At 40.8% G+C, this 576,716-nt stretch overlaps 12 protein-coding genes, 1 long non-coding RNA gene, 3 other non-coding genes and 14 pseudogenes across 39 annotated transcripts in view; 18 read left to right on the forward strand and 12 right to left on the reverse strand.

The window, feature by feature from the left end:
• Window positions 1–17,106: 17,106 nt before the first annotated feature.
• CNTFR (ciliary neurotrophic factor receptor) lies at window positions 17,107–56,099 on the forward strand. Of its 7 annotated transcripts, none has more exons than XM_016130444.2 (10): window positions 17,107–17,280; window positions 24,723–24,840; window positions 36,568–36,652; window positions 40,837–41,070; window positions 47,626–47,743; window positions 47,923–48,089; window positions 49,184–49,347; window positions 52,671–52,851; window positions 53,266–53,434; window positions 53,519–54,161. In XM_016130444.2, coding segments are annotated over exons 3-10 (1,119 nt in total). In that variant the 5' UTR covers window positions 17,107–17,280; window positions 24,723–24,840; the 3' UTR covers window positions 53,520–54,161. The 7 variants fall into 7 exon arrangements, with proteins under 7 accessions (XP_015985930.2, XP_015985933.2, XP_015985927.2 ...); XM_016130441.2 differs by lacking the exon at window positions 17,107–17,280 and adding an exon at window positions 17,287–17,728 and having other exon boundaries at window positions 24,532–24,840; window positions 39,808–41,070; window positions 53,519–56,099; XM_016130443.2 differs by lacking the exon at window positions 17,107–17,280 and adding an exon at window positions 17,287–17,728 and having other exon boundaries at window positions 24,532–24,840.
• A 14,201-nt stretch (window positions 56,100–70,300) lies between these two features.
• On the forward strand, window positions 70,301–72,332 carry ENHO (energy homeostasis associated). The gene is made up of 2 exons (XM_016130368.2): window positions 70,301–70,502; window positions 71,526–72,332. Exon 2 carries the CDS (start codon window positions 71,687–71,689, stop codon window positions 71,915–71,917), a length of 231 nt encoding a protein of 76 aa, XP_015985854.1. The 5' UTR covers window positions 70,301–70,502; window positions 71,526–71,686; the 3' UTR covers window positions 71,918–72,332.
• Window positions 71,752–130,800, reverse strand: DNAI1 (dynein axonemal intermediate chain 1). Its single transcript, XM_036239021.1, has 20 exons — window positions 130,563–130,800; window positions 110,044–110,076; window positions 107,050–107,148; window positions 106,777–106,857; window positions 103,263–103,389; window positions 102,860–102,987; window positions 102,497–102,616; window positions 101,420–101,479; window positions 100,017–100,151; window positions 96,186–96,270; window positions 92,552–92,669; window positions 92,261–92,304; window positions 85,260–85,507; window positions 80,547–80,636; window positions 80,326–80,413; window positions 79,619–79,698; window positions 78,263–78,411; window positions 78,049–78,148; window positions 75,682–75,867; window positions 71,752–72,676 (listed from the first exon to the last, which is right to left on the reverse strand). Exons 1-20 carry the CDS (start codon window positions 130,590–130,592, stop codon window positions 72,578–72,580), a joined length of 2,100 nt encoding a protein of 699 aa, XP_036094914.1. The 5' UTR covers window positions 130,593–130,800; the 3' UTR covers window positions 71,752–72,577.
• LOC118601398 lies at window positions 96,009–96,127 on the reverse strand (annotated as a pseudogene).
• Window positions 107,972–108,920, forward strand: LOC107502809 (annotated as a pseudogene).
• A 235-nt stretch (window positions 130,801–131,035) lies between the features above and the next one.
• Window positions 131,036–176,759, forward strand: FAM219A (family with sequence similarity 219 member A). Of its 7 annotated transcripts, none has more exons than XM_016130364.2 (6): window positions 131,036–131,389; window positions 169,528–169,627; window positions 172,331–172,433; window positions 172,671–172,751; window positions 173,395–173,449; window positions 173,869–176,759. In XM_016130364.2, the coding sequence occupies exons 1-6, from the start codon at window positions 131,363–131,365 to the stop codon at window positions 174,022–174,024; spliced, it is 522 nt and encodes a 173-aa protein (XP_015985850.1). In that variant the 5' UTR covers window positions 131,036–131,362; the 3' UTR covers window positions 174,025–176,759. The 7 variants fall into 7 exon arrangements, with proteins under 7 accessions (XP_015985850.1, XP_015985847.1, XP_015985852.1 ...); XM_016130361.2 differs by having other exon boundaries at window positions 131,037–131,422; XM_016130366.2 differs by having other exon boundaries at window positions 131,037–131,422; window positions 169,528–169,576.
• Window positions 133,518–133,636, reverse strand: LOC118600776 (annotated as a pseudogene).
• Window positions 176,760–176,888: 129 nt separating the features above from the next.
• CUNH9orf24 (chromosome unknown C9orf24 homolog) lies at window positions 176,889–191,457 on the forward strand. The gene is made up of 7 exons (XM_016130359.2): window positions 176,889–177,435; window positions 185,525–185,669; window positions 187,458–187,570; window positions 188,515–188,590; window positions 188,813–189,047; window positions 190,202–190,288; window positions 190,743–191,457. The coding sequence occupies exons 1-7, from the start codon at window positions 177,301–177,303 to the stop codon at window positions 190,846–190,848; spliced, it is 897 nt and encodes a 298-aa protein (XP_015985845.2). The 5' UTR covers window positions 176,889–177,300; the 3' UTR covers window positions 190,849–191,457.
• Window positions 183,300–184,815, reverse strand: LOC107502812 (annotated as a pseudogene).
• Window positions 191,458–192,071: 614 nt separating the features above from the next.
• MYORG (myogenesis regulating glycosidase (putative)) lies at window positions 192,072–199,207 on the forward strand. 2 transcript variants are annotated; one of them, XM_016130532.2, is made up of 2 exons: window positions 192,072–192,371; window positions 195,421–199,207. In XM_016130532.2, exon 2 carries the CDS (start codon window positions 195,548–195,550, stop codon window positions 197,675–197,677), a length of 2,130 nt encoding a protein of 709 aa, XP_015986018.2. In that variant the 5' UTR covers window positions 192,072–192,371; window positions 195,421–195,547; the 3' UTR covers window positions 197,678–199,207. The 2 variants fall into 2 exon arrangements, with proteins under 2 accessions (XP_015986018.2, XP_015986017.2); XM_016130531.2 differs by having other exon boundaries at window positions 195,475–199,207.
• Window positions 199,208–204,782: 5,575 nt separating this feature from the next.
• On the reverse strand, window positions 204,783–216,220 carry NUDT2 (nudix hydrolase 2). The gene is made up of 4 exons (XM_016130336.2): window positions 216,076–216,220; window positions 212,474–212,592; window positions 207,347–207,480; window positions 204,783–205,376 (listed from the first exon to the last, which is right to left on the reverse strand). The coding sequence occupies exons 3-4, from the start codon at window positions 207,471–207,473 to the stop codon at window positions 205,060–205,062; spliced, it is 444 nt and encodes a 147-aa protein (XP_015985822.1). The 5' UTR covers window positions 207,474–207,480; window positions 212,474–212,592; window positions 216,076–216,220; the 3' UTR covers window positions 204,783–205,059.
• Window positions 216,221–216,338: 118 nt separating this feature from the next.
• KIF24 (kinesin family member 24) lies at window positions 216,339–266,735 on the forward strand. Its single transcript, XM_016130332.2, has 13 exons — window positions 216,339–216,565; window positions 231,192–231,839; window positions 235,532–235,721; window positions 240,944–241,041; window positions 245,001–245,216; window positions 247,694–247,781; window positions 253,296–253,417; window positions 254,227–254,332; window positions 256,865–256,936; window positions 258,632–258,741; window positions 261,983–264,187; window positions 265,433–265,526; window positions 266,066–266,735. The coding sequence occupies exons 2-13, from the start codon at window positions 231,217–231,219 to the stop codon at window positions 266,204–266,206; spliced, it is 4,065 nt and encodes a 1,354-aa protein (XP_015985818.2). The 5' UTR covers window positions 216,339–216,565; window positions 231,192–231,216; the 3' UTR covers window positions 266,207–266,735.
• Window positions 242,550–243,253, reverse strand: LOC107502796 (annotated as a pseudogene).
• On the forward strand, window positions 252,082–252,200 carry LOC118600978 (annotated as a pseudogene).
• A 1,229-nt stretch (window positions 266,736–267,964) lies between the features above and the next one.
• Window positions 267,965–326,074, reverse strand: UBAP1 (ubiquitin associated protein 1). Of its 3 annotated transcripts, none has more exons than XM_016130334.2 (7): window positions 325,839–326,074; window positions 292,473–292,513; window positions 281,680–281,804; window positions 276,154–277,086; window positions 270,469–270,651; window positions 269,717–269,818; window positions 267,965–269,104 (listed from the first exon to the last, which is right to left on the reverse strand). In XM_016130334.2, the coding sequence occupies exons 2-7, from the start codon at window positions 292,504–292,506 to the stop codon at window positions 268,964–268,966; spliced, it is 1,518 nt and encodes a 505-aa protein (XP_015985820.1). In that variant the 5' UTR covers window positions 292,507–292,513; window positions 325,839–326,074; the 3' UTR covers window positions 267,965–268,963. The 3 variants fall into 3 exon arrangements, with proteins under 3 accessions (XP_015985820.1, XP_015985821.1, XP_015985819.1); XM_016130335.2 differs by lacking the exon at window positions 325,839–326,074 and adding an exon at window positions 325,469–325,745; XM_016130333.2 differs by lacking the exons at window positions 292,473–292,513; window positions 325,839–326,074 and having other exon boundaries at window positions 281,680–284,187.
• LOC118600583 lies at window positions 291,796–291,914 on the reverse strand (annotated as a pseudogene).
• On the forward strand, window positions 307,621–307,738 carry LOC118600509 (annotated as a pseudogene).
• LOC118600863 lies at window positions 314,792–314,910 on the forward strand (annotated as a pseudogene).
• Window positions 321,905–322,024, forward strand: LOC118600507 (annotated as a pseudogene).
• A 65-nt stretch (window positions 326,075–326,139) lies between the features above and the next one.
• On the forward strand, window positions 326,140–334,392 carry LOC107502875. The gene is made up of 3 exons (XR_001595097.2): window positions 326,140–326,219; window positions 329,497–329,541; window positions 334,241–334,392. It is a non-coding gene; the product is annotated as an uncharacterized LOC107502875 (long non-coding RNA).
• A 652-nt stretch (window positions 334,393–335,044) lies between these two features.
• LOC107502727 lies at window positions 335,045–336,611 on the reverse strand (annotated as a pseudogene).
• Window positions 336,612–342,005: 5,394 nt separating this feature from the next.
• Window positions 342,006–342,124, forward strand: LOC118600815 (annotated as a pseudogene).
• A 13,912-nt stretch (window positions 342,125–356,036) lies between these two features.
• Window positions 356,037–381,266, forward strand: DCAF12 (DDB1 and CUL4 associated factor 12). Its single transcript, XM_016130401.2, has 9 exons — window positions 356,037–356,439; window positions 357,526–357,780; window positions 369,542–369,748; window positions 370,780–370,840; window positions 374,047–374,240; window positions 375,247–375,312; window positions 376,449–376,611; window positions 378,414–378,592; window positions 379,138–381,266. The coding sequence occupies exons 1-9, from the start codon at window positions 356,362–356,364 to the stop codon at window positions 379,294–379,296; spliced, it is 1,362 nt and encodes a 453-aa protein (XP_015985887.1). The 5' UTR covers window positions 356,037–356,361; the 3' UTR covers window positions 379,297–381,266.
• A 5,710-nt stretch (window positions 381,267–386,976) lies between these two features.
• Window positions 386,977–387,096, reverse strand: LOC118600497 (annotated as a pseudogene).
• Window positions 387,097–401,529: 14,433 nt separating this feature from the next.
• On the forward strand, window positions 401,530–493,717 carry UBAP2 (ubiquitin associated protein 2). Of its 9 annotated transcripts, XM_036239428.1 has the most exons (31): window positions 401,776–401,835; window positions 410,502–410,676; window positions 427,125–427,264; window positions 439,442–439,519; window positions 441,617–441,727; window positions 445,745–445,898; window positions 447,232–447,309; window positions 454,279–454,333; window positions 455,805–455,908; window positions 460,237–460,302; window positions 463,591–463,643; window positions 466,641–466,708; window positions 468,625–468,814; window positions 471,773–471,986; window positions 474,619–474,896; window positions 475,492–475,661; window positions 476,720–476,933; window positions 479,790–479,829; window positions 481,962–482,145; window positions 483,081–483,150; window positions 483,320–483,415; window positions 487,176–487,371; window positions 488,192–488,283; window positions 488,570–488,617; window positions 491,118–491,196; window positions 491,416–491,621; window positions 491,874–491,973; window positions 492,058–492,165; window positions 492,320–492,387; window positions 492,469–492,660; window positions 492,742–493,717. In XM_036239428.1, the coding sequence occupies exons 3-31, from the start codon at window positions 427,166–427,168 to the stop codon at window positions 492,835–492,837; spliced, it is 3,507 nt and encodes a 1,168-aa protein (XP_036095321.1). In that variant the 5' UTR covers window positions 401,776–401,835; window positions 410,502–410,676; window positions 427,125–427,165; the 3' UTR covers window positions 492,838–493,717. The 9 variants fall into 9 exon arrangements, with proteins under 9 accessions (XP_036095322.1, XP_036095320.1, XP_036095324.1 ...); XM_036239429.1 differs by lacking the exons at window positions 401,776–401,835; window positions 410,502–410,676 and adding an exon at window positions 401,530–401,550; XM_036239427.1 differs by lacking the exon at window positions 410,502–410,676 and having other exon boundaries at window positions 401,739–401,835.
• LOC118600621 lies at window positions 421,195–421,313 on the reverse strand. The gene has a single exon (XR_004950123.1). It is a non-coding gene; the product is annotated as a 5S ribosomal RNA (ribosomal RNA).
• Window positions 468,935–469,017, forward strand: LOC118601172. The gene has a single exon (XR_004950255.1). It is a non-coding gene; the product is annotated as a small nucleolar RNA SNORD121A (small nucleolar RNA).
• LOC118601173 lies at window positions 481,220–481,300 on the forward strand. The gene has a single exon (XR_004950256.1). It is a non-coding gene; the product is annotated as a small nucleolar RNA SNORD121A (small nucleolar RNA).
• Window positions 493,718–495,142: 1,425 nt separating the features above from the next.
• The window catches only part of UBE2R2 (ubiquitin conjugating enzyme E2 R2), a 90,986-nt gene continuing 9,412 nt past the window's right edge, over window positions 495,143–576,716 (reverse strand). Inside the window, exons 2-5 of the mRNA XM_016130216.2 lie at window positions 515,459–515,545; window positions 506,250–506,347; window positions 500,445–500,579; window positions 495,143–498,521 (exon numbers count right to left, since the gene is read on the reverse strand). Coding sequence (XP_015985702.1) covers window positions 498,302–498,521; window positions 500,445–500,579; window positions 506,250–506,347; window positions 515,459–515,545 — 540 coding nt within the window. The 3' untranslated portion in view covers window positions 495,143–498,301. The remainder of the gene's footprint in view (window positions 498,522–500,444; window positions 500,580–506,249; window positions 506,348–515,458; window positions 515,546–576,716) is intronic.
• LOC118601499 lies at window positions 527,258–527,375 on the forward strand (annotated as a pseudogene).

Genomic DNA, 576,716 nt, shown 5'->3' on the forward strand with positions numbered 1-576,716 from the left:
TGCCTCTAGTTTATTAGCAAGTTACTGGTTTGTGACTTTGGGAAAATTACTCCTCTGTGCCTTAGTGTTCTTATCCATAAAACGATATAGTACTTGACCTCAAGAGGTGTTAGGTGGATTGAAAGTGGAAAGATACACATATAGCTCTTAGGTACCACCTGAGCATATAGTGCTATATAAATGTTAATTGCCTAATTATTAATGACTCAGCTTACAGACATACTTTTTCTTAAAAACATAAGTCAATCTCACGTCTCCCTTCCAGGTCTCATCCTTGCCTTTTTACCCCTTGCTGCTCATTTCCTGTCTCACCTTGGCCTTAGACTCTTAGATTCACCATGGTCAGGCCAGGGACATGAGGAAGTGAAGATCGCAATGGTAGCCAGGGTACTGCAGGGACCAGAGCTAGTTTGTGGGCAGTCAAAAAGTGTTGCGTGCTGGGTCTCCTACTGGATTTTTAATTTTTTTAAATTTTATTTTTCAATTATAGATGACATTCTGTATTATATTAGTTTCAGGTGTACAGCATAGTGGTTAGACATTTATGTATCTTACAAAGTGATCCCCCTGGTAAATCTTCCCACTGGATTTTGAGGTCTTCTCCAATGTGTCCAGTAGGCTAGGTGTCCAGTCACCAGGAAAGCACAAAGGGCTCTTCTGACTGTATATTGTAGCAGGGTGGGCTCATCAATTTGAGTGTTGAAGTGGTGTTTGGCTGAGTCTGGGCAGGAGGGGTTGAGATGTTGGGGAAGAAATAGTTGGGGGTTTGGAGGCCTCAGTAAGGGCTTAAAGCAGAGATGAGGAAACTACAGGGTCAGCAGACTGGTCAAAACTTTGAACACTCATCCTTTGCTTTCCAAGGTAGGTTGCCCAGAGTGATGTGGAAGACCCAGAGGGAGGCACAGGTGATGGAGATTCAGAGGATATTAGGAGAAACAGGAAACACTGTCAGCATCTGCCCAGCCAGGCCTCTCAATTTCAGAGGTCATGGAGCATCCAACACTCCCCTAGAGGCTGTGGTGATGACTCAGGTGTCTTATTACCAGCAACTGCCTGACTTCTCCCCATTCTCTTTGTGGCTAATTCAGGGTTTTTTCACCCTCCCAGCTTCTGCTTCTTGCCTTTTCTCTGAGCATCTCCACTGATGGCTCTTCTACTATCAACAGCTCTCTCTGTCATTAGTCCCCAGAGCTTCGGGACCAGGCTACTTGCAGACTATTGATCTTTGGCTCTGTGTGCCATCCTGATCCAGCCTACTGTGGCTAGGGTGGAATGATCATGTGGAATAAGCATGGTGACCTGTGCTGAAGGAGTGCTTCAGTGAGGTGGCATCACAAGCTCTGGGAGTCCTATGAGGGGCTCGCAATTGGGCAGCTTGTTATTAAGCTACCACCTGGTATCTTCAGGAAGATGGCAGGAGTAGTGTGCAGGGAAACTAAGCTGGGGTTAAAATCCCTCAGGAAGAAGAGTCTGCAACTCAGAATCAGGAAATAGGTCACAGGCTGAGGAAGAGATGGCTAGTGATTCCGGGGCTTTTTCCCTCCTTGTCCTCTACAGGGCCCAACTGGGGCCTACAGGAGGAATTGAGAGAGGGAGCCAGAGAGAAATGAGACTTTAGGAGGTTGGAAAGTCTGACCAGGCTTAGGAAGGAGTATAATTGTTGTTTCAATCTCTTCTTACTTTATCTTTAAGCTGCTGTAGTATGGCTTTTGCCTCCATAATATTTTAGAAAAGGTTATGTCATGGCACAAAAGGTAAGGAAATAGAAATAGCACTTTTAAGAAGCTGGATTGTAAATGGGAGGAGAGGTGATAAATAGCTGAAGAGGAATGTAGACTACAGAGAGAGTTTTTAATTAACTATTTCTAATGAGTTGGCATAGACTCAGCATATTGGTAGGCTGATGGAGGAAGCCAGTAGGGAAAGATGAAAGATACAGGGGATTGTGGATACCTCCTAGGATGAGACTCTTGAGGGGGCAAAAGGGCATGGGACCCAGAAGAATGGCGGTATGGACCTCCCAAAGGGAAGAGGAAAGATGCTGCCCTGTAACAGGAGGGAAGAAGCTGAGGATGGGTATGTGTGCAGATGGGTGAGGAGGTGAAGGTGGGACATGAGGGAGTTACAGTTCGGAAGGCTTCTATCTCCTCTTGAAGCAAGAGTCCAGCTCTGCTGGTAACTGGAGCGAGGAAGCTGGTGGGAAGGTGTGAGATAGTTGCAGTTAGGAGAGATAACAAGCAAGGAAGGTATAGGAGGGTGACTAGGCAGAGCTAAACCCAGTTGAGGCTGGTGACCATGAACATGTAGTACATCAGTCGGGGTTTGTGAGCTCCAGCAGCACCCACAGGACAGGTGAGGACTCAGAGGAAGCACTGTTGCATTCTTCCAGACTGAGGTCAAGACAGGCAGGAATGATTGAAGAATAATGAGACTGGCAAGAGAGTGTATGTAGTAAAAGACAAGGAATCCAAATTGGGTTGAGAAAGAAGTGAAGGTAGAAGGGGCAGGAGTCAGTGGCCTGGAGGTCCCTATGAAAATATCTGGGGTAGGATGAGGAACGGTGCAGTAGTTGAAAGAACTAGGAGAGGGCATTGTAGCTATATCAGTTTCTAGGGCTGCCATGGCAAAGTACCACAAACTGGGTGGCTTAGAAGAGAAATTTCCTGTCTCAGTTTTGGAGACTAGAAGTCTGAAATCAAGGTGTCAGCAGGGCCATTTCCCCCTGAAATCTGTAGGGGAATCCTTCCTTGATTCATCCTAGCTTCTGGTTAGCTGGCAGTCTTTAGCCTCCTTGACTTTTAGATGCATCACTCCAGTCATCCATCTTCACATCATCTTCCCTTTGTGTGTATCTGATTCAGTGTCCAAATTACTCCTTTATAAGCATCAGTGATATTGGATCTGGGCCCACCTTAATGACTTCATTTAAACTTGATTACCTCTGTAAAGATCCTACTTACAAATTAAACCATATTTCGAGGTATTAGAGGTTAGGACTTGAACATAGCTTTTTTGGAGGGACACAATTCAATCCATAACAGTAACTAAAGGATAAGATGGAAGAGTCAGTGGCTTTGAGAGTTTTAGGAGCTGACAGGACTTGGTTGTGGGCATGAGAGTAGATAGCTGAGTGACCTGGAGGAAAAGTTACTGAAGATGAGGTTGAGGAATTAAGAACCCAGAGAGGTTGGTGTGTGTGTGTGTGGGGTGGATTGGGAGGAGCATCTAGGTGGGTGATGGAGTCATCCAGGATGGAATATGCTAAGTATTCTTACTACTTGCCTTAGAGGTGGCATGTATAGTGAGTTAGCCCTGAAATGAAGACTTAATAACACAGTATGACAGAGTTATGTACCTCCCGTGTCCAAGAAGGCACCAAGTCTTGACAATTTTGCTTCCTAAGTCTCTCTCCTTTCCCACAACCTCTGTGCCCCTAATTATCTGGCAACAGTCTCTTTACTGGTCTCTTTCTTTGCTCTCCAAACTGAGCCACTAGCTGTTCCCTTTGTTTAGAATACTTTTCTGCTAGATACCAGCATGACTATCTCCGTCCCTCGTTCAAGTCTTTGCTCACATGTCACCTCAGTGAGGCCTACTCTGATGACTCCATTTAAGATTGTAGTCAACCATTTCTGATCTTCCTTACTCCCCCGCCTCCCCTTTTTTTTTTTTTTTTTTTGCCTTTTAAAAACAATCTCGTCCTTTAATATTTTGTTTATTGTCTCTCTTCCACTGGTGAGAATGTAAGCTCCCAATTGACAAGAATTTTCATTTTGTCCACTGTTGTAACCTAAGGATTTTGAACATAATAGGTGCTGGATAAATATTTAATGAGCGAATGAATGAATATTGAGCCTCCAAGTGTAGGGTCACAACCCAGATCTATCATTTATCTTAGTCTCCCCATACCCAGATTAGAGGACAAGATCCAAATTCATTCACTGGATGGCCTCAAAGGACACCCTTGCTTCGTCATTGCCATAGCTCAACCCATCTTTGGCCTGGTCCTCTTTGGATCCTGGGCTCTGGCCACGCTAATGCCTCACTTTTCCCATGTGCTGTGAGACTTTCTACCTTAGACTTTACTCTTGCCATTCTGTCTGCTTGGAACTCATCAAAAGTGTTCAGAGGACACAAGTGCTAGGCTTTGAGCACTGTCTCCTAGGGAAGTACCTCCCCACTTCCCTCAATTTGTCTGGACCAACAGCTTGGAGCTTAGGGGTCAAGCCTGATTCTGCAGGGTATTTCTTCTACTTCGGTTCTTGCAGTGGGAAAGGTGATGTCTGTCTGCGCTTCTGAGTCTGGCCACTAGGTGGCAGGATTCACAAAGGAATAGCTCATCCCTTCCCTTTGCTGGGTCTGCAGAGGTCTCCAGGAGCTTCAAGACATAGACGATAGTCTAAGCTTGAAACTTGGCCCTCAGTGGGCTCAGTGACCTCTCAGTTATTCAACAAACAGCTAAAGATCACCCACAATATGACAAATATAGTCACTGGGCTCGGAACTTCCAGCCCCATGAGGGTTATAACTATATATATAGATAATGTCACTATTGGTGTGGTAAATTCAGAGATTAGGGAAGTTCATTTAGACTTAAGGAGTTCAGAGCTGCTCATTCAGTCTTTGGGAACAGGAAAGACTTCAAGGAAGAGGAGATGATGCATGTGTAGAATCTCAAAGAGCTAGAAGAAAAGTGGAAAGGATATTCTGGGTAAAGGGCAGGCATGAGCTAAGACAGCGGTGAGAAGAACATGACCATTGGACCTTGAAGTTCAAGGCAGGGAGTGTGAGGAATGAGGCTCAGAGATGAATGGGGGCCAGACTGGAAGGACCTTAGATCTTGGATGTTTTCTTTAGGGTTATGGAGAGTCACTAAAAGCTTTAAGAAGGGAGTGATGTGGCATATCAGAGTGGGTTTTAGAGCTCCGACTGCTAAAGTGTGGAAAGTGGATTTGGGGACACAGGGCAGGAAGAGCAGTGAGGAGGCTTCCAGGGGGATGTTGAAGCCAAAATTATGGCTGGAGCCATCCCTGACAAAGCCCCTACCAGCCCACAAGAGCTTTCAAGGCCTGGCACTTTGAAAGGGCTCTTGGCCCTAGTATCCTCTCCCTCATCATTCAAGCTACCTCAGTGCTGTTCCTCAGGCTCCTTTTGGCTCTATCCTAGTTCCTCTGATTTTTCTGGCTAGAACCAGGCAGGGTCTGTCAGTTTCCATGTGGAGGCCACAGTGTCCTAGATCCCTCTCTGTAGATCTGTCAACCTTGAGCTCAGCTTACACCCCAGGCTCTCTCAATGTGATCCTTTCATGTACTCCCTTCTTTAACAGAAACACCCAGATAGGAGTGTGACTAAGGGGCCACTTCCAACAGGGAGCCAGAGTGAGCATTGGTCACTCCCTGCCACGCTCCCTCACCAGAGTTTGCATGTGCACACACGTGTGTGTGTATGTGTGGCATGTGCACACATGTGTATGTACTATTGGCAGAACAGATGCTGAGAGAATGCCTTCCCTGGCAGGCAGAGGGGCATCACCTGAGGGAGAGTATGGAGGTAGGAAAGTACAAGGGAGTGTTTGAGGAGCAGGGAAGGAATGTTAGCAGGGTCTGGCAGAAACAGGTTAGGCTCTGAGGTGGGGCCTAGAGCCATGATTGTGTACTGCAAGTAGGGGGCACCACAGTCAGGTTTTGAGCAGGGATTGGGAGTCACCTTCACTCACAGGCTTATGAATATGCACAAACCTGTTGAATTATGCAGAAAGAAAGGGCTTAAATATATATGCAAATTTGGTGCTGCCCTCCCTGTTGCTATGGAAACCGAAGACTAGCAGGAGAAGCCCAAACCCTGGGGAGACTAGGCTGGAGAGACTGGAGACCAGGAGACTCTTCTGTCATCCGCTTTTCTCACTCCTGCTGTTTTGATGTCTTTCTTTGCCTCATCTGTCTTTGTTTCCCTTTGCCGTGCTCTCCCTCCATCTCTCTGCCTCTCTTGATCTGTCTTTGTTTCCCCCAAACCCATCTTCTCTATTTCTCCCTCCCGTTTTTTTTTTTTTTTTCTGTCTCCCAGTCTGAGTTTCTCTGTGTCTATATATCGTTGACTCCATGTCACTGTTGCTCTGTGACTCTGAGACACTGTGTTTCTCTCTGACTTCATGGGTCTTCCTATCTCTGTCTCTATGTCTTCAGTTCCATAGGTTTTCCTCTTCTGCATCTTCCTGTCTCTATGTCTCTGACTCACATCTTTCTTTCTCTTATCTCTATTTTTGTGTCTGACTCTCTCTCTGATTGTGTCTATTTCTTGGTCTCCCTTCCGGGTTGTCTTGCCTCGCTTTCACTCTGATTCTGTCTCTTTGAATCTCTTATCCCAATGCTTTTCTGTGTGATGGGAAGGACAGGTAGCTGCACATCTGTCCTTGCCTGATGGAATGCTTCATCCCTGGTCCAGCTGCCCACATGTTCATGGATTCCTAGGCACTCTCCCTACATAAAATTCTGTTTCATGTCTGGCACCTGTCACAGTGTTGGCTCAGGACGCCTGTGACAGGCGCGGGCTGGCCGCCAGGACACCATGTCTCCTGTCCCAGCCTCTACTTGACATGTGGCCCTGCCTAGTGTTTCTCCCTCTCTGGATCTGTAGTTCTAGCTCTCCCTGAAGCTGGTGAGCACCTTGAGGCAATGATGTGTTGAGAATAGGAACTAAGAGGCGAGTCTTAGTGGTTCACCCATCTGGCCCTCTGCCCAAAGGCTGACGTGAGGGGTCTGGCTGCGGCTCAGGTATGTGTGCGTCTGGGGCTAGTTGAGACCAATCCTGACTCCTAGAGAAGACTCCTTGCTGAGCTACAGAGTCAAGCAGCAGCCTTTCCATAGTCTATTCACGCTCTTGCCTCCTGCAGCCTCAGCCATCCAATTCCCTATTTGGGGTTCTTTGTTTGCCCCACTTTCATTTGCTTTTCAGTTATAGAGCACCATTCTACACCACGCTCTGCCTTCACAGATCTGCAATGATACAGAAATGACATCTGGATTTTTTGTATCCTCCCCCTCCCCCACAAGAAGGGGCTCTTTGATCTAGGTGAAAAACATAGATTCTTCAACCCCATAGTTTCCTATTTCTGCTAGCCTCAATTTAGGGGTACCAAGCATATGTGGCTACCAAAGTCATGATCAAGGTTAAAAGAGACAGAGATAGAGAGACAGAGACAAGTGAAGCTGGATCTATGGAGGCATGCTGCCTCCATACAGGGTTTGGGATGGGGTATGAGACGCTCAGAGCAGGATTGGGCATGAGGGTGGGCTAGAGTATTTTAAGGGCAGGCCTCCTTATGTAGAGAGCTTCACCTTTTGGTTCTGGGCTTTGGGTAGGTTGCCTAACTTCCAGGCAGGTACTACACATGAGAGATCTGGCTTAGACCCAGGTGTGGGGGCAGTCAGAGCAGTTAGGGCAAATCCTCTTTCTCCAAGAGGCTCTTAGGCTGAGTGCCCAGCTTCCCTGCCCCTCCAGAAAGGACACAGACACAGTCACTCTTCTCACTAACTGTGATTCACTCATGTTCAGGCCCAGGCGTGATCTTGCTGCCAGGAATTCCATGTTTGAATTTAAAACCTCCCCAGACCTCTCACCCCAGCCCACCTGGGCCAGTCGTGCCAACAGGAGTTGGAGGAGAGTCAACAGGGCTCTCTGGGGGCCTTTAGGCAGAGCCAGATGAGTGGAGAGAAATAGGATCAGGAGAAAGATGGGGAGACAAAGACTGAGAAGCAGAGGATGAGTAGATAGATGGAGAGAAAATTTGTGACAGAGGAAGCAATATAGAGAAATTGATAGGGGGAAAGCCAAAGCCTGCAGATGAAAGGGGCTGTAGTACCTACCAGGGTGGTATTAAACACTTGACTGGATTATATCATTTAATTGAATCTTCACAACAGTCCTAGGAAATGGTCTCTATTATGATCTCATTTTACTCAAGTGAGTCACAGAGACATTAAGTCACTTACCTGAGGCCACAAAGCCAGTAAGGTATTTGGACACTTCAGTCTCACCAAAGAGCCAACAACAGAGACAGAGACAGAGATAGAGGTGGGGGCACTCATGGGGAATCTGGGAATCCTGGAATCATCAGGCATTTGTGCAGGTGAAGGGCCTTTCCATCAGGCCGACAACATGAGGCTTCCTGTCCTATTAAAGACAAGGACTGTGACAGAGAAACACACAGGGAGAGAGAGAGCAGAGCAGAGATAGAGATGGAAGGGGAACCCTAGGCCATAGAATTCTTATCTAACCTTCTCCTCTCCTGTCCTTCCCCTGCTTCAGATCCGGCCCATCCAACACCTCACTCTGGTGGAGCCCAGACTTTGAGACTTATTCTTTCTTTCTCACATATTTATTGAGCATCGCCTAGTTGAGAGGCACTGCTGCCCCACATCTCCTACCTCCCTCTTCTCCTTCACTATTGAGAAATACTTCCCATTTTCTAACATTAGCATAGGTTCTGCAATAAAGGACCAAGATTAGAATTTTAGGATACTTCAATATGTGGGTGGGGAGGGGGGCGGTGGCGGTCAGCCTAGTATACACTAAGGTTGTCTGAGCTCAGAAAAGTCCCTGAGGGCTGGCTTTGGGTGCCTTCTGGTTGGAGGTCCTTTCTAGTTGGTTCTGGGAAGAGGGTCATCCACCCAGCTGGTGAGGGCCTAGAGAGCTGAGCTGTCAGCAACAGGGAAGACAGAATGAGAAGAAAACCAGGAGCTATCCTGGGGGAGCTTGGGAGTCAGCGTTATGGTTTCTAATGTCTTAGCCCTGGTTTCAATTACCCCCAGGGTCCCCAGGGTTTCCTGACCGCTGCAGGCTCCCAAGCTTGAGGAAGGTCAGGACCCTCCTGGGAAGGCCGGAAACCAAAGGCTCAGGGATGGAAGTCTGGGGGAACGAGGAGCTTTTTCGTCCTCCCCTTCCCCTGTGCCTGGCTAAGAGAGGTTTCTAGACCAAGCAGAGCTCCAGGGACAGCAGGGAGGCTGGGAAAGGAGGGGACTGTACTCTGCTCACAGGCCCCTGTGGAGGGTCTGCATCAGTCAGCTCCATAACACCAGCTTAGTCCCACTGGCCCAACCCCACTCCTGGTTGCTAAAGCCCAGGGCTCTTCCTTGGCCTTTACCGGCTCTTTTTTGGTCCTGTAACTACCCTGACTCCTGGCTGTCCTTTTACCTGTGAGGTCACCATGCCTTCTCTGCCCTCTCTGTCTTTAAATCATAGTTTCTAGGGTTTTTGCTGCAATCCTTTCCTCCCTTCCCTCACATCATACCCTCCCCCTGCTCCCTGATCTATCTGGTCATCTCCCAGCACCCTCATAGTGCCCAGGTCAGTCTGAGACTTTGATGAATGCTCAGGCAAGCAACACTAGTACAAAGGGCACTGAGGGCACTGGGAGCTGTTGGGCAGGGACCACACACAGCCAGCCAGCCAGCCCTCTCTCAGCTTCTCTATTCTCCCCATCCTTGCTCCTGCTGGCCATCATCCTATAGACCCTTCAGCTGGACATGTCAAGCCTCAACTCTCCAGTTCAGTGAATGGTACCGTCACCTCCCAGTCACTCATGCCAAAAACCTGGGAGTCATCTGTGCTTTTGTACACAATGTCCCCTCTAGGCCTGGCACACAGTAGGTTCTGATAAATTTCTGTTACACTGAATTCGATTCAATTTTTTTTCTCTCTTGGACTCCCCCCCCCCCCGCCGCCTCTATTTCCCTGGGCCTGGGTATCTTTGGCATTCAGTCTCAAATCTCTAATTTTTCTCTGTCTTCTGAATCACAACAGTTGAGTTTGGAGGGAGGATGTTGAGAACCTCTTTTTTTTCCTCTCCCTCTGTCCCAGGAGTGCGCAGGTTACCTGGGAATGGAGCTGCGGGAGATGAAAGGAGGGGGCCGATCTTGGGGCCACATAGGCGTCAGTCCCATTTGGAAATCCCAGCCCTGTTATCAGGGAGGCAGCTCCACAGCAGGAGGAATCAATGTCAAATTCTGGGCTGGCACTAGAAGGGGACAATCCTTTGAAGACATATGTACCCTCCAAGAAGAATTGGAGGAGAGGGAGATCAGAGCCCACTATAGAGGGAAAGGAAGGACAGAGGGAGGGAGGGAGGGAGGGAGAAAGGGAGGGACAGATTTTGTGCTTCTGAGCAGGGAATTAGTTTCATGCAAATTTTTGCAACACAAAATGAAAAACTGCATCTGTGATTTTGCAAGTCTGTGCCCTGCTCCCACCTTCAAACACATAGTTGTTCTCTAATTTCTAGTTTCCTTGTCCTCCCTTGTTCCTCTCCCCTCACCCCTTCTGGATCCTCCCCCCACCCCCATCCCTATCTGCTTCTCTTTCCAAAGTTAGCTCAGGCCCCAGGATCACTCAGTGGGGAGCGTCCTTGGGACAGCAGACAGTGGACTAAGTGTCCAGGGGGTCTATTCTCTCAGTAAAGAGTGACATGAGTGTTCCTCCAAGTGTCATGGGAGCAGATAGAGACGATGACTCTCAGTGCCTCCTCCAAAGTCTTGTCCTCTCTCTTCAGCCCTATAGCCCTGTCCTAGGTCAGGCTGGAGGTCTCTCTCCTATGGGTCACACTGCAAACACCTTCTCCCTGACTGCCCCACCTCTGGCCTTAGTCTTTCTCACTACTTTTTACCCAGCAGCCTCAGTGGGCTCTCTAAAACATAAATCTGGTTCTGTTCCTTACCTACTTTAAGCCTTTGCAGGTCTGCATGGCCTTAGCACCAAAGGCACTTCAGGATGTGGTCTCTGAGCCACTCAAGCTGCCTTAGCCTGCCTTCTGGGTCTCTGCTTAATTCCATGCTGATTACCAAACCCTCTTTCCTACCCCTCGAGTGACCCATTCAGATAGGCTCCCTCCCATGTGCCCTAGGACTTTACTCCCCCAGGTCAGTGTTGTCCTGCTCGTTTGCTGGCATTGATTCATTCATTCATCCAACATTTATTTAAACTTATTTCAAGTGTTAAGAGCGTCTGTTTTATGGCAGACTCAGCTCAAGATGCCTGGAGATGGAGTCCACAAGGCTGCCCTCAATGGAGTTCCCAGGCCCCAATATAAGTAACTAGGCCGTTAAATGGCACAGTAACTACTATAAAGAGAAAGAGTATGGTACAGTGGGAGAAGACAAAGGGGCTTAATCTAAGCTTCTCTTAGGTGACATTTAGGCTGTCACCTCTTGCCTGACACTGGATTCTCACATGAACGAATTATATGCTCACCTATTTTGTTTAGTATCCATCTTCCCTGACTAGAATGTGAGTTCCATGAGGGCAGGGGATTTTTAAACCTTTTTTTTTAGGCAAAAAGTAAACAGTATAGTGCACAAACCTTAAGGGTACAGCTCAAGTATTGACATATGTGTGTACACTCTTAGACCGCCCCCTCCCGCCCAACAAAGGTAACTGCAATTCTGACTTCTATCACCATAAATGAGTTTTGCCTCTTTTTGAGTTTTATATAAATGAAATCACTCAATATGTACTATTCTGTGTCTGGTTCTTTTTTTTCTTTGCTCAACATTCTGTCTGTGAGCTTTATCTATTTTTGTTGTATGTAGCTATCGCCGATTCTTTTCCATTGCTATTACTATATCACAATCACTTCATCCATTGGGTTGTTTCCAGTTTGGGGCTATTATACTTAAAATTGCTATGAATGTTCTTGGTGAACTCTATGATAATTTCTTTTAGGTTTGCATCTAGGAGTGGCATTACTGGGTCATAGAGTATATATACATTCAACTTAGCAGATCCTGCCAAACAGTGTTCTAAAGTGGTTGTACCAATTTACACATGCTCCAGAAGTATGTGGAGTTCTAGTTGCTCCACATACTTGAGAGGGCAGGGATTTTTGTCTATTTGGTTCACTGCTGTATCCCATCACTTACATCAATGCCTGGCATATAGTAGGTGTTCAATACATACTTACCGACTGCCTTTTGAATGGGGGATACATCAGCATTCCTGGGGTGCTGCTCTGGCCCTGGCTGTATAACTTGCTGTATAACTCTGGGCAAGTGACTCTCCCTCTCTGAGCTGTTTCTCTGTCTCTAGCATGAGGGGGACTCACACCAGGGGCTTTGCCTTCCCGTGCCAGCTGGGCACCGTGAAAGCCGGACACCTGCTTATTCATTCACTCCACTTGTATTGATTAAGGTTCTACTGTGTACCAGAATGGTGAGCCTGTGATCTACGACATGCCACTGACAACCTCTTTCAAGTCAGCCAAAATCAGGGGTCATTGTCCATCTTGTCCCCAACTTATCCTCCTGGAGCCTGCCCTCCATTCCTCTGTCCAGCCCTGACCCCAGGAGGAGGGGGTCTGGACCAAGCCTGCAGATGGAAAATGTGATTAATAATCAAAAAAACATCCAAGAGGAAGAGACCAGGAAAACAACTTGAGGAAGGCTCCTCGCCCAGGGGAGGGGGGCCATGTCCTGGGCCTCTGGACAGCTCCAGCTGCCCTCCCGCCGCCCTTTCTGGGAAGCTGCCACAGGAGTGGGTAATTTTAGCCAAAAGTGAAAAAAAAAAGCCACCCTAATTACTTATGAAAAAAGATGCCCCCCCCCCAATATAAATTATGCTTTCCCTCGGGGCTGTCCCCTTACTCTGTTACTTCCCTCCTAGTGGTCCCCCTGCTCAGTCAGGCTGGGGGAGCCTATAGACACTGGGCTGGGGGCAGAGGAGGAATTTCAACATGAAATGTTTTGTTCATTAACAGAGAACATAGGGGGAAATTCCCTTTCTGCTCAGGCCTGGGAAGCCCAGTCAGATACTCAAAACCTATTATGAAAAATCTAGTCTGGGCTGCCGAGTGGGGTGGGGGTTATGTAGGGGGCGGGGCAGAGACATTTTCTCTCCTCTTAGACTCTTGACTTTCAGGGATTTCCTGAGCCTTAATCCTTCCTCCTTTCGGGAATTTCATTCCTAATGTCTCAGGTTGCCCTCAAACTTCCTTCTTAGCATGACAGAAGGAACTGGGGTTAGACTAGAGTTAGAACTTCCAACTAAGGAAGGATGTCAAAGAGAGGAAAGGGAGGCTTTGGATCTTGCAAATAATTTAGAATTCTAAGAGAATATGTTGGAATCAGTAGGAAGCATATCTGAGGAGGGCCTGGAGCAGGAGTGAAATCACCTTTTTCTATCAGAGTGGCTTTAGAGGGCCCAGTAAGGAGAGAAAAGGAGTGAGTTCCAGAGAATTGGGGGCAATTCCAGGCTGAACACTTATATTCCCTGATTATGGCTTTAGCCCTTTCCCATTCTCTACCTTTAGGGAATCTTTGCTCTTTCCTAGTGCCAGAGGTTGGAAGGGTCAGGGCACACTTAGGCAGAGGTCCAGCTGACAGCATTCTGGAGGGCAGTGTGCAGGATGGGGGTGTTGTGAGTGGGCCCTATGTGCTGTCCCAGGATAGCGCTGCGACCTGTCTCAGGATGTTGGTGAGTCGTCCCTGGGGGTCTGGGCTGGACCCTGAGTGTGTGCGTTGGGGGGTGTTCTGGGCCCCCCTCCCTTGCTCAGCCTAGGGCTGTGTCAGGATCGGGTTTCTCGGCGCCTGGAGCCTCCGCGAGGCCGAGCTGTTCCCGGGCCTCAGCCAAGCCGCCCCAGGCGCTGGCACTGCATGAGGAAGCAGGGGGGGGGGGAGGGGGGAGCGGGGCGGGGGGGCTGCGAGGGTGTTTATGTAACTGCCTCCCAGAGCCCGCTTGGACAGCCAAACCCCAGTGTGGGACTTTGTGTGATTGAGAGCGTGTGTGACTCTGCGTCTTTGCCTGTGTGACATGCGGTGTGACTGAGCACATGGCTGTGTGACTGTGTCTATGTGTGGGTATTGTGTACAGCACATGTTTTGGGGAGTTCGGCCCTTCTGGAACTTCTAGCTCCCAGTCCACGGCAGGGGACCCTGACTCCCAGTGTGCCATATCGAGGTTAAATATACTCATTTGACTCTTTGAAACTGGGTATGTGACTTCACATGATGATGGATGTTTGACATTTGTAGGTAAAACAGAAAGCCCGTGTGTGTGTGTGTGTGTGTGTGTGTGCGCGTGCGCGCGCGCGCGCGCATCTTTGTAACTGGATAGCTAGATGGATATCTGCCCCATAGTGGAACTTTCTGATGGTATAGCAGGTTAGAAATAAGCACCATTTCCGAAGGAACCCAGGAAAAGGTAGACCACTGGACACATTGAGGACACGTCAGTAGGAATGGGGGAGGGTCCTTGCTACCCAAAGGCTTGGGATGGCACAGTTGATTCCTAGAGGTGTGTGTATGTAGGGGGTGGTGAGAGGTGGTTCAAATTTAGGTCACCTGCCAGGGTGAAGAAGGGTGGAGTCAAAAGTCCTGCCACAGAGCTCTTTTTCATGGGGGGTATAAAACTCCAGGGACCCAAAGTCAAGAACTTTCTCTAATTTCCCAAGGCTTTCCAGGGTTTTCAAATCTGGGATCCCCGTCAATTGCAGGATACTAGGGCTCCGAACTAGAGCTGTTATTTCCTGCTGCCCCTTATTGGATAGGCAGATGGCGAAGATAAGTAAAGATGGGGCAGGGCTCGGGGGAGAATGTCAGGAAACTGGGGTTTGGCTTAAGGATAAGTACGCCGTAAGAGAAAGGGGCTGGTGCAGAGCTGGGGACGCCAGGGATAGGGGTGCCTAATAAAGCTGGAGAGGAGACAGGGACAGATCCTGCAAGAGCTTTGAAGCCACGCCTAAGAAGCCTGGCTTTGCCCCCACAGCAGTGAAGGCCGGGAGGGTTCAACAGTGACGCTTAGGAAGCTCAGAAGCTCGTGTGCAGATAGGACATTGGGGGCGGCAGGAGCTGAGACCCATAAGTAAATTGTTGCCCCTGCTCCTGTGGGAGGAGACTAGGTTCTGGGCCAGGCGCAGGGAGAGAGAGAGCCGCACCCTGGTTGTTCGGTAGGTGGCCGCTGCCTCTGTGCGGGACCCGCTGCCACAGGGGGAACGCGCACCCCGCACCGCCCACCAGGTGTCGCTGCGGCCTCGGGAAAGCGGGCAAGGCTGCGGCCGCTGGGTGCTGCGCCCAGAGGATACTGCAGTTCGACAGGCGCATGGATCCCGTCCGACGTGCGCCTCCGTCTTCACTAATTCTCTAACACACCAACATGTTCAGCTTCCAGAACCCTGTCGCCCCGCGCGGACATTGCGCAGGCACCCGTGGACTTAGGCACTGCCGACAGCTGCCCCTGCATCCCCAGGTGGAGACGTTGGTCGGGGCGAAAACTCCCCACTGCTCTCAACCTGGCAGAAGGAGGCTGAGTCCAGGACGCTGGAGGATCCGGAGGTCAAGTCAGCCCACCAATGACTGGCGGATCGCGACGCTTATCCGCCTCTCCAAGAATAGGGAGAACTCCTGAGCACCCAACCATAGACCCAGTTTCGGCGCAAGGAGAGGGGCAATTCCTGCTTCCCAAAGATCCCCTCCCCCTGCCTCGCTCCTTCCCAGTGCCCACCTCCTCGTTCCTGTCTGCGGCCCGAAAGGGCCGAATAGACTGAGACATCTACGGTGGGTGGGGGTGGGCTCGTCTCAGCTGGGCACCACTATTTCGCTGTGTGTGCTTAAACCCCAGCTGGCCTTCTGTGAGCCTCAGCCCCGCTGACTGCTGCTGGTTGAACTGAGGGGATTTTGAGGCCACGGAAATGAAAGTGAAAAGCCCAAGTAGTGGCGGGAAGGATTTTTCTGCAATGGGAGTCCCCGAGGCATTTGTTGGGAAAGGGCCCGGGCGCTCTGGGCAGCCTACTGGAGAAGGGTGTGAGGAAACGGCGAGATATTTCCTTCCTTCTCTCCTCCCCCAACCCTGGAACAGCTCACTGGAGGTGCAAGGCTCAGGGATTATGGGTCAAAGGTCAAGTGAAAAATCCGTAGGGTGGAGATGGGGTTGGCCACTCGTTCTCTGCCTCTGGCATTCATCCTTTTTGTTGCGCTCTCGCGTGGCCTCTGAAGTTGTTCTGGTTATCTAACCTTAATCCCCCATCTTGTAGCCAGACCGGAGGCCCGGGGTGAGTGAAGTGAGCACACCAGACCCTAAGAGGCCAGGCTGCGAAAGGAAAGCTCGAGGTAGTGAACCTCCAGCGCCAAACTCTCGAGTGCCGTCCAGGCATAGAGGGCGCGCCCTCCCTATCCCCTTCATCCCAGTGGAGGTTTTTCCCGAGGCCAGGTGTCCGCGGCGGGGTGAGGAAAGAGAGGGTATTTGTGCTGGTGTCACCGGAGACGTGGTGGGAAGTGAGAGTTTGGGCTCTTAGCCCGGGCCTTCCCGGATCATGGGTGCTTAAAGCCCCTTTCCTACCGAGAGAGGTGTGTGTATTCCTTAGGGGATAGGAGTAGGGAAGGGGCGGAGATGTCTGGCCTCCTCTACCCAAATTGGGGCCTGGGCGCTCTGGCTCGCGCTCCTCTTACGGAGATGCCGGTGGGAGGACCCCGAGAGTTGGCCTGGGGTGTGCCAGGCATTCAGGGCCTCAACGTGCGGGAGTGTGCGCAACAGAGACCTGGCCAAAGCTAAGTGAGAGAGTGAGTGTGAATGAGCGACCCCGGGCGATGGGTGCGCGCCCAGCAGCCCTGGGGGATCCGGCGGAGTGGGTGTGGGTGTGGGTATGTGTGCGTGCGCGTCTTTGAGATCCGCGATCCGGGCTGCGCGTGAAGCGCCCGGGCCACAGCTGTCTGGAGGGCGTTCCCAAGAAAGGGCGAATGTGAGGGGGCCACGCGTGCCAGTGCGGGCGAGTGTGCCAGCGGGGGGAGGGCGCGTGCCAGCTCGAGATGACTGGGAGGGGGGCTTACAGGCCTGTGCAGGGTGAGTGTGCCTGCGTGAGCGGCCTGCGCGTGCCAGGCGCGTGAGCGTGCCAAGGCGGGGGCGCGCGGGGTCGTGGCCAAGAGGGGGTCGTGGCGCGCGGCCGCGGAGGCGCGGGTTGACAAGGCGGGAGGGGGAGGGGAGCGAGGGCGCGCGCGGCCGAGCGGGCGCCCGCGGTCACATGGGCGAGGGAAGGAGGGAGGGAACGCGCGAGGGAGGGAGGAGGATGGGGGGGTTAAAGCCGCCGAGCGCCGAGGAGCCGGTGCAGAGCGGGCGGCGGCGGCGGCAGCGGCAGCGGCAGCGGAGGCGGCGGCTCCAGTCGGCGCGGCGCGGGCTCAGCGGCGGGATCCGGCAGCAGTGCTAGCTCGGTGCTCCCTGCCTCACTCCCTGCCTCGCTCCCTGCCTCGCTCCCTGCCGGGGGCGGTCGAAGGGCGAGGCGCAGAGCCCCGGCAGCCCCAGGGCGCGGTGAGTACCCCGCGATGGACCGCGCGCAGCCGGACCCTCAAGCCCTCAAGCTAACCTAAGAGACCCGTGGCCCTCGTGCGCGCGGGAAGAGAAGAACATGAGTGGGCCCGCGAACAGTAGGTGGGGGGACAGGAAAGTTCATGGGAAACTTTGCCCGTAAACTCGGGGGTGGAGGGGCAGGAGAAGAGGGCCCCCACGTCCAGGCGCGCCAGGGGGTTGGGCGTGGTGGTTGTAGGGGCAAACAATCTGCTGGGAGGAGGTGGCCCGTGCGGATTGTCCTAGCGTCCCTGTTCTCCCTCATCCTTCAGCAGCGCCCGCAGGGTCTGGGAAAATTCCGGAGCTGGGCAGGGGGTCGCAGTGACCCCCGCGCGCCAGGAGGCAGCTTCCTTCTCCCGCAGAAATCTGGACTTCAAAGGGCCCAGGGGTGTGAACGGACTCGTCTGCCGATGTATGTGTGTCCGTGTGAATCCCTGTGTGTGTGTGTCGGCGTGAGCCTGTGGTTTCCTCGTGAGTCCGCCTGTATGTCTCTCTATGTAATGGGTCTCCTTCCAGTGTCTCTTTGTAAGTCCTCCAGTGTTGGGTGCCCGTGTGAGTCCGCTTGTGGTGTATCCCCGTCTCTTTGTGAGTCCGCCCGTGTGTGTCTTCTCCAATGCGGCTCTATGTGAGCCAGCCTGGGTGTCTCTGTGTTGCTTGGAGTAGTGTATCTCCCGTGCGTGGGGGCTGGGCCGCGGGGAGGTCACCAGACGGACAGCTCTCCTCCGCGGCTCCTCTCCTCTCCTCTCTCGAGCCTCTCCTTCTGCGTCTAGCTCTCGCACTCGCTCGCTCCCTTGGTCCCCTCCCCCCTTCAGTAGCTTCAGGCGGGCAGGACTATTTCACGCCTTGTTGAAAATTCAGGATTTTCTTTCTCTTTCCGTCTAGTCTCTCTCTTTGAGAAGCGTCTGTGTGTGTCTGTGTGGCTGGCAGCTTGTCTGCAACACTGGGTGTGTGTCTGCATGCTTCTTTCGGAGTATGTTTGTAACATTAGTTGTTTTGCCTGTAATACTTGCTATATTTGTGTCTATATCACTGGGGGTGTTAGTGTGGCTGTAATCACTGGGCGTGTTTATACTGTTTATACGTCTATAATTGCTGTTATGTCCAGGGGGTCTGAAACACTGAGTGCATTTTTGTGTGTCTAACTCGGGGTGTGTTGGTGTACCATTGCATGTGTGTGGATAGGGCTTGAACATTTGGATAGTCCTATGGCTGCAGGGCTAGTCTGGGCTTGGGGGAGGGGAGAGGACTCTGTGTCTCAATAAACTTTGCCTCCCTGTCTCCACTGTCAAAACTTATACAAATCCTCTGGACTGGTTCTTGGTTCTTTGGTCAGGATGCATGACATGGAACTAAAGTTCATATTCCATCAGAGCTAATATTCCTTTTGAGACCCTGAGCCTTATACAAAGACTAGGAGTTTAAAGTTCACACTCAAGATTCCTTTGGGCTTTGGAATTCATACTCAAATTCACACTGGGACACTTAAATTCACATGGACTCACACTCAAAATTACAATAGAACAGTGAGACTCACTCGTATTCACACTTACATTCTAGGGATCATATCCAACTATACACTTCAGTCCTGGGGTTTACATTCTAACTCACACTGGGGCTCTAAGTTCACACTTAGATTCACATTTCTATCCCGACTTGGTTCTTGGACTTACATTGAGCATACACTCAAAATCTCACTGGGGTCCTAGGGCTCACACTCAGACTCATTGCTTAAATCTTGAGGCTTTTATATTCATATGAGGGCCTTTGGGTTCACACTTAGAATCACACCCTGTTACACTTCTATCCTGGGACTCACATTCAAACCCACACTAGGATTGTGGTGTTCACATTCCCGGTGGAACTTAGAATTCATAGTCAAGTACATCCATACTTTCTTTTGGTTTATGGTATATATCAGGTTAATTGGGGTGAAGAATAGAGACTGCTACAAGGTCTGTCCCCTCCAAAGATGGAGAAGGGAGGGGATACATGTGTGATCACATCCCTTTCTTGGGCTGTGGGCTGGAAAGGGAGGTGGGAAACACTAACACAGTTAAACCTTTCTGCCTTTCCTTCCCCAAGGAGACCAGTCTCTTCGCAGGAAGGTCCGAGTAGTTTTTGGTACAGTGGTGATATGTACCTTTGGAGTTCCCCATGTGCCTTGTCCATGCACATTCCCCTTAAATAGTTTTGGTCACCTGTTTTCTGGTAGAGAGGGTCAATTATGGGGAAATAAGACTCTGGTCTGCCTCCCAAGACATCTCCCCCATCCTGGTCATCCTTAGGATAGGAGGGGTGTAAAAATTACCTGGTGAGGAGTAGAGCTCTGGCTCCTTTGACCCTTTCTGGGTGTTGAATCTCTGATTCTGAGTGAGGTGGTAGCCCCAGATCTGTGGTGAGAAGGTAGCTGGACAGGAGACTGGATTGAAAACTACCTTCTCTTATATCTTCTGCTGTGGCTAGAGAGGTGTAGGGGCCAAGTTATATTATGTCTCATGATATTTCCTGGAATGCCTGTTGGGCCCTTATTCTGTCTCCAGGGAATGCCCAGAGTTCCCCACTCTACTCAGAAAAGCAGTAGCCTTGAGAGGTGGGAGGGGTAGGGGTTCTTTTGGGCTAGGTTACGGACAACCCTAGGATCTACCTGCCTTGGAGACACTGCTGGGGCTTTATGTGCCCTCCCACTATGGGGCCAGTGAGTGCGGTGCCTGAGATGCACTATCACCGATGGGAGCCCTTAAAGTCCGGACCTGGCCCTCAGGCTCAGATGGTTGGCCTGTAACTGCTCCCAGACCCTGAAAGGGACACATGCTCTCCATCCTCTCTGTGGGGTGAGGGTCTTGGGGGCTATGCACTCTGCTCTCTGTCCCCCCATGGCGAGTTGAAGTGTAAATGAATCGGGAAACATATGGATCGGATTTTCTTTGAAATGCAGATGTTGGGGGGGCGTGTCCCAGAGAGCTTGCGCCGAGAAGAGAGAGCTGACCCCCCCTCCAGACCCACCATGGGACATCAGCTATGTAAACTGTGGCCCTCGGTGACCACACCCACCAGGGTTCCTAGCTTCCTGTGGGGAGGGGCTGGGCAGGCAAGTGGTCCCTGTGGGCCAAGAGCACTGAGGTCATCACCCCCTCCCTCTTTGCCTCAGGAGAGGGCAAACAGAGTCCTCAGAGCCATGCTGAGTTAGGGGTCATCAGACCCAAGAGCTCTGGGGGGCAAGGGGTAGAAGGAGGACCTCGGGCAGATGGGACAGAGTTAGACCCTGTTGCTGTGGGGAACCAGCTCCCAGAAGCTGAAGCTAGAGCTATAGTAGAAGGAAATGAAGTTAGTCTATGGTGGTGACTTCTGGTCAGCTCAAGGGCCAGTCGTGGGGTTTAGGAATGGACTGAAGAGTCCTCAGTCCTACAAGAGGATGGGTTTTTCTAGACCCGGGCAGTCAGTATGCTCCACCGTACACCATACTTTCTCCTCACAACATTCAGCAAGATTGCATAGTAATTGCCTCTGGGACTGGGTCTGCTTTGCTCCCAGAGGTATCCTGCCCCTGGCACAGACCTGGCACACAGTAGGAGGGCAGTGTTGAGTAAATAATACATCTTCCATCAGACTGAGTGCTCCTTGTGGGTCTAACAGTAATCCCCAGCTGCCAGCTAGTGACTGGGAGGGATTAGATGCTCAATAAATGTTGAGAAATGAATAGTTGAGTGGAACTGACAATAGGGAGAGGAGACACCTTGGGCTTGAGACCCAACACCCTCTGTTGCACACCCCCGTTTGGCTTGAAGATCCCCTGAGTAATTGCAGGCTAGACTGAAGGAAGGACTTCCCTGTACTCAGGGCAGGAGAACAGAGGGTAGGCAGTTTCTTCTTTGAAAAGATCTGTAATAGGGGAGACTGGGTCAGGGCAATGACCCTAATTTTGTGGCAGAGATTGGAGGTCACGACCTCTGTCCTCTCCCAGGTTCAGGATTTTTCAGACTGTGGGAAAAGTCCTTTTTCCTCCATGTGGTTGAGTATGTCCCTTGCTCTCTCCAGGTCTAGGTTTCTTGGCCTCTAGCCAAGGCAACGGACCCTATCTCTGAGCCTCTGAGGCTGGGCTCTGAGGTTGTTAAATTGTTGTGGGCACCATGGACTGTCTGTATAGGTTATTAACGGCTGTCTGAGAACACAGGGATCGTATCCTAAAAATACCCTGTCCAGCCAGAGCCTAGGAGTTGCCAGTGTGGGCAGGGATAGCAGTGGCTGCATCTTGAGCATATAGACACAGCCAGGGGAGACTGAGAGAGTGTGGGGAAACTGAGGCAGCATGGGCAGGAGATCCACAGGAGATGGAATCTTTGTTTTTTATGAAACAAAGATTGATAAAATTAGTGGTGCCAGTCAGTCCAAGTATGGCAATAGTTAGGTTAATCTATTATCCTACACTGCAGAGAATTTCCTTCTCAGAGATGTATCATGAGATATGTGTGATATCAGACATAAAAATCAAGTAGTCAGTAGTAACCATTTCAAGTCTGGCCCAGCTTCAGAATGTTCCAAAAATAAGTGTGTGGCAAAGAAAAAAATCTCCCCCGAAGTAGCCTTTTCTGAGCCACTTCCCCCTTCCCTCCCTCCTAGAGTCCAAGTCTCAGTAAGGTTTTTTTGTTTTTTTGTTTTTTTTTTTTTTTTTTTTTTAAGGCAAGGCAACCTTTGGTTGACTTCATAGATTACAAGGACCTTGTCAGCTTACAATCCCTTATTTTTTTGTTTTATTTATTTATTTTTACCCCTATAGCACCTGGTCTTCCTAGGTGGTCTCCCATCCAAGTACTAACCAGGCCGGACCCTGCTTAACTTCCAAGATCATCTGGGATCGGGCTCCGGCTTGGGCTTGTTCAAGGTAGCAAGGCTGTAGACACACACTGCCTTTTATGGCCCCCACCTCACGGCTGAGCTCTGGGTTCTCTGTGTACCCCTCTCCCCAGGAGAAGGGAGCTGCACAGTGATCCCACAAAGGTAACTAGAGCGCAGTCTCTGAGGGCAGATGCCGTGTGACCTTGGCCTGTGAGCTGACCTTTCTGGGCCCCTCCATGAAATCGTAGGATGGGGGGGCTGGGCCCTTGCCCAGGCCGGGAGAGAAGGCGGTTTTGGCACCCATCCAGGCCCCTGACGTCAATGACTCTCCAAATAATGGAATCAATATTGGGTGTGGGGCGGGGTTGGGGGGGGCGGCAAGCGTGAACCAGGCCCCAGCGATTAGAAACAGATCAGCACAAACCCGCAGCTGATTCTGATAGAGCTGCCTTGGAGAGCTAGGGTGGGAGGCCTGGAAGAAGGTGGACCTTGGGGGGAGGCTCAGGAATGGGAGGCGGAGCCACCAAGTGTCCAGAGAGTGAGGGTACACGAGTGGGCAGAGACTCTGGGGCTGCCTGGGTTGGAATAATGGGGTGAGGACCCCTGTTCTGGTCCCTTCCTCCTTTGAGCCTTTGGGGTTCCAAGGCTAGAGGAAGTTTGTGAATGTAGACTTCTTTCAGCCAGTGAGTGATAAATAGTGGGCAAGGGGAGTTCAGAGTACAATTCTCTGAATCCTAGCCTGGGGCCCCTAGGCTGTATTGTATTAGGGGTCACAGGTTATGCCCCGGATGGAGAGTTCTGAGTGAGACCTAAAGGAGATGACCTTTCACTTGGAGGCAGAGGGCATTACTTCAGATAGAGATTGGGAGTCTGGCCTCCTCCATCAGCCCATGTCCTCTCAGCCTCCTAGAAGGTGAAGATGGAGGGGGCCATGGGGTCCATCGGGGGATGGCCTGGCAGCAACTGACAAAAAACAGGAAGAAGGGCTGGGGGAGCACTGTAATTACGGGGCATTTATTATTAATCAGATGAAATTGCTGGAAGCAGCTGGTGTAATCTGCGTAGCGATACAGACTGCATGCCCCCCCCAACACATGTGCACACACAGATCACGCACAGCCTGAGCCTTGTTTGCTTTCACAGTTTTCTTCTTGTGAAGGTTGAAATGGCTCTATGTGTCTCTGTGTCTCTGTGTTAGTGTGTATCTGCCTGTGTTTTTTCACGTCAGCCTGTACCTACCTCTCCCTCTATTGTCTTTTTCCCTGGACTGTCTCTAGAATGGTAGGCGGAGCCACCAGGTGCCCAGAGCAGTGAGGGTACACAAGTGGGCAAGAATTTTGTCCTGATGTATGTCTCTTTGTCTCTGTCTTCCTCTCTGCCTCCCTATCTAAGGCTTATCTCCTGATGTGCCTGTATCTGTTACTACCAGCCAGCCTGTCTCTAACACCTTATTTTAATTTCTGGCCACCTCTCCCTGGTTGGTGGTATCTTTGTATCTATGAGCAGAGTTGGATGACATGGAGTCCCTATCACATGGGTATGTGCTAGGCACCCGATCATGCCTTTGGGACCTGTTTTTTGGCAGAGAGGGGCATTGGACCCTGAGGATCTCCTGGGATCTTATAGAAGGTGAGGGCTCTGTTAAGTGCCTGGAGCAACAGTAGCTATCAAGATAGTCCTGAGTACAACACCTGCTCCCTTACCAACTACCAGTTGTGTGACTTTGGGCAAGGTGAGCCTCAGTTTACTTATCTGCAAAATGTAAATAAGATTACCTCCAAAGGTGTTCTGACAATTAAATAGAAAAATGTATGTTAAGTACTTATGGTGTCTGATACATCAAGGACCCTCAATAAGTGTTAGCTATTATTACGTTATTATCAGAAAGCACTGTGCAGGTGAGAGAGAGAGATCTTCAGAGGCGAACTGGTATAGCAGAAAGGCTTTGGAACTAAGACACATCTGTGCTCTGGAACTAATCAGCTACGCAGTCATGGGCAAGTTCCTTAGCCTCCCTGAATATCAGTTTCTTCAACTGTCAAATGGGAATAGTATAAGACTCTATCTCATGGAGGAGTCATGAGGATTAAATGAGGTAATGCATATAAAGTGCTTAACACAGTTCCTGGCATACAACAGATGCTTAATAAATCAGGGTGGTGATGAGGCAGAGAAAGAAGATGGTAAGATGGTGGGTGTTTATGCCTTACCTATAGCTCTATGTCTCTATGTGAGTACGCATGTGAGAGAATGTGTGATATGGAGGTACTTGTGTTTGGAAACTGGCCGTGTGGGGATTTGGGATTGTGGGTATGTAGAGTGTTTATCTGTATGTGGTGTCAGGCCACTGACTTCTGGCCTCTCTTTGTCCTTGCGGCTCAGAACCTGAAGTCAGCAAGGAGTGCCAGATGGAGTTTGGACTGCTCCCAACTTTTCCACTTCTAGATGTTTCTCTGCTGCCTGCCTCAGTCTCCCCTTCTTACAGTGGGGTTGTGAGTATGGAACAAGCTCTGAGTTGGACTAAGACCTGTGGCTCCTCTATGACCTCTGATTTCTGCCCTTTGCCCTTCTAGAATTCAGCCTTGTCTTATCATCCCCCCTCCCCCCTTGGTTTTGGAAGTCTTGGGAAGAGTTTGGTCTGGAGGAGGAGGAGGACATTGATGTGCTCTGTGTGCGACCAGTGGTAAAAAGGTATGCGCTGGGGACCCAAGCTAGGCAGGTCAGTCTCAGGGCATCAAGCACATACAGTGGGTGGAGCGGTCGGTCTGGGGACGTGACTGAGATCCCTTCCATTTCTTCCCTTGTCCTTCCTCCTGAGGGTTTCTATACTCTCATGACAGGGTTGTAAAGGGGGAAGAGACTTACCCACAGTCACACAGACAAGGGCAAAGTCAGGTCAGAAAACTAGGTTGTTCATGAAGGGGCTGAATCCCAGATACGGGAATATGTTTCTCTCATTGTCAGGCTCCCTCTCTGCCCCTAAAGCATCTCTCTGGCTTGATTGGGGAAGCAGCTGGGTTTGGAGGGATGGAGGGTCAGAAATCCAAAATCTTCTGGGGCCAGCCTTAGGGCTGGGCCTGACTCTCCCTGCCTTTCATTCAGGCCAGGCAAGGCCCCTGGATTGGCAGCCTGGGGGTGGGGTTGTCCAAGGAATTGAGGCGCTGGAGCGGAACGGAAGGGTCTATTGTCCAAAACCCGCCAGAGGCCCACAAAGGCCGGCCAGGCTTTTCATCTCAGCTCGAAAACAGACTGGCCATTTTCCCGGCCCTGGGAGTGGGGGGTACTGACCCTTCAGAACTAGGACTAGGGTGTTGTTCAGAGTGGGGTGGGGTATCCCAGGCTGACACATGGCCATAAAAGAGACTTAAAATGGAGCTGGGGTTGTGAAGGGGAGGAAGGGAGGCTCCAGAGGGCTGTAGAGAGTTAAGCTTCCATCTTATGGTTCCCAGAGGACCAAAGGACATAGAGTAGGGTATTTGATAGACATTCAGATTTACACAATAATAGGTAATAAATATTTATAGGGGCACACCTGGGAGGAGTCTGATGGCTTAGTTGGAAAAGTGAGCTTCTGAGCTGTGAGGGCACATAATTCTCCCCCAAAATTGGGAACACCTTAGGGAGCTGGAACAGGGGCTAGAAAAGAGAAGGCTAGTGGTCAAGCAAGAGTATGGGCTCCCCACAGCAGGAGGGACTGAGGCCAGACAGCAGGAAGGACTTCCTGCCAACAAACAGTAGCTCAAATGCCCTGACCCTGTCCCCAGGGATTGCAGAGAGCAGGGGAGCTGGAGAACACCCCTGGGGGTTAAGGCTGAGGCAGCTTCTGTGGAGGCTGAGGAGGAGGCTGGAGGGAGGACTTGGCAGTTCTGTCCACCCTCCCCCAGCAGCACCTCCAGCTCCACTTAGAAACAGCTTTTTAATTTAACAAAGTGGATGAAAAACTGTTTTTGGAAATAAAAGATATCTGCTGTCTCCCAGGCTAGCACTCAGCCCTTGCAGAGAGCCTCTCTCTGGGCTTCTTCTGAAAAAAAAAAAAAAAAAAAAAAAAAAAAAAAGGCTGCCAGTGGCTCCTTTTCTCTCTGTCTCTGTTTCTCTTTTATTTATTTATTTGTGTTTCTGCTTCTCGGCCCCCCAGCTTCCCCTTGGCCTCCCATCAACTCCCCTATTTCAGCCTCTGTGGGAGTCTCATCCTCAGTCTCTTATCTCCATGTCTCTGTATCTCTTTCTCTCTTTTCCCCGATCTCTCTCTTCCAGGGCTTGTCTCTCTTCTGAGTCGTCTCTGTCGCCTAGTCTGTCTCAATCTCTGTTTCCCTTCCCCCCTTCCTCTCTCCCCCAACCCCTGCTCTAAATGGGTCTATTTAAAACACCCGACGCTGCCAAGTCAGAAAAGCGTCTCCTGATAAAGCGCATTAGGCGGAGGGAGGGAGGAGGGGGGGGAGGAGGGAGGAGGGAGCAGCGGGCGGACGGATTGATCCAAGCCCGTAACCCCATTAATCAGGCATCGTGGATCCCCGCCCTCCCCCAGCTTCAGCCCCTTCAGAGCTAAAAGCCCCTGAAATATTTATCACCCCTCCCCCATGGGGGGTGAGGGGAGGGGTGTGTGGCCCTTGGTGTGAACATCCCCAGATGCCTTGTGCCCTCCCTACAGTGTGTATGTGCACATGTGTGTATGCGCACATGTCTGCATGCATGGGTGTGTGCACCTGACAAGCCCAGGGCCCAGCTGCTGTGTTGTCCCCCGCCCCCATCTGAGCAGCCTGGTCTGGGCAGCCCCTAGGGACTCAAGAGTCTGGCTGGGCTCCTGCCCTTCCTGTAGGGTTGGGCATGCACAATAGGGAGACTTTGGGGTCAGTTCGGGATCCTTATGCTCGTCCCCCCACTCCCCACCAAAGTGCAGTACCTGGAGGACTGGATAGCATTGTAGTATCATTCTCAGAGGGCAGGAAGGTGAGCTGGGGTTCAATGTCTAGATTCCCCCAAATTTCAAGTGTAGGAAGTAACGGGGCATAGAGTTGGGAACGCCGTGCTCCTAAAGTGCATGAAGGTAACTTGGAAGGCTGGCTGAAGTTCCCCCTTTATCCTCAGAGGGCAGGAATACGACCTGGGGGTGGGTTGGGAACCTCCCTTTCCCCTCAGAAATGCAGGAAGGTCAGTGACCTGGGCCTGGGTGAGGGTTCCCCATCACCCCCAGTGAGTAAGAAGGTCGCTGCTCTCTGGGGATGATTGGGAATAGGTCCCACATCTCAGGGCGTACTGATCCCCCCTGGCAGCAGAGGTCAGTCCTGAGACAGGCAGGGGTCTATCCGAGTTGGCCTCAGGCAACTTCGCCCTTAGCAGGGTTAGGGAGGTCCCCGGCCCGGAGCCTGAGGGTCCCTTCCCCCTCTGCTCCCCCTGAATCAAGTGCCACATCTCCTGACTCAGACAATTAGATTCAAAGGATGACCTCACTGCCTGCCGTCCCTCACTCGCTCCCTCGGCTCGCTCGGCTCGCTGGTTCGCTCGCGGCGCGCCCCTTCCTCCCCTCCTCCAGGCTCGCTCGCTGCCTCGCTCGCTCGCAGCTCCGCCCGGCAACTTGCCTGCCGGTTCGCCGGCCGGGACTTTTGGGCCCCCCCCCCCGCTCTTGCCTCCCGGGAGGACCCGGGCCGCTCCGGCCCCAGCCTCGAGCCCCGGGGGCCCGATGCTCGCGGGCGGCCGGGCGGACCCACGGAGTGCGGGAGGCACCGACGGGGCGCCTGCGCGGGGACCCAGGTCAGTGGCGGCTCCTCGCAGGGCCGCAGAACTTGTCACCCCCGCTGCCGCCGCTGAGACGCCCCCGCCCGCGCCAGCCCTCCAGCCCGCCTCGGCGCTTCCCGCTCCTTTCTCGGCCCCCGCCCCCCGCGGCTGCTCGGCGCGCTCCCCCTGCCAAGCTGTCTCTCTTCTCTTTCTCCCCCCAAAACCCCCCTGCCTCTGCAGCCGGTGGGAGGGACTGGGACTTCCTGAGGTCCCAGGGATGGGGCTGGGGCCCATTGGCTGCAACTGGACCAGGCCTCTGAGAGAGGAGGGGGCTCTGGCTGTGTCCATTGGTCTGGGGGAGGAAACTACCACCTGGGTGGGAAGGGGGCTACTGAGAGAGAGGCCCTGGGTGCGGGGGTGACATCTAGACAGAGGGGATGAGCTCTTGATATCTTTTGTTTCTCACATCCTGTGGGCCTTTTGCCGGGCTTCATTTGTCCCCACCTCCTGTCTAACTTTAGTCCCCACTGCCTGCTTTCATTTGGCCCCCACAGCCTATGCTCTTTTGGGCTCTGTCACCTGGTTTCCTTAGAACCTGCTGCCTGATTTCTTTTGTTCCCATTGCTTGCTTTCCATAAGTCTCTATCACCTGGCTTTATGGGATTGCCCTGTCTGGTTTCCTTATATCCGGCCGCCTGGTGTTTGCTCCCCTGCCTGGCTTCCATGGAGCCCTATCAGGCTGCCCTTAGGATAGGGCATCAGGGCCCAAAGTACACCTGGAGTGGCAAGTGGTGAGGATGTCAACAGCATTGCAAGTTGTTCTCAGGTTGGGGCATGGCCAGCACAGCCTGGATTCTATTCTGCCTGGACAGCGACATGGTTTTCTCTCTTGTGATGTGGGGGTAGGGCTGCATGGTCCAAGGACACTTTAGAATTCTTGTCCTCATTGGTTACTTAGGGGGGTACTAGCTTCACCGGTGCTATTCCCATCTCTTTTTGGGCCTGACAGTGCTGACAGGGCTTTGGCAGGGGCTAGGGTTGAAGTCAAGGCCCCAGCTCTTTCCCCTTCCCTCCTCATCTATAGCCAGGCCTGACATTTGGGGTATCCTGTAGACAGTAGTAGGCACAGAGAGGTTTCGATGAGGCCTGGGATCACACAGCAGGTAACCAGGCTGAGAGCTGCTACTAATCCTTATCCTGGAGAAGGGGGTGAGGAGGAGTATGGGGAGCCAGCCGGGCTTCTGGAGTTTTCTGGCTCCTGCTGCTACTGCTGCCACCATTTCATCCAGGTGCTTCTTCACCCCTCTTGTCTGGCCTGGGTCTCTTATCATCCCTGAATACTGGTGAGAGCAGGGTTAGGGAAGGAAGTCGCTGCCTGGGGAATAATCATCTATTTCCTCACTTTTCAGGAATCAACAAAATTCCTCCTTCCCTCTTCCTTCCTGCCTTAGGCCACCCTAAGCTTTACTCCCTTCCCCCCAAGCACAGCCTGGGTAACCCAAGGTCCCGGCACAGAGAAACTATTCTGAATGTGTATCCGTGTATTTTCCACTGCTGAGTGTAGGGGTATGAGAGGCTGAGGGTGACTGGGAAATTCTGAGTTTTTGGAGGTGAAGTGGTATCTGTGAGGAAGATGGACTCTTCTGAGTATATGATGGTATCCATATGTGAGACCGTCACTGAGTGAGTGCATGTGAGCGTTTGTGTGTGTGACTGTGTCTATAATATATGTGCACGCACCCCCAGCATGTGTGAGGCTGTGGCAGCGGGTGTCCACGTGGGAGGCCATGATGTGTGGCTGTGGTGATGCCAGTGTCTGCAAGAGACTCCTGGGTGTGTCCGTAAAGCTGTGGCTGTGTATGTGGAGGTGGGGCTTTGGGGAGCTCTTCTGGGTGGTTGTGAGAGCCCAAGTGTGTGCTACGATCCAGGATGAAGTAAGCACTGGGTGCTGTGTGGCCCTGCATTGCTAGTGTGTGTGCAAGCATGTGCACTCACGTTCTCATGCCTGTGTTTACCCATCAGGAACAGATTGCTCTGACTTCCCCACTGTGAAGAGGGGAGTAAGGGGGAGGAAGGATGGCTTGCTTTTGCCGAGCTGACCAGAAGCTTCCTCAGGAGTTTGTGCAGTGTGCGTGCACGTTAAAGGGGGCAGGGAGAATGGGACACTGTTAGATGAAGACAGTTGAAGTTTCTGTTCCCCCACCCCCAACTCTGGTTCTGTCAGAAAGACCATCTTCAGTTCTTGTTGTTGCAGATCAATGCTTCACATGCACTGCCTCCCCAGCCTCCTTACGTGTGTGTGTGTATACATGTACACAAGCTTGCAAGCATAGGCTTCTGCACATATATTTGAGGGCGTGTCTGCACCATAGCAGCGGTGGGGCCAGGGGTGGCATGGAGATGCGAAGCAAATAGGTCTTTGTCCCAGACCCCACGTCTGGAAAGCTATTTTATCCATTCTTATGTATATATGGAAGTCCCTGAAGCCTCCTTCCTGCCCTACCTCATCTGCTCCAAGCCCTCTCCTCCATCAGTTAAGGGAAGTCTCATTCAACCCTATTGCTCTGCCCATCCCCCACCTTACATGGAGTTCTTCCAGGTGTCTAACCTCTTGCTGCAGCATTCTCTTCTTCCAAGAGGAGCAGCCTTTACTCCCTGCAGACTTAACCTGACTAGTGTATGGGCTTTTTTGGGGGTAGAGTGTCCTCTTCATTCTTCTAGAAGCCAGAAGAGACTCTGGACTGGGGTTAGGGGATGGGGGTATTGGTGCTTGTGTCTCAGGTTCTGTGCAGCTGTCTAGAACCCATGTGCCCAAAGGGGAGGACAGGAACTTATCTGCTCCTTCCTGCTCTCCATTTAAGAGGCAGGAGGCTGGACCGGATGACCCCTAAGGGAGAAAGCTCAGACTCTTTGCACCTAGAGGGCTGCATAAGCACAGGCCTGTGTATACATGCATGTACAAGCCCATGCCCAGGTTACCAGGCAGCCCCACTCTGGAGTGAGGCTCCACATGTGGGCATGAGCCGAGCTGGTGAGATTCAGGTTCCCACTTCCCCAAGACACCTCCCAGCTGCCCATCCAGGCTTGTCATGGGAGGGCCCCAGGCTCCCCCCACAACACGCCTGCACACACGTGCAGCAGGGCACGCACATGCTGATCTCAGGGTCCCCAAGGTGCAGGAGGCTGGGGGTGGGGGGTTTGAGTACTCAGAGTCCAGGCTGCTGCCAAAATCCATAGAATCTTGTCCCCCCCAGGCCCCCATCTCCGGCTGTGGAGGTCACAATAGCAGGTGCGGATACCCACTCCCCCCAACTCATTCACATTGGACCGCCTCCTTTTCCACAACCTCAGCCAGCGACTGGAGCTGGGGGACAGCCCCCCTGCCTCCCTCCTGGCCACTCCTTAACCCCCCTTCCTCCACTAGTGCTCAGCTTCTCCTGCCCCCTTCTATGGGGGGAAGGAGGGAGCCTATGTTTGGGAGGAGTCTTTTCCCTTGAGCACTGGGGCTTGCCCCTGCAGTGGGTGGAGTTATGGTAGCTCAGGAAGAGATAAGGCTTGAATCTTGAATCAGGCATGGCTTCTAGGACTTATGCCCCTTGGGGCTAGGGCAATGAGAGCTGAAAGATGGGCCAGGTCTGGAATGGAGAAAGAGCTAGAGACAAGAGACTCAGGAGAGAGAGAGACACCACAGGGAGTGGGAGCCCGCCTGCCCCATGGCTGGCTGCCCCAGCCCAAGAGCTGGCCCCTGACCCAGCCCACCCGCTCCCCTATAGGAGGCCTGCTGGGCCAGCTGCCAGGGGCCAGGCCTCCCTCCTTGGCCTGTCCCCCATCCCCCAGCCTCTGGACGCTCAGGCCTCTGCCCCCTCCCCCACCACCCACGCCGTCCAGGATGCCTGGTGGGATCTGGGGGCCTTCAGGCCTCAGCCCCACCTCCCCCTCCTGGAGCTTCCCGCCAGCCCTTACTGTCTCTCCCAGGCTCCCCCTCGGCCACTACTGTTCCTTCTTGCCCACCACATCCTTGTCCCTGTCCCCCGTTCTATCTCTCATTTTTTTCCTCCATCTCCAAGTGTAGGTGTCTCTCTTCCTCACTCCACCTTAATTCCTCTGTAGGTCTGAGGACTCTAAGAGTTCCTCAGGCCTTTGAATCAGTAAGTTTATGCTGAGTCTTGTCCTGTGTTCTTACTTTATTCCCAAGACGAGCCTTCTAGGGGTGCTGTGGGGAGAGAGAGAGGAAGGGGATGAGGTCCCAGGACAGAGTGCCTTTTCCCTTCACACAGGGATTTTGGAGGCTGGGGTTGCCAAGGAGGATGGAAGCTGTGGAGATGTCACCTTGGCCCTGCCATAGGCCATTTGCCCTCCATCAGATGAATGTTTCTGACCTTACCCAGCCTCAGGCCATGGGGGAGTCCAGGCCAGTGAAGTTCTTTGCATCTCATTTTCTTGGAGGCACCACATGAGGCCTCCCTTCTCATTCATTGTCTAGGCCACATTGAGCCTACCTGACCCTCGGCATACCCACAGCTACCAACACCCTGAAGCTCCAAACACAGTTGCACATCAACAAACACACAGAGCTGGCCCGCAGTCAGTGATGCTCAGAACCTCCCATCCCCATGCTGGATGTGGTTGGGATTCCACAGGGATAAATGGGGGCTTTCCAAAACTTATACTTCCCCTTCCTCAGATTCTGCCTTCAGCAGGGCAGGGGCTGAGGGTAGGGGGTACAGGGCACCTGGAACCTTGCTGGGGTTGGCAAGCAAGAGGGGTATTGGGCCATGGATCCCAAGCCAGACTCAGAAACTGGATAACTGAAGTCCCTGATCCGGAGCCTGTCACTGTATCTGTCAGTCTCACTGCTGTTGACGTCAGTTTCCATGGTGCCAGTATTACTGTAGGTGTTATTCTGTGTGACTGTCCATGTTACTGAGTCAACATCCCTGTGTCACAGTGGATGTCATCATCATTGTTACTCTATGTGACTGTCAGTCTCACTGCATTTTTGTTTTTGAGGTTACATTACTGTTACTGTGACTGTGTCAATGTCAACAGGTATCATTGCCCTGTTTGTTAGTGTCATTGTATGTAACTGTCACTCACTGCATCATTGTCGCTGTAGTGACTGTAAACAACCTTGCGTGTCATTGTCAACTGTACAACTGTGTTATTTATACTGGTGTTGTCACTATGTAATGGTGTCTTTGTGTCACAGTGGGACAGTGACAGTAAGTTGTGGTTTAAGGATTTGTTTCTTGGTTTTTCAGCTGTGTGTGTGAGTATAATGATAAGGGGTTCTGTGTCAGGAGAGGTGCTGGGCTCTTTCTACTGACAAAGGGTTCGTGCTACTGGGCACTATGCTCCTTTCTTGCTAGTAGGATGTCCTCTGTTCCCTCATCATTCTGGGCCTGGGACTAGAGGCCAGGCTGGCCCCTGGAGGGGTCTATAGGGAGCCCAGGTCAGTTTGCATGGCCTTTATTTGTGGGGTTTTGTGGGATTTATCCTCCAGATCTGTCCCCAAAACATTGGGTGTGAACTCAGAAAATTCCTGGGAAAGATGCTCTTTGTCCTGGAATGGGCAGCCTGGGCTGAGCCAGGGCAGGGTTGATGCCTCTGGCCTCAGCTTCCCTACCTGGGAATGGGCCCAGCGCAGACTCTTAGGGGAGGAGGAAGTGAAATTAGCCTGGGGCTTTCTGGATCTCTGGGACAGAAATGGGGTGAGGTTTTAGTTCACCCTTATCCCTTCGGGGCTGGATTCCTAGATCCCTAGGGAGGAGCCCTACAGTCCCCAGGAAGACCCTGCTCTTCTTGTCTCATGTTGGCCAATACTTCTACATTGACGATGTCTCACACTGGAGGAGCTGGGTGGGCTTAGATGCTCTAGGGTGGACCCAGGGACCTTGCCAGTGTCTCTGTCATTCTCTCTAGGTCTGTCTCCTTCTGCCCTTGAATCTCCGCCCATCTCCTATGCTCCACATCTCTCTTCCTGTGTCTCTTCCACTTTTCTCTATTTCAGTCTCTTCTTGTCTCTCTGGGTCTCTGCGCATGGCTTTCCCTCTCTCCCTGCCTCACCATTTCCCCCTCCCTGGGCATCTCCCTTTCCTGGGTGCCCCCAACTATGCAGTATCTGACTTGGTACCCCATCCCCCACTCTCTGCAGCGCTCTCTCTCAGCAGCGCCCGTCTCCCATGGCTGCAGCCCTGTTGGCCCAGGGCCCGGCCCTTACAGTAACTCATCGGGCTGATGGAGGCGACTTTGATGAAGAAGCCACTCCTCCCCCTGCAGGGGCCCAAGAGTGTGTGTGTGTGTGTGTGTGTATGTGTGTGTGTGTGTGTGTGTGTGTGTGTGTGTGTGTTTGCTTGTATGCATGTACTCCCGTGCCAGACAATCTCCTTGACCCCGTCTACCACAACTGGGACCAGGAAGGAGCCGGGAGCAGAGGGGGCCACCTGCTCACTCTTCTCTCATCTCGCGATCTAACCTTCATCCACTGTGCCTGCCCTGCCACCTCCCCATGCTCAGGTTCCTGCTCCCATGTGGTGGGCAGTGGGTGGCGCTAAGGTGAAGTATCTTCCTGGCTGTGAGGAGAAAGACATGGGCAGATGGCAGAGATGGCGGGGGAGGGACTGAGGATTACCTGCAAGGATGGAGGTGGAGAACCAGCTCTTGCCTCTCTTTCTCTAGCACTAGCCCTGAATTCAGACAGTCCTGGGTTTATTTTCTGGCCCTACTACTTGCTGACTGTGACTTTGGCCATTGTCTTAACCTCTTAGGCCTAAGAAGTAGCTGAAGATGGGGGAGTGGCTGAGGGTCAGGAGCCAGGCCAAGTGGTAGCTAAGGCTCTAGGAGTCACTGATGTGGGATGTGGAAGGGGTAGCCAAGGCTACATGGGGCCTAGAGAGATGAGCTGTGCCAGGGAGGGGCAGTCAGAGCACCTGTGGCTGTGGCTGGAAGAAAACCAGGTGCAGATGGGGGCACTTGCCTGGTGAGGGGCCAGTGTAGCAACAGGCAGGCAGAAGCCCTCTCCTGTAAAGGAACTCCCGGATGTCAGATTCTCTCCAGTTTCCCCACCCACTGCTACAGGCTAACACCCACATTTGTCTCCCCCTTCTCTAGCTCCATCTGCAATGTCTCTGGCTGTTTCTCTGGCGGTATTTCTGGCAGTGTCTCTGGCTGTGTCTGGCAGTGTGTTCCACTGTGTGTGTGAGTGTCCCTGGCAGTGTTTTTAGTGGTGTGGATACTTTCTGACTGAGCATCTGGCTGTGTGTGTGTGTCTCTCTCTAGCTGTTTTCCTGGGTGTATGCCTATTTGTATCTATCAGTTTTTCTGGTGTTTCTCTGCTTGTGTGTCAGGCAATTTCTCTGGCACTGTTTTTGACAGTATCTCTGGCTCTCTGGCTATGCAGCTGATGGTTTCTCTGCCTGTGCTTCTTGCTTTTTCTCTAATGTTGTGTCTATTCACATCTGACCAAGTCTTTTACAGTGTTTCTGGCAGGTCCTTTGGTTGTATATCAGTTACATATCTCTGACCATGTTTCTGGCTGGTTATCTCTCTAGTTATGTCTGTCTGTTTCTCTGGCCTCGCACAGTCTCCCAGTATATCTTCAACTCTGTGGAACTATTTCTTTGGGGTCCTGTCTGGCTGTTTTGGGTAGTGTCTTGGAGCAGTGTCTTTGCTGTGTGTCTGGCTATACCTCTGACAGTGTCTGGCAGTGTTTCTCTCTGAGTCTCCACTTCTGTCTGATTGGCAGCCCCCCTTTCTCCTCCGCCTGGGGTGGGAGAATCAGATTTGGACCTTTTTCTACAGGAAAGAAATTATTTCCCTGCCCTCAGGTATTAGCGTGTCCTGGGGCAGGATGTGGGGAGGGCACTGGACCCCTTCCAGGAACCAGGACAGCAGGTAGGGTGATAATTGGATCCATCCTGGCTTCTGGAGATATGTCCTGAGTGTCTTTGATGTACTTGCATGAGTGTGTGTAGACGCTGATGCACATCTCCCGGGCTGGGGGTCCCAGGCTCCTGGGGCACATGGCTGGGTGAAGGATGGGCTGGCATATGTGACAAGGACTTATATGTGAAAATTCCTCATTCTTTTGGTCATCGGTCATATCTGACCTTGGTCACAATCTCTATGTACCACTGTCCTGATACTCTGCTGCTCTGAACCTCCCAGAGCCCAGTGGCAAGGCTCCCTGGAGGACAGATCTGAGGGGCTCTTGAACATTCAGGTTTTGGGCTCTCTCTCCAGGAGCACAGCAGAGCTTTCCATTCGAGGCAGTTTAGAGAAGTATAGACCTCCAGCTAAGTTAAAACATTACCCTTTCAGTTTGCAATGTTTATAGCTAATTAGTCAACCTCACAAGTAAAGCTTTTGTTTTTTTTAGAAAAATGACCCTAACATTACCATTGTTCTCTAACTCATCCGCGGTTGACAACATCCTGCAGCCAGCAGCCTTATCGAGCAACAAACCACTGTAGGTTTCCTTCTACCATCTTAGCAAACTTTTGCCTACAGATGCCAATAATGTTGTTTTCTATTGCTTGAAAGAGGATCCTGAGCCCCATTAAGAAGGGCATTTGGGGTCAAGGCGCCCTGGCCCTAGGGCTGGGATTTCCCAGTCTTGCTTGAGAATGGTGTGGGGGGTGGTTCCCCAGGAGGTTCCTGCCTGGGCTGATGCTGCCCTTTCCCCCACGCCCCTGTTTCTCCCAACAGATGGCTGCTCCTGTCCCATGGGCCTGCTGTGCTGTCCTTGCTGCCGCTGCTGCCGTTGTCTACACCCAGAGACACAGTTCGCAGGGTGAGTGCTGGGTGGGGGCGGTGTGTTCCTTGCCATCCCCCTCCCAAGAGCTGAGCGTGAACTTTCCTTGGCATAGATGTATGCACTCACCCAAGAGCCATACACTGGCATGTGCCGGCATTGCCACCCACGAACACCCAGAAGGGCATGAGTCATCTGACACTTATATCCAGGATGACCCACTGATGTCTCATAGGCATAGTCTTCCAGTCTCTCCTGGGTGGTCTCATGCTGATGGTCTCTCTGGCCTGAGATGATCTGTCTTTCTTCCCACTAGGATGGATGTAGGGTACAGACAGGTGGCATGGGAGTTGGGGGCCACTGTACAGTATCTGGTGAAACGGGGCCCCCTGGGATTTTGCCGGAGGTACAGTGGGAGGCACTGAAAGAGACAGTGGGCAAGAATGCTTCCCCTTATCCTAGAGGGAATATGGGGACAGAGATGGTGGACTGAGAACAAGGATGTGGGGATGGGCAGGGTGACAAGTGGAAAAGGGCTGGTACACTAAGGAAGGAGACCGGACAGTCAGTCAGCTGGAATGGCGGGAAGAGGCAGGGATTGCTCAGGCAGGGCCATTGGCAGCCTCTGGCTCGCTCCCTACCAGTGTCCAGCTAGGGCTGAGTCCTTCCCACTGCCCACAGGGCAAGGAGCTTACCCCTGATGGGAAATAGGCACCTTCTTGAACTTGACCACTGCATTTGAGGCAGCACCTCAAACAGCTACATCAGTACTAGGGCTGACCTCAAAACTCCTTGAACAAGGCTCCAAGTATAGGGTGCTCCGCTCTCGGATGTATTCTGCATCTCCCCACACCTCAATTGCCTTGGGTAGAAGCACAGAAGGTAGAGGCATCTCTGGGGCCCAGGCAAGAAGTAGACCCTGATGGCCGAGCTCTGTCACCCTCAAGGCTGTGAGTTCAAGGAGGGCAGTAGGTCGAGGCTCCTGTGGCCCCTTCCTTGTGAGACCAACACTGAGACCCAGAGAAAGCTTGGCCCATCCTGGGGCTGCTCCCCAGTCGTCAGGGACCCAAGGTGCCACTAGGCCAGCCCATCAACCTCCTGCTTGCAGTCAGCCTACCCTGGGCTCTAGTGCTGACCTGAACTGCTTAATCTTGCACTGGTCTCTACCATTGGCCTAGCCCCTGCCCTCTGTATAAATCAGAGCCAGATGTGACCAAGGCCCTGGGCGAAAGGCCGTGTCTCTGCAAGCGTATGAGGCTGTCCATGTGCATTAGGCTGTATTCGTGTGGGGGTTGAGACTATATCCCTGTTTAAGTACATTTCTTTGTGTGGCTGTATCCTTGTGGGCTGTGCCCCAGTGTGACATTGTCTGTGTTTGCTGGTCCCCTTCGTGGAGTTGTCCTTGTGATCGAGACTATCCCATAATGATAGTTCGGTAGTTTCTGTTTCTGTCTCTTTGTGTGTGTGTCCCTGTTAAACTGTTCCCCTGTGTGTGAGATTGTATCACCAGGTACAACTGTGCCTCTGCGTGACGGCGCCCCTCTTGTGCATGCATGTGATCTTGTATCGAGTTTTACCATCCCCAGAGTGGGACAGTGTCCCTGTGTGGCTGTGACCTTGTGGATGGTTGTCCTGTGTGTACTTGTTCTTCTTTGTGGTGACTGTCCTCATTCTATGTGTGTGGTGATGAGAGGTTGCTCGAGATACCCGGGGGGACTGTTTCCGGCATGTGGTCCCCATGTGAGCCTGTGTGCGCAGGTGCGAGGGAGCCGTCAGCCCTGTCCCTCTGTGTTCTCTGTGTCCATGACCTCATCCTGTCTCTGTCTCTCATCCTGGCTTCTAACAACCTTTTCACAGTTGATTCCTTTGGAGCATTTGTCACCGCGTCAGGGCCAAGAACCCCATCCTCCCCCTACTGCTTGATTTAATTTCTGAAATGGACAGCACATCAGTAGGGGCACCCACGGGGCGGGAGGAGAGCTGTCCAGAGACAAAGGATTAAATCACTGCCATCTTTGGAGCTGTTGCATGGCTGTGTGTATTGCCATTGTTCTGTTATTGTAGCAGTTGTGACACTGTGTGATTGTCATGTCATGTTGCCCCCTCTGCCTCTGCCTTGTGGCCTGTAGTTGTCTTCTGTCATTGTGTTGTCATTTTTCATTCTTGCCCTGCTCTCACATTGTTGATTTGTCATTGTTGTCGGGTTGTGTTGCCATTTCCTCTGCGAGGCAAACAAGGTGCAGTGGGGAAGTATTACCCCATTGCCATGATATTTGTTGTGCTTTTGGGTTGCTGTTTCCTCATCTTGTGGCTGTACTTGCCCCCCAGGATTAAAGGGCTATCCTGGGTCCGTGTTAGTTCTGAGCTGCTATTGGTCAATGTTGATGTGTTGCTGCCGGGACCATGATGGCCACACCCCTTCCCCAACGGTCAGTTTTCAGCCTCTTCCTCAGGCAGCTGGATGCGGAGTCTCTGCTGGGGGGTGGAGTGCAGAGAGAGGGGCTTGGCATGTTTCCTGGAAGCTCCAGGTTTTTGGAAAGGAGGCTGGAGGGGGGCTCAGAGGCTAGGGCTGGTGAATTGGGGGGGCTCTATGGCTTGAGCCTTGGACACTGGGCCTCTGGTCAGGGGGAGGCCCCCATTCAGTCTTTGGTCCAGCCTCACAGCTGTGGCCTCCAAGGCCCCCAGCCACCGCCCTTCCGCCCTGTTCATCCTCTGTTCGACTGGTCCCAGGCCCCACAGATGAGTGGTCAGGGCTGGCTGGGTTTCCAGCTTCCCTCTTCAACAGGGACAGGGAGGCTCAGAGAGGGGCAAGACAGAGACAGGCAGCAGGGGAGAGACCTGGAGAGGCATGGAGAGACCCCAGCACAGGGAGGCTGAAAGAGGCAGCAAACAGGGACAGATGTTTCAGCACAGAGAAAACCAGTACTGGGAGGGGGTTGTGATGGAGGGAAGGGGGCAGCGGGCAGCATAGGGGGATCCCTACCCCCTGAAGGCCTCGTGGTGTTAACAAGTCTAATTAAGAGGCCACTGGCCCAACTTAATTGGCTCGTTAACAGGAACTGCCTCTGAAAATCCCCCAACTCAGCGGGGTGGTTCTCAGAAGGGAGACGTGAGCTAGTGTTAACGAGGGATCCCGCAGCCCCCCAACTCTGACCCCTCCCCCTCACTCTTCCCCTCCCACCCTCACTCCACAGATCTGGCTGGAACCAGGGAAGCATCTGTCCTTCCAGGCTTGGGGGGGCAGGATGAGGAGAGTAGATTTGCATCTCGAGGATCTGCATGCCTGCTTCTCTGCTGGTGTCTGTAGATGAGTATCTGGGACTTTCTCTGTCCCACTCTCCTCCCCCACTTAGCACTGCCTCTCGACAGGTGCTCCCTCCCACCCTTCCACTCCAGTCTCCTGGGCTCCGTCCATCACGCCTGGGTTGCTGAGACCAGGGCTGGGATTTGCTTTCGGGTCTGACAGGCCCCTCCTGGGGGGCAGGAGAGGGAGGACCGGAGAGCTCCCTCAGTCCTAGCACTCCCCCACTCCCAGCCCAAGCAGTTCCTGCTTTACCAAGTTGACAGCTTCCAGGAGTTCTCTGGGGCTCTAGTCCTCCACCCTGCCCATTCTCCTTTCTGCTGCTGCTGCCCAAGCCCTGAATGGCTGGTTGGGGGATGGGGTGGGTCTTGTCAAAGGGGCCAGAGTTGGGGTGAGGGAGAAGGGCAGGACAGAAAGAGATAAGGATGGGAAAGAGAAACGGATGGGGCCTCTCAGCTCCAGCTTGCCTGGGTAGCAGATGTCAGTGACTGGGGCTGTGCCTGTTGGTGGCAAGAGGTTAGGGTCAAGAGGGTCAGGAAAACTTTTAAAAGACCTAGGGACTGGAAGTGAACTGAGTTTTCACTGAGATCTAACCCAGAACTCTACACATTCTCTTCTCTGTCTCTCTCTGTCTCTCTCTCTCTCACACACCAAGATCACTCATTCACTTACACACAGTCCCCAGACATGCATACACACAAATTTAGAGACGCTCACATACCTCTACACTTACACGGCCACAGAGAAATTTTGCTCACTCCTCATCTCTCTAAGACACTCACACCATCAGACACAGAGCCTCTCATCCTGGACCCCTCAGTCACACACATTCACAGGCTCTCATCCTTGTACATTCACCTGGAGTTACTGGGTATAGCTGTGACATGTGACTTTTGTCCTGTGCCCTCCTCAACTCCCACAGAGGCACCCCATGTGCAGTATGAGCGCCTGGGTTCAGATGTGACTCTGCCTTGTGGGACAGCCAACTGGGATGCAGCTGTGACGTGGCTGGTAAATGGAACAGACCTGGCCTCAGACATGCTCAATGGCTCTCAGCTCATACTCCGTGGCCTGGAACTGGGCCACAGTGGCCTCTATGCCTGCTTCCACCGTGACTCCTGGCACCTACGCCACCAAGTCTTCCTACATGTGGGCTGTAAGTGTTGCTCCTGACCCCTCATCCGATCTCCCACTTCACTCAAGGGGGTTGTCACTGAGGCCCAGACCCTTGGCCCAGATCAAGTCCCCTTCCTGTTGGTGGATGAGGGAGGGCTTCGGCACCTTGACACTTGCCCTCTGATTCTATCCCAGCCTGCTCTTCTGACCTCTGAACCCAAACTTGCCAGAGTCCAGACCCCTGGGCATTTTGCACATGCATTTTACCACCCCAGGAGTCTCTGAGATCCTGAAATCCTATTCTTATGACATGATGGGCAGAGGAGGGCTGGCAGCTCATTGCCCATCTAGGGCCTGGTGGGGAGGAGTCCTGGGATCACATCTCGGAGTGTGAGCAGCTACATTCCATTGTGTGTTCTCCCAGAGGCTGCTCATTAGGTCCTCATGGAAGAAAATGGGATTTCTGGTTATGTAGGTGTAGGTGTGGGCACTCGGGGAGGCCCAGGGAAGAAGAAAGGCTTCCTGAAGGGGGAGTCACATGGAGACTTAGAAGATTTGGAAGATACATTGAAAAAGTCATTTGTAGCAGAGAGCCGACTATGACTATATTCCTCAGAGGCTAGGAGGACATGAAATAGGGGAAGGGAGCTAAAGAAGGGGACGGGGCAGATCATGATCCTAGGAGCTGAGGAGTGACATGATAAGGGTAACGTTCTCGAAACATCCCTTTCATTGTGGTGAAGAGAGGCAAGTTGGACAGGGTAAAGCCAAGAAGGAAGGAGGCTGTTGTTGGGATGCAGGAGAAATGATGAGGACCTGGGAGCAGGGCATGGAGTTGGGGAGGTTGAGAGGGCAGTTGGACCTCCAGGAGTTGATGATGGGTTGGAGGTGGGAGGACAGGAGAGTAGAAAGCAGGAAGACTCAAGACAGCTGGTGGTACCAATCACTGCAGCAGAGACATAGTAGGAAGGTTCATTGGAGGAGAATATAGTATGTTCCCTTTGGACAGTGTTTTAGTTTGAGTTTCTCTAGAATCAGATCCCAAGATGGTAATTCATATGTAAGTAGCTTGTTTGGCAGGTGATGGAATGGGAAAATGATAGAAAAAGGAAGTTAAGTTAACCAATAAAGAATGAGTTACCAGCTGTTATGTCTGGGCCACTGGCGCTTTACCCACCCGGGGAACTCTGAGAGAGAGCCCAGGCAGAACATAAACCTTGGAGGTCTCCTGCCAGAGGGGTAAAGGAACTTGGATGCTTATATATCATCTCCTGCCCATCTTTGGGGGGGTTCTTCTGGGGTGGGTGTGGGGATGTTGTAATTCTCTAGCACTTTTGGCCTGATGCCTTGGCAGGCAATGCAGCCTTTGGTGGCCAAAGAAAGCTCTTAGGCAAATAACTGCAGAAGCAGCCGTGGGTACGGGTGAGGGCTCTGCAGCACTAGTGATATCTGCGATAGTTCGTTGGGGTCCTCAGGGGAAAATCGGGAGTTAATGGCTTATAGCCAGCGGATCTGAGAGTCTGGGGTTCAGGGGAGAGGTCTTTGATGGAGATGGGAAATTGGGAGGTTGTCAGCATCAAGGCCATGGAAGGGGGTGAGATGGCCAAAGGAGAGATTGTGGGATGAGGAGAGAAGAGGACCCAGAACGAGCCCTGAAGACCATCACTGTATAAAGGGTTGATGGAGAGAAATGAGCCACAAAGAGAGAAGAAGGAGCCAGCAGGAAGGTAGAGGGAAGCCCAGGTGAGTGCGATTTGGAAGAGGGGTTTGGAGAAGTCGGAGGGATGAGATTATCAGTGTGGAGGGTCAGCTGGGCAAGTTCTGGATCTCAGCCAGAGGCCCCCACTGACAGAGTACTCTGAAAACAGTTTCACTTCTTTTCTTCTTCAGCCAAAGGTTCAAGCTTCTCTGGCCTCATGCCAGTTGGGTGATGCACCCCACTGTCTGATGGTTTCTTTACTCCCTGGGAACTCCCTGAGAGGAGATGCTTGAGGGACCTGGAACCAGGCCCTTGCCCCATTGTCAGGAGATTGGTGTGGATGACTATGGGAAATGTTAGGCTGAAGGGTTGCTCAGGGTCCTCCACAGAAACACCGACCTACCAATGGGCTGGAGGAGGGGTGGAAATATGTTTTGGTGGAGATGTTGCTTTTTCTCTTTTTCCAACAGAAAAGCCTTTTTGATGAGTTAAAACCGGAGAGATGGTATTCCTAACCAAACTTAGTTGCAAGCCAAAGGTGGAGTGACCCCTGTTGGCCAGGTGGAGAAATGCAGGACCAGCCTATGGGCGTCCTCCCTGACTCACCTTAAGTGGAGCCCTCAGCCCTGCCCAGGCCCTTACACTGGGTAGGGGGTGGGGGGAGAGAGGCCATATACTGAGTGCCATGGAAGAAGGATGAGGCCAGCTTGGCACTACCACCCACACATTCTTGTCTTCTTACTTTGCATCCCACAAGTTCTCAGAATGGACAAGCCGGGCAGTGATGACTGGGCTTTGATGACGCTGGGCCCCCATTCCTGATAGCTTGATCATCTTTGAGGGGTCATTGGAGGGGAACTGGGTCTGGAAGTAATGGTTATAGTTTATATCCACCTGACATGCCTACAGCTGCCCTGTTGTGACCAGAGCCCAGACATTTTATATATATATGCCTTGCCTGTCAGAGGAGAGCTGGCCATGAATTGGCTGTAGCATTAGTAATAGGTACTTATCTCTCATTGCCTTATTTCCTTCTAAAGCACTGGTCAGAGAAATAGGGGACATTAATCATGATTGTCTCAGTCACTTTATATTAGTAACAAGAGACTGGGTTTGGCAACACTCCGTATCAAATTATCCTTTTTGCCAGCACTCAGAGAACGGGACAGAGTTACCCCTTATTTGTGGGTCATTCAAACCCCAAATTATTTGATGTTTATCCTAAATATATGTGATTTTTATGGGAACCTGATCATAAAAGTATTATGTTGAAAGTCCTCATAGAACCAGACTGATCTCTGAACTGCTTTCTCCTGATCCACCTTCCTGCCCTCAGATGGATACTCAAAAACAAGTCTAAGGAGTCGCCTTCCCAGGTTGATGAGAGAACCCCCACATTAGGAAATAGGATGACAGGGTTCCTTTTAGTAGTCTTATGTTTATCAGACATAGCTGATGCAGTATCATTCTGATTTTAAGCTAAAAGAAATCAGAGATTAATTAAATTTAAATTGGACAGTTCCTAGTCCAACTGTTAAAAATTTGTATTTGATTGGTCAGGATGGAAAGTCCAGAGCTCCCAATTCAGCACTACTTTGCCATCAGCCCTGTCTGGCTGGGAAGGAAAGAGCAGCCTGCGGGAGGCAGAAAGGAAGCATCTGAAAGTCCAGAAATTGGGGTGTATTGAGGGTTGCCACAAAATAGGGTTGAGACAGGCCATGGGCCTCGAGTGCCAGGCAGGAGGAGGAATGTGGGTGGGGCCTGGACAGGGCTGGAGCTGGAAGGGTCACCCTGCCCCACCCAGCCTGATCCCGCCTGGCCAGGGGTGTGGGCAGCCCTCCCCTCCTCTGTGGACCGGCGGGTTGGCCTCGTGCGTGCCGGGGGCTCCAGCCCAGGCGGGCTGGCGAGATGAGAGGAAAAACATGCGGTTTGGTGGGCTGGACATGGAAAAACAAGCCAATTAGGAGGAAAACAAACAAACCCCAGGCCAGCGCGGGCACACGCACACATGAACATGCACACATGGCCCCGCATGGGACCAAGGACACTGCCACAGGCTGACACCACCACTCAGACATCTCAGGAGCCCCCACAAGGGGCAGCTCAGGCTGCTTGGGCATCCAGGAACCTGCTAGTATGCCCAGAGTTTGATACTAAGATACGTATGCTTGTGAGCTTTTGCTTACACACTCTCTAACATGCTCTCACATGGTGTTCGGTTCATATGTGTGAACACACTTGGAATTCTGGGCACCTTCCTACACTTGGTTTGAAAAACATGTTAAGGCTTAAGCTCCATCTTATATACAGTGTCTCACATGTGTAGTCTTACTGTCACTGTGTTTCGGACATAGTGGCATATTTACATGTGCTCTCAAAGAGTACCTTGGCCACATCACCTTACACATCTAGATACTCTTGAAGTCGAACAGCGTCACCCTGAGTCACACACAGCCATCCAGTCACACACAGCCAATCATACAGTTACACAACTGCCCAGAGTCTCAGTCACACACATGAAATCTCTCAGAGTTACAGATACAGCCTCACAACCGCACTGTCTTAAAAAACAGCTTCTCTCCCGACTCACAGCACACTCACAGCAGGCCTGATCGCACACTGTCCCACAGCCTCACACTTGGTCTCTCACAGCACCCCCACCTCCGCCCACCCGGCCCCTCAGCTGGGCTCCAGCTGCAGCAAGTCACTCCTTTTCTTCCTTTTCTTTGTTTTTCTTTCCTCCTTTTCCCTCTGAGAAACCTGGTCCCTGTCAGGAAACCCAAGCCCTTCCCTACTCAGGGCCCAGGGCCAGGCAGGAGTAGCCAGATGACAGACAAAGCCCTGCCTGGCCCCCTATCCCCCCTATGACCTGCCCAGTTAAAGAGGGGAACTGGTTTGAGGGGGAAGCTGGTCAGAGGGGGGACAGTCAGAGGAATGGAGACTGGTCACTGGGGAAGCTGGCAGGGGGAGAGGGCTTGTGAGTCCAGCACCATAGCCTGCTCTGCCCTCCCAAGAGTCCCAGGCAGCAGGGAGCTGACTCTGCAGGCTTCAGCCTCCCCGCCCGCCCCACCCCCGCCCCCACCAGCACCCTTCTCCTTTGAAGCTAGGGGTGGGGGGGGGGGTGGCGGCTTTTCTACCGACCTCAGAATGTCCTTTCCTCCTGGGGTGGCTGCCAACTCTGGCCTGGCCCACAGGCCCCCACAAGGCACTTCCTGTGTCCTTGGCTGTACCCACCCCCCATGCCTCTGCACCCCTGAGCAGATAGGGAAGGGATACGAAAGGCACACAGTACGAACATGGAACAGACACAAGATGGACATGGGGCCAGGAAGGCTTCCCAGTGGATGCAGACAGCAGTGCGTAGAATACAAGTTGCCCCTTGTGGGGGCTCAGCTGGGTTCTGGCTCGCCCTTGCAGGCATGGAGCACCTCTGCCCAGAGCATTGCCCACTCCACACTCAAGCTTCTCTGACCCCCTCGCCTCTCCCGCTGCAAAGCCAGATAGGGCCCTAGGGATTCGTCCAGCCCCCATACATACATACGTGCATGCATACATAATACATACTATACACATACTGGACATGTACATGCAGTTACATAGTCACATGAACATTGTGGATGAAAGCCCACAATTCCCCATGTGTCACCATGGCCACTCAGCAAGCATAGACATGCACTCCCCTTCACTATCCCTGGCTTATTGAGCTGTCCCCCTCCCATTTCCTGTCCACCTGTCAGGCAGGGGGCGGGGTAGGGAAGAGAGGGAACACAGGCAGGAGGTGTCAGTGTCCCTGGAGCCACCACGGACATTCCTTGCCTGGGTCAGATCACAGAAGCTGCCTCCTTCCAGGAACCTGAGCCGGCTGTCCTCACGTCTTGCCCAATGTCTGAGGGTGGGACAGCTGGACTAAGTGTTCGTGGCAGTAAAGAGAGTGGTTAAACAGCAGAAAAAAACTTCCCGTGTGTGTGTGTGTGTGTGTGTGTGTGTGTGTGTGATCATGTAGGTGGGTATCCCTAGCCTTGGGCTTAGTCCCGGCTCTGGCTTGCTGTGTGACCCCAGGCAGGTCACTCTCCCTCTCTGGGCCTGGCCATTTTAGAGTGAAGACAGCTGTTGATCACGTAAAAGGTTTCTTAAAGGGCTGGGGCTGGGGTGAGGTACATACCAAAGGAATAGCAGCTTTCTCTCAACAGGCACGTGCATATATACACAGTCATACATGGACATGCACTCTGAAAGCCATGTTCATAGACACTCCACATGTACCCACATTCCATCACGGGTCACTCATTCAGATCATACACAAGTACACATGTAACATACACACTCATGCATGCAGACATGTACACACACGGATACAGCCATCCAGTGCTGTTGTTCCTGTGGAGCCACGAGGTCTGTCCTCATGTTTCTCAGTCTCTACTGAGGAGAAGCCTGGGGTATCTCTTCTCCAGGGAGTGCACCCTGACCATCCCGGCAACCAGAGGACCTAGTCAAGACCTCCCTCAGCCTCTGTTGCACAGTCTTCCTCTGGGAATGGACACGATGTGGCAGGAGTTGTGGTGGGGCTGGGGCCGATTCCCCCAGACATCACCTCCATCCTGTGATTGATGAGCTGAGGCCCGCAACCCCCTACTCCCCACAGTTCCTGCCTTCATTGAGCAGGTGGGGGGGACTCCCTTTCCTTACAGCCCTTGTTTTTCTTTAATTAAACATCTGGCTCTCTGTGGCCTGGGAAGCCTCAGACCCTCGTTGACAGTCCCCCCGCCCCAACCAACCTCTGCCATTGTTGATGGGTTGGAGGGGGAGAGCTGGAGTTCTGGGGCCCACCTGTCCCCACACTAATGCAGGGGAATGGGGGCTCCAAGAATGCCCTGACCTTGCTATCCTCACCCCTAGTGCCGCCGCGGGAGCCCGTGCTCAGCTGCCGCTCCAACACTTACCCCAAGGGCTTCTACTGCAGCTGGCATCTGCCGGCCCCCACCTACATCCCCAACACCTTCAATGTGACTGTGCTGTGAGTAAATGCTCTTGTGACCCGGTTCCAACCTTGACCTCTAACCTCTCCCCCACCCCCACCCCCTTTCCCTCAGTCCAGTCCTAGCTCAGCCCAGCCTTGGGCTTGACCTTCCCCCAACCTCTGCCCCACCTGACCCTTGATGTTGGTAACAGTGCCTGGGCCTCACCCCTCCCCAGGCATGGCTCCAAAATTATGGTCTGTGAGAAGGACCCAGCCCTCAAGAACCGCTGCCACATCCGCTACATGCACCTGTTCTCCACCATCAAATACAAGGTCTCGATAAGTGTCAGCAATGCCCTGGGCCACAACGCCACAGCTATCACCTTCGACGAGTTTACCATTGGTGCGTGGGAAGGGGGATGTGTCCCTGCTGCTTACTCCAGTGGGAATGTGTAAGTGGGTGTGTGCCCGAGCCGTATATGAGCATTAGGACATTTATATGCGTGCACAGGTATATGTGGTATGTATACACGTGTACATATATGCATGGCATGTATATACCTGTGAACATTTGAGTGAATGTCCTTTACCTGCAGGAGCTGAGAGACTCCAGCAGCTCTTCCCATCATCTCTCTGGCTCCTAAAGCATACAGGAGGGGGAAGGGGGGCAGGCTGGGCCAGACCCTTGTGCAGCTGCAGCCTCCCCCCCCACCCCACGCTAATGGCTTCCTTACGGCCTGTGATGAATGAGGTGTCAGAACAGGAGACAGGACTGGGACAGATACTGCCCTCCTCCCCCCGCCCCCATCCGAGCCAGACCCTCTGCCTGCCCCAGCCCCTTCCCAGCCAGACCCTTGCTTTCTCTTACCCCTAGCCAGACCCAGCCAGACCTTCTGCTTGCCCCTGCACCCCATGGCTGGGTCCTCAGCCTTACTGTTTCCACGTGAGATGTGCCCTTAGATGCTCCCATCAGATCCTCAGCCTACCTCCAACCCAGATTTGCAACACCTGTAGACTGTCTTTTAACCTTGACTCACAGCACAGTTTCCAAGGCAGGCCATGTCTCACTTTGGAACTGGAAAAGTTGAAGTGAAAAGCTAGGCTTGGGGGAATGTATGATGTGGGGGCAGGAGAGGATGATCCAGGTGACGATGGGGGTGATGGTGGTAATGGTGGAGCCATTATACAGGCTTAGTAATTGGGATGCTGCTCATCATGATGTTGGAGTTGGGCTGATGGAATGACGTTTGGGAGGTTGATATCATGATCTAGTGACAGTGACTGTAGTGACAGTCATTGGTGATGACCAGGATGTGCGATAGAAGTAACGAGATACTGGTTTATGGTGGTTGCCAGACTTGACCACAGAGAAAAGGGGCGGCAACCATGATGATGATGACAGTTGGCAATGTGAGATGGTAGACATAGTGGCTGGGTTGGCGACGTGGGGTTGTTTCCAAAGATAAGTGTGATAATGAAGCTCTGTCTCCTGAACAGTGAAGCCTGACCCTCCAGAAAATGTGGTAGCCCGGCCAGTGCCCAGCAACCCTCGCCGGCTAGAGGTGACGTGGCAGACCCCCTCGACCTGGCCCGACCCTGAGTCCTTTCCTCTCAAGTTCTTTCTGCGCTACCGACCCCTCATCCTGGACCAGTGGCAGCATGTGAGTGCCCTGCCCTGCCCAGATCCCGAGTGCCTGAATCAGAGCCACATGGCATGGGAGGTACCTGTATTCCTGCTGGTAGCTGTTTTAATATGAAGCCTGAGGGCAACCAGAGAGGCTTTCCCAGGGGAAAGGGCACCAGGTGGGCCCAGGAGGGGGATGAATGGAGCCAAGAGAGGTATCCTGCTCTAAGGCCCTTAGGGGTTCTCGGTGATGCCCATTAGTATAATGGGAACACATCTGTCTTTGTGGCTCCCCAGGGTTGTGGAGATAAATGCTGGAAGGGAGATGGCAAGCAGGGCATGCAGTTTCCTTACCTCTGGCTCTCAGCCCTGATCAGGCATCTCCCTCTTACACTCTGTCCCGGGCGCTGGACCTGTGCTGGACCCAAGAGCCAGGACAGTCCCTGTCCTTAAGGACTCACAGATGGCTCATGGGGTCAGAATCAGGCAATGGAATCAAGTTTGGTTCAGGATGTGAGTTCAGGCCATGTCAGGACTCCAAAGGTAGATCTAGCTTTGGGGTCAGCTTAAGGTTATAGACCAGAAGGTGGCCTGGGCTGGGAATTAAGCAGTGGACATGGGATAGTGTGGGGTCAAGCTATGGTCTGATATGTTGATCAAGCTACATTAGAGAGTTCTGCAGAGCAGCGAGGGGTTGGGGGCAGGCTTGAGGTTCTCACTCCTTGAGAGCCCTGGGCCCATAGAGTTGCGGGAGCCGTATGTGGCTCATGAGGTCGGTGGGCTAGGAGTGTGGCTGGGAGGGTGCTCCATGGGGCAGCCCAGGCTGGCACCTGGGGGTCAACCCGTACTCCCCTGCATCCACCAGGCTCCAGCCCTATCTCCTTATGTCCTCCTCCCTACTTGCCTTTCAAGTGAGTAATTCAATTCCAGGGTGCCTGTCCGGATTGCAGGCCTGGCCCCCACAACGGCTGCTCACTCGCTCACATGTTCCCTGACAGAGTCCGGAGTCCCTCCCGCCTGGCCAGCTGCCCGCGCCTAATGCATTGCTAATAACCAGGGTCTAGTTTCACAAGCCCCCCTCCCCCGCTAACGAGCTACAGGCAGCAGCCCTGCGCGTCGCAGCGCACACGCCTTGCAGTGGACCTGGCACACAGCCCACCACACACACAGGAACATGCACGCACACACATGGTCCCCAGCAGGAATCATGGTCCATACCTGCATGTGACTCACATGCCAAGACCATGCACTCAGGGGCAGAGCTAACCCCCACACTAAAGTGGGCAGAGCAAAATATGCAGGCTTTCTAGCAAGAATATGCGTGGACTGTGACACGTGCTAGCCATGTTCCATGTCTCACTGGCATTGCGGTTGGCTAGATTTATGTCTCTTTTGAACTTGAGTTTTGCTCTAAGTAGAATCTATTCTCCTGATTCTTGATCTTGGAGAGAGGCAGGTGTACAGGAGGCGGTGCAGAGGGGAGAGCAGAGAAAAACATCATTTGGTTTTTCAGGAGGAAATGAGAGATACAGACCAGGAATTGCACAAGAATGGGCACCACGAGGCCTGGCAGGGGCTGTCTCCCCATGGACTAGGGGGAAGCAAGTACTGGGACCCAGTTCGGGTTCCCCATGTCTTCTGCCTTGGCCCTGACTCAGCAGAGAGGCCAGGAGGCTGGGGTGAGGTGGATACCAGCAACTAGGGAATTCCTGCCAGTTGAGAAGTCATTCTCTTAAGGGGATGGATTAAGGGCTCAGTGACAACCTAGCAAGAAGGGCCCAGGCCTAGAAGATATGACTGCCTGGAGGGAATTGGACTTCTGAGACATATTCCTAGAGGTATGGTGCCCACCAAGGAGGTGATAATTTGATCTGTTTCCCATGGTCCCTTTTGAGGAAAGACAGATGCAAAGGCCTAGGGGAGGGAATCAAAGTAGGTGCCTGGGGGGCGAATCTTAGCAAGAGGGAGAAAGAGCTAAAGGACCTGGGGCTACTCAGCCAGAGGGGGGTCTTTGCAGAGCAAAAGGGAACCGAGGGGACAGAGGTAGAACTGGAGCCCATCTCCCGGAGAGGAGGGTCTGTGGGGCCCATCGATCTTCCAGGGCTGGGAGTAGGACTTACTGAACCCAGGTCTGGACCCCAAATGGCTCTCACCTTGACATTGACCTTTACCAGTGCCTCCTGCCTCAGGGCCATAGACTTGGGGAATTGAAGAGGCTTCCCACTTCACTTGGATGCAGTGACACACATACAAATATACATACACACGTATGCATGTACTCACGGCCTGTCAGGTCAGGTAGCCCAGACCCCAGTTTGGTTGGGGGCGGCGGGGGCGGGGGGGATGTTATTGGAACAGGGACCAGAAAAGCCCTGAGGCCAGACATGGCCCAGAGCAGCCCCCTCCTCCGCCCCTGCTGGCCCTGCTGGCTGCCCCTGTTTACGAGGCGGCTTAATGAGGCAGCGGGTGCCGCTGAGATGAACCAGAGCCCAGCCTAGGCCTGGGAGGGGCGCCGGACAGGCAGGCCAGCCTGGAGTGTAGGGGGAGACCAGCAGGGTAAGGCCGGCTGTGGCGGGGGTGGGGTGGAGATGCCTCCAGGAGGAAATGGACCAGCTGTTCTGTTGTCCTGCCACCTGGGAGCTGACCCCCACCCCTCTTTGCCTCAGGCAGGGCAATAGCCACATTGAGGCCTTCCCGAGGGGGAGGCCCAGCTGGGGCCAGGTTGGTAGGTGCACTGGCCACCTGGGGACCCAGACTCTGAGCTGGAACCCATAATGATGACAGAGCTGGTTCAAGTCTGGTGCTTACCATGTGCCTGAGTCCTCATTACAACCCTGTGAGATGGATTGTTAACACCATTTTACAGATGTGGACCACAAGACTTGTGGAAATTAACTTGGTCACCTAGCTAGTAGGAAAAGGACTCAGGCAGCCTAGCTCCCTGTCTGTGTTTGTAATCTTCCTCTAAACTGCTCCGTGATGGGAGAGGGCAGCACAATGCCATGTCCTCTCTCACCCATTATTCTTGTCACTTCTACGCTGGGACTGAGCTCAGGTCTCAGGCTGACGGTTGTGAGAAATGGGATGACAGCAGAGTCCAGATGCTGAGCAAAGTCCTCCTTATTGTCCCCTAGGGGTGCTTCCAGTCTCCCTAAAGATTTTCTTACTCTTCTTCAGGACGGTCTTCCCTCCCCCAGGGGTCTCCTCCCTGAGATGTCTTTACTCTCCGACAAGAATATTCTTACTGTCCCCTCTCCCCCCAAGGAAGTCTTCATTCCCTCCAGTTCTCACTTCTTCTGGGGGGGTGCCTCACACTCCTGACCCCCAGGGGTCACCCCCACCCCCGTGGTCTGGCTGCAGGTGGAGCTGTCCGATGGTACAACACACACCATCACAGACGCCTACGCTGGGAAGGAGTATATCATCCAGGTGGCGGCCAAGGACAACGAGATCGGGACGTGGAGTGACTGGAGCGTGGCCGCCCATGCCACGCCCTGGACTGAGGAACCTCGACACCTCACCACTGAGGCCCAGGCCCCGGGTGAGCCCGCCTCCACCCCCAGTGCTCCCAGCAGGCCTGCACAGTTGCCTGGTTTTATCTTGCTTCCTTCAACTCCTCCTCGGACTTGGAGCCTCTGCCGCAGGGGGTCTCCACACTCTGTGTGGCTGTCACACTCCTGTTCATCTATCCAGTCCCTGCTGTTTCTCATCCTTTCTGTCTGGACATTCTTGGTAGGGGCCATTGGGTGGAGGGGTCATCTATGAGCCTTGGAGAAGCGGGATCTGCCTGATGGGGGAGGCAGGACATGTTCGAGAGGAGGCAGGGGCTGTCTAATGGGGGGGGGGGCGCGGCGCTAGTCTGATGCCGGAATCAGGAATGGTACTTCTCATGAACCCCCAGACCTGGGTGGGACTCCAGCCCTGGCCCTGGCCTGAGTTTCCCCATGTTCCCCAGAGACCACGACCAGCACCACCAGCTCACTGGCACCCCTGCCCACCACGAAGAGCTGTGACCCCGGGGAGCTGGGCAGCGGCGGAGGACCCTCAGCACCCTTCTTGATCAGTGTCCCCGTCACCCTGGCCTTGGCTGCCGCTGCCGCCACTGCCAGCAATCTCCTGATCTGGTAAGAGAGGTTGGCAGTGGAGTGGAGTCTGAGGGGACCCCATCCCACTGTCATCCCTCACAGCCCCCTGCTCTGTCTCCCCAGAGCCGGCATCCCGTGAGGACATGCCAGCGCACCTGCAGAGGAGCAGGAGGCCGGAGCTGAGCCCACAGACCCGGGTTTCTATTTTGCACATGGGCAGGAGGACCTTCTGCATTCTCTTCAGACACAATTTATAGAGACCCCGGCGGGCCCGGGCCTGCCGCCCCCGAGCCCCACCACACCATACTGGCCTTCTTCCCTCCCTTGGGAGGAAGACCATGCAGCTAACCCACCCACCAAAGACCCCCTCCACACCTTGCCCCCTTGGGCTGGACCCTCCAATGCCAGCGACTCCCAGGAGCCCTTGGGGGGCCTGAGGGGAGCCCCTCACATCCACTGTTTCTCCTCCTGCCCTAGCCTCCTGTCTGTCCCAGGGTCTCTATTGCCACCATCAGATTATAAGCTCCTGATACTGGGGGGGCCCAGCCATCCCCCTCCCCCCAGCACCCACACTTCTCAGTCCCCCACCTCTGCTCCTGTTTTGTATGACCCTCCCCTTTCCCTATTCCTATCCCACAGTATTTAATGCCCTGTCAGTCCCTTCTAGTCTGACTCAATGGTAACTTGCTGTATTTGAATTTTTTATAGATGTATATACAGGGGCGGGGGAGTGGGGGGGTTCTCATTAAACGTCACCATTTCATGAGTCCTTGGAATGACCCGCTTTGGGAGGGTATGCCTCTTCCAAGGATCCCTCCCCTTCCAGGCCTGGGGGAGGAAGAAATTATAGTTGGAGAGACGCAATTCTCTCCATACAGATGTGGAAAGACAGTTCATCTCTCAGGCGGATATATCTGGGGATGGGACTTTTTTCCACTTTGGGGGTAGGGTTCCCTGGAGGTCAGGGGCAGAGTTGTAGAAAATGAGGGGTCCCAATGAGGCAGGTCCCAGATGGGGGTATCCAGTCAGTCCTGGAGACTGCTGGATCCTGGCAGGGCAGAGGCCTGTCAAGGGCCATCTGTGGAGTGGCTCTCCATGTATACCCACGCCTGGACTTTACTTCCAGGGGCAGAGATGCAAGGTGAGGAGGCCAGGCTTCATCCTTGGGGGAGATGCACTCCAGAGGTTTTAGCACATCAAGCCTGGGGCTTAGCCAGATCGCAGGGCTCGGAGCACCTGGGCCTGAGCAGGCAGGAGGCTGCCTGAAAGACTAGGGATCAGGTCTCCACTTCGAGACTAGAAATGTGGAGTACAAGGGGAGCACAGGGAAGAGCGAATGGGCTTTGGTTTTACAGGGTGCCCAGTCTTTGGTCAAGCTCTACACCCTGACCGTACCTTCCCAGTCCCCAAACTGGGACTCCAGGATCCCTTTGATTTCTCCTCAGAAGAGGGGCCACTGGCTGCCCGAGGCCTACTCAGGCCCAGCCCCCACATGTGGAAGTCCTCTTAGCTGAGGATGTCTGGGGCGGGGCTCTAGTTCGCAGGTATCTTTGGCCAGGCGGGCGGGACACAAGGCTTAGACTAGAGCATTGACCTGGGGAGCCAGGTGTGGCCTTGCTCTGGGTGGCTGGAACAAGAAGAGAGAAGTGGAGTCAAAGCCATGAACACACTAACTTGTGGGCACACACTCCCCACCGTAAGCGCTGGAGACCACTCCTCCATTAAGCCACAAAACCCCCCATGTCATACACTCCAAATCCTTTTTCTCAGACCCACGTCTGTAAATGGACATTCCTTTCTGGTTTCACCAGGCCTAGACAGGACTTGGGGCTGGGTGAGGGGCTCAGAGTGAAGGTGGCTGGCTTTTCTCCCAGTCAGGTACTAGAGGGAGAGAAGTGTTCCAGGTGAGAGACCTCATGGAAAGCAAAGGCCTAGTGTCGGGGTAGAAAGACCTGTGGTTTTTTAAGAAGAGTAGCCTCAGCTGTGGGAGCACATGGGTCCTCATTTACAGAAAGAGATCCCAGGATAGACATTGGATATGTGGCTGTGGACCTGCCTCTGTACCCTGAACCCCCAGTTCTGCCTGTCTGTCTTGCCTCTGTGAGGTATGGCTCGGGCCTGACCATGAACTCAGGTCCACCAGCAGTTAAGGAAACAAGGAGTCACCAACTCTTGCCAACAAGGACATTGTATTCCTCGGATGGATCTGAGCCTCCCTCTCCCCTGTCCTTGGGGTTTGGGGGCTGACGTTAGGGGACCTCTGGCTAGTGTTGCTTTCCTGCCTTAAGAGCCTTGGTCAGCCCTGACCCACCCGCCGCCCACCCAGGGCTTGGGCATCAGCAATCTGGCCTCTATTAGCACCATGGGAAAGCAATTATGTGGGGCCTGGGGAGGAGGTAGAGGGGAGGGGGCCTGTTGGAGTCTTGGAGGCCATCGGAGAGGAGGACTGGGGCATCTCCCTGCTGCCAACCCCAGGAGAGAGACCCAGCCCTTCCCAAGCCCCAAGGTAGCTGGAGAAACAGTATCATTGCCTCTGATAGAACTGGGCTTGAGCCTGGGGTTGGTCATCCCTCCTTGAGGGTCGCGGCCCTAGACCTCACAGAGGCCGCTCGCCTTGGAGGGGCTTGACTATCTGCTGCTGCTTCCGAGTGCTGTCCGTCCACATCCGTCATTTCTCATGGTGGTTCTGGGGAGCTCAGGGTAAGTACAGACATCAGTTCTTGGAGCTAAGTCAGAACTCGGAGAATTAAAACACTGCTGAGGGGTGCCACTGGGGGAGGGTTGGATCCCAGGCCCAACGTGTGTAGCAGCCCAGCCTCTTAGCTCACTAGTTCTCTTTGCTCCCCCGAGGTGCTCTGGGGATGGGGACTCGCCTCTATGCCCCATTCCTATAGCACTCACTTATCTCTGTCCCTCCCCTCTTCTCACCGAGTCCATTCCTGTCTCTGTCTCTGTCTCTGTCTCTGTCTTGTTCATGTCTCTGAATATGTTTGTCCTGGTCCCTATCCTTGTGTTTCTCTATGTCTACTCCATTTCCATCCCTCTGTCTCTATCTCCTCTCTCTCTTGCCCTTTGTCTCTCTAACTGTCTCTCCCCGTTGCCATCCCTGTCTTTGCCGCTATGTCCCTCCTCACTGTCTCTAAATCATCTTCATTTCTCCCTGACTCTCTGTCTCTGTGTGTCTGTCCCCATCCATCTCAGAGTATCTGTCTCTCTGTGTCTCTACGTGTGCCTCCAACCTTCTCTGTGTCTCTATGCCTCTTCCCTGACTGTCGGTTTTTCCCTCTTTTTGTCTTCCTCTACGTATTCCTGCCCTGGTCCAGACCCCAGCCTGTGGCTGCACTCTCTCTGGCCTGAGCCAGGGGCTGTCCTGGCTTCTGCTGCCCTCTCTCGGCCACCTGTTTGCCCTTCATTCCTGCTCCTGGACAGGCGGGTATCAGCACACACATCCCACATCTGCCTTCCAGCAGACTGCCGGGAGAGAGGGAGATGGCTGTGGACACTAGGCAGGAATCCCTTCTGGGCAGCCGTTGGCCCTGAGAATGCCCCAGAGCTGGTGAACTCGCTCACTCACTAGGCTGCAACTCTGAGGAAGTTCATTCTCACGTGGAGAGAACAGAATGTTTGGCTCCAATCCTCAGCTCTGCACCCTGCACCTGTGTCTTCATGTCTTGAGGCCACATGTTCACTATGCCCACAGCCTAGAGCTACTGAACCTGGCCAGGTAAGATAAGACCCTCAGATAATAGCACCTGTCTGGGGGGTGCAGGGCTAAAGCCCTGAGGGCAGGAATAGTAGGGTGTAACCCTCACACCCTTCCCTCTCAGAGGAGGGCAGAGGGGAAGGAGGTCTGAGGAGGGGAGTCTGATAGAGCCAGTCTGAAGAGAAAGGCTGGAGGGAACCTTATCTGACAGGGCCACTCTGATGGAAGGCTAATCTGACAATGAGTGGGTCTGAGAGGGCCTGTGTGACACAATTAGTCTGAGGAGAGGCTGGTGTGGGACACGCTCCTGAAGAGATCTTGACTGGAAGAGCCAGTCTGAGGGGGTAGTCTTATCTAGAGAGTGTCTGAAGGGTCTAATCTGGGGAGAGACTACTCTGAAGGCAATGGATCGAGAAGAGGATTGCCAGCTCATCCTACCTCACCTAGGACTTTCCCAGTTTTAGCACTGAATATCTCAAGTCCTAGGAAACCCATCGGTCCCAAGCAAACTGGGACAGATGGTTACCCTATTTGAGAAGGCCTTGCACCAGTGTGATGGGAGAGGCCGATTTGTGTGCAAGTGGATTGGAGCAGCCCTGGTCTGACAGTGACAGTCTGAGGGAAGAGGCTGTTCAAGGCTAGAAGCTTCTTTGGGCAGGAATCATGGCAGGAAGGGGGTGGGTATTTAGGGTCTTTCCAAACGGGCAGTGGAGTGGGGAGTGGCCACCAGGGGGCAGGGCAAGCTCTTGGGAGCATCAGCAGCAAAGGCCCCAGAGAAGGAGCCAAACAGTGTATGTACAAAGAGTGCCTGCAATAGCGTGTGTCACTGTGCTATCACGTGCAAGGTTGCGGTGATGGCATACAACCATGCAATTATGTTTTTGAGTGACTAGGTAACGAGGAGCACATCTGTGGTATATTCGTGTGTAGCCTGTGATGGAGAGCGTGCCTAGTAGGGCCATGGCCAAGGCCTTACCTACGGCTACAGGGAAAAAAAGCAGGTGCATCTTGGGGCACCAGTACAGAGAGGCGGTGGGGTGAGGCAATCAGAGAAGTTTCCCTGGGAGGGGCTGAGATAGAGAGGAGAGACAGGAACTAGGTTTCCCTACATAGTATTTCCCTGAGAGGCCAGACACAAGCGCTAAGTGCTTGGATCATACCCAAGGGCAGCCCACAGGCCAGTCTGCATGCTTAGGCTCTGCCCGCCCTCCTCTCCAGCTACTCTCCTCATTTCAGCTGGTACTCCTCCAGCTGGACACCTCATGCCCCCACCCTGCCCCATTCTCCTATGAGCGTTCCTACCTACCCTACGTCCATGCCTTGGTTCCTGCTGTGCCCTACCCAGGTGCTCTCCTGTGAAGCATTTGAAGTCCTTCTGATGCTGCCTCCATGAAACGCTCCCTGCTCATTCTCTCTTTACCACAGGCTGAACACTCACTATGTGCTGAGGCCTAGTCCTATGGGCCCCTGTCTCGCCCCAGGGACATGAAAGGGCTGGGTGCTGGGTTCTGCTATAGTCTTGCCTAGAGGAGGGGTCTGAGCGGAGAGGTATGGAAAAGGCAAGACATCTCTGGGTTAGAATGGCAAAGGGAAGCCAGCACAGAATTACTCCACCCTATCCTACTTCCAACTAATAAAATGAACAAAAGCCAAAACAAAACAAAACCAAAATGCTACTACAAACTCAAGTCCAACCAAACAAAAAAAATTCTTTTTATAAATCTTAAAATGTGATAGCCAAGGAAAGTAACAGAATATTCTGGTGCAATGAGTGAGTGGTGTATATCCTCAACCCCATGCCCAAAAGTAGCACCGAGAAAAAGTGAGTCAACAAAACACGATGTGTTTTCACTAATATTCTGTAATCTGAAAGAAGTGGACTGTTGAGTAAGTAGCCTTAGGAAAAGTCTGGGAAAAAACCTTTGTATGTTTTCCCATGAGACCCCAGGAGAGGTAAGGATGGCTTGGCATCTTCCAGGGTATGGAGCTGAGATTGGGAGTCAAGCCAAAGCCTACAGGATGGAATGTGCCCTACCCACCCCCGCCCCACTCCAGCTAGAACAAGATAGCTAACAGGGACTCGGAGGAGAGACAACACTCAGGCTCCATCAAGGTCAGCAGGCATCCCCAGCCAAGCTACCCTTAGCCCACAGAAATGGGATGAGTGGGTTTGAAAGCAACAGCCAGCTTTCAAACCATAGCTCTCAAAGGAAGATAAACTGGTCCAGACAATATGAGAAGGGTCTCAAGGAATCTAAAGCAAGGAGGGGTCTGATGCAGTGAGCCACAGTAGATAGTTGTAAATTGAAAGGAAATAGCATGGCCTTTAGGCATGTAGACTATAGCTACAAGACAGGTAGGAAGGAGGAAAAATAGGAAGAAAGGAAAGAAGGGAGGGAAAGAAGAAAAAGAAAGAATGAGGAATACAATATATAAAAAAAAAAAGATGAAGAATAGATCTAGAAGAAAACCAAAGGAATAAAAGCAGATTCCTAGAAAGTTCCTCCTGTTATAGAAGGCCTTAACAATAGTATGAACTCAATAGTACAAGAACTCGAAAATAAGATAATAAATCAACAGGATGAAATAAAAAGGGAGATTACAGAATGAAGGGAAAATAATAAAGGACCACACAATACCATTACAGTTTAATAAATAAAGTTGAAACAGCAAAACACAGAATCGGTATGACTGAAAATCAAGGTAATGTATAGGAAAGGTTTGAGATATTGAGAGTAAATGTGATGGACAAAGATAAAGATATTAAAGCAATTAGAATGAAGTTAATAGATAGGACGAAGACAAGCTACCATAAGCATAATTGTTGGCAGCCCTAAAGTAGAGGTTCCAAAAATGGAATGGAAAAAGATATTAAGGTATGAAATACAGATAAGCTTTCCCTGAAATAAAGGAAGAACTGAATAGTCAAATTGTAAGTGCACACCATATACCAGAAAAATTGACATGTAATAGTTCACATTAAGACACAGCGATTTAGTTATCAAACTTTGAGGATAAAATAAAAATACTTGAAGAACCTAAGCATAAAAAGCAAGTCACATACAGGGAGGAAATTCAGTCTGATCTCAGATTTCCCCCAAGGTAATATTCAACAAACAAAGATAATGAAGACTATCTCTATCTATCTATCTATCTATCTATCTATCTATCTATCTATCAATCTATCGTCTATCATCTCTACTCATCTATCTACCTATCTATTTCTCTTGGTTTAAGACAAATCACTTAACCTCATGAGCCTTATAATCCTCTTTTTTCAATCTGGGGATAACAAAATTTACGTTAGAGGACATTTTAAGATTGTGAAATAATATGCTATTCCCTTGTGGTAGGCTGAATAATGGCCCCAAATATCTCCATATCCCAGGACCTGTGAATGTTCATTTATACAGCAAAGGGATTTCGCAGCTGTGATTAAGTTAAAGGTCTTGATATAGGAAGATTATCCTGGATTAGCAGGGAGTCCTGATATAATCACAACCATCTCAATAGAAAAGAGGCAGGAGGAGGTGCTGGGATAATGGCAGCAGAGACTAAAAGATGGAGGAAGGGGTCCACAAGCCAAGAAATACAAGCAGCCTCTAGAAGCAGAAAGGGCAAAGAAACTGACTCTTCTCTCAGAGCCTCCAGAAGGAACCAGCTCTGTCCACAGCTTGACTTTAGCTCAGTGAAACTGATTTCAGACCTCTGACCTTTAGACTGTAAGAAAATAAATCTGTGTTGTTTGAAGCCACTAAATGTATGGTAATTAAAACAGTAACTGTAAAGTGATACACCTTCCTAAGGGTTATTCTCTTGGCCAAAGCCGACCTCTCTACCCATCTCTTTATCCCAACTCCTCTTTGTTCAATATTTGATTCAAGTTTCCCTGACATCACCTACCTTCCACTGTTACCCAGAGGTGGGCTGTGCATCCCCCATCAAAGCACTCACCACTCTGTATTACAGTTGCTTGTGGATAGGTCTCTCTTCCTCACAGGCTGTGCATATGTGAGGACAGGGCAGGGCCCAGCCCTCTCTGCCTACCTAGCCCAGCAGAGGACCCAGCTTGGAGAGAGATGATTAAATGAGGGCTAAGTGAGTAGTTGGCACCGTTTAAACATTACTCTCTTTCCTTCATGTCAGAATCTCTCCCTTCCCTGTTTCAACCTGGCTCTCTCCCCTACCAGCCTGTCCTCCACATATGTACACTCTCTCAATCTCTAGAAAACTGATCTTTGCCTTTATCTCTGACTTCTTTCTTTAGTCATTGGTCAAAAACACATTGACTGACACCTGTTGTTTAAGTCTGTTGGTAGATTTACCTTTGTGTGTGTGTGTTGTGCGTGTGTGCGTGTGTGCATGTGCATGCTATGGAGACCTGTGAACCCTTTATTTGTATTTTCTTGGATATGTGGTTGTGTATAGTATTAGACGTGCATATCTCTGTATGGATGTGTGTTTTCACGTGCATGCCTATGTTTGTGGGTAGGCTGCTTGTTTCTGTACGCATGCGTCTTTGCTTGTATGTGTGGCTCTGCTTTGTGGCTTGTGTGTGTGTGTGTGTGTGTTAGCGTGTGTCTGTATATACAGGGAGGGATACATTTTGGTTTCTGCCCCCAAGGGATTTGACTGCCTGAGGCAGGAGTTGATGTACTGGGATTACTTCCTGAGATGTTAACTGAGTTTTGTTCCAGCCACAGTCTTCCCTTTCCTGTCTCAGGAAGAAGGCTGGGCCTTTTTCTTCCCTGTCTCTTGGGCTGAGGACCTCAGGCCCAAGGCTGAGTCACCGGAGTCAACTGCAGATGTCTTCCTAACTCTGGTCTTCTAGAAGCTTAAGCTTCTTGAGGGGATTATACTGAGGAGAGGGTAGAAGGGGCATAGTGAGCCAGAGAGTCCCTCAAATGAAATAGGGGTATATGTTTGCATGGACAGGTAGGACCCACAAACACTTCCTAGTGATGCCCTAGGAGTGGGAACAGGGTGGGCTGGGGAAGGGAGGGTTCTGGACATTGAGCTCTCAATCTGGGCATCTTAGCAAAGACCACATGAATCACAGAGTAAAATACCCAGGAACTCTATATAGTTGGGGAGGATAGGCTGAGGAGGGGCCCCCCAAAATGACCTTCCTGGCTCCACAGCTAGGACTTGGGAAAGGAGTTACATTTATTTTAGTCTTACTTTGTTCTGTTTTACTATTTTAAGCATTTTTAAGTGTACAGTTCTATGGTATTAAGTTTATTCACACCTGAACACACTCACCACTGGGAGAAGCAGAAGACACCCCCTACCCCTGGGGGGAAGGGCAGGGGAAGGATGGGAGAAAAAAGCAGGAATGCTGAGGACCCTCCTGTGGTCAGTAGTGGCCTATGGGAGCTGAGGCTGCAGAGGAGGTAGGGCCAGGTAGTCTGGGCTTTGAGAGCCAGGCTGAGAGGTTCAGGGACTTCTGCTGAGAGTCAGAGGGCCCTGGGAGCTGGAGACATTTGTTCAGATTTGTTTTTGAGAAAGACTATTCAAGGGGCTCGTGCAAAGGAGGATAAGGAAGAGAATGTGGAACTCTTGGTGGCTGAGAGCACAAGCAAGCCAGAGTGAGGTGATTTGAATGAATGACATGGAAGGCCCAATAACAGATAGGAGAAGGACCAGGGCCTGGGCAGTGAGAATGGTGCATTTAGAGCATATAGCCACCAGGTCTTGATGAACATGGGGTGGGGAGGGAAGGGAGCAGAAAGAGTCTTGTACAAACTCTGTTAACTGGGAGATGGTAGGACTGTTTATTGAACTAGTTAGTACAGGAGGAGGACAGGTTTTGCAGAAGTTGATAATGACCATGGCTCATACATTCAATCACTTGCCTACCAGTCACACAGTAAATAAAGGGCAGATGATTTCAGAGGTTGATATGTCAAATGTAAGGCTTGTGGGGCCTCTTGGTAGAAGGCATCTGGTCAGTAGTTAAAAGAATGGATTCTGCGGTCAGATAAACCTAGGCTCCTGTTGACCTTAGACAAGTTGATTAATCTAAGGTTCAGTTCCCTAAGTGGAAAATGGGAAGACAGTACCCACCTCTTGGGGTCATTACAAGGATTTAATGAAATGATGTATATAAAGAAATTAGCACCCTGCCTGCCATGTTGTAAACACTTCATAAATCTTAGCTCTTTGAATAACCATAGCAGCAGCAGCACCAATAGCAGTCTGGGACTTGGGAGTAAAGTCTGGGTTGGTGCTAAAGCATCGTTGGCACAAAAATGGGCACTGTGGCCACAATGCACAGGTGGAGATCACTTAAGGAGATGAGAGAAGAAGGTGGGTGCAGAGAGCACAGCCACCAAAGAAGCCGAGGAGGGGCCAGAGAGACAAAGGAGACAGACAGCACTCTGCAGTTAAGGGAGAAGCAGCACATTTGGGTTTTAATCCAGACACTATCACGGATGCTGTGGGCCTTAGAAAAATGCCTTGATTACCTTGAGCTCTGATCCCTTTATCTGTTCCATGGAATTGTCTTGCATGTAGGTGAGGAATATCTATGAAGATGTAAAGCTCTGACATAGTCTAAATACTTAATAAATAGTAGTTGCTGTTTTAGAAGGAGAAATAAACGTTCCCAGAGAAAATGGCTTCATGGAAAACAAGGGAAGATATAGTTTCAAAAAGAGATCGACAGTTCAATGCTACAAGAAGTCAACAAAGATAAAGACTGAAAAGTATTCATTGGATGTGACAAGGAGGTGAAAGTGACCTTGGCAAGCAGCTTCAGGAACAGTGAAAGCAGAAGGTGGGGGCAGAGGCTGAGGAGTGATGGGAGGTGAGGAAGTGGAGCTGAGAAAGGAGGTGACAGCTTGGCAGGAAGGAGGAGGAGTGAGTAGGGTTGGGTGGGGGCAGCAACAGGCATAGTTTTGAGATGGGGAAATCAGAGCACACAGCAACAAGTTTGCTTGTGCCAGAACTGCTTTGTGTCTGCCCTCCCCTCACCTACTGAAGGCTGCTTCCAGCCTTGGGACCCTTTGTTTTCCACATAAGGCCTTTCTGTCTAGCTACGATCATGGTACAATCCCAGGGCCATGGGTCACTCAATGCTAGGGCCGGGCACCTCCTCTCTCTGCCCCACTTTTCAGCGTAGCCCGGGAAAAAGCTGAAATGGTTCATACCTCTGCCAGGTCCTTAGCTTCTGTCCCTGCCTGCCTGGATCTGCATAGCCTAGGGGAGATGGACAGTAATAATAAAAAAGCTATCAATGATATCCTTTCTCCTGGTTCCTTCCCACCAGTATTCAAACATGTCCACTTACAAAACATATAAAATTTTTAGAAATGAAAAAATTTTCTCTGACTCTGCATCCTATCCTTCCATATCTATTCTCTTTCCTCCTAATTTTTGTAGTCAACTCTCTTGAAAGAATCATCTACATTACTTCTTCTTACTCATTCTTGAAACCACTAACATCTGGCAACTACCACATACCCCATCATCTCCACTGCCCACTGGAACCACTTCTTGCCAAGATAATCAACAACTCCTTGTTTTTAAGTCCAATGGTCCCTTTTATATAAACTACTGGACCTCTCTTTTGACAATTTGAATTTCTGACCCCTTCCTCCTTGAACCTCTGTCCCTTCTTGGCTTCCCTGAAACTATGTTCCCTCCTGGTTTTCCTTCTACCTCTCTGATAACTCCTTCTTTATTTATCTCACAGATTTATCCTTTCCCTTGCAACAATAAAGGTTAGTATTGTGGATTCCCTTATGTTTTGTTTGAATGGCCCTCCCTTCTGGTGGGAACTGCCTTTCACTCATATGGTTATCATGGGAGTCACCATTTTACGAACCCCCTCTCGAAACAGATCATTGATGCAGGGAATGACATCTGATCAAAGCCAGGCTGATGAGAGGAAGTCCCTAGGAATCTTGGAACTGGAACTGAAGAGGATAAGCCAGAACTAGAAATGAAAGAGATGAGCCAACATCTTGTTGGTTACCTAGATTTAAGCTATTAAGTTAAGAATTGTCAAAAATCAGATAGACTGGAGAAGTAAAGGGAGCTTGTCTAGAGAGAAAAAAAGAGAGAGAGGAGGCAGAGTGGGGACAACAAGCAGGGCTTCCCAATTCCTCTGACTCTTCCAGTGTTATCTCCATCCTTATTGCGAGGACCTCTCAGCTTCCTAATCAGGCCATCAATATTAGAGAGCGGCCAATAAGTTCAGCTTCTGCAATTCGGCAAGGCACATAATGATCTGGCTCCTAGCAGTCTGAAGTCAAAACGGAAACACATTTCCTTATCCAAGTTAAATACTTACTCTGTTGTTCCCTAATTGCTTGCAGAGCACCCATTTGGATGTCCCTACACTGCCAGGCAAATGTGATAGTGCCTCCCATTGTAAAGTGAGATGACTGGAATGGGGGTGAGGCAAGGACGTCATTCTAGGGCAGGTTGAAGAGAAGTTTCCAGCCCTGTCACTCTAGCCCATGATTTCCTGTGAAGCCAGTAGGCAAGTCAGAGGGATTGCAAGAGTCCCCAGACATAGTGCTCAAAAGAGAAATCACTCCTCCAAGAGTTGGGCAGGCCCTATGTTTTCTTGGCAAACATGGAGATTCAGAGAGCATGGTTCTATGAAATTCTAGTACTGATTATAGTAGTAGAAATATGTTGTACTCACAAATGTCCTTCATCTTTTAAACAGTTTTCCTATATGGAAAAATTATCATTTTTAAATCCAGCCTCCTCGGTACACAAGTCAGAACTAAAACTTCCAGCATCTCTTGTAGCTGTTTACAAGCATGCTATTTTCCCCATGTGAGACTTGGACTTGGAAGTGAGGAATGTGAGCAAGGTAAATATCACTGACGTTCACCAATATTCTGGTTCTCCTTTTTTTCTGAGTGCCAGCAGGACTGCGCTTCCTTTGTCCCTTGATGTTAGGTATGGCCACGAAATTTTTGATCAATGCAATGTAAGCAGACGCGAGTGTATGTTTTTCCTCACACTCTCTGCCACAGCAAACTATGAAGGTTCATAGCAAGAAGAGAAAAGCTTCATAAGATAGTGAAGTCTCCAGCAGCCTAGATCCCTGAGTGACCACAATGAGAGCAATACTCCCTTTCCCCCATTCACTTATGCTGGAACTACAGCATGAGGAAGAAATCCACCTTTGTTATTTTAAGCCAGTAAAATCTAGGGATTGTTTGTAACTGCTGTGTTGCCTAGCTAATCCTGACTGATATAGGATGGACATAGCGCTTAAATTTCTGCTATTGCTGATAGTACCACATGTGTTCAGCTGTTGGGTGTGGTAGTGGTAACAGCAGTGGTTTCCCAGTGGTTGCAGTATTGAGTTCCTACCACAGAAGTGCCATAGAGCTTGTAACGTTGACAGTCAAATTGAACTCTTGGTGCTTAGTGTTTGGAATGGCAGTGGTGTGGTTTCTTTATCGGGTTGTGTGGTATGGTTTGGGTGTTGTTCCTAGAAACTTAGCCTCAAGTCCATTTACCCAGCCCTTCTAACAATTCTGAGCTAAATAATATCTTTTAACAAATCCCTTTTATGCTTCAACTATCCAGGGTGGATTTTATTATTTGTGAGAAAGAACTCTGACTGATAAAATTATTATATTTAATAAATCTCATGTTCCATCACTTATAAAAGGCAAGTTATTTTATGAACTACTAAGAAAAAAGAGGCTAAAAATCTATTACATGCCATTAATTATAAGACATTCCAATTTGAGTTGTTTAAACTAGAAAAAAAATGTGCTTTAGGATCAATGAAATATGTTATTAGTAAAAGGAATTCTCCCCCAGATGAAACTGACAGACAGATGATTACGATTTTAAAAGAACTGTATCATCTGGGAGGAAAAATAAAACCACACCCAATCCTCATAAATGCAGAGATCTATGACTGCTCAATTCCAGTACAATCTCTAAGACACCACCAGGAAGTGTAGTACTAATCAGTACAATGCCCGCAGAGAAATCCTCTGCAATGGCACTCTCAGAACACTGGATAAGGGATCTTAGCCTTGTGGGCAAGACCTGGGGGCAGCCAGACTGGCTGCCAGAGGAACTCCACAGCCAAGAAGTAGGTCAACAAACAGATGCCATGAGGTTTCCTGGCCCCATCATTTTCATTGTTATTCAATGAATATAGATAATGTTCAGAATTAGTGACCACTGTATAGTGCTTCTTTGTACTCCATTTTATTTTCTATTTCTTCCATCTCTTAATATTAAGAGGTTTCCCTGAGGAATTTGCAAACTGCAACCAAGAAAAAGAAGCCAGTGTTTGGTTGCATACCTAGACAGCAAGATTTTAAGCTTTGGAATTGTGTGAAGTCAAGTTTTTTACCGTGTGGACCAGGAGAGCACTGAAAGCCAGTCTGGGGGTAGGGAGAGCAAGGGCTGAAGGTGGATGCGGTGGTGTGGTAGGGGTTGTGGGGGGGAATAAAGGAGACAGGCAGAAAAAATAGAGATGGTAGATGGAAAGAGAACCTAATGGCTTTTGCGTCTATTAGTTCCAGTTGTTCCCAAGGCATCCTCTCTTTAAGTTTCCGTATCTGATTATAAAAATGTATCTTTTTGCTTAAACCAGCCTTACTCTTCCTGGGTGAGCTCATCCACTTTTCGGGTTTGACTACTACCCTTTGCTGTTAAGTCTCAAAATGTTATTTTCAGCTTGGACCTCTCTCCTGAATCCCAGACCTGTTCATCCAACTGTCTATTGGAAATCTCAATGTGGGTGTCCAATTGGTATATCAAATTCAATATATCCAAAATTGAACTCATCTTCCCTCTCACCCTAGCCCGCTGCTGAAACTCACCCCTTCTCATGCATTCCTTATTTCAGTAAATGGCATCACAGTACCCCTACTCACCAACCTGGGAATTATCCCAGATTTTCTCTTCCTCTTACTGTGGTGGCTGAAAAATTGACTCTCACTAGAAATTACTGTTTGATTATCGCTATGGACACGCAGGCCTTTGATTATAGGAACATAACATTCTAAACAAGCTTTCTGCTTCTGTAACCCCGCTTACGCACCTGACCTGTGAGTTGACAGATAGTGAATAAAAGAAAGATAGCCCCTTGTGTTCAGACAGAATAAAGAATAGAATTTTGGGCTTAAAAACCCTGTACCTCTACATTTCAGGGCTGCTTAATTTGGGGTCTGCGTACCCCTGGCAGACTCGGCTGGCTGAATAAAGAGTGTGTTTTCTATAACTCACTGAGTTCTGGTGGTCCGTGTGTCTTTCGGGGGCTGGCGGCTACAACATTACCCCCATATACCATAGGTCTAGGCCTCTTAAGTCCTGCTGATTCTAACTCCCAAATATCCTCAGTGCTCTCTGCTGTTCTCTCCACTCCTACTCCCCTACATCATAACAGTCCCTTGTCATTACTCCTTGCCTTCATTTTCAAACACCTTCAGTCCCTCCCTGCAACGAGCAACCCAAATCATTCTTCTGAATTCTGGATATGATCCCATTACTCCTCTGCTCAAAATTCTTCAGTGGCTCCCTCCCCACTGTTTCCAGGATAAAATCTGAACTCCTGCAGCTGGGTCACAAATTCACTCACATTATACTCAGATGTGCAATGATATAAGTCTCCTATGTTTCCTAGAACTGATTTGAACTTGCTCACAATGCCCCCACCCTGCTGGGTAATAGGGGCAGAGGAACTAAAATTAATCCACTCTGGTAAACTCAGTAGGGTCCAAAATTTTATTTTAGACAGTCTCTAAGTAACTCAGTAGGTTTGGATGACTCATTCAGATTTTACCTGCCCCATTCTCATTTTCAAGATAGCATCTGGATTTACAGGGATCTCATGTGAACTGGGGGAAGGGGTCCTTAGTCACGTGGCCCCTGAGGTGGGGTCAGTTGCCATTTGCTGAGACGTGGTTGGTCTGATGTAAGTGAACCCTGGGAAGTAGCTATTACTGTAACCACTTTACAGATGAGGAAACTATGGCTAAAAGAGGTTAATAACTTGCCCAAGGTCACAAAGTTAGGTAAGTGGCAGAACCAGGAATCAATGCCACCTAATTCTGGTAGGCACTTGGATCTGAGTCTTGAATTAGAGATAAGTTAAGGCTGGATTTGTGAGCACAGTTTTCATGGTATAGATTCAGGAACGTGCTCATACATTTAGATATGTAAAATGGGACAAGAGGGTCCAGTTCAGAACATGTAGGAATCGCTGGCATATGAAGTAGGGTAGGAAGGCCTACCTGTTGGCTCCTGCCCAAGTTGATCTTCCTCTTAGGAGAGCATCTAGGACGGAGACAGTCAGGAGCTTCTAGGATGTAGAGTCAAGCCTGGTCCTATTCCAGCCAGGCCTGAGCTATCCCTCAGGGTACCCCATTCCTCTCTGTCCTAGGCTCTCCCACAGCAGAGCAAAGCACAAACCCCGACCAATATTGGGTGGGAACTCAGTAAATGTGTCCAAAGAAATTGTGTTAGCAGAGTTGCTCACACCCTTAGGGAATGTGGATCCAACGACAGATCCTCTGGAGTGGGGATGCGGAGTCCACACACAGATGGGAGTGAACGTGAGGGAGTATAGAGGGCATTCAAGATGAGGCGTTCCATCTCTCAGGGGTGGGGACGCAGAGACTTCCTCCAGATGACAGGGACACAGACCTCTCCCAGATATAGAGGGGTGGTCTCCTCGGATATGAGGGTGCAGAGGTTTTGGCCTTTTTCAGATGTTAGGTGTGCAGCTCTTCCAGGTGTGGAAGGTGCAGGAAGTCCCTGCCAGTAGGTGGGCCCCGCTCCCGCCCTAGTCCCCTTGGGGAAGGACCGAGACAGAAGAGCCCCTTCAGCCCCCTTCCCGCTCCCGCCCACCTCCGGCACGAGGGGTGGGCCAGTCCCCGCCCCGGCGCAAGACCAATGGCACAGGAGCCTGGAGAAGCCAGCCAATTGAGTGGTGGCAGCGGCGGAGATGTTTCCGCCCTCCCTGGGCCTCCGGCTGCGGGCTTCCCAGGAGGCGGGGCTCTCCGCTGTTTTTTGCCGCCCGCCGAGCCTGGCCGAGCCTAACCGAGCCCAGCCGAACGCAGCCGAGCCCAGCCGAACCCCGAGTCCCGGCCGCCGCCGCCGCCGCTCGAGCGCCGCCGAGCCAGCGAGCGAGCGAGCGATCGAGCGGCGGGGGCCGCGGAGGAGGCGCCGCCCCAGGGGGAGGAGGTGCCCGCTCGCCGCAGACCGCCCGCGGCAGAGGCCGCCCCGGTCGCGCCGCGGCGGGAGCGGCCGGCGGAGGCTGCGCGGCCGAGGGGGAGGGCCGGGGGAGGGGACGTTGCCCCTGCCCGCCTCCCGCCGCCCCCCGCCCTCAGGCTCCCGAATATCAGTCGGCGCCCAGCATCCCGCTGCCCCGGACCCTCCCGCAGGCGCGCACCGGGCTCTGCTCAGGTAAGAGGGCCCTCCTCCCACGGGCACGGGGACCAGGAACTAGAGACCCAGAGATGGAGATAGAGACATAGACCCACATAGAAACGCAGAGACACAGCCGGGGGGTAAAAAGAGAGACAGACACAAAGACAGAGACACAAAAGAGACGCACAGAACCACAGAGACAGACCCCACGGGGCAGGGGAGAGAGACTTCCACGGGGACAGAGGGACACACAGCCATGAAGAAAGAGAGGGAGAGACATTAGAGACCCATACACACAGAGACAGGGAGTAAGGCACGCAGATACTGATACAGAGATATACAGAGACAGACTGGGAGGGAAATGAGACACAAGAGACATACTCAGACACTCAGAGTGGGGACACACAGACAGACAGCTACAGAAACATAGAGGTGGGTATACAGAGGCAGAGGCACACATCCAGGCAAGGGAACTAAGAGACAGAGTGAGAGACACATAGACACACACCTGACCTGGAGGGAGAGTCCCACAGAGAGGCACACCTAGGTACATAGCCTTGGATACACAGACCTACACATGCCTGCCAGGGCCTCCACAAAGTTCCCTCTGTGTGAGCTGCTGCCCATGGAGGTCTCCTGGGCTGGCTGGCTGGCTGGCTGGAGTGCTGAGAAGAGGGAGGCACCCAGGCCACACTGAAGCTGATCCCAATCCCCATCCTCCCGGGCCTTGGACTACTTCAGTCCAACCCACTCACAGTGCTTTTGAGGTCTGGAAGTGTGGTGGGTAGGGCCAGGCCCTGCCCACCTGTTCTAAGGAGAATGAGATATGGGCTGCCTACTCCAGCTTCCACACTGTGGCTGCACCCTCCTCCAGGTGCCCAGAGCCAGGCCTGAGCCTGTGGGAGTTGGCTCTGTGGAGTATTTGGGCCTGCTGGAACCCAAAGTCCTCTGCCAGGGAAGCCAGAGATGTGGGAGGGCTCTCTCTCCTCTACTCCTCTCCTAGGCTTCACCCCATCCCTTCTCTTCACCACCCTTTCCTTTACTCTGTACCCCCCACAGGCTCAGGACTGCAGGTGGACATCTCCATTGTCCAGGAATCATTGAGTGTGCAGACAGGACAGCCTCCTTGGAAGGCCGGCTATACCAGAGTCCTGCCTCGGCATGGGCCTTGCCATCGAGGCAACCCCGCTATCTGTGCTGGTCTGAGGGTGCTGCCCGTCATGGGGTCAGCCATCTCCCAGGGGGCCCTCATAGCCATCGTCTGCAACGGCCTTGTAGGCTTCTTGCTGCTGCTGCTCTGGGTCATTCTCTGCTGGGCCTGCCACTCCCGCTCTGCTGACATCGACTCGCTCTCCGAATCCAGTCCCAACTCCAGCCCTGGCCCCTGTCCTGAGAAGGCACCCCCACCCCAGAAGCCCAGCCATGAAGGCAGCTACCTGCTGCAGCCCTGAAGGTCCCTGGCCTAGCCTGGAGTCTGGGACCTAAGTCCACCCCACCTAGAGCCTGGAATCAAGATCCCAGGGTCCAGCCGGCCTGGGGTCCAGAACTTGGAGTACAGCCTGTCTGGAGCTGGACCCAGCAGCCCAGAGTCTAGCCAGCCTGGCTCCAAGAGGGGCTCTGGTGGCCCTAGGTAGATAGGCCCGGGGTGGGCATTTATGAGTTGGTGCTAGGGCCAGGGCCATCTGGACTCTGCTCCATCCCAAGGGCCGGGGTCTGGGTCCATTCTCTCCTAGGCTGAGCGCTTCTAGGCCCTCTCCGTTGGGGAAGCAAACTGGAATCCATGGCAATAATGGGAGGGTGTCCAGGCTGGGCCCCTCCTCTGGTCCTCCCACTGTTTGCTGGATAATAAATTGAACTATGGCTCTACCCTGAGATTCTCTCCTCTTCCTATGGGCTTTCAGACATAGGTTTATTTGTGCAAAGTAGGAGTGGGTAACAATGGTTGAGGGCCAATTCCTGGGACCAGGGCTGAAGCAGAGTGCTAAGGGCAGATGCTGGAACCTGATCATAGGTGGGGTCACAGACTAGGTCCCAAGGCTAGGCCTGCATACCAGGGTCAGGGGTTACAAGTACTGGGTTCAAGAAATGGGACTGGGACTGAGGCCAGGACCTCAGACCTTAGGTTTCACTTCCCTCACCAGGTTCAGCAGTTTGTCCAATTTTGCGATCTCCACAGCTGGTCCCTTCTGCACTTCCTGCCCCTTCTTCTCCTGGGGAGAAGGGAAATACATGTGGGAGAAGAAAGGTGAGGGATGGGCCACCTCTCTTCTACAGCCTCTGCCCAGCCAGCCCCAGCTGTAACCTGCCCTCTCCCGCCTTGGTTAGGTTCTAGATCCCTGCCCACCCTCCGACGTGATTCTTTCCCAACTCAGGTTAGGTGACACAGGTCTAGCTGAGGCTTGCAAGAAGCATCCAGCTCTGGCTCTGAACCTCAGATCTATTTAAGGTCTTGATACTGGGAGGAGTGGGGAAAGGTATCCACCCACTGACGCTAGGAGGAACTAGCCAGGGGGAGCTGCAACCCTGGGGAGAGTTGGGTCTCCAACTGTTGGGACCACCCTCCCCTGAGGAGGGTCCCTGGATGAGTTCTATGAGCTACGAGGTATGTTCTTGCAGAGGGAGAAGGATGTGGGCAGAGCCACAGGTATCCTCACTTAGTACTCTAACTTAATACTTTCAGGTCAGGTTGGAAGTGGGGTGCTGCATCAGACATGCCCAGAGTGGGGGAGGGTGTCAGAAGACCCAGGAGGGCAGATGGGATGGATATCCCATGAAATTCTAGATGTCCTTGGCTGGGACTGTCCCTCAGAAGAGCAGATCTGAGTTTATGACCCCTCACCCTCCACTACAGAGCACTCTAATGCTTTAGCTGGTAAGCTAGGCCCTGAGAAAGAGTTGGGACATTAGGGTGTGTGTCACATAGGCACCAAGAGCTCCTTGGCAGACCAGCACCAGTCCCATCTCCCTTCTGTCCAGTCAGTGGGGTATGGGCAGCTGCCATTTCTTGCCTTCCCTCTGCTCCCTAGCCCCCTGCCCTCTCAGCCACCTGTGCTTACTGCTCACTGGCACCTGCCCCAGCCTTGCCTGCTGAGAGCCCAGCCTGGGTCTGGCCTGGGCTGTGAGGTGGGAGAGTGTACAGGGCCAGCAGCCCCCTTCCTGGCCTCATCCCGGTTGCTGATACCATGCGAAGCTCATATTTCCTTCTGGTGTGACCCCTGCACCTGCTCTGAAATCTGTCTCTGCTCCTCGTGGGACCCAGTGCCTTTGTCACTACCCAGCTCACCTCTACACTTTCAAGGCAGAGGACAAAGATATCTTTTTCTCTTCCTTCCCACTCGTTCTCTTCTTGGCCTCATCCCACCCGCTGGGAAGTAGAGGTCCTGGCTTTTAGTTCCAGTTTTGTCATTAACCCCCTATATGACTTTGGGCAAGTCCCTTGCCTTTCTGAGCTTGTTTCCCATCTAAACAGTAGTTAAAGCTTTTGAAAAGCTGAGCTCTGACACCAATCATGGGAAGCTCCCTAGGTAGGGAGTTGAACCTGTGTGGCCAAGCCCTCTTGGGAAGGTGGGGAAGGCTGCAGCACCAGGAGGAGGGCCAGGAGGGATGCTCAAGGAACTTCCATTTGCACCAATTACTTGGCTGCTGATAGGGTCAGATGGCAATTTCACAGGAACCCCAGTCTACTCAAGTATCAGCTCGCAGCTGTCACTTGCTCAGGTGCTCTAATTCCAAGGTACTCCTGTCCTCAGGTCCTCAGAGACACAGGCCATCAGATACAGAGTCCAGCTCTCCCACCCATGGCGGACCCTTGCTCTGAGAGAATTGAGACTGACTGTGGGAGAGCCTTGCCTACCTGGGTCAGTGAATGGAGTAGACTCCCACCCAGATCTACCATCCTCACAATGTGATGGCTGTACCCCATCCCAACGGGTGTCCATCATCTCCTCAACAGGGCTGCCCAGCTCTGCCAGCTCAAACCTGGGTCTCTTTCCTCACTAAATTAAGAGCAGATTTTATCTGTTGCACAAGTTGTGCTGCCTCCTTCCCCCTACTTGAGGCCAACTAGCTGGGTTCAACAAAGAACCTCAGGCCACGCCCCACCCCACCCCCTAGCCCTACCCTACCCCACCCCACCCCCAGCCCCAGCAGACCACAGCCTCTGGGCCACAGCTGCAGGCGCTTAGCAGCCTTTTGAGTATTTATAGCCAAGTCCACCCCCTCCCCCAGCTGGCTACAATTACAGGCCCGGCCAAACTTCCAGCCCTTGCCTCCATGGCCATGGAATGGAATAGTCCAGGCCGACACCAGAGAGATGGTGCAGTGACCCCTGCCTTGGTAGGGGTGTAGAGAAGCAGGTGTCAGTAGTTGGAAGAGACAGGCCCCTGCCCTTGCCTCAAACTGCAGTAAATAAATGTCTCAAATTGTAACTATGAGGTACAGTCATCAGGGCAGTTTGGCCCAGCCCTGGCCCTGCTTTGATCCTGGCCCAGAATTTGGCAGAAAGCACATTTCATTTCCTCTTTTATTTAGCACCCAAGTGGGCAGAACTGGTCTCTGGGCTCCTGGGCTCTGGATTTTTAAATTGGGCTGTGGATTCTAAGGTTTGGATTAAGTCTAAATCGGAGCTCTGAGATACAGACTTTAAAGTCATGGCTCTGGGCCCCATGGCCTGTATTTGGGGTCCTTGGGCTCTGGGCAGAGTCTCCAGATCATTAGGGATCCCAGAAAGAAACCAGAGCTCAAAAGGAGGGCTGCCTGGCTGCTGACCTAGTTACCTTCCTCATGGCTCATTTCCTTCTTCCCTGTGTGGACCCATAGCTCCCAGCTCAGGGACCTTTGGAGCTGAAGCCCTATGTAAGCCCGGCCAATGAAGCAATGACTAAGCCTTAAGACCCCTGCCTGGGTGACCTGGTCTACACTAAATAAGCCAGTGGTGCACATGTGTTTTCCCCCAGGCTTCTCACCCATATGGTCACCTCCTCACTAGATATCTCCTCCACCTGGGGGCCTCACAGGTAACTCAGGTATTATCTGATTTCATTGTCTCCCCACAAACCCTCTTCTATGCTCCTCATTTGGGTTATGACACCACCCTTACCCTGGGTCTCCCAGGCCACAAACCTTGGGGCTACTCCCTGGCACTTCCCCTTTCTCCCATCCCGCCCCTCCACCCTGGAGACTATTTCTTTTAGCATCCCAAACTCCCCAAGGGTACCTTCGGCATCTTTCGCAAGTTGGGTGAGAGTTTGAGGCAGGTGACATGCCCACGGTCATCACCAACAATGATGATGGGGTGGATGGGATTGAACTGCACATGAGTGATCTTGTTCTTCTTTTTGGCCACCACAGGCTGATTGCAAATGGCCTCGTATTTGTTGATGGACAGGTCAAACACATGGGTCTGTGGAGAGGTGGGTGTCAGCACAATTGGGGCTAATGAGGCCCCTTTTCCCCACCTCAGAGGAACCACTCCTGGGCTTTCTGGAGAACCATGATAGAAGCCTCACACAGGGGAGCTGGAGGCAGTGAGAGAGGGGATTTGTTTATGTTTTTCCTGTGGTTAAGGAAATACAAATAAAGAGTTTAGGAGAAAATTTAAGTCTATGCAGAATTAACAATAATAGCAGCTACCACTTATTGAGCACTTCTATGTACTACACTCTGGGCAAGCACGTTACATGGTTGTCTCATCTAATTATAATCCTCACAACCACTCTAAGGTAGGTTCCATTATCATCTCCATTTTATAAATGAGGAGAGAGAGACTTTTAAGGCTAACTTGCTAGTAGGTAGCAGAGGTAGGGTTTATACCAGTTATTATTCAGATAGTGCTTGTCATATAAGTGCTCCGCAAATGTTTCCTTTTATTTTTATCATACCCTAAGTCTAAACCATTAGCAACTCTTGCCTGGACCACTATGGCAGTATCTTAACTGGTCTCCCTGCTTCCACTCTTGCCCTTCTACAATCCATCCTCCATGCAACAGCTAGATATACCTTTAAAAACTCTAAACTCCTCCAATAGTCTCCCTCCACACCATACGTAAAATCTAGATTCCCCACTCTCATCTCGTGCTCTATCCGCTCTATCCCCTTTGCTCACTGGACTCCAGGCGAACTTGCCTACCTAATCCTTAAACTCAAGCTCAGTTTTCACCTCAGGCTCTGTGGAATACCCAAAGGCGGTCATCTTCACATGCCTGGCTCTTTCTTGTCATTGTCATTTAACTCTCGGTTTGAATATCACCTTTTCAAGGAAGCTTTCCCGGACCCCTTTAAGAGATCACCCAGTCCTTCTTTTTACACTATTCTCTTTCTTCTTTGAATATAAGTTTTATTAAGATATAATTCACTAATTTAAAGTACACAATTATTTTATTTTATTTTATTTTTTACAATTCTTGGTTTTTAGTATATTCAGTTGTGCAACCATTACCACAAAAAATTTTAAAACATTTTCATCACCCCAAAAAGAACCCGTCCCCATTAGCAGTCATTCTCCTTTTTCTCCCAATCCACTTGGCCCTAGGCAACCACAACTACTCTCTGTCTCCATAGATTTGCCTATTTAGTCAACTATAAATAAAATCATATAATGTGTGGTCTTTGTGACTGGAATTCTTACACTATTCTTACACTAAGCATGTTTTCAAATTATCCATGCTGTAGCATCTATCAGTTTTTCATTCCTTGTTATTGCTAAATACTAGTCCTTTTGGATATACTACATTTTGTTTATTCATCAATTGAAGGGCATTTGGGTAGTTTCCACTTCTTGGCATTAGGAATAAAGCTGCTATGAACGGTTGTATACACCACATGTTCTCTTTTAATTTATGCCTAGCACTAACACTACGGGAATTTTGTTGTTGCTTTCTGTCCCTTTCCCCTCACAAGAATATAAGCTCCAGGAGAGCAGGGACCTGCATCACCAGGCCCAGCCTGGAGCTGGGTGCCACAGTTGGCCCTTAGCAAACATCTGTTCAGGAAATAGATGACTGACTTTAATGTGATGCTTTAATCACTATATTCTTTCCTTGCATAGTTATCTCTCAGTTTATATCAAAGTACATAAGGAAAATGGGTTTGCACCTAAGAATTGTCTTACAAAATATTTTTTGCTGAGCTTTTATTGATTCTCAGTGTTGAACAGACCCCTCCCATCTCCCCTTCTCAGACTCAAGTTGCACATGTCCGGGGCTGGGGACTTCACCACCTTTTAGACACTATTTCAATCACAGACCAAATCTGACTCATTAGTTTTTCTATCAAGCTGGCACCTGCTCCCCTGTGGCTTCCACCCCAGGGGACTCAGAGAAGATAACTGCTCCTCATGGCACTTCATCCCCCAGAATGCCCTCTCCTTCAAGACAAAAAGCGCCATTCTCTCCCTGAGGCCTCATGGATGAACAGTTCCTCTTTTGACAGGGCCCTGCATGGCCTGGTCCTTGAGAATACACAGTCCTTACGTTCTTGCTTCTACCTGACCTGGGCACAGAGTGGGCTCTCCATGACAAACACCCTGAGATACCTCATCCTACCTCCACTGGTGGCTCAGCAGGGTCAAGAAGGGGGCACTCACTTTCCCATTGGTGGTGACTGCTGCAAACACAGTAGAAGAGTATGGTGCCCAGGCCACATCTCCCACGGCTGAATTTAGATCATAGATGAACATTGGGGTCCTGTAGTGGTAGAGGGGTAGAAAGTTTATGACAGAGGGTTTGCAGTGCCAGAGCCCACAAGCCCCAGCCAGGGTGGGGCCTGAGGGAGGGCAGAGCCAGGGGCAGGCCCCTCACTTGATGGTGTGGTCCCAGATCTTCACTGTCCAGTCGGAGCTGCATGACATGAAGACCTTGGTGTGGTATGGGTTCCAGGACACAGCATCCACCGCCATGTTGTGGGCATCATAGGTGTCGAGGAATTGGCTAGAGTAGGACTTAGAACACTGGGGTGGAGGTGGAGGTTGGGAGAGGGATCAGGGCTCAGGAGTGAGAAAAGAGGGCAGCAGCCACCACTTCCCTTGGGGACCCTGGAGGATCAGAATCTAAGACTCCTCTTCTGTCCTCACCCCACATCACTGTCATAGCTGAACTGGAGCCAAGATGCTGACTGTTCTTCTCTCCCACAACATACCCAGAGAGAAAGGAGGGGCTTAAGGGGTGGGGGGTTGGGGTGGGCAGAGGAGCCTTCCTGGAGGGTGAAGGAAAGTGCTATAGTCTCCCCCATGCTGCCAAAACAGAGTAGTTCTGGGGGTCCTGGGTAAGGTGTGTGGCCTAGCCTGTGTCCAAGCCACAGACAGACGGACCCCTGGTTCCACCCACAGCCCACAGACAGAATCTTTGCAACAGTGATAAACCTCCCACTTTGCCCAGGTAAGAGACGGTGCAGAGCCAGAAGTAACTCCCATGGTCATGATTTCCTATTCAGTTTCTTGCCCCGACCAGAGTACCCTTCCCACTCCTGTCCTGGAGAAGTGACAGATTAGTCTTCCCCCAGCCTCTCCTGGGCCAACATTGGGATGGATAGAGAGGGGGTGGGGACCTCTTTTGCATTCAGTCCAGCTCTGGCTGGGCCTCAGGGGCTCCCGGGAAGCTGCCTGTAATTAACATTCTGAGTCTCTAAGCCTAAGAAAAGCTTGCAATAGAGCTATTTCTAGATGGATGGAGAGGTTCAGAAGGATGTTCACCTACTAACACTGAAACCTTGCAGAAACTGGCCATAAAGTTCCATCTTGCCTGTTGGGACACACCAGATATTCTGAGATAAATTTTCCTGTTGCCTAGACTTCACAGCTCAGCTCACGTTCAGTTCTCCTCCAGGAAATCCTCCCAGAATGTTCCAAATCTCCGACCTCCACTCCCAAATCTACCCTCCCCATTCCCGGGAAGAGAGAGAAGGGAGGGAGGGATGACCCAGATGGGAAAATGCCTGGGCTGGACTAAAGTCACCCTCCAAATACTTTATCCCCTTTCCTGCAGTCGGCCCCTCCTCCTGCCACCCAATCAGCTCAAGAAAAACATTCTCTTCCCCCCAGAAGGCTTCTAGAACTGACGAGCATTAAGATCTATCAGAATAGGGTCTGCTGAGAATGATAAACTCCAGGGTCTAAGCCACCCTATTAAGGAGCTGGCAAAGGGGGCGCACTGCCTCACCTTGTAGATTTTTCCCTCCTCCGTGCCCACTAGAAACATGTAGTCGATCTCTTTGTGGAAGTCAAAGGCAGTGCCACAACCTTAGGAGAAGAGGGAGCAAGCAGTCTTAGCCAGGTTCTGGGCAGGAGGCTTCCAGCACCTCCCCTCCACAGCAGGCCCCTGTGAGAGCTGGGGCTAGTCAGGCGAACAGACTGCCCTCTGGACTGCTGCTTGGCCCAGGCAGTTGGGACGCTGCAAAGGGCAGGGCTTCTGCAGACAGGAATGGTGCCTGGGTAAACAAGGCAGAGACTGAGTTAACAGGGTCAGGGTCAGAGTAAACAGGGACAGGGTCTGCAAACAGGGACGAGCTCTGTGCAAACAGGGATATAGACTGCATAAACAAGGTAGGAGTTGAGTAAACAGGGACAGGATCTGGGTAAACAGGGGCCTGATCTGCATAAACAGGGTTTGATCTGCATAACAGCACCTGATCTGCATAAACAGGAATAGGGCCTGAAAACAGAAACAGGACCTGCATAAACAGCAAGGGTCTGCAAATAGCCAAGAGCTAGGCAGACAAGGCCCCAGGGTTTCCCATTACCTCCAGTCCTGGCTTCAGTACAGGTGGAGAAGACAGTGCTCAGTAATGGGGAGGGCAACCATCACTGACCCTCCGGGGGCCCGAGTGCTGTGGCCAGGACTGGATGTGAGTGAGCTGGGGCTCCTACCCATTGTGTGCAGCTGCAGTCCCTCCAGGCCTTCCGTGGAGCTGCTCTCTACCTTCAGTTTGATGACATCTGTGTGAACCAGCTCGCTCTGCAGTCACAGAGGGATGGGGGAGGGCACAGGCCTTGGGCTGGATCAGCAGAGTTGGGGGGGAGGGTCCCTTTTCCATTTAGCACCCCCCTCCCCACCCACCCCTGCACAACCTTTTCTGGGAAACAGGCACCTTCACAAGCGTCCAAGACACGATCCTGCCATCAGATGACACAGAGAAGAAGTTAAGGTTGTTGTCCATGTCATCCTTCTGCCACTTGACCTGAATGAAACATCCCAAACTGTGAGCTTTGGGACCCTGCTAGGGCGTTGAGTTAGGACTGCGAGCTGAGGAGGGATCCCTAAAGAACTCATCTGAGGTTCAGAAGCAAGTTCTGGAAGCCCATTTTCCAGAGTCCCGCAATTGTTCCTCCTTCCCTGCTTCCCTTTCCCCTTCCTTCCATCCATCTCCGTCTCTCTCATCTCTCTTGTCCTGACCATCCTGGGGCAACAGTGCCAAGTCCAAGCACTGCCCTAATCCACTGGGTTGGCAAGTGGAGGTGCCCAGTTCCTCCCTGGGTTGGATTCAATCCTTTATATAGACAGGGCCTGGAAAGGACAGGGCCTATCAACCAGATTCCTCATTGATAAAACAGGAACCATAATAGCACAAATTTGTTGTAAAGAATAAATTAGAAGATAAATGTAAGGCCCTTAGGTCAGAACACTGCATATATTATATTCAATAAATGTTAGCTAGTTATCACCATCATCCTAAGAATTGGGGTGCCAAGGCTCCACAGGGGCCTTTTCTCTGCTTACCCCCTCCCCAAACTCCTCTTCCAGGCTTAACCTTTCTCTAGTCAGCTTCTCCTCTGTTCCCACCTTCAGTTCACCACGAGCTCCTGCTCCCAGAATATATCTCCCAAATCTCAGATTTGAGCTGCATTTCTCTATCTGCAAATTGGGGTTAATAATCCTGCCCCACCCAACTTCTCAGGGCTGAAAGCAAACATATGGGAAAGTGTTTTGGAGACAGAGCTGTTGTCTTATGAAGATGACATGCTTGAGGCTCAAGTTTCTGTTGCCAGATGTGGAGGCTGGGCCAAGCCATGTCCCAGAAAGCTGGGGAGGGACTGGGTGCCTATAGCTTTCCAACCTCCTGCTCCCTCCATACCTCCCATGCAGGGACCACTGTCCCCTGCACAAGCAGAGGCCCAGTGAGGGAGGACAGGAACTCAGTGCCCCTGCCTGTAACCACAGCTGTCACTATGGCTTTGGAGGGGTACTGTGGGAGGTGGGGAAGGAAGAAGGTGTTGTCCCTCCCCAACCACCGCCCAGGCCTGGTAGATCAGAGCTGCAGGAGGGCAGCTGAGTCCTGCCTGGGCCTGCCTGGGCCACTGGCTCTTTCGTGCTTTCCCTGGGGGGCCTAGAACTCCACAGAATCTGTGAGACACAAATCAGAGTTGGCCTTGATGCTGAAAGCATTTCCCCTTCTGGGTAAAGGTAGTCCCTTTAAATGGGGGAAAGAGATGTGTGTGTGTGTGTGTGTGTGTGTGTGTCTGCGTGTGTGTGTGTGTGTGTGTGTGTGTGTGTGTTAAAGGCCAAGCTCTAAGAGGCGCTCGGAAGCCGCAAAGGGACCTGTTTAATGAGCAGCCACCAGTATGCATGGAAATTGTATTTCACACCCCACTTAGCAGCCTGATGCCTAATAGGGGCTGGGGTGTACATTTGCATGAGTGTGTACATGTGTAACTGTGTGCAAGTCACATATATGATCTTGGGGTGGAAGTGGGAGGGTAAAATAAATAGCGAGGGGTACAGGTGGTAAACAGGCTGCTTAACCCATTCCTTCTCTTCTGCCTTATCTGATTAGGGCAGGCCTGCTTGACCCCAGTTTCTACTCATTATCTTTCTTGCCACTTTCCCCAGTGTTGCACAGAACACACAGACACAGACACAGACACAGACATGGACACACACACACACACACACACACACACACACACAAACATCCAGCAGAGTGTTGTCACAGTGAGGCCTGAACAGGCAGGCTCCCGGGGGAAATAGCCTGTGCCATGAGATGGGAACCTCGTCCTCTTTGAACAGACAGTTCTCTCTCTGGCTCCAAAACCTTCCATGGCTCCCCGCTGCCAACAGAACAAAGTCCGTCTGCCCTAGCCTAGCATTTGAGATCCAAAACAACCTCGTTGGTCTCCCTGAGATACAGTCCCTTTGAGAAGGACACAGACTCTGATGTCTCTTCTGTCTCATTCATCAGCCTGGCTGTCCTTCAAGCTTCAGGCTCATATGGCCAACAGCCTGTAGGACACCTCCTTTGGCTTCTTATATTAACTTCTGGCCAAACCCCTTCTGCGTTTCCCACTTCTGCAGGTACCACAAACCAGAGTCTCAGGCAGTGTCAAGAGGTCTTCCCTCTTCCCATATCCGATCAGTCGTTTCTTTCCACTGATTTTACTGCCTCGACAGCTCTGGACCCTATCTTCTCATTTCCCTCCACGTCCCTGCTCTAGCTCAGGCTTCAAGATTTCTCATGCTATAGCCAGAGGAGGTCTTTAAGACACAGTCGTGACTGTGTTACTCCTTTGCCCCAAACCCTCTGATGGTTGGGCAGTGATTTTCAAACTATGCTGGGGGAGAATTTAGGAGCCTTGGGAAAGTACCTCAGGCTACAGGGAGAGTGATAACAGGGGACCCTCAGACAAGGACCCTGATCCTACCAGAGCAGCCCCTCTCTCATCTTTTTAACACACTGGGCTTCTGTATGAACACTTCATTTGAAACCACCCACCTACAAAGTCTAAGCCTCTTACTTGCTAAAGAAGCACATTCACAAGTAGGTGCCTATGTTTTTTCTCAGGTCTTGTTCCCTCTCCCCGTCTCTCACACTACATGAGCCAAACAATGAGTTGTTTCCCAGCAGGCCGACCTGTTGGATGCCCTGTGTCTTTGTACCTGTGACCCCTCTGTGCTTCTTCATCTAATACTTTCTCACCCCTCACAATTCATCTCTGACATTGTTTTCTCTAGAAAGACCTCTCTGGCCCTTCTGGCCCTGCTCTCCATCCCAGACGATCTGAGCACCCCTCTCCTCAGTGCCCTCTGTAGCCCATTGAGTACTGTCATGTCCTGCTCAGCCTCTGGCTGTGGTTATCTCCCCACTAGAATCTCCAGAGACCAAGCCCTTAAGCATCCTCAGCTCCCAGAGGAGCAAACAGAAAGGAGTTACTGAATGGATACATAAATGAGTGAATGAGGAAGAGGGGCAGGAAATGAGAGGGAAAGAAGGGAAAAGGAAGTGAGTAAACAAGTGAGAGACAGGCAGGCCCCTCCCATGTCCCAAGCCACGATTACAGCCAAGAACTCTGAGTCTTGGTTTTGCAAAGGCAGTAGCCCTGTTTTCCTGACAGGATGGTGGAAGAACAGAAGGCCACCCTTGTCCATATGGGTTCCAGTCTCCCTGGCGCCCGCCCAGTAAAAGGGAAAATGTGTCTTCTACATGCTCCATTTATTTCCCCAAACCTGCTATTTGATTTAGAGATCACAGCAGAGTGGGAGCAGGGTGGTTGGCCAGGGCCCCTCACCCTCTCCTGGGCTCAAGTAGGATGTTCAGGCCAACCGGAGATGCTCCATGCTTGGCCCTGGACTGTTTGAGAGCAGGGGAGGGGCTGATGCTCATTCAGTTCTGTCAAAGGAGCACTTTTCTCCTCTCTCTGGGCTCTAAAATCCCTGCAGACATTTTACTCCAAGTCTAAAGACCTCTATGTGCCTGGAGGCGATGAATTGGGAGGTAGGTTTTTTAGTGGAAAGAACTCCTGAGGCTGCAAGCTCTGGCCCCTACTTTGGTGGAGAGTAGCGGGGCGGATGTTTAGTGGAAGGTGTGCCTCCCTCTGCCCTGGCTCTGAGTAGAGAATGAAGCTCAGGGAGCACCATGTCCCTTGTACCTGGACAGTCCTCCCTCTGCTCAGGCCTGCCTGGGAGCTGAGAGCCAGTACCTGGGGCAGGTGTCCATATGACTTAGAACTCAGGGCCAGAAGAGGCAAGGATGCAGAGCCTGACTGCAGACTGTGTCAGGGCAGGGGGCAGAAGAAGATGATTAGACAGAGTCCTAGCACTGCCTGATGAGCCCAGAGGCCTTGGGTAACTTGAGGCAGAAATCTATCCTTAGATTCTCCCAGACTTGCCTATAGGGTAAGGGCACATAGCCTCAGAAGGAAGGGGAACTTTGAAACACAGTGAGGAAAGGCCTGCAAAGCTGGAGATATGAGATCCATTGAGAGTGAGACTGTGAAATCCACTCCCAATGCAGTAAGATGGGAGACAGGGTGAAATCTAGCCCCGATGTCCAGGGGATGGTCTCATTCTATGTCCGTCTGGAGAAGAGGGGTGCTACAGAGACATCTTAGGCCAGACCTCACCAACCAAGTCTTATAGTCCTACCCAGAGGATGGACAACCAGCAGCACCTGCCCCTGTCTGAGAGTTCCCCCAAATCTAGCCCAGATGCAGAGGAGAGCCCTATGCGGAGTTGAAGAAGCCCATATGCAGGGGACTGGAGCCCTTGACATACTCAGCAGAGGCCCATCGAGCCCTGGAGGCTTCCAGCCACTGGCTGAGGGTCACTGATCACCACACCTAAAAGATCCCTAATTCCTTTCTGATGGGAACTCTGGGGCAGCAACCCAGTTCTTACTGCAGACCCTCTTACCTCCTGAGTCTCACCTTCTGCCTTTCTCTCACCCAGCTCCTTGGCCCCTAACCTGGTACCTGTCATTACCATCCCCATGCTTGTGGCCCTCTCCTCCCCAAAGTCCCTTCTCCAGTGCCTCCCAGGCCCACACATTACTCATCCATACCCAAGTCTCCCCTGCTGGTTCAAAGCTGACCTGCCACACAGGGTCCGTGTGCTTGCCAGACTTGGCTGAGCTGCGGAAGGCAGGCTGGGAGTGGGGCTTCTTGAGGTTATAAATGGCCACGTTGCCATCGTAGTGGCCTACCGCCACCAGGTAGGGATGGTCCACATGCATGTCGAGACACATGATGCCGCTGTCACTGCTGAAGATGTATTCAGGGAAGCTGGGGTTCTTCATGCTGTAGAGCAGCAGCATGCCCCGGCTCTGCTTCATGAAGTCATCTGCCCCAAGGAAGACGGCCCTCTGTGGCTGGAGAATCCAGCTACCCTGCTGGGAAGCCCCTTGTGCCCCTTCCCTACCAGATGGACAAGCCCTGCCCTGCTCTGCCTCTGCTGGAGTGTGTGGGCTTCCTCTCTAGCTTCATCCTCTCCATCTGTGAAATAGGATCATGAGACCTGACCTACCCATTCTCGGAGTTCATGGGAGGATCCAACAATCAGTAAAGGTGACCAAGTTTATCTGAGGGACTGACTGTCATTCTCCTTATCCCTCCTGAAGTACAGGAAAGGGGGATGCAGGCTAAGGGAGATGCTAAGTGCAGAATGTGTGTGGGCTTGAGAAGGAGCAGGATCCTCAGAGAGAGCTCAGATATCCCACTCAGGAGCAGGTTGCTGTCCTTAAACACCTGCATAATACCTATGTGCCTCCCTGCCCACCAGGCAAGGGGTTCAGTTTGGAATAACACAGAGTTGTCTACATGAGACCCAAACTTGCCACATTGGGGCATCTTCCCATACCCTCTGGCCTCAGAATCCCCAGTTGCAGCCTGAGCTCTAGCTATAGTGATGTTCCCAGAATCAAGAAGTCCCAGGCCAGCCAGTTGGAGTATCACAGGCCACTGTGCCATCCTTCCGGCTTGGGCACAGCTTTTGGCGATCAGCAGTGAATCCCTCAGCAGAGGTTCCTCTCTGGTCTTGCCCCATGTCAACAGAATGCCTCCAACTCTCATTCTCTGCACACTTGGTACCCATCTTAATGCTGTCACTGAACAGAATCCAGTCCCAGCCCTCAAGTCCAGCTTTCCTGCCACCAGCCCAGGATCCTTCCCAAACTCAGAAGAGCCAGACCTGGAGAGGTGGAAGGCTAGAGCAGACCCCCATCTTGGGGACCCTATGCCAAGGTAGCCTTTCAGCTGAGATGAGGGCCCTCACCTCGACATGGTGGTCAGTGTGGAAAATGCTTCTGCTCTGGGGAAAGTGAGCCTCTCACAAAGAGAGGGAGCCGGGGTCCCTCCAGATCCCCCAGAACTAAACTGAGTCACCCTGTGCCTGGTGATATCTCAAAGCCAGTAGGGAGCTGGCCTTGAGGTGGGGGTGGGAAGCAGCACCTCACCTGTGGGGCTCCAGGGTGGGCCTGGAGGGCTCACTTTACAAGGGAGAGCTCTTCAGTTGGCTGAGGGGAGCCTCTTTCCCACCCACCAGATCATGAAGGGCTTCAAGTAGGCAGTGTTACAGTCACTGGTAGCTCTTTTTGTTTATCACGCAAATCCTGAGCACCTGATCTGGGCCTCCCCCTGGGCCGGACCTTGGCAGGGACAAGTATATGTGGTAGAGGGGAAGGAGAAATAGAGGAAGGGAAAGAGGGAGAAAAGAGCAGGGTAGGGAATGGAGGGGGAGAAGAGAAAAGGGGGCAGAAGGAGAGAGGGAGAGAGAGGGAGAGAGAGAGAGAGAGAGAAAAAAAAAGACAGAAAGACAGAGAGACAGAGAAAAAAACCACCAGGTCTAAGACCCTGAGGCAGGGAAAGGAGAAAGGGAAACTGAGCTGGCCTTAGCTCCTCTACTCCACTTTCTACTTTTGCCCTTCTCCAGGAAGCCTTCCAGACCATTCAGCCTCCTCTCTGTGAGTGTACCCTTGAGGAGCTCCTTTACCTATATCTCATTATTACAGGTGGTCCTAAGGTTTCGTCCTTAGCTCAACAACGAATGAAGTGAGCATGGCCTCCTGTAGCTCATCAGGCTTGCTCTCTTCAGTAGGAAAGTTGCCTCCTGCTAACACTGCTCTGCTAGATAATCTCTAAGGCCATCCCGACTCTGACCTTCAATGATCCACAAGGTCTAGAGGAGGAGAATCAACTACCTCCTAGAGCCTGATCTGAAAGTTCTCAGAAAGCCAGAGTCTCAGGGGAGGGGTAGCTTAATTCCATAGTAGACCTCTTGCTGCCTAGAGCTCCCTCTGCTAGGACCCTGGCAGAGTAGCACCCAGTAAGGAACATGGATAGATGTCTTCTTGAATTGGCAACCATCAGCGGGAGCCTTAGCCCTCCAGCTCTACCCCTGCCCTACAAGTAACAGCTCTAGATTATAGAGGGCCATTTTGGAGAATCTGGCTGTCAGGAGAAGCCTGGGCTCTTGCTCAGGATTCAGGGAGGGCCAGGCAGGCACAGGGTATGTTGGAGCATCAGGCTAAAGCCAGCTCTGTGGTCACAGGGAAGCAGATGCCACGCTGCGGAGACAACCATACTAAGCCAGCCTCAGACAGCAGGCCTCCTCCTCTCTTACTGTGACATCCCAAATGTGCAGGGCAAACTCTAAGGCGGCGGCTATCTAATGGCTCCCTTTATTAAGTCATGCAAGAGGCACATGGAGGGGGGCTCGGTAGGGCGAATAATGACCCCCAACAAGATGTCCACGTCCTAATTCCTAAAAGCCATAAATATGTTACTCAGCACGGCAAAAGGGATTTTGCAGATGCGATTAAGCTAAAGACTTTGAGATAGGGAGATTACCCTGGATTATCTGGATAGACCCAATGTAATCACAGGAGTTCTTATAAAAGAAAGAGAAAGGGAGGAGAGTCAGAGAAGGAGATATGACAACAGAAACAGATGTCAGAATGATGCAATTGCTAGCTGGAAAGGAGCCACAAGCCATGGAATGTGAGCAGCCTCTAGAAGCAGGAAAAGGCAAAGAAATGGATGTTCCCGTGGAGCCTCCAGAAGGAATAAAACACTGCTGATCCCTAATTCTTGTTCAGTGAAACCCATTTTAGACTTCTGAATTATATGATAATAAATTTGTATTGTGTTAAGCCATTGTGTTTATTGTCATTTATTATAGCAGTCATAGGACATTAAATTTGTAGGCATTCAGGGAAGGCTGACCCAAACCCTACTTTTAGGAATCAGAGGGAGATGCCCCCATAGATGGTACCTTTTCCTGGGATGGTTTGGAAGCAGTCTTTTTAGAAGTCAGGGGGAGGGATGCAATGATCCCTGGCTCTTCTGATGACAATAATAAAACCTTCCTCCAGTTTCCCACACCTCAGCCCTGCCACCTTGGACTCCAGGAACAGAAATGCCCATTGGGTTAGGGTTTTCATAGCTCCCAGAAGCAGAGGACCAGCCGACGGCTGCCACAAGGAAGGGCATCGGTGCTAGAGGGTCCCAAACCCTCAGCATGGCCCAGAGGCCAAGGTGCCAGGCTGAGCTCAGCCTCCCAGGCAGCCGGGCTTTTCCAAGTACTCTCATCCAATTAGAAGTCATATTTAAACAGCGTGGGAAGTAAGAGCAAGGCCTTGGAGACAGAATACATCAAGCGGGACATTTAATTTGATTTAGGGAAAATGAGGCAAACATTTGAGAACCTAAATAACTAACCAGTAATTAAAGTAACAACAGGAATGCCCTTGCACTACAAGCTGGAGAGCACAGTGGCCTTTATGGACTGTATTTACAAAGAGACCTGACAACATAATTAGTCCTGTAAATTTTACGCAGCCTGCAGCAGGGGAGTGATGGATTTTGTGTGTAGAGGATGAACAGGGAGAAATGAGGTGGATGAATTTCCATTTTCAGTAAATGAAATTAACACTGCTTAATTAGTAAAGCTGACAAATAAATGATCAGGAAAGATTTAAATCCTTACAAGTGTATCTCTGGCCTAGGCAGGCTCAGGGACAGGCTGGGATGTGGTGGGACTCGGGGCCTGATTTTGGCTCTTTTGAGGGTGCTCCCTCAAGAGCTGGACGCTTCCTCCCCATCTCCTATGTGATAGCTAGTCAAGGACCACACAGAGTTTCTAAGATCTGTTCCACTATCTTTCTCAACAGACCGCGAGGAGTCTCTATTCCCCTGCCATGAAATGGCTAATGGGCTAGAAAGGACTCCTCGAGTGCAGCAGGCTGAGATAATTGCGCCCCAGCTTTGCCCCTTTTCCTGGACTAGCTCCCTTTGCCCTCCAGTGTTCCTCCATCTGTTTTCACCTGCTGACAGCCTCTGTCTTAGCTCTGCTAGGAATACGGAGCCTGGTCCCGGGGAGCACCCAGTCTCTGCCCTGTCTACAGCCTGGCGTGCTTACTGCCTGGCACCCAGCAGCCCAAGAGGCAAGGCAGATGTGAATGCTTCTGTGCTGTTGCGGGCAATTGTATGGACTCCCTTTTTCCTACCTGCTTGCTCCTGGCCTGGCTCCAAGTAACTTTCCTTGTCCCCAAAATAGGGGATTGGCTCCCATCCTTCCTAGGGTATATAGCTACCCCTGCTAAAGTCTTATTTGGCTGGATCAGAGAATCCCAGGCAAAGGGAGGCCTGGGCTGAGTTCGTCAGGGTCAAATCCAACAACAACAAAAAAACCAAATTCTCACTCCAGTGCTTATCCACATGAGGCAAAGTCTAATGACGAAGGCTGGCATCTGGGAGCTTCCAAAGACATCGTGATGGATGCTGGTAAGCCAGCTGCTCCTCACTGCAACCCTGTCCAGTAACTAGAATGCCCTTGGCCTGCCTCAGCTTTGCCTTCTGTCTTCCAGGGAGGTAACAGGGCACTCAAGAGCACGAGACTCCCAGAGGCAACTGCAGGAGTGGTACTGAGATGTATAGGGCTCTGGAGAAGAAGTGCCTGTCTGAGAGCTGGTTAACAACTGTGATGCCGGTGACAGCAATAGCGAATACCAGTGCTGCCACCAAGTCCTGCCTTCCAAAAGAGTAGGTAGGGGCCTCATCCGATTCCCTTCTGTCTCCACAGCCTCCTTTCTCTGCTCAGGTCCCTTAATGTTTCTGCAAGAAAACCAGGGGAAAGACCGACAGACAAACTGGCAATGATTGTCCTTTATGTATGCATGGTCCCACAGCTAACAGGGCACATCTGCCACTTTTCTTTCAAGTGTGCTTTACAGCAGCCCTGGGGTGGAGAGCTGGCAGATGTCAGCTTCTTCATGTCACCAATGAGGAAACCAAGGCTCAGAAAGGCTTCCGGAAAGTGACCCTCCACCCAGAAGGTCTACAGCTGACTGTGGCACCTCCCAGGCATGTGGATGTGGCTAAAAGGACCAACAAAGGACAAATAGACCTTTCCTGGGTAACTGCCTGTCTAAAGGAGGCTACTGGGCCTGTTAGACTTGAGATCATCTATTCCCAGGGAGTGGGCTGCTCTTCTCCAGTGCTCCTGGCTGAGGCTGCCCCTATGGACAGTTTCCACATGTCTCTGACCAGCTGACCCTGCTTCTGGCTCTGGGTGGGAGGAGGATGGGGCTAGAGCTAAAGCAGTTTTTCCTCCCACCTGCTGGGGAGCCCCCCACGCCCCCACCTCAGTCCTGGGCAGAGAGCCTGGAGTCTACACCCACTCCTGGGAGGACCTGCCCAGCCCCCAGGCTCTGTTCCAGGCCCAGTAGCTGCAGCAGAGGGGGAGGAATGTACTAGTTCCCTTCCAGAGGGGGAGGGTGCTTCCCGCTTGGCAGCAGCCCACCCTCAGGAATAGGCACACAAAGCAGGCATTTAGGGCATCCTCAAAGGCTGCCCAGACCACGAGACTGGGAGCAGCTCCAAGGTCTCCTCCCTGAGAGGAATGACAAATATCGACTCCTTCTTGCCCACCCCGCCACCCTACCCTGGTCAAAGAATGGGTGGACAGGAGGTCTGAGGGGCAGAGACTGGGAGCTTGTAAGCCAGCCAGCCAGAAGCAGCTTGGAGATTGGAAAGGTTTTCCTGTTTGCAGAAGCTGATCTTCCCAGCCAGAGAGCAAGCTGTTAGCCTGGGGAGCTACAGCTAATGCGAAGTGTGGGGCCCTCTCCCGTTAGGAAGGGGGAATGTCCAGACCAGCAAGGAGGCAGGGGCTTTTGCAGGGACCCAGGAATAGGAAGGAAAGCAAATAGCCACAGAGTTACCACAGTGCTGCCTCCGGCTATGGGAGGAGGAGAGGAGACTAGCAGGGAGAGGAGAGAAGAGGGGGAAAGGAACGGAGGGAAGGCAGGGTAAGGGAAGGTAGGGGAGAGTAGGGGAGAGGAGAGGAGAGGAGAGGAGAGGAGACAACGGTGGTCTTCAAGGGCTCAGGGGCCAAGTGATGACCAAACATCAAGCGCTTGCCACTACCCCTGCCTGCTCTGGGGCCTGATCAGGAACACCACCCTCCCTCAGCCCCCACCATCCTATCCATCCCCAGGTCTGGTCCAGTCTACCTTCTCATGCTTCTCAAACTCACTTCTCCATCCCCATTCCATAGTCATGGTTCAGATCCTTCCATCTCTCCTTGGAATGCCTGCACCAGTCTCCTAACTGGTCTTCCAGCTCCAGTATCCTGGATGCAATTCCCCCTACACTGGTCATATCCCTGCCCTTCTCAAATTCCTGCAGTGGTTTCCCCTCTGGAGAAGGTCAGAAGACTGCCTTTAGGAGAAGGGCCAAGCTTCTTGGAATGGCTTCTTGGAAGCCCTTTGGGGGCTAACCCTGCCTCTGAGACAGCTTCATTTCCTGCCATATCTCTTGTGCCACCAGACATTTGCATATGCTGGTCCCTCTGCCAGAAATGATCTCTCCTTTCTTCACCTTGATAACTCTTTCAAGGCTCATTTTGGCATATTTCTTAACCCAGTACTTACTGCCGATGTGATTACAGATCTTCCCCATTAGACTGTGAGCCCCGAGGGCAGGGAGTGTATCCCAGTCATTTTTGTATCTTTCACACTTGGCAAAGAATTCTGCACTGAGTAGGTACTTAGTGTTTGCTGGTAAAGTTAGCAAATTAATGAACAGCTAGATTACTTACAGGAGCCATGTCCCACTGCAAACAGATCCTTGTACTTTGGATTCCTGCAAAAGAAACACGAACCCATTGGCCCAGGAAAGGGACTTGGCTCTCCTATGAACACTGGTACCTATCTACAGATATCTACTGTTGAGCTGGTCCCAAAATCCCATAAGAATCCCAGTCCCATTTTTTACCATAATGATACGTGTCACCCTCAAGGTGGCTAAGTGTAGTAGAAGTGCGCTGCTCAGGGCTTGGCACCCAGCAGGCACTCAGGAACTCTTAATTTGCTGCAATGCCTATACTCACCAGCAGAGGGCAGTGACCGCCAGGCGCTTGGCTTTGTCGTTTTGGAACTTCCAGAGGGGCAGCAGCGTACCTTCTTGGTCCCGGTATTCGTCAGCAGCATCCTCATAGTACTTAAAATCTTAAACACACACAGGCTGAGCCAGACCTGGAACTGCCACTTTATGGTAAACCCAGGTCTGCCACTTTCTGTGTGGCCAAAACAATGAACCTCTTTCTGTTTCGGAGTGGGAATAGTAATAGCACCTATCTCAAAGTAGTCTTGAGAAGATTAATTGAGTTAATATATATAAAATACTTAGAAAAATACCTGGCACATAGTAAGCTCTCTATATGTGTTATTATTACTGTCATCGTTGTTGTTTCAGGTAAATGACAATGAAGTGGATATGCCCGCGTGGATAAAATCCCAGGTTTGCTCATCTTCATATCCACTGCCGAGCTGCACTATAGTGAAACTGCCTGGATCCCTCATGGGTTCTTTGAACGCAAGTTCATCTCCTGCCCTAAACTGTTTCTGCCTCCCATTTCCTCTAACTTAGGTAGGAGCCCCATCCATCCTTCTACTTCTCTAAACCAAAAACCTGGGTAATCCTTGACTGATCTCTTTCCATCGTCTATGCTCATATTTTCCTCCTGATTGCCTTTTTAATTCATTCACTTCTCTCCAAATCCACAGCCACTGCCCAGGTTCAGGCCCCAACAACCATCACCTGGATCATTGCACAAGCCTCCTAACTGGTCTCCATACCTTCAGTAACTCTTCCTCCAGTCTATGTTCCACAGAGCTACTGGAGTGAGAACAAATAAATCACCTAGCCGTACTACCTCCTCCACCCCACTGAGGACCCCTTAATGGCTCCCATTGCTCAGGGGCTCCCTTGTCAAACCAGTGCTCCAGGCCACTACTTCTGTACCATTTCAGGCCAGCTGTTCATGCATCCTCTATGTCAAATGGTGTCTAAAATGTCCTAATCCACCATCTTCCTACAAAATGCCTACTCACTCCAGATCCAAATCAAACTGCTCCTCCTCTGTGAGGCCTTCATATACTTGTCGAGCAGAGTTCATTTCTTTCTCCATTCCAGTCCTGTGCCACTCCTCTACTGAAACATCTGTCACATTGTGTTGCTTCTATTTTTCCTTTTCCCTGTCTCCTCTAAAAGGCAGCTCCTAGAGAGCAGGAAGCATGCGATACTCATCTCTGGACCCACAGTGCCTAGCACAGGGCCAGCCACAGAACAGATACCCAGTGACTGTCCAAAGAATGCAATGAAATAAATCAACAGAAGTGAATGCTTCTCAGTCTCCTTTCCAACCAAGGATGACCTATTAGAAAATGAAGCCACTCATCCAACACAGTCAAGAACATGCCCGGGCATGGCTCCAACCTCTCTCACAATGTCCCACACCCTGAGGTTCTGGGACTACATTCCAACCTCAAAAGTGTCTTAAAACACACAAAGATTAGAGTGGTCAGAGGCATGAGCCTTGATCACATCGGAGATCCTTAAGCTTGGACTATCTTTGAAAATGCCTCATTTCAGAGAGACTAATTGGTAACACTTCTCTGTTTTTCACTTCTTCATGGTTACACTTTCCCAGAGGGAAAGCGTATGCAATTAAAAAAAATCAAAGTCCAATGCATTTTTATGTGACTGCATTCTCATAAATGAAAAAGGTTCACCAAGGCCAGTTTCACCATGGATATTAATCATGTTTGCCGCCCTTTGAGGGGCTGGTTGCAGAGGCTGGATTTCAGGAAGCCAAGTAGTGTGAGTGACAAATTCATTCAAAGCTACTGTGTACTTTGACAGCTTTGAAAAGCACTCAAGGTCGTTTTCCAGCCTGAATGATAACAAGGGGGCTTGTTTAGGCTGCTGGTCTTGGCAGCCCTGATTTCTATGTCCCGTGGGTGAGCAACGAGCATCAAGTCACCAAGAAGAGCCTTAAGCTGTCAGCAAAGGAGACCAGCCAGCAGCAAGGAGCTGCCAACTCTGGGGATGCAGCTGCTCCAGATAAATGCGCAACCTCTTAGGGAAATACAAGCCACTTGGGAATGTGCCGTTCATGCCCCGAGAAGGATTCCGTTTTCCTGGCTCTGTCACAGACACCAGAATTTCCCAGGCCCCCAGGATTTAAGCATTTCTAAATCAATCTCTTTCTTCACCTCATCACTAATTAATCACCAGCATAGACCTACTGAATGTTTATTTGAAATGTCTCTTCTAGCTCAGTGGCTCTGTATCTTTGTGCTGAAGTGCTTAGGCTATGGACCAAAAAGGGCCTGTGTTCGAGTCTTAATTGCAAATTGCACCACTCACACCTCACACACTAGCTGTGGTTTTGAACAAGTGGCAACAATACAGCCTGAATTTTTCATCTATAAAATGGGGATAATAATGTTATTCATCTGACAGTATGGCTGTCAGGATTAAATAAAGTAACACATGTACATAGCACAGCATAATCCCTGGTTGATAGCCCGTTCCCAGGGAATTTTGGTGCTTGTTTTTCATTATAACTGCTCCTTTTTCTCTATCCCCTATGATGCAGTCTGTAAGGTGTGGCGAGGCCCACTCCACCCCACACTTGAACCTTACTTTTGCCTTTCGTCCTTGTATTCTGCCCAGTCACATCCTCCTCCAGCCCTGCTCTTATTGAGCTGCGTATCCTACTTGGACAGTATCTTTGAACTGTTTGCAGAGAAATCTCAGATTCCCTGTGTGATAGTCAAGGCCCTTCATTAATTGGCTCCAGCCACCTCTCTAGTCTGAACTCTCACCACTTTCCAACAAAGCCTCTGTTTGGGTCAAGCCTGCTGTCCCTTGTCTCCAGAGTCTATTCTAACTTATTTTCACCACCGAGTCAGTGCTTGTGCTGTCCCCTGCCCAGAACATCCACTCTTCAGCAAATCTCCGGCTCAGACTCTGCTTATCCCTTGGCATCTAGATCAGCCCTCCGTGAAGCCTTCCTTGACTGCTGCCACTCATCCCTCGTTTCCCTACCTCCATTCTTGAGGACCCCCAGAGCAGTTTCTGTCTGCATCCTAGCATTTATATTGTCCCCAAGCTGGACAGAGTAGAGAACAGAGCACAGAATGAGGAAGCTCAAAACCTAGATTTGGGTCCTCTCTGCCATTCACTAGTCAGTTCACTAGTCAGGTGGCCTTGGCCTGAGCTTCCTTGTGTGTGAAATAGGGGTAATAATCTCAGCTCTCCGCCTGCTTTCCAGGATTGTTGGGAAGATGACACTGAATCACTAAAGTGCAGATGTTTTTGTGGCACCATTGTCAGATCTCATCACTACCCATTTTTTTTCTTATGCCATTGCTCATGGTTGACCCATGTAAGTTTTGTCTCCCTAGTGACATCCAGAGGAAGGAGGGATTTTTTGTTCTCCCCTTGCACCTAACATGGGAAACTCAAATACTTACCTTGTATGAGAGATATGCTTTTTTCACGTACAGCACCTGATATTCCTAGGTGGTCTCCCATCCAAGTACTAACCAAGCCTGACCCTGCTTAGCTTCCAAGATCAGATGAGATTGGGCACGCTGAGGGTGGCATGGCCGTAGACTGTATGAGAGATTTTGAATACAGGCAATAATAGTAGTTGCCAGCACTTCAAATCTTACCTTGAGCAACATCATCATATGTATTCTGGTTGACCATCCGCTCCACGATTTTAGCAGCTTGGGTCACTTTGGTGATATCATCACTCTGTGGAGACATAGAGGCCACAGGTTCTCACAAGCCAGCATGTGAAAGGTCATGCCCTGAGCCACAGCCCAGGCTTGCAGTTGATTCAGTGATGCCTCTCTGACACCATCCACCCTGAAGAGCTCCTTAAAGGTATCTCTTCATGCCTTAGCCAGCTTACCCCACCGCCCCCTTCTGGAAACACCAGGCTCACAAGAGGCACAAGGAGTCTGTACTGCCATACTTAGCTCCTGGGCAGAGCCTGCCTCATGTTCTTTCATTCTGAGCTTGTTCTGGAGAAGGCATATCTCTGAGCACAAGACAGGACATTGAAAAGAGACAAGGAAGGGTACTGGAAGGGGAGAGCAGACAAGAGCAGGTCAGAGGCTTTTTTGGTTGGGACAGAAAGTTTTCACCAGCTTGGACAACGGCAAAGATTCCCATTAAAGGCCTCAGTGGTTTAGTCAAGAGTTGAGGAAGACACAGAGGCTTATAGAGGGGAGAAAGGCGTGCTCGTACACAGAAAGTTTGAGGCAAAACTGACTCCTAATCCAGGGCCCTGCCCACTGTTCAGATAAAAGAGAAAGCAGGAAGTTTCATGTCAAGAGAAAATGACTCATTATGAACCAAAAAAAAAAAAAAATCATTCTGTGAAATTCCATAAATCCACAAGGAGAAACATTTAGTGGGTTATTAGAGGAGCAAAAGAGTTTGAAGCTGGCAAGAAAAGCCCCAGAATTTAGGGCAGGTAGCAGGAGTGAACCAGGGGCTCTGATGGCCAGGCCCATGGCTCTAGAGGATGAGATTTCTCAGGAGTGCCAGTGGTTAAGAGAATCGGTTCTGGAGCCACCCATACTTGCATTCCCATCCTGTTCCATGGATTAGGATCCAGGAGGCCACTTTGGGCAAGTTGCTTACTTCTGAGTCTTAGAGTACTTGTGGGAATGGATAATGCCACCTGCATTATACAGTCATTGTGGGATTAAATCAATAATGGACAGGGTATTACTAACCCAGTGCCCAGTGGTGATGGTGGTGCAGACCAGTGTAGTAGGGGCTGATAAAGTCACATATGGAGAACTTCTCTTTGAGAACCTTTTCTCAGGTCTCAAACTGACTCCAAGTTTATCTCAAAAAACTGACCAAGGACACACATTGAAGCCTTACGATCACACTCCTCAGAGTTCACCTGGTACTAGCTACTCCTCCTACTTGTTGACTCAAAGCAAGAATCCTTTCCTCTTGGCAGCTTCCTGGCAAATGACTCTCCCCAAGTCAGGCAGCATCTTCTGTGGTCAGACAGACTATTGGCTTAAACTTACTTCGGGATCTTATACCCATGGTCCCAACTCTGTCCTCTGGCCACAGAGAATTATGTGTCTGGTAATAGCTCCTCTGATACAGGGGATAGTGTCTCAACCCCTGAGTCAGTACTTCTTCAGGTGAACCCTCATCAGCTGTGCCACAGCACCACTATCGATGAGTACCAATCAAATGCTGTGTTAGGGGCTGTATATATATTATCTTGGGTTCTCACACTATCTGGCAAAGTATCATTATGTTTTTACAGATGAAGAAACAGGTTTTAGGAAAACTCAGCTAATAAGAGGCAAAGCTAGGATGTGAACACAAGTGTGTGTTGCACAGGGCCCATACCCATAGTCCCACACAGAGAGTCAGTCCCTCTCCAGTCTGACCACCTTTCCTGGTCCTGGGAGACTCAGGGCTCCAGATGTGCACTGAGGAGACAATATGGTAGACTGTTGCCGTCCTTGTTCTGGATACTATGCTATTTGAGCAGCCATAGTTCTTTATTGATTCTGAGTGAACTTGTGCCCTCTGAGCCCTAATATCCATTCCTGTCCTAATCGTTCAGATCAGACAAGCTTGTATTAATTTCTGTAAATTCACCCAAATCATTAATGAAACAGAAACCTGAGAAATCTGCCACTACAGACCTTCCTACAGAGTTATCATGAAGTTATTCTGCCTTCTTCCCTTCTACGCACTTGAATTTTATACCAACCAAACCAGACCCTGGTCTCTAGGAAAGCGCTGTCACTCTGTTCATACACTGGAACTGAGCAAAGGGGCAGATAACTGCCACTCTCATCTATGACAGCCTGACCCAGTGCTTGGGATCAGTACTTCTGAGTTAGAGCTCAATTTCCTTTGGAAGAGGTTTGTAGTCACTGGTGGTAGAGGTGGGTATGTTATATCCTCCAGTGTCCTGCCTCCACTGTATATACTTTGCCCACAGGGCTGGAATCTGCCTAATCACAGCCTTCCATGTCAGCCAAGCTGGAAGACCCTAGTGTACTACTGCCTCCCCAAAGTTGTTAGATGTCAACTATGGTGAGGCTCAGACCCAAGGATGATTTTCATTCTCAGCCACAGAGACCTTTCTGCTGGTCTCTGGGTTCTAATGACTGCAGTTAAGGTTTCCATAACCATGGTCCCAGTACAGAATCCATAGTCAAACCCCTGATGGATCTTCAAGTGAACCCTGACCCAGGCCAATAGCTCCTCCCAAGCCCCTAACCTCTAGAAAATGGTGAAGGGGAAATCAAGGATCTGGACAGGGCAACCCACAGGGCAAGGACTTCATCTTTCATCTTAGGGTTCCAGTACCCAGCATGGTCATGATTACCAAGTGCTTGGTATGTGATTGAATAAAACTGAATTGAGGTAGTGTCTATTAAGCCAAGGTGGGGAACCCTCAAACCTCTCCTAAAATGTGGCTTTATCAGGGATATGAAATTGAGTAGAAGTGGGCACACCTCAGACAAAGGAAGCAGAACTTCCTTTAACCCATCTGGCTTCTATTATGGGGTGGAGCAGAACCCGCCCCTGAGAGCTGTCCGTGAGCTCTCCAAGGTGCTGAACCCAGACCTAGGCTTCCTGCGGACCTCCTTCCTCCCACCCCATTGCAGGTCAAACTCATTCTGATTTACATACTAAGATTCTAGTTCCTTACCCAGCTTCCTCTCTGTTGAAGGGAGGAATGTGGCCTCAATATCTCCCTGAGGTGACCCTCTCTGCAGTGACCTCTCATTGTAACTTCTATGATGATTGCCAAATCTATGCTCACTACACCCATGGTGAGCTCCCTAACCATGACCTCTATAACAGTTACATAGCTCCTCATGGTAAATCCATCCCAGGGTGGCCACACCCTTTGGCCTGGATTTGCTGGTGCCTGTGATCAGATCTGACTTGGCTCCTGGGCCTAAAAACTCACCTAAAGAACTGAGAGAAAGTAAATTAAAGGACTAAAGGTCAAAGAGAAAAACACCCTCCCAAACCCTCTGGGACCTTTCCCAGGGAAGTGGTGCCCACCTCACCCTGGTAAGACTTCCAAGCTCTTCCAGGATGCACATCAGGCTTTTAACAGTATTCATATCTTCTGTTGCCCCTAGCCCAACAATACTGAATCCCTGCTAGCCTCCAGAACTACATAAAATTTGGAGGAGGTGTAGAGAGCCAGAGGCAGTTGTAGCTCTCCTCATATCTCCCCACAAGGAAAATACTGAATCCCTGCTAGCCTCCAGAACTACATAAAATTTGGAGGAGGTGTAGAGAGCCAGAGGCAGTTGTAGCTCTCCTCATATCTCCCCACAAGGAAAGAACTATTCATACTTAAACATTAGCACCCACCACGTATGTGTCTGTGATGTCTTCCCAGATAGCCACATTTCTGTCTATCCAGGGGCCAATGTCCCACACAGACATTCTCTGTGACAGAGTCATGGTAACCCTCACCAAACCTGGGACTCCATAGATGTCATCTTCCTCTTGGCTATCTTCCCCATTTTTTTAGCCACTGGGGTCTTTGTCTTCTCCTTCTCTTTGGTCTTTTCTTGCTTCTCGAGCTCCTCCACATAGGCATCATATATCTCCCACTAGGCAAGGACGATATGAGAAGGATCACTGTAGGGCAAACTTTTCACCCAGTCAACTTCTCTTCAGCCTCTAGGGCTTCAGGAGCTGATCATGTCACCCATGTCAGATGCCTCCACATCATCCTCTACTTGGCCCACTGTAATATGTATAAAACAACTGTCCTCCCTGCTAACCAGCTCTAAGCCAGGAATGAAAGATCTCTCAGTGCACCTCTGGGCTGGGCTTTTTACCCTAAAGCCCAGGGATTCTGTCATCAGCTGGAGATAGTATTGTTCCAGCCTACAATCCCCATCAGGCAAAACAAATGGGCAAACACCAGCCTAGCTCACATTTTTCTTGGTGGTTTATAGGACTCTGAACTAGGAAATTAAAACAAAAAAATCCCCAAGATGTGAGATAAACATCTTGGCTCAGGCTGGCTGTCTACAGCAATGACCACACCTTCTCAGCATAAGAAGATAAACAAAAAAGTAAGAGAACCCCTGCTAACTTGATCTGACATCAAGAGAAGCCCAAGAATAGCAAAGGGAGCAGCAAGGATCTGGGGATGGGCGAATGCCCCCAGATCACACTGTGTGCTCTCCAGAGCTGGGCAGTCACTGCCATCTGGAGGCCAGATAGGCACACCTTACATTTAATAATTCAACCATAAGCCAGTACTCCACATTGTAATATACTTCAATGATATCTCATTCAGAGCTCTCCACCAATGCTGTGAGGCTGCTTGTTCTCCTCATCTGACAAGGAAAGAAATAGGCATTAAGGTTGACATGGTTTGACCAGAGTTGGGTATGAGCTCAGGTCTCCTGACACCATATCTTGCCTAAATCAGCAAGATAAGTCCTATGGCTACGTAGCAGGACTTAAGGGGGAAGGAGGTTCTACAAGAACACTGAAGGCTGCTGAAAGGCAGTGTCAGAGTGCTAATACTTTAGAGTGAGACACAGGATGCCATGGGCTACAGAGAGTCTGTAGGAACAAATGTTCTCCCCTGGTCTTGGAGGAACTTCCAGAAGCCATGGAACTTCCTCTTTGGTCAGTCTTGCCCTGGGGGGCATGTGGCTGATCCAGAGCTCACTGGGTGGGTACCTAGTGCCTCATGTACATGGTGTTCAGAGCCTGGACAAGGAGCAGGGAGGTGGATGGATGAGAAATATAGACTAGTAGTGGAATCTTTGACCATACCAGTTTCCCTTGTTGCAGAGCCAGACAGAAATTCATGAGGATGGGGTGGGGTGGTGGTTTTTAGACTAGTTCAAGGTCTCACCTGATTGGCTGTAGCTGAAAAGTTTGTCCTGGGAGGAGGCTCCATCTGGCATTCTCGGTCCTAGAAAACAATGACAACAGGAAACCCATAGAAGGCCCTTAGCTCCTTCTCACTTCACCCAACAAGGGTGAAGCCTTTCAGTTGAAGCTGAGGGTGGGGTAGGACACAGAACCGGGGAAAGTAAAGAAGGCCAGGGCCAGAGCCAAAGAAGTAAAAGGACGAAATGATGTCACGAAAGCCTACATTTCCCACCCAAACCTTTAGAAGAAGCTTAAGCTAGAAAGCAGGGTTGGTGAAGCCTGATTGTGCCCGTTTCATCCAAGAAAAACTCCTAGTGGGGGATGAACAGGTCTGTGAGAAGTCAGGCCTGTGGCCAGCCTCCAGATGCAGGACACAGAGGTCAGCCTCTGGCAGGCCATTGGGCTAATATCCCTCACCCTGAGAAGGCTTCTCCCTAATGCTGGTGCTACACCAGGAAAATGTACCCTCTTTCCATTGTGTATCACCCAGATTACCCAGTGTTAGCATAAGGACCACACAAAGTGATGAGGAGCTCACAAAAACCCACCCTGCAGACCTCTGCCCTTCACTCACAGATTCATTTCTATAGAACACTCCCTTATACATTTGAGTTCCTCACTTGAAGCCCTGAGAGGTTTGTTCAGCCTGGTACTCAGGGTCCTCCATACTTACAAGCCAGGGAACTTTTCTAGCCCTCTCCAGCTAGTTTATCACAGAGACTATGAACTTCGGTCAAACTGGCTCCTAGCCCCACCTCCCCTGACATATTCTGGCCTCTTGTCTCTTTCCCAGATCCCAATCTCTTCTTCAAGTCTCCATCAAGTTTCACTTTATCAGTGAAACTTTACCAGCCTCCTTGTTACTCCCCTCGAAGTCCTGCCTACATAGCTTACAGGAACCTGAACACATGGTTCCAGCTCTCCTTGGAGAGAGTAATCACAGCATCTATCCAGTCACCCTGCCAAGCTGAGGGCTGCTGGGGCTGGGGTGAGGCCTGCTTCTTTCCTACCACACATAGGGCAGAGCTGTGAGGTAAAGGGGTCAGGGTCTCTCTACCCGGAGAGGGTTGTTGAAGGTCTGTGATGCCCTCTCGCTGAAGTTGAACTGGTTGGTGAGCTTTCGCTCTCTGGGCTGCTTAGGAGCCATCAATTCTTCTTCAGTCACTTTTTCAGCTGCCTGTGAAAAAGATCCACAGGACCAGGAGTCAGCTGTGAGAAGAAGGTGGTAGGGAATTGGGAGTGGGGAGAAGTCATATCCTAGAATAGGATGGCAGTGAGAGAGGGTGATGATGCCAGAGACATTGGTACCTGCAGCTTCTAACTTCTCACCTTCAGCCCCCACTCCCAGTAAGTCACCCCTGACATCTCATCCACAGCTAGAGTGGGACGGGGAAGGATGGAGAGCAATACTATACTGTACCTCAGCTGTAGGTATATCTGTTTGACTCCCAGCTTCAGCTTCAGCTTCAGCTTCTGCATCCTTGGGCTCTTCATCTTCTTCAAGGATTTCTGTTTCTGAAATCACCAACTTGGCAGACTCCTGAGAACCTTGGGGTAGGATATTGGAGATGAGCCCCAATCCAGGCCCACTCCCCCATACCCTGGCAGGGTAGGACTTGTCTTCCTGCTTTTCAGGCCTCACATGCCCCAGGGCTCTCCTTGGCCTGAGGCTCATAGGTTAGCTCCCAGACCTAAACAGGATTGCAGGCTGTTGGATTTTACATAAGTAAAGACTCTGCAAAGTTCTGGCTTAGGAATCTACTCCCAAGAGTGACCAGAGAAAGGGGCCCAGGATGCAGCCTCAGGCTGGCCCAGAGGTCTACCTGCCACTAACTCATCACGGTAGTGCTGCCGCCGTCCTTCATCCGAGTCTTTGGGGATCAGGTTCCCGACATGGCTGTAGTGAACTGCCAGTTGGTTCACAAAGCCAATAAGCTTATACGTGCCTTCCTAAGAAGGAAAGGGTTTGAGTCAGAACAGGGGTCTTCAAAAGGGCTGGATGGAGTCAGAATGTAGTATGCCTTCATTCTCTAAGGCCTAAGATAGCCCATCTCTTAACAGAAATGTAACTCAACAAATCCTCAGTTAGTCTGAAGTTTTCACTACATTCCAGTTTAAAAAGAGGAGGCAAATGAAATGAAATTGTTGTTTTTTTTAAAGTTCTCATCGAAGACATATTTTTAAATCCCTTCTCCTTCCAACTTTAAGCACCTTGAGATTTAACTATCCCTGGCTCCTACATTTATGCCAAGGAATCCTGGCTCACCTGATTCACCTCATACCTCAGGTCACATATAGGCATCACCATAAGACAGGTCATATGTGGTCATTAAACATACATAGCCTGGCCTTCTCTCCACTGCACTCAATGGATGCCAGGGCTGGGAAGATTCTCAGAGACACCAAATCTCCAATTCCCTTGTTCCATACAAGAGGACCATAGAAATCTAGAAAAGGTTTGGGTTTGACACTTGTCCAGGTCACACAGCAAATAAGAAAGAGGGCTATATTAAAAGCCCATGCAAACTGGTTCATTTCTTCTTCATCAAATAAATTTTGCATAGACATAATGTGCCATGTATTTTCTAGGTTCCAGGGATATAAAGCTTAGCAAAAGCAGACATGATCCCCGCTTTCATAGAACCTGTAGTCTTGTTCCTCTAAACTGTCTCTGATTTGATCAGCAGCCTACCCCTAAGATTGAATTTGAGACCAGAGGTCCCTTCTTTCTTTTAATATAGTTATTCCCAACCCTTTTCAAGTCTTATTGAAAAGTATTACATTTGTATGGCATACTGGGGTAAACTCACTACAGAAGAAACCAGCCCATGGGCTCCAGCTATACCAGACGCACTTGCCCCCAGAAGGCTAAAAAGATCATTATTTCTGCACACAGGTCGGGAAGCTCTGCCTTAACAAGTCACCACAAAGCCCTTCCTCTCTCAGTAATTCAGATAGTTGGGGAGATGGGACAGTGCATTAGTTAAGAGCATGATGTATAGAGATAAGCAGAAATGAATTCGAATCCTGATTCTGCCTCTATTATCTATCTACATGACCTTGGGTTTCACTACTCTAAGCTTTAAATTCTTCATCCATAAAATGAGAATAACAATCTCTAATTTGCAGAATAGTTGTAAAATAATTAAAACACAATCTATTAACATAGTGTCTGACACCTAACAAGTGCTCAATAAAAATAGTAACTATTACTATGACAATGGAAGTTTCCAGGGGAACCACATCGTTGTCATTTGAGATTTCACCTTCACTCTATCTCCAGCAATGACTGGCATCTTCCTCTTTAGTTTTGGGATGGAATTCTGACTCCATTGCTTCTGAAGCATCTCTAGCGTCTACTTCAGCACTTCAAGGGAAAGTAGTAGCTTTGGAGACCTAAAGCTCCTGAATCTCAGTGAAGGACCAATGAAATAAAGACCAGTTCTGTGGGAGGATGCCAGGCAGGCCTGGTAGGCTATTAGAAGATTGGGTAAAGTGAGCCTGCCTGAGAGCTTAGGGCTACCCAGATGGTAGTTGACTCAAAAAATTTTTCTAATAAGTAGGCTGCCCAGAGGCCAAAAGGGGTGCATTGACACTCACAGACCAGTGCCAATCCTATGCCTGTAGCATGCCTCCCATGGCCAGCACACTGAATTCTAGAGAGACTCTCTTTTAGATGTCAGAAAGACAGTAGCCCATAGAGTGCGCCACACTCTAGCATAAACTCAGGTAGGGCAAGGCACCCTCCTTCTGCCCCTCTGCTCCTTTATGGGTTGCCCAAGGGAAGCCATAACTTAGGAGTAGAACTCCTCAGGCAATAGAGCTGTATTTGTCCCAACCTCTTTGTGGAGGGGTTGACTACTCATTTTTAAATAAGAAGTAGTGTGTTCAAAAAACTGTTCACGGCAATATTGTTCATGATAGCCAAGAAGCAGAAACAATCTAAATGTCCATCATCTTATGAATGGATAAATAAAATATGGCAGATTTATACAATAAAATATTATTTGACAATAAAAAGAAATGAAGCGTGGATACATATTGGAACATGGATGAACCTTGAAAACATGCTAAGTGAAAGAAGCCAGTCATAAAAGACCCTATATTGTATGATTGCTTTTATATGAAATGTCCATAATAGGCAAATCTATAGAGGTAAAAAATGTATTCGTGGTTGCTTAGGACTAGAAGGGATGGAGGTCTGGGGTTTCTTTTGAGGGAGATGAAAATGTTCTAAAATTGTTTGTGGTGATAGTTGCACAATCTGAATATACTAAAAGCCACTGAATTATACGCTTTAAAAGGATGATTGTATAGTATGCAAATTATATCTCAATAAAACTGTTTTTTAAAAAAGAGAAAGAAATTGTTAACAGCAGTGGTCTCCAGGGACAGGCATAGGAGGGGGAGGTTTAAGTTCTATTGCATTTTCATGGCTCTTTTGAATCTTCTGAAATTTGTACCATGGGTTTCTATTATATATTCAAAATAATTATATATACATATATTTAAGAAGGAATGTGATGTTGCTTTGGAGGCAAACTAGTTCAAATCTTGCTTTGAATCCTGACTGTGACTTTTTGTAACTTGTTTTATCTAGTTTAACCTCAGTTTCATAAAATAAAGATAAAAGTAGTTCCTATGCCAAAGAAATCTGAGGATTAGATGAGATGCCCTATGTAAAAGGTCTAACATAGGACTTGACACTGGCACACAGTAAGCATGGAACAAATGGATCTTAAGATAATTAAATAAAAAACACATGCATACTTCCACCTTAGCTCAAATTGTATTTGGAAGTTTACTTCTATCAGTACTCACACGAGCTGACTTTGCTATGGCTGAAAACAGTGTTGTCCCTCTTAAAGATGTGCCACGTACATGTCTACCAAGTGAGAACACGTGCATACCACGTGCACCAAGAGAAGGCCCTGAGGAGTCAGCTGCCTGCTGACTGTGATGTCAGAAGACACTGAGAACAGAGCCTGAGAGGGGAGTTTGTACTCCACCCAGGTGTCTGGCTATAGTTAATGTTAGCAAAAAATGTGTTATATACATCGGAAAAGTCTTTTTCGAATCCAATGATTGACTTCAGGATTCTTGAAAAAGAAAGGCTCTGCAGGGCATTTACAACAATGCAATTAGCAAGACTGCAAGGGAGATTCACCAAGAAATTTCGAAAATGTCTGGAAAACTCCATGTAAAATCTTAGGGTTCTGCTCAAAGATCTCAGTTTAAAAATGGTTTCTCTAATAGCTAAGAGGCTTTTGCAGCGTAGCAAGTCACTGCCAAGCCAAGGAGCACATAGAGGTGCCTGCCCCAGAAGGGATGGCTTACTTTAAAGCTGTACCTGACGATGTTCTGGGGTGCATGTGGATTGTTGGCTGTCAGAATTCGGGTAAACTCCTCCTTTAGCTCCTAAGAAAGAGAAATACCAAGAGAGTCATACATTGAGGATCCCCGCCCCGTGCTGAGGCTTGGGAGGAGTCTCATAGGGTATCAGGAGTTACCTTATACCCAGGTTCTGCGTAGGCTCTCAGTCAATACTATGGAAAAACACATCTCTGAGGCTGGAAGAGGTAGAAGAAGGGTAGGATGCTGCTCACTCACCGCATCGGTCAACTCCAGCTGGTCAGGGGGTCTTACTGCAGTTTTGGACTGGGCCCATTCATCTGCCCCCTCTCCCACTTCGGTCCCTGAATCTTCATCCTGGACAAAAACCTCATATGAGGATTAGAAGTGCCTGATCTGCTTGAGCAAGTGAGCATGTTGCAGGAAGCCCCTTCATTCATAAATCCTCCCAGAAACCAAGTTCTGCCCCTGATACATAAAATGCAAAATAGACAACAGACTACTCATGGAACAGTCCAAAGGAACTGCTCAGGCCAGTTACGTGGAAGATAATGGCCACCTCTGCCCTGGGAGTCAGGGCTTAGTTGGAACATTGTGGTGGGTCTTTGGCTCCGGTAACGGGGACCAGAAGAGCTGGCTCCCCACTACTGATTCCCACACAGCCTGGAAGTAAATGGCCAGGACCAGCTGCCAAAGGCAGAGCTTTATGCAAAATGAAAGGACATCCAACTATTCTTTAAGCTATTTCATCTCTAATTCGTATATTACCTTCCAAATTGCCACCTTAAGGTTACTCTGACATCAATACTCTCAGTACTCAGTAAATTTAAGCCTCAAAGTCCCACTAGACCCTTGGAACAAAAAAAAATCAAGGACTAATTTTTCCTTTCCACTTTGCCAATGTGGCCCATGACATATTAAAAAATATTCATCTTCACAATCTATCAGAATTAGGTAAAATAAAACAATGCAATTTTTCCATATAAAAATGGTGAAAACAAAAACAGACAAAAGATTTAAAAAATAAAATAAAATCGACCAAGTTCAACAGGTAGCGAGAGCGGAGAGCAGACCCCATAGAGCCCTGAGCAGCCCTGCTGCTGCCCTCTGGCCCAGTTACCATCACACTTGGGAGAAGCCGCAGCTGCCGCAGCCAGCCCCAGGCATCTTTACTGTAACCATGAGCAGCAAGGCCAAGACCCAGCAGCAGCCTGCTGTCCCCACCCTCAGTACTGCCAACATCAAGCCCGGCACCACAGGCAGCGGCAAGGGAGCAGAGCCCCTGGGTGGACTCACATTGGCAGCACCTACTGCCAGAGACAAGAAGATGATCCCAAGGAATGTTTTGGGAACAGTAACATGGTTGAATGTAAGAAACTGATATAATTTCATCAACAGGAATGACACCAAGGAAGATGTATTTGTACACCAGGCTGCCATGAGGAAGAATAACCTCAGGAAGTACCTTCACAGTGTAGGAGATGGAAAGACTGGAGTTTGATGTTGTTGAAAGAGAAAGGGTGTAGAGGCAGCAAATGTTATAGGTCCTGGTGGAGTTCCAATGCAAGGAAATAAGTATGCAGCAGACCTTAACCGTTGTAGATGCAATCTATGTCTCAGGTGTCCTCCACGTGATTACCAATGGAATTACCAGAATAGTAAGAGTGAGGAAAAGAATGAGGGATCAAAGAGTGCTCCGGGATGCCCAGCAGACCCTACTGCAGGCAACGGTTGTCACCTAACTACACGCAGAGACCCCATGAACATCCAGCACAGTATTACAACCCTCCTGTGCAGGTAGATGTGATGGAGGGAGCTGACAACCAGGGTGCAGGAGAAGAAGGTAGACCAATGAGACAGAATATGTATTGGGAACTATAGACCACAATGCCGCAGGGGCCCTCACTGCCAAAGACAGCCTAGAGGACGGCAACGAAAAACATATGAAAAATCAAGGAGATGAGACCCAAGGTCAGCAGCCACCTCAACATCAGCACTTCCAAAATTTCAATTATTGATGCAGATGCCCAGAAAACCCTAAACCACAAGATGGCAAAGAGACTAAGGTAGCCAATATACCAGCTGAGAATTTTTCCACTCCCCAGGCCAAACAAGACAGAGTCGAGTAAATAAGGGCTTACTGTCTCTTACCATCAGCTGGTTTAGTCATTCAACAAAAAGAAATAAATATGAAATTCAGCAGTAAGAAATGAACAGAAGATTGGAGCTAAAGACCTTAAGTGCTTGCTTTTGCCTGACCAGATAACAAGAACTACCTGCATTATCTATGCAATATGTGGTTTTTATCATTTTTACTTAAAGAAATCTTTTTTTTTTGGTAATGGCAATCATTTTTTCTAAGTCTGGTTTTTAGCAATACATCTTGGAAGTTTTTTAATTGTTTCATATCTGGCCAAGCTGAGATTTTTAAGAACTTCATTTTCAATTTGTAATAAAAGTTTATAACTTGATTTTTCCAAAAAAGTCAACAAACAGTAAGCACCTGTTAAAAAAGGTCTTAAATAATTGTCTTTGTGTAACAAAAAAATAATAATAAAACCAACTGAACAAAACTCATATTCGGTGTTGATGAGGTTTGGGGAAAATGGGGAGCCAGAAATTAGCACTATCTTTCTAAAGAGCAATTTGGAAATATTTATCAAAAGCCTAATAAGTATGTATACTCTTTGCCTCACATTTCTATGTATAGAAATTTATATTACTATAACTGAAAAAAATTAAAATTAAAAAATAACTTCATATTAAAGAAACAACTGAGGATATGTCCGGAGATTTAAATGCATGACAATCTGTTGGAGGATTGCTTGTAATAGTAAGAAAAAGAAAACATCTAAATGTCCAACAATGGGGCAAAATTAAACTGATTATGGTATGGCCTTAAGTAACTATGGTAAAATATTACATAGTAATTTAAATGACACTATAAAAGTTATTTATTGGCAAAGGAAGGTACTCTAAATATATTATGTAAAAAGCACATTATATAAAATGGTATAAAGTTTGAATTTCCATCTAAAAATAAATACATGTAATTTTTACATGTGCATAGACATAGCTGGGAAGAAATAATATCACATGTTAACTAAGAGGTTTCCTGGGGTGGTAGGTTTGAGGTTGATTTTAATGTTCTTTTTACTCATTTAAATTTTCTAAAAAAAAATATAACTAATATTTTCAAGAGCAAAAGTGCTATTAGTTTCTCGCTGAGAGATTATGGTGTTTCAGACTTACTCTCTTCCTGGCTCCTCTGCTCATCGGGTTGCTCTGAAAGAACACAAATAGAAGGTAAGTCATAAGCAAATCTCCATGGAGATAACAGAAACACTATTACAGGGAGGCTTCTGCCCAGGGACCTTGCAAAGGAGGGACATTTGGCTTTCCCAAGTCTCAAATATAGTCCTCTCAGGGGCAACATGTGCTTCTTAGCCCAGTCAAGGAGGTCCTGTATCTGAGGCAACTCTATTCCAGCATCAGTGGGACTGACCCATGGAGAGCCCATCAGGTAACCTAGTACAAGGCATGCCTTATTTGCAACTAGTTCAACAAACATTTTTTAAAAGCATATTTTAAGTGCTCAGCTCTGCACTAGGCATTAAGGGGATTTGGAGGGTAGATGATGTTCCTAAACACTTATTTGGGATGAATGTTAACTCTTTATGAGCAGGTACTTTGTTTTGTATACTGCCGTCTCATAATATAGGAGGTGTTCAAAAATACTTGTTGAATGAATGAATGAATTCCACCAAACCCATTAGCAATCATGACCCTTGGAAAAATGCTTTTCCTCTCTGGGCCTCAGTTTCCTCATCAGTAAAATGCATAAGATTGCATATGATGACCTTCCAGCTTTAACATGCTCCATTTTTATGTTCTCAAGAGCAGCATGCTAGATTCAACTTAATACACATTTATTGAGCATCTATTTATGTGTCAGGCACTAACCTAAGCAGTGGGACAAAGATGAAGAGAGATGAAGCCCCTACCGCAGTTTGCTCAGGGTCCATGGAGGATAGATGAGAATGATTAGTGCTTGTCGTTTACTCACGTGCTCCCTTACTCACTCATTTAGCATTTGTTTCTTTGAAAACCTGCTTTGTATCAGCAATAGAGATATGTGTGCACAGGGTGCTGTAGGAGCGTTTGGAGGCACTTACTCAGCCTGGGGTACACAAGAAAGGCTTCCGGAGGTAGCAGTTTCTAAACTGGGTATCAAAGGACAAGTAGGGGTGTCCAGGTGGAGAAAATGTTTTTCAAAAGGGCTTTTTAGAAAAACACAGCATGTGCAAAGGCAAGAGGAGAACAGTGACAGAGACAGTAAAATGTTCTACCAAACATACAAAATCCTGCAGTATGTACAGAACAATAGGTGTTTCAGATAATGGAGTAAGAGAGAGATCAGTGGAGGCTGGAAATGTGAGGGAGGGGCTCTTGGAAAAAGCAGGCCTAGAGCACTGAAGGAGGGGTCAAGGCAGCAGAGAAGTCAAAGAGCACATGTTGGTGGCAGCATAGCACATGGGGAAGAGAACTCTGCTCTCAGCTCTGGGATCTTGGGAAAGTCTCTACGCATCAGTTTCCAAAATGCAAAGTGAGGGAAGTAGTTTGATTAGATGGGCTCTTACGCCTTAAATGATAGGGTCTGTGGGAGAGGCTTTGGTGGTGGAGGGGAGGAAAGGGAGAGTAGAGCATGTCTCAGCTTGGGCTGAGATTGTTGCTGGTAGGGCAGGCAGCAGGATTCAGATTTCTACCAGGCTGCCAAGGTTTCCAGTGATGGGATCCCTTCTCTGAGGCTAAGCTGCATGAGCCAGAAAGCTGCTTTCCTTTGTAGAGCCTCTGATCCCTAAGGTAACGAGATGGAAGCGCCATAACATCCAACAGCTTTCTGGCCCACAACGGAGAACTGGAGGGCCAATCCCAATCTGAACTGCCAGCCTTAAATAGAAAACAAGATCCAGTTACCACTGCCCCCATAAATATGTCTGTAAAACATTTATCTGGCAATAAAAGAACCGACAAGGCAATTTGAGTGTAATTGTTTTTGGCAGTTGGAAATATTTCAATTAACACACTATAAAAGCCACACTATAATAAATGCAAAACAGGCCAATGAAATCAGCTACAGCCCTGACTTCCCAACCATGGTGAAGGAGATTGAATGTCAGGCTGCCACTTTGGGACCTTGGTCTTCCAGAAGGAAAAGCTTGAGACAGACAAGACTGAATTCCTGAAAAGCTTTTGATAGTTTCTCCCAGAAGCCATCAAACCACAGAAGAAGAAAGCCCAAACTCTCTTCCCTGGCCCTCAGAACCATATCATCTGGCCACAAGTCTCCATTCCAGCCTGCTCCCCCACCCTTCATCTGTAAGGTCTTTGAGATGCAGCCCAGTGAGGCTACTCACATTACCTAAGCTTGGACTGTGCTCTCTCACTTCTGCACCTTTGCTTTTACCATTCCTCCTACCAGGAATGCCATCTTCCCCTTCCCCCTCCCTGCTTGCACAGTCTCTGCCTAACAAAACCCTACCTAACTGGCCTCTGCTGGTCCTTTGACAAATCCTGATATATTATCACCTTTCTCAACGTCCCTCTACTTTTCCTTTCCTCACTTTGAGCAAAGCTCTGCTCTACCTTCCATCACCACCACAAATCCTGGCTGATGAAGGATAAAATGTATATTCAAATAGACACCCTGTCATCTCTGGGTTTGGGTCTGCAAACGGGGACAGTATTGTGAAAAGAAACATAATACTGCAGTACACATAAGAGGCAGCTTGGAGATTCTAAGGGAGGTCCAGTATTCTTACACTATTAACCAAAGAACATCCTCTATTCTTGAAGAGGTCATTCTATTTGGCCAAGGAATGATATAGGAAGAGGAACCACCCCTGCCTCCCTGACCACTGTGGTGGTCAATAACCCTGGTGGATCAATGGGATTACAAATGTCTTAGCCTAAACTCTTTCATAGTAGATCATTTTCCTACTCTCATTGTTACAGATTTTAGTGGGGGCATCTGAGGACAGCAACTGGTAACAACTCAGCTGCCTAGTAGTCACTTTTCAGTTCTCTTACAAGACCTGATTTTACTGAGGGCTCCCTCGCTCCTTTTTCAAAAGTCTTTTCCAACTACATTTCCATGTTACCAACCTCTCCAATAGTTCCTTCTCAATATCTTTGACCCCTCCAGGAATATATGCTTGATCTCCATAGTGTTCTTATTCTATATATTCCCCTCTCGGGTGCTCTTATCCCCACCCATAGCTTCACCTCCCACCTTATGATGAAGCTCAAATCTATTTCTGTAGCTTAGACTTCTCAGAACCTAATGTTTGAATTGATGACAAAGTGCTCAAACTCAGTATCTTAAAAATTGACTTCATTATGTTCTTTTCCGCCCCAAACTTGTTTTTTCTAGAATTTCCTATCTCGCTCAGTACACCATCATCTATTCAGTCAGCCAGGTTGGAAATTGGGAGCCATCAAAGATGCCTGCCTTTCTCTCATATTCCCATTAGCATCATATTTCAAAGTCTAACAATTCTCTTTAATATCCTTCATAACTATCCTCTCCAATTATATCCCTCTTAATTCAGGCCCTTACTATCTCTTACCTAACTACATTTGATTTCCCTGACTCCAGTTTCTCTCCACTCTAATAATTATGTCATTATCATAATTTTTGGCTATTGAGCATTTACTCTGGGCCGGTCATTTACTAAGTAATTTATCTGTTTAAATTATCTCATTTAATCTCCACAAACATCCTATAGGATAGGAGCTATCATTATTCCCATTTTACAGATGAGGAAACTGAGGCATAGAGAAATTAGGTTACCAATCCAATGATGGCCAGGATTTTACCAAACTTGAATCACTAATAAGTGATCTTCCTAAAACATAAATCTGATAATGTCACTCTCTTGATTTAAAGCCTCCGAGGAAGGGCTCCCCATCAGTCCTGAGGTGAATCCCAAGCTCCCTAACATAGCATCTATCTTATCTCCTACACTTTTCCTCCCACAACCATTGGGAAGCTGCTATGAAAATAAAAATTCTGGTCAGTCTAATAGATAATTATCATTGCCACCTATTGAGAATGTACCTGCACTTAGATCTGTTTTAGTATATCACCCATCAAAGAGTATAAGCAACTTATTTTTCTCCGAGCATATTGTAGGGGCATGTAGGGAGACCAAAATTTCTTAAGCTGTTCCTAATTATGAAGACATAATATTTTAAAAACAATATGTGATCAAGTGTACCCATGAAGCCTAAATGTGGGCTTTGAAGTCAACCATACCTGGGTTTGAGTCCCCCAACTCTGTTAATTCTACACTCTAGGCAAGTTAAATCTCTGAACCTCAGTATCCTTATCTTTAAAATGGGCATCATTTAAAAGGCACTATTATGCACCCTCTCAGACAGTCATAGGCTTATTAGAATTAAATGAGTTGATGCAGATAAATTGCATACAGGGGTGACCGGCCAGAGTTTGTGCCTGATACATGACAATTAGCAGCATTATATTCCCATTTCCGCTCTGCCCTCAGCCATACAGGATTTGTGTGGTCCTTACCTACTAAGAAGCACGTGCCCTAGGGAAGACTAGATCCTTCAGCAGCTCACATCTCCACTGAACAGTTCAATGCGGAAACATGACTGTTCCTGGAAAGAAGGGCTCTTTGAAGCATGCAAACCCACAGAGGCTACATCCTCCTGCCTGGGGCCCAGGAGACTTCGTTTACCATTTCAATTGTCTTGGTCCTTATTTTAAAACTCACTAACAGTTTTCCATTAAGCTAAATTGAAACTAAATACCTCACCAGCTTGCAGTTTCCTGTTTCTAAAAGGGTAAAAGCTCTTAGTCCCAAAGGAACAATAATTCACAAACAAATCCTCCTCTAGCTATACAGACTGCATTTTAAATCTCTGAGGCTAGTGTAGTGTCTAAAGTACACAGAAGGCCCTCCATAGGTGAAGTTGAAAGAAGTTTCAAAAATTTGAAACACCTAATGAAGGATAACAGGCACTATCATACTCTATTTTGCATCATACACTATTTTGGGTGTGCCACTGATGGTAAACTTTTTACAGAGTTATCTGAATACCTACCACAATTTTAAATGTAGATACCTCTCAACTCAGCAATTCCATCTTCTTGAATTTTTTCCCATAGAAATATTCATACATATGCACAAGATGTATGTACAAATTGCTTGCTGAAACATCTGTAATATTTTTTAAATAAAAAATCCCTAAATATTCATCAATAGGGGCCTGATTAAATAAATTATGGTATAGCCATTCAAGGGGATATTACGCATACTTTTAACAGAGTGAGGTAAACTTACGTGTATTGTTATGGAATGCTCTCCAAGGGGCATCGTTAAAAAAAAAACAAGTGACAGGAGTAGAAAACCCATTTGCTTACTTAGAGAATATATATATGTTTGTGTATTTGCATACACATACAAAATTTCTGGAAATATATATATCTGTGGACAGTGATTTGGTCCAGGGAATGTGACTGGGGAATTGTGGGGAAGGGGAACAATACTGTTCACCTTACACTCATTCTCATGGTTTTAATATTTTTCATGTGAATATGCATTACTTTTGTAATTTAAAATGCTAATTAAGAATTTAAAAATCCACAAAGTACAAAGAGATTTTTCTTTCCTATTAATGCAGTGTTAGCACAGTGCTCAGAATGCAGAAAAAGGGGATACAAGACCAGGCTCATGCCTCCCTAAAAGCCAGGAGGACAGAAGCCAACTCTATGGGACCCTTCCCAGATAAGGCTACAGAAGGCAAGGCAGGGTAGGGTTTAAGAGCTCAAGCTCTTGAGTATGCCTCAGTTGGATTCTTGACTCTGTCACGAAGTATATGTGAGACCTTGAACTACATATTTATTCTCTAATCCTAATTCTTTCATCTATAAGGTAGAGAAAATATTAGTGCTTTCCTCTGAATTGCTGTGAGGATAAAATAAAACAGTGCATGAAGAGTACAGCATTCAGTAAGCCCTCAAGTAACGGTGGCAGTGTAGACCATGTAGTTGTCATTATTTTATTATTCTATCATGCACAGCAGTTGAATCCCAAGCTGAGGTCACTTATTCAATAGTTGAAAAGTATGTTGTCCAGGTCCCAAGAATCCCTTATCAGAAAGGAGTCGATAAATTTCAGGGCATTATAGCTGGAGGATGACAAAAATAACTTCCATTTCTGTAGCATCTTTTAATTTGTTAAACACTTTCACATACATCATCTTATTTAACTCTTATACTAATCTTTTATGGATTAATGTTGAACTCTGTCAAATTTTTTTTCTAAATCTATTGAAATGTCATTATGATTTTTCTCTTTTCTTCAGTTAATGTGAAGAATACTTTGATATTTTTAATTTTGAGCTAACTTTGCTTTATTGAGTTGAACCCCACTTGGTCTGACCTATTATTCTTTTTGTTATTGAAGAGGAATTCTCATTCAAAAGGCTAATCAGCTCTCTGTTCTTCTTCTGTAAATATGCTAGCTGCATAGGCTGTACTCAAAATTGACTAAAGACTCACCTTCCCTTTTGTTTCATCTAAGCAACAAATGTTGCTTTACCCCCTAGCAACTCCCTCTTTGTAACACTTTGTAACTATCGGTAACCCATAGCAACTCCGGCCCTTTGTAATGCAATGTAACTATCTGCAACCATAGCATCTCCCACCGGCTTTGTAATGGTCTGAGGACAAATTAACCAATCAGCCTGCACCAAAAAAGGTTTATATAAGGACTGTTGCACCTGAGCTCCTGGTCCAGATCTTCAGAGCACTTGTTCCTCTGGGACTGCTAGCATAATAAACCTGAGTTCCAACTCTCAGAGTGCTGCTTGGTTTCTCGTCAGTCTAATTTTAGATCTTTTCTGCAACATTATTGTTGGCATAGACTTGCTAATATTTTGCTGGATTTTTTTGCATCCATGTTCATGAGCATATTGGCCTGTCACTTGTTTTTTCTTGCAATAGCTTTGATTTTGATATCAGACTTATGCTGACATCATCAAATGAGTTGGGACATCCTTCTCCTCCATTTTCTGTAAGACTTTGTATAAGATCAGTGTTATTTATTCCTTACGTGTTTGATAAAATTAATCAGTGAAACCATTTGGGCCTGAAGTTTCTTTTTGGATAGGTTTTAAGTTAATTCAATTTCTTTAAAAAGGTATAGAATCATTATCCTTTCCATTTCTTCTTGTGTTACTTATAGTAAACTGTATTTTTCAAGAAATGTTTTCCCTCCATCTGTTGTTCAATTTATTGCCATAAAGTTGTTGATAATATTCTCTTAATGTCCTTTTTAATGCCTGGGGATCTGTAGTGTTACCTTATTTTTCATCCCTGATATTGGCTGTTGTGCTTTCTTTTTACCTTGATAAGCCCTGCTAGGTTTTATCAGTTTTATTAACGTTTTCAAAGAACTCCTGGCTTTGTCAATTTTCTTGATTGTTTTTCTCATTGTTTCTATGAAACGATAAAATAAATGAATAAATCAATAAAATAAATGAAATTGATGAAATAAATCTTATTTTATTTTGGATTTAATTTGCACATCTTTATGTTTTTTAAGGAGAAACTTAGAACATTGATTTAAAACCTTTTCTAAAATAGGCATTTAAAGCTATACATTTCCATTAAGCACAATTTTAGCAGCATCCCATAATTTGTGATATTATATTTTCATTACCATTCAATTAAAAATGTTTTCTAATTTGCCTTGTGCTTTTTATAGTTATATTTGTTTCAATCAGATACTTATTGTTGAAATCTACTTTTTAAAACTAGATGCCTATTGCTATTTCTTAATTTTTCTATTTTGAAATCCATCCTTTAGCTACATACATTTTAATTTTTTTTATTTTTATAATTTTTTATTTTTCAGTTATAATTTTTATTTTTCAGCCTACGATATACCATATGTTTCAGGTATACAACATAGTAATTAGACATCTACATTAGACATTTATATAACCCACAAAGTGATCACCTCAATAAATCTAGTGCACCTCTGACACCATACACAGTTATTACAATATTATTAAATACATTCCTTATGCTATACTTTCTATCTCCCTGACCATTTTGCACTGCCAATATGTACTTATTAATCCCTACCCCATTTTTCACCAACCCCCAAACCCTTCCCATTTGGTAATCCTTAAAATGTTCTCTGTATCTATAAGTTTGTTTCTGTTTGTTTTGTTCCTTAGATTCCACAAATACATGCAATTATATGGCATTTGTCTTCCTTTATCTGACTTACTGCACTCAGCACATTACCCCCTAGATCCATCATAAAATATCTTTTTGCATCCTCTTACTTTTAGTCTGTGTGTGTCTTTTAATCTGAAGTAAATCTCTTATAGACTTGTAAGGGTCTTGTTTTCTTATTCAGCCACCCTATCTTTTGATCAGAACGTTTGATTCTTTTTCATCTGAAGTACTTGTTGATAAATATGTAGTTACTGCCATTCTTTATTTAGACTTTTGATACATATTTTTTTTTCTTCTTAAAGAAGTCCCTCCAACATTTTCTGTAATATTGGCTTGGTGGTGATGAACTCCTTTTGCTTTTTCTTGTTTGGGAAGCTCTTTATCTGTCTTTCAATATTAAATGATAACTTTGCTGAGTAAAGTAATCTTGGTTGTAGGTCTTGGATTTTCATCACTTTGAATATTTTGTGCCAAGCCCTTCTGGCCTGTAAAGTTTCTGTTGAGAAATTAGCTGACAGTTGTATGGGCATTCCCTTGTAGATAACTAATTGCTTTTTTCTTGATGCTTTTAAGATTCTTTGAATTTAATCTTCAGCATTTTAATTATGATGTGTCTTGGTGTGGGCCTCTTTGAGTTCACCTTGTTTGGGACTCTCTGAACTTCCTGGGGTTGTATGTGTATTTTCCTTGACAAGTTAGGGAAGTTTTCCATCATTATTTCTTCAAATAGGTTTTTAATTTCTTGCTCTCTCTCTTCTTCCAGTACCCCTGTGATGCAAATGTTGTTATGCTTGACATTGTCCCAGAGGCTTCTTAAATTACCTTCATTTTGGGGAGGGTTCTTTTTTCTTGTTGCTGTTCTGACTGGATGTCCTCTGCTACCCCACCTTCTATGTCACTGATTTGATCTTCCATTTCATTCACTCTGTTGATTCCCTCTAATGCATTCTTCATCTCAGATATTGTACTTTTCATTTCTGACTGGCTCCCTATTATGTTTTCCAACTCCATTTTTATGTGTGTGTGGTTTTTTTTTTTTTTTTTACCTCTTTCTTAAAGTTCTCACTGAATCTATCTATTCTTCCTCTAAGTTCCTTGAGTGTCCTTATAACCAATGTTCTGAAATCTACATGTAGTATATTGCTTATCTCCATTTTTGCGAATTCTTTTTCTGGAGCTTTGTTTTGTTCTTTCATATGGGACAAGCTTCTTTGTCTTCCCATCTTGGCAACCTCCCTGTGTCTATTTCTATGTATTAGGTAGGGCTTCTAAGTCTCCCAGTCTGAGTAGAATGGCTTTATGCAGCAGGTGTGCTGTGGGGCCCCTTCACACAGACCTGAGAGGGGTCCAGCTGCAGGCCAACTTCAGCTGCAGGCGATGCATCTCCGGGGCCACCTGGTTAGAGCCACCAAGCAATCCACATACAGCTGCTACCCGTGCTGTGCTTATAGGTGCCTTGAGGGGCCAAATCAGAAACAAGGCCAGCTACCACTGGTGTGGGATTTGGGGCTGCTCAGCATGAGGTACAGGGCATGCTGAGGCCAGATGCTGCTTCTTTGGGTTTTGTGAGCCTTTCAGAGATTTTATGAAAGCTTGCAGCAGGAGCCAAGACAGCCCATTTGTATGGAGTAAATCACTGGAAGCAGCTTGGGTGGGCCCACAAGTTGGGAGAGGCAGAGTCTCAGGAAATCACCTGGGCAGAGCTACCTGTGTTATCCAGGTTGATGGTGCCAGCATCTACACGCTGGGAGCAGGGAGGGCTCAACAAAGGAACAATGGCTTCTCCCTGAACCCCTGTCCAGGTGCAAGCTGCCCCTCCAGCCCTCATCCTGAAGCCTGATAGCTCAGCACCTCCCCATATGTCCCTGGCTCCCCTCAAGCAGCTGCCCAAGTGCTGGAGTTCAGAGGGAGCGATTCCATCAATAAGTAAGGCAGGTATGGGCCCTGTAAGAGGGAAGGCCTCTACTTCCTGCAGCCCTGTGTCTCACTCAGCTACAACCTCCACTGGTTTTTACAGCCAGAGATTGTGGAGACTTCTTTTCCCGGCACTGGAACCATGGGCTGGGGAGCCCAGTGTGTGGCCAGGACCCCTCACTCCTCAGATGGGGAAGGTAGCTGTGTAGTCACGATAGCTCTCCTGATTCTCGATCACCACATGCAGGTGTGGAACCAGGCTGTTTTGCATCTCTGCCCCTCCCACCATTTCGAGGTGACCTGTTATTTGAAGTGACCTAGTTATAGGGCTTCTATTCAGCCAGACCCCCGGCAGCTCCACATACTGGTTGCTCTGTTGTTTTGTTATAATTTTGGTGTGACTGCTAGAGAAGGCATGTACAGACTCTATCTTCTACGCCATCTTGAATCTCCTGAGCTTTTTTTTTTTTTTTGACAAATGTTATTTAGAAGTATGTTCCTTAATTTTTAAATATTTGAGGATTTTAAAGATTGATATTTATTTTTAAATTAATTCCATTTTGGTCAAACTATTCTTAGTATGCAGAAATTCCTTCTTTTATGGATGGGTATTTGAATTGAATTAAAAGCTGTAAATTTTTAATCTTTTCAAATATATTGAGACTTATTTTATGTCCCAGTATATGGTCTATTTTTATGAACATTCTGTGGTTCTTGGGTGTAATTTTCATTTACAGTTCTTGGATGTAGTGTTCTATAAACGTTAAGTAGGCCAAGTTAGATGACTGATCTTCTATATCTTTCAATTACTGAGAAAGAAGTGTTAAAATCTCCAACCATTATTGTGTATTTTCCTATTTCTCCCTTTAGCTCTGTCAGTTTTTGAGTCATATATCTTAAAGTTCTATTAATAGGTGAATACATGTCTGTGATTTTATGTCTCCTCTTGAATTGACCCTGTAGCATTATGAAATGTCCTTTTCTTTGGGAATCTTCCTTGTCTTAAAACCTACTTAGTTCTGATAATACAGTTTTCTTATGCTTCCCACCTGTATATCTTTTCCACTGTTTTATTGTCAACCTTTCTATGTCTTTACATTGAAACTATTTTTTATAGGCAGCATACAGTTGGGTTTTGCTTTTTTATTCTCACCTAAGAAACTCTGCCTTTTAATTGAAAGTATTGGTCTTTACAATGTTGGTCTTTGTTTTTATTTTTATTTTTCAATTAAAGTTGACATTAAATATTAGTTTATATTAGTTTCAAGTATACAGCATAGTGGTTAGACATTTATATAATTTACAAAGTGATCCACCCAATTAATATTGTACCCACCTGGCACTATACATAGTTATTACAATATTATTGACTATATTCCCTCTGCTGTACTTCATATCCCCATGTTTTTCTGTTTTTTACCATCTGCTTTTTTCCTTCTGTTTATTTTCTTCCTTCTTTTGTGTTAACTGAGTTTTTAAAAATATGTCATTTTGTTTTCTCTATTGGCTTTTTGGCTGTGCCTTTTGTATTACTTTTTGTGGTTGCTATAAGGTTTATAATATGCATACTAAACTTACCATATTCTACTAAGAATAAATATCATACCACTTCATATTTCATAATGTAATGATCTTACAACATCTTAATTCCATTTACCACCACCTTATCCTTTGCCCTATCATTGTCATATATTTCTATATATATGATAAGCTTCACTTTACAATGATATTATTTTTGCTTTAGTCAGTCATATATCTTTTAAGAAAATAGGAGAAAAAAAGCTAGTCTTTTATCTTTAGCCACATATTTACCATTTCCAGTACTTTTTGGTCCTTCCTTTAGATAGAACTTCCTAAAGGTATTATTTTCCTTCAGCCTAAAGAACTTCCTTTAGTATTTCTTATAGTGAAGGTCTGCTGATGACAAATTCTCTCACTTTTGCTGGATATAAAATTCTGGATTGATAGTAATTTTCTTTCAATGCTTTAAATATGTCACTTTATCATCTTCTGACTTCCATTGTAGCATGAGAAGTCAGTCATAATCATATCATTATTCCCCTGTGTGCAATGTGTCATTTTTCTCTGGCTACTTTCAAGATTTTATTTTTATCTTTGGTTTTCAGTATTTTTACTATAAGAGACCTAGATGTGGTTTCCTTGTATTTATCTTTCCTGGGGCTCACTGAGCTTCAGATAATACTATATGTTTTCCATCAAATTTAAGAAACTTTTATAATTATTTCTTGAAATATTTTCCTCCTCCTCTCTTTTTTTCTGAGATTCTAACTGCATACATTCTCCGAATACATATGTAACATATTCCCACAGGTCACTAAGACTCTTTATTTTTTAATCTTGTCTTTCCCTGTTCTTTGGATTGAATAATTTCAATGGATCCATCTTCACATTAGCTGTTAGGCCTATCCAATACATGTTTTCATTTTTGATATATATATATTTCCATCGTTTCCATTTTTCTGCTTAGATTCCCCATTCATTAACTCAATATATTTTTAAGTCTATAAATAAATTTATAACAGTATTTTTAAAGTCACTGTCTGCTAATTCCAGCACCTAGGTTACCTCACTGGTATCATTGTATTCTTTGGATCTATCTCCCTGAACCATGATCAAAAAATTGTCCCCAACAATTTGGTAACAGACAGAGAGGGGAGGGGGTTGAGAGGCTGGGAGAATGGGGCGAAGGATTAAAGAAGTACAAATTAGTAGTTGATAGTTGGTCACAGGATGGGGAGCACGGCAGTGAGAATGCAGTTAGCATTAATATGATGGCTAGGTGGAGAGCCAGAGGAGGAAGGGAGCAATTGAGGGGATCATTTTATGAACTATATAGATGTCTAACCAATGTACTGTATACTTGAAACTAATTTAAATACATTTAAAAATTAAAAAAAATAAATAAATAGTAAAAAAAGATATTGTCTCCATGCAAAAAATGAGGATAAACATGTTAACATGTTGGGTATTTTCCTTTCCTCGGGAATTACTGTTGGGAAGGAATGCCTAAAATAGTTGCTTCACATATTGTGTACAGGATTAGAGTTGTGTACAGTGGAGGGCAGGTTCATTATGAATTGTTCCATCATGGCCAGACCATATACCAAGGTCTTTAAATTTTACATATAAAAGTTGCTGCATTTTAAAATTTGTTGCAAAAAAAAGTGCTTTTTAAAAATAACCTCAGAGCTGGGGTAAAGGATAGAACTTTTTTTGTAATGTAAATATTGGCTCTGAATGAAGACATTTAGCAGGAAGAAATCTAAGGCCCTTCCTGCACAATGTACACGAAAGAGATTTATCAGAAACAATGTAGAAGTTACTTTGGAGTAAAGCAGATTATATCTTGCACTGGAGGAGCCAAGGAAAGACCCTACCTGCTTCTAAGGGAAATTGCCCTGCTCACAGCTTTGGCTGCTTAGAGAGCCATAAGATTTTGTTCCACCCTGATGTAGCCTAGCATAAACAGTTGGGCTAAGAACAATCAGATTCCTTCTCCAAGAGTGTGAACTGGGACTACAGAGAGAACTGGTGGTTCAATGAAGATATTGATGCTAATGCTTATGAAGTTGAGAGTGGCCAAAGTGGCCATGATGAGCTAGAAATACACCAAAGTTATGAGGGAGCAGAAATCATAAAAAAGTTGGTTGGTTAGGAAACGAAAATAGAGAAGGAAACATAATTGTTAAGTGGCCATGAGAGACGTAGAGAAAGTAATTAGTACCTACATCTGTTTCAGAACCAAGAGTTTTCCTCTTCCAATTCTAGGCTATCTGTGTATTTACAATACCTGCCCACAAACAGCTACATATATACCTTCCCCCTTTACCCACCTACTGCTTTTACTTGAGGTAACTTGTGAGCCTATGTTCTTTGTAACTTAAAGAGTTTAACTCAAATATATGTGCCTTAGAGTTTCCCCTGCCCAAAAAGGTCGGGAGAAGTAGGAAAACACTGAGAATTCTAGGCAGAGGGGGAAAAAATAATTAACAAAGACAAAGGTTTGGAACAAGTCTGTCCAAAGATCAGCAGATGTTTTTTATCCATTTATATTCCCATTTGTCTCAAAGCAAGATTTGAGGCTGAATATGTGACACATGGAAAATAAGTAAATGAGAAAATGGATGTAAGGCAAAAATAAGAGTCAGGAAAATAAGCTTAGCATCAGGAGTATGGTCCCTACATAATTAACAGAATTAGGTTTCTTTGACTTGGATGAAGGATGCCTGAACTACTTCTGCAGGCCAGAAAGAAAAGTTAGTATTCAGAATACTGCAGTATGTACCTTTTCATCATTCATTTACTCATCAACTAATTCATTCAGTCATTATTCATTCATCTAATATTTATTAAGCATTTACTAGATGCCAGATCCTAGGATAATAGCTAAAGAAGAATAAAGGTTGAGTTGGTACCAGTCTAAAGATTCTCAAATCTAGGAGATGAGACAAATGGAGCACATAAATCTACCATAAAAACCAGAATCCAGTGATTCCATGACTAGGACAAAGTGTTGTGAGACACAAAGCAGTAAAACCAAAGACTGATCAACAACTGTCTTTTGCTTGCTTCTTACATATAACTCTGTCTCAGCAATTGGGAAGCATGAATACTCCCTACACATTCCTAACTGGCAGAAAACAATTTCATGTGGCTTGCTCACAGCTGGAGCCAGAGAATCAAAATTACTCTTCAGCATCAGCTTGCAGGCTGCAAAGCCCAGGGATAAGCACAAGAGCCCTCTCCTTTTATTATTTGAGTACCTGGCATGTAATGAGTACTAACAATGTGCTAGGCTCCACAGTAAAGGGGAGGAGACCAAGTTCTGGCCTCAAATGCTCACAGCTGTTTTGTAATCTGATAATTGTGCATGACAAACCTCAGACCATAACTCTGAAATAGCATGACTGTAATCATAACAAAATGGAACAGCCATTGGCAAAATTTGTTTTCTAGTTATCACTTCCAGAAGGAATTCCATAACACTAGGGGAAGAGAAGAAAAAAACTCTCTCGACTTCCTGTCATTAAACCTCTAAATTATTATCATCTGCATCCAACCCTTCCTCCTCTCTCCTCTCCTGTTACAGTGTTCCACCTCCTTTTCATAACTCATCCATTCCCACCTCCTCAGAGACTTGACTCTACTCATTATTTTATCTTTGCCTTCAGCTTCAACTTCTTTCTATCTATGCCAGGGTCCCTCTCCTTGGCATTTAACATACTCACCTCCCCCCCCAAAAAAATCTTGTCTACATGGTCTTTCCTGCCTTCTTAGCTCAGTTCAGTTTAGCTTTTACCTCTGAAATTGTTCTTTCCAAGGTCCACAATGACTTCCTAATTATTTTATGTCTAGTTCTTATCTTCGTTGACCCCTTAGGAGCACGCGACATAGTTAACCACTCTATAAACACTATAAACTCACTATAAACACACTCTTCCTTAGGCTCTGGGTCATTATTCTTCCTTGTCTTCTAACTTCTCTGCTCACTCCTTATCTTACATTTTAGACTCTTATTCCTCTGTCTAAACTTTCATGGTGTAAATCCCAGCAGAAGTGTTCCCCGATTCCTCAGAATCAGTGTTAGGATCTTCTAAAACATGTTTCCACAGCACCCTATGTTAGTTCCAACCACATTCCATCATTAATTCAATAATCATTCATTAAGAGTTTCTAACATGATGGCCACTGTATTAGGAACTGAGAATACAGGTGTGAGCAAAAACATCCATAGGCCCTGCTCTCAAGGAGCTCACAGTCTAATAGGAGAGATACCCAATAATCAAATAATTACACAAACAAGTGCATAATAACACACCATGATACATGCTATGGAAGAAAGAAAAAAAAGCAATAAGGTTATGTGATAGAGGAAGCTTAACTCTATCTTCATTAACAGGGGGCCTTGGGGCAGGTTGTGGGAATTGATGCTTGGGCTTAAATCTTAGGAGTGACTACATGTGTAAGGGGACATGTGAAGAGTGTCCAGAAAGAGGGGACAGCACATAGAACTGAAGTACAGCAAAAAAGAGGGAGAGTGGTACAAGTTAAGGCTTAGAGACCCAAGCAAACCTTAGCCCATACAGGCATTCGAACAGTTATCTAAAAATTTGGTACATACCCTAAGAGCAATGGGAAGATACTGAAGGGTTCTGAGTAGAGGATCACATAATCAGATCGAGTTTGAACAGATAACTTGGTGTAATGTAGAGAAAGGACTGTAAGGGGCATGAGTGAGTGAGGAAAATACCAGTTATAAGGATTTTTTACAGCACTTTGGGTAAGAGATGATTGTGGGTTGGGCTAGGGAGATGGCAGCAAATATAAGAAAAGTGGTTTGAGTCAAGAGATATATAGGGTCAAAGGATTATATTTAGGGCTTGAGGTACATAGGAGATATAAAGGTGACACTAAGAAGGGTCACAAGAGTGAGGATATCTTACTTTGGGCATAAGAAACACATGAACTTCTCTTAGATTCTGTTCACCCTCTCCTGTCTTTTCTTCTATGGATCTCAGGCCCAGATACAAGACTCAAAATCGCTGTATTATCTGAGACTTTCTTTTGGCCTTGCACTTAATCTTGCCTACTTGCTCCTATCCTAGTCACCCCTCATCAGAATCAATATTTCTATAAGTATTGTCTCAGAGGGGCCTCTGGAGAGACCACAAAATGATCCAAAATGCAAGTCTTTTCCTTGGCTCTTACAGGCAAGTGATGCAAAAGTTCCAGACTTTTTTTTTTTTATGGTAACCAACTGAGTTATAAAGGAGTACTAAAATTTGTTAGTCATAAACTAAAATTAGCTTTTAACTGGAGTTCACAGAAGACTCTAATTCAGTTCTCTACTAAGAAGTCTGGCTGCCAGGCAATATCTGGCAATGTTGCAAAGCTCCTACTGCACATATACACATGCAGCCAGTTAGAATTCTCGCAATTTTCAGGAAGGACACTTTGTTATTGGGGCATTACCACTGATGTTTTGAGCTGATCGTGGTTTATGGTGCCTAACATTCATGCATTTTAATGACAAATTATGAATCATTGAGCTCCATCATGATCAATTTAATATGCCATGGGTTATCTGATTAACCCTTTGGGGTGGAGGGATGCACCTCTTTGACCTTATTTCCTGCCACTTCCTTCCGGCCCCTTCTTTGCTGATCCAGAACATGTGTAGCTAGCTCCCATCTCAGGTACTTTACACATGCAGTGTCCTCTGTCTGGAATGCTTTCTCCCAAGATACCACATAGCTAACTCTTTCATTTCCTTGAGGTCTTTCTCAAATGTCACCTCTGCGAGGCCTTCCCTGACCACTATATTTAAATAATCTGATTCCCTGAACTTCCTAGTCCATCTTTCCCTGCTTTATTTTTCCTCTTGACACCTACCACACCATTTGATAAACTATATATTTTGTTTATTGACAATTGACCTCTAACTAAAAGTTAAGTTCCATGAGAGCAGGGGTTTTTGTTTCTTTTGTTTGTTGCTCTATCACTAATACCTAGAACAGTACTGGCACACAGTAGGTACTCAGTAACTAACTGTTAAATGAGAATGGCTCTTTATCATCAGAACTTTTGACCTCTTAATCTCCAGCATCCAGCTTTTAAGGCATGGGTATATGTGGTTCAAATGTGGATCATTCATAGCCCTACTGCTAAAGCAGATATTAAGGTGAACCTGGAAAAACATGCTTCTATTGTGACATTTCCTTGTTATCCCCCCTCCCTACATTCCTCCCCATTCCAGGCTCACCCCTTCCTATCCTACACACTCAGAGCAAAATTTCCAAAAAACAGCTTAAGGCATTCAGAATTCATATTCAACTCATTTACAGAACTTAATATATTCTGGGCATTGTGTCAGGTTCAGGGGAATCAGCAATGAACAATACAAACATGATCCTTGCCATCACAGAGTTGATAGTCTAGTGCAGTGGTCCCCAACCTTTTTGGCACCAGGGACCAGTGCTCCCATGAGAATCTAATGCCTGATGATCTGAAGTGGAGCTAAGGTAGTGTTGCTAGAGCTGGGGAATGGCTGCAAATACAGATGAAGCTTTGCTCACTGGCCACCTCTCACATCCTGCTGTGCAGCCTGGTTCCTAACAGGCCACGGACTGGTACCGGTCTGCAGCCTGGGGGTTGGGAATCCCCGATCTAGCAGGAACATCAGCTGATCCTGCCTCCTGAAAGGGTACTTAATCCCTTGTAGGAGAATATGGCAGCCAAGCTGAGATCTGATGTGTAAGCAGGAAATGAAGGAGAGATTTGGGGTAGAGTGGCATGGAGCAGGTGGTAACAGACAGAAAAGACTGTACCAGGCAAGCAGAGGAAACATCAGTTGCAAAGACTTAGAGAGAAAAGTGAGTGTGGATATCACTTTCCAGGAAGTGAGGACAGTTCAGTGTACTGAGGCTGTGGACTTTTCACAGAGAAATGGTGAGATCTAAAATAGGATGGGTAGCAAAGGCTAGATCTTGCAAGGCCCTGCAGGCCATGCAAAGCAAGTTGGACTTTTGAGACTTTATCCTAAGAGCAAAAGGGAGTCACAGAAAGGTCTGATGAGTGAAGTGACATGAGCAATGGAATTTAGACTCTTCTCTGTCCACTAAGAAACCCAACCCTGACCTTCCCTCTCCACTGCAGACATTCCGCTTGTAGCGTCCTCCTCCCTGAAGCTTTTCTGTTGCTCCAAGTCACATGTCTCTCTCTCAGCTCCAGGGATTCCATCCTCCCTTACCTTTGTATGCCTCAGTTCTGTCTCCCCTCATTGGACTGAACTCCCGGAGACAACTTCTCAAACCTCTCTAGGTTGTCCCACACTCAGCTCATCACTGACCCAGACTGGGATTCACTGAGACAAGAAGGTGATAAATAGAACCTAACACAACCCAGCCTTTTCTCATACTCCACACACTAATATTTATTTTGTACTACCCTTCCCTGGGAGGGGGACAGCAAGCTAGCCCAAGTTTCTCTGCTTCCTGTCCGCTACTACCTCTCTCTGCTCTCAGTGTAATTAACCTCTAACATCTCCTCTAATGGGCTGGAAAAACTGATCCCTAAGCTTGTTGAAACTGCAAGTGCTAGAAAAGATGAATCTAATCTATAGTGACAAGAAAGCAGGTCAGTAGTTACCTGGGGCTGGGGTGTTCAGGAAAACTGACTGGGATGAAGCACAGAGGACCTTTTCAGTGTAGAAGTGTCTTATATCTTGATTGTTGTGGTGGTTCTCAAATGTATAAATTTGTTGAAACTTGTCAACATGTACAACTAAAATGGTCCATTTCATTGTATGGAAACCATACCTCAGTAATGCTGAATTTAAAACAAACTGCATATAAATTAAGAGTCAGTAGGCTCAAGCACACAGTACATGAGCCTCAAAATGCAGCTCGACCCAGACATAAAACTAGGGCATGGCCATAAGGGAAAAACATTCTCTCCATGGTTGCAGAGATCTAAGAAAGATGGGTCCACCTGCTATGGAAGGCCAGGTGAAAGAAGCAAAGGAACAAAGGCTAATATGGAGGAGGCCACCAAAATATGTAAAATCATAACCAGCATGGACACAGAATTGCTCTCCAAACCTCAGAATAGCTAGACCTAAGAGAGGAATAGTTAGAATAGATAAATAGAAGTCCTGCCTCACAGAACCAGAAACTGCATATTAGTCTCAGGGTGATAATTCATAAAAGCTTTGGGGAAAAGTGATTCTTGAAGAACTCACCAGAGAGCATCTTAAGAATCTGGGTCTTACTTCACCTTTCAGGGTGATACTGGAGAGGAAAGCAGTCCTCTGTGCTGGATGGGTAAGGGGGACTGACTCTTGGGGTTCCTGTGAGAAGGGATGACATCTGGCCAGTTGGCAACAAGGACACAATGTTTACATGGCTGGATGGGTCACAGGAGTGGACTAGGGACTCATAAGGAAGTAAGATATATGAGGCTAGAAAAAAAAGTTTGGGGGCAGTGTTTGGGGTGTGCAGTGTGTTAAAATGAGGCCAGGGATGGGAAAGGGGTCTCTCTCCTCTTCCTCTTTACATGACCTCTTTCTCCTCACAAGTTTCTCAGCACAGAAAATCTAAACCAAACTAGCACATAATCTGTCCTGTCTCCTGTACTCCTGCTGTGTCTCCACCTAGCCCAGCATTGGACACAGAGCAAAGGACTGGAAAATTAATTTCTTTTGGACAAGAATGTGAGGGCAATGAGGAACCTGTTGGTAGGAGTGGGAGTAGGCGGCTCAGGAGAATGGGCTGGTCAGCAAGTGTCTGTGGAGTGAGGGAATGGCATGGTGAGGGGATAAGTGAAAAAGAAGTAGGAAACAGTGAGTCAGGGCAGTATGTGGAGAAGGCTAGGATTAGTGGGAGAGAGCAGGATAGAGTCAGAGGTCGGTGGGAACAAAGGCCAGGGGTCACAAGGAGAGAGAAGGTTAGAGGTTAACAGGAAAAGGAAGATGAAGGATCAGTTGGAGAGGTATGATTAGTGGTCATTGGTGGTGAAGGTCAGAGTTCATCGAGAGAGGGCAAGTTGTTGCCTGTATTACCTGTCTACGAGGCTGCTGTTTCGGGGACATCTTCAAAGCAGCAGGAAACACCTCAACACTTGGAGCGTCTACAAAGCGCTCCCTCGCCTGAAGACAAGAAGCTTGTCCGTACCCTCGATCACGTACAGAAAATCCGGAATCCCTTTCACTTCAATTCCCAATCGCTGGGGGTTTTTGGGGACACCAGTCGTTGTGGGTCCCCGCGCCTTTTCAGGATGGACTCGGCTCCTCCTTGACGCGGTTACCCAGCAACCAACTGGCAGCCAAGGCGCAGGCGTCTCTGACACCCCCGCCCGACTCGAGGTGGAGGCGGGTCTGGGCGTGCGAGAAACCTCGGGCTCCACTAAGCCCCGCCCCCCTAGGAATAGTGCCACCCGCAGCCCCGCGCGTTTGGAACTCCTGCATGTGGGAGGGGCTGGGGCGTCCAAGCACCGCCTCCTCATGAATAATGTAGATTCAGGCGGTGTCCCGGACCCGGAAGTGGAGTTGCCGAGTCACCGCAGTGGCTGAGCTGCTGACAGGAGGCGGCGGCGGAGGAGGAGGCGAGGCCAGACCTGCGGCTCTGCCCCGCCACAGCCACGGGAGTGCTAGGCAAGCCCACGGAGCCACGCCGGCCTCAGCCCACCAGCGAACCTCCCGCCCCGCGCTCACCCGTCGATCTGCTCGGCCGCCTGCCCGCCCGACTTGTCTAGGGCGGCCTAGTCTGCACCACCCACCCGGCTCCTGGGGCCACCGCCCCGCGAGGTCCCGTCGGCGTCCATAGCCGCGCCCGGCCCCGGGCCCGCTCGCTCGCCGGCACCATGATGGAGGAGATCGACCGGTTCCAGGTGCCCACCGCGCACTCGGAGATGCAGCCGCTGGTGAGGGGGCGGGCGGCGGACAGGCCGGGGCAGGGGAGAGGGAATTAGGTCTTGGGGGCTGTAAGGAGGGTACACCTTTGGATGGAGCCAAGAAAACCTCGAAAACGCATCGCCGGGGAGGGGGAAGCTGCAGGACAAGAAAACCATGGGGGTATACGCGGGGTGACAGCAAAGGGGCCTGTAAGGATGGAAGAAGCCACCGTTTGAGGAGGCAGGCCAGGGGAGCTACGGGGAGCGCCGTCGGATGGAACCGAACGGTGCACAATGGTGCACACCACTAACGGAGGCCCGTAGCTGGGAAAGGAAGGGAACTGCCATAGGACACCGCGGGCGGCAGGCCCAGTGGGCTTGCGTGAGAGGTGCGGAGGCTTTTAGCCCTGGAGGCCTGTGATGCTCAAGGCGGGGGAGGGGGCTGGAGAGCAGTAGGGCTATGAGGGACTGGGAATAGGCTTGTGGAGGAGGAGGGGCCTGCCCGCCAGTTTTCTGGATAGGGATGGGGCAGGGACTGGTAGGGGTAGGGGCTGGGTGCAGGACCCGGGAATTCCGTTCTCCTGAGGGGAACGCAGGTAGTCCAAGCTGGCGGTACGGAGCCGGGGAGGAGAGAGCGCTGCAGTGAGATAGAGAATCAGCGACGCTGATGAGAGAGCTACGGAACCGACGGGAGAGGGGGCGGGGCCGCGCTGGAGCCGCTTGTGCCCACCTTTTGGAAGAGCCCCCAGAATCCTAGGCCTACGTGTTTAGAGTCCTTGCTGGGCGCCGATACTACCGCCTGTCCGCGGTCCCGTAGTCAGGGAAGAATGATGTCATCGCTGCCGGAGCGGAGGGGATGGAAGGGGGAGGGCGATGCGGGGCCAAGGAGGCCAGGCCTAGGGCAGACCATAGTCGCTCCGCGTTCCAAACCGCTCGGGGCGGGGGCAGGGGACTACCTGACTGGCTTGTGCGCAAGGCTGCGGGACTAAAGACGCCGAGGCCTAGCTAGCGGGTATAGGGAGAGGGAGGAGGGAGGGAGCGCTTCGGCTCTATTCGCTTGCTTTTCATTTCCTTTCCCCACTGGAGCCCTAGGGGGAGCTGGAAGGAGGCAGGGTCGTCCAGGAACCTAAAGGTGTGGATGTCCTATTCTCAGAGCTCTGCTGGAGCCGAGCAGAGCTCTTCAAGTCTTAAAGATCTCGGGCTCTCTAAGCCTCCACCCTCTGTGTTAGGCGTGGAGGTGAGGAACAGGTTCTACACTTGGGCCCCCAGGTCCCTAGCTGACAGATGTGCTTCGTGGCCTCCTGAGCAAGTAACCTGCCCATTACAGCAGCCAAGACAGACCTTGACAGGATGCATGACCAACTCAAAGCCACACCTTTTGGGGGATGGTTGAGAGAATCATTAGAGGCCATTTAGCAGGAGAGAAAAGGGGGTTTTCCCCCCCTTTTGTGACTGCTTAGTTCTAGAAAGAAAAACAGAGAAGCTTTACAGAAGTGTACAATATTAAACTGGGGAGAGAGATGCTTGCCTGATGCCATCACTGGATTATTTGGGGAACCAGAAAATCTTGGTGAGAAGTCTGTCCCATAAACTCGAAGAAGAGCTTTGGGCTGGGTTAAGAGGATTTTCCTTTCTAGATTATCTTTCCAGCCAACCTGGCCTGTCAAATTAGATCGTTGGTCTAAGCATCTAATCAAGAATCAAATAGGAGGATGAATGAGGAGGAGGAGGAGGTCCAAGTGAGTCAGGAGAAGAAAGCAATGAGTTAGCTCTTGTTTCCCATTTGGGGTTCCTAAAAAAGGGGTTAATAGCTATCCAGGGAAAGAGGAAAAGGAATGGAGTCACCAGGCTCTCTCGGTTGTCCTTTGTGCCTCAGTCATTGCCTGAAGTTATCAATGATGGTTTGAATCAAGATGGTATACTGAAGAGAAAGGCAAATTGTCTAAGGATATTTTGGGTAGACCTTCAAAAATAGGATCCTAGGCTTGGACTCAGCTGTGACCTATTCCATTTCTTTCTTTTCTTTTCTTCCTTCCTTTTTATTTTTTAGGCGAGTCAACCCTTGGTTGACCTCACAGATTGCAAGAACCTTGTCAGCTTACAATCCCTTATTTTTCATTTTTTATGGCTACAGTACCTAATCTTCCAAGGTGGTCTCCCATCCGAGTACTAACCAGATCTGACCCTGCTTAGCTTCCAATATCAGACAGGATTGGGCTTGTTCAGGGTGGCATGGCCGTAGACTCTATTCCATTTCTTGCCATTATTTATTGAGACCTCTAGGAAGTCCCTCCTCTTCTCTGGACTTGTTTTTCCCATTTATGAAATGAAGACAAATTATCTCTTTAAAGTTTAAACAATAGCTCTTCACTCTCTCTTCCAAAGAATATCATAGGGATCTGATATCACTGATTCAGCAAATTCATTCACCAAATATGTATTGAATATATACTCTTCCAGATACTACACTAGGTGTTGGGGGTACAGTTGTTAGCAACATAGTCAAAGATATGGCCCTGCCTTCCTGAAACTCATAGTTCAACAGAAGTGTATTGTTCTTGCTCACTCCCCCAGTGTGAGCCCCTTTGAGTGCAGAGTGGGGGCTGTCTCCTTAAACCCTAAGAGAAACAAGGCAATGCTAGTGTAAACATCATTCCCTCTTTTTGGACTAAGCTGTACTCACACATGTCTGTCACATGGGCTCCATCATTAAATAACTCTCCCCTACTTATAGTGGTGGGAAAAATCCACAGGTCATGCCTCGTTTGGAAAGATGAGCTCTAGAGGGAAAGCATCTTTATTTTTTTATTACTTACTTAAGAGAAAAACTCAAGCTTAAAAAAGAGGCCTAGAGAAGTGGCAGAAGCTAGAAGAGAAGGCACAGCCAGCAGATCTGTGTGTTTCTAACATGCTAATTTAAGCATTAGTTCTCAGCTTAGTGGGAGGAAGAGGAAGAAATCCCTGCCCTGTTGTTGCTGCTGCTGTTGTTGCAGCTGCATGGAGCCTTCTGTCTAGGGTGGGAGTTGGCTGGAGGGTGTGGCCTCCCTCTTTCCCCATCACACCAATTATTTAATTGGCCTTGTTGCATCTCAGCAGCTGAACCAGACCTGGGCCTCTCCCTGAGAGCTCCCCAGGGTCTTTTTCTGTCTCTTTATGAAAGGAATGAGAGCTCCTCTTGGAGACCTATCTCTGGGGTCCACTCCTGCTGTGTCTAGATAACTCTCCTAGATAATTCTAGTGTTTCTGAGCATAGATTTTCTGAAGAAACTGCCAGGGATGGGCACACCTTATGTGTCAGTTCTGTGTCCAAGCCACATACCTCACTATAATCTAGGGAAACACCTAGATGTCCAAGGCTCTCTGTTGAATAACTGGGTTGAATTTTGGGTATCGTTTATGTGAGCAGCAGGGGTAGGCTCTCTGGCCCTATTGTCTGCTGGGCTGGGTGGTGCAGCCTCACAGTCTATATCTTCTCTTTGGCTGCAACTGAAGAGAAAAAGATTTGTTGCAAAACAAACAAATAAACAAACAAATGGAGCTTTTAAGCACTTAATTGTGTCAGGCAAAACTCTGCCTCCTATGCCTTTGGAGACCAAAGAGACCAAAAAATGGCATATGACACCAAACAGGGTCTCTGTACATGTGAGAGAAATGCTAGTTTGGCCTCTCTGAAACCCAGATAATCTGTTAACTCATTTGTTTAGATCATGAGCATATGGTCAGTTCCAGGTACTGACAGAGACAAGTGAGATCTCTCCAGTGAGTGGCCAGGAGATGGGTGGGCTCAAAGGCTACAGGAAGGTTGTAGATAGATACATGTCAGGAAAGAGTGGAGATCAATGGAGAGCGCACCTGAGAAAGGGTAATGCTTCCCTTGGGAGAGGATGAGAAATGTTGAGGTTCTGACCTTTTGACCATGTGAGCTTGAAAAGGAGTGTCAGATTCCTCCTGTGTCCTGACACTCAGGGCATTAATTCAGTGAGTGGGCCACAGCAGCTGCTGAAAGTGGCAGAGAAAATACTGTGAAGATAGCAAGAAGCCACCATGGAAAATTGACCTCCATGCATTCTGTAGTCTGGGAGCCTTAAGTTGCCCTCTTGTAGTCAGATAACTTTTCAATTTAAGGGTGGATTCTTAGTGAGTCCATGTGGCTTATGACCTAGAAGTATTTCTCAGGTTGTGAGAAGAGGCTTCTCTCTTTTCCTATATTGGAAAGGCCCTAGCTCCTCCCTTACTACTCATCTCCTCAATCAACAAACGTTAAGAACCTACTTTCTGCTAGATATTGTACTGGGCTCTATAACACAGAATCTTGGGCCAGGGGTATGTACAGTCAAGATGGATTGAAGTGCTGCAGGGTAATGAGCACTGCAAAAAGGAAGAACCAAGTCCAGCAGTGCCAAAGGAAAACATGAAGGGTTCTCATCAAGTGGTTAGGGAAGCCTTCACAGAGAAGTCATTCCTGAACTGGCTCTTAGAAGAGAGCTGGAAGCTTGGCAGACCAATAAGACGAGCAAGGGCAAGAGTTAAAGGCAAAGTGCATAGAAGAAGAAACAAAAGGATGCATCTGAATGAACAAAGCATTTTAATTAAGGAAATAATATTATCAAATTAGAGTTTAGGACTATCACTCCAGTAGCGGATGAGAGATTAAAGAAGGTAAGATTGAAAATTGGAAAACTAAAGTGGAGATAAGTGCAATAATAATTCAGACAAGATAATGAAGGCCTACATTAAAGCTAAAAGAGAGGAGGGGACATATATACAGATACTAATAAAGTGGAATAGGCAGGATGTGGTACCTGTTTGGAGGTGGAGTGGAGAAATAGGGAGTCAAGGATGACCGCAAGATTTCTGGCAAGAGGCACCATCACCACCCCAGAATATTCAGGATCCTGTGTATCTCTTGGCTTCAGGGACTGCTTATATGGGAGAAAGCTGCTGTTTTCCTTTGCTCTGCTGCTGAAGCTGCATTCTTGGGGTTATGGAGGACTCGGAGTCCTAGAAAACAAAAGAGTAGGATGACACTGTCCCCACAGGCTCAAGCCTCAAAAAGGATACTGAGAAATGCCTGTCAATGAATACTTTCTCCCTGCAACCTGCTTTGATGAATCCAAGCAAATTGGTGGCAGTAAGGAACCACTGTGTTTTTCAGTTTGTTTTGTTTTGTTTTGTTTTTCTGGCAGCACTTTGATGAAGAAAAATAAAATTGTTGGCTGAGAGAATGTATTATGTTGCAGTTTCTGGCCTGGCCTTTAAGCATCATTCTGGTCAAACTTATGGTTTTCTGACTGATGGGCTGAGCTGGGCCCTTTCACTGATTTCTTCTAGAATGGTTGTGTAAGTTAGTGCTTCTTCGCCTGCAAGAGTCAGAATGGAAAAGGACACATACCTCCTTTCTCTGAGACCAGCCTGGAAAACTGCACTTGGGGTAGAAGCAGCACCCAGGCTGCTATCTTCCAGGCAAGGTATGCCAAGGGAGCAGGATTCTGGGGTGAGATTGCTCAGAGGTAACTTGGCTTACTAAAAGCCTCAAGTGTAGCCTCTGTAGGCAGGTGCTTCCATGGTAGCTGGGGGTCAGGCGGAGTCATTTCCAGCCCGCAGCTGCCTGCTGCCCTTGATTAGCTATAGCCCAGAGTAAACAGAAATGGAAATCAGAACCTTCTTTACTGGAACCTGATTATCTTCAGGGACCCGTGCCCCTCCTTGAAAGCCTTGTGTCTGGAAAGGGGATAGGGGAGACAGCTTCTTGGGCTTAGCTGCTTCATGGCTTCCAGCAGACCCTGAGAAAACTGTTGCAGGGAGCCCCACTAGGGGTGGGAAAGGGAGAATGAGGCTAAGGGCAGACACCCAGAGGTGTTGGTTGAAGGAAGCAAGAGGCTGGCTCAGCAGGCTGTCAAGTCATTGTTTCCTAAGGAGACTCTGATGGGAATCTGGCCATCTGGGTGAGAGGAAGGAAGGAAGGAAGCAGGTGGAGCTGGAACCAGCTCTGGATCTGGCTCTGCTCTGGAGTTCAGAAGTTGGCTCCTGACTCAAAGGCCTCACTGTGGGGCAGCCTAGTGAATTCCTGGGCTTTAGGGAGGGGCTCTGGTGTGGGGAAGTCATCTGGGGAGGAGGCCCGGAGGGTTTGGTCTAGGGCTAGGATAGATGGGAGCCTGTAGGAATTCTCCCTAGACTTTATGTTCTTAGGAACCAGTTCAAGCAAATATGTACTTGCATTTGTTGTAGTTATTTAGAGATGTCAAACTGAGGATGAGATGGTTGTGCTTCCTGAGGGTCAATTTTAAGTTTTTATGATGATGATGATAATGATGTATGAGAGTGTGTACACAAGTAAGAGAGGGAATAATGGCCATAAGGAGTATTTTCCGAATTACCATTCTAGCCTTGAGAAGTGTAAGTATGAGAAGAAGCCACACCCAGGCAGAAGTGAGTCCAGCTACTGTGGTTCCTGGCCTGGTTTTGCCCATTTTCATCACCAGACTCTTTGTTGTCATAATCAGAACCCACCTGCTCTATCTATTTACAATAATACCTGAAGGGGTACTTTAACTAAGATTTATTGAATTTACTGCACCCTAACTGTGGAGTGGGAACCATATATATTTTACTATGTAGTTAACTTAAACATAATTATGTATAAGCTATAAATGATTTATAGTTCCCGTATTGATTTCCAATTTTATCCTTGTAAAGGAATTGGTAAAATCCTCAGCCAAGCATGGCTTAGACTAGCATTTCCTATAGTATATTTTTAGGAATATTGGTCCTTTGAGATACTTTATGAAGGAAAAGAAGGATCTATAGACAAATTTCTTTGGGAAACACTACACACTATCCCATCACAATGTTTACTAGCATTTTAAAAGCTCTGAGAAGTTCTGCAGTAAAGAAACCTTTCCAGCTTCGTTTAACCCAATGTTCCCCAAGATTACGTAACTATGGAAACTTTGTTCATGATACATCTATTAACACCTTACAGAACAAATGTGTTTCATGAAATACTCATTGGGAAACTCTGGCTCAGAAATTAGTGTCTCTTCTGATCCAGTCTAGATTTATATCCTTCCCGGTTATTTTGAGTCTCTTTTATAACCCACACCATTTTGCCCCATGCTAGTCGCTAACGGGATGTTGCTGCTTTGTGTCAGGGTTTGAATTTATTACCATCAGTAGAAAGTTCTCAGTGAACTTTGGTCAGGTACAGAAGCAAATACTAAGTGCCTAGTTTTTCTCAAGATACTGCTAAGAGGGGTTTCTTTCTCTTCAAGTCCCTCTACTAAATGATGATTTAGTGAAACCAGCATTTTTACTGTTAACTTTTTTAGACAGCTTTATTGAGCTCTTATTCATATACTATATACTTTACCCATTTGGTACTTTACTTTTAATCTTAGTGTGGCTGCTTTATGCCTCAGTTGTTTCTTCTTTTTACCTGTGGGTTGTGTTCCGCCCTTTTGTATTCTGCTAAGTAGGAAAGAATATAAAGATTATGATCAAAATCTCTCATCATGAACAATCCCATCTCAATTGAGATTTAAGCTGAAAAACTGATTCCTTAATTAGAGTGTCTCAATATTTCCTTGGTGGTACCATTAAATGACCCCACTGGTCACGGCAGCTCGAGAGGCAGTTCTGTACAATCATTTTACATATATGTAATTTAGCCTACTCCATGGGCTACATAATGTATGGATGATAAGCAGATTTCATCCGTATGCCTATTGATCAGTAATGGCTGCCTAGAGCATAGGTTAAGGTCCTGGTTCAGTGAGAGTGACATGGTTCAGTGTCCTACTTCCTAGTTCAGTGAGAAAGAGTGACATGGTTAGTTTTCCATGTCTGCCATGGTCTTCAGCAGGGGAAATATCAGTTCTAGTACTCTGCTTGACATCCTGGCAGCCCTGAATCATTATAGTTATACTATGCAAAGAACCCAGGAAAGGAAGACTCTTGGAGATGTTAGCTAGCTCAGCAATCTGCTTCACTGAGGGGCTGGAGTCCTGTGATAATGGCTCTTTAAGAAATGAATGGAGAAAACTATTATTTTATACCCTGATCTTCAGCATGGGTTTTTAAAGTATTGACTTGATATAAAGTTAATAGTCCTTTGGAAATAGATAAACCAAGTGAGAGAGTGACATTGACTCTGCTGAGCAGATACGAGGGGAAAATAGAAAGATTCAGGAAGAGATCTCATAAATATCACATAAGTGGTTGGCCAAACTTAAGATGAAACTATAGCCCTGACCAAAGGATCCAGAAGAAGGAGTAGGCTACGAGAGGAGACCCTTAAGCCGTTTCTGAGAGGAAAGGCCCCACCATGGGCTAAACGGCCTTAGCACTCTTTTTTTCCGCAGGCTAAACAGGTCCTGTTTTTCTTCTATCGTTTTCCTGGAGACTGGTTTCTAAATCCCCAGTCATCCTGTCTGTTGTAGTGGATACTTTTGAGTTTCTCATCCCTGGAACTAAACACAGACTACTGTATGTGATCTGACCAGCACAGATTACTGTGAGGCTGCCACTCTCCCCGATATTGATATTGTACTTCTATTATTGTCAGTTGAGGTTTCACGATCATATGTAATAGCTATACCTATTGTTATATTGAATTCAGGACACATCTGAAATAGGGTAGCCCTAGCAGAGTAAAATCAAGGCAAGAGCCTGGAAGCACATTTTGGGCTAGGCTGGCTGCTAATAAAGTAAGGGTCCACTGGTGCTAATGAAGTGGCGATCTTATACTTATTAGAAACGATACCACGTGTGTGTAATGTGACTCTTGTTCTCAGAGAGGTAGCTGGGTAAATTCAGCAATGTGGAATTTAAATAAGAATCTAGATGAGGCTATGCGATTGGGTAGACAAGGGTGAATCTTCAAAGAGAACTATCATTTATATGGACAGCAAACTTAATGTAAGCCTACTATATGACATAGCCACCAAAAAAGCTAATGTGCTATTGGGCTGCATTAATAGAAGCATAAAGTTTAGGTCCTAGGACGTGATAGTCCTATGTACTGGTCAGTGCTATCTGAAGCTCTGCATGCTATGCTGATGCCATCATTCAAGAGAAGAAGTGACTGGAATGATAAAAGAAATCAAAACCATATCATGTGAGAACAGTTGGAAAAACTGAGGCTGTTCAGCTTACCATAAAACAGTCTCGGGGAAGGCATTTTAAGGTTTTCAAGTGCCTGAAGGACTGGAGTTAACAAAAGAAAAATGGTTAGACTTCGTATGACCTATGGTTTCACTGGGAAGAACCAGAGCCATTGAGTGGGAGCGTGAACATGCTTTCACCTCTGACTTCATTGCCTCTAGTTCCCTGGGGTAGTTCTTAAACTGAGCCAGAGGCCAGAGCACCTGGCAGACATGTTGCTCTTTGCAAAATGCCACATTCTTTCTAAAGTGAGAGCTAGTAACAACATTCTAGCAGTAAACATGGCTTATATGTATGCAATATAAACATGCCCCAAAAATTCTCTGTGAAACTTAGTATAAGCAGCACTTTTCTAGTTTTTTGTTAATATGTTTGCTAATCTTCTCTATCTTTCAAGACCTCTCACAAAAATGCCAGCTTCTTCATCCATACTTTTCTTTCTTTCAATAAAGTGTGAACCCTCCATTCTACCTGTCCTATGGCCCTAATACATTATCTTTATGCAAAGTTTATTGATGCAATTGTCTTATACTTACCTTAAATTCCTTTTTAAGGTAGATGAAAAGATGTTTCCAAAGCACCTGAACCACACTGTGAAGGATATTAGGAAAATCATTTTTGCCCATTTTATAGATATGCAAACAGAATCCCAGAAAGGTAAATAGGCTTGCCATTACTTACCTGGAGGTTAGTGTGGCTTAGACTAGAACCCAAGTATCCTGCCTCCCAGGCCTATGATATTTTCTTCAATTTGGGACCTAATTAAGTTCTGCATCAACTTAAACTTCTCTACTGGCTTTTGAGGCATCTACACTATGCTTTTGTCCTGAAGACAGGCCATACTTTCTACTATTAATGTCAGCTTACTTTCTAGTAGATCCAGCCAGGCCCTTCACCTTCTCTCATCTATTGGCATCTTGAGGCCTCCTTTCTTCTTAAGAATTCTTTCCCCTCTCCTTCTCTGCCTATTCCACTTCTACTCACTCTTTGGGCGTGCATATAAACTACTCTTCTCCAGGAAGCCTTCCCTTCCCAAAGTGGGGATAATGAGGTGGGGAACTGGTGGCAGCTAGTGGTTGGGGAAGAGGGGGGAAATTACATGGAGTCACGGAGAGAAACCAAGTTGGGAAGGGGGCAGTATTCAAGGTAGCAAACATTGGCATCACGGGGAACCAAGGTTTGGCCATCTATCAGTCTCCCTATCAACTTCCTGATGGAACCTCATGTTTCAGATCCTTTATTTGCCAGGTGCTGTACTACAGCAGTGAGTCGGTTTCTAGGAACTCACATGAGAGGCCTTGGTTTGAATATCTTTGAGAGGGTGTGGAGATTAGGGTGAACTAGTGAGGGACATAGGCCTCAGGGCAGGAGCTATGTACAGTGGTGGTAGAAAGTTAGCTGAGTACATTCCAGCTCTACCACTTTGTTATGACCTTTGGTCAGGCTCCTAACTTCTTTCAGACTATTTATAAAATAAATAAGATCATGTATGTGAAAATGAACTACAAATTACTGTATCATTTCTGATCTAGGCATTGATGGTGATTAAGGGGTTGGTAGTTTCCAGTTTTAGTCAGTACTTCCCACGGGAGTTTTTATAAGGAGATAGTGAGAAAATGGTTTATTCTTCTCATCACCAAATGAGAAGAGTCCTTGAGCTACTTGACAAGACCATGATGAGGCTAGGCTAGAGATGGAAGTGCTCTGTGCTCCCATTGATTCCCAGAGGGGGTTCTATTCAGTGAGCCTGGATGAGAGGAGGCCCTGTCTCTGCTCTTCCCTGCCTTAGCTGTTGCAGATCCCTGTTGGTAGAATGGAGCCTTCCTGGAGCACCTCACTACTGATGTTAGTGGGAGGTGTCCTGCTGTTTCAGCTCCCAAAGGGCCAGCTCTTAGGGCTCAAAAAACATTTGAAAAAGTTGCTACTATTTCTACTACTCTTCCCACAGAAAAATAGACTAAAGAAGGAGGCAGTTTCCAGTCTGCAGACCTTCTTCAGATTTTTAAAACATTTTGTCATGGAAAATTTCAAACATATACAAAGTAGAAAAAAAGTGAAATGAATCCCTTAGTACTCATCACTGAAACAATTATAACCTAGGACAAATCTTGTTTTGCCTAAACCCTATTCACTGGATTACTCTGAATAATTATTTCATCTGTAGTCATCTGTCTCCTGTATTTCTGCAAATTGGTGATAAGATCTCATGGTTTGATCAGATTCATATTCAACTTTTTTTGTGAAGAATATTTCTGCCGTGTATTCCCTATTGCATCACATCAGGAAGCACAGGACATATGGTTGTCCTATTTTTTGTGATGTTTAGATTGATTAGTGGTGTAGTTAGCTTGATCTCTCCATCACAAAGTTTCCCCTTCAGCCTTTCACCTAATATTTTTAGCAGCCATTAATGGTAATTGCCTCATTAGTTCATTATTTCATCAGGAGTTTCCTTCACATTTGGACAACAAAGAACTCCTGTGAATTCTCTGCCTCATTCTCTACAGGTATCATAGATATCTCTAGCCCTATCTCCTTTAGATCTACTTTTTCTACTACTGCCCTTATCCTATACCATCATTTCCTTTCTTATCAACCACTTTGGCCCTAGGAAGTCTTCAGACCACACATACCAACCCTGCTTCACTACAGACCTGTGTTTCTGAGAGGAGGATCCTTACTTGCAGCTTGTTCTCAATGAGACAGCACTCTCTCCCCTCATGAAGCTCCTTGGTCTGCTCGCTGTGAGTCTTGCTAGGGCCACACTTGACCTTTTCTGGGGAAGCTCTAGTCTTTTCCTCCTGTGGGAGAGAATGCAGCAGAAGCTGGGTTTATTTTACCTTCCCAGGGATTTATGAGCAACATCCTTCTATGCTGGAGGGGGTCTTTCTCATTTGTTACCTGAGCTTCATACCCCAGCCTGGACCCTGGCAGTTAGCCAAGCCTGGTTTGCTGTTTAGCTGGGCTGTGGGCTGGAAGAGGTTGGAGGAGGAATGGGATGGGCAGCTCTAGCACTCTTAGGCCTTTCCTCTTTGCAGCCAAGCTCAAAAACCTATGAGAGCTAGGACACAGCTACCACTTTCTAGTACTTTAGCATTCCTCTGCTGCCCAGGATCTCCACTCCTAGTTTCTCTCTTCACAGCAGAGAGACCATAGAGACTATGAATTACTGTGTGTGTATGCTCCAAGCAAACACAGTGCATGCATTGTGGGCACTGTGAGCCAGTTAGCCAGGAAGGTACACAGAAATTGAGAGCTGCTTCCTGCAAACTTGAACCCACCCCTGGGCTCTGCCCCTGCCCACAAGAGTGCTGCACCTCTACCACCCCAGCCTAATAGCTGTTAGTCCCTTAGTCATTATGTCCAATTTAATGGAGCATCTGATGGAGCAGGAAGTCTGAGAGGTAGAGGCTGACTTGGGACTGATGCAGCAGCCAAAAAAATATTTTAAGAGTTTTATAAGGACAGCCAATCACCCTGTACAGGGTTTCTAATCAGAGTCTCACAGCCCTGGATATCCCGCTCACATTCCTCCTTGTTTCTAGTTCTTCCCTGGGCAATGAGTGTCCAGAGGGACTCAATCTGTTTTGGGAAGAGACCTGGTATAGGTTACTTCTTTGCTCCCTTCTCCTGGATGACCACAGCAGGAATTGTGTAAAGCCCTCTCTCTTCATTCCCAGGAAAGGAGATATCACAGAAAAGTATTACCAGGTAGCAGGAATGCCCAGTATAATCCCTTATCTTTCAACAGATTCCCCCTTGCTCTTACTATAAAGACTCAAATCCTTAACATGGCCTGCAAGGCTTTATGTGGTCCGGCTCCTGCCTTCCTCTCCTGCTCATCTTATACCACATTAACCCCCATCACTGCATCCAACCTACTGACTTTTCCTCCATTTCTCTGATGTTCCAGACTCCCTTCTGCTTTAGGGGCTTTGCGTGTGTTCCTTCTGCCTGAAATGCTTTCTCTGCACCTTCTGTCTTTCTACAGTTGATTCTTACTCATCCTTCATATCTTAATTTAGCTATAACTTCATCCCAGAGGTCTTTCCTTAAACTCTAGACTTGGTCGGTGGCCTTCTTATTGCACTTTTTACATTTTTAATTCTATATATGTTTTTATGATTATTGTATTCACATGGGTTCTTCTGAAAGCCAAATTTCATGAAGTCAGAGACCATATTTATTTTTATTTCCCATTATGTCTCCAGTGCCTGGTAAGGTACCTTGAACATAGTAAATATTCACTAGATAACTGTTGAATAAATGAATGAATGAAATGAATAAATTCAGTCTTTTTATCTCCTTTACTTGGTAACCCCAGGTCATAGTTATCATATTCAACTATACACCCTGCAGATGTGTGTCCTGTTTATGAGTACTTACTGTGTGTCTGCCACCAGATACACATATGAAGAAGCTATACCCTTAATCTACAGAGAAAGCAGGTGAGATCCAAGGTCACACAGCAAATAATAAGTGGCAAAGCCCAGTTTCAAGCCCAGGTGTGGAGTCAAAGCCCATGCTCTTAATCATAACACTACACTGCCCCCTTTTGGCAGTTTGGTGAGTTGTCCCTGAGAGCCTTCTGTCACGGAGTCCTGGTTAATTTCAACCATAAATGAGTTCTTTTTTGGAACTTAAATCAAGAAGCCATGATCCAGTTCCAGCCCTCCTGCGTTGGGGCGGGCCTGTGGAAGGACACAGGGAAGGGAATTCAACCTGAACTCCCCATTGTCCCAGGGTACATGTGTCTCATAGTCTGTCTTCCATCTGTTTTTCATGAACCTTTGTAGCCTTCAGGGCTTAATAAAATGTGCTGTTTTAAAGACCAGAAGGACCAGCTGTTGAAATGGCCTGATTCAGATACTAGGAAAGATTACTGAGAGGAGGAGAGTTTGTCTCTTTGTGATTTAGTCACTAAAGATAGGACTCTGGAAATTGGCTTCGAGGCTTTCCTGGGAAACTCAGATTCAGTAAGAAGGCAATATCTCTTGCTGTTGATTAGAAAAGCTCAAGTTAGTATCCCAGGCTCCTTTTGGGGGCCAGAGAAATTGGGATTGATGAATATTTTAGACTAGATGGAAACAAAGTAAATGAGGCGAGAGCAACATAAAACAAAAAACAGATACCATTTGCGTATGTGTCAGGCGTGCTGCAAAGCATTTTGCACACATTATTTTATTTAATTCTAACATTGGCCCTGCAAAGCAGTTAATGTTACACCCATGTAAGGCAAGGGACATTAAGAAAAGTAACTTGCCCAAGGTCAAAGAACCAGCTGGCCAGGTCTTCGTGACTTCAAAACTCAAGTACCCACCACATTCCATTGGTGAGAATATACATTGTCACAGTCTCTCTGGAAAGAAAACTGGCAACATAATGTGTGCATGCCCATTGATCCCCTCAGCAATTCCACTTCTAGGAATTTATTAAACTAAAGAAATAGACAAATGTATACAGAATTTTTTTTGCAAGATATTATAATAGTTGTAAATAAATACAATATAACATTATAATAGCTTTAATAGCTGCCCTGCAACATTATAACAATGGATAGGAAAAAAGCAAACAACATAAATCTCCATCAATGGGGACCAATTAAATAAACCATGGTACGTCCATCCCACAACATATGTAGAAAGCTTTTTAAAAGGAAGTGAGATCTAATATGGATTGACATGAAAAGATGTTCAGGATATATCTTCATTGTAGTAAAATGCATGTAACATATAAGTTGCCATTTTCACATATATTTGGAATATGTATGATCTGATTCAGTATATTTCAATTTATATATACAATTATACATTTTAATAGTTTGAGAATATATAATAAACTAGTAATTATTCTGACAGGAGAACTTTCATGACCTTTTATGTATTTGAATTTATTCACCTCTGTGTGTTTGAATTTGTTATGACAAACCAATATTACTTTTCCTCTAATTATACATTTTTTCATTTTAGGAAACAAATTATCAAAAACTGTACTCTTTCTACTGTATCATACCTATTCAGGAGACACAGGTTTACCTCATAATTCCCATATTTTTCAATCAGGAGATGATAGTGAGATGAATTGGCTATAAATGCTGTCAGATACCTTTATGCCACTTGTCTGGCCAATCTCATTCCTACCGGGCACCACCAGCTTTGACTGGCTGCATTTGACTCAATTCTATACACTTCCTTCTCAAGTTCTGTAGAATCCTGTAGCTTTTGGGAGACAGGACATTTCTGTCTGATCGGATACATTCCTGTCTTTTATTTCCTGTTTAGAGATCTCTTGCAGTCTCACCTTCACCATAAAAGAGAAGCAAAGGGACAAAATTATTCTCATATTCCCCACGGTCACTGATGTTTCAGCATTCTGAGTGGTTCTTTTTGGCTTCTGGCCTCCCTCCCATGAGTGTTGCTGCTCACTGTATTGTGGTTTTTGGTGTGGCTTTTTTATGTGGTGAAGTAGGAAAAGAGTCAGGAAACTTGGGACTAAGCCCTGGCTAGGTGACTTCAGGGGAGCTGTTCAGCTTTACAGAGTGCCAGCTTCTTTTCTCTGTAAAATTGGGATAAATAATGGATGCTGGATTTTTAGGACAGTGAAAATACTCTGTATGATACCCTTAGAATGCACAACACCAAGAATGAACCGTAATGTAAACTATGGACTTTGGGTAATTATGATTTGTTACTAGGTCATCAGTTGTAGCGAATATACCACAATGGTGGGAGATGTTGATAATGGGTGAAGCTGGCTATGCATAGATGGATGCAGGAAGTATTATGGGAAATCTCAGTACCTTTCCCTCAATTTTGCTGTGAACCTAGAACTGCTCTTTTTTAAAAAGTCTTAATGAAAAACTAGATGCTGTTTCTCTCTTACGATTGTCAGAAATTAAATAAGTTAATAAAAATAGATCATGATTAGTTTCCCAAGGGGATAAAGGAGAAGAGGTGGGTCAAAATGACCCTCTAGGCAGTTCAGAAAAGGAGACAGGAGCCAACTGGAAAGGGCCCCAAGTGGCCAAAGCTGGAACAATTTGAACAACAAAATACATAACGATAGTATTGAATTAGAACCCCCAAAGAAAATAAATATACATTAATCCATACTGATATAAATAAATGATCAAATAAATAAACTGGGAGAGGGACAAATTCTTCTCTTGAATTATATTTTTATTTATTAAAATTTTATTAAATTTTATTTAAAAGTTTATAGAAAGAATGAGAAAATTTTAAAAATATCTGTAGAACATTATAGTAATAATTGCTGCTGGCGAGATCCACTAATTGCTAAAACTAGTGGGTAAAAACAAGATATTTGCATAGCGTATAAGAATCTCAACCAAAATATGTATTAATTACTGTGGTAGTTTTAACATATGTCCACAAATTCTTTGATACTCTTCCCTCTATGAAGTGAAATTTAATTCTCATTCCCATGATTGTGGCCTAGACTTAGTGACTTGCTTCTGACTAATAGAATATGATCAGAAAAAAAAATATATCAACTTTATAGTAGAGAAACCTGCCAAACACCACCCTACGTGATTTAAGTTAACATCACTAACAATAAGTCACATACCCCCTGATATGCTGTGATGCAAAAGACACATCACCTGTATAGTATTCTTTCCCCAAATCCATAACCTCATGCTAATTGTGAGAAAAGATCAGGACAATCCAAATTGGAGGAACATTCTAGAAAATGTCTGCCCAGTACTTTTGACAAGTCAAGGTCATGAAAGTCAAAAAAAGACTGAGAAACTAAGGAGACCATGGAGACATCTTAATTAAATGAAAAATGGATCCTGGAACAGAAAAAGAGACGTTAATGGGAAAATGCAGAAATTTGCATAAAGTCTGTAGTTCAGTGAATAGTATAGATGTGATCCATGTACCATGGTTATGTAAGATGCTAACATTAGGGGAAAGTGGGTGAAAGGTATGCAAGGACCCTCTGCACTGTCCTTGTAATTCTTCTGTAAATATAAAATTATTTCAAAATTAAAGATTTTTAAAATGACCCTCTATTTTTTTTAGTTTACTTAACTGGGAAATGGTTTGTGCTATTAACAAGATAAGGATAGTTAAAAGGAAGAAGTAGGCTGGAGGAGGGGTATGACATCAGTGAAAGTAGTTGGCAGTAGGAAATACGGGTCCGAAGCTTAAGAGAGAGGTCAGAGCCAGAAATATAGATTTGAGAGTAAAATCCAAAGAGATATTACTTGAAATAATAAGTTTATACTAATATTATATTTCCACATGTGAGGAGAGAACATGTGGAAGGAGCCAGTGACCACACTGAGGATCTATGTCCAGAGAATGAGCGGAAGAACAGTAGGTAGGGTGGTCAAAACGGATGTATAGGCTCTTTTTATAAAAGCCAAGGGAAAATAGAATTTCTAAAAAGAAAGATCTGGTCAGCACTGTCTAATGATACCGGAAGCTGATGGAAGATCACCTGAGAAAAGACCATTAGGTTTTAAGTGGGAGCTCAGTACCAACCTCAAAGAGAACAGTATTCGTAGAACAGGTATGGAGAGGTGGGATGGTAGACATAAGAATCGAATAGCTGGGACTTAGACAGTGAGCAGGTAGGCTTACCCAAGCCAAGCATATGGACTTGTGTGGGTGCCAAGGAGAAGGAGCGCCTGGAGGAAAGTGAGCAGAGAGACAGAAAGTGCTGGTCAGAGCAAGTTGGCCAAAGGGCTGGAGCCCGAAGCTCAAGAAGATGAGAGAACCTTAACCAAAAGGAAGCCCCTGCCATCCCCTGGCTGCAGAACTCAGGCTGAAAGCTGGAAGCCCTGGGTCAAGGACTGTTTTTTTTTTTTTCTTGCTAAGGTAGGAGGCCATTCTGTTTCCCAAGTCCAAGCTTATGTCCACTGTGGCCTAGAAAGTTAGGCCAGACAGGAGATGAAATAAGCAGAACTTATTCATCCTCCCTTTACCTTGAATCTAAAGTGGAAAACAATCCATGTTTTAAAACTAGGCATTAAACAATATTACAGAATGAATTCTGTGGGGGTGTATGTGTGTAATAAAAGCTACTCTTTATTGACTGCTTACCATATGCCAGGGACTGTGGTAAGCATTTTATATGTATGCATTATCCTATTTAAGCCTCCTAACAACCCTATGAGATGGGTGTTATTATTTTCCTCATGTTAAAGATGAAAAACAGACCCATTCGATCAAGATCACACAGATAAGTAAATGGCTGAGGTAGGATTTACTGTAAAACAAATACTTTTAACCACTGCACCACACCTCTTACACTCATGTGCATGTGTGTGTCCACATGCACACACACACACACACACACACTTACAGATAAGGACCCAGGCTATGTGCCAAAGAGGTTAACATGGGATACAGCTCTGGATATAGGATTAAGGGTATCTTTTTTTTTTTTTAACTCTTTTATGCTTATCTGGACTTTTTACAGTGACTGTATATTCCTCTTGAATTCAGAAAAATCAATATTTTATTTATATAAGTTTGAAGTTTGGGTGCTCTTTGCTAAATTTCTGTGATATTCATGTTGGGAACAAAGCAGGTACATTCTACTCAAATGCAGACAAAGGTGATTCTACTTCTCTGTAGCAATATAGGCTCTCCAGTGATAGGATGGAGGATCCAGCATGTGTGTGTGCATGCATTCGTCCATTTGTGTGAGCACATGTGTGCAGCTGCTACTGAGGTGAGGGGAGGAGCTGTCTGAGGATATGCCACATGGAGAACTCTCTCCCTCCCCTATGGCCACCTTGTACCTGAGCCAGGCCCATTTAGCCCTGCACATTCAGAGGTACTAGAAGATATTTTTCACACACACCGAGATCCTCAACTTCACCCTTTGCTGAAAGTCTGGCAAATCTGGCCAGGGAGCCAGGCTGCTGGCATGAAGTCCAGGCTGCAGCCATAGAGAATGATTGGAGTCATTCTGGAGCTACTTTAGGCCATCATGGTCCAAGCAGGCAGTTGGTATTAGGGATGAGCCGAGAGGAGCCAGAGGAGCCGGCACCATTTAAGTTTGGCATTAACCAACAGGTGGGGCTCTTGTCCAAAGCTGCCAAGGCCTTCAGGTGGAGGCAGTTCAGCACCCTGGATAGTTCCTAGAGGCGCCCTGTCCCTGCCAGGTCTGAAAAGCTTAGATGCCTGGGTCCTTAGGCCCTTGCTTATTTAATTTTGAACAGCCTTCCTGCACAGGTCTCTAGCTGTGAATGGGCCTGCCCGCTTCTCTTTCCAGGGTAAGCGCTGTGGATCCATGGACTCCCACTTTGCCCTTCCAGCCCCTGCCCCATCTCCTCCCACACACATCTAGCCTGACAGCTCTTCTGAGGTCACCATTACTCTGAAGGTGAAGTAAACTTTCAACATAACCATATCATTTCCTGAGCTGTCCCCAGCCAGGGCCTGACACTCTGATACCTCAGAGGTGTAGGACTCTGGGGAGAAGGTTAAAGTAGTAGAACGAGGAAACATGAAATGGGCCTTTGTCTCTACAACTTCTGCACTCCCCTCTTCAATCTGAGAATGAGGAGTGTGAGGCAGGGGAAACTAAGGGGAAACACTGAGTAGTTTTTAAGGCCCTGGAAACTTGCATGAGCCATCGTTGTACCTTCAGCCTGGTATTGGGAGTACACTTGATTTAAAGATGTCATTTCTTTATGGAAAGGACATTGACATAAGATGGAAAGGGTCAGGTGTAGCAAGTAGAACCATAAATGAAACTAGAGAGTCTGAAGCCTCATAGTCTCCCACTCCCACCCTAGCCATGCACATGGCCCCTAGACAGAGGAGTTAAATTAGCACTGTAAAGGAGTTTCCTTCCCAATTTCTCCAAGTTATCTAGAGAAGTGGTGTATGTGAGGAGTCTGGAAGGGCAGAGAAATCATAATCATCATCTAGGGATTGGATTTTCTAGTTGAAATTACCTCCTTTACCTACGGGCCTCTTCCATGGCTAAATGAATTGGAACCAGCAAATGAGATTACTGTGCTCTCACTTTGATTGCCTGGGCTGGTGAGTGAGGAGGAAAGTAAGTCTACCTGGGTTGAGGCTGAGTGAAAACACTCAGATCCCATCCCTCCCAAGCAGCCCTGTTTTAGGCCTTGTACAAGGCTTTCTTCACCTCTTATAGGCTCTTGAGTCCCTTATTGAGGACAACGTGAGCCCAAAGGCCATTATATGCCAAGAACTTCCTGGTCAAAGAAATAGATGCTAAAGCAATAGTGAAATCACCAGAGAGTAGCTACAGGCTCCCTCTCTTAGCACCAGCCAGTCATAGTGGGACAGAGAAGGGCAGGGAAGAGAAAATAATGTTTGATGTTTGCTAAGTCATGAGTGAACCTGTCAAAGTTTGGGCTGGAAGGACCAGGGCTGCCCCCACCCCACCTGAAGAGGCGTAACTGGCTAGCACTCCTGGAGATGGGAGCATTAACAATGTAGTAACTAATTTATGGATGGAAAGATGATCAGAGGAAGTAGAACAGACCCAGCCTCAGCAAGAGCTTGAATTTGGTCTGTTCTCTGAGGGGCAAAGGTGCCCAACCTCCATGTTTGCCTTCCTTACAGCGGATGCTCTTCAGTCATTGTTTTATTTAGGAGCAGTGATTGTGTGACCACAAACCTTATTAAATTGAATACAATCCTTCTGAATACATTCAGAAGAAGAAACAGTTCAGGGATGAGGGGAGGGAGCAGCTGGCTGGAAAGAAGGGTCCATGAATTCTAATCCCAAAGCTGCCCTTTGGCATTGACCTGGGATAACTCATTTACTTTCTGCCCTGAAGGCTCTTTCTAGAATCTCAGGGCCTGAATAAAAATAGCCCTGAAAACTCAGAAAGCAAAATAACCTGTCTAGACTCTCAAAGTCAGTGCAATTCGCAGGCAAAACTGGAATCCACAGGCCCTGTTCGCCAGCCTGATGTTGTGTTTACTGTTCAGGGAGGTTTCTTTGTTTTCCTTTACCATCTCTTTGCCCTTATGTCTGAACTCCTAAGAGCTCCCCTGCCTTTGACAATGCTTGGTAAACATGGTTGTAAGACCCGCATTGTCAAAAAGCACTCTGAACAGACAAAAGATTAGAGCAGCCACACCCCATCTCCCTCCAAAGGGTTTTCTAATGGTTTGGATTTCAAGCTGGCTGCCTGTTTCTTTAATACTTGACTGTAAGAGTTGGGCCTTACTCATTTAATGGTGGGAATCTATGTCTAATCTGCAAGCACAATCAGAGGCCGACCCTTGAGTCACAGAGAAAGCTCTGTCTGTTCAGCTAGTGATCAGTCCTCATGAGAAGTTGACCTGGCATTGAGCTGCTGCTTTGGCTATGAACCTTAGGTGGGGTTTTAACTAGGCCAAGCCTTCATGTAAGTGAGTGAATGAAGGTTTTGGGGACTTCTACTTTGGCTGTTATCCAAAATAATATCCTGGAAGGTACTCTTTCAGCCCCTGGCCAGAGGCTTACATCAATCGAGTGGTGCTACAAAGAGCACACAATGCAACATCTGTCTGGGACACCATTAGGCAAGGCCTTGGCACAGCCTGGCAGGCCACCAGCCTTTTGTACATCTCCGTTACAGAAACTTGCTGTGGCCTCAAAACAAGTAGAAGGAAATCTATTTGTCTGTTATCAGATTATGACCCTCTATTCTCTGTGCTAGTCATTGGGAGAACAGAGTAGAGACAGGCATGGTCCCTGCCTTTATGAACATTAATTAAACAAATTATATATTAATCATTTAAGTAAAGTTTGACAACAGCATGAAAGAAATGTATGGAGGGAAGGAACTGTGAGAATATATTATAGAGGGGCCTAACCTAGCCTGGTATTGATAGGAAGCTGCTTCCAAGAGGTAATGTGTCAGCCAAGGCTGGAAGGACAAGTAAGACCTAACCATGAGGTGAGAAAGACCTTGGTTCTCCATCTGGAGCAAAGAAGACTGGTGATACCAAGTGTAGTAAGGCGGGGAAGCATGCACTGCTGAGATAAGGTTGGGGAAATGGAAGGGAAGGCAAGCAACTACTTTGTTACCATTCTTAGCTCAGTCTGAATGTATCCTTTCAAAAAAAGGGGGGGCTAGTTGAGACCTACTCAAACTTCCATGGCTTGCCCCCAGGGGAGACTGGTGCCTGTTCCATCTCCCTAACACAGGGAACTCTGACAGGAATGCTCAGGAGAGGTGCTTCTAGCCCCAGCCTTGGGTTCACATATGGGTGGGAGCACCTAGCTAGAGAGAAGGGCCCATGAATTCTAATCCCGGGGCTGCCATCTGGCCCTGGTCAGCCTCCCTTGCCTGCAGCCCACCCTAGCCCACACTTCCTAAGAAATAGCAGACCTGCCATGATGGAGTGGTCCTCACTTGGCAGCACAGCTCAGAGGAGAAAGGAGGGCAGAGGCAATACAAACTAGGCACTTACTTCCCCTATAAAACTTCTCTGTATGTTTTTCATTGCTTTGAACTGTTTATTAATACATGACAGAAGCTATTTCCTATTTAGATGGTTCCACTGGGAATTCCACAACATCATCCCCCTCCTGAGGTAGATAAAAAAGTCAGCTTTCAAGATTTTATACTTGGATTTCAGAAACTAAATTACATTACTACATCCGGTGAGACGGCGCCATTGCCTGTTCCTATCTGCATGCTTCAGGCACTGCGAGGCTGATAACATCAGTGTGTCGAAGCAGCTTGATCCAGACAATTTGCAGCTGGCTGGAGGTGGGCCAGAAGGGGGTGGATGGCAAAATTCTCTCAGGATCCAGAGCAGTCCAGGGTTGAGTGTAGACTGGGATCCAAGATTCTAGGGTTCTCTTCATAGACCATCAGTTCTCTTATCTGTAGAGAGGAAACTCATCTTATTCACACCTAGATGGAACAAATAATTGAAAATTACTCTCCTAAGCACTGGAATAGGATAAAATCACTGAGGATCTAATTCTCTTGTTTTCATTGGAGAGAAAGATAGAAAGGAGTAGAGGAGAGTAGAAGTCACAATATAAAGTGGGCAGGTTCTTATTGCCTATGGAAAAAAAAACAAATATGCCTGGAAATGGTTATTCTATGCTTCTTTGAAGCCCAGATGTGAGTCCTTGTAACCTTCTGACTGCTACACAGTTGTGGAGTGAAGAGAAAGCATTGTTCTGCTGCCAGGAAACATAGGAACTTTTGGAGTTTCCTTTCTAATTGCAATCAAGATTTAACTCTATAGAACGAGCATCCTTTCACAGTAAAAAAGAAAAGAAAAAAGGTTGCAGCTTATTGGGTTATTTTGAATACATTAACTAGCATAAAACATTCATTCTATTATGGCAGCATTTTCAAACCTATTTTTGTAAATAACCAAATACAGCCTCTTCATCCCCAAAATGTATTTTCAAAAAGCAGTAAGCCCCCAAGGTCAAGATTTTGGGAGAAATCAGTCTAACCTCATTGAAGTTGCCAATCTTCTGCACTAATGCAGACCTGGCTTTCCTGTATGTTGGTGCCCTGCCCACTCACCCATAGGTTCTGGGGTTTGGATGCAGGAGACAAAAGAACTAGTATCTGCCCCAATTCTAACTGCACATTTCTTGACTTTTCTCAGAGTAGAGGCATTGCAGTTACTGACTCTATTACTATACCTAAGGGGTAGATTAATAATGAAGTCAAGTGATTCTTTAATTTTAATTGTTTTTACAGAAAAATATTAATGACAGTTTTTAAAGTGAGATGTCATGATTGCCACATGATCGCGATCACTTGGAGTATAGGTTCCCAGGTTGACCCTCTGCTGGATGATCACAGTTGGTGGAGCAGGTGTTCCAGGTTCTAGAAAAGTCTCCGTGCAGCCTGCTTTCCTCTGTCCTATATTCCCAGACCATTTAAGTCTACACAGGCCTCCTGCACCAAGGATTAGAAGCCCGGGGTCTTTGCTGCTTTTTTGCCATTACCTGAGGAGGATGATCCATAGCTAAGTCAGGGGACAATGGTGCAGCCAGAACTACCCACCTCTCTGTTTGCTGATACTTTGAGGTTTTCCAGGCTCTGGTCAGCCTCCCTTGCCGTCAGCCCACCCTTGCCCACTCTTCCTAAGAAATAGCAGACTTCCACGATCTCTGGACCATGCTGGACTTCTCTACTAGGGGGCTTCTCTCTGTGGGGAGTCTCAAGCTTCCCAAGGACCAGACTCATAATTGTTGAAAACAAAATAAAATTTTTGCTGAAATATCAGCAAACCAGAGAACAACACTGTGTCTCGAGTTCTCTTTCTTGATGTTTTCAAACAGCTGGTCTTTCTCTGCTAGCTCTTTCTCCTCACCCTCAACCCTCCTTTAGTCTCTCCTGTCATGTGAGAGCCCCTACAGAACTCTGGGTTTGGTTCCTCCTTGTCTTACATTCTACTTCTCAAAATCTTGTCCTTCCCAGACATCCATGACACCAGCTTCTCCTTGGTCCCCTGCCTATCTGACCACAGCCGTCAGTCTTCTGCCTACCCTTTCAGTGTTGGTGTTCCTGAATTCTTTCCTCCTACCTTTCATATATATATATATATATATATATATATATATATATATATATATAGAGAGAGAGAGAGAGAGAGAGAGAGAGAGAGACATATATATACATGTATATATATACATATACATGTGTGTATGTCTATATATATACATATATAGATATATATGTATATATATATACATATACATGTGTGTATGTCTATATATATATATATATATATATATATATATATATATATAGACATACACACACCCCTGCACAAAACAAAAGCATTAGAACTTACTCTAATTCATGTTTCTGTCTCATTTAGTGGCATCACAATTCACCCATTCTCCTGAACCAGGAGGAAACTGGGAGTCATCTTTGCCTGGGTCTTTTCCCTTAAACCTAGATCCAGTCAGCAGCTGAACCCTGGCAGTTTGACCTTGATATGTTTTTCTTCTCCATCCCCTTTTCTTCTTATCCCACTGACTGCCTTTTTCAAGCTGCAATCACCTGTTGCAATGCCTCTTATCTGGTCTTCCTGCCTACAGTTTAATCATTCCTTCCCATTCTCCACACTGCTCCCAGAGTGATCTGTCTCCATTAATCTGACAATGGGCTTAAAATCCTTCAATAGCTCCCCGTTATTTCCAGTTAAAGTCCTAAAACCGGAACATGACTTACAAAACCCTTCATGATATTAAGCCTTCCTCCTGTTCTAGTCTCATCACCTGCCACTTCACCCCCTACCAGTCAACATTCCAGCAAAATTGAACTAATCCTTTTGCCTGCAATATATGTCTTCCTCCCCACTCCTTTTTTCTTTCCTTTTCACTTCATTCCCTATTCCTTTCTTCATCTGGTTCACTTCTACTTTCCTTCATGCCTACTATTAATCCTTCATGCTTTCTTTGGAGAAGTCTTCCCTAATTCCCCAGGGTGGAATAGGTGCTTCCGTGTACCTACAACACTCTATACAAATCTCTGTTCTAGCACTTAGCATATTATTAAAAGTATATGCTTATTTGTTTGCTTTACTCACTTGCCTATGAACTCTTCATGAGTAAAGGCCGTATTATCTTCATATCTACAGCACCCATTATAATGCCTAAAATATAAGTGCCCCTAAAATGTAGGACTAGGACTGAATTTTGGTGGCTGAGACTTTTCATCCCTTATTCTTGTACTACCCTCTACTTTTCTCTCCTGGGCTCAGCACTTTGAGTTCCCAATGCTTTTTCTTGCTTGCTGCTTGCTGCTTCCTGCCAGTCTCTCTCTCTGCATCTTGAGTTATTGACTGCTTCAGTGGCTCCAATATTTTCCTCCTATGGAGAACTCATTGAGCAAGACGTTGGTGGTCAGAAAGCATCCATGCCATTTTCTAAAGAGGAGTTCCAAGTGTGTGCTGAACACTGGAGACGTGATTAGACTAGTACCAGCATCCAAATGCCTACTTTATCTGATATCTCTGAGGAGGGCCTGGGATATAAGAAATGAACAATTTAGATTCAAATCCTAGTCCACCAGGTACTTCAAGGTGTGACTTTGAACATATTGCTTTATGCAACCTGGTTCCTCACTTTTAAAATGAGAATGATATTTACTTTACTTGGTCTTTTAGGAGGACTGAATGAGACAATGTATATAAAGCACCATAGCTGTACCTATAGCAGGTGTTTAAGCAATATTATCTAAGTGATGAATTCCAGAAGAATCACATCTGGGCTAAGTTGTTCTGCCTGGGCCTAGCCAGAGCTCTTAACAGAGCTGCCTCCCCAACGTGAGCTTTGGGTGGTTCCCCACCAAGCCATTGTCCTCTTTTCACACTAAGGATGTAACCAGGTTAAAGCTGGGGCAGAGAGCTTTTTGAGGTGCTATCTTAGGTAGTGTGGGTTGGGTGTAAAAGGGCTGGCCTTAGACCCCTGCTATTTAAAATGTGGTCCCAGTACTAAGCATTGTTATCACCTGGGACCTTGTATTAAATGTAGGCATTCGGTTCCACTCCAGACCTACTGAATCAGAATCTGCATTTAAACAATATCCCTAGGTGACCTGTATGCACGTTAATGTTTTAAAAGCACCATCCTAGAGAAACAGAGATAAGCTTAGCAGGTATGTGGGTTGTAGGCTGTACAAGTGTATCAGAGCGGTCCAGAGAGGTAAAGGCTGCACCAGCTATGAAAGAGCTGGGAGTAGCGGTTGCAGTCAGAGCAAAGGAGGCATTGTCAGAGGTGTGGGCTGCAGAGCAGTAGCAGGACTCTTTGGGTGAGCGTTGGTTTTTGTTGTTTCAGGACCTCTTCCTATATATGCTTCAGGAATAAGGTTGTACCCTTGAGTTAGCTAGTCACTGTCCCTATACCAGCCAGAGAGTGACAGGTGGGCAGGAAAAATCTCTCTACCTCCCTGAGCCAGGGATCCCAGAACCATCTAGCTTAATAGATGAGTGTTGTTTCCCTGGAGAGATACATAACCAGCAATTGGTACTTCTCTCCCTCCCTCCACCGCCCCCAACCCCAGACAAGGTGCAAGGACTGACTTCATTAACCCTCTTCTCCCCCTCTCTGACCTCCTTCATTCTAGGACTGGGCCCTGAGCCTCCAGGAGTCCTTAGCATTCATCTCCGTGCTATACAAACAGACCTGGCGAGAGTGACTGCTGGTTCTAGGCTCAGTTGGAGGCAGTGAGAGTTTGTTTCACTAGGGCCACCATATCTCTCTTAGCACTCTTAGGACTCTAAATCCCTGTTTGTGTTCCCAACAAGAATACTTCCCAGCCACTCCCTTAGAGCCTCTTGACCCTCCTCTCTGGGAGACTTGTTTGTGCCTCTCAGCGGTAAAGAAAAGCTCCTGCTATACTCAGCCCACTCTATTTCTGTATTTGACCCACCAAAAATAGGGCGGACTGAGTGTTCCATGGAAGATTAGAGGGATTGTAGTAGCAGCAACAACTAAAAGTAGTAAGAAAAGGTCCTAGCCCCGGAGTTGAGCCAGTCATTGCTCTAAATCCTCTTGCCAAAGTACCCAGTTACCTAATACCTGGACTTCTGGTTGAACCAGGCTCCTGCCCAGGCCTGACCAGCCATCATGCATTCCTGCCTCCTATAATCCTCTCTCCACCTTAAATATGCTAGTTAGTGTGTGTCTCATCTCCCTAACTTTAGCTTAAAATCTTTTTAGCAAGAATCAGGTCTTGATGTTTTTCTTCCCCCAGAAGCATATTGTGCCCTGCCTGCCTCTTGTTGGTGTTCAGTGAATATCAAGCTTTTTTAACGCCTGGCGAGTTCACTGATGTTTAATTACTGGTATAACAAAAAGGAAAGACTAGGAGACTGCTGTGGCTAGAGAGCTGAGCTTTAGTGCTGTAAGTTGTCTTTGTGAGCAAAAAGTGGGGATTGCCAGGCATAATGGAGGTTAGAAAGTTAGAACAGGCTGAAAAGAAGGGGAAGGGCAAGGACAGAAAATGCCACAGAGAATCGAACAGAGAAGCTGTTCGATACCAGCCCTCCAAGTCCATTCTCCATTGCAGACAAGTAACTCTTTATTCTTCCAAGGCCAGAGGAAAGGCGTCAGAGATGGCTGCTCTGTAAAAGCATCCCATAGGCTGCCGGATTATTACTTTGCTCTCTTGGGAAATCAAGGAATCTTAAAAGATTCATGAAACACTGCAGGCCAGGAGTAGTTTCTTGAGTAATTGAAATTACCAAAATCCTAAAGTAATATTTAGGGCTAAGATCTAGATGGGGATCTGTAAGTCAGTCTGGTTCAGACCAAACATCAGTGTCTGTTAACATTTCTCCTGCTTCAGCTTCAGTCTCAAGGACTCTCCAAACAAAGATTCCTGGGCAGCATCTCTCCTAAGTGTCTTATACCTCCTTCCTTATCTTGGGGAACTGGAATCCACATCCTGGAAGGAAATGGAAAGATCTGTTAGCCCTGAACATCTGGTTCCCTTCTTCCCCTTCTCTGGGCCCTCCCTAAGGGGCAGTAAAAGGCCTCAAGAAACTCAACCCAGAATCCCCAAGCCCCTCCAACTTCCTTGATTTTAGAATCATTTCTTTTCTCATATGAAAGGCCTCAACCCCAAAGTCTGTTGCCTGAACCTGAATTAAAAAAAAGAGGATAAAGGACTGCTTCCTCTCCACCACTCACTCTCACACCATTTTCTCATGCCTCATGCCCTGCCAATCAACCCTTTTCCCTCATTTGTTTTTATTGTGGTAAAATATACATAAAAAAATTTACCATTTTTACCATTGTCAATCTATTTTTAAAGTAGTTTATACCTTCATTCCTTTCTCTATTAAGTAAGATGGCCTTTTCTTAAAGAGGTTGAAATAGGAGGTGAGTGGCAGGATGTGAGGCTCAAAAACCTGTTAGGTCACTGTATAGGCCAACATATGTGTCTCTAGCTGGTCCAAGGTAGAGCAAGAGTCTCCTCAACATTTGGCTCAGTGGAATGAGCTTAAGGTAGAAATGAAGGGGTTGGGCCAAGCCAGGCCTCCCGAAGGAATCCAGATTTCTCAATTTCTGGCTCTGGCTCCTGCCTCCTAGGCCATAAGGCTTATCTCCTAGCCACAGATGCTAATAGTGCTATCCCTGAGTTGAAGTATTTGTCCTATATCCCAAATGAAGGCTTTCTGGTTATACAGTTTCCAGGTGAATAGGAACAGGAATCAATAGCAGAACACTGAGCTAGGACAAGTAGTCTTAACCATGAGGGCAGAGTAGGATTCTAAATCTTTTAAAAAACTCACTGGTACCTTGTATTCCCATTTCAAAAATGAATCCAGTTCTTTGCCATCCTAGTACTAGCTTCATGTCTTTTACCATTCTTTTCTCTCTCTATTTCTAAGTGGCTATTTTTGAAAACTAAATAATGGGTAAGGGAGTTGGAGCTGTCACTCCCACTGGGATAACTCCAGAGCCGCCTTGGCTAATTCTCCCACCCCAAGTCTGAAAGCAAGGGAGACTCGCTCTGTGAAGTTTGCCTCCTGGCTCTGCAATTACAGTCATGGTTCCTATGGTAATATGTATGCACAGGCCTCGGACCAGCTGAAGAATGGTGGCCAGCTACCAGGCAGTACTAGTACTCCATTTGGAGCCTTTCCCAAGCTTCAGTGTAACAAAGTCTTCCCTCCTTTTGTTTTTAATTGGTGCCTGAAGTCAAGAGTATTTTATCTGGCAGATGATGCCCAGGAGAAGTTCTATTCTTTTGAAGATTCCTCAGAAGGAACCAGGTAAATAGAGACTGGAGCAGAGCTCTCTCTTGGAAGATGATGGACAGATGTGATGACCTGAAATTCCCTGGCACACAGTGAAAAATAAAATGTTGAAAACCAGCTATAGCTCTCAGTCATGACTAGAGGCATTGTAAAGGGGAACAATCCTTTGGGAAAACAGTTTGGTAATATGTATCAAGAATCTCAAAAATGCTCATGTTTTTGACTTAGTAATTCTACTTGATATAGGAAATGATATAGGAAATTATCCTGAAAGCAAATATGTGTGTGTGTGTGTGTGTGTATGGATTTCAGTGTAGTGTTATAGTCTAGTCTCCTTTTTATAATAGGGAAAATTGGTAACTAACCTGAATGTCCAAAATAAGTGAATGGTTAAAAAGTTATTATACACCCCCTCTATGGATATTATATAGCCATTAAACTGAGGGTTACAAAATTCTGTAAAAATATGGGAAGTTGATTATATTCTAATACTAATTTTTAAAAACACAGAATCTAAGATACAGTGTGTTTTTCTTTAAATGTTCTAATCACGTGTATTAGTTGGTACTCTCTGGTTATAGTAACAAAATCCAACTCAAGCTAGTTTAAGCTAAAAAGGAGACTAGACTATAAGAACATTAGGGTTTCTCATAGTGTCTAAGGATAGGCATGTAGGCAGGCCTTTTGAAGGGTAGGTCAAGCTCTAGAACCAGAGCCGAAAACCTAGGTAGCATTTTCTCTGTCTCTTGTGTTTGCTTCTTTCTGACATCAGCTTTATTCTTTTCTCCTTGCCCAATGGCTTTCCCTGCTACCTAATCTAGAGTCTTGAGGTTTATATCTCCCCTTAGTCTCGCTTCCCAATTCTGAGGAGACTCCGATTGGCTTTAGCTTGTCCAAGGAGGGATGGGACCACACAGAACCAGGATGGTACTTGGAGGCCCGCCCCTGTGACCATGAGGACAGGAGCAGCACCAGATCCCAGAGAGGGAAACCCCAGAGTGTTGCTACTGTAGCACATACACAAGACTCAAATATACTAGAACATAAACAGAGATTGTCTCAAGGTGGTGAAACTTAAGGTTATTTTTTAAAGTTTTAGCATGTATTACTTAATAATAGGCATCTATTAAATTTGCTGTGGCTACAGTTGTTGCTAGACCTGGGATCAGCAGCACCCTCTGCCATTTTGGTTCTCCCAATGACAGCCATCATAAAGATACTAAAGCTTGGTGGTGCTTGATTTTGGTAGTGAATGCTATCCTAGGAACTGCTTAAGGAGATAGAAAATCCTCAGCTACTTACAGGGCCAATTTGCAGTCTCAAACTTTAGCCCTAGCATAAGAACCTTCTCTACCTTTTTTTCAGTGAACTTTACTTTGTCCCAAAATGCCCTGCAGAAGTGTGATGTGTATAAAGAAAGAGTGCTTTCTTCTGCATTCTGCTACCAGCACCAAGTCCAGTGCTGGAAAGAAAGCAGACACTCAGTGTTTTGACTTTTTCTGGATTGATCTTCTTTTAAAGAAGACCCTAGAAGATTGAGGGGATTTAGATTAATGAGAAAGGCTTCCCTGAGCTAGATAGGGTCCTCTGCCTCCTCTCCCAAATTCAGGCTTCATTGGTTTTCCTTTAGTTTTCTGTTCTTCTTCGGTTTGTAATAGCCACTAACATTTAGAGAGACTGTCTCCCTTATGTTTCCATGATTCTTCTCCAGATCTCCCCCAAAGACCTCACCCCTATGAGAGGTCTTTGTCCTTGCCTATAAATGAGACCCCTAAGAGTCTTAATGTGTCTCAAAAGGATAGAAGCCTTGGCCAGTTGCCTGGCACTGCAGGCAGCTCCTAGAGAAATCCTGGAAAAGGGGAGGTGGAGAATAAAAGTGAGAGCTGCCCAACAATTGGATTCAGGACTTCAGGTCATGCCACAGAGTAAGAACTGTCATTTTCCAAATGATTCTCATTGTTGAGGTGTGGAGTCAGAAATAGACGGGAACACCTTAGAGGCCAAAGGAACAGCCATCTACCAAGTAGAGGTGTAACCAGTGCCTAGATTGCTACTGAATATTCCCAGCCATGGACATTGGACATAAAGGCATTGAGTTATATTTTCTGCATATGTCTCTAAAATATAATATCTAAACATGCTTATCCCTACCTACTGCCAAAAGATGTTTGGGGAGAGTGATATAACCCCGGACGGGGACCACAGCCCCCTGTAATTTCTGAGCTAACCTCTGGACAAATTGTGACAGAAACAGACTTGGTCTTTGATATCCTATCATACTACACTCACCTGTCAGAGAGTAGCCTTAGCTCCGGGTCTTCCCTGCTTTCCTATTCCCATATCAGCACTATCTTTCTTCCTGGCTCTATTCCTGCTCTAGGCCTGTCCTGCTTCCTGCTTTTGCCCAGGGGAACTGAACAGGGCATAGACGTGACTCTATCCTAGAAGTAGCCTTTCAGCATATCACAATCCAGAACTGCCTCCAGTTCCCTTTTAAAACTAGAGGAAAATTCATATGTGTTCAGCAAAGAAAATTTAGATAATGTTTGTACAAGCATTCCGCCCCTTCATACCTCATTCTAAATCCATTTCAATTTTTATCTTCCTGAGAATTGATGCTTGGAGGTGAGGACAGTGGTTGCTTTTCCTGTGGGTGAGTTAAAATTGAATCACGTCTCTACCCTGAATCATCTATACTAAGGTTACAAGACAAAGACAGAATTGTTCAGCACCACGGAGAGCACCTTTCATCCTGGGGACCAGCTAGATTTAGGGTGGGTGAATTTGTAGCTGGGAGTCCAGCCAATCTGATCTCCTTCCATTCCAGGCCAGCCACCAAGTATCCTATCCCTCTTTTTCCCATCCCCTTAGTATTCAGTCTCTTCCTTTACCTAACTAGGCTTTTAGGAATGAACTCCTTTAACTTTCCACCACCTTTCTACCTCCATGTTATCTGCATTCCCCACCCATCTTGACTTCCCTTCCATTTCAGTAAGGAACCTTCCTCTTCTTGTGCAAGGTGCTGGTTCCATATCCTCTTGACTCCTTAAAGACTATATCCCATCAAACATTTTTTCTACCCAGCTCCTTCTCCTCAGTCTAGGACAGTGGTGTTCCCTGGTTCCAAAGAAATCCTTCAACTCCAAATTCCCCTCTGGCTGTCATTCATTCTCATTTCTTTCCTTCTTAGTCTGGCTCCTTGAATATGCAAAGAATAGCCTGTGTTCCATCTCTACTTCTTCATCTCCTGTATCCTCCTAAATCCCCTGTAATTTGGGCACTGTTCCTACCCTTCAATTAAAACTGTTTGCTGAAGCTGCTTGACTTTCTTATTTCTAAATATTATCTTCCTCTTATGCACCTACCTATTTATTTGACACTGTTGATTTCTTCTACTTTGAAACTCTACTAGAATGACTTCTTAGATCTTTTCCTACATCTTATCTTTCTGCTTCTATTCAGTCTCCTTCTTCCACTCATTGCCTAAGATTGGATGTACCTCAGAGCTCCATCTTCATTCTTGTCTTTTTTGCACTTGCTCAGTCTCTCCAAGAGGGCTTATTATCCCTCTGTGGCTTCTATCCCCACTAGCCTACACCTGAGGTCCCAAACTTCAAATGCTACTAACTAATGATATCATCTAGGTGTCCAAAAAGCACTTCAAAACTCAACATGTCCCAAACTGAACTCATCTGGTTTGTCTGGCAGTGTAGCTGTGCCTTCTCCTGCATTGTCTGTCTTACTAATTAGTACCTCTTTCCCAATTACCCCAGACAGAAAACTGGGAATGTCCAGACTCATCCTTCTACATTTTATCTCTATAGTCTGCCAAATTCTACCCTCTTTAACATCCTCTTTTCTGTCCTTTTATCTTCTGATTCTGCTTAGTTCAAGTCCCTGTCATCTCTTGCTGGCACTGCTGAAGTAGTTTCCTAGTTATCCTTACCTCCAGCCTCATTCCCCTGCTATCCATCTTCCACATGGCTATCAGAGGTCCTTCTACATCTCAAATATGATCACGTTACTCTCCTGCTTAAGACTTCATTGGTTCCCCATTATCTTCTGAGTAAAGAACAAAATCAAGGCCCATCTTCCACCATGATCTGAGCCCTCCTGACCCCATGACTTTATTTTCTGCCCCCACGACTTAATTTCCTGCCACTTTTCATCATACCTTTTAGGTTTCAACTATAACAAAATACTCACTATTCCTTGAATATGCAATGCTAGTTTTATGCTTCTGAGCCTTTGTAGATGTTCCCTGAATGTCCTTTCTCCTTACTCTTAAGCTAACTGGTAAACTGATGTTTTGAGATCTTTTGAAGTGGCTTTCTCTGTGAAGTTTTGTCTTTCCACCCTCTCTTTGTCACTTTCCCTCTACTTTTCTATGGTTCTTATTACTTTTGTTGATAATTACTGGGGCTCCTAAAGGATGGGCCTATTTTCTATTTATCTTTATGAGCCCCAGGCCTATTGTTGTTAAGTAAGTGAGGGAAATGCAGTATAGTGGAGTGAGGAGAAGAGTAAGAATGCCTCCTTGATCAGGCTTGTCCTTGCCCTGTGAAGAGGGCATCTTTTCCACAGATACATCCCTACATGAGCCAGGCCCCAATCTGTATGGTGCCGGGGCTGCAACTGTAGGCCAATCACTCCAAGAGCACACTGTCCATGATTGTGTGGGCCTCACAAAACCTGTACTTTATAGCTAGCATAGATATATGTACTATATATCTCAATAGGTACTATTAGTATATTCTAAGTGCTTACATATATTAACTCATTTCAGCCTCACAAGAACTTTTGACATTATTAGTCCCATTTTACAGATGAGGAAACTGAAGCCTAGATCACACAGGTAGTAATGGAGTAAATGGAGGAGCTGGGATTTATAAAAACAATGGAGAGTTAATTTTTGTTGTAGCTATGATAATCACCTAGGATCTCACAATATTGTTTACTTTTGTGTAAGCTTAATAATTTCTATACTAAGTTTTTAAAGACCAGATTGGATTAAATCAATAGATTTTAACCTTTTTTTAAGCAACAGAATGGTTTCTCCAACCAAAATCTTGTGGAAAAGGTGATATGTGAATGAAATAAAAGTGGATCTCTGGTTGAAGGGAAGCCAGATCGCCTCCTATTGCTCCCTTCTTGTACTCAGCCCCGCTTAAGGTACAGGGTTCAGAGAACAAGTTTAAAGAAAATTATTGAACCAACTAATTTTCAGGATTCTTCTGGCACTTTTTCCTTCCTCTAGTTATATAGACTTTGCACTTGCCATTAGCCTATATATCCTGTCCCAGAAACAGTGAGACTGGACTATTAATCATTTCTGCAGTTGGAAAATTCATTTGAAGAGTTGCAGAAACATGGGTTGTTATTAGAGACACATTTCAATGTCTGTCTCTGCTGAGTGTTTATTAATAATCTTGATAATCCCCACTCCAGTTACCAGATCTAACTCCTGTCAGATGTCCTTGAGGGGATATTTTAAATTCTCCCTGATTTCTTAGAGCCCGACACTTCCTTCTGCCTGGATTCTTCTCTGATCCTTATATTCATGAATATTTCACATCTACTCTCCCTGATTACATTTCCATGTGATTGTCATGGTGCATTGGCTGCATTTCTCAGGGAAGACAGATAGGAAACCCACAGTAAAGGCTTGAGTTTGCAGGCGCAGTGCCAGAGATCTTTGTTCTTGCCACTAAGATGGTCTTCTATCATGGACAGTGACAGGGGAGATGCTGAATGGTGGGCTTCGCAATAGACCCCTCAGTCGAGGGCTTTGCACCATGGCTCTTGACCCAAAGGAACTAGCAGTTTCAGTCAGGGATCAAATGGCACCAGGACCCATCCTGTAGCCTTGAGGATCACATGTGGGTCCCTGTGACCAGAGTTACTCAACAGCTTTCCAGTCCCCAGTCAGGCCTTGTCTTTCCTGTAGTCACCCTCCAATGTTACCATTGCTGCCAAGTACCTCCAGCCTGAGAGAAGAAATTCTGATGAACTCATTGGCACTGAGGAGGGAAAAGTTAGCCCCAAATGCCTGAGGGCTTGTGTTTTAAAAATCAACCCAGGAAAAGGACAGTGAGGCTTAACACTTCCATGGGATGGATGGGGTAGAGCAGTCCCCAACCTTTTTGGCACCAGGGACCATGCTCCAATGAGAATCTAATGCCTGATGATTGAAGTGGAGCTGAGGTAGTGATGCTAGAGCTGGGGAACAGCTGCAAATACAGATGAAGGTTCGCTGGCCTGCTACTCACCTCCTGCTGTATGGCCTGGTTCCTAACAGGCCATGGACTGGTACTAGTCCACAGCCTGGGGGTCGAGGACTCCTAGGGTAGAGGATTATGGAGGAGATGCATGATTGGAAGGCCATAAATTTAGAAATCACCACTGTAAACATGTTAATCCAAACTGTAGGTGATATCAGGGTTCCCCAAAGAGAGAGAGGAGAACTGAAGGCAGGAGACAGAGGAGATAAAGGGCTGTAGGAGGAGACAGAAATTAGTGTCCTAAAAGTCAGTGGAGAAAACCATTTCCAAATGGACGTAGTATGTGTGGTGTGATAAATGCTATAGAAAAAGTAATATGACTAAGGAAATTGAAAATGTGCCAATACTTCCTTGGTAGAGTCCTATAGGGATGTTAATGGGCTTTACCCTTTAAGAAACCCTCCCTCAGGCTACTTTTGGAGTGAGCCATTTCTGTGGCCTAAGGGGACAGCCAGAGTCCCACTGTCAGGTCTCTCTCCCTCTCCTGCAGGTAATGCCTGTTTTGGTGGCAGAGAGGCAGGTAACAGCCACTAGAGGCCTGCTTCTTCAAGTCTGCAGGGGACAGGTGCTGTCAATAAAAAGTCTTCCCAGGGAGGATCTGAGACAGGGAGGTGGACGATGAAGGTTTTGGAAAGGCTTGTAGCATGAGAAGTTACCTGAGATGCAGCCACCGTGGCACCTGACCTTTTCTGGGCAGAGCCCCCTGCTGTGCCCAGCTAAGGCGTAGGAGTCAGAGCAGAGGACAGAAGCCCAGGTTCTGTCTTCAGGAATTCACAAACCATAGCAACACAGCCTACCCAGGCCCTTGCCATCTGGGTTGCCTGAAGGAACACAGGTAAAGTCATAATTTTCCTCCCAAACATTCTAGACTTTTCTCTGTCCTTTAATGACAAGCATGTTTGCATTCCTACTGCCTCATTCTTAAGGGAACAGAAACCACCATAGTAGTTATATATCCTTCCTTTGCTGGGTCACCAGCAGTCACTCAGATTCCTGGGGGCCTGACACTGTGGGGCCAGTCCTGGAGCATTCTGCCTGCCTGTCTGTCTGCTCTCTGCATTACCAGAGGCAGAACAGACATAGCCTTGAATCCACTCTGCAGTCCTCAGACCTTGGGCTTACCACTCCGTGATCCTAGGTGGATGCTTAGAATGGCAGCACCCATATCAATAGGTCATCAGTTTCTCAGGGAGAATGACTCCAGCCCTTTCCAACTGACTGAGGCAGGGTGGGCCAGGACCCTGTGGATCTTGTAGCAGAGGTTTGGGGGTATTTTAGAGGGAATAGTGAGGCTAGATTACTGAGCAATACAGGACTAACTGGCCACCAACTGAACTGTCATTATTTATCCTCTCACCTACCATCCCCAGTTAACCTTTCTGGCTTCTCCAGAAGACACTCCCTAACACTCACCTGTGAAATAGAGAGGTCCTCATGAGAACTCTTTTTATCCAGTAGCTGCATCCTTGAAGTCTGGCCTGGCTTGGCCAGTCAGTTCTGGATCCTGTGAAGAGACCTGTCCAGGGCTAGGGAAAATAAAGGGAGAAGGCATGTCTTAGCGAACACCTACTCTGACCTTAATGTAGACTTAAACTCACAGGAACCTAGAAAAACTTTTCCAATCAAGTACATAGGAAGGACTCTGACAAACAGGGCAACTCATATGGGAGATTGGAGAAGGAGGTCCTATGGGTTTAAGGAATTGCAGTGGGCTTTCTGGGATAGGCTGTATCACACAGGACTTTGAAGACAGACACCCAGGTGGGTGTTAGTAGGGCTAAGATCCTTGACTCTTCTACCTAACTCAGGGTATTCCTCCCAAGGTGGGTGGGTCTGCCCCTTCCTCCCTAAATCTCCTGCCTGCTTCCATGGGGGGAATGCCCTCAGAGGCCCAGGGGACAAGTGGGAAGGCCAGCGTCAGGGCTGAGAGCAGCAGTCTGTGTTCACTTCCTAACAACTCCTCATCTCTGCTTTCTCCCTCCAGGACCCAGCCGCCGCCTCCATCTCAGACGGAGACTGTGACGCCCGGGAGGGTGAGTCAGTAGCCATGAATTACAAACCATCCCCGCTCCAAGTGAAGCTGGGTGAGTGTGTCCGGGGGGTGAGGGAGATGTGGGTAGTGGACAAGGTGCTCTGGGCTGGGTCTACAGTGAAATGCCGCAAATAAACCAACTCAGACTAGATGATTTCAAGACTCAAACCACCAAGTCATTGGCACTACCAGGCACCTCATCTCCTGCAAGGCAAAGAGAGAAGTTATAGTTTTCTGCAGAACCCAAAACTCTAGGAGACATCTCTGAGTCCAAGAAACCTCCAGGTATTCCAGGGGATAGCTGAAGGGATAAAAGCATGGAACCCCAGAGAGATGGTTGGAAGTCCCATTAAACACTGAACCAGGCTGAGGAGGTGCCTTAGAGTGGAATGTCAATTGCTGTGTCTGAGGGGTAGAGAAAAATGGGGATCCCAAAGCCTAGAAGCTGAGCCTATCTCCCCATTCCTTCCTTAGCCCATGTGGAGATCTCAGGTCCTGGTGGGCTCTTGTTTTAGGAACCTTTCCCTTAGTTCTTTACTAAACCCAAATATTTCCCCCTCTTTCCAGGGTCACCTTTCCCTTGGGGTTTATCTCACATCCACTCTGAAGTCAGTTAATGCTGTATCCTGCTCTTTGAAGCCACTTAGCTCCTGCCCATAGCTCCTGCAGCTGCTGTTCTCACTTCACCTTAGGCCAAACACAGCCCCTCTGCCTTCAGGGACCAAGTTTTGCTCACCCAAGGCTGTTGTATAATAACAGACTTGTACTAAAAATTTGTTTTCGTGAAGAGAAATTACAACACATTATATCCATAAAAGAGCCTACAATTAAATACAGGTCACTGCTACCCTTCAGAACTCCTCTGCCATCCCTGCTACCTTTCTCCTTAGGCTCCAGCTGCCCCCCAAATACTGGACCCCTTCTCAGTCCTAAGCCATTTCCCATCTATTCTAAAACCTCCCCCTCTGCAGCTGCCAGGACCTTTTTTCACAAAGGTCTGTTCTTTTATTCAGACCTTTATTTTTTAACCTTGATACCTTCCTTCTTTCCTTCCGGAACGTCCAGGGAGCCCCCCGCCCCCCCTCCCCAGACTGTTTTTCTAAGCAAGAGAGCAGTTCTCTCAGTGGAATTTGTTCATCTTCCCAGGACACCAGACACAAATGCAGCTGGTTTTATTTATTACTGTTTAACAATACAAGTATTTTAACAAGTATAACTTCTCCTTTTACTCTCCCCCCATTACATTCTTTTCCTGAGATAATCATTCCAAACTTTTTAAGTTTCTCCAGTTTTATTTTGTATTTTAACGTCAGTGGTGGTATCATACTGTACACATTTTCTGAAACTTTTTGTTTTCATTTTTGTTTTCCACTTAATGTCTTAGAGCCCCTTCCAATGTCACTATATAGAGAATGACTTCATTCTTTTAAATGGTTGCACAGCACACCATAGTTTGGTTTTGCCACCTTATCGTTTCCATTTTTTCACTATTTCAAACAATTCCAACATGCTCGTAAAATAACACTTTTTTCCCCTCTGCATTACAAATTACCACCAAAGCTCCACATGAAAATTCACAATCTTGTCCCCAATTGCACTAAGGAAAATCATCACCACCACCAGGAACTTAAAGACAAATTACACCCCCTAGAGGTTTAGAGTAGCAGTGGCAGCTCCTACCTGCTGGAAAGAGGCTGGGAAAAAACTGAAGGAGTCAGATGAGCAGTAGCAGAGATAGAGAGTCAGGGATTGGGAGGTGAGAGACACAGAGACTTGGCACTCATGGGAAATTCCAGAGTCACAGTAGCTGGAAATGCCATCCATCCTCCCTCTCTGGAGCTCATGGTTATTTTATGAGCGCTTTCCCCTAGCATCACTCTCCACCCAACAATCCCTTTCTCTACATCTGAGCTTTATACTTGAGATGAGTAGGAAAGGCTGGACAGGCCTCCTCAGGACCCAGACAGCTAATGGCTACTAGTGACAGTGCCACACACTGGGCAGTGAGTGACCTAGTTGCCAGCCCCATGAATCCGGTAGGCTCTGGAACCTTGGAGAACTCAGAGGCTGGCAGAGGAGTCAGAAGTACAGCCAGAGGGGCTCCCCAAGCCTTCTGCACCTTACCCTGCTAGCCCCATTCTGCCCCTCCCATTCTACAACTTTTAGGGCTCCTTTTCCTTCTGAATTAATCCCAAACTCCTCTATTTGGCATTCAAGGCCATGCTCTGAGTTTGTAATCAGAGGGAGTCCCCAGCCCCTCAGCACAGGACCTGGGATGGGTGACACAGGCGTCGTTGGTAAATAAATGACTGAATTAATGTATCCTACTTTTCCAACTTGTCCTCCCTCCATCTTCACCCCTTCTTCCCGTCCAGATCCACACTTATTGTGCTCACTTCTAAATGTAAGTTTTGTATACACTATCCCTCCTTCCTAGAATGCCCCCTGCTCTCCAGTCAAGGTGTCACTTGCAGGAAGCCCTGACTGTTCCATCCTTCTGCTCCATATCTGCCTCTCCAGCCTTTCTCTGGTATCAACCACACACTAATTACTCCACATAAGAATACAGCTCCTGGAAGACAGGGATCAGCCTCTTGTTACCCTTTATTATCTCTATTGAGCAGCAGGCCTTGGAGTTGGAATTCCTAGAGAAGCATGGGGTTTCCCAGCAGAGGCCCAGCCTAGGCTGCCCAGAGCAGCAAGGCAGGGTAGCCCTGGGAGCAGGACACAGCTTCTTTCCCATGTTCCCCTGCAGAGAAGCAACGAGAGCTGGCCCGGAAGGGCTCCCTGAAGAACGGCAGCATGGGTAGCCCTGTCAACCAGCAACCCAAGAAGAACAATGTCATGGCCCGGACAAGGTAGAGGCCCCTCTAGCCCACCTGGACCCTGCCAGCTAGCATCTATCTCTGTTGGTCCTTAGCCTCCCCCTCTCTTCCCTTCTTCTTTAGGCCCTCCTAGCTCCTCTCTAAAAGGATAAAGTCTCAACAGGATCCAAGGGGGTGGGGCTAGGAAAGTGGTGGGATGGGGCCAGACCCAATTCCTTGCCAGGCTTGTGTGCTCCAGTTGCCAATCCAATCCTCCAATTTTCCACCCAGGCTGGTTGTTCCCAATAAAGGCTATTCTTCGCTTGACCAGAGCCCAGACGAGAAGCCACTGGTAGCCCTTGATACTGACAGGTGTGTATGGGGATGTTGGGGCAGCTGGGCGAGCGAGCCACAGGAACCTATGTGAACATACGAGTGGACTGTACAAGCCATACCTGCTATGTTGTCAGAATTGAAATGTTCCTCAGACAGCCAGGAGCTCTCCAAGGGTGAACCCCCCAGGGAATGGAATTTTTACCTGGACGTAGGGAAAAGCAGAGGGAGGAAAAGGGGACTGGTGCAGTCTGCTGCTGTACTGGGACACTGATCTAATAGCTGCCCCAAGAATGGGTCCTGATTTGGTGCTTAATGCCCCGTACCCTCTAAGGGAGCAGCCCTATTATTGGGAATACACCTAGCTAGACCTGGACTTTGAGAAAACTCAACAAGCCAGGGCGATTTGAGCCTAGAAAAAAGGGGGGATGGTTGAGGGGGAAGAGAGTAGCATCTCTATTTAGAAGGAGGTTAAGGGTGGAGATTTATTTAGAAGGGTAAAGCCAGGGAACCTGTCTTAAAACAGCATTTGCACAGCAAGCCCAGTTTTTATTTCGATTGTGCTGTTTATTTGGGAGCATGAGAGAGGGATATAAGGTATTGACTGATGGTGGGGGCGGTGCAGGGAGTTTTCTGATTTCTGGGAATCACTCTCGCTCTGTCTTCTTTCCTCCATGGCCAGTGATGATGACTTTGACATGTCCAGATATTCCTCCTCTGGCTACTCCTCTGCTGAGGTGAGGCCCACACTTCCCACCCTATAACAGGCCCTCCATCTAGGAGAAGCCATGGGCCCAAATCGCACCTGAGGGGAGCTATAGACACTGTGTTTGGCACTGGCTCTTGAATAGAATAGGGTGTGAAAAACAGATGGCACCTTATGCCACCTGAAATAGAAGCAGGGCTCTAAAAGAAGAAGGATCTAAGGTGAGACGTTGCCTTTAGAATGGGGTGGGGTCTGTAGTGGGGCGGTCGTCATAGGGAAGTGCCTATAAGGAAGGTGAGGCCAAGAACTGAGTAGGGGTGAAGCCAGAGGTTTCGGAGAGACCTGGGATGGGATGGGTCTGGGCCTAGGAGGCCTGGGGATGCAGCCTGGCTGTGGGTGGTGCCTCCGGATCTGCCCGAGCCTGACCTCCCTCCCCTTTGTCTACAGCAGATCAACCAAGATTTGAACATTCAGCTGCTGAAGGATGGCTACCGGTTAGATGAGATCCCTGATGACGAGGACCTGGACCTCATCCCCCCCAAGTCCGTGAACCCCACGTGCATGTGCTGCCAGGCCACGTCCTCTACCGCCTGCCACATTCAGTAGCAGGTGGGGCTGCTGCAGCAGCTGGAGCAAGGCCACAGAGGGCCAGGTTGGACAGGGCAGGGGCTGACCCCTCCCCAGCTCGTCTGCCTGCCCCTGGCCCTGCGCCCTCTACAGCCGCCAACCTCTTAACAGTCATTGCTTCCTCCTATGGTAGGACGTGTACCTCTGTGTGTTCATGGAGCCGGAGAAACCAAAACCGGGTCTCTCTTCACCCCGGGGGCTGAGGAGAGGGGCAGCTCTATGTTCAGTTACTCGAGGGACCTCGCCAAGCACCCTGCCCCACTCCCCAAAGCTGCAGTCTGGTGGGGGGACTGGACCGCAGGGAGGCCAACAGTAATAAGTTTGGAGAGAGATCACAAAGCCAGGGGCTCGGCCCCACCCCGGTGAAGCCATGAACTCCCCCAGCCCCAGCCTGACAAGGAAAGGGGCTCGAGGGAGAAAGGCCCTTGGGGCGGGGGGACGGGGCAAAGCCCAGCACCTCAGAGCCCTGTCCACGCACCCCCTGCCGACCCATGTACCTATTTACATTTTTCCCTGCATCTCCAGATGGGAAGCCTGGGAAAACTGCCCAGTGGAATATTGCCCCTGACCCATCAGATCACTGCCTTCTTCCTCCTCTTTGTTCCATTCACCTCCTTCCTTGCTCTCTGGGTTAGAGACAGGCCAGAGTTTGGGGTAGTATGATCTGTCCTCACCCACCCCTAACCAATACATCTATCTCTCTGCCAAGCCCCCCTCTCACCCCCCACGTTTCTGTTCATTGGTCTCTATCCCGCACTGGGAGCAGGAGATAAGGCTGGCCTCAAATGCACCATTCCCATCTTACTCCAGCCCAAGATTCCGGATGCTGCTTCCCAGTAAGACTCTTCAAGGAAGCAAGATTAAAATACAGTGGCTGCATTTGTATGGTAGGGAGAGCTTGGCAGAATGTGTGTGCCTGAGGCCGTCAGGGTATGTGTCTGTGTCTCTGCAGTTGGGCCTGTCTCTCTAGATGTCTGTTTCTGCATAGATGGTGGGAAAGTGACTGTGTGGTCTGTTAACAGTGTGAGAGGCTATTCAGCAGTGCAGTGGACTGAGAGCTCTGGACTTGGAATCAGAAGCCTGGGTTCTAGTCCCAGCGCTGGCACTCTCCCTGGGGTCTTCAACAAGCCACTTGCATTCTCCAGGCTTCAGTTTCCTCAACTGTAAAATGAGCACTGTCTGAAATTATTTTTAAGGTTCTTTCAAACCCGAAGGAATTTTCTCATAGGAACTTCTGTGGAGGTGTGTAGGGAGACCTCTATGTATCTTTGAGTACACTTAGAGGGCTTCCTGAGTTGTAAGTCTGTGTGGAAAGGAGAGAAGGAAGTTCCATGGGACCTATCTATGTTTGAGTGCATGGGGATCCACTCGGGAATACGTGTGTGTGTCTATGAATACGTATACGTGTATGGGTATCTCTTATGTATGTGGCTATATGCGGTGTCTGAGTCAGAATGTGTATACTGCTGCTTCCACTGTTGTTGCTAGGGTGGGAGGGTGTGCCAGAAAAACTGAGGGTGAAAATCAAGGAGGAGGAGGTGACCAATGGCCTCCACTGGGACTGGGTAATATAGACCTGCCCTCATGTGAAAAAAAAAAAAAAATGAAAGCACAGATAGCCTAAGACTGCTCAGGTCTATGCCCCAGAAACTCCATACCCCGAGGCCAGGGTGTACACCCCCGTTCCTCCATGCTGACACCCTACACGCACTGGTGTATCCACTTACATATTACCACTCATGTGCTGCGAGCATGTGAAGGACACACCCACAGCCCACTCCCTGGATGTCTTTCCTGGGAGATGGGAGCTGGAAGGGGGAGAGGGTAGTTAGAGGGAGAGAGTAAGGCTGCTAGCTTAGGAAGGGTAGCAGCTTTCCCTGCACCACACTCAGGGGCTGCCAACTCCAAAGTGTTGAGATGCAGCTCTCTACCTTCAATTCCTCCCACTCACCCCTACCTCCTCTCATGCAGGGATCCTGGTTAGATGAGAAAATGCCAAAAGGACGCATGACAGAGAAGGCACTGTCAGGGCCCACAAGGCCAGTATCAGCCTCTGTCTGAGCCCATTTCTCCCACCATGATTAGATCCCTATAGTCTGTCATCTGGGCCCTGGAGCCAAGCCTACTACTACTATCACCACCACCCTGGGCTCCTTGACTCATCCTTCGAGAACCTGGGTACCTCCTCTTTTCCAGGCAGGGCCCCACCAGGGCTCATTTATATCTCTGCCTTTGCTGCTGACTTGCTGTGTGACTCCGGCCCCCTGCCTAACCCCTCTGGCCCTGAGGAACTAGGGAAAAGCTCCCTGCCCCCCCCACAGGACATACCTAGTTCCCTGGAAGGCAATGGTTTCCGAGTAAGTGTACAAATGGCAGAGAGAGGTAGGAAGCTGGCAGCCAGCACCTTCTGGGTCTAGGGAGAGTGTGCGATTTCCTCCTTCCCTGTCTGGGAGGCTGGAGGGGAGGAATTGAGGCCTTAGCTTGTCCCCTGCCACCCTTCTCCCTTGTAGATACTGCCTTAACACTCCCTCTACCCTCAGCTCTGGCTGCCACCCAGCCAGGTTTCTCCGCGCTCACTAATTTATTTCCAGGAAGGTGTGTGGAAGACATGAGCCGTGTATAATATTTTTTTTAACATTTCCATCGCAGTATTGACCATCATCCTTGGTTGTGTATCGTGTAACACAAATAACGATATTAAAAGCATCAAACAAGCCAGCCTCAGCTTCCTACCTGGGGTGTGGGCAAGGGACAGGTGGGCTGGGAAGGGGAAAAAACTGATCCTCTGAATACACATTTCACTCTACCTCTATTTGTGGGTTCCCAGCTCAAGCTTGCCACTGACCTTCTGTATGACCCTGGGTGAGTCACTTGACCCTTTGGAACCTCCATATCCCTTCATCAAATTGAGAAGCTTAGCCTAGAAGATCTCTTGGAAATTGGACTCTTTTGAGAGGCTTGAGGGAGGACGTGGCTGGGAGTAGGGAGAGAATTGGACCTCCCCACCTCCCCAGGGATGGGACTAAGCCAGGTGATATCATAATGGGCAGTGCCCATCCTAGAGGAGGAAGCAGGGTGGGGTAGGAGCAGAAAGTCTGTGCGGGAGAGAAGTTGAGAGATCCTCCACAGGAGGGTCACAGCAACTCGGGGCACCTGCCAGGCTGGCGGTGTGGGCTCTCTGGGAGAGGGGTGGTCACTGATGTTTTGCAGGAGACCTTGGTAGATAGAGCCTACCACAGCGCTCCCTACACCACTATGTTCCTCTCCTCCCGTAAGACCAAGACTCCCATCAGCACCTACAGTGACTCCTACAGGGCTCCAACCTCTATCAAGGAGGTCTATAAGGACCCACCTCTATGTGCCTGGGAAGCCAACAAGTTTGTGACCCCGGTAAGCGGAGGCAGGGGTTCAGGGAAGGGGGCGCGGTAAGGGCAAGCCAGAGTGTATGACCATGTGTATCTGGACGCTGGCAGTGTGTGGTTGTCATGTGTTTGTAATTATTTTAGATTTGTGTCTGTGTGTTTTATTCATTTTCCTAAGCATGGAATTTATGATATATAAAATAGTACAAGATCCTGCCTTCATGGTGCCCTACTACTACACCCAGGTAGGAGGTAGGGAGAGTTATATAAACAAGAGTTTTCTCAATTATCTAAAATGCTATAAAGGAAATAAATAAGATAATGGAAATGGAAAGTAACCAGGGAGAGCTACTTAAATAGAAAGGCCATAGAAGACCTAAATGAGAGAGAACTAGCTATGTGAAGAGCTTGAAAGAATAAGGTTCCAGACAGAGTGATCCCAAAGTGCAAAGGTCCTGAGGCTGCCTGATATGCCAGAAAATGTCCAATAGGCATGTTTTCATGTGTGTTTATCACAGTCTCCTTGTATCTGTGTCGGTACTTGAAGACAGATGGCCAAGTGGGTCTGTGCACCTTATATGAAATGGAGAGGAGACCTATGAGTCTAACTGGACAGCCTAAGGAAAATAATCTGTGAATACCATCCAACAAACTGCTGGATATCTACATATGCCAGGCACAATGCAGATACAACAATGAAAGGCCAGGTCCTGCCTTTGAGGAACTCTCGAACAGGTGAACAAAATAGGGTTTCCCCGTGTGGAACATACACCAACAAAGGCATGGACCAGAACAAGAGTGGAAAAGAAGAGAGCATTCCCTGGACTGGAGGGCTGGTCTACTAAGAAATCCAGCAGGAGGAGGCTTTCAGCAGAAGAGTCATGAGAAAGGGCAGCCTCAGGGCAGTGACCCACTGGGAACTGAGAACTGCAGGAGCTGGGGAAAGGCTAGCCCTGTGGTTAGAGAGGAGCCTGCAGACCACGAAGAGCCTCAGGCTGTGCTGAGAAAGAGGACAGAATCAGGTTTTTTAACTTGGGAGTGTCATGATTGGATTGTAAATTAAACCACTCTGGCCACAGTGGCAAGAGATTGATGGGGCTGAGGCTGAGGGCAGGAAGCCCAGTGAGATGACAAAAAGGAGGGAGGAAGGTGTGGGTGGGAGATAAGGAGAAACTATGGCAGTGAAAAAGAGAATTTGTTGAATAGGAGAGAATTTTTTAAATATTTTTTATAATTACAAAATAAATATATGCTCAATGCAGAAAGTGAGGATAATTTAGAGAAGCACAAAGGAAAAAGGCCTATAATCTCACTACCCAAAATAATCACTGTTAATTTACCATTATATACCCTTTTAGTAAGCAAATATTTTTTATAATGTAATTTTCATGACTATAGTATTGTGTGAATGTACCAAAATATATTTAAGGAATGTTATATTATTGGAAAGTTAGGTTATTTATAAAAATTTGCTAGTATAATCATTCTTGTACATATATATCTTTGTATACGTCAACTATTCCCTTAGAATAAATTCCTAGACATTCAAGTTTTCAGAGAAAGGAAATGCATATTTTAAAAACTTTTGAAATACACTTCAAATTGCTATAATAAGATTTGTAATAATTTACATGCCAACCAGCAAAATATGAGAGTGCCTGCCTGCTTTTCCAGTCAATCAGAACAAATTTTAAGAAGTAGATCAACAGATTTTGGTCACCATCTGGATATAAAGAAGGGAGAGATGAAGATGACTCCTGGTTTGGGGCTCTGGCAACTGAGATTTAGAATTGCAGATTATAGAGATTTGGAGTTCATTTTGGGACAAAAAATATTCAAGGACTTCTAGAAAAAGATGGCTGGTGGGTAGCTGAATGTTCTTAGCTGAAGCGAAAGGAAGAATTTGGGGCTACAAATTTTACAGTTTATAAATTAATTAAAAATTTTTATGATGACATTGGTTAACGAAATCCAGTTTCAGCTGTACATTCTGACAGTAAGATTATACACACACACACAGACACACACACACACACACACACATTGTGTGTTCATCTCCCACAGTTCGATTTCTTTCTGTCACCACATATATGACCACTTTTACCCCATCTACCTTGTCCCCCCCACCAGATATAGATTTTTAAATCAGCAACATATAGATAGTAGCTGAGGTTATAGGAGTGAATGAGATTGTCAAGGAATAGTAAAAAAATGGCCAATTACAGAACTTTGGAGAATATTAATATTTACAGAGGTAGGTAAAAGAAGAAGAGCCATAAAATGAGACAGAGTAATAGGTGGAAAGTCAAAGAAAAACCAACAAAGACAGCACTGTTAGACAAAGATCAGCATCAAATGCTGTCAACACAGAAAGAAATTTCTTGGATGTAGTAACCCTTAGTAACCTGGTCAGACAGCTTCAGTGAACAGAGTGGAGTGAAAGCCAGATAGCAATGGGATTAAGAATGAAAGGAAAGGCTTCTCCTTCTGGCAGTAAGGTGCTCTAGAAACTCTGGAGGGCCCTCCTGCTGGAGGTGAGTGGTAAATATATTTAGAAGACAGGATTGCCCTAAAGACAAATGCCAATATTAGCACTATAAGTAGAAATTAAGCCTTAAGCTAGCTGAAAGATGGAGAAACTAAATCTGTAAATTTCAAACTGAACCAGAAAGTTGAGTGATATCTGGCTCCATGATCCCCAAAACACACACACACACACACACACACACACACACACACACACACACACACTGAATATATACCTTCTATAGTGAAAAATATCCTCAGTGTAGGCTTCCAGGTATTCTTCAGAGTAAGGGCAATCAAATCTGAGCTTATAATAGGCGATGTAAGAAAAGAAGCCACAATATGACAGCAGAAACAATAAACAACAGACTTAAGCATACAAAATAATTATGAATTTTTAAAAATGAAATGTAAAGTCATCACAATGACCAAACAACAAGAGGTTGTATTTTTAAAATACCAGACAAATGTAAAAAAGCAATAGGAATTTTAGAAATGAAAACTATATGTGTTAAAACCGAATACTCATATTGGGATATTGGATGGGTTAAAGAACAGATTAGACACAGCTTAAGAAGAGTGTCAGTGAAGTGAAAGATGGAACAGAAGTAATTTCCCAGAATATAGCACAGAGAGACAAAAAAGAGAAAATATGAAACATTAAGCAATATAAGGAGAAGATCCCCCACACATCTACTTGGAGTCCTAGGAAGAAAGAACAGAAAGGAGAATAGACATCATCTGAAGATAAAAAGGCTCTGAATTTTTCAGAACTAATGAAAGAAATGATTCCACAGCTACAGAATAAATAGAAGGAATTCCACACTTTGGCACTTCACAATGACACTGCATAACACCAGCTTAAGAGATGACATTAACAACCAGCAGAAAAAATGTTGTTTTCAAAGTGTCTTCCTTTCGAGAACAAAAGAAAAAGAAAGATAAGGACATTTACAGACAAACAAAAACTAAAATGTTTACTACCATCAGACTTATAATCAAGAAACTTCTAAAGGCTATACTTGGGGGAAAAGGTAAATGATCACAAAAGGAAGGTCTGAGATACAAGAAGGAATGGTGAGCTACAAAATTGGCAAACGTGAAATAAATTTAAGCAAATGTCTACAAAAAATAATTATAATAATTTTTAATTTGTAAAATTTAAAGAAAACAAAATAATGGAAAAGAATATAATGTAAGTTGTATATTGGAAAACAGTATCATGTAAGATGCAAGATTAGGAAAGGAATATACAAATTGTCATTCACAGATGATATAATTGCGTATATGGAATCTATAAATTATCAAAACAAGAGAGCTTAGAAGGAAGCCTGGATGAATATAAGGTAAAAAGCCAATCACATTTCTTTAATTCAATGACAAATATTTAGAAAGCATAATTTAAAAAAAAATACATATGTATATATTCTAGCAACAAAAAATAAAGGTAAGTGTAATAAATCTAATGTGTTCAAAATTATAAAAACATAAAACTTTGAATACTTTAAAAAATAAAATAGAGATGTATAACATGCTTGTGGATAGGAAAAGTCACTAAAATAAAGATTTAATGGAATTCTGATTGAAATCTCAAGATTTTTTGAAGAATTTGACAAGCTGTTTCTAAAAGAATTTCTAGAGAAGATCAGAGGCTCTAGAAATAGCTAAAACACACCTGAAGAAGGAGACTTGCCCAACCAGATATCAATATTCATTAGCAAGCCATAGAAATGCAGAAGCATAGTATTACTGTAGGGATATACAAATTGATTAATGGACTAAAATAGATAAGAAATGGAGCCACATATACATGGAAATAGTATACAACAGAGATGATTTGAAAGTAAAGCTATGGGAAAAGTTTTATCAGGCTTGGGATGGCATTACAAACCTGTGGGGGAAGATAGACTGCTCAATGGGCCAGTTGGTAATCCATATGGGTAAAAACAAATTGATCCCTAACTCCAAAAGCAATATCTGACAAAGATTTAAATAAGGAAAGCAAAACTGTATAGCTTTTAAAAGAAAATATAGAACATTGTCTGAGTGTAGATGGATTTCTTAAATCACAAAAGCACTACATGAGATTAATAACTTCGACTATGTTAAAATTAAAAACTCTTGTTCATCAAAAGACACCATAGAGAATATGAAGATACAAGCCACAAACCAAGAGAAGATATTTGCAACATATAACTGACAAAGGATTAGTATATAGAATATATAAAGAACTATAATACCCTGGGTTAAAATTGAACACATGTGTTTTGACTCCCTCCTGAAACCCTCTAAAACTACAGTAAATGGATATTTAGGGCAAACTCACAAAAATAGTGAGAATGAAGAGACAATGGCAACAAAAATTTCGGAAGCTGGAAAGTATGATAAATAAACAAGATATAATTCAACTTAAAACTTCAGAGTTTTCACAAAGCTCAGGAGTTAGCAATACTAGGCTTTTCTGGAACTGAAGATGGAACCAACGCTAAAATAAGGATGATTCTAAACCTGTTTAAGGAGCAGTTAAGCCCATTAATCCCCTCTCCTATTCCACCGCCCGCCCCATCTCTGCCCCATCAAAAGTTGGAAAGCTTACATTTTGATGATGTGGGGATACTAGGCCCAGGTGAGGGCAGGGCACCATATTGAAAACAGGTGAAACTCCATATACTAAATGCTAAAACTCCCAGCAGCCCTCTTCTCCACTAGATTTTCAGAACACTGGCAGCTAGATCACAACCTTCAGGCCAAAGATTGAAAGTCTCTTCTGAAGGATCTGATCACCCCAAGGGAAAAGACCTACATATACTGATAGAGTTCGCAAAAAATTGTCTAGACAAATCAGCCTACAACAATCCTCATGATTGACAAGCCTGCCTGCAGCTCAAAGCTGCTAATAAGCATTTTTTTTAATGTTCAAATGTGATGGGTTTATTTTATTTTACTCCGATGCAAAACCAAAGATTCCACTACAGTACAGAGACCAATATATTAAACAGTCATGAAAAAGTGGTGTGGAACATGCAGGACGTGATGTACAACTGAAGGATTGTGTCATTTCCTTTTTAACATGAAGACACTACATCGTCTCTGAGGGACACATTTAAAATAATACTGTGGAACTGAAATGTTACACAAACAACAATTTCCAGGCATGCCTTTAAGCACCTCCCTTAGGGTGGACTTGCAATCTCTAAACTTCAGTGTGGGGAGAATTACAAATCTTTGGAAGAAAAAAAAGTTCACACTTTTGAAATTTCAGAGACGTTTAAGGCCAAAATATAGTGGGTTCATTTCTCTTCACCTCCAGGAACGAATGCGATGCTTTATTTAAAATCACATTATGCTTTTAGTTAGAATCCCAACCCAACCTGTGACTTTCTGCATTGAAGTTCTTTGCATCGACTAAAGCTGATAGTGTCAATTTGACTCCTGGTTGAAGGGTCCAAATATAACTAAGTCCAATCAGGGTGGCTTTATTTACTTTAGCCGCCTATAGGATTAAATGATATACTACACATAAAGCCCTTAGCACAGTACAGATAAAGAAGTTCTACAATCCAACTTGTATTTAGCAGCGATGCCAATACAGGTGTTGTTACTACCAGCTGCCCAAGCAAGGTTTATTGATGTTTCAGTTTCCTCATTAACCTTCTGGTAGACAGACCCTCCAAATTCAGTGTCATCATTCACATGAGTGTGCAGCTGGAAGTCTGCAGCCTTATAACCCAGGGTGAAATTATGCTGTGATAGTTTGGATTGTGTCAAAAGTCATCTGATAGCCAACAAGCCAATCTTCAAAGGCTAACACAGCCCAGCTACAGATGATTGGTCCAGCAAAATCTATATCAATGTTACTGCCAAGGCTGAAATAATCTCATTTGTAGGAAGACTTCAATTTTCCACTCTTCTCTCCTGTGTTCAGTACAAAGATGGTATCAAGAGTCAGGTTCAACCCTTCAGCCAACTTATTCTCCAAAGGGATTTCTGTTCCAAAAGTATTGTTTGTGTTCCATTTTGGGGTGAAGATAAGTCCACAGTTATAGACCTTATATTTGGTATCTAGGTTGCCTGACACTTTCCCTGTATCAGTGTAAGCATAACCAAAAGTAGAAAATTCCACTCCACTATCTGACTTGGTTCTCAGATCTATTTGGACCATGCCAAAATCATGTTATTTGTTGAATACATCCTGGAAGCCTTTCCTAGGTCACAGTAAGTCAGTGTGTTACACATATTTCCAGCCAGAAAGCCAGTCTCCTCTCCACCAGGGCAATGCTCTCCAATAAGCTTTTTTAGTCTACTATGCATAAACATGAGCAGACGATCCAAGATTATAGACATCTGAGGAAAGCCTCTAACAGAAAAATTGATGATCTCTGTGAGTTCTTCTAAATGACTGCCTTTGTATCTCTATGTGTGTTTTTGTATGCCTGAGGGTATATGTATAAACATACATCTGTATTTATGTCTATGAGTGCATTGGCATAGATCTATGTGTATGCCCAGATGTGTGTATGTGTGTGTGTGTGCGTGTGTAAATTTCAGGAGAGTGCCTAGTCATGGGGCCCCTCCACCCATGTGGAATATGACTGTGCCCACAGAACAAAACCTCAGCTGGACACAGAGGATCCAAGAAGCCCTTTGGCAGAGGAGTTTTCAGGGTGGTAGGGCACTAAGAAAAGCAAGGTTTCATCCCTGGCCAAGAGACCCCTCCACTCCTTGGATCATAAGGGGGAAATGTGGGTGGCACTGTCACTATCCCAGCACCTTGCTGCCCACTATGAGGAAGTCCTTTCTGGTGTCTGACTATATTGGATGTCTTATCCCTGCGGCACAACTGCTTATTCATACCAGCTGCCTACAGAGATCTATGGCCCATAACTAGGCACTTTGCTTTCACCTGAAGACAAGGGGTCCCCAAAGGGAGGCCTTGATCTGGCATTCCACGAATGTAGTCCAACAAGGGGTAATGGGTTAAGATGAGGTGAACCCCAAGAAGCAGAGGGGCCCAGGGCCTGAACCAAGGTCCGGGTAGGATGAAGACTAGGGCAAAGTGTCAGGGCCAAGGGTAATAATGGTATCAAGATCGAAGCCATAGCAGAATCAGAGTCAGATCAGAGAAGGCGAATGAGACTTTAAAGTAGAGGGACCTCCAGTCCCATTTTTTATCTCCTTCAAGGTGTCAGATTTCCAGAAAGCCCTCCCTATCTGAAACGCCTGTTCCCAGGGCAGCCAACCTTTCTGAGGCTCCAGGTTATACAAGGGCACTGTTAGTTTGTTGGGGGTGACCCAGATCCTGCTCCCATGCAGTATACAGTCTGGAAGAAAATGGACAAGAGCTCCCAACTCTGCCCTTAAAGAGCTCCCAGTCAATAAAAACAACAGAAATGAAAACATCAGAAAATCACTCTGATTGAAGGCAAATACCTGGCTCTAAACCCTAGCCTTGTATGGAAAGAAAGGAAGAAAGGGGGTTTGGGCGACCCACTTGGTGACTTTCCCAACAGGGGCTGGATCTAGGTCCAGTAGGACCCTAAGGCTAGAGTCTCTATGCAACTAGGCATTTCCTCCCCTTTCCCTTTGCCCAGGGCCTGGCCCAGAGCATGAGGCGTCATGTGGATTCTGAAGCCCTGCAGAAGATGGTCAAGTGTGCTGTGCAGGACTATAGCTATAAGGGATCCATACCAGGCCACCCCTACTTGCCTGAGAAATACTGGCTCCCTGAAGAGGAAGGTAGGACCTCACCTCTCACACTGCTCTGACCTGATTCAATGACTCCAATGACCCTCAACCTGAACCTAACTTGTATCCTGACCTCCATGCTGATCGTATATGTCTTATTTCCATCCATGACCTGGGCTTCTCTAAACACACCCAATCCCGTTTGACTTCCACCCACCTGACCTGACCCTGACCCTGGAGGAGATGCAGGCCCTACCTTTTGGGAGCTCCTTGTCTGTGCTAAAGAACTGGAAGAGGCACGGGTCTTATCCCTAGAGAGATGATGAAAGTATTGACCTTCTCCAAACAAACCCTTCCAAGTATATTCTAAGTGCCATCTCCCCCCATCTTCTTAGTGACCATTTCATCACATCTTCCATCTCCCCTGCATCCCTCTGCCCGACCGCCTGACTTTTTAATCTCTTCCTGCCTAAAAATTATCTCCTGTTCCTCCCCTTCATAGCCAAAATTTTTAGAAACATAGCCTATACTCACTGTCTCTACTTCCTTACTCCCTCATTCCTTCTTACACCTTATGAGAAATTATCTTTCTTATTTTATTAGGTGTTTATGATCTGTCTCTCTGTACATTCCAAAAGAGCGGTCTTGTCTTATTCACATCTGTGCCCCCTCCACCTAGAACAGACCAGGCTTCATAAGTATTTGTTGAATGAATTGATGATAAATCTTCATTTCTCTGAAACTGAGGGTCTATATCTCCCACACTCAAATATTAAAACTGCTCTTGTGTGGTTCTAGCTACTGCATCCACATTATCTTACAAGACCTACCCTATTTCACTCTCTGACCACTCTCTGCATCTTTCTTCTCAGCATCTGTGAAACCTCAATTTCCTGGGTCTCTTGTCCACCCACTCTGGAAATGTGGGGTTCTCCAGAGTGCTAATCTGAGGCCTCTTCTTTCCTTACTCTTCTCCTGAGACTATTTTATCTAACCCATGTCTTTAATTACTGACAACTCCAAGTCTTCATTTCTAGCCTTGACCTCTCACCAGAATTCCTCTCTCCATCTGGGTGGGTGGGGTTTGGAGTATTTTAAGCAGTGAAGTGTCTTGGTCAGATTTTCATTTGTGAAAAAGTGTCACAGCTTCTATGTGGAGATTGGATTGTGAGATTTCAAAGATGAGGCAGGGAGACCAGCAAGCTAATAATAATAATAGTTTTCTAAGTTTCTAGGTTCTAAGTGTTTCTTCATTAAATCTCACAACAACCCTAAGAGGTAGTAGCACTATTACCCATTTTAAAATTGAAGAAACGGAGACACAGTGAAATTAACTCAGTCAAGGTCACACACGGCTAATAACTGAAGCCAAGTAGTCTGTCTGCAGAGTCTATTCTATTTGTCACAACATTACATTGTCACATGGTTAAGGCGCTGCAGAGATACAGGGGGTGAGATCATGGGGGACTGAAAGAGGGGGTAGATTCGAGTGATTTTAAGGAGGCAGAATAAGCAAACTTTGGAGCCTGGATGTGTACGATGAGAAAGAAGAGGGAATTATGTTCCATTTTCAGGTTGGCTGATTCAGAGAGGGTGGTGCCAGGATGAAAAGTGATCAGCTCGAAGGATTCAGACCCCACTCAGGAGCAAGCCTTAGGTGGGAAATGGGCTGCATTTCAGTGTCTAAGACAATTCTGGGGCTAGGCTGGGCTTTGACTGGCCCGAGGGAGAAGCTAGTTTTGTGCTAGAGATCAGAGGAGAAACATTTAGGGAGACCCAGATCCAGGAGTGGAGTAAGGAATAATACCGTCTTTTATTCTCACCCCTGTCATCAAACAGACAAATGCAACCCAAACTACTTGTGCAGTGACCGGTATAACACATGGAGGATGGGACCTTGCAACTGTACCGGCTGTAACAAATATACCACATGCCTTCCCCGATTGCCTAAGGTATCTACTGTGCTCAGCACAGATGGGATCTGGGACACACACACCCCCTTTCACCTCCCAAACCATAGTGACTGATATTTCACCATTAGTTCCTTGTCCCTTTTCCATTAACAATGCTCCTAGACTCTTTCCCATCTGCAAAACTAGGGTTTGTATTTTCTAGGAGACAAAGGAGCTCAGGGGTAGAGATATACTGGGCCCCTGGGTCTCAATCTGTGGGGACTGGGTCCTATGGGGGACATGGCTAGTGTTAAACTCCTTGCGGCGCTGCCTTCCTGAAGCTGACCACACAGCTCCTTCCCACATGTCAAGCCAAAAAGTCAGTGACAGGCTGAGTCTACCTGACTCCTCTCCTTTGTGATGTAAGCAAGGAAAAAGGGGGGAGAATAAGGGCACTAGATAAATGTAGGAGAGTCTTCCAAAGAGGGAAGAAGGGGTCCTGCAGCAGCCCCAGGCCTGACAGAAAAGGGAATGTGAGTGGATCTCAGGCCAGAGCAGGGGTTAACTGGAGGCTGACGGCTGACCACAGGTTGACTGAACCCTTTCGAATCAGAACTTCTTCAAGAATCAGAACTTTTCACAAGTTCCCTAGGTAATTCTGATGGGCAGGCAATATTGAAAATCCTATTAGAGAGACACCCATACATAGCTTGACAGAGTAAGCTAGGAAAAAAGGGGATAAAATTAAAGGCAAACGCTGAGGCTGAGTTATCAGAGACCCAGGTCCCCCCCACCCACCCAATTCACCTACAGTTTCACTCCCTCCTCCCCCCTCCCCCACGTAGGTGGAGTAAACGCGTTGCCCAGGGACAACCCCAAACACTCAGAGCCTAGGAGAGAGGGGAACATTAGGAGGGCGGGATAAAGTGCGGCCTGGGACTGATTTGGGTGTTCTGGGAGGAACCCCTAAAAGGAGCTTGAGGTAGCATGTGTGCCACTTCCAGGAGGCCGGGATGGAGACAGTAGTTCGAGGAATGCACTTGGAGTACCCTCCTAAGCCGGAGCGACTCAACGCCTATGGTAACGGATGGCGGGGCAGTGGAGGGGAACCGATAGCGGGAGGCCAGGAGGAGAGTGGGACGGGAACCTGGGGGACAAGATGGAGCACGAGGGCCCTGCAGAGGGTGTAACCGTGTCTCTATCTGTCCCTGTTTTTGTCTCCATCTCTCCTTGTCTTTGACCCTGTCTCTTCCCATTCTACTATCTGTCTGGATATCCTGGGCTGGGGACCTGCCGGGTCAGAGCGCGAAGTGGTGGTGAACATGCTGAACTCGCTGTCAAGGAACCAGCCGCTGCCACAGATCACGCCCCGATGCCGGTGCGTGGACCCACTGCTGGGCCGCCTGCCCTTCCAGGGTTATGAAAGCACTTGCTCAGGACGCCACTACTGTCTGCGCGGGATGGACTACTGCATCACTGGGGCACCCTGTACGGAACGCCATCTGCAGCCTTTGTGCTCTGTGCAGCCGACTGTAAGGTTCGCAGGGCCCCGCCCTGCTCAGCTCTGCCCCACCCCTAAACAAGCCCGGTCCCCGGAGTCCAGCCCTACCCCGGCCGCACAAGCTCCAACCATCGCCAAATCTAACCTTGATCTGTCTCTATGCCCGACCTCACCCTTCCTCCAGCCCGCTCTGCCCCCTTACTGGGCCCGGGCCTCCGAAGTGGGCTCTAGATCAGCCTGACTCCTGACTCCTGACTCTGGAGGCCCCACCGGGGGGTTTTGTTGAGGAAGAAACCCTGTACATCAGTCGCATCCTCTTCCCACGCTTGCCGGCCCCGCCCCCTACCTCGACACCACGCCCTGGAGATGCTGGTTCTAACCTTCAAAAGACAGCCTGTTATCAGAAAAGTGTTCTCTATTCCTGGACCTTGGGTTACCTCAGTAATGAGCAGGGTCATTGCTGAGTGCTAAGTGAACAAGGAACTAGTGAATGCATTACCAGAGGGCCCCTGGCCTCTTTGGAGCCCCGCACTACCTCCAGAGGTAGCCAGCCTTACGAAGGTTACTGCTGAGAAAACCAAGGTCCGGGTGCTCAGCCACAGCCCAGATTGTAGCGAAGCCTTCTCCTGCACCCAGCAGCAGACAAGGCGGGCTGAGCCTGGCAAAATGTCAATGTTCACATCAGTCTAGAGAGCTGTGCAGGGCTGTGTTTAGGAACCCTGTCCCTAAATCCATGTTGACCTCCCCCCATCCCGTCCCTCCCCTGACAGAGAGAGCCTGATTCCTTGAGCAAGACTGGCTCTTATCCTTTACATGGTCACGGGGGAGCAAGAAAGTGTTTGAGCCTCAGAAGCGTCACCTTATCGACAGTATGGAGTAATTGCCATCCTATGGCGAAGATCTGGGCGCTCCTAGGTCTTCAACGGCTGGAGCTCGACTCTCCTCAGAGTCCAGCATGCTCCATGGCTCAGCCTGGGCAGCAGAAATGAGGCCTAAAGGGGAGGGAACTTCCAGTTGTTTTCCCAAAGCTGATGCTTAAGTGGAGTCTTGAAGGGCCAGAAGGCGGGAGGGCAGGATCTCCGAGCAGTAGGACAGACACCTGAAGCGCTGCTCAGAGTTCTGGTCTGGACTGGGGGGTATGGAGAAATCAAAAGGCCCAACCTCTCCCTGCCCACCGCTTCCTCCTCTAGGAGTGTATCGCCTTACGAGCACCGGCCAGGAATGCGATGTGCTGTTATAACTTCCCCGCAAGCATACTACCCATATCCAAACCTTAGGTAAGTCTAGTGCACACAGGCAAAATCACATGCACTTTGGGGGTTGTTCCCTTGGCGCAGCGGAGGGCCCAAGAAATAGGGGTGGGAACCGTCTGCTGCGAGGCACCGACTAAAAAGTGCCACCAGGGGGGGCTAGTACCATGGGGAAGTCAGAACTGGCAAGGGAATGGAGGACCCCAAGAGGTTGTAGAGGCTGGCATTGAGGAGTTACAGGTTGGCAGTGGGGCTTAGAGTCAGGATCAGGGCGTTAGGTTCAGGGCCTGAAGTAGGGGGTAAGAAGTCAATGTTAAGGAGCCGATATTGGGAATCATAAATTTAACGGTAGAACCTGAGGTCAGGAGGTCAGTGTTGGAGCCTAATGTCAATATCAGAGGCAGAATATTGGGATAAAGTTAGAATAGAGACTGGATCAGCCAGATGAGGTCCAAAAGGGTTGGCCCATCTCTCCCCACAGATGGGACACAAGTCACTTCAAGAAGACTGGTGGGCCCCAGAGAAACAACTATGTCATCCACCCTGAGTTTGTGTCGGAGAGTTTCCCTGACTACCACTGCTGGTAGAGCCAGGGATAGCTACGTAAGGGGGCTGAGCAATAAATAAACTTTTCACCCCATACACTGCCTCCTGTGTCCTCACCCAGTAAGATCTGGCAGTGAGGGACCAGTCACTCAGGTCTCTGCCAAGCCCCCTCAACTGAGATGTAGTTTCTCAAAATCAAACTGCCCTGAGCCCTCCCCACCTTTATCATTTCGGTACTTCCCTTGGGTGGTCCTGAGTGTCCTGACACACAACAGTAGCCCTATATCTACCTGGTGTCATCCTCCTCTCAAACGCAGATGGGTCCACCTAGCCATGCAAGGAGGGTCCTCCAGCTAACATTTCCCTAGTGTCCCTCAAACTTAGATGCCCTTCAACCCAGCATCTCAGTGGACCCAGAATTCTCCATTCTGCAGTCAGAGACCTATCCTTATATACAAAGGTCTTGGTATCAGTTCCCAGAGTCTCCATCACTGCCCTCCAAAAAGCCTACATTCACATGCCCTTGGCTGCCTTCCCCCACCCAAATCCAAGAGGTCCAAAAGATAATTTGGGGGGACTTAATGACTAAGAAATTACAAAACAAAGCCATTTCTATGTCCTTTAGAGAGCAAGGGATGAGGTGTTCTGGAATCTCTGGGATCTTCAGCATTTCTGCACCCACTCCCCCCGCGGGCAGGGGTATGGCAGGGCACACCCACCTGCTCTAAGCAAGGCATTTCCAAGGTTCTGGGGGGTGTGTGGGGGGGAACGCTGCTAAATACCCAGCTGAAGCTGGTCTTCTCAGTCTCTGACCTTGGACACTGCTGGTCTGATCCAGTGGGAACCGACAGCTTGGGCCTCTCTGTTTTCTTGGTAGTGAAACCAAGACCCCTCCGTGGGGTCCTTGACTGTATGTTCCCTATATTGAGCCGCTAAGATCCTCCCAGAATTATTCTACTCTTTTTCCATATGAGAAACTTTTTTCCATATGGGAAAGTTAGTGAGAGCGTTATACGGAGACGGCCTCCACCTGCCCAGATCTGGAGGAGAAGGAATCCCAAGGGCTAGCTCTGCCCCTTGACCCTGCTTCTCGCTCCTTCTCATACAAAATTTACCCTGGAGGCGCAAGAACCCCAACTGCTGCTGCTTTCTCCCGAACTACATTTTCCAGCAGGCCTAGAGCAGAGCCCCGCCCACAGGGGGGGGGCAAGCAATGGCCCAGGGGAGGCGGGCCCGAAGGTGCAGGCAGAGCAAGAAGGTACCCGGCTTGCAGGTGGCCTGAGATGCCGGGAGCTAGGTTCCAAGCTGTAGGAAGAAGGTGGGGCGAAGGGGCGAGCCCTCAGGTCCGCGCGACAAAGTGGGAAGAGGCAGAGGCGGGGCTCCCAGTTCCCAAGGCGAGATCGAAAGACCAGGGCGTGGCCCAGCAGCCAGAGGGCGGGGCCTGGGGAAGGCCTCAGCTGTCCCCAAATAGCCAGCTCTCCGCACCGCGCAGTGGCAGCTCAACTCCGGCTAGCGTGGAGATCTGGAGGACCCTCCCTTCAACCCCACTTCTGGGGTCACTGCTGTGAGTGATCCCAGGGAAAGGACCTTGGGGGTTTTGAGGGAGCACACTTTCTTCACTTTCGCTCATATCGCTGGGTGGGATGAGCCTGGACACCTAGGTTGCCGCGATCTCCAAGGGGAGACAGGCCCCTTGACCTCAGTCTGTCCTTTTAAACTTTGTAGCTGTTGGGCGGGGCACTTGGGGTGGGTGTGGAGTATTCCAGGCTATAGGCACAGTCACTCGATCCCCCAGGATCCCGCTGCTGAGCAGGGCAGGTAGATGGGCCGGATTAAGTTGCCGTTGACATTTCTTCACATTCCCCTGGAAACTGTGCTCGACAAACGACTCAGCTTGGAATGGCCTCCCCTCAACTGGACCAGGCCAGGCCCTCTCCTCATTCCCTACTAGAGGCTGGCAGCCAAGTTTAGGGTTGAATGTCAAGTGAGGAGAGGCTTGACTAGGGCAGACCCCACCTGCCTGCATTAGCCCCTGGTTGGTTGGATGGCGAAGGCAGCAGATTATAGAGGTCTCTAGTGCTACCAGAACCATAATTCTTTCCCCACAGCCCTGGCATCAGATGCTGTTAAAGTTGCCCCTTCCCACCCTCAAGCCTTACTGCAAGCAGCAGTGCCAACTCTTGGGAAAACAGGCCTCACCATGCCCACACCCACTTGATGGACGCCTGTCCCAGCCTCTTGACCACAAAGCTCCTTGCCTCTGCTGCATTCGGACAGCGCGGCAGACCATTATCTCACATCTCCTAAAACTTATGCTGTTGAGAGTTAAGCTGGGAGTTTGGATTCAGGCAATCTTGCTACTTGGGTAACTTCAAACCATTTCCTTTTTCTGTTTGTGCCGCTGTTTCCTCACGTGTACTCTGGGTACTGTGGCTGTGCCTCCTGTTTGGCATTATTGTTAGGGTGGATGCTCTTGTAGCATTTGGAAGACCAGCACGGGGCCTGTAAGAGGTGGGTAGCCAGGCCTGTAGGCTCTATCCTTTATCAAAGAACCTTAGAATCCTAGAAAATTAAGATCCTCAGAACTTGTGTTTGTCAAGGCTTTTGAGGTCAACTTGGTGGCCTCTCCATGCTTCCAAGGGTCTTGAAATGGTCTGATTTAATATGAAAGTTTTGAGAATGAGGGGGTCCTATTCAGATATGGACTTTTCCCCCTTAAGCCCTTAGTGCCCATAATGGGGCCTTGGTTGTATTGAATGAATGAATATTAATGTATAGCAGGTCTGGCTTGGGCCACCTAAGGCCTTCTTTGGGTCCTGCTTAGCTTGAGGGCATCAGCTAAAGGCTACTGCCTGCATTTTCCAGGAGAGCTTTCCTAACCTGAACCTACAGGAAGAGGAGTCATAGTCAGGTGGGGAGTTTTGAAATCTAAATTGTGACCAGCTGGAATTTAGGGAATTAGGAGTGGGGGGAGAGCAAGAGGCCCTGAGATAGCACCTTGGGGTAGGGGGCATTGTTGAGAGCTGTATATTGACATCTGGGATAAAAATTCTGATCTCCACCTGGCATTCTCTTTTTAAAATAGTTTACTTGAGCTAAATTGTTTTGAATTGGGCAGTGCCAAACCGAAAGTGGTTAGGAGCACTTCCTGCACCTGGCATTCTTGATCGTCTCTTCATGGGAGAAGTGGGGGAGTTCTGGCATCTCCTGGGAAGTCACGGGAGACTTAGAAACAGACACTGGTATCTGGGAGGAGACAAATTACTGTTTGCCAGTCTCCCTCTCTCCTTCCTCCTAGCTGGAGCAGCCAGCTGGTTGGCAGTGTGTATGTCTGTGTATGTACCTAGCTAGGGCTATTTCTTTGTTGGACTCTGCCCTGAGGGCTGAAACAGGAAGGGTCAGTGGCCTTAAGCAGCAGGTTGTGACATACACCTCACCCCAAGTCTATGTTTCCCTGCAGTCATATTTGGATGTTTTGCATACAGTATATCAGAGTGTATGGGTGGAGGGGTGGTGTCTGATCTCTAGAGAGCTGGTAGGCCTGGGAAAGACATTGGTCCAAGGTGGGTAGGTGAAATGTCCTAAAGCAGGTGGCTTGAAGAATTTAGGTTGGTGAAGGAACGAGCTTGGTAGTCATAGGATAGGTGTTGCCAGAAATAGAATCAGAAAGGCAGTTGAGATTATGTCACGCCTTGAGCCTCAACTGCAAAGCTTATGCTTCTGAACATCATGGGGGTCAGGAGCAGCTCTCTAAACTAGGAAGAGAAGTGATCGAACAATACTTTAGTAAGATCACTGTGGTCGCTATAAGCAGAAGGCATTGAAGAGGGGAAGCTGGGGACAGGGAGGGCTATAGGGGAAATGTTGCAATAATATAGAGGAGAAACTAGAGCAGGGGCCACAGGACAGTGAATGAGTGGCAGAGCCAAAGCCAGGTGGTAGCTGTCCCACAGATGTGGTTCTGGGAGCAGAGCAGGAAGATGGGCAGGGAAATGGACTTGGTGAACAATGGCTGAGAGCAGGGTGGAATTTGAGGGCAAAGAAGGGGAGATCTGAGAAGCCGCTATAGCCCCAAGCCAGGCTCCTGAACCCAGCCCTAATGCCTTTCTCCCTTCAAACCAGGTCCTAGGACTGATCTAATCTCTAGATTTAATCTGGCTTCTGACTTGAGATTGAATTCCATGCCTGAACTGTTCCTCCCTCTTCTCTCTTCTCCGCTTTTGGGGACAGGAAAGCCAGCTTACTGCCCTATTAAAGGAGCTCACTGGATTATTCCCCCCTATCCCATCATGACCACATCTCTGGGAAACCAGGCAGTCTCCAGAAGATCCCTCCCCATATGTGATTGGGAAGGCCTGACTTTCTGTAATCTGGACAACTCCCTGACCCTGTCTGGGTTTGTTTCTTCCCCATGAAAATAAGATTTGTGCCATCTCCCCTCCCCATTCAGAATCCTGACTAATTTTGGCAAGCATTAGGGCCCATGAAAGGGTGGATAAGACATAGATTGTCCAGTAAGTCTCGTCCAGTAAGTCTCACCTTTGCCACTTGTCATGCCTTTATGTCTCAGAATATACCTTCCCAAAGTATACACTTCTTCTTTCTTGCTGCAGCAAATGGAAATACTATGGAATGAGGTCAGTTCCACCTCTCTCTTCCCCTTCCAGACTCTGGCAGGTCAGGTTCAGATGGGCTTTGTCAGGAGGCCCCACTGCCAGCTCCTTCCTTAACTGAGGGCTGATGCCTGAAAACCCTCAGGAGAAGAGCCAGGCCTACCCCCGCAGCCGCCGCCATAAAAGCCCCAAGGCCCTCGCAGCCACAGCCATGTACACTTTCCTGCCTGACAACTTCACGCCTGTCAAGCCCAAGCCATCCAAAGAGCTGAAGCCGCTGCTGGGCTCCACAGTGCTAGGGCTGCTGCTAGTGTTGGCGGCAGTTGTGGCCTGGTGCTACTATAGCGCCTCTCTACGCAAGGCAGAACGTCTGCGCGCAGAGTTGCTGGACCTCAACCTTGGCGGCTTTTCCATCCGCAACCAGAAGGGCGAGCAGGTTTTCCGCCTGGCCTTCCGCTCTGGCGCACTGGACCTCGACTCTTGCAGCCGCGACGGCGCCCTTCTGGGCTGCTCTCGCACAGCCGATGGGCGTCCGCTGCACTTCTTCATCCAGACTGTGCGACCCAAGGACACAGTCATGTGCTACCGTGTACGCTGGGAGGAGGCGGCACCAGGGCGCGCTGTGGAGCATGCCATGTTCCTGGGAGACGCAGCGGCGCACTGGTACGGTGGCGCTGAGATGAGGACCCAGCACTGGCCAATCCGCCTTGAAGGCCAGCAGGAGCCACAGCCTTTCGTCACCAGCGACGTCTACTCCTCCGACTCGGCATTCGGAGGCATCCTTGAGCGCTACTGGCTGTCCTCACGTGCTGCTGCCATCAAGGTCAATGACTCAGTACCCTTCCACCTGGGCTGGAACAGCACGGAGCGCTCACTGCGACTGCAGGCGCGCTATCACGACACTCCCTATAAGCCACCAGCTGGCCGTGCTGCTGTGCCAGAGCTCAGCTACCGCGTGTGCGTTGGCTCAGATGTCACCTCCATACACAAGTATATGGTGCGGCGCTATTTCAACAAGCCATCGAGAGTGCCGGCACCCGAGACCTTCCGGGACCCTATCTGGTCCACATGGGTGCTGTACGGCCGTGCGGTGGACCAGGACAAGGTACAGCGTTTTGCCCAGCAGATTCGCCAGCACCGCTTCAACAGCAGCCACCTGGAAATCGATGACATGTATACACCTGCTTATGGTGACTTCGACTTCGATGAAGCCAAGTTCCCCAATGCCAGTGACATGTTCCGTCGCCTGCGTGACGCTGGCTTTCAGGTCACTCTCTGGGTGCACCCATTTGTCAACTACAATTCATCATCCTTTGGCGAGGGTGTGGAGCGCGAGCTGTTCGTGCGTGAACCCACTGGCCGGCTGCCGGCGCTAGTGCGCTGGTGGAACGGCATTGGAGCGGTGCTCGACTTCACGCATCCCGAAGCCCGTGACTGGTTCCAGGGGCACCTGCGGCGGCTGCGCTCGCGCTATGCCGTGGCCTCCTTCAAGTTTGACGCCGGCGAGGTCAGCTATTTGCCGCGGGACTTCAGCACCTACAGGCCGCTGCCAGACCCCAGCATATGGAGCAGGCGCTACACCGAGATGGCGCTGCCCTTCTTCTCGCTGGCAGAGGTCCGCGTGGGCTACCAGTCACAGAACATCTCATGTTTCTTCCGCCTGGTGGACCGCGACTCGGTGTGGGGCTACGATCTAGGGCTGCGTTCGCTCATCCCTGCAGTGCTCACCGTCAGCATGCTGGGCTACCCGTTCATCCTGCCAGATATGGTAGGTGGCAACGTAGTGCCTGAGCGCATAGCAGGCGGCGGTGATGTGCCGGAACGCGAGCTCTATGTGCGCTGGCTGGAGGTGGCCGCCTTCATGCCTGCTATGCAGTTCTCAATCCCGCCCTGGCAATACGACTCCGAAGTGGTGGCCATTGCGCACAAGTTTGCTGCGCTGAGAGCCTCCCTAGTGGCACCGCTATTGCTTGAGCTGGCGGGTGAGGTCACTGACACTGGTGACCCCATCGTGCGCCCCCTCTGGTGGATCGCACCAGGCGATGAGACTGCGCACCGCATCGACTCTCAGTTCCTTATTGGGGACACACTGCTGGTGGCGCCGGTACTGGAGCCTGGCAAGCAAGAACGCGACGTCTACCTGCCCGCAGGCAAGTGGCGCAGCTATAAGGGTGAGCTTTTTGACAAGACGCCAGTTCTGCTCACCGATTACCCTGTTGACTTAGACGAGGTCGCCTATTTTATCTGGGCATCTTGACCCAGCCCAGGACCCAGGAACCTCCCAACCCCAATCCCAGTCTTCATGCAGGCCTTTAACCCTGAATCACAGTCACATCATGTATCCCCAGAAAGTGCTTACCTCTGTACCACCCAGTAAGTGGGTGCTGACACATATGTGCTCAACCCAGCTCCTGTAAGGCCAGGGGAGGGGCACCGAAGCAACCTCCCACTCCAAGGCACAATCCTAACAGCTCCCTTTCCCTCTACACTCACTCCAATTTGAAGAAACCTGTTCCCTAGGAAGGGGAAGTGAGTTCAGAGGGAAAAGGTCAGTGTTCTTCCTGTTATATATGATTGGTTTTTAAAAGCACAAAGAGAAACCTCACCTGCCATCTTGGCCTGAGTGGCCATTTTTGTCCTTCTGAAGTGGGGACTTGATCCTCTTTAAGGTCCCAAAATAGCCCCCTGCCACACTTAGAAAGGGCACATTCTTGGAGCTGGAAGCTAGGCCCTGAGTTCCCAGCACTGGCCTGAACGGTGGCTAACCTGGTCCCACCCCAGCTGGCAAGGATGGATGGGGATACTTGGCCAACCGACGAGGAGGCAAGAGGTCCCATAAGATAGAAGAACTGGGCTCAGCACAAAGCCATCATCGTTGTCCCCCATCTGTGAAGACTCCTAACACTGCGCTAATTCACATTGGCTCAACCCTGGCCAAGGCCACTGCCTGATGGGCAAAGACTTGCAAGGCCATGCAGGCCAAACTTGGTGCCTTAACTCAAGAACCTGTGTGTGTGTGTGTGTGTGTGTGTGTGTGTGTGTGTCTTTGTGAAGGAGAGAAAGAGGCACCCTGTGTCCTTGGATCTACTGAATGCACATAGCACCCCTGAGGCTAGATAAGCCTGGAAGGAGGGGGCAGGGAACAAATTTGAGGCTTTGCTTGTTAAGTTGCCCTCCTCCCAGGTAATGTCTATGGGATTGTGGTAGGAAATAAACAGCCCTTTCAAGATTCCTCTGCTGCCTCACTCCCTGAACACACGGCCTAAAAAGGAGTGATGTTCTTATTCTTGTGGTGGCGTGCTTGAGCACCTGAACTATACGCACACATCTGCCATTTCCCTTTCTAAGAACAGTCTCAGCCAGAGTGAGTTTTTCCTGACTTTACAGCTGAATCTGGGACAGGCGTGGCTTGCCAGAGGGGACAGGTGGGAAACAAGGAAGGGTTTAGCTTTCCTCAACAGCTTAGACAACAAAACTCACAGCCTAAGGAATGGATCCCTTTGTCCACCCCTCCATCCTATTTTCTCAGTATGAAGAGTACCTAATGAAAGTTTAAGGACACTCGCAGGTGCACATCTCCAGGGTTGATTCTACTACTCACCTACAAGCTGTGTGACCCTGAGCAAGCTGCTTAAACTCGCTGAGCCTCAGTTTCCTTATATGTAAAATGGTGATAATAATGCCTACCTACCTCCCAGATTGTTTTGGGAATTTTAAGCACAGATGTATGTAAAGTAAGTGCCTGGCACGAGTAGGTGCTCAATAAAAGGTAGCTATTATAATACTATTTCTTGTTTTCTTGCTTGAAAATGACAAGGATTTTTCCAGGCCTCAGCTCCCAGCGCAACTAGCTTCCTCTGGGCCTACATGTGACACACTCTTCCCAAGCCTTTGTATATAGCACCCATTTGAGGTCTGAGTTGTGATCCAAAGAACACTGTGGTCCAGGAAAAAGGCAAGAGAAGAGATATCTGAAGGTATGATTTGGGGAGACAGGATTTCTGGGTCTCCAGGAGATGGAGAGTAATGGAATTAGCTTCTCTTTTCTTTTTGTTAAGAGAATATGCCAATCAGAACTCAACGATGAGCCTCACCAGGCCCTGGTGCCCAGCCATGTGCTATGGAGTGATTGTAGAAGGACACTCAGACCAGGTCCTGGACATTTCCCTAAGTGGCTGGAGAACATGACTCACACTTGAATGGCCCTCCAACTTTTTATGCAGCTTAAAACCAGTTTACCTAACTTCTCAAACCTTGGTTTCTTCATCTTTAAAATGGAATTTCTAGGATTCATTGAGACATGTCTATAAAGCACTTATACAAAACTTGGCAAAGATTAAGTGCTCAATGAATGGTAACTCCTATTAACTCTTACTATAAACAAGGGACAAAGAAAAGCTCTGCCAAGAACATGTGCTGTCCAATATGGTAGCCACAAGCCATGCGTGGCTTCTTAAATTTAATTTTTAAAATTATTAAAATTAAACAAAATTTAAAACCCAGATCTTCAGGCATACTAACATGTCAAGTATTCAAAAGACATGTGTGACTTGTGGCTAACAGTGCAGATTATGGAGCATTTCTACAGTTGCAGAAAGTAATATTGGAGAGCCCAGGACCAAGAGTGTTTCCTGTCTGAAATAGAAGAAGGAGGGATAAAGTAAGCTGTAACGCCTAAGTAGCCTGGCAGGAAGGCGGAGGAGCATCCTTTAGAAGGGCATTGAGGGCAGGCAGCAGTGTTTTACAGCCTAGATGGGGGAGGGGCACACCATGTCTACTGAGAACTCACTGTGTGTGGAGGCAGGGCCAAAGGGAGAAGTGCCCTGGCTGAATTTCAGCACAGTGGTCCTTGGTTTGTGATCTGATTTCTAGCCTCACTTCCTCCATTGGCCTCATTATTCACAAAAGCACAGATGAACAATTTGAAGCACTAAGAGAGGAGGGCTTTGGCTTAAAGTCACACAGGATGTCAATAACCAACACTGACTGGAACTTGGTATTCTACATCCACATGCCTAGAATTTGCCACTCAGCATTTACCTACCTGTCAACAACATGGTCCATCCCTGGCCTATATACCCTCCAAGGACAGGGAGCCAGTTGAAATGTGTGTCTCTAAAGCTGCCACCTAATGGGCCTGGTTCAAGACCAAGAATGTTTCCCCTTCCCCAACTGATGTCAAAAAAGTGAGGTTCAAGAAGTTGGGGTGGGAGTGAGGGCTGGAATGGCAGGAACGGCAGGAACTGTGAGAAAGCTGTCTTAAATACAGAAGAGAATGGAACTGGACTGGAAGTTACCTCTACCCCTATTCCCCAAGATGCCAGGAACTTTGGCCCTTTCCAGCCTTGTCCAACCTCCCATCCTTGCTAATACCTCTTATGCATTCAAAATTTATTTCTCTCTCCCTGCATATTTGGATTGGGGTGGAGGCTGCCCCTCCTTCACGAAGATTTTAGCAGAAGATTTTAGCAGCTTTGTTACTGCCGGAATTTCTCATTGGTTTCCCATTTTCCCCGGGGCTAGTTGTTGGTGGTGGGGGAGCTGATATGAAGGAATGGGAACTCCCTTCTCTAGGATAATGGGGAGAGACTGAGTGGTCACTACAGAAAATCTGGGACTAGGGCCTAATGCCCTCATTCGGTGACTATGTGCACGCTGAGGGTCTGTCTGCCTCAGTTTTCCTTCCAATACCATATGAATCAGCTGAACCCTGGCAAAGCCCTTTCTCTAAGCCCAAGATGTGAATTTTCTGGTAGGGTATTTGCCCTTGTTCCCCCAGATCTGGGTAAAGTGTCTCTCACCTTGGCTGGCTCCAAGGTAAGTCTAATTCTGACAGTTACCCTCACTGAGATTTCTTGTCCCCTCCTCTAGTCCAAAGCCAATTTTGACCTCTCCATCCCTTGGCAACTATCCCTATGTCAGACCTATCACTTCTAGCCTGGACATCTGTGGTGGCCTCCTAACTCTTTATACTCTTGGACCCTTCAATCCAATCCACTTAGCAGTCAAGGAAGTCTTTCTGAAATTTAATTATGTCACTTATGAAAAAAATCCAGCTCTGGTCTTCAAGGCCTCTAAGACCTGAATCTTCACTTTTCTGTTTCTGTTTTGCTGTCAAACATAAACATTGAACATATTTTGAAAAGCATTTGAAGAAATACTACCTTCCATTCTGGGAACAGCTGCATAGCCCATCGCTGTGAGGGGTGACCTTCCTGGACTCTGCCTTGAAGAAATTTACTGTGGCAACTGAGTGATTTCCTTCCTGGCCATTGTCTGACTCAGTGGGACTTCTGCTGACTGACACCCTCCCCTCTCTGGCATACTCCAGTTCCCAAAGAACAACCTGGTTTTTATCTTAAGGCTATTCATTATGCCTAAGGATCTTTCTAGCAGCTTGAGCAGAGGGAAGAATTCTTTTTTTTTTTTTTTAATGTTTTTCATTATTTTAATGGAATATAGGGGAAAACAGAGGCTGAATTCTTCTTTTTTAAAATTGAGCTATAATTGACAAAACATTGTATTAGTTTTAGGTATACCATGTAATGATTCGATATGTGTATATATTATAAAATGATCACAATAAGTCCAGTTAATATTTGTCACCATACATTTTTTTCTTGTAATGAAAACATTCAAGATCCACTCTCCTAGCTACTTTCAAATATGCAATACAGTGTTATAAACTATTGTCACCATGCTGTACATTGTATCCTCAGGACTTATTCATTTTATACTTGGAAGTCTTTACCTTTTGACCCCCTTCACCTATTAGGGGAGGGGAGAATCCTTGTTCCTATGTGGCAAGCTCTGAGTTTGGGGGTAAGGTTGGGAGAAGAATGAGACAGAAGAGGAAGAGGCCCTGTCTTTGAGAGTTCTCAGTCTGAAGAACAGGAAGAGGTTGTGCTCTGTACTCTGTATCCTGTGCTGTTTTTCTCTCCCTAGCCCCCTTTCCCCTCCTTAGGGAGCCCAGTTGGGAATTTCCTATTACACAATCCTGAGCAGGAAGTGGAGTAAGAAGGGAAGCACAGGCGGGGCGGTTTGGGGGAAAGGCAAAAAGCAGGTCTCTCTGGGCACCTGTAGCACAGCCTCTGGTGGGCAGCAGGGGGGCTGGCACAGCCCTCCTCTACAGAAGACAAGGGGGGGCAGAGGCTGGACACATGAAGTTAGCCTCTGCTTCCCAGCTGGGGTCCGACACCCCCACAAATATTTCACTTGAAATTCTACCATTAAAACTACCATTAAAAGCTACCTTCATTCCTTTGGATCTTCAATCCAGCAAACAAGCACCTACTGTGGGGGTGTAACGTGGTGTTTTGGGGGTCAAAGGGACATGTTGGTTGTCCAGAGCATTTGTTAAATGTCCCTAGGAGGGGGCAACTTAAGACCACCCTTGTGGGGATAAGTCCATTGGATGCTTCTTCACCCTGAGGTAATGGAAGTGGCAGTGGGGAGAACAGGTAGAGTTCCAAGAGGAGTCTCTTCAGGTACAGGTGAGGAAACAGGATGGTGTTTATAGGATGGGTAGTTATTAGGGAAAGCTTCCAGGAGATACTCTGGAGCTCGGAGGGTCTAAGATTGAAGAGGAAATTGAAGTCTTAGCCCCACAGCTCTTGAACTTCCAGCCGGCCCGAAGCAAAGTGGTGATGATGACAAAGTCTACTCCCCTGCCACATTCCAGTCTCAGTTCCACTCTCTCCCACCCTTATCCACCTCCCATAACATGCCCCGGTCCCACCCTGCTGTCAAATCTTCCTGCAATGTGAGCAGCTGAATATAATTTATGCCTTCCCATTCTCCAAAGTACCTGTTTTAATGAAAAATTCTGTGAGGTCTGGAGGAATGACCCGAACACTATACAAGATACTCGAAAGCAGAGCTTTCCCTCTGGCACCTCATCTTCAAAGTACCCCACATATAGGCAACTTCCAGGGCCATCTACCTTCTTAAGCCTCAGTTTCCCAACTATAAAAACAACCAGCAAAATCAGGTCATTTTCCAGGTCTCTTCTAACTCTGACATATGAGGTCTTAGCATCTTAAGATTCCACAGCCTCCCATGCTGAGCAGCACAGGGCTGGCCAGCCCTTGTTAGGAGGCAGCTAGTCTGTGGTTTGGCACCACTGCCCAGCAGGCATTTATTAAATCAATGGGATGTGGTCCCTGCTGGCCTAGAAAGAGAACATTAAGCTCCAAAAACTTCCTGCAGCAGGCCTCCTTCAGAATGCTGCTCAGAGGGGTGAGGAACAAAACCATTCAGGTCCCTGGCGGTGCTCCAAGATCCTGTTCGCTAGTACTTTTGCCCTGTCTGCACGGAGAACCAGTGACTGAAAACATCTGGAAGCCTGCTTAAGACCTGGGCGACTTCTCTCTCCTTCCTCTGGGGGTGGCAGTTCTTGACCCTGGTAATCCAGATTGACCTTTGCCAGTGCCCCTTCCTATTCAATCTTCTGCACTTCATTGGGCAGCAACACTCTAATAAAATCCACATGAATCCAGCTGCTAACAGCTCCTGGAAGGGCTGTATGATCTAACACCTGCCCTGAATTCCTTGAGTCCTAGTAGCAAGGGAAAAGAGGGCTGAGACCCAACTCTTGAGCCTCTGGGTCTTATAGTTGACTTGTGGAGAAAGGGAGTAGGTGGAAAGAGAGAAAAAACAATAATGAGGGCCTGCTAAAGGTTGAGAAAGCAGCTGCAGATGAGAAGAGCACATGTGTAGCGACAGGGCTGCTGGGTGGCCCAGCAGGGGCTCCCCAAGCCTGGGCCTGCCTCTTGCCAGTGACCTTAGTCATGCTGACAAGGCCCATGATGACTCTGGGAGGCAGAACTGGGCCAAGAGGTTGGAGTACATATGTCACTGACCTGGTGGCCCAGGGTTGCCTGTTCTTCCTTTCCGTGTTGTGATTTGGGCTATGTCCTAAAGTTTCTTGGGTCTCTAATTATTTTAGAAAATATTTAATGAGCACCCACAATATATGTTCCTGGTGCCAGGAGAGATACATTAGTGACTAGAACAGATCCCATTCCTGTGTTCCAGTTCCACTATATAAGATATTCGAAAGCAGAGTTTTCCCTCTGGCACCTCATCTTCAAAGTACCCCACATATAGGCAATTTCCAGGGCCATCTACCTTCTTAAGCCTCAGGTACACAGGAAACAGTGGGGTAAGAGGGCTTGGAGTTCCAGAGGCAGGAGAATGACCCTGGCAGTTTTGGGTCTCTCCTATTCTGACTCCCCTGCCTCCATTAGCTTCTCTGGAGTACCGTGTGTGGACACAGGATTCCCTCTGACCAAGGTCAGTGCTCCATTCACTTTAGCATTCTTGTCCCCGAGGGCGAGGGTCCAAGAAATAAATACAACAGGTTAGAAGGACAGATCTCTGCTTGAAATTTATTAAGTACAAGGATGTACTTATTGGCCTTTTTTTTTTTTTTTTTTAAACTCCTCCTTTGCCTTTCTTTCTACCCAGCTAAGATTTTTGCTTGCTCTCCTCTGAGAGTCCTCAGCTTATTTTACTAACCTATCTACTCTTTGCTATGATGAGCCAAAGACTAGAAAAACCTTCCCTGGAGCTGAAGGTGGGTTCATTTCAGAAGGTCCTCAGGATCCTACTGAAGCAAATTACTCTGTTTCAGGCAGCTCAGGCCACTGTGGAGCAGAGAAACTGGTGTCCTTCTTGGAGTGCTGCCTTCATTTCCGTGAACTGAGCCAACTGGCAGGCCTCATCCAGCCCCAGCCAGCGGTAATCTTGGTGTTCGTGGGAGAGGCGGATCTCCACGTCGTAGTCCTTCACCTCCGCCAGCCAGTAGATGACTGTTTTAGGCTTCTTCCTGGCCACATAATTGAGCTCCTTTCTGAACCCCTCAATGATGGTCAGCTGGCTTGCTTTTAGCCCTGCTTCCTCCTCAGTCTCCCGCAGGGCTGTTTCCAATTCATTTTCTCCTGGTTCCACATGGCCTGGTTAGGAGAAAAGAAAGAAAGGAGGATCAGATAATCTTCAAAATAGCTGAATTTTCCAGATTAGATGATTTAAAGATGGGATCTTTGGTGACTTTTCTAGCTGTTGCTAGGCTAAAGAGAGTCTAGAGAGTGGCAACATCCTAACATACCTAGGAATGGAGTGTAGGGCAGATAGTGTCTGGCTCTGTGGTGTCTAGGAAAATCCTCCTCCCTACTCCGTCTTCTCTGCAGAGAGTGAAACAGACCATGTGTTTGGCAAGTCTGGTCTAGAATACTGCTCTTTGATGGTGAGAGAGATGGTCCCCCTCAGACTTCTGCTTTCTTGCTCTTTGGAACTCTCCTCATCCCATATCCTCAGGGAGACCTTTCCCTTGGAGACCTTAAAGTGATTTTCCCAAGGAGAAGCAGTCCCTTCTTGGCAGATGGGAGCTGGCTGAAGAAGGAGCACTTTGCCTACAATCCACAGTAAGGATTTAACACTGTCTACAGTTGGTCTCTGAAGTCCCAGGGCCAACAGACAGGCTCAAAACCACGCACTGCAGCACCAGCAGCTGTTTCCAAGTAGCTATCAAGGCTCTTCCAAATTGTTTTCATCTTTCTAACTGAGCAAGACCAGATTCCAGTTTCATAGGGAAAGTCCTGATGGGAACTTAGACTAAGGACAAGCTGAGAAAAAGTTCTAAGAGAATTTGTTGGCAAGACCCAAAACTAAGCAGACAGCTGCCAAGAAACTGTTGTAGGAGAACCTGAAGCTCTGCAGACTGAAGCAGCCCTCAGTTCTGCCTCTAGGCCCTCCCCGCACATTCTCAGCTTGCCCAGAGGAGCCAAGGACTGGGAGGAGTCTGGCAGCCTCTGTCAACACATGGCTCCAGCAAGTTGCTGGGGGCCTCCTGGTTCAGAAGCTCATGGAGAGCAGGAATTCTTAGCTGTCCCCTTCTTGGTTTGGAGATGGGGCTATATCCTAGCTCTCCTTCTTCCCAGGGGCCATCATAGCATTGCCCTGAGTCAGCTGCTGCTGCACAGCTCCAACAGAAAGCAATCAGCGGTTTGGACTTAAGAATCCATCCTAGCTCATGGCTTCTGGAGAATTTTCTCCATATAGCACCTCATGTAGTCATGTACAAAAAGACAGGTAGGTAATGTATCAAGAGAGGAAAGCAGGACGGATGCTGGTGGTGACAGAGATGACTGATCTGGGATGTCACCTTCCCTTATAAGTATATGGGGGTCTCTGAGCATACCCTTCTGAACATCATCTATTCAGCATTCTTCCCAACAATATTAACTGGGTAACTCTTCCCTCAGGCCCAAGCAGGAAAATATTCTGAAGAGTCCTTTGAAATCTTTAAGTTTGAGGTACCACGCAGTGTGACTTAGGTGGTCAGGAAATAAGTGTGAATGAATATTCCTATTCATAGTATTTATGACACTTCTGTCTCTTTTTTTTTTTCACCTTGTTTTTTCTCTAGTGAGACTCAAATGTGCAAATTTTATTTCCTGTTCTCATTTCCTTGTTTTCCTCCACCTCTGGATCCTTGTTCACCCCTCCCCAACCCCACTCCCTTTTGAAGTCCTGATCCTTTCTGTATGGGAACTGTTCACTCTGGGCTCCTGACCTGTAGCCCAGTAATGACTTGACCCCAAGGACCCCAATGCCCAGCCTAGTGTCTTTTCTCCTCAGCTATTTATCAAAGAGACTGATACTCTGGTGAATGATACACACACACGCACACACACCCAGGTGATGCTTCTGTCCTGAGATTCAGTCACAGAGTTCTATCTCCAACTCTGCTCTGGCCTGGCATGGAGACCTTGAATGTAGAAAGGATCAAGTGCTCCTACCTACCCTACCTCACACCCTCCTGCTGCATCGTCACTGGGAAGCAAGATTTACGGAGGGCCTGGCAGGGTGGATTTCTGAGTAACGCTTAGCATCTCCCCAAAAGCCAGCACCTCTGGCCTTGCACCTTTAGGAGGAGTCCAGTGATGAATGCCATCTGATGCCTGCAGCAGTAGGAACTCAATTGCAGTGTTGTCCACCTTCGGTATGAGGCGTCTTCGGAAGATGATCAAGCCACATGCTCTCAGGGCCATGTTCTGTCTAAGAATTTAATAAAGATGTGGGACATTGGGAAGTTACACAAATCAGGAATATCCACACTGGGGGACAACACTCTGGTGCTGGGGTGTAGCACAGACCCAGCTAAAAGTGACTTCAGCACCTACAAAAAAGGCAGCATGTCAAGGGCCAATCTGAGATGGGCCTGTGTGTATAACTGTGAGACCCTGTCCCCACCCTGTCAGTGTGGCTCAATTCCAAGTCTTCTGGATCTCTTTGCTAAACCACAGGGCTAATGAATGTGTGCTAAGAGACTGGAGATCCTTGGAAGCAAACTCACTGAAACTTGGGAGATGCTGGGAATGGGAGAGATACTGTACATTATTACTGAATCTACAATCCCATTTCCCTTGGCCTCCAGCCTGAGTCTCTGGAGCAAAGAGACCTGTAAATGTGGTATCTGATGGCTCAGAGGAGTCTCTTAGGAAGAGTAGTTTGGTGTACTAAATACTTCTGTTTTTTATTTTTTTAGGCTTTTATTCATATTATACATTCACATGGTTCAAAATTCAAAGTTCAAAAGGGCACACATAATAGAAAGTCTCTTTCCCACTTCATCAGAGACAAACTAGCATAGTGGTCAAGAGTGGGAATCTGGAGGCTGGGTTCAAGTTCTGTTTCTGCCACTGTGTGATTAGCTCCTAAGCTTCAGTTTCCTCATCTGTTAGACAGGATAATAACGGTTCTACCACAAAGGGTTGCTGTGAGGATGTACATGACTTCTCTAAAGTGCTGAGAACAGTGTCTGACATGTAAATAGATTTCAATATGCATATAAAAATGTCTGGAAGGATAGACAGCATTAATAGTTCTCAAGGATAAGATTATGGGGAGACTTTCATTTTCTATTCCATATAATTCTGTACTGTTGGAAATTTACAGAAGGCACTTGTTAATTTTATTATAAAAAATACAATAAAGACTAAAGTTTTTTAGTCTTTTCCACTTCATGTAGCCTTTTTTCCATTTAAAAAAAATGTCAACAACAACAACAAAATACATGATGGGAAAAGAGTAGAAATATCTCAAGTGAAAAAAAATTCATCATTTGAAAGGAGACATGTAATCAAGGTAATAAAAATATGGAAGATCTTTCATGTAAGGCTCTGCTAAAGAAAAATTTCTTGTCATTTGTTCATTCAACAAATATTTATTGAAGCAAATTAAAAAATAATTAGCAATAGGTATGTGCTACAAAGGAAAAATGTGTCATGGGTAACCTAACATTATCTAAGAGACCAAGGAAGGATTCCCGAAAGAAGGGATGTTTGAATGGAGATGTAAACGATGAGTAAAAGGTAAACTGGTAAAGGGAAGGGGGAGAAAGGTGGCGGGAACAGCATGGGCAAAGTCCTGAGGTAGGACTGCAGAAGTGAAAGAAAGCCAGGTTATTTCAAAAGCAGTGAAGGCCTGGGAGGGTGGCTCATACGGGAAGAGGCCAGAGTCAGTAGGGCCTCACTTGCAAGATTCCAGGACCAAAAAAAGAGCTGGTACTCATGGATAGCAGAGCTGATGCAGAGAGAGTGGCTGGGGTAGGAGCTGATGGTCCCTTGTTGATTCTCAATCAAAATGAGCTTGCATTTATCAAAGACATAACAATCAGACCCAAACTGAAACCTCTTCCAGGGCAATTCTCAGGACTGATAACAGATGGTAATATCTAGGCCAGGGTTCTGCAACCCACAGGCTGTGGACCAATATCAGTCCTGTCCTGTTAGGAACACAACGAGAGGTAAGCAGCAGACAAGGTGGTGAAACTTCATCTGTATTTGCAGCCACTCCCCCACACCAGCATCACGGCCTCAGCTCCACCTCAGATCATCAGACATTAGATTCTCATAGGAGCACTGGTCCCTGGTGCCAAAAAGGTTGGGGAGTGCTGTTCTAGGAAATAGTGGTTCCTTACCAAAAAAACACACCAAACACTGCGACCTTTCCAAACCTTTCTAAATCCATAATGAGAGTTTTAATGACTGGAAATCATCTCAAAATGGGTTTCTGAAATGGTCTGTGCTCTCATATACTGTTGGTGGGAGAGTAAATTAGTATATACCTGTAGGAGGGCAATTTGGTTATAATTATAAAAAAACATAGCACATTCTCTTAGGTCCAGCAATTCCATTTCTAGGCACTTTACCATATAGAAATATATGTTTAAGATGCACACAAAAGGATGTTCATCATAACCTTGTTTGCAATATCAGATAAGAGGTAGAAACAAATATCCGTCAATATGGGAATAAATATAGTACAGTATACCTATATTATAGATTATGAAGCCATAAAAAATGACATAGAACAAAATGTGCTGCTTGTAAAAAGATTTTCAGACATACTAAGTAAAAAAAGTATGGTTTAGAAAAGTATGTATACTGTGATCCCATTTGAGTTTAAAAATACATATGTAAAGTGGTAGCAGGTTTTTATTAAACATTGTGTTCTGTTTCCCTGGTCTCCGTATTTATGCTGAGAACTTTACCCATTCTGGAAGCCAGAAAGAAGCACCCTGTTACCACAAAACTGGTGAACAAAGATTTCAAATTACTGATTCCAGGTTTAGGTGGAAACAAGTACCTGATCCCATGTCTCCCCCCTACCTACCGCCTGCACCTCATCAAGATGCTCAGAAAGTTTTAGCAAGCTATAACTGTAGTGCACTTTACCCCTGCCTCAGGTGGAATCCTAGAATCAATGTTAGAACCCCTAGATAAGCTTAGGGATCCAAGACTAGAGGGCACAGTGCCCTGACGGAAGCCCCACCACTCCATGCCACTGCCATCACCAATACAGCATAGGGAAACAAAGATGCCTGCATGAGGAAGCCAAGACAGACAGGCCTGGGGTAGCCACGTAGAGCCAATGGGGAAAGGGGAGCAGGCCAATATTTTCCTATGGGGAAGGACTTAGGGTAGTGACAAGGGCAAACCCTAGCAAAAATGTATCTCAGTAGATTCCAATATGCAGTGGTGATCACATCTAAGAACCAGATCAACGAACGGTTCACCTCAATAGGACCAGAAGAGCTAGGATCAAGAGCTAGGGTCAGATGTTCTCTTTCTACCTATGCTCTGGAACCATGAACAGGACAGTTGTTCTAGAAAGGAAGGACTCCTTTTTGCCCTTTCAATTGCTTGACTTAAGCCAGCTGTTCTCTAGAATTTTTCCCTCCTTCCCCATATGGGTAACCTCCTGCTCATCATTTCAGAAGCAGCTCAGATGTAACCTCTTCTGTGAAGCCTTCTGGCTTCAAATCGCTCCATCTTCTGGGGATTTCACATGGCTGGAATAAACTACTATAGGGTTTGATGAGAGAAGCCAAACACTATGAGCAACAGAGAATTAAGGATTTAGTATAAGAATTAGACCTTGTGCAGTTATGGAAATTGAGGGAGAAATCCATGCAACTCTCTTTGCCTCTGTGTCTGTTGTCAGGCCTGAAGTCTTTATAGGTCAGCAAGGCCAGCAGTTGGGAAGGAAAGCTGGTTGTGAAGTAGAGGAGAGCAAGGGAAATTGGAACCTGTGAGAACAAATGAGAACCTACGAGTTCTGAAACTCATGAGGACAATCTGAAACCTGTGACTTCCTTTCACCATCTCCAAGCTCACTGATGCAGTGACTTACAGGAGAAGCTGAAGCCCTTTGCCAGAGAGCTGAATGTACACCTGGCCCAGGACTCAGAGTAGCTGAAAGGGATTCAGGAAGAGTAGGGGAGCTGCAGGCCTTAGTGCTATCCTGCACCAACAAGGTGAGCCAGATCAGTGTTAAAAGGTATGTACTTCCACCATCCTGGTATTCTGCTCTATCTTTAACTTGATTTCAGCTTTCCAAATCTCGAATAAAATTTTCTCGAGGTCAGTTCTAACCTGGAACCATATAGGAAGGTAATCCTGGAGAGCCTAATCCCAGCTTCGATAAATGGGCACAGTACAAAGCCACTGCAAGCACGCACACCTAGTATAGTAAATCTCTGTACCTCTGGCAGGGAAGAGCCAGACCATGAGCTCTGTCTCCTTGGAACTTAGCACAGCAGCTCTCGACAGATGTTCATTGACTCAAGAGAACTCTCTTTCTACCCCTCATTCAAACAAATGCTCAGGGTAAATTCTGGGAATTTGGGAAATAGCCCAGTGTTTTCCTAAAGAGTGTCATTTACATAAAAGTCAATGGAGCTATTGTTGGAAGTTTTCTGGTTTTCCGGAGGTCACAGAGCCTAAACAGTCCTGGGGTTTGAAAGCAGCCAGCATTCTGAGCCTGCTTGCTGGATGGCGTGCAAGCCTACCTGCATCCCTCTCCCTTTCGCTCTTCCTCCCTACCCCCACTCCACACAAACAGACTCCAAATGGATTAAAACCTCAAGAGGTTAAAAAACACAGCATCCAATATGCAAATATGCCTGCAGCCAGAATTGCAGAGGTAAGAACGCCGGGCTGACAGCAGGCAATTCACACTTCAGGAAAGTGGAGAAGTGCCTTAGGTGGTTAAAAAAAAAAAACCTCAACAACAATAATGACAAAAACCCCTCAATGTCATCAGAAGGTTCCAGAAGCTAAGGAAAAGTGCTCTTGTCTTTCTCTATATACAGAATTCCCTCACAACCTAGGAGGTTTAGGATTTAGGTGCCAAAAAATAATTCACAGGTAAGTAGCTATACTGATGTGTTGTGTTCCAATATTTTCATCAAATCAGTGCTATTGCAAGCATAGCTCAACCCCAAAGCCCTCAAATATACCTTTAAATACAGAAAAAGCTCCCCAAATCCTCCCCCAACTTGTACTTCATTGTCAAAAATCCCTTTAGCAAAAACAATGTTTCATGCCACCATCTTATCAATTAAGCTTTGACACTATGCCAAGTACACTGTGCCAGGTTCTTTACATGTATCTTTTTAAATGCTCAAGAAAACTCTTTGTGATAAGCATTATTATCTTCATTTTAAGATGAGGAAACTGAGATTCAAAAAGGTTAAAATACTTGCCCAAAGGTATAGTTGGTCTGTGAATGGTGAGATTTGAATCCAAGTCCAACTCCAAAGACTCTTTTCTGTTATTCAGCTCTCCTTACCATGAAAGAGCAGGGCTTGCAGCACAAATGGCCCTGAGAGAGAGAAGATGCACAAATGATTTAAAAAATTACTTTCAGTTTCCAAATTTCCAGTCTTTGATCTATTACTCGTATGGACAATTTTAAAGATCTCTGGCTGGAATCTTTTCCACAGAATAGGTTTTAGTTGGAGTGGGGTGTAGATGAAGAACTTGGTACCCAAAGACAACACTGGAGAGGTAAAGTGTAGCCTGAGGCCCCTAAACTTTGACTTTGCCTCTCTGATAAGGATTTCTGTGCCTCCTCTGCTTATTTTACCTAGGAAATAGGAACCTAAAACCCATGTTTGAAAGTATACCTAGTAGCCTGGGGGGTTCCCAAGTATAAAGCATTGAAACAGCCTTCATGCTAGCCTTGGATAAACAGAGAAGCATCTAACTTAGGGTGCTGGTGTCCAGGAAATTTGCCCAGGCCACTCCACTGTAAGGAGGGCCAACTCCGCCAGTCCACAAGCAATTCTATCCCTTACTTCCCACATCATAATGATCTTTTCTTATTCTCTAATGCCCTTCTTCCCTTTCAAAGGAGCGGACAGAAATGGGCTGCCCATCCATGAATAAAGCCCTTTCTCATAACGACAACAACAAAAACAAAAAGAAAAGAAAAAAAAGCCCCAATGACTAAATTGAGACAAAGAAAATGTTCCCTCAACTGCACCATTCCCTGGACATCTGCCATTTTCTTTTCTCACAGAGACCAAGCTGCTGAGTCATCTTGCTATCTTTGCTATTTGGCTGAGGAAGGAAACAGGAGATTTCACCTGTAATAACATGAATATCAGCTTCTAGGATGAGGCCAAAGTCAGACAAGTTGGGACAAAAATCATTCCTAGTGAAGGGGTTCTGTTAAGTGGCCTTTTAGTGCCATCTACTGTACAATTCTGGAAAGCAAACATGGAGAATTCTAAAATTGGAGACTGAAGGGATTCATTTACTCATCTTAAATTTGTTGAGCATGTCCCATGTGACAGGCAGTGTGACAGGACTGAAGAGTAGATATGAAGCTGAATATTACAAAGGCCCTGCTTTCTAGAGGTTCAAAGCCTAGTGAAAGTGGAAGATATTTAAAAAGACAAGTTACCAGAGTGTTTGTGCATCATAGGGGTATGTATAAGATGGAATGGTAGCAAAGAAAAAAGAGTGATTATCTTTAGGTCAAAGGGGTAACCTATAAGGATTTTGAAGGATGGCTAGGAGTTGACCAGTAGAATAAAGGTATGGATACAAGGGGCACTCCAGGCAAAGAAGGAGTGTGGGCAAAGACCCTCAAGCAGAAGATGACAGTCCATTGCTAAACAGTTTAGTTTATATTCTGTAGGCAATAAGGAGCCTTTGACTTGTTTTAGGCAGGGCTGTACTATGATCAGATTGACATTTTACAAAGAGATTCTGGAAGCAAAATAGGTGCAAAATGAATGTGAACAGGAGTCTCCAACCCCTGAGCCACGGACTGGCACTGGCCTGTTAGGAGCCACATAGCAGAAGGCGAGTGGCAGGCTAGCAAGCAAAGCTTCATCTGTGTTTGCAGTTGCTCGCATCACCATCACCACCTCGGCTCCATCTCAGATCATCAGGCATTAGATTCTCATACAAGCACCAGTCCCTGGTGCCAAAAAGTTGGGGAGCACTGATTTAGAAGGAAAGACTGCAGGCGAGGAGACCAAACAGTTACAAAACTATTGCCAACAGTCCAGATAACAATGAGTTACAAGACAGTTACAGATGACAATGAGAAAGGAGAGGAAGGGATGAATTTGAGAGATATCTCAAAGAGAAAATCAACATTATGTTTCATTGTCCAAAGGAGAGAAAGAGAAAGGTGTTCAGTTTGAGTGACTAGGTAGAAGAGAAGTAGGTGAAATGGAAAGTAATATATACGCTAATGATTTGTTTGGGACAAGCTGAACTTGAAGTGTTATAGATTAACCACAAGGTAAATGGTCATATGCGTCTAGAGTTTAGTGATCATCTGATCCCATCTCTTCATTTCCCAAGGTGAAAATTTCCATTAGAGAAAAATTTTGTTGTCACTGTAGGTACCTCTGCGGCCCACCTCCCTCCATTTGGGTAAGTCTGCTCATGCACCTGGTATTCCAAGCATTTTCATCTTCTTTCAGTCAGAAACAGAATAGCATAACACAGAAAAGCATGGTGAGCTTTGCAGTGAGAAAGACATAGCTCCCTAATTTAACAGTTGTGTTACTTTGAGCATAAATAATTGTCTAAGCCTCATTTTTCTCATTTGTAAAATGAAGATAACTCCTACTTTTCATAGTTGTGGCATTTAAAACAATGTATACAGAGGTCTGACATATCAGAAGTACTGAATATATGTGAGTCACTCTTATCCCTTATAATAAAAGTTAATCAGAAAGCTTATTTATGTTGTTTTAATGGCATGTTTTTAGCATTTATTTATAGTTGAATCAAGAATAATTTTTCATATTTTCTGCAAAAGTGCTGGCAAATACACTGTTCATCACACCATGTATATTCCTTATGTATAAGGTCCCACAAGATAAAGTCCTTTTAATATAGGTACTAGGAAGAAATTTCACTCTTTTGAAGAATGAATTGTTTAATTATTAGTTCTTTAACTGACAAGTTTTTAGCAAAATTGGGTACTCAATTACAGTAAGTCTACTGACCTGTTGGCTAGTATATTTGCTTGTTTCTAATATGAAGTTAATAGCTACCATTTTTTGAGGAGTTACTACTTGCCAGGCATTGTGCCAAGTGTTTGACCTTCGTTATTTCAATTAATTTTTACAACCCTCTGAGGCGTTACCGCCATTTTTCACAAGAGGAAAAAGGAAACTATGGTTCAGAGATGTCTAAGTAGTAACTCAAAAATAGGTCTACCTGACTCCCAACATCATTGCTCTTAGCCTCAACTTTATTTTAGCATTTTACATTTAGCTATTTGATTGCATTCAATTTACTTATATATTTTAAATACAATAACAAACACACAGGGCCAAAACCAGGCCAGAACAAAGAAAAAGTTGTTTTAGGTGGTGGAACTCTTGTGTGACTTTCTTTACGTCTGCTATAATTGCCGCGATATTATGCATTCGATACACGAAGCAATTAGAAAATATAAAATCTCTTTTGGAAAGTAAGCAGATTTTAACAACAGGTGAAAACCGAGGCGCAGAAAGGGGAAATTATGGCGCTCGGACCGCTGGGTCCTAAACCCAGGAACTAAGGGATCCCGACGATCCACCCCATTCCCATTTGTACTGGGGCAAGCAAGTCTCGACAGGCACTGAACCCTCCCTTCTCTCTGTGCACATGGGAAAAATGACATCTTGCGAGCTGAGGCTGGCTTGGCCATGCCTCGCTGACAGCTAGGCGGAGGGCGCTCCCCCCTTTGACCCTGCAGCGACGCGAGATTAGTCAGTTGCAGACGCCCATCGCTCAGAGGCTCAGCTTCTAGGCAGAGAACCACCAGAGGGCCCACTGTAAGGTTACTCACCTGAACCAGCGGCAGGCAAGAGGAGGCCCTTTGACGGAGATAGAGTACATCGACCAATCCCGAGAGCGCGATTGCGCTTTGGGCGACCAATAGTACGAAGGAGAAGGATCCTCGACCTGCCTCAAAGGCGCCGCTCTCTCACTTAGAACATCGCGAGATTTTCACTCGAGCTGAATGATTGGTTGAAAGATGGAAATTGAGAGTTGCGCTTACTGTCTCTTCGGATCCCTGATTAGTCTTCTAGAGGAGAAGGCGGCCAACGTCAACGAGTTCTCTGGTTGCCCATTGGGGGACAATGCGGAACTACCCGCGCGCGGGCGTTCGAAACGGCGCTTGGCGGCGTTGCCATGGGGATGCGGCCTGGCTGCAGGCTCAAGTTCGTGAGTTGACTGAACACCTCCGCCGCCGTCCTTGGAGCTTTCTCCTGTCGGTGTCGTCTAATTCTGTCCTTAGACAGGGTTGACCGTGGAGGAATTTGGAAGCCTCCAAGGTGAGAGAGGGGCGGAGGAGAACCGGGGCGGGTTAGGCCTGGTGGAGAGCCTTGGCTCCTGCCGCGTGTAAGAGGGTGCGTGGGACGCCCGCACATCTCGTGAGGAGGCAGGCGGTTGTGTGGGGACCGGGAGTTGGCCTCTCCCGGTTGTGCAAACGCTCACCCACTCTTCTACTCTTCATCTCCATATTTCCGCCTTTTCTTCAGCGATTATCTTGAACAACACTTCTCTCATGAAGCATTTTGTGAGTCTCGAAGTCCTCTTGCTTTTTAACCTCTCTTGAGCGTTTCTATGACGCCTTGATTAATTTGTGTACTAAGGCGCGTCCCATTCTCCTCCTTTCTCCCATATAATTTTGAGGTCTTTGAGTCAAGACAAGCATCTTTCACAGTGTCTTACACAAAGAGGCATATCTTGGTATTGCGGGTTTGGTTCCAGATCACCATAATAGGAGTATCGCAATAAAGCGAGTAGCAGTATTTTTGCTGGTGAAGGGTGTTGCCTTCAGTTTTTAAGCAACCTCAACATCTGTGAAGAGCAATAAAACAAGTTATGCCTATTGTAGATTTTCAGGAAATGAGTTGAATTTAATTCACCACAGGTAGATTGGATTCCCTCTATGCCTGTCCAGTTTTCCCCTTCCATACACAGATTATTATTTGTTTTTATGGGACTAGGGGTCAGAAACCCTAATCTCATATGCAAAAGGATCTGAAAATTTACTGTTGGCCTTTCCACTCAGCGAAAACGAAAGTTTCCCTTTGTGAAAGGGAATACCACTCTTCAAATCATTTTCTCCTTTGCATTTGTATTCTGCTTGTAGTCTATTTCAGCGCATGTAATAGCTATTCTGGTAGCCTATCCATTTATCAGGTGTTCATGACACAGCCGCATTACCAATACTATTATATCATTGCTAACTCATAAGACAATATAACCCAATCTGCATTGTCGATGATTTTTATATCAAAATCATAGCTCAGTGAAGACTTTAGCAAAAGGACTAAAGAAGTCAGGTATAGCAGGTATGTTCTCATTACTGTCTTATAAAAGTTTGAACACTACCTTATAGCTAAACTGCAGATCTGTGACATGTAATGGAAACTGAACTGGGAATTCAGGGTTTGTTGTTGGCTTCGTCTCTAGCTCATTCATTGGGGCTGACTTTGCAAGTCATCTAGCCCTTTTAAACCTCACTTTTTCCATCTGGAAAATCAAATGGTTGAATAGAATTAGAATTCCTGTGGCCCTACTATCAACTTAATGAAGTAGTTAATGTCAGGTAGACATCACGCACTCAGCCTTCTAAAGACCATACAGGTGAAAGTAAAGGCTACCATTTATTGAGCATTTACCCTCTGCAAATCACTATATCAAAAGCTTTATATAAATATTACATTATTCTTAGTGTAGTACATTAATGTATTGCCCACAAAGCATTTCATTAAAAACTTTGGTTTACATTGTTATTGAAAATCTTTAGCTATTCATAGTATGTCCTTGGGGGAAACTAGGGTATGATCCTCTCATGTTCCAGTTTAGATAGCAATTTCAGCAGAAACAGCAGTTTCTTTCTCTGGGCTACTATTTTGTGTATAAAGTGAGGCATTGAACTCTTCGCAGATCCCTTACAGATTAATCGATCTATTAATCCAATTTCCTATGCTGACTCAGCAAACCTGTTCATAATTTGTGCAGAGTAGAACTTCAACAAATTTTGTTAAATGAGTTCTGCTTTTTATACTTCAAGTGCTGTGGTCATTGTATACTTCCTGAGTTATTGTCTCAGGATTTTGATGTTTATATTTTATTAAATAAGACTTTTCCACACGCATAGACTAATATTAGGTACCATTTGTATTGGAAAAACTTGTACCTGTGTATCTTTTTTCCTGTGTAGGGGAAAACCTCATTTCTTTTACTCCTGCACATCTCTTTTACTAGTCCCACGAAATACTTCACTTATGACACTTATGGTCACTAAATATGTGGGGGCTTTTCCCCTACCAAACAGTTCTCTGTGACACCAGCTGGGTGTCCTATAATTTAACTCAGTTTATCTGGAGATATTGTCAAATCCCTGAGATGAAGGACTCAGTTCTGTGAGACTGCTCCTATACTACTTCAGATGCCAATTGCAAGTAGTAGGTCCCCAAGTTAGCCACGATCTCCATCAGATTTGACTATAGATTGGAGGTTCCCATGACTTCCATCTTTGGGTTCAATTAATTTGGTAGAGCAGCTCTCAGAACTCAGGGAAACACTTAATGTTTACCAGTTTATTAAAGGATACAGATGAACAGCCAGATGGAGATACACATAGGGCGAGATCTGGGAGGATCTCAAGCATGGGAACTTCTGTGTCCCTGGAGTTGGGATGTGTCACCCTTGCAGTGTAGATGTGTTCACCAAACTGGAAGCTCTCTGAATCCTATACTTTTGGGATTTTTATGGAGGCTTCATCACATAGGCATGAGCAATTACTAACTCTGTTTCTAGCCTCTCTCCTCTCTGGAGAATAGGAGGTAGGGCTGAAAATTCCAACCTTCTGATTATGGCTTGGTCTTTCTTGTGACCAGCTCCCATCCAGGAGCCCACCCAGAGTTGCCTCAGAACCAAAGATGCTCCTGGCGCTTTATCATTTAGGAATTTACAGGGATTTTAGGAGCCCTTGGGTCGGGGACAAAGTCTAAGACCAAATATTAGAATAAGAAATGTCCTTAATGCTCTTATTACTTAGAAAATTACAAGGGTTTTAGGAGCACTGTGCCAGAAACCAGGAGTAGAGACCAATATATATTTTCTATTATCTCACACCATTTTATTGTTGGGTGTTTGTGTCAGACATTGAATTTAGCATTTTATTTACATTATCCTAATTAATCCTCACAGAAGCAAACATCTTTCCCAAGTCACTATTTTTTGCCTTGTTTAACTTTAATAGCTTTCTAAATTATCGCCTTCCTTCCATTTTTGCCCACCCTCTATAATCCATTTTCCACAGAACTAGCAGAGTGATCTTTAAAGATCATGTCCTTTCTCTACTTAAAATTGTCCAATGACTTAAATTAAAATTGAGACACCTTTACATGGCTCAATCTGGCCCCTACCTTTCCGTCCTCATATTACTCTCCCTTTCACCTACTGTGCTAGAGCCAAATTGGTCTTCTCTTGATCATACTGTGCTCATTTCCACCTTAGGACCAGTGTGCTTCCCTGGAATGCTCTTCATCTTGCTCTTTACATGAATGACTCCTCAGTATTGTTTCAGATTTCACCTCAAATGTTCTCCTCTGAATGAGGCCTTTTCTGCTCATCCAATGTGAAATAGACCCTTAACTCTGCTTAATTTTTTTGTAGCACTTATTACTATCTGAAATTATCTTGCTTATTTGATTATCTCCTCCCACTAGAACAATACATGTCGAAGGTAGTGACCTTATCAGTTTTGTTCACAGATGTATCCTCAATGGCTAGAAGAGGGCCTAACTTAATTAAAGGTCCCTCAAAAACTATCTTGAATAACTGGATGAAAGTTGGAATTGTGACTATAGCTGTGTCCATAGCAATTCATTTGAGTAATATAATTCACTTTCTTTCATTTCGTTGCCCAGGAGCAGTAAGTTAGGGCACTACCAACTCTGCCAGATTTTCCTAAGTAATCAAATTACCCCAATACAAAAGTTTCTCTTGCCTATGACTACAAATTATATCAGATGCTTTTATGTAGTTTTTAAAATAGTGTATGGATATTTATTTATTCATTAAATGATTAGAGAATGTTTATTATTTCCAGACATTGTTTTGGATACTGGGGATAAAAAGATTGATAAGACATATTCTTTTACTACTAGAGGATCATGTTCTAGTGGAGGGAATAGATATACTCACAATTATTACAGAATGTAAATGCAGTGATAGAGGTATGCAAAAGGTATGATACAAACACAAAAGGGACATCCATCCACATCTGGGGAGTTCCGAAAAGACCTCATTTGTGTTTTAATCAATGGGTAAGAGGTAGACAGGTTAAGTGAGATTCGATGAGAGGAGGAGGCTATTTAAGAGCACTATGTAAATGCACAGAGAAATAAAACTGTCTAAAAAGCTAACTCAACTAGAGAGAGAGGAAGGGGCTAGACTAGAGAAGGCTTTGTAGGACATGCTATGGAGGTTGGCTTTTGTCCTTTAGGTAGGTAACAGGATGCCACTGAAGAGTTTTAAATAAGGGAGCAGCATGGTCATAACTGCTTTCAAAAGAACGATCTGGCTCTGTAGTGTAGAAGATAGTTTGGAGAGACAAAGCTCGAGGCAGAGAGCAGTTAAGAGCCATGTAATGATCTAAGTGAAGGATGCTGGGGCTGAACCACCAAGGCTGTGATGGTAGGGATGAGGATAGTAGAAGGGAAATTTAACAAATATTTAGGAGATTAAATTGACTGGACCTGTTGATTAGATTTGGGATGAAACGGAGAGGATGGAGTCTGGGATGCTTTCCAGTTTAGCTCTGAGTGACTGAATGGATGGTAATGTCACTCACCCAGCCCTACCCACCAAGGAACAGAAAGGTGGCAGGGCAGATTTTCTGGGGGGGGTAATGATTCTTGGTATTTGACAGGTAGTTCAACTGCTCAATTGTGGGGACATTTTGGTAATGATTCCTGCATGTTTTTGCTGCAAGACATCCCCGAGATTGTCAGTTTTATTGTTAGGTGAATTAAAGTTATCCTAGAATTCTGAAAATAACCAGTTATTAATATTGTACAATATCTAAGCCAAAAGACTTTAGTTGAGTGTTCACTAGCAATGAGGAGCTGTGTCTATTATAGTCTTTTGAATTAGTTGCTTGCTTATGTTGTGATTTGATTAGATAAAAACTAATGGTATAGAATCATTACTTTCTAAAACAAATTCATATGGTTGTTTTAAATAAGTTATCCATGCCTTGGTGTTTCTTCATTTGTGAAAGGGAGGTGATAATAATTACCATCTATCATAAAAAGTTTTGGAAGTGGGAAGAGGGTTGGGATATGAATGAAAAAGGTGAAGGGATTAAGAAGTGCAAATTGGCAGTTACAAAATAGTCATAGGGATGTTTACAAAATAGTTATAGGGATGTACAGCATAGGGAATTTAGTCAATATTGTAATAACTATGTGTAGTGCCAGGTGGGTACTAGACTAATCAAGTGGATCACTTTGTAAATTATAAATGTCTAACCTCTGAGCCATATACCTGAAACTAATATAAAATATTGAATGTCAACTGTAATTGAAAAAAAAAAGATTAAAAAGTCTTGGAGGATTACTCGAGTACACAATTAATTATATATTAATAATTTAGATTCCAGTGAGTGGAACTGTTGTTTTAATTGTTCTTTGGTTTCTCAGTGTCACTATTTTATAAATAATTCCTCGTACCATTGTGGCAATGATTCCCAAAAGGATATAACTTTGAGTAAAAGAACCTGTATCATCTTAGTACTATTTATAAAATGTGATAGTCATGGTTATTTTCCCATTCAAGCACATGGTATGTATTTTGTTGAAAGTATTTTATAACTGCAAAATGGCAAAAATCTGCAACTAATAACTTCTGCAGTTGTTTAAAAAATAAAGCACTGAATTTAAACCCAACATTGGTTACCACCTGTTCATGGGAAGTCTTTCAAAATTAAACCTCTATATATAGAGAGCGTAATACTTGCCCTGTTTTAACAGTTTTGTTGTGTTTATTTTTAGGTGCTTCCTCCCATGCTTTTTACCAAACTTAGAAACTTAACTTCATAGTGGGGCTCTTAAAAAGAATTGCAGTAATTGCAAAGCATTAGCTACTTAACCACAAACTTGAAACTTTTTTTAGTTATAAAATGAAACAATCTCTCAAAAACTACTTTTGGGTATAACTTACGCAGCTGGTATCCCAAAATCCACATCTAGCTTTAAGGATTCCGTTAAGTATCATATTCTCATTCTGATGCAGCTGTTTTAAGCATTTGTCTAGTATCACTTGTGTTCTGTTGAGATCAGTAGTCTATAGATAGAATAATCTCACAGCTAATCTCACATTCAAGTGTTTACCAACCACTGATGTTTTTATTTACTTCTATATGATTTTAAGATGTGTTTTCTGCATTCTGTATAGAAACATATCAAACTAAATAAAAGCAGTGTCTTTATTAAAAAGAAAGAAAGAAAGAAAGAAAGAAAGAAAGGAAAGAAAGAAAGAAAGAAAGGAAAAGAAGGAAAGAAGGAAGGAAGGAAGGAAGGAAGGAAGGAAGGAAGGAAGGAAGGAAGGAAGGAAGGAAGGAGAGAGAGAGAGAGAGAAAGAGAGAAAGAAAAGAAGGAAAGAAGGAAGGAAGGAAGGAAAGAAAAAGAAAAGAAAAGAAAAGAAAAGAAAAGAAAAGAAAAGAAAAGAAAAGAAAAGAAAAGAAAAGAAAAGAAAAGAAAAGAAAAGAAAAGAAAAGAAAGAATAATTCCTAGAGTTTGAAATAACTAATTCCCTTGTTGGGGAAAAAGTATATACTGTATTATTTACCTTTTAATCTTCCACTGATAATACTACTAGATTTCTTAAGTTCTTAATTAGGGACTTTATACCTAACATTGGTTTGTTTTACATCCATTTCTTATGATAGAGTGGGCCCAGTGACTTTTTTAGTAATCCCTTAAAAAGGTGATCATTATTGGTTGCTTAGGGCTGGATGGGGGTTTTAATATGTGAACATATTAAAAGCCATTGAATTCACTTTATTTTCCAATTACAGTTGACATTCAATATTTACATTAATTTCAAATATACAGCTTAGTGGTTAGACATTTATATAATTTATGAAGCGATCCCCCCAATAAGTCTAGTACCCACCAGTCACCAAAGCCATTGGATGCACTTTAAATGGGTGCATTGTATGGTATGTGAATTATATCTTAATAAAGCTATTCTTTGTATTTTAAAAAATAGTCATTATCACAGTTTAGGAAAACTCAGATGAAGAAATATTTCTTGCTAATCGAGCTATTTTAATACTTGCATTTTCATACTACTCATAGAAGAATAATTAGAGCATATAGTGTACTTTAATGCTTGCTGATCTTCCTATGTAGTCTCTTACTTTCAGGAACAGCATATTCATTTAAAATTGGGTAAGCAGAGAGTGGAAAACAGATGTTTGAAAAGGCCACTGAGGTTTAGCCTACTAAAGCTGTGTGACCTTAGGTGAGTCACTTAATCATTCAGATCCACAGTTACCACATAAAATGAGGGTGTTGGACCAGATCATGGTTCTCAAATTCAGATGCCCACAGGGCCATCCAATTAATGTAAACGAATAAAGGAGGTTGGTATAAAGGAGTCAGGAGCAGGGGAACCATGGGCATAGGATAGTTTATGCTCTTCTAAAGAAAGGAGCCACAACTCAGTTTTGGTCTGTTGTTGCCTTATTTTATTGTAGGCCCAATCTAACTATACCTTTTAATTTCAAGAAAAGCAGAAATGATATTTTTAATTGCTCCTGATTTTTAAATATTGTAACTAATTCTATCACAAAGTTGTTAAAATTTAATGATGTACTAAGGGATTTATTGACCTTTTTTTCATTTCCTTTTAGATAATTGAAGTATTTGGGATGTCACATGAATTTGAGAAACTAAAAATAATTTGGTTGCTTTAGAATTTGGGCAATTTTCCTCTAGTTTTTCTGATTGGCAAGGCATATATAGACTTTAGATTTAGGTTTTGTACTTTTTTATAGTGATAAAAAACTTATTGAATAATATTGAATAATCTGGACAATAATACAAACAAGCAACAGTAGATTAACAGAATTATTTTTTTCAAATTTTTTAAAATGATGATACCTGCTCCTGAGCTCATGTTAGTTACTGAATTATTTTCCCTTAAAAGTAGAAGACAAAACTCTTTTAGCAAAAACATCTTATCTACCCATGGGATTACTTCAAACACTTTTTAAAAATAAAGAATACTTTTTCCAAGTCATTGACTTTATATTTATATTTGTTTCACTAATTTGCTGTTTTCCTCAGGTTGACATAAAAAAAAAATTAGACAGATTTAAGACATTTCTATATTAGCAGATGTCACTTAGGTCAATGAAAAAAATTATAAAAAATAGTATGATCATTTTAGCTTGTTTACAAAGGCCTAAGAAAGAAAACCACTCAAAGAGGATTTTCCGCAAAGTAGAAAATCTCTCCATATATAGATTTAATATAACAGTGACACTGCATGATTTTATTTTATGAGAAATTATAGAAAATACAACTCATTTATGAGTCATTGATTACCTGGGGCCAAGAGTGGAGGACAAGATTGACTACCAAGAAGTATTAGGAACTTTAGAGACGTTTCATGGAACTGTTTTGATTGTATTTGATTGATATGGTGGTTACATGGGTAAATATTTGTCAAAACTCATAGAACTGTACACTTAAAATGGGTCTAGTTTATCATATATAAATTATACCTCAGTAAAGAAAATTAAGACTACACATATACATGACATATTTGCATCAAGCATTGATCTTGATATATAGCATCATCTACTATCTCCATAGTATAGCTGGTAATCAGACATGTTCGTCAACTATACCAGTGAAGGAGAGAAAAATACTTGTACAATTGCCATTATTGAAACAGTGTTAATTAGTTGAAGCCTACACATGGTGTTACTATATTGTGCAAGTATAATACATCTACTTCAGTATCTCTAATCCCTTACCTTTTGATTCTGTGTTATATATTTAGCTTTTCATCAAATATAGCAGGTCCTTGAATAACGTCATCTGATTATAACATTGATGAAATGTCAGAGGAACTTAATTCTTGGTTTTATCAATTAGCCTATGGTGGAATTAGTTTCATTATACATCATTTCTCTAAGTTGCAGAACCTATCAATGACAGCAAGGACTCACTGTGATAGAAGCCATCTTTCAATAATGTTAAAAGTCTTTTTTATTTGTTTCTAAGTCAACACTCTTTCCTACATGCCAGGCACAGTGATCCAGTGCTGAGTAAGAGAACATGGCCTCATCATTTTGGAGTTCTTTGCAGTTTTCAAATTAGTTTTACATGAATATCTTATTGCATCCTTGAGAGAGGGAAATGAAACTCAGAGAAACTGAGCGACTTTGCCCAAGGTTACACAGCTAAATAACTGAGAGTTTTCTGATTCCAAGTTCAGCTTCAGGCAGCTTTGGTGGGTAGAGTTACATAGTTTAGGTAGATAAATGGAGAGTTTGAGGGAACATGTTAAATAGTTGAATCTTATCCACATCCTGGAATGTGAATAAACTTCCTTAAATGTGTATAAAGTTGCATGTATTCCCTTTCCAATTTATTTGTTTTGCCACTAGGATAAGTAAATTTGAATTTCTGCCAACTGGATTTCTTCCAAGACTCTATTTCTGATTGTTATCCCAACAGCTGAGACCTAGCAATCTCTGGGTTTGTCACAAAAGAGAACTCTGCATACTTGTGGCATTGAATGTGAGTGGGCCCTACATGTAACCCCCCCCTCCATCTATCCCCCATTGTATTTTGCTGATTTGCAGGGCATTTTCCTTGTGGTGGCAGCTGTTAGAGATTCCATGCTCTGGCATAGATCTGCAGGAGGCAACCAGCCTGCTGAGCAGCGTATATAGTGGGCTTGTTAGCAGACTGGCAATAGGACTGTCTTTGCAGCATGGAATAGTGGAAAGAACATGGGACGAGCCATGAGAAGACCTAAGTTCCAATCTTAGAACTATGATTTGAGTGCTGTGTTAACCTTGGGCAACTCACTGATTCATTCTGATCATTCTCCTCCTTAAATGGGTGTGTGTGATATGTGCACTATGGATAAATCTCAAAATCGTTATGCTAACTGAAAAAATCCAGATACAAAAGAGAATATATGGTATAATGTCATTTATATTAAACTTTTAGAAAATACAAACTAATATATAATGATAGAAAGCAAATCAGTGGTTGCCTCGGTCCAGGGCCAGAAGGAAGAATGGAATGTAAAGAGGCATGAGAAATCTTTTGAGGATAATAGAAACACTCTGTATTTTAATTTCAGTGGTGGTTTCACAGGTATATATAACTGTCAAAATTCATGGAATTATACACTATCATGTACAGATACCCAAAAAAGGGATTCTAAGGCTGTTTCAGGGTTTATTAAGAGAATATTGAAATAGATTTATATTATTTTCCATGGGTATAGGAGGGAAGAAAAGCAGCACTGATATGTATTTATTTTGTGTATTTGTAGGCTATGTATTTGCCCTCTTTGCTTGAGGTTACCCAGTAAAATTATAGCTAAGATAGTAGAATGCTCAAACACTAAACAAAGTCAACAATCATCGACCTTGATCTCTAACTTTCCCTTTACCCATTTGTCATTTTTAGCTGAATCTTTATCTGAACTAGTAGTGGTAGAGGACATTTGAGATCAGACAAATTTCTTAAAATATTTGAAATACTTAAGTTACTACAAATTTTGGCACTATATTCCATTTGTCTGATTTTTCTGTTTAGTGTTTATTACATCCTCTCATCTTTATGTTGAGGAATTTCATTTACATCCTATAAGTTATAGTGTGACAAAGACATCAGTGGTAAATTCTTAACTCATATGTAAGGAAGGGCACAAGAAACAAAATGGAAATGACCTGACACCTCCCAGCTCCCAAATTCTTATCCTGTATTCTATTAATGTTTGTAAATGCCTCCAAGTCTTTCTAAATGAGTCCTTCCAGAAGCCACAACTAATTGTTTGGAGTTGACATCAGTTAAGAATTGACCTAGAGAGACTCTTCAGTAACCTAAATATGAAGTGAGTAATGACCTTTCTGGGTTAGCTACTTTGGTGGCTGTATGGAGCTGTTCCTTATCTCTGAAGGGAAGAGCCAGTGTGGTTGTGCTCACTCTTTTCCTCTTTCCCCAATGCCCAGGCCCTCTGTGCTTTCTTTATTCTTTCTTGCTAGGAACTTATAACCTTTAGTTGGATGTGGGACAATGGGCAGCTACTTCTAGAACAGAGACGTATTTCTTGGAGGAAAGCCTATTTTAGTTTGGTCAGGATATATACAAGATGAAGGTGTCAAAGACTAAGGCAATTGATTGATAAAATATATAAATGGATATATGGATGGGAAATGGATAAAATATATAAAAACCCATGAGTTAATGAATTTGAAAAACACACTCCCTTCCCCCCCCCCAAAAAAAAAGCAAAACCAAAAAACCCTGAAAGATTTCACTGGACTCCATCCAAAATAACTACTTACTCTGAAAATTGGAAATTGAAAGAATTACTTTAGGCCTGCTTTCATATATAAACTCTACTTTGGATAATGAAATAGCCCTAGTTTGGGGGGTATTCAATAAATTGAATTGAATAATTCAATAAATTTTAGTTTAGTCAAATCATCAAAATAGTATGACTGTGGACTATTTGCTGAAATAATGAGATTAGCCTTGTTAGATAGTGTTTCTTTGAACGATGTAAGGTATTCAGGGTGACATTTGTAAAGACCTGTGTATTAGGCAATTCTAGGTTCTAAGGACCCTGGTTGTCTTTGTTACTTTTTGCGTGATGAGACTTGTAAAGAATTTGGAAATGGAGAGAAAACAACTCCATAGCCACATAAGCAGGCTTCATGAAATCTTCTAATCATTTATTTAGTTGCCTTGGGTAAAAGGTAGAAATGGTAGAACTTTTTGTCCTTTGTCCTATCTTAGTAGATTCCGTTCATTCAACAAATACTTGTTACACACCTGTCTAGGACAGTGCTAGGCTGAGTGGGATCATATTGCTGTTCTCTTTAGGAATTTGCACTATAGTATAAGGCAGAGCCACCCTACATCATCTCTGGAACAAAGCTGGCAAAAAATAAAATATATGAATCTAATAAATGCCTTATCAGTTTTACAGTCAAACCATTATAGGAGTCTAGAAGAAGAAATTACATCTCCTTGAGGTAATTAATTTATTCAACAAACATAATAGTGTGGATTGTTTTTAAGGGCTATAACGAACAGCATATGAAAATGCTTGTGTTAAATAAAAAGTAGATTGTGGTATAGTTATGAGTACAGTGTTATATACAGTGTAAAAAAATGCATTTTAAAAAGCTATAAGGGAAAACACCAAAATAGTAACAAGTAGTTTTAGGTAAATTTGGGGAGGTTGGGAGAGTAGGGGGCAGAAGAAACTAGAAATGTATTTTTTAATTAAGTAATATGGTCACATAGTTTCAGAGTTTAAAAACAATTGTTCTAGGTCCTACTCTGGGCAATGGAGATAGCAGTGAGGTAGAAATAACAATAGGAAAGGTAATAATTACCACCGGCATTTATTGGTATACAGTAGTCTTCTCATGCTTGCCCTTCAACAACTAGTTCCCTCCCCTCAGAGACCAAAGTAAATACTTTCTTGTGCATCCTGTCAAAAATATTTTATGACTGATAAGCAAATATATAGATTTATTAGAGATCAGTGACCTCTTTTTAATAAATGGTACCTTTACAAACTGTTCTGTAACTTCGTTAGTCATAATATATTGGAGAGCTTTCTTTTTGTTTAATATATTGAGTGTTTACTTATTCTTTGTAATTCATAGTATTCCATTTAATGGATTACCATAATTCATTTACCCAGTCTCTATTCTATTTCTTTGCTGTTACATAAAATGCTGCCATGAATAAGTTTGTACCTATGTCATTTTGTACTTATACAGAATATCTGTAGGCTAAGTTCCTAGAAGTGGAATTACTGGTTCAGTCCATTTGCATTTATAATTTTGGTAAATATAGATCAGTGGAATACAATCATAATCACCCAGGGAGCTTTTTCAGTGTTCTTAATGTCTGTCACACCAAAAACCTGGGAGTTTTTTTTTTTTTTAATGGTTCTGGGGTGTGACTCAGTTATCTATGAGGGGCTAGATGTTTGTAAAATGTAATGTGGTACAAAGAAGCATATCTAATTTTAAAACAAAAGAATGTAGGTTAACCGTAGAGCTCAGAAAGGCACCATGCTTCCCATTTATGTAGAAGCATGCCTTACATGCATACTTACATACATGGCTGCTTTAACCTGCATGTCCAGATTACTGCTATCTGGCACTGCCCCCCCTCCCCATGATATTATGAGATATCTAAGCATTGCTAGATGAATATGTTAGTCTTGCAGATACTTACTAAGCCATGACTATCATAATTAGATTAGGAAATGTTTGATATGTTGCAGAGGGAATTTGTGAAATACAGGATCCCGTACAGCCTGTGGAAATTGAGAAGACTGTATAGCACTTAACCTTTTCCTCTGGCTTAGACTGTGTCACGTGGAGGAAAATAACTGCTTAGAAATAACTTAAAACACACCAAAACATTAAAGCCTTATTCTTTTCTAGGTTCTGGGTGAGGCGGTAAAGATAGTAACACAGAAATAACAATCACAGTAGTAATAACTACCAACACTTATTGGGTACTAAGTATGTACTGGGCATTATGCTGAGAGTTTTAGAAATATTTTTTTTTTTTCAATCTACCAAAAATGGAGAAGGGCAGGACGAGTTTAGGATGTGTTACTTAGCCCCTTTGGCCTTTTCTTTAGCCTAAGTAGCATTTCCTCCAAAGTTAATTATGCAAAGTCCTTTGTCATTATTACCCAGCCTTGACCTCTTTCTCTTTCTCATAGAGTGAAGACAAAATATAAGTTAAAATGAAAAACAGAAAGGCTTTACCACAAACTAATTACATTTTGAAAACCCTGAATTATTAGACAGATTTTTAAAAGAAAATGTAGTTTACTTTTGAATGTTCTTATGAACTTGGACTTAATAGTGGTATGGAGAACTCCTTAGGGTCCTGACTTTAGTAATAGACCAGGATTATATGTTATAACCACACGATTTGTTAGTATTTAAGTAAATGTCTCGGCATATTAAGCATTTTAATGTGCAACTTTAAAATCTTGACCTCAGTATTAATTTCCTAGCTTCTCTACAGGTAGACATCTACAACCACCTACCTTTTAGAATGATCTGAAATTGTGAATCAGCAGATTCTGAATTAATGATGTTTTTACCTTTTTATACAACTTTTACTGGTACTCAGCAGTTTCAAATGAGATTTTCTCTGAGTTATATTAGTGTAGTTTGCTGTTTAACTTTGCTTTCCGTTCTGAGATTTCTAAGCCTTTGTTCATTAATCATGGAAAACAGTTGTACGACATGCCTTGGTGTTAACTTGAATATCTAAAATTAGTCTCGCTATAGTCAGTGGTTGTTGGGAGCAAGGTTTCAGTAGTTTGTGGCATGTGTTAACTAGATACTGCAAGGTTGGAAGGAACTCCCTAGAAATAAGTAAGTTGTTTGTGTTAAGTGTGTGTGCATTAGCCATATATGTATTACAATTGAAAGTCTCTTTTTATTAAGCAAATGAACAAATTACATCTGTTACTCATATCTTTGTTTATGCACTATGCTGTTTAATCATTTATTTATTGAAAATTTGGTATGCTAGAATGCATGTTTGTTTTGTGCTTTCATTTGTAAAGGAATAATTGTATTATATATACTAAATTTTAAATGAATGAATTTTTTTTCCTCTTCAGAATTTGTAGAAACCCGTTCACAAAAATGACATCCTGGTTGTATGAATGTCTTTGTGAAGCTGAGCTTGCACAGTATTATCCTCATTTTACTGCCCTTGGCCTTCAGAAAATAGATGAATTAGCCAAGATTACAATGAAAGACTACTCCAGATTGGGAGTCCATGACATGAACGACCGCAAACGTCTCTTCCAACTTATCAAAATCATTAAGATTATGCAGGAAGAAGATGAAGCAGTCAGTAGCCCAGAGCATCCTCTTCAGAGAAACAGCCTATATATCAAGCCTCGGGAACCCAGATCTGGACCTCGCAGGCAACTGCATTTTGATTCTCCTGGTGATAACAAAGATAGAACTACCAGCAAATATGAGTTTGAAATGTGCAATTTATCAGATTTTTCTGCAAATGAACAGAAGTCTAGTTACCTAAAAGTGCTAGAGCACATGCTACCAGATGATTCCCAGAACCATACAAAAACAAGAATCCTGAATCCCACAGCTGCTGATTCCTACGTGCAAACAGAAACTAACACTTTACTCTTTTCATCAAATCACTTTTCTCCAATACTAGGGAATTGTAGTATTCCCATTATTCAAAGAGTCTCTCATGTTTCAGGGTATAATTATGGAATCCCTCATTCTGGTATCAGGTAATTATTTTTATCTTTTTTTTTTTTTTTTGGAGGGAGGGTGACCTCAGGCAAAGGCAGTCTTCTTCATGACCAGAGGAGATGAAAATGATAGCGAAAAGCTTCTGCATTGATAATAGAAATACCTTGATGGAAAATTAATGAGGAATTGGGACTTTTCAGGTGAGAGAGGTGTTATTCACATACATCAAACAGCTACTACTTGCCAGGATCTGCTATTATTTCTATGGCAGACCTGTTTCTATTATTTATTATACCGTAACATTGATACAACCAGTGCATCCATGAAGGTAAACTAGTTAACGAGGCTTCTGCAGTGGGTAAAAAAATGCATTCCACAGGATTATTTTTTTTTAATGCTATCAAATTCCCTAAAACCAACCAGGAGACAAAGTTTAGTTAAAAACAGAGCATGTAGTTGAAGTATGTCTTTGGAGCAGTTAGTTTACCTGTACATATGGAAATATTGTCCTGATTTTGAGTACCTTCTACAATTCCATCCCAGGAAGGACAGATGATTCTGATAATTGCCAAGAATATGACACTTCTGATAGAGTTTAGGGTTTGAGAGTCAGGGTGACAATAAGTTCTTTTCACATAGTGTTTCAAGTTAGAATTTGAAATAAAGTCCCTAAAAGGTGAAATATTGAGTAATAATCTAATACTGACATTGGTGTAATAGATAAAAAAAAAAATTTAATAACATATATTGCTTGTTTTGTTACTTTAAAAGTTTTAGATGGTGAATTATGGAGAAACAAGGTATTTACATATGGTCTTATATTGGCTAAGGTTTCAAAGGATCTCGTAACCAATTAGTTGTTTTATTCCTAAAAAAGAAGACCCAGTTTTAAAGATAAAAGTACCTTTAGTAATTTAAAATACTTAATTAATTTTAAAGTGTTTCTGAAAGTTTTTGGGGGGGTAGGGGGTGTTCGGTTTAGCAGAACACAGCATTTAATACTGTTTTCTTTTAATTGTGAGAGGACTAGATTGTCCTGTGACCATCAAAACCAGAATTGCCACTTTCCTCCTATTGGTTAGTTCAGTGGTGAAAAACAATTATTTTCTTGAATATTATAGTCTTTCATTGAACAACACATAAAAATCTAAATTGGAATTATTTATAAATAGAATAGATATACCAATTTGCATTATACATTTGAATAGAAGGGATATTTTAGTTTAAATATTGTTATTTTATTTATTTGGCAAATATTAAGTACCACCTCTGTTAGGCTTGATTCTAGATATAAAGATAATTAGAATATCTGGAGACTCAGTCTCTAGGAGGATGGGGGTGAGTGGGAAGACAGACTATCATCTGGTAAGTGCTGTTATAGAAGTTGATACATGACAAACCCAGGGCTTTTTCAACTTCCATATCATTATTATCTTAGTCTTCCCATTTTTTATTATACAGATGCCCCTTAACTTATGGGATTACATCTTGCCCATCCTAAGTTGAAATATCGTAAATTGAAAATGCACTTAATACACCTAATACACTGAACATCATAGCTTAGCGCAGCCTATTTGAAGCATACTCAGAATATGATATCCAAAAAACACTGGCAACAAAGTAGACCATTATTTGTTCACCCTCTTGATCACTTGCCTGACTGGCAGCTGCAGCTTGCTGCCACTGTCCAGCATCATGAGAGAGTATCTTACCACATATCACTAGCATAAGAAAAGATCAAAATTTGAAGTACTTTTTCTAATGAATATGTACCTCTTTTGCACTATTGTAAAGTCACAAAATCATTAAGTTGAACCATTGTAAGTCGAGGACTGCCTATATAAGAGAAATAGACATAAGAAGGTACATTTTCCCCAGTGATCCTCAATATTGTTTTCTCACTATACTTTAAGTGGGAGTCAGGGTTTCAGAACTTAAAGCTTGCTGTTAGGGCGTCTTCTATTCAAAGAGCATTCTCTTTGGATGCCTCAACTCAGATAAGTTCAGAATAAATTGCTGACCTTGGAATTTTAATAAGTCTAAGGCATTTAGAGAACTAGTTGCCCTGACTTATTTAAGACTTGAGTAGACCTGACCCCAGCTTTCTTATCTCTTTGCACATCAGACAGGGAAGATTGGGCATTAAAACCTTTTAATGCCTTTTAAAAGAATATTCATCCCTTTTTGTCCCTTGAATTTGAAAACTACAGTCCTTCTGTCTATATGACCCATCCTGAAGTCCCTGGTCAGTTTTATAAAGGACATTTTCTGTCCTCTTTGATTAGCTTTATACAATTAGATTATTAATACCAACTACTAGAGATTTTAACACAAAGCCCTTGTTAAAATGATGCATTTAAATTTTGCTTTTTCTTGTAAAAAATCGAACAAGCAAAAGAAGAGAAAATAAAACAATGAACCCCCATGTTCATCATCTGCTTTTAATGATTGTCAAGATTTTGCCACACTTAACCTCAAAATGATATGTTTTTAAAAGTTTGCTATATGTTGGTTAAGAAAATGAAATATGCCTTAAAAGCCTTGAGTAGTCCTTTATACATTATATTAGAAATTTCATTTGCTATTTTTACTAATTTAGATCCTGGCAAAAATAACTTTCTAGCCAGTTGAGGGCTCAGAAAATTGAAATTGATAATGAAGCAATTATATAGTGAAATATCCTGTGCAAAATTTATTATAAAAGGCTTTTCAGGGGCTATTAATCAAATTCTAAAGTATAAAGGAAAGGAATAATTTGTCTTGCTAAGACATTCTTAGTATATAGACCAAAGGCCATTGATCCTTATAAAACTCCTACTTTCAAGAATCCTACTTTCTTGTTACCTAGCTTTAGAGGAATTTCTATATAGGTATGTGGTCAGTTCCTACATGTATGATGTACATATACCACCATAAGCTCAGCAAGTAAACCCAATGAATTTTGTATCCCTAACCCAAGGAATATTTGCCTTAAATATTCTGGATATTAAGATTGATGAGTTCACTGAAGTTAGAGCCAGAGAAGAAATGCATCTGAATAGAAGAATGAATTCGGTAGGCAGAACCAGTCACAGTATTGTCCCAGGAAGAAGAAATATAGGATTGTATTCTAACAAATAGATAGCAGAGTGGGCAAAAAGAGGATGTACAAGAACAAGGCAAAGGAAGAATATACCTGGGAGGAATAGGGAAAAGTACATTGAAACCTACTACCTAATTTAAGATACTTAGTAAACTCAGAATTTAAAAAAATTAGATTGAATGATCAAGAAAACAGTAAATGGACAAGGATAATTAGATTGAAAGGAAGCAAGAGATGTGGGTTTGGGTCTTGTAAAGGCCTTGGAGGGATAGGAGCGTATTGCATTAGATTTTGAGGATTGACTAGCCTGAGTTTTGGGGACATAAAGAGCATCCTCATCCATCATTAGAAGCCTTTTGGAAGACTACATCTGGAAGCCAAACACACGTCTTGGAGCTAAAGCCACAGGAATGTTTTTTGTTCCTGTTTTTCGGCTTGGACAAAGGATGGGATGGAGTAGGGATGGAGATAGAAATAATCAGGAAGATTTAGCTAATAAGAACTTTCCCAATGTCAAAACTTATGTAACTATATATAATATATATATATATATCACCTGATATATAATAAAATGTACTGATACTTTGATCTCTTAAGTAGTCTTATCCTATTAGTAAAAATTAAAGCCCACTTATTAACATATATCAGACAGAATACCTCAGAGAAAGAGAATCCTTGGACTGAGATGGAGAAAATCAGAGTTTGTGTTAGAAAACGCCCTCTGGGCATGAAGGAGGTACGTCGTGGAGAAATTAATATTATTACTATAGAAGACAAAGAAACTCTACTTGTTCATGAGAAGAAAGAAGCAGTTGACCTCACACAATATATTCTGCAGGTATGATGTTTTCCTTTTGTGTTTGGAAATATTATCACGTGTCAAATTTTTGCTTTTTGTTTGAGTGGCAGCGTACAAATTCTAAAATTCATTTTCTAGTTTATTGCCATGCATCCCTGATGTGACATTGCATTAAATCATTGCTATCTTAGACTTTTAAAAAATATAGTGCAATGAGGGATACCAGAAACATAATTCCTCTACTCTAGTACAATAGAGTTGCATCATACATTTACTTGACACACTTTACATGAATTTATACATATTCAGCAAAAAAGGGTGAATGAGGGGATAAAAAGAATTTAAATAATGACTCGATAATAGAATCAGTCATTGAGCATATGCCCCAAAGTGACTGAGATGGTCACACAGTGACTGAGATGGTCTCAATTCTCACCTGTCTCTCTCAGTGTGAACTTCTCACTCTGCTGAGTGTGAGTCTGGAGTTTAATGATGTAGAATTTATTTTTGAGCAACAAGGCCACAGATCGTCAGCCCATTGCTTATTTTGATTCTCAACTGTCTCTGGGCTTAGACTTATTTGGTGGAAGTAGGGCTCTTGAGCAGTCCATATTGTACAGGGTAGATTGCACTGGGTAAATATAACCCAGAGATATGACCTAACACACCTAACATACAAAGATTTAAATAAAACACTCATAGCTACAGCACATAAAAATTGTTCACTCTTTGCCAGAATGATCATAAGAGAGTCCAAGGAGAAAGGATTTGGTATTGAAAGGAACTTACTCTAAGTTGATAAGTACCCTTGCAGTAACTCTTCAGTCTCGTATGGAAGCAGCAAACCCCATAGGTGGAAGATACTGTAACTTAGATACCCCTAAAATTGTGAAGCAATTGTTAATAATCTATAATAGGGGATAACCCACCAGATGTTAAAATTTGGGAATTAAAAGTTTCTCTTACTCTAAATCTGCCTCCCTATAATTTTCACATTACATTCATTTTGTTCTCTCTCTTGCTCTCTGGCCTCAAAACCCAGTGACTGGTAGAGAGAAAAAAAAGTGGTGAGTAATCTGGTTTGCTAGCAATTCACCTTAGCCAGCTAAGATCTTACTCTACTGAAATAAATCCTTTAGCACTGAAGTCAAATTGTTAACTTTACCCCCTTTTACATTTTCATTGGTCTTCTTTTTCTTTGCTAACCAAAACTGGGTTTCACAGTAACACTCAAAATAATCCAGTCTTTCTATGGGCACTAAATTACTAGGCCACTGTATAACCAACCCAATCACTTTAACAGCCTTATTGATTGCTGATCAATGCACAATCTATTAGGTCTAGGTAGGAGGTATTTATTTTGAAGATGGTCCAAATGAACAATTAGTTGTAACGATATGTGTTCCATGGCAACTTACAGCCATAGTAATAGCCCTATCCAATCACCATCTACCCAAGACTACGTTAATGATACTTTTGTCACAGTAATTCCCTCAGGGAGACATCATCTTATCTTTTATATTTTTCCATTATCCCAAAACACAATAACCTTACTTCTTTGTTATTACTATTGGTCAATACTTATTGAATACCCATAGTTTCCATAGCACTTTCTCTGCTGTTTGCACTTTGGACCTTTGCTCTCATAGGTCAAAGTCCTTACCTATCAATGCTATAATAAAAAAATATTGGGAGGGTTTTTTTTTTGCTCCTTTTCCTTTATTTAAGTAGAAAGAAGAAAAGGGAGGTTTATAGCAAATAAATAATGATTCTAGATTCTTTGGGTTTTATTTATCAAACTTATTTAGGAATTATATCAACTTAATAAGGAAAAAAACAAAACAAACATATGTTTTGTTTCAATTTCTTCAGTGAAGAAAAAATATTAGAAAAAAAAAGTACTAAAATATATCAAAAGTCAACAGTGCCTATCTCTAAATAGTAATATTTATAGATAATTTGGTTTTCTCTATCATTTTTCATATTTTTGAAATGTTCTGCAGTCATCTTTGTTGTTACTTTTATATAAAAAAGTAAAACCTTTATTTAAATATGTTTAAAATTGTAGTTGACACTCAGTATTATATTAGTTTCAGGTGTACAATGTAGTAGTTAGACATTTGTATAATTTACAAAGTGATCCCCCTGATAAGTCTAATAGCTGCTTGGCACCATACATAGTTATTACAATATTATTGACTGTATTCCACATGCTGTACTTTATATCCCCATGACTATTTTGTAACTGCTAATTTGTATTTCTTAATCCCTGTCCAACCCTCTTCCCATTAGGTAACCATCAGTTTGTTCTCTGTATCTTTGAGTCTGTTTCTGTTTGTTTATTCTGTTTTTTGGATTCCACGTGTAAGTGAAATCATATGGTATTTGTCTTTTTCTGACTTATTTCACTTAGCATAATACCCTCTAAGTCCATCTATGTTGTCGCAAATGGTAAAATTTAATTCTTTTTATGGCTAATATTCCATTGTATATACATACCACATCTTTATCCAGTTGTCTGTTGATGGACACATGTAGGTTGCTTTCATATCTTGGCTTTCATAAATAATACTGCTCTAAACATAAGGATGTATATATTTTTTTGAATTAGTGTTTTGGATTTCTTTGTATTACTACCCAGAAGTGGAATTTCTGGATCATAAGGTAGTTCTAGTTTTAATTTTTTGAGGGACCTCCATACTGTTTTTCATAGTGGCTGCACCAATCAGTTGCCCCACCAACAGTGCGTGAGGGTTCCCTTTTCTCCACATCCTTGCCAACACTTGTTGTTTGTTGATTTATTAATGATAGCCAAAAAACTTTTGAATAGGATAGATTCACCTGTTTCAAAATCAAAAGGTACAAAAGTGTATTCAGTGAAAATTGTCTCTCTAAACCCATTTTCTCCTTGAAGGCAGTCGGTATTACTTGTTAGAAGTGTCTCTTTCCAGACATTATATAAATACATATTATTTTCATAATCTGAAAAAAAAAAATTTTTAATAATTATGTAATTCTGATCATATCTTCAAGGCTAAAGTGAGTGTTAATCCAACTTCATTAATAAAGTAATCAGATGAAAGTATATGTGATATAAAGGACTTTATGAATTATAATAATCTTGCCTGTTCACATTTCTTTTCATAAAAGTTACTTACAAAAGTACTGGAAAAATTGATACCTAAATTGTATTGGAAGGAAAGATACTAATCTCTTTAATCAGTAAGTACTGTCTAAGGTGTTTACTCAGACTATTCACTAATATTTATAAAAGGAAAGGAGGACTAGCCATATACTCAATGAAATAAAAGAAGACTAAAAAATGTATTCCCACATTTACTTCTGTTCATTTTTTCTTATTTTCCTGAGAAATGCCCCCCCCCCACACACACACACAGTGTATTTTGCTTTTGATTTCATACTTAACTATAAAAATCTATGGTGATATTTGATCAATAAACAGATTTGTTTTGATTAAAGACCAGTTATGAGTTAGATATAAATCATGTTCATTAAAGTCAGATTTTAGAAATATATTTTACTCTTCGTTATTGCCATTTTAAAGCTTAATTAAAAAGTATAATGAACCCCCATATAGCTATCACCCAGCTTCAACAGTTATATATAAATATTTTGTTATTTTTGAAATCATACCACATTTTTCAAAGCACTAACAGTTTATAGATCTCTTTATCATGCTGCAGAGATTCATTATTTTCTTACCTTCTAACTTAGGAGATTTTTTTCTAACTGATAAATTCAACTTTGTGGCCCCAATTTCTTCTCAGATGACCTAACAAATTTCCTTTCTAATGTAACGTAATCATACCCAAAACAGAATCAAACCTGGGGTAGAGTGACCCACAGTAAATTGGCCTCAATTCATCTTTCTGGATTTGTCCATACAGTTTGTCCTTAACTGAATATTTGGAGTAGGCCCAAAAGGTAACAGAAGATAGGGCCTCTTCTCTCATTCACTGTGTATAGACTGCCATTATGATGCTGAGTCAGGCTTGGAATTATTAGGAATTCTTACGCAGATGTAGATGGACCGCCAACATGGTAAGCCTCTAAATTATGCAAATGATTATGGCTGCTGAACTAATGCTTACCAGACCCAATTAATGGGGTCTCCTATCGTTTTCCAGATGGCTGTGGTTTTTCATTTGGGAGTCAGCTTTCTCTCTCCAGCTCCCCACATTCAGGCAGTTGCCAAATTTCTCATGGGTCGGTCTCCTCTTTATTTGTTATCATCATCTAATTTAGACCTTTTTTACGTCATCACTGAATTACTAGTGTCCCTGTTCCCAATCCATTCACAGTGTGCAGCCAGATTTAACTTCCAATAAAATGACTGAGCCATCCCTCTCCTTTTCAAAGTTTTTTTTTTTTAATTATCTTTTCACAGTTTACTGAATTAAATATGAACATTCCACCTTCTCCCTTAAGGCTGGTGTCCTAAGACGCCTACAACTCATTATTGTAGCCTTCTGTTTCACTTTTCTACCTATCAAGATCCTGTATTTCCAACCACATTGAATCTTCCATGTTCCCCAAACAGTCTTTGTGTTTTCCTGTTTGGCTGTTTGCTCATGTTTCCCCTGTGCTTGGAAGACCTTCCCTGCCTCCTCCATCTCTGCTTCTCAAATTCCTCCTCTTCTCCCATTCTCATAGTCTCTCCCAATAAGAGGGAATATGTTTCTCTTTTTAATTTCACATGTACTTTACCTCCCAAGTTTTTTCTATCTTATAGTCATTTGTATACTTGTCTGAATTAACATCTTTAGGGGCTGGGGTGGGGTAATGGTAGGGTAATGTCGATATTTTTGGGCTCCTTGAACTGCCTACTGCAATATACATGCTACCAGTTGAGCAATAGATGTTTATGGAATTAAAAGTCAAGCTGTGTAACATATGGAATGGAACTCTTCATCTAAAATTCCCCCCAAATTTCAAGTATTTTAGCCGTTTCTAGTCTATGATGATAATGTTCATAGATTTCAGTTTCTCTCCTGGACCTAAGGAGGATTGGCTCACTCTTGTATTCATCAGTTTACTTAAGAGAGAACAAAAATTGTGTGCCTTAGTTTTTACATTATAAGAATGTCTACAGAAATCTCAAGTAAAAGAAGGCTCTGTCATTTGATAGTTATTGATTGCTTATTTCTAAGTTCATCGTGGTCAGTTACTATTAGTTAAAAATGTATTTTCACCTTTAAAATTCCCTTTCTCTTTCTATAAACATCGAATTTCTTTTTCAGCATGTTTTTTATTTTGATGAAGTCTTTGGAGAGGCATGCACCAATCGGGATGTATACATGAAGACTACTCACCCACTCATTCAGCATATTTTCAATGGGTATGATAGTAATTATTTGCTTCTCTTACTTTTTGTTTTCTATAAATTATATTTTAGAAAATAAATATCACTTATGCTTTTCATTCCTTTTGAGTTAAACATGAATTTGTGTTTTGTTCTAATGAATTTAAATTAGTCTCTTCTGAACAGTTCAGTTTCTCTATAGAATTTACCAAGCATTTAGAAAATTTCAGCAAAATTTCTTTTATATTAATGATGTTGATTCTCTGTTTAGTGGAAAAATACAAGCTGACAGCAATATAATTTCATGAAAGTCCTCAGAATAAAAAGATTTAAGTCGTTGTAGTTAGTTTGAACTTTTAATAATAGTTCTGTTAACATTTTCATTGGAATAAGATAGATAAGTGACTTATCTATTTTTCATAGATGTATTTTTTAAATTTTGAAGTAATTATTCATACTTAGTAAACATTAAATGGGACAGAAGAGGTGGTAGGAGCTTCTATTGTACATTTAAACCTTAGGTATGTGCAGGTTGAAAATGCCAAATGACCAGCTGTAGTTGCTGATTTCCAGAGTATTTTGACACTTATTTTTTTTAATAACTTTTTAAAATTGAGGTGTAAATTACATGCAGTAAGATGCACAGATCTTAAGAAGTATTCAGGTTTGATGAGTTTTGATAGTTGTATACATCCAAGTACCCAATACCTGGAATAAGGATGTGTCCACCACCCAGAAAGATTTCTAGTGTTTCTTTTTAGTTAATTCTTCACCATCACTCCCAGATCTTATATAAGACTGACCTTTCTATCCCTATAGATTAGTTTTGCTTGTTCTAGAATGTCAGAAATAGAATCATTGCAATATGTTTTCTTTTATGCCTGGCTTCTTTAGCTTAGCATAATGTTTTTTGATATTAATGTTGTTACATGTACCCGTAGTTTTTATTGCTGGGTAATATTCCCCTCTATGAACACAATTTGTTTATCCATTCTCCTGTTGATTGACATTTGGGTGGTTTTCAATTTTGGACTATTATGAATAAAGCCGTATAAACATTCTGTACAATTCTTTTTGTGGACATGTTTTCATTTGTCTTTGATAAAAATCTAGAAATGGAATTACTGGGCCATAGGATAGGTGTATGTTTATAAGAAAGTCTCGAACAGTTTTTCATGCATTACTTTTTTGATATTTGAAATACAACTTTATTCTGATTCTAAACAAAAGGGAGTGGTAATGACAATAACAAACAAAATTTCACCACTGAATATTGTGATGTGACTGCAGCAGTCTTATATTTGAAACTCAATAAAGAAACAACCACATTCCAAAACAGCTAAATATGTAGGTCCAAAAAACAAAGGTGTTTTTTTAACTGCCATGTTCACTCCGAAGCCCATTCATCTCCTTCACCATCCAAAAGATTAAGTACATGTTCCGCTTAGCTATATAATAAAGTGGCAAACATGCTGTACCACTGATAAAACAGGACAATTGCCTATAAAACTAGACTTCTAAAGGTAGGCTCCAGCTTCACTTTCTCACAGGTCATCATCCTCATCACCATCATCCACAGGGAGAGCAGTTGTCTGAGCAACCACTGGGTCATGCTCATATTGTGCTGTCAGAGCTGGTTCCATGACAACCTCTGGCGAGCAAGAGCAGGCATGGCAACAAACTCTTAGTTAGTGTCTCCATCCAGTTAGTTTTCTAACAAGCTAGAGGAAGGGCTTTTCAAAGTTGTAGTTACTTTTGGCAGAAATGTCATAATACTGAAGGTTTTCTTATGGTGGAAGACAATTGATTTTGCCTTAACTTTCCTGTCCTTAATATCTACTTTGTTACCACACAACATGATGAGGTTTTTATATACTCATACCAGATCTCTGTGCCAGTGTGGCACATTCTCGTAAGTAACTCCTGGAGTTATATCAAACATTACAGTGGCACACTGGGCTTGGATGTAATAGCCATCTCTCAGTCCACTGATTTTCTCCCGACCAGCCGTATCCCATACATTGAATCTAACAGGTCCTCTGTTGGTATGAAACACAAAGGGATGGACCTCAACACCCGAGGTAGCTTACATACTTCTCAAATTCGCCAGTCAGATGACGTTTCACAAATGTAGTTTTTCCAGTTCCACTGTCACCAACCAATACAAGTTTAAACTGAACTTGGGGTTCTCCTTGGGCAGCCATGATGATGTTACTTCCAGAAGCATCTCTCGGCCTGTCCGACTGATCCATTCACTATGTTATACTCCTAACAGCAATATATGAGAATTGCAGTTCTGCATTCTTACCATATTTGGCATTGTCAGCCTTTTTTATTGTAGCCAATCTAATGGATATGAAATTGTATCTTATTGTGTTTTTAATTTGAATTTCCCTAATGCTTAATGATGCTGAACATCTTTTTGTGTGCTTATTGACCATTCAGATATTTTCATTTGCCTATTTTTTTGTGTTGTGTTTTTATTGTTATTCTGAAAAAATTATTTAAATTTTTTACAATTATTTAAATGAGCAGGCTAAAAAAGTTATATCTTTCAGGTTGTTTCTTATGCACAAAGTCTAGGGAATGCTTTTTGAGAGAGTAGGTTTATAAAATAAGTTAGAAATTGAATAAGACATTGCCAATAAAAAATAAGGGAATTGCAAATTAAGTGTAACTTAACTGTAAATTCTATAAAGTTTAATAGAGATTCTTCATGCCTATATTTGTGTTTTTTTTTAAAGCTCATCACTAAAATGCTCAAAAGATAAGCTAGATGACATTCTTTGCTCTCATTCTGCTAGATCTTCTTCGGTGTATTCAGATTTCCTTCTATAATCCTTTTCTTAACTGTGCCTCTGCCACTGTATTCAAGTATTCATACTATTGGGAGCCATGGTTTAAAAGATGAGAAGTAACCTGTCTCTGCTTCCAGTATCTTAAATCTGATTAGCTCCTGTCTCTTGATTCTCACACTTCCATGCTTCCTTTGCTGTGGTCACATCACCCTTTCTTTGTTTTCTATCTGGCTTCACTTCCCTTTCTATGTATTCATCTCTCTGCCTACCTCTAGCTTCCCCCTGTTTCTGTGTCCATACATAGACGTTTTTTCCTTGCAACAAGTAGCTTCTTTTATTAATTCATGTGATCCTTGCAATAACTATTTATTACCTAACATTATATTCACTTTCTACTTAGTGCTGCATAGTTAGGCCCCATAATACTCAGGTAATCTTGGCCTCCAACTCCCCTTAAAATATACTGTGATCTCTGTAGGTTGGTCTGCCAACTCTCTTTTCCACTTCTTATTCTGCAGTTTTCCACTCTCATACAGGGCATGTGCACACATTTATCCACATCCAAGAATAGTGACTCTCACTTAGAATCATAGGATATCAAGGCAAGAAAGGATCTTAGAAATCAAGCAACCCAGTAATGTATTGATGAAAGTGAAAACTGGGGATCTTAGAGAAGCTCTTTTATGAGTCCTTCCTCAAATATTTCACCTCTGTCTAAACTTCCTTAATTCATATGAGTGGTCACTACCTTCATGTTTATCATATGATCTTCTGTTATTTATTGTTTTTAATTCTCTATTACTTGTTTCACCAAACTTATCTTTCAGGATTAATGTAAAGTCTCTAGGATCCTCTAAAACACCTAGCAGGAGTCTTTGTTTCCATGCACCAAATCTAGGGAGTACTTTTGGAGAGAATAAATTGCTAAAATAAGTTCGGAGACCATTTTCCAGCGTTGTCTTATAGTCTTACCAGTTTCATAAAAAATCACTATGAGAACTCATTCTGCTTTGAGAATGTTTTTTCGTCTTCATATGTTTGTTATTATGTAAAGCTCACTTCTCCTTAAAGGATTGTGTGTCTATGGCTGAATTTTGTCAAGGATTCTTCTTCTACCTGACTTTTGTCATTAAAAATCTATATATAGGTTAGCATTTATATTGACATCTATAGTGATACAAATTATTCTCCCTCCAGAGGCAATGCCACTTGCTTTGCATATGGACAGACAGGTGCTGGAAAGACCTACACCATGATAGGAACTCATCGGAACCCAGGACTGTATGCTCTGGCTGCCAAAGATATCTTCAGGCAACTAGAAGTATCCCAGCCAAGAAGGCACCTCTTTGTGTGGATCAGCTTCTATGAAATCTACTGTGGACAGCTTTATGACCTCCTAAATAGAAGAAAAAGGTACAGAATATGAGCGGGAAACTGAATCTGTTCATCATTTTTTAAGCCAGAGTCCCACTGAATCATGGAATTTAATGAATCTTCAGTATGTTAATGCCCTTGTGTGATATTTTGGTCTGTAAAAAAGGTCATAATTTCAAGATTATCCCTTTTATTTTGGTCTACAAAAAAGGTCATAATTTCAAGAAGTCAGGAAACCAGCATATACTTAAATCCCATCCTAGTCTTTTGACCCATTATTACACTGGAAGAACTTTAAATAATGTTTCCCACTTTCTCTTATTCTTTTTCTCAATAACCTCAGGGAGAGTTTTCTGAAATCAGTAAAATGTAAAGGAAAATCTCTTTTCTTTACATTAAACTTTTAACTCTTATAGGACTTAAACTCTTGCCCTTGCAACATAAATAGTAATTTAGAAATGAACTCAGAACTTTATTCTGGCATAAAGTTTTATTTAGGTTGAAACACATGACTTTAACTGAGTTGGAGGCAAGGAATTGTGAAGGTTATCAACTGACTGAGAGAATAGGGAGGAGAGCGGAAGTAAGGGTGGTGGAAGGATAAAAGCTTGTCATGACAGAATTAACCAGACCTGAGACGTGCTGAGAGCAGCCACACCAGGAGAGGAAGAGTGAGCTGAGGCCGAGCATGGTAGAAGGCTAGGGAAAACCAAATCAGTGAAATAGACGATCCCTCAGCAAAAGGATTCAAGCCCCTGTGGGGCTGTCCAGAAGTTCCACAAGCTCCAGGCAAGCACTGGAATGGGAGAGCATGGAAGGGCCAGCCCCCATTGTAGTGAGGCACTAGAGTACTGAGTAGCATAACTGGAGAGGCCACTGAGTAGGCTTCGGCAGGCCGCTGTCCTGTGGACTATTACAACAAAAAGGGACCTTCGAATATGCCACAACTCAGAGAATGTGTAGATTTGGGGGGTTCAGTTGTGCCCCAATTGCCAAATAAAGGAGGGTACCACTCTGGGGTTACTCTAGCAGTTTCTTTTCTTTTATACCCTCTCTGTTGTTTTTGATGCATCAAGTTAGATTAATCACAACTTAGCTTCTAACCCGGAATATCCTTATTAGGAATAATTTCTGGTCAGAATGGCTACTTCCTTTAAAAAATAATTGGCATGAGAATGAAAGCCACTGTTGTGCTATGTGTGTGGTTTGTGTGAAGCGACAGTCAGATTATCCAGCTGTTTGTGAGTGTAGTTCTTTAATGAATGACCCAGGTATATTGCCTTACATTTTTGCATCCTTTAATTATAGCCACAGGATGGGAGTATGCTAACTCCTGGGTTTAAAGCTTCTCTAGGACTCTCTAGTGAAGACCCAGACTTACTTGCATGTGTCTTGTGCTGTAGGATTTTTTTTTTAATCTCTTTTAATTGGCTAATATCTGTTTGTTTCCTCCCTTTCCAGGACTTCTAAAATGTCCTGATCTACTGATGGCATCCTTTCTTGGTTTAGAGTTGTTATGATTTGTTGTGTTGTTTTATTAATGAAATATATTTTCTCTAGTAATAATGGGGCTTTGACAAAGGTAGATAAAAATATATATACGTGTGTGTGTGTGCGTGTGTACCTTAATCTTAATCAGTTTCCTATTAAGGCAGAAAAATAATAGTCTTTGATATATTTAGTACATGTCCCTTGATGGGTGTAGTTTAATGATGATAGACCATAACCATTCATTACCTTACATGCAGGCCTGAGGCATTCAATTGCAGCACCAGGCTCTTCCTTGCTTTCTTAGAAGGTATATCAGGACTCCTTATGTTACAAGTAAAGTAAAAGCCCACTTATACTGGCTTAAGGCATTTAAGGACGTCATTGGCTTATATAACTAGGGAGCCTAGAGGACAATTAGGCCTTAGGGTCTTTTTACTCTAGCAGCTCAGGGGTGTTATAAGAACCCAGTTTCTTTTCATCTCTTTGTTCTACCTTCTATGGTGTTAGCTTCATTCCAGAACTGTCTCTCTTGTGAATACTGAATGGCTGCCACTGCTCCCATGGCCATATGCTTTCTCTCCCACAGAGAAAGATAGAGCACCTCATCCTCAGGCTTCTAATAACCAGAGACTAGGACTTTATTTTGATTGGACCTGCACAGTCCCATATCCACCCCTGAACCAATCACTGTAGCCAGGAATACACCATCCACTGATTGGCATATGTCTGGGATATATGCTCGTTCTTTTTTTTTTTTTTTTTTTTGATTCCCCTCGCCTCTTCTGTGCTCATTCTTTTAATTGTAGCCAAAGATGCTGATTTGTTTACAACAATCAAAGACCATCCCTGAAGCCAGGGGTTGGGGTCAGGAGGTGTGGGAGTGGGTAGGGGAGAATGTGTATCAGTTCTACCCGAACAGCAAATGCAATTTAATGGTGGGAGAATGTTGGAGTGGTTTCTGGGGAGGCAAGAACAAAGTCTATTACAGCAGCTCTGCCATACCAACCATGTTCTTGAATCTGCAGGCTCTTCGCAAGAGAAGATAGCAAGCATGTGGTACAGATAGTGGGACTGCGAGAGCTTCAGGTGGATAGTGTGGAGCTCCTCTTAGAGGTAAGTCTTCCCTCTTTACTATGCCACTATGTCAGACTAAGTACAAGAAAAAAATTATTTTGCTATCTAGCAAGTAAAATGGACTCAGATTTAGGAATGACAAGCATACCACTTCACATTTGTAAAATGTGAGTCCTCCTCTGAGAGGATAGCTTCTTTATAAGGCGTTGTCTCAGTGCTATGGTAGTGGGAGGCATGTGGGAGAACCTAGTGCATGAGAGGATACTCTTGGGCTACTTTCAAAGGCTGCTAATGTGTATTTCTCTGGTATTCGGCATTATTCATAAGCCAAGAAGTAGAAACAACCTACATAGTCCATCAACTGATGAATGAATAAATAAAATATGGCATATTCATACGATAGAGTATTTTTTGGCCATAAATAGGAATGAAGTACTGATACATGCTACAACATGGATGAACCTTGGAAATATGCTCAGTGGAAAAAAAAAAAAACAGACAAAAGGTTGCATATTGTATGATTCCATTTATGTGAAATGGATAGAATAGGCAAATCTATACAAATAGAAATTAGTAGTTGCCAAGCACTGGAGGACGGGGGCGTAAAGAGTAACTGCTAATGGTCTAGGGTTTTATTTTGACATGATGAAAATATTCTGGAGTTAGGTAGTGGTGATGGTTATACAACTTTTTGAAAATACTAAAAGCATAAGTCAAAAGGAGAAGGCTGGAAAGACAAGTGTTAGGTACTTGACAATACTCACCTTTAGAATAGCTTCACAGTATGCCCCTCCAGGGACTTTGGTGCATGAAATGGTAGGGTGGCCCACCATTGATATGTCTTTTTCTCACAGTTTTCTTTTCCTGGGACAAATAGGTAAATTTTGTTTAAAGGACTGGACCTCCTATTTGTGTGATTATTAGATCCTGAGTCCTGGAAGCCAAAACTTGAAGATGCCACCTGAATGCGACTGTTTTAGAGAGTCACCTTAGGGCCAAGAACTCTTTCTAGTGATTGCAAAGATAGGCACAGAACAAAAGTGTGTGGGACATATTGAAGGGGCTCCCCTGAGACTGTGACCATTCTTACTTGTCCAAAGCTACCTCCACTGTAGAGTCCTAAAGAAAATTTTCATACAACTATTCCGTGTGTTCCTCTTGCCCCCACCTTCCCAGGCCATTCCTTAATTTGGTCAGAAGTTTCAAGAGAGTTGGTTGTCATGATGCCTTTGTCTGTGGATATGAGACCAAATGAATGAGAAAGGAGTAAACACGAGGAGGGAGTCCCTTTTCTTTGGCTGTAGGTCATAACTGTGCTAATGAGCAATCTGGTGTCAAATCACACTCTTACCCTGGAAGAGTTTGTGGCACTGCTCTATCCTAAAGTATGTTTCCTAGGAAAAGAAAGAAGTTTCTTGTTAGTCAACATATCACCATTGATACCACAGTCTGTAGTACAGATGAGGTTGTACGGAAGGAAACCAGCTGAGATCAAGGTGGAAAGTTGATGTAAATTATAGATATCTGACACAGTTACCCTCATAAACATTTATTGATTCGAAACAATAGCACTTGCTAACTCAGATGTCACACTTTATCTCTCCGGTGTCACTGTTCATGCTTACTCAGGTGTCACCCATGTGTTTGCTTAAGTGTCACCTTTAGGTGTCATCTTCAAGTGTTATCCTCACAGATCACCCTTAGGCTCACTTAGACACTTGTGACAGTTTTATTTTTCACATGGGATTGTCCATCCTCCAGGAAGCCTCCTTCCAGGTGTATTTTATTACCTGGTCTTAACAATGCAGGCACCAGGATTTCCCTGCCTTTATAGAGGACTCACTGACTCATCCAGGTTTGGAATCAAGATTTTGTCTGTCAGGTAGTTAATGGGCATTTTTTTTCAGTTGTAGAGATTTGTGGGTTTTTAAGTCATTCCTACAGCCATTTCACATAGTTATATTCCAAAACTTCTAATAAATCTGCTTCATCTTTTATCATTGCCTTGGCTGTACTGGTAGTAGAGACCTGCATAGCAAGAGCTTCCCCTAGATAACTCTCAGTTATATGCCAGTGTAGAGACTTAATCTGTACACAGTGCCTCTGCTACTGAAGTGTTCTTAGCCCTTCTTTGTTATTTGTGCAGGAAGCTTAATGATTAAAGCCTTATAAGCAGGTGGAGCTTGGACCCAGTGCTGTGTATCCTTGAGAAAAGTCCTTTACTTTTCTGAACCTGCAACATGGATGATAGTAGATGATTGGGTCATATAATAGAGAAGAATGAGATAATGTACATAAAATGCTTACTGTGATGCTAGCTCAGTTTGTCACATTCATTACTCTTACTAATAAGTCCCTCAGTGTTTCCCAGTGCCACAGAATTCAGTAATTGTCTGTACTTTCTATTGTGGCAGGTTCCCATTTCACTACTCACATAACCTGTTTAGTCTAAAGGACCTAGATTTAGAAACTTGCCCAGTAGACTTTACCTACCAAAGGAGGAATTTAAGACAGAGACAGTAAAAGGAAAAGAAGGTCTAGTGATTTTTAAGGTGATTGGATTAACTTTGGTCTACTCTGAGACTTCCAAACAGATAGTCCTTTTTTTTCTCTTTAGTCTCTTCCTCCCTCCTTCATTTCTTTCCTTTTTTTTTTTCTTACTTGTACTGGGGAGCCCATGAAATCTCCTGTTGATCTATCAAGGTCTGTTTCCCTATGTAACTGTTTTACATTTGTGAAAAATCGTTTATTTTGGAAGTTTACATGGGGATGTTAGTTCTTTAGCAACTTTTTAAAAAATTAATATTTACTGAAAACTTACCATATGCTAATCATGGTACATGTATTATCTTTTTTAGTCCTCATAAGTAACCTATGACATTACCATTTTATAGATAAGAAACTGAGACCCTAAAAAATTAAGTAATTTGCAAGTGTTCACATATTTCAAACTGCTACACTTCAGTTGTATGTCATTTACAAAAGTTTGTGTGACAGTCTTCACAAACTTGCTCAGTTTTTATTCCTCAGAGCTCAGCCCACTTTATTCCACAGTTTCTGAAAGGAATGGTGATTGCAGGCTGTTACCGAAGCTGAGGAAACAACCAAGGACCAGAAATTTCTTCACACCTTTCTTAAAAGACATTTAGTCAGGAAAGGTTGCCTCAACCTACTGTTTTCTGAGGCATACTCACAGGTACCTAGAACATCATGGGAAACAGCTACAATGAAAGGTCCAGTGTAAAACTGTAATAGCACCCCAGAAGCAGTCTTTCTTGACTCCCCTGGGGGTGAATTTCACCACAAGGCCATTCTTTCAGCTTCCTGTCAATATTCACAGTTCCTGGCCAAGTATAATCTTGAGGCCTTTCTGAGCTCTCACTAGGTCCCAGCAGAAGTAGCATCATTACTCACATGTGGCAGGGAACACCTGGCTTCTGTTCCTAGCTTGACAATCAATATTCTACCTTTGTGACCTTGCATAAGTCACTTCTCTGTGAGTCCTCCCTTATCTGTCAGGCATATTGCTTACACAAACGTAGAGATTTAAAAGATCTCTCCTGTCTTTTCATGGGGTTTGTAAAAGACAAAATAAAACACAACTGTGAGAACCCTAAAACACTAGGAGGAAATGCACCAGAATCTTGTTAACTCTGGGATTATGGGAGGCATATATTTGCTTTATGTTTTTCCTATACTTTCTTAGTTTTCCACAGTAAGCATGTCTTGATTTTCTAATGAAAAAGAAGAAAGATTCGATTAAAAGAACAATACAAATCTAAGATGATCCATCATCATTGCATTACAGCCAGCCTTTGGAAGCATAAAATCAGAACCATAGGGAGAGGCTAGGGTGAGGAAGGCATTTAAACTGGATGAGTTAGTCACAGATATGGCCTTAAGTGACCTAGCCAACATCCAAGCTTAGCAGTGCTTTTTTGTAAATTTTTTTTTTTTTTTTTTTTGGCATTTGACACACCTAGTGTAAGGGATTACTGCTCTAATTTTTCTAATTTCTGATTAGCAGCAACATGCTATCCATGCAATTGAAAGACCAGTTTTATAAATTAACAGGTTCCTCTTACAAAAGGATTCATCAGTTAGTCCCTTTAAACTTAGCAAGCTGTTTACAAAATGAATACATTTAAAATATGATTCTAAATTTGATTCTAAAATATAATCATGTGTCTCACATCCAGATAATCTTTAGTAACATAACTATTGCTTAGACCATGGAGGAACTTAGTTAAATTTTTGAAAAGCATAAGCCCCTTCTTGTTAAGTTATTTTGTAGCCTGTTGTTGAAATTTGACTGTCAACTTTTAATTTGGAAACTATAGTCTACGGTCATGCTACCCTGAACAAGCCTGTTCCCATCTAATCTCAGAAGCTAAGCAGGGTCGGGCCTGGTTAGTACTTGGATGGGAGACCACCTAGGAAGACCAGGTGCTGTAGGTGTAAAAAATAAAAAAAATAAGGGATTGTAAGCTGACAAGGTCCTTGCAATCTGTGAGGTCAACCAAGGGTTGACTCGCCTAAAAAATAAAATTAAAAATAAAAAATTTAATTTAGAAACTGTAGCTGTGTTCAATGTGATATTAAGATTCTGAGAGATTGAGAAAAAAATGAAATAGGACTTCCTTACCCTTATCATTACAATATAAATGTGTTTAGCATCAGTGCCCTACAGTATAGTAGAAACCACATGGACTTTGGAGTCATACGTGCCGTATATGGAATTTAGTTCTTCCATACCACAGCTGTTTGCTCAGAATTTATTCCTCAGCTATAAACTAGGCATAATAATCATATTCCCCTCACATCAGGCTATTGTGAGGATTCTATCAAATAATATTTTTAAAGTTCTTCACCTTTTTGATTCTCAGGAATCAACATTTTCCCCCCTATCCAAAACCAGAACAGCATGTCATATATAGCTGTTTTCAGTGGCTAGAGGCCAATTCTGAGGCTTTACCTCCTCTCCCTAATTCTCTTGTAGCCACAGGAACCCAGGTTAGTCTTTACTCCCATTTGGAGTGGCATTGGTCTCAAAAGAAATCATGGGCTTATGGCAATTGCGATAACTCATCGTTTCCATGTTCTCACACATCAGGCCTGGCCTCCTTTATGATTGCATCCTGGTGGAACAGCAGGTGGATGTGATCAGTCATTCCATGATGAACATTTCCGTCCTTTGTTTCAGTTACTAAGATAGATGGGTATTATGGGACCTTGCTTTGGAGCCAAGTTATACCCTAGGGATTTTAGTCAAGCTAAATCCATCAAAGATATTAAAAAGAGTGTATGAGATCAAGAAGTACATTAGCTCTTGAGCTATTGAATGTTCCCCCTCAAGATTAGTATTCCACGTTTTCATTGCTGTTGGATACTTTATATGATTTAGTGTTTAGGCAGCTTCCTACATGAAGGGAAAAAGCTGCAGCGTACTAACAAAGTTACGTGTCTGTTCTCTATTGCATTGAGTCGACTCTTAGGAGCCAGAGGGCTTTGTTTACTCCTTGGGGAGGTCACCCTATGGATTTTTATTTTCAGGTGATCCTGAAGGGCAGCAAGGAGCGTAGCACCGGGGCCACTGGAGTTAACGCAGACTCCTCCCGCTCCCATGCTGTCATCCAAATTCAGATCAAAGATTCAGCCAAGAGGACATTTGGCAGGTGAGCTGGAAATATGCAGGGAATTGCATTGTCTGCTTTTCCCTAATGTGACTTTGAAATATGTTATCATCAACAGGACACCCTGCCACCATGGATTTCTTTATTTCAAGGATACAGAGTAGAGTTGTTAGCCCTGAAATAAATCATTGTACTGAAGTGCCATCAGTTGATTAACCATGAAGTAATGACCTATTGTTGGTCAACCCTAAGTTATTAAAAGGGACATTGATTGCCTCTAATGTGAAACACAGTATCAGCAGAGGAATAGCAGAGAATGCATCTCAGAGAGCTTACAGGCCCAAAAAAAAAGAAAAGAAAATTAATCCATCCTTCTTGAAAGAAGCCATAAGACAATTGGGTACATTCATTGCTTCTCTGGCGCTATCTTAGCAAACTTTGCCACACTGATGGATGAGCCTATCTCATCTCTGAGTAATGAGTCTTTTTTTTTCCTCTTTTTTCTTTCATTTTTTGGGCTGGAAAGCAGCCCACTAAAGTTTCTATTTAATTATCTAAGTGGTCCCTTAAGCGATTTACATTGTGGTCATTTAGCCTTATGGGAAGGATGTTTTATTAATTTGTTATACTTTCTCACAAATGATTAAAACCAGTGGAAGTGTCTGGGTGAACAGTGCCAGCAGCAGTGGATAGATCAGTGTCTTGCGATACTTTTGGAAAGCTGACAGTAATGCCTTTTTTTTCCTGAGTATGAGCCAGTGTTAATTTCTTCCGGCCATCACAAAATGCTGACTGATGTAAAAAGAAACCAAAACCCCAGAGAAGTCATCCCTGCTGTGTCTTTTCTCTAGGATCTCTTTCATTGACTTGGCTGGCAGTGAAAGAGCAGCAGATGCCAGAGACTCAGACAGACAGACAAAGATGGAAGGAGCAGAAATAAACCAGAGTCTTCTGGCTGTGAGTTGTTTGAAAGCTTTAATCTAAAAATTCTTCTTGAGAGAATTTGCCCCACCAGAGTGACTGAGAGCGGGGTGGAATCAACAGAGCAAGGGCATTAATTTAGGCACTGAACTTCCGGGGTCATAGATGGAAGCTGCCCAGTCAAATTCTCAGCAATTCTAGACAACTGTTCCCTTCTCTCCCTGCCTTCTTTGAAAAGGGGGAAAGGTCCAATTTTGAGACAGTAGAATAATGAGATTATAACAACAAAGAAGAAACAAAGCACAACAAACTCATTGGTCACGTTTAGGTTACCAGAACACCAACTCATTCTGAAAACTGGCAATGACAAAAAGTCAAGAATTTATCTTGCTCCCACTGTATGAACTATATTTTAGGATCATCAGATACTTGAGGGAAAGTTCTTTTCCAGCTAACAAATACAGAAGGAATATTAGAATTACACCATTTTGGAATCTCTAATGAAACAATGGATATAAGTGATGCTTATCAATGGCTGCTAAAACCATTAGGTGAAAAAGGCTGATGGGAAACGTTTTAATGGAGGAATTAGGCTGATAACACTTGAATCTTTCTTCTTAAAATCACAAAAAGAGACATCCAGACATTCTTTATCTCCTGACATGTTCCTATAGGATGTCCAAGAACAACCTCTGAATTCTTGCCAGAAAAAAATAGAACCTAAATCTGATCAAGCCTTTAAGTCAGCATTTTCCTAATATGTGAACCACAAATGCAAACCATATATGTAATTTTAAATTTCTAATATCCACATTAAAATACATATACTAATTATATTAATATGTTTTAGTTAATCTGATATATTCAAAATGTTATTTCAGCATGCTCTTTATATTGTATATCTTTGGCTAGTTGGAACCTTTTCAAGCATGTTCCTATGTCTTCTAGTCCCTGATAGCTTCCTTCCTGGCTCTCTGTAATGACTAGAAGTTCTAGGCTTATCTTGTACCTTTCCTTCCCCAGATGTGAATCAGCCATTTATTCAATAAGCCTTGGTTTTAGAGGGAAGTGGAATTTAGAGACCATTTAGGGGTGATAAGGGGGGTTACTATCATTGTGTTAGTCCTTGCTTCTAGGGCTTTCTGATGAACACAGCTAGAAAATAGATTGCTTTTTTTAGAAGGAGAAAAATATATCAGGAACTTGTACTAATAAATTAATTCAAAACTAAGATTAAAGAATTTTTGCTTAACTTTTTCGAATTTGTATTTTTCTCCTCTCTTACAGTATAATTGTTAGTTCCTAAAACATTAATATAATGTATTTGCTCTACTTCAGTATATATATATATTTTAAAATAATGCCAATTTTTCTCTGTGAGGTACACAAAGATATCCCTTGTTTCTTTCCTGGGCATTTCTCTTGGTTCTTCCTAATGTTTAGTAAATTCTACTTTCCACTCTGGTTCAGCAGGGCTAAAGGGACCAGGCTCATAGGGATTGGTGGCCACACCTTGGATTTGAATATATAAGGAGCAGGTGTAACTAAGGGGGCCAGGGTTTGGTTACCCGTTCATCCATTCTGGATAATCTTCCCAGTGCTCATATCCCAGGGAATATTGGATTGATTTGTAATAAAAGAGCAAATTTCCTTATTCCTTCTTATACTCTGCAACTTCTTAAATAGAGGAGGGTTAGCGGCAGGCATCCCTCACTGCAGCCAGGAACAGCCACAGCAAATTCTCAAGGCTACTTACCTGTTCTTGGTGAACTCCCAGCACTGGCACTTCCAGGGGATTCCTTCCATGCTCTTTCTTCTCCTTTTCATTTACTGCCTTTTAGCCTAGATTCATGACTCAGAAATAGAAGATCTCTCCTCCCTCATTTTGTCCCCCCACCCCTGCTCTGCCTGTTGCCCCTAAAAGTCTGCACACCCTGGTCTGTGCTGGCCCTAGTGAGGTCCTATGAGCACTTCTTTGAGGGGCTGTGCCCAGGAGCAAGTGACATGACCTTGCCTTTAGGCCACAGTTCTGGCTTTTTTTAAATGAGGAGATAGACCTAGATGATTTCTAAGTTCCTTACCAGCTCTGACTCTAGAATTGCTCTCTCCCCATTCAGACAACTTATGTCTGAATCTACACTTGAGTCTACACCTATAGTAGGTGTGCACATGTAAGTGGGGAGGTGGAAGAGTGGTATAGATATTTTCTCTACTTAAGTGCTTCTATAGTTGGGAAGAGTGTGATGAGAAAAAGGGAGCTGGCAAGCCAGAACCGCCACTGCATAAGCGTAGACTCTGGGACCTGTGGGAATGTCCTTACGTTTGTCTGCTCCATGCTATCAGGGCTTGTCCTAGGATCACAGCTTTTAAGTTGGGAAGCCCTTAACCTAGGCACAGATACCACAGGATGATGTTTTCCAGTCTAGCTTTATTTTTCTTGTTGAACAAGAAACTATCAGGGCATTTTGACTTCCTTTTGGAAGACTGACTGACTGACTTTGAATGAAAAAAAATCTGATCTGTTATTCTCTCATTGCATGTGATATTTGATGTGCTTGTTATTTTCAGCTGAAGGAATGTATCCGAGCATTGGATCAGGAACATACCCATACTCCCTTTCGGCAAAGCAAATTAACTCAGGTAAAGTTAAATGTGAACTTTGAGTTCATTCTGGTTCTCTCATTTGTTCCTTCTTCCATTTATTTGTTCATTCAGCAGAGCATTCACTGCCATCAAGATACGATGCTAAGCATGGGGGAAGAGGGAGGGAAGGGGAAGAGTCACATTCTTTCTAGGAGCTCTTAGTCTAGAAGGAGAGAGGGGTTTCCTCAGGCAGAGATACCTGTAGTATGAGGCAGCTAGGCTCCCATGGGGCAGCAGTGCTCTTCTGGTTATCATTCAACAGCTTTCCGCTTATTCCTGATATAAAAAAACCTTGTCGATTTAATGGAGCCTCTGAGCCTTTGAAGAGGGTGTGGAGTAGCTGTATTTGGTACTTTCTTAGCTGTAAGACTTAGACCAATGTTTTAAGACAAAAAGAATGGCTGCATAAAAAATATAGGGTAGATTTTGACATGCATTTGTTAACTGATTATTCTGAGTGATAGAACTATAGGTAATCTTTCTTCTGTTTTTCTATCATGAGAATGTGCTTCATATTAATAGAAAACACCAGTAAGCATCTGTAATGGCTGCAGAAGAGTGGCCCATAACTGTCCCTGGTTCCTTTCTTCACCAAGTCCTGTTCACAGAGAATCAACTAGGCAGAGGGCAGGCTAGGCAGGGATCTTTGTGTTTTGGAAGAGGTTTTCATGCCGTGCCGCCAGCTAGTGGCTCTAGAGGGCCTGAGTCAGAACCTATAATAACACAGCTCCTTACTAGGCAGATTTTTTGATCTATGGATTAGATCTTGTCTTCTCAAACATGATTTCAACCAGGGACATAGGAGACCCTTCTTACAGGTGATTAGTCCTGACTCTGAGATTTACTCTTTTTCTTAAAATAAGTTCCTCATCCCAAGAAAATGTGTTTCTATTAATTAAAATAATAATTCAAACAGTAGGTACAAGTACAAAGAAGATAGTGAAAATCACCTGAAAATCTCCACTCCCAGGGACAACCACTGCTACATTTTGGTGAACATCCTTCCAGGCATCTCTCTACTCATATATCCACTTAGAGTTATGGAATCATGTGCCTTTTTCACACTAAGACAGTTTTAGGTCCTTTCATGTACCTAAAGACAGATATGAATAATATTTTTTAATGGTTGTATTGTATTCAGTTTACACTGATCTAGTTTGTTCTCTGTTTATAGACTCTTAGATTTTTCAGATTTTATTATTGTGACCAATATTCTGTTTGTACTGCATTTGTTTTATTTATTTGGATCAATTAAGAAATTCTCTCTTTAGGATAAAGTTTTTGAAGCATGATTGCCAAACAATAGTGTGCACATTTTTTACATTTGATACATATTGCTAAACTGCCCTCCCAAAAACTTCTACCAGTTCATGGTACACAGTACATGGTAAAACTTAGCAGGATGTGAGAGTGCCCATTTTCCTAGGCCATCAGCAGGCGGTGTCATGAGTGTTTCTTAATCTTTGGGGGAAAAAAGTATTAGTTTTTTTAATGGTTTGTTTGCATTTCTTTGATTAGTGGAGAAGTGAGTACCTTTGTGTGTTGATTATTTGTGTTTCTTCTTTTGTGAATTGCCTTTTTGTAGACAGGGGGACAAAAGAATTTCTTTTCGGTCCAGTGTCTTGCATACAGTAAGTAGTCAATATGCCCTTTGTTAGTTGACTTCATTGGCCTGCCTTCTGTTTTGGACAGGTCCTAAAAGACTCTTTCATTGGCAATGCCAAAACCTGCATGATCGCCAACATCTCACCAAGCCATGTGGCCACTGAACACACTCTGAATACCTTGCGCTATGCTGACCGGTGAGTCCCTCTCAGGAGGCACACAGGGATCTGAACTAGGGCTCCAGAAGCCTTTCTTGGGGCTGTGATCCTACCACCAGGGTTTTATGCAGTTGTCATTTGAGAAATGTGACCTGGTAGGCCACTTTACAAGTGTGAATTTGATAAGAGAAACACGTTCCCTTGTTCAAGAGGACTCCATCAGTGGCTTTTAAATGGTTAATGGGAGATGAAATATTTCTCTGGAGTGGAAGGCTCAGTGAGATTTTCTATTTGCCCAAGCCCTAAATTGTAAGGGATAGAATACAGATTACTTGCCAAGGCAGAAGCACTTAGAAGAGACCAACCCCAGATGTGTTACAGAAGGATAAACAGTCCCAGAGAAGGGCAGGAACGTTAAAAGGGCTCACTGGGAGTTGGCGTTAGAGCTAGTACCTCTTACCCTGTGGTCACATGTGTCTTCTACAGTGGGTGAAGATGCTGTCATTACCATCCTTTCCTCTGGCCACTTTGCTACCTGGTCCTGTCTTACAACCTCCTCTTCAGTCTCCCAGAAGCTGTCTCCAAGGTTAACAAACTATTTGAAGGAAATCTGTTTTTTTATTACTGTTAAAGAATTTTCAGTATCCATGGCATTTGATGAAACTCATTAAGAAGGAAAGATGAGCTATCATTTCTGTTCCATGAGAATAGGAACCTTATCTGTCTTTTTCTCCTCTATATCTCTACTGCCTGGACAGTATGTGATACCTAGTAGATGCACAATAAATATTTGCAAATGAAAGGAGGAGCTCCTGCTGGGTGTCAGGGCTGGAGTAAGGCCCTCTGTGCACCTTTTCTTATATAAATAAGAGAGATAGTTTACAGAGTGGTTACAGCAGTGGGCTCTGGATTCAGACTATCTGGCCAAATTCCCTGCCTCTGTCACTAGCTAGCTGAGTGGCCTTGGACCAGATTTCAACTCTGTGAGCCCGTTTCTTTATCTAAAAGGAGATATAAATAGCACCTACCTCATACAGCAATTTCAGAACCAATGAGATAATATGTATGAAAGGCTTAGCACCATGCCCAGCACATAGAACTCAATATATGTTAACTTTAACAATAATACTATTAATAGGTCCCCCAAGTAAGTTTTCTGAAGGAGGTTTCCTTTTTTACATAGTTTTCTAATGCCAGCACACTACCACTGCTAGAAGAAAGTGGCTTCTTTATGAATTGAGATCAGATAGAAGACATGGAGTGATCCAAAATTGTTTCCCAAAAAACCCAGTATGGTTTGAAGTTCTTTTCCCCCATGTATTCACTAACTGTAAGCCAATCTTGTTTCATAACTCCACCCCATCCCCAAATCACAGACATCATATCAGTTGCTTGAACTTTATCATTAGGAGCAGAGAATAAGACATTCCTCTCAGAGCGCAGTAAAGGAAAATGAAAATAACCCTTTCTCATGAGGGATTTATTGAGTACAATTGAGAAATTATTTGAAATAATTTTGGTTTAAAAAATAAAAAGTACAGTAGAAATCTCTCCCATTCAAAGCAGTCTGATAAATTATTAAATATGAAAACCATTGTTTTATGCGCTTAAATGAAGCCTAATTAAATTAATTTTAGGTAACAATTTATGCATACGCGGGATAAGGATGATTTTATTGCTTATTTTAAAGTTTCCTCTCTATGCTTTAAAGTTTTCATCTTTCCACATAGTAGAAAAATATTGCTTAGTAGTCCAAAAACAGAGTTCCAGCTGGACCCCTATCAGGTATATCGGAAGAGAGCTCAGCTACAGGAGTGATTCTGGTAACAGGCAGAGAACATTGGGAGCATTTAGCATCAATGACCAAATTACCTCTAAGATTCCTTTAGGTACTATTTCTAGACTTATTTACTATTACTCCTAGGAGGAAAATTTGGTGTTCCTCTCGTAATGAAACTAAAATAGCTCAGATTTTTATATCAGGAAGTGATTTGGAACCATCTAGACTTGCTATGGCAACTCTCAGCCCATTCCTTTATGGGCACCCTACTACAACACCCAAGCAAAGGCCCGTGGACATAATTCAGATGTCTTTAGTCGCATGCTACATCTCTTTGCTTAGCTGTTATCTGCCTGTCTTGCCTCTCAGACCTAAAAGAAAGATTTTAAAATCAAGTTTCAGTGTTGGGTTTACTATCTTGGTTTTCAGAAATGACCAGAAAGGTCATTTGGCTACCTTTGAAGACTGGATTAAAACCAAAACAATGGAAAAGAAGTACTGCTTCCTATTAGGGGATTTTAATGCAGAATCTATAAACAAACCACTAGTCACATTTTTACTTGATGTCTCCTTATAATTCCTAATTCTTTTTATTATTTTTTTTTTGTAATTCCTAATTCTTATAGGATTTTTGTGTTAAATATTACAGGTAAGAGACTTTGATTTTGGCAACTAAATCCTAGCAGAGACCTAGTTCTGGATTTGTGTATATTCTCTAAAATTCCTTGTGGAATAGAGCATGGTTCTCTATTTGGGGGGCAATTTTATCTCCCTGGGGACATTTGGCAATGTCTGGAGATAATTTTAATTATTGTGGCTAGAGAAAAATACTACTGGCATCTAGTGGGTAGAAGCCAAGCATGCTGTTAAACATCCCATAGTGCACAGAACAGCTTCCCACATCAAAGAATTATCTGGCCCCAATACCACTAGTGCTAAAGTTAAGAAACCCTGGGAACAGGTCATGGAATTAGCATAAGCCTGCTTATTTCCAAAGGATTTTTGCTTCCTGGAATGCCCAGCAGGTTTGAGGGAAGTTGTTTTCTCAGAGAAGCCTAAGAAGAGGTAGTTTTCAGGAGAAGAGGGTTCTGTTTGTGGAATAGTGAGTGGGCAAGTGGGAGACATGAAGCTCCTGAGTTGGCCCATCTTCAGGAAGCATGGCATAGGCTCTGCTTGGACATAGTGCAGTCCTGACACTAGCTTCCCTGGCCTATCCCTCCCATGGGACTGTGGTAATTTCCAAAACTCTTCTGATTAACGGAATGTTGGGCGCATGCTTATATCCTCAGAGAAGTCTTTGGTCTTTTTTGTTCAGGTAAAGAGAGGTGTCTCATGGTGAAATAGAATCTCCCCATTTCTTCTTACTCTCTCCCAGATTAAAAAAAATTAACTCTCAATCCATGTAATACTTTTCTTTGGTGTTTGTTTTCCCTAAAGGCTGTAGAAAAGGAATTATAGAACAGGCAAAATATACACTTAACATGAAATTGTTATTTACAGGGTAAAAGAACTAAAGAAAAGCATTAAGTGTTGCACTTCAGCTACCAGTCGAAATCGAACATCTGGAAACTCTTCTCCAAAACGAATTCAGAGCTCCCCTGTGGCCCTGCCAGGGGACAAGTGTTCTCCCAAAAAAGTCAGGCTGGGGCTTCAGCAGTCACTCACAGTGGCACCTGGCTCCGCAAGAGGGAAGGCTCATCCTCTGGCCAGCCACCCACCCAACATCCCTTTTACTTCTGTACCTAAAGTCCATGGCACAAAATGTGGATCCAGAGGGAATCCTCCCCAAGAGTGGGTCATTCAGACTAACCCTGTCAAAGGAACCATGCGGTCTGGACATTTAGCTATAAAAAAGGCAGAAGAGTCAACTCTACTGTGCTCTGAGAAAAATCAAATCAGCAACAAAATTGCCCCTGGCCCAGGAGAAGACATGGTGCATGGTAAGCTGCCCTCTAAGTGTAAGAAAGTGCAGACTGTGCAGCCCGTGCAGAAGCAGCTTGTGTCACGAGGTGAGCTCCCCTTTGGCTGTATCCACCCCTTGGCAGAGTACAGTCAGGGCAGCAATGGCGCACCTGCCAGGTCCGCCTCTGAAGCTCGGACAAACATCCCTCCACATCAGAAGGAGAGGGAGGAACATTTGCGCTTTTATCACCAGCAGTTCCAGCAGCCACCTCTCCTCCAGCAGAAGTTAAAGTACCAACCACTGGAAAGGCTTTTATGCCAGTACAGACCCCAGGAAGGGCAGCTCCAGAATGAGACCCCTCCTCCCTTCCGCTCTTATTCCGAGAGCCACGATGGAGCCCAAGCTGAGGACCTTGATGACAGTGATTTCAGTGAGGATTCTTTCTCACATATCTCCAGTCAGAGGACCACAAAACAGAGAGACACTGTGGAAAATAGCGAAGGCTCGTTCTTCCTTCATCAAAGGGAACAAGGTCCTGAGGAGCAGGTGGCCGAAAGGCAGCAGAGTCTGTTTTTTAGCCCCATGACAGAAGGTGATGAGAAGGCTCTAGCTGGAAGCTGGATGTATTCCAGGGACCCCATAAGCCACAGAAGAGCAGCCCTTGATCACAACCTCAGCCCAAGTAAGGTGCCCTTGGACTGGAGCAGAGAGGAAGACTCTACCTCCTCAGGGCCCTCTCCTAGAGACAACCTGGCAGAAAAGCCTTACTGCTCACAGGTAGACTTTGTATATAACCAGAAAAGAGACAGCAGCTCTGCCTTTGATCTCAGACAGGATGCCTTCAGGAGTGAGGTTCCTAAGCAGGCTGAGGGCAGCTTGCAGTCCCTAGAGGAAGGTGGTTTCACTTTCTCACTCTCCCTCATTGCAGTTCCTGACCAGAGAGACACAGTCAGCACATCTCTGAGAGAAGTCAGTGAAGACAGCCCAAATGTGGCTACCACTGCAGTGAAAAACAGTAAACTTTTCCAAGAAGACTCTAGAGAGGAATTAGACACATGCTCTGAGTATGCTTCTGGACTGATGGCTCCCCTCACTGTGTCCCTCCTCGAGAACATAGATGATGAGGGGTCTCCTCCCTTGGAACAGCCAGCCCAGACTGAGGCTGTACACAGTCACGTGGCAGCAAGCATAGAGGGGCCAGCTGTGGGCCACACAGTGTCATGTGGTGATCAAGAGGCAGTCCTGCCAATGTCTTCAACTGGGCACCGGTGGCTCTCGTCATCTCCCCCTGACAATAAGCCTAGTGCCGATCTTCCAGCTCTGTCTCCATCACCCATCCGTCAGCACCTGCCTGACAAGCTGCCTGACAGGGAGGCTGACTTGGGGGAGGCCTGCCAGAGCATGGAGACTGCACTCTTCTCCCAGGAACATGAGGCTAGTGAGCAGTATGATGCCGATGCTGAGGAGACAGAGCTGGGCAGCTCCCAGGGATTCCCAGGAAAGCCATTCCCCATTATACATACTGGAGGACCCCACTGTGGGCCTACCTCCACCCCGCAAACAGAAAGTAGTGATGTGGCTGACCAGCCCTTGGCCCAGGAGAGAAAGCATCTGGCAGATCTTGGTTGGCAGGAGCTGGGTTTGTCCACAGACCCCATCAGGTTGACCTCCTACAATGAGGACATCGAATGGCTCAAACACAGGCCAATACGAAGGTGCTTAACAAGACCCAGCTCTCCCCTGGTCCCCAGCTGCTCTCCCAAGACTGCCGGGACACTCCAGCCCACCCTGGGGCACGCACAGTAAGTTGGGCTTTCCCCAAGACTTGAGCTCCTACTCCCAACCCAGCTTAATTTCATGTTTTGTCTGTTCTGGGGATGTCTATGGTTGGTTCAGTGTCAGTTGTACTATGACTAGGGAAGGGCTTTGTTAAACTTTTCAAGGGAATCTGCTTAGGTGCATCTGACATAAATAGCAGGAATAAAACATATTGGAGCAGGCCTGCCAGAGTGGGTGGACCCTCGGTCTGGGAAAGCTGAGATGTGAGTGAGAAGGGGGAATCTGTCCCTGTTAAAGCAAGCCTGTGACCTGTGGTGAGGTCAGAATCCTCTTCTTCATTCTCTTGGATCTTTGTTCCTGGAAGTGCTGCTCAGGGACCCAGCAGCTGCCATCTCATACCTTCAGAGCTAAAGCAGGTTGGGTACCTTCCAAGATGGGGAAGGTAAAAAACAGAGGATGTGGTTTGTGCTGCTTTTCCCAAAAGATGCTATGTATGGTGCAGCAGCAATGAGACAGTAGCCTTCGAGGATGTGAAAGAAAGGAAGCAGTGAGATCTAGCAGGGCCCTTCTCAGCATCAGAAGCCTAGGCGCTAGAGGGCAGGGTGAGCCTGTGGGAGCAGATACTTCCTTTATGAGGCTGCAGCCCTTTTCTAAGCTTCCTGATACCTAGGCCAGCTGTCTTTGTCTGCTGCTCACTGGTACTCGGGCCAGGACCATGGACAAAAAGAAGGGCATGCAGGGATGTACAGGTGAGGAGCCCACCTCTTCCAGGTAGATAATCTTGCTGCCTCCCTGGTCTCAAACCATCAGGGTATGACAAAAGGCAGATCCTCCAGTTTCTAGCTCAAACCCCCTTGCTTTGGTCCCAGACTTCCCCTAAGAAGTAGGAATGACAGCAACCTAGACAGTAGGCTCTACCTTGTGCCAAGTATGCTAGCCTATAGTGGCACAGCCTTGAGCCTTTCTGCAGGGAAGCTGTGGGCAGTTCCTCTGTAGAAGCAGCACCCAGTCTTGTTCCTTAGTGTACCTGGGAAGGCAGGGGTCAGCTCCAAAAGTCCCTGTCTCTCCCAGTATCTCACTGGTATTCCCTAGTGTCTTAAGTCAGGAGAAGAACATGTGATGGGAGGAGGCGGGGTGAGCCATCCTGGTCAAAGCCTTGACCACTTCAGGCAGAGGCAGCTCCTGGCCTTGAAATGGGACTCAATTCCAGAAAGCTGCCAGAAGATGGAAGGCCTGGAGGCCCACAGTGTGCTCTCTGGTATTCCCAGGCAGGTGGTCATTCGAGCACACCAGGAACAGCTGGATGAAATGGCTGAGCTGGGCTTCAAGGAGGAGACCCTGATGAGCCAGCTGGCTCCTAATGTAAGTGCTCTTGTCCGGACCCTTGGGGGCTGTTGGGAATTAGCCTTCAGCTAGTTTGATGGTCAGCTTTATTTGCTGTGGTTAGTGTCGGGTGAGGGTCTGCTGTCATATTTTACCCATTTTGAGGCCTTGGGCTTTCTCTTGCTATTCCTCTGAGATAGCCTGAAGGAGTGCAAGGACAGGTGGAGATGGTACCACACTCCCCATTCCCAGGCTAAAATGTTTCTGGCCTCTGTCCTTCACCATTGCGCCTTCCTAGTGGCTTCCTGGGGCCCCTCCTTGTGACAGTAACAGTGGAGCCATGTGCAGACCAGAGGTACTTTTACGAAAACACCCCTCTACCCTGAAAGAGACTTCTCTATGTATAGTGCCTCAAATGTAGAGAGGTGGGGCCCACCCTGTGCCATAGTGACTATCCTGCAGGTTTTCCAGCTGGAGGGGTCTGGGCTCTGAAATCTTCCTGCAGGAGATGGGACTACAAAAACAGATATAGGAGAGGGCCAGCAACAGCTCCATTTGCTTTTCGTTTCCTATCTCAGGATTTTGAAGATTTTGTCACCCAGTTGGATGAAATCATGGTTCTGAAATCCAAGTGCATCCAGAGTCTGAGGAACCAACTGCAGCTATACCTGGCCTGCCACAGGCTGTCTGAGGCCCCTGAAAGGACAGTGGTGTCTTAGAGCAAGATCCATACACTGTGAGGTGGCGGGGGTCTCAGGGGCTGGAGAGGCCTCTGCCGGGTCCTTCCTACAGATAATAGAACCCACTTCCTGGTCCTGCCCACATTAGCCTCCATAGCTACACATGGGCTTGGCTGGGCCCCAGCTGTTCTCTCAGGGCCAAGCCTCTGTTCTCTCAGTTCCGGGCACAGAAGGATCTTAATGTACCCCTCCCTTTTCTCTGAAGCTAGAAGAGAATTTGTCTTACTGACCCTTGTATGGAAACACACCTGGGTCTAATAATCTTGTAGATGTTTCTGAATTTTGGAATTAAAGGATAGGTGGTCACTGGTAACCTAGAGGCCACAGATCACAAACTGGGAAAGATAATGCTGAGCCCAAGAGCTGTATCATCTGAATTCTGCGCCTTTCTTCAGGACTTGGCCAAAAACTAAAACATCGGTACTCGTGGGGTGGGGGCGGAATGAGTTCTGTGTCATGATTTGGGGATTTAGGTTGGCTTTTGAAATGTAAGAAGAATGAACCTTGACTTGATGTGTCTTTAACAACAGCAGATGTGGGACAGGCTTTATGCTTCCGGTTCCCCTTCCTTCCGGCAAACCAGAATTGAGACAGAAGAGAGTGCCTACGTCAGTGTGTTACTGTTTTCCCATCTCTGCCTTTTGCTGGAATGACCAGCCTGTTACAAGCCCTAGTAGCCCTCATACTCCTGTGGCATTCCTGGCTCCTGTTTGAGACTCCTCACCTACCACACCCATTCACAGAATGAAGAGCTAGAGGATCTCAGGCAAGTCCATCTTGTAGCCTCACCGTCATGCACAGTCACCCTGGCTGCCCACTTCCCCTTTCAAGGGCCTGTGTTTAGTGTCTTGGCATTGCATGAAGCAGAGTTTTTACACACACATGCATACACATCTTCATGTGAGTTCTGCTATCTATCTATCTTTCAGCAGGAAGAAGCTTAAGACAAGAAATACATAGTAGCTTCCAGGTGGCCCATCATCTACTAAGGTCACCTTGGGTTAAATCGAGATTCACGTGTCATCCTTGGCCCTGACACCCTTTATGGTGTGGAACATTAATTTCCTACTGGTTTAGGACAACTTTTTAAGGTTTTAAAATGAGGACTTGAAGGCCAGAAGAGGGGCTACCTGGCGTTGAGACTGTAGCCCTGCTACCTTTCGTCAGCTTCTAGCCATGCCTGATCTGACCACCAGAGGGCAGCCTCTTCCTAGCTTGGTGCTTCCTGGCCTAAAGTCTCTGCAGTCCCTCAAGTGATCACTAAAAGGATTAGAAACACACCTCCAGCCAAGAGCACAAGAGGGACTGTGGGACAGTAGTAATTATAAGGACAAGAAATTTATGGCTAAATCTGGTTCTATCAGATATAGCAATACCACTGAAAGCTGGTAAAGCAGTCTGAATCCAGTCCTACCTGTGGCATAAATGCCTGGTGCTACTCCTAAGAAGAGAGGCTTCTTCCTCATTTCTGGGTGATTCCCCTGAAGGCCCAGCCTGTTTCACCTCAACAGCCAGTGTTGCAGGAAGGCATGCATCCTTGGCCCAGAGACCAAGCTAGGTCAGGTTTAAACAGACCTTCATCTGGGCCCCACAGGCTCTAGAATGAAGAAAATACTGAAATGACAAAATAGGTCCTATTCAATCCCCAGCAAATCTAAGCAAGAAATCCCTTTACCACTCACTGACTCCTACCCCTCAGTAAAACAGCTTTTGGCAATAAATTATGACAGCAAGACATACCTTTTAGATTTTTATTAGTAGTTCTCTCTGAAGAATCAAAATAGTTATTAGCAAATTACTTTAGATTCATCAAGACTGTATATCCTTTGTATTTAGATCTTTAATGATGTACAACATAATACAAAACAAACCAAAGAGACTGATTTCTATGACTAGGTGTTATTCATTGTGTCATCCTAGAGCAGGGGGCTGGAAGGAGAGGCTGTTCTCCAAGAACTGAGGTGGAGTTAGTGCTGGGCAACTAAATCATGGCCAGTTTCTCCCCAACTCAGGGCCCAGCTGGGAAGGGGCCAATAATTTCTTAATCTGACAACTGTTTCCTAGAACAGGGGGCTCTAAAATCCCAGTAGCAGACAACAATGTTCCAAAACAAGCCAGAATAAACAGGTTAGGGCAGGGAAGCATGGTAACTGCCTGGCAAAAGAGGCAAATGCGCAGCCCCACGGGGAAAAGGGCATTCTTTGCACCTCAGACATTGCAGAGCCAGTGTAACACTAAGAGACTTTGTTAAAAGGGGGGAAAAAATAAAACCCTGGAAGAACCTTTCAATTGCACTCAACCTGGATTAGAGTTCATTCCACCAGTGCAGAGGAGGGAAGCATCCAGCCCCAGAGCAGCACTGAGTCTGGCCCTCCCTCCCCCTTCTCCCCAACTACTTTCGGCAGCCGGGCCAGGTTTCAGCTGAGGACATACAGACCCCAGGAAAACCAGAGAAGTCTCTGGAGGGCCAAGGTGGGAAGGACACTTCTCAAAATATAAATACATTTTATATGGAAGGAGCCAGGACAGTTCTGGGGACATTCACACACCCAAATCTTCTCAATTTTCTCCCCAGCACAAGGCCTAGGCTCAGAGAGACTGGCAAGCACAGTCTTTATACCTGACCTTTCACCCCCAAAAGAAAATCTGGAAGTGTGCCCCTTCTTCCCCATGGGTGGGCTCCTCAGGGCCTCTTGCAGGGGTGGTTCTGTGGCAGGGCTTAGGCAGGGCCTGGTCTCAGCTGGCCCCCGCCCGAGCCATGAGGTCTTCCAAAGCATTGTCCTGGTCATTGTTGTGTAATAGCAGAACTTCCTTAATGTCTTTCAGTTCAAAGCCCATTTCCTTGAATTTGCTCATTAACTGAAGAAACTCCATCATCTAAAGAATAGAAGAAAATACAGATTAAAGGGGTCTTGCCACACAGCACAACTGAGTGGAGAAATATGAGTACAGAGGGTTGCTTGAGAGAGTTTGCACCCTTGTCCAGAGCCCCATGAGCCTCTCTAAGGTCCCCCAAAAAGCAGAGGAGTGCTGTGGAGGAAGCCAGGGCAGACAGGTTGAGGCCACAGCCTATCATCTCAGAAGCCACACCCAGTGCTAACTCTTGGCTGACCTTCATTCCACTGCCATCACCCACATCCACACTCCTAACAGGGCAGACTACTAAACTCAGAGGCAGCTGTTCACTGGAGAGCAGGCTAAGCAAAGTGACTGGCAATCTTGCAAGTCATCCAAAAATATGGCTTTTTGCCCATGTAATTTTTCCCTTCCCTTCCCTGGGATTCTAGGTGGTCTTCAACCCACTGATTCATCTGAGCCAAACACCCAAACTAGCCAAATGCCTGTCTGAACACTTGAGAGACTATGTTTCAACTGCCTCTGCCTGACATCACTGGTGGGGAAAAGGGGTTGTGGGCCAGGAAGCAATCCAGAACAGACCACTTTGTCTCTCCTTTCCAGAGGGTTCCCATGAAGCATGAAGGTTCCTACCTTTTCCTCTGAACACTGGTGCATTTCCAGAGCCTCCTCCACTAAAAGAGGGTCAAAGCCCTTCTCACAGAGCTGTCCATGTACAAAGAGATAGTCGAGAATCTAAGAAAAGAAACAAAAGGTCTGAGCACCTAAGTGCCACTCTTGTCTGTTTCCCAAGAGTCTTACACAAACCAGCAAGTGTGATGTGTGCTCCCCGCCCTGGTTATTAGATCCTGGACTGAATTTGATTTTGTGCCTTGAACTGCGTCCAATACAGCAGGACCTCAGTGACTATCTGCTGAACAGACAGGCACACCCTTCTAAACATGAGTAGGCATTTTTCAAAGGAGTTCCTGTCACAGCTGACTTATATCTCCCAGAACATCAACTCCACAGCCTGGGTAGGATATTCTTCTAAGATATAGCCCAAGTCAAAATGCCCCTAAGGTTTAAGACTACAGTACCTATTTGGAACTACCTGGGCAGCTATAACAGAGAAGGCGGTAGCTAGATATGAGTCCAACAGCTCCAATACTCCCAAGGCTTTTCCTCTGCTTAGGTCCCAGAGCAGCCTCAAAGCAGAAGCACAGCTGCTGAGGCTACTGGTTACCCCAACAAAGTACCCTGATTACCTCGTGACTCACAGGAACGGATGTTGGTCCTGTGAGTCTGAGGGGCTTTAGGATAGAGGCAAAATACTAATCGAGCACCAGAGGTCTGGGACCTCTCTCCTGACTAATCCTCCACCACCCTGCTGACCAACTGCTCACCTGCTCAATATTCTCTCCTTTCTTCTTCATGGCTCTCAGGACACACTCATATGAGTAGCCCATGTTGACCACAGTCTCCACACACTGCTGCTCGCTAGGTGATAGCGTCTGCAGTTCAGAATAAGCTTGGGGACAGCCAGGAGTGTTGGGCACTTGTGACGCTGAGAAGTTAGGAGTTGTGACCTGGTGGTGGAGAAACAACAGGATCAAGGCAAGAAGAAAGATGTGGCAAGATGATCAAGGCAAGAAGAAAGAAAACGTCACTAAGGTGGCCCAGTCCAGGGGCTTACCATCTGACAATCAAACCCCTAGTCAAGCAGTCAGCCTGAAAGAAAGGGCCAGGCTGCTGGCCAGACATCCTGAAGAGGAATGAAGAGGAGTAGGGGAGCTCCAGGTGAGGGAGGGAAAAGTAGGAAAGACACCTGCAATGTGAGTCCTCTGCTCTTAGCTCACCTTGAAGAATGAGAAAGCACCACAAGAGCCACGTGATTGTCCATGCTCAAATCCTCTGGGTTTGAGCTGGAGAAGTTCTAAGACTGCCCATAGGACTGAAGCCCAAGCTGGCTGCTATGATTCCTCTCCATAGCTTCAAGTATCCCTTTCTTACACTATTACATCTCAGAGTCCTGAAGGGATCATTCACCTCAAACACCAACTCTCCCAACAATGTGTCTATCCTCACTTCTATCACTGGGCTGGGCAGAGACTGTAAGCGTGGTTCGCACACATGGCCAGCTCAGGGCCCCAGAGCTTTGAAGGCATTTATTTGACCTAGGCCCTACACCATGCACTGTACTTCGATTCCCTGCTACAGCTGCTGTCCTACAGAGCCAGGACTGAAACCCTCCCTTAAGTACAGGGCCCTGCCTCTACTGCACTGTCCACGGGCAGCCTGCTCCCTGCCACCCAGCCTTACTGACTCCACTCTGACTGGTGAAGTCTCATGATTAACTTCTCCCATCACTTCTGGTAATGACTCAGGCCCAAGGCATGCAGGCAGCACACTCCCAGGCCAAAGGACCAAACTACCATGGGAATAAGGTCACAAGCTGTTTTACAGCTCGGCCCAGCTCCTAAGAACCAGGAAAAATGTTTCAACATAATTTTCCTTATTCCCACCCCCCCCCCTTTTTTTTGGTGGTGGTGGGGTGGAGTTAGGAGCCAGGGAGCTTGCTGTCCTAGAAACATGTTCAAAACCAGATGCTCTCCTCAAAGTCAGCTGAGAAAAGCCAAGAAGACTACAGGTCTCAAAACCCATTCTTTCTACATAACCATCTCACTCACAGCACACTCCTGGCAGCCCAGTCACAGGGCTCAGTCATTAGGTTACAGGAGTTACAGCGGGGCAAGGAGACTGGATCACACCAATCTGATCACTCTGCAGGCCTCAGGATTATGTGTCTGTCTCTCAGGGGCAGGCTCTACCTGGGCTTAAGAATACCAACAGCCAAATAGCTTTTTGGTTACACTGCTGATACAGTATGTTAATGTGAGCTCTTAGAGGTTAGTTACCATATCACATGCACTTCTGAATCTTGGGGGCCTGGCAAATAAAAGGCCCTGTTTAACAGTTGTTGATTAAATATAGGTCTATTAGGAATTCAAAAGGAGAATTTAACACAGCAAACTGACACTCCCTCCCCAAAACCCACTAAAATGATAATAAAACGATGAAAACTGTATTAATCTTTAAAGTTGAAAGAGGTAACAGCAGTGGACAATATATTTTGATGAAATTTTATAATACGGAATGCTAATGGAGGCGTGGTGCTATTGGAAGAAATGTAATTATAACTGTGAAACAGGAGAGTCAGTCCACCAGCCCCTCAAGACTTTTTTGAGAGGGGTTCAGTGTTTGGAAGCACAAAGTCCAGATGGGACAGGGCAAGGGCACAAAATCAGTGATCAAAGTAGTAAAATCCTCAGGCAACACCTTTCCCTCTGCAGAAGGCAGAAAGTTTAGTCTCCAGAAAATGTGAACCAGACACCTAAAAAGATTAAAGATACCAGGCACAGTGTTACAGCAGAGAGAGATGCAGGAACCAAAATGGGGATTAAGTAAAAGTCTATAACAACTTTACTAAAACTTCCTTAGCCCTTAAGCAGAATTTTCTGGAGAAACTATAATAGCCCCAAAGACCTTTACATGTTGACATTTTGCAGAGTTCCCCTCAGAGACAACTAACCTTCAATGTATAGTGAAGCTTAATGATCAGCAAGCAATCCCCAAAACACATTCCCCTCTTTTGATAGTTTTCATTTTAGTGCCTCATTCTTAAATGTGAATAGAAGGCCAAGCCACCAACATGAGATACCAAACCAAAGAAAGGAACACACAAAGCACTTGGAAATTTAAAATATGATAAAGTAAAATTTTTACTTAAAAGTTTGTGAGATTTTTTAAAAAGCTATAAGACAGTCAAGGGTATATTCCAGAAAGTAAAACGAAGAGACAGAAAATTTAAAAAGATAGCAAATTAGAACAGTTAAGATCCAACATCCAGCTTATAGGAATTCCAGAAAAACAACAGAAAAAATATCAAAGACCCCCCCCTGCCCTCCCCAATCCCATATTTTAAAATTGAGCCTGAGCCTTAGTTTGAAAGGATCCAGGAGAGTTTAGCACAATGAACAAAAGGCCATCATTGGTAAAATTCAAAACTCCATAAATGAAGAGGTAAATCTTCAGCTACTATATGACAGGAAGTATAAAACTGTCTAAAATTGATAAATTTAAATGAAGTTTGGCAGCAGGGTGGGGATGACTCAGAATGGTGCCGGAATAAGGAATCTTAGAAATCACTGGCACTTATACTTCAATAAAAAAAAAGTTTGTTTTTGTTTTCTAAAAGAGAGCAATGTCTTGAAAATTCTTAAAGGGAAATAATCTTCGACTCAGGAATCTGATCTAGCCAAACTATTATCCACACATGATGGTAAAAGTTAAAACACTTCTGAATATTTGACAGGTCTTTTGGAGCATTTGAATAAAATTAGAAATAGATACAAAGAAACTATGCAAAAAATTTATATGGATCAGTTTATGAGGAAAAAAGCTGCAAAAAAAAAATCACAGTATACTATCAAAGTGGCAATAAATACCCAATCATAATAATATGAACAATAATATTAACTTACCCAAAATTTGTGATATAAATATGATAGAAGATGTGGGAGAAGATGGAGGGGCTACTGTAAGAGGTAAATCTTCAGCTACTATATGACAGGAAGTATAAAACTGTCTAAAATTGATAAATTTAAAAAAACAATATAAGCATTTTATTTAGAAACAGAGATAATTTCGAGCAGAAATAGCTTAGAGTTAAAAGTACTAACAGGAAGTAAAACTGGAGTTGGGGAGAGGTGAGACAGGGAGCTACTGTTTTTCAATATAAGCCTTTTAAATACTACTCATTTTCATTTAAATGTACTTGTATTACTTTGATAAAAATAAGTTCATTTTTAAAATCTAGAGACGGAGAATATAAGAAATGATCATTTGATTCAAACACCTAAAAGTGAAGACATTCTATATGTCAAAAATGATTTAAAATACAATTCAAAAGCAAACCGGCACTCTTATGCTTACTAATCACAATTAGTAAACTGAGAACTCAGAAGTATAAAAGAAAAGGCAGGAATATTTTGTTGAAATATCTATGAAAGAGGAAGCAATGTATCCACACCTGGAGAAAGACCCAATGATGGCAGGAGCCTATTAACCTGTGAGCAGAGCAAGGACCCTGAATGGCTGGGGGAAAGTGAGAAGAGACACTGACTAGGGTTAGGTCAGGGAGTTTTATGCTGGATTCAGAATAAGGGCACACTGTAAGACTGTTCCTCTCAAGATGATCCCATGGATTTCCCAACTTGTAGATTAGTTTAATATAAACAGTAAAATGTTAAATCTAAATCTGAAAAATAAGACCCAAACATTGGGCCAACATTGGCCCTAATATAGCCAACAAGAACCAAATTCCAGGAATAGTTCCCAGGGAGTTCCTAAATGAAGGATGTTTATAGCCTGGTTGACCACCACCACTCTTCATCCCCACCCTGGCTTCAAGTCACTAACTACCCTGGAGAGAAGAACTTCTCTCACAGGGTAAAGTTCTCACTGTGGGGTTCAAAGACTCACAGTGAGATAGGGGACCAGAATGGAAACCAGGCTTTGCTCCTTAAAGTGTCATGACTTCCTTAAAAGAACACTGTAACTCCAGCTCTGTTTATATCTGCTCCTTGAAGGCAACAAGTCCTCGAGCTAACAAGAAACAGGCTCCCTCCCACCCTGAAACAGATGGGTCCAAAAGAAACTCCACAATCAGGTGGGTCAAAGAATGATTAGTGTTCTGGTTTGAGAAAGACCTCTGCCATTAGTTCATCTAAGTTGTTACTGTACCTTTAAAAGGGCAGGGACTGGGCAGGGTGGCGGGGTGGGGGTGGGGTGGGGCACTGCTGGCTGAGGATCTCTAATCTTTCCCAGAGCGCTTTTAATTTCTCTAAAACATACAATGAGTCATCATGATGGAGTATCCTGCTGACCACAGCCCAACAATGAACCAGGAAGAATTAAGATAAAGCCCATTCCTAGGAGGTAACAATAGAAGTGTTACACACTCTACTGAGTTTATCTGAGCCAAGGTCTGTGGAAGTTTACATGCAGCAGTTAGCTCTCTGACAAAGGAAGCACTGACAGACACTTATTTACCAAAAATACTATTGCTGGGACCTTACACTCGCTGTAAGCAGGCCAAGACTCATCTTTCTACCAACTAATAGCAGGCTTGTTATGGTCTCTGATAGATGTCCCACCAATACAATCAGGCTCCTTTCTGGCTCTAAATACTGTCTTTGATATACCATCATTTAAAAAATCTGTGGACTGGTGTAACAAGATCCTTGGACTTCTATGATTTCTATCCTAGAGTATAACAATGTATCGTTCTGTGCTGCTGAAACAACCACATCAAGACCTAAGCCTATACACTCTGTGACAAAGTAACCTTACTGAATATGGAAATTTTTGTGTGTGACAAAATCAGATTTTCAAGACACAAGCTGCAACATTTTTTATCAACCCATACTCAACTCTAAATCTGAATTCCTACCTTTCCCTCTCCCTACCTTTGGAGAAAACGTTACAATTCACAGTAGTGAGCAGGAAAAAAAAAGGTAATATTAGAATTAAAACCTGCAGGTTTAAAAGTGATGAATTTCTACCTTTCGCTTGGACTTCCAATACAAATTACTCTCAGTTACTAAGGCACCACCCAGTCTGAAGAAACATAACCTCAAATTATCTGAAACATGGTACACACAAGAACCAAACTTCAAGGCAGAATGAAATGGAGGAAAGCAGGAGTACAAAGCAACCTTTAAAAAACATGAAGAAAGGTAATAGTTTAAAAGTACAAAGAAAGTCTTTAAAAAATGCAAACACAAGACATGCGGCACAGAAATAAAATTGATTAGGCAGGAAAATACCATTCACATGACATATGTGATCTTTAAAAAAAAAAAAAAGACCAAGAGATGCAGAGAGGAACAAGCCCACATATTCACAGTAAGTACACAGCTAATAATCCTTATCCTCAGGAAAACTAGAACTACATATATAAGCAAGGTCAATTTGGTCGAATTTAGAAGTCTTCAGAGTTTTAATTTAAGGGGATTTAAAAGGCTTACCGTGGGACCTGTATTTGGAGGTGATGATTCTTCTGTGCACATAGACAAGACAGAGAGGGAAGGCATCTGGGAGATCATATCAGAAGGATTCAGGGTTGGCACCTCTGTGCCAGTGTCCAAGTTCAAAGCTGAAAGCCCAAGAGTATGATGCCCATTGAGCTCACTGGCACTGCTTTGGGTGGAAGGCTTTAGGGAATTCTGGAACGTGCCATTGCGGAGGCAGGATGTGCTATGGAAAGTGCTTGCCAGCTTGGCTGTTTTCTGATTGCTGTCATCAGAGTCAAGTTTGGGGAATGACAGAGACTTGATATTGCTTACTGCAGGGATGGGGGGAAGGGACACTTTGGAAGACAGCGACATCTTTTCACAGTTGCCCAACTGTGGTAAGGTTATAAAGCCATTGGGTTTGTGAAGAGGCTTGAAATCTAGTGTTGCCCGCTCCAGGGATGCTAGGACCTCTTCATCCTGTAACACAGACCCAGAGCCTCCTCTAGGCAAGTTATTGTCCAATAACTGAGCCACAATAGGTCCAGTGGTTCCTACCAAAATGTTTCTCAACTCTTCCTTCTCATCAATAGTTTTTAACTCCAGATTATCAAATGGGTCTTCTTCACACTCGAAGTCAGCAGGATTGAAATCTGCCTTTGTGTGGGGTGGGCTGAGAACTTTCTGTTTCGTGGCACTGCTGCTGACCCGAGTTGGGGTGAGGATGCTGTTGTGCTGTAAGCTGGCAAGGATCGGGTTAATAGGAGGTGGCATTGTGGCTGTACAGTGAGTCTTGGAGAAGCTCATTTTTCTATCGCCCTCCGGGCCACTCTTAGAATTCACTTTAGCTTCTGCTTCCTCAGCCTTAAGCTCTTCCCGCTGGGCTTCTTGGATTTTCTTAATGTCTTCAGCCCACTCAACGGTTTTCTTTTCCAAGGAGAAATCATACTGTAAAGATATCGCAAAGAAAGGAGGTGTGAACGAACTCAGGGTGGCTGCCCCTCCTCAATGTAATTCTCCTACCCAATTCACTTCCCCACTAAACACAAGGTGAACTAGATGATCCCCACTCAGTAAGACTAAGGCTTCTTAATCTTATAGGAATGAAACTACACTCCTAGCTTTTCTAGAAATTAACTAGAAAGAGCTCCCCCACCTCTGATCCTATGCACCAGGACAAATATTACCTTGCCATTACCCTTGTTTCTCTTCCTTCAGACTATTTCCCTTCCTAAATTCTTCACTGATGACTCAGAGCTCAGCCACCTCCTCTATGAAGCTTTCTGGATGGCCCTTTCCTTCCTCTGAACTCTTATAAAGTATTTGCCTATACAATTTGATGCTGAGCATGTGACCACATGTAACTTTAACCTTTCTCTAAACACTTCCCCAACAATATCATAAGCCTCTTATGGGCAGCAAACTGAGCTTTAGGCCCTCTTAAGGTCTCTATTATCTAACACAATGCCCTTAATAGATCCTGTGCTCAATAATAATAGCACTTAACATTTAAAAAACACTTACAAGGTACATGCATGATTCTAACTAAGTGCAGTTTATGTATTAAAGTCTCTAGATTTTCTCAACAACCCTTTAAAGTAGGTACTATTGTTATCCTTGCTTTATTAGGGCTATGCTCAAGGTAACAAAAACTAATAAGTGGTAGAGCCTGGATCTGAACCCGGGCAGTCTGACTATAGAATCTATGCTTCTTAAGTCATTATCAAATTATAATGAACAGACTGTACTCTAAATGCAGGAAAACTGCTTATGAAAAAATCTAGACATATTCAAATTAATATTTTACAGTGTAAACTGCACAAGGATTGACTTCATGGTTCCTTAATAATACCTTAACGCATGGCTCAATTTACAAAAATTTCATTTGCACACTTGAAAAAAAATACACTTATAATATAAAAAGAAATTCACCTAGCAACAGGAGAAAACAAAGCCTTTGCTGGTCACTCTAAAGCACCAAAGCTAAACAATGTCTGTGTGCACGTTCAAGGTTGGAGACACATTAAGAATCAAAAAGAGAGGGAAAGGAGAAGAAATAGGCCTACCTTGCAGGAGTTTTAAACATAATAAAGTACCTCTGGTAATTTCCGTGCATTTTGGTTTTAAACAACACAAGAGAAGCCTGGAAATGCATATGTCAAGTTCCTTTCATCCTCGGGCCTGCTTCTGGGCCCCAGAAAGACATCTAGCAGCAGAGTGAGTGAGCAGAGTGAGAGAAGAGCACTTTGGCTGCTGCTTGTGGAAGAAATCCAATTTGGCAACTGGTTTCCTCCACCAAAAACTAAGGCCATAACCAAGTTCCTGACACCTAGAAACACAGGTCTCTGAAGTTTTACTCCCAAGAATAATTGGAAATTTCTTTCCTTTTTTTATAAAAGCTATACTGAGCTTTTGTTTTTTTAATTACCAAAGTAATGTAGAATACTTAGAACATGGGGGGGGGGGCAGAAATATCACAGTGAAAAAATAAGAATATGGTTTGAGTGTACAATAATAAATAATAACAGCAAAAACATTTATGGAATACCAGGAACCAGGGTAAGCATTATAAATGCATTATTTTATTTAATCCTTATAACAACTTGAAAAGCTAATTATCCCCATTTTACAGAGAAGAAATGGAGGCTTGGAGAGTTTAAGCGATCTGTCCAAGATTACACAGCTATTATATGGCGATTTCAGTCCACGAATGAATGACATCAGAATCCACTTTAAATCGTGACACTAAGGGCCACTTCCCATTACTGTAGCTACCACCACCACATTCAATAAAAGCTTTCTGGACTCAGGGTGCAAGGGTTATGTATGTTTTTCTACTGACTCACTGATTAATTTTCAGCTGAAAATTCGAGTTTGTACTACCAAGCAACGGCAGATATGACAGACATAAGAAGCTTCAAGCTAGTTGTCTATGACAGTGGTCCCCAACTCCTCTAGCACCAGGGACAGGTGCATCTATGAGAATCTAATGCCTGAGGTGGTGATGCTAGCACTGGAAGCAGCTGCAAATATAGATGAAGCTTTGGTCCCTCCTACCATTGACCTCCTGCTGTGCAGTCCAATCCCTAACAGTCACAGACCTATATAGGTCTGTGGTCTGGGGACTGGGGTCTCCTGGTCTATAGCTCTAGGTCTGACTCTTCTCTGGATAGGGAGGAGTCCAGAACTAATATCACAGCCAAATCCCCCAGGAAGTACCTAGACAGTCAAAGTTTATGGCTAATCTGCAATTAGAAAACAAAAATTATCCAACTGGCCTACACAGGGAACAGAACTCAGAGCCTTGATCTCTCATTATTAGTGAATACTATAAGTACAGTGGGCACTGATCAAATAAACAGAAAATTTCCAGCATTCGGAACAAATTTTCTAATGGATCAGTGAAGTGGTGAATAATATGAGAACTAATTAAAGATGATGGATGTGTTTTTCAATCATATTGCTAATAGTATCCTGCACACAAGGGGTGTTTACTGAATATTTGTTGTTGTCAAAAAAAAAAAATCACTAGGCAAACAAGGTAAAACTTTATAAGGAAAATCTGTTTTCTGGCTCAGTAAAGTCTCCATACACAAAAGGAATAGCAATTCAGTATTCAAAAATATATAAGATACTGAATACCATTAGTAATTAGGGAAATGTACATCAAAATCACAGTAAGAGACACCTGACAAGGATATACATATATAACCAAAAAGATATTCAATAACAAGGGCTGGCGATGAAGTGGAGAAACTGGATCCCTCACGGAGTACGGGTGGGATTAAATAGCGCAGCAACTTTGGAAATCAGTCTGACAGTTCCTCGAAATATTAAATATAATTACCATATGACCCAGCAATTCCACTCCTGGGTATATATATTCAAGAAAACTGACAGTATATGTCCACACAAAAACCTGTATAAAAATTATTCCGAATAGTCAAGAAGTAGAAACCATCAAAATGTCCATCAACTAATGAATAAACAAAACATGGTATTATCAATACAATGAAACATTATTCAGCCATAAAAATGAAGTACTAATACTTCATTCATAGGACATGGATAAACTTTGAAAACATTATGCTAATGAATAAGCCAGTCACAAAAGGCAATATGTTGCATTATTCCATTTATATATGTCCAAAATAGGCAAATTTACAGAGACAGAAAGTAGTTTTACTGTTTGCCAGGGGCTAGGGGAGAGGGAAAAATAGGGAGTAACTGTTAATGGGCACTGGGTTTCTTTTTAGGGTGATGAAAATGTTCTGGAATTAGATAGCAATGATGGTTATACAACTCTGAACACACGAAAAATCACTTAAAAGGGTGAATTTTATGGTATGTGAATTATATCTCAATAACACTATTATTTTAAAAAGATATAACTGCAATATTCCCACTATGATTACTCACTACATATAGACTGGAAGGTATAACAAAGAATACTTTTTAGAGTAACATGGTGATGCCTTAGTGAATCCTCCAGAAACAAAACAACTTTGCTGGAAGGTATATTTTAAAAAATCTTAAGTCACGAGAAGAAGTATTTGAGTGAACAGTGTACTTTTCTGTTTTCCACGTGACTCCTCTAAAGTATAAGCAACTTGAGGACAGTGATTAAGGCATTTATCTCTATCCTCAGCCTAGAAGAGCACCGCTCAAAAAGCAGCATTCAATAGACGTGTACTGAAGGAAGAAAGGAATTCATATAACATAGGGCTGTATGCTGCCTTCAAAAAGTAATTCTATATGTATTTATATATAACTGAGCTTTAAAGATGAGAAAGCATTTGAGATGAAATTTCAGCACAGTCTAAAAGAGTAACAGCTTTTAGTATGGTGAGAAAGAGAAAAATATTCCAAGTGCAGATAACATGAGAAAAAATCGGTATAGACAGGTACCATACAGTATGCTCGACAATTGCTAGTAACATGGTTTAGAGGGAACATGGAGGATATGATGAGCTAAGAGATTGTTTTGTTTAGTTTTAACTAAATCTTATGTCTAGACTTGATTCAATAAAGATTGGTGAATCACTAAATTTTTGAACAGAGAAATTTGAAAATTTTTAATTTAATTTAGGAATATTATTCTAGAAACAATATGAAAATAGAAGGAAAAGGCTATAATCAGAGAAACCAATGAGAGGCTATTGCAATAGCTCAAGTAAAAAAATAAGGTAAGAATGAACTAGATCGCAAAGAGGAGACATGGCAGAGAGCAAAATATTACCTAACTGGAGTGACCAAGAAGATAATGAAGATATTAACAGAGAAAAGGAAAATAGGTGAATAAGCAAGTCAGACGGGCAAATGGGGATTTGTTTCAGACAAGGCATAGAATCGCAGGAGTACACAATCTAACAGATTACACAAAGTCATAACAGATATATAAACATGTGCGTTTGACAATGAAGCAATAACAGCTATAAGAAATACAAATAAGAGATAGTTTTTTTCTTTTTCATTATACATCAAATTCTTACTCTTTAAATTTTTAAATAGACTAAACTTTAACTAAAAATCACCACTTACCTGTACTTCTCTGACAACCTGCAAACAATCAGGCAAGGAGAAGCCAATAGGTAGACCAACTTTAGCTGGTGTTTTGAATTTGTCTCCTATCTTAAATGGGACATCATCGAGGTAACTGAAAGTCCCTATAATCAAAAATAAAGTAGAAAATATCAGCAAAAACCTTATTTGTTTTACTATAAGCTTATGTCTAGGATACACCATTAATTTATGCTCTCCTAAGACAAGAAGTTATAGGGTTCTTTCTGACCCTAGATCTCTAAGGTAGAAATCCTACTTGATCCTAGCCTTAAAAGGCCTCTCTGCCCTCAACTCTTAATAGTCGCCTACTGGCTCACTGCATTAAGTCACAGTGATTCTCTGTTCCTCAGCCACAACTGGGTCAAACCCACATCAAAAATTCTGCACTGGCTGCTCCCTCTCTCTGGTATGTTCTTTCCTCAGATATTCAAGTGACTTACTCCATTCCTTTGCCTCCCTCTAGTCTTTGCTCTAATGTTGCTTTCTCAGTGAGGCTTACCCAGACCACCCTATTTAAAATTACTACCCCAAAGCTTACCACAACACTCCTATGTTATTGATCATTTCCCCTATAGCACTTATTACCTTCTAACATATTATAAATTCACTTTAATTATACATGTTGTCTGTCTTTCCCAATGGAATGTAAGCTCCTTGTGGGCAAGTATTTAAGGCTATTTTATTCACTGACATAGTCTCAAGACCTACAGCACTGCCTGGCACATATTAGGCATTTAGTAAATACTTATGAATTGATGACAGACTCTCCACAAAAGAACTTCCTTGATTAGAATTTTTCCACTTTAGTAAGGATCACTTTTTAATTAATACAAAGAAATACTCTAGATTGTTTTTAAGACTACATTCTGGAGCGGATGCGCAAATATTTAAGAAGCACAGCACTTATGAAAAAATCAAATAAGACCATAGGAGTCAGAATAGGATCACCAGGAGACACTACTACTTAACTGCTTTAACTCTCTAAAGGGTCTCTGCCTATCATAGCTGAATAACAGAGAAAGACCAAGACATCATCATCACCAATTTACAAGGTCAAACAAAATGAGAAGTGGCTCTTGTCTATAAACTGTCACTAGCTATATACTCCACACTGGACCATGGTTTCTTTTCTGGACCAGGTCTGGGGCTAACTTACTGACAGAACCTTCACAGACAATGAAATAGTAGATAAAATGAATTTTGCTTTTTGAATATTAGCAGGTCAGAGAGGTCTGCTCTGGGCCTAACACTAGTGTTATTTTCTTGAGCGCTCGCAGACAGAATAAAACAATTAGAATTATACCTCTTTTGTGAATATGACTTCGATCCTTTCTAAAAACTCTATAGATTTAAGACTTATCAAGGATAAGATATATTTGTAATCTTATCATTCCCACTCCTGATGTAGGTATTGCTCTGATATACCCAAAACCCTCCATCGGGAAAAAGGCCCCTGGTCCCACTCTTGGGGATAGGCAGTCTCTCTTTTCCATATAACTTCTAGCCAAAAAAACAAACATTTTAACTATTTCTCATTTGGCTAGCAAATTAAATCCATAACTGTGTTCAATTAAATAATTTTTCTGAGACATAACTATAATAATTAACACTCTAGAAACTTTCGAAGTTGATCATACCTTTTAAGTGCTGTTTTCTCCGCTGGCAATAGCTGTCAAATTCCCACTCTTATTTACTTGTTTAATAATTTCTAGTCCTTTAAGAATGAGCTTAAGAACTCCCTTTTCAGTCTTAAGACACCTAGTTCATACCATGCCTCAGGTCTTACCATTCTGTACTGTTAATAGTTTGTTTCTTTATATTCCCCTCTAGAGACTGAGCAAAACTTTGAGTGTTCCTTAATAAGAGATACATATTTCATATCTACATTTCTCAAGTTAGCATCATGTCTGGCAGATGAGATTTGCTAAGTAAACAACAAATAAAGAAGACATGGTCTTATACTTCTGTATTTAACTCTCACCTCCACGTTAATGCACATTCAATATTTACTAAAATTAAAAATGGTTTACCTAAAATGGCAAGGCTAGCAATGAAAATGTTTTAATACAGTACTTACTCAAAATACAAACACATTTCTAAGATTGTGAACAAAGTCACAAAAATCTACTAGGTGCCAAAGGAAAAAAAAAAGTATCAGATACCATCACAGCTTGCCAACGAAACTAAGTGTTGGTTACAACACTAAAATTTTCTCAGTTATAAATGGTTTGTTATAGAGATTAAAAGCAAAGTTCTTTTTAATTTTAAAGAATTTTTATCTGTCTTCTATGAAAATGGGTGTTATTCAAATGTTACTGAAAGTTATAGATTCTAATTTTGGCTGATTAACTGGTAACAAAGCTAAAATTAGCATTTACTAAGAAGCACTGAAAAGAATACAATCATGTTAACAATCACAAAATTAAGTCTTTTAAGAAAATTTGAAGTATACATTCAAAGTTATTCGATACACACACATTACAAAAAATCCTATTAATAGTAACACAAGCATATGAGTATATAAGAAAATTTATTCACAATAATACTACCAAAATTTCTTAATCAGTTCTATTTATGATTGGTAATGAGAAGTTGGGAGGAAAAAATTCTCTACAAAAAGTACTATACTTGAGATATCTGAGCCAAATGAGAATATCTCTCAAAAAAGTGTTCAATTTCCTTGCCTATATTTCAGTTAGGAAACTATAACAATGCTGTATACACTGATGACTTTATAGTTTATAAATGCAACCAGGCCCTGACTTAAGGACAGACAAGAGCAAGTAGAATCCCCTTTAAACAACTGCTGTTTCCCGTCAATAGAACCAATTACAGGGATCTGCTTTAAAAAGTAATTTCATTTCACTATCAAAGCCAATGCCAAAGTGATTTAGCACATCCCCTAACCTTCCATTAGTTCTTTAAATTTTGCTAAAAAAAGATTGAGAAGTTTTGTGATTATTGGGAGGAGGGGGTACGGACAAAGAGCAAAAGGCATTTAAAGAGATGGCAACCACAAAATCAACCTTTTGAATAATGGACAAAGACTACCATAAGTACTTAATCATGCTGTGAAGATTAAAAGACTTTTTTTTTTTTTTTTGCAAATATAACCAACTATGTGCCTTAGGAGCTACTCATTTTATCCAGTATATCAGAATATCTACTTAAACACAGCAATTTCTCAATATATTTTATTTTTCAAATAGACTCAATAAAAACACAATTAACCACATGGAACAGAGAATTAGGCATTGTGGCTAACAATTTCCTGGCTCACCCCAAATACCTTCTAGTTTTAGTCTTTATTACTGAAAATCTTTCTAAAATGTCTGAGCCCATTTTCCTAAGTTCAATTTAGAAAAATACAGCACATCTCTGATGATTGTGGCTGTTTTTGATGTCAGGTTCTGCACATCGCTTACATTAGGCCACAGTGGAAGAGACCAGGCTGCATGTGCTTATGATCTTGTGACCTGCCTGTTTTTCCAGGAAAAAAAAAAAAAGGAAGCGGGGTACAATTCCACGTGGGGGAATAATTCCTAACAGAAAGTAGCAAATCAATTATGCTTAATTCAGGTTTTACTGTTAATTCAAATTGAAGATTCAAACTGAGGTATTTGAAAAAGAACAGATCAAACTTTAGGTGAAAAACTACAATTCCAAGATTAGGTATCACTATCTTAAAGCCTATATCAGGTAACATAAAGTCATAGCTAGATGGACACATGCATACACAATTACACAGAGATCTGCTATAAGATGTGAAGTAGCAAGAAAATGTTAATCACACCCTAACAACAAAACAAGTCAGATAACTTACAAAATGAGCTTTTTAATATACAATGTCTGGCATTCAATCAAAGAAACAAGATTCATCATCAAGAGAAGAACCACTTATCAGATCCAAATCCAGGGATGACCAAGATACTGGAATTATTGGAGAGTTTCAAAATAGCTATAATAAATATGTTAAAAGATCTAATGAAAAAGGTGAACAATGTGAACAGGGGGAATTTCAACAGAGATGGAAATATAAAGAGACAACTAGAAATGGTAGAAATGAAAAATGCAGTCTCAGAAAATTTTGATAGTTCATAAGCCAGGCTATGCATTAATCAGAAGACAATACTCAGCAGAAAAATCAGAGAACTTAAAGTTAGGTAAAAAAATAAAATTAAATTAACTGAATTGAAACACAAAAAGAAAAAAAATGGAACAGAGCCTTAAGAGATCTCTGGAACACTATCAAACAACCTAATGTATATGTGATTAGAGTTTCAAAAGGATAAAAGACAATGGAACAAAAGAAATGTGGTAAGAGATAGTGGCTGCAAATATCCCAAAAGTGATTTAAAAAAATAAACAAACATCGAACCACAGATCCAAGCTAACTCCAAGAAGGATAAACACATAAAAAATCAGACCAAGGCATATCACAACCAAAACGCTGAAAACAAAAGATAATGAGAAATCTTAAAAGGGGGCAATATATCACATACAGGAGAACTATGATTAAATGATGGCCAACTTCTCTACATTACACTGTAAAGCACTTATAAAGTATCAACATTTGAAATATTTTCTATAATATACCTTTTCCTATCACTCAGCAGGAAAAAATATTTCAATATCTTAGTAGAAATTAAACCAAGGGCAAAATGAACCTCTCTAGAAGTTAGCTAAATGATTATAAATAGGATAGCTTGGCTTGCCAAAGGAGGGAGTTTAGTTTTATCAAGTCCAATTATAGGAACATGTTTTCCTAAATTAGAATCTCATAGCATTTTTCCAGATATTAAAAGAGTAATTTATTTGTTGATTTTTAAAAATCCTTTAAAAGTCACTTCTGAAAAATAATTTTTTACTTAGATGAAACAGTGGAAAAGAAGTTAAAAATTAAAGAGGATTGACATTTTGAAGCACCAAGATCCAACGAGGCCTGGTTTAAACTGAGCCAATGGTTTGAAATTTATATAAGGATAATACTTTTAAAAATCTCTGAGAAGTGACTGCGTTTTTTTCTCATTCTGTTATTTAGGGATATGTATTTATTAACAACAGTGGAAGATATTCAACTTCAGTTGGAAAGAATAAACTTGAAAGTAAATCAAGTACACGTCATAAGACAGCACAGCACAAGGTCTAGTTGGCCCAAATATTTAGAGAAAAAAGCAATTTCATATCTAGTCATGAGAGCAGTCGTCATCTCCTTGTCCATACTCCTAGAAGTCCTAGAAGACTTAGACAAACACACACACACACTAACCCTCAATGGACCAGTCAGAGAATATCTAATTTAAGGGAAACTAATTCATAGGCTCATAAGGCAGGCTGTGCCAATCAGATACTCCCTTGACCAAAAAGACAGAAAAACCCTAGCTATATGATGCTGGTCACTTAAGCTGAAAGATCAAATAGCAAGAAGCACCATAACTTGGGTGGCCATTTTTAGCCCCATGCACTCTACACAAGTAGGCCAAGCCAGCAGTCTATATAACAGAAGGATAAAAATGGAGCACATATGCAGAGAAAAGCAGTGAGAAAAGGTTATTTAGCTTCCTGAGAGATGGAGGGAGTAGTAGCCTTAGATTCCTGGCTTTCTAATTTCAGCCTTATAAGGACAGGCTGAACTTGATTTCCTACACTAAATGCCCCTACAAGATTGCCTATTAAATAGTCTCCAATTATTCCCTTTAATTTCTATTTCTTACACTACATAATATCTACAAATTAGAGTCTTTACTCTAAAAACCCAATGAAAACCACTGAAACTCAAGTGGGAGCTCAGGAAATTAAAGCAAATGAAGCCAAAAAAAGAGAAAATCTTTTTCTCAAATTTTGCTCAGGTAGAAAGTTTCATTTAATAAAGAAAATTTTGGTTAGGAATATAAGGAGATAGAGGAAGTTCTAAAAAGGTCTTTATTGATCAGATAACTTCAGAATTATAATCTCCTCTCTAAATTGTTTAGCTAGAACTCAAACTGGGGTCCAATTTATTTTCGCTCCAATCAAAAAAGGAGTTCCAAAAGATTCAATATAGAAAGTTTTCCTTTTGAAATAAGATAACGAGCTTAAATTTTTCATTTTTGCTATTTTTTTCCCCTAGGCCCTTCCTCTAACTTTGGCTCTATCCTCTTTTTTGCCCTGAAAAAGTGATGCAGAGGTAAATTCAGATCTGCCTCTCTTACTAATGTATGAATACAGTCGTGGGTGGCTTAATGACAGGGATACATTCTGAGAAATGCATCACGAGGTGTTTTCATTGCTGTATGAACATCAAAGAGTGCACTTACAAAACTCTAGATGCATGGCTACCCTGAACGTGTCCTGTCTCGTTTGATCTCGGAAGCTAAGCAGGGTTGGGCTAAGCAGGGTTGGCCTGGTTAGTACTTGGATGGGAGACCACCTGGGAAGAATAGGTGCTGTAGGCGTTAAAAAAAATAAAATAAAATAGGGATGGCTCCATAGTATAGTGGTTAGCACATCTACTTTACACGCAGAAGGTCCTGAGTCTGCGACCCAGGTGGAGCCACGAACTATACCCCGGATGCGCCAGGCCCCGGGTGCACACCCTGAGCATGTGGGAGGAGACGCCATGCCTTCAGAGATCCATTTCAAGGGGAAATAGCAAAATCCATAGGTCATGGATGGGGGGGGGGCAATTAAAAGAGGGGGAAAAATTAAATTAAATTTAAAAAATAAACAAAAACCTAGATGCTATAGCCCAATACATAACTAGGCTAGATGGTGGTACATTACTCCTAGGCTACAAACCTGTGCAGCATGTTACTGTACTAAATATTGTAGGCAACTGTAATACAATGGTAAGTATTTGTCTATCTAAAAATATCGGAACACAGAAAAGGTACAATAAAAATATGGCATAAAATATAGAAAATAGTACACACGTACAGGGTACTTAATATGAATGGAGCTTAATGGACTGAAAGATGCTCTGGGTGAGTTAGTGAGTTCTGAGTGAGTACAAAGGCCTAGGACATTACTATACTACTGTAGACTTTATAAACACAGTACACTTAGGCTACACTAAATTTGTTTAAAAATTTTTATTTCTTCAATATTAACCTTAGCTTACTATAACTTTTTCACTTAACTTTTTTAACTTTACAACTCTGTTATAACACCTGGCTTAAACCAGCTGTACAAAAATATTTTCTTTATAACCTTATTCTATAAGCTTTTCTCTATTTAAAAATTTATTTTACTTTTTAAACATTTTTGTTAAAAACCAAGACACACAATTAGACTAGGCCTACACAGAGTCATCAAGAGCATCCATCCCACTGTACTCCATTTCCACATTTTGTCCCACCGGAAGGTCTTCAGGGGCAGTAATACTCATGGAGCTGTCCTCTCCTATGATTGCAATGCCTTCTTGTGCAATACCTCTTGAAGGACCTGCCTCGGTCTCTTCTTGAGAATGTGTCACTCTTTTCAGAAATATGTCCATGGTAGATTGCTTGATTTGTTTTTTTTCCATCACAGATTTGCTTGTGAACAGATAATACATCAGAAATATTCCTATTAATGAAAACCATGCAGTTTTGAAGTCCATGTTTTCAAACTTTTTAAAGTGCTTGTTGAGGTGTGCAAAAGCTTTTGCTAAACCCTTCACTGCGAATTTTCCTGGTGGTTCTTGTTCTTCTCCTGCAGTTTCCCTTTCTCTTGCCTCTTTTTCAGTTATGCGTTCCTATTCCAGTTCCAACAACTCATTAGTCAATTCCTGAGGAACTACTTTCTGGAGTTCCTCAGTGTCCTCGTCCACACCCAGATTCAAGTTATTTGCCATCTCAACCACAGCCTCGTTGATTTTTGCAACCTCCCCATTCTTAGCAAATCCTTTTAGGTCATAGATGAATCTCTTGACTGTCTTCTTCCAGATGCCATTCATACACTTGGTGATATCACCCTAAGCCCAAACAAGGATGTAATCCTTCCAGAACTGCATTATGTCTTCTTCAGCTGCAGCAATAGTCTGGACAAAGGTTTTCCTCAGGTAGTAGGCCTTAAAAGCTGGTATAAGTCTTTGATCCACTGTTTGGATCAAAGAGTAGTGTTCGGGGAAAGAAATACCACTTTGATTTTGGGATGAAGATCACCAATAAAGAGGATGTCTAAGAACATTACTGACAATAAGCAAAATCTTCAAAGGTATATTTATTCTCTAAAAAGTAGTTCTCCATTTCACTGGCATAGCAATCCAGGAGGGGATCTCCAAAGAGAAATTGGTCACCCATGACCTTACTGCTCCTGCAGTACACTCACTGGCAGTGTATGCTTACTCATACGCTTGAAGGCCCTGGGGTTCTCACCCTGCCATATCGCAAAGGGTTTTCCAATTTGTAGCCTGCAACACTGCCCCTAAGTAAGACTGCTGTCCTGTCCTTGAAAGCCTTGAAACCGCCCATTGAGTTGGCCTCCTTAATAGATGAAAGTCCTTTCAGGCATTTGTTTCCAGAATAGGGTGGTTTCGTCCATATTAAATATTTGCTCTGGCAAGTAATTTTCCCCCACAATCAACACATCTAATTTCCAAAAATACTTCAGCTGCCTTCATACCAGCACTCACAAAAGACTCATACTCACTTTCACATTATGTGATGAATAACGATTCTTGAATTGTTTAAACCACCTAGAGCCAGCAGTAAGTAAGTTTAACACCATAGTCAGGTCTAGTCTTTTATTTCAACATCACCAACTTTTTGCTTTGTGCTGAGAGGAATACACTTATATAGCTGGTCTTAAATCCAAGTCATTAGAAGTTTCTCCACATCTCATAAAGGCCTTTCTCAAATTTTTGTTAGTCTTGTTCCCTTCAATAAAGCAGATACTTAAACAACTTCTGTCACTTTGTTCTTATTCTTCAAGTTTGTAGCTATAGTGGAATGGAAAATGCCTGACTGGCAAGAAATAACTATCACTAATTTTTCACCTTTGTAGTCCTTGATCACTTTTAATTTCATTTCCGGATCAATCACTCAGTGTGGCCTTTTCTGGTAACATTAGCAGTGGATTTTTGTATGCTTAGGGGCCATGATAAGCAAAATGAGATTAAATTAAGCACAAGAGAAAATGATGCAATCAAGAGATGAAGGAAGCATGAAATGCATGAGGCTGCTGGTGTTACGTAGTATAGTGTGTGACAGCAAACTTTTTTTTATATACATAGAAAGTACATTCTAAAATAATAAAAAGCATAGAACAGTAAATACATAAACCAGTAACACAGTCATTTACTATTATTACCAAGTATTATGTATTGTACATAATTGGTATAGTACATATACTTTTACACAGTTAGCAGTGCAGGTTTACACTAGCATTACCACAAACACAAGTAAGGCATTGTTGTGTTATGATGTTATGACAGCTATGACATCACTAGGTGATAGGAATTTTTCAGCTCCACTAAAATTTTATGGGACCACTGTCCTATATTGAGTCTGTTATTAACCAAAGCACTGTTAGGTAGCACATTATTGTGCTTTGAGAGAGCCCTGTAATAATCCTTAAATACAGGATATAACTTACTTGGAAGATCTGATGCCTGACCTGTTATACGGAACGCAAATACCAGAGTTCGAATGACTTAACTCCAAAGGATTTAACAAAACATATGCAAATAATATAAGTAAGCACAATCGTGATTCAAATATTAAAGCTGTTGTATAAAATACATAAGCAAGTTAAAACCACAGTGACTGCTGCATCACCTTGACTGTTTATTATTATCAAGCAACCATTTGTAGATCAGAAGAGCAGACCAAGACATGTTACCGAGCAGTCTAGCAAATCATTCTTACAATGACATAATTTTTAAATGGAAGATCACTTTTAAAACCGCTTTTAAAATAATTGTGTTGTTTGTATATGTCTGGTGTTTAATTCTTATCTTCCTCTGTATGAAAAAGAGGGTCTAATTATAACTTCTTAGGCATTTCCATTCCTCCCAAAAGCAGATAATAAAGTTTTTCAATGTAGTCTATTTTTTTTTAGGTGAGGCAACCCTTGGTTGACCTCACAGATTGCAAGGAATTTGTTAGTTTACAATCCTTTATTTTTTATTTTTTACACCTGCAGCACCTGGTCTTGCTAGGTGGTCTCACATCCAAGTACTAACCAGGCCTGACCCTGCTTAGCTTCCGAGATCATATGGGATCAGGCTTGTTTAGGGTAGCATGGCTGTAGACTAATGTATTCTATTTTGGAAGGTCGTATCTTAGAAAAAGATAAACTATTAGTCTCTAAGGCAAAATTGTAATTACTACTACTGATAACTCTGTAATATACTGATCTACTGATCATGGCTTATTTGCAGTATATTACTTATTTTCATAGGAGAGGGGGAACTAAACCAAAACATTATTAACTAAAGGTTTAGAATTTTTCATACCTGAGATGAAGAAGAACTATGACCAGGGAATAAGAAAGGGAATCATGACTACTTCAAAATACTGCTAAAGTACAAGAAAAAAGACAGGCTCCCTAACCATCTCTGGTAGTTGCAAGTACAATAATCACAGAGAGACTCTACCCATTTGAAGAACTGCTTCGATATTAAAATTATCTGAAGTCTCTCTATGGTTATTGTACATTGTTCTACAACTTTATTTTTCTCGAGCTGCTCATTTAAGCAAACAAAAAGGGCAAAAAGGGGCACCTAAACAATGTTAAGTGATTTCAAATTCTCTGATCGAATCATAACTTAAAGTGTAATTTATGCATGATATAGCTAACAGTCTACTTACCATGAAAATCTGCACCTAACTTCTTAGAAGCCATTTAGAACCTGAAAAATAAAGAAATATTTCTTAGGCTCATAATGCCTTGAGGGGATAATAAATCATTACAAGAAAACTGAAACTATAATAAAGAAACCAGAAGACTAAAAGGTATCAGGACTGACATAGTCCTCACACTTCCCAATCCCAAAGTCTCAAAAAAGAAAGCAAAAAGGGGAAGAAATGAGTTTTCTAGATAAAAATTAAACATTTCCAAAATTTCACATTAAAAAAAAAATTAGACAACTATTGTAGCCACTGACCAATTTACACGCAAACTATCAAAAGGAAAAAATTAACTAAGCACTTATCTTCCTGATATAAGATACACATACGTCAATAATCAATTAAGAAAAATATCCCATTTTATTCAGTTATGCAAATCTAGACCTTTTACTGACAACTTTTCACACTGAAATTTCTGAAGTGGGGAATGAATGACATACAACCTTCTGCACTGTTTTAATTTTGTATAAAATTCAAAAAAATTAAGGGGGAACCCATGAAACCACACATCTAGCTTAATACTATTTTTGCAATTTCAGTCCTAATACAAAGTCTTCTCTTGCACAAATAATCTGAGCTCTTCAATGTAAAGTTTATCTCCCTTGATATGGTGTGTAAACCTTTAACTTACCTAATACATAAGCAGGAAAAAAATTAGGGTTAACTATATGAATTTATGGTATGGTATCTATGAGCCTGTATTACAGTATACTGCAAGGCATCGCACGAAAAATGATCTATTTTCCACTGAAAGTTTAAAAAACAAAGTGAGTATATTGAACTATTTTGTGAAAATTACTTAAAACAGAATTGATATCTGCACGGGATTGTTTTTAAAAATTTGATATGCTGATTTTTTTTTTTATTAAGTTTACTGGGGGTAATATTGGTTAATACAATTATATAATTTTCAGGTACACATTATAATTTGACATCTGTATATTCTATTGTGTGTTTACCACCCAAAGTCCAGTTTCCTTCAACTACCATATATTTGACCCCCTTTATCCACTTCACCCTCTCCCTACTGACATGCTGATTTTAAAATTTAGATGGAAAGGCAAAGGAAACAGAATAGCCAAAAACAATTTTGAAAAAGAACAAAACTGGAGCACTTACCACCTAATAACTTCAAGACTTACTATTAAGCTACAATAACTAAGACAGCGTGGAAATGGTGAAGGATATTACATAGTCCAACAAAACAGTCCAGAAACAGACCCATACTCATATAGTCAACTGATTTTCAACAAAGGTGCAAAGGCAATTCAAAGGGGAAAGGACAGTCTTCAACAAATAGTGCCAGACTTTTATATGCAAAAAATAACAAACCTTGATCTATACTTTGGCATCATATAAAAAAATTAACTCAGGGGAATGGGAAGATTATGGCTAAAGCTGCAGGGTTTCTTTTTGGGGTGAGAAAATGCTCTAAAAGTGACTGTGGGATGTGGTTCCATAGTGTTGCAGCTAGCACGTCTGCTTTACACGCAGAAGGTCCTGGGTTTGTGCTCCAGTGGAGCCATGGTCCATGGTCTATGGCCATGCCCCCTGAACAAGCCTGATGTCTGAATCTCGGAAGCGCTGATGTCTGAATCTCGGAAGCGCTGATGTCTGAATCTCGGAAGCTAAGCAGGGTCAGGCCTGGTTAGTACTTGGATGGGAGACTGCCTAGGAAGACGAGGTGCTGTAGGCATAAATAATAATAAATAATAAAATAAAAGTGACTATGGTGATGACTGCACAACTTAATATACTAAAAGCCACTGAAATGTACATTTTAGATGGATGAATTGTGTGTGGTATATCGATACACCAAAACAATATGGATGAATCTCAAATGCATCATGGTAAGTGAAAGAAACCAGATTCAAAAGGTTGTATGCCATGTTATTCCATTTATGATATTTTGGAATAAGGGACAGAGAAGTAATCTAGCTATCAGGGGCTGATAGCAGAGGAAAGAACTGACTATAAAAGAGAACACAGGAAGTTTTTTGAGGTTGATGGAACTGCTCTATATTTGATTGTACTACTGGTTACATGACTATATGCATTTGTCACAATTCATTGAATTAAAAACTAAAAGTAGGGTGAATTTTACTACATATAAACTATACCTCAATTTTTTTTTAAGTATATAGACTCATCACAATGAAATTAGATAAAATAGAATCATTAAAGATATTATTTATTCTAGCCTAGAGGAATAAAATTTCATTTTTACAATGCCAAAATTCAAAATAACAAATTATACAGCTGTACCAAAATCTATTAGTATGCTTTCTGCCTGATGGAGAGGGTTTTCTACAATGACGGTTTCTGACAACGGATTTCTTCCCTATTTAAAAGCAAAACAAAAACAAAAACACCAAAACAAAGAAAAGAACTAAGTCAAAGAAATCAGTTTCTCTCTCTTAGCTTAGGAAAAGACAGATACATTTAAAAATGGAAATAACAATGTTTTAATACTACGTCTTTAACTGGTAAAATGCTTTCTAAACTTAGCAAACATAAAACAAAGCTAAAAAGTTTTTAAAATGCAGTCACCATAGCAAGCAAGTACAGGATTTCTCTATGGGGTGATAAAAATGTTCTAAAATTGACTGTGATGATGGTTTTAAAACTAACTATTCTCAACACTAATGAATTATATTCTTAAAATGGGTGAATTGTGTAACATGTGAATTATATCAATAAAGTTGTTACCCAAAAAAATGCAGCTCTAAATTTGGTAAGCTTTGCAACTAAAAAATGATTATTTAGGTATAGAGGAAGGGAAAGAAAAAGATGAGTGGCACTTTGTCACTTTCATAATAGCTATTATGAATGAAATAACTATAGTTTTACTTACTGGTAAAAGAATATGTCATTAATTTTTATAACCTATAGGTTAATAAATTAACTCACTTTAGTGGGGGGCAGGGAGGGAGAAAGGAAATGCAGTTACTGAACAAAACAAACCACTTCCAACAGCCCTTTCTGATTCTAACTTAGCCAAGGCCACTTCATAAAGGCATTTCCCTAACTTACTTTACATCCCTACTTATCTGTCCTACCGTAGGCAGAGTCATACCATAACAGTAGCAAGAGGCATAAATCTGTCCTAATGTCCAATAATCTCAGAAGCTTAGGTATATGCACATCAATAATCATTCAAGGACAGTTTAAAGTGTCAATAGCAAACAATCATCATGCCATTTCTATCACTCACTAATAGTCACTGGTTAGTTAACTGCTATGGACTGACTTAATAATAACATTGAGTAGAAGACAAAAGCTGTGCCCAACCCCATTAAGGATTAAAAGTATTATGTAAAAAGTAAGCATCCTCAGATTTCAAAACAAGCCATATTTTAAAATCTGTGAAAAGAAAAAATCAGAAGGATGTACATTAATGTACGACCATGCCACCCTGAACAAGCCCGATCCTGGTCTGATCTCGGAAGCTCAAGCAGGGTCGGGCCTGGTTAATAGTTGGATGGAAGACCACTTAGGAAGACCAGGTACTGTAGGTGTAAAAAAGAAAAAAAAAAGAAAAAGAAAAGAAAAAAGAAAAAAAAGGATTATATTAAAAATATTTAAAGTAAAAAAATATATATATTTAAAGTAAAAAAAATTAAAGTGGCTGCCTCTAGGCAGTAAGATTAGGAATAATTCATAACTTTTTTCTACAGATTTTGAACATTCTTATTAACTTATAATTTAGCTAATAATTTATTTATTAAATAAATTTTATTAATTTAGTAAATTAAATTTATTAATTTTCTTTAATAAATTAGCATATAATTTTTACAAGTTTCAGTTTCCAGCACGCTGTGGGGATGAAGTATTCTGGCTGATATTCTAGTTAATGGAGTTAAAATTATAAAGTATATGAATCATCAATTCTCAAAGCACCAACAAACCATACTAAAAATTATTTACCTTTTTTTTATGTTCAGAAGACATTTCATAGGTTTTTAGGCTTCAAGGTCATAATGTACATAAACCACAACAATACAGTGACACTTTAAAACCCAGGAGCAAGATTTTTGGCAGCCTCAACCTTTCCAAGTAGGCACATACCAGAAATGAATTTTTCTAAATCTCTGCTGGGAAAGAAGCAGTATCTAAGAATCCAGTAATGAATCCAGGTGCAGGAAATGAGTGTTTTCATCTCCATGTCCCTAATATTTATTGATATTGTGGGATATCAGCTGTTTGAAGAAGCAGCTGTTTTTGAGAAGTAAATGGTTTGGGAGAGGCTGCTTGAGCCCCTATTTAAAAAATAATTTTGCAAATAACCTAACATCAGGAATGTTTTAAAGAAGTTCCACCAAATTTAAATGGATTCTTAATGGTTTTTTAAATTAAGGTTCTACCAAAAGACAACCCACAGAATGGGAGAACATATTTGCAAATCATATATCTGGTAAGGGACTTATATCTAAAATGTATAAATAACTCTACAACTCAATAAGAAGAAGACAAATAACCCAATTAGAAAATAGACAAAAGGATTTTAAAAGTCAATTTTCCAAAGAAAATATACAAAGACCAAGAAGCACATGACATGTTCAACATCGTTATTCATTAGTTAGGGAAATGCAAATCAAACCCCTCGCCCTGACCCATGTTAAAACATGGGTATTATCTGCAAAACAAAAAAATTTTATTAACAAAATAGTGAATGAAAATTAACATACAATACCCATATTACCAAATAAAAGAATGTAAATTCTTTAAAATTATACCTCAATAGAGCTGATAAAAATTTAGATTTTCTAGAGGTTTCCTTTAAATATTAAAGCTCACTGAATGCAAGTACTAGTATATTTTCCACAAATTTTAAGAATATGAGAAATCCATATTTGGTCACTTAAAGTTTTTTCTATTTGCTATGCAGTAAAACTTCAATGTCTCTCAGGATCAAAGGCATTTTAATAGCTACTTAGGATCAACATTTTTTCACTGGAACATCTAAGCAAAATCAATAGATATGTGTGAATGTGTATATATGTACACATATATACATATATATAACATGCTTCTTTACAAACTTCCTATATTCTACTTAATTGTAAGCATTTATTTTATAATACCTTCCTATAATCTAAATGTTCAATTTTGTAAAATCATTAAATTATAGAAAGTTCAAAAGATGGATCATGCAGCATTAAAAGTGTTTATTAAAAGCATATAATTGATGGGAAGTAAGCATGTTTTAAAATGTTTTTACATCTTGAAACAATAGAGTACATAGAGGAAAACACAGAAACTAAACTCCTGGATCTTAGACTTAAAGAGGAATTTATGAATTTTACATCAAAAGCAAGGGGAGCAACAGAAAAAATAAATGGGACTACATCAAAATAAAAGGCTTCTGCGCAGCAAAAGAAACCAGCGACAAGGTAGAGACAACCATTTGAATAGGAAAACATATTTGCAATGAACGCCTTCAATAAGGGTTTAATATCCAGATATACAAAGAACTCATACAACTCAATAACAACAAAAAACAAACGATCCAATCAAAAAATGGGCAGAGGACCTGAAGAGACACTTCTCCCAAAAAGACATACAAATGGCCAACAAACATGAAAAGATGCTCATCATCGCTAGCTATTAGGGAAATCCAAATCAAAACCACAATGAGCTATCATCTTACACTTGTTAGAATAGCTATACTCAACAGGATAATAACAAGTGTTGGAGAGGATGCAACTTGTTGCGACTGCAAGTTGGCAGAGCCACAATGGAAAACAGTATGGAGGGTCCTCAAAAAACTAAGAATTGATCTACCACATAATCCAGCAATCCCTCTACTGGGTATTTACCCCAAAGACTTGAAAACTCATATCCAAAAAGATATTTGCACACCAATGTTCACAGCAGCATTATTCATGGTGGCTGGGACATGGAAACAATCGAAGTGTCCTATGATAGATGATTGGCTAAAGAAGCTGTGGTACATCTATACAATGGAATATTACTCAGCCATAGGAAGATAAAATATTGCCATTTGCGACAACATGGACGGACCTCGAGATAAGCATGCTAAGCGAAATAAGCCAGACAGAAAAAGTTGAAAACCACATGATATCACTTATATGTGGGATATAAATCTAAAGCAACAAACGAAGAGGACAGACAAACAGATTCATGGACATGGACAAGAGACTAATGGTTACCAGAGGGCAAGGAGGAATAGGGAGGTAAATGGGTAAAAAAGGGTCAAATTTGTGGTGACATTAAAGAATTAAAAATTAATTCATTAATTTTAAAAATAAAATGTTTTTATGACTTAGATTTAATTAATTTAGCTATGTAAAAACTGCTCACGAAACTAAAAAAGAACACATTTGCCCACAATGTAAATACTATAAATGCTCACGGGGTGGGGGGGAGGGGAGGATTTCATAAGCAAGCATAAATTTCCACTAAAATAAATGCTTCTATTAAAGGAAATGTATCAAGTAGAAATAACAATAGCACACATTCTTCACTTACAAACTTTTACACTAGTAAAATGTAGAAATCCCTGAAGCAACTAGGAACTTCAACAACATTGTTCTATCTTGCCAGTGGAGTGTCACTTTAATTCAAATGCTACAGGAAGAAAATCTAGTAACTTAAAATTTGAATCACTGATAAAAGACATTTAAAAACAAAAAGAGATGAAGGAATAGGTAACAAGATGAGAACTGCAGGGGAAGAAGGAGCTAGAGGACGAGAGGCAGAGGAGATGGAGTAAGGAATAGAAAAAGAGAAGTGAAGAGGATAGAGGAAGGAAGGTAGGCCTAGCAGACCAGGAGAATGAAAACAAACATCCAGGCAAGGCCCAGGCTCTTTCATAGGGGGAAGAGAAAGCCCAAGGGCAATTATATTGATGTTCTCATTTTCTCTCTTCCCCTTCTCCTAAAGTCATTAAACTACTATTACATGAAATTACACCCTACAAATAGCTTCCCAATACACAATAGCAATTTAATATCTCAATAAGCTATCACAATCACACTTATACTACTACAAGAGCTGCAATCAGGAATTTCCCAAGATACTAATTAATCCAGGAAATTCTCCAACTTACAGAAAAAGATGGCTTTGAGAATCATCAAATTTCAAGTCTGAAAACAAAGTTAACACCCATACGACCAGCACTCATATCAACATATATGTATCAAAAATCACACGTGTAACTATTAATATGTCAACACTAGACTATATTATCTCCATGAGAAAAAGTTTTCTTCTCTCTTGGTTCTCATAGATATTTTGGAGCCTCAGTTCCTTTATCAGTGAAATAAGGGGAGTAGACTGAATAATCAGCCGACTCTACATAAATCTATAATGGTAGAATAAAATAAAGGAAAATTATTCATGTTTCCAAATTAAATATTCAGCATTCAGAACAAGTGATATCACTTTCTGTACATAGTAACTTTTTAAAGATGTCTTTGTTGGCAAAAAGCTGGCAACCATACAGCAACCACCCCTTCCCCTTTTCTTTTATTTTAATGATCCATGAAACCCAGAAGTCTGGAAACCATTTTCCTATGCCACATATAAAATAATAACCTCAAATGGGTCTGAGAGTCTGATTTTTTATATATATATATATATATATATATAAATATAATAAAAATACTGCTTGAGACACAGCAAGAGCTCAACAAAGACTGGTGAACTGAATAAAACTTGCAAAAGAGTAAATCGTTTTCCAAGTACTCTACCAGTAAACTGGTATACCTATACACAAAATGTAGATTTTTATTTAAACATAATGATATCAGAATCTTATTGAGTGAAGAATCTGGGTGCGAACCCTAAAATGAGTTTATGAAATCTTAGATTCAGTCTCTTCAAGGCTGAGAATTAGCCAGAGACACTATTTTCAGGATCCATCAGTGTTCACCAGTTCTATGTATGCAAAACTAAGTCCCCTCATTATTGGCCCCTGCACGTCAGCATATTTGGCTGAAGATGGAAGGCCAATAACAGAGGTCAGCAGTGCACTGATTCAAACTGCAGAGTATTTCAATAGCTCTAGTAAGCTCTTTTTATGCATTAATTTCTTCTTTCAATTCAACTAGAATACTGTCTGTTCAGTCAGATTTTTCCTGAACATCTCCATCTTATGGAAAGCTAAAAATGAACATCTAAATTTGATTAACTAACCTGCAGAAACAAGATCTAATGGGCCATGACACTTTGGAAAAGAGGGGAAAATGTCTATGTAGACAGCTTTATAATGATAGTGATATTTGGGTGATTTGTTTGTGCTATTTGCTTTCCAGGTTTTCTATACTAAGCACAGATCTATCAACTGACATACATACACATACTTTTTAACGAGAAGGGGAAAATCTACTGAGCAAGAGGTTGCTCAGTTAATGGTCAATCTCAGTTAATCTACTGAAACAACATAGTACATAACTTATGAAAACTTACAATCTCAGAGAGAGGAAAAAAAAGAATAAAAAAAGGCTATACCAGTGGTTTCTAGGTGAGTAAAATTACCTGGAGACACTCAAATAGTTCCAGGTTACAGACTTCATGAAGATTTAATAAAGGATGCAGTCCATGTTGAAGAGCTAACATTACGAATTGCCCCCAAATAACATAACATCACCACTCTTAAAGTAAAAACTATAGGAAACAGAACAACTAGGTAGAAATACATAAATGAAATGAAATAGATCTAATTTATATTATGTCAAAAGCACCCTAAAAGCATAATATGCCTTTTTAAGTGACCTACGGAACACTTTACAAAAACATGAGTAAACATTAGGCCACAAAGAAAATTCCAATAAATTTCCAAAAGCAGAAGTAGCACAGCCAAAAGTAGAAATAAAAAAAGAAAGAAATTACATCAGAAAACAAAGTCCTATACTGCCTTATTTTCTAAACTGTCTGTTACAGAACTCATGGATCCAAGATGGGACCAAAAATAAAATTGCAGAAGATAGTAACAATGAAAATAATGTATTTGAAAACCTATAACATGCAGTTAAAGTAGCCCTCAGAAAAATTCACAGCACAAGGACTTAGGATATAAATAACCACAGTAAAATATATAAGCAGTAAATATATATTTATTTATTAAATAAATACTCCATTAAAAATCAGAAAAGTAGATCAGATAATAAATAAAGCCAAGAACTGGTTCTTTGGTAAATAGGTAAACCATCCAGCTAACTTAATAAAAGAAGAGGGAGGACAGAATTAGTATACAAATAGAGGAAATTAAAATAATCCTAAAATATTTCTTTGTTCACCTCTTTACAAATACATTTGAGAACCTGAATAAAATGGATAATCTTCTTGGAAACCATTAACTATCAAAAATGACCCTAGATGAGGCAGAAATCTTAACCAGACCTATAACCGTAGAGGAAAGAGAAAATGTTATTAATGAGCTCTTGCCACCCCCAAAAAATCTAACTCCAATGACATTTTAATGGTTCCAAAACATAAGAACAATTTCTAATTTTTTTGTAAAGTATAATATTGATGGAATAAAAGAGAACACTACAGAATAAATCTTATGTATGAATACTGATTAAAAATCCTCAAAATAAAAATCACAAACCAAGTTAAGTAGTACATTACAGAAATATGTCCAAGTAGGATTTATTCCATGAATACAGGACAGTTCAATATTAGGAATCTGTTGATAGAATTCACCACATATTAATAGATCTAAGAAGAAAAAAATTATTTAGCCACATCTTTAACATTAAGTTAAAAACAACAAAAAAAGAATCTCTCTCAATACCAAAGCCAGAGGATGCTGACAGGGAAACCACAGTATTCCCACTAAGCACAGGACCAAGACAAATGTCCACTACTATCACAATTGCTTAACACTGTTATTTAACATTAGCTAAAAGTAAAAGGTATAAAAAGTCAGAAAAGAGACTTTCCCAGGGAAACAAACTATAAAGCTATTACAAAAAAAAAAAAAATACAATAAAGTTTCTGGATACAAAATTCACATTCTGAAACATATAGCCTTCATATACACAATGATCAGATAAGAATATAATGGAAATATGCATTATACCACAAGAGGTAAGAAGTAGAAATAAACTAAAGATGTGAAGGAAGAAAACTAAAGGTCTAGTGAAAGACAAAAAAGAAGACTTATATAGTTGGAAAATCATATGATAATCTTGGATATGAAACACATAATTAAGATCAATTCTCCCTAAAAGGCTAAATTTGACATGATGCAAATAAAAACTAGAGTATTTTGTTTTTGTTTTTCATTAAGTAAGTCTAAAGTTCATATGGAAATAACAGTTAAACAAGAACCAAGAAAACTTCAAAGAAAATAAAAATAGGGTAGACTAGCCTATCAAATATCAAAATATTTATTATAAGATATAGCACTTAAAGCTGTGTTGCACTGGTACATAAACAGACATATCAATGGAACAGAGTAGAAATCCCTAAAAATACTCAAATTTAACACATACTAAGGCTGCATTTAAAATCTGTGATGTGATAGCACAACTGGATAGTTATCTAGAAAAAATGCTGAATACTCACCTGCACTCCATACCAAAAGGATCAAAAGTATAGTAACATTATGGAACTGCCCAAATGTATAAATCCTATTTTCACTCTACAAAGAAAGTTAATAGGCAAACATAACAAGTTTTTGAGACTTAAAATCCAACAAAATACTTGCCTTAGGAAAAACTTAGAAAATAAGTTATTTTTAAAGTCAAGCTGCTGTAATGTGTATGTAAAACTACTCTTGCAAATGAGATTGTATTAAGTTATCAATCATATGGTATACTTAAGGCTATTAAGAAAAGCAACTAGTGACTCAATACAAAGCTTATTTCACAGTTTAATAAAAACTGGTTACAACTGAATATAAACTCACTAAAATTTAAAAAGTGACACGTAGTACACAAAAAGAGAACATGGTATTATCAAGGCAAATTACTGACCCAATCTGATTTCATAAGAATTGCAGTTATAAATTCTACCTAGTTCCAAAATGGGTCAAGAAAAATCCAAAGATTTTTCTCAACTCTGGGCTGCTCTTAATCCTCTAAGCATCCAGCAATTATCCAATCTTTAGCAGGGCTGGCCTTTTCGTATCTTCTTGCCCTCTCCCCTCTAACTTTCTGAAAATATAGTTCTATAATGCTAACTAGTATGTAATTTGGAAATACAACTAAACAAAATAATGCCCTTAAAGTGAAAAAGGGCTTCTTGTAGTCACCAATAACTAGTCTGAAATCACAAGGCCGGTGAGACAAACATAATGTAAGAACAGAAAAGTATTGACTAGTTAAGTTAAAATAGAGGAGTCACGACATAAAGCATAAGCCAATTAGAAATTTCCAGTCAGTGTCTTAACCAATTCATTAAAATTCATTTAACACATTTTTTTCAATGTGATTTAAGAGTTTAGTAAGTAAAATACAATGTCCCAAGAAGAAATACAGCCTCAAATCAATTTAGCTTTTTAAATTGCAAATAAACATTGGGGAAAAAATAACTTCAAGAAGATACTAAAGCAAAAATGACATCTCCAATTTAACTCTTTCAAAAATCACATCACCAACTCATGCCACAATATGAAGGAGAAAAGAGCCCTACGGACGGTTAAACATTTGGGTTCTAGTCTCACTGCTTCCATCAATTTGGAATGGTTTGGAGCAGTCCAAACTTAGGAAAGAAAGGAAAAGGAAAAAACATTCAGGACTTTTTCTGTAAGAAAAGAGAAAGAGTAAATGGTCTCTGACAACCCTTTCAGAATTAGAGATCTAGATATATTATTTTATAAATATGGACCTCAATGGTTTTTATAGCCTGATACATATAAGAAATATTACAAGACTTCATATTCCTAGTTATGAGGGCACATAAACACATGTAATCACTTGAGTCTGACTCAATAAGTATATAATAGCCACACCTTGTTTAAGAAAATGCTTACTATTTGACACTAATAACACTATTTCACTTTATAAGTAGCCAATACAATACAATTGGTTAATATAAACTACAAAGAACCTGACTAGAGGCTATTAATCTAATCAAAGAGAAGAAATCACAAACATAAATTTTCAGTGTTTCCAGCAGTCTTCATACTTGGTGGATTATACCATTCTGACTATCACAGTCATATGAACTCTGAATAATTTTCCCCACAGAAACAAAGAAGTAACAGAGCCATCAACCTTGAGAACTCATAACCCCAAGGGAACAAACAATATAATGATGGCACAACTTCACAGAATATCAAAGATTTTAGGGGAGAAGGTAAGAATTGTTAATTTCACAGCAAATAAAATATTTTAATGTTAAAATAAACACCATAATAAATACCTTTAAAGTTCTATCAAATTGATAAGAAACAGATTATTCCTAGTTTATTTAAACTTTTCTAACCCATAATATGGAAACAAACATAGCTTTTCAGTTTGCAGTTACATATGGGATTTTTTTATTGCCTATATTCTCCACTGGGCTTTAAGTACTATGAAGACAAGAACCACTTGTTTCATTCACCAGTGCGGCAAGCATAGTGTCTGTAAGTACTGCTCAGTAAGTACCTGCTGAATAAATGTTGCCAAATTTGGTAGTAATTATATGAGAACGGCATAATACTGATACCAAAACTTGACAAGGATAGCATAAAAAAAGGAAAATAAGAAACAAAATCATATATATGTATACATGTGTATACAGTATTCCCTCTCTCCTACAGGGAGATGCGTTCCAAGACTCCCAGTGGATGCCTGAAAATATGAATAGTACCAACCAAATATATACTATGTTTTTTCCTGGACATACCGACTTATGTTTAAGTTTAACTTTTAAGTTAGGCACAGTAAGACATTAACAACAATAATTAATAAAATAGAAAAATTAAAACAATATACTGTAATAAAAATTTTGTGAATGTGGTCTCTCTCCAGTTATTTTTTATTTTTCAGGCCAAACCTATTCCTGAATTTGTGTAATCATCATTACCTGCAGTAAATGGCTTGGTGTCACTCATTTTAAGGGGATCCCTTGGTTTAGTCTTCATGTAAGCTCAACATTTTCTGGCGCAATGTATTGCTGTCAATCGAAACAAGTTTTTGGTTCATGGCTTCAACCCACAAATTTAATGCCTTTTCCATCTTAACTGAGTACTACATTATGCCTTGTGGCTATAACTTTTACACTGAGGTATGACACCAAAACCATCACAAATTTCTTTTTTTCTTCTTCACAATTTCACTGATATAAGATCCATTCTAACCATAGATCTTAGCAAACTTAGCACACAATTTAAAAATTTTTCCTTAAGTCAAGAACTTTCACCTTTTCACTTACAGGAAGCACTTTACTACTTCTCTTTGGCATATCTAAACTGCCAGCAGCAATAATCTTGTGCTTTGGGGCTTTTATTAAATAAAATGAATACATGAATACAAACACTACAATACAGTAACAGTCGATCTGATAACCAAGACAACAACTAAGTGACTAACAGATGGGTAGGGCATATAGCATGGATACACTGGACAAAGGGATGACTCACGTCTTGGTCAAGGATGGAGGGGAATGGTGTGAGATTTCATCACACCACTTAGAATGGTGTGCAATTTAAAACTTACAATTTCTGAAATTTTCAATTTAATATTTTCCAACCAGTTAAATGCAAGTAACTGAAACCACAGAAAGCAAAACCGTGGATAAGGGAGAACTACTGTATTTAAATATGTATACATCCAAATTCTAATTAAAATAGCAGTAAATTAAATAGCCATGGAAAACATTTCAGAAAAAAATGATAGCTACCTTCCACACAAAACTTAAAAAAAAAAAAAAAGATGAAAAAGAATCTATCAATTAAAAAAGAGATATATCTCAAGCAATTGCAATATACAGATCTTGTATGGATCCCAATTCAAATAAATTGGGGAAAAAAGATGAAACAATTGGGACAGGATAAACACTAACTGGATACTTGATAAAATTTGTAAATAAATTCATTTCTATGTAGATTAACAGTATTATAGTTTTTATAATTCTTATCTTTCAGAGATATACAAAATCTACTCACAAATGAAATGAAATGGTATGATTGGGGTTTGCTCCAAAAAAATTGGGACGAAGGTATGTACATGAAATAAAATTGATAGCTGTTAGAGCTCGATCTACATTTACAACTTTGGAATTCTAAAAAAAAAAACAAAAACAAAAAAAAAGTTACTGTTGTAAGTGCAAAAAGAAAGAGGTTGAAGAATAATCACATTTTCATTTTCTAAAACTGTTCATACAAAGCTAACTCATAAGTGGCAACCATCATGTTAACAATTTGAAAAATCATTATCATTAGATGGTAACACGAAGCGGATGAAAGCTCCATGAGGTATTTACATAGTCTCAAAGTATCTCCCCACAATACATTTATTAATTATAGTGGAAGACATAGTAACTTTATCCTGGCAGACACCACCTTAACTGAATGACCAAAATTAATACCACCAATAATAGTATATATTGACATCATGTGCCTCCACATATAATGCACTGAGAACACAACATCAATTCTGTGGTATTCTTGCCAAAAATGAATCTATCATGAAGTAGCAAACAACCAGAATCTAATCATTAGGAAGTATCAAATAAATCACCTTGCAGTTCTCCAAAATAATGTTCTGTACTTTACAAACATGTCAAAGTCATGAGACAAAGACTAAGAAACTTTCAGATTAAAGAAGACTATTATAATGCATGAACCAGGGTGTTCTCTTCTATAAGGATATTATTTTGACAACTGGTGATTCAATAATAGTTAATTTACTGTGTCTGATCATTAGTATTGGGGTTATGTAAGAAAATGTCCTTATTTTCAGAAAGCATATACTGTAAAGGGGTAAGAGGGTATCACGTATGCAACTTACTTTCAAGCAGTTCAGAAAAAAATACATAACATGTAAATACAGATGATAGATGACAGAGAAGAGCAACAACAGAAAGATAACAAAAACATGCAACATTTAGGGAATCTGGGTATACAAGAATTCTTTGTACTATTACTGTAAATTTTCTGGTAAGTCTGAAATTAAATCGAAACAAAAAGCTTTAAAAAACATACACAGTCTAAGGCCATGCCACTCTGAATATGCCCAATCTCGTCTGATCTTGGAAGCTAAGCAGGGTCAGCCTGGTTAGTACTTGGATGGGAGACCATCTAGGAATACCAAGTGCTGTAGGCATTAAACAAAAAAATACACATACATTTATATGGTTGTTTGCATATACTCCCCAAATCAGGAAGGATTCATAACAAACTGTGAATAGTGATTAGTTCTGGAAGAAGGAAAAAAGGCGACTTTCACTTTCTACTTTCTATACTTCTGGTGCTTTCATTCTGGAGCTGAAAAGTACAATAACTGAAACAAAAAAAAATCACAAGAGGGGTATAACAGCAGATTAGAGCAGGCAAAAGAATTAACGAACTTGAAAATGGAACAAATAAAATTACTGAGTCTGAAGAGATATAAAAGAGAAGAAAAGCAAACAACCTAAAGGGCCTGCGGGACACAATTAAACATGTCGGCATACATATTTCAGAAGTCCCTGAAGAAGAAAGGGCACAAAGACTATTTTAAGAAATAATGGCCAAAATTTCCCAGATTCAATGTAAAGACATGACTCTACAAAATCAAGCAACTCAATGACCTCCAAAAACAATCAACTCGGCATAATGCTTCTTGGTTCAAACCAAGACACATTATAATCAAACTGCTGAAAAACAAAGACAAAGAATCTTTAAAAGATGAAGGGACTCATCATGTACTAGGGATCATCAATAAGATTAACAAGCAATTTATAATTAGAAACCATGAAGATCAAAAGATGGTAGATAAGACATTTAAAGTACTGAAAGAAAAATCTGTCAACAAAGAATTCTCTATCTGGTAAAAAATGTCCTTCAAAAGTGAGGGAGAAATTAAGACATCCCCAGATAAATACTAGCTGAGGGAGTTTTAGACATTCCCAGATAAATACCAGCTGAGGGAATTTGTTGCCACCAGACCTGCCCTACAAGAAATGCTAAAAGTACTTCATGCTGAAACTGCAGGATACTAGACAATAATTGAAAATAATAGGAAAAAATAAAGCTCTCTGGTACAGGGAAACAGGCAAATATAGAAGCCAGTATAGTCATGTGCCAGTTAATGATGGGGACACATTCCAAGAAAAGCATCATTAGGCAATTTTGTCATTGTGTGATCACCATAGAGTGTAGTTACACAAACCTAAATGGTATAACCTATTACACACCTAGGCTATAAGTATAAGCCTAGGCTACAAACCTGTATATCATGTTACTATACTGAATATCACAGACAATTGTAACACAATGGTATCTGTATATCTAAACATAAAAAGTACAGTAAAAATACAGTATAAAATATACAAATTGGTTTACCTCTATAGGGCAATTACCATGACGGGAGCTTGTGGGACTGGAAGTTATGCTGCGTGAGTGAATGGGAAGGCCTAGGACATGACTGTATACTACTGTAGACTTTATAAATACTGTATACTTAAGTTACACTAAATTCATAAAAACAATACAAGATTAAATCAAACACAGGAGAAATGGTGCAATCAAGAGATGTGGTAACATGAAATGTATGAGGCTACTGCCAGCATAATTCAACATACTGTTTAATAGCAAACTTTTTTTAATAAGTAGAAAGAGTATATTCTAAATTTACAATAAACAGTATAGTAAATACATAAACTAATTACATAGTCATTCATCATTATCAAGTATTATGCACTATACATAATTATGTATGCTATACTTTTATACTGACTGCAGCAGCAGGTTTGTTTCCATCAGGATCACAAACACATGAGCAATGTGTTTTGACATTACAATGGCTACAAAGTAACTATGCAACAGGAATTTTTCAGTTCCTTTATAATCTAATGGGACCCTGCTATATATGTTGTGGTCTGTAGTTGACCAAAATGTTGTTATACATCACATTGATTGTACTGTTTCTGGTTTAAGACTCCACTTTTTATTTACTGCAGGATTTAAAAGACACAAATGCATAAAAATGATCATAATCTGTTCTTGTCTTTCTCTGTCTGGCTTATTTCACTTAGCAGAATGCCTTTCCAGGGTTATGCACGTTCTATACAGAGCTGCAGTTTGTGACATTAAAAAAGGGTACAATGAAACAGTCTTTGTATGATATTGAAGTTAAAGCCAGTTTCAGTTCAAATTAGGCTGTCAGAAATTTAAATTGTTACATATAATCTGCAAAAGGTAACCGAAAAAGACATTCAAGAGAAATGAATACATATATCCACACAAAAATTTATACACAAAGTAAAAATAACCCAAATGTCCATCAGCTGAAAAATGGATAAATAATATATGGTATATCCATACAATGAAATACTTTTTGGCAATAAAAAAAACAATGGCATGGTTGAATTTAGAAAATATTATGCTAAATAGAAGGAGCCACTGACAAAGACTACATATTATACGTTTTCCATTTCATGATATGTCTAGAATAGGCAAATCCAGAGACAAAAAGTAAACCAGTGGTTGCTAGGGGCTGAGAAGGGAGGGAAATGAGAAATAAATGCTAAAGGGCATGGATTTCTTTCTGTGGTACTGAAAAACATTTTTAATAGGATGTGGTGGTAGTTTCAACACTGTGTGAAAATAACTAAAAACCACTGAACTACACACTTTCAATGAGTTAATTTTATATGTGAAATATATTTTAATAAAGCTATTTTTAAAAATCGACCCTAAATACAGAAGGTGAAACAAAGTTGCATGGTGAAAGTATTTCAAGCTCAGGATTGATGGTTTCAAGCAGTTTCCAAATCTGTCAAACAGGAGTTTCAAGAGAAAACTGAGAGAATGGAAGAAATAAAACCTCTAAGAGTTGAATAGATAGATAACACAGTCTTGAAATTGAAAGAGCCAACTTACAAGGAGAATGCACTGGTAAAAACTGAAATCTAGACACATCATGAAAATTTACATTATCAGATTTTTAAAAACATGAATAACAAATAGCTTCCAGACAGAGAATGGTTATCTACAAAGGAAAGAGAATAAAACTGGCTTCAAAAACTCTTATTATCAACAACAGATGCTATAAAACAATGGAGCAATTATCTTCGAAAATCTAATGAAGAATAGTTGTAAAATTAGAATCCTGATATCTAAATGAGGGAGCAAAATAAAGATATTTTAACATCCAGAGACTGTAAATTCACTATCCATTTAATCCTCCTGGAAAGAATAATTCAAAGGTAAAGTTTAGCAAAGCATAAAATTAATCTAAAGTGGAGAAAAAAATACTTAAGAAAAATCAGCAAGCAACGAAATCAGTAAAATATTTCTAGTCCAAAGTAACTGTTAACATATGACATAAAAGTTAGTGAGGTTGGAAGAGAGAAGTAAAATAAACTTCTATTGTACAGAAAGGAGGATACAGATACCAGAGAACACATATATACCACAGATAGATTTTATGTATGAAACTCAAATATAAAAAATTTAGGGGTAACTAACAGAAAAAAAGGAATAGGATGAACAACTTTCAAGTAACTAGAGCAAAGTCAAATAAGAAAAATTCAATCAAAAGAGATTTAAAAAAAAAAAACAAGAAAAAGAACAGAAAACATAAATAAAGAATAAATCCAAATATATCTATAAGCACAATTAATATGAAAGGGTTTACTCCCTCTGTTCAAAAGCTAATTTCCAACTTGGGTTTAAACACAGAAAACGCATAAAAGATGAGCATTTTAGAAACTGGAAAGTTAGGACAGGAAATATCATAGAAAAGATACCTGCGTTTTTAAAGTTCAGGAAACAAAATATCATCAAAGGCACTCCTCTTCCTCTAAGTATTACCAACCAATAGATTTTCCTTCAGATTATTACATGTAGCAATCAACAAGATTATCAGCACTTCTAGTAAGAGCTCTACTTCTAAAGCTGAAGGTACAAACAATACATACACAGAAGAATCTTCCTTCTATATTTTACAATCAAGAAATCTTAATATGAAAGGATTTTTAATAAAGGAAGGTACACAAAAAGCCCATAGCAGGTCTTTTGACTAATCTTAATTGCATTAGATAGATACCTATCATAACAGGCTATAATTTACCTCTCTAATAACAAAACTCAATATATTCCACTTATCAATAAAAATGAAGATTAATATAAGAAATTAAACACCATTATCAAGTGAATCTACAGGGAGTTATTACAAGGATTAATAAGACAATGCAAGCAATAGTTATTACCAGTGTGTACTAGCACCTCCTTGTTTTCCTAAATCTTAATCTTATTTTGACAGGAGTTCTTGTACTTTAAAGAACAAAAAAAGAAAGTGGCTACCAAAAGACCATCACCTATAATAAAAAAAAAAAATTCACTTTTATATTAACATATCAGTCCCTGACAATCAAAGAGATAACCCTTTGTTAAAGTTTAAAAATATAATTTCAATCTACAGCCATTCTACCCTGAATGAGCCCAATCCTGTCTGATCTCAGAAGCTAAGCAGGATTGGGCCTGGTTAGTACTTGGATGGGAGACTACCTAGGAAGACCAGGTTCTTTGCTTCGCCAAAAAAAAAAAAAAAATGTATATCTATATATATATAATTTCAGCATACGTATGTACCAAATCTTTTGAAATGCCCCTGGAAATTAACCAAAACACTATGATCCTCCAAAGAATAAGTGTTCCATTAAGTCTCTCACCATCATGTAAAGTTTTTGAAAAAATGAAGACATTGGTATATTTTATTTTAGACTAAAAAAGAAAATTACAGCACATTACAAAAACTTCAACGCAATGGGTTATGTCCATTAACAAAATATTAATACCTTTCGTATCATGTTAAACAGAAATACAAACCCTACCAGGTTACTAGAACCAAGTTACTTAAAATTAGTATCCCAGTGTCTAACTGGAATTACCAACTACGAAGTCATAAATGACATATTGGTTTGCTCTATCGCAGAAGCAGAAACTCTTCCAAAGTGTTTAGGAAATTCCAAATATAAAGGGTTGGCTTAACATGAAGTTTATGTAATAGAGAACTACTTCTAATAGAAATGTACTTAAATCTTAAAAATCCTTATCCTCCTAATACAATTTTGTGGACTCATCAATACAATGCACAATTATCCAAATATGTGCAAGCCAATTAACTTACCTATAATGTAAGTGCTACACATAATTTTCAGGAAAATAGGAAATACTGGCACTGTAAGCAAGGCAGGCAGTTTGGAAACCTGCCTATAGCACAATGAAGCCATAGGTGGCTAGGCTAACATTAAAAATCAGAATACCATTAACTTCAAATAAAAAAGTATCAATTCTTTTCTAAATAATAACTAAGAAAAACAAGAGAAAATTGTTAAAACTAAAAGCTGATTCTTTTCAAAACTCACTAAAATTGGTAAACCCCTAGGCAAGGCTCATTAGAAGAAAAAAGCAAGCAAGCAGGAAAGCGAGCTGCTACAGGCAATGAAAGGGAACACCACTACAAAGATTAAAAGAGAATACTATATAGAAACAATTTTAAGCTGAAAGTTTCACATTTTAGATCAAATGAACTAATTTCTTGAAAAACAAAAACTACCAAAGCTCACCCAATTAAAAATATCCTCAACAGCTGTATAGCTATTAAATAAATTAAATTTGTATTTAAAAACCTTATCATGAAGTAAACTCAGGGCCCAGATGGCTTTACTGGTGAAATCTACCAAATATTTAAGGAAAAAATAATACCGATTTTACACAAACTTCCAGAATATTAATTAAAGAGAAAGGACTACTTCACCTCATTCTATAAGACATTATCTTGATACCAAAGATGTCACAAAAACTACAAAACAATACCCCTAATGAACATAAATGCAAAATTTCTTAACAAAATTGTAGCAACTCAAATCCAGCAATATATAAAAAGCTTACTATGTCAAATGAAGTGGGGGTTTTCCCAGGAATGCAAGTCGAAACAAATGAAAAAGAAAATGCAACTTTTCAAAATGTATGGGTTGCAGCAAAAACAGTTCAAAGAGGGACATTCATAACTATATAGGCCTACTTCAAGAAACAACAAAAATCCCCAAAAAACAATCTAACTTGGCCTTTTGAGCCACGCTTCTCTTGCTCAGGCCCATTTCCATGTCTGGAAGTATAATTTCTCTTCTAATAAAGCTTTTCTTTTCTGCTGTTAGAAAACAAAATCTAACTCTATACTTAAAGGAACTAGAAAAATAAAAACAAACAAAATCCAAAGTAAACAGAAGGAAGGAGTTAGGATCAGAGTGGAAATAAATGAAGTAAAAATTTTAAAAACAATAGAAAAGATCGATAAAAGAGCAGGTTCTTTGAAAATATAAAACTGACAAACCTTTACCTAAACTCATCAAAAACAGAAGAAAACTCAAAGAAAATAAAAAATGAAAGAGAAGTTACCAACAACACCTCAGAAATAACAAAGATAGTTGAAAAAAACAATTACATAGCAACGAATTCAACAATCTAGAAGAAATGGATAAATTTCTAGGAGTATATAAGCTTCCAAAACTGAACCAGGAAAAAATATAAAATATAAACAGACCAATTACTAGCAATGAAATTGAAGTATTAATCAAAAAACTCCCAACAAATAAAAGTCTAAGAACAGACAAGGGCTTCACAGGTAACTTCTACTAAACATTCAGTGAAGAATTAATACTTATCCTTCTCATACTATTACAAAAAGTTAAAAGTGGAAGGAACACTTGCGAACTCGTTCTACAAAGCCTGATACTAAAACCAGACAAAGACATTACAAAAAAACTATAGGCCAGTATTCATAGATAGTGATGCAAAAATTCTCAACAAAATATTAGCAAACCAGATTCAACCATGATGAAGTGGGATTCATCCCAGGGATGCAGTGATGGATCAACATCTGTAAATTAATCAACCTGATAAATCACATTAATAAAATAAAGAATAAAAACCACATGATAATCTCAACAGATGCAAAAAAAATCTTGCAAAATTCAACACCCTTTTGTGATAAAAACTCAACAAAGTGGGTATAGAAGGAACATCTCGACATAATAAAGGCTATATATGACAAACTCACAACTAATATCATACTAAATGGTGAAAAGTGGTTCCATAGTGTAGCAATTAGCACATCTGCTTTACACGAAGAAGGTCCTGGGTTCACACCCCAGTGGAGCCACAGTCCATGGTCTATAGCCATGCCACCCTTAACAAGCCCGAGCCCAGCTGATCATGGAAGCTAATTAGGGTCTGGCCTGGTTAGTACTTGGATGGGAGACCCCCTAGGAAGACCGGGTGCTGTAGGCATAAGTAATAATTTTTAAAAATTTTTTAAATAAAATATAATAAATGGTGAAAAGTTGAAAGCTTTTCCTCTAGAATCAGAAACAAGACAAGGATTAGAATGCCTATTGTCACCACTTCTACTCAACACAGTATTGGAACTCCTAGACACAGCAATTGGACAAGAAATAAAAGGCATCTAAATCAGAAAGGAAGTAGTAAAACTATGCATTATTTACAGATGACATGATACTATATATAGGAAACCCTAAAGATTCCATCAAAAAACTATCAGAATAAAAAAAATTCAGTAAAGCAACAGGTACTGAATCAATATACAGAAATCTGCTGCATTTCTATATATAAATAATGAACAACTCAAAGGGGAAATTAAAAAACTTACATTTGCAATTGTATCATAAAGCATAAAATACCTAAGAATAAATTAAACCAATGAGGTGAAAGTCCTGTACTCTAAAAACTATAAGACACTGAATTAAGAAAATGAAGAACATACAAATAAATGGAAGAATAAACCGTCTTCATGGATTGAAAGGATTAATATTAAAATGTCCTTAAAGCAATACAAATAGATTCAATTCAATCCCTATTAAGATACCAATGGCATTCCTCTCAGAATCAGAACTAACCCTAAAATCTATAGGGCCCCCCAAAAAACAAAGAAATCTTAAGAACAAAGTGGGAGGTATCACCTTCCTGATATCAAACTACAATAACAAAAACAGTACAAGTCCTGGCATGAAAACAGATATAAAAATCAATGAAACAGAACAGAGAACCCAGATATAAATCCTTGCTTATATGGTCAATTAATATAAGACAAAAGAGGTAAGGATATCCGATGGGGTAAATAGTCTCTTCAATAAGTGATGCCGGGAAAATAGGACAGATACAAGCAAAAAAATAAAATCAGGCCACTTTCTTATACCATATACAAAAATAAACTCAAAATGGATTAAAGACTTAAACATAAGACGTGAAACCATAAAATTCCTAGAGAAAATATAGGCAGTGAACTCTCTGACATTGCTCTTAAGCATTATCTTTCTGAACATGTCTCCTCAGAAAAAAGGCAAAAGAAAAAATAAACAAATGAGACTACATCAAACTAAAAAGCTTTGCACAGCAAAGAAACCATCAACAAAACAAAAAGACAACCTACTGAATGGGAGAAGATATTCACAAATGATACATCCAATAAGAGGTTAATATTCAAAATATACACGAAACTCTTACAATTTAACACCTCCCCACCCCCACCCCCCAAAAAATCCAATTTAAAAACGGGCAGAAGACCTAAGTAGACATTTCTCTAAAGAGGACACACATATGGCCAACAGACATATGAAAAGATGATTATCACTAGTCATGAGGGAAATACAAATTAAAACCACATCAGATATCACCTCATACCTGTCAAAATGGCTATCATCAATAAATCAATAAGTGATGACAAGGATGTAGAGAAAAGGGAACCCTCCTACGCTGTTGGTGGTATTGTAAATTAGTATAGCTACTAAGGAAAACAGTACGTATATTCCTCAGTAAATTAAACATAGAGCTGCCACATGATCCAGCAAATCCACTTCTGGGTATTTATCCAAAGAAAATAAAAACACCAATTCAAAAAAATATATGCACCTCTAGGTTCACTGCAGCATTATTACTAATAACCAAGATATGGAAGCAACCTAGAAGTCCATCAACAGATGAACAGATAAAGATGTGGTATATACAGAATGGAATAAAAATGAAATCTTGCCATTTGTGACAAAATGAATAGACCTAGAGAGTATTATGCTAAATGAAATAAGCTAGACAGAGAAATACTGTAAGATTTCACTTACATGAAGAATCTAAAATAAAAAATGAACACAAAAGAAACAGACCAGAGATATAAGGAACCACCTAACAATTGCCAAAGGGGAAGAAAGTGGGGGATGGGAAAAATAAAAAATGAAAAAAAAAAAAAAAAAAAGAGTAATACAAATGGAAAAAAAAAAAGTAATACAAATGGAAAAAAAAAGGAAAAACACATTAAAAAGTCAATAAAGATAAAAAGAGGCAGGTTCAGGGGAGGAGGAGAAGGTAAATACTTAAAAATTTTTTTTCTTGAAGCACAAACCATAAAAGAGAAAATATAAAGTAAACTTTATCAAAACTGAAAACTTTTCACTGTTAAGAGAAAAATAACTCAAAGATATAAAATATATTTTCTAATATGTTTATTTATAAGCATAGATAAAAGACTAAAAACAGAATACACAGTGATTAAGAAGGTAAGTTTTAAAGAAAGATCAGGGTTCAGGTTCCAGTACTGCCAATTATTAGCCGTGTATCCCTTAGACAAGTTAGTATCTCTGAGCTTCAGGTACCCAACCTGTGAAATGGGAATAATAATATTAACTACCTCATAGGGTTATCATTAAGATCAAATAAGGTAATGCACATAAAGTATTTAGAACAATCCTAATACATGATATTTTAATAGTGGATATTTCCAATGGTTAGGGACAATTTTTATATTTTCTTTTATATATCTCTATATCCTGAGTTTTCAAAGTAATATATTACATATTTTAAATACAGAGTGAAACAAATAAACCTAATTGTGCATAAAATTAGTAAAATGACCACACCCAAATAATTATTCCACCTGACTTTAGAACTCAGTATTCTAACTGCACATATTAGTGGAATATGTTCTAGAAACATAAAATACTGCAAATATTTTAGATTTTACTTTTTCTTATTATCAGTAATATAAATATGACTATTTTGAAACCATTTATATAAGTGCAATATAGCAAATAAATAATTATGTTTATGTTTTAAGGAACCAAATTTTTTTATGTAAGACAAAAAAAAGATAAACTATTAAAGTCAAGTAAAAACTAAAAGTCTTAAATCTAAATTGTAAAAATCAATATGAACTTGTAATTTTTAAAATTATTTGTAGAAGCAAGGACAGTTATCAATGAGCTTCCAGGTTTTGAGTTCTTAATATTATTTCTGCATTAATCCTTGAAGGAATGGTTGTTTTCAGATTTGCAGGAAAAATTCATAAGGTGAACCTGGGCCATCGGCTGTGCATGTAAGCAAGAAATCTTTCAAAGATTTATAGAACATGTCAAAAGCTACCAACTTGAAATTATTCCCAGGGATCAATGAAAAAGCTTGTGTATCAAAAAGAATGACTATGATTGTTTCAAACTAATGGTATAAATCCATGTGTATGATGATACTCAAAGACAAAAGGTCCTTCGAAAACCAACCGTTTTCCCCATAACCTGTTACCATTAGAGATAACTGCTATATCAACTCTTTACTTTGAAATTGGTAGTTACAAGAAAAGAAGCATTCATCCTGCCTTTCTAATAGGAACTACACTTTCAGGATTAACTCTGTTGATGAGGGAAAGCTCTTTTTTTACAAAAGAATGGCACATCATAAACGTGACAGAAATAGCATAAGGGTACAATTTCATAACCTCTAAATAACTGATTCAAGTATCAATGGATGCTAAACTATGAAGGTTAATAGGGAACTTTATAATAGGGAACACAACTAGAATTACTAAAAGTGGAATGACTAATCATTATCCATCTCCAGATGTGATGCAAAAGGAGGTACACAGTACCACCTGTGTTTCTGCCCCCCAAACAAACAAAAACATGAATTAAATTAAGCTTCTAACCATTAGTTTACAAGAAATAGAGAGGATCAAGCAAAAAGACAACACAAGAACACACAAATTCTGAATATGCAATACCTACAGGACAAAGGCCTGGTTTCTCTAATGAACCAATAATTTGAAAAGCGGTAATTATCTTATGTTTATAAAAAGGACTTAACCAACATGAAAACCAAGTTAAGTGTAAGTTGTGAATTGTGAGTGAAACATGGATAAGTGACACTTTCATGGTAAAAGTTTTACTACGGGGAGTGTTAAATTATATTAAGGAATTACTAATAATTGTTAGATGTGATAACATAGTGGCTATGCTTTTAAAGAAAGCCTTATCAGTTAGAGATGCATAATTATTAATTTACAGGAATGTTTGAGATTTGCTTTAAACTACTTCAGGCATTTCCCCGCTCACCAAAAAAAAAACTGGAGAAGAGAGATCAGTCAAATATTGAATTAACCTTGTGGCCAATGATTCAATGAATCATAACTATGTGATGAAAGCCCAATAAAATCAAAGCTCTAGACACTGAAGTTCAGGTGAGCTTCCCTAGTTAACAATACTGTGACACATAGGGGGACACATCCTAACTCAAAGGGAAAGGACACAGAAGCTTCCAATTTGGGACCCTATGCATCTTTTCTGGCAAGTTCTGATTTATATCCTTTTGGATATAATAAAACTGTAATCGTAAGTATGTATAGTGCTTTCTGAGTCCTGTGAATCATTCCAGCAGAATGGGAACCCCCAAATCTGTAGCCAGTTGTTTCAGATGTGCAAGTGGCCTGGAAACCCTCGAGCTTGTGGCTGATACCCGAAGTGAGGGCAGTCTTCTGAATGACTGTAACCTTTACCTGTACAGTTTGGTCTAATAGTGGGTAGTGTCCAAATTGCACTGAATCTGTAAAAGACGTTTAGGGGACAAATGAGGAAATTTGAATTAAGTACTGGTATAATATGACATTAAAGAATTACTGTTGATGGTTGGGTGTGATAACAGTATTGTGTTTATAAAGGAAAATGTCCTCATTTTTTAAAAAGTTACATAAGTATTCTCATATGAAATGTATATAATTTAACTTTAAAATATTTCAGAAAAAAAATAAGACAGAGAATATCGTTAAACCTTGTCAAAGGATATCCAAGAGATTGTACACAATTACTAAAACCACTGTTAAAAAGAGTAATAGTAAGACACTAATACATAAATAGAATTCGGTAGTGAAGAAGTCCATTATCTGGCTTACTTTTTTTTTCCCCAATGGAAAAACGAGCTAAATAATAACTACTTCTTTGCTCACCCTCTAAAAGCTGGTTTCCAAATCAAATTTTGCTATTCATATGAAAAACTATCCCTACCTGATCACAACATAAGACAAAATTTCTCAGGCTTCATGCCTTATTCACTCAACAATTGTTTAATATGTAGCTATTATTGCTTGGTACTGCTGCTCTAAGTGGCAGCAATAACAGGACAAAATCCTTCATTAAAACTAATGCTAGTGGAGAGAGACAAACATTAAGTATAAATGAAGAAATAAAAGTTACTGAGAATTCCTGAGTAAAATGCAGTATGTTAGCTTCAGAAAATAAATCTACTATTAGCTAACAGTGGAAAAGGAGTTTTATGCTCTAATGAAGCACTATATTGAAAACTTAAGTTTTCGAAACTATATGTGAAGCCTCACGTAGGTTTCAAAATACTATCATATATATCATCATCTTATCTGAGCTTCACATGCTATGAGATATAAGCACTTATTACTATCCTCATTTTATAAATTAAAAAGTTTGAGGCTGAAAGAGATGGTTAGTTTTTAAATGAAAAACCAGAACTAGAATGTTAGATTTTCCAACTCATTGCCCAGAATTCTATCGCAATACAACCCCTCATGGCAAAAAACATTAAGCAAAAAGCTTATAATAAAGTAAGAAAAAATCCCAAAACAAACCATGCTATAGTAAATTCAGAATCTTACTATTCAAAGTATGGTTCTTGGACCATCATCATAACCTTGGAGCTTGTTTAGAAATGCACAATCCCAAGTCTACTGAATCAGAATCTATATTTTACCAATATCTCTAGTTGATCCACATGCAACCTTAAATTTGAAAATCACTGATCTGATTTGAGAATAACTGTCCAACACCTTTCTATGATGTACTGTCTATGTGGCCACTGTAACGGACAGGAGAGATCTAGAACAACTCAAACTAGAACTGTACCAAAATATAATTTCTTACAATACTAAATAAAATAAATCTCCATTACCCTAGTATATACACTTTCACTAAGTATACATATAGACCAAAAAAAATTTTTTTGCAAAGACCCTACTCAAAACGTATAGCAGCCTGGAGACATTTGTAATAAGCTCTACATACCTTACTACTGACTACATTATGGAAGGTATATTTATAAAAAAATTCTCATTTAATAATTTAACAATTTTGTTTACTATGGGCTCTCAAAGGGGAAATGTGTAGTTATCTTGAAATTCTGCTTATGTAAAACACCTAGATGTCTGAATAAACTAGAATTTCCTTTTCCAGAAAACAGATGGGACAAGATACAAACAATTCAAGACTTCCAGTGATTTTTAAGTATTTTCAAAACAAAATTTGTTATAGATTGGTTATTTCCTGTTATTAGAATCACTTAAAAATAAAGTAACCTTTGATGGAAGAAATTAAATATTTCCAATTCTGAAAACTCGCAAGCTACCCCTAAAGTCCACTCCATATAATAATTTGTAATTTGGCTACCAACTGACTTTGAATCTCACCCATAAAAAAGAATCACTTATAAAGAGTGACAGAGTATAGTGCGCCAAAAGAATTTACTGCTAATATCCTTCCCCAACCAAACTGTAGAAGGAAATGTTAACACTGCAAACCATAGGAAGATGTTAGGATTAAGAAGATTCTATTCTTACCAATAAAAGGTGAAATGAAAAGAATACAAACCTTTCCTGGGACCAAGACCATGATGATGAGCTGTAGTATAAAATAAGCCACGCCAGCCTGACCTTGAGTCTCCAATGGGTTGTTTTTGGAGGCTAGGGATAGGCCAGTCAGTAGTAATAAACGGAAAAAGACTGGAAGTTAAAGGTAGCTGAAGAACAAGTTTAGTATCCAGCTCTCTAACTTTGCTGCCTTCTTCTATTTACCCATCAAATCCAATGGTAACAAAAATTTTTCCATTATATTTTTCTATGTGTTATGAGGGACCTTCTAAATTATGGTAGTTATGTAAGGATTCTCAAATATCTAGGAACATACCTTTCACAAATATCAAGAATGTACTGGTCTATGGCCATGCTACCCTGAACAAGCCTGAGCCTGTCGGATCTCGGAAGCTAAGCAGGGTAGGGCCTGGTTAGTACTTGGATGGGAGACCACCTACGGAAGACCAGGTGCTGTACACATAAAAAATAAAATAAAAAACAAGGAATTGTAAGTTGACAAGGTCCTTGCAATATGTGAGGTCAACCAAAGGTTGATTCGCCTAATAAATAAATAAATAAATAAAACCTCTCTGGCCCTATAATTCCAAAGACAACAGGAATACAACTCCTGAAAAGTTTGCCCTTCTAATCAAGGAAATGTTGGGCCTAAATGTCACATAAGATGCCACATTACAGATGGATACATTACTGCATTTTTTACGAGAGGATGTCAGGCAGAATAGAAAAATTTCTTTGATACGAAAAGGACAAACCATGAAAAAAAAAGACTGAAAAACTCCATTAAAATTATGAACTTTCCTCACCAAGAAGACTATGAAAAGATGAAAAGACAAGTCACGAATTGGGAGAGGGTATTTGTAACCCATAAATTAACAAATAATTAGTATGCAAAATATTTAAAGAACTCTTAAAAATCAGAAACAACTCAAAATAAAAATAGGCACAGAACTTGAAAACATATTTCACAGAAGCACAAATAACCAATGAATACATGAAAAAGATGCTCAACTATGGGAAATGCTACTAAAAACACAAGATATCATTTCAAACCCACTAGATGAGAAAAAAAATTAAAAGTCTGACAATATAAAGTGTTGGGGAAATGAAGCAACCAAAACACACACTAGCTTGACTCAGTAACCACAATAGTCACATTCACCATGAGCCAACTCAGTGACTCAAACACTGGAAGTGTTTGGTAAGCATTAAGCAACTGATAATGACCAACTTAGAATTCTGAGAACACATTTGTATTAATGCCAAATACAAATTTTGGCCCTTAATGAGCTGGGTGCAACCTGACTCAGCAATATAAATCAAAAAACTTTTAGTCTCTTATCCAATTTCTCCAGTTTATTTTGTTAAGTACAAAATATTCAGGTATTCATTTCCTCCTATAAACTAATGACATCTTAACCAAAATTTTAATGATTTATCATTCTAGTAACACTACTATTTCGATGAGAACAAGAAGTTTAAAATAGAATTGTACACTTGAAATCTACATAACCAATGTCACCCCAATAAATGTAATTAAAAAATAATAAAGAAAAACAATAGTTATGAGATGTAACGTACAGCATAGGAAATATTATAATGACAATAAATGTTAAGATAAATTCTGGTCAAAAAAATAATAATAATATTGTAATAACTATGTATCATGTCGGGTGGGTACTAGACTTATCAAGGGATCACTTTGTAAATTATATTGTCTAATCACTATGCTGTATACCTGAAATGAATATATCACATGTTGACTGTAATTAAAGATAAAATATTTTTAAAAACTAGTTCTTATACTTAAAATTTGACAGGAATTATACTAGACAGGAATCAGAATGGCCCTGTGACCAACTAAGAGGAGCAAAAAGGCATATATATAACAAATACAATATGGGGCATTAAAGTTGGACAAATCTGAGCTCAAATTCAGATTCTATCATTTTATAGCTATAACTTTAGTTATTTAACTTCTGTTTCCTTGACAACTAAAAAGCAAGTGTATCACCACCTGCCTACTTAATCTAATTGTAAAGATTAAGTTCTCCGAGATTATGTAAAGTGCTAAACAATGCCTAGCTCATTACCATAGGCCCAGAGTTAGCACCTTTCCCTTTGTAAATCTTGCTACCCTCACCTAGAATTTTTAAAGCTTGAAATAATCTCTCAATTCACAGGAAAATATTACTTTTACATTCAAATTATTTTCCTATATTACAAGAAGCTGTTGCACAGGTTAGAAGAGCAATACTCTCCTTTTTCTAACTGAAAGGCTCCTTCCCGTAAGAAATTACTCTGGAAAAGAAGATAGATTTTCACTTATCTTCATGATACAGAACCAGAGATCCTCATGCTATGTAAGAAACTAAACCCAATTGATTTCTAAGCTTCAAACCAAAAAAAAAATTTTTTGAGTCTGAAAAAAGCTATTTAATACTTTAAGGTATTGAGTACTACCTTTTGCATTTATTGAGAAAGACTGTCTAAAGAAGATTATCTAATTAATGAACTAATAGTTAGCGTTCATGGTTTTTGTTAGTCTGTAGGGAAAAAGTTTACACTTAAAATAATCTACATATGAAAAATCTCAAAAAATTCAACAATATAATTGGAGAAAAGGAAAAAATGTATAATCTTACACTGTGGGATAATTAAAATATATATATATAATACTGAAAATACTTGAGAGAATTTTAGTCACTGAATTAAACTTCAGGAATCTCATTTTAAATACCTATTACAGTCAAAACATAAAACATAACACAAGATATAGTGACATTTGCCAGACTAAAAAGTGTGAACCAACCACCATCGATGAGAACTGCCTAAGACCTAATATATTTTTTAATCACAACACTATTACTGTCTTCTTCAAAATCAAAATGAAAAATAAAATCTTTCAGATATACATAAAATGTTATGATGAGGTAATGAGTCAAATACAAAACAAAGAAAAATTCAAGAAGTTCTAATATTCACATACTTTAATTTCTTCTTTTGTCTTCCCTTCTAAAACAATACTTTATCTTCCAATGAGGCCATAGCAAGTTAGTTATTTGCTGTGCAGATAGAGATGCTCACTAAAAAAAACATCAATTTCCCATTTCCATAATTATGACTCTTAATGCAACATATAACAGGCATTCAATAAATGTTGAATAAATAACAAAGGACAGATTAGAAACAAAAATTTAACTTATAAAACTCCACTAAAAATAAGTAAATGCAGACAATGTAATCTTTGGACATTTCACAGTCTCTGCTATAAAATAATAGGGAAACTTTCAGTTTAACTAGTTTGAGACACTGACTGGAAAAAGCTAGCTATCACTAAAGACTAAGAGCCCTGTTTTTCCCACCATCAAATCTGACAAAATTCTAAAGAGAAACATCCATATCTATCCAAATGCTCAAATACTAATACAGAACTGAGGAAAGAGAGAACAGAATATATTTAACAGTTAAGTAACTAAATTACCAAATCCAGTTTTGCAACACTTCACGCTGTCTTAAAAACTCTAAATATCAGTTAATATAAAATCCATTTTTATGCCCAGCCATACTTTTAAGAGACTAGTCTGGAAAACAGTACATGTGGCAATAACACAAAGACCAGAGATGACTGATAAAGATGAAATAAATGAACTGTATAGCTTGATCTACAAGAAAGATCTGGGGCTGTTTCTGAGGCCCAGGTGGACTGTACAGGTAAGACTCCACCCAAGAAACAAAAGAGGCAAGATAAACATACCTAGAGAAGACCAGACAATGTTAAAGATATCTGCAAAGATCATTCACCTCGGGTTTGGTCTCCTCCCCTTTTCCCAAATCTCATAGCTTCAGGGAGAACTAAATCTGCACCTCACGTCCCCATCTCACACTCAACTCCCCATCACTTACCTTCTTTACTAAAACCTGAATCCCTCGCCCTCGACATCCTCTAATTCCCATTGAGCTCTCAGTCCAGCCAGATAGATATCTACTGCGCCTGTCTTCCAGGAATGTATTAGTCCCTTAATCCGAACTCATTTTCCCACATTCCATCTGCCCTCAGCCCCTCCAACTCTGGTATCCTCACTCCGACCCTTCACCCTGAATCCTTCCCAAGTCAAGGAACTCTGGCCCCTTCCCTCTACAACTCCTTCAGCGGCAGCTCCTTTCATCCAGCAGGGCCTCTAGCCTCTTCCCCTGGTTCCCTCCCCCATCCGTCTCGCTGTACCGGTCCCCTTCCCCCAACTCCGCCCCTCTCCCCCAAAAGGAGGCCCCTCACCTGAACGCCGCTGCCGCCGCCGTCCCAGAAGCCAAAAGGTGCTGGCGCCAACCGACCTCCCAGGCTCGGTCCCCGCTGAGCCCCTGACGGCCCCTAGGGAGAGCAAATGCCACCACCTTCAACTCTGCCCACCCCGGGCCAGGCCGTCACCGTAGCCACCACCAGACCCACAGCCGCCATGTTGAAGTCCTACTTCCCTCCTCCTTCCCCCCATCGCCCCGCCCCTTTAGGCGTCTGACGTCATGGCGCCGTGTCCACCCACCCCTCCCACCTCTGCGGATGGGAGGAGCTGACCGTGACATCCCTAATCTCTTTTCCAGTGCTGAACTACTGCTGCCTGGACGGTTGCAATTGGAGCGGGTGAACTCTGCTGACCCAAAGGTAGGGAAGAAAGGAAAGAGTCCCTAAGAGAGTAAATCGTAGGGGTTGGAGAAGCAGATTGAGGCAGAAGGATCAGAGTGAGGGGACCAAAGTTGAAGGAGTGGAGGGCAGATAGGATACGGGGAAAATGAGTTCAGATCAATGGGACTAATACTCTACTGGAAGATAAGCACAGAAGACGTCTATCTGACGGAATCCTGGGAGCCTTGAAACACAAAGGGACGCATAAAGACTTATCAAGAAGACCTACTTGGGAATCAGCATGTCTGGCTTGTGGTGCCTGGTCAAAGACCTGGTAGAAGGCCTACCCTGGCTGGTTATAGCGTCACTTTCCCCATTTACAAATGAATGGGTTGAAAGGTGACCTCTAAATCTTTCTCCAATTCTGACATTCAACCAGTTTAAAAATCAGGTAATCCAATTCCAAACCTTTACTGCCTTCTGAGCCTATTGAGCGTCTTCCAGAATCATATGCATGGAGGATTCCTTACTGAATGAGATGAATGTTTGTTCACAAAAGTTTCTAAGTAGTGGAGAAAATAGAAGCATAAACAGTTAACTCTTGGAAGAGTAAGAGGGTGATAATGGTGCATCAGTTAATCTAGAAACATTGACTTTTGGCTAAGGGATTTACATCTACACTTCCTATGTATGTAAAGCGTGTGTACACTCTCATGCCTAATTTTCCAGCCCTATTTTCTTTCCGGAACTCCAGAGGAGATAATATTTGCACTCTGAAAAGTTCAGCAGTTTTAACTCACAATGAGAGAAGGTAGACATTCCAGAAGGGGGGAGTTAAAGTAAACAAAATAACAAACCAACAATTCTGGATTATTTGCCTACTTAATTCAATAAGTAATAGACAGCCACAGAAGGTTTGTGGAAAGGTAAAAGATTCACACCTGAACTAAAGCAGAAACAGTGGGGATGGAGACTAGGGGGATGAACTAGAAAATGATTTAGGAGAGTGATTCAACAAGATTTAGAGATGGAAGGAGAAATAATGAAAGAGGAGAGGAGCCAAGCTTTGGAGGTCTCTTACTAACAGAAAGAAGAAAGACCTAAGGTTTACTGAAGTCCCAAGGGAGAAAATAATTCAGCTGGCTAAACTGAGATTAAGATGATGACAGGTTTTCTGGAGAAATGTTCAGGAGGGGATGTAAGCTTGGAAATCAGAAAAGGAGTACACGTGTAATATATTGGTATTCCTTGAACAAATAAAATTTCATTCATTTAACAAGTGTTATTGAGTTCCTGCAATATACCAGGCACTGTTTTACACACTGGGGATACAGAAGTATATAAAAGAAACCATCTTACCAAAAGAAAAAGTAATTAATTTTTTTAAATAAACCAAAAAATAAAAATAAAAAATCCCTGATCACAGAGCTTACATTCTAGAGGGAAATAATAATAATGGTAACAGGTGTTAAGAATAAAGGAAGGAAAGCAGATAGGAAATATCCATGGTTGACGTTTATAAAGGATGGCCAGGGAAAGGTGACATGACTAAAGACCTTAAGTCAGGAAATGAGTCATTCAAATATGTAGAAGAAAATGCCAGACCAAGGTAACAGTAACTACAAAGGTCCCAAGGTCGAAGCTCACATATGATCTAGGAACATTAAGCAACCCAGTGTGACTAGAGTGAAGCGAACAAATTGGAGAGTAGCAGGAGATTAAGTCAGAGAGTTAACAGGTGGCTAAATCACATAATGTCTTGTAGATCTTTTCAGTACTTTGACTTTTATTCTAAGTGAGCTGAAAGCCATTGTAGAGTTTTGAGCAGAGAAGGGAAATGATCTAACTTTTTAGCAAGATCATTCTAGCTATTACACGAAGCAAGAAGGGCAAGGGTGGAGACACTTAGTGATTACTGCAATAATCCAAGCAGGAGATGATAGTACTCCATCGGAGTGGTAATAGCAGTGAAAGTGATTTAAAATGGTCAAGTTCTGGATACCTTTTGAAAGTAGAGCCATAAGAATTTACTCACAGATTAGTTGCACAGTGTAAGGAAATGAAAGGACTTAAGGATGACTTTAAGATTTTCGACCTGAGGCAAATTCTTACAGGTTTGGCTAGAAAAATGGAAATTCAAATTAAAATTTCTGATGATAGGATCCTTTGGAACACTGACAAATAGGGCATGGGAAGAGGAAGCAGAGAAAAAGATAGAAAAGTAGTGGCTAGAGAAGTAGAAAAGGAATCAGAAGATTATGGCGCCATGGAATTTAAGGAAGGAAAAACCTTTGGAGAGCTGGGCCTATTCATCTTCTCTCAAAATAGGACTCCCTTAGACCAAAGACAAGCCTTTCCTATCAGACAGGGACTTCTTGAGATTTCCTATCAGAGGTCTCCTGATACAATAATATTTCTTTCTCTGCCTTTTGCTTTAAGTGGGGGCCAGTTTGCTAACCACCTGCTCCTGGGCCAGCCTGCTGTGTGCTGCCTATCCTTAAGAAATGGGAAGAAAGTGGAGACATTTCCTGGAAAAACAAATACTTCACCTTCCTAGGAGTGACTCAAACTTGTCAGTTGCCAGATATGAATCCCTCACCTGTGGCCAGAAAAGACTGAACAGGATGCCAGTCCTCTACTACCCCTACCCTGTGTCTTTCCTCTCCCAGTGCATCTAGACATTGGCAGCACACCTGCTGGTCTAGAAACAGTGTTTCAGGTCAAGAGGCACCAGTTCCACTCCCTCTTTTCATACTCTTTCTCCCTCCCTTCATACACTAGACTTTTGGAGAGTCTAAGAGCAGAGACAAGAAAGACAACCAACTCTACAGTCTTTTATTCATTTAGCCGTCCAGCATTGACTAAGTCCTACCATGTGCCAGGCGCCATGAGTCTACAAAGATGCTCTCAAAAGAGGTCAAGTGAGGGAATCAGACAGTTGTACAGATAAAGATGGTACCTGGCAGATAATCACCTGAGTTCCCTAAGAAACACATTCCATGCCTGAAGAGTAGAGAGGAGAGAGTGTTTGGGTGGACTTGAGAAATTGAGGAAGACCTCATGGAGAATTGAAGCATTTAAGGTAGGCCTTAGAGGACAGGTAGAATGAAGGGTGCCAAAAGCAATTAAAACAAAGCAGTGTGAGCAAAGGCATGAATGCAAGACAGTTCCAGGAAAATTCAGAATCAGTAAGTAGTGCAAAGGGTATATGTAGGAAAGCAGAGGGAGATAGCTGGTGAGACCAAGAGGGAAGAAGCATAACTTGGGTTTAACAGTTCTAAAGCTATAAATAAAGTCACTGGTACCTTTTTTCCAGGGAAATCCAAGAGAAAAGTCAGGATGAATCATTGGAACCTTGGAGGTGAGACTGAAATCCTTTGCCCTTTCTCAAACCCAAGGTTACAATTAAGGACTCAGTTCTCTGGGTAACCTCTGAGGTTCCTTCTGATGTTAAGACCTATGTGATGACTATCATATGAAGATGCAATTATCCTGATAATCATAAATGGATCAAGATGATTTCAAATTCCAAAAGGATGAAAATATAAACGTACACAACAACTCTAAAATATTAGAAGATAATATGGAAGAATATTTTTTGAATCATGGGTGGGAAGAACTTTTCTGATCAGGACACTAAATTCAGAAGCCATAAAAGAAATAGTTGATAGATTTGATAATGGCAAAAAAAAAAAAAAATACACAAAATGAAAACATAAACTGAAAAGAAAAATATTAGTGACCTATATAACAAAAATGGTTAATTTCCCCAATACAAGAAAGCCCATACAAATAATTTTTTAAAAAATAGAATGATTCAATAGAAAAATATGGATATAACTTATTCCAGAGGAAGTTCACTAAAGAAGAAACAGAAATAGCTCATAAAAAGTATTCAACATCATTGACAATTTTAAAAAATGAAACAAAGCCCCATTTTTCACCTAATAAATTGGCAAAAGCTGAAAAGGATTAACTATATCCAGTGCTGGCATGGATGGAGAAGTAAGCATTAATGGCAGTATAAATTGATGAAAACTTTTTATAGAGAAATTTGGCAGTGACTATCACAATATATTATGAAGTTAAAAAGCAAGTTGCAGAGTAATGTCTGATATCCATTTTTGTAAATAAAAAAAAAACTCTGTGTGTGTGTGTGTGTGTGTGTGTGTGTGTGTATTTAAGCACAGATAAAAGACTAAAGGAATATACACCAAACTATAAATCGTGGCTCTGGAGAGAGCAGGACTTGGCTGGAGGTGGATGGGCAGTAGAACTTGGGACCAAGAAAGGAGGGGAAGCTGAAACCATGTAGAAGATGGGAGCTACTGCTGAAAAATGCTCCCTCAGCCATAAGAGAAAAAACTACCCTGATTTCTCTCTTCCTCCCACCCTTCAGTGTCCTGCCAGTGCTTCCCATTGACTGAATCTAGCTAGAATCCAGTTGGCAAAGGAGCTGGGAAATGTAGATTTTAGAACAAAGAATGGGGTTTGAGAACAAATATGTAATAACCAACTTCAAAAAGTTATTGAGTAGTTTAGATGGAGAACTAGTATGATAAGAGCCATCCTGTAAAACAATAAAAGCCAATTAATCAATAGTAAATAATAATAGTAAAAGATAATTAATTTTATTATTTTTAAATGGTGTGAGGAGACTGTCCTGGCATTGAGCTAAAAGAACCCTGTCCCTAGTAATTTATTCAGCTAATATACTGAGGTATACTATACACCTACCCCTGTGTTGCAATGGGAACAAAGATTAAATAAGACCACGTTTCAATCATCAAGAACCTTAGGATGAAGACAAACATGGTAACAATACAATAAAGTTAAATAATCTCAGGACAAGACCAACTACTAGGCTAACCTGTACCTTTGTGCAAAATAGAAAAATGTACCCCTCTCTGAGTAGATGCAATGCCAGAGTATACAGCTTGGCAAACTGAGTGCAGCTGGATTTCATTCCTCTCTGGATCCCTCAGCCAGGCACTTTTGTGCAGAGCACAGAGTACACATCCATACATGGCTGCCCTGCTTAAGGAGGTAGAGACTGGCACCTGTGGAAGGAGAGTTGCAGTGGCCTATGAGGATGTGCACCTGTGCAACAGGACGCTTTGGGAGCCCAGCCTCCTAGCCCAGAACACAATTAAAAATTCAATGATTTTATTTGCTTCTGATGCTGCTGTGACAAGGAGTTGGCAAAGAGAACCTCCAAGAATTTGGAAAGGCTCCTTTGGAAGAAAAAATTGACAGATGGTGTTTATAGCTCTGCTTTGGTTCTCCCATCAGAGTAAATGCCAGATGTTTTCTTCTGGTTTTCAAGATAGTGTGTGAGATTTAAAACATTCCTTTGCCCAAAGATAATACAACATAATACACAGTTAAGTGTGAGCACATGGGCAAGTGAATCCTGTGCAGGAGGAGGGGAAGGGTCAGCAAAGTTTGATTTGCTACTGTTGTAAATCCAAGGTTTGTTGTTACCATTCCAGTCTTTAAGTCATGTAACAGCATCAGTAGATTTATCCAGCTAGAGGACACAATGTTATGTGGCCATTAAAAAGGATGTCATAAAAGGCAAAATTATGGGCCCAGTAAGTGGTTGCCAGGGGTTGGTGAAGGGGGATAAATAGGTGAAGTACAGAGCATTTTTAGGGCAGTGAAACTATTCTGCATGGTACTGTAACAATGAATACATGACATTATGCATTTGTCAAAATCCATAGAACTGTGCAACACAGGGTCTTTAATATAAACTATAGACTTTAATACTGGTTTGTTAATTGTAACATTAAATGTACTGAATTAATGCAAAGTATTAATAAGGGAAACTGGTGGGACTGAGAATACATAGAACTCTTTACTATTTGCTCAATTTTTTTTCTGTAAATCTAAAACCATTCTAAAAAAGTCTTAAAAAAACAATGTTATAGAAGTATGTAAATATGAAAAGGTGCTTATTAAATATTGCTGTTGAAAAAACTAACAGTATACACAACATGGTCTCATTTTTGTAAAATTATACACAATATAATTTTGAATTTGAAGTTCCAAAGGACACATGCCCACAAAATATTTACAGTGGTTAACTCTTGCTGGAAAGATTATGGGTAATTTCCAATTTCTTCTTTTTGCTTGCTTATTTTAAAGTGCTTTTAAACATTTTTATTACACAAAACGCATGAATAGTTTCCCATTGTAAATGGTTCAAGCAATAGGAAGTATATTTTAGTATATTACGGTGTGCTCCCCAGATCCCCACCCTTCAAAACTGAAACATTCATTCCCCAACTGCTGGGAGTGTTAATGGCTGATAGCTTGCACCCCACACAGACTTACCAGAGAAAAGCTGCTTCATTTAAAATCATGCTTTCTTCCCTAGGGCATCCCACGTTCAAAGACCTGGTTTCCCTGGCTCCAAATAGGGACAATTCTGCAGGGCCATTTTAGCTTCAATGCCCTACATGGAATAGGCTGAAGCTTTTTTTGTGAATGCATTGCAACCTAACTTCTCCTGCCCAATCCTGTTCCCTTCACTTTGCCACAATGATCCTGAAAGCACTCTCCAATAAACTTTCAGGATTCAAATCTGTCAGCTTCCTAGAGTACCTGATTAACAATAATTGGTGCCAGGAGTGAGCCAAGAAAGCAAACTCTGAAATGGGATTTAAGAGTTGGATCACTCACCAACCTGCTGTCAATGAGGATACCATCACTAGTGGTAGGTGGAGCATGTTAAACACTAGCATGTGATAGTAATAAAATTTTCACTAGTGGCAAATTGGTATGTTTTGCCCAAGGAAAGGAATGTATGGGGGTGGGGGAAAGGGGGAGAGCATAATGTATCAAGCTCTGAGAAGTAATAGGATGATTTTGTTGAGAGTAGTAGGCTGGAGAAAGACTATAAATGCTAAGAATGAAAGTCAAAGGGCCTTCTTGGCAATATATAAAGAGACTATCTTCTTCTGCAGCCAGATGGCAGAAAAACCTGATGATCAAGATTAAGCCTAGGACTTTATAAGATCTGCAGAGCTCGGGAGAAATTGGGGCAGGACTTTATAAGATCTGCGGAACTCCAGAGAGGTTGAATTCTCAGCCACAGTAAATTGACTATACACCGATTAGAGTCCTGATTGGGAAGGATTGCAAATGGGAGACATGGGATGGCAATATCTGGGTCTATCTACCTGAAAGTCTTGAATCTCCAGTTTCCTTTGTACCTCTGGGCCTTTATAAGTTGCTCAATTCTTGTTAAAGTTTAGTTCTCCCCCTTGCTTGAAGATGTTGTAGAAATCTCTGCCTTATAAGAAATGTGCCTCCCCTCTAGATCTACCCCAACATCCAACCTGGCCATTAGACCAATAACTAGGATTAAGTAAAAACTCAAATGACCAGGACCTCATATGAGGGAAAAGGGACTATAAAGGGACCTAAAGGAGCTGTAGAACTTAACTAATATGTACTGACAGAAGCCAGGAGAATATAAATAGGACTGCATTCTGAGAATTCTGAGGTTCAATCAGAAAAATTGAACCTAAAATTGGAGGAAGATGTTATCAATATGGTATTGTCCTGAGACACAGGATATAACACACTGGCAAGGACCCTAAGAGAGTGCTAACATGTTGCTAGCATGGTTTATAAGAGCTTGAGGAAAGCACAATACATTTCATATTATATAAAATAGGAATGTCAAAACTGCTGTGGAGGATGGTGAAATTAGAGATCGAAAGGCACAGGAAAGAGAAAAGTTGAAGTGGATACAGCAGGTAAAACCAGAAAACTCACCAAAAGACTCTTCCACATGAGGGCCCTTAGGAATTATCTGAAGAAAGAGGTAGTGGCTCAATGGTAGCTGCCTCTGCACTTTCAAACAGAGCTCCTTGGTGGCAATGGGAATGATAGGATCCCAAAATAATAGAGGCAAGATGGCAGCACTTAACCATCAGAAACAACTTAGATGCAGTTATCATGACAAGCAATGAGGTTGAAACGACAGCCAGAAGGGCCTGACGTGCAGAGAGCGATAGAGATGGCTAATAGTATATGATGTTCCTAAGGTCAAGATGGCCAGCCTAGCAATCAAAATCAAGAAGATCGAAGGGCCAAGTCATTCATTGCCCAGTTCCTGGACCAGAACCAGTGTTTAGGCCTGGAACCCAGTGACTGAAGAATAGGCCAGGTCTTCAGAAGGAAGAACCCTGCAGCACCATGGCAAGTACATATGGCAATGATAGCCCCAATTTTTCCCCAAAAGGATGTACTATCATTTGCTTGGGCAGCCATAAACTAGGGAAAGTGGAATATTATCCCAGCAATTCAAGAACTATTGAACACAGAGTTTGAGATGAAATTGATTCTAGAGGACCCCAAACAGCATTAGTGGTCCCCAGTTAGAATGGAGGCACGTGAAGACTAGATAATAAATGGAGCCCTGACCCAAGTTCAGTTCACAGTTAATCCACTGTGTGCACAGACACACCCAGTGTTTGCATATCTCTAGTGTCTCTTTGTCCAAATTTCCTCTTTGTATAAAAGATAGCAGATTGGATTAGGGCCTACCTTAACCTCACTGTAAATTTAGTCACCTCTTTAAAGGTCTATCCAAATACAGTCATATTCTGTAGTACTGTGAGTTAGGACTCAAACATATGAAATGGCGATGTGGGGTGAGGGAGACACAATTCAGTACATAATATGTTAATGCATATCAGAGAGATTCCACTGCACAAGAGGCACTACAAAACCAAGTAAAGAAAATGACTCAGCTAGTTGATAACAGAAAGCCTTTGTCATTGACCACCCCATAGAAGGAACCATGGGCACATAAACAAAATAGCCATAGAGGCAAGAATGGAGGCTTTTCATAGATCCAACAGCATGGATTCCCATTCATCATGGCTTTCCTTTTTCTCCAAATTGCCTATCAAACAGATTTAATCAATTTACACTAGAACCAAAGTATATAGAGGTATCTGTTTTGCTATGTCCTTACTATCACTTTAGATTATCAATTTTTTCGACTTTGCCAGAGGAGTGATAAATGGTTTTTGGTTGGATTTTAATTTGTATTTCCTTGTGTTGTGTATTTCTTTATAGGGTTTAAGAAAAGGCCTCCCCAAAATGTGCCGCTTTGGCATGTATATTATTTTGAGTTGAAGGTAATAAAGACCCTGTGGGCTCATGAGAAAAACCTCATTAACAGGGGGACAAACCAGTGTTATGTATTTCCGTAAGAGGTGGAGAGAGGGAATATACAGCATCACCCATGATGTATTTTGGTTAAAAATGTTCAACCTGAACTAATCCAGCCTTTAAATTTAACTTTCACTTATAGGAAATAAGAAAGAAGATCAAATTAAATGACAACTCAAGGAAGCAATCAGGAAAATTCAGAAAGTGGGACATTCTACAGAAAAACTGGCCCAGGTTCTTTAGCAAGCTGGTGTCATTTTTAAAAAAGAAAGAAAGGAGAAATACACCTAAAAACACTTAAAACAGAAATGTTTATGTTATACATAAATATTTTCATTGTTATATTTTTACCAAAATAAAAACTTTAAAAACTACTCTGGTGTGGGATGTTCATAGTTAGGGAAATTGTGTGTGTGGAGGGGCAGGGCCTATATGTCAACTCTGTACTTTCTGCCTAATCTTGCTGTGAACCTAAAACTGCTCTAAAACATAACGTCTATTAAAAAAATGCTTTTCTAAATTTAAAAAGGTGTAAGAAACATAACAGATTCAAAGATTTAAATTGTGGTCTGTGCTTGGATCCTACTTCGGACAGACTACCTGTATTTTTGGTACAAATAGGGAAATTAGAATGAGAATTGAGAATTAGATCATTTTGGCTATGTAAGAAAAGAGATTTAGAAATGTCTAAAATTACTTTAAAATACTTTGCCTTAAAAAAATTGAATTGAAGAGGAAAATCATTGACTTAAATCTACATGTTTTTGTTTTGTTTTGTTTTGTTTTGCAGTTTTCAAAACAAACTCTGGCTAGTTTTATTAAAGAAAAAATTTGCATGAATTACTTTTCACCAGTCTGCTTGGCATGCTTCTAATATCAGAATCATCTGGATCAATGATAGCTAGGGTGCATACTCTGTAATATTTTCCACACTGTGGAAAATATTACAGATAGCTAGGGTGCATACTCTGTAATATTTTCCACACTGTGCCCAATTCAATATTATTGCCACTGTAGTGATGGACACCAGTCTTGGCCAACATGGCTCAGCACTCTTATTTCAGATTTCCTCAAGGCCGGGCGGTTGTTGGTGAGGATGGCCAGTCTCATTTTGCCTTGTCTGGTCATTCTCAGAGTCTGCTTGTACCCAAGCACATACTTTCCACTTTTCAAAACAAGTTGAAGCCTGGAGTTGATGGACTCTAACAAATTTCTCATCTTCTTTGTGACCACCATCTCCCTGACTTAGTTGGTGGATGGCCCCCAACCAAGAGCAGTGGCCAAGATGGCTGGGAGCAAGAAAGACCTACAGAAGTTTTAAGACAATAGTTCATTTGTTCCTAAAGTAGTTACTTCCTTTCATAAAATCATCATGAAGTCAAATTTATTTTTTTAATTATTGGTTTAAATTAAATAATTCAATTATTAAGTACTATAAAAATATGCAAGTGTTTCTGACCTGCGCTCTTGATTAATTTTACTTTTGACCTATGTTATTACTGTAGATTAAGTTTTTCACCATATTTAAATACATTAGAACCAATGGAAAGAAAAGAATGTTGAAGGAACACTTTCGGTCCTCATTTTAATAGAGTTAGCACTACGAGCTCAAACAGGCCAAAATAATAGATGTAAAATTTAATGGTACCAAATTATAACAATTACTGTCTTAGGTTTATTTAATATTTGTTTCCTTTTTGTTAGTCTACTACTGATTTTTTTAGATTACTAGTTTTTATCGAAAAATTAATTTTATCATAATTACAAAAGGATATACAGTGAAAAGTAAGTCTTCCTACAGATGGCCCTAACCCACAGAGTCAACTGATATTATCAATTTCTTGTGTAAACTTCCAGAAATATATCTTTTTTACACAAAGAGAAGCCTTTTATCTATGATACACTTTTTATTTTTTCTTTCTTTTTTATTACTGTATATTTCTTAGAGGTCATTCCATATTAGCACATTATACCTTATTCTTTTCTAACAGTTTCAGAGTATCCCATATTATTGATATATCAGAACTCTATTCATTAATTCAACAAGTATCTATCTTTCGTGCATCCACTATGTGCTAGTGAGCGAGCAGAGACCCATGTCAATACACAGTGGGGGGACACTTAAGGAATAGCAAATACAGATATCTAAGACAAGAATATGCTTGTCATGTTCAAGGAGCAGAAAGGCCAATGTTGGTGAAGAGCAGCAAACAAAGATGGGAGTGGAAAGGAATGAGGTCAAAGAGGTGGCCAGAAGCAAAGCCAATCATTCAGAGTCTTGAAAGTTCATGTTATTTTAAGTGCAATGGGAAATCCTTGAAGGGTTGAGAGCTAGGGTGTGGTTTATTTTTTATTTTAAATCACATTGGCTTCCGGGTAGTGAATGGATTATAAAAGTGCAAGAATGAGAACATGGAGAACAGTTAGGAAATTATTACATAGTCTAGGCAAGAGATGAGTGTAACTTACACTAGTGAAGTGGTAGAGGAAAGAGGTGATTAGATTCTGCATGTTTTAAATGTAGACCTGATAAGATTTGCTGATGAATTGGCAACAACCAAATCAACAGTCTAGACCTGATTCCAGCCAAAATACAACAGAAGTCCACTGTTTAGGTTGTCCTGAAACGTGAGAATATTCTATATGTGGGGTGTACATGGGGGATTGCTGGAAATAGGTAGATAGTTAAGAGAAAACTAATATTTATTAAACATCTGTGCAGCAATTAGGGTTCTGAGGTTGCAAGTAACAGAATTGACTCTGGCTAACATAATATCGAAAAAAGAAGTCATTGGAAGGACATGGGGTTGCTCAGAGCCTTGAAAGGACAGCTGTAGCTCCAAGCCTTGGAAAAGACAAGAACCAGGGATCTAGATGGCAAGAACTATTGGAGAGCCACTTCAGGGTGCCACCTGGGATGAATGAGCTCCAACCATTCTCCATCTCTGTTTCACTCTGAAAAGGATTCATTCAAATTACAAAAAAAAAAAAAGGTCTGACTGACCAAAGTAGGGTGAAAAGCCCACTTAGCCTAGGCAATAGGGGACCTTGATCGATAGATCCATGCTTGGAATGCAGCAGGGAAATGGTAATTCCCCAAAGGGAAATCAAAGTATGCTATTAGAAAAAGGGATATTGGATACTAGAACAGGCAAAAACAATAGATTCCACCACAATTTAACATGTGTTTGGCTCCTCATAATAACCCTCTGTGATGGGTATTAACATCTCTCAGAAAGGCTCAGAAAGGTTATGGAATTTGCCTGGGATCACAAAGCAACTAGGCAGAATAACAAGTATTTGAATTCAGGTCAAAACTCTGCTTTCGAAATTGATGCTCTTTTTATTACACCATGGTAGAAGATTGAATTTTCAGTATTCCTCAGTTTTCCCATCAGTACAAAGAAAAAATTATTTGTTGTGGGTCTCCTTGGTAGCTTGGACATACCAGCTAACTTATGCTTGCAGAGCATGGCCTTGGAAGTGTGTAGCCTCCTAGTTCCTTCATTTCTTCTGTCATTGATTATAAGAAAGGGGAAAAAAGCATACTGCAATGAAACACATAATGTTAGCCACTTTTCAAATGCTTAATATGTTCTGAATATAGTGTTTTATGTCCATCTTTGTATTTAATTGTCTTAATGGTCTCAAAAGGCAGACAATATTATTAACCTGAATTTACAGCAAAAGAAACAGGTTTAGAGAGTAGAGGTTATTGCCCAGAATCACTAGCTTTCAAACCCAAAGTCCTTCAGACTCCAAAACCACTATACTGCACAACCCACGTGGAGCTCTGTGCCCTTTTCTGCACTGAAGCCAGAGGACTGTCACTTTGCCAACCACTCTGAATGAGAGGAGGTGGTCTCAGTTTCCTCACCTACATAATAAGGGAGTCTAATATCCTTATCTCTGCCGGTCTCTCTAATTCTGATTTCTGCTTCCACTGGCAAAGCAAAGAGCTGAGTTCTGTGTTAAGCAAATTCTGTGTTGTCGGAATCGCCTGAAACGATTGCCTAAAATTAACATTTTACAGCGCTTTACCGAGTGCTTCAGACATTAGTTCCGTAGACCTTAGCGATCCTTGCCCCTCTATCTCCCGGCTTCCAGAAACAGCCTGTCCGTCAGGTGATCATAACTCGTGTGATTCTAACTCAGACCGGAAGATTTACCAGGAAAAGGAGAAGCATTTCCAACTCATGTGAGAGATTAGAAAGAAAAACCATGAGTTCATGTTGATTTCCTGGGGATATCACACTTAGAAACACTGAAATCCTTGACAAACAGACAGAGAGATGATGAGCAAGGTCCACTTAATGGACTTCGTGCTGGTGCTGGGCAATCCGGGAGCTCTGAACCAAGAGGCGTGGCTTATCCCAGTAAAGAAGAGGACGCTCTGTAAAGTTGGGGGTGGGGAAGTGGGCAGCGGATCAGTCTGAGAAATGGCTGGGTAAAGTGAACAGTGATATACAATAAAAAGTAATTGATAAGAAAAGTAGGCAACTTTCTTCGTTTTCTACTCCTCTTGCCCCAATTTTTAGCTCTATTTTATTTCTTCCCTATATTCTTGGGAGAGTAGAGAGTAGATGAAGTTGAATGGAAATTGCCGCCCGAGCACCAAAAAAAAAAAAAAAAAGGCGATAATTGAAACCACTCCTCTTTCCAAATAGCCCAGAACAGTCTCATTCTAGATGGAAAATAGAAATCTGAAAAATCAATTTTTGCTCATGATTTTTCATTATGGGGAATAAATTTTCAATATATATCATTACTAGAATTCTGCTATAATGTCATTAGCCTCTATTTAAGTACAGGAAAGATATTTCCATGCTCACCCTGATGACTCAGTCTTGAACTTAAGTCAGGTCTGTGAAAGGGAGATAAAGCTGCGAAAGTCTCCATGAAGAAGAAAAACAAACTTTTTCAGCCAGAGTAGGTTTCCAGTCAGGTGCAATACTTGAATATTGGTTGGTAGCCAAGAATGGGCTGATGTCAAAGGTCCTCTGATGTTTGCCAGTCCCCAAGGTATCAGGGCACAGCTGGGTGGGGGAAGATTTCTGCCTAGAGCTCCAGCTACCTACTCTCTGACAAAAATGATCACATAGCCAGATGGTAGGGGTGGAGAGTGGGGAAGGCTGGGAAAAAAAGGAGAACTGGCCAGCTTAGCATGTGGTTCCTTTGCCAGAGCAGGGGTTCATGCATCAAAGCAGGGCACAGATGGTCTTCCAAGTAATTAAAGAAGTTAAATCCTCAGCATCTTTTAATCCCTGTATAGCCAGACTGCTTTAAAAAAAAAAAAAAAAAAAGAGGGAAAAAAAGGAGGAAAGAAGACATGGAAGATGTGAAAGACCCTTTGAATCTTTGCATAGGCTAAGTGCTACATCTTGACATTCCTTCCCAGAAACACTAGGGTTCCTCATTTCCCTCTTTTACAATTTCCTTAATGATGTTTTATCCTTTACCTCTTCTTCTGGCCCCACCCTCTTCCATCTGGCTCATATATAAAGGAGAATTGGCTAAAATATTTCTGCAGCCAGAAATTTTTCTCTTATGGGTTCTTGCTGATTATTCCAGCTGTGTTTCCACTAATAGTAGAAAAACTATGATGTCAACATACTCAATTATGTTAAGACTTGAACTGAAAGCCTGGGATAGTGATTACCACTTGATTCTGACCTCGACTTTAGTTGTGAAGGATGAAGGAACCCTTTTGCCATTAGCACTGACTATACACTCATAGTGACAGGTGTGCAGGATTTGATATAAGAAAGACTCCTTGGCTCTGGCCAAGGAGAGGGGCCTTTACTAACTCCTTGGCTCTGGCCAAGGAGAGGGGCCTTTACTAACGACCAGAGGGATAAATTACTTAACAGAGCTACCTGTGCCTAGAATTAACTTCCTAGAGTATGATGGGCTTTTGTGAATACTGATCTCCCCACTACAGAGGGTAAATGTTGTCCCTAACAGTGTGATGTAGGGGACAGACTATGGATTGGGTAGCAATTAATATAGTTTTAGTGCTGCCTCTGCCACTAATTTGCTATGTGGCTTTTGCAAGTTGCCTTATGTCTGTGAATCACAAATTCCTCCTCTGTAGAATGGAAATGACACTGTCTACTTCTGAGGGTTTTTGAAAAGCTCAAGCAGGATAGTGCTATGATTGTGTTTTAAGAAGCATAAAAGGTTATAAAATAGAATAGAGTATGAAGTTCCCAAAGTCATCAGAGTTGTCTTCTACCTCTTGGTTCTATTTTCCTTGGTGTTGACTTTATTCTTAGATAGGCTCCCCTAGGGGATGGCAAATTGATCCCAGCAACTTTAGTTTTATATTCTTCTAGTGTAGTAACCCCAGCCTTTTGAAAATCTTTTTCTTAATACCTCCAGCTTTGGCGAAAACTAGATCACATTTTCAATCCTAGAGTCAAATGGCTAGGTCAGCCCCAGGCCATAACCATGTGAACAAAAATTAAGAGTAAAATCAGGATTATTTTACTAAAAGCATAGATACTAGGAAGACCAAAACAACACTTCAATATCCTGTAAAGTAGTGCAGAGAAGTTAGAAGTTCACAAGATTCTTTTACCAGAAGCATGGATACTAGAAAGACCAAAACAACACTTAAAATATCCTGTAGTCTATGGCTATACCACCCTGAAAGTGCCTGATCTCATCTGACCTTGGAAGCTAAGTAGGGTCGGGCCTGGTTAGTACTTGGATGGGAGATCACCTAGGAAGACCAGGTGCTGTAGGTGTTAAACATATATATATATCCTGTAAAGTAATATAGAGAAGTTAGAAGTTCTGATGGAAAGGGGGAACATAAAGCATTTGTGATTGCCACATTGAAGACTTCCTCAAAATGCCCTTTTATGAAAAGAGAAAGCTTCTGAGGAACAATACAGCTCCTCTATTCCCTACAAATCCAAATGTACAAGGAAAGCTATACCCTCTGCTCACTGTGGCTAAAGAGATGTGCCTGTTCACTGCTTAGACAAATGCCTACTGCCTCACTGTGCTATGGGGAGAGCCTTTGAAGGAGGATATGATTTCCATCCTGAGGGCTGTTTCATTGGTGGCTGGATTAAGCAGGAAAAACACAGAACGTGTGTCTGCAGATATATCTGAAGCTAAAAATCTGGAACCAGTGGGATTTGGAGCAGCAGTGTGTGTGTGTGTTCATTTATACATAACTATAGGGAAAGGAGGATGGATTATAAGAGAGGAAGGGAAAAAAAGAAAGATGACAATTTGGTTGTCTAAGCAGGTTTCATTTTCTCATTGTCTTCCTTCTCATAATCCTGCTTTTATTAGTTAGATTATTGACTAGATGAAGATAAAAATATCAGTGGCTTAATCAAGATGGAAGTACTTTTTCTCTCTCAGGTAAAAGTCAGAGCTTATAGTCCATGCAAGGCTGGTCAGGGCCCTGTACCCTGGGACTTAGGTCTGTCCGACTTGTTATGCCATCCATGGTATTATACTCCTCCTCAAGGTCAAAGCTTACTCACCATTACTACATCACAAAGAGGAAGAGAAGTTCAAGCAGCTTCCTATTAATGGTTTGACCTGAGATATGCCAACATCACTTGGCTCACTTCCCTGTTGGTGGCTGGAATGTAGTCATATTGTCATATATAGCTGCAAGAGAGGTTAAAAAGTAAAATAGCTGACTGCCAAGTACTCAGCTAAACCTGAGGGGATTCATCACTAACTGAAATGAAAGATTGGTATATTAGGGAGCAGTCACTTTCCACCCTTCCAATCAAAGCCAACTTCTACCCAACTCTCTCCCTTTAAACTCTACATTCTTCAGAAATTAGTCTATGGCCATGCTACCCTGTATGAACCTGATCTTGGAAGCTAAGCAGGGTCAAGCCTGGTTAGTACTTGGGTGAGAGACCACCTAGGAAGACTAGATGCTGTAGGTGTGAAAAATAAGGGATTGTAAACTGACTAGCTCATTGTAATCTGTGAGGTCAACCAAGAGTTGCCTCATCTAGAAAAAATAATAATAACAAAATAAAAAGAAATTAGCTTCTGTGAACTCTTTTAAGAAGCCAGTCCTGAACCTCTCCCTCCACTGAGCTTCCATTGTCCTTTTTATACATCTTAAATTGTCTGATATTTTAGTTATATGGGTTCCCTACCAGTCTATGAGTTCTTTGAAGGCAAGGATGAGGTCCAAATCTAATTTCTGCTGTCCACCACACCTATCACACAATAGGACCTAAGAAATTATTACTAAATTAGTGAACCTTCTTCTCTTTTCTGGATCTTTTGAGAGTAAGTTGGAAATATTATTATAATGTTGGAAAATTAGAAACTCTACTTTGACCTCTATCTACTTCATGCTTGACCTGAGCCTAAAAATTAGCCTGAGGTAAAAGCTATAGTCTTCTCAGTTTTTTAAGGATTTGTCCTTTCCTTCCCATGTATGTGGCTTTCTAGATTCTCCAGTAGATATGGGAACCTTTCAAAGCCTTTATTCCTCTCAAAATCACTTCCTAGATTTTCCTCCCAGGCTTTTGGTGTATCTATTGTTTGCCCAAACTGATAATTTTTTGCCCAGGGAGGAGCAGTCTGTTCATTTGCCTTTCAATGTTTTTAGAGAAAATACTATGTGTAGCCCCTCTGCCTTGATTGAGTTTCCAGTTAGGTGAAAAAAAGGGAAGCCCTTTGCATCAGCCCTTCAGGGAAACCACAGCTAGGTCAAAAAGACAAACTATATTCCTTTGGAACAAGGTCCATTCTGCCTCTTCTAGAAGCAGTTACCCACACCAGGAATATAGGTTGCCATCTTTAAGACTGCTTCTGAACCAGTGAAAAGGGTGGTGCTAGGGCAAGTAAAAACAACAAAAGGGCACCTACGTGTTTCAGTGGCCTTTCTTCTGGTTAAGCATTCACTTGGTTTCTGTAAACTTTTGACTAGCTTTCAGAGTTCTGGTAAGATTGAGACAGTTTTTGCCATGTTTTTTCAGTGTTTCTGAGGAGAGATGGGCTGCATAGTCTGCCATTTTTGCTGATGCCTCTCCTATCTTCCATGCCTTTTTATTCTACTTAATTTCTATCTTTTCATGCTGTTTTCTAGGTGAATTTCTTGGAACGATCTTCTAATTCACTAATTTTCTCTTTGACTGTGTCCATTTAAGATAGTATACTTTGTTTATTGAGCTTTCTTATTTCTCAATAATTATATTTTTCCAGTTAGAAAACCCTTTTGAGAATTTCTAATTGATTAATTTATTTTTATTTTTTTAACTTTCCATTTTGAAATAGTTTTAGATTTATATAAGAGTTACAAGATAGTAGAGAGTTCCTATATATTCTTCACTCACTTTCTCCTAATGTTCTCTTATATAACTGTGGTACATTAATCAAAACTGAGAAACTTTACAATACTATTGTACTAATAACTAAATAACTACAATAACTAAAGTTGTTGTATTACAATACTAATACAATACTATTAACTTTATTCAGATTACCCCAATTTTTTTACTAATCCTTTTTACATTCAGAATTCAATCCAAGATACCATATTACCTCTAGTTATCAAGTCTCCTTAGTCTGCTCCAATCTGTGAGTTTCTCAGTCTTTGTCTCTTATGACCTTTTTTTGAAGAGTTTTAAACATGCATGTTGTAAAATGTTCCTCAATTTTTTTTTTTTTTTGCTGTTTCCTCACTATTATACTAGTTATGGGTTTTTTAGAAGAATGCCTCAGAGATTAAGTGCCCTTCTTATCACATTATGTCAGGGAGTATGAAATATCATTCTGACTTAATATTATTGAAGTTAACCTTGATCACTTGGTTAAATTGGTTTCTTTACTGTAAACGGTACTATTTTTCCCTTCCCATTCTCAATGCATTAGAATTGAGTAAGTCTAGCCTACACTCAAGAAGGAAATTAAGATCTATGCCTACAGGGGGAAGTACTAAAGAATATGTAGACATTATTAAAACCACCACAGTATATCTTAATGACTGTAGTGGTTTTAACATGTCCTCTAATTGATTCTTATACATGCCTGTTCATATATTATTTTTGCCTGCTTTTATTTCACAATTTTTAACTCTTTTTAATGTTTTCTTCAATTTCTGATCTTTCCTTTGTTCCTTTGAGGACCCAAAGCATAACTATGTTAAAGTCTTGTAAAACTTATTCTTTTATTTTCCTTTATTTCTAATAACTTATTCTCCTAATTATGGAGTTTTTGGTGAGAGGGTCTGTCTTTTCTACAATTAATTTTCTGAATGAGTTTAGGAAATTTACTTGCAAACTCATCTTGGAATGGGAAGTTTTGCTGTTTTTGTTTTGACTTTTCTTCTCATTGTTCTCACTTCTCCTTAACCCTCTTCCAGTGCCCAGTACCCTGGCTGCTAGGGATTCCCGCTATGGGAAGAGAGTGAACATCGTGGCTCTAGTCACAGCCCTGTACAGTTTGGCATAGATCCTCGTTATGAGGCTATGTCTGTGTCCACCTCATTTCTGGATTACAAAAACTAGATCCGGGAAGCAGAAGGCAGCAGCTTGTTTCAGCTTCCTTTCCTTAACTAAGCCCCTATTTTTAAGCACTGAGACTGACTCCAGTCCACCACTTTGGAGCACTTCTAATCATGGCTTGGTTTTTCTGATGATGAACCCTCCATCTGGGAGCCCACCAAGAGTAACCTCATTAAAACAAAACACACTGCTATCACCCAGGAAATTCCAAGGATTTTAGGAACTCTGTGTCAGGAACCAGGAGCAGAGACCAATACATATATTCTCTATTATCTCATATATTTTGCAATATATACGTATATCAAATCATCATGATGTACACCTTAAACTTATACCACGTTATATGTCAACTTTATCTCAATAAAACTGGAAAAAATTTTAATTCCACAATAAGTTGACTTTAAGTAAAGGAGATTCTTCTTGATAATGTGTGTGAGCTCCATCCAATCAGTTGAAAGTCCCTAAGAGCAAAATAGGTTTTTCTGGGGAATAAATCCTGCCTCAAAACGGCAACAACTCTTGCCCGAGAGTTTTCAACCTGTACAACAGATGTTGGACTTAGCCTCCACAATCACTTAAGCCAATTCTTTCATGTCTCTCTCTGACATATATATATATATATATATATATATATATATATATATATATATATATATGAGAGAGAGAGAGAAAGAGAGAGAGAGAGAGAGAGTTACTATAAATATAGTTACAAATATATAGTTACAAATATATATATGTATATCACATATACATCAGAAGGACGTATATAGTCTTTGTGTCTTCTGCTTCTTTTTTGTAGAGAACTCTGCCTGATACACAGGTTAAAATCCAAGAATAATGAAATAATTAATAAATTATGGTACATTCTTTTATTGAATTATTTTTCAGTATTAAAAATCATGTTTTCAAGAGATATATACAGAACATGGGAAAGTTATCATAATATGTTAAGTTTAAATAGCAGGGGGAATTTATGTCTGTAATTTCATTTCAAAAAATAAACACACCCATAGATGGAAGGAATACACACATACGTATGGCACAAAATACTCAAAAATATTTATTGCACTTATTTCCTTTTTATGAGTTTAATTGAGCCCAAACTGACGACAGGTGCTGGGGAGGAAGATTTAAAATGCTCCTGCATTTCCTTCTTGGTAATGGTTTTTAAAATAGAATTTCTGCTCTCAAAGTAGTTGATGTTCTAGATAAAATATTTCAGGTTCTGAAAAAAAGGGAAAACATGGGAATACTAGAAAAATGCTAAAATACCACTTGCAACTTCAAATGAATCCAGGTATATCATGTAGCAGTGTAGAAAATAAGGATGACCAGCGTTCTCAGTCAACCGCTAACTGTATGAGTTGACTTTTTGGGGGTTCAGTTTCCTATAAAAGTATGAGTTTAATGAGATAAGTGGTCTCTATAATATCATCTACCTTTAATAATCTATGGCCCAGGATCTGAAAATATTTCTACAGAAGGTGAAATAATTACCATTTAGATTCCTCAGAAAACTCTAAAATCTTTAACATCATAGGAGAGCAATTATTGAGGGCATACTATATGTTCCAGTTCACACTCCTATGTCCTCCTGTTCTCTTTTCTTCCTGAGTTATGAATTAAAATCCAAATCCTTTTTCCTAAAAGAAATGCTTTCCTCCTAAGACCTTTGCTAGCAAGGACATTTAATCAGCTCTAACACATTAAGAAAACAGTAGTAATATGTTTTGTTTGTTCTAAGGGGAATCTATGCAAATAAAAGAAATTACTAAGCATGTATAATACAATTCAATTTTTCCAAAGTATTTTATAGTATTTCTTGATTTATTTTTTCTGGCAACACCAACCTAAAGAGAAGGTAAGAGATGAGCAGGTCCTGGCCTCCTGCCTGTTGATGGACCTCCTGCTGCACACTGAATTATGATGGAATGGTTATAAGAACTGATTTGGAAAGGTAGGGGTGAAGAAAATGGGAACTGTTGTGGTTTTTATTTAATGTTATAAAATATTATAGTTTGAAATCATCTTTTAAAAGAATTATATATGGATATATAGACACATACAGTTACATACAAAAAAGAACTGGAAGATCACTCATCAAGATGTAAACAGGAGTTGAGAAGGTGGAATTATGGGTGATTTTTGCTTTTTGCATATTTTCTTTCCTTGCTTTCCAAGTTTATATTTTGAACCTGTATTATTTTTTAATTAGAAAAACAGTTATTTTAAATAAGTAAAAAAGATTTACCTAAGATTATGGAAGTGATTTATTGCAACATTATTTTCATTATACTGATTGTTACCTTTACTGTGAACATACCTATAGGACTTCGTAAAACACACATTTGACTTATTCTTTCTTTACTCGTTCAACATTTAGGGAGTGCATAAAATATGCTAGGTGCCCTCCCAGGCACTAGGGATTTGCAGATAAATAAGGGAGTCCTCTACCTTCAAGTAGCTCTTAAGCTAGTGGGAGGGACAGAAATGAAACACGATTACAATATAGTGTTGTCAACATAAGAAATAAGAATGTCAAAACCTGTAGAGAATTTTTATAACTTATTTGAGCAAAACAGAAGACAAGTCTGGAAGCAAGATTTCAACACTTTGAGAAAAATGCTTCAGAGAATAACAGTTGGTTGTTCCTTTTATGCACTTGGAATTAAGGAGGACATTTAAGGAAGATTACATGAAAGTAGGAGAAAGTGAGGTTGGGATCAGATTATAGGATAGTTAAGAGAATTATGTGTTCTCTGGAGAGTGGTTAGGCTTTAGAAGGAGCGGTCTAAAAAGAGGCATTTCAAAGATATGTTAACCTAGATGCACAGAAATAATGGATATGGCTTGCTTAAGGCAAAGATAAGCCTTTTACTAAAGAAGTTATATGCCTTGAGCTTGACTACCCACAGTGATCTGCCCAGTTAAAAATTTATGATCAAATCACCCTGTGGGGTTACTTTCTGTGGAACCCCTTTTTTCATCCACAAAACTATAATCCCTGATCTCAAGGAGCTAACATTCTAGTGGTGAAGACAGACAATCAAATAATCATACAAATAAATATAAAATTCTAATGTGGTAAGTGCTACAAAGGAGAAACATATGATGCTATGAAAGTGAATAATGGGAATAGAAGGTGGGAATTAGAACTAACCAATGAGGCTAGGGTACACTTTCCTAAGGAAGTAATGCTTTAAGTGAGATCTGAGGGATGACTAGGCATTACAACAGCAAAGAGGGGCAGAAAGAGTGAACCAAAATGATGTAAAGTTGCGCCCAGGCCCTGTTATAGAAGGGAACATTTTGGTTAGGAAGGATCTTAAGAGAATTGGTATGTCTGGAGCTGAGAAAGGATGAGTATGGTATGAGATATGGCTGGAGTCAAGTTAGGAGCTAGGTCATGCAGGGTCTCAGAGGCCAGAGATTTTTCTTTATCTTTACCTGTTGCAGAAAAGCTCCAAAATCAGACCAGCGAAAAACCAAAAACCAAGCAGTAACTCGGAGAGAAAGAAAACTTAGTTTTATTAGGCGTGGTCCCAGAGGAGCTAATGCTCTGAAGATCTGAGAAGTGTGCTCAGTGGTAACATTACCTATATACAAGAATTTTACACAAGCTGATTGGTCAGTTTGAACTCAAACCGTTACAAAGGGCTGGAGTTGCTATGCGGATTGCAAGTAGTAACTTTGCAGAAGGTGGGAGTTGCTATGGGTAACCAGTGAATATAAATTGTTACAGGAAGCGGGAGCTGCTAAGGTACAAACAGTTACATTCCTCCAGCAAAGGGACAAGGTGCAAGGGAGCTGTGCAAATGAGCTCTTACATGCAACAAGCATATTTACAGAAGCAGAACAGAGAGCTGATTAGATGTTAATGAAAATTCCTGAGATTTTTCTCTTCATACCCAAAGATTTCATCTTTATCTCTTCTCTTTATCCAAAGAGCAAGAGGAAGACTCTGAAGAAAGTTAATCTGGAGGTGAGAGTAGGGAAGACTTGATTAAATTTGCATTCAAAAAATATAAAAGGATGCAAAACAGAATAACAAAAGAGATCAGAGTGAAAGCAGGTGGTCCACCTAGGAGACCTAACTGGTGCAATCAATTGGACTAGGGTAGTGTGAGATGTACATTGACTCAAGATATTTAGAAGGTACAGGCAAATTCTTTTTGACAAAGGAGCCAAAACCATACAATGGAGAAAGAAAAGCCTCTTCAATAAATAGTGCTGAGAAAACTGGAAAGCCACATGTTAAAGAATGAAACTAGACTGTTGTCTATCACCACACCCCAAAATTAACTAAAAATGGGTCAAAGACCTGAATAAAAGGCTTCAAACAATAAACTGCACAGAAGAAAACATAGGTACTAAACTCATGGACCTTGGATTTAGAGAGGAGTTTATGAATTTGACCTTGAAGGCAAGGGAAGTGAAAGCAAAAGTGAATGAGATTATATCAAACTTAAGAGCTTCTGCACAGCTAAAGAAACCATCAATGAGGCAAAGAGGGAACCTTCCGATTGGGAGAATACATTTGCAAACAAAGCCTCCAATAAGGGCCTAATATCCAAAATATATAAAGAACTCATACAACTCAACAATAAAAAAAAATCCAATTAAAAAATGGGCAGAAGTCCTGAACAGATACTTCTCCTAAGAAGACATACAGATGGCCAACAGACATATGAAAAGATGCTCAACCTCACTAGCTATTAGGAAATGCGAATCAAAATCACAATGAGATACCATCTTATACCTGTTAGAAATACCATCAACAGGACAAGTAATAACAAGGATTGGAGAAGTTAAAGGGTAAAAGGAGGCCTCATACACTGCTGGTGAGAAGCAAATTGGTACAACCACTATGGACAAAAGAATGACGGTTCCTCAAAAAATTAAGAATTGAATTATCATATGATCCAGCCACCTCTCTTTTGAATATTTACCCCAAAATCCTGAAGACAGTTATCCACAAAGATATATGCACCCCAGTGTTCATGGCGGCATTATTCATGGTGGCCAGGACATAAAAGCAACCAAAGTATCCTACAATAGATGATTATATAAAGATGTGGCACATATATACAATGGAATATTACTCAACCATAAGATGAAATACTGCCATTTGTGACAATGTGGATGCATCTTGAGATAATCATGCTAAGCGAAAGTAAGTCAGACAGAAAAAGTTGAAAACCATATGATTTCACTCATATGTGGGATATAAAACTAAAAGCAACAAATATGACAAATAAACAAAGACTCATGGACACAGACTGCGGACTAGTGGTTACCAGAGGGAAGGCGGCGGGGCAGGGGGCGGTGTGCGTAGATAGGGATAAAAGAGGTCAAATATTTGGTAATGGAAGGAAATCTAACTTTGGGTGGTGAATATACAATGCAGTATATATTAACATACTGTTGAATAGTACACTTGAAACTTATTTATTAACCAATGTCACCATTTGTAATAAAAAATATTTAGAAAGTAAAATAAACAGGATTTGGTGGTAGAATAGATGTATGTGCGTGTGGGGAATAGTATGAGAACTGGGAGAGAAAAACATGATCCCCAGGCTTTCATATGTCTGGAGAGTATTTTTGTTTTATTGGTAGAGGTAAGGGTGAAGTAAAGAATTCAACCTGCTCTCAGGTTCACTTTAGCCTAGGGCTACGGTTTTAAATTTTCCTCCTTCCTAGACTGATTGTCTCTTAAAAGATACAGAGGAAGAACTCAGGTGAAAGAATTTTGAATGTTTCTTTATACAGTTATGCCCTCCATAATGACGTTTTGGTCAACAATGAACTGCATATAATGACAGTGGTCCCATATAATGAAGCCGAAAAATTCCTATCACCTAGGTCATGGGTGTGAGGTTGTAGCTGTCTTACTGCAGGTCGTGGTGTAATGCACTACACAGTTGTTTGTGGTGATCCTGGTGTAAATAAACTTACTGTGCTACCAGTCACAAAGGTACAGCAAATACAATTATGTACAGTACATAATACTTGATAATGATAATAAACTATTGTTACCAGTTCATATATTTACTATTCTATTCATTTTAATGTCATTGTAGTGTGTACACTTTCTACTTTAATAAAAAAGTTTTGCAAAAAACAAACCAAACTCATAGATGCAGACAACGGAATGGTGGTTGTCGGAGGAGAAGGGTTTGAAGGGAGGACAAAGAGGGTAAAGGGAGTCAAATATATGGTGACTGTGGATGAAAAAAGGGGTTCTATGGAAAGTAACCTCACAGGGTGAGCTGATAATTAATTCCTAACTGGGCAAGTTACAGTGGGTAGTCATGCCCAGAATCTATTAGTGAAAGGTTTTACGCCAGCCCCATCCATTGTCTATTGTTCTTGTGCATCTAGGTTAACACACCTTTGAAATACCAGAAGCAATACCCATGCAAGAGGGTATTAACTCTTAAGAGAATCTTATTAACCACCCTGTAATCTGATCACCAAATTGCTTTCTCCAATCTTCCTTAGGTCCCTTCCTTAATTTCAAATGCATAAAAGAAGTTGAAAAACTTACTCTGGGGAGCGATTGAGACCTTACTCCTTAGCAAATGTCATCAGTTTTACTTAAACTCTTATAAAAATTTTCTACAGTTTTGAACATTTCTTATGTCAACATGATGGAAAGAAATTAGACTTTGCCTGGTGAGTACATGATATAGTATAGAGATGTTGAATTATAAAGTTGTACACTGTACACCTGAAACTTACTGGTTAACCAATTTCACCAAAAAATAATAAATTAAAAAAAATTTTTTTAAATTAAGTTGTAGACCAGAAAGTTATATAACGTTATTAACCAATGCTACCCCAATAAATTTATTTACCCATAAAAAAGTTTGCTGTAAAACAATATGGTGCATTATGTTGGCAGCAGCCTAATACATCTCATGTTCATTATGTTCTCTTGATTGCATCATTTTCTCTTGTGCTTGATTTAATATTGTGTTATCTTATAAATTTAGTGTAGCCTAAGTGTACAGTGTTCATAGAGTCTGCAGTAGTGTAATGTCCTAGGCCTTCACAGTTACTCACCACTCACTCACTGACTCACTCAGAGCAACTTCCAGTTCTGCAAGCTCCATTCATGGTAGGTGCCCTATACAGGTATACCACTTTTTTATCTTTTAACTATATTTTTACTATACTTCCTCTATAGTTAGATATGTTTAGATACACAAATACCATTGTGTTGAAGTTGCCTGTAGTATTCAGTACGGTAACATGGTAGACAAATTTGTAGCCTAGGAGCAATAGGCTATACCATATAGCCTAGGTATATAGGTGGCTATACCATCTAGATTTGTGTAAGGTGCACTCAATGACATTTAAAAAACTACAAAATTGTCTAATGATGCATTTCTCAGAGCACATCCGTTGTTAAGGGGCACTTGAATAGAGGTATACTTACATAAATGGCGCAAATCTTAAATGTACAGCTTGATGAAATTTTAGATATGTGCACACTAGTATAATCACCACCACCACCAAGATATAGAAATTTCTAGTACACCAGGAGCCTCCCTGGGTTCTCCTAGTTCGTATCCACCAAGAATAATGACTATTCTGACTTCTAGGATAAGAAATATATATATTTGCTTTTTGTACCCAGTTCCTGGTACAGAGCTCCTAAAACTTGTAATTTCCTAAGTGATAATGGTGAGGAACATTTTTTGTTATTCATAATAGGTCTTTTTCAGCCATACCTGAATTTATTATATTAATGGGGTAACTCAACATGGGCCTCTATATAGCTTCAGAATGGGGGCTGCTTGCCAGAGGAAACAACCATATAATTTGAGGGTTGGAATATTCAGCCCCAACCCACCACCTTTGGAAAAGGGAAACTGGGGATTGAGTTAATTACCGATAGCTAATGCTTTCATCAGTCATGCCTATGTAACAGAACCTCCAGATAAACCCTGCACTATGGGATTTGGAGAGCTTGAATTGATGAATGTATCTACATGCTATAAGGGTGGTGCACCCCAAGCTCCACAGAGACAAACTTCTGTGCTTAGGACCTTCTGGACTCACCCTATGTATCTCAATCTGGCTGTTTATTTGTATCCATATAATATCCTTTATAATAAACTAGTAATAGCAAGTCAAGTATTTCCTTGAATTCTGTGAGCCATTATAACAAATTATTGATCCTGATGAGGTGGTCATGGGAAATTTATCTTTTCTACTATCAGTTGACATTTGGACTATTTCTAAGTTAGGGCTATTATGAATAAAGCTGTAATAAATACTTATAAGTGACTTTTTGTGAATATAAACACTGATTTCTGTTGGGTTTATAATCAGAAGTAGGACTGCTGGACCATAAGGTGCACGTTTAATTATAGTAGGTTATGCCATAAATTTTTCCAAATTCTTTGTACCAATTTACATGACCACTAGTAATGTGTGTGAGTTCCAATCATTCTACCTCCTAACTTGGTATTATCTCTTTTAAAAGCAGTTGTTAGCTTTTTAATTTCCAAATGATTCTTCATTTTATTTCAATTCCACAGAAATGGTGAACTCTGCGGTGAGGTGCATTCGGAGACAGCTCCTGAGATGTCAAGATGAAGTGTACCAACCTCGAGGATTTATGTGCCTGCAGCCTCTAACATGGGCGGAGGAGACCAGAATCCAAGTGGAGCCCAGAATGAGCCTAGAGATTCTCAAAGGAATTCCAGATTCTTGCCGAATGGACTCCTGGGTCACCCAGGCCATTGTGAGGCGAGACAGAACCGGAACGGGCTCCAAAACGGAAGCTGAGCCACTTCTGACCCATTCACTGTGTGGATGTCTCTGAAGGGATAGGCCTGACCAAGTCAGATGGGGCTGCCTTTCCCAAGGTGGTATTAGGGGTTAGAGGCAGTGCGGATCTGTGATGGCAGAGGATCCTGTCTCAATCTGGTCACTGGTCTCTGGTCTCTGCTTGGAAAACAAATCCAAATCTCCTTGGAGGCAGAACTTCAGATGGGCCAACAGAGCTCCCTGGAGGTATGAGGCCTGAAGCCTGAAGGGACTAGCAGGTAACTTGGCCCTACAGCCTGAAGCCGGTCAACCACAGGAAAGAGCATAGGTTTTTCTCTTTCATTTTGCCTGAGGAAAATAGAGGCTAGAACTCAAATTCCTACAGGATGGAGGCAAGAGTGATCCTGAAAAAGCCCCCTTGTCTAATGACCAATGCCAGCCCTAAATGGACTGAGAATCCAATGGCCACTCTCTTCTCCATGGTTCAGAATTTTACCCAATGCCCTGATGGAAACACAACCTGGGCCCCAAGGGAGAGGCAGGCAGTGGCAGTTCTCTGTTCCAGTCCTCAGCTTAGGACTGCATGGGAGATGTAAGAAACATAAATTATGGGTTGGGGCCTATTTTATAAAGCACAAAAGACAGTGTTGCCGGCAGATCATGGGAATCTAAAGGGAAGTGAGGTTGCAGCAGCTAAGGGAAAGTAGACTGAAGAGCTGTTTAGATTAGGGCAGAAGAGATGGTCAGGTGGGGGAAGAGGAAGAAAGGAGACTAAGTGGAAAACAAGCCTCAGAGCTCCTCAGGGGTGGGGAACAGGCGGCCAGAGGCCGCGCCGAGCGGGGAAGTGGAAGGTGGGTGCGGCTTGGGCTGGACGTGCTGGGAAGGGCAGGTTCTCTGCAGCGGTTAAATCCGGCAGGCTGGCATGGATTCTGTGCCGGACTCCACTTAGAGGGTGTGAGGGGAGAGAGTTCTGCCTCCTCCCATAATGTCCATCCCTTGGCGCCAGGGCTCGGTGTGTGGCCAGGGCTGGGTGTGTGACGGGTTCGGGTAAACGTGCGGCAGCAGAAGAGAGATAACAGTGGCGGCTGGCAGATAAAGGCATGTGTTTGGGAGGGATTCCTTCCCTGAGCGGGGTTAGTCGTCCTCACTTCCGGGTGCTTGAGGCCTATGAGCGGGCAGGGTCCAAGGTTGGCGACTAGAACCCAGATTCCTTCGGCCCCAGGTCACTCACCTCCAGCGGCCCCCAGACGACCGTTGGAAAAAGGCGGGCGGTACCTAAGCAACAGCCGCGAACTAACCTTCAAGCTCTAAAGCCTGCCCCTCTAGTTCCGGGGGCGTCTCGTTGGCGAAAGCCGCGAAGTGCGCCTGCGCAAGAGTGACGAAGCGCGGGCGAGGGGGAGGGGGTGTTTTGGTTCAAGCCGCTCGCCGTCCTTTCCAGACTTGGTCGTCCGAAAGCTTCTCGTTCCTGCTTTCCTGCTTTCCCTTCCCCTTCCCCTTCCCTTTCCCAGCCCCGGTCCTCCCTCCCTCTTTCCCTTCTGCCTGCCTCCACTTTATTCTACTGCTGCCCCGGGTCCGGGCCATTTTCCGGGCCGGGCACACTAAAGTGCGCGGCCCCGGGGCCCAGTATATGACCCGCTGTCCTGCTACCCTTCTCTTCCCCCGCCCCATGTGGCTGCGGGGCCGCGGTGGCGCTGCCCACTATGGCCCGGAAAGCAGTTAGCAGGAAGCGGAAAGCGCCAGCCTCGCCGGGAGCTGGGAGTGACGCTCAGGGCCCGCAGGTGAGAGCTGAGAAGCTGGGATCCGGGTCTTAAGGCCAAGACACCCACAGGGTTTTAGTTTGCAGATCAGAGAACCGGAACTGAGATCCAAGGTTTATAGTCAGGGGCACAAGAGCAGAGCCCTGGACTGTAGAGTCAGTGCTGGGCTATCGGGAGTTCACTATAGGGCAGATAGGGCGAAGGGGTAAGGAGCTAAAGGGGAACTTGAAAATGGGGCATATTCCAGGGAAGGCCTGCAGCCAGGATTGGGGCTGGAAGAGAAACCAGAATTTGGGATATGCAGGAAGGGAAACCAAAGTGGAAGGGAATCGGGAACAAAACCTCCCCGAAGGTAGGGGAAGAGGGAATGAAGTCCTTACAGGGGCTCGCGCATGGATGATTGCATCCAATATGGGAGGGAGTCTCCAATGAATACCCAAGCCCTGAGCTGGCACTCGGACCCCTAGAAGAAACAGCAGTTCCCAGGTATCATCCCTATTCATTCCTCTTTGGAGGGGAAAACCTTGCTGGACGCTAATGAAGACCGGTTTACCATGTCTCCCACCCCGTTGGTATTTGATATTTCGAATTCTACAACTGCCTGGAGCGCGGGCCTGGTGACAGAGGCCGGCCATTGATAGTGTATCCTGGAAGACCTGGAACCCCAGTCGGGCTCCTTGGTTTGCATCCTCCAAGCTCCGCGGGGTGTACAGGCAGAGAGGGAGAAGGGAGCTGGGCAGAGATGCACCCCAGATTGGTATGGTAATCATTGGGCCCCTCCTTTCCTTCCCTGTCAAGGATAACTTCAGGGGATCTGAATCTTTTCATTCCTTAAAGGCTTAGTAAACCTTTATCCTCTTCTCTGCTTCTATTCCCTTGTTTTTCATCCTTTTTTTTCTCATAGGTTTGACTATGAACAGCATCTTTTCAATGTTGGAAGAGTTAAACTGGACTGTCTGGGTTGCGATTACTATTTTAATGTATTCGTATTTATCTTGTATGCAAATTCTGCAGGATGAATTCTTGGTGATTTCTCTAATACAGTAGGATTCCCTTGTTCTGAAGAATGATAGCCAAAGTTCTGATGTCTAATGTTGCTTTCTACAGTTTGGCTGGGATCACTCCCTTCACAAAAGGAAAAGACTACCCCCAGTGAAGAGATCCTTAGTGTACTACCTGAAGAACCGAGAAGTCAGGCTACAGAATGAAACCAGCTACTCTCGAGTGTTGCATGGTTATGCAGCACAGCAACTTCCCAGTCTCCTGAAGGAGAGAGAATTTCACCTTGGGACCCTTAATAAAGTGTTTGCATCTCAGTGGCTGAATCATAGGCAAGTGGTGTGTGGCACAAAATGCAACACGGTAAGCGTCTGGGGGGATGTTAGCTTTCTCCCAGGCCTTGGATATATGGCTCCACATGTCATATATCCAACATTTTTGGCCCCTGGGACCGGTGTTCCTATGAGAATCTAATGCCTGATGATTTGAGGTCGAGTTGAGGTAGTGATACTAGCTAGCTCTGGGGAGCAGCTGCAAATACAGATGAAACTTCGCTTGCTTGCCTGTTGCCCACCTCCTGCTGTGCGGTCTGGTTCCTAATAAGCCACTGCTGGACCAGTATTGTTACCAGTCTACAGCCTGGAGGTTGGGAACCTCTGCTCTAGAACCTCTCATTGCTTATTTTCTCCATCAGTTTCTCTTGGAAGGAGATTGCCTTACTCTCTTTTCCTTTCCCTTCTATTGATGATTTCTTTGTCTCTTTTTCGTCTCCTTTTCTCTACATTTCTTTTCTGACAAATCTCAGAGGAGTCTGTTTTTTTAGGCCTCTTGCCATATGAATATGCCAGTGCTTCTAGAGTTCTTTAGGCTTTATCTTTTCATGTTTCTTTTTAAGTCAGAGGCCTCAGAGGAAAGACTTAGAAAGAAGGATGCTCAGGGCACCATTCAGGCTACATGATAGTGAAAACCTTGGTGTTATCTGCTAGCGTAATTTCTACATATGTAGAAATTCTTAACACTTGGCAAACATACTTTTAGGGAATAGAATCTAAAGACGTATTTCTTATAAGAAAAAGGCAGGGAATGTGTGCCTCTTGGTGTATTTCAGGATATATATGTTTGTTCTTTGCAATCTCCTTGAAAAGGATTCAGAAGAGAAAAATTAAGTGTGAGTAGGAGAATATTTTTACATAGAATGACTTAGAAGACAATCGTAAGTGAATGAAGGAGGAAATCAGTAAGGTATATAGCCAGCACGATTACAGGCATGGATAAAATAAGTCAATCCATCGAATATGGTGGGTATGATTGGAACAGAAGGAAACAAATAGCATGATGTCAGAGGAATGACAAGTGAAGAGAGGCAGGACATGGAGGTGGAAAATGATTCTGAATCAAGTGTGAGAAAAGAGCAGATGTAGACCCAGCTGTTCTCCCCATTTTCACCTCACCCTGTGTGTGTATGTATGCAGTATAAGGGCTGTGTGAATTTCCCTTGAACAGAAACACATCTTAGGTCAAGTGGAAGAGTGAAGGTTGCTCTAGATCAAGAAAGTGTTAAGTATTAAGAGAAGTGTTAAGTAAAGGATATAGGCAAAAATTTAAACATGAGTTTTAAGGAAGGAAATAATACCATGGTGGTTGGGGCCAAGCTTTCATTTCCTCTTGTGTTGAAGGCTGCTTGTCATACAGGGCCTTTCAAAACTAAGTACTGGTAGGAAGTACAAAACTTCATTTTCCTAGTCTCTCAGGCTGCCATTCCTGGTTTTAAGAGAACTGTCATTATTGTTGCTTGGAGTAGAAAGAGTCTCTTATTTGGAGGAATTCATTCCACTCCCCACACATACCATCATAGTATTTTTCCCAGCAAATATTGCTCTCTGAATTGTAAAATGAAGTAATTGTTATAGTATCCTTGCATTTATTATTGACTCTGTTTTGAAGATGAGAATGTTAAGTAATAATTTAACCTACTGCTAGTACCTACCTCTTTCTGTCTTCCTATGTCCTCATGAGCTTAAGCAGGGGCTTGTTTTCTTTTTATAGTTAGTGTTTTTCTTTACTTAGCTTCCAGAAGCAAACCTGGGAACCAGGAACACTACTTTTTCTCTGAACATTTGGCAAATAATTTTCTTAGCTGTGCCTTTGTTTTCTCATCTCTAAAATGGGAGTGGTAATATCCAGTGCTGAGAAGGTGGCTCTGGATATCTTGGGGGAATACTTCAAGTTAGCAATATTTACTTATTCAAAAATAGTATTAGTGATAATGAATTCAAAGCCTTTTCTAATACTCCTGGCATTCCCTGGGATTTCCCTCAGTTTGTACGAAAGGAAAATTATTTAAATAATTAGAACTGTCTTCGGATAATATGTGAAGATTTGGGGGGAGGAGGATTTCAAGTTGGAGTCTCAATAGTAGGTTTTAATGTATTGAAATTTTACCATCAATAAAATGATATAAATGTATTCAGTAGGAAAATTTGCTCTTTATATTCTAAAAATAACCTATTAATATATATCTGTAGGTCGGAATCTGTTTTTATCTTGGCTGGTTGGTATTCATCAGCATTTTACTGAGTGTACACAAATGCTCTAAAGCCAGGTCAATTCCACGTTAACTGGCTTGAGGCTATAATATTGAAATCTCTGCTAAGGCAATGGGTCACCCTCTTTGGTAAAAACATTTTGTAAACTTTTCTTTAGCTTGATTCCTGGGGTGGGAATTTCCCTGTGCTATGTACTGATACTCAAACAAACTAGGAGGCCAGTAAGCACAGGAATAATGGCAAAGATGGTCAGCTTACATTTTAACCATTGATAATATTAGTATGGTCATATTTTTACTAAATTATTTAAAGAAGGAGAAGTAGTATAACCTTAATTTGAACATGGTTCTGGGAACCAGGGTGAGTAGATATATTTTCCTGGCTAAGGGTTACAAGCTCAGATTATGTGCAGAGCCAGACAGAAAGTAAAAGAAGCTTGCTATGCACGAGACAGAAGTAATGGGAACTGCAAAGAGCCAGAGAAGGCATTTTTGGCTTTAGCCAGTTGTTGCCATTTAGGGATTAGTAGATTTTCCTTTTTCTTTTAAAGGAAACTAGGGATTAGTAGATTTTCCTTTTTCTTTTAAAGGAAACTGGATTTTTAAGGGGAAAAGTATTGACCATTTATGAGGAATATTGAGAATCTGCTGTGATAGGAGCTTTAGGTGTTTAAAAGAGAGTTGTGAGAGTAAGGTTGGAAAGGTTCATTAGCATCTCATTGTGGAAGCCTGTGAATATCAAGCTAAGATTTTGTTCTGTGGAGAATGGAGAGAGACAAGGCCCAGGGTTTGAAGCAGGGACTGACGTGGTTGGAGTAACGCTTTTAGGTAGAGTAGTTATATGATGGTAGCACTATGGTATAGATGAGAAGTAATGAGTGTAAAACCAGGACGTTGGGGAAAAGGTAGACTCTATAAATGGTGACATGCTCAGATTTAATCCGATTTAATCCATACAAAAGAATAAATTGGAATTGATACTGCTATCTTAAACCTGGGTAACTGGCAGGATGGCAGAGTAAGTATTGAGCAGATTTGAAGAGATGAGTTTAGTTTTGTGCTTTCAATTGATTAAAGTTTGGGAGAGGGGTAAAGATTGAAATTAGTGGTTTGGGAATCTCATATGAGATTATTATGTTACCATGGGAGGGAGGGTAGAGAAGTTTCCATAAACCTTCCCTAAAATTGCAAGCTTTTCATTATAGATACATTTTGGGGGGCATAGTATGGGGAGGGTGGTGTAGGAAGCAGTCCATAGTTTTATTTAGATTTTCAAAAGAAACACTATGAGCCAAAAATGAGTAAGAACCATTGATATTGAAAAAGGGACTAAGAGCAGAACCTTGGAAAACACCTATATTTATGGGGCAGGAAAAATTGCTACCCAGGGAGCAGGGAAGTTAGAGGAAAACCAGGAGAGTACCAAAAACGATTTAAGAAAGCAGATATTTTGAGAGGGAGGCCGTTTGAGGATAAGGATGGTGATAGGCAGAGTGATAATGTGTGCAGAGTTTGGGGTATTTAATTTTAGACATGAACTCTTATTTTATTTCTGTTTATTGATGCCCTCCAGCCAAAGACTACTGGAGACTTAGATTCAGTTGCTTGTTGCCCCTAGGGAGAACCTACACCATAGGGAACCATGGGACCTCATAGTAAGAGGATATTGGGTTTTACAAAGGTGATCTGGAGGAAGGCTTAAGGAAATGGGACTTTGACAGGAAAATTTCTTGTGAAATTTTCACCAAGGCACCAAGGGCTAGCTGATAGTACCAAGTTGGATGTCAAGGCTCCTTTTCTCTTTCTCACCATCTCCCAGAGATATATTGCAGACTTCACAGAGAGATTTGGTGGATCATAATGAAGCAGACAAGATAAGTTTGGGCTGCAGTTTGCTGCCAGATGAGAGACAGAGCTTTGAGAAGCCGAATTTTGAGGGTAGGGTAGAATGGTAGATACTAGGGTTGAGAGAATAGCTATAATGTTGTATCACTGGGTTTTATATTCAGATTCCTGAAATTGTAAAAGCAGAATATGAAACTCAATTTGAGACAAAAGGAAAAGAGTTATGGTGAAGTGTGAGGGTTTTGCTCTGGCCAGATTTTTTATTCATTCCCCCTTGTTTTACTATTTTTTTTTTTCCCCCAAGGGGTTGCAACCTTTTAGAAATGGTTTAAAATGCTTGCAGAATTCCTTGTGCCCTGCTAGGTCTACATCTCAGGTTAACAGTATGCCTTTCTGTATGATCCATCTATGTTTTCTACTTAGGACAGTAACCTGCTATTTAGCCATTTTTTAATGGCATATGGTTATCCTCTATCTAGAAGGAAACATTCAGATTTATCCCAGAATTAGTCTTTATCTTATTTTCAGAATATTTTGCTCTTTTGAGAGGAAGATTTTTAAATGTAGAAATGATAGAATTGCTCTCTTGGCAAGTTCATTCTGATGGGACACATGTACAGAAGTGTTTCTAGATTGGAAATCATTATGGAAATGCTTCATAAATTCTAAGTTTCTACAGATTTAATTGATGTTATAAGACTTTAGGAAGAGTAGTAGTAGTAATAAGTTTTATGCCTCTCATAAGTGATGATGCTAGAGTTGCCTACCCCTTTCTGACTTGCCTTCATCTTGGGAAGGTCTTGCTTGGATTGGCATGCGTGTGGGCCCCAGGAATCTGTTCCCTGTAGTGTGTTATAGTCTTTAGGTCGCTCTCTGTATGTGAGGAAAGTAATGATCAAGAATGTTGGGGTCTTATTGTATGTCAACTATACTTTATTTAAAAAGAAAAGTGTTAGAACCTAAGCAGCAATTCTGTGGAGAGATTAAATAATTTATTTGGAGGGAGTGGCTCCATAGTGTAGTTAGCACGTCTGCTTTAACACACAGAAGAAGATCCTAGGCTTGTGCCCCAGGTAGAGCCATGGGCCATACCCCAGGGGTACCAGGGGTGGAAGTGGGGGCGTAGAATCAAAGAGGGGAAAAAAGAATTTATTCGAAGCAGCTATCTCATCAATAATGATGGTATGTCGATGGTTTCTTCCTTATCTGGGACTTCACCTCATATTGCTGGATATTTCACATTCCTGGCCTCTGCTATGTAGATGCCAGCAATACCCCCTCCCTGCCACACACATACCCCTGCACTTTTAGTTATTGTGACAATCAGGCACTTGCACATATACACATAGGTGCATGTGCATGTATTTTTAAATGTTATGCCCCTGGTTGACAACTGCTGCAGACCTTGAGGCAAGCAGTTTTTCTACCTGAGCCATTTATTTCATGTATAGTGTGTTTGAAACTAGGGACATTGGAGAGTGAACAGATTGACTCCTGTACTCCAGTTTTTTTCCCCCTATCCTCAGTAGACATTACAGTTAGAGAAAAAGGTCTTTACTTCTTTTCAAGCTGACATGGACATTTTCTTTTAGAATGGGAACAATGCCTGGGTCTGGTTCGAGATAAGAGTAGAGAAATATGAGTTTTTCCTAGTGATATCTAGGAGTATTGCTTTTCTGCCTGACCCTTAAGTAGGGAACTATTCATGTGTTTGTTTCCTGGTCTAGGAGATAAAAGGAAGAAACTGGCCCAAAATTGGCAACTGGTTTGAATCCAGGATAATGATTGGGCTAACATTTGGCTTCTTAATTTGGCTGCTGATTCCATTTAAATGGCCTTATTTGCCTTTGGATTCAGGAAGGCCACCACTCCCTCTCACTTGTTAGATGTGGTGGTTCTCATCAGGACAATGAGAGGAATTGGGATAATATTTCTATATTTCATTGGCTAGAATATAGTGGGACAGCTTTGGGATTTGTATTTGCATTTATTAAATCCATAAACATTGATTGAATCTTGCCAATGTAGCAAAACACTACCCAGTGTGGGGTTGCAGCAATATAAAAACAAATCCCAGGAAGAGCTGGAAGGGACTATAAAGATAATAGAATCCTAACCACTGACTTCTATTTCTCCTTTTATAGTTGAGGAAACAGACTCAAAGGAGAAAAGTGATTTGCCTGAGCTTTTATAATGAGATAGGTGCAGAGTTAAGTTTGGGCCTCAATTTTCCTTATTCCTTGTCAGAATTCTTTATGTTACACCAAGTATACCTCAGAATTTTTCACTGAAATACCCCTAATGGCAGAAGACTACTCAGTGATTGGACAGTATTGAGCAACTGTGAAATTTTTTTGAAGTTCCAAGAATATCTTAAGTATTCATGTGTATTTTCCATTTTATGCTATAATATATTCATGATTCTCTTAATATGAAAATACTGTGTTCAGGGAGGGTAGAAATCTTTTTTTGTCTCCTGATTAATGTTCCAGGAAGATGAGGTACCAATTTTTCCTGTAAAAAGCACGTCACCACATTATGTATAATACATGGATCCTGACCTTTGCTTAGCTTAGCTGGGATGTGATACATGCAAAGTTAATTACAACATAAATGCTTCATTAGTAGCTCCAATGAGGAGTGCTCCATGAGGGAAGTCAATCATAGTTAGGGTATTCAGAGAGGATTTCCTAGAGGAGAAAGGGGCCTCAACTTATGGGAAGGAAATACAGGTGTCTCTTCCATAGTAGAGTCAGGAAGGTACAAGGAGGGACTGAATAGACCCATTTGGTTGATGCAGAGCATCAGCCACCAATAAGTACTGTGACTCAGTTACTGAGGAATTGGATGGCAAGGCTAACTAAATTTTCCTTAGGTAATTTTTTTATTTTCCCTTTGGTTCATATCTAGCCTTTAATAATGAATAATCCTGTTAATCATCTTTCTCATCTGGAGAATTGAGTCTCACACTTACTTGGTCCCTGGTGAATTTAGGGCCTGTTCTGCAGCCCTGTAGCCTTGGAAGATGGGAGAACCTGGGTTGCCAAGAGCATAGTTTTGCTGGAGGTGCCTGGCAAGCCAACTACCTGAGAATAGATAATAATGAGACAGTCTAGTTACTTCAGTTGGTTCCTGCTTTCCTTGGGCCCTTGTGTTGGAAACTTGTTCTCCCCAACCCTGGGCCTAATCACTTGAATGGCTGCCATAATGGCAAAGAATTTTTTAAAAATTCCATGACCTAAGCCAGTCTACCTTCTTTTAAATGAATGCACGTTTGATTTCTGATCATTTAGGGCTTTGTTTCCCAAGCATGACTCAGGAACCACCTGCATCATAATCATTTGAAGTAAATGTTAGATACGTATTTTCTTCATCCTCACTCCAGTACTAATTCAGGATTTCCTTCAGTGAAACTAGGAATTGGCATTTTAAACAAACTGAAAATTTTTATATGAATCACTGCCTTAGACTTTATTATATAGCAATAATTTTTTTTTTTTTTTTTTTTTTGCTACCTTATTAAATCTAGTCAAGTAGTTTGTATCTTCCTTATATTTTCTCAATCACACTCAAGGCACAGGTGGAGGCATCAGATTTAACAGACCTGGAAGGATTTCTTTGTAGGCATCTTGGTTTATATCCATCCAGCAGACAGTAGAGTGTTATTAAATCTTATTTTTGCAGTTTGTGGAAGCCTCAACAAATGGTTATTTATTTATTTATCTATCTTTTGCCTGTTCCTGGTGTCGTGGGTAGATAAAATAAGAGATTTGCCCGTTATTTCTTAGGTCAGATTTTAGGCTATTAGTTTCCAAGTTTTTGTTCTCTTTTCTAGAAGAGTAATATGTAAACATGTCAAAAATATCCACATTTATACCAACAAGTTTGATTCAGTCATTTCGTATTGTATATTTGGATTCTCAAAGATTTGTAGTTGAGTCTGGGTTCCATTTCTTATTAGCTTTGTGCCCTTGGACAAGCCAGATATCATCTAAGCTTTTCTTCTCCCACCTTTAAAATAAATGGACAGAGTAGCAGAGTCATGAAGAAAATTAATAAGTTAGCACAGTATCTAGAATATGTGCTTAGCAAATTGTTGATGTAATTAATGGTGGTGGTAAAGGATGAGAACAGAATTGGTGGCAGTGGTTTGATATTTCTAAGCATTTCTGGCCAAGTGCAGTAAACTGAAGTGAGCATTTCTCTACCCTGTAAATCACTGCTGCTTGAATGTCAGTCACACCCCAAATAGCTTAAACATTGAAAAATAATTCATTTAGACGTAATTTATACAAGAGGAAGTATTATTAGTATATTATAGGAAATTATATTTAATTTCATTATGGAAGGAATACAGATAAAAGCAAAATATTTTTCTGTGTGCAAATTAAAGTAATACCCAGTTCTCATAAAGATGTGGTGGAATGAGTACAGATATACATTGCTGCAAAAACCTTTTTTGAAAGTAATTTGGCATTATGTTTCAAAAGCCTGGTACATATTATTTGTTGAATGAACAGCCTAAAAATATTGAACGTAATGTTTTCAAACTAGGGAATTTATCCAAAGAAAGAGAAAAGTCTTTTTTTTACCAACATAGTCATTGGAAGCTATTTTATCTAAATGCTAACAATAGAATACATGAGTAATTTATGGTAAATCAAATTTGCATGATATTATGCAGATATTAACATTTAAGATTATAATAACATGCAAAGCATTTGATAGGTTAAATGTAATAAGATATAAAATTCTATTTCTGCTTATTATAGCTATGCACAATTATACATGCATGTGGTTAAGGACTAAACAGGAACTTGATAAATGATTTGAAAAGAGACAGGATTTTGAATGATCTTTCTTGGATTTTTTATTTCCATTATTGCTGATACTGTATTATCAGTAAACTTTTTTTTTTTTTAATATTACTTCAGCTAGATGAACCTTATTTTTTCTTAGCCTAAAGCAATGGTTAAAGTGGCCTTACCCATTTACTCTTCATTGCTTATTTTGTTTGCTGACAAAAATACAGTTATGTGTTATATATCTTCTCAAGGGAGAGGGAGTGAAGTAGGGGCTTGAAAATATATTGGTGGGACATACAGCAAAAGGAGTTTCCCTTTGCAGTCACACAAGGAGTTTTTTTAAGCTCAAAATAACACCTACAGAGATATCTTGCTTTTCACTGGGCAAATATACAACCATATTGTCCTTAAGTCTTTGTGCTGTAATGCTCAGGAAATAAGGGTGTGGCTATACCCAATCCCCTGTGGTGTTTCACTGGTTTAAAATTGCTGCACTGTAGTTAAAACTGTTCACCCATCGTTATTTCTTTAGCATAAATTCCTAAAATTGGAAGTATAAAGTTTACACATTTTTAATTTTTGATACATGTAGTCTATTTTCTATTGTGTTTCTTGGTTTTGGCTTCTCCTTCACTCCTCTTCATCTTCTGGGTTTGGGATAGGGAATGGATTCATCTGCTTGATTTCAATTGTATTTCCTTTCATCAACTTTCAACAAACTAGGCTGCCCACTTACCTTTTACTATCTGACTCAGCATACTTTATCTTAATTTCTGTGTGACCTATGTGGATTTGCTTTCTTTTCTCCTTTAGGCTCCAGCTAAAACACTCTCGAATATTAGAAAATTTATTAAGCCACCTTGATCTTTCATTGTACATACATTTGTGTGTGTCTACATTCACATTTCTGCTTGCAGAGATGTACTCACTAATCTTAATAGTCTTCCTGAATATAAGGCCTTTGCTTTTTTTTTCCCCCCCCTCTCTTCTAGAATGTAAACTGCAAGGAGCCATTGAGCCTCAAGCTTACCTTGCCATGCTGCTAATTTCTGGCAGGGATCCCAGTAGGTTAATGTGGAGTAGCCCCATTCACGGAAGTGTTATAGGAACTGTATGAAGCCTTGGCCCCTCATCAGAGGGCTTGAGGATATGTTCTGTGGCAGCTTCTCCACATGACTGTCCCTTCCCTTGAAGAAGCAAAAGGGCTCTATCCTTCATATGGTGCTTTGTCATTCCCCTGCAAAGATGGGGGTGAGGTTGGGCATAAACTCTTGGGCCTCTGCAGACCCAACTGTTACCAGTTTTACCATCTCCCTTGTATCAAATGTTTTTCATAGAGGGTAGGAGCTTTTTTTACACCCTGTAAAACCAACCAAACAGAATAGTGTATTACTATTTATTAGCTATCTCTTGTTAAGTACCTATTGTGTGCCGATCCCTGTGCTAGACACTACATTTTATTAGCTCTCTTAGAAGTTTTAGCCAGCCCCCAATTTCCAAAGGAGAAACTAAGATATTTCCGGGTTGATGGGTCAGTTTACTCTTGTGTCTTATCAAAGTTACTGCCCTCCGTATATATAGAGCAGATTCTGTTAACCTCATTGCTTCTGAAACTTCAGCAGATCTGGAGATCTTGGGAAACTCCAGATTCTGATTTAGTAGATCTAGGATAGGGCCTGAGATTCTTTGTTTTTAACAAGCACCCAAATACTCCTTTGACTAGCAAGGGTCTGGATCAGTGGTTATTAAACCTGGGCAGTCAACAGATTTTCCTGGAGATCTTGTGTTGAGAGGGGTGTGAGGTGGGGTCAGTTTTTCTGGCCCCAAACTCAGTAATTTCTAATTGAAGGAGTTTTAGGGTAGGGCCTGAGAATTGTTTTTGTTTTGCAGCTTTTTTTTTTTTTTTTTTTAAGACAGTTCCCCAGGTTATAATGTAATAATCAGTTTGGGAATCACTTGTCTAGAAGCTAACATGTTACGAATGCATTGTCCCACATAACACAAAGGGGTAATTGGGCAGTTAATTTTGCAGGGCCGTGTTGGTTAGAGACCATTTGTTTAAAAGGGTAAGAAACCCATTCACATTCATTGGAAGGGCTAGTTCACAAACCTGAAGAACAGGAAGTATCCCTGGACTCAGAAAGAAACAAACTAAGAAGTGGAAAGGCACTACGAACCAAGGATGGCCATGCTTCCTGTCTTGTTTTGTTTTCTCTGGGGGCTGCCTTTGGTAGGAATTGACCACCCAGACAGTCTAGTGCCTACATCCAGCTCTACATTCCTGAAAGAATTTGAATGACATTGTTCAGTCCAGCCTCTGAACTGGTTCTCCCTGAGCATTGAATTTTGGAGAATGAAAAGGGGATGGATCAGTAAAGAGGTGAAAAGCATTTCAGGTGGAAGCAGCAGCATAAGCAGAGGCATGGAGGCATAGAACAGAATGGTGTGTGTGATAGAGACAAGCAGTGAGATAAACTTACCTTGTCATATGTCTCAGGTCACTCCAGGTCTAGTAACCTAGGTATGCTTAATAGCGATTATGGTGTGTTTTGGGAATTGTGCTTTGTTTCTAAGCATATGTAGATAATTAGATAAATAAGATATGCCAAAATTGGCAGAAAACCTTTAGCCGGGTTCTTTAGGACCATAATCTAATGCAATTCCTCTTTGAAGCTGTCTTTGAATCCCAAGCAAAATTTATTGCTTCTTAATGTGTATTCATATACCATATTACACCTATTTCTATTTTCTTATTTTCACATTTTAGTTGACTGATAGTCCTGACCATTCCTTTAATAATTCCCAGTGTCTAGCATGTAGTAGACATTAAGTAAATGTTTGATGGATAATTGAGTGAATAAATATTTGTACTCAGGGTTGGCCACATTAAGAGAAACTGTGTTCAGCTCTGTATCTCTTTTCTCTACAGCTCTTTGTAGTGGATGTCCAGACAAGCCAGATTACCAAGATTCCCATTCTGAAGGACCGGGAGCCTGGAGGTGTGACCCAGCAGGGCTGTGGTATCCATGCCATCGAGCTGAATCCCTCTAGAACACTATTAGCCACTGGAGGAGACAACCCCAACAGTCTTGCTATCTATCGGCTGCCTACACTAGATCCTGTGTGTGTGGGAGATGTAAGTTTCCCCCGTAATTATAATTAGTGGTAGCCTTATTTTTCAGTGGACCTTAGTAGGTTCCCTAGACCGTCCTCCCACAGGCCCCCTGGGAAGGGATAGTTTCCTGTGGTTTTCTGTTGACTCTAGGGGCAAGGAGGTAGAGATTTCAGAATGGGGACCGGACTCCCCATAGCAAGTATTAAATGTGTTGACGGGTGAGCAGCGCACCTTGGCCCAGCAGCAGTGGATTAGTCAGTGTCCAGACATCTGCTGCCCATAGTCAGAGAGAAAAGTTTATTAAATCATTTATTCAGTAACTATTTATTGAGCTATCTGTGATCAGGTATTATTTTAGACACTAGGGGCACGGCAGTGAATAGAAAAGATAAAACCCCTATTTTCTTGAAGCCTGCATCCTAGTAAAGGAAGACATAAATCAATATATAAACTATATAAACCAAATGAATAATCACCAGCAGTATGTCAGAGTTGGTAAGTGCTATGGAGAAGAGTAAAGGCAGGCTAAAGCTATAGAGAGTGTGGTAGAGAATGCTATTTCAGAAGATAATCAGGGAAGGCCATAAGAATGACATTTGAGCAGGGAGACTTAAAGGAAATGAGGGTCCAAGCCATATTGATGTCTGGAGGAAGAGAGTTGCAGACAGAAGGAACAGCAAAGAAGTCAGTTATAACTGTTGTCCCAAAAAGCAAGGGGGAGAGTGGTAGGACAAGGATGGAGGGGTGAGAGGTGAGTGATTGTAGGAGCCCCAAAGAAGACATCCAGAGATAGAAGGCCAGAACTGTGTATCCGTCAGACGTGTTTATTACCTACAGGAATGCCAGTTTCATTCTAACTTTGAGCTCCTCTAGACGTAACTTAAAGATTGTAGGATCATGACCTATGGGTTGAAATCACCAGAGAACAGAGTTATAATTTTTACAAAGATATTTTCAGTCAGACTTGTATGCTTTTCAAGAGTTTGTGTTACAATCTTTATTTTACTAATTTTTTTTTCCCTCTTTGTACCTGTCATTCCCTACTCTCCAAGGATGGGCACAAGGACTGGATCTTTTCCATTGCATGGATCAACGACACTATGGCGGTGTCTGGTAAAATTCCCCTTTTGTAGGGAATTGGGTATGGCAGAAAGGGAGGGAGGCTAGAAAAGAGGTAGTAGTGTGAGTGGAAATAACTCAGTAAACAGACCACCAGACAGGGGCCAGGAGATCTTGTTTCTAATGTTGGCTGTTTCGCTGACTTACCATGTGACCTTGGGTAAGTTGTTTCCCCTCTGTGTTCCTGATCTGGAAAGTGGAGGTATTGCCATCCAAAAAATATGTGTGATGGCATGTTAACCTAAACATTTTTGTAGGACTTCATTAAAATAATGGTTGTTAACGTGTTTTGGAAAGTTGATGTGCCCTATAAAGTATTAGGAGCAATTATCATTTTCTGTACAACTTACTACATAGCATTAAGTTTCTTCTTGATAAAAGGCATATAGAATTGGGGGAATTTCTTTCCCAATGGTAGAACAATCAGAAAAAATATATATGGAAATGAAGATAACTTAGAGGTAAACAAGTGCTTTCTGGATACCCACAGTAGCTTAGGAAGTAGGCTCAGTGTACTATTATTACTGGATACCCATAGGTAAAAATAAAATCCCCCATTCCAGATTCCCAAATAAAAATAACCCTGATAGTTGTTAAGTTAGGCACTTCGCATGTTAATATGATCCTCAGAGCAATACTAGAGTGTTTATGTTATGTTATTAGCCTCATTTCACAAACGAGAAAATTTAGATTCTGAGAGGTTATTACTATAACTTTCCAAAGGCCATACAAATAGTGAGAGATGTAGTCAGGATCTGAATCCAGGTCTGATTTCAAAGCCCATACTTCAAACTGCTACTATCAAAGCTAAGTGAATATAAATATTTCTTCTTTAGATTCTTTGTAAAGCAGCCAGGAGGGAAAATAAATCCAATGAACAAGCATATTCACAGGTCAGAATTACCCAGGAGTGGTTCAGAAGCTTTTGGAATCCCTGTCATTTGTCTTTCCAAGGAATGAGAGTTCCTTAAAGATAGAGTCTGTCATGTCACCTCTCTAGGGACTGTTCATATGTCGGTAACCTGCACTAAATTTGGTTGTTGGGAGCCAGGCCTTGGCTTTGGGAGCCTCCCATTTCTTCTTTCAGATATCCTACCGGTGTCCTATGTTTTCAAGCTGATAACTCCCAAGTGTACATTTCCTGAACAGTAATAGCGGGTTTTAAGAACATTGCCTCTGACATTAGAGACCTGACTTCAAATCCTGATCCTATCACTTATTAGCACTATGATCTTGGACAAGTTACTTAAGCTTTCTGAGACTTGGGCTTCCTCATCTATAATATGGGTAATGATTATGTATACTTCAGAGAGTCATTGGGAATATTAAATGAAATGATGCATAGCGGCTGCTGTATTGAAAATACTAATACTTCTTAACCAGTACTAATGTTCAGACATGATGATGAGCATCAATGCTGAATCAGTATATTCAGTAAATACAAGCAACTAATTGTCTATTATGTTTCAATAAAGCCAGAAAAATCAGTATATTCAAACACGTCATCTCCCTTTCAAGTCTCACACATATACCCCATTGACATATATCGATTAATGCTCCCACCTCCCACCCAGGTGTACAGCCAGAGAGCTAAGACTCATCTTAGGCTCTGTAGTCTCCTTAGATTACCAAGCCCTGTGGATAGTAGTTTCTAAAATATCTCTTATATCCATCATTATCTCTTTCTTGAGTTATCCCAATAGCTTTCCATATTTTCCCTGTGCTTTTAGTTTTATCTTTTCCAATCTAATCTTTATGTTGCTACCAAATTAGTTCTTTAATTTTTTCTTATTGTAAAAGTAATACATGTTTATCATAAGAAAATTTAAAAATACAGATAAAAAAGGAAATAAGAATTACCCACAACATCTCTACCCAGAGATAACCACTGCTAACATTCTGAAATATATCTTGCTAGTCTTTTTTTTAGTAAACGTATTTTTTTAGTTGGTTAAAATGGGATCATATAGAGGATGGATATATGGGTACAAATGTGATATACCAAGTATAATAAAATGTTGATGATAGAACATAGTTATAAGTATACAACTCATTATAAAATTCAACATTTCGGGATGCTCACAGTTTTTCATAATAAAGTTTATGTAGTTTTATTTTTTTAATTTGCATAATAAATCATGTGTAGCTCTCCAGATATGCCCTCTCTGGCCTTTTCTAGATTTCACACATGATGAACCCTGTGTTTTGCATCCCTGCCCACAAGGCTTATGATGCAAACAAATTAGTTGCTATTTCTCCCATGTTAGTCAGTTTTTACTACAAAGCATTCAGGAGATTTAAATAAGGGAAGGGCACCTTCTGGTCTTAAAGGAGAGTTGGCATATAACTTTATAGAAAGGAATTTTAAAACTGATTTTTTTTTTAGTGGTCCAACATAGCCATATTGTTGGACATATACATTGTTCTAAATAAACATTTTTGTAGATGGGGCTTATGATAGTGGATTATTCCTAGATGGGAACACAAACTTTCTGGGTTTTGGTGCAGATTGTTCAGTTGTACTCTAGAAAGGTAATCCCATTTTAGCTCAGCAGCAGCAGTACATTCAGGGCTCAGTTCAAGGAAAAATCTTAGTTTTTTAAGTGCTTTATTATTGTTTGCTAAGAAAAACTATCTTTTTTAAGCATTCATTTTATGTAGAACAGTCATTTTTAATACAAGGATTGTGGTCCCTATGGGTCCATGGAAAGCCTTCAGGAGGCCCATGAACTTCCTTGAAATTAAATTTATGATGTAGTGTTTTTGTGTATTTTTCTATCAGAGGTGGAGCAGTACAAGAACTGGAAAAGTTAAACACCACTGATCTAAAGTGGAGGTTCATAAACCCTGCTGCTCAGTAGAAATTACCTGTATGTGCATGCCCCAGTAACCTAAGCATTTGGCTTGGGAAATTACTGAGCTTTATCAAACTGTGTAGTACCCTCTTTTGAAAAATCCCACTAACCATGTTATGCTTAAATGTTATATTTTAACTCCTACACCTTAGTTGAATCACCCTCTTGCTGTAGCTATTAAAATGCATGCAACTCTCTGTTATTGGGTGGGCCACCTGGCCAAGCTTCAGCACATATGAGGGTAATGCAAAAAGAGCTAGACTAAGAAAGCCCATCTTGGCTTCTGTGGGACTGTCCCATGGAGAGCTGAGTATGTCTGACATCTGTGGTCTCCTTGACCTACAGGCTCACGTGATGGTTCTATGGGACTCTGGGAGGTGACAGATGATGTGTTGACTAGAAGTGATGCAAGGCACAATGTGTCACAGGTCCCTGTGTATGCCCACATCACTCACAAGGCCTTAAAGGACATCCCCAAGGAGGACACAAATCCTGATAACTGCAAAGTTCGTGCTCTGGCCTTCAACAACAAGAATAAGGTATGAGCTCACCAAAGGTCCCTGAAGCCTCTTTCTCTTGCTTCAACTTCTTGGCTTATGTCTTGGGAGATGCACTTCTCCTCCAAGTTAGTGCTTCCTGCATAGCTCAGTTCTGAGCCCACAGAGCATGTCCTGAAGGCCAAGGGATGCTAGTGAGAAATTATAACAGATTATGAGATCCACCCTCTGTATTGAGCTCTGCTCTGTTTCTCTGGATGGTCCATTTTTGTGGGTCAGCCTCCCAGAGTTTCCACAGGGCCACTCTGATTTGACTGTCTCTCATTTGCATATGCCTTTGCAGGTACAAATTATGGGGTGATAGTTCTTTCATGTAGACAGTTTTTTCTATTTTGGGTGTGATTTTCATACATGCCTCTGAAAGCAATCATTTTGTTTTCCTCTTTGGTATTCAGTTTCTTTTCATTCTTCACTGCCTGTTTTCAACACTGCCACCAGGTCTTAAATCATTGAGCTATATCTCCTAAAACTGGGGTGTAAGTTATGTTGGGATGGAGACCCAGAACCAGAAGAGATGATAGGCTTCTCCCAAAATCTGAATCAGGCCACGATTTGAAGGGTAGCTCTCTTAGCCTCCTCTCTCTCATCCATATTTATGGCTTAGAGGTATACTTATTTCTCCCAGCTTAGACTCTCGACTTACATTGAGACTTAAGAAACTATCCCTTATGTGTGTGCTCTGTCAAACAGGATGTCATGGGAATGATTGCATAGTAAGGGCTTTTTGAACTATTGGTGTCTTATGTTATTGTTATAAACTGGACTTGCTTCTTGGGTTCTCTCAAGAAGCAGTCTTGATTTAATAAGCTGTCCAGCAGCATTACATAGGGCTGATAATGAGATGATAATCTATGTCAGCTATGCCGGGATCAATCATAGGATAGGAATGAAGAATGGGAGGACCTGACCTTCAAGGTCTTCCCCTGCTTACTGTTTTATGTTAGTTGGTACAGATTGCAGTATAACCTGTTTGTCATTGCTCTTGTAGGAATTGGGAGCAGTATCTCTGGATGGCTACTTTCATCTCTGGAAGGCTGAAAATACACTGTCTAAGGTGTGATGAATATGACTTAGTAGTTTTACTTAAAAATTCACCTATGGTTAAAATAATTTAATTCTCCATGAGCCTTTTTTTTTTTTTTTTTTTTTTTAAAGCATCAGTGCTCCAAGGATCTGGGCATATGATTGCACAGTGCATGAAACCCTGAGTCTAGTGTGCCTCTCTTGAAAGTCTTTTAAAGAGTTCAAAGGGGGTGATTCTTTCACATTGCAAAGGCTTGCTGAGAGGCTCCTTTAACTAGCAGTCTTCCAATCCACAATGCATTTAAGCATTTGCTTATGGATAATTAACTCTGGTATGTTGTGAGTGCAGAAAAACGTAATTGTTTGAAACCATTGGCAACTAAAGATCAATTAAACTAAAATAAACCGTCTCTGAAATAATCATGTAATGAGAATATGAATTTAATTTGTATATTTACTAGCAACATTTGCATAAAGTTAAGTCTGCCTGTGAATTATTTGTCCTCTTGTCTCAGAGTCCTTTGCTACTTGCTACTTCTATTATACTCTTTCTCAAAAGGAAGTAGAGCCTTAGGAATTATTGATATTTTCATGTGAGAGCAGCCTCTGATAACTTGGCGCTTTACATGCAATAGACAACCACTGAATATTGCGTGAATAAAAAGGATACAGGGTTAAGGCTAATTGATGTTGCCTGGGGTCAAGCCAGTCCCATGAGTGTCCTTTCTAGAGTCTATAACTTCCATACAATTTGGGAGTTAGGCTGAGGGTTGCCAGCATTCAGCCTCTTTATCTGAAGAGCAGTGAGAAGGTTGGTGGCTCTTGCTGGCAGAGAGAGTGGTTTTAGTGCCCTGTGGTTATCCCTGGAAACAACCTGCAGGCCTTGGCCGTTCTCTCTGCTTCTGATTATTTAATTCCAGCTTGACCTTTTTTCCTACCCAGTCTTCTCCAATATTCGGATCTTATTGTTTATTATAGTTACTTTCTCTTTCTCTCACATACCTTGGGTTAGAGCAGGGTATTAATCCCTTAATGAGGGCTTGTCTTTTTGTCTCTGACTTTGTGTGGCTTATATACAAGGGAAACCCACAGAGGTGGGCATCTAACAATGCCCTCCTCTATGCTCTCTGGAAATGCAACGGGTGTATCTCTTTTCTCTGTTTTCAGCTTCTCTCCACCAAACTGCCATATTGCCGTGAGAATGTGTGTCTGGCCTATGGTAGTGAATGGTCAGTGTATGCAGTAGGCTCCCAAGCTCATGTCTCCTTCTTGGATCCACGGCAGCCGTCATACAACATCAAGTCTGTTTGCTCCAGGGAAAGAGGCAGTGGTAAGAGTCCCAGTGTGCTCCTCAGGCTTATATCTGCATTGCAATTAGTTTTGACCTTCAGTTTCTATGTTGGTTTCCAAACAAGTATAGTGATTGTTATGGAACCTAGTAGAAGTGTTTGGTGACACAAGAGGGAAACCTAAATATGGCAACAGAGCCTCAAACACCACAGACAGATGGGTAGCCACAGAAGCCTTTGGTGGAAGCCAACAATCAGGATATTGGTGATTTCTGTATTCTTACACAGAGTCCTACTTTTTATCCTGTGGTAATTTGCTTGGGCCCTGCTTAAACCGTAAAATTCATTTTATGCTAAGGAATGGCATGATGGGGTGAGGAGTTTACAAAGGTGCATGAAGAAACTTAGGAATGATGACTAGGTACATTAGTTTGATTGTGGTGATGGTGTCATGGATATATACATATGTTAAAACTCAAATTGTATACTTTAAATGTGTGCAGTGTACTGTATGACAGTAATACCACAATAAAACCAAAGAAAATATTTCATTTAGTTCTGACCACTGGGTGAATTAGGCTTTAGCTTGCTGTCTTTAATAGCATATTCTCTAGGAGAACACCCTCATTTGTACTGTACTTTAAGATTTCAGAATACCTTTATCTGAATCTCATTTCATCTTTCCAAGAACCTTGAGGAAAGCGGGTAGGAAAAGATAGTAGTAACCGCATTTTATAGATGAGACTGGTTAAATGGTTAAATAACTTGCTCAGTATCACACAGGTTGGTCAGGGAGCAGCCAGGGACCAGAATCTAGATCATTCAATTTAACACAGTGGTTTTTTTTGTTTCGTTTTTTTTTTTTTTTTTTTTTTTTTTTGTCATCTCACTTTGTCCCCTTTCTCATGCAAAAATGTGGCTATGTTATCCTGAGAGCCCTAAAGGACACAGTATGGATTACAATTTAACCTCTCATGCAGTGTTTCTTTTCATGCAGATATTGTAAAAGTGGTTTTGTTTTGGGTTTGTTTGTTTTCAGTTGTCCTTAAGATGCTCACATTTCAGAACAGAGAATGTGTGTAATGAGAGTAGCAAGGGAAAGAATAGGCACCTCTGGAATGGTATCTGCATTGAAAAGTTCTAAGAGATTTTGGTTACTGTTAAAGGAGTGGCCTTCATGCTTAATAAGGAAATACTGATTCCACAAATGTTTTTGAGCAACTCTTATGTGCCAAGGGACATCTTCATATCCCATGTACTTATTTGATCCACAGATGCATTTTCTTTTATGACATAGAGTGGTTAAGTGACTTATTTTAAAATTCACACTGTAAGTGAGAGACAGTGCTCTCATGGGTTCTTCAGTTCTAGGCTATCTGCCACCCTCATAATAATACCAGATAAAGACCTCTTATAGTACCAAGATAGCACTTTCAGGTCAATTTGAAGGAGGTTTTATTAATGTAATGATTTGTGTATATGCAGATTACCTTCAGTTTTAGTATAGGTTAGAAACATATGATGAAGAAGAGCTTAGAGTTATGAAAGATGACTCCAGAGTGAGTCTGAGGAGGTTCAGAGGAACACTTATGATCTTAGGCCAAAACCATCTTGGGCATCACCAGGCATCTGGTATTTCTCTGAAGCTTATGGGAAGGTTCCTTTTAGTTATATGGATGACAGTATGGCTTCAGGGTTCTGTGCATTTGCATAAGCTATGCCTGCCATGGGAAAGGCACTGTCTGATATTTGGAGGTACCATGTGAACTCAGTGTCAGAGAAATTTAGACTAGCAGACTGTCCTTACTCCCCCTGCTCATTGCCCTTTACTTTTTTCTTTCAGGGATCCGGTCAGTGAGCTTCTATGAGCATATCATCACTGTGGGCACAGGGCAGGGCTCCCTGCTGTTCTATGACATCCGAGCTCAGAGATTCCTGGAAGAAAGGCTCTCAGCTTGTTATGGGTCCAAACCCAGACTAGCAGGAGAGAATCTGAAACTAACCACTGGCAAAGGCTGGCTGGTAAGTAAGCCCCTGACCAACATGCTTACTGGAGAGCGACAGAAAAATTGTCTTTGCTCTCCACACCCACTCATACGCCCCCCTGACATACCACCTACCCACATACTTTTTCACTAATAAGAGGCACTTGTTGGACCAAAGACACTTTCCCTTGATTTTGCTTTTATGTCTGTGTGTGTCCATGGGAAATCAGGCCCAATAAGACACTGGTTGACCTAAGATTTCCCCCAAGGTGATAACAGAGCAGGAAGGGGAAGGAACCGCCCACTGAGGCCACCAGTGAATTATTAAAGAGTTTGGTTCCAGCTGTCATGAGAAGACCTTCCGTTTATATAGCAGTTCTTCAGCCTGCTCAGTTCCTTCCTGATGTTCAGTTGGAGGAAAAACAAGGCCCCTATTCACATGAGCATTAATCTCCTGACATCAGATTACAGATACAGTACCCTCTTTTCTTAAAGAGACCAGAAAGCATTTCTGTCCCTTCCTTCTCCCTTTCCTACCCTATGGCCTACAGGTGCTAACAGAGTCTCTTTCTGTTCCCGTAGAATCATGATGAAACCTGGAGGAATTACTTTTCGGACATTGATTTTTTCCCCAATGCTGTTTACACCCACTGCTACGACTCGTCCGGAACGAAACTCTTTGTGGCAGGTGGTCCCCTTCCTTCAGGGCTCCATGGAAACTATGCTGGGCTCTGGAGTTAATGAAAACTCTCTCCCAAAATGCAGAGATTTACACTAACTTCCATCCTTCGTTTCCTTTGTTTCTTCTTTTGATTTTTTCCAATTGTGTGAGGCCCTCATATTTTAGTGGGAACACCAGAGTTTGCCTATGGTTAGGCTCTTAACAGGAAGAAGTGCTATACAGAAATCCGAAAGTTTTGTTTGTTTGTTTGTTTTTACCTTTTCCCTTTTGCTAATCAGAATTTTACTGTTTTTTTTTTTTTCTTTCTGGCTTATCAACCAAACATTTTTAATCCCTATTTGTATTTTTTCTTCAAGTGACACACACTCTCCCCTAGACTCTGGCTTCTTAGACTGACATAGTCATTCTCACCCTTACTTCACTCTTGAGTGGTAGGGCTACTTTACAATTATGTGGTTGCTGTCAAACTTTCTGTGAAAGTTTGGGGGCTGTTTGTGCATGTGTGCGTGCGTGTGTGTGAACTTGTGTGCCTGTAAGTACTGTGTGTTATTGAAATTACCTGGAGTGAGGATTATTTGTAATTAAAATATTTATAAAAGAAACAACTTTATTCAGAGTCCAGCTTTGGGACTAGTCTTTATCTTGTTTTTTGAAGTCTAACAACACTGATTATAGGAAGTAACAACAGAAAGGAAAACAAATCATCACCAGGAGAACCCTTTGAGTTGGATTGCTGGCTTCCTGGGAACTCTGGAGCCAGGACTCCAAAGCTATCCATCCCCTACCTGTCTTCTCATCTGTGTGTTCCCCAGGTGAGAACATTTCTGTGTATGTGTCACTTCCACTTCAACTTCCCATCTGCTTAGCCAGTGGCCAGTTCCCTAAAACAACATCTCCATCCAGATAGAGCTCTGGAGGCTGCAGAAGGCTTGGTAGGACTTGCTAAAGAGAATTCCCATCCCAACTTCCCTGTCCCTCTCCTCAAACAAGGCCTGATCCGGTGTCTCAGGGGCCTGAAGCTGGGGATGTCAAGCCCGCTAAGAGTCACATACTCAGTCACTTTGGCTTTGGTGAGAAGCTTCTCCCTTGCCTTTCTTCTAATTTCCCCAGTGGATTTTGCTCTCGTTTTCTAAATTGGGTTGAGTCCAGGAGGGTGGGGGTGAGCAGGGGTTTTATCTGTGTGTAGTGAGTGCTTCATGTGTGGAACATTTGTTTTCTTAGTACAGTGGGGCTGGGGTTGAAGCCGCCTCTCCCACTCTTGGCCCAGCTCTGGGATGGTGATGGAATGGCCTACAGCCAGCAACAGTGTGCATGTGAAAGCATTGGTGTGATTAGTAATTTGTTCCTCCCTTGAACTCTGTTTAGTCTGAGGTTTTTAAACTTGCAGGCAACTGACTGACCATGATGTCCAGTTATTCCTTGCTTTTTATGCATCATGTTGCAGATAACAGCTGTTCCCACCCACAAATTCCTCCTCCATTCAAAGCACATACTCTGCTTCTGTCAACAGCCCAATGTGGGGAAAGGAAAAGTTATATTTATTCCTGCACTCCAGTTTTTAAGTTGGCCTCCCAGTCATCCCTCTCTGCTCTGGGTGTAAGTGGGAAATAGAAAAAAAGAGTGTCTTCTCCTTGATGATGGGGGCTGGTGGGGAAGGAAATCAACAAGTCACCATGTCTTGGTGGTGTAATGCATACACCACAAGTTATAGAATTCTCATCTTCTAACCTAGAGAAATAGGTGCTATAAACAGGGAATTAAGCAAAATGCTGGATGCTGTAGATCTTTTAATTGTCTTAATTTTTTTTCTATTGAACTACAGGCTGTAGATTTCTTAGTTCTCACAGAACTTCTATCATTTTAAACCAACTTGTATATTAAAAAAAAAGATCTTAAGTTCTTAAGTAGGATGTTTTGTACTGTTGCCAGACCCTCTTCTGTGATGGGTAATATGTTTGAGTTTTTGTTCTCAAAAATGTAGCACTTGACTTTTTGCCAAGTAAAAAAATAAATATTATTCCAGTGCAAAGTGGTTGGTTTGAGTGAGTATGTCTAGCCAAGAGGCAACAGGGAAAAGCCCTAAATGACTAGTTGGGAGGTCAGCTTGGGGTGATAGGACTGCTTGGAGCATAAGGGAAATACAAGAGTTCTTCAAGGTAAAGGTGGATCAAGTGCAAACACATAAACACTAAGACCTCTTTGTTCCTGGTCCCCAGCTGTAGCCCAAAATCAGGTGGGATCCACTTGAGGGTGGGTATGCCCAGAGAAAGTATTGTGGTGCTTGAAAAAGAAACAGGCTGAAGATGAGGAGGGAGGATGCTAGTCCTTGCTCCAAATGGCTATGGATCTGAGAAAGTTGATCAGCTCCTCTTAACATAAACCAGGATTAGTGATAGGACCTGTTTGCTTCAGTGGCAAGTGCCCTGAGAAGGTGAAAGTGGCTGCACAGTGTTCTGGGAACAGGACATCATTTTTTTTGAAGTTGAAAGCATAGATCCTTAGCTACCCTTTGTAAGTGGAGGACACAGGGACCCTTGTGAGTGATGCTCATCCCAGAGCCTGTTTAGGGACTGTAGCTGAGAGAAAGGCAGACTGCTAAATCATACCACACTCCTCACAGCCATCTCTGGAAAATCCATTAGGGCTGGGCTACAGCTAGGCAAAGTAGAACCTATTCCCCAGGCACAATGCACTTGTTCCTTTCCAGAACATACTGGATACAGCTGTCCTTTGCACCTGCCTTTAAGAGACTGTTTCTGAACATGATTCACACAGGCACCTAACTATATAAGATTAAAGGCTACAAAACAGGAAGGGATTGGTGAATGAGTTGAAAGAATTGAGAGGGCTCCCTAGAAGAGAAGAGTCACATTGAGAAAGATCCTAGAATTAGCTTTTTCCAAAGTGAGGTTTTTAGAATCCGCAATCCATGGAACAGTAATTGGTATTTGCAAAATGTTCCACAGTCAAATGATGTTGGGGACATACAGATTAAAACAGACATGCTTCTTCACAACCTCGGGTTTTTTAGTTACTATGGGACTCACGTTCATGGAATATACTCAGAGAAAGGTGATGGGGTATGGAGTGGGCCTGGCCTGGGCCTCTGGCCTCCATGGAATCTTGGCCCTGCTCCCATTTTCCAGCCAGACTTTCCAGCAAAATATGTATCACAGGAGGACTTTTGGACTTTATGGGGACCCTCCCTTTCCTGCCAAGAGTCCCCACTCCCAGACCATGAAAGAACTTCCTTGTTCTTCCTTAGGCTTGTTCCAAATGGCCTACTGGCTCCTCCCAATGTCCGTTGGGTCCTTTCGCACCCTATTTATGTTCCAGGTTCCCTGCCCCTCCCACTCCAAGAGTTGAAAGTATTGATCTGGCCCTCGTGTTCTAATAAACCAAAGACTCCCAGTCCAGGCCTCTCTGATCCAGCTGCCACCCAGGCAGTTACTAGAGCAGGTACCCAGAAATAACAGGTCATGGTCTCAAGACCCTTGGCTTAGCATTGAGGGTTAATGCAAGAGCATAGAACCCTAGTGTTTTGCTTGTTTGTTTGTATTTTCTTTTCAGTTGGCTGGTATCTGGGAGACAACAAAATTGGAGGGAGGGGAAGAATCAGTCAATGTTGCTTGCTTTTAGACACATTTCATGCTAGTGTGTTGAGATGGCTGGAAGCTTTGGGAGAGTAGAAACATGGGCTTCCAATTCTGAAACTACTGTGAAGACCAAAAAAAAAAATGCAGGTTTCTTAGCTTGGTTCTTCTGCCCTCACTTTAGCACCTCCAAAGAATAATCCAGAGAAACAAATGTGAGGAATGTGTTTCTAGACTACCACTAGAGAGAGAGGGGTATAAACTGAACTCAGGATGGAGTTTTAAGCTCTTACGATTCAACTCTGGAAACAGAGGTGTGAGCTGTCCTTTCAAATCCTCCCCTTTCCCCCAACCCCCACACCCCACACCCTGTTGAGAACATCTGAATACTCCCCTTGATTAGGGTATAATTGCCGAAGTCAGAATTTTTAAAGGATAATAATACTCATTAACTGAGCTCAGAGTGACATGTTTACTGCATTTCTCGTTAAGCTGTATTCAGAGCTGTAATTAACATCCCAAGTACTATCTATGGACAAGAAGAAAACAAATGATCAACTCCTATCTTACAGAAAATAAACATCCCTCACTCATAGCTACTTTTCTCTTAACCTAGGCAAAGGAGGAGGCTTCTTTGTTCTCCAGGTTCAAGGCCATTTCCCTATTGCAGAAAACGCTGCTAGGTATCCTGGCCTGAGGTGTGGCAGTTTGGGCCCTGTAACGTGTTGCTTATCTGAGAAACGTCCCTCGTGTTCTTCACCCCTACCTCTTCTGCCTCTCTAGACCCTACTGCTTAAAACAAAATTATTGTCCCAATCACCATGTTTAAGATTCCTCCATTAGATCTTTTTTCCTTTTTTGGGGAGATAGGAATGTTATCTTACCTGATTAAAGGTTCTATTGCTTATTCCCTGAAAGAGGATACGTGCTACCCCCCAGTGCCAACCGCTCAGGGTAAGTATGGACTAAAGAGGAAGATAATGAGTTCAGTTCAGGTTCTACTGCTGCTGCTCATGGCCATATGACTTTGGACAAGTCTTTCACCCTTTCTGGACATCAGTTTTTTCATCTTGTATTGTGCAGTAATGGGAGGAGTTCAGATTAGACAGATGATTTCCTGGATCCTTAACATCCACAACTATACTGGTACAGGGAAGTCTAAGAGGGATAGGAAATGATCCCTGTCCTCAAGCAGTTTGTCCTTAAAATAGGTAATTTGGCAGGGTTTGTTAAATTTTTGTAATGAGTCTTATTTTCTTAATGGCTTCCAATAAAACATTGGGGATTATAGTGGGTTGAATAATGTTCCCCCAGAACCTCAGAACATGATATTATTGGAAATAAGAGTCTTTGTAGATATAATTAAGGATTGAGATTAGAACATACTGGGTTAGGGTAGGCCCTAACTTCAATAAGAGTGTCCCCATGAGACAGAAAAGGACACAGGGACGCACAGAGAAGACTATATGAAGACAGAAGCAGAGATTGGAGATGCATCTATAAGCCAAGGGACACTACAAGCCACCAGAAGCTGGAAGAGGCAAGGAAAGATTCCCCTGGGACCTTGGGAAGGAGCATGGCCCTGCTAACACCTTGATTTTAGATTTCTAGCTTCCAAAATTGTGAGAGAATGAATTTCTGTTGTTTTAAAACCAAGTTTGTGGTAATTTGTTTTGGCAGCCCTGGCAAACTAATGCAGAAGGGGTATTCTGAGGAATTTTCAGATGCCAAAAAAATCACATTGGAGATTTAAGAACAATGTTTTTCTTTTTTGATAATAAAAGATGACATGTACTCACATAGGATTGCTAAGACGTTTAAAAGCAATAATTAAAACTCAGAACCACACTTGCATTGATTCTGCCTAGAAAAATGTTCCGTCCCTTCCAAGACTGAGGCAGTAATCCCCAAAACTTCCCATCCCTGGTTTTTTTTCTACCTATCAAACTGTCTCAACATTTTTAACATTTACTGTAGATCATCTTATATAGTACAGACTATAGAGTCTTAGGATGCTTTCCCAGCCTGAATTTATTAGCCAATAACATGTACACCTATCTGCAGTCCCCCTTGATAGCAGGAGATAATAGATCTAGTTAAGGCCTGAGATACCTAAACTTGCTTTACTATGAGATTTGTCTTGTGCCTGCCTGTGCAGACCTGGTGTTGCTAGCTAGCCAGGGTGGGAGAAGGATCACCAAAGATGCAGGGTGCGTGCGTCATTAGATGAAGTCAGCATTTTATTGTTCCTAGGCTACCGATTTATTTAACTGGTGGCTGTGGTCTGTATAAGGAACCATTAGCCTATCAAAATGGCATTTACTGTGTTAGAATATTATTGATTATATCCATTGACTCAGCAGTTTCACTTTTGGGAATTTTAGGAAATATTCTCGGCAAGCTTGCAAAGATGGACATATAAGGATGGTTATTGTAGCATTAATTAGCAAGACAACAAAACAAAAAACCTGGAAGTATCCTGTCTATTAATAAAGAAATGGTTAAATAAAAATCTAAAACATTCACAGATCAGTCTTATCACAAAAAAAAAGAGTCCACCAGATATTATGTGTCTCTTGATGGATTGCCACAGGAAGTTAACATCATTACCTAAGAAGTAGTATTCTTGCCAGAAAATCAAACTTGATCTGAACAAGCTTTTAGATCTGTCAGTTCTCAGAAAACAGTAGATAAAGGAACATATTAATGGTATAGCAGGGATGCAACAAAACAATCCAGGATGTAGGGAAAATGACTTTTTTCTTCAACAAAGAGCAAAAAAAAAAAAAGAACTTATAGCTTAAGGGAGACAGGAGAGAGGCCTATTATGCAAATGTAATGCATAGATGGTGTTTACATCCTGATTAAAAAAAAAATGTAACCAAAAAGATAATCAGAAAATTGACCACTGATTGTATATTAGGTAATAGTAAAGAATTATTTCTTTTTCTAGGTAGAAGAGTGATATTGTGGTTATGTTTTTTTTTTTTTAATAGCCTTAGCTCTTAAAGATATTTTATTTACAGATGAAACAACATGATGTTATGGATTTATTTCAAATCTAAATCCAGAGATTTAGATGATTTTAAAGCAATATGTTGATAAATGTTGAAGTTTGTAGGTGGGTATTATGAGTGCTCATTATATTAGTCTCTAATTTTGTAATGTTAGAAATATTCCAGAATAAAAAGTTTTTAAATGTACATACAGGTAAATCTATAGTACTGACATAGAATGATTGCTAAGATATATTATTAAATAACGAAGTGTTTATAAGCCAGCTTCTAAAGCAGCATCTTGTAAAATTCATACATATCTATACTTAGGTATAGAAAAAATTTTAACTGTTATCACCAGAATGTCAGTAGTGTGTCTCTTGGCAGCAGAATTTTGATGGTACCTTTTAATTCTGCTTATCTGTATTTTCTAGTAGTGTCACTTAAAATGCTTCCCAACCAATTGTTCTTCAAATGTGAGAATAAGAAATTAATAATAAAGGAGGAGAGTAGACAGAGAATCTTGATTGCTCCTTTGTTCAAAAAGTCTACAGCAAAAATTCCTCACTTACCTTTTCTTTGACATAAACCGTCTGCTTAGGCCAACCAGTTCATCCATTCTTCTCAACTCACACAGCACTCTGTCAAAATTGCCCTCAACCAAAAGAGAAATTGCTCATAACCAACTATTCCTGTCAAAATCTTTCAAGGTGTATCTCAGGTCCTAACTCTTCTAGAAAGTCTTCCATGATCAAACTCCTCAGGAAGCCCTGCTTTCTGAGGTCTTTCCAAGCATGGGCAGGTACAGGATTGTTCTGAAAGCTTCCAGAGTCTTCTGGGGAGACTGAGTCCCCAGATAATCAGTCCCCATTTCTTTGGGCCAATGAATGCATCCTACACCCAGGAGGGGGAGCCAGAAGGGAGGAAGCCAAAATTTAGTTCCCAACTTCCAGAGGTACAACTCCTGCATAAATAAACTCCACTTGGAATATGATCAAAGGGGGGAGGGGAAAGGGGCAGGCAGAGCTATAATGTCAATCTTTTTTTTTTTTTTTTTTTTTTTTTTTTTTAGGCAAGGCAATCCTTGGTTGACCTCACAGATTGCAAGGACCTTGTCAGTTTACAATTCCTTATTTATTTATTTTTTTTATGCCTACAGCACCTGGTCTTCTTATGTGGTCTCCCATACAAGTACTAACCAGGCCTGACCCTGCTTAAGCTTCCAAGATCAGACAGGATCGGGCTTGTTCAGGATAGCATGGCTGTAGTATAATGTCAGTCTTGAAGGTGTTTTTTGTTTTTTTTTGCTATGATAAACTTTTCATAGTAGCAACCCTTGAACCAAGGTAGCTTCACATAAATGTTTATGTGAAGATCTGACTTACAAAAATATATGCACACGACTTCTCAATAGTGTGCCTGTGGGTTGTTCAAAGCTGGATAGACTTTGCTGTGGAAGGAATAAACAGAACGTTGCCATTGGACCTCTAAATTCAATAAACTGAGTATTCGTTGAAGGAGGTAGGAGGCAGCTTAGAGAAAGAGTACTGGATCTGAGTTTGATGTTCCTAGTTAAATCCTCTGTAATCATTAACCGCCTGTTTAACTGTTTGACTCTGGGCTGATTGTGAACTTCTGCCATAAAGGACGTGAAGGTGCTTCTAAATAAAGCACAACTGTAAAGCATTCTCACTGCTCAACAGGCTGAGCCATCTGTTGAGATTTTACAGCCAGAGAGATGGCAGATCCTCACTTAAACTCAGTCCAAATAATCGTGACTATTGGGGCAGCCAGGAGCATGGGGACTAGCTGGAGTAAACTTTAAAAAGCTCCAAGCCTTCAAGTATCCAGCCAGGCCTTTACCTAAGCAGGAACCAGGAGCCTCTTTACGCCTGCTGGTTGTGACCTCCCCTTCTAAGCACAGAGAGGTGAAAAGCTTAGGTAGGCTGCCCACACTGGAGGCAGAAGCAATCTGTGGGTTTTCCCCTAGACTCAGGACTGGAGCAACCCTAGAGAGAAGCTGAAAGTTGGGCTCCCTGAGATGTTGTTGGGAGACAGCTTCTCAGAGAACACTAAGAATGCTACTAGGAACTGAGCTGGTAAAATTGGAGTAAGGTCTCAAGGAAAGAGGCATTGGTACTTGCAGGAAAACACCTTCTCAGGCAGAAGTGGCCACTGCTGACCAGGGTTAGGGGGTGATGAGCATTAGCTTTGCCCTGCAATCAAGACCCCAGCAACTATAGGTCCAGTTTGGGTCCATCTGTGTCAGGTCCATCTGATTTGTATTTTTGCTGAGATCTTTCCCCTCCCCGAGTCTCTATCTGCACCATCTGTAGCTGGCTGTGGGGACAGCAGTTTTCAGGCTATTCTTTAGCAGGCAAGTCCAGGAACTAGTTTAACTTGCTTCTAAGAGACTTGGGTCCACCCCAGACTCCTCTGGCTTCAGGGAAGGGAGGTGAAAGGGTGAGGGAGGAGGAGACAGGATACTACCAAAGGGAACTGTGAAGTCAGGAGATTCCTGGAGAGGTAACTTTATGCCTGAGCTTCCACCAAAGTATCTCCTCACAGATCTCAGGACACAAAGACCCCAGTCCCTCTCTTGCCTCTCCTACTGTTGACCCTCCAGGAAGTCGCCTCCTTGGAGAAGTCTTCCCTGCCCATCACCATCGTCAACTGTTTGAATCTCTCTAGGCTGAAATAATTTCTCCTGGAAAAGTCATCTATGGTCAGGCCTCATTCTCTGTAGACTAGACTCAGTTTCCTTCAGGGGAGAGCCTGAGCTGTAGTCCCAGTCTCTATAAGAGCTGCATGGAGTCAGTTTTGGGCAGAACAGCCTCTGGTAACTTCCATCTACCCATCCAGTCTTCTGCTTCCATCAGTATATAACAGCTCAGTGCCTTAAAGTTTTCTTGACTCCTGTTATATCATGTTTCCACTGTGTTGCATACATTAAGGCCAAATTATGGGGCATAAACCACATTGTTTGAAATGTCAGTAAGTAAAATGATGATAGGTATGTTTCCTTGTATTCCCCCACATCTGCTTTCTTCCCTGCCTAGTTCCTCTGTTCTGTATCTTATTACCAAGCTTCCTGTCCTCTGGTTTCTGGTTAAGTTCAGCCAATGGAGACTAGAAGGAAGGAGAAGAGGGATGTGAGATTATTTATTCCTTTGCGCACATCCCACCCTCCTAAAAGCAGAGTCTCTGCAGGCTCCTGTCAGGTGGCCCTTTCCATGTAATCTTTGCTCCCTCCCTGTTGTCCCCTCAGGTTTAGTAGTGATCAAGTTTTCCCACTCTCACTAGCCCTGGAGTTTTGCACCATCTTTTATCTCCTTTCCTTTATTAAAATCTCAATTATTCGTCTGTTTCTTGCTGTGACCCCAAAAGATAACACAGGTACCACAGAGATACATGAATCACCGTGTAACCTAGCTCTGTGACTTGTCTGTGGGATCTTAACAAGTTACTTCTTTGAACCTGTTTCCTCATATGGCAAATACTATAGAGAAAGGAGGAGTGCTTGGAGGCTACTTTCAACTCTTAGAATCTTTGATAAGTGTAGCTAGCTTCTACAGAATTCAACCAGAAGAATATGGGCCTAAATGAAAAAATATATAGAATTTTTCCATTGGGTGTTTGGGTGGAGGGATTGGGGAGAGTTAATAGGGAAAAAAGGCAAGAAATACTTCCATCTGTGGTGTATGTGTATTTATTTTAAACATGGTCCTTTCCAAGAAATTCTCCAGAGATGTGCTTGGGATTGGCTTTTATTTTATCTCCAGCTCTGTATTTGTCTTCCCTTGTTAGGAAATGTTGGAAAAATCTTTCTCCTGTTGTTTTTTCACAATCTATTTCCATTAATCTAGCCTCTCTGTATGTATTTCCTTCTTTTTATGTCTTTATTTCTCTCCATTAAAAGAAAGAAAAAGAAAAGAAAAGATAAAGACATTTCCCTCAAAACCTACAGAGCAGGGGATAATCAGAAAGTTCCTAAACAAGGGCCTGGCAGGCATACAAACAAGACAGCCAGAACTGACCGGCACCTGGAGCTGCCAGTTGGAGGGAACAAGTCCTAAAAGCTGAAAACTTTTGGCCCTGGAGAAGTTTTCCCAGGCTGAGACCAAGGCTGACAATTCATTTTAACTTTATGCTTTGGATTGAATCCACATTGGACAGAATCTGCCCGGCCATTTCTTGCACCACTCAAGTGCCCTGTACCTGTGATTTCAGGGAAACTGCTTAAAAACCAGAGAAGGATGAAATTTCTCTTTAACTGGAATCATAGATGACCCTCAGATTTCTAGAGCTGGAAGAACTTCAAAGGTTATTTATAATAAACCTCTTTGTTTTACAAATAAAGAAGCTAACATCCAGAGAGAGGAAGGGTCTTGCTCAAGGTCACATAGTAAATTAATAGCAGAGCTAATAATTCTTAAAAGATACATAATGCTGGGCTCTGCTCTAAGTGCTTCCCACATATTAACTAATTTAATCCTCACAGCAACCATGCGGAGGAAGCATTAGTATTATCATTTAATTTTACAGATGAGGAAACTGAAGCCCAGAGAGGTAAAGAAACTTGCCTGTACTGGAATCTGTATTCTCCACTTCACTCTACTACCTCCAGGATTATATTGTAGCTTAATATAGCTTGATATATCCTGTAGTTTGAAATAGGCTATGTGGTGGGAGTATTTATGTCGCAGAAATCAGCAAGCGCTACAAATCAGGGTTTATTGTATTGGTTGACAAGGATTAAGAAAGTAGTGGAGATGCAGAGGCTCAGGGAAATGCAAAGACTCCATGAGGGAAATGGGAGAATCACCCCCAAAACAGCCTTAGATCTCAACAGCTTCCAGATGGATCCCATTTCCACTTCTGTGTAACTTTTAAAGTAAACCCCTTTTTTTCTTAAGTCTGCTGAATGGTCACTTCTAATGGTGGTGGTGGTGGTGGTGTGAGTGTTTAGGTATAAGTTATATAAAATAAAATGAAGAGATACCAAATATTCAGTTCACTGAGTTTTCACAGGCAACCACTACTCAAAATAAGAACTAGAACATTTTCATCACCCCAGAAAGTTCAATCAAGTCTCTAACCAATATATTTCCACCATGGCTTTCAACCTGCTCTTCTCCAAACACTTTCTGATGTCTTTCAAGTAAATGATATTTCAGTCTTCTAATTACTCAGGCCAAAAACCTTGGAGTCATCCTTGACTCACCTCTTTCTCTCACCTCACATCTAATCCATCAGCATTTCCTGTCAGGCGGATTTCAAAATATATCTAAAATCTAACTGCTTCTCATTAACTCCACTGCTGCCTCCTTGATCCAAGCCACATTCCCTCTCATTGCCTTACTGGTCTTTTGACATTCACATGCTCACTCCCCTACAGTCTGTTCACACAGTGCCTGAATGATCTTTTTAAAATGTAAATTCAGATCATGACACAACTCTGTGTGAAACTCTCCAATACTTACTTTCTCTCAGAGTATAATAGACATCAAAATCTCTACCACTGGCCTACAAGGTCCTCTCCATCTTTTGGATCTCAATCTACTTCTCCCCACTGGCTTACCAGGATCCAGCCAAAACAGCCTCTTTGCTTTTCTCCGAACACACAAGCAATTCTACCTGGCAGCCTTTGTCCTTGCCGTTTCCCCTATTTGAGGAACTCTTTATATGGCTCACAACCTCAGTTCATTCAGGTCTCTGCTCTGTTATTCTTATTATAGAGACCTTCCCTGACTGCTCATCCAAAATAGCACAGTCCCTTGCACTCCGACTCTACAATCTGCTTTATTATTTCTTCCTAAGTCCTTAAGACCTCACATTATAGTATATCTGTTTATTGTCTGTTTCTCCTAGTGAGCATGCTGGTAAAATGTTTAAAAACTAGTTCTATGAAAAGTCTGAATTTTATTTGTAAATTTTACTAATAAGATGTATAAAACACAGTTTATACAAATAATAACAAGATATACTCTATTATAAATTCCATATTCTCACTGAATGCTTTTGTTGATATTTGAACTCATATCCATAGCCATTCTATCATTGCAACCAAGTAACAAGTGCAGTTCTAACATAAATGTTGATTGATATTTTTATTTATAGATGGAGTGTTTTCCAACACCGCCAAGCAATTCTCAAATTCTGAGGTGGATGCAGTCTGGGTGCCCTATAATTTAACTCAATTCTGACACCATCCGCCTGGAGGTAGTGTATTCCCATAGGTTAAGGGCTCAGTCTTGAAAGACTGCCCCCGCTTCAGATGCCAGTTACAAGTCCAGGTTGTCACTTGTACTTCTGACTGACTAGCTGTAAATTAGAGGTTCCCATGACCCCCTCCTTGGGTTCGATCATTTGTTAGAACTGCTTAGGCAAACATTTACTTATGTTTATCAGTTTATTACAAAGGATATTATAAAGGATACAGATAAACATCAAGATGAAGAGATAGGCAGGATAAGGTCTGGAAGGTTCCTAAAGTATAGGAGTGGGACTAGGGTGCGCCACCTACCTGGCAGACGGATGCATTCAGCAACCCAGAAGCTCATCAAATCTTCCCTGAGGTTGGTGGGTGGGGCTGAGTGTTCTAATCACTGAGTCTTTTTGATGACTAGCCCTAACATGAGCTGAGTAGCGACCTCACCTAATGTCATCTCATTAGCATAAACTCTAGTGGGAGAGGAAGGGCTCGTTATAAATAACAAAAGGGACTCTTATCACTTAGAAAGTTACAAAGGTTTTATTTGTTTCTTCCCTCTCTTAAAAAGGTTTTAGGAGCTCTGTGCCAGGAAACAGAGACCAAATGTATATATTTCTTATACAATAGTGTAAGGTGAAAATGTAGGAAATTCACTCATTCACCAAGGAAGTGAGCAACTTCCTTGCTGACTTGAATAACAACTTCTGAATGTTGGCAAAATATTTAATTTTTGTGGTATTCATAATATAACAGAGCCATGACACACTTGTAAGTATAATTTTCATTATTAACATTTCTCCATCACTTTAAAAAAATACAATGAATAAAACAAGCCCTGATTTCCTGTAGCATTTGCTGATTTCTGTGGCATATAATAGCCTATTTCCCACCATAGCCTGTTTCAAGCTACCAACATGATGTCACTAAGCATAAGTTAGGAAGAAATGCACATTAGCACACCATTATATAGTTTTTTTCCATCATTCGGATACAATAGCATAGATAATAGTAAAATTATTAGAAGGCAATTAATTTGAATGTTTATTACCTTTATTTTTTCTTTATATAAATTTAAATTTATGTAGTTTAATTTTTGACAGCTTGCAAAATTCCTGAAAATATAGCAATTGACTCTCATGAGCCCACACAATCCAGCTACAGATCTAGCTCCAGGATACTTTGGTTTCCTTACTAGACTGTAAGCTCCATGAAAATAATTCCTGGCACATAATTTATACTCAATAAATTAATCTTGAATAAATGAATGAAGGTAATTTTAGTGGATTTAGTTCCTTGCCACCTAAAAAGCCAGACTAAATTAATTTTCAGCTGTGTGGGGAGTAAGAAGGGGATAGATACTATTTAAGCTTTTGTTAGACTCTTATGCCTTATCTAAAAAAATCTGGAAGCAGGTTGGATAGAGAGGGTAAATTGGTCAGAGAAGTCTGAAATCTCCAGATTAAGTATGAGAAGTGGGAATGTCCATAATGTTACCACTTCGGTCATCCTCCACAATGCCATCACAATTACTTTCTTAAAACACATTTCTGCTTATATATTCTTGCCATGTCTTCCAGCCTTCAAGATAAAATTCTAAATTTTATCTAGGCCCTTCATGTTTCTAGCTTAATTTCTATGACTTTATTCTATACTCCTATATCCAGCCTCACCAGACCATTCATTTTCCCTTGAACTTGCTCTGCACTATTCTGTCTACAGACCTTTGCTCAGGCTAGAGTCCCCATCAAGAATGCCGCCCTCCTTCCTGACCTAGAGAAATCTCCATCTTTTCACATCCTATTTGCATAGTTTCTCCTCTCTCAGCTTTTAGCTGGTGCCCCATCCCCTCTGGCATAATTAATTCTCTTTTTCCATACACTTAAAGAATTTACATTGGGGAGATGTTGGTCAATTATAAGATGAATAACTTCCAGGGATCTAATGTATAGCATTACATAACTATAGTTAACAATATTGTATTGTATACTAGAAAGTTGCTATTAGAATAGAGCTTTAATGTTCTCACCATAACAACAACAAAATGATAATTATGTGAGGTGAAGGATTTATTAACTAACCTTATCATGGTAAGCATTTAGTAATATATATATACACATGTGTATATATGTGTATATATATATATCAAATCATCACATTGTATACCTTAAATTCACACAATGCTAAATGTTGATTACATTTCAATAAAGCTGGGGAAATAAAGAAAGAATTGACATATCTGTTTCCCTGCTAGATTATGAAAGCCTTGAAGACAGAATCTGATTGTTTCCCATTGCCTAATATAGTGTCAAGCATTTATTTAGTAAGCAACAATAATTGTTTATCAAAGGGGCAGCGTAAGTAGAGGAAAGCATAATAGCTAATCTCTCTGGGCCTCAGATCCTCCTCTTTAAAATAAGGATAATGTTTCCTTGCCTGCTGGGAAGCTAAGGATGAGCTCACAAGACATTTCCCAGATCCATGACCTACTTCACAATTTTCTCTAGAGCAGAGCCCAGCAAGAGAAATGTTGAGAAGCGTTGTGGCAAAAGGCACAATACCTTCAACCAAAAGGCATTTGTTTAAAAGCCAACAGATGCAGCCATTCTGTCCCTGCAAAAGGCCATAATGAACTATCTTTGTCTCAGAACAGGGCCCAACCTGCTGGAAGATTAATGTTTGGCTGGGGGAATGCAGAGAAAGTCTGGGCTGATAGGTTGTTAAGTCCCCTCCTCTCCCTAGAGTTCTGTGGGAGGGGCACTTTCTTCCTCAGGCAGGCTGGGAATCATACTCATCCTCATCAGAGCAGATTTCTCCTGGCAACTACCATGTGTACATGTGTATGTTCTTGGAAGCTCAACAGAAAAGTTGTGTTTAAGTTTACTCAGTAATTTAAGATTCATATGTAAGCGAGCGCTCAATGAAAATATTCTTTCTTTAGCTACCACAGCTGGCCCACCATGGAGTTTGCAAAACTGGCAACATATCAGCAGAAGATCTGAGGGAGTGGCTTCCTCATCTAAAATATCCACCCCTCCACCTGTCGTTCCACCATTAGAGCTTAATTCCTCAGGGTCTCTAAGGAGACTTTGCTCCTTCTAAAGACCCTATTGACTTTCCAGTTCCTCCTGAAAGAGCATTTTAGCAGGGATTAGTAACAGGAGGAAATATAGTCCTTAGCCTAGCATTCAAGACACTACACAATTGAATGCTATCTCTATAATTTTATCTTCCACTACACTGATCTCCAAAGAAGATCAGCCAAACTCTCCCTTCAGCCAAACTAGTCTTTGAGCAACTGCCTGTTGTTCACACAATTTCCCCTGCCTGGAAGGCTCGCCTGTCTAGAGTATCTGGCCACCCACCCACCTACCCCTAGACTGTCTCTTCCATTTGTCAGTAGATGTTTATTTATCACCTACTTCCGGGTAGCACTCTGTCAGAGATTTTTTTTTTTTTTTAATTTTTCACAACACCCAGAACTGAGCTGGGCACATAGTGGGCATACAATAAACCTGATATCACACTTGGCTACTATTCCTTCCATCTCTAGAATTTGCTAAATTCTAATTTGGATATGTAAGTAGGTTTTTATTGGTTTCTACATCTCCCTTGTAAGCAAATGTAGAAGTGCAAAACAGAATTTTACAAGATAATTTTTAAAAGCATCACCCTTTATTTTTAAAATATGTGTTGAGTTTGCTTACTATGAGCTAGATCCTGACTAGGTGCTAGAAATACAAACATAAAAGGACCTAATCCCTGTCTCAAGAAACTTATATATGTATAGTGAGAAGAGACAAGCAAAAACACTAATAATGTTGGAGAAAATAAAGTACCATGTTTAGAATAGGAAAGATCTAGGGGTGGGGTAGGGGATAATCCTGAAACTTTGTAGCAGTAAGAATTTGTGTTAACTCTTTCTGAGGGGTGATGATGATGATGATAAAAAATACTTCAGAGTTGCTGTGGGAAAGAAATTTTTGTAAAACATCTTGCATTGGGCCTGGCACTTTACACGTGTTCAATAAATATTAGTTTTGTTTTGTTTTTAAACCATAAGCATTTACTGAGGTCTTTCTCAGAGTATCATGAAGGATAGATAGATCATGAGGGCATTTAGAACACTTACAAGATGTGATTGATTTTTTTTTTTTTTTTTTGCTAATTTATAGTCTGTTTGAATAGCAAGACCCATACCTTTGAAGAATTAAAAACACTGAGACTTAGGGGGGTTAGTGAGGGTTGGGATTCCCTGAAAAGGTAGGCTTGGAGAAGAGGTGAGATCTGTGTTGTGTCAAGATAAGCACTGGGGAGTTTAGTGAGGGTAAAGTCATAAAGGTCCTGGGTTGCAGGAGTGGAAGGGCTCCAATGGGTAGGAGAGAGAAATAAAATGGGACAGGTAGGACGAACCAAATTATGGAGGGCTTTAAGAGAAGTAGGCAGAGTTATTTTATACTTGTTTTCAAAGTACAGTGTTGATTTTTGAACAGAAGTGACGTTTTGAAAATATGATTTCTCCACACATTAAAAATGCACTCACTCTATAAAAGACAGATATACAATCGTCTTTTAAGGAAACGTTTATGCGTTAAGTGAGGTCTTTGACCTTGAAGACCACTGAAGGTTGGGTACAAGGTAGTGGCAGGGTTCTAGGTCTTTCCACAGTAATGGTCCTAGGTCTTTCTATTTCCCAAACTATGGAATTACTAGAATGGAAACAATCTCTTCCAAGGGGAGGGAAGACAATTCTTTGTTAACCCCTATTGTTCATGCTTAATAGAACTCTTAACATCTCATCTATATTAATTTGCTAGGATTCTGCCATAGACTGGGTGACTTAAACAACAAAAATCTTTTTTTCTCACAGTTCTGGAGGATAGACATTCAGGTCAAGGTGTTGGCAGAATTTTTTTTTTTTCCCCTGAGGCCTCTTTTCTTGGCTTGTAAGTGGCCATCTTCTCCCTTTGTCCTTACATAGTCTTTCCTCTGTTTCCCTCTGTGTCCTGACCTCTGTTGTATGGGAAAACTGTCCACCCCAATGACCTCATTTAATCTTAATTACCTCTTTCAATACGCTATCTTCAAATACAGTCACCATCTGTAGTACTAGGGGTTATGACTGCACATATGAATTTGAAGGGAACATAACTCGGCCCATAACACTGTCTTAGAAATTCAGCCTTTCCTGATAAGTTATATTCATATATCTTGGATTACTCTCTTTAAGTATACAGCTTTCAAAATCCCACCTCTAAATATTTTGTTTAAACATTTTCTTAAATCATAAAAGAAAGACCTGAGTATTAAAGACAATTTGAAAATACGGGAGTGAAAATTGGAAAATGTCGCCTATAACCTCATTACCTAAACATGGCCATAATATTTTTGACATATTTTCATATCTTTTCTCTCTTATAATCTTCTTATATAGTTATATTCACTCAACAATTTGGTTTTAGCTTTTTATACCTAACAGTATAAAGCAAGTATTTTTCTATGTTATCATTTTTTCTCTTTATCGATAGGAAAAATGCATAATATTGCTGTAATTTTCATTTAAAAATTTGTGAGGCCGAACATGTTTCCATGTTTGTTGATTAACTATATTCCCTCTTTTATCTGGTAATTTCAGAATATCACAGAAATTTCAGTATTTGTCAAAAAGGATAAAAACAAAAAACAAAGGCCTAACACGAGAGTTGAACTCTTTCTTAATCCCTTAGACAATTCTTTTGCAGATGAGAAAACTAAACAGAATGAGATTAAGTATCTTGCCTAAGGTCACACTCTTAGAATCTAGAACAGGGGTTCCCAAACTTGTGTAAAAGGCTGGAATGTAAATATTTTAGGCTTCTAGGCCACCTCATTTCTTTTGCAAATACTCAACTCTGCTATTACAGTGTGAAGGCAGTCATAGACAATATATAAATGAATAAGCATGGCTGAGTTCCGATAGAAATTGATGGATCCTAAAATTTGAATTTCATGTTTTGTGTGTCATTATATATTAGATTTTTCTTCCAGCCATTTAATATTGTGAGAACAATACTTAGCTAGTGGGTTGTAGAAAAATAAGAGGTGGATTTGGCCTACGAGTTATAGTTCGTTGACCCTTGTTCTAGAATCTAGGCCTTCCTGGATTCCTCTAGAACTTAAACCTTAACCACTGACTACAGCTATACAACTATTCATGTAATCAAATAAAGTTCTTCGTGGTAATAATAGTTCCTTATAATTCGTAGAGTATGATTATTTTCTGAGGACTTTAATATGCAACTTCTTGCATAAACTTGACAATGTCTTATAAAATAAGCAGAATTTACTTTTTTAGAGATAAAGAAACAGGCTTCGAGAGTAAAAGCTATTAGTAGAGTTAGGAGGAAAGTGACTTTTAAAGAAATGAGGCACAATAGTGTTATTAGGGAGTCTTTTTGGCTATTCCACACACCTCGCACAGTGGCAGTATCATTTGTTTGTTTACTGCTTCCAAAGGTCAGCCTGCCCCACAGCTCAGCTGGCTTTGGGAATAAACATACCTCAGGAACCAATGATATATTCCAAATTGTCATTGTCAAAATTGTCACTGTACTAATTTTTAGCCAAGCAAAATAGCATATGGTCTTGTGGTCCACAATGCATTCATGCCTCTGGAGGAAAATCTTGATGAGAAGCCAAGTTCTAATTAGAAAGTAATTGGTTGATTACATGAAACACAAATTGGGGAATCTTGGGTGATCTTTATGGCTAATAGGTATGGAGCACCACTTCTATCTGCTAAAGACAGAGATCTGCCAAAGGGACCAAAACGTTCCTTCCATGTGCTTGGTCAGGCCACCTTTTTCTTGGTACAGTGTACCTTTTTGCTTCAGTTTCACCTAATTTTTTTTTTTTTTTTTTAAGATTCGGTATAAACACAAACCATTCCCTCTAAATTATCACATTCCTTAGACAAAGCATAGTGCATTTGATTATGATCATTCCTTTTACTATAACTGAGCAGATTAGACTTAAACCTTGATTAGTTTTATCTAGGTTGTGAAAATTCTGCTTTGAAGTTAATACATCTTAATTCTCTTTTCCTAAATCTTGGTCACTTATTACAGATTCTGAGATGGGTCTTATCTAAGAATGATTGATTTTACCCACCTACCTGTGTATAGGCTTAAAAACCCAGGCTTCTGAGAATTTCTCCAGTGTATTTTCCATCACATTATGCTCTCACTTTAGTCCAGCCAAGAGCACTTAAGCAAATAAAAAATAGTGAAAAGAATGATGTTCTTTGCAGTCACATGATGTGAAGTCAGTTTCAGAGTCAATGTCTCAGAGTCAGGCTGGGTGAAAAAGGGTGTTAGTGATATCCCTTGGGGGAAACTATTGTGAGAGGATGGTTCTATTGCATTTAGGTGGCAATCAGTGAGATTTTAGGACTTTAATATCCCATTTTTTTTTCTCTGATTCTAGGTCCTAGGTAGGACTTCTCCCTTGATAAATGATAATTTAATGAAAGTACCCAGAACAGTATGCCCAGCACAGAAAAGACAGAATTTTTAAAAAATTGTAATAACAGAAGAGGAAATTGAGGCCTGGATTGGTGACATAGCTTATACAAGGTCACATAGCTAACACATGGTCTTAAGTCTCTTCTTAAAGTGAATCCTTTAAAAAATTTTTTATTTATGCCTACAACACCTGGTCTTCCTAGGTGGTCTTCCATCCAAGTACTAACCAGGTCCGACTCTGCTTAATTTCCGAGATCAGACATCATGCTTGTTCAGGATGGCATGGCAACAGACCATGGACTGTGGCTCCACTGGAGCACTAATCCAGGACCTTCTGTGTGTAAAGCAGATGTCCTATCTGCTACATTATGGAACCACGTCCTTAAAGTTAATCTTTAAAACACCAGTACCTTCTTCATGTAAGAAATTAACATTATATAGTCCCTTTGGACTAGCACCCTGAATCACAAACCATCTTTCCTACTCCTAAGAAACAGGTTTGTATATATCCTTTCAGAATTGTGCTTTCCATTAATTTTTTTGCCTCTCAAGGGTAGTTTCTAACTCTCCCACACATATCTATAAAGCAGTAATACAGAGTGGGAAGACTACTGAACAGACACAATCCTAGCTCACTGTCAAAAGGGGAGAGATAACATACATCTACACATGAATGGGCATGATAAGTTCTACTTGTTTAAAGTACAGCCTGAGCATTCTTTGATTAACTTAGATGAACAAAGGCCTCCCTAGAACTGAGCAAGGCTGTTAAGGTTTCAATTGTAATTTAACCTACAACTAGTCTATTAGTAACTAGCAAGTTACTATGCATAGCAACTATGCTAATAACCATAGTAATTAGCATAAAGCCCAACACAAAGAGCAGTACATGTTAATTCCCTTTCCACCTTACTTAGTTTAGACCTGTTATGTCCGAAGGGTATATACAGGGTGTGAAAATAATTACGAATATTTATTGAGGATTTCTCCAGTCGATCAGGTACTTTACTCAGTCTCATTAAATTTTCATAGCCTGGTGAAGCAGTATTTTCACAAAGGAAAACTCGAATTGAGGTAGGGCCTGCTAGACTCCAAAGTCCATGTTTCTAGCCTGTCTGGGATACTGCCTTTGAGGATCAAACAGGCCAGTAAAGGAGAAAATACTTTAAACTCTAAAACATTGTACAACTATAAGCCATTTTCTCCTTTATGCTTAACTCCTGTAGTTGAAGCAGATGAAATCTTTTTGAGAGGATTACTCATTTTGAGATAATAATCTGGTTTGGGTCTCTTGAGGCCGATAACAACTGAACCTCTTTAAGCCGTTCTTCATACTTAAAACCGGGACAATCCGTGCCTCAAACGGTTTATTATGTGAGTTAGTAAAAACGGTCATATAAACGGCTGGTATCTTCGATTAATGTTAATCTTTTCACGCAGAAGGGACCAAGGAATGCAGAATTCGACCCCACATTTAATTAGACGGAAGCCGCGCGGCCCCCCAGCCCTGTGCAGGTCCTTTTTGAAGCCCTCTCCGTGCTGCGGGTACCGCGGCAAGCCGTTGGCGTTTTCCCGCGCAGCAGGCGGGGCGGAGCGCGAGCCCGGGAATGTGGTTGTGGAAACCCACCCCCTCGCCTGGACTACATACATCTCGCAACAGGAACCATGCTCAGGCACCTGGCAGGCGGCACCCACAGGAATTAGTCTCAGATGCTAACCCTGTCCACTTGCCGTCTGGGCCTTCCATCGGCACTAAGTTTAGATGCACCGCCCAGGAACCCACGAGGGAAAGGTTGCGCTGGTGGATGCCTTTGCTGTGCAGCAAGTTAGGAATCGCAGTCTCCTCGCGCAACGTTTGTTGCCTTGAGTGGTTGGACCACATCACGTGATGCGAGCAAGGCTGCGGTCGGGAAGCGACTTGTGGTGTCTTGTGAGGTCATCACAGCGCGACAACGAGCTGCAGTTGTGGACATCCTGGATGCAGTGGGTAGTACTTTCCTGATAACTCCGAGTAGGAGAAATCCCGTAAAATCTTTATTTGCCCTATACCGTGCGTCGGCACTGCAGGCCTCGCAGGATGTGTGGTAGGAGTGGCTAGAAGAAGCGACGCGCTCAGTAGGCGAGCGGGTGAGCCTCGCACGAGCAACGCGTGCTGACTCCTCCTTCGCCCGTGACGTAGAGGTCACGTGACGGGCCGGGCCGTCTCTGCCGCCGCCGCCGCTTTGTAAGAGGCACATTGGCAGGTAACGAGCGGCGGCGGCGGCTGCGGGTCCCGAGTCCAGCGAGAACAGCAGCGGTAATTGGCACCCTCTCTCTAGCCTTCTTGTTCCAGGGCCCTGGCCGCTGCGGTTTGCGCTTTCTAGTCCTGGGTTCCGCTCTTCTTTTCCCCAACCCCCTTCATACTGCCCTGGTGCTCACTCGTGAGGACCGGGCCGAGCTTTTCTCGCCGGCTTTATGCGTCCTCAGTATGCTCATATGCTCAGGCCCGGGCGCCCTCATTCCTCCCGCGTGCGGGTTGCCCTGTGCTTTTTGCCTACTCCAGTTCTAGTCGGCCCGGCCCCACCTAGCCCCAGGGGGCGCCATCCCTTCCCCCGTTCGGGTTTCTGCCCTGGAGGGTGTGGCTTTCTCTCCTACCTCGGTCCCTTCCTGCCTGTCCGCTGGAGCTCCCGCGCCGCACTGACGCTCCCCATCCTGACCGTCTTTCCGTTTTCACGCCTGTCGCTCGCTAGTCCTGGGACCAGAGCTTTCAAAACCCAAGTTCTGCGCTCTCCAGCCTTTTCCGTCTTACCCGGAGGCATAGTTCAACTCTACTTCTTTTTATTCTGGAAGGTTTTGGTGTCAGATTCTTGGGACTCAGTTTTCTCCTTAGTCCCGCTTCTTGCTGTCTGGTTGTGTCATAGTTATTTTCTTCAGTGTAGGTTTAAGAGCGCTTTGTAAACTCAAGTGCTTGCTATTGCAATAAATACTCAAAATGTTTTTTCATTAGTGCATTACTTCTCGGTTTTCTTTGCCTCTGCATCACTCTCACTTGTCTTACCCACTTTTCTTTTTGGGTTTTCAAACTAATTAATTGCCCAGGCATCTCAAGTGCCACCACTCTGGTCTCATATCCTGGTTCTCTCTAGGAGTTGATCCCATCATCATTCCTGTTATTTCCTGTTTGACATAATCCTGTTTTACTATTACCTCCTTGGTTATTTTTCTATTTGTATTCAAGATATATGGTTTCCCAATATTTAGGCTTACTTTCTTCAGCGCCTTTGTGTCCTAACAATTGAGAGAGCTTTTTAAGGTCTCCATTAGGTATCCAAAGATAATCTTTTATTTTAAGGTCACATAATTAACTGTTTGGATGAACCCAGTTCTTTAATATTTCTTTTCCATTATGATAGTACTTTTTAAACCAAGAGATATGCGAGTAATTAGTATGTTCCTCATTTTTCGCCGTGAAATGTGCGTTCTTTTTGGTGTCAGATTTTCTAACAAAGGTGGAAGGAAGATGGACATAATACCTAAACTTTCCTGTATACTAGGCATTGAATGTTTAGATTGGGATGGTGCCCTTCTGTCTCAAGAAAGGGAATACATCCCACTCTCTTCAGATGATAGCGTCTTCTGTACACCAACATCTCTTACAGACTTGCAAAACCTCTTGGCTAGGGCTATCCTCCCATTGCTTTGAGAGTTTTATCATTAGGCAGAAATGATTAGTTTCCCACACTACTCTTCTGCTCACCTCCAGTGAGTTCCTTCTGATTTTTCCTCCTTATGGCTAGTTCACATGTGTGATGAAATTTCTCCCCACCCATCCTGCTTGTTTTCCACTCTTGATTTCCTCTTTTTTTGCTTCCTTCTTGCCTCCAACCCTCAATAATTAAGAAATGGTTCAGAGAAGGGAAGTTTTTGTTATGATTGAAATATGGCTGGAAATGATGGCATGGGAACGAGGCCATGGGACAGGGTTGTGGTGATTGCCTCCCCTGTCTGTTTCCTGCTGCTCTGGTTTCCTTTGGCCTCTCTCTTTAAATGTGGGCTGGACCAACAGTAGTCACATGGAGGAGCTGCCTTTAGAGCAAGACTGGAACAATAACACCTCTGCTTCCCTTTCCTGATAACTAACTGGTGTAGTCTGTGCAGTGTTCACCAGGAGTATCTCATGGTATTAGCCCCAGTGACTTTTACTGTTTGGGAAGAAATAGTAGGAGAACATGGAGAATAGGTTTATGTAAGTATGTGCTTGTGTCTTGATGGGAAATGTGTGATATTTCTACTCCCTTAAGTATAAACTACATGTAGAAAGTATAAACCAGTTTTGGAAATTCAAACTGGTCTGAAGTGAAGCCTTCACTTTGTGTTAGTCTTAAATTGTTGATTCCCCAGTCTTTTTTTTTTTTTTTTTTAAATGTCGACTTATTGTAAGATTTTATTTTTGTTATAAGACACTTTTTTTTTTGGTGTTTTTTTTTTTTTTTTTTTTTTGGTCAAAGTGCATTATGAAGGATTAATGCCTCAAGAGAAGCAGTCTGGATGTATTCACAGACTGAAGACCCTCTGCTCTTTATTTCTCTTTGAGGTAACCTGTGGGTCAGCAAATATCAGCTCTTACTTGTTAATTTGAGTAAATGGAGTGTCCTTTAAAAGTTAAGTGTTATGGCACCTGGGCTGTTGATTGATGAGGTGGTGAATTGCTGATATATTTTCCCACACAAAAAAAAGTGGAGATATAAAGGGAGACAAAAAGGGGAAGACTTAAATAGAGACTATCACCATGTAAGCCTGTGGTAGGTTTTGAAATAATTCTGAACTATCAAGTATTTAGGAATTGAATCCTTTTTTTTTCTTTCTTTTTTTAAGTCCAAGAACCAAATTAGTATGAGTTTCAATTTTCAGATAACTCATTTTCATACTGGAGTTATGAACTAAATTAAATTGGAACCCAGTTAACTATGTGGAATTAATTTAAGAAATTAGGCTTGGATTGAGTAGGTATTTCATTTAAGACTAGGCAGTGTACTCTTAAAAGTTGTAAGAAATGTGGTGCTTGTAGTTCTCCATTTGGAATGCTAAAAGTAATAGAACACATATTTGATTGGGTCTAAAACTTTTAAAAGTTTTGTTATGAGAATATTTTCAAAGATTTATAGAGGAGAGAGTTTCATTTGGATTTAGACCTGTTGGTATAACTTTGTTTTTTGCTATTACAGTGTTCAAGTCAGTCCTAGATAACATAACTGTGAAGACTTTTGGAAGCTCCAAGTTGCTTGTTAATGTCTTTCTCCCTCTCTGCCTTCTTTAATTCTCTCCACTCCCTCTCTCCTTTTTGTTTTTCTCTTATTTCTCTTTCTCTTGTTTTCTCTCCATTCTCTTTTTCTGCCTCCTTTGTCTCTTCACCTCATACAAAAAGACTCTCAACACTTACTCATTCTCAACTAAAGAGGCTATAGCTCTTATTCTACTTGCCACTATAACATGCTGCATCCCAAGCAAGCAGATGAAAACTTAAAATATCTTTGCAACCACATGAGCTTGGGCAGGGTGTATATAGTGCTATCTGTTTTGTGTGTGTCTACCTGGCTGGAATGCGTGGTCGTTGAAGGATGGGATTTTTCATTTGATAACAGTGTTTGGCATTGTCAAATCATTAAATGAGAATAAGTGGGCTTTAAAAATGCAAGTTTAGCTGAAATGGGGTCTAGAAAAAGAATGACTGGCTTTTAGTTTGATTGATGAGCCTAACTTTTAAATGTTTTTGAGACTAAACCAAGTGCCCCTTCACCCTCATTCCTGCCTTTTTTCTCAAATTAATTTACAAATTTTTAATTTAGAGTAGGTTTTTGGGTCAGGCTGGTTGGCACTATTTTACCTAAGAAAATACTTTTGAGAAAACTTGAAAAAATTTAAAAAAGTAAAAATACCTTATGGTTTAACATTTTAGTATAAATCTTTTTATATAAAATACTTTTTTAAAAGTCAGAGAAAAAGGTGTATGAGATATAAAAACACATGCAGAGTTTTCAAAAACAATAATAAAATGATCGACCAAGATATAAAACATTACTATCTAAAAGCCCCCTGTGTATGCCATCTCTTAAGGTACTCCTTTCCCTCTTACCCAGAGGTAACCATTACCCTACATTTTGGGTTTATTATTTTTTAGAATAATTTTAACTCCATATATGTATATATCCATAAACAATATATAGTTTATTATTGCCTATTTTAAATCTTGATCTAAATGGAATGTTACGATTCTTCTGATACTTTGTTCACTCTTACGTATTTTAGGTTCATCCGCGGTTGATTCTTAACAGCACTCAATCATTTTCAGTAGTACAGTATTCCATTGTAAGGATGTACCACATCTTATTCTATTGTGATGGAGGTTTATCTCATTTCTAGTTTGTGTTTACAAATTACATTTGTCCACTTGTGAACATTTGCATGCCCCCTAAACAAACAAATTGATTTCTCAAGACTATATAACTGGGAGGGGAATTTTGGGCTGTGTATGAGTTATGTATAGCTTTACTAGGTAATCCCAAACTGTTTTCCATGGTGTCATACAGTCATTCTTAATTAGGCTTCTCATCTGAACGCACAGAACACTAGACCATTGAGTGACTATTTTCTCAATTCTCCTGAGGACATTACATAACTAGTATTATTATAGGAGTCTAGGAAAGTTTAATTCGTATATATAATGGGTACCTTAGACTAGGGGTCCCCAGCCCCTGGGCTGTGGACAGGTAGCGGTCCGTGGCCTGTTAGGACCCAAGCCGCACAACTGGAGGTGAGCGGTGGGCCAGCAAGTGAAGAAGCTTCATCTATTTGCAGCTGCTCCACAGCACTAGCACCACCGCCTCAGCTCTACCTCAGGTCATCAGGCTTTATATTCTCATAGGAGCACCAGTTCCTGGTGCCAAAAAGGTTGGGAACTGCTGCCTTAGACACTGAAACTTAATTTTCAAGACTGAATACTTAAAGAGTTCCACATCCTTGCCAACATTTGGTATTGCTTTAATTTTAAGTTTCAGTTGATTGTAGTAGAATGTTTGATATATCTTTTATGAACATTACGGGTGGATTTTGCTTTGTTAAAACAACCTGCCAGCTTCTCTTTTAATTGGAGCATGGAGACCATTCACATTTATTGTAATTGTGGATATTTTGGATATATTTCTGCCATCATAATCTTCTTGCCTGGTCCTTATTGTTTTTCTATCCTTATTGCAGTTTTGATTCTGTTTTGTTTGGTTTCCTACAACATTTTAAGATTTTTCAAATCTGTAAACATTGAAAGAGTATGATGAACATGTGTGTACCTTGAAGAATCACTTAACATTTCTCCATATTGAATTTTTTCCCCTCTTTAATTCCTTTCCCCTTCCCCACTCCCCTTCATCCCTGGCCTAGGAATGTTGTCTCTCCTTAAGAACTGGATCTCTGAAGGCGGGGCGTCTCTTCCCATGCACTACCAGCATGCACCCGGGGCCTGGCGCACCCGCGATATGGTCTGTGGCTCCACCTGGGGTGCAAACCCAGGACCTTCTGCATGTAAAGCAGACGTGCTAACCACTACACTGTGGAGCCACCCCCTGCATATTGAATTTTTTCTCTCTATACTACACACATTCATTTAATGCTAAATGATTTGAAAGTAAAGTGCAAACATCTTGACACGCCTAAATATTTTCTTAGCAAGTATCTCTTTACAATAAAGAGCTTCTCTTACAAATAACCACAATAACATTATCCCAGGAAAATGAATAATTAATAGTATAGTATATATAATGTATAATATCAGTTTAATATCTAAGTCCACATTCAGATTTTCTCAATTGTGTACAAATGTCTTTTTAGCCTCTTTTCCTGTCCAGTCAGGGCTTCTGATTCCTACTACTTATATGTTGACTGAAATACAGTACTGAATGATAATCCATTTCTTAAATGATTTTCTCAGATGTAATTGACAGATCATCTGATAAGCAAGATATAACTACTGCAGTTACTTAGTTCAAATAATTCTTGCCAGTGTTGAATAAATTGTAATTATTGTAGGATAAGTGTAACTTTCTTGGCCTGTTGGAAAGACTAAAAATAAAAATGTTCTATGTATCCAGTTACTCCTATGCAGACCTCAGGTTTTGAAACACTGATGAAAAGTTCTTTTGATGTGTGAGAATGAAAAAAACTTTAGTATATTCTCATGGCATTTTATTTTTGTGAAATGCTCAGAATGTTTAATCCAGATTAGACCTGAGTGATAGTTTTTTTCTCTTTCTTTTTTTTGGTCATTGACATATGCCACAATATAGGTGTTCACTTTAACAAAGATTTGTTCTTGCTACTTGTTAGCAACTGTTAGGTGTTAGGAATAGAGATGAATAATGCACTGTTCCTGTTCTCTAGGTGCTTACATTCTAGTGGGAAGACAGACACAGACATGGTGCAGTTAGGAGTCAGGATGCTGTTGGAAATGACAGGAAAGCACTGTCAGTTGAGTCTGGATATTGGGCAAGGCTTCCTTGAATGGGTGGGAGACTGAGTCTTACATTCCTGTGTTCCTCCTATAGGATCAACTATTGCCAAATTCCTCAACTTATATATGTATATTTTTCGGTTAAAACACTTTGAATTTGCTGCTGTTGTAATTACTGTGTTATTGTATCTTTTGTTTGGCCTTGACTGGTAGTTTATTTGTAGCAGCTAGTAAAAAAGGAAGTTACTCTCTTAATGTAAGTTAGTCACATTGAACATTTTCTTTGGGTCAATTTTTTATATTAACTGATGGAATATTTCAAATTTTTTTTTTAATCAAGGTCCCATATTGTTTTTGAAATTTCCTAGTATAATATCGATTACTTGATGAACTACTTCTTTGAATTGCTGAAGACCAGAAAGCCTTTGAAAATTCTTAGTTTTGGTACTTCAGTTTATTTTGTACCTTTTAAATTCCTTGTGATTGAGAGTACGAAGGCAACGATGGAAAAATATCCATGTACGTTACAGAACAAACCAGGTGTTAGTTATAGGAACAAAAACCTTGTTAGTTAAAATAGGCCATTTGCTATTTTATTGTCACAGGAGAGTTTTCATGTTTTTAAAGACAATTTGAGCTATTCTAATGCTTATCTCACTTCACTGAAAGATCCTACCTATAATGGAATGCAGCTAGCATACCATAAACCAATTTATATACTCTGATAGTCTTAGCCATTGGTGGGACAAAGAAATGACCAGTGGAGTGATAGTTGGCCTGTGGTTATAGGTGAACAGCTTGGTAAATAGTAAAAATAATTGAATCGTACACTTAAAAAGGATGAACTTTATGGTATTCATTAAATACCTTAGTAAAGTTATTTAAATTGTTTGAATAAATAGGCAATATTTTGAAATAAACAGTATCAGCAGGAAAAAAAGTTATCAGTGTACATTAACCTTATAGTTGCTACCAGGATCTAGGGTAAGCATTTGAGATACATTCTTTTGTTTGGTCCTCCTGACAAGCTTGAGAATTAGTAAAGTACTTGGGCAGGGCAACCTAATCTAGTAACTTTGGGAATCTGGTCTCTGTGACTTCCAAGCCTGTGCTCTTAATCACAGTACTGTACTACTTTACCTATCTGAAATACTGCTCTCTGGGAATACAGCCAAGTGCTAGCTGATAAGTCAAACAATGTCCACATTTATGGCACATAAGGCTTTTGCACTAGGTGTGGAATGAGGGATGGCTATGCAGATAGGGCTTTTGAACTTGTGTGCCTGGTTCCACTGGGCCCATTTATATCTGTTGGACCCACTTTACTTAATATGTTGGGGTTTAGTCAGAGATTTGATTGGACTTGATTTTTGTGGTTTAAAAAAGAGGCTGCTCTTGCTTTAATTTTTCATTCTTATTTTACTACCTGTTCTAATCAGCATGGCAAGCTGTTCTCTTAAATCCTCTGCTGGTTTAGGTGCATCCTATGAGGAGGTCAGGCACACAACACTCAAGAGGTGGCAATTGATAGCACACCCTGAGAAGAAAGAGGAAAGCTATAAAATTACACTTAAGAACTCAAGCTGCTGTTAAGTAGGGCTGTTAAGTGACTAAAATGCATAGTTATTGTGGACATCAAGTAGAGCGTAATTGCTTTATACATTGAGGGACAGAAAATGAGAAAATGGAGGATATGTTTAGTATGCTGTTGAGAAAACAGTGGAAAGGCAAAAAAGCAGGTGCAATTTGAGGGAATGGCAGGGCCACTTTGACCAAAGTGTAGGGATCAGAAAGAAAGAAAAGCTTGTGTGCTATCAAGGAGTTGGTTTGTGAACAGAGATTGATGTTAGCAGTATTCTAAAAGATTAAACAGTGCACTTTGGCATCAGTTTCACAATTTATGTAGTTCAGATAGGTAAATAAGGGCATAAACTTTCAGTGAACTAGAAAGGAGGCAGTTGTTGATATAGTAGTTGATAAAGGTGCCTTATAACTGCTGGTTTATATATGTGACAGATTGACATATCAAAACTAGTAATGGACAAGGGCTACCTAACTTATTCCTAGAAGACAAGGAGGAATCTTTTAAGCACAAATAATAACCCTTAATTGAAGATATCTATACTAAGTTGATGGCAGAGAGAATGTAAAGGAAGACATAGGTATAAGGCTTTAAATCCTTTGTGACTTAAATGTATGGGAAGATGTGGTGGCATTAAAAGAATGATTTGTAAGTTTTGAGCTCTGGAACACTTGAAAAATATTATTGGTCACTTGGAAAATTTTGGAAGTTTTCAAGTGAGGTGATTTTGGATGAATTTCATTGTAGGTGTAGATATCAGGAAATCAGATGTGGGCTTAATCTCTGGAGAGACAGATCTCTAAGGGCTTTTGCTTTGAAGTTGGAGATAATGATGCTAGTAGAGCATAAAATTTCTGAGGGAAAAGAATATGCTCAAGAATTGAATAGTTTTATGTTTCAGGGATCGGAGAAGGGTGTGATGCTGCCGAGGATTCGTGAATACAGAACCAGGATGGTACGGTGTGTCTAAGAAGTCAAGGGAAGAAAGTAATGAAATGTGTCAAATGTCAGAGATGGATGAAAGAAAGAGAACAGAAGAAAGATTGGGGAGATTTGCCATTCTCCCAAATTAGAAGGTCAGTGGTGACCTGGGAAGTAGCATTTTTTCTACTATTGGAATGAGGGGCAGTGGAAACCAGACTGAAAGTTAAGGGGAAGTTTAGTGAGGAAATGAAGGCAGCAAGTATATTCTTTTTGAGAAATACATACAGCTTAAATAGTCGTTGCTTACAAGAGAGAATATGCAGTTTCCAAGAGTGCTTGGAAGGTAATTCTTCTAAGCCTTTGTCTTTGAGATTAATTTGGATGTATGTGGAAAATCGTTGAGCAGGTTTTTATACACATACTTGTGAGAAGGAAAAGAATATGGGATATTTTCTCAATAGTAGTGGTAGGAGATTTTCTTATTAAGGAATTTTGTATTTGGTATTTGAGCGAAAACTGGCCTGGTGCATAAGTGACAGGTATGTTAACAAAGTGGATTGAATGACTGTGTTTTGATACATTCTTCAGGTGACTGACATTTTTTAAAGTTGCTTTTGGCATAAGTGAAACAATAATAAGGATGCTATTAGAATAAAACAAATATGCTTAAAAAACCTGCTCAGGACTTATCCTGGACTCATGAGGAAAGTTGAAGAACTGTAATAAAAAACACTGTGGGTCTGAAGTACTTTTAAAAAATTGGTATTTATAGTTTTGGTTTCTAGTAATAGAGATGATATAACTGTCTTGGAATAGCTTAATAATATACTAAGCCCTTATAAATCAGTTGTGAAAATATTTGTGTATTGTAACAGTTAAGAACCAAATGGTTCATACAGAGATGTGAAAAATGAGAACAACTTGAAATATTTTAGGTTATCTGTTTTCAATAAGAATTAAAGATTTGTAAAGTTTTGTCTTTTGTGAAGGATAGTTGGGATTTACTTGCTTTTAGCAGTAATGTCCAATTAACTTTATGAGAGTGGTTAGCAGAGAGGCCACTTTACCTAAAAGCCAAAACAACAAATTAAGGCGAGATAATGGATTAAAATTTAAAAGTGATTATGAATTGAACTAGGTAACATTTTGAGTGGTGTGCATATGGGATATTTCCTGAAGTTCTTTTCATACTTTGGAGATTGGAGATTTTCTTGTGTTGAATATATGGTTCATGGTTTTTCTGTGCTTGAAAATAAGCAAGAGTTAAACTGACATTATGGTTTGGACGTTTTGGCTTAGAGTATCAAGAATCAGATTCTTTTTATTATTTAAAGAATCAGAGATTACTGATCATTGTTTGGTGGTTGTCTAAAAGAAAAGTTTTCCCCAGGAATGGTGAGATAGATAAGCCTATAGTTTGACACCTTCCTTTCTTTTTTTAATTAAAAAATTTTTTTTCAATTATAGTTGACATTCAATATTAGGTTAGTTTTGGGTGTACAGCATAGTGTTTAGATATTTACATAACTTTCGAAGTCATTCCCCAATAAGCCTAGTACCCACCTGGCACTGTACGTAGTTATTACAATATTGTTGACTATATTCCCTACGCTGTAATTCCTTCCCCTTTCTGACTGGGTTTTAGGAAGAGGAAAGAAGCCAAAAGGAGAAGGTGACTTCCCTGCTTTTATTCCCTTTTCTGTGGAGCCCTTGGGACAGAGCAACTAGTGAGAATTTAATCTTGCTCTGATGGATTGGAGCTGAAAGGTGGGGGTAGAATTGGAGTGAGGGTGAGAGGACAGAAAATTATAAATATGTCTTAGTCTTTATCACAGACTAAGATTATTGTTGGCATTAAATCTCTTGTTTCAGTGACTTTGAGACTTGATTCCCTCAAGAGAGTAGGTGTGGACTAATTTAGGTGAATATGGTTGGGGAAGGGCTGAGTTAAACTAGGGTTTAGAGATAAAGAATTTGAGATGGCAACGTTCAGTTGGCACTTTATTTTTTTGAGAAAAAGTAAGATTTATTGAAAGTATATTTTAAAAGGAGATGGCCCAGCTAAGGAAGGCTGCAGCGCTGTGGAATTTAGGAGGTAAAGAGATAAGATAATACTCCCCAAAGGGAAGAGCAGATTTCCAGCCAGGAACGCTGTAGCAATTAAAAAGGAAAAATTAAAAAAATTTTTTCAGTTGACAATTTATTACCACTTTTTGTCAATACATAGGAAATAGGCTCTCTTTTATTTTTCTGGTGTCTGTTATAATGCATGCTGTTATTAGTGGATGCTTGCAGGTAGGTTAGGTTGTCTCAGTCACTCAAGCTAACATGTAAGTCATTCTGTAACCTGCTGAAAAAATCAAAATGTTTGAGGGCTTACTCTGTATAAGGCTTGGGGTAGTAAGGGCCTCCAAAAAAGACAGGGAAGCAGTGATTAAAAACAGTGCAGGTGATTTTAAAATAAATGACAAGGAAAGAACTTGAAAGATTGCATTGTCTTTAGGTTCAGAAATTACTTTTGGAAGGTAGGCATACTATGCTGCCTAGAGGTCATGCAGATATGTAAATGCTGCCGCTTTTGAGAAAGAGACCAAGGATAAAAAAACACTGATATGATGAATTTATTTAGGAAAGCAAGTTCCTAGGTTTGTCCTGGAGTTAGATTCAGACCTATTTCCCACATCACCCATCGCATGGCTACAATAACTGATGCAGAATCAGAAAAAGTTAAATCACGATTATTGTACTGTATTTGCTAAGGAAGAGAAATATGTGTTGCATTTTAGAAGGCATTTATACCAAAAAGGATTGGAACCAAAAACATGTTGGTCCCTAGAGAATTTTATAGTCCCATAATATCTGATTCCTCAGCTAAACATGATAATTGAGGTGCTATAATTATAATGTTACCTTGCTTTTACATAATAGTTTATATGTTAATGTTCAGTGATAAAAATAAAAGCATGATACATCCATTTCTAGCAGATCCGAGTGGTGCAAAAGAAACAGAAGACACTGGAAGGATATTCACTAAATTGTTAACACTTTATTTTAGGGTGGTAGAACTATAGGTGGTGGTTTTATTTTCTTCTTTTTAGTGTTTTTTTTTTTAACATTATATAATGACCACATAACTATTATATGGATAAAATAATAAAGGTGAAATTACACTTTGTGCAGCTTTCTTATCGTTTGAACCACACAGGATCAAAATTTTCATCTAAGGTTCTTTAGGGAAGTGATTCTCAAACTTTAGTGTGCATCAAATCTTGTTAAGCAATTTCTGGGTCAGTAAGTCTGAGAATTTGCATTTGTGACTGGTTCTCAGGTGATACTGATACTACTGGTACAGAGATTATGCTTGAGCTATTGTTCCAGAGTAGAGGTTTGACACTCCAGTTGCACATTAGAAACTTAGAGCATTAAAAAAAATTGAGATATAATTTATCCTTTTAAATTACACAGTTCAGTGGGTTTTGGTATATTCACGAAGTTGTGCAAACATCATTATTTTTAGAACATTTTCATTACCCTCCAAAAAACCCATACCCATTAAATAATCACTGTCCATTCTTTCCTCCTCCCAGCTCATGGCAACCACTAACCTACTTTTTTGTCTCTGGATTTGTATATTCTGGACATTACATATAAATGGAATAATACAATATCCACGTGGTCTTTTGTGATTAGCTTCTTTCACTTATATAATGTTTTCAAGGTTCACCCATTATGTAGCATGTATGAAACCTTTATTCCTTTGAGTACTTAAATAATACTCCAGTGTATGGTTATACCACATTTTGTTTATTCATTCATTAGTTGATGGACATTTGGTTGTTTCTACTTTTTGGCTATTATGAGTAATGCTACTATGAACATTCATGTGCACTTCGCTGGGTGAATATGTTTTCATTTCTCTTGGATATGTACCTTGGAGTGGAATTGCATGCTTATATGGTAACTCTATGTTTACCGTTTTAGGAACAGCTTGAAGAACTCTTAAAAACACTATTGGTATCTGGATCCTATTTTGAGCAGCTCTGATTTTAATAGGACCTGGCTTCATCTTTTAAAAGTTTCCTAAGTGATTGTACTGTACAACCAGGGGTGATGATGGAAGATGATTCACTATTCCAGAGTCATAATCTTTATTTGATGATAAGAATTTCCTGATGTTTCTGAGATAGTATCACTTAACATTTGGACATGGATAGAATGGCACATTTAACTAATGAATATGCTTACAAACCTGGGTCGAGACTTTCTAGTGTTGCGTGGAGTGGCAATTTTTTTTGGCTCCTCCTAACTTGTTTTTCTGTCCTATTGGTTCCTCAGGCCCACTGTACCACCACAGGATCAGAACATGGCAGGAGATGATAGCATCATTATCCAGCACAGGCATACCTCACTTTATTGCGCTTTACAGTTGTTGCATTTTTTTTTTTTTACAAATTGAAGGCAACACCCTCCATCAGTAAAAAGATTATGACTTGCTTTATTGTGATACTTGCTTTATTATGGTGGTCTGGAGCGAAAACCACAGTATCTCTGAGGTATGCCTGCAATCACTTGTTCCCAGAATCTGTGAGGAACTTGGAAGTTTTCAGAAATGGAGACTTAAAGAAGAAAAGAAACTGTAGTTTCTGTGTATGTGGGTGGGTACAAATTCTGGAGGAGCAAGATCAGAGAATAATACATAGGAAGGTGAACAGAATTTGATAGAAATAGAGAAAAAAAAAACGAGAGGGATTGTGTTTAAAAAGAATTATTACTGTATTTATGAGAAAGCTATTAATGCTGTGTTGTAAGTGGATGATTTATAGAAATTATTTTAAGCTAGTTACAGTCAGTTTTTTAATTAAAATATTTTTTAATTTAAAAAATAAACCCTTTACTAGTTCTTGTCTATGAAGTAGTAACTAATGGAGGTATCAACTTGGTATTATTTGGTGAGTACTTGTTTGAATGTTATGTAAATATAGTACAGTAATCCTGTAATTTGATAGGCCTTGTGAAATGGTTTCTAGTATTGGCCTTTTTTTTGGAGAGAATATTCTGTTAAAGGGGGTTTAGACAGGTCATGAATAATGAGGGGCTTTTCAAGGATTGGGAGGGCAAAGGGTTTATAGAGCCAAGAAATTAGTGGAGTAGGAACAGGACAAATGCATGGAAACAACTGTAGGTAATTAGATACCTTTTCCTTCCTGCCTACACTAAATTATTTTTGATGTTATGTAATGTTCAAGAGTTCACCAGCACTCATCTTTTCCATGGGCATATTGTATCTGCAGAATGGCAGATAACATTGTGGTTTCTTTGTCAGCCAATCCTGGGTGTGGAGGAGTCCAGCTTTGTCCACCAGCTGCTTGAGGGCTGACCTTGCTCTCAGCAGCTGTGGAGAATAAAAGTATCAGCTTGGTCAGCTCCTGGCATGCAGGGCACAGGCAGTTGAGCTGCATGTAATTGGGTCTCATACTAGAGTTCCTTGGCACTCAAGCTGCCTTACTCTCTCCTGGGTTGGGGGATAGATTTCCTTTTCCTGGCTGATCTGGGCCTCCCACATCAGTTGAGGTTCTTAATCTAAATCAGTCCTGTTCTCTGCAGGAATGAACAGTGAATTTCCTCTGCAGAAAAAGGTTGAGAATAATGGGTAGTATTAGAAAAATCAAGAACACAGATTGGAAGTTAAATAAAAATGAAACAGAACTGGTAACAAAAACATTACAACACAGAGCCAAAGGGAGCACCTATGCTGGAAACCTAGGTGAGAGTCTGACTCAGAACCAGATCTTTTGCATTAAATATGAACTATGCAGGTGATGCTAACAAGTAGTTATGCTGTTTTAAAGAAGAGGAAGCTGAGTTTGGAGTCTATTGTATATCTATAATCGAACGGTTAACCTTATAGCATAGCATAGTGGTTGAGAGCACGGACTGTGGAGCCAGATGGCCTGGATTTGAGTTTTAGCTTTACCATTTTACTAGCTGTGAATCTCTGTGTGTCTTAGTTTCCTGTCTGTAAAATGGGAGTGATATTTCTATGTATCTCAGAGTGTTATTGGAAAGGTTAATGACTTAGTACAGCATTTCAGTGGTGTCTGGCACATAGTAAACAGTGTTTGCTGCTATTATCATTATATATTGGATTTAAGCTTTTGGGAATGAGTGAATAAGCCATATAGATGATGTAATGGCTACCTGCCCTTGCCAGTCTAAGATAGCGTCACCACCATCGGCCTCAGGATTGAGTGAACAGCATCTCTGTGAGCATTCTTGATGGAGATTTGTTTCTTGAATATTAATTGTATATTCTAAGTTTTTAGTGATTAAATTCTTAGCTGAGTTAGTAATTCATGTTATCTGGATTAATTATATATATATATTTTTTTTTTGAAAAAAAATATTTATTTAGTCAGTAGATGAGATACTCTGCACCATTGTGTGAACCCCTCCTGGTTTTAGAGGTATCTTCCAATGTTGCCACTTTGTGCCACAATCTTCAAACCCTTTGGTGTTTTCACCAAAATCTTCACAGTTTTCAGCATGTTATCAACAAGTGTCCTGTAACTTTTCAGAATGGTCAAATGTGCCCTTGTTTTTATTTTAGGGTATAATATCATGTTGTTTTTAGTTAGTTTTTATGCCTTAAAGTTAGAGTCATCTTATGAATTGGTGGTATTTGCCTATGTAAGCTTTAATAAACATGCTGGTGGCTGTTAACCATTTCAGTTTATTCTAAACTCTGGAATCACTTGAAAATGCAACTGTTTCACTGAGGCATTTTATCTAGAAAAAAATCCATGGAAAAATGAACAGTTAATAAATGATTTTCTACAAATGTCCCTCTACAGAGAAAGTCTCTGTAGTTTAATCAAGTTGGTTTATTCTGCTGGTATACTTCCCTTATATTACAAGTAATTTAGGCCATTCTTGCACTTTAATCTAGGAAGCTTTTTATAGTATTTTGCTGATATTGTGTTTAAAGAGGTTAAAAATGTAGTAGCAGTTCTCACCTTGTCAAAATCTATCACATCTTTAACTTAGTTTGAAGGAGATGAGGTTAAATAGGGTTTTAAAATTTGGTTGGATAGCTTGACATCACCTGGTGCTTCCTGAAGCTCAAGAACCTGTGACATGTATGAGTTTCTACAGAATTATTTTTAGAATCTCTTGCTCTTGTTTCTATTCTAAGAAGTCTCTTGGAACCTGTTCCAGGGTAGTAGAACTCTTGGGGGTGGAGAGTGATAGGGAGGATGGAAAACAAGTGTAAACTGAATTACCATGGTCTGGCAACTGGGTGCTTATTGCAGAAGCATTCCTATTTACTACACAACTCTGTTTCCAGAAAAGAGGACATAGAATTTCCTCATATGATAGTATGTTAATTAAAGGTGTTGATTTTTATAGTCTAGTTTCCATACCCTATTCATTTTCACAAATCATTGGTGGTAACAGGTTTTAAAGATGTTAGTAATTATTTCGCTAATTTATTCTGTTACCTTGATTTATGAATTCACTGTCTCTGGAAGTTCTATATAAAATTAGTATAAGAAAATTTGAACTGTACATCCTGTTAACTTTATGTATTTCCTTAGGTCTCTATTTCTAGAAGATTTTAGTAACATTTTTTCCTCCTGTGCTTGCACTGTAAACTCCCAGTTTTATCTCTGGACGTGTTTTGCTTAACATCTTAAGCATTAAAACTTTTTTTTTAATGAACAAATTTAGCTATTCTGACATTTTGAGTGTTAATGTGGAGAGCCATATTGACAGAAAATAAGCTTGCCTGAATTTGTTTAGCAAGCACCATTAGAAGTAGATTCTGGGGCCATCATTAATTTTTAAAAGTTCTTTTGCAAGGATCTTATTTGCAATATTTATGCCAATGGCTTTTCATAGTAGCAATTTATGAATATATAACCCAGAGTAGTTAAAAGAGAAAAACAATTATTTCAAAAAAATATTTAAATTTAAAGTAAGCAGTGTACTTTTCATGTTTCACAAAGCAATTATTCTGGTTGAGCCATGGAACTGCAGCCATTATTTATAGTCTAATGGTCAACCTATTTATTATCAAATGTGTATGGAGGATTGATGATTGAAATGGAGATATCCAGTTTTAATATTTATACTGAGGCAGTGAATTGGTACAATTTTAATAGTTTGAAACAGAAAAAAAGTTTGATTTCCTGGTCAACAAGTGGGGATTTAGGTACATTATATCAATGTTTGGTTGTAATAGCAAGGCTACAAAGGCTAAGTCTTTATTGTAAATCACACAACTCAACTTTAGCATCCATTCAACTTAGGTTACATTTTTTTTGTACATGCAGATTTTCATCACCAGATGGCACTCCTGTAAAAAGAAGTTCTCATTTTGCTATATTTAATGTGCCTAGCTTATTTTTATAAATGGGGGAATAAACAGTTCAAAAGATGAGTAAAAAAAGGATCGTGTAATTGAATAAAACAACCAAACTGGAAATCTGTACACATGGTCATGCACCGCTTAGCGACGGATATGTTCTGAGAAATGTGTTGTTAGGGGATTTCATCATTGTGTTTACACACACCTTAGATGATATAGCCTAGGCTACAAGCCTGTACAGAATGTTATTCTGCTGATTACTATAGGCAATCGTAACACAATGGTAAGTATTTGTGTGTCTAAACATACCTAAACATAGAAAAGGTACAGTAAAAATATGGTATAAAAGATAAAAAATAGCATACCCGTATAGAGTGGGTATTTACCACAAATGGAGTTTGCAGGATGGGAAGTTGCTCTGGATGAGTCAGTGAGTAAATGTAAAGGCCTAGGATATTACTATGCTACTGTAGACTTTATAAACACTGTACACTTAGGCCACAGTAAATTAAACAGGAGATAAAACCAAGCACAAGAGAAGATGATGCAGTCAGGAGATGGTAAATAAACACAGGATGTTTGCCACTCCTGCTAGCGTAATGGCATATATTACAACAAACTTTTCATAAGTAGAAAGAATATACCCTAGAATAATGATAAAAGGTATAGTACTGTAAACCAGTAATAGTCGTTTGTTATCATTATCAAGTATTATGTACTATACATAATTGTATGTCTATACTTTTATACTGCTGGCAGCGCAGATTTGTTTACACCAGCATCACCACAAACGTGAGTAATGCATCACGCTGTGATAGCACTAGGTGATAGAAAATTTTCAGCTCTATTATAATTTTATGGGACCACTGTTGTATAAACAGTCCATTGTTGACCAAAATGACATTATGGGGTGCATAAATAAACTAAAAATGATTTTTTAAAAGGTTTTAGCTAGGAGCACCACTCAACCAGGCAGATTTTTTTCGGATGCTTAGCTTTATGCTTAGGATAGAAATAGAGTATTAGTGCTCGAGGTGATTTTAACTCCTTTTACTTCAGAAATGCTAATATGTTTTACATTTGTATGATGCTTCACAGTTTAAAAAATGTATTTATGTGTATTCATATCTAAGAATACTAAGAGAAAGCTCTAAAAGTAATGCAAAACAATGAACTTTTTTCATATAATACAACCAAAACAAACTCAAACCAACAAAATCTCAAAATTGTTAAGCTCAAAAAAGGATGCAAAATGTGTACTCATTGACTGAGAGTCAGATTTAAGTATAGTAAAAAAATTTTAAACCATATTGGGCATATGAGATAATTCTGGTTAATTGGTTATTTGCTATTATAGTGTATGTAAAAGGCAGTGCCGTAATATACCTGTGGCCTTTGTCTAGCATTCCAGTTAATAGAGGACCTGTTGAGAAGATAAGTAAATAATATCAGGACAGTTAATACAGAAAAAACTTACCAACTTTGTCTAGCTAAATAGGTTTCCGAGACATGATTTTCCTTGTGATGCCTAAATTGATATGCTGTAGTTAGTCTCCTCTATTTTAAAGTCTTAAAGATATCTAGAAATGCTAGTATAATGTCATTTCATTAACCTGAGAAGTATTAAGATTTGTAAATAGGGGAACATTGGTCCACATCATGTGACTACTTGCTTTGAAATCTTTGTAACTGATTGTTCTAGAAGACAGATTCCATTTATTGTTCTTTTTGCAATCATTGGCTTAATTTGGCCTTTCTTAGGTTGTTTTTAATTACTAAAAGTTACCAGCTCCTGCAGCATGTAATTCAAACACATTTATCAAATGTCTCTTACATTGGCAGCTACTGAGTGGTGAAGGGAACAAACAAAATGTGTTTCTGGTCTTCACTTGCTTATGATATTAAGGTAGTAAGGCAAGTTAAATATAGAAGAAATAGAGAGTAGATAAGCTAAAATATGAATTGTATATAAGTACTTTAAAAGTTAAGGAAAGTTAATATGTAAAAAGCATTTAGAAATATCCTAGAAATCTGTAGCCTGTTTTGGAATATTTTAAATGGACCGTGATGGGAACCTAAGGGTTTGTTAGTGTGATCTCTTATATTTGAATTATTTGCCTTTATACTTCTATGTTATGCCAAAAATTAAAACGATCCTGATACTTTACATTTTAATTTTGCATGTTTATTTTATCAAGGAAGATTTTTTTTTAAGGTAATGTTTTTGAAGTATATATTACTTTAAAGTTTTATTAAATATTGAGTATACAGACAGCTAATCTTATTTATTTTTTATTTTTTGCGCCTACAGCCCCTGGTCTTCCTAGGTGGTCTCCCATCCAAGTACTAACCAGGCCCAACCCTGCTTAGTTTCTGAGATCAGATGGGATCGGGCTTGTTCAGGGTGGCATGGCCGTAGACAGAATATTAATCTTAGATATTGATGGTTGTAATATGTATTGTGATTTAAGAAATTTTATAATATGAGAAATGTGTATAATCAACGGTTTGATAATTGTATACATAAATATAAAGAACAAAGCAAAGAATACCCACGTACCATGTTCTAGTTAAGAAAAAAAAATAATATCTTCGAAGTTCCTAGGGTGCTACTTCCCCATCCCAGTCTGTGAATTAGGCAAAGTTAGCCTCTAACCAGAATTTGTGTTTATCCTTTCCTTGCTTTTCTTTGTAGTTTTAACACTTATTTTTATAAACAATATATAATTAATTTTATGTTTCTTGAATGTTAAATTAATGTAACCATAGTGTGTATATTCTTCAATGACTATGATTTCTTCTTAAATTTGCCTTAGTTTATGTCCCTGAATTTTTTCCCATATGTATATGGCCATTATCCATTTTCATTGCTTCGTAGTATTCTTAGATGGGAATATATTGAAAACAATGTTTGGATTTTTCCCTTGAATGTACTAGTACCTGTCTTTTGGTGCAGACATGCTAGAGGTGTATATATGTGGGGTGGTATATGCCAGAGAATAGAATTGCTAAGTCATAGGGTAATGTAAGATTGTTATACAAAGTAGTTGTATTAGTTTACACTCAAACCAGCAATAGTTGAGCAGTTCTTTATTTCATTTTCTTGCCATCACTTGGTATTATCATGTTTGCTAACCCTGGAGGTTTTGAAATAGCATCTCATTGTCATTTAAATGTGTATTTTATGATTATGAATGCCTTTGTTAAGCGTCTTTTAATATATTAGTGGGCTGTTTTGGTTTCCTGCTATGAAGTTCTGATCACCTCTTGCTGGTTTTTCTGTTGGGTAATTTTCTTTTTCTTCTTGATTCATAATATTTCTTAGTATAATTTAAATACTAATTCTTGTCAGTGTATGTTGTTAAATATTTCCCCAGTTTGTATTTTCACAAGACTAGCTGCCTTTTTAGGAAAAGTTTTAAAATTTTAAGTTATTTATTATTCTTTGCAGTTTTTTTGTACTGTTTTAACTCTTTTAAGAAAACTGTAACTCTCATAAGTTAAAAATTACTCTCTACAGGGTGAACAAATTTGCCTTATTGTCTTCTGAAATCTGTAATTTTGCTTTCTGTATATTGTTAAAATAACTGAAAATTGATTTTTTAATGTATGGTATAATAAGTATAGTCAACCAGTTCTTTCAACTTTATTTCTTTAAATGTTGACCTTTCCTTACCATATGTACTACTGCCATCTCTGTTGGAACTCATAGCTCTCTCTGTTTGAACTTCCTATTCTAATCCATTGGGCAGTTTGTCTATTCCTGTACCAGTGTTGTACTGTTGTAATTACTGTAAAATTGTAATCCATGAAAGCTGGAAGATCAGTCCTGTGTCTTATTTTTTTTAAAGGAGCGTCTTGGCTATCCTTGACTATTTGCTACCTTATGTAAATTTTAGAATCTGCTTGTCAGATTTAAGACAATAACACTTTGTTGGAATTTTGATAAGGATTAAGTTGAATCTGCAGTTGAGGGAGAATTATCACTTTTGTTGAGAGAACTTTTAAAACAGGTTATAACAGTTTTTATGTAAAGAGCAAGATAGTAAATATTTTCTGCTTTGCCTTTGTTATATGTATTCAGTACTGCCATTTTAGTGCAAAAGCAGTCACAGACAGTTTCTTTGGAAATTGATAATTTTTTTGTTAGCTAGCATATATACTTAATTTTTATACATTAATTTTTTTGTATCTAGTTTTGCTAAAATTAGTTATAATTTATCTGAAGATTCTTTAGAGTTTTCTGTGCACAATTGTTAGGGAAGTGAACTTGTAAAAGTATTATTTTCTTTGTGAGTACGTATGTCTTGCCATAGCTAGAACCTGCAATTCAGTGTTTAGGAAGCATTTGTGGCAGCAATTCCTAGTTTTTGTTGTTTATTTTTGTCGTCTTTTTTAAAAATTAAATTTATTGGGGCGACATTGATGGATAATATTATATAGGTTTCAAGTGTACAGTTTAATAGTTCATCTGTATATTTTATTGTATGTTTACCACTCAAAGTTAAGTTTCCTTTTGTCACCCTATATTTGACCCGTTTTACCTTCTATCCCCCTAACCCCTTTTGCCTTTGGCAAGCACCATACTGTTGTCTGTGGCTATTGAGTTTTTGATTGTCCTGTTTATTTGTTGCTTTCTGTTTTATATTCCACATATGAGAGAAATTATATGGTATTTTTGCCATTTAAAAGAAGTGCTTTTAACATTTGATTATTCAGTGTGGTTTTATTCAGTGTGGTGTTTGCTTAAGTTTAGATACCCTTTTATCAAGTCAGAGAAATATTCCTGTTTCCTAAGAATTTTTATGTCGAGTGAATGTTGAATTTTATCAATGCCTTTTCTCTGTTGAGATGTTTATATGATCATTACTCTTCAGTGGGGAGTAGCAGTGTGGTAACAGGGCTTTTTATTGTTTTAACTAAGGTCCTCATTCCTCTGGATCGTACACCTGGAAAGCAGAGTCTTTTTAAAACTCTGCTGCTTATGGGTGACTCCATTATTTCTGGTTTCAATCCAGGGTGTTATTATTTGCATTTTGTATGTTTGTTGGGAAGTACCACTTGCAGATCCAGAACTTTTAACCTTTGCCAGGGGCGTGGATGCAAAGGTACTGTGGGGATGTGGAGTGCAAGGCTGAGAAAAATAATTTAGAGTCCTAATGGTTATTATCTGGGTAGAGCTGAGCATAGATACAGAGGTGCTTGCTTGTTTATTATTTATTTATTTACAGATAAATAAATTCCTTTTTAATGGACAGTGAAGATGTCTTGAGTTAAGAAATTTTTCTTTCCTTGACCAAAAGAATATTTAGGAAATTGTACCCAAGTGGGTATTCTTGGTTTACTGCTATCACTTTGTAAAAATGATTTGTTGCTAAAATGGAATGTTAAAACTTTTTATATGTTCCCTGTAGCCTGAAATGTTATGGTCATTCTTCCCCCCCCCCTCTCTTTTTTAATTCTCCCCCTCCCCCAACTTCCACCCCTGACCTATGGATGTTGCCATTTCCCTTTATAAGAACTGGATCTCTGAAGGCAGGGCATCTCCTTGCGCTCAACAGCATGCACCTGGGGCCTTGTGTACTTGTGGGGCAGGGGGTGGGGGGTGGGTGGCCTGGCGCACCGAGGGTATGGTCCGTGGCTCCATCTGAGATGCAAACCCAGGACCTTCTGCGTATAAAGCAGACATGCTGACCACTACACTATGTAGCTACCCCTGTTATGATCATTCAAAATTAAAATTTTTAGCTTTCCATATATTGCCTCTCTTTTCAACATTTAAAAAAATGTGATATAGTTCATATTTAGTCACTAGAAGTGGATTTTTGTTTTGCTATTTTCCAGCTCCTCTCCTGCCCTTTATTTTGAAGCTTCTGTTTTCTGAAGAGACAAGATTCCTTCCTGCAAGTTCAGATGTTTTGAAGTAGCTCTTGGAGCAATAACAGCCAAGCCAAAATCTTATTACTAGGTTTATGAGGTTTCAGAGTAGTGCTTTGAAAAATGCTGGTTTTAGACATAATGGCTTTTCCCATTTAGGACCCTGACAGCAGAGAGAAATCTGGCTCTTTAAAAAGAGGACCTTGAGAAGGCCGATAATAAGCTTCTAGGCTTTCCTAAGTGGGGAGAAGGGAATAGGTTAGTATACAGCCTAAAAGAGATGGGTTGGAACAGTTAGGGCAGTGTAGTGTGCCTCTTTCCTGGACTTTTCATCCATTGAATCATTTTTTAAGTAAGTGGTAGACAGTTTTCCCTAATTGTTCCTTTGGGAACAAAGCAGGTACCTTTTGTTTTTAGGGGACCAGAGAACCCATTAAATAAGTTGGTGAATTCTAAGGTTTTGTTTCATGATCAAATTAGCAGTTATATTGTTAGCTTTGCCCTGTTAGAGATACCCTTAAGCTTTAACTATACTTTAGAGCTCTACTAAATTCTCAGAGCAGGGATTTTAGTCTGGGCACCCATGGACAGACTTGGGGAGGGATATGGAGGATATATATCTTATGGAATTTCAGGCAGAATTTTGTGTGGATATGCATTTTTCTAAAGAGAGGGGCCATAGTTTTCATCAGATTATCTTGAGTACTTAGTCATCCTAAAGGTAAGAGTCACCATATTAGAATGAAGCACACCTTTAATGGCAACATTTTAAAGTGTTATTTTTATCTTTAGTGAGGTTGTGAAATGCAAATCTGGCAGCCAGGAGAGCTAGAGAGCATTCTTTTAGGAAGGGATGTTTTGAAATAAGTATTGAAGCTTAAAGCTTAGGGAAGACCTCTGTATGAGCAGTTCTTCATCTGGCCACGTCATCTGTGCCTTGAATAAATGGACTCTTTCTAGTTAAAATTTCAAATTCTTTTAATTTTGTGCAGTATTTCAGCAAGGGATCTACTTATCTTAACTCAGTTCTCCCTTGATTATTCAATTAAATTGTGATTCTAAATTTTTGACATTCCAGTTGCTTTCTGAGTAGCATGTGGATTAGTGCCACTAGGTAGATACTCAAGATTTCTGCTTTCAGTTGGAATCCTCGGTGTCACTTTTCAGTTCTTTTTACTTGTTTTCTGTCAGTTTCCTTTCGTATTCAGCTTAGCAGTTACAGGCCTTTGCCATTTTCTTACACCCCTCCCCCCCAATCTAGTGGTCACACTGCAGATGTTTTTGTCTATTTTATTAAAAAGTCAAGACAGAGCAAACATCCTGTATTAGCCCCTGGAAAAACAAATGTAACAGGACATATAATAATCACTGTCCTCATGGAGCTTACAGTGTATTATTAGACTTGTTCAGAGTATCTCATTCTTGGAAGATTCTTCTTTGATGCTTTGTATACCACATCTTGCAAGTACAGTTAGTTTAATCTCTCTTCCTTACTCGCCTTGGCTTTTTTCCTCACCACTGTACCGAAAATGTATTGGCAGTGGTCACCGGTGATTTCCTCATTGCAGAGTTCCAATGGACATGGGTGTACAAATATCTCTTCGAGACCCTGCTTCCAATTTTTTGGGGGTATTACTGGAAGTGGAATTACTTGGATCATATGGTAATTCTATTTTTAATTTTTTGAGGACCTTCTGTACTGTTTTCCATAGTGGCTGCACCATTTTACATTCCTACAAGGGTTTCAATTATTTTACATCCTCACCAAAACCTGTTATTTTTTATTTTTTATTATACTAGCCATCCTAATGTGTTTGTGAAGTGATACTTTGTTGTTATGTTTTTTATGACATACTTTGTTATGCTTAGCAAATATTTGTTGAATAAATACAGTAACATATGCACAATTGTTTTTGTCTTGGAAGATTAATTATTTTTAAGTGGCTTTTGCTGTTAGGTATAGCTTGCTCCTGGCCATCACATTTTGAATTGGATTATTGCCAAGTAAAATCTTGGCTGGATGCAATGGCGTCTTTGGGTTCAAATGGGAAGAGGCAGATAAAGCTACATGTAGTAATAACTACATATAGTGGTAAAATAATGGCTGGTAAAAATTTGTGGTGTTTGAGAGTTTTGTTTAGAATTGCTATAATTGTAAACCTTAGCCTTTTTGATTGTATTAGTAAAATTAACTTGAGAGCTGCCAGGAAAATCTAAAATCTTAATGGGTTGTTTCTTGAGACTGTATTCTAGAGAACCTTTGTTCTATCTCATGTTTCCTCCTATTCTCTGTATTTTATGCTTACTTTTTACTGTAGGTTGGGACTTTTGCTTACCATGCCTGCTTTTTTGCAGATTTTCTATTTTGTACATACGTTATTTTGTATATACTGTATATGATGACTTCGGTGAGCAGTGACCGTTCCCGAGGTGCTCGGGAAAAAACACAGATTTCAGCAACACAGGCAGCACAACTACAGAAGCAAGTAGTACAGGTAAGTTTTTATGGAACTCTTATTTGCTTTGTTTAGAGTTACGGAAATTAAGCACGTATAAATGTCCTTCTCCTTTGTAGAAAACCTCAGGATTTTAAACCTTGTTTTTAAAAAGTAGATAGTATATACTAGGAAAGAGGAAATATCATTGGTTCAGGTACAGTTGGATGTTATTCCTTATTTAATCCTTAACTTTTCCTGCTACCTATTAGCATCTAGGCCATCTGCTTTTTAAAATTATTAATCTAGGTGTGTCCCTGTAATATAATATTAAAATTGAAAGTATATGTAGAAATGGTATGTTGAAGTGGAGAGATATCTGAATTATAAGAGAGTTCCAAAAAGCTTCCTTTTCTTTCAAGCATTGTTACCTAGGAAGAGTGCTTTAATCTTAAGATGTCTTTTAATTAACAAGATCCATTTGTATAAAATATTCAATGTTAAATAGTCCCTCCTCAGTTTGTTTATATTATTTTAAATGAAGTGAGACAATCCAAGTAAAATGCTAAACATAGTACCTGGTACAAAATAGAACATTCTGTACATATTATTCATTAGGTTAGCAAATCTTTTTTCAGAGGCAGTATGGAAGTAAGTAAATAAACCTATGCGGTCCATTATAATTTCAGATTGATTATTTCACTATACTTTGATAGCTAATTATGTGTACTTTTCATAATCATTCATACCAAGTGCCCTCTTGATATTAAGGGACACAGGGAATGGATTCTGCTTAATTGGTGCATTACATTTTAAAGTAAATGGTTAGCCTCATATTTTGCTATCAACAGACATACATCTGTTATTCAGTGCTTGCTCCTAAATACACTTACCCTGATAAGTATTTATTTATAACTCTTCAAGAAAGACTGTCTGTTTCATGAATAGAGAGCCTCTTCTTGGAGAAATTCAAGTTATGAGTAACCACATGTATAACCCTGCTAATAATAACAGAAATGTAAATTAAAACAAAGATTTTTACAAATTAGGACTCAAAGCATGGTCTTTTGAAGGTAGGCTTCATAAGTGAAATGTTGAGACTGTAAACTGCCCCGTCTCCCACCCAAGTAAAGTCTTTGGACAGATTTTCAGAGAATCAGTGTCTCCGGACTGGAGAAGGGAGGGCTCCCTTCCTCCCAAGGTTTGTCACTGAGAGTTTTTCCATGGGCCCTTTGGGGATGGCTCATTTTAAAGAATTTGAAGAAAAGGCTGCTGTGTGGGAAGGATTTCTAGACCTTTAGATTACTAATTTTTTTTAATCAAAATGTGAGAATTTCTCAAAATAGTATTATGAATTAGTAAAATTTTTCATGTTCATTTATTCATTAATCCCATTTTGGGAATTATATTCTAAGGAAAACGCCTTCAAAGGAATGAGGAAGAAGTTTATTGCTCAATTCTAAATGTCCTGTGGTAGGGGTGTCCTGAGAAAACCTATTGAAGAAGCAGGATTTAAGAGACAAAACCATGAGCTCTCTTGAATTTGAATAAACCTGGGTTTGAGCCCTGCTTCCGCCACTTTACCAATTAGATGAATTATTTAAATCTCTTTTGACAGCAGATTTTTAAAAACATGCTTTGAGAGAAGAAAATTTCAAAAGTAGTACACATTATTATTCCTGAATATCCTTCATCCAGATTCCCCAGGTGTTAAAAGTTTTACCACTTTTACTTTATCCTTTTCTCCCTCCTATAAAGGAGAAACTACATACACCTTTTCCGCTGAACCTCTTGAGAATAAATCGCAGATGTGGTGCTTCTCCACTTGTAAATACTTTAGCGTATACGTGTTTTTTAAAAAACAAGGACCATCTTTTACATAATAGCACAGTTATCAAAAAGCAGGAAATCACTTCTATATTTAATCTTTAGATCATATTTATCTTTTACTGATTGTCCTAATATCCTTTTTAGGTAACATTACATTTAGGTGTCAGTTCTCTTTAGTCTCCTTTAATGTGGAAGTTCCTCTGTTTCATGATATTGACATCTTTGAAAAATACAGACCAGTTATTTTGTAGAATGCCCTAATTTCGGGTTGTCTGATATTTCTTCATGATTAGGGTTGTGCATTTTTAGTAGAAATAGCACAAGTGATAGTCTGTCCTTAATGCGTCATATCATGATTAACGGAACATAGGTTTGTCCTATATACTGGTGATCATTTTTATCTTTTGGTTAAAGTTATATTTCTCTAGTACCACATACAGAGATGAGAATTCTAGTTTTCAAAAGTTTTAAGTGGTATATTCTTTGCAGAGGATGGTTTGAGGAATTAGAAATTGCATTAGGTGTAGCCAGGAAGTGATAACCTTTACTCTTATTGCATATCTTACATAAATTATAAAGTGACTAATAATATTTGAAATCACGATAGAAAATGCCTGGTTTCTGAAAATGCCTGGTTTCTGAAAATGCCTGGTTTCTGATCAACTGAGAAAGGACACAAAATTATACTTATCGTACAGTACAACTGTTAAGACATTTAAGGAAAAAAAAACTAGTAGACTATGTTAAAAATGTTTGCCTTTGTGTGATGGGCATAAGGATGACTTAAAAAAATAATCCTACTTCATCATCTTTTCCAAATTTTCTGGGTGACAGATCAAACAGAAAACATTTGGCTCCACTAGAAAAGCTATCAACACATTCTTCATTGTGAAAGTAGCTTAGCTCAGTATAAGCCAAGTGAATGGAAGAGAGATCCAGAGGATGAAATTAGTAATGCTTCTTTTCTTGGCAAGACTTTGTTTTCAACTTGACAGTTGTGTGGTAGATGTCACTAATGCTTGATGTAGGGAAGGGTGCACTAACCTTGTTTAACTTTGAATTACCAGTTGGTTCTACTTATTCCTCTGATTTCACAAGCTGTGCAGATCTCTTGTCACTTAGAGCTCAGCCTGGTGACTTTCCTATCATGCTCTAGTTTATGTTTGATACTTTGTTTATGTAATACTTAATTTTTTTCTTGACTAGGGTAGTTGGAAAAGGTAAAAATATTTAAAGTTCTGATTTAAAATGCTTTATATTTCAATAATGGGCTATGCTAGTATTGCATGTACTTGTTAAACAGCTGTTAAGTGCATCAGTTGTGCTTTCAGAAGTTATGTCTCGATGATCTATACCCTTTTAGGAATAAAACAGATGACACCACTGAAGAGAAATGCAATAATCAAGTCATAGTACTGAAGCCGAAAGAGCTAAGTCCGAATAAATTAGTAATAGTGACAGTTAGAAATGTATGGCTATGACAGCATCAGAATGAAAATATAGAAATATGTAGAAGCTTCAGACTGTTGGCATATGTATAACAAAATGTTGTTATTAATAAGTATTCTGCTTATAATCTTTAGTGAAAGTCTATCAGCTTGAGTGTCTTCCTGTTAATATTTTATATAAGACATTTTAATAGAGTCAGGAGAAGCTTTTTTTGTTTCTGTAACTTATGTACATTTAGGAAGCATAGGCAATTCTCAGGCAGTTTTCAGGTTTAAATATTGCTACCTTTAGAACTCTTATTTGTGACTGTTTACCCACCTTGCTCCATTACTTTTAATTGATCCTACACCCTTTATCAGAAAGATATTACAGCCAAAGCCCTTGACTTTGGTCTATCTTGGATTCTGTGACATTTCTATATACTCTATTTTCTATCTGAAATGTCTTGAATCATACTCATTCTTCTAATACACATAATATACTATAGCGATTGAGTGTCCACAAGTGGTCTGTGATTCACTTTCTTGAATTTTTTTCCCTTTAATCTTTTTATTTTAGCACCTGTTTAACACTGGTGTTTTTCCCTTCACATTTTCTTTTTTGAATTTCTCCCAGGGCTGCTTCTGATCTGTTGAAATTTTTTCTCTAACATTTTGTTATGAAAATGTTGAAATAAAAAAAGTTGAAAGAGTTGTATAGCGGAGCACCCATATACTCACAGTTACCTCTTTGCTGTATTTGCTTTATCACATCTGACTGGCTATCCATCATTTTATCTTATTTTTTGATACATTTCAAAGTAAATTAAAGACATCTGTATGCTCTACCCCTAAATACTTCAGTGTATATATCATCAATGATAATATTTGTTTAGGTCTCTTTTTTTAAGGTGATATTTACACAGGTACATTGTAATTGTATGAGATCATTTTTTGTTGGATGCACATACCTGTGTAACCTAGTCCTTTATCAAGATATAAATATCGTCATTCCAGAAAGTTCTGTCGGTTTTGTTTTTGTGGTGCAGACGTCCTGCCTGCTTTAGAGTACTGGTGATTTTCTTTTTTGTATTGCTGACTGCTTTCGCCTTTGCCCCCAACTCTCATTTCCATGTTTCTGTGTACTCTTTTTTACTTCAGACTCTTGCAGGTTTCCCATAATTCTAGTGTGGGTTGTTTCCCATAATTCTAGTGTGGGCTGTGTTCTCCGAGTTTGCACATGTTGTAGTCACTTTCCTCAGTCTTCAAGTATAAAATGATACCACTCAAAAATCTTCCTTAACACTCTTTTCTTCTAATGGCATCCTTGCTAGCCTAGACCCATATTTTTGTATTCTTAGACTGTTAAAATAGCTTCCTCCCTCACTGGGAGGCAGCAAGATTGATATACTAAACACTGTGCATCGTGGTGGATAAGAGGCCTGTGCCATTAATACCAGCATAAAAGCATGAATAAGTTACTTAGGGGCACAGTACAGAGTCGAACTAGATTACTTCCTCTAAGAGCCTTCCCAGCAATAAAATAGAAGCTCTACTTTGTGATTTAATAATTTTTAAAATAGGAACTTTTGATCTTATAGAAAGCTAATGCTTCATGGATGAATAATTTCATGATGGGTGTTGTCCAGATTGCTGTTGGCCCTAGTCTGCATATACTTTTAGTATGTTTTTCTTAAGTTTGCATACATATTGCAGGGATTTATTTACATTTGGACATTTTCTTGTGTGTGCGTATATACATGTGCTCTGTATTTTAAAACTTTAAGAAATTAGTTTATGCAAATATTCTTTCCTTGCCTAACTGCCTAAGGACTTTCCTTATCAAATTGCTGAAATTAGACCCTCCAGTACAAATGGCTAGAACAGACACCCTTGTTTTGTTCTTGGTCGTATGAGGAAAGCTTTCAGTCATATTTCACCATTAAATATGTTGTTAGCTCTGGGTTTTTTGTAGTTGCTTTTATTAGGTTGAGGAAGTTTCTATTTCTAATTTGTTAAGTCTTTTTTTTTTTTTTTTTTTTTTTTTAAATCATGAAAGGGTGTTGGACCTTATCAAATGTCTATTGAAATGATCTGGTGTTCTCCTAACACGGTGTATTACATCCTTTAATTTTGAGATGTTAAAACAACCTTGCGTTTCTGGGATAAACTTTAGTTGGTCATGGTATATAATCCACTTTGTAGGTTGCTGGTTTGCTAGAATTTTGTGAAATATTTTTCATCCGTATTGATAAGAGGTATTTTTCTGGTGTGTCTTTTCTTGTAATGTCTTTTCTTTTGGTATCAGTAATACTGATAAAATGAAATAACTGTTTCCTTATTTTTTGGGTGAGTTTATGAAGAATTGGCGATTGGTGTTAATTCTTTCATTGTTTGGTAGAACTTACCAGTGAAGCCATCTGGGCCTGGGCTTTGCTTTGTGGGAAGTTTTCTAATGGCTAATTTAGCCACTTGTTATACATTTTCAATTTTCCTTGAGTCAATTTCCATAGTTTTTGTCTTTGTCTATTTTCGTCTAGGTTTTTTAATTTGGTGTCATACATTTATTCATGGTATTCTCTTATAATCATTTTATTCCTCTAAAGTTGGTCATGATGTTTCCGATTTCATTCTTAATTTTAATAACTTGAATCTTCTGTTTTCTTGGTTGGTCTAGCTAAAGGTTTATCAGTACTTATTATGATATTATTGACTCTATTTCCTATACTGTATATTACATCCCCATGACTCCTGAGTCATGAGTCATGGCTCCTGAGTGCTTATTGACTTGGTCCTAACATCTTTGATAGTTTGTTTATAAATTGGTATGGCAAGATATTTCAGACTTATCTTGTATACTTCCAGGTTTGTACCTAGAATCAGTCATTGTCATAAGGAACCCTGGCATCTTTTAGTGGGAAATGGTATTTCGACATGTCAATCTGGTAAATGATGTTTATTATTACTGGGTTGGTCATTGTTCATAGGTCTCTTCAGTGGACAAGGCTCTGAGAACTTTTTTAAGGTAAAATGCCTCATGAGTTAATGTCAGTAGTTTAAATTCAAGACTACTTTTATATCACATGTTTATTATCACCTCCACACTCTGAATTCTTGTTCCCTGAGAACTGGAGATGGCAAAATTAGAATATGCCAAAATCACTTTTTTGCTTTATCCCACTTTATGTATATACTAATCTAAGAATAACTACTAATACCACCATCATTTTCCTCATTCTTACTCTAATCTCTCCCGAGCCCAGCTATTTCATTAACATTTAAAAAGAAGTAGGAGAGGCTCCTTTTCCGTTCCAGAGACTTCTATAAAGGTTGACTTGGTTTTGTAAAATATCATGGTCATCAGCAACAGAATTTGACACACTAAATAGAAATGTTTCAGTTCCCTCTGCTAGGCAGCAAGGTAGTGCATCATTTTTTGTTTCTGTAAGAATTTTCTGGATTTAGGATTTTAAGCTTTACCTGGAAATCAGTTGATAGAACAAATGTCTAATCAAATATTTTCTGCACACTTATTTCAAGAAAAATGCTTAGTTCAATTGTAGTACTAGCTTTTAAACCCACAATAGCAACATGCACACTTGTATACCCAAGGGTCATGGTCTTGATCAGTATTGGTGAACATCATTCAGCAACCAAGAGGCACTCTGTATGGACGTGGGAAGTGTCTGCAGACCTATTACACAGCACGGATTGCATACTCATACTTGTTTTTACTGTTTGCTGTCCCATGTGTTCCTACCTGGAACCATTGTCTGCTGTCATTCCATTATTCTGTTACATAGCCAATGTTTTTGATTATCTGGAATAAATTAATCACTCTGCTAGAGTTCAGTAATTTGTCGTCATCTTTCTTCTTTGTGACAGTCACTACATGGTTTTTCCCTGTGGCAGTCTTAATACAAGGCTACCTCAATTAATAGCCTTGAAAGTATATTTTACTTGATAGAGAGAGCCCTTATGTGAAAAAATGATAATGCAACAGCCAGTGCCAGCCCGAAAGACAGATAGGTGTACCCACTGCTTCAGGAACAACCTCTGGGACCCAGTGCACCTGAATCAGCCATCAAGCCATCTGGAAGTTGCAGAGATTCCCCACCTCCCTCCTTTTTAAATAGTACTATATCTGCATACTTTGTTTATATACCCATTGTATACCATACATTCTCCATTTGAGACATCATTTACTTTTATTTCTACAATAAGTATATTCTTAATAGTCACCATTAATACTTATGTCAGCATATCCAGTCGTTCTGGTTGTCTAAAGCCAGTGCTGTTGTTGACTTCCCAGGAAAGGCTCATGGGAATAATCCCTGTGTTTTTTGGTGCTGGTAACAGTTTATGCCCTTTATACTTGAATATAAAGTCATTTTGTTGGCTATAAATGTTAGGTTCATATTTTCTTCACTTAATTATCTTAAATGCTATTTCTGTTTATATTTTTGTACAGAACACTGCTTTTAACATGTTTATTGATACTCTAATTTCTTTCCTGTATTAAGTCTCTTGTTTGTTCTGTCTACATACCCAATGGCTATTTTCATTTGAAGAGTCCAACTCTTTTACTGGGAAATGTCTCAGTGTGGGCTGTTATGGGTTGATATTCTCAAGTATACATAGTGTTTTCTTTCACATATTTAAACATTTTATTTGCTTTCCGGACATTTCTCTTAAATTTTAGTTTTAAGCATTTGTACTGTTGTTCTCTTTCTGTCTTTTTCTTCAGAGACTGGTATTATCCACAGGTTCAGGTTGGGTTGTCTTTTGCCTATGTTCAATATTCGGCGCTTTCTTTTCTCACATTCTTTTCATTTCTTTTTTAAAATTTGTTTTTTACTTTAAATATTTTTCCTTTTCACGTTAATTTCTCTTGAGGTATTAACTGTTGAAAGTTTATTTTTGTGTTTCTTTTGGTTTAGTCGTCATTTTCATTTTTGAGCTAGGTAAACTTAGGTGCATGTTATTATGTCTTTTATGTTTTTTTTCATGCTCAGTATTTTTTTAGTACGTTTTGAAACAGAAGACCATTTTTGTTTTCTAGGCACTTTTTTTTGGCATGTTTTCATTGACTATAGGGGTATTATCTTGCTCTTTTTTTTTTTTTTTTAACAATAACTTTGTATGGAATTTGCCCTTTATTTTTCTGTTGCTGTGTGAAGTAAGTTTTCTTGAACTTTTAGATAGCTTTTCCAATTTCAGAATGTTTCCTCTTTTTCTATATAATTATGTTATCTTGCTTTCTGAGATTTCCTAGCTCTTCTCTCTTCCCTCAATTTTGGTCTTTTTTTTTTTTTCTTTTTCCTATGTTTGTGGCTCAGTTATAATTCTATTCCTAGTTGTTTCTCCTGATAGGAGTCCTAGCTGGTTAGTTTCAAGAGTTTATGATGGTAACTACCCCAGCCCCTTGAAACCTTTCTGCAGTCTGGGCACTTAAGCTTACTATTGGAGTTGTTGGAGCCCTACAATGCCAGCTTCTGTTCTCCAATTGGCTCACTTTACTTTCCAGGGAACACTTCTTAACCATTTGGTTAAGTGGGTTTCATTGACTATAGGGGTATTATCCTGCTCTTTATTCTTTTTTTTCTTACAATAACTTTGTATGGGATTTGGCCTTTATTTTTCTCTTGCTCATTTTTATGTGCCATGAATTTTCTTGGACTTTAGACAACAATATGGTTCAGAGTGGCTAGGTTTTCCTCTTCTTAAACCACTCAGACACCCCAGTGCTTGCCTCTTCTTACTTCAAGTGGCACAACTTCTATCCATTGTTGGTTTTTCTTGTTTGTGTTTTGGGGTTTATGAGAGGGATACCTTGTCATCTAGGTTTGTTGTATATTGTTGTACATAGGATTTTTATTTTGTTGTAAAGTTGCAAGAGTAGTTGAGAGAATTCTTATATACCCCTTATCAGATTTATAGCATGGTGCCACTTTTGTTCTGTCATATATATATTTTTTCATGTATGTATGTATGTATGTGTATGTGTATATATATATATACACATACACATATATGTGCATTATTTATAGTTCTGAACCATTTGGGAGTTTATTAAATATATTTTGCCTTTTACCTTTAATATTTAAGTGTATTTTCTAAGAACAAGGATGTTCCTTTATACCTACAGTTTCACTATCAATTTTTTTTTAAGATTAGCATTGGTACAATGTTATCTATGGTTCATATTCCAATTTTGTCAATGTGGGATTTTTGCTTCTTCTGATAATGTCAGTTACTCCAGTAATATTCTTTATAGCATATTTGCCCCTTCTAGTGTAGAATCATCACAATGTATTTATTTGACATCTCTTTAGTCTCCATTAATCTGGAGCAGTTCTTAGGCTTTTTTTTGTCTTCCATAATATTGGCAGTTTTGAAGAAATATAGGCCAGTTATTATATAAAACGTTCCTCAATTTTATTGTGTCTAATGTTTCCTCATGAGTATATTCCAGTTATAGACCTCTGATTGAAATACTACATAACTGACCTTGAGTATTTTTCAGAGTACTGCTTGTGGAGTCACACGAGGAATGTTGATTTTGATCCTTCAATCAAGGTTTTGCTCATTTCTTCTAATTTATTGTTACTTTGTTTTGTCTAGCAACTGAAAAACAATTTCTGTGGAGACACTTTGAGACCATGTGTAAATAGCCTGTTCTTCATAAAACTTTCCCCCTTAACATTAGCATTTATTGATTATTCTTTTCTGAACTAATCTTTACTCTGTTGGTTGCAAAATGATGTATAGCTCTTAGTCTTTTTATTATTGCCATATTAGTAAGTACATTTTTAAAAGTTTACCCTTACCAGTGATCTAAGAAATAAAAATTCAAACAGGAACTGTTTTATTGATTGAATTGGCCTTTTTTTTTTTTTTTTTTTAAGTTGGAAAAATTTGAGGAAGCAGGCTCTTTTGTACTGGTTGGAGTATAAATTTTTGCAGGCTTTGTGCAGAATATTCTTCTAGGCATTTCACATCTTTGTATTCTAAAAAAGCTATCATGGATATATATATACAAATTAGGTATAAAATTGATCTCTGTAGTGTTTATGTAGTAATTAAAAATTTGTTAGTAAGTGAAATGCAGGACCTATCCAGTGGATTGTTAGGCAGCCAATAAATATTGTGCTATATTCACAGTAAGGGTGTGTGTGTGTGTGTGTGTGTGTGTGTGTGTGTGTGTGTAGTACCCTACGAAGTAATGTTTAGTATTCTGTTTTTGATATCACAGAAAAATATGTAAGTGCCAAATAAATAGTTTTGGTACTAGGTGGTTACCTTAGGGGCCACTTTTCTTGTGGGATGTGTGAAAATTTTGTAATTTAAGGACATTTAATTGTGGGAAGTAATGAGCATTAGTGTGCTTGGAATGGAGCAAGGCTGAATGAATACGAGTAAGGTATACATTTTAGGTTTGAGACTCAGGGAGTAGAAAATATTAGTATAAGGGAATATGGGCAGAAATTAATAATGTAGGTTTTCAACACCAGGGCACCAATGGTTTGCTTTCATTCATAGAAGGTTGCCAAACACAAATATATAGCGGAAAGTGCCATCTTTACAGAACTCATTTTCCTCTTTGATTTTTCCCTTTTACCTCATTCAGTTATTTCATGCCTTTGGTACTTTGGCTGAAAGCACTGGGACTTCTCAGTTGGTTATGGGTCAGGGAAATGATTAATGTACAGGTAGGTACAGTGAGAATGTATGTAAGGTCCTTATATACACTGGGTAGCACTGAGGTGAAGTTGGCAGTATGTGTAGACACAGTTTCTGTATAAACATTTTTCTGGCTGTGATGAAGTAGCTCTGTAGCAGTTCAGCTGAGGTCACAACAGGCAGGCATGGCTTGGGACGAAGTGATTGGCCATTAGATTGGAGGAACCGGGTGAAGAAAGCTAGCTGGATCTTGTATGATCACTCACCTACATGGACGTCGAGATTATTTGAAATATATGTGTATTTAAAGCAGAGAAGAAAAATTTTCATTATTAGCTCCTGTGGGGATCATTCAGTAATTTGAACTGTTTAACTTTTAAGATATTTATGTTGGAATTAGTAACTTTTGAAAAAAATAAACTTTTGGAGTAATTTTAGATTTACCAGAGAGTTGCACAGAGTCGCATAGAACAGAGTTCCTGTATACATACCGCTCACCTAGTTTCCCTGTAACCATGGTACCTTTGTCAAAGCTAAGAAATGAAATTGCTATATTCCTATTAACTTGCTGCACAGAAGAGTAACTTTTTAAATGCCTTTTTCATTTTTTATTGCCAAAAATACCACAGACTGAAACCTCAAAAATTCAGTAATACGATTTTTTAAGAAAGGATTTTGAGTGAAAAAAGCAACTGGAAAAGTTTTCTGCAGAGATGACTAGTGTTTGAAATTTTCCTTTTCTTTTTAAGAAATTTTGTTAAAACCATATTTTAAGATTGTGATTAAAAAAAGAGTAACTTTGAAAATAAATTTTATTTAGATAAATACAGTCTTTTCAGAAGTGACCGTGATACCTTTGTAGAGTTGACAGCAGAGATTTTTTGCTCTTCTGACACCAAGCCTGGTTCTGAGCCAGGGTGCTGGCAGTGCTTTTTACTGCTTCCTGATTGTTCACTTTCTTTTATGCTGATTATTCCCATCTCCAAAGGGGAAAGAAAATTAAAATGAGTAAGATGACCAGTGAGGATGAACAAGAATGTTAGGTCATTTGGCCAAGGGACTGGGACCTTTATGCTATTTAATTTGGTACTTATTTACATTATGGGAACAGGTTGTATGCATTTGAGAGGTCTTGATTCACAGTATCTTTTTTTTTTTTTTTTTTTTTTTTAAGTTAACCAGTATTTCTATTACCATAGTGCTGGAGCCCTTGAGAGCTTTTATCTGTTTGCACCAGATTTTGGCATCTAACATATTTTTCATGCTTAAATCTTTAACAGTTGTATGTACTTTTCAGGCAACAGCTGAACAGATGCGTCTTGCTCAAGTGATCTTTGATAAAAATGATACAGAGTTTGAAGCTAAAGTTAAACAGGTATGTTTCTAGCAAAGATCCTATCATTTTTGTATTTATTTTTATTATGCTTTAAAAAGATAATTTTACTGAGATTTTAATTTTAAAGTATGCTTCTTGCTTAGTCTCAACTAGTTGTATTTTGAATTTATGATTAAATACCTGGCTAGAATGAAGAAATTGAGTATGTCTATCTTTTTGGTAGTAGAATCTTTGAGTTACTTGTGTTAAAGGTGAACAGTGAGCTAGACTTTTGTGAAAGCATATTGGCATTTTTATACCTGTGTATAGAAAGTGTATTTAGTCTTTGGCAAGTTTTCAGAAAATTTTGTTTAATGTTAAGAAAGAACTGAATTGCTCTTTCAAACGTGGTGATTCCAAACATATTGAAAAAGCATAAAATTAAATTTTGAGATGATGTCTGCATTTAGAACTTTATCGAAAGGACTTGTTAACAATCTTAATTTCATATTCTTTCCTGATAAGATTCCTTTTCCCTTCAAGATTCTGGATTATAACCCTTACCTCAGTCCAAACCTTGGTAGGGGTGGGGTTATACCAGTAATTTTTCCTTGGAGTGAATGTCCCATAGTGAACTCTTTAGCCCTTTAGTGTATAAACTCTTTGTTCTTACTTTTGGATGCTGTCATCGGACTAATGGTAATATTTTTGGAAGGCCACAAAAAGTACTTATTAAAGACATACTACACATTGCCTTTTATCTGAATAGCATAGCAGATACACAGTAAAAGAACAGAGTTTGGACTTAAGTGCTAACTTTACTTCTGTCTCTTACTAATACAATCACTAGAGGGGTTTTGATATTTTATTAGTCTTAACAATTGCACGTGACAAGTATTGGTTTCGTACAGATCACTAATAAAAATCTGATATTATTAGTAGATATCCAAAGACCGAAGCAGTGGAAAGCCCTAGAACAGTGGTCCTTAACGTTTTTGGCACCAGAGACCAGTGCTCCTATGAGAATTTAATGCCCGATGATCTGAGGCGGTGTGGCTAGCCCTGGGGAGTGACTGTAAATACAGATGAAGCTTGGCTTGCTTACCTCCTGCCATGCAGCCCAGTTCCTAACAGGCCGTGGACTGGTACTGATTTGCAGCCCAGTGGTTGGGGACTCTAGAGTGTTTAGAGCTTTTGCTGTATAGTATTATAGGGAGGAAATGAGAGAATGGCGTAGTGCAAAGAGCTGTATTTATGAGATCAGGAAACCTGGATTCTAGATAAAGCTTTGCTATTATTAGTTTTTTGACCACAGAGAAATCACTTCAAATGTTGAGGTCAAACTATTTTGAACAACAGCTAGTACATGTTAAAGTAGTTAAACATAGTTAAAACATAACAGATACTTAAATCATACATTTGTTAATTGAGAACCTGTATTGTGCCTAATCTGTGATTGTTCCTTATGATGAAAATGTTAAGTAGCTTAATCTCCCTTGTTAAAGAGAATGCACCAAAGAGATTTCTTTGATTATTTCAAACATAGCACCCTGTTGAAGCTGCTTGAGAACATAGCATATTTTGGAATGATTTTTGTGGTAGCTGCACAATTCTACTTGTGAGACTTTAGGGTGTTATAACACGTATGTGGAATTTCCTAATCCAAGCAATAATAGCCTGTGTAGGGAACTTTGTCCCTGTATAAAACAGGTGGACTGGAGCTTCTGTTAATGGTGGCCACATACTCAAAGTCTTTGGGAAATTTATAATTCTACTTAATAGTTGAGTAGTTTAGAATTTTGGGAATCCAGGCCATAGAACTAAATTTGAGTAGTTAGCTGATCCTGAGTATTCTGAGGATGTTGCTATGTACATGTAGGTGTGCTACTAACTAATAATCTGATATTTGGTCAGCTTGGAGGAGGAGGGTTGATTTGTAGTTTGACTCTGCCAGTATTGATGAGAAGACTTGGGGTGGCCACACACACACACACACACACAGGTAAACCTGTTCTTGGGTTGTAAGCTCGGAGTCTAGACAAGGCCATCTTTATGTGGAAGGACTGCATAATTTCCGTCTTTATATAGAAGAATCTTAAAATTAATATCAAGTGCCATTTTGTGGTCCTCCTGAACATTTTCTTATAATTTCAACAGCTTATGGAAGTGACAGGAAAAAATCAGGATGAATGCATAGTGGCCCTACATGACTGTAATGGGGATGTGAACAAAGCTATCAATATATTGCTGGAAGGGAATTCAGACACGGTAAGATTATTAATAAGTATTATTAATTGATTTGCAGTGCTGAGATTTGTCTCCAATTCCATTTTACATTTTAAACTTCACCTAATATGGGGGTGGGGGTGGAGGGAATCGTGGGTGCCATTCCATATTTGTTTTAAGTTCCAGAAAGAACACTAACCTGAAATGACTTTTTGTTATATATGGTTTCTTCATGAAGTTGTAGAATCTGAAGACTCGAAAGAGAACTTGGTCATCTACTGCAGCCTTACACAGTTTCCAAAATTCTCTGGGCCTGTGGACATTTTCACCACCTGAAAAAACTTCTCTTGGCTCCACTGCTCATGTTTCTTCATCTCAATCGTCACCTCTTACTACTCCTTATATCTCTAGACTAACAGAAAACCAGGATTTGCTGGTATATCTATTTGCTTATGTGTGAATATTCTACAAACACATTTTTATGGCAGTTTGACAGATGTATAAAAGGAGCAAAGTTGTTTTTTTTTTAGCTTAGTAAAGTTTGAGGACCATGTAGCCACACTAGAGGTCATCTTTTTTTATTTTAGGAAGGATGCTGCAACTAAATAAAGCCATACCAGGCAGTTGTTAGCCCTAATCTTTTGATTCCTATGTGGAGATTGCACAGTATTTCATTTGTATTTTTAAATTGAGGAAACCATTTCAGAGCAGATTAAAACAAATAATGATTTATCTAAAAAGGGGTACAAAGATGAACGCACCAAGAAGTGCCTTGTCAGTGTTCAGGTTTAATTAGGTTCTCACTTTCCAGGGGATAGGCTGTATTAGGGTCAGGCTGTAATAAAATGAACTGCCCTGATAAGCTCAAAAGTAAAACGAATATCTTTTTACTTAATATGGAACAAAGAGAATGAATTTTGTAATTAAATAATTACATACTTGGGAAAATATTTCACTATTTGTGTATAGCATCTGTGGGTAAAATTCCACGCACAGTAACACTGGTACACATGATTGACTACCAAATAATGTCAATTTTTTGGGTAAATATATCGTATTAAATGATGAAATAAAATTTTGTGTAGCTTTTGTTTGCTGATAGGCACGTATTTACTGGCTCTTATAAAATATGGGGAATGTGTTTACCTCATTGCTAATGGATTCATTGTAGAATAGCTCTCTGTTATTTTCAAAATGAACTGAAAGACTTAACTTCCCTCTTTATTAAAAAAAAACAACAAATAAGTGAATATTTCCAAGTTATTAATTGGAGAGCCTGCTTTCTTTTTTTATGATAGAGATAAGACAGGGAACTACTTTTTGTTGCCATCGCTTTATCTCCAGCAGATTTCATGCCTTTTCAGTGGTAATTGGGTGAATTTTTAAGTCTTAAAAGTCCAGTTCTCTCTCTGGTTTATTGACTTTTAACTTCTCATTTGTGGTTCTGGGCTGAATGGTACACAAATCTGGCTTATTTTCTTCAAAATCATAAAATGGCAAATTAGGGCTTCACTATAGACACAAAAGATGTATGCTTGCTTGGAAGTAAGGGGGCCGTGAGGGAAATCTAGAAGCAGAGGGAAAGTACTTTCAAAACCCTGGTTTATTTAGGATTATTTTGTGGTGCATCTTTTCTTTCACACTGTTTGCCTTGTCTCTTACCTGGTTGCTGTCTGTAGCACCTATGACTAACCAGCTGTAAGGAGTATCTTCTCTTGACTAGGGTAGAATTAATTGGAGTGGGGATGCTAGAGAATGTAAACACCTAGGGTTGCTAGGAGCAAGAACATTTCAGTAATCCATGAAAGCAAACAAATCTTGTCTTGTTGGCTAACATTACTTTGTGCCAACATCTTCTGAAACAAAATTATTACTTTGAAAAATGTCAAGTGGAAATTGTCCATGATATTTTTAAAGATAAATGTCTTTCTCATGTAAAGGTAGCTGTCACAAAGGAAAACATGATCATAGTACTAAACTTTTTGTTTCATTATAATGCTTTTTGAGTGACAAAATAGTTTTGAAAAATCATTCCCTTGCATTAATGTAATTAAAAAACAAACAAACCCTAATTCGTGTTGAGTAGTTCTTGACAGATATGAAGGTGTAGGAGAGTGATTTTGAATGGCTGGCCTGGAGAGCTGTTTTTCTGATTACTAAATGTGAATTCTTCTTAGTGTTTCTTCAGACCTGTCCTATAAGTAGCAAAATACAGATGACAAAAGTTCTGTTGAAAATTTGTAATAAGTTTACTTCGAAAGCCTGTGTGCATGCTTGTAGATTATTGTGCAAAGTGTGTGATATTCTCTAGCATTTTCTGTGGTGTTAAACCAATTGCTTCTTAAACGTCTTTTCCTACTTCTCTCCTCATAAATAAGTTCTTGTCAGTGTTCGTAGAGTTCACGAGCCAAGACTCGCTTTAGGGTTCTTTTTCTGAATGAAATGGAGTAAGATGTTTTCCTCTTAAATGTTTTACGAAGAAAGTGTGTCCCTTCATAATAATTGAGTACTTTTAGGTCTGGCAGTATAAAGACGTTATACATTATATATGTAGGTACCTTGTGCTGACTCTACTGTGTGTAAATTTTTCAGAACCTCTTGTTAACCTAAGAAGAGGACAGGATTCAATATTATATAGTTGTCTTGTTTAGTCATGTTAGTGAACATAATAAATCGAGTTTGTATACTGTGGAGTTATTTACTGGAATAAATAAGCTTTATTGATTTCTCTAATTAAAAAGCAATGCAGAAAGATTAAAAGGTTAAATCAAATTAAACTTCCTCCTATAACTACTTTTAACTTTCATATATATATATTAGATAGGCTCTTATTGAACTAAAAAATGTCCTATTTTATATGCTGTTTGCTGATAGCATGCTTCGTTTATATCAATCTCTTGTACACTTGGATCACTCTTAAAATAGCTATATACTACTCCCTTTATGGATATTCTAGATATTTAGGGAATTTCCCCTCATTTTATTCTGGTTATTGTCTATATATTAATGTTTGCACAATTATCAGATTATTTCCTCTGAGTAAAGGCCTGGAAGTAGAATTGCTGGATCAAAAGCTGTGAACGAAATAAAATTTGGAAGCTGTTAACTAGTAAACTTCCAGGAGGGTTAAAATAGATGCATGCTTACCAGAATTAAGAATACCTGATTATTCCACTGTAACTAAAAATGTTTTAAATCTGGCTTCTATTTTGGAAATAATTCAGCTCTCTTTAATTTTAATTTATTAATTTCCAGTGTTTATGTTTATTTGGATATACAATGTTAGTAATTTGGGGATTGAATCATTTCAACTCTTGTGAAAGAATACAGATTATGAAAAAAATAAATAGAAACAAACAGGCCAATTTTGGGATTTCCCAGTAACACCCCCTAATAGCCTACTACTTAGATTCACAAGAACATAGTGTCTCATTTTTTCCTCAGCAATTTTTAATATATGGTATGATTTGATTTGGGGTCACCATTAGAGGAGAGATGGAGAAGGAGGTTATATAAATAATTTGACTTCTCATTGGGACAGGTCTTTGAGGTTGAAATTTAGGGTACTTAATTAAAAAACCTCAAATTTTATTTGTCTAACATTAAAATTTTTTAGATGGTTACTTTGGATAATTGAATAGGGAAAGTTGTATTCCTGAGATTTTAGGGCATTTTATGTAACTTTGTAATCTTTGAGCTAATCTATGTATTTAATAGTTTTAAGGCCCACTACTGAGGTAGGTTGGGGGCGGCATATAGTGGCAGCTTGGGGAAATGACATTTACTTTATTTTCAGATCAGCGTAGGGAAAGGCTTTCTGGTAGGACAACATATAGTAGTTGTAAATTCATCTAGTTGCTGTAGTCTGTATAGCAAAGGAGCTAATAAGCAAGAGCTTTGCCGTCCTTATCATCAGAAAGACCTGTATGGAAAAGAAAATGATAGGCAAGTGAGCTGCAAGGCATGGGTGATTAGGTTTGAAAGACACACGCATGCATCCTTGATAATCTGTATACACTTTCAGTGACCACCCTGAATGACAACTCTTATCTTCGGTAGACCTCATGGGAGACTGTAGGAGTGAAGAAGAAGAATTTTGGAAAAGAAAGTTCAGAAAACAAAGAGAATAGAGAGAAGAGAAATGAGAGGGAAGTGAGTCGTGGACGTGGAAACAACAATCGGAAAGGAAGAGGTGGCAATCGTGGGAGAGAGTGTAAGTATAGACCTTTTCCTTTAACTTTTTATGATCAAATTTTCATACATACTGAAAAGCTAAAAGAGTGTTCCAATAACTGCCCATAAATCTACTTCCTCAGTGCAACATTTGTTATTATAGTTAGTACTTAGTAATGAGCTGCAACTAAGTAGTTCATTAGAACCCTAACTGATGAATTTCATATCAGCACTGACCTGGGCTGTAGACAGTTAGTGTGTTATGTGTTTTAGGACTGCCTTCTGTTGTGAATTAAGTATATCCTCTAATTTTAAAAGAGGTTTTTCATTCACTGATAGATGAAGCTGTTTATTCTTCTTCACATACAGATACTCATGGTATAGGCAGGTGTTAGAATAAGCAGAAAGTTGCGGAAGAAGAAAAATTTTCTCAGTACTTTCCGTTCAACCCAAGTTTTGGCATTATTTACCTAAAACAACATATATGATATGCTGTACAGACATACCAAAGTAACTAAATTATCAACAAATAATATGTATGTATTTAAATACCACTTTAGAGACTTTTGCTAGTTAATTCCATGAATATTTGTTGGGTGCCTATTATATAGCAGATACTCTTACAGGCACACAGCAATGAATAAAACAGAAATCTTTGCCCTCCTAAAACTTATCTTTTACTGTAGAGTAAGATGTAACAATAAAAAAGTAACATTTTATATTAATATTTTAATGATGTTATGTAAGGATTGTGCTGTGGGGTGGGGGAGGAGGCAAAGAGATGGGTTTTATAGGGAGATCAAGCAAATTTAAATAGAGTGACCACTAAGAAAGGCCTCACTGACAACTATGGGAGTTAAGCCCTGAAGGAGATGAGGTCAGCAAGCTGTGTCAGTATGGCTCATAAAATTTCTTTGTTATATAGAATCATTAATGCCAATATAGGATGAGGAGAAAAAAAGACAGTTGGCATTTTCTGGACAGAATCCTATAAAAACCTGTCTCTAATACTTATATTTTCCCAGTAACTCAGTGTTTCCTTGGTGGTGGTATTTTGCTATCCCAAATGCTGTGGTGTATTACCTAGTTGATAACAAAGGTAGTTTTTGGAAGCAAAGTTATTTTAGGGGAGGGGAAGTCCAAATAGAAGAGAGAAAAAGTGGTATGGCCCTTTTTTTTTTTTAATAGAATTTTTACCTATGAATTAAGTAAGATGTGCTGTCATTCAGTTTTGAGCCACTTTTATTTGTTGTTTTTTTTTCCTGTGTTTTTGAACTCTGTTTAAATTTTAGCATTTTAAAGAAAGTTTTTGTTTTTGCCTTTAATAGTTGCCTAGTATGATTATGTGTAAGAGGTGCTCTTTTCTTCTGTAGGTAGAGGTGAAGAGAATGGAATTGATTGCAATCAAGGGGACAAACCTTCGGACCGTAGCAAGCGAGCTCGTGGTAGAGGTAAGACAGAATAAGGGGAAAGGAGATGATTGTGACTGAAGAAGCAGGATAGCCTGTTGCTATCCTGGGCTCTGACTAAGGCATGACAGTGTACTCTGAAAAAATGGTTTTTCTTCTGAAATCTTTTGATTTATTTACTGATGCCTATAAATGAAGTATTTGGATTTTGTAATTTTGAGGAAACCTATTGGTTGTTTTCAAAGGAGCTAAGAAGACACTTTATATAAATAACTTAAAACTTGAAGTTCTGACCAAAATGTCATTATTAATTCTCCTATGTTTGACTTTAACAAATGTGTTTTACTCACTGGTTTTAAAATTAATATTATTTACCCATTGATTTCTACCCCCCATCCTCCCCATTTTCTGTTAGTGATCATTTCTTTACATTTTATTAATTTGGGATGTCATTAAATCACTTCAAGAATGTACTTACATATATTTGAGAATTGTGACTGAATTTTCTTAGGGTTATAAAATGACGTACATGATATAATATGCAGACTCTCTTTTGATTTAGTGGAGGAGCTGCCTGAATTGATTGATGTGTTCGATCCATTGTTCAATGCAGCTGTGACTCTTCTTCAAATGAACGTTATATAGTGGGAGAAATTTTCATAAATATTAAGTGTAGAAATAGTATAGATAGTGCATATACTGCCAGCTCCCTTGGCTGTTCATTCATCCAACTGTTCATTCATTCATTTAGCTTCCACTATATGGGGTAAAGGTAAATGATTTCCAGAGATCTGAAAAAGAGAAAATTATATACAAACTTGCCAGGCACAGTTAAAATAATATTGGAATTATCAAATAGATTTTAATTATAATTCCCTTTTCTAACCTTTTTTTATGGTGACTAATTTTAAACATAGAAAAAGTGCAGAGAGTAGTTAAATGAACTCCATGGCCTCTTATTCTTATTCAACAATGCTTAAGAATTTTAGCCATGTTTATATGTCTCTTTCTTCCTTCTTTCTCTGCAGAAATATTTTAAAGTAGATTTTTTTGGGTCACTTATCCCCAATTACTATGGTAAGCATCTCTGAAAAATGTGGACGGTTTCATACGTAACTCTATAATGCTATTTCACACCTAAAAGAATTGTAGTAAACTGTAGCTATCATCTAATACTCAGTGCATACATAAGTTTCCCTGATATTAAAAAAAAGTCTTTTCATAATTGATTTCTTTGAATCGGGATTTAAACAAGATTTATACATTACATATTTTGATTCTCTATAATCTGGAGTAGTTCTTCCCCATGTTCTTTGTACCTTTACTTTTTTCTTCGTAATTAATTTGTCATCAGAACCATGTGATTTGTCCTATAGGATGTCATGTTTCACATTCTACATTTGTCTTTTTGTTTCTTTGGTGTCATTTAGCTTATTTCTGTAGCCCTCATGTTTACTGTAAATTTAACTAAAAATTAGATTCATGCTCAGTTTTTAAGGTAAGCATGGGTGGTGTTGTGTATCTATATTGCATTGCATCAGAAGGTACTTTTATGTCTTCCTTTTTATTTAGTGATGTTCAGGTTAATCAGTTGTTCATTTTTAGTGAGCTTATTAATGGGTTTAGAATTAATTTAACCGAAATTTTTAACATCTTTACTTTGGTTTTTACAATTTAGTTTTTAAAAGATTTTTCTTAGAATTTTCCAGATGAGTACTGCAACATATATAATTCCACATTGTGATTTTCTTTGTAGTAAGAATAGTCTGCTCAGGGGAAGTGTTGGACCTTGCTTTCTCTCTCCTAGGTTGAGGGCTATAGCTAGATCTGTTAGCACTTTTTTTTAGTGAAATGAGTTTTTGTGGTGTTTATGTATCTTTAGAATTACCTGTTTCTGAAATGTTTTTCTTTCTGTGAGTTGGCCAGAAATTTAACAAAAGTAATAGCCAACATTTACTCTGAGTGCTTTTTTTGTAGCAGGATTTTGCTAGTGATTTCCATGCATTTTCCTTTAATTCCTCAGTAAAACCCTCTGAGGATTGTTGTTGTTGTTCTCATTTTACAGATGAGAGAACTAGATCATTTGGTTAGAGTTTGAAGTAGTTCTGTCTTATTCTGGAACCTGGGTTGTTCAGGGAGACCGAGGGAGGGAGGAGAGAGTCTGAGTTGGTAATAGGGGTTTATCTGCCTTGTTGCCTCTTTCCTTTCTCAAGAATGACAAACTTCTTTATTTTAGAGGTGGAGGTAAATAAATAGCTTTCCATTATGGAAAAGTGGAAGGACTTAACCAAATGGGTAGCCTTGAAACCAAGTCTACTGGGAACTATTTCTATGAATTGAAAGGAGCCAAACCAAGTAAAATCTAGAGATGATACTAGCTTGCATTAAAATCCCTAATTGAAGCATGTTTACTTTTAGAAAGGTGTAAAGTATTGGGTAAGAGACTTGGATTAACTCTTTATAAACCCACATAGACTTAAAAAAAAAAAAAATCAGGCTACCTTCCTCCACGTATAAATAAACTTTAGTGAGGTATAGTTTTTATATCGTAACACCTATATTTAAATATATTTAATCAGGCTATTGAAGGATAGTGGTCTGTGTTTGGAGATTTCTTTGAATTAGTATCCAAAATCCAGCACAGGGCAAGAGGGAAAAAAACATTTATATAGTACTCAATATGCCATAAAACAGTTATTTTGTTCAGTGAACATTAGTTAAGTCCAGTCTGACAGTAAGTGAATAATGGTACAGGATTAATAGTACATCACATTCATAGTTAAAGAATACACATTCTTTGCTTTATGCAACATGTTCCTTCCCAGAAGCTGGGTTGTAAGATATTTAATGTCTTAATTTACTCTTTTATAGTGTGTTTGAATTAGCCTTAAAACAATTGATCGTTCTGTCTCTTTCCAGTTATTTTTGGTCTGTGGGGTAGCAGGCAAATTTTAAAGTGTATTTAAAAAAGAAGTACATGCTTTAAAAAGTATTTGTTACTTTTATTCTTTTCTTTTGAGTATACTTATGGGCTCTCTTACTGACTTCGTATTGGCTTTCCCTCAGAACACTAATCTACATTTGTGATTAAATCTACTAAAATTACAGGTTGTTAAAATTTCAGTAAGTCACCCCTCCCTCCTTAATTTTCACCTTACTGCATGATATTGGTTTTAAAAAATATGAAACAGCATGGATTTAATAAGCTAACCTGTAATTTTTTTGATAATATATGTAAAGAATTTGATATTTTTTATTACACAAAAGTCATATAATTTGGGAGTATGTTTTATAGCATGAAAAGTATGAACTCCAGCAAATGAAGTAAATTAAATTCTCTTTTATGCCTCGGTTTTCTATATTTTTCCCTGAATGTTTGCTGTATATATTTGGAGGATCAAGAATTAATGCGATACTTGTAACAAATAATTTTTCTGTAAGACATTTAAAATTTGTGGAAAAGTATTTATGAGTTGCTTTTGTGAGAAAACAACATCCTTTAGAGAGGAGAGTAGCAGCTGTGCTTGGCTGTTGTCAGCATCCTGGTCTTTGCTTTTTAGGAACTAAGCCTGGTGGTTGGTGTGAAAACCTTTAGAACATTATAAATGTTGACCATTTAGAGATACTTGGTTTTCAAGTAATATCATGTTTTGTGTGCAATATGTGGAATTTAGCTGGCATTTATTAAGTATCCACCATATGACTAAAAGTGTTCCTGGATGATACTGACTTAATTTTGAGGTTAAAGACCTGTTAGAAATTTATGAGATTTGGAGTGTTCTGTGTAAAGTTCTTTTCATGTGCCATGAAGTAATTAGTGAAAACTTAAGTATAGTTCTTTGTTTGAGGAGCTTAAACTGCTTACCATTGTGTATATTTAGGAACAAGTTTTATAGTGACAATTCCAAATTTGCCACTGTCACTATAGGTATAGGAAAGATGTTAAGGAAGATGGATATTGTCTGTACTCCTTGGTTTTAGACTTTAGGCCTCGAACTGCCTACCTTGGAAGAAAAGAAAAACAGAGGGTAACGAAAAGAATAGAATGATTTTATTGGCCAGTTAATTACTGGAGAAAAGGTAAAGGTATAGCATTTATCATTACATTGGTTCGTTCTTTATAATAATCTTTAATTTTGTTTTTCTCTTTTACTCTGAGCTGCTAGGTGAAAGTAGCTGTTTGTACCAGATAACAGTGTAGAGAAATGGTGTATACACAGAAAACAATGTTATTGGTAGCACTACTAGCCAGGGGAATAGGAAAGAACAATTTGTTATCTTGCTAAAATTTACAGTAAATAATGTGTTTTATTTTTAAAAATCTACCTAAGAGGTTTGGCTTGTTTGTCATTAATAACTTGAGTGTAAGAATTAACTGTTTCCATATCTAGAGAGAAAGACATGTAGTTGATACTGACTTTTCCCAGGGAATTTGCAGGTTTTTTGAATTTAGGATATGTATCTTTTTTCTTTTTTTAAAAAAATTGTTGTTTTTTTCCCTTCCTTAACCACCGCCCACGGATGTTGCCGTCTCCCTTTTTAAGAACTGGATCTCTGAAGGCAGGGTGTCTCCCCCCACGCACTCACGGTATGCACCCAGGGCCTGGCGCACCCGGGGTATGGTCCATGGCTCCACCTTGGGTGCGAACCCAGGACCTTGGCGTGCAAATGAGACACGCTAACCACTACACTATGGAGCCACACCAATGTATATTTCTTTTATAAATTCCTTTTTTCCCTTTCATGGACATCTTGCTTTCTGGCTCAAGTACGTTGGTTATAATTTAATGACTTCTTAGCAGAATCCCTTTTTAAAAATGTCAACACTGTTAACATTTAACCAGTGTTAGTGCCATTTGCCACATGCATGCCATTGAAATGAATTCTCTTTTGTTGTAATGGGTCTACTTATCAAGAGCTATTGTGTTTTGGGAGCATTTGAGATTTTGCTTCTGGCATGTTGTATGTTTGGCTCAAATAAACTAAAAAATGTATTGTGTTTTTTCTTTTGCTTTCTTCTTTGGTAATAGTGTTCATTATAGGCAAAAAGAAAATATTCTTGAGATACAATTCATATACCATACAATACATCCCATTTATAATTCAGTAATTTTTATTCATAGAATTATGCAGTCATCACCATAATCAATTTCAGAATATTTTCATCACCTCAAAAAGAAACCCTATACCCTTTATCAATTCCCAGTTCCTCTACCTTCCTCATCCCCCACCCTAGCAATAAACAATCAGTAATCTACTTTCTAGTCTGTATAGATTTGCTTGCTGTTCTGGATGTGTCATAAATAGAGTCTTATAGTGGTTTTCTTGTGATTGGCTGCTTTCACTTAGCTTAATGTTTTAAAGGTTCATCAGTGTTGTAGCATGTATCAGTACTTCATTCCTTTTTATGGCTAAAGAGCATCCCATTGTATGGATAACATCCCAAGGTTTTTTGTTTTGTTTTGTTTTGTTTTACAGTGAAGTGTTTTCATTCTTGACCTTCTCGTAGGCTGTGGTAAAAGCTGTGGATGAAGTATTACCTTTGCTTTTTGACAGTGTTACAGTAGCAGCTATTGATATGCATTACTAAATTTTTCCACTTTCCAGGACATTTCCCTCTATTCCCCTATCTTTGGGAGTAGGGTAGATTTTTAAGGCCATATTTTTAATAGTTTAACTCTAACTGTTGGATAAGTTAACTATGCATGACTAATATGCATGATAGTTATATTAGAATGGCTTATATGTAATATACCCCTCAGAAACCACCTTCTTCTGAATTTGACTAGTCTCATGTACCTCATTTAAGTGGAATCATAAAATATTTGTCCTTTTTTGACTAGCCTGTTTGACTTATCACAAGTCTTCAAGGTTCATGCATGTTGTAGCATGTGTCAGAATTTCCTTCTCTTTTAAAGGCTGAATAATATTCTGTTGTATGTATCTACCACATTTTGCTTATCCATTCATATGTTGATGGACACTGGGGTTGCTTATACCTTTTGGCTGTTGTGAGTAAGGATATTGTGAACATGAGTGTTCAGATATCTCATTCAGACCCTACTTTCACATTTTCTTGGGTATATATCCAGAAGTGGAATTGCAGGATCATATGGTAATTTTTAATTTTGGGGGGGAACTGCCACACTGTTTTCCATGGTGACTGTATCATTTTAGATTCCAACCAAACAGTATACAAGGGTTGCAGGTTCTCCACGTCTTTGCTGACCCTTGCTCGTGTTCTTTTTACTCTCTTTTTTTGATAGTAAGCCGTCATAATGGGAGTCAGATTTCTCTAATGATGAGTGATGTTGAGAATATATGATATGCAAATATCGTACGAGTTGCCTTTGTACTCTATCGATAGTGTCTTTTGATGTACAACTCTAGTGTGTATATTTTTCTTGCCTTTGTCTTAGGTGTCATATCCAAGAAATCATTAACTTGGTGCTCTGAAGCTTTTGTTCTTTATTTTCTTCTAAGAGTTGTGTAGATTTAGCTCTTGCATGTAGATCTATAATCCACAGTTTAGGATTTCGATCAAGAAAGATCGAAGAGTTGTTGAATAAAACTATTTGTTCTTGCTAGTTTTCTTGCTTGCTGCCATTTTGGTTATTGCCAAAGTCCTAGTATTTGAAATGCTATTTAATAGTATAGTACTTCCAACTTAGCAATTTCCCCTTTCTTTTTCTCATTTCATTTTATAGTAGAGGCGTACGATGTCATGATGTTTGCACTTGTTGGTATTAAAAAACACAAAATATTAAAAATAACCTGCTTGTGTTAAGCTGGTACACACAAATATTATACAAGCAAAATTAAATTCTCTCCTTTTAAATTAATAACTAGGTGGTTGTGTCAGTAGGGACTAGCAGGTTGAGTGCACTGGAGGAAGATGGTACTGTTAGGAACAATGACATTATTGTTTGCGTAGGTGCATTATAGGATGAAGTTGGTAAAATTATATTTGTGTAGGACGTAAATACTATTTTATACTATAATTTTTTAAAGGATTTGGACGTGGCAGAGGGAGAGGAGCAGGAAGATTCTCAACCCAAGGCATGGGGTAAGTCTTAACCATCCTGTTTTTGTAGTTAGTACCTTCTCTAGTTTTAACTCTAAGGTTTTCCTTCCTCTATTCCGTATCCATTTTATCATGGCGAGTCAGATGTTTTCTATCCTTAGAAAGTAGTAAAAAAGCAAAATAGTACAAATAAAATTGTATTATAATAGGCCTTAGAGCAGAGTTTCTAGCTTTGGCTCTGTTCACATTTTAGATTGGATGATAGTTGTTGAGGTGGTGGGGTGTCTTTTACATTGTATTATGTTTAGCAACATTCCTGACCTCTCCCTACTAGATGCTAGTAGCACCCGTTTTCAAGTTGTGACAATCAAAAATGTCTCCAGGCATTGCCTCATGTCTTCTGGGAGGGAGGTAAACAATTACCCCTAGCTGAAAAGTTATGTTGGTAAATCTAGCAATTGTCTTTGAATGGTACATAAATCCAATGTTTATATAAAAGTGATCATTTTTTCCTGAATTATAATAGTAAAGAGTATTATACTACGTAAGTGATATAATCAGTTGTTTATTCATTATTTCTTATCGTTTTTTTCACTTTGTGCTGCTTCTAAAACATTAGCTCCCCCTGAACTTTTATGAAAAAATCTTTTAAGCATCTTACAGAAGTCATATGTAGATGACAGTCAAGAAGGGAAAGAAATTGGTTCCAAGCAAAGCCCTTTGTTGTCTCTTCATAACTTCAGGGCAGCACTGTTGTGGGTCACTGCTTTCAGGTGGTACCTCCTGCCATCTCTGTTTTCTGCCTGAGCTCCCTGTGGACGAAGGATGGAAATACAGGGAGCAAACACTTAAACATGTATGTCCAGCCCAGTAGCTTTAAACTATTTTGTGAATTTTGCTGTTTACCTTTAAAAACAGTCTTTTGTGATTAAAAACAAAATTTGTTGGTGATAGCACAATAAAAATTCTGTTGTGAAAAATTTAAAGGTAGTATTTAATTTGGCCCTAGTTAAACCTCTGAATCTTGGGAGTGCAATGGAAAAAAAAGAGGCAATGAACAAAATTTAAAAAAAAATTATAACCATTGTTTTTATACAAGGATCATAAAAATCAGTTGTAAAAGGTTCAAAGCCAAACTTAGATTCTGACTTGGGAAGAAAAGACTTACTGACTATATAAGTCTGGGTTTAGTTTTCAGGAGGGCTTTTCAGAGAGCTCTCTTTTTGCCTAGAATGATTATAGCTCTACACTTGCTTTAAGATGCAGATGATAGCAACTTAGAGAAATAGGGGTATTATATAAGAGTGCATGGAAGGTCCCTAAGCAGCCCCTGTTTTTCAGAAGATCTATATCCTAATGGCCAGAGAGCTATAATTAAATAGGAGAAGAAGGGTGAAGTTTCTCATGGTGTTTCTAAGAAGGAACAGAATTTATTTGGGAGAAGATGATGTAAAGTTAACTTTATGACTTGATGATTGCTTCATTTGCCTTTATTCTTTATTTAAAATGCCAGGACATTTAATCCTGCAGACTATTCAGATTCTCCATCTATAGATGGGTGTGGGACAAAACCAGTAGTTTGGGAAGCTGCTCAGAATGGTGCACATGAGGGAAGTGGTAAGTGTCTCTTTTTTGGGGGGATGTGTTTTAATTGAGTTGTTAATAGACATACAAAGATAACATCAGAGTTTGCTGATGGAGGATAATGAAAAATGGCCTGCCGTCTTACCTCTGAGACTACTGTTCACTCATTCTTAGCATTTCCAAAGTCTCTCACTTATGAATCTCACTGACGTAACGTAAATTTGATTTTTTTCCTTCTGCACTCTGAGGAAGAGGTTGTAATTAATCCGTGTAAATCAGCACAAACCCTCCACTCAAATCTCAGTATGTCAGGGATGTTTAAAAAATTTATTTAAAAAATTTTTTTCATATACAGTTGACATTCAATATTATATTAGTTTCAGGTGTACAGCATAGTGGTTGCTGTTACTTATGAAGTGATCCCCCCAACACCTGCCCCCACCCCAGACAGTGTGTCAGGGATTTATAGAATTTCTTAGAAGAACTTGTTACTGAAAGTAATTACCATTCCTAGTGATGGACACTAAATTTTAACCAGGTAAATGGTAGATGATAGATGGGTTTGGGGCAACAATTGCTTTTGTGTTTTTTAATGTATCCTGATGTTTTTGGATTATTTCTTTTCTGAAATTCATGGGTAGATATTTGTTAATTGGCATATTTATTTAATAGAGCTCATTGAAGGGACATGTTCATGATAATATTTATTAAGTACTGCAATTATATTTATGAAGACATAATTTGACACTTCTATATGAAATGAACCCTGGTCAAAAAATGACATTGCCATCATCACAGACACACAGTCAGTGAACTGGAAATCAAAGATACTATAAAAGATCAACAAAAGTTATAAGTGGTAATTTGAAAAGACTAGTAAAATTGATAAACTTACTATGCGCCTGATCAAGGGAAGGAGAAGCAGCATAAATAATTGTAGGAATGAGAAAGGGACTATTTATTATTTATTTTAATGATTAATTATAATTATTATAATTAAAAACATAGATATTAAAAGATCATAGGAAGATACTTTATGTCAGTACATTTTGTGCTGACATTTGAAATTATACATTAATCTTACTCTTCAACACAGATATAAAAGTCTTAAACCAAAACACTGGAAAACGATTCGGTAAGATAGAAAAAGGATAATAAATCATGACCATGTTATATTTATACCTGGTATTCAAATTTGTTTACCATTTAAAATCAATCAACTCCCAGATATATATCCAAGAGAATAGAAGACTTAGGTCCACACAAATATTTATGGAACCATAACTTAGAATAGCTAAAAAGTGGAAACAAACCAAATGTCCTGTGGTTAAATGATAAGTAGAATGTGGTATATTATCTATACAAATTCATTTTTCCATAAAAAGCAGTGAAGTACTGATACATGCTGCAGCGTAGATGAACCTTTAAAACATTATGCAAAATGAAAGGAGCCAGCCACAAAAGATCATATAATTTATATTATATGATTTCATTTATGTGAAATGTCCAGATTAGGCAAATTTGTAGAGACGGAAAGTAGATTGGTGTTTGCTGAGGGCTGAAAATGTTTGAGAAAAATAGGTACTACTAATGGGTTCAAGATTACTTTTGGAGTGATGAAAATATTCTGGAATAGATAGTCATGATTGTTGCACAGTTTGTGAATATACTAAAAACTACTCAACTGTGTACTTAAAAAGAGTGTATTTTATGCTGCGTGATTTATAGCTCAATTAATATAATGAGTATTATTCACCTCTTTAACAGAATAAAAGAAAATTCATATCATTTCAATAAGGAAAGCATTTGACAAAACCCAACACCCATCCCAGATTTTTAAAAAAGCTGGGCAAATCTAGGATACGAGGAAATTTCCTTAATCAAATAAAGGACATCTGTAAAACTTACTGTAAACATTACAGTTAATGGTAGTGTGTTGTTTTTTCTCTGGAACATGATAAAGGGGCTTATTCTCATTGTTTCTATTCACCACTGTACCAGATGCTTTAACCATTGCCGTAAGGAATACAGAAAAGTCAGAGGATTGGAAAGGGAGGAAAAAAACCTGTTGTTTATGATAGTGACATAAAAGAATTTCTAGATAAATTAATAAAGGAGTTTTAAAAGGTGCTAGATAGAAGGTGAATAAACGTGTATTTCTATGAGCCATCAGCAAAGAAAATGGGGAAAAAAATGGTAGCCTCAAAAAAACAACAAATACTTATTAAGAAGTCTAATATGCAAAATAAGATGACTACCTATGAAAACATAAAATACACAAACTCATGTTAAAATATAAAATTGAGAGAGCCTAGAAGAAATAAGGGAAAGGTATATAGTTTTTAATATATTTCAAGTCTCACTATTGTGAAGATTAAATTTTACTGGCTCCCTCTTTGGATTTATTGATCCATGGTAGTCCACTACATGAAAATTGTTTCCACTGTTTTCCAAGTGAGGTTTATTGAGATGTATTTTATATATAACATTTACCATTTTTGAATGGGTGTAAGTAAATTCTAATAAATTCATATAGTTGTGTAAATACTAAAAGCAAGACACTGTGTTTCTATACTACAAAGAACAATTGCAAATTGGAATTAAAAAAAAAACCATTACCATTTACAGTTGTATAAAAATGTGAAATACTTGGGTACAAATTTGTCAAAGTATGTGCAGGATTTATATGTTGGAAAATTTGAAACATGATGAGTAAAAGCAAAGCAGACACCAAAAAAGAAGATACTCAATGTTTTTGAATTGTTTTTCAATATTACCGAAATGTCATTTCTCCCCAGGTTGATGCATAGGTTCAGTACAAGTTCAGTCAAGATTCCAGAGGATTTTTTTGTTTAAGTTGACAACTTGGTTCTAAAATTTTTATAGAAATGTATAGAAACTAGCATAGACCAAACAATTTTGAAAAAGAACAACAAAATTCAAAGACTCATGTGCACTCCTTGATTTCAAGAACTTGCTCTGGGCTATGGTAATCAAGACTGTGGAACAAAAACATAGAGTGAGATCAATTATATAATTGTAGGTCTAGAAATAAACCCACGGATACATGGCTAATTGATTTTGGACAAAGGTTCCAGGACAGTTCAGTGCCATACATTGTATAAAAAACACAATTGTTTTCGGCACACACAAAAAATCCCACAGGTGAATAATGGCTCTAAATGTGTGAAACTCAAAGGCACAACTTCTAGAGAAAATAGAGGAGCAAATCTAAGCCATCTTGGATTAGCTAAAGCTGTAATTATCAGAGGATGCTGGGTGAAAGGTAACTTCTTGTAAATCTATAATTATTTCAGAATAAAAAATAAACTGAAGATTTGAACATATATGGATGGCAAATAAGCACACAAAAACACCCTCATCTTCATTGGTCATTGGAGAAATACAAATTAGAACCACAGTAGGTTACCACCATGCATCCATGAAAATAGCTTTAAAAGAAAACTGCCGGTACCAAGTGTTTGAAGATGTCAGAATAACTCAAACATATAAATTCCCAGTGTGAAGGCATACATATAGCATGCACTCTGACAATCCCAACTTTAGGTTTTTCTTGAAGAGGAATGAAAAATTCACACAAAAACCTGCATATGATGTTTATAATGGTTTTATTCATAATCACTGATTTTGAAATCAGTTGTCAAAGCATAATTTGAATTAGTTAATGGTTATTTTTCTTTTTTCCTGATTCCCCTCTTCCTTCTCCTGTCCTATTTCCTGTCTCCACTCCGCCTTCCCCTCATTCTCATATAGAGTTTCAGATTCCTTGCTGAAAAAGCATTTAGATAAGCGAATTGTGTTTGTAGAATACAATTAAAGGATGTCTGGTCAGCTGATGGGATGCTGGCTATTTTTCTAGAGGGCTCATAGAACGGTATTATCTTGTTGAGTTTTGAGTCCATCCAGCCTTAAGTCTTACAGGCTCAGAAACCTGACTCTTGACAGTATAATAGTCATATCCATTCCTTAGAGGCAGACTGACACTAACCAAAGTAGAAAGACTGAAGGATAGTCAGAACGTTTTTTTATAAATTGGCTAAGAAATTTATCCATTAAATAGTTTGGAATTCTGTCTTTGACAACAGAGAAGGGAGCTTGGTGCACCTAGGAATGAGAACAAGGGTAGTTGATGCAAATTGAATGTTCAAGGGCCATCTGGCTAATAATTTATACTTGAGTCACAGTACGGATTGCAGTGAATTTCCCTCTTCTTGGATATACAGCATATACTGAGCTTTGATGCTTTCCTTTCTCTGTTAAATTTGCTGACCAGTTTCTCTTCTAATGAAACCTTATTTGTTTTGATATGTTAAAACCTTCTGTTTTACATTGATTCACAGAACTGGCATCAAATACCCAAAATGTAGCTCAGGATCTGCCAAACAAAAATTCTTATGGACATAAAGGTATGAATATTTTATTTAAAAAATTTCCTTAGGTAAGAATTTTATAAAATGCTTTACTACAATATATTTCATTTTTTATCAGGGCTAGGTAATTCATCACATAAATGTTTGTAATCTTTATTTTTACAACTGTTTGACAAAATAATTATCAGCTTTTGATTATGGAAAGTGTTTTTCAGGTTGGCTTTGAAGGCATTGCAGATTTTTGCCATCATTTTCCTTTATCCTACATGGCTGCCTTACATGTGCTTTCGATAAGAGGACTAGCATCAAGTTAAATTGAACATAAAGCATATATCTTTAAATTATTGTTTTAAATAAAATAAATGAATGTCATTGAAGTTTTCATATATGTTTGAGGTGTAGGTGTATAGGCCTGTAATGGGGACCAAGCTTTTACTGTAACATTTTAATATTCCAGAATAGGATTAGGACCTGACTCTGTATTCTTCTATATCTAAGGTCTGATAATTTTTATAGTCTGTGTATCTAGGGTAGGTTACTGTAACATCTTGGTCCTGGCTTCTGACATGTGGCTTTCCATTCTTTTGTCTGCCATACCACTTTACTGTGTTGTACTTCTGCTTACAACTATGTACATATGTTGTCTTCTGCCTGCTTTTAAATGTATTCAGGGTCTCACCCTATTCTGCATGTCTAAATTTGTATTTTTAATTATTTTTATAATATTTTTATCTAAGTGGTAGGCTAGTCTCTTTACATATCATGTATTAGAAAGTATGTTTTAACTTAATACCATTGAATTGTATACTTAAAAATAATTAAGATAGTAAAATTTATGTTACAGATATTTTACTAGAACTTAAAATTTTTTTTGGAAAAAAAAAGTATGTTTTAAACTTTGGGATGCTTTTAATATTTTACATATAGATTTTTGTAATCTCATTATTGTTTCTCTTCCCTGGAATATCTCTTATATATCTGTCTCTTCTGCTATTTTTCAGCCTTTAAGTTTTTTTCTGTGCTTCATCTAATCCCATAAGCTTTCTCTTAACCATTCTAGCTTTCATTAACTTTATCCTTCAAATTTCCAGTACATTAATCAGCTTCATGTTACTTATCATTCAGTAATATATTGCCTTAATCACTCACAAAATTTTCAATTGTCTTTCTAATGAGATATGACTTTGGTACCTAGCATCATGCTTAATGTGTAGGTTTTTAACCTAGTATTGACTAGTTGATGATTGATGAAGGGGTCCTAAGGAAAATTCTACCATAAATGGTTTCCTATTATGATTTTTAAGGCTTTGAAATTGTTCTCTATTTTTTGATTAGAAACTCCTTATGTCAAACCTCTGTTTTGTAGAATTTGTCAATCTTTAGAGTACTGTGTTCTATGATATATTTGACATGAGCATAAAGTAGTTTGGATGGAGGTGGCACCAGGAACACTATGTACTAGCCATAGTTTGAAATTAGTTCAGTCGTGAACATTTAAAACTACACATGTACTTAGAGGTAAGTCTGGAAGGAAATACATTCAAATACTGGAGATTATGTATTAGTACTTAAAAGAAAGTAACATTGTAGGAAGAAGATAAGAGTGAAAGGTACGTGGGTGGCTTGCCTTAGATTCATTTAGATTCATGTACGGTGTGCTAAGAGGCCTGTGCAGAGGTCTAGAGAACAAGGTTCCAGTACTGATTTCCAACAGACACTAAGTGTGCGTTGTGTTTTTTCATTTTTTCTACTTTTAAGAAAATCTGTTACTTCAAAGACATATTTTATGACATTTCTGGAGAAATTATGGAAACCATTTAAAGGTATGAGTGAGCCAATACAGAGAATCAGAGTGCTAGTTCAAATATTAAAATCTTTCTCTTTCAAGCCTTACTTTTACAATTGACCCTTGAACAACACAAAGATTAGAGGTGCGCAGACTACCAGCATGGTCGAAAATCCCTGTATAACTTAAGAAGGCCCTGAACATATGCAGATTCCCAATAGAAGATCAAAAAAGCAGCTGACCGTTGAATGGTATGAGTTTGAACTTCGTTAGTTCACTTATACGCTTTGTTCAAGGGTTAATGGATACCTGTAATTGAAAGCCACAGAAGAGCAGGGAATGCATCTACCCATGTTCTTCCTTCCTGTAACACATATGCCCTCTGATCCACAATAATAGATGAGGTCTCTAAGTGATGTGCATAGGTTTTTCACATAGGGAATGTTTTCAGGTTTGAATCATCTTCCTTTTGTAGCCACATAATAGCATATCTTAGGTGATATTTTACAGGAAGCCATGCTTCATAAATTCATAGATTCTACATTTGCTTGCCATAATCCGTCCTAAATTTGGGGACATCCTGTTGCAAGCATTCCATAGGACTCTTTCCTAGATAATACCATCAGTTTATTTATGAGGTGGTTATTAGGTTATTGACATGATTCCGAGAGAATTAGATCTGGTCACCTGCCTTTTTTTCCTTAGGAGTGTGTCCCTCCTTTTCTTCCCCTTCTCCTTTCCCCACACAACCTCATTGTAGTCAGATGCTCAACTCATTTCTTCCCATTGAAGGAACTGAAAACATTCACAGTTCCACTTCCCGGGGGTGGGTATAGTTAATATTTTGGCGTATTTAAAATCATTTTCTCTGGGTGTGTGTTTGCATGTATGCTTTAAAATAGTGGGCATATACTTATATAGAATCTCAAGTACTGAAGTCAGCATTTTTGAACAACATTGCTTAACTGTTTTATTGATTATGGTTCTCTAAGAACTGTTTGAGCACATCCTCTGTACCTGCTCATCAGGATTTATAGCACCAGACATTTTACGAGCTTGACTTACGTGTTCAGCTTTGCTGGAGACCTATTAGAAAACCATGCAGTGGAGCTAATATTTTATTAAAAAGGATACTCCTCTAAATTTAATAATTCAGTAATTCACCTAAAAGGTCCAAGGCAGACCTGCTATTACTGAATTCTGTTTTGTTTTATATTTTATATATAAGGAATGATCTCATTGTTTAATGTATATATTGGTGTTATTCCCATACTTTTATTTATGACAGAATTGCCTGGATATGATCTACACTGAAGCAGAATCAATTTGAAACATTGCTTTGAGTTTATGTGCATAGTACCTAGCTAAATTGCATTTGAAAACATGGCAGATTTTATTGAGACTAGATTAAGTGTTTCTTGGATTGTAAACTAAATTGCTAATGAGATACATGATATATTTTGTGCAGTACCCAATAGAGAATTATTTGGAATATGATATTTGACTTCTGTTGTGTATGCTGTGATTGTTGTCAACAGGGGCCTGGAAGAATTCTGTGGAAGAATGGACAACAGAAGACTGGACTGAAGATGTAAGTGTTTAGGATCTGATGAGACCCGTCTTTCTTTTGGCTTCTGGTAGTAGGGGGATGTGTATTTTAAGAAAAGCCTGAGATACTTTATGGATATTCATGGTACCTTTTTAGACATCTGTAATTACCATGTGTTTTTTTCCCCCCCTAATCAAATGCTTTCCAGAAGTTGGTGTTTTGAGATTTTTCAGGAACTTGGTTTAAAGTGTCCATTTAAAAATTGTCAGGTGTTAAGTGGGACTGAAATAATTTTTTAGCTTATCATTGTTTTTTGTTTTTGTTTTTGTTTTTGTTTTGTTTTGTTAACCAAGTGATGTTATTGCCCCGGCCTGTGAACTATTAATTATTCTTTGTAACACTTTTATTAAAGGAGAGAGTCTATGCGTTTTGGGTCACAGTTGAAATTAACCTAAATAATCATTCTGGTTCTAGGCCCAACTTCTTCTCTTTTCAACTAGGCTGGCTCTTTTTTTGGTATTCATTTATTCCACTGATATTTTTGAGTCTACTATACTAGCTTCTGGATAGTGTTGATTTTTTAGTTATAGGTTCACCATAAGATATTCTTGGATAAAAATATTTAACTTGAGAAAGTAAAAGTAACTGAACTAGTGCTATACCATACATATTTTTACCATTTTGTTGTTTTACTCTCAAAATCTAGAACTAGATGTATGTACATGATAGAGAGTTACAGCAGACACTGGGAGGGAGAGAATAAAGAGGTTAGAGGTATTGACCTTCAAACACATAAATTGACCCAGACTTTGAGATTTTTTTGGATATTTTTCTCATCTCATTTTATATTCAAAAGTATATAAAAAAAAGAAGCTGCGTCTATGCTTCCTTTCTTTTTTAAGAGTATTACATCTGACTTGTTAGGGAGTGAGCTGGGTAGGATATGAGGAAGGAGAATAGATATCTTCATTTCATTGGGATTTAGAAAATTTAGGGTATATTTTCATTTCTGTCACATACTAACTGTAAGTCCTTGGGGTACGATCTCACCAGGCTCTGAAAAGCTTTACATCTCTTTGCTGTTGTCTGGGTCATAGGCAGGGTAGAAAATCAACAGAGTGTCAGAAGGGACAAGGAATGTATTCAAATTCTAACCTAGTTGACTGTCAACATCTGACGAGCCATTTTTCCTTTCTGAGCCTCGTATTTTCATCTATGTAATGAATATCATAGCTGTCTTGCCTGACTCATGGGGTTTTTCTCTGGGTCAGATGAGGTCTTATGATATAAGTCAGCTAACAAGGAGTTCAAATGTATGTACATACAGAAATGAATATTCTGCTGCATAGACCATATTGTATCACAGCATCATTTATAATTACTAAAAAGAATTAGCAAAGAGAATTTGGCCGTCTTAGGAGTTATCAAAAAAATTTTTGCAAGTTTTCTGAGCTGATACAAGGGTAATGGTAATTGAAAGGTGTGTAATCTAAAATGCAAAATCTAAATTCCTTCTAGAACTGAGAACAATAGCTATTCACGTTTCCTGTCCCCTTCCCTTTTTTAAAGAAAGAAGAAGGAAGCAGTCTAATTTTCTTTATTGCACTGGGTTAGATAGGGTGTCCGTGATTAATGTGGTTCTTATTTACCTTCAACTTATTAATGTTTCGAAGGCTTTAGATCTACTCTATCACTGCTTTTTGTTGAAAAAAGGAATTACACCTTTATTGCTTCTCTCTTTGTCTTAACTCTATTTAATCTGTAGCATTCTTTAAGGCAAAAATGGATTCCTTGGGACTCTTAAGATACTACTTTGTAACAGGGTTCAGCATTAAACCCTTCTTGTTGAAATAAAAATCAATTCAGCACTTTTTGTTTTTACGGAAAATGAACACCTACTGTCTGCTTTGCCTCTGCTGAATATTAATGTCTGAGAAAATCTGAATTTATAGGGCGTGTCAGAGTTCTGAGACATTTAGAATTGATAAGAGCTAAAACAGTCTTTGAATAGCATTTTCATTACTTTGAATAGCATTTCATTACTTTCTTACATTATCTTATCAGATTAACATTTATCAGCTTTTAAAAATCCCATGCTCTACTTTGATAATGTAAAGAGCCTTCCTTTCTTTCAATGATGTCAGTTGAGGTTTCAAAAAATTTTATCCTGTGTGCCTTGAAAGTGCTTTTGAAACAATATGTGTGAATCTCAGAATATTATAGTGAGTGAAAGAAGCCAAAAAAAGGTTGTATATTTTAAAATTCCACTTAAAATTTTAGAAAATACAACCTAATTTGTAGTGACAGAAAGTACATTGGTTGTTACCTGGGGATGAAGGTGAGTGGTGGGAGGGATTGATTACCCAGGGACAGGAGCAAACTTTCAGGGTAATAGGTATGTTCACTGTCTTGATTTGGTGATGGCTACATGGGAGTACGCATCTGAGAAAACTCATTTAATTATTCGGGTTGAATATTTGCAGTTTATTGGATGTATTATACCTCAGTAGATTTATTTGTATGAAAACAAGGAAACCCCATAACTTAATTAAAAGGAAATGGAGATTACTCATGAATGAAACACTAAAGCCATCTGTCTGTGGTGAAAGAAAACATCAATTTTTTGGCTTTTCAAACTTCCCTGTTTCTTCTTGGCATTTATGAAGACAGTGGTGGTTTTTTAAAATATTTTTTTGGCTTCACCGTTGGTGGTGGTTTTATTGGCATTCTCATTTTGTATAATGTCAAATAGAATAAGAAGACCGGGACTTGAACCCTAGTCTCACTACTTCACTGTGTTGTTTCCCTGATGTAAAATCCTTATTGTAGGCTTATCAATCTAAACTTACTTTCATCTTATGAAAATTACTCATCATAATCACCAGTGTATTTTCTTTCCTTTAGACCACCTTTTGGGTGAACTAAAGAATTCATCAGTACTAATGAGAGTACTGGTGACTAAAAATTGTCAGTAATTTATGTTTTTAATTTTATATTATATAAAATAAGATTAAAATATTTTTCATCCCTTTCATGTAGCTTTCTGAAACAAAGGTCTTCACTGCTTCTTCTGTTCCACCAGAGAATCCTGTCACACCTGGGCAAAGGTAAACACTTTTTGCCACTTTTTGTTTGTTATTCAAAGCGCAATTGAAATTTATTGCCTCAAAGAAATTGTTTGGTACTTAGGTCTCTTTTTACTTTTTTCTTTCTTGAATCTCTGTTCTCATCCTATTCTGTCTAAGACTTTATTTTATCCCTAACCTATCTGGTAAACTGACAGAGCCTCCATCATTTCCTAATTGGTTGTATCCGCTGATGAATTAAAATAGGAATTATGTTTGTGACTTGTTTGTGGCTGAGATATTAAATCTATTTAATGGTTCTTTTTTACTTTTGTAAACACGTTTTTGACAGATTAACTTAATACAAAATATTCTTTAGTTTTTTCATATAATACCATTTATTTAGATCTTCTCAGGCTAGTACAAACTTCTCTATCAGTTTTAATCGAGTAATACAGTTTACAAAACCGGAAGGAGGTTTTGGGGTAATAGAAATGTTGTTAGAATGTATACAGAACTGCATCATTGAAAAGCATTTATTTATATCCCAATTTTCATGATAACTCTGAAAACCTTTGTGGTTTCAAAATGCAGTGATCTAGAAGGATGAAAGCCTTGATATATATCACACACGAGAATTGAAAGCAATTTAGAACCTAACATGCTTAATTTCATGCTAAATGAGATGGTTATAAGATTTAGTTACAAGGAAATAAAAATGATCAAAGGTCATGTTTTGCAATATATATAGTTTTGTGAATTGCTCAGAATTTCTTGTTAAATGGATATAACTTCTTTATTATAGTTATTACTCCATGAATTTGATAGGGTCATTTTCAGTTTTTAAAAAGTATGAAGACTCTTAGTAGTTAATTTTCAGAAGACAGTTCTATTGTATTTTTCATGCATATCTCCTATCAATCTTTTGGAATAGAATTTGCTGTTGGTAGTAATGCAACTTTTTTGGGATGGGTCATATGTAATATAATTACCCTGGATCTGTATCCCTAAAGTTAGGATATCATAAACTAGAATATTACCTTGGGATCTAAAATACTAGTCTTGGACTTCGGTCTAGTTATGGGAAAGCGAAAGTGGTTGTGCATAGGGAGAGGAACTTAGGCCCAGAAACTTTGCTCTGTATTAGGAGTGAGTCTTGAATTATTTTCCTTCTTAGAATCTGCCTCACTGGTGTGGTGAAAGTTGCAGTTAAGAGAACTGATTGGTAACTGGCTTTGTAGGTCCTGTGGAGAAGAGTTAGTAGCTAACTCACATGTCAGATAGTATATACATCTGGAAAATCATTTTTTCCTCATGCTTTCAGGTTTTTAGGTCATGGCTCACAGATTAGAATATCTGTCTTTCTGGGAGCATTACAAGTGTTCTAGTTAACAGTATGTTAATATATTTTGCATTTTTTTCTGAATATTTAATGAAAATTGTATAAGATTTATATAAGCCTAAATATATTATTGGATGGAATGCAGAGCTTACAAGAACACTTATGGTAAATGTGATACTGCTTGAATGGTCTACTATGGCTGTGGTCCTCATTCCCCCAAAATATGGGTTTGCTCTCCTTAAGGGAAGTTTGAGACACTGGTTCCAATAAGAGGGGCAAAATATTCTAAAGGAAATAAGCTAAATGTCAGAAAATTGTTTATTATTATAAATTTTTTAAATTAGTTGTCATCATGTCATTTCTGTAGAGCTATCTCAGTGCATCTTTTTATTTTTCTCTTCTGCAAGGCCCTGCTTCAGTCTCTATGGCTTACCTTTTTTTTTTTTTCTTGCAATCGATACCCTCCTTTTGGCTCCCCTAAACTCCTGTTTCCAAAGGCTTTCCTCACTTAATTAATTTTTAGAATGAATTTACTTTATTTTGATTTATTTCTCAAATTCATATGTTGATAAGATTCGTTTATGACTCGTTCCTCATTTGCTTTTTGTCTGCTTAGCATTGATCTGGTAGCCTTGCTCCAGAAGCCTGTTACTCCCAATCAAGCCTCAGAAGTCAACTCCTTTGAAACTTCCCAACAGCAGGGCTTTGGCCAAGCCCTTGTCTTCACAAATTCTCAGCACAACAATCAAATGGCACCAGGGACTGGCAGCTCCACTGCTGTCAACTCCTTTTCTCCTCAGAGTCTGGTAACTTACTTTTATTTTAGTATGGGATTTTAAGGAATGTGCCTGTGAGCAAATGTATTCTAGAATGACACAAGCCTTATAATTACTTTCTAAATATAAAAATTTCTATACTAGATCTCAATCCAGAAAACAATGATGTGTTCATTTCCAAGCACATATCTGATGATTCCATGTGGAATTCAACTACTCTGAGTTTTCTGGACAAAGATAAAAATATTTATGATTAGTTGAAATCTTTTCAATCATAATCACTCAAGCATCCTTCTTATTAATAATTGTTTCTTGGATTTTATTTCAAAGTCTGTCTCTATATTTAAAATGTTAAAATTTTCATTTATTGTCCAATTTACTTAAAGGCAAATGTTGGCAGTATTGGGTTGCTTAAATTATGCAAAAACAGTTCTTTCCAAGTCTGCCTAGGTGCTTATATTTTTTGTATTTTTATTTTTTTATTCCATAAACTTTGTGTACTTTTTCTTAAAATGCCACACTATATAGTAGAGACCCTTATAATTTGGATTCGTTTTCATTGAAACGGTGTCATCTGCTGCATAAATGACTCTGACTTCCCATGACAATTAAGCTCCCATCAGAAAGAACTTAGGAGTTGTTAGTGAAGCACATGAAGGTAGGCTGATGGGAGTAGAAGCTTTAGAGTATGAATGTAGTTGCAGAATGGGGAAGTGAAGCCCCTGTCCAACTACGGGCAGTTGTGAGTTGGCAGAAAGGAGGCTGGAAGGACTGTAAGCATACATCAATAGTTTTCAGTTGTGATAATTATTTCAGTTAATTTTTACTGTGTTTTACCTGAAATTATAGTAAGAAACAGTTTCTTATGAATGTGATATAATCTTTTTCCCTACCTGACTCAAAATCATTTGCTGTACCTTAAAAAAATGGAGAATTGAATATGCAAGCTTTCCATTGCTATCTTCTGCTCTGCACAGTCATGTCATGTAACTGGCTTGGGAACTTGACATTTTTAGTGTCATTGATGGTTGTGCATGAGAGTGTTAGTGCTTGGAGTAGACAGCCCAAGGTGTGTGGTGCCCTTGCTGTTTGAGCCACTCTGTCTTTCCAATTGCTGCTGGGATAGTGATATCATGTCTTTGCTGACTTGCTGGAATCTTAGCCAGGCCACTGAGAGCATAGGTAGGACATGAGTTTGTTTTTTAAAAGTGACCTTAAGGTGTTCTTCTTTTCCTCATGAACAACACTTTGAGAAACTGGAGTAAGAATTGCTTGTTTAGTATATTAGAGCAGTGGTTCTCAACCCTACTATATTTTTATATTCAATGGGAAATGCCAATAAATAACAGCAGTGATGAGGAGAAGGAGGAGGAGAATGATGATGATTATATAATGCCAGAGTCTACACAAGGCTAAATAGGTCAGAGTTTTTGGGATTGGGAATTGAGCACATGTGTTGGTGTATATGTGAATAGATGCACACGTGTACCAATACACACATTTTTAGAGTTAATTGAAAGTGTAGGTATGATTAAGAAATTCTTTGCTCAGTCTTGCCTGAAGCTAGGCGCTAGTCAGTGATTTTATTGTGTTGTAAAGCACACAAAAAGTTCATTTGACAAGATGATGCAGGATGGATAGGAACGAAGAAAGTGAAGAGTAGGAGCATCATCCAAGAAGCCTTCATTGAACAGGTGGGCTCGAGCTGGGTTTTGGTGAATTTGTAACTCAAAAGAGAGTTGTAGTGGGCAGCATGAGCCAAGAATCTGGAATAGTGATAAGTAATGTTAGTGCAGCTGTTCTAAGAGTAGCAGATTCTGTGATTGATGAGCAATAACTGCCCGCAACTTAAAGTTTTGCTTATAGTAGAGAATTTGGATTTCCTTAAAACAACTGGGATACTTTGTGTCCTTGGTTATTGGTAACAGAAATAATTACTTCAACTTCCTAGATCTGGCCTCTTGAAGGAATGCAGATCATTTCTGTTTTTGACCTTTTAGGTGGTTTTGAAAGTTGTTTTTGACATAGAACTTGTTTTTTTTTTTAGAAGCTGAATAATCTTGATAATATAAAAATGCAGTTGATCTGCCACTGTGTTCACTAATCATAGGTTTTCATTCTCCTGAGATCTTGATATCTGACCTGACAGGATAGATGGGGGAGGTACAGCGTTGTCTTTTGTATTCTTATGGAACATATTTGGTGGTTTTAGTTATCTAAACAACTTGAAATAAATACAGCAGTGTCCAGGGTACCTGTTCAATACACACATACCTCCTGTGTAATTTAGCATCTGATTTATAACACTAACTTTTTAAATAAGTGCGATGACCTGCATTTAATCTTGTAACCTGATTGATCTTTTTTTTTTGTGGTTGATCTTTTCTGTGACCAAATCTAATCATTAAAGATGATTACTATTCCACATATTAAGAAAAAACTTTTTGTTTCATAAGCCTGTCTTTGTTATTTAATTAATGTTATTCCTCCTTAGCTTAAAAAAGGTAATATTTTGTTTGTAAATTTGTGACATCACTTTTTAAAAGGTCAATGTCTTTTTAAAAATAATTTTTTTAATTTTTCAATTATAGTCGGCATACAGTATATTAGTTTCAGGTGTACAGCATGGCAATTAGACATTTATATAACTTCAAAGTGACCACCTTGATAGATCTAATTACCTGTCTGACACCATAGATAGCTATTACAATACTATTGACTATAAAAATCAATTTCTTAAAATCCATAGATAATATTCCCCTTCCCTGTAACCTGTTATATCAGAATCAGGAAGGATTGCTGGATTTATTTAGTGAGATCTTCTTGCACAGTAATGTTTTCATGTAGTATTTTCACACGTGAGTCTTACTAATTCAGATGTTCTGGGTTATAGTTTATAAAATCCTTGTGAAAATACTTGGTGTATTTTAAAGCCTAGGGTAGAAATTCTGTATTGCTGAGGATTTCTGCTTTCTTTCTCTTTTAAAGTCATCCGTCCTTGGTTCAGGATTTGGAGAGCTTGCACCTTCAAAAATGGCAACCATTACCAGCTCCCAGATTTTGGACCAGTTGAAAGCTCCGAGCTTGGGCCAATATACCACCACCCCAAGTTCACAGAAAAATAGTACAAGTCCCCCCACAACTACTACTTCTTGGGACCTTAAGCCCTCAGCCACCCAGGCCTCAGTCCTTAACCATTTTGGTAAGTATACATTTTCTGTGGTGGTTTGCCTCTAGTGAGGACATGCTGAACATTAGCAGAAATTGTTGATTTGCGAACACTGATGTGGGATTTGTCCAGAGATGTTTCTTTTTAGTAGAACAGTGCAGTTTCTGGATTAAGTAAGTTTTGTATTGTATAAATGCCTGCATTTATTTTTTGTTATCAGTAATAGTACATACCTTGAAGAGATGTGCAAAAGAATGGTAAAGGCATGCAAATATAAGTAAACAACACTGAGTAAATGCCTAGACAAAATTTTCTGAGCTATATTAGAATAAAGTGGTGGCACAAGGTGGAATGTGGACAACATTTGATATCACACCCTCTGGAGTTGCTTTATCTAATATTTGCATATATCCACCATGATTTAGTTTAGCCTTAACCATCTATGGTTTATAATTTAAAAGCAATATATGTAAGTTGGATGTTTTTAAAACTGTACTCTCATAGACTTTGTGACATTAAACCACCATCTCCCAAGATCACACATGTCACACTGTATTAAGGAATTTCTCTGCTGAATGACATGGCTTACTGTTATGGAAGTACCTGATATAGTTTCAGGTTCAAAGTGATATCTACTAAGGAAATTGACTAGAGATTCAATGGCCAAGATTTTTATTGGGGGTTTGGTTACATAGGTACCCTTTGCCTAGTACATACCAAAATTCCATATTCCAAGAAGGAAAGCAAGTATTCAGTATAAATCACATTGTACAAACACTCAAGGCACAGAGTACTTTTAATGGCTAAAGTGATGGCACTCATTTCCTAGAAAATACCAAAATCCTGTGTTCTCACAAGCCAAGAACCAGTCTTGCAAACCAGCATTTCTAATGGCAGCTATAGACTTCCTATATTAACTTTTTTTCTGCACACTTACTGAGTGATGAGTTTATAGATTTGAGCATGGTATTCCTATGCTATTTATAAAGATTTGTCTTTTTAGGTGCCTCTAATATTAAATCCAAAAATAGATTTATCTAAGATGGAAATATATTAAGTCATGGGTTGGTAAACCTTCAACTGGATTTGCTTATCTGTTTTTGTAAATATATAGTTTTATTGGAACACATCCACAGTCATTTACATATTATCTGTAACTACTTTTAGTCTACAAAGGCAAATTTGAATAGTTGCTAACAGATGACAAAGCTTGAAATATTTACTGTCTGGCCCTTTGCAGAAAAAGATTGCTAGAGATAGCATTGTAAATCAGTGGTGAAAGGTGTTTATTGCTGTTGGATATCTGGTTAGAAAATGAAGTTGTATCCCTACTGCCACTTTACACCAAAGTGCCTAATATTTAAACATAAATAGTGAATCTAGAACATTAATAGAGAAAAACAGGAAGATTTTGATATAGTCTATGTGAAGTAGACCTTAGTAGATAATAGAAGAAACACCATAACCAATTCAAAAGAAAAACTATGAAAAAACATTTTAAGGTCGTATCATAGACAGAGGGTTAACTTCCTTAGATAAAAGGAGTAAGTAAAAATCAAGGAGATCAGCAATGAAGTAAAAATGGTCAAAGAAGTATGGACATGTTGAGTTCATAGGCAAAGAATATTTAAGTATATGGATGATGCTTGGTTGAACTTAAATCATTTTATTTTGCATCTTTCATACCATTTTCCACCAATCAAATTAAGAAGGATAAAAATTTGGTATTGCACCATGTTAAAAAGTATGTGTTCTATCTGTGGATAGGAATTTTGAAGTGTTTTTCAAATTTTAAAATACAGTTATTCTTTGAACTGGCAACTGATTCTGCGGGTATACTTGCACTTGAGCAAAATGCCTTACATAAAAATATAGTCATTGCAGCCTTATTTTTTATAGCAGTAGATTGAGTAGAAAACCAAAAAGCCCATTAATATAGTACTAGTTTAAAAAAAAATAACTATGTACACTGGATTACTATGTAACCATAAAAATTAAGTAGCTCTCCATATATTAATGTGGAACAGTCTCTAAAACCTAAATGACTTGTGAGGAAACAAACCATATGTATATGTAGTGTGTGTATGTGTGTGCGCATGTGTAGTATCTGAAGATTTGTAAGAAACTGAGTATAAGGTCTACCTTTGTGAAGTGTGAATCTGAGGATGGGTGTGGAAGGGTGATAGGTAGTCATATACATTTTTGTACCTTTTGGATTTTGTAATATTGCATATATTAGTGAAACAATTAATAAAATAATTTTCAGAAGTTTAGTAGAAGATCCATAAAGCAACAAAAATATTCTGTTAGCTAAAGGCCAGATATGTATAGCAATTCCATACTATCCTTACCTATTCACCACCCTATATGCTTTTAACACAAACTGAATCTCCTCTCTGCTTAAGAAATTAGCTATTCAGGCATCCTTTTAGGCATCCTTTCTTATTTATCATATATGTCACACACACACACACACACACACACACACACACACACACACACACACACACAAACACGGGATTTAGTTAGAAGATGGTTGGGAGAAATTGATGGAGACTGTAACTCTTTACTACCAGTGATGGTGGAAGAGGGAGTTCTAAGCCTGTTTGCCTACATAATTGCTTGTCGCTTACTTTCTTTTACCCCCTCTTTACATATTTCATAGACTTTAAATCTCAGCCTGAACCATCCCCAGTTCTTAGCCAGTTGAGCCAACGACAGCAGCACCAAACTCAGGCAGTCACTCTTCCTCCTCCTGGGCTGGAGTCCTTTCCTTCCCAGGTAAAACTCCGAGAGTCAACACCTAGAGACAGTACCTCCACTGTGAACAAACTCTTGCAGCTTCCCAGCCTGACTGTGTCTGAAAATATCGCTGTGTCTGCCCACCAACAACAGCCTAAACACATGAAACTCCCCAAGCGGCGGATACCTCCAGCTTCTAAGGTGGGTATTTCATCTTGAAGTCACAGTCCCAAAGGTGGATGTATCTTACTTAACATGTAGCTCAAGTGTTGGGTTTGCAAGTCTAAGAAACTGCGATGTGGTATTTTTCAAGCTTACTGCTCTATGAGGAATTGGACGTTTCCGAGTGTGACTGGGTTAATAGTAGAGGGGGTGGTTTTGTGCTGAGAGAATGTTAATTCAAATTATAGAATCTCGCTTGAAGAATCCGATGGTCTTTAGTGTTTAGCTGTGTCCCATAGATAATGAGTGGATCTTGGATCAGATAATGCTTTCATCAGAAACCTACTCTCCTTCACTCAACCATGACCACAGCGCCCCTCTCCCCTTATTGCTCTAAGAAGCAGTTGGTAGCATTGACCATTCTGTTAACTTTTAATTTTTCTTTGCTCTTTTCCCTTCTCTCTCTAAAAAAGCAATCCTGTTCCTTTTCCCCTTCTTTTGGCCTCTTGCTCCTTGTTCCTCAGGCCTGCCATGAGTGTTCTGGGAACCTAGTGCCCTGTTTGGCTCTGGAATAGGCCTTTGGGACATGGAATCTTTGACCTCTGTCCCTGACATGGCGGCTTTGCTTTTTTAGATCCCAGCTTCTGCAGTGGAAATGCCTGGTTCAGCAGATGTCACAGGCTTAAATGTTCAGTTTGGCGCCTTGGAATTTGGATCAGAATCTTCTCTTTCTGAATTTGGATCAGCTGCAAGCAGTGAAAAGAGTAATCAGATTCCCATCAGCTTGTATTCGAAATCTTTAAGGTATACAACCTCCTACTTCTCTGGTTTTGATTGAATTAAGTCTTGCTTGCAAGAAAATAGATCCTAAGAAACTACCTGGTGAAGATAATACATAAACCTGTGGTAATGAACTTGTTTGTGCAGCCATCACCAGTATCTAATTCCAGAATTTTTCTTCTATCAACCTATAAAGAAACCCTGTGCCTGTTAGCAGTCACTCCTAATTTTCCCCTCCCCTTATCTCTGGCAACCAGTAATCTGTCTTTGGATTTTCCTGTTCTGGACATTGCATAGACTTGTACAATTTTTGGCCTTTTTTGGTCTGCCTTCTTCACTTGGCAATGTTTTCTAGGTTCATCTATGTCTTAGCATGTATGCATTTTGTTTCTGAATATTTTATTGTGCAGACAAAATACCACATTTTGTTTATCCATTCATGAGTTGTTGGACGCTTGGGTTGTTCCCACTTTTGGGCTATTGTGAATCATGCTGCTGTGAACATTCAGTTACAGATTTTGTATACTTTTGGTTCTTTGGAAATATACCTAGGAATTGCTGGGTCATATGGTAACCCTTATATTTAACTGTTTGAGGGAACATCAAACTTATTCCATGGTGGGTGTGCAGCATTTTACATTCCTATGAATAATTTTTGAGGGATTAAGTTTCTTCACACCTTGCCAACACTTACTTTTCTTTAATGGAATATTTTATAAATAGAGAAGTCCAGATTTTAAATTTTATTCTATTAGTTAAAATTTCCACTTTCCACAGCCTAATCCTAATATTTGCTTAGGTTCCCTTTCTAAAGATGGTCTTAGACATCTGGATTCCTTAAAACTATTCCCCTGCTTGTCAATTAAATTAGGTGGGTCTGGCTTTGGTGGGGAAGGAGGTGGGGTGGGGTGTCGTTTTGCATCTGCGTTACATTGTTAATATATTTAAAGAATGCAGTAGTATATATTTGTCTATAACATGTTTATTTAATTTAGAATATGACAAAATGTTGAAATAGTTCTACTTCATGAAGCCATACAAAGTGACACAAATTTATGTCTAATACCTTTTATTCTTTGTAGTGATTCTTTGAATACCACTCTACCAATGACCAATGCAGTACAGAACTCCACCTATACAACTTCAGTCATTACCTCCTCCAGTCTGACCAGCTCATCCCTGAGCTCCACTAGTCCAGTAACAACGTCTTCCTCCTATGACCAGAGTTCTGTGCATAACAGGATTGCATACCAAAGCTCTGTGAGTCCATCGGAGTCAGCTCCGGGAACTGTCATGGTAAGTGGTCTTTCAGATTTTTTTGTCCTATTTGGAGCTCAGTGTGTAGTGTGGGAAATTAAGATTTTGGGATGAAATTTTCTTTTAGAAATTGGCTTACCTTTTGAGTAGAATACGTGTAGTTTGTTGAATTTGCTAATAGTGGGCATCTCATTTGAGACCAGCATTTTAAGTACCATACACAGGAATGTGTGAATGAATCCAGAAACTTAGTATAAGGATAGTATAAGGACACACTCCAGATTGTTCATAGTGGTTTGGGTGGGCTAGGAGGGGACTATAATCTTATCTGTAATATTTTAGTTTCTTATAAGGGAAAGATGTTCAAGTGTTATTGGTGAGGACTACTTTAAAAAGTGAACAAGGACATAAAAATATTAAAAACAATTGAATTGGCCTAGCAGAAATTTGGGTACATTTTCTAAGTTTCCTTCTAAATGGATGATATTTACACATCTCTACTTCAGAATTTTTTGTTATTGTTGTTTTTAGCTCCCTTCTTTTTGTTTTCACATTATATTTGATTTTTCTTCAAATGTTTGGTGATTCCAGGCTGCCTACTTGACACTAAAAGATTAACTAAAGGCTCTAGTTTGGGTTGTTGAATGTGTACTTTGATGTGGGACAGCCTGGGTGAGCCTTTTCTTTTGGGGTAGGAAACTTTTGTTCGCCCCATGGGGCCTTTTTTCTTTTGAGCTCGTTTAGATTCTCCTGGTACTGTTTCTAAGTCTCTTCTCTCTGCAGGACCTGTGCCTGTCTGTCAGTGTCCTAAGAGCCTACCAGGAGAGGAAGGCTGCACTTAGATTGTTCATTTTGTCTACATTGATTTGATTCGTCTTATTTTTAATAGTACCCTTGGCCATATGTTTTCCTCTTGATAGAGTTTAGAACCTATGGGAGAAAAGGTGGGAGGGAGCATTCACTTTGCTGTGCAGAGGGTGGAGAGTGAGAGGGAGGAAGGGCATCTGGTTTTTGCAGTCTTTAAACAAATCCTGCTACGTTTAGTATTCACTCTGCTCCCACTTCCAAACTTATCTGATATTGGGAAATACTGAATTGCTTGGTATGGGTCTTCGTTTTCTGGTTTTCCATACTACTGGCTTAGTATTTAGTTTTATGAGGTCAGCTAAATCAGTTATCATTTTTTCACCTGTATTTCTCTTTCTGGGTTTACATAGTTAAAAAAAAAAAAAACACGTATTCTTGATCTATCATTTTTAACAAGTTTATTCCTTTGCTTTCCAATATGGTAACTGCTAACCACATGTAGTATTTTATTTAAATTACATAAACAATTATAAGTTCACTTCCTCAGACATACAAACCCCATTCTAATGCTCAATATCCAGATGTGGTTAGTGGCTGAAATATAGAACCGTGCGCACACAAAATGTTTTCATTATTGCAGAACTTTTCTTTGGGCAGTGCTGGTCTGTACAGTTTCTAAAACGTCAATCAGAGTACATGCTGTTTAAGATGAAATCTTTGTTATCTCTGTGACATTTCAATTCCAGCTCTTTACCTCTTGCTTTGCGTACACACATCATTGTTCATCTCTTTCTTGGATGGCTCAACTAAAACCCCTATAGATTTCTGATTTTTCCTGACCATTTGATAATTTCTTTACTTTTGTTACCACCTTTCTTTTCGCTAGAATTTCCCACACCAGAAATAATATGGCTCTTGTGTTGTGTCAGTTTGTCTAGTGTTTATGTTTTAAAAATGATTTTCAATGTGGAACGAAATATTCCTCAGGTCTGATGGCTGTTGTTTCTTGTTCTCCTTTTCTCTTCTTTTTGTCTTGTACAGTTTTGAGAAGCCTTTACATGTCAGGGTTTGTCCTGTTTAGGATGCATATGCTTGATATCTTCTGTGTATATTTAGTGAGTGATGACCCTAGTTCAGAGGGAGGCAAAGGAGTAGAACTTTTGATTGCTCTCTACCCAGCTTTATAAATTGGTGAGACATGTTGATACCCTTTCCCTGACTTTAACCTTCTAACGTATGTTTTTTTTTTCCCTAGCAGTTCTATTTTATTATTTATATTTCTTGTAAATAATCTCAAATTGTTTCAAGACTAAAATGTGTTGTAAATAACATTTCATGCATAAATTGTACAAGATTTGGATTAAGTAGAGATAATGGTTATAAGGTTTTGACATTTGTAAGAAGGAAATTTGTTAGGGACAGTGTCTGAGCCTTGTAGATTCCATTATCACTCGATGCCATGTCTCCCCTGCCTCAGTTTATGGGAGTAGAAGTTGTCCTGTGAGTTGGTCCCAATGAAATGCCTTATGGTTAACAGACCAGTTGTTTTCATGTTCTCCTCTTTTGGGGACTACCACACTGTCCTAAACCACTGTTTCCCCCACCCAGTTCAGAAAAACCGTGTTTCAAAGTAATACCTCTTTTTCTCTGAGAAGCATTTTGCTGTTATTATAAAATTCATCCCTCATATGAAAGTCCTCTTTGTTATAATTTGAAACTTTTTCTTTCCTGCATGAGAGGTACTCATGAGACAGAACATACAGGAGACAAAAAGCCTTCCGATGATCTCAATGTAATGAGAGTTCATAAGTTCTTTATATTGCTTAATAAGTTTTAGGACTATTTCATTGCTTCCTGTGATTTGAGTCTTATGTTGTATCCTTGTTACTTCCCTAAATACCCAATCTGATTTTCAAAAATGTCAGCTCCTTGGATTTATTAAGAATTTGTCATATTGCCTCTTCTTTTATGAAAAGACAGACGAGGCCACCGTTCTTTGATTAGTTTGTATTTCGTATGTTTGTGGATAAATCCCAAGTTTTCATTCGATTTTGTGAGTTTAATTACTTTTTCTTCTCTTTCTTATAGAATGGACATGGTGGTGGTCGAAGTCAGCAGACAATAGACAGTAAGTGTATAAGTTAACCTTGTCATGGCTGGTGGAAACAGACAACAACAAAAAAATGTGGTGAAAACAACAAGTTAATGGCTAAATGTGCAAAAATAGTCTTTTAAAATTTTTTCTGATAGCTACTTCTGATTTATTGTTGGCACCCTTTCTTTGGCAGGGTTTAGAAGTTCAGCTGGAGGTTCCTGAGTGACCAGGTTCTAGCTAGTGGCATTAGAAATGCCATAGCCACAGGAAGGAGGGGATAGTCTCACATTCTGCCCTAGTCAGACTGCACCCAGAGTGTGGTATTAATTTAAAAGATACTTTGCTCAGAGGTACAGTTTCTAAGATCGTCAGAGGACTCTCACTACAGTAATAAGAAGGGCTTTTAAAGTGAGAATTGGTATGCTAGTTCAGGAAAGAAAGACATGCTGATTGCCTATAGGTTCTGACACTGTTGTTAGGAAGAGACGTAAAATGATGCTTACTTTAAACACGGGAGAAAATGATGGGGCATCCCTCCCACCCCCCACTTTTGTAATTCTGGTACAGCTCATTGTTCACCAGAGATGGTGCAGGTGAATCCCTTGTTAATTCTTTCTTTCTTTTGTTCTTGGTCACCTTGTCTGTGATTGTGTATGATTGTTGTTAATCATTTAGTGAGGCAAATGGGTATTGGGAATGGAAACCAGAAAGACTTGTTTTATTTACAGTTTTTTTGGAGTGCAGACATGGAATTTTACCAGACCAGGACTGGGCCTCAGTCAGAATTGAAATGACACATGTGATTTACTCAGCGTTAGTTTTGGTAATGCTGGGCTGCCAGAATGTTTGGAGATATGTTGGTGTCCCTGAGAACATTGAGTATCAGAAGAAGTGCTCATGTAACAGGCCATTGTGGCAATTTTCTTTTGTCTGGATATGGGGTTGAGAACACATAGAAGTGTCCTAGATTACATAGAGATTTTAAATGAAATAATGAGATATGAAACATCTGGAAAATTGTGCATTTTAGTTAGGTTTTTATCCTCCCTTATTCTCTTCTCCACCCATTCTCTCTCTCTTCACACACATACACTTGTTCTTTTGAGTAGCTTTCGATGGACCTGTTATCAGTGTGTTCTAAGACCCAGGGAGGTAACTTTTGGGATCTGAATTTTGAGTCAGGGACGTCTGTGTTGTCTTCATCTGATTTCTGTAAGAACAGGTGTCATATTTGGAATAGATTGTCGGTAAAAAGCAAGCCTCAGGAGTGCGAAGACTACTGTAAGAATCGACTGAGTTGTGTGTTAACCCCATTGCTGCTTGTGCTTGTTTTCGAATCATCCTTCCTTTTAGAAACTAATGTGTTTTCCACCAGGCTTCCAGGGAGTGCTACAAGAGGTTAAAGGGTGCTTCTTCTTTCTAACAGGAAAAGACAATGATGCTTTATTTCCAAGCACATATCTGATTTGTATGTGTGGATAGCAATAAAACTGAGTCTTTTCTGCAGGTAGGATTGATCATGCTCATGGACTTCTAGAAGCCTCGTGTTCTTTGAGGTTATTCTACTCAAGGACATGTGAAGGAAATGCTCACTGTGCCTTTGATAGTAGGTGTTGGACAGCAGGTGTATGTTTATTCCATAGGTTTTAGGCATATATAGCTTCACAGTGTATGTACTCTGGGCTCTCAATCCACACCTGCCCTAAATTGGCTGTAAGCTTTCACAAGATCATCCCAATGTGATAGAAGCAAAGACCTAACTCTTGGGTGGTGTCACCCACCAGATTCTCACTGCCACTTGTGCCTTTTGAGGAAATTTTGCCTCACATAAAATTATGTATGTAAATCTCAGAGCCTCTTGCACTTTTTAGATGCAGCTTAGGGTCAGGTTCCTTTAGTTGAGAGAAGTATCTCTATATCAAAGGACAGTTTATAAAGATTTCATTTCCTACTCTTTGCCTGAGTCCTGTGCATCTTAACATCATGTGTCCTTTTGATAATTGTTTCTGACAGAGAGAGAAACTGTCTGGTTACATGCTTGGACATTTTCCATGGGGAATGTAACTTTACATATGTCTCAACTGAGCCTGACATGGCACAAGACATTGAGCATATTTCAGATATTCACGGTTGGTTCTGGAGCTAAACAGATCTGTTTCTTACAGCTACTTCATCCGTTCCAGCTCCAAAGACAACAGACCCTCCCTCCGCCCTCCCATCCGTGGGCTCCCTACCCAGTACCACCTCCTGCACTACGCTTCTACCTTCCGCATCCCAGCACACTGCCACTTTGCCCTCCTTGTCCCAGCCTGGTGACCTCTCCAGCAGTCCCCTTTCTCAGCTTAGCAGGTATGGGGAAAATATGGGGCCCAGAATGAGAAGTCCATTGGTACAAAGTCCTAGAGTTCTTATAGAAGGCTCTTCCCATGAGCAAAACCCACAAGCCATTTGTTTCCTCTAGCATGGTGTTCTGGCCTTCTGCAATAATGCTCCAGGGTAGGTTTGGCTGAGTGGGATCATAGAAGCACCAGAGATGAAAACTTTGCATACTTGTAATGCCTCTATTGTCACAGAGCACTGGGCCTCCTGGAAATGGGGTAGATGGAGTCAAGGGGTGGCTGCTACTCTTGTTTGACCCTCAGGAGGGTACCCCTAGCTGAGCCTCTCCTCCAGGCTCCTGTCACTGATGCAGAGTGAGAATGATGTTGGATTTCTCAGCACATCTCTGACTTGTACTTGTCATGGCTTCAAAGATCAAGTTATTAAACCAGGGTGTAGAAGAATGGGTTTTGTTTGATCCTCACCCTGTGTCTTTCAAGTAGAGTTCACCTCTTTCCCCCTTTAGCCAGGAGCAAAAGCATTTGATTTGAATTCTGGATTTGATGAGAATTCAGGCTCTGACTCTGGCATATGGGGTTGAACATAGGAACTTTCTTCTCTCACATATAGATTTAGTGGGGTCTCCAAGGCTGGCAGTGTTCTTAGTGCAATCCTGTTCTTACTTTTTCCAGTCTAAAGAGCAATTGGTTATAGCTGACTGAAGGTGACCTTGGAGGTTTTCCAGGCCAGGATATTCCAGATCCTCATGGCTAGTACCCTTTAGGTCCTTCTAACCACCAAAACTCCTGGACTGGGTTGGGTTCCAAGGTGATGGGTGTGAGGCCAGGGCTTCCCCTGAAGGGGTGGGGCAAGCTTCTACCTAGCCCATCTAGACGCATGGGTCCCACTCCTGTGGAATGATTTCATGGGGTAGACACACGTGGTACTCTTGTTTTGTCTTCTAGTTCACTCTCCAGCCATCAGAGCAGCCTCTCCTCTGCGCATGCTGCACTCTCCTCCAGCACATCACACACAGTAAGTGTCCTCTGGGTTCCCTCATCCACCACCCTGCTCAGTGAGCTTGGAACTTAGTCACCAGCCTATGGGCCTTTAGTTTGGGGATTTTAAATAACTGAGATAATCTCAAATTGCTTGACTATAATGTCTCCATCTAAGTGCATGGTCTGAGCTGTTAATTTCTTAGGCACCATGGAAGATATCTTGCTTCCTTAAAAGTTCAAGCCTCTGTGGAGGAATTGCTTCTCCAGACCTGATATGTGATGGGCAGGGCTGTCAGGTGGTGAGTTTGCTCCCCAAAACTTGCTAAGCTCCCCTGTTCATTATAGGAGACCTTTCTGCCTAGAAGGGCTGATTTATTTTGAGGGATATGTTATTTGCAAGCTCTTTAGAACAAAGTGGCATGGCTAACTTCAGCTTGGCCTCCACTAAAAGTCAGCTTTAATCAAGAGCATTTTTCCTGGATAACCCTCTCTTACTTTGTAAGGCCATTGTAGAGAGAACGCTTGCAGGGAAAAGGGAGAGCTTATGTGAGAGAACATTCATCCTTTGCCATGTATGCACGCATATATCTCTCTCTGAGTGAGACTGGCAGCCTGGCTCTTACCCCAGTCACTATAACTGGATTCTAATTAACTGGTAGTCATGAGGACTTTCCTAGTTGTGGCATTAGGTATTCTGTTCACTCTTACCTTGAGACATCTCAGGCCATCTTCCCCAGCTCAGAGTCAGAGGCTTTGGGAAGGCCAATATTGAGGAAGGAAGTTGAGTCTGGAAAGGCAAGAATGGAAGCACAAGTGAGTGCCAGCTGAAAGTCTGAATGTGCCAAACAGTAAGCCTAGATGATGTTTATTGGAATGTGGCTTCTTGAGGTGTGAAATTGGTTTTAGTGGTAAGAATCATTCTAGACTGTGGTGTGTTGAGGAAAGAATGGTTGTGAAATGGCAAGGAGGCAGGGTAGTGGGAGGATATTTAACTAAATGCTAGGAGAGACTTGAGCATAAGGATCAGTGGAAAGAAAGGTCTCTGAAAAGAACAAAATCTCTCGCTCCCGGAGAGTGGAGGCTACCGGCAAGGCTGGAGTGGGTGGGTCCCCAAGCAAAGAGGGAGGTTTTGGGTACAGGTGAATGGGGAAGTCAGGACATTGGGGAAATTTGCTTCTCTGAAGAAGAGATCAAGTTATTTGCTGCAGAGGTGATGGTAAAGGGTCAGTTCTATCCTTGCATCACCATCTAGCTACCACTGTGGCTTTCAAGCTCTACTTTTCCAAGTGAAGTGTTATGTATAGTTCTTTGTCATAAAACACACAGAGCACCATCTTCATAGTAGAGTACATGTAGATACCTTTGGTCACCTGCCTGTGCCCCCTGTTTGGCCAGTTGGAGTTGTGAACTGCCTCCGTTGTGAGCACTAGATAGCTGGCTTCCTGTTCCCTGGGCACTGGTGTGTCGGAGACCGATGCTCTTGTTTGCATGGGTTAGCTGCACTCTGTGTTTTAGTAAGAAACTCCAAATCATACAATCCAAACAGTCTTAGCCAGAATTAATTGCCTTGTCCAGGGAGTCCTATACTTTGTCAATGTGACAGAATTGCCACATTGCTAACATAGTTAAAAGATTCATTAATGAAAGGTGTAAAAATGTAAAATGATGTATAATGAAAAGTTTTTCTGTCATCTATGTGGTTCTTCCTATTTCCTTGATCCTGAGTTTTTTTTTTTAACGTATAAAATAGAAAATGTATACACGTAGTCATTTTCCCTTTGCCCTGTTTTTCCCTGTAAGTGGGAGTATTCCATAGTGTCCTTCAACATCCCTCCACCCAATTTAGTTTTGAGATATTTCTATGTCGAAACACAGAGTCCTTTTTCCAGAGCTCTCCTGCATTACATTATGTAATGAGTCCTCCACTGGTAGAACTTTAGGGCCATTTTTAGTCTTGATACTACAGTGTTCATTTGATAGCCTTCTAAATTTGTCATTTCATTATGCAGCAATATCTAGAAGGTGAATTTTAGATGTGGAACTCCTAGGCATTTGTCATTTTATACAAATTGCCAAATTGCTCTGCATAGTGGTTTTAACCTTTTACTTCTCACTGCCAATGAATAAAATGTCTTATTTCTCCACTGCCTCCTGAAATGGTGTTATCGAATATTTGTATTTTTCCAATGTGTTAATAGAAAAATGATCTGTCAGTGTAATTTTTAATTGAACGAGGTTGGCCATGTTTTTATATATTGGAAACAATTATATTTCCTTTTTGGTGAGCTGTTTATTTTATTTTTATTTATTTTTAATTTAATTTTATTATTAGTTTCAAGTATATAGTACATTGGTTAGACATTTATAGTTTACAAAATGATCCCCCTAATGGCTCTTTCTCTCCTCTTACTCCACCTAGCCATTACATTAAGAGCTCTTTATTTCATTTGTTCATTTTTCTGTCAGTTTCTTAGTGTCTGTTTCTAGGAACTCTGTGTTCAGAAGACTAGTAAGTAGCCCTTTGTGATGGGAGGTGCAGATATTTTCCATAGATTTGTCATTTAATAAATATTTTTTATTTTTATATAATTAGATGTATCAGTCCACTTTCATTGTCTGTCATATTTAGGTCTTTCCCACTTTAAAGTTATGAAGGAAATGTCAGTGTTGTCCCCTGCCCTTCATATCCCCATGGAAGGTTTGGTATTGCTGTGCTTTTCTGGGTCCATCCTGAGTTGTTGATTGTACAATGCCATTGCATGGACTGAGGAGCCATTTAAATGTTAGACCTGTTACGCCAGCAGCTTGCTGCCCTAACTAATCTGGGAGGTGAGGTTTAGCTGGAGGCAGGAGAGGCTTACTGGAGGACTCTTGAGTTCCTTTTAGCAAACCAGGAATGAATTCTCTAGCAAGTGGAACTTGATGGTCAGCCTGGACCTGTGCAGAGTACGGAGTGATCTAGCCAGGGCAGGCCAGCACAGCCTTCGCGCTGCTCCTGGAGCTTTTTTCACCCTAGTTCTGTCCATCCAGGCTGAAGGAACAGGAGTCCTGGGGAGCCCCAGGAGATCATGATTTTAGCTGTCTTTACCTTGCTGCACTAATTCTGGATGGTAGGACCCTAAGGCTCGGGTGGGTAGGGCATCCTGTGGGGCTGGGACCTTGTACAGAGATATTAGTGAGATGGGAGGCAGAGCACGTGCCAGTCCCCTTTCTCCTGGGCCTTTCCTATTCTTTGGCTTCTCCTCTAGGAGTTTCCGGGCTTCTTTATTCTGCACACATTTTGGTTAAGAGGTCAATCTCAGCCTTATAGAACCTCTCTCTCCCTCTTTGGGCCTTCCTTTGCCCAGCCAGATACATCTCTTTCACCTACCCCTCAGCTCTTGGAGCCCTTGCTGGCACCTTATTACTAACTAGAGTTGAGTCGTGAGGCAGGATTCCTGGAACTCCGGCTCTTCAGAGCCTCTTGCTGTGTTCTGCCCTTCCTTCCTAGGTGGATTTTGACAAGTAGGCATAGGGGCAGGCCATACCCTTGTAGGTAAGCCCTGGTGACCTACAAATTGTCACCTGGTTCTTGAGCAAAGGCCTCTCTTGGCCACCTATGACTTCCAGATCAGAGTGGTTAAGAAGCCTAATAGAAGGACATCTCCAGAAGGTTATGACCTGGGCTATGACCTTCTTCTGAGACTGTTGTCAGTTTTCCTGAGACTACTTGTTTTTCTGTGTTGTGGATTCACACCTCATGTTCAGATGGTCTCTGTTCTTTGAATGTTTACTTGAGGTTTTTGTGCCTTGTTTCAGATACCAGATCATGAGCAACTGTAAGAATTTTTAGGATGGTTTTGGTAATAAAGTTCAATTATAATAGTTTTGGTACCTAGCTTACGAGTTGTATCCCGATGGCCTAACCTACCTGCTCTGTGAGTGGCCACAGTGAGCACTAAGCACAGAGCCCCTCACATCAGACTCTTGAGACTGCAGGCCCAAATGCCTGGCCAGGTTCTCTTGCACTCTTGTGCTTTGCCTCCAGATCCATGTGTCCTGGCTTTTTTATTTTGCCAGCATGCCAGTGTGGAGAGCACCCCTTCCCTCCAGTCCTCGGCTACCTTCTCAACGGCAGCAACCTCCACCTCGAGTGCCACGTCCTCAGGGCTCAGCTTGCCGAGCAGCATGAACGCAGGGAGCAGCCTCTGCTTGAGTGGGACCACCGTGAGTGCCCCCAGCAGCAGTACCAGGACCACGCCCTTGGTGACCTCAGGTGGGTATCCAGAGGCATTTCCCACCTACCTCCAGCCTCTTGAAGGTACACACTTGGCTTCCCAGGAGGATGCCCAGAGGTGGGCACAGCACAGTGGGCAACCATGCACGTACAGTCTCTCTCCAGCCCTGCCATTGCTTGTTTATCCTGTTTGTTCCCCTGCCCTCTTGGGCCTGGTCCTTCCAATGCTGATATGGGGGTGGGTGAAATCAGTCATCTGGGTGGACTCCCTTGGGTAGGATTCCTGGAAGCCTTTGTGCTTATAGCTCCCCAGTCTTTTCTGTTCTCGGTTATTTCCAGAGATGCAATGACATGGTGACATGAAGGGGCCAGGGAGCAGCTATCATTGGCTCCTTCCGGTCATTTTGTGTGGTTGATTGCCTGTCAGCCAGACCTGGGCAGTCTGTGTGGGCCAAGCAAACTGGTTTGTCAGAAACTGCTAAAACCTACCTTTGACATGGCTTGTTCTTCTCCTGGCATTGCCTGGCCTGCCTTCTTTTCTGAGGAGGCAGACTGTTCCTCATGTTAGGTTTGTTCAGTGCAGTGTGACCTTTAGGGAGTATGTAGGGGGCCATGTTTCTGTCTGGGCATGGAATCTTCTGACATTGAAACAGGCTGCATGTAGGCCACATGCTCTCTGTCTCCCCACTTTCTAGGATGGCCCCCTGTAACTCACGGCTGCTACCCTTCCCTCTTGGCTGTGATCCCATCTGGGGCAGCACTGTGACAGTGAACTCAACACCCTCCACCCCCTGTAATAGCTGAGGAATCTCACTCTTTGTGGTGGCTACTTCACTTTGTTTGATTTTTGTTTTTATAGGCAAAGCACCTCCCAACCTGCCTCAGGGGGTGCCTCCACTGCTGCACAACCAGTACCTCGTGGGCCCTGGGGGACTGCTTCCTGCCTATCCGGTGAGCATACGGTGGAGCTCCGGGCCAAGCCCCAACTGTCTTGGCCTCAGGGGCTGGCACCTGGCAGGGTAGGGAGGTGGGGGTGTGGGTTGCAGCCACTCAGACCTCTGGTATTTCTCCCCAATCTAGAAGCCATCAAGGCGGGGCATCTTCTCACAGCAGGTCATTCAGGTCCCCTTCCTGAGTGTGTTCTATTTCCCCAGCCTTCCTTAGGCTCCCATATGAGCCTAGGCTTCCCAAGGGATAGTGTGTGGTCCCTAACCCCCTTTTTGGTTCTCACACACAGATCTATGGCTATGATGAGCTCCAGATGCTGCAGTCACGGCTACCAATGGTGAGTGGGATATGGCGGTGGGGCGGACTTAGGCTCTTTTCACAGGTCCTTCCTTCCTTGGCTTTGATTGTCATGCTGCTTTGGCTTTCATAACACTCAGTCCTAAGAATCTCCTTCTGCACCACCACTGAGGAAACCATTTCCATTTGGTGGTTGTGCCTGGTGTGACTGCAGCTCAGCCATATGAGTGTCCTGAGCTTATCCCTGGGGGACTTAAGGACCAATGGGACCTGGGGGCCCCGCAGGCAGAGCCTCTACTAAATGTGGAGTCATTCTCTTTCCTCAGCCCACCCCCACTTTAAAAAACAAACAAACAAACAAACAAAAAACCATCTGACACAAGATACGGGATTGCTTGCCTACCCTTCGAGTTTTTATAATCTCCTTTGAAGTGCCATTCAGTGTCTTTGGCTTCTGAAGGTGGCCATTGCTAATCCTCGTGTGCACCATTGCTCTTGTCCACAGCCGAGTGAGTTGCTAGAGCCGATAGTCTTTAAAGACCTTTTTGGGTCTGGCCTGCCATCACTGTTTGTAAAAATATTGGTCCCAGGTTCTCTCTGGTTGCTGCCACCTCACTCTGAGGCCAGTGCTGCCTTTTTACTGTGACCCTTGCTTTGAGAATGAGGCACTAGGCTTTCTCTGGGATGGCCACGTGAATAGGACTACAGTGGAGAAGGGCTGTGGAAGGGAGGCATGCACCGGCTCTGACAGCCTGCAGGCTTCTGCATTACCATTCCTTTCTTGATCTGGTGTTTCCCAGATTCCTGATAATTTTCAACAGCCCAGGGCATCTGTCTGTCACATTACTGGGAAGTAAAAAGCTGTTTGGACACTGGTGTTCTCTCTACTGGATATGGTCTTTGCTATTCCCTGGGGAAGAGGTTTTCTCAGTAAGATGTCCTTCCTCAGACTCCTCGCCATTGATGTTGTTGTCCCTCCCACCCCCACCCCACCACCTGGCCACAGAGAACTCAGGGAGGTGCAGGTATCACCTTTACCTTCATCTTCACCTCTCCCTCCACCCAGGCCCTGTTGCTGAAGCTTGGGAGGACTCTCATCCATTGACTGAAGTATTATTTCCAGAGGCAGAGGCTGATAGCTGAGCAGATCTTCTCCCATGTGTGTAAACCAGCAGCCCATTACAGTGCTGGTAAAGGGGCTGCTAGACTCTCTAGCTATTGTCCACATCCCCAGAGGGTCCAGAAGCATGTTGAAGACATGATGGCAGGTTTCTAGGGTGGTCAATAAAACTTAGGGTCTCTGGGGATACCTGAACCTTAGGGCTCTGTGGGGAAACTGAAAGTGGAGTTGGTCCCCCAGATACTCATGAAACCTCATGGACATCTGGCTTAGGAGCCCCAGAGCGTCACAGATGGAATGTAAGAGGTAGACCTAAATGAGTCTGCATGTGGGTCCCTTGGAGTCATCTGCCTGTATTCCTTTTTCATTCTGTGCCTTAGATTAAATCACCTCTGGGTCTACCTTATGAGATAGACAGTGCTTTAATTTTCCCCTTTGGTCATTTCTTGCTTGGCCTCTCTGGCACTTTTGTGCCTAGTTCTTTTCTTCTGTGAAAGAGCTCCCCCTCCAGGGCTTTCTCTAGGCCTGTCCCCAGTTGTGTTCCTACTAGCTCTGTGCTTTCCTAGTCCTGCCTCCTCCTGGGTTTCTGGGCTGAGGATGCTGCAAGTTTCCTGGAGGTTACCTGGCGACGAGGCTGAAGGAGGGTGTATAGGAGCCATTCCCATTCAGGATGGCCCTTGTCTGATTGTGACCAAGCACTGCTGCCCACGAGGAAAGCAGGAGTGCTTTCCCTTGGCTCAGAGGCCTGGGTGCAGGATGTTTTGGATTGTAAAGCCCTGGGTGGCGAGTTAAGGGTCAAGCCTGGCCTCCGTTTTTCCACAGAGCTCCGCTGTATTTTGCCCTGTTGGTTTCCACACTTCTGGTTCCTGTGAGGTGTCATTGTTGCCAGGGGAGAGCGGGTAGTGAGAGGCAGGTTTGGCACATTAGCTCCCTGTACTTGTGCCTACTTGACATTGCTGCCCTGACTCCTGTTAAACCCTTGGGCATCTCTGCTCCTGCTGGTTCCTTTTCAGGTTTCTACCAACAAGTCAGCTTTTCTAGCTGCTCTTTAGAATCTCACACAGGAGGAGCCAAAAGAGCTGGTTTGGCCTGTGGCATTCACCAGCATCCATTTTCAGTGTAAAATGGATGTGTGAGATGGGGCGTCCAGTGGCCCTGCTTGCAGATGATTGAGGGCTTGGTTAGTGCGTCTGCATGCTGTGTGCTATGTGGCTGCCACATTGTACGACTCTGGATGGGCACCGTTTACTTTGAGTTCTCTGTGAAGGCTGCCCTCCGGAAGTATGCATGTGATGTCCCTGCAGTCTGGCATTTCCTGGCAGTGTGGCATCACATGGGGCATCTGTGCCACCTGTTGGCCCTGCTCTCCTGGGAGTGAGGCGAGGCCATTCTGCTTATTAGCCTCCCTGGTTTCTCTTAGGATTACTACGGAATTCCCTTTGCCACACCCACAGCCCTTGCCAGCCGAGATGGGAGCCTCACTAATAACCCATATTCAGGTTAGTCTGTTCAGGGGATCGGGGAACGGGGAGTGAGGGGCAGTGGACTGGTCTGTAGCTAATCCCAGGCATCTGGAAATAGAAGCAGAAGGGCTGAGAGGCCTGCTAGCTTCCCATTGTTGAGTGGGCAGCCAGACCTATTCCTGTTCAAAGGACCCAGCCTGGCTTTTTTCCTGGTTGGATAAGGGGTAGTGATTGGAGTTAATGCTCCTCTTCTAGGTGATGTCACAAAGTTTGGCCGAGGTGACTCTGCATCCCCCGCGCCCCCCACCACACTGGCTCAGGCACAGCAGAGCCAATCCCAGGCCCACCACACAGCCCAGCAGCCCTTTCTGAATCCTGCATTGCCACCTGGCTACAGCTACACTGGCCTCCCCTACTACACAGGCGTGCCCAGTGCCTTTCAATATGGGCCTACCATGTTTGTGAGTATTTGCGGGGAGGTTGTTATTCCAGCTCTGGGAGCAGAAGCAGGGAGGGACATGACAGTACCTAGTCTCAGCTGGCCTTCAGGAATGTTTTAGGCTTGGGGTGAGGTTGCTTTCCTATTTTTAGATTCAGCATGTGTTAACACAGGTCACTTGTGATTTTGCCACCTCAGAGCTGGGGAGGAAGTACCTGATCTGCTACTCCCTGCCCTGTTCCTCCACTAATGCCTCTCTCACTTGTCCTACCAGGTCCCTCCGGCCTCAGCCAAGCAGCATGGTGTGAACCTCAGCACCCCTACCACCCCTTTCCAGCAAGCCAGTGGTTATGGCCAGCACAGTTATAGCACAGGTGAGGGGTGCCCACAGCATGGAAATATATGGGTAGGACAGGCTTGCCTAGCTTACACATGCCTCTTGTACCCTGCCATGCTAGGTTATGATGACCTGACCCAGGGAACAGCAGCGGGAGACTACACAAAGGGTGGCTATGGTGGATCATCACAGGCACAAAACAAGTCTGCAGGTTCTGGGCCTGGCAAAGGTAGTGTCTACCCTCCTTTCTAGGATGGAGGCCCAGAGTAGTTGTCTCCTCTCTGACTCCTTCTCAGGCAAGGCTACCCCAGAGTGCCCCCTGGAGGTGGGGGAGGCTAGAACTGGGGCCAACTGCTTGTGGGAACAACTGCTTTTTCTCCTAGGAGTGTCTGTGTCTTCAAGTACCACTGGCCTACCTGATATGACTGGTTCTGTCTACAACAAGACTCAGGTGAGGGAGGAACAAGGCGGGTGCGTAGGTTGGTGTGAGGTGCATCCCAAGCTGGCCCTCACCGTTGTCTCTGTCTCGCAGACCTTTGACAAGCAGGGATTTCATGCAGGGACCCCTCCACCGTTCAGCCTGCCCTCGGCCTTGGGCTCCACTGGGCCCCTGGCCCCTGGAGCAGCCCCTGGTTATGTGCCCCCACCATTCTTGCACATCCTGCACGCCCACCAGCAGCCTCACTCACAGCTGTTACACCATCACCTTCCACAGGATGCCCAGGTGAGCCCAATGATGGAGGCAGCCACCCTGCCCTCGGTTGGGGGTTCTGCTCCAACCTTGACAGCCTTCTCTCCTCCTCAGAGTGGCTCGGGTCAACGCAGCCAGCCCAGCTCCCTGCAGCCCAAGTCGCAAGCCTCCAAACCTGCCTACGGCAACTCTCCATACTGGACAAACTGAACCCTGAAGACAGGGGTGGGCTGAGGCGGGGCTTATATCCCGGGCAGGAGAACACCTGGAGCCCAGTTCTGGGAGCCCAGTTCCCTTTCCTAGAATTCCTGAGACGTGTAACTGTGTCAGCCGAGCCTCTGTGGGGAGTCTGCCTCCCAGACTCGCTATTGTATGTAATGTATTTATGTATGTATTTGTAAATGTGATAGAAGTCTTGGGGGAGGGGGTTGGGTAGAGGGGGTACAGCTGCTACTCTTAGGTCTGTTCTCCCCACTCAAGCTCCTTCTCACTGTAGCAAAATAAGGCCCCTCCCCGCTTCTGCCTTCAGGCCTTCTACAGAGCCCCTCAGCCAGCAGGCTGCTAGGGGCAGTGTCTGGAAGGGCTGGTTTAAGGCAGTTGGGTAATGGGGTCAGGTACCAATGAAGAATCACGACTTATCTCGCACCCTTGTAAACCATTATTTGAGTTTTCATCCCTGTGTAATTACTTTATCCTATCCCTCTCTTTTTGAGAAACAGGTCCTCTTGTCATTTGTCATGTCCCCTTTCTGCCAAATCTTAATCTGGGAATAGCAGAGATATTCCGCCCCCCCGCCCCCCAACATGAAAGTGGCACCTGTTTGTCTTCATATAGAGCAGGGACATCTTCTTCTGGTCTGGTGGCGTCCCCAGAGACTTGCCTTCCTCTGGCTGCCATTTTAATAATCTGAATTTGTGCTCAGAGATGTTCAGCCAGTCAGCTCCGCTTTTAAAAAATCAAAGATATGCTCAATGAGAGCACGTCTCCATGCAAAGGCTCCTTAATTCCAGTTGTCCTGAACCAGGTGGGCGACTGCTTCAGGGGTTTTCTCTTATGCCCAAACTCCACCTAATAAAATTCTGAGAGCATGCACGGTCTCTGTGTGGTCTGACTAAAGAATAGCTCAGGGTTGGAGGCTGTTTCAATTATGGTTCCAGGGACTCTTTGACAGCAGAGGGTTGAAGCAGAGCTCATGTGGTCAGTCTGACAGCAGGTTATGAGGGCTTAAATTAGTATCTTTGCTGGGCCCCTTTCTTGCCTTGGTCCCAAACAATCAGCATCCACAGAATGAAAAGGTAAATGATACAGCTGAAAAGACAGCAAACCCTCCTGACAGTCCACAGTGCTTATCAAAGTTAACTTTGCTTTTCTTGCAGCTCCATAACAAACTTACGGGCTAGGCAGTCTCTTACACAGGGCCCGGTCAACAGGAATACCAGGGCAGGGTAATTTCTTTTTCAAAGGAGCAAAGGTAAGAACTGCGAGCACGGTTCTAAGCCTGTGAGTTTGAACAGCTGAACATTTGCTCTTCGTTGACCAAATAAATACAACCTTAATTGACATTCAAGGGTTGTGGTGGAACAGGTAACTAGTGAGTCAGGGTAGCATAAAATAGGGAAGTGGGTCCTGCGCTAAGTCTCAATTCCAGAGCGCCCCGTGTAACCATTCATCTGGGGCCAGAAATCTCTTCCCCTAAGCTAGTCCAGTTCCTCTTCTAGGCCAGCAGTCAGTGAGGAGCCAGGGCCTATGTGTCTGGCGGGAGGCTAGTCTCCCCACTTGTCTGTGGCACAGCTGTGCTCCAATCTGAAAAGGTAGCTCAGGCCTGGAGGAGGTGTTTGCCTGAGGCATGACAGATAGCCTCTTATCTCAGTCCTAAATAAGATTAGGCTAAATAAGCAAACAAAATGAGTATAGTAGCTTCAAGTCAAGTATTGGTCATGCAGTATGCCAGAACCAGCCCAGGGTCCCAGTCTTTACCTTTTCTGCTTTCACTTCTAAAATTAATGGTCCTTTCATCAGATGGGAGATGTACTGCTGTTAAGCCACAGCTTGGGATCCTGACCAGAAAAAAGGTAAGTATCCACAACTGAAAATGAAGTGGGAACTTTTAAACTCTGTGAGAGATGCCTGATCTCTGCTTTTAGCAGCAGGAGGTTCAGAAGATAGTGACAATGAAAACATATCTCTAAGGAGGGCAGTGGATTACCCCTCCATCCCCTTCCACTGACCTACTTGTAATGGAAGTTTGTACCCTATTTCAGAATTAAGGTTAAAAAAAAGGCCGTATACTTAAGAACCTTTCTTAAAAGTCGATAAGGATTGAGGACAATTGTTCTGCAAGGTGAGCTGAGCAGAATGTCATAAAAGGCAGGTCCAACAAGATGTTTTTTTGTTTGTTTGTTTAATTTTTCAGCTGAGTCCTGGGCATAATCTGCAAGGGAACAGTGGAAATACTGAGACCATCTTTTAGTTTTAACACGAGAAAAAAAAAGAAGAGGGTCATCCCATGGGGAAGTAGCAATACAGGTATATTTTATTTCACATTTTATTAGTAGACAGATGGGCAGAAAAAGACAAAATAAACCACTAAAGGGGAAGTTCAACACAAAATGCATCAGATAATCTTTTCTCATAAGTTAAACTGAAGAAAAACATCTACAATTTCAGCTAAGAAAACTATTAAAGTCAGGTGTGTCCTGCTGGTTTCAGAATAGTTGAAAATTGCATCTGAATCTTTTTGTAAATGTAAACTTTTTATCAGGATGGGAGGGGTGGAGAGTCAATTTTCAGTGGAGAACTACACATTTCCCCCTTCAATCTCTATATATGTCCCCAAAATAAGGAAACCAGCAAATAAAGAAGCTAATAATTACCAAGAAGAAAGAAGGGACTACAGAAAAAAAAGTTTGGCTAATAGAAAAGAACTCTGGAATGATATGAAATAAAAAGGGGAAGACTCTGAGAAGCAACAACGGAATCATGATAATATACTTTCTCCACCCAGCCTCAAAAAAACACAGACCTGAAGAGCACCCAGAGAGGTCTCCACTAGAGTCAAAAGAAATCTTAAAATGCAGGATTTTGACCAAATGATCAGCACAACTGTACTCTTAAGGTTCTGGCCTGAGCCTGAGATCTCCACTCCTAAAAATAAAGTTACATGCTCAAGTTTCCTTTTGCCATAGGATGTGTTCTCAGGACAGAGCTCTGGAACCAGTATCTGGGTTTTACAAGTTAGTGTGAACTATCTGAATGTCTACCTGTTGGCAAATAAACACACCGCAGTCTTTTCTGGAACTGATTGTACTCTTTATCAGAGGCAAACCCAGCCCTCAATAGTAACACCCAAAAGGGCTGAGAGGTATGACCACCTGGCTCTCTGGCTCCCTGAGTCAATGTGCAACAGAGGCCAACAGGGCCTAATGGGACAGGGCTGAGCAGCATAGCACCTCCTACAATGCCAAGGTGCCTGGCCTGCCCTGGGAGAGAGAGATGCTTTAGCAGTGAGGGTAAAGAAAATCTTAATTTTAGGACTCCAAGAGAGTAAGACCAAGGTACTGGCTGTAAACTGTGTGTGTGTGTGTGTGTGTGTGTCACGGGGTGGGGTGGTGAGATATCAGAGCATTATGAGACTGGGCTCCAGAAGATTGCCAGTTATTTGGAAGCATTACTTAAGAAGCGTGGGGAGTAAAAAGCTAGTTCCGACATCCTTCTCTGAGAGTGCGCAGTCAGTGTTATGTCACACAAATAACTGCTCTGTTCTCTGAATTTGGAGTTACTAGATTCAGGGGTGCAAGTAGTCCTGGCCCCATGGGGATTGGATATAGTCTGGGACCAGGCTCAACACCGTCCCGTATGAACCATAGCACGTCAAATGTTCTCAATACCAGAACAATTTTATAGAGGCCAGAGAGGGTTACTGGGAATTAGTCAGCAAACGTTTGGAGAGTCTGAAGAGTGAATGAAAACCCTGAGATCAGAAAGGAAGGAGAAGCTAAGGAAGCAAGCATCACCTACTCTGTCCTAGGATCCATCCTACCCTGTCCCTCATCAAATCTTTTGCTCTTTCTGAGCTGTAAGATCTGAAGAAAGGAGTTGACACTAGTGTGCAGTGATACGAAGTAGGATTGTAGTCAGTCTTTGCTGTATTTTCCTTCCTAAACCTATGGTTTTGCATAATGATTTTCCCCACTGAAAGAACACTGCCCTCCTGTGAACTGGCCCTGCTCCCATAAGAAACAAAAGTCACTGCCAAGTTCTGAAGGATCTGGTTGGTGAAGGCGGATGGATCTTAGTACTGATCGAAGTAACACATGATTCAGACTGGGGAAGTGAAAGCTGCAGCAACTGCACGGCAGGAAGAAAGATCTAGTGTTGCCCAGACACTACCTGCAGCCAACTCCCTCGGCCCTGCCCGAAGAGTCAGAGAAACCCAGAGCGAGCTCCATGCACAACTTCTACTTGCACTCCACAGCCAGCGCACATTGAAAGGAGAAAGTCCAGGTCACATCCACTGAGGAAAGGTAACTGGTCACTCATGTCTCACATATAAATCCACAGTTATCACTAGCTCAATGAAAACCAAAATCTTAACACATGCACCTAGTATTAATACTGAGTACTTAAAACTGGCTACTTAAAAAAAAAATCCTCATGGTGAAAGTATAGCGGGAAAGGCCTTGTTAAATATATAAAATAGATGTTTTCTCTCCCAACAGTGATCACCAGTAGTTTTGACTCCCCCCTCCCCCCCAGCAGCATCAACCAAACTTGGCAAAGTTAGTTTTAGCTCTTTGTTGCCATCACTAAGACTCCACACACACTAATCCCCACTCTCTCCCCAACTCCCTTGGGGGAGGGGGAGAACAATTCTGCCTTTTAAAATAAATAGCAATCAAGTGCTCAGTTCTATGTAAAGTATGAATATTTATTTCAGACTTTATATCCCAATCGATTTCAAAAAACAAAATCTGATTTCTCTCCTCAGAGTAGCTGAGGCCTCTGTTATTATGATTTCCTGGAAGCTGAAGGGGCTCTGTGCCCTTAGGAACACATTTCATCAGGCTTAGCACAAAGTCCCTGACGCCCACTGTACCCCAGACTTAAGAACAAGAAAGAAACAAAATTCACCACCATGGAGCTGAACAAATGCACACACACTAATGTAAATGGAGCAGCTAAACCTTGGCAAAATTTTTTTAAGTTTGTTTTGTGGGATTTTTATGTTTTTTTTTTTTTTCCATTTTCTTTTGCTACCCAGCATATGCAGCACTTGTGAACTCCCAATGGGTTCTCAGCTTTAAACACATTAACGTCTTGATGAAAGACTATTCTTCAAGAATCTAAAGACAGATCAAACGTGTTTTGCTGTGAACACTTTGTAGAGACGAAGTGAGGCAGGGGTTTGTGTTTAAAGAAAAAAAGAATCAATACAGTGATGGAAGGGTAAAGAATGCAAGAATTCGGACATTTCTGTAGAGGATTACCTTCTCTCCATTAAGAGGTCCATAAAAAGGAGCAAACTGAGATCCATAAGGGGAGTCAGCAGGAGCCGTGTTTGTTTTCCCCACCCCCTGTGATAGGTTTTTGCTGAGGGGCCACTGCTAGGTCCCTACTTGCTCCCCTCCCTTTGGCCTGAGACGGCAGGGCAGTACAGGGGCATCGAAGGAACATGTCACGACTCCTCATTCCCAGAATCATCATCATCATAACAGTCGGCATCTTCTTCCTCCTCATCTTCATCATCAATGTCATCGTCGTACAAGTCGTCATAAAGCAAATCTGAGCTGTTGTCATTGGAAGGCACTTTAGTTTTGATGCAGTATTCCGCCAGGGTTGTAGGGACTTTTACTCCATCTTTTTCTGCTTCGGCTTTAGTAGCTGAAACCTGTTTTCTGAAGGGAGAATAGTTTATGTAAGTCTCTGTCTTGCGGATGGATTTATAATTGGCCTTTTAAAATAACGATTCAAATTTCTGAACTTTAGTACTTGCCTGAAAGCATCTGATAGCCTCCACTACACCAAAGGCCCTCAGCTTGTCAGGTACTGTTCTGAAGGACACTTAATAGCCTTTTGAAGGGAATTTAAAGACAGTGGATCGCAAATCACCTCAGATTTATGTAAAAGTACTTACAATTCTTTTGACAAGAAATGCTGTCTGTCATACACCTGTGTTAGCAAACGTTTCTCCCTGAAGAGGCTTTTTTCTTTCCTTTTTACCTGAAAAATTCTTATTTATGAAACATTCTAAGGAATGCCACAGCATTATATATTCCTTCCATTGTATCTCATGTTTAAGCTTCTACAGCTGTACTTATTATATTACACGGTCATTTGTTTACAGATGCTTGCTAAGTAAAGTGCACTCTCCAGGAAGAAAAACTATATCTTAGTGACTTAGCAGAGTGCACCTGACACAAAGCTGGTGCATAATAAATGCTGAAAGAAAGAATGAGATAAACTATTAATAATATAAGTACCTTGGGAATAGTCATGCATTCTTCACTTACTAAATCCTTCCTTTCCTTGTAACATCAGGCTCCTTTTATGAAGCATTCCCATCTTCCACTCCTTAATCCACTCCCGCTCTTCTAAATTTCTATAGGTCCTTACTATTTATACTAATTATCTTCGATCTTTGGTGTACACCAGTCACCTAGGTGGCTGATAAAAACAAAATATAGACATCCAGATTCTATCCTTATGATCTTACTGAATGGTTATGGATTATGGAGGGATTACCTAAAGGTGTTTCTCTTCAGAAAATTTAGCTGAATAATATAGATTAGCAGTTCTGTATCAGATAACATGCATTTCTCTGCAAGGTTTTTGTTTTTGTTCTTGTTGCTGTTGTTTTTTTTAAGTATCACAAGGGATCACACTTCACATCACTTTGCTCTGAACTTAAATCTCACCTTAGAGGAGACCTGTTCTGACGACCCAATTTAGAGCAGCCATCTTACATCACTCCATCACATTATCCTACTTACCTAGTTTTTCTTTTGATGATCTTCCTCATTTGTATCATGCTGACTAGATTTAAAAAGGGACATTTTGTATAAATTCAAGTACTTACTAAACTGCAGAGATGATGGAACTATTTGTAAAGGGTATAAAAATTAACTGTATTAAGTGGAACTGAATTTCATACTGCAATTCAAGTACCAATTCTTAGGTACTGTTATGAAAACCTTATGTCCTACTCAGGACATGACCAAGAACCTAATAATGCCTTCTACATTTTTCCTTTAACACAGATGGAAACACTAAAGACCTAAAAACTTAACTGATAAAATGGTCACATGAAGTATGGCAGAGCTAGGAGTAGATTCCAAGTCTCCTAATTCTTATTCTAGGATTCTGTTAAACTATATACCAATGTTGGTGATGATGATACACAGAAGATACTGCTGCCATCGTCAAAAGGCCAATGAACAAAGGGGCTTCATTAATAAAAATTTTGAGAACAAAAATGCCTGAAATGTCTGAAGTACCTTGGGTGCTTGCAATACACTTAATAAACATGTTGAAAGTCCATAGTGTAATCATCCCAAAAAATGATTAGAAGGGAGAGTTTACAAACTTGACTGACCCAGAACCTAGAAGTTCTGGTTCCCAGGAAATCAGAGCTGCTGCAGTACTGTCTTGTGTTATGTGGTCTCTCCAAACAAACTCCTGGACTCTGGCACAAATCTCTTCCCAGACAATAAATCTAAGTGAGAGTAGACACTGAAGTTCAATTTATACCTCTCTACGACATACCCTTGGTTCTAAGTTATAAAGACGTGAATTAAACAAGACAAAACAAAGCATCTTACCTAATGATTTCAGCGTATTCTTTGTCTTTTCCTTTACTGTCCCTCCATTTCCTGAACATAACCGAAGCATCCACATTGGCTGGAGAGAAGGTATTGGGCTCATTAAGCAATGAGATTACACTTAACAGGATAGTCCTAGAAACGGGAAAAAAGGGTCAGATGCAAATACCCAATATTCATAGGATTCAAAATTCTTTTAAATTTAAGGCTATAATGTTTTGAGACCTTAGGGAAATGGAAATAGAGTATCATAAATTTTGTTTTAGGTACTCAGCTAACTGGGAGACAAAAGCAGAGGAAAGATGTGAGTCTAGCATAGGATCTTGTTGCAGGGCATAAAACTCTAGACGGCACCATCCCAACTGGCTACATGTTCCAATCTGCAAAAAGTAGAGGTCTGAAGCTTTCTGAATAACATTTTTAAAATTACAAGTTCAATAGGAAGAACAAAAGTAAAAAATATTTAGCTTCAAGGCAATCTTTTCATGGGAGATAGAGGATAAAAATGGTGCTACTTCATACATAGAATTTCTATTCATTTCTTAGAAGATCTAAGAAACAGTATTACATACAAGTGTATTTTTCCATCCTTTTAAGGGAAGAAAGACAGTTAAGCAAAAGAATGAAGGAAAAAGAACTAGTCTTTGAATAATAGAAATCTTTTTACTACGCACCTGTGTGCCAGAGGCACCAAGTGAGATGTACAGCAGCAAACAAAGTTAGATGCCATCACCTGATCTCCCAGGGCTTAGAGGACTTATGGGAGATACAAGCAGGCAGTTTTCATCCACAGATAAAAACTAGTAGTCATCTTAATCACAGGAATAAATTTCCTGTTACATAAATTAACCAAAAGAGCACAACGGGCTCCCCCCAAATACTCCAAATTTCCAAGTTTTTTTTCCCCCTAAAAGCTATGTGCATGTAAGGAAAAAAATGGGAGGAAAAAATTAAATTTCTCTGCCTTTTCTCATTGGCGCAAAGTTATAGACTGTATTGTTGCAAAATAGCCTTTTGCTCCTGGCCCCAAGCAAAAAATAAAGGGTGGGTACCAGGCAATTTTGTCATAAAATTATGACAAAAGCACTTTCAAAACTTTCCCATCTAGTTATAATTTTAATCTCTCTCTCTCTCATATGACACCCCCCCCCACACACACCTATTAGGATAATAATTCCTTGCCCCTCCTGCCAAGATCCTTCTGGATTTCTCCCAAAATTACATTTAAAAGACAAAAGAAGCTCATCACTGCTAACAATGGGAAATGGACAGGCACAACATCCTAGAAGCAAAAGAAAAATGTGGGTAGGAAATTCTATAAGGGTTGCTTCAGAAGCAAACGTACAAAACCTGTTAGATAAGGGTAAGGACAAAGTGTGGTATAAAGGGAAACAACTTACAACTCTGTGATGATGGAAATGTATAATCTTTTATCCAATGTAACCACTATGGCCGCATGTGGCCACTGAGTACTCTGAAAGGTAGCCCGTGCAACTGAGGAACTGAATTTTCAATACTAGGTAAGTTTAGTCACATGTCCAAATGAATCATTAATTAAGAAACTCCCCACGAGTTTCACCAAGTTCATTTTTCTTACACCTTGTATATATTATTAAAATACTATATTGGGAAACACAATTTAAAAAAAAAAAAAGGTGAACCATCCATTTTTACCAAAACAAGACTTACTTTTCTCATGTGTTCCTAACTGAAACCCATGATGCTTTAGAAGCATCAGGAGGTACTCTAGTGGACTGACAGCAGTTAAGCCAGGACATTTTCATCTGGAAGCAGAATACATGTTTTTTTTTTGTATGGGGAATCCATCCTATTGGTTCAGATGGCATTAATCTTCCCTTACCATCATGCCACACCTTCATACAAACAACCTACCTATACCCACAGCAATAGACATACCACCAAATGTTGGCCGAAGGATTCCATTATCTTATGAAGATGACGATGATAGGTTTGGGGATATGCTCGTGACCTAGGCTGGGGCAATCAGAACCCTGCGGGTCACTATGACGGTTCTAAACTAACAGAAGAAAGGTAATTTTTTATTCTTGATTAAAATGACAGCTGAGACTATGGAAAATCTAGAGCAGGTGGCCGTCTTTTTCACCAAATGATGAGGGCCTGCCTAATAAGGCTAAAACAGAGCAAAGTAGAATTGAGATTTTACTGATGCAATTCAAAAGCAACATCCTATTCAAAATTTCCAAACCAATATGTATGGATGGGATACAGGTAAATTATACCTATATTGATTCCCTGGGACAGTTGGGTGGGTTAAACTTGGGACAACTTGAGCCTCTGGAACATCAAATACTGGCCAAAGGGGCACCTTCAGTTTACTGTATTGTAATCTAAAATTACTATCATTTCATCTTTTCTATGTACCATGACTGAAAAGGTTTGGAGAAAATTTTATACATAGTTTAAACTGTCTAGCACTTGTACCAAAATAATTTGACACGGGCAGTACAGCTGTAGCATGGTAAACAACTCTGCAAGTGTTATTAATTCTATTTTTATACAATGGAAAAATTAACTGCTAAGACAATACAGGCAGAATGTAAAAACCATGCTCTTTCTGTTGCCATCTTTTGTTCTTAGTTTCAGTGTTTTATTAAAATTTGTATTTTTTTTTTCAGAAGAAAAACCGAAGGTGGAGAGAGTTAACAGGTGAAATAATAATAAAACTATCAAATTAACATCCGCCAAATAGAGACCAAATAATGAAACTATCAAATTAATATCCCCCAGAAAGAGGTTACTCAAATCCACTGAAGGGATTGGTTTCCTACAAATAATGAACAAAAGGAGAAAGGATCAAGAAAACAAACACTCTTAAGTCTCATTCTGTCCATGTAAGTTCACAGTTCCACATGAAGGTCTGGGGTTTAGCAGTACCATAGAGTTGCATTTGTCCATTAGACAATCTTGTGGCACTTGGGCACAAATTTTTTGGATTAGTATATAAATTTTTTGGAGCAGACTCCAAGCATCCACCCCCAGACTCGTAGTTCCCATAAAGAACTCCACTGTCCTCCATTGTAGGTATAGAGGAACTGGTCTAGCTGTCCAAATCCAGTGGTGTGTTTAACATGTTACAATAAAGAGCAGAACTAAACCAGTAAGAATTTGTGATAAAAAATGAGGGACAAAGAGTTCTTTAAGTGTTTTTAACTTACTGTACAATTGCCATGACCACCACCATTCCCAGAATTAGAGATAAATGTGCAAGGGACTACAGATAGGAGTTTTCAGGACAGGATCTGAGCCAAGATAGAAAAACATTGAGAGGAGAAAGGAAATACAAAAAGATAGGCAAAAGCACTACGTTTTATGTAGTCTTCAGGTTCATGTTTTAGATCCTTTTGCCTGCTTTAGTATTTTTTTTTATTTAGCTATCTTCTTTTGAATAAAATGTTTGTGAACAATAAAAACACCCAAGGAAAATAAAGACCAACTAATTAACACAAAAACAGACAGACACATTAACAGCAAACTAGCAAGTTGTGAAGTTCTACAGAACTTAGACGTTTAAAAAACAAAACTAAAGAAGTATTTAAGGGAGACATCTATGAACCAATGAGTAATATTTGTATTTGCCCCTTTTCAACATATAGAGACAGTAGTTAATGATATGGTTCTGACCTTTCTCTGTTATCCACTGTATCATCACATGCACAACTTTAGTAGAGAGGACAGAAAACTGGCCCTAGTGTACACAACAAAATATGACTTGGCTTACAGGTGTGCCTGGAAACAGCAGGAAAAGTTTGGAATTTTGCAGAATTAATGACTGGCACTTTTGCTCGAGTATATACATACCCTCCATATAGCATGTGAGATAGAAAGGGTTCATTCTTAAAAACCTAGATTTACTTGACTTAATACATACATTGGAGATGAAGAGAAAGATGCTGACTGACTGAGATTCTTAGGTTTTACAGGCCTAATAAAATTTGATGGAAGTTGATGTGCGATGAAGTGAAGACCAGTGCCTAACCTTTCTATTTGACCTGGGTCTTTTTAATCTCTCATTTACTACTATTTCAAAAGATGGACCAGTAACACCAGAAGACCACTCCATGAAAACTCAGTCCTTATGTTTCAAAATGGGAGAATTTCAAGAGACCATTGTGGCGAAGAAGTCTGTTTTGACTAGGTAAATGTGGTAGTTTAATGGGTCACAATTTACAAGTAGTCTTTCTTTATGCTGGTAAAGCAACAACATAGCAGCTCCTGCTGTGCAGTCCTAGAGCTGCTACTGACGGGCATATCCTTGAGAACATATGGTAGAAATGAGGTTCTCAGATTGCATTTGAGTTTAAAAAGGAAATTTAAAAAGCACAAAAAATATGTATCATTTGCACAGAATGAAAATGGCAAGTAGAGCGTGATGGGATCTAATGTGCAAACATCAAGTAAGCAATTAAAATCATCCTGGTTCAGAATGGGGTTTACAGGAGCCCTAAGAAGAGCATTTTCCCTGATCTTGCCTACTTTGCCACCCAATGCTTGGGAGCAGTCCCCAGCTTCCTGCCCTTTCAGTGGGTTGTAGATTAGAAAACATCCTACTCTACTCCCGAGAGAGACCCTTCTCTACGTGAAAGTGTCCTCTGAACTGAGAATGTATGGTACAGGAATTATAACAAAATTTATTTTTAAAAAACGGACAACGGATTACTACATGATTTTTACTACATACTCGAATGAAAAGGATTTGTTTTGACTGCTCTCCAGTTTTATTCTATTATGATAGATAAGCAAGGTTTCTTACTCATTTCATCTAATATACACATAATGTATATTATACATACATAGATATATATAAAGTTGAACCTGTATTCAGTCTCATTATAGCAATGCAGTTATTCATGGTTACATGAACTAACTGGATATAGATATCTATCTGACTAAAAATGCATTTCTAATAATTATTAAATGTAAAAATTAAAAGCATATTAAAACTATAATATATTTGTATTGGTTTTAATCGACTGTATTAGTAAAATAATTCAACACCAAAATAAGCTTAACTAGAGCCTTACTGTCACAAGCAATTAAAAAATACCTTACTGATTTTTGCAGAAAAATATTATAGGATAAATAATATAAAGCTATCAAACAAAAATATTTCAAGTATTAAGATAAAACTCAGTAGGGGTAGTAAATGGAAACTCGAATGCAAAGAGGAAAAATGTATTTTTAAATAAAATCTGTGATGTAAGCAGCTGCACTTAAAAACATGCAACAGTATATATAGTTTTACAAAATTATTTTACAGATTATGTGACCAACCCCCACACAGAGAACACCACTAAAGAAACAATGATTAAATATTCATCCATCTAGATAGAGATCAATCAACAGATAATCAAAGGAAATCACAAGAAATATGAGCCTTCCAAATCATAAGAAATATCCATATATATATATGAAACAACGAAAAAAACGGAAGTCAATTTTCGGTTTGTAAAGACTAAAATTCAGCAATGAATCCAAATATGGACATCATGAGATCCAGAGATGCAGGATGGAACTTAAGATAACAGCAGAGGAAGAATTCGGACTAGGAAAATTCTTCCAAGGTGAACACCGAGAAATGAGTAACATATGCATTATTGCTCCAAAAATACAACTCTTCAAAATGATGCATAAATGCTACTTAAAGCTCTAGTGGAAGACAAAACAACCAAATTATAAATAGGATTCTTTTGTACCTGTTAAAAGATAATAGCCCAATCTTAAGAACCACCTAAAAACCAGATTATTCCTTAAGTAACCCCTTACCTGACATTCTGAGTAGGATTCCACCTTTCGGAGGGCAGTTCACCACTCTGTGGGTCATCTACTGGTGGATGAAGAATTGAAATGCATACATCTCCATTCTATAAGACACAAATATCGCATTCAGTAAATATTCAAAAATATATTTTAAAAGACATCAGTTCTGAAATTGCTTTTATTCCTACAAAACTTGTTTTCTTATCAATAGGTGAGAAAACAATTCTGCTTTTATTTCACATTTGGAATCAAGTGTTAAAAATTAAACATTTATGGACATCAGAAACATAGCAGAGTGAAAGATTTCCCCAGATATCTCCCCTTGAAACAACAATAAGCTGAACACCTAAAACTCAACATAAAACACCCAAACGGCACACAGGGATGTCTGAGTGAGGGATCTGTGAATAAGAGCTACCACAGGTCAGAACTTCAGGAGATGGGGGTAGACTGGGAGAAACAAAGAAGCTACCTCTGTCAGCCAGAGCTCCCAGCAGGAGGAGGGGAGCAGAGAAGGTGTGGCAGGTTTCCTAAATAGCCCTGACCCTAGAGAGCTATGAGCTTCATGCAACTGGTGGCAATACACAGCCATCAGGGCAGGAAGCAAAGAAGTGGGGACAGCAGAGAAGTAGGGATGGCTGAGAAGCAATAGTTGATTATTACCACCCACAGCTGCAAAATGCCAAGCTGAACTGCAGCCCCCATTCTCCAACCCAGATGACCCCCTCTCCCCATATCCTTCAAGACTAAACACCGCGGAGCCCCAAGGGATTCTGAGCAAACGCTATGGAAACTGTCACTAACACTGATAGGGGCCGAGACTGAGGGTAGAGCGCGTGACTGAATAAAAGGGGGAAAAAAGGCATTTTTTACACTTTATATAAAGCAAGGATCCAAGAGGCTTAGATACCACCTACTGGAAACCAAAAGAAAAACTCTTTCTTAGCAACAAGCTAAAGACAGACCTATATATACCTCTTCTTCCCGGAAAAAAAGGCATAATACGCTTCTATTAATGCCCAGGCAGAGAAATAGTCCATTAAACACCATGAACAACGAAAGTAAGAAGGCAGCTCAGAAAGAAAGATAAAAATCACCAGAAAATAAGCTTAAAGACATTAAAATATGTGACTTTTAAATGACAAGAGAATTCAGGACGATACTTCTGAAAAAACTCAATGAGATCCAAAATAATTCATAACAACAATTCCAGGAACTGAAAAAACAACTCGATCAGAAGAATGAATTTTTTAGCAAGGAGACTGAAACCCTCAAAAAAAAAAACAAATAAAACTTTTGGAGATGAAGAACACACTTAAAGAGATGAAAAATGAAATAGCAAGCTTAGGAAACAGAGTCGACCAAATGAGGGAAAGGATCAGTGATATTGAAGACAGAAATCTAGAAATAAATCAGAAGAGAGAAACCAAAGAATGAAAAATAATGAAAGAAACATAAGAACTAGCTGATACATTAGGAGAGGAAACAAGAATAATGGGCATTCTCAAAGGGGAGAAAAAGGAGCAGGGATTAGAAAGCATTTTCAAATAGTTGATGAGAATTTCCCAAATCTAATGAATGAGCTGAATCTGGGAATTCAAGAAATCAACAGAACATCCAATTATTTCATTCCAAAAAGGCCTTCTCCAAGGCACACTGTATTAAAATTATCCAAAATCAATGATAAAGAATTCTCAGGGTAGCCAAGGAAAACACAGTAACCTACACAGAAAAACCCATTAGATTATCATTGGACTTCTCAACACAAACTCTACAAGCAAGAAAGGCGTGGAATCAAATTTTCAAACTATTAAATGAAAACAACTGCCAAGAATAATGTACCAGCTAAGCTCTCCTTTAGATATGAAGGAGAAATAAAGACCTTTCCAAACATACAAAAATTAAAGGAATTCTCCACTACAAGGCCTGCATTACAGGAAACACTGAAAGGGGTCAGCCCACCTAAAACAAACTGACAAACAAAAAACCCCATAACTATGAGTAATGTGACAAGCAGAGGAGTGCAACCCTTATTAAGAACAGGGCATTATAACTGTAAACAATAAGAAGATATTTGCTACCGCAAGATAGTAATGAATGTTCAGTATACATGGGGACAAATTGAGACAACAGTAACAGAAAAGGGGAGGATTCAAAGATCCAAATGCACAGGGGAATGGAGGTAAGGCACGCACAAAAGAAAATGGACTACTATATATAACTATCCTCTACATATATGTAATGGTAACCACATGCCAAAGATTCAGCATAAAACAAGAAGGATAAAAGGGAAAATTCACAAAATCGAACCAAAAAACCCCCCAAACAAACAAACAAAAAATAAAACAAAAACACATGGTCAAGGAAGCATTGGAAACAACCTACTAGAAAGCAAAAGATAAAACCTATTTCAATAATTATCCTAAATGTAAATAGGCTGAACTCACCAATAAAAAGGCACAGAGTTGCAGATGGATCAAAAAACAAAACCCAACCATATGCTGCCTCCAGGAGACACATCTCAGCTCCAAAGACCAATACAGACTCAAAGTGAAAGGGTGGAAAATATTTCAAGTAAATAACATTCAGAGAAAAGTGGGAGTACTGGTACTAATATTGAGCGAAACAGACTTCAAAATAAAAAAGGTAAAGAAAGATACTGAGGGACGCTTTAAAAGGATAAAGGAATCATACACCAAGAAGACATAACACTTACTAATATCTATGCTCCCAATCAGGGAGCCCTGAAATATATAAAGCAATTACTAGCATAACTAAAGGGAAAAACAGACCAAAACACTATCACAGTAGGGGACCTCAATTCTCCACTGTTAGATATGAACATATCATCCAAACAGAAAATCAGTAAGGAAGAAATATCCTTAAATGACACATTAGACCAATTGGACATAATGGACATTTACAGAGCATTTCATCCCAAAAGACCTGCTTATACATTCATCTCTAGTGCACATGGAAAATTCTCAAGAACTGACCAAATACTGAGACCAAGAGGTAGCTTCAATAAACATAAGAGGGTTGGAATCATACCAAACATATTCTCTGATCAAAATGGTTTGAAACTAGAGATCAACTGTAAAAAGAAAGCGGGAAGAACCATAAATACATAGAGATTAAAAAACATGGTATTGAAAAATGACTGGGTCAGAGAAGAAATAAAAAGAGAGATCAAGATACATAGAAACAAATGATAATGATAGTACAACATACCAAAACTTGTGGGACACGACGGAAGTGGTAATTAGGAAGGTTCATATCACTGCAGGCCTATCTCCAAAAACAAGAACGAGCCCAAATAAACAACCGAACGCTTCATCTTAAAAAACCAGAAAAGTAAAAACAAATGAAGTGTAAAGTCAGCAAAAGGAAAGAAGTAATCAAAATTGGAGCAGAATTAAATGAAAATGAAAACAAAACAAAAAATAGAAAAATAAATGCAACAAAGAGCTGGTTCTTTGAGAAGGTTAATAAAATTGCCAAAGCCCTGGCTAGACGCACTAAAGAAAAAAGAGAACGGACACAATCAGGGATGAAAAAGGAGAAATTACAACAGATACCGCAGAAATACGAAGGATCATACAAGAATACTATGAAAAAGTATATAACACCAAATATAATAACCTAGAAGAAATGGACAAGTACTTAGAAAGATACAACCTTCCTAGGCTGAATCAAGAAGGACTGGAAAATCTAAATAGACCTATCAGCAATATGGAAACTGAGACCATCGTCAAAAACCTACCAAAAAGTAGAAGTCCAGGACCCGATGGCTTCACCAGTGAATTCTACCGAACAGTCAAAGAAGATTTAATACCTACTGTCAAACTCTTCCAAAAAATCGAAGAGGAGGCAATACTTCCCAACACACTTTATGAGGCCAATATTACTCTGATACCAAAACCCGGTAAAGATAACACAAAAAAGAAAACTGCAGACCAATCTCTCTCATGAACATAGATGCAGAAATCCTAAATAAGATACTAGCGAACCGAATACAGCAACATACTAAAAAGATTATGCGCCACGATCAAGTGGGCTTCATCCCAGGGACACAGGGATGGATCAGCATATGCAAATCGATTAATGTGATACACCACATAAACAAATTAAAAAATAAGAATCATGATCATATCCATAGATGCAGAAAAAGCCTCTGACAAGATACAGCATCCATTTATGATCAAGACACTTAACAAAATCGGTATAGAAGGAGGGTACCTTAACATAATAAAGGCCATGTACAACAAACCCTCAGCCAACATTACTCAGTGGTGACAAACTAAAAACCTTCCCTCTAAGATCAGGAACAAGGCAAGGCTGTCCACTATCGCCACTGTTGTTCAGTATTACATTGGAGGTCCTAGCGAGTGCAGTCAGGCAAGAGAAAGACATAAAAGGCATCCAGATAGGAAACGAAGAAGTCTAACTGTCACTATTTGTGGATGACATGATTCTCTATATAGAAAACCCTAGAGACTACACAAGAACACCACTGGAAACAATAAGGCAAAAAAGTTAAGTTTCTGGATACAAAATCAATGTTCAAAAATGCATAGCGTTCCTACACTCCAATAATGAAGTGTCAGAAAAAGAAGTGGAAAAATAATTCCTTTTGCAACTGTAACAAAAAGAATAAAATACCTAAGAACAAATTTAATGCAACGTGAAGGACCTATATGATGAAAACTAGAAGACCCTATTAAGAGAAACTGAAGAATATACAAAGAAATGGAAAGATATTCTGTGTCTTGGACTGGAAGAATCAACATAGTTAAAATGATTATTACCTAAAGCATTATACAGATTTAGTGCAGTCCTCATCAAAATCCCATTGGCATTTTTTAAAGAAATAGAAGCAAAAAATCGTCAGATTTGTATGGAAGCATAAAAGACCCCAAATTGCCCAAGCCATCCTGAGAAAAAAGAACGGAGGCTGCAGGAGGCATCACTCTGCCCGACTTCAAAGTACACTTCAAAGCGACAATAATCAAAATGGCATGGTACTGGCAGAAAAACAGACACACCAGCGTAACAGAATCGAGAGTCCAGAAGTAAACCCATGTTTATGTGGGCCAATAATTTTCGATAAAAGAGCCAAAAACATACAGTGGGGAAAGGAAAGCCTCTTCAATAAATGGTGCTGGGAAAACTGGAAAACCACCTGCAAAAGAATGAAACTAGACTGTTGTCTATCACCACACACCAAGGTTAACTTGAAATGAATTTAGGACCTAATATATGACCCAAAACAACAGATTGTGTAGAAGGAAACACAGGAACTAAAACTCAGGGACCTTGGACTTAAAGAGGATTTTTTGAATTTGACCTCAAGGGCAAGGGAAGTAAAAGCAAAAACAAATGAATGGGACCACATCAAACTGAAAAGCTTCTGCACAGCAAAAGAAACCGTCAACAAGGTAAAGAGATAACCAGCCGAATGGGAAAATATATTTGCAAGCAATGCCTCCGATAAGGCCTAATGTCCAAAATGTACAAAGAACTCATATGACTCGATAACAACAACAAAAAAAGCAAACAATCCAATCAAAAAATGGGCAGAGGACCTGCACACACTTATCCCAAGAAGACATACAAATGGCCAACAAACATATGAAAGGATACTCAACATCACTAGCTATTAGGAAATGCAAATCAGAACCACAATGAGATACACCATCTCCCACCTGTTAGAATAGCTGTTATCAACAGGACAGGTAATAACAAGTGTTGGAGAGGATGTGGAGAAAAAGGAACCCTCCTCACACACTGCTGGCGGGACTGAAAATTGGTACAGTCACTATGGAAAACAGTACGGAGGGTCCTCAAAAAACTAAGAATTGATCTATCATATGATCCCGCAATCCCTCTACTGGGTATTTATCCCAAAGACGTGAAAACCCATATCCAAAAAGATACTTGCACACCGATGTTCACAGCAGCATTATTCACGGTGGCCAGGACATGGAAGCAACAGAAGTGTCCCACAGTAGACAAATGGATAAAGAAGCTATGTTACATATATATAATGGAATACTACTCGGCCATAAGAAGAGATGAAATATTGCCATTTGCGACAACATGGATGGACCTCGAGATAATTATGCTTAAGCGAAACGAGCCAGACAGAAAAAATTGAAAACCACATGATATCACTTATATGTGGGATATAAACCTAAAAGCAACAAACAAACGGGACAGAGACCCATGGACATGGACAATAGACTAGTGGTCACCAGAGGGTAGAAGGCGGGGGTGGGGGATGGGAGAGGTAGATGGAGTAAAAGGAGTCTAATAGGTGGTGACAGAAAGAAATCTAACTATGGGTGGTGAACACAATACAATGTATATGCCTTACTGTTGAATCGTATACCTAAAACTTACTGGACTTCATTAACCAATGTCACCATTATAAAAATAAATTTAGAAAAATAAAGTGTATAATTCAGTGGTTTTTAGTATATTTACAGTTGCACAGCCATTATTACCACAATCAATTTTAGAATACTTTCATCACCTTCCAAGAAAACCTCTTACCTGGTAGCCATCACACTGCATTTTCCATCAACCTTTTCAACCAATGTCACCATTATAAAAATAAATAAAATAAAAACTAAACATTTGTTGTATTATACATGTTTTGACAAATTTCCAAGATACATTTCTTAGCTAAGAAACACTGTAGCACTATCCTAAAAAAATCATTTCAAAATAGAAACATAAGAATCCCGAGAAGCAATTAAATCTCACTATTTTCAGACATATTCGTACCTTAAGTACATAAAAACATATGTCCTTGCTTAAAACCCGCAAAGAGATGCTCTAATCAATTACCTTTAATATGAATCACTGGTTTTAACAACTATGGTTTATATAAACTGAAATGTTTCATAACTTAATTATAACTCCCTCAGTATATGGATATAAGAATTTATCACAATAATTTTAATATTGTGGTTTGTAAACTTAAATTATAGGACCTAATCCATGAGTACGTTTAGTTTAAGTCTACAAAACACATATGGATTGCTTACCACATGCAAAAAAAACTGTTATTCAACAACAAAAAAGACTGAGGCTGTAGTGTTGTACCAGTGTTTGTATTTAATAAAACTGTAACCAAAGCTCTTGTGATTTTTTAAAAGCTGACATAATAAACTTTTTCTATCAATGATAGTCTAATAATACTTTTTCTAGTGCTTGTGAAGTTAGTATAACAAACTTTTTCATCAGTTCCCTTATTTTGACACTTGACTAGGCTTTTGCTTTTTGTATATTTTGTTTTGTTGGTGTTACTCTCATTGTTCCTCAGTTACTTAGTTATTTAGAATAGATAACTCTGCAGTCAACATTTTGGTGACTAGAGCAATTTGAGATCTATTGTGTTTCTACCATAGATGGGTAAGTAGGGAGCAACTTCCAATATTATTCCTTTGGCCAAGAACCATGAGCTCCAACCATCTCTAGAATCACAAATACTGCCATGGGCCCTCAAAAAGTTGTTTTAGCTATGGGAGGTGAACACACAGTATAAATACATATATATGCCTTACTGTCAAAGTATACAGCTGAAATTTACTGGATTTCGTTAATGTTACCATAAAAATAAAGTATCTCAGAAATGGGGGGGGGGGAGTTCAGCTCCGATACCATTTCCAGAGAGTAGCAAAGGTAAATTAATGTGAGAAGAATCCCTTACGATCCCTTTGGCTACGTCAAATAAAATTTTTAACTAAACAAAATATTTATGACATGGAAAATGACTATAGTTTTAAGACCTGCATGCATTATTTTGTTGTTAAAAATTTTTATTATGAATATGAAAAATATCTTTAAAATAATGATCCAATGCTAAATCTTATGATATAGAACTAAATAGCCTAAGTAGCAAAAAATAAATAAATAAATAAGTGGAAAGGGAGTTTATCTACCTACACTTCCTTTTGCCAGAGGCTCTGTATCCTTTATTCCTTTTTAGTGAAGTTTGAGAATTAGATAACTAAGATGCAAACAAGTGAGTATACAGCTTTAAAATAAGTGAGTTCTTTGCAGTAAGACAAAAGCTTGGGTCGTCTCAATTTTGCTATCTAAAATCTATATATATACTATATAATTTTCAAGGGAAGAACTTCTAATTGTTAAATGGACAGAGACACAAAAATATTTCTTTGTGTCCTGAACTCAGTTTCCTAGGCAGGATAAATCTGGGATATAGACTAGAATAAGGTACCCACTGTTGTTTATTTGTATTATGATTATACCAAATACCATATATACTAAAAGAAAATATTCTGGGAACTTATTTCTGAAAATGTAACCAGATATCACATTTAAGCACCAATTTGTCTTGTTTTAAGGAAAGAAAAATGAAGATAATGCCTTACAGAAAAAAACCAGGCCCCAGCATGCTAATTTATACAGATCTGAGATCCAAATTCAGGACCTTTTGGGTAACTTCTTCATTGCTAACAAGCATTTTAAAGGCTATGTAGCTGTTTCTGGAGCAAAGGTACTTCACTTCTCAATATCCACCAGGCTAAAAAAAGGACTGTATGACTAAGGTTAAAAATTTTACAAAGCAATTTTAATGCTTGGGCCACAGCTACAATAAAATGAGACCATTTCAGAGCTCTCTTGTAAAGAAAAAAAATTATATAATGCTAAAAGAGTGAACTCAAAAAATATTTTAGTGGGCCCTGATGTATTATTCTGAGAAACATACTGCATCTAGTATCCTTACAGATTAGTCCAAAGCTAATCTTCACCTTGGATATATTCCCAAAAAAGGCTCAATTGCTCTATAGTCCAAATACAGTAGGCTAAATCCCCACAAAAAGCTGCATCTCTGATCATAGCAACAGGTGACCCTTGCTATGGAGGCTAGAAGATAGGTACATGAATAAATTTGTATGACTTTTATCTACTGAATTTTAAAAATGCAAATGTCAACACATATGCATTATAATTTTAGCCAAGGTTTAAAGCCTTAATTAAATCCACTGTAATATACACTTATTATAAAACTACTCTCGGTTTTGAACGATTAAACTAGAGACTGCTAACAAAAAGTAGGAAGGCATGAATAGTCCTCTGTGGCTATAGAATAACTACCGAAGCACAGACATATAAAAGCTATTGCAAAGGATTATATCTAAAAAAATAAATCTTCAGAGAAATTTACAATAGATGTCTCTTACCTCATAAATGTTGGGGTGCCACATTTTGGTCAAGAATCTGAAGGTAGGTGGTGAATATGGGTAGTCAATAGGAAATTTAATATGTGCCTAAAAAGAAAAAGAAAATATGAAATGCTAATAAACGAGACTACATATTATTCATCTACCTAATAATTTACCCTATTACACTCCAATGAAACAAAACTCCTTTCTATAAACAGTGGGGATTAAAATAGCTTGTATATACTTTTGTTAACCCAAATGCCAGGATTATTATTAGCACATTCTTATAGCATCTCTTCAAATATCTGATTTATGTAAAATCACTAAAACTCAGCAACTATATAATTTTTAATTGAACTCACAAGAATGAAAACAGTAATATGGACAGATGTGTCACATTAATTACATTTTATTTTTATGACAAAAAATAATTAATACAATCTTATGGTACATAATACAGAATAATTTAAAAACCACTCAAAAATAATTTAAATATAATTTAAATAGTTTAAATAAAAATAATTTAAATAATTTAAAAACCACCCAGAAAAATAAATGCTACCATTTGAAATAGCTCCTTCCAGTAGTTTTTTGGTACATATGTTTATTTACTTTACAAAACTTATTTTCAAAAATTTAAATATACTGTATTTTATACTGTCTTTTTCAATCTATATATCATAAACATTTTCCTATGTCATAAAATAAACTTCATAAGTATGATTGTTAGTATCTGTGCAATGTTCCATCATATGAATATATAGATGAATCATTTAAAAAAAAATTCTTTATTTTGGGGCATTTGTTTTTTTTCACTCTTTTGCTATTGTTAATATTGCTGCAGTGAATGTCACTGACAGTATCCCATATTTCAAATACAAAGAAATTCGGAAAGAGCTTCCTCTAACAATACCAGTAAAAGACAGTGAGAAAGAGAATTAAAGGACAAGCTAAGAGTAAATAAACTAAGGTCATTACTGGAAATTGCAGTCAGGACCCTCAAAAATTCTTCCTTCAATAAAAACAATGAGAAAATTAGCAACATTGTAAGAATCAACCTCTTCACAATCTAGAAAATAATCAAAGGCTTGCAGTAATTCAGAGAGTGTCTGAGCTGAACCTCAATAACAACAGTAAACTTTTCGGTCTTTTAATTTGCCCTAGTCCCATGCCCAGCTCTCCAGAGCCATGGTAGCCTTCAAAAAAACAACTCACATTCGAAGTGAACAGCAGCCACAAAATGGGTTGGAACTTCTTCAAAGCCTTACTTCCAAAACAATATTATTATTTGACCCTTCTAGTCGTTCCCTAGAAGACCCCAATTGCTTGTTAGGGCCAAAAGAGACTAACCACAAAATTTAATAGGAAAAGCTGGGATGTGAGATGTCCATAAAGGCTTTGAAAAGCTCTCACAAATTCATAAGAATCTAGAAGACCAGGCCAATGTGCCGGGCTGTGCATATGTACAGGCTATATGTGCATGCTTAGAAAAGTCATGAGAAGTAATTAGAAGGCCCTAAACTATCTCCTTTAGCTTAATTTGAGGATCCCACAAGAAGGAAGGCTAAGGCAATCAATGACATGCACACGAAGTTCTTCTACAATACCCAGGAGAGGGAAGAGGAGAAAAGAAGTGACCCATGGAAATCCCAAGTCACTTCTTTACAGAAATGGAAAGGCTGATACTAAAATTCATATAATAATTCATGGGACCTAGAATAGCCAAAACAATCTAAAAAGGACAACTAGACAACCACACTTTCCAATTTCAAAACGACAAATCTACAGTGATGGAGATTATATGTTACTAGTATAAGGGCAATTCAATGGGCTTTGGAAAGTCTTTTTAACAAATTGTTCTGAGACAACTGGGTATTCACATGCAAAAGAAATACAGTTATATATTTGAAACAGACAGAGAACTCTGTTCTTAACAAGGCCTGCCCTCAGGGAAAACAAGTTAACTGGAGCCTAACATGCTGGGGTCTAACTGACCTGGGGGAAGAGAATACAGTACCCAACTCCAGCCTGCATGTCCCACCTGAGAGGGGAGGGGAAAAAAAGGGGAAACTCTTAGAAAAGCTTACAGTCCAGAGTCAGGCTCACTAAAAGACTGAGACCTAATCATGGGCGTATAGAATGGTTCCCCTTTCCCCTATACCTTACCACTAAATTACTAAGGGCTATTTATAGCAGTTCTTTTCCCCTAGTACAGTATATTAAACTATCAAGAAAAAAATTACAAGGTGTACCACAAGGAAAATCACAAATGAAGAGACAGAGCAACGATCAGAACCGGATATGACAGGGATGCTGGAATTATCAGACTGGAAATTTAAAACAACTATGATTAATATTCAGGAGTCTCTTTTTGAATTTATTAAATTTAATACGTTTATTAAAAATAATTTAATTATAGTTGACACACAAAATTGTATTAGTTTCAGGTGTATGACATAGTGATTAGATATTTTAATACTTTATAACATGATCACCACAATAAGTCTCTTATCCATTTGTTACCATACATACTTATTATGATACTGACTCTATTCCCTATGCTGTACATCCCTGTGACTTATTTTATAACTAACTGTAAGACGGAACTTCTTAATCCCATTCCCATTTCCTCCCAATTCTCACCTCCTTCCCCTTCTGCAACCATGAGTTTGTTCCCTGTATTTGAGTTTGTTTCTTCTTTGTTTTATTTTTTTTAGATTCCACATATAAGTAAACTCATTCGGTATTTGTCTTTTTCTATTTCGCTTACTGTAATTTTCTCTAGGTCTACCCATGTTGTCATAAATGGCAAGATGTCATTCTTTTTTATGTTTTTGAGTAATATCCCATTGTATATAGGTACCACATTCTTCTTAATCCATTCATTTTATCAATGGACACTTAGGTTGCTTCCATATCTTGGCTACTGTAAACAATGTTGCAATGAACATGGGTGCATATATCTTTTTGAATTATTGCTTTTGTTTTCTTTGGATAAATACCCAGAAGTGGAATTGCTGGGTCATATGGTAGTTTCTATTTTTAATTTTCTGAAGACTCTAAGGATTCTAACGGATTAAGTAGATAGCAGATGGGCAATGTAAGCAAAGAAATGGAAGTCCTAAGAAAGAACCAAAGACAAATGCTAGAGATAAAAAACACTGTAATAGAAATGAAGAATGCCTTTAATCATCTTAGGACTACAAAGAGTTTAGGAAAGAATCTCCAAGTTAGAGGAAATATCCACAGAACCTTTGAATATAAAAGAGCAAAGAGAATAAAGACTGGAAAAAAAAAAAGACTTTCCAAGGACTATGACAACTACAAAAGGTGTTAACATATACGTTAATGGGGATGCCAGAATGAACAAGACACCACAAAGAAAATGAAAAAGACAACCCACAGAAGGGGAGAAAATATTTGCAAATCATTTATCTGATAAGGAACATGTATCCAAAATATGTAAAAAATGATAACTCAACAACAGAAATAACTCAATTTAAAAGTAGGCAAAGTATCTGAATAGAAATGTATCCAAAGGAAATAAACAAATAGCCAATAAGCACATGGAGAGATGCTCAACACCATTAGCTACCAGGGAAATGCATATCAAAAATCACAATGAGACACTGCTTCACATCCACTAGAATGGCTGTAGTTACTAAGAGACAAATAATTTAAAAAAATGTTGGCCAGAATGTCTTGAAGTTGGAATGCTTTATACATTGCTGATTGGAATATAAAATGGTACAGCCTCTTTGAAAAACAATCTAGCGGTTTCTTGAAAGAAGAAACATAGTCACCATGTGACTCAGCAAGTCCATTACCCGGTATATGCCACAGAGAAATGAAAGCATTACTTTCAAGTAAAACATTTCATTTCCACAAAGAACTTGTACACAAATGTTCATAGCCAAAATGTAGGAACAACCCCAAATTGTTCATTAATTGAAGAATGGATAAACGAAATGTGGTATATATTCACACACTAGAATATTATTCAGCAATGAAGAGGAATGAAGTACTGACACATGCTACAATGTGGATGAACCTCAAAAACATTAGCTATGTGAAAGAGGAGACAATCATGAAAGACCACATATTTATGAAATGTCCAGAATAGATTAGTAGTTGCTGAGGGCTGAGTGTGAAAATAAAATTGGGAAGAGTGGTGATTGTTAAAACGTAGGGCGCTTCTGGAGTGAAGAAAATGTTCTAAAATTGACTGTGGTGATGGTAGCACAACTTTATGAATATAGTAGAGACCACTGAATTGTGTATTTTAAAGCTGCTTATTAAAAAAACAAACAAAAAACCCCCAAAAACTATAGCCCCAAATTAGTCACACTTAGTACCAACAAGCACATCTAATTCCTCACATCTTGGCTGCTAAATACCATTTTCTAATAAAAGGAACCAAAGCTCTTTGGAGAAATACTTGATTCTAGAATGGGAGAAAAACAAAAACGAAAACAAACGAACAAAAAAAAACCCCAAAGAAAAGAAAAAGAAAAACGAGATGAGTGTGGAACATCTTATAGTGCCTGAAAGTAAGGAAATGCTAAAGAAAAAGGATGGAGGCATGCCAGAAGCCGACGTGAAAGAGCTCCTAATGGCCAAAACTAAAACAATTCATAGTACTGGTTCATAAACCAAAGTATAAAATAAATTTAAATGAGTACATATTGGCATAAATTACCAAATCAAAAAATACTGGGGAAGAAGAGACAAATCTTCCTTATAGTAGTACTCTAGATAATATATATAGATATATCCCATTCTGGAAGTGAAGTTTGATTTCCCTTCCCATGAGTGTGCACTGGACTTAATGATTCACCTCCTAAGAACAGAGTATGAAAAGGAAAAAATAGTGACTTTACAGTGGAGAAAACTGGCAGGCACCAACTTAACCAAGTGGCCAAAGTTAATATTACTGGTGCTATTGTCATGGTGAAATCACGATCTCCCTGATATGATATAGTGAGAAAGACAGCACATCTCTATGGTGGTCTTATCCTCGAACCCTCAATTCCAGTCTAATAATGAGAAAATCATTAGACAAACCCAAGTGGAAGGATATTCTATAAAATATCTGACCAGTTATCTTCAAAACTGTAAAGGTCATGAAAAACAAACAAATATGGAGAAACCATCAAATATTGAAGGAGCGTAAGGGGACATGACAACTAAACTCAATATGGTATCTTAGATTGGATCTAGGAATAATAGAAAGGCATTAGGGGTGGTAAGTAGGGGAGAATGAAGCATGACTGCTAAAGAGTATAGCATTTTGTGTGTGTGTGTAGGGTAATGAGATATACAGGAATTGATGATGATGACGGTTGTATACCTTGGGAATATACTAAACACCGTGGAACTGTATACTTGAAAGGATGAATTTTATGATATGTGAATTAGATCTCTATTAAAAAGTACATTAGTGGAAAAACTGGTGAAGAAAGGGAAAGATGGGAAGGGAAGAAAGCTCAAGTGACTATATGAATATCAGAGGATGTATATTTTTAAAATAAGGAATATTATCAGGAATAAAGAGGGCAATTTCATAATAAGGAGCTAAATTCATTCAGAAGATATAATAATTATTAATGTGTATATATCTGACTACAGAGCTTAAAAGTACAAAATCACTGTGAAATTATGTCATTGAAAAGAAAAACAGAAAAACCTACTATTAGTTAAAGACACCCTTTCTTTCTCAATAATCTAAAGTAGAAGTAGAGAGAAAATCATAAGGATATAAAAGACAATATGCGACCCCAAAACAGCAGCATATAATCTTTTTCATGGACCAAGATATGTCATATTCTGAAATATAAAACATGCACCAAGATATGTCATATTCTGAAATATAAAACATATCAACAAATCTAATAGAACTGAAATCAAACAAAGCATGTATGATTTATGCACATAATGTTATTCGTAATACAAACACAACTGAATTAAACTAGAAACCAGTAACAGAAAGTTTACTAGAAATCCCCAAATATTTGGAAATTAATAACAGAAAGTAACCCATACTTTAAAGAGATAGCCACAAATTAGAAAATATTTTTACTGAATATGAAAAATTATAAATGAAAAAATGTGGCATACACCTAAAGCAGTACTCAGAGGGAAATTTTAGCACTAAATGCTTCTATCAGAAAAGATTAATGGTCTTTAACTCAATAGTGTAAATGTCTGCTTAAGAAAAATTAGAAAAATAAATTAAACCAAAAGCAAGCAGAAGAAACAGAATTAAGATAAAAGTAAAAAATCAATAAAATTGAAATATGAGAAAACTGTAAAGAGAAATCAATAAAACCAGAAGCTAAGTCTCTTGAAAAAAATCAAGAAAATTGAAAAGCCCCTAACAGACAGATAAAAAATAGAATACACGAACACCAACATTAGGAATAAAACAAGTAACAGCACTACAGATTCTTCCAATATTAAAAGAATGATCAAAGAATATTATGAATAATGTCATGTTCACAAAATTCAACAAAATTTATAGAATTACTTGAAAAACACGAAGAACCAAAGCTACTTAAGATGAAATATATAACCTGAATGGTCCTATATCTATTAAAGAAACTGAATTTGTATTTAAAAGCCTTTATACAAAGAAATCTCTGAGCCAGATGGCAATTTAACTGCAAAATCAACCAGATATTTAAGGAAACTCATCTAGAAAATATAATAAGGGGAAATATTTCTCAATTCACTATGAGGTCAGCAACACCTTGATATAAAAACCAATTACAAAAATCATAACTCCAGATGGATAACCCTTATGAACAAAGATATAAAAAATCTCAACAAAATATTTACGAATAGACTCCGACAATACATTAAAAAGGATAATAAATCGTGACCAAGTGGTGTTTATCACAGGAATTCAAGTTGGGTTCACATCCAAATTTGGTGATTGACTTTACATTGTAAAATGTGTGTAATCAGTCGTAATAAGGGATTAACAACAGCAACTAATAATAAAACAATTACAGAAAATATAGTGTAATACAAATTATGTGAATATGGTCTCTCTCTGATTAGCCGAGATGGCTAAGTGATTAACAGTCAGGTAGCAAATACAGAGTGGCTATGCTGGACAAAGGGATGGTTCACGTCCTGGGCAAGACAGAGTGGGACAGCACAAGACTGCAACACACTACTCAGAACAGCATGTCATTTAAAGCTTACTTCTGGAATTTTCCATTTAGTATTTTCAGACCTCAGTTGACTGTGGGTAAATGAAACTCTGGAAAGTGAAACCACAGATAAGGGGAGATTACTGTATTTGCAATGCACGATTTAAATAGAAATTAAATAAATAAATTGAAATAAAACTGTGACAGCATTTTGAAATACTGAAAATAACTCAATCAACATATGAAATCAAGAAAATCTTACAAAATGTAAACGCAAAACAAGTTCCTATAAGAGTTTCCTACAGACGCCATAAGAGAAATCTTTACCAGAAATCTTTAGCATACAAATATAACAAAGATAAGCCAAAGTGCCTAGATAACCTATTTTCCTGTAGCTATATCAACATAAATAGAATCCTGGGAAACATATAGCAAATTCTAATAACTGTTAAGTCCATTTTCCCACTATTCATTCAAAATCTTAATAAGCATTTCCTAAGTCCTAGATGAAAATAATCACTCCTCCACCCCACTGACAATCCAGCAAACTCAGAATCACTCATAAAACTATAATATATACAATATGTTATACGAAAAGAAAATGATTCAGTCTTCTAGGCAAAAACAGGAAAGACATCATTTATTTATTCAACATCTATTAAGTGCCTAATATTGGTACTGTGGCTAGGTGTTGCCTGAATAGTTCCCTGAATGAACAAAAGCTGAATAGCACAAAGGCACCAGGTACAGAGCGATAGGGATGCTTGGTGAACTTACAGGAGATAAAACTGGATGAAGGTGAATGGAAGCCTTGTATAGGTGCTAGTAGGAAGTTACAGGAAATATTTAATTAGAAAAGTAATGGTGAGATGTGTATTTTAGAAAAATGACTGAAAAATGACTCTGGGCAGCACTGCAAAAGGGTTGAACAGGATAAAAAACAGCTAAGTTAGGAGTGGTTTCCTATCTTTTCCATTTAATCAGTCTCATCTTCAGAATTGGCGCACACTTTAGAAAGATTAATTATTTCATAGTTATATAATGTATTCCTGGATAAAACAAGATTGTAAAAATTTCCATTAAAAGTTGGGAATCTGGCCCTTGGAAATGTAATCTCCTTTATCACATTTCTATGGGAGAGTCTTGCCATCCTCAAGAACTTGAATCTTATGCAACCAGTGTTTTAAGAGCCTTAGCAATCCTAATTATTTTTTACTTAAGCTATCACAACTTCTGAAAGGTATCATATATAATAAATATATATTACTTTTATAAATTAAAAAAAAGACAAGATTTTCATTCATGAATTTTCTGTATACTTCTATATACCCACTTTTCAATGAGAATTGACATTTGGGATGATATAACTCAAAGGCCTTAAGTATACAAATTAATATAAAAATGTTTGTTAGCAAAAAGATTGAAACAGTGGATCATCTTAATCTTCAATAAGAAAGATCCAATAATTTGTACAAATTAAATTTTTAATATAATTGGAAAGCATAGTGTATTCTTTCTAAAATGTGTACATGGTACTGGCATAAATACAGGTACACAGATCAACAAAACAGAATATAAACCCATACATGGTCAACTAATTAAGATAAAAGAGTCAAGAATATAAAATGGGGTAAAGACAGTCTCTTCAATAAATGGTGTTGGGAAAACTGGATAGACACAGGCAATAAAATGAAACTAAACCACTTTCTTACACCATATATCAAAATAAAATAAAAATGGATTAAAGACTTAAAGGTGAGACCCAAAACCATAAAATTCCCACAAGAAAACATAGGCAGTGAACTCTTTGACATCGTTCTTAGTAATATTTTTTTGGATATGTCTCCATGGGCAAGGGAAATAAAAGATGAAAATAAATGGGACTACACCAAGCTAAAATGTTTTTACACAGCAAAGGAAACCATCAACACAACAAAAAAGACAACCTACTGAATAGGAAAAGATATTCGCCAACGATACATCAAGTAAGGGGTTAATATCCAAAATTTATAAAGAACAATCCAATCGAAAAACTGGCAGAGGATCTGCATAAACATTTCTCCGAAGAGGACACAAAGATGACTAACAGATGTATGAAAAGATGTTCAACCACTAATCACCAGGTGAAACCAAATTAAAACCACGATGAAATACTACCTCACACCTGTCAGAATGGCTATCAAAAAAAAAAAAAAAATCAACAAACAAGTGTTGGTGAGGATGTGCAGAAAAGGGAACCCTCGTGTACTGTTGATGGGATTGCAAATTGGTGCAGCCACTATGGAAAAACAGTATGGAGGTTCCCTAAAATTTTTTAAATAGAACTACCATATGACCCAGCAATCCTACTGGGTATTTATCTGAAGAAACTGAAAACACTAATTTGAAAAGATATATGCACCTCAATGTTCACTGAAGCATTATTTATGATAGCCAAGATATGGAAGCAACCTAAGGATCCATCGACATACTAATGGATAAAGAAAATGCTGTATATATATATAAAATAGAATATTACTCAGACATAAAAAAGAATAAAATCTTGCCATCTGAAACAACATGGATGACCTAAAAGGTATTATGCTAAGTGAAATAAATCAAACAAAGAATCTAGAAAACAAAATAAACAATTCAGAAACAAACTCAGAGACACAGAGAACAAACTGGTGGTAGCCAGATGGGAAAGAGGTTGGAGGGATGGGTGAAAAGAGGAAGGGATTAAGATGTGCAAATTGCCAGTTATAAAATCAGTCACGGGGTATAAAATACAGCATAGGGAATACAGTCAATAATATTGTAATAATTATATATGGCGACAGGTGAGTACTAGACTTAAACCACAGTGATCACTTTTTGAGTTATACAAATGTCTAATTGCTATGTTGTACACCTGAAATTAATATATTATTATCTACTGTAACTGAAAAATAAATTTAAAAAATACAGTAGATCTGGAAGGCTACACCTAAAAATATATAGTTGTTATAAAAGTAATTCAGAGTCGGAGAGACTTTTTTCAGAGGTCTTTCCTGACTAACTTGCAAACTCATAAGAACAAGTACCTCCAAGACAATTTCTGTATCATGACCACATGTGCTTTCTCTAAAATGCTCAGGCCACTCTGAAACGTACCCTCAATAAAATCACTGAACTTGCCAGACATCTGTTTTTAGTTATTTAGAAACTGAGCATTTATGTTTATATTTTCATTTATTCAATCATTCAATAACATCATTATTGAAAACTAATCATGTTGTCTGGTACCTATATGGGAGGTGGGAAACCAAGATAGTTACACTATCCCTAACCCTGAAATGGCTACAGTCTAACTGAAAAAGACACTCACATACAAATGATTACAAATTAAGTGACTTAAATGAGATCTACTAGGTGCTAAGAGAGCAATGTGAAAGAAATGCAAACTCTGCCTGAGGTGATTAAGAAAGGTGATTACAGAAGGGTGATATGATACTTCACCAAACAGGCCAAAGTGAAAAGGGACCTAAAGGGAGAAGAAAAAAAATGTAGAAAGGCTTACACATGAGAACAAAGGCAAAGTAGGGATGAACACAAGACTTATTTTGATACACCTAGGAAGTAAAATCAATGAGACCTAGTGATTGATTTAATATGGGGAATGAAGAAAAAAGGAAAAATCAAGTATGACTATCAGTTTTCTGGATTGAAGAAACAGGTGAACAATGAAAGGTGGAAATGGTGACTAATAATACTTATAAAGGGCTTACTAAATAGCATGCATTGGGCTAAAAGTTTTATATACATTTCTTTTCATCACTCAGTTATGAAGTTAAAAGTATGTGTAGCCACAAATGCAGATGACCTATTAATTGAGGAACTGATTATTTTCTAGTCCATATCTTTGACTACCAAGAAGTATTCTCCACGTTTACCATTTTGTCTTCTTGAACCATTTTATTTCCTGGACTTCTCCAATTCCACTGTCTCCTTATGTTCTAGCTTTTCTGCCCACTCTTTCTCACATAATGTGCTCACTATAACTTTCCCTTGGTTCTCTTGTCTCCCCAAATATGACACATTACAAAAACCAAAAATATATGGGCAAAAAAAAAAGTCTACTAAATAACCAAAAAGTAATTTAGAAAACTGTAGTACATGTAAATGAAGTATACATTGGCTTGGGACAAAGTGTTAAAGTAATTTTGTTATCTCACCAATTATTTTCATATGGAATTTCAATCATGACCAAAAAAATATTAAATATGAATAGTGAAATGTATTCCAATCATTCCTGCTACCTGGTTATTAACATACTATTAAATAGGTTAAGAAAAAAGCTTTACAGTCCTAAACACAATTATACTTTGTAATAGCTCAGCTGACAGCAAATGTAGTGTTTACTGTTGCATTTGGATTACTGCCCAGAGTTAGTGTGAAATGAGGACATTCTCACTGCTGAGTTTTTCTATGTCATCAGCGCACGTCTGCTATAAGATAATGTTTCCAACATGACAGCAAAAGCAATCAAAATATGCTTTCTTATTAACATGCTGAAAGTTTCAAGTCTGCCAACCATCAGTATAAACTATTAAATTGTTCATTAATAGTATATGAAAAATAAAGCGAGTAGCTATACCTAATGATACTATATGTGCCACAGGCTTTAAAGTCCAGAAATTATGTCTATGGCCATACCACCCTGAACAAGCCCAATCCCGTCTGATCCTGGAAGCTAAGCAGGGTTGGGCGTGGTTAGTACTTGGATGGGAGACCATCTAGAAGATCAGGTGTTGTAGGTGCAATGAATGAATGAATGAATGAATGAATAAGGGATTGTAAACTGACAAGGTCCTTGCAATCCGTGAGGTCAATCAAGGGTTGCCTTGCCTTAAAAAAAAGGGTTGCCTTGCCTTAAAAAAAAAAAGTCCGGAAATTATGAGTCTTTATTGATTAAAAGTACCAATCTAGAAAGGTTAATTTAGAATCAGTATAATACTTAATATAATTATCCTAAAATTAAGGTGAAACATAAATACAAATAAGAGGAAATCCCTGATACTGGACTCTAAAAAATAAACTTCAGACATTTAAGAGGTAAGTAACTCTTAGCATTAATACCGATAGTAGTCTGTATTTATTTTTTTAATACAATAATAAAAGACATTTCTTACAACTTAGAAGTAAAGCCTTTTACTGGCCCTCCACCCTGCCCTCATCCCATATGCTAGAGGAACCCACTGCACCATCAGCTGGGTCAATGTTAAATAGAATAGTAGAAAAGACATTTGGACTTTTGGTTAAATATGTGTCACGGCATCTTATCTACTGCTGCTCCTACAAACTATGAAGTTTATAAAAAAGGTATTTTTATTTTTTCAAGAGTCATAAACCTGAGTAGAGTAAGAAGGACAAATGGGAGGACACAAAAGCAACAAAATTTTGGAAGCTGGAAAGCAAGTGGTAACTAATTTAGAAGACCAAAGAACATTTAAACCCAGGTTAGTGGTCAGTAAGGAAAGGAGTAGTTTTACTTCCTTCCACAAAACCATGGAAAAACTCAAATTAGAGGCACCAAGTGCAGTTAATACTGAAAACAAGACTGGTCAAAAATATGTATAAAGAGTAGTCAGATCCTCAGAACCTCTCCCCATGCTACAGTGAGTAGCCCATACCATGCTAACAGAAGAGTGAAAGTTTATTTTCCACTATGGTTGAACTTAGTAGAGCTGAGTGTGGGGAAAATAAACTAAAAAGAGGAAATCTCCCTACTGCACGATAAAGATCCTAGACTTCCTTTTTCCACCTGAGTCTAAGAAGGCTGGCAATCAGGCCCATATATGCCAGGTAGAAGAAAGAACTCTGCGGTAGCTGATCATCCTCCATGGGGAAACTAATTAATTAATTAATTAATTAGTTAGTTAATGTCAATTATACCTCAATATAGTGGTTTAAAAGAAAAAATAAAAATGTAACAAATGGGGATCCTCCAATCAGCCCATCCCAACCAGATCACCATACAGTAACACCTAACAGTTCAGAAATTTTGCCCTTATACAAAGAGCTGAATTTTTAACCTGTTTTTTTAGTACTTCACTCTCTTAAATATGAGTAGACAGGATGTCCATACATTTAAGGGAAGCCTAGAGGCAAAAACAAAAACAAACAAAACACCTAAAACAACTTGAAACTAACGAAAAATAAGGAGGCCAAAAAAGAGGGAAGGGCGCATTCAAATAAATAAAAAGGGAGGCTTTTGAAAAATTAAAACCATGATAACAGAGAGGAAATACACACATGCACATACATGTATATATGGGCTATAGGACGGAACTGAAGGTACTTCCCAGAAAATAGAGTAAGAAAAACAAATGTGAAAAATAAGGAGAAAAAATCAGACCAATCCAGAAAGTCAACATTCATATAAGTGTAGTTTAAAAAAGACAAGAGAAAGAGAAATTTAAGAAAATGTCTAAAACTGAAGACACAAATAGAATCAACTAATGGTGAACACAAGTGAAAAAACCTACACCAAGGCATATCACTATAAAATTTCAGAACACTGAGGACAAAGGGAAGAATGTATAAGATTCCACAGAGTACTTACACAATATTATGTATCAATTATATCTCAATAAAGCTGGGAGGGGGGAAAGGTTCCATAGAGGGAAAAAATCCTATCACATGAGACTTCTCAACCAGCAACACTGGAAACAAGACAATGCCTTCAAACTTCTGAGGAAAATTATTTTAAACCTCTAACTCTACAGTCAGCAAAACTGTCAATCAATTATGAAGATCAAATAAAAGTATTTTTAAATATATAGGTCTCAATACTATCTCCAATGGTATCCTTTCTTGGAAGCTATTAGAATAGATGCTTCACACGAACACACGAACACACACACACACACACACACACACAGATATCTTCATGACAATAAGTACACGAAAATTCTTAAATGTGATATAAAAAGTACTAACCACACACACACAAAAAAAATTGGTAACTGTGATTTTGTTAAAACTAAGAACTTCTGGTTCATCAAAAGACATCATTAAGATAGGGAACAAGCAAGCTGCAGGGTGGGAGAAGACAGACACAATATACATCCAACAAATAATGTGTATCCACAATATATAAAGAACTCCTGCAAATAAGACAAAATAAAAATGGGCAAAAGACTTGAACTGGCACTTCATAAAAGAGGATATCAAATGCCAAGAAATAAATTAAAAATAAAGACAGGGATTCAATTTCATTAGTCACTGCGGAAATGCAAATTTAAAACAATACCTGAAGTGAAAAAGACTGTCAATGATGCAAAACAACAACAACTCATAGTGGTTGTGGGAAGGTAAACCACTTTAGAAAACCATTTGTTTGTATCTTCTACAGCTGTACATATATGTACCTTAATAATTCAGAAATTCCATTTCTAGATATATATCCAACAGTAAGGTTTATATTTTCACCAAAATACGTGAACCAGAAGGTTCACAGTAGTAATATTCACACAGACAAAATCGGAAGCCACCCAAAAGGCCATCAATAGAAAAATGGGTAAAGTGGAATAGTCACTTAATAAAATGCTATATAGCAATGAGAATAAGTGAGCTACACTACACCTAATAATATGGAAAAATAGCATAATTTTCAAAGAGGCCAGACACCAAACAGATTCTTAATGTACAAATCCACTTATAATAAAATGCAAGAAGAATAGGTAAAACTATTCTAGGCTGTTAAAAATTAGGATTATTCTGTGGAGACAGAAGATAATTTTGGAAGAGAGCACAAAAAAGGGCTCTTGTAGTCCTGGTGATGTTCTTTTTCTTGATCTGAATACTACTAGATCCATGAATGCCTCAGTTTATAAAAATTCATTAAGCTGTATATTTATGACATATGTACTTTTCCTGTATTCATATAATTTGATAAAATTTAAAATTTAGGAAGAGAGTGCCTAAGACAAGTTAACAATGATTATTCATAACCAATTCTAAAAAAAGCTGTAGATAAGACAAAAATGAATACCTATTATAGTCTTTTAGGGTTTTCATGAAAATTTTAAATTACATCATGTACTTTCTCTAGACATGACACCAAAAGTTAAAAACCCTAAAGGAAACAATTGATGATTTTTTTAACATGAAAAATTTTAATTCTATGTAACATCGCCATAAATATACATCATAACTATGGTTAAACCCCAAACCACAAACTGGTAAAAGTTTGTGACTTCTAACAAGAGGTTAATATCCTTGTAAAAGACTGCTCCTAAATCAAGGCATAAAGACGAACCTATCTATAGTAAACGGGCAAAGGACATGAATAAGCTAAGAAGAAGAAACACATTCTACTACTTAATAGCCTATTCACGGACTCTCTAGGACTCTGTGATGCTTATATCTAAAACCACTCCTATATACAAATGAGTCAGCAACTTTTTTAAAATATAGGATTTTTTATATGCCAGTAAGAAATGACAGTACACAGCATATATATAATTCAGCTAAGCAGAAATACATATCAAGAATCAAATTTATCAAAACAAAAATAAGGGGGGGTGGAATTTAATAGCATCTTCTGCATTCCTGCCTAATTAAACACCAAGGAAAGACAAAGATTCTTGAGGGGAGGCTGACACACTGAATATCTGATAAGAAACATGTATAATAACTGAAATCAGTTACCTTATCAGATATGAAAGGAAAAAAGTCTAGATTTTGATAGTGGCAATGGCAAAAGAGAAAAAGGCAAAAAATTTCTAACTCCTGGCTCTGTTTATCATATCAAATGACATGCAGTTAAGTTTTATTACCAAAGATGAAAGCAGATCAATAAATGATACCTCCGGTGACAGTCATTTGGAAAAGAAACAATAGACTCAAAAGATTTAAAACCCCTTCCTTCACTAATCCATATTTTACTGTCAAATAATAAAGCTTAACACATATATTTGCCATCTTTTCTCAAAATCAAAAATTTGTTAAGTACAGAGAATAGATCTTCATTAAAATTGTAGAAGACCAAGTCAGATCTTGTTGCCTTGCATTATCTTATTACTAAAGAATAGCTTCTTCAAACTTAACACTGAGTCAACTCAAACTTTTTTTTATCACACCACCCCCAGAAAGAAAAAAATCATGTGTCAGACACGCCAAACGAGTCAAAAATGGAAATCTGATGTTATACAACTATGGAACTGTGAAATTTTTGATTTGAAACACACATGAACTCAAGAATGAACAAATGTGACATACAGAAAACTTATTTAAAAAAGGTAGTCTTTCAGAAAAAAAAAAAAAAAAAAAGGTATATTATACCATGCCACCATCACAAGCTGTTGCATCCTCAAGCTCTCAAAAAGGTACTTACGATTTGCAAACACAATTAATGACAGAAAATGTTACAGGAAGCCTCTAGATATCAGAAGGTAAGGGGAAGGTAATAAAATACAAATAAAATCAAAGGCTAAGATGTCAGGAGGAAAGGGGGCTTATGTACCAATATCTGGTCTGTCAGGAAAGTGTAATTTCTAATTAAGAGAATTTTCTTTTGACAAAGTTATTTGGAAAATGCGCGTTCCTGAAATGCAATTACATTAAAATAAAATCATTTGGACATCCATAAGGATTATATTAAACTAACCATTAAACCTACATTTAAATAACCAAATTCTATTTTACGGAATCCAAGTTCATCTTGGAAAACAAAACAAAGAAACTTAAATAAGGCTTTAGGTCTTCTTTGTCATACAAAAACATATGTAAAATTTTACCTCTATTAACAAAATTTGACTTCTAATAACTTTTTCAAAATAAAGATGTAAAATGAAAAACTAAGATTCCATCCTAGTCTTAAGATTTTTATGAGTCCATTTTAGTAATTTACATAATTTTTGTGTGCACTTTGAAAATATGACCTTCCTTCTTAAAACAAGGATATTCTCAAGTGCCTAAAACTTGAACCTAAACAAATTTAAATATAAACTGTCCTTCCTAGTTCAGCTTAATTTTCATGAATATCCAAGTGTGTCAGTACAGGGCAGATATTAACCAACAGATAAAATACACAAAGAAAAACTATAGTAGCAATTACAAATATTAATTAACATTTTCAAACTAACAATTAATAGAAGCTGAATGGTTTTCAAACTTTGAAATAGTGCTCCAAAATACAGGAACCATAATTCATAGTGTATTTTAAAAGATACTAAAATAAACACTTTCGTAAACTTAAATGTAAAGGAAACAGACTATAATCTGACATAGTCCTACGGTGGAATGCAATAGTTTAGCTATGATTATAATTAGAAAATGTAACATTTATATCATGTTATATATAGATCATCAATTTCCAAAGACCTAGCTTAGCAAAAATAATTATTGCCTTCACCTGTTCCCCTGGTAACTGTCTTTACATTTTCTTTAATCTCTGTTTAGAATAAAGGTAAGAAGACATTTTATGGGAGAGTAAGGAGTAGTATCTTGTGATAATGACAAGTGATCTTTCTAAAACTAATTTAGTTTTCTTGAGAGGATTGTGAAGATACACCAGGTTACTACATTAAAATTGTTATTTACATCATTCAGTAATGTACTACAGGTAGATATGTGAAAGTGATTATTTTATCTGCAAGAATGGACAGGTTAGCTATGCAATTATTCTCCAACTTCGAAAAAAATTCTAAATAAGAATTACTGCCTAATAAGGTTATTATCTTAGCCTTTTAAGTAGTATAAAACAGAATATGAGCCATGACTTCCCAACTTATATGTAAGAAATGAAAGAAGATATCCCCTTAGGGCTTTAGCCCTTAAGGAATAATTCTGAACAAAAATCTCTCAAGGCATTGTATGCTACTATAAGTAAAACAGTTCATACGCCTTTCAACAATTTGTCATTTTTTGTATGGTTAAGGCATAAAAGGTTAACAATCTAATCTTCCCAGTCTAATCAGTCAGCTGACTTGTTTCATTCTCTCTCCCTCTCTCTCTCTCACACACACAAAGCTAAACGTTATTATACAGATTAAATAATTGTTAAATATGACTTTCAAGTACAGTTTATCACAGGAAATAACACTTTCTAACCTGAAGTTACCTAAAAGTTAATATTAATTTTGGCTTAAACATAGAAGGAGCTTAAGTAATCATCTCTATTTTCTTCTGAAACCCTAACAAAACGATAGCAAGAGGGATAAAACATAAACTCATAAGAATAAAGAAAATGGAAGAAGAAAGTATATCAAGTATCAGAGAATTTTACAGTATGAAAAAGATGAATTTAGCAGACCCGAGAAAGCTGAGACCGAACTGTGAGAGGGATGGGGGAAGAAGGACTGAAGCAAGATCATGTGTACTAGGAAACCTGCAAAAGGCCTAGGATCTGAACAGTTAATTGGTATTTTTCAAAGTCAAGGTGTGAGATGGAGCTGAAAATAAAGCAATGAAAGGTGTATAAAGTTACAAACAGTTAAACACCCAGATTTCTTCCTCTTGCCCTTCAGTCAGGTGACTATCCCCATACTGCAGAAGACAAGGACTGCAGAAGGCTAAACTATTAGCTGTAATAACAGTTAAGTCAAAAAAAATGTTAAAAATTCAAAAAGCATTAAGTAACAATATCAGCACACTATTTAGAAATCTGGAGGGTAAAATCTGTACCAGAAAACAAGCAAAACTAGAAAGAGGAAACGTAGGAAAGAATAGGTAAAGCAAGTACTACTGTTTATCATAAGACCAGAAGTATTTTAATTTTTAAAACAACATACACATTATTCACAATAGCCAAAATATACCAATAACCCAAATGTCCATCAACAGATTAATGGATAAAGAAAATGTGGACAGAACAGATTATTATTAAACCTTAAAAAAGGAAATTGTACCATTTACGACAACATTTATGGTATTATGGTAAGTGAAATAGTTACAGGATAAATACTGCATGATTCCAAACCTCATGAGGTATCTAAAACAGTCAAACTCAGAGAATCAGAAAACAGAATGGTAGTTACCAGAGGATGGGAGAGGGGAAATGGAGAGTTGCTCGACAGGTATAAAGTGACCAAAAAAAACAAAAACGAAAACAAAAAAAAAAAAACCCACACAACTATATACACATATTACTTTGGTAAAACAAAATTAAAAAACTTTAGAAAATGTTGCTTTGCTGAGTGTTGCCTGGGGTAGAAGCACTGCCTGGGAGAAGGAGGGGTGAAAGAACAGGGTGGAGAAAAACTTTAACATTTCTCCTTTGTTCTCCCCCATTTATACTTTGGGATAATGACTTTTCGTCCCTTTCTCCACATAAATCAACAGTCACATCATAATTTGCAGGTTTCTGCAGTGTAAAATGAGAACAGTGCAACAGCCCTGCTACTGTAAGGCAGTGATGAAAACAGGTGCAGGCTAATTAGCCACCCTCGGCAGTCACTCTTCCAAGCCTCTCCGCTTCTAGGTCCCAGGGTTGATATTATAATCTAAGAAGTCTCCTTCCACTACTTCTTCCTGTGAATTTCAAAGTAAAGCCTTGTCCAATGTTGGTGTAAGGTGAAGTGGCGAATGATCAACACTGATTTTATGGTGCCTAGAGTTCATTCTCCCCCGAAAAATGGGCACAGAGTTAAATCTAGATTTGATAATTTCCTCCAAAACACATAACCAAACATAGTAGCTGAAAATCCCAGAAAAAAGAAACTCATGAACCATAATAATCACCTAAAGAGTACATCCAACTATAGTAAGAGATATACAAAAACGAGACAACATATACCATTTGAATCCTGTATTTCCTTAAATATTATCATGCTTGTTAAATTCTTGACTCATATGTTCTAAAATCCCATGTTATTTACGAGATTCAAAAAAAAATTGAAAAAATTTTAAAAAATAAAAAAATAAAAATATAAGCTAAAACAAAGTTGGAGAAGCAATCTGATAAAATGGAATTCAAGACAAAAAATGCCGTAAGAAAACAGTAGGTACTGGTTAAAGAAATAATAAAACGATATAACCACCATAAACATGTATGTATCTAAAAATATAGTCACAAATATATCAAGTAAAAAGTGGAAGAAATGCAAAGAATATATAAATTAACAATCGTATTTGGAGATTTGAATACAGCCTTCTCAGAAACTGACAGATCATGCAGGGAAAAAAAAGTACTGAAGATCTGAATATAATTAATAAGCTTGAACTATTAAATAGACAGTACATAGAACACTGTGCCCAGCAAAGAGAGAACAAAGTCTTTTAAAGAATACATGTTTTGAGCCATAAAAGAAGCCTGGATAAAATACCAAGGATCAATATTACTGAGATTATGCTCTTTAAACATAATACAACAAAGTTAGACATTAGTATCAAAAGAAGAGCTTAAAAATCCCATGTTTAAAAACTAAACATACTAAATAACTTTTGTGTTAAAAAAGGATATTAAGAAATACTTAGAAATGACAAAACATTACAATGTGTATGACAGTTAAAACAACATAGAAATGTTATAGCTTTAAATAAACGTATCAAAAAATAAGTTAAGCACTAAATTCAAGAAGCCTGACATAGAACACTGAACTAAAATAAGAAGGAATAAAAGGCAGGAATCAATGAAATATGTCACAACAAAAAATAATAAAGAACATTAACAAAACAAAAAGGTAGTTTGAAAAAACAAATAGGAAGACCTCAAGCAAGATAAAAAAAATGTTCTGTTAGAAGAGTCCGGGAAAAAATGGTGTAAATGATAGAGGTTTTGTTCATCCCTCTTGCGACCAAATCAAAGTTGTAACAGAAACATGGAGCAAACGGCAAGCACAGTTACCTGGGATCTAGATGAACAGAAGCTCTACAACTAGGGAGAGAAATAAGAAATCACCCCATAACAGGAGAAGGTAGTAGGGGGCGAAGACACATGGCTGCCTGGTCCCAAGCGGCTGAGTGGGACAGAAGCTACAGCAGCGGCAACTGGCAGCTGTAGATACCTCTTAAAAAGGCTGTGTCAGTGAGCGGACTTTTGCCATGAAGAAATTGCTCACTGAGCACCAGTGCAGGTCAGCGGCTCAGGGGGCACCAGGGACTTACAGGGGAACATTGAGTTGTTAGAGTAGAGGCTTTCTTCCAGGCAGAAGGACTGGCAGTATCAACTGTTCCTCTGTTTCTGTTGAGCCCTCCCCACTCCCAGTATGCAGACACAGCACTGTCAAAGCTGAGACATCAACAAACTGGATAACAGAGGTCACTCTGCCAAGAGGATTCCCTGAAACTCCAGGTCCCTAAACCGGTGGCCCCACCCAAGCCACATTCAACCGTATCCTTGATGAGTCTGGTGCTCCTTGCTGAGCCAACTCCAAAACTCACGCTGGTGGCAGCTGGCTTCGATTTCTGGCGTGGCCTTTTGAGGCAACTATAAGCACAGCATCTGCAGATTGCTTACTGAATCTTAACAGGCGACCCTGGAAGGCTAAACGTGGCCTGCAGCTGAACCCCTCTAAGGACTGTGCCACTGGACACCTACTACACAAAGCCATGATAATAAGACTGGAAGACTGAGGGGCTTTGCTTAGTATATAGACAGACAGAGAAAGGTAGCCAAAATGGGAAGACAAAGAAGCAGAAATCATATGAGAGACAAGAACAGAGTTGAGTTCCAGGAATAATGGAGTAAAAGTAATCTAACAGATGCAGAGTTTAAAACAGTGGTTGTAAAGATGCTCAATGAACTTATGGGAAGAATAGATGAACTCAGTGAGAACTGTAACAGAGATAAAATATATATATATATATATGAAAATGTAAATGGAAATTATAAAAGGGAACCAATCAGAAATGAAGAATGCATTATCTGAGATGAAGAGTATATCAGAGGGAATCAAAAAAGTGGATAAAGAAGAGGATCAAACCACCGATATAGAGAATGTGGAAACCAAGGACATTCAATCAGAATGGTAAGAAAAAAGAAGCCAAGACTATAATAATGGGACACAATTAAATGTAAAAATATCTGTGTCGTAGGGAGACCTGAAGGAAAACAAGACATTGAAGAGCTATTTGAAGAAATAATGATGGAAAACTTCCCTAACCTGGTGAAGGAAATAGACATACAATCCCAGGAAGCTCAGAGACCCAAGAAAGAGGAACAAAGAGGCCCACAGCAAGACACTTCATAATTAAAATGCCAAAGGTTAAATACAAAGAGAATCTTAAAAGCAGCAAGAGAAAAACAGTTACCTACAAGGAAGCACCCATAAAACTGGCAGCTGATTTCTCAAAAGATACTATGCAAGACAGAAGAGTTTGGCCCAAATATTCAACATGATGAAAACCCAGGATCTAAAACCAAGAATATTTTATCCAGCAAAGCTTTTATTTAGAGTTGAAGGACAGATAAAGAGCTTCCCAGACAAAAATAAGCTAAAGGAATTTATCAACACCAAGCCAGTATTACAGGAAAGGGAGAGACTTCTTTAAGAAGAAAAAAGCATGTATCAAAAACATAAATAAAGAATGGTAATTACTAAATTCCTATTAACAAGTACCTCAAATGGAAAAGAATTAAGTGCTCCAACCAAAAGATAGAGTGGCTGAAGGGATAAGAAAATAAGACCCCTACATATGCTGCCAACGTGAGACTCACTTCAGATTAAGACACACATAGACTAAAAGGAAGAGAATGGAAAAAGATATTGCCTTGATGGAACTAGAGGGTATTCTGCTGAATGAAGTCAGAGAGAGAAAGACAAATATCACATGATTTCACATACATGTGGAATTTAAAGAACAAAACAAACAGCAATGACAACAAAAATGGGAACAAACTCACAGAGAATAAGCTAAGGGCTACTAGGTGGGAGCAGGGGTTGGGGGGACGCTGAAAAAGGGCAAAGGGATTAAGAAGTACAAACGGATACTTACAAAATAGACATGTAGATATAAAGTGCAGCATAAGGAAAATAGTTAACAATGCTGTAATAAACATGCAAAGGCTAGTGAGGTATTAGTGGGGTGATCACTTTGTGAGTTATATAGATCTCTAATCATTATGTTGTATAATTGAAACTAATATATTATTGTATGACGGCTATAATTTGAAAAAACTCATTCACTTGTACAATGTAAATATGAGCGACTGTCTATTATAGTTCAATAAAGCCATTAAAAAAGTGGCACAGTTACCCATTAAAAAAAAAAATGTGTTGGGGGGAGTCACAAATTTTATTATTCTAAGGGGAAAATAAATACAGATCTAGTTAGACTAAATAAAAACGAGAAAAAAATCTAAAAGGCTATTACAAATGACTTTATGGTAATTACTCGAAAACCTAGATAAAAATCAGAAAAATATAAAATGACAAAACTGGTATAAAATAATTTAAGAACTTAAATGGATCAACATGGATTTAAGAAATCAATTTGGTAAGACTTCTTTTTCTCCAAATACTCCAGCCAAAGATGATTTTATAGGTAAGTTCTAACCAACTTTGAAGGAAAAGTTGAGTCCTATTTTATAAAAGTTATTTCTAACACTTAAAGAGAAAAAACTCCAGGTCATTTAATGAGACTTGTAAAATCTTAGCTTCAAAATTAGATAAAAGAAAATGTAGGAAATGAAAATTATAGTTTCAACTCACTTGTGTTCATAGCAGAAAAATAAGCTAAATAAAACATCGGGTATATAAATTCAACCATATTATTTTCTAAAAATATAATTATCAAGCAAATTTTTCATTTAGAATGTAAGGATGGCTCAACATCAGAAAAATCCACCACATAATTGACAACATAAATAAACTGTGGGAGAAAATGGCTATTTCTATCAATTTAGAAAATGCTTTGAATAAACCTTAACACGTATTAATGATTTAAAAATTGTTTAAGAGTCTCAAACTAGTAATAAAAAGAAATATTCCTTAACTTGGTAATGGCTACACAGCTCAAAAGCTTATAATAATTATTATACTTAATAGAGAAACCTGAGATTTATTTGAAATTGTAAATAAGGTCAACCCTGTCACTACTGCTTTACATACCACTATAAGAGAGAGAAAAAAAAACTTTAAAAAATATAAAGATTGAAAGGGAAGAGATAACTGTCATTATTTTTGGAAATAATCTATAAAAACTAGCTTACTATTAGAACGAAGAGTTCAGCCAGATTAACCTATGAAAGTCAATATCAGATGTCTACCTAAGAAATAACCAATTAGAAAATAAAGGGAGTAAATATTTGCAAATCATGTATCTGATAAGATATTAATACGCACAATATACAGAACTTCTAAAACTCAACCACAAAAAAAGAAACCCAATTCAAAAATGGACTAAGGTCTTTAATGAACATTTCTCCAAACAAGATATACAAATGAGAAAGCAGTACATGAAAAAATGCTCAACACATCACTAATCATTAAGGAAATGCAAATCAAAACTATAAGATATACTTCACACCCATTAGGATGACTACTATCAAGAAAAGAGAAAACAACATGTTTTGGAAAAGATGAGGTCAAACTGGAACACTGTTGGTGAGAATGTAAAATGGCATAGCCATTATGGAAACAGTATGGCGGTCCCTCGAAAAATTAAAAATAGAATTACCATATGATCCAGCAATTCCATGCTTAGGTAATACCTAAAGGAATTAAAAGCAGGGTCTTGAATAGATTTGTACACCCACATTCATAGCAGCATTATTCACAATTGCTAAAATGTGGAAGCAACCCAGTGCTTGATTGATAAGGAAAATGTGGTATATACAAATAATGAAATATTATTCCCCCTCGAGAAATAATATCCAACATAGAAATTTGAGGACATTATGCTAAGTGAAATAAGCCTGTCACAAAAAGAAAAATACTGTATGAATCTACTTGTATGAGGTACTTAAGAGTAGTCAAAAATCATAAAAACAGAAAGTATAACAGTGTTTGCCAGGGACTGGTGGGGGGAGGGGAAGAATGGTAATTATTGATTACTGGGTATACAGAGTTTCAGTTTTATCAGATGACAAGAGTTATGGGGATGGATGGTTGCAGAGGAATATGAATGTATTTAATATCATTGAATTGTACAATTAAAATGGTTTGCATGGAAATTTTTACATGTATTTTACCTAAATGATACATATTTAATAAATAAAATAAAAAGGTCAAGATACCACTCACGCAATAGCAATACAAACTGTAAAGTAGCTAAGAACTATGTATTCTTAATTTAAGAATTCTATAGAGAAGAACCTGAATAAAGGACATTCAAGAGAAATACAGAAAATTCCATGTAAATTCTCCCTAAATTAATCTATAAATTCAATATACAATCCCAGTAAGTATTCCAATTGTTTCCTGTTTAATTCAACAAACTTATTCTAAAATTCCTGTGAAACAGACTAAGATAACCTAGGGGGAAGAAAGAACAAGGTGCAGGAGATAACAATGTCCTACCAAATAACAAAATGTAAATAAAAGCAGTATAATTTGACACTCGCTTAAGAACAGAAAATGAAACAGAAGAGAGACCTATACGGGAATTTAACCTATCATAAAGAAATTTTATAAATATTTAAGGAAATTGTCTTGGAAAAAAATTGGTAAACAGTGCTGGGAAAACTAATTCTCCATGTGGCTACGAAACAAATGTCTTCAAGATCTAAATATGAATGATGAAATAATGAAGCTAAAGCAAAACTTCTTCAATCAAAAAAGCACAAACTATAAGGCAAAATTTTTAAGTTTCTCTTCATTCAGAAAAAGGAATTACAAGATATTTCACATACAAAGAACTATAACAAGAAAACAAAAACAGTAATCACGTCCCAAAAAATGGGCAAAAATATAAAAATAGGCACTTAACTGAAAAGGAAACAATAAGCATGTGAGGAGATGCACAAACCAATTATTATCAGAGAAGGACAAAAATTTTTAAAGTGAGATATTTTTATTTATTAGATTGACAAAAAGGAAAGCTCCATATTGTCAGATGTTGGCTGGAACACAATGAAAAAGGAAAGATCATGCACTGCTAGTTAAGAGTACAAATTAATTTTTCCCTATTCTACCCTCTCCTCTCCCCTCCCCTCCCCTCCCCTCCCCTCCCTATACTATTCTAGAGAACAATCCTATACTGTTTAATTAAATTTATACATCCCCTATAATCTAGCAATTCTACTCCTGGGTCTATATTCCAAAGAAATTCTCATAAAGGCACATAACAGGACCCCAAACTGCATGTTCACTTTAGCACTGACTGCTACAAAATAAAGATGGAGATAACCTGGGTGGCCATCAGTGAGAATGGACAAGTAAACTGGGATGAAAGCATACCACATACTATGTAATAGTCATAAGCAATTAGGTGTACACATAGCAACACAGATGGATCTTTAATATACACTGCTTAGTAGAAAGAAATAAAAATATGAAAAATACCTAACTTACATAAAATAATATACATGTACATGGAATACACACTTTGTAGGAACAAGTACAAGTGAAAAGGCATACATTAGAATGGATGCACATGGCAGGAAGAGAGAAATGAAAGCGGGTATGAGGATAAAAGGAAGGAAATAACACAAGAGGTGGTCTGCGCAGACCAGTGACAATGGGCTATAAACTGAGAATCATGATTAACTTAACTTCTGCACCTAATATCCAAAAAGAAAATGTTTGTGGGTGGATAAAGTAATCTGCAGAAACTTGAAAAAAATTCAGGAATGGTGATGATACATAATAGAATTAAAATAGAAAATATAAAGACAAAATTTGCTTTAGAAGAGAGAATCCACTAAGTCCTAATAGTAGGCCTTAAAAATCGCTTAAAAATTTTTGTGTAGACAGTTCCTCTGTAAATCACCTACTTAATATAGGTTTCCTTTATACCTGAGACAGATGAGCCTTCCATCTTAACTGTCTTTTTCTTTTAAAAATAATTTTTATTAAGATTTTATTTGAACATTTTATACATGTAGTTTTAAGAATATCAGAAAGTACAGATTTTAAAAAAGAGAAATTAAAAATCACCAATAATGTAGTGAATACACCTAATTCACCATTCACCCCTGCCCTGACGGAGACAAAGATGAAGCCTAGAAGAGAAAAGCAGGCTGTCTTAGAAAGCAAAAAGGTAGAGAGAATGGATCTTCTCATTCCCAGTATTCAACTGGCCTACTCTCCCAGGATTGCATCAAAAAACCTGGCATCAACTAACCATGCCTAAAATTGCTGCCAAACCCTGGAAGTCCTAGCCAACCAGATTTGTCTTCATTGTACACTGAAGTGGAGAAATGCCACCAGGTGGCAGCAAATCTCAGCCAGGAGTGGGTCAGATATAGATCAAGCAGCTCCAGGCCAGCTACAAATAATACCAGGCTCATATTTTACATGATTAGATTTTTTAACTCTACTTATTAAGGAAGGGTTTTACTCACTACCAACCAGATAATAATTCCGAACATTCTGGAGTATGACCTTCAAGATTTAGATAATATTTTAATACTTTTAATACATTGCTATATATTAAAATAAAATTGAATATCATTTATGGCAATGTAATATGCATGCATATAAAATGTCCATTTTATACCATCATTATCTACTAAATAAAATAGGGAACTATAAACCCATATAGACATAAAAGTTGAGTAGAATTAAATGTTTATGTAGTTTCAGAGTACTTCCCCCCAAAATACTTACTACAAAGAGGCAGAGTGACTTCATAGAAGCCTGGCAGACATCTAATGTAACCAAAGTGGACATAAGTCATGAGAGCACTTGAAATAAATGAGAAAGTTTTACTAATTCGAATGGAGAGACAGTCTACAACATAAGTGTCCTGTAACTATCAAACCTATCAAGGCCACGAAAGTCTTGGAAAGACCAAGGAATAATTAATTAAACAGTGTCTGAAAGAGATTACAGAGACAGGATGACTAACGGCAACACATAATTCTGAACAAGATCCTGCTGCTACAAAAAACAGTATTACGATAACTGGCAAAACAGAATAGGACTTGAGGATTAGATGATACTAACGTCTCAATGTTAATTTTCTGATTGTTGATAGTTATGATTATGTAGAATAATTTCATTTGTAGGAAATAAACTAAAATATTCAGAGGAATGGTGGGACATCAAGAGATTGGCAATTTATCTCAAATAGTTCAGGAAGAAAGATCTTTGAGCTTTCCTCTAAGTTTGCGATTGTTAAAAATTTTTTTCAATCATTTTTAAGACTGCCTATCAAAAGATATTCATATAAAGACATCAGAATGATTGTCTAAGGGTTGGAAGGGGAAGAAAAGTGGGGATGGGAATAAAAAGAAATGGATACATATATACATACCAACCAACCCACAAACAAAAAAAGATCTGGTATGGGCAAAATAATGAGAAAAAGCCATGAACTGAGAGGTATGATTATGATTAACTCAATTCTAGTAAAAATAACAACAAAAAGACCCACTTTTTCTCCATGTCTGAAAAACTGAGAGATAGTGGCTCCATAGTGTTGTAGTTAGCATGTCTGCTTTACACACTGAAGGTCCTGGGTTCGCACCCCAGGTAGAACCACGGATAAGGGCCTAGGTGCACCAGGCCCCAGGTGCATGCCTCAAGTGTGTGGGAGGAAATGCGCTGCCTTCAGAAATCTAGTTCTTAAGGAAAAACAGCAACATCCATGGAGGCGGGGATTAAAAAAATAATGCTGAAAGAGGTTGCTTCTGGGAGTGGTAAGGGTCTAGTTTTCTTATTATAAGTTTATAGTATGTTTGACTTTAAAAACTACATATCTGAATTATTTTTATAAATGAATGTCGAATTTAACTTAAAAAGAAATATCAAATCAGTAATGTAAAGACAGTAAGGAATCTGGATTGGCAAGATTTGGAGGGGCAGGCAAATTCTGAGAGGTAAAGAGTTAAGCCAGAAGTCAGGAATCCAGGTAAGCAGGTCAGTTATGTCGCCAGCCATCAGGACACAGATGAAACCTGTTATTGCAAAGAGCATCTAAACCATGAGTTTAGTATTAGTAGTTCAAGAGTCCAGCTAATATCAAGGCATGGCTGGTCTCCTATCATGAGATGAAGAGTAAATACAGGTGATTGAAAAATGAAGTAACTACTAGTGGCTTGGTTACCAGTTTCCCCAGCAATCTTCCTTGCCACTTCCAACACCCACAGAATCAGTTATCTCTAACTCTCAAGAACAAGTCTGATTTGATTATAATTTATAGCCCTTGATCCTCAGACACAGTTAAATCCTGAATTGTCTAGTTATTGGACTCCAACCTCTTTCCTCCTGGCCAAATGTCAGTGTGAGACCCAATTTTAGTTTTAAAGTTCTTGTTCTAAAAGTGTATTCAGTTCCTGCTTGCCACAGCCAACATCCTCCTGAAGGCTGTACTCTGTTCCAAACTCCAGTATCCGGGGGTTTACCTAGTCCAGACAACTTCCTGACAAACCACCCTGTCTGAACATCCAAGTATCCTACTTCAGGAGCCAGGGTAAAATACAGCTAAGGCAAACGAGAATTGATAAGATACAGAATCAGAAATGCAAGCTAATCTGTGTAACCTTGGACTGAAAACTCCCTGTGAGCATAGCTTCCCCACATATATAAAACTAGTTCAGCGATACTTCATGGGGTTGCTGTAAGAAATATGATATCAGCTCTTCAATTACTCAGTGCTTACTATATGCCAGGCACTGTTCTAAATTCTTTGCATACATTAACTCATTTAATTATTAAAACAATCCTATGCAGTACATATGATCATCAAATCCAATATTACAAATTAGGAAACTAAATTAAAAGGGCTTTACAAACTTGCACAGGTTACACAACTGTAACTAATAGAGTTTGGATATCACAAATATATATATATTTCCCTCCCTTAGCACAGGTCAGGGCACATGTTAATCACTTTATAATAAACAGTACCTATTATTATTTTTGTAATTCTCTGTTGAGTTAGACAATTTCCTCATGCTAACATGAGATTAGACTCATCTTGGCCTGAAAATTGCCAGGCCTATTAAACTGAATTGTTTTATAACATGTTGTGAGTCTGGCTCAGTTCCAGGCAGTCTTATTTTAACCAAGTAGGTAAGCCTAGACCATTTTCACATTCTCTAACTAGTTCTAAATAATAACCATACCCTATCAGAACACAATATTTAGCAAATGGTCTAATGTTTACTAGAATCGGGAATGAAAAAAACATATGATCAACTCCATAGATATGGAAAAGGTATGCAACAGAATTCAGAATTCATTCCTGGTTTTTTAAAAAAAGCTACTTTAATAAACAGTAAAGCATATGTCTAATCTCAAACCCGAAATATTCGATAAGTGCCATAAGCATTATCAGTAAAGATAAAATATTCTTTATTATTATAGTTTCTTAACACTGTTCTGCACATACCTGCCAATTAATTAAAGAAAGAAAAGTGTAAAAATTAGAAAGAAGAACTAAAACTCTCATGATTTTCAAGTTATATGCTTTACTTGGAAAGCTAAAAAGAATCAACTGGAAAATTATTCCAAACGGTAACAGACCTAGTTGGATGCTGGTACAAAATAACATAATAAAATAAATAGTACTCCAACATACAAATATCTATTTAGAAAATAGAAGAATATGTCCTATTTGAAATAGCAACAATAAGATAAATTAGGAAAAAAAATGTGCAAGATTAATAACTAAAGAAAAAGGATGAGGATACTGTTTAATGACATGAAAAGTATATATTAAGTGAAAAAGAAGGGTGCTGCAATTAAGTATGCTTAATTAACCATCTGTGTTAAAAAAGATATCTAGACACAGAATTTATACACTACACAACAAAATTTAACTCAAAATGGATCACAGTCCTGATATAAAACACAGACCCATAAAATGCCTAGAACACAACAAAATCTAGATAACCTTGGATTTGGCCATAACTTCTTATTTACAGCACCAAAGGCATAAAATTAAGAACTGATAAACTGGGGTTCATTAAAACTAAAAATATGCTCTGTGGAAGACACTGCCAAGAGGATGAGAAGACAAACATGAAGTAGGAGAAAATATTTGCATATATCTGGATAACAGATTTTTCCAAAATATACAAAGAACTCTTAAAACTCAACAATAAGAAAATAAACCACCTGGTTTAAAAATAGGCAAAAGATCTCTGAACAGACATCTTACTAAGGAATATATACAGCTGGCAAGTAAGTATATGAAAAGATTCTAACACTGCATATCATTAGAATTAGAAATTAAAACAATGAAATTCCACTACACACTTAAAAATGGTTAAAATCCCAAATGGTGGTAAGGATGCAGAACAACTAGAATGCTCATTCATTGCTGGTAGGAATGCAAAACGGTACAAGCACTTTGAAAGACAGTGGGGGGCAGTCTCTTACAAAATTAAACACACTCATCAAACAATCCTGCAATCACGTTCCTTGGTATCATGCACTCAGTTCTTCACTTACTATATGTTTTTCATATCATTAAAGAGCATCCTCATTCTTTTTTAGTTATTAACCTTGCACATTTTATTTCTAAGTAATCAAAACCCAAATCAGTTGAGAACTATGTACACACAAAAACATGTACATGAATGTATATAGCAGCCTTATTCCTCATTACCAAAACCTGGAAGCAACCACGATGTCTTTCAATAGATGAATGGATAAGCAAACTGTGGTACATCCAGACAATGGAATATTATTTAGTGCTAAAAAATAAATAAGTTTTCAAGACATGGAGGATTCTAAATTCAAATTACTAAGTAAAAATCAATCTGAAAAGGCTACATACTATATGATTCCAACTACATGACATTAGGAAAAAGACAAAACTATGGAGATAGAAAAAGGATCCGTGGTTGCCAGTGGTTGGGGGGTGGGAGGGATGAATGAACAGACAGTAAGAAGACCCCCAGGGCACAGAAAATACTGTGTATGATACTGCGAGGGATACATGCCAATGTACATCTGTGAACATACAATACCAACACCAAGACTAAAACAATGGGTAATTGTGATGTGTCAATGTAGGTTCATCAATTTTTAACAAATGCACTACTCTGGTGAGGGATGCTGATAATGGGGGAGGCTATGCATATACAGAGGTAGTACTACATGTGAAATCCTGTACCTTCCTTCATTTTGCTGTGAACCTAAAACTGCCCTAAAAAAAATAGTCTTTTAAACAATACCATTTACAAAAAGAAAAAAAATAAGATGTCTCAGAGATACAAAATAGGTTTTGAATAAATGGAAGATCAAAGATCAATAATACTAATGAAATTGAATCGGTAAACAAAAAACTCCCAACAAACAAAAGCCCTGAACCAAATGGCTTCACAGGTGTATTTTATCAAAGATTTAAAGACTTACTACCTATCCTTCCAAACTACTCCAAAAAAAAATTGAAGAGAAGGGAAGGCTCTAGCATTACTCAGATACCAAAACTAGACAAGGACACTACAAAAAGTAAAAGTATAGGCCAATATACCTGAAGAACATAGATGTAAAAATCCTCAACAAAAATCAGTAAACTGAATTCAGCAATACATTAAAAAGATCACACATCATGATCAAGGGAGATTTATCCCCTAGATGCAAGGCTGGTTTCAATACCCACAAATCAATGAACGTGATATACCTCAAACAAAATGAATGATGAAAATCACAAATCAATAGATGCTGAAAAATCATTTGACAAATCCAATATCCATTTATGATAAAACTCAGCAAAGTGAGGACAAAGGGAACATTCCTCAACATAATAAAGGCCATACATATGACAAACCCGCAGCTAACATCATATTCAACGGTGAAAAGCTGAAAGCTTTTTCTTTAGGATCAGGAACTAGACAAGGATGTCCACTTTCATCCCTTTTATTCAACATAGTCCTAGAAGTCACAGACACAGTAATTAGACGAGAAATAAAAGGTATCCATATTGGACAGATAAAAGTAAAACTGTCATTATTCATAGATGGCATGTTACCATATAGAGAGAACCCTAAAAATTCCATCAAAAATACTATCAGAACTAATAAATGAATTCAGTAAAATAGGATACAAAGTTAATATTCAAAACTTGGTTGCATTTTTATACACCAATGATGAACTATCAGAAAAAGAAATTAAGAAAGCAATCCCATTTACAATTGCATCAAAACAATAAAATACCTAGGAATAAATTTAACCAAGGAGGCAAAAGACCTGTACTTGGAAAACTGTAAGTTGATGAAGAAACAAATGGAAGAAGATACAAATAAATGGAAGCATATGTTGTGCTCACAAACAGGAAGAATTAACATCATTAAAATGTCCATACCATCCAAAGCAATCTATAGATTCAACACAATCCCTATCAAAATACCAATGGCATTTTTCACAGATTTAAAACAAGAAATCTTAAAATTTATATGGAACTGCAAAGACCATGAAGAACCACAGCAATCTTGAGAAAAAAGACCAAAGTTGGAAGTATCACCCAAACTGATATCAAACTATACTATAAGGCTATAGTAATCAAAACAGCATGGTACTGGCATAAAACAGACACACAGATCAATGGAACAGAAGAGACAGCCCAGAAATAAATCCATGCCTATATGGTCATTTAATCTATGATAAAGGAATGTGGTAAAGACAGTTTCTTCAATAAATGGCGTTAGGAAAACTGGACAGACACAGGCAAAAAATGAAACTGGACCACTTTCTTACGCCACATACAAAAATAAACCCAAATGGATTAAAGACTTAAACGAAGACCCAAAACCATAAAATTCCTAGAAAAAAACAGGCAGTAAACTCTTTGACATCACTCTTAGTAATATTTTTGTGGATATGTCTCCTTGAGCAAGGGAAACAAACAAAAAAAGGGACATCAAACTAAAAAGATTTTCTGAAGGAAACCATCAACAAAACAGAAAACAACCTACCAAATAGGGGAAGATATTCATCAATGATACATCAGATAAGGGATTAATATCCAAAATTTATAGAGAACTCATACAACTTAACACCAAAAAAAACAAACAATCCAATTTAAAAATGGGCAGAGGACCTGCAAAGACATTTCTCCAAAAGTGAACCCTTATGCACTGTTGGTGGGATTGCAAATTGGTGTAGCCAATATGGAAAGAAAACAGTATGGACGTTCCTCAAAAATTTTTAAAACAAACTACCATATAACCCAGCAATCCCTTTTCTGGGTATTCATCCAAAGAAACCCAAAACACTAATTTGAAAAGACATATGCACCCCAATATTAAATGCAGCATTATTTATGATAGCCAGGATATGGAAGCAACATAAGTATTCATCGACAGACAAATACAGATGTTATACATATAATGAAATAAAAAAATACACTCTTGCCATCTGAAACTACATGGATGGCTCTAGAAAGTACTATACTAAGTAAAATAAGTTAAACAGGGAAATACAAATACCATGATTTATTTATATGTGGAATCTAAATAAATAAATGAACGAAACAGAAACAAACTCAGAGGTACAGAGAATAAACTGATGGCTGTCAGATGGGATGTGGGTTGGAAGAATGGGTGAAAAGGGGAAGGGATTAAGATGCACAAATTGCCAGTCATAAAAATAGTTATGGGGTTGGAAAGTACAGCATAGGAAAATACAGTCAATAACATTGTAATGACTATGTATGGTATCAGATGGGTACTGGACTTATCAGGGTGATCACTTCATAAGTTATATAAATGTTTAATCACTATGTTGTATACCTAAAACTAATATTCTATGTCAACTGTAATTTAAAACATTTTTACATTTTTAAGTGGAAGGTCATAGAAATATTTTGATATTGTCAAGATGTGAACACTCTCCAAATTAACTTATGAATTAAATGCAATGACAAAAAAATACTAATAGGATCTTGCAGGGGAGCCTTTGATTCAAAGCTTTCAAACAAACAAAATAATAATAGCCAAGAAATTTCTCGGGGGATAAACTAAAGTAATAAGAAGGAAATAACCATCTCATTTTAGAATATAAAAATATATTCTAAGCCAAAATAAGTAAAACTATGTAGAGATTAATGGAACAAGCAAGAGAAAGAGACTCATATAAACAAGGGAATTTGGATTATGATAAAGTAGCATGTCAAATCGATATTCAGACTTTTTGCTATGTACCCTTTTATCTTTATCTTATGAGTTTTGTACCATACCTGTTTTTAGTACTAAAGACTAAACAAACACAGCTCAATTTTTGCTCTCTCTTAAAACCCACTAAAAGTTAAAATACAGGGATTTTTTTTTTCTTAAAAAGTATACATCCACAAAGACAAAGACAATGCACAAAGAGACAACAGCACTTAAATTGTGACGAGTAGAAAGCAGATGAAAAAGAAAAAATTCCAAATCAATGTAGAAGGCCAAGTCTTAAACTGGTAGTGAGAAAACAGAGAACCAATATAATTTACACATACAATCCCTCCAAAAACCTGAGCACCAAATAGCTCTGAAAGTGGCAATAGAAGAGAGCTAAGAGGAAAAAGACTATCTGAAAATTTACAAAGCAATGAGAGTCTCAGATCCCCTCCTTGACTTTATGCAGCTGTGTCCTCACATTATAAGACACTTTTCTCTGGAGAAGGTAAAGAATAGTCTTTGAGTTGGGCAACATCAGGCTCAATTCAGGGCACGAACTCCATGTTGTAAACAAGGGGGATTGAGGAAAAGTTAATACTAAATGTTGGCAACCCTAATTCTCCTCCCCAGATGGCTCACAGAATGCTGGCAATTAGTCCCTTACTGCCCAGACAGAAAGCTGGAAGATCCTTCAATGGGGATACTCAACAGGCCCAAGAGAAAGGCCTAGAGATAGTGACGCGGGAGGTTCCATTAGAAAAAAGTCAGCTATATCACCCTATAAAGAATTTCAAAGTTGCCAACCTCCATCTATGCCCTCAGAACTTTATCAGCATTTTGGTCCCTTACTCAACTTAATAGAAGACAGTTCTGCTTCCAAATAGGATACAGCAGGTCACAGCAGACCAATGCTCCCAATGTAATAATGTGGGAGGAGGTGGGGGAATGTTGCAAAATTCTATTTTTTGTAAAGACTTTGAAAAATAACAAGAACTAGTTGAACTAAAATTTTGGGAAGAGAAGAGTCCTTCTTTGGTGAGCCAAAAACTGATGACCATTCATTTTCTTTTTCTGGGAGGCATTTGCCAACTTTGGGGGTAGGATGAAAAATCAGACTGGGTAAAGGCAAAGAAAGGAACTTTCTAAGAGAAAGAAATCAGCCCAATTTGGTGGTTACACAGGGATGGAATCAAGTACAAGTTCTTAAAACACATGGTTGATTTTCCCCAAGGGAAATTTTGCTTCAGATTTACAGGTGGAGGGTGTGCAAGGGTAAAAAACTAAACTCAAAACCTCTGAAGGGTAGAATTCAATTTCCTGTAGTTGCTCAAAGCTGAGGAGACATAGATTCACCTCTTTCAATCAAAAGCCCAGAGGTATACACCAGAAACACAAAAACAGCCAGAGATGGACTCAGTCTTACTAAAACTGAAACCCAAGACCCAACCTAAATTAATCCTTGACTAATGTGAAAATAACTGTGTCTACCTAACAGAGGAAAGGGCAAAGCATCTTCGGAAAAAAATCATTTCAGCCTATGATTTTTACATGCAATGTCTAGAATATAATAAAAAACTGGTATGCAGACAGGCAGAATAATGATCGATAATCATGAAGAAAAAAGTATAGAAACAATTCCAGAAATGACACAGATACTGGATTTATCGAACAAGGACTTTAAAATGACAATTTGCATGTTAAAAGAAAATAAGAGGAAAAGAGGGGCAAAATAAATTTTAACAAATAATTTGGATCCATTTTTAAAAACCTAAAAAATAAATTTAAAAATCTAAATCTAAAACACAATTATCTAGAATTTGGAACTTAATGGGCAGATTTAACAGCAGATTTGAGGCAAAAAAAACAGGATTAGTGAACTCAAATTCAGGTTAATAGAAAACATCTAAACTGAAGCACAGAGGGACAGGACATAATAGGTGGGACCTAGTTATAAAAGGTCTAACATATATATAAATGAAGAGAAACAACAGAGCAGAGCAATATTTAAAGAAATAATGGACAAGAATTTTCTAAAACTGTTGAAAGATATCTACACACATATTTAAGTTGTTTAACAACCAAAAGATAAATGCAAAGAAAACCACACCCAGGCATACCACAAACTGTTGAAAACAGAGAAAATCTTAAAAGTAACCAGAAGAAAAAGACATTATCTTAAAGTAGCAATAATAGTATTGATGGCTAACTTGTTAAAAGAAATTAAGAAAGCGAATATATAGACAATGAAATATTATTCAGCCATAAAAAAGAAAAGCATGCCACGTGTTACAACAGGAATAAACACTGAGAGCATTAAGCTAAGTGAAATAAGCCAATCAGAGAAATAGAAATACTGTATGATCTCACACGTGGAATCTAAAAAAGCCAAACTCAGAAACAGTAGAGTGGTGGTTGTGGAGTGGGGGTGGGGTGAAAATGGAAAATTAGGAGATGTTAATCAAAGGGATCAAACTTCCAGTTATAAGAGGAATAATTTTGGGGGATCTGATGTACACAGCATGACTATAGTTAACAATACTGCACTGTATACTCAAAAGTTGCCACAAGAGTGAATCCTAAATGTTCTCGCCACCACAACAACAAATGGTAATTATATGAGGTGAGGAATATAGTAAATGTTGTTAACTAACCTTACGGGGTTAATCATTTTGCAATATATGTATGTCAAAAAACCATATTTTATACCTTAAACTTACACAAGGTTATATATCAGTCATATCTCAAAAAAGCTAGGGAGAAAAAGAGAAATTAAGGAAACCAGAAAACAATGAAATGTTCTGGAGTCCTAAAAGGAAAAGGAAAAAAAAAAAAAAAAAAAAAACCCTGGAATTATACCCAGCAAAAAAAAAAAAATCCTTCAAAAAATAAAGATGCTTTCAGGCAAACAAAAGCTGAACAAGGTTGATGCCAGCAGACTTGCGCACTACAAAATGTATTAAAAGGAAGATCTTTAGGTAGAAGAAAATTAGATAAAAGTACCAATGCAGAAGGAATGACAAACACTAGAAAGGGAAAAGTATAGTTAAATACAAAAGAATATTTCTAACACATAAAAATATTTATAAAATTCACATATAAAATTCAAATTTCAGTGTCCATAAAGTTTACTGAAATGAAGTCATGCTCATTTATTTATGATTTGTCTGTGGCTGCTTTAACGCTGCAATGGCACAGAGTTGAATACTTTGCAATAGAGACTACATTAGTGCCCTTATCAGTTCACACTGCTGCATCATGGTGCACTGCAAATTGCAGTGATGTAGTTATATACAACAGCATTTTGAGGGTCACATATATGGCTGTACCGTGATATTTTTATTTATGAGTGTATAACTCATCATGTTGAAACAAAGTGCGCTTCAAATACCATACAATAAGGTAAGGTGGAGTGTGTTTTGTCATCAAATTAGATGGCAATGGGTTATCTTTATTATGCAATGACACTATAATTATGTTGAAAGAATACAATACACTTAGACATACCAGATTACATCATCACAACAGTCCCCAACTCAGAGTAAAGGAATAGAAAAATTAGAAAATTTTAAATTGAATATCCCATCACAGATTTTCTTCACAAAATAAAAAAATAAAACCACAACCAAGCTACGTGTTTGAGCGGCTCATTCATCAGCCTAGCAAAGAAAGCCATTTACTGATGGTGATTTAATTAAATCATATTTGATTACAGCAGCCAAAGAAATGTGTCTAGAGAATAAACTTGTTTGAGATTATTAGCTTTTCGGAAAAAACAGTTGTTCAAGCAAGTTGAGGATATTGGGAGCAACATCAATAGTCAATTAAAAAACAAGGTATATGATTTCTAGCAGATTTTCTTGGCTGTAGGTAAGTCAACAGATATTAACAATTACTGCTTAGTTTATTTCAGCAGTCAATACAGAAGTTGAAGTGACTAAAGAATTAATTAGCCTTTATGAATGTCTATGTGAAAACTACAGAAAAGAATATTTTCAAATTTGAGAAAACACTAATTCAATACAACCTGAAATTAAATCTGCTAAGAAACACTGTAAGTGTGCTGGTAAAAACATGTGGAACAGAAAAAGGCTTAGTTGAACAAAATAACAAAACTCATAAAAATGTAAAATTTATGTTTCAAGCCTACGGTTATTCATTGTATTATTCATCAGCAGGTACTTTGTGGAAAATATTTGAATCTATTATATCTTATTGACCAGTAGTGCCAAAAGATAAATTCCACTCACTTTTATGGATTTAACCATCATTAATTCCAAACAGAAGCTGAATATCCTGATCTGTTCCACCTTGCAACAGTTTGAAAACTTGGCAGTTGATGTTTTATTGCCAGTTGATGTTTTTTGAGCTCAGGAATGAGCTTGAAATTTTTCTAAAGGAAAATAACCAGCCTCAACCATTACTATGGAACACTGAATGACTTTAGAAATTAGCTTTTGCTGCAAACTTGAGAATGTTTATGAATTGAAAATAAAATCATACAGCAAAATACTGCTTATATGTGAAACTTATACTTCAGTGAAGTCTATAATATTTTAAAGACAACTAAAACTGTTAGAATCATCTGAAATGTAAAATTGCTTTATACACTTTGTTCCATCAAAAGTTAAAACAAGAAGTAAGGTCTCCACACAAATTTGTAACAAATATTTTCTGTTACAATTTCAAATGACAATTCTAGCAGTATTTTTCAAAAGTTGAGCTAAGTACAACAGAAACTAACATAGTATTTCAAAATTCACTTAACTGTACAATTGAGGAGCTTCCATCTAAAGTTCAATTGTAAGTGATTACACTATAATGACATGCTAAAAGACAAATATCAAAAGAATCTAACAGAATTTTATAAATGCCTTTTAAGTAATAAATATCCCAATTAAAATCATATAACTTGGAGATCAATGTCTGTATTTAGCAGTACAAATCTCGTGAAAAAGACATTTCAAAGAAGAAATCTTGATGAGAGCAATTAAAAAGGAGGGGGGAATCTCATTAGAGATCAACATTAACAGATGAATATTTGCCATCAATTTTAAAGATAAAAAACAATAATAACTCCAAACCCCAATTAAGTGAAACATTATCTAAACCCCCAAATTAATCCCATCTTTCTTATTTATTAGCAGACCTGTTACAAAAAAATTATACTCAATTATTTTTATTTTGAATTTTGTCAACGAAGATTTGTGGAATTTTGTTTTCTCTCATTATTTAAGTAACTACCAGAACATCTCTGACTTTGCCTTTTGGCCCACAAAGCCTAAAATATTTGCTATACAGCTTTTTACAGAAAAAAAAAATGTCAACCTCTGAACTACATAATTCCCTTGAACTATAAAATTACTTGCAGAACTAAAAATAAATGAAGGTAAAAAGAGTTACTATATAATGATAATATAATCTGATGATTCAGATATAGTACAGATATAAAGTGAGGAGAGAATGAGTATAGCATTTGCAAAGTTTACGTAACTGTTCACAGTAATCACATTGGTAATGGTATTATTAGTACTGTTATTCAGAGACTATAGTATAACGCAAGATATAACAAATTAGTAATTTATAATGAGGATATTCTAACTCATTATCCCCTTTATCCTTGAGAACCAGAATTTTTGGTATGGAAAAAAGGAGATACATATGTTAATATACAAGAAATTAAGTTTTAGAAAGTGTGTGCGCGCGCAGACATATAGATGTGTATGTATGCATGTATGTGTGTGTATATACATATATACATATATGTGTGTGTATATATACACACACATACATGCATACATACACACATACATACATATATATATATATATATCTCACACCCCTAACTGTCCTAGACACAAGGATAACTCATAGCAATAAGCATCCCCAAAACTCAAATTACATTTACAAATACCATTTCCCACTAAAACTAGAACTTCTTTGAGAAACCAGCTGGACACAGATCTGAAGCAGGATATGTGAAAGACGAACCTAGACTACTTGACAGCAAAGATGTTACAAAGACTATCTGGAGTGGATCAAGCTATTCAGGAGCCAATTTGAGGAGACACCAATTGGAGCATCAATAATATTAATAAGTGCCATTGATAAAAACTCATCCAATATGTTTGAACCCCTGAGTTCATAATGATAATTTAAAAAATTGATGATCCTCTTAAAGGATAATAAGGAACTAATTTGCCGCCATGAAAAGTGATAAAGGCAAAGAATCAAACGTGTATTCTACCTTTCCTATGTGAACTGTACCTCTGGATAACTAAACAGGTGACAAGCGAAAGCATCTCTAAAAAAGTATTCCAACTAATAAATGAAAAATAACAGAATGTACTATTTTGCAACCACCAACAAATTAATAGATCTGCACTGAGCCCAACTACCAACATCCAAAAAGACAGAAAACCAGTAATGCACCTCCTGATGGAAAGAATACAACACTGCCTATAGTAATGCCAAAGGGATTGAACCAGAGTCTGACTAAGCCTCTGAATCCAGCTACTTAATTGCAATAAATATAGAGGATTAAAGAACATACTAAACTTCAACATGAGTGTGCAATCACTAAAATTCAAACTTTGGCCGGGGTTCTTCAACAGAAACTGTAAGGGGGGGGGGGGAAGTAACAGGAGTAAACTGTAGATTAAGAGATTTAAAGGATACCAAAATTTTTTAAATGGTTAACTCTACAGTGTCTAGGAATACACACTTTATAGAAAACTATAAAGAATAAGGAAATGGTTGCTATATGAGTCAGAACAGCGGTTATTTGGAATTGGGGAAGGGATTATAATCAAAATGAAACATGGAATTCTGGGATGGCTGCAAAGTTGTATTCATTGACCTGTGTCACATGGTAGCAAAGATGCTGCCTTACTTTAAAAAAGAAAAATGTGTGTGTGTACACGTGCGATTTTCTGCTGTTTTACAATATACAAAGACTGAAAAGGATAACTACGTCAAACAACAATAACTGCCTTATAGGTTTGTAAGACTTAAAGGAACTTAAAGGAACTAAAATAAACAGCATCAACAGCACAAAGGGCAAGGGGAGAAAAATGAAATTAAACTGTTAAATGGTTCTTGCATATTTTTGAAAAGCACTAACTTAAACTGTAATAAATTAAGAATGCAGCCTGAAATACCTAAGGTAGTACTTTTTTCTTTTTCTTTCTTTTTTTTTTTTTTTACAGTAGAAAAGAAAAGCTTTATTAGGATAATATACTTCCAGACGGGGAAGCAGGCCTGAGCACGAGAAGGATGGCTGAAAGGCCTAGGGCAGTGTTTCTTAACAAGGAGAGACTCCCCCCTCCCCAGCCACCCCGGGGGATATTTAGAAATGTCTGAAGACAGTTTTGGTTGTCACAACTAGGGGCAGAGAGATTTCTACCGGTATATAGAGGGCACTGGCCAGACATGCAGCTAAACATCCTGCAACACACAGAACAGCTCTCTCCACCCCACAAAAAAAGTTACCTGGCCCCAAATGTCAACAGTGTTATAGCTGAAAAACACTGATCTAGGGAAACCACACACACAAAAAACTATAGAAATGTATAACAAACAGAAAATGGAACAATTTCACTTAGGTTAAGTTGAAAAATAGGCAAAAGTAAATTCCATGTCATCAGGATAATTGGTGGTTATAGGGAGTGAAGGGTACTGATTTGGAAGTGGCATAATAGTGCCTCCTAGAACACTAAAAATGTTCTCTCTTGTTCTGGAGAGTGAATATATAGATAAGTGAGTATATAGCAAAAGTTCATTAAGCTAGACTGTTAAAATATATACACTTTACTATATGTTACCTCAATTAAAAAAAAAAAACTATTAAGCAGATAACCACAGATCACCAGACATCTAGAGAAAGTCTTTAACATAAAACACAATTATCAAAAACAAATAACAACTTGAAGGGAAAAGGTCCAGGAGGGAAAAGTAAAATTCATATATGCACATACATATATATTTTTTTCCTTCATACATATGCATGCCTTTTTTTCCTTCATAGAGATAAAAGATACTGCAACCATGACTCGGAATGTTATTTTTAAAAATCAGGTATCAAGAGAACGGTCTTAGAAATGAAATAAAACAAAAATAAACATACATAACAAATTATACTCTAGGTATTTACCCAAGAGAAATAAATATATGTCCATTAAAAGACCTTAACAAGAATGTTCATAACAGCTTTATTCTGAGTAGCCAAAACTGGAAACAATCTAAATGCCTATCAATAGATAAACAAATTACGGTATACTAATACTATAGGAATCATCAAAGAACAAATTAACTTACTATACATGTAAGAGGTGAATCTCAAAATATGATGATGAACAAAAGAAACGAAACCAAGTATATGTACTATACAATTTCATTTATGTGAAGCTCTGGAACAGGCAAAACTAAGAACTATGATGATATAGGTACCAGTAAACACTTGTAGTTGCCTGCGATGGGGGGAAATGATTGGAAAGGGGTATAAGGGAACTTTCTGAAATGAAAATGTTCTATAACTGGACTATGGTGGTGGCTAAATGGGATGTACACATTTATCAAAACTAATCAAATCACATACTTAAAACTGGTACATCTTATTGTATGTAAATTGTACTAAAAAATGCTACATGAAACAACACAAAATTTAAGAATGGAAGATAAAAATGAGGTAATTGTTAAAAAGAGTGAAAACATAAACTAAAAATCAGAGGAAAAGATTTTTTAAATTACAGGACTGATCCACGTAATCCAATATCTAGATGACAGGTGCTTCAAAAAGAGAATAGCAAAAATGTACGGGAGAAAATATCATTAAAATAATTCAAGAAAATTTCCCAAAGCTAAAAAACATAAATATAAAGCTTAAAAGCACACACAGTAATGTGAAATTTTAGAACACTGGGAATACAAGATACTACAGACTTCCAGAAGAAAACAGTTCACATACAATAGATAGGATTTAGAATGGCTTTAAATTTCAAACAGCACTTCTGGAACCAAGAAGACAATAGAGCAATAGGCTCAAATTTCTACAGCTACATAATTTCCAACCTAGAATTCTATACCCTGCACCAAGCAATTCAAGTGTAAAGTTAGAACAAGTACTCAAAAAATTTATCTGCTATGCACACTTCCTCAAAAATCTACTGAAGAATGTGATATACCAAAATAAAAGAATGAATCAAAGACGACACAGAAAATAAGGGAAACAATCACTTCAACACAGGTAGAAGAATGAAATACCCAGGATGATGATAATGAAGGTTGTGATCTCAACAACTATGAACTAGGTATAGAAGGCAATGATACAGAAGGAAGTTCAGAATACTCCAAGAGACTGATAGGAAGGTAAAATGATGTGGCCACTCCGGAAAACAGTCTGGCAATTCCTCAAAAGTTTAAACATAGTTACCATATGATCTAGCAATTCCACTCCTAAAAATACACCCAAGAGAAATGAAGGTATGTCCACAAAAAAGTTGCACATATTCAAAAAACATTACTAATAGCCATAAAGTAGAAACAGAGGTGTCCATCAATATGTGGATAAACAAAATGTGGCATATCCAATTATTATTAAGCGATGAAAAAGAATGAAATATTGATACATTACATGAATGAATCTTGAAAAATTTACACTAAATGAAAGCAGTAGCAAAAGATAACATTATATACTATATAATCTCATTTACATGAAATGTTCAGAACAGGCAAATCTATGGAAACACGACATAGACTGATGGTTGCCTAGCATTGAAAAAGTTGATGGAAAATGCAGTGTGATGGCTACCAGGTAAGAGGTTTTCTTGGAAGGTGATGAAAGTATTCTAAAATTGATTGTGGTAATAATGGCTGTGCAACTGTAAATATACTAAAAACCACTGAATTATACACTTTATTTTTCTAAATTTATTTTTATAATGGTGACATTGGTTAATGAAGTCCAGTAAGTTTTAGGTATACGATTCAACAGTAAGGCATATACATTGTATTGTGTTCACCACCCATAGTTAGATTTCTTTCTGTCACCACCTATTAGACTCCTTTTACTCCATCTACCTCTCCCATCCCCCACCCCCGCCTTCTACCCTCTGGTGACCACTAGTCTATTGTCCATGTCCATGGGTCTCTGTCCCGTTTGTTTGTTGCTTTTAGGTTTATATCCCACATATAAGTGATATCATGTGGTTTTCAATTTTTTCTGTCTGGCTCGTTTCGCTTAAGCATAATTATCTCGAGGTCCATCCATGTTGTCGCAAATGGCAATATTTCATCTCTTCTTATGGCCGAGTAGTATTCCATTATATATATGTAACATAGCTTCTTTATCCATTTGTCTACTGTGGGACACTTCTGTTGCTTCCATGTCCTGGCCACCGTGAATAATGCTGCTGTGAACATCGGTGTGCAAGTATCTTTTTGGATATGGGTTTTCACGTCTTTGGGATAAATACCCAGTAGAGGGATTGCGGGATCATATGATAGATCAATTCTTAGTTTTTTGAGGACCCTCCGTACTGTTTTCCATAGTGACTGTACCAATTTTCAGTCCCGCCAGCAGTGTGTGAGGAGGGTTCCTTTTTCTCCACATCCTCTCCAACACTTGTTATTACCTGTCCTGTTGATAACAGCTATTCTAACAGGTGGGAGATGGTGTATCTCATTGTGGTTCTGATTTGCATTTCCTAATAGCTAGTGATGTTGAGTATCCTTTCATATGTTTGTTGGCCATTTGTATGTCTTCTTGGGATAAGTGTGTGCAGGTCCTCTGCCCATTTTTTGATTGGATTGTTTGCTTTTTTTGTTGTTGTTATCGAGTCATATGAGTTCTTTGTACATTTTGGACATTAGGCCTTATCGGAGGCATTGCTTGCAAATATATTTTCCCATTCGGCTGGTTATCTCTTTACCTTGTTGACGGTTTCTTTTGCTGTGCAGAAGCTTTTCAGTTTGATGTGGTCCCATTCATTTGTTTTTGCTTTTACTTCCCTTGCCCTTGAGGTCAAATTCAAAAAATCCTCTTTAAGTCCAAGGTCCCTGAGTTTTAGTTCCTGTGTTTCCTTCTACACAATCTGTTGTTTTGGGTCATATATTAGGTCCTAAATTCATTTCGAGTTAACCTTGGTGTGTGGTGATAGACAACAGTCTAGTTTCATTCTTTTGCAGGTGGTTTTCCAGTTTTCCCAGCACCATTTATTGAAGAGGCTTTCCTTTCCCCACTGTATGTTTTTGGCTCTTTTATCGAAAATTATTGGCCCACATAAACATGGGTTTACTTCTGGACTCTCGATTCTGTTACGCTGGTGTGTCTGTTTTTCTGCCAGTACCATGCCATTTTGATTATTGTCGCTTTGAAGTGTACTTTGAAGTCGGGCAGAGTGATGCCTCCTGCAGCCTCCGTTCTTTTTTCTCAGGATGGCTTGGGCAATTTGGGGTCTTTTATGCTTCCATACAAATCTGACGATTTTTTGCTTCTATTTCTTTAAAAAATGCCAATGGGATTTTGATGAGGACTGCACTAAATCTGTATAATGCTTTAGGTAATAATCATTTTAACTATGTTGATTCTTCCAGTCCAAGACACAGAATATCTTTCCATTTCTTTGTATATTCTTCAGTTTCTCTTAATAGGGTCTTCTAGTTTTCATCATATAGGTCCTTCACGTTGCATTAAATTTGTTCTTAGGTATTTTATTCTTTTTGTTACAGTTGCAAAAGGAATTATTTTTCCACTTCTTTTTCTGACACTTCATTATTGGAGTGTAGGAACGCTATGCATTTTTGAACATTGATTTTGTATCCAGAAACTTAACTTTTTTGCCTTATTGTTTCCAGTGGTGTTCTTGTGTAGTCTCTAGGGTTTTCTATATAGAGAATCATGTCATCCACAAATAGTGACAGTTAGACTTCTTCGTTTCCTATCTGGATGCCTTTTATGTCTTTCTCTTGCCTGACTGCACTCGCTAGGACCTCCAATGTAATACTGAACAACAGTGGCGATAGTGGACAGCCTTGCCTTGTTCCTGATCTTAGAGGGAAGGTTTTTAGTTTGTCACCACTGAGTAATGTTGGCTGAGGGTTTGTTGTACATGGCCTTTATTATGTTAAGGTACCCTCCTTCTATACCGATTTTGTTAAGTGTCTTGATCATAAATGGATGCTGTATCTTGTCAGAGGCTTTTTCTGCATCTATGGATATGATCATGATTCTTATTTTTTAATTTGTTTATGTGGTGTATCACATTAATCGATTTGCATATGCTGATCCATCCCTGTGTCCCTGGGATGAAGCCCACTTGATCGTGGCGCATAATCTTTTTAGTATGTTGCTGTATTCGGTTCGCTAGTATCTTATTTAGGATTTCTGCATCTATGTTCATGAGAGAGATTGGTCTGCAGTTTTCTTTTTTGTGTTATCTTTACCGGGTTTTGGTATCAGAGTAATATTGGCCTCATAAAGTGTGTTGGGAAGTATTGCCTCCTCTTCGATTTTTTGGAAGAGTTTGACAGTAGGTATTAAATCTTCTTTGACTGTTCGGTAGAATTCACTGGTGAAGCCATCGGGTCCTGGACTTCTACTTTTTGGTAGGTTTTTGACGATGGTCTCAGTTTCCATATTGCTGATAGGTCTATTTAGATTTTCCAGTCCTTCTTGATTCAGCCTAGGAAGGTTGTATCTTTCTAAGTACTTGTCCATTTCTTCTAGGTTATTACATTTGGTGTTATATACTTTTTCATAGTATTCTTGTATGATCCTTCGTATTTCTGCGGTATCTGTTGTAATTTCTCCTTTTTCATCCCTGATTGTGTCCGTTCTCTTTTTTCTTTAGTGAGTCTAGCCAGGGCTTTGGCAATTTTATTAACCTTCTCAAAGAATCAATTTTTTTTTTTTAACACACTCAGATTCCTGGCTACAAATCAACCTTTATTCTTTACCAAAATCAAAGAACCAGTAATTTGGTGCATTTTTTTCCCTATTGTTTTGTTTTCAATTTCATCTAATTCTTCTCTGATTTTTATTATTCCCTTCTGCTGATTTTAGGCTTCATTTGTTGTTCCCTTTCTAGTTTTTAAGATGAAGCATTAGGTTATATTTGGGCTTGTCCTTGCTTTCTTGAACTTTCCTCTTATTACCACTTTTGCGGTGTCCCAAAAGTTTTGGTATGTTGTACTACCATTATCGTTTGTTTCTACGTATCTCTTGATCTCTTTTTATTTCTTCTCTCACCTCAATATTCTTCAGTAGCATGTTGTTTAATCTCCATGTATTTGTAGTTCTTCCTGATTTCTTTTTGAAGTTGATCTCTAGTTTCAAAGCATTATGATCAGAGAATATGGTTGGTATGATTTCAACCCTCTTATATTTGTTGAGGCTATCTCTGTGTCTCAGTATGTGGTCGATCCTTGAGAATGTTCCATGTGCACTGTGGTAGCTCTTATTCATAGATCCCTCGCTCAGACATGCTTGTGTGCCGGTTGGGTGTTTTTTGTTGAGTTTTAGATGTTCGGTTTATTGTTGTTTCAAGGGGAGACATTTGGGGATATCTCTCCATGTTTCTCTGAATTATATACTAAACGAATCAATATGGTATGTGAACTGTATCTCGAAGCTGTTAAAATTCTTAGAATTAGTGATAACTATATAAAAAACTAAGCATAAAAAGATAATTAACATGGAATAATATATAATGTAATAATTATGTGAAAAACAAAATATTACGTAGGAAATAAACATTTTACTGCATCTTAAGTCTGTTAGCAGTGAAGATCTATAAATATAACTTTACTGGGAAAGTGGAGGTATGTATGTGGCATGTATTTGTGCATGTATGTTGGAGGCAGAGAAAGGATGTGGAGAGAAATCCTTATCCTCCATTGTGTGCAATCATATATCATGAATAAAATTTTTAAATCAAAAAGTAGCTATAGAAGCATATTTTTAAAAAGGAGGTATATTCCAAAATAACCAGATAAAAGAACAAGAAGATGTTTCTTATGGAGTATTAGAAATGGGGAGAGGATTGTTTGGGGGGCTGCTATTTTATGTTATAACTTTGTAGAATTCATTTGATTCTTTAAGGTAGGGATGGGCTTAATTTTAATTTTAGATGATGCTAAGGAAATTTAAAAGTTTAAGAAACTGTAAGAAAACTGGGAAGATATACAGCAGAGTAAATGGTATTTTACATGATCATCTTCCACAGCAAAAAAAAATGACAGCTTTTAAAGTACTACAAAAATCACTGACATTAGGTACTGAAATATACACTTAAAAATGGTTAAAATAGGAAATTTTATATTACACATATTTTATCACAACTTCAATAATTTTTTAAATAAAATAAAAACTCTGGGAAGTAAGGTCAGGGATATAGGAAAGGTTGACGGGGTAGTAGGCATATAAAACTTTTCTAATATTATTCTGTATTACTCACAAAGTGAGAAGTACTACTCAATATGTGTTGCTAACACTAATGGCATCTAACATTTACTTAGTTCTTTTAAATAACAAGCACATTTTTAGTACTTTTACATATACTAAACATTTGATTCTCACATTATCCCTAACAAGGTAGATGCTGTATTTTCCCCCATTTTATAGAAGAAACTAAGGTTAAATAATTTGTCCAAGATCACAGCTATAGAGCCTGAACTAGAACCAAGTTGTTTGACTCTAGGGTCCATATTTTTAACCACTATATTACATTGCCTGTTAATTAACATTAAGAATTAGGTTTAGCCGAATAAAACTCAAAGTTCACTAAAATACGTAACAATTATTCTCTAACTCTACTGAGAAATAAATAGCAGTAGTTTTAAGTGGCAACTATGAGACTACAGTCTCTAAAGTTGCTTGCAGACTAAAACCATAACTCATAAAAACCCAAGATATTAGTTGCATTAAGCAGCACTTTAAAAAAATCTAACCAAAAGCCTTTAAGACAGACAAACGGAATTCAACTTTTACTCACTATACTTTCCATCTGATTAATCCAGGAGGGCATACAATAAAGAACACTCTATATCTTTAGATCTTCCATAAGTAAGATGCTCTTCCATGGATCCTCATGGTTAGCTCCATCCCCCTTATGATTTTATGCCACAAGTCACCTTTCTTCAGGTATCTAAAATGTCACTCCCACACACACAATTTTAGTACTCTTTTCCTAACTTCAGACCCTACTTCACTGCTCACTTTCTCCTTAGCACTTACCACTTTCTAAGATGCCATACACTTTTTGTTGTCTGTCCCACTAGAATATAACCTCAATGAAGTACGAATTTTTGTGTTTTGTTCATTGTATCCTCGGCACTTAACAAAAGTGCCTGATACAGTAAGCACTCAATAAATATTTGTTGAATAAAGTATAAATAAAAACAATCTTTAAAGTAAATTTTCTCCATATTTCTGAAGTTAATATTAATAGTTTTGATAATATGAGAAAGAACATATTGAGGGTTTCCTTAGGCCCCAAATCCTTTTCTAAATGGCAAAGCATTACCTAACAAGCTAAAATAGACGGTACTAGGAGGCAGGGCATCTGGAAGGTAATTAGATCTCGAGGGTGTAATCCTCATGAATGGGATCTGTACCTCTCCAGAGAGCTCTCTTGCCCTCTTTCTACCATTAAGAGGCATCCTGCAAGAGGGCCCTCATCAGACCTGACCATGCTGGCACCCTGATCTTGGACTTTCAGCTTCTAGAACCATGATATAAATTTGTTGTTTAGAAGTTACTCAGTCTATGGTACTTCATTACAGGCCATCAAATGACCAAAGCGAAGGTTCATAAGCATCAGTGGAAGAACTGCAAGCAGACACTGCAGCAGTAGAAAAGCCAAAAGGGTAGGGACCCCAGGAAGTTGGCAGGTGGACCGGGGGGGCGGGGCAGTGAGGGGTGGGAATATATTGCATAAGTATAGAAGAGAGTGGTAGTACACAAGGCGATGCAGGGCAGAAAGAGTGCCAAAACGCGGTCTGATAACTGAGATGCTTTTGTCAGTAGAGGAGCACTAGCCAGAGCTGGGTACAGACAGAGATCCAGTGGTTATATGGATATTCATTACATTAATCTCTTCAATTCTAAATCTCAAATGTTTCATTTCAAAAAAATTAAGAATTTTAAAATGTATGGAAAGCTCTGCAACACTGGAAAGCTGAAACAAATGTCCACCAACAGACCATGAATAAATTATAGCATACATATTACAAAGCAATTGAAAATTATAGAGTATACATGCTCGTTTTTTCATGAAAAGACAGTTACAACATATTAGGTAAAAAAAACATTACAAAAGTTTGTGTAACAGGATCCCAATTTAAACATCTAGAAGGATGAAAAAGGAAACGTTACTCTGAGAAATGAGATCATGAGTAATGACTTTTTCATTTGCTTATCTGTGTTTTCTAATTTTTATATAATGAACATGTATCATAATTAAATGTAGTTACTTAAAAGCCAGTATAGTGACATTACGGATGACAGAAGAGTAGAAAGATCCAGGAATCTGTCCTTCCACTTAAATGACCAATTGAGCTGGCAGAAACTGTCTCAAGTAAGCTTCCATGAGAGAACAGCATTATACACAATAGCCAGAAGTTGGAAACAACCCAAGTTCCATCAATAGATGAATGGATGAACAAAATATGATATATAATGTAATAATAACCAGCCATAAAAAAAGGACTGAGATTCTGATACATGCTACAACACAGATAAACCTTAAAAATTTACTAAGTGAAAAAAGCCAGACACAAAAGGCCAAATATGATTTCACTTACATGAAGTATCTAGAATAGGTAAATTCATAAAGACAGAAAGTAGAATACAGGTTACCGGGGCAGGGGGAATTGAAGAGTTATTATTCAATAATTACAGTTTCACTTTGGGATGATGAAAAAGTTCAGGAAATAGACAGCAGTGATAGTTAAACAACATTGTAAGTGTTCTTAATGTCAATGAATTATACACTTAAAAATGGTAAAAACCATAAATGTGTTATATAAAACCACAGTTTAAAAAGCTATAATGTCATCAAATGTATTTTGAAAAGTGACCAATGTAGTTTAATCTTTCATTGCTCACACTCTTCCATATTTAGACATTCTTATTGGAAGTGAACTGTTGAGCTTGTTAGAAACTGCCACAAATTTCAAATTAGTGGAATTCGAAATAATGGGGATTTGCTGTACTGTGCAAACTATAACTTTTGGTAATCATTAGAGTCATTTTCTACACTATACTTTGGGAGGAAAAAAATCTCATTTTGTTCTCATGCACACAAGTATGATATGAAAACTACCTTGTTGTTATTTCAATCACTTGTCTTCCAAAAATCTGAATACTGTGGCTATGTATTTATCAAAACTTATAGAACTAGATACACGAAAAATTAACTTTAATGCATATAAATGCTATATCCATAGACTTGAATACTAAAAGAACTAGAATTTAAAGTTCAATCAAATGGTATGGAATAATTTGTCAGTGATTATTATACATTGACTCAATGAAATGAACATAAAAAAACCTGAGTTGTTACAGCTAGCACTCTAATAAACTCTCCTTTTAACTCTGAGCTAGCCATTTCTTTCCCTAGACCTAAAAGTCTTTATTTGAAAAATTAAATAATTACTAAGGTCTCTTCTGACACCAAAAACACTGGTTCTTAGATACTCCTATCTTCTAGTTAGCTAAGCATTACTAACTTTTAAAATCCCAGAATCTCTTCTTTTTAATTGAAAAAAATATATAATAAAATTTCATTTTTTCATGATATTCTTAACATTGATCCTGGCAGAGAGCAGTTGTAGATATAAACACGGGACATATGGCTGAATGGGTGTAGGCCCTAGCAATAGCCTATATATAGTAGCTTCTTTAAAAAGCCCCTGACAATGAACTGCTTTTTGCTTATTTAGTTCATTCAATCTCAGAAATAGGTACAGTTATGTAAGCACCCAGAAAATATAACAAAGCCATTCTACATTTTAACAAGAACTTTTTAAAATTTTACCTTTTTCAGCTTTACTGAGTATAACTGAAAAAATAAAACTAGGATTATTAAGTCTTGATATATACTGTTAAGTTTTAGCATGTACGTTTTCTTGTAACTACCACCATAAATAGAATACAAAACAATTCCAACACCCCCAAAGAATACCTTCACACTGCCCTTTTGTAATCAAACCCTCCCTCCATCCCTAATCCCTGGCAACCACTGATCTGTTCTCTGTGTCTATAGTTTTGTATTTTTCAGAATGTCATGTGAATGGACTCATTCAGAATGTAATTTTATGAAACTTTACAATCTCTTTGATATTTATCCATGTTAATGGTATATCAACAGTTGGTTCCTTTTTATTGCTGAATAGCATTCCATATTATAGATATATTAGCATGCATGTACATTCACTCACTACCTTTGGGTAGTTTCCAATTTGGGGCAATTATGAATAGTGCTGCTATAAACATTTGTATTCACATTTTTATGTAAACGTAGTTTTGTGAAAAATTAATGTTTACGCAAGCTTATGCTGACCTAAGACAAATTCTTAGAAGTGAGAAGTGAGATTGTTGCGACGAACAGCAATCGAATATTTAACTTTGTAATCAACTGCCAGACTTTTCCAGAGTCAGCATTCTTATCAGAAGTATGAGAGTTCCAGTTAATTCTCATCCTCACCAACACTCAGTACTATCAGTACAATATATATCAGTACGATGTATTATTTTAGCCATTCTAAAAGGTATGTAAATGGTACCTCACTGTGGTTTTAATTTGCATTTCCCTAATGACTAGTGATGAGCATCTTTGCATGTGCTTATATGCCATCCAAATACATTCTTTAGTGAAATGTCTGTTCAAATTCTTCACTTATTTTTAAAATTGCGTGTGTTTTTCCCCCTCTTTGCTGAGCTTTGAAAGTTTCTTCATAAATTCTGGATACAAGACCTTTCTCAGGTATGTGGTTTACAAATATATTCTCCCAGTTCATGGCTTGTCTTTTCATTATCTTAACTGTGACCTTCACATAAAAGTTTTAAATTAAACAAAGTTAACTTCATTTTTTTCTTTCATGGATCATGCTGTTTTTGGTGCTGTATCTAACAGCTTTTTACCAAACGGAAGGTTAGGAAGACCATTTCCAATGCTTTCTTCTGAGAGTTTTGCTACTTTACACTTTATATTTAGGTTTATGATCCATTTTAATTTATAAATATACATATGTTATATAGGTTGAGGCTCACTTTTTCACACAGGGGTGCCATTTCCAATACCATATGTTGAAAAGACCGTCCTTTCTCCAATGAATTGTTTGCACCTTAGTCAAAAAAATCGGTTGACTCCATTTGTCTATTTCTGCACTCCCTGTTCCTTCAGCCAATATACCACACACTGTCTTGATGAGCGCAGCCTTACAGCGCATCTTAAATGCAGATATAGTGAGTCTTCCACCCTTGTTGCTCTTTTTCAAAACTGTTTTGGCTATTATAGTTCCTTTAACTTTCCATATATAATTTTTAAAAACCAAAGCCATAGTAGCCATCTCTTGCATGGCTTCCTTGCCCTCCAGAAAATTAGCATTTTTACTGTTGTGCTTTATCTTGTCAAAACCAGTTCAAAACATCTTCTCTAAATACATTATGTAGATGTTTGTAACTTTTGACCCAATATATCCAGTATCAGAAACTTACGTGAAAAATGCACAAATATAGATATAAAAATGTGTTCAACATTAACACTGGTTAGAAAGCAAAGTAATTTTCCAGGTCCAACAAAAGGGAAAAGATTATATAATTGAAAGATGGAAATATCTTCAAAATGTTGTTTTTAAAAAAGAACACACAGTAATCCAATTTTTTAGATGAAATACAGCACATTTCAGAAGAAAATATATTAAAAGCATTATTCCTGGATAGTATCATTGCAATTGACTTTTCTTCTTCATAGTTTCAGGAACTTTTAAAACTTTCTACACTGAACATGTATTAATGACTTATAACTGAGGATAAACATTTTATTTTATAAAAAATGTCATTACCACTTACACAGTAAAATACAGGTTCCTCTGTATCAGCATGTATATTATTAGTATCAAGTTTGTTTACAGGATATAAATAATACACGTGATGGTGTTTTAGAAGAGTTTAGTCTAAACCCTACAAATTCTTCTACTGTCATTGACAGTGACAACACACTTTTCTCCATGCTTGTATTCATGTTTAACTTGACAGAATTCTAAGCACAAGCTAATATTTTAAATTACATCATTAATAAATAATACATAAGGAAAAGATGTTTGGAGCATGCAATACATCTGAAAAATGACTAACTTCCTTTATTCGAGCAGCCTTTATTCTATTTAAAAAACAAAACAAAAACCGTAAATGGACAAGGGACAAGTATAGATAACTTGCATAAATATTACAAATGGCTAATGACAGAAAAGATAAATTTCATTCACAATTTAAAAAACCACCAAAAAGGCTAATTTATCAGGACTGCAAGTTTTATAGTTTGCCACTAGCCATATACATTACATAATAGAATATAAATTAATATTTTGAAGGGTAATTTGATTATACAGTAAAATTTAAATAACATACCCTTTAATCCAGCAAATTCTCTCACAAAAGTATTAAAAGATATATAAAAAAAAGTCCCTTTCAGCTTTGCTTATACGTTAAAAATTGAAAACAATTTTTAATCAATACGGATATAGTTGAAGTATATCCTTAACTGGAATACTATACAACAATTAAATACTGATAATGGAAAGATCTCCAAGATAAACTCTTGTTTTTTTAAAAAACAAGATTAAGAATTATAGTATAACCACATTTACGGTTTAAAAATGCAGAAATGTTTGCATGTGCATAAAATATTTCTGGAAGGTTACATATCAAACAAATAATTTTCAGGGGTGAGAAAGAATTTCATAAAGCTTGAACTGTTTTTCTAGACTAGTTTAAAATAAAAATGATAAATGAATGCCCTTAATAAATGTTAAATGTTCATTACATCTTCAGTGTTATAAAATTTAAATTCCTGTATAACAACTGCATGATACATGAACTCCATCATGGACTTAGTATTTTTCTCCACCAAATCTACTAACCTGAATTTAAACAGCTCCATGTTGAAGCTAAGATATAACCAGGTCTTGCACAGGAAAGTTTAAGAATTAAAGCAGAGAAGAAATAATGTGGAAAAAACAAGTAGCTAACTAACTAGGTTTAGGGCTAGAACTTTCCATAATTACTTTATAACAAATGTCTGGTAACCTCCAGTGTTAAAAATATAGTAACTTTCCATTATTTTTAGCACTATAATAATATCCTTTAGTTTGTAAAAAAATATAATTATGACCAGTCCAATTGTGAATTCCTTAAAACTGAAGGCAGCAGTCAGGAGCTAAATATATTCAACCACCAACAAATACAATTTATTAAAAAGAGAGAAAACAAGTATTAGTGAAACTTTGAAGAAATTAGAACCCTCATACACTGCTAGTGGGAATGTAAAATGGTGCAGCTACTTTGGAGAACAGTCTGGCAGTTCCTCAAATGGTTATACATAGTGTTATCATATGATCCAGTAATTCTATTCCTAGGTAAATACTCGAGAAAAATGAAATTAAAATGTCCACAGTATTATTTATAATAGCCAAATAGTGGAAAAACCCAATGTCCAGTAATGATGAATGGATAAATAAAATTGTCCATACCATGGCACACTAACAAAAAAAGAACTGAAGTACTGATACATGCCACAAATTATATGAACCTTGAAAACATGCTAAAGGAAAGAGTCTAGTTACAGAAGAGCATGTATAATATTATGTCATTTATGTGAAATGTAAATCTATACACTTACAGGATAGGCAAATGTATAGTCACAGATAGTAGAATGACTGCCTAGGGCCTGTGGAGTAATGGGGAGTGACTACTAATGAGCATGGAGTTTCTTTCTGGATGATAAAAATGTTCTAAAATTGTTTATAGTTGTACAACTAAAAACCACTGAATTGTACATTTACATGGGTGAATTGTATGGTATGTAAATTATATTTCAATAAAGCTGTTATTTAAAAAAGGAAAATTGATAGTTTAAATAAGTTTTAATAGGCAAATCAACCAAATGCAATTGTGAACCTTACTTTTTTATAATTTTCTTAAATTTTCAATTACAGTTGGCATGCAATACTATATTAGTTTCAGGTGTACAACACACTGATTAGACATCTATATAAATCACAAAGTGATCACCCCAATAAATCTACTGCCTCTCTAACACTATACAGTTATTATGACGTTGGCTGTATTCCTTATGCTATCTATACTTTCTATCTCCATGAATACCAATTTGTACTTCTTAAAACCCTCCCCACTTTTTGCCAACCTCCTAAACCCCTCTTCCCTCTGGTGACCCTCAAAATATTCTCTTTATCTATGAGTTTGTTTTTGATCTTTAGATTCAACATATGCATGCAATCACATGGCATTTGTCTTCCTCTTACTCTACTCAGCACACTACTCTCTAGGTCCATCATGCCATATCATTCCCCATCCCCTTACTTTTAGGTCTGTGTGTGTCTTTTAATCTGAAGTGAGTCTTGTAGGCAGCATATGTAAGCGAACCTTGTTTTTATTTATTTATTTTTTTGCGCCTATAGAACCTGGTCTTCCTAGGTGGTCTCCCATGCAAGTAATAACCAGGCCCGATCCTGCTTATCTTCCGATATCAGACAAGATCAGGCATGTTCAGGGCAGCATGGCCATCGACCTGAACCTCATTTTTGATCCTGATTCAAACTAACTTAAAAGTATATTATGAGACAACTGAGGGAATCTGAACATTGGACATTAAATAATGTTAAGGAATTTATTATTATGCAAGTGTAAGACTAATATGATTATGTTTTAAAAGACTCCTTATCTTTTATGAACTCCAATATTTAAGGATGAAAGGATATGCTGTCAGGGGTTTACTTTAAAACAATTTAATTGGGGGAAGCAGGGGTAGAGGGGGAAGTATCCAAGTTTTCAAGAAGTCATTCATAGTAAATTTGGTCACAAAATATAAGCTGGAGTTCAATGGACTAAAGAGAGCAGGAGAAAAATTGGAAAGGGCATTCCAGACAGATAATAGCTTTTGGCAATAGCACTGTCAAAGATTACCTATCAGGCAAGAACAGAAAATACAGTTGGAAAAGTAAGCAAGAACCAGATCATGAAGGGCCTTGGATGCCACACAAAGGAATTTTTACTTAGTTTTGTGAAAGATGAGCTGCCAGTTTTTCTTTTTGGTGGGGACAGGTCAGTTTAGAGCTTTAGAAAGGTTACTCTGGTGACATCATAAACTGGAGAAGCATAAGACAGAGTAAAGAGGTTACTGTCACAGTTCAACTGAGTGACAACTGAGTGAACTTACATGGTGGCAGTAGGAATGAAAAGGGGCTAAATACCAGAGACCTGAAGTACTAAAAAGAATTAGATATGTGGAAATAGGAGAATAGCAGAAATAGCAGAAATCATCTGAACTGATTTCCAGTTTCCAGGCTTGTGACTGGGTAGACAGAGTCCAATATCCAGGAGAGCGAATATAGAAGCAGTTTATGGGAAAAGGTGGAGTCTAGTTTAGTATTTAAATCTTTAGTGTAAATAGGACATACAGGTGGAATTGTCTAATAGGCAGGCAAAAACTCAAGAGGTCTAATTAGAGACTGTAAACTTAAGTCTTTAAGACATATATGGTGGCTGGAACAATAACCCAGGAGAGCTTGTTTGTAACAATTCATACCAAAGAAATTAAAGCTATTTTAAAAGTTCCCTCCTACTCTACCTTGGTAAGAATTGCTTAATTTGTTCAAGGTATAAACATATTTAGGAGACTTTATACATGGAAGTGGGGGGAATTATGTGTATGTATTTGGCTAAACTTCACCGAAATTATTCTTTAACAAAATACATGTATGCAAACTTTATCCAAGTCCAAGAACAGCTATAAAAATGTACTTTCCTAACTATTCAGATTCTGTTAAAGTATCAAAATCCTCTGCTCTATAAGAAATTCTGCACTTATAAAATGCCCTTCTAGTCTGCTTTTAAAAGATCTAATGTCTTTTGATATTCAAAACAGGTTAAAAAGAATTGGGCTTAACTATTTTTGTTTTATTCATTAGATTTTCCAAATGAAGTTAAGCAATCTTCATCATGGGCCTATAAAAGTCAAGGTTGTTATAGCTGGCAGATTTTGCTAATGCCTCTCATTACCACTGTTCCAAAATTTTTAACCTCTCCTAAATATGTTTTATAATATTTAAATTGCAAGGTCCTAATTTGCTATACTACTATATAACCCAGATTTCAATCAATTAATTTTTAGCTAAACCTTCAGTCACCAAGAACATTAGATCTGAGGCAACCAGGCAACTACAGATAAAATGTTACTGATGAAAAAAAACTCAAATAAAAGACAATTCCTTTCCCAAAAAGAAACCACAGCTAGAGGAACTGAACGGTCCAAATATTTAGCCACTAGTGTACCACTAAGTTCCAGACTAGGGGTTGAATCACTTAAGGTCTATGGAAAAATTCAGATATCAGAATTTCTTGAAATTACATGCAGAATTTGGAGGGAGGAGGCTGCCATTCTCAAAAGATGTGACACTCTCCCCACCCCAAAAAAGATTTTAAGTATTACTCTTTTAGGTCCTATGTCAAATGCTATAAGGAAATTTAAAGACTCAGTGGAATTTCTTAAAAGAGCTCATAATCTAAGAGTTAATTTAGATTCATACACTATGATTCATCACATAGAAAAATTTTAAGTTAGAAATCATTGATTTCCTCAATACACATAACTTTTCCAGTTTTACCGCTTACTACCATTTTTTTTTTTATTCAAGAAACCTCTCTGTACATAACTTATTCCAGAATTTATCAATAAAAAATAACTTTGGAAAAAAGTTATATAAGAAAGGTAGAGACATCAATTCAAAACACAGGAAACGCTCTCCCCATTTAAAGTTCTATTAATACAAGATTCCTTAAATCTTTAAATTCTACCGAATTTCTGTATCTTCAGTATGACTTTTCTTTCCTTATCTAGGGAATTGTTATTCTTGTTTACAATAAATGTTAAAATATAATTAACATAAAGAACCCTGGGAATATTATTATTATACCTTTTTTAAAACATTAGCATTGATGTTTTTTCCACCAGGGTTAGTCCTTAAAGGCTTAAATATATCATTATTCCTACTCCTCTTTAGCTAATGGGGGAAACAGCAGTTAAGTGATAAGACAAAGATGGGCCTTTTCAAGTAATAAAGTTCTTTTTTTATATATTTTAAACCCAACTACCAGAACTCAAATGAGCTTTGCCTCCCTCGGAGGGCTGGCTACACACTCCCTCCAACACTGCGACACCACCACTGCTCAAAACAATTTTGGATTCCTTTTTTGAAAATTGTCTTCAGAGCCTATTGTACAACTTCTTAATGTCTTTATTAGTGGAAGGTCTTTACTTCTATAATATGAACTTTTGTTTAACATCCAAGTATGATTCTCAGATTTAACTTGGTGAATAAGATAATCTGAGTAATACAATTTTTTTAGTCAAAAGCGACTGAATATAAAGTATTAGACTAATTTTACATGTGCCTCTGCCAACAATTTCAAAAGTTTCAAATCATATGAAGGATATTCTTTTTAATTTTATTAAATTTATTGGGAGTGACACTGGTTAATCAAATTATATAGGTGGATATTCTTTTGAATAATACAATTTTCTGTTTTGTCTTATTACAGATCAGGTAAACTTAAACATCTGTTTTCCAAGCTTTAAACTACTGTTTCTATAAAAGATTACTACGTATTGTCCAAGTTTTTGTAACTTTGCCAATTCTTAATATTATCATAAATAGGGCCAGGGCTATTTTCAACAAGGTAGTAATCATTCAATTTTTACAATTT

The sequence above is a fragment of the Rousettus aegyptiacus genome, unplaced genomic scaffold (genome assembly GCF_014176215.1).
Source record: "Rousettus aegyptiacus isolate mRouAeg1 unplaced genomic scaffold, mRouAeg1.p scaffold_m13_p_3, whole genome shotgun sequence".
NCBI lineage: Eukaryota > Metazoa > Chordata > Mammalia > Chiroptera > Pteropodidae > Rousettus > Rousettus aegyptiacus.

What these genes read in the sequence shown, in the direction of transcription:
- NUDT2 (XM_016130336.2), bottom strand. Translation starts at nt 207,473, where the DNA reads ATGGCCCTGAGAGCATGTGGCTTGATCATCTTCCGAAGACGCCTCATA. An exon ending in TCACTGGACTCCTCCTAAAG is followed by an intron (nt 205,377 to 207,346) that starts GTGCAAGGCCAG and finishes TCTCCTAACCAG; the next exon opens with GCCATGTGGAACCAGGAGAA.
- DNAI1 (XM_036239021.1), bottom strand. Translation starts at nt 130,592, where the DNA reads ATGTCCCCGAAACAGCAGCCTCGTAGACAG. An exon ending in CCTTCAACAACCCTCTCCGG is followed by an intron (nt 101,480 to 102,496) that starts GTAGAGAGACCC and finishes ATTGTTTTCTAG; the next exon opens with GACCGAGAATGCCAGATGGA. An exon ending in TGCAGTGGGACATGGCTCCT is followed by an intron (nt 85,508 to 92,260) that starts GTAAGTAATCTA and finishes TCCTTGGGGCAG; the next exon opens with ATGACTTCATGAAGCAGAGC.
- FAM219A (XM_016130360.2), top strand. Translation starts at nt 131,363, where the DNA reads ATGATGGAGGAGATCGACCGGTTCCAGGTGCCCACCGCGCACTCGGAG. An exon ending in ACTCGGAGATGCAGCCGCTG is followed by an intron (nt 131,423 to 169,527) that starts GTGAGGGGGCGG and finishes TTCTCCCTCCAG; the next exon opens with GACCCAGCCGCCGCCTCCAT. An exon ending in GTAGCCCTTGATACTGACAG is followed by an intron (nt 172,752 to 173,394) that starts GTGTGTATGGGG and finishes CTCCATGGCCAG; the next exon opens with TGATGATGACTTTGACATGT.
- ENHO (XM_016130368.2), top strand. Translation starts at nt 71,687, where the DNA reads ATGGGGTCAGCCATCTCCCAGGGGGCCCTCATAGCCATCGTCTGCAAC.
- UBAP1 (XM_016130333.2), bottom strand. Translation starts at nt 281,883, where the DNA reads ATGGTGTATCCTAGACATAAGCTTATAGTAAAACAAATAAGGTTTTTG. An exon ending in AGGTTGTCAGAGAAGTACAG is followed by an intron (nt 277,087 to 281,679) that starts GTAAGTGGTGAT and finishes ATATCTTTACAG; the next exon opens with TATGATTTCTCCTTGGAAAA. An exon ending in CTCCAAATACAGGTCCCACG is followed by an intron (nt 270,652 to 276,153) that starts GTAAGCCTTTTA and finishes CTCCACCACCAG; the next exon opens with GTCACAACTCCTAACTTCTC.
- MYORG (XM_016130532.2), top strand. Translation starts at nt 195,548, where the DNA reads ATGCCTGAAAACCCTCAGGAGAAGAGCCAGGCCTACCCCCGCAGCCGC.
- CNTFR (XM_016130441.2), top strand. Translation starts at nt 40,602, where the DNA reads ATGCATACACACAAATTTAGAGACGCTCACATACCTCTACACTTACAC. An exon ending in CTTCGACGAGTTTACCATTG is followed by an intron (nt 48,090 to 49,183) that starts GTGCGTGGGAAG and finishes TCTCCTGAACAG; the next exon opens with TGAAGCCTGACCCTCCAGAA. An exon ending in CACTGAGGCCCAGGCCCCGG is followed by an intron (nt 52,852 to 53,265) that starts GTGAGCCCGCCT and finishes CATGTTCCCCAG; the next exon opens with AGACCACGACCAGCACCACC.
- KIF24 (XM_016130332.2), top strand. Translation starts at nt 231,217, where the DNA reads ATGACATCCTGGTTGTATGAATGTCTTTGTGAAGCTGAGCTTGCACAG. An exon ending in GGCAAAGCAAATTAACTCAG is followed by an intron (nt 256,937 to 258,631) that starts GTAAAGTTAAAT and finishes TGTTTTGGACAG; the next exon opens with GTCCTAAAAGACTCTTTCAT. An exon ending in CCCACCCTGGGGCACGCACA is followed by an intron (nt 264,188 to 265,432) that starts GTAAGTTGGGCT and finishes TGGTATTCCCAG; the next exon opens with GCAGGTGGTCATTCGAGCAC.
- DCAF12 (XM_016130401.2), top strand. Translation starts at nt 356,362, where the DNA reads ATGGCCCGGAAAGCAGTTAGCAGGAAGCGGAAAGCGCCAGCCTCGCCG. An exon ending in CGACACTATGGCGGTGTCTG is followed by an intron (nt 370,841 to 374,046) that starts GTAAAATTCCCC and finishes CTTGACCTACAG; the next exon opens with GCTCACGTGATGGTTCTATG. An exon ending in CCACTGGCAAAGGCTGGCTG is followed by an intron (nt 378,593 to 379,137) that starts GTAAGTAAGCCC and finishes CTGTTCCCGTAG; the next exon opens with AATCATGATGAAACCTGGAG.
- CUNH9orf24 (XM_016130359.2), top strand. Translation starts at nt 177,301, where the DNA reads ATGTTCCTCTCCTCCCGTAAGACCAAGACTCCCATCAGCACCTACAGT. An exon ending in GCCTTCCCCGATTGCCTAAG is followed by an intron (nt 187,571 to 188,514) that starts GTATCTACTGTG and finishes TGCCACTTCCAG; the next exon opens with GAGGCCGGGATGGAGACAGT. An exon ending in GGAGCGACTCAACGCCTATG is followed by an intron (nt 188,591 to 188,812) that starts GTAACGGATGGC and finishes CTGCCGGGTCAG; the next exon opens with AGCGCGAAGTGGTGGTGAAC.
- UBAP2 (XM_016130205.2), top strand. Translation starts at nt 426,345, where the DNA reads ATGGACATGGGTGTACAAATATCTCTTCGAGACCCTGCTTCCAATTTT. An exon ending in TTGAAGCTAAAGTTAAACAG is followed by an intron (nt 439,520 to 441,616) that starts GTATGTTTCTAG and finishes TAATTTCAACAG; the next exon opens with CTTATGGAAGTGACAGGAAA. An exon ending in CCTCCAGCACATCACACACA is followed by an intron (nt 483,151 to 487,175) that starts GTAAGTGTCCTC and finishes TTATTTTGCCAG; the next exon opens with CATGCCAGTGTGGAGAGCAC.